General features: G+C 44.3%; 1 protein-coding gene and 2 pseudogenes across 1 annotated transcript; 2 read left to right on the top strand and 1 right to left on the bottom strand.

Moving 5' to 3' along the window:
* Positions 1-194,422: 194,422 nt before the first annotated feature.
* RTN4RL2 (reticulon 4 receptor like 2) lies at positions 194,423-493,764 on the top strand. The gene is made up of 3 exons (XM_063958578.1): positions 194,423-194,559; positions 212,663-213,159; positions 493,008-493,764. The coding sequence occupies exons 1-3, from the start codon at positions 194,424-194,426 to the stop codon at positions 493,665-493,667; spliced, it is 1,293 nt and encodes a 430-aa protein (XP_063814648.1). The 5' UTR covers position 194,423; the 3' UTR covers positions 493,668-493,764.
* On the top strand, positions 299,409-299,526 carry LOC134898099 (5S ribosomal RNA; annotated as a pseudogene).
* On the bottom strand, positions 313,556-313,673 carry LOC134891397 (5S ribosomal RNA; annotated as a pseudogene).
* Positions 493,765-511,410: the final 17,646 nt, after the last annotated feature.

Genomic DNA, 511,410 nt, shown 5'->3' with positions numbered 1-511,410 from the left:
TGGCCATTACTATTCAGAGTTTTCTGAAACCACTTTTATGTAATGCATATGTACAGTACCAGTTATTTAATTTTGTAAGCAACAGAGTTTATGGAAGTTTTCAGGGAGCCCAAGTAACAAAACTATTGATGCAGGTTCATTGGTTACAGTTAGTGACTCCATTCATGAAGCAGTGAAAAAAGTGGAGAAAAGGACTAGTGGAGAAGTTGCCCATGGCAACCAATCGGCTTTCAAGGAAGCCTTTATCAAGTACATTCTATAAAATGTAAGGGACATGCTGATTGGTTGCCATGGGCACCTTCTCCATTGGTCTGTTTCGCCACTCTTTTCGCTGCTTCATGAATAGACCCCTGAAAGTACTTATTAGTACTGATTAGAGGAACGCAAGGGGTAAAAAAATTGGATATTGATAGAAGAAAAGACAAAAAAAAATTGTAAATTCAAATCTAAAACAAATTCTATACTCTAGCTTTAGTTCTGTAGATGGACAAAAGAGATGTGTAGAGGCTATAGTGTCATGTGAAGCAAGGATTATTCAAAGCGATAAGGTCAATTGATAGATTTTAAGCATACCCCAAGGATTATTGTGTCTAAGAGATCCGGTTTCATTATATTGTCTTAGCTGATATTTTATTAATTTATGAAAAAATATTTATACAGGTTGAGTATCCCTTATCCAACATGCCTGGGACCAGAAGTATTTTGGATATCGGATTATTCCGTATTTTCAAATAATTGCATAGCATAATGAGATATCATGGTGATGGGTCCCAGGTCTAAGTACAGAATGCATTTATGTTACATATACACCTTATACACACAGCTTCAAGGTAATTTTAGCCAATATTTTTTATAAATTTGTGCATTAAACAAAGTGTGTGAACATTCACACAATTCATTTATGTTTCATATACACCTTATACACACAGCCTGAAGGTCATTTAATGCAATATTTGTAATAACTTTGTGGATTAAACAAAGTTTGTGTACATTGAGCCATCAGAAAACAAAGGTTTCACTATCTCACTCCAAAAATTCCGTATTTCGGAATATTTGGATATGGGATACTCAACCTGTACTATGTTTTGTATTAAAACTATTTATGCTATATACTGTACTCTTCATCAATGCACAGCGATGTGTGTATTCTTTTTTTTTTTTTTTACTCTTCGGTTTGTATGAGCCTGCTGTCAAAGACAGAAGTCTTTCTAAAGATAATGATTTTGCTTAATCTCCACTTTCAGAATTACGTTCAGGCTGAAAAAGAACAGTGTAAAGTCATGGTAGACCCTGTTTAACTGTATTTCTTAGATGGTTAGAAAAAGATACTTGTAGGTATTGGCAACCCATAGTCAACTCATTTCACACTATTCTGCATGCATAAATATATTCCACAAATGACAATATGAAAATGTTTGTAAAAAAATATAAAAATACATACAGTATATAGTGCTATACTTTTATTCCTCATTTTGGCATCAACACACCTTCAGCTTCACTATGTGTTGCCTTATTTTGTGTCACCGTCTGTAAGGGGATTGTCGAAGTCGGAAAATATTACAGTACACACATCACGTACAAACTCTACACAGATGGCCTCCATGCGCGTACTTGTTCTGCCGTGCGTGCACATATTCACAAGTTGCGTATGACCGCTCACGCGGTCCTGCGTATTAGCGGGTGGTATGGGTAATTACGGTAGCATTGGTAATCGCATGGAAAAGCCACAAAGACATATCACTATGTGTACATAGTGCACAATGTACACATAGCCCACACGCACCACACCAGCAAGTTATACTTGTTTAAAAGGTACAACAACAAAGGGATTCACCTTTACAGGATATGAGGGGACAGCATTAGGTTATGAGGTGGTGTTTGGTATCCAACTGTAGGGTATTTTAAGGGAAACATTCCGGTAGCAGTTTGCAGAAGATAGCACGCTCCTGCGCATAGTTATGCGCAGGAACAGGATATTAATATTATACTGTGTTTACTGTACTCTGATATTCAGCGGGAACCCAGTGGAGACCAACTGCAAGCATACCTGGAACAGACATCGCCCACCTATTCAAACCAACCTATGACCCCTCCTGTACTGTAATTGATCAGCCCTTTGACCTATGGATGAAGAGGTTACAGTTTCCATTGTATTGTGTTTTTACCAACTGTATAAAAGCTAAGCTGCCTAGCCGGTCACTCAATCTCTCTCTGAAGGTCATCTTGCAGATTGACTGAGCACCGGACCGTGTGGCGCTGGCGAAACAAAACGTATGTACCATTGTATTGTAGCCTTTTTTTCTGTTATTGTGATTGTATTGTTATTGTAACCCACTTTTGTCAATTATATGTTGGTGGGTCGGATCCCAACATCTTAAATACAATTGGTGTCGTGTCTATTTCCCTGCTAAGGTTACAAGTGTACTTCAGGCACACGTGTAGCTGCATTGTGCTCACGGCGTGTCGGTGTGTGTGTGTACGCTAAGTTAGTAAAAAGTACGTATGTTAAAGATTGCATCCAGCAGCCACAGCTGCTCGAATTTCAGTGTAAAAGTTATTGCTTTTTCTGTCCTGTATGTTAATCAACATTTACAATTGGGAGCTCAGTCAGGGATGTCACACATTCATAGACTTGCAGACCATAGCAGACTTTGATCTAGCAGCAAAGGGTGGAGACGCATCTTTAAGTGAAACCTTTTCCTGGTTGCTTGGGTGTTTTAAAACCCTCTTTTGTGTTCTGATTAGATCACGTCTGCTCTGTCTAGTCTACAGAAGTGCTGATAGAACCCGGAAGAAAAAAAAGAAAAAAAGCTATTTAAAAATATGTGTGTAAAGTTTTGGTGCCAAAAGCGTACACAAAGCATACTGATACTTTGCATAACTCTCTCACATAGTGTTGCCATAGGTTATTAGTCATTTTAGACCTGTGTGAAATTGGATACATTTGTTTGCTATATAGATAGATTTGAAATAAGTGTATTAAGGGAGTAATCATAAATACACAAAACGCAGTTCTGGCCTAGTCGTAAAGGTTTATATGAAACAAGTGTGGGTTGTGTTTGTGAGTGATTATAGTTTGTATTGCTCACATTTATAGAGATTGTGTTATTTGTTGAATTGCGGACGTACATTTGTACACGTGGCACGGACAAAGTACAGGGTCGCACATGCGGCGTAAAAGGCACGCACGGTAGCGTGTGTATGCAAGGTTGTGTAGGAGTACGGATGCTAAGTACAAATCACATGATAGTTTGTTCAATTAAAGGCGGGATAGTATACATTTAAATACAATAGCACATAACTATCCGATTTCAAAAACAGGTTACCTTAAATGTAGTTTAAAAACTGTAAGTACCTCTGGGGTAAAGTAACCAACCTAAGGGAGTGGAAATTTTCTGTACAGAAAAGAAAAACAAGGTGTATTTGAGTGAGTGAAAGCGGAGTGAGTGGATTTGTGTTTTCTGTCTAGGGGGTCTATATTGACTATGTGTCCTACTACTCCTACAATCTCTGGCAAAATGTCCTTTCTTCCTACAAATGTAACATAGTCTTGAATCACAAGCCATATAGAAAACACAGATTCGGTTAATGGGATGAACGAAATAAATGCAACATTACCCTTTGACAAAACTTGCTGGGGTTAAGATGGGGCCTCTAAACTTTTGCTTCTTTCTCTAACAGAAATGGCCCCTGATTAACTTAACAGGAGCTTTGTTAGATATGATATACATATAATGTGCTCCCGCTCAGGAAGTACAAAGTATGTTAGACACCCACGAAGACTAATGTTACATTTCACTGTTCTAGATTCATGTCCATCACAGGTAGAGGAAATTATCTCAGATACCGGGTTCCCTATGAACTTAGGATGGACAGGACACTGGATTGATGGCTGGGATAGTCCCAGTAGAGATACAACACACACAGATTTTTTATTTAAGGGGAGTAGACCCATTAGAGAATCACTGCACCGTAGTGCCCAATCCAGTTGTCAAATTTTATAACATTTTCTTTACCTCTACAAACTTATCTGTCACCAACTTCTATTCTGTTTCTACATAATTGCCTCTTCATCTTTTTCGTTCACACATGGTGGTCCAATACATGGACCCGATTACAGTTCAAACACCACATGCCTACTCGGTCCTTCAGAGTTCTGCCCAAACCCAGTATATCTCACCAGCAGGATGACACCAGTATTACTGCAGTGTGCCTTGTCATGCACAAAGGGTGGAGAATGGGAATACTGGTGATGGGAGATTGTGTACAGACACTGATATGCATGATGGTGTGACGGCCTGTTGGTGAATGGCAAACCGGATATTTTCTTTTTCATTTTCCCTCTCTTCTCTCATCCAGAGACGTTTTTACTTCACACAACTGATAACATGAAATAATTAAATTGAAATGCAAAAATTTGTGTTCCCTACAGGAAGAGGCAGTCTGGAAGGCGAAGGGATATGGTCAGGAGTCCCCAGGACTTTGGACAGATGGACACGGTAAGCCAGTGGCCCACAGAGCATATCTTCCAAGTCTAGCTGAGGCGGCACACGGTCTGACTCATCTGGGCAAGGAGGGTATGTGCAAGCTGGTAAGGGCCTACTGGAGTGCGCCAGGATTTTCTTCTCATTCAGGTAAGAAGGCAATGACATTTCTTACTTGCTTGAGGAAGAATATTGGTAAATCAATACCAACGGAGCCATCCCATATCCCTCCTACAGTAGGGACCTTTTCAGGTAATACAAATCGACTTCATACAGTTACCACCCTGTAGGAATTTGAAATGTGTTAGTATGTACTGATGAGTTTTCCAACTGGGTAGAAGCAATCCCCGCTGCCGCAAATACTGCTCTGTTCACTGCAAAGAAAATCGTGCAGGAATTTGTGTGCAGATATGGTATCCCTAGAATGATTGAAAGTGATAGGGGTACCCATTTTACAGGTGAAGTCTTTCAGGTCATGACCATAACCCACGACAAAATGAAAGACGTTCACCACAGCGCTCAGACTCCTTATACTCATACCCATTATGAACACATCATCAAGAGACACCTCATAGATAGGGCAGAGCGCGCAGCCTCTGATTTGATCCACTAATCCACCGGGATTCAGTTCCTACTCGCATTAGATATCACCCGTACTGCCAGAGGAACTATAAATTATAGGTACATCCATGCGCTAGCGAACTTGATAGATAATATCACTGAGATGTATGATGACACCTTTAGGTATACAGGAAGGGAGTTACAAGTCTACAAGATGGAGCTGATCCAGCACAAGATGGTCCTGAATTACGTTACAGCTGTGACAGGTGGGTACTGTGTTACCCTGGCAACTCAATATGGCGTGAAGTGCTGTACGTATATTACGAACAGCACTGACGACCCCACGGAGATCATCGATCAAAAGATGGATGAGATCTTACAGTTGAAGTGGGAGTTCAGGAGGAAGCACAACCTTACCTTGACGGCTGTGAGTAATGAACTGACCGGCTGGGTCTCATGGTTGAACCCACGCAAATGGTTATCAGGGTTAGGAGAGTGGGCACAGCATGTTATTATGAGTGTGGGAAAGTTTCTCCTTTGTATCCTGGGTGTCGTCATAATTATCGGCTTGATATACAGGTGTGTTCGAATTCTAACGCGGCGCAAGCACGGCACAAATTTGATGAGTCTAAGGAGCGAGGATGTTGTCACAGCATCATATTTGGTTTATGACCCATGCATAGAAACAGTGTTATGATAAGGATTGCAAATTAATTTAATGGCCTGTTTCTTTCACCATTTTTCTCTGTCTCCCCCTTACCCAGAAACATCCAACCGGAAAAGACGTCAACCCTACCCAAATGTGAATGTATTTTTATATGTGTGTCTTATCTCCATCTCTGCAACCCTCAGTTAATGGCACACATAGTCGACAGGTGTTATACACATATAGTAGCATTCACATATATTCCCCCTCCATGTATCAACAACTAAATGTGCTCCCCATTTGTTGGAATAAGAAGCCGAAAAGAGCTCAGTAGTGTTTGTTTGCCCAGTTACAGACCCTTAAGACTGGATGAGAAGGATTTAATGTATACTTCGCAATACCTCGAAGCTTACTTAGAACATATACGGCACGATGATACATGCCCCTCAGACATTGATTCATGCATACATGCTTTTACTATCCCACTAGGCTATACATTTCCCACCTACTACTCTCCCCGATCATCCAAGCTTTGTATATATTGTATAGGTAATATTTTTAGTTTAGTAGTTGAGTGGCAGTTATTGATGACTGCCAAAGGGTGGACTGTCGAAGTCGGAAAATATTACAGTACACACATCACGTACAAACTCCACACAGATGGCCTCCGTGCGCGTACTTGTTCTGCTGTGCGTGCACATATTCACAAGTTGCTTATGACCGCTCACGCAGTCCTGCGTATTAGCGCATGGTATGGGTAATTACGGTAGCATTGGTACTCGCATGGAAAAGCCCCAAAGACATATCTCATATTTAATCCACATAATGCACAATGGGGGTCATTCCGAGTTGGACGCTCGCAAGCTGCTTTTAGCAGCTGTGTAAACGCTAAGCCGCCGCCTATTGGGAGTGAATCTTAGCTTATCAAAATTGCGAACGAACGATTAGCAGAATTGCGAACAGACACTTCTTAGCAGTTTCTGAGTAACTCCAGTTCAGTGCTTGTCGTTCCTGGTTTGACGTCACAAACACACCCAGCGTTCGCCCAGACACTCCTCCGTTTCTCCAGCCACTCCCGCGTTTTTCCCAGAAACGGTAGCGTTTTTTCGCACACACCCATAAAACGGCCAGTTTCCGCCCAGAAACACCCACTTCCTGTCAATCACATTACGATCACCAGAACGAAGAAAAAACCTCGTAATGCCGTGAGTAAAATTCCTAACTGCATAGCAAATTTACTTGGCGCAGTCGCACTGCGGACATTGCGCATGCGCATTAGTGACTATTCGCTCCGTTGCGACAAAAAAATAACGAGCGAACAACTCGGAATGACCCCAAATGTACACATAGCCCACATGCACCACACCAGCAAGTTATACTTGTTTAAAAGGTACAACAACAAAGGGATTCACCTTTACAGGATATGAGGGGACAGCATTAGGTTATGAGGTGGTGTTTGGTATCCAACTGTAGGGTATTTTAAGGGAAACATTCCGGTAGCAGTTTGCAGAAGATAGCATGCTCCTGCGCATAGTTATGCGCAGAATCAGGATATTAATATTATACTGTGTTTACTGTACTCTGATATTCGGCGGGAACCCAGTGGAGACCAACTGCAAGCATACCTGGAACAGACATGGCCCACCTATTCAAACCAACCTATGACCCCTCCTGTACTGTAAATGACCAGCCCTTTGACCTATGGAAGAGGTTACAGTTTCCATTGTATTGTGTTTTTATCAACTGTATTAAAGCTAAGCTGCCTAGCCGGTCACTCAATCTCTCTTTGAAGGTCAACTTGCAGATTGACTGAGCACCGGACCATGTGGCGCTGGCGAAACAAAACGTATGTACCATTGTATTGTAGCCTTTTTTTCTCTTATTGTGATTGTATTGTTATTGTAACCCCCTTTTTTTGCCTGTATGACCTCCCTACAATGCCTGGGCATGCTCCTGATGAGGTGGCGGATGGTCTCCTGAGGGATCTCCTCCCAGACCTGTACTAAAGCATCCGCCAACTCCTGGACAGTCTGTGGTGCAACGTTGCGTTGGTGGATGGAGCAAGACATGATGTCACAGATGTGCTCAATTGGATTAGGGTCTGGGGAACGGGCGGGCCAGTCCATAGCATCAACGCCTTAGTCTTGCAGGAACTGCTGACACACTCCAGCCACATGAGATCTAGCATTGTCTTGCATTAGGAGGAACCCAGGGCCAACCGCACCAGCATATGGACTCACAAGGGGTCTGAGGATCTCATCTCGGTACCTAATGGCAGTCAGGCTACCTCTGGCGAGCACATGGAGGGCTGTGCGGCCCCCCAAAGAAATGCCACCCCACACCATTACTGACCCACTGCCAAACCGGTCATGCTGGAGGATGTTGCAGGCAGCAGAACGTTCTCCTTGGAGTCTCCAGACTCTGCCACGTCTGTCACATGTGCTCAGTGAGAACCTGCTTTCATCTGTGAAGAGCACAGGGTGCCAGTGGCGAATTTGCCAATCTTGGTGTTCTCTGGCAAATGCCAAACGTCCTGCACGGTGTTGGGCTGTAAGCACAACCCCCACCTATGGACGTCGGGCCCTCATACCACCCTCATGGAGTCTGTTTCTGATCGTTTGAGTAGACACATGCACATTTGTGGCTTGCTGGAGGTCATTTTGCAGGGCTCTGGCAGTGCTCCTCCTGTTCCTCCTTGCACAAAGGCGGAGGTAGCGGTCCTGCTGCTGGGTTGTTGCCCTCCTACGGCCTCCTCCACGTCTCCTGATGTACTGGCCTGTCTCCTGGTAGCGCCTCCACGCTCTGGACACTACGCTGACAGAAACAGCAAACCTTCTTTCCACAGCTCGCATTGATGTGCCATCCTGGATGAGCTGCACTACCTGAGCCACTTGTGTGGGTTGTAGACTCCGTCTCATGCTACCACTAGTGTGAAAGCACAGCCAGCTTTCAAAAGTGACCAAAACATCAGCCAGAAAGCATAGGAGCTGAGAAGTGGTCTGTGGTCACCACCTGCAGAACAACTCCTTTATTGGGGGTGTCTTGCTAATTGCCTATAATTCCCACCTGTTGTCTATTCCATTTGCACAACAGCATGTGAAATTGATTGTCAATCAGTGTTGCTTCCTAAGTGGACAGTTTGATTTCACAGAAGTGTAATTGACTTGGAGTTACATTGTGTTGTTTAAGTGTTCCCTTTATTTTTTTGAGCAGTGTATGTATCTGTGTGTATATATATATATATATATATACACACTGCTCAAAAAAATAAAGGGAACACTTAAACAACACAATGTAACTCCAAGTCAATCACACTTCTGTGCTCTTCACAGATGAAAGCAGGTTCTCACTGAGCACGTGACAGAGTCTGGAGACGCCAAGGAGAACGTTCTGCTGCCTGCAACACCCTCCAGCATGACCGGTTTGGCAGTGGGTCAGTAATGGTGTGGGGTGGCATTTATTTGGGGGGCCGCACAGCCCTCCATGTGCTCGCCAGAGGTAGCCTGACTGCCATTAGATACCGAGATGAGATCCTCAGACCCCTTGTGAGACCATATGCTGGTGTGGTTGGCCCTGGGTTCCTCCTAATGCAAGACAATGCTAGACCTCATGTGGCTGGAGTGTGTCAGCAGTTCCTGCAAGACGAAGGCATTGATGCTATGGACTGGCCCGCCCGTTCCCCAGACCCTAATCCAATTGAGCACATCTGGGACATCATGTCTCGCTCCATCCACCAACGCCACATTGCACCACTGACTGTCCAGGAGTTGGATGCTTTAGTCCAGGTCTGGGAGGAGATCACTCAGGGGACCATCCGCCACCTCATCAGGAGCATGCCCAGGCATTGTAGGGAGGTCATACAGGCACGTGGAGGCCACACACACTACTGAGCCTCATTTTGACTTGTTTTAAGGACATTACATCAAAGTTGGATCAGCCTGTAGTGTGTTTTTCCACTTTAATTTTGAGTGTGACTCCAAATCCAGACCTCCATGGGTTAATAAATTTGATTTCCATTGATAATTTTTGTGTGATTCTGTTGTCAGCACATTCAACTATGCAAAGAACAAAGTATTTAATAAGAATATTTCATTCATTCAGATCTAGGATGTGTTGTTTAAGTGTTCCCTTTAATTTTTTGAGCAGTGTATATATGTACATAAAATTATTTCTTTTTTTATTATTATTATTATTATTATTATTATTTTCACTAAATATTTTTTGGCAATGAATGGGTTAATTATTACTTTCTCCCCAAAACACCAGAATGAATGTAAGAAAGATGGATGAGGGGGGACACGACTTTTAGGAGACAGATGGTCACATCCTCACCTCAGTAATGTCAGTGGGAATTTCCCACTGTTATGTGGGCCACTGTCTGATCCTGCGGAACTCCGTCAACGGTCAGCCACAGAACTTCAAGTTCTGTGTGTGAGTTGGATGGCCATGGGTGGGAGGACAGGTCAGCGCAGGACGGGTGGGTGTGAGGGAGCGTGAAGTGATGTCAGCACATTGCACCGCGGCCAGGAACACAGCACAGGGCGGCCAGGAACACAGCGCAGGGTGGGCAGGAGGGAGCACAGTGTGACGTCATATCGCAAGCTGGACGGGGCTGTGTCTCGACAGCGCGACCGTTCATTACCCCCAGGAATTTCATTTACCCCTGTTCCCTGACCACTGCTTAAGACAGAGAGTGAGAATTTGGTGGAGGGAGACAAGGCAATAGCAGATCAGCTAAATAATTATTTTTGCTCAATTTTTACTACAGAAGGAGAAGGGATGGGGACACAGTTAAGTTGCAAGGACATTCATAAAAATAAGGTAGATGAAAGTACATTTACAGAGGAGAAGTTCCAAACAGAACTTTCAAAACTAAAAGTGATTAAATCAATGGGGCCAGATGGGATACACCGCATCTCCATCTTGGTCAGTTCCTTTTCTACATTGTTTTTCCTCCAATTCTCCTTTATAATTTGAATACTGGAGAAAGATGTAATTTCTGACACTTTACACTGATGTTCCTCCTTAAAATGGGCCGTCACCCCATGAGTCAACAATCCTTTTTTTATACTTCGTATTAGTGATGAGAGGGTTTGGTTCCTCGGAATCCGAACCTCCCCGAACTTCACCCATTTTACACGGGTCCGAGGCAGCCTCGGATCCTCCCGTCTTGCTTGGTTAACCCGAGCGCGCCCGAACGTCATCATCCCGCTGTCTGATTCTCGCGAGATTCGTATTCTATATAAGGAGCCGCGCGTCGCCGCCATTTTCACTCGTGCTTTGGAGATTATAGGGAGAGGACGTGCAGCGTTCTCTCAGTTTCTGTGTTCAGTGTGCTGCAAATATCTGTGCTCGGTGTGCTTGCAAATATCTGTGCTCAGTGTGCTGAAAATATCTACGTTCTCTGCCTGTAAAACGCTCCATATCTGTGCTGCATTGTAATATATAGTAGGAGGACAGTGCAGAATTTTGCTGACCAGTGACCACCAGTATTATATAGCAGTACGGTACAGTAGTCCACTGCTCTACCTACCTCTGTGTCGTCACGTATACTGTCCATCCATACCTGTGGTGCATTTTAGTTGTGCACAGTATATATAGTAGGAGGACAGTGCAGAATTTTGCTGACCACCAGTATATAATATATAGCAGTACGGTACAGTAGGCCACTGCTCTACCTACCTCTGTGTCGTCAAGTATACTATCCATCCATACCTGTGGTGTATTTTAGTTGTGCGCAGTATATATAGTAGGAGGACAGTGCAGAATTTTGCTGACCACCAGTACATAATATATAGCAGTACGGTACAGTAGTCCACTACTCTACCTACCTCTGTGTCGACAAGTATACTATCCATCCATACCTGTGGTGCATTTTAGTTGTGCGCAGTATATATAGTAGGAGTGAAAATGGATAACAGAAAAAGTACCTTGGCGCCAACAAAGAATCAGCTGCACACAGGCTGGTCTAAAAGGTATCCCCAATACCAAGGATAAAATGGGTAAGGTGAAGTAAGACCAGATGTCGTGCGCTTATAAGATTAATGAAAATAGGGGTACTTTCCTCACAAGTCTTCTGCCAAATACTTCATATAAATAGGATCCATATGTGGGGAAAAAAACAGAATTCCAAATATAGTGTAGTATATTCTAAATTTGAAAAATTAGTATATACGGATGATGTCAATGAAAATAGATGGGGGATTACCAGAACTAAGTGCAATACAAGCCACGATATATGCCTTTCAAAAGTATTCCGCAGCTAAGATGACCGTGTGTCAATCCCCTCACAGGTCCTCTGTCGTCAACCTTTACCACAAACACTCCCCAGAAACTAAATTCATATAGGGAAAACAGAATTCCAGATATAGTGTAGTAGGTTCAGAGAAAAGTAATTTTAATATATACAAATAAAATTGCCAATACATAAAAGGTAATAGATGGAGAATTACCACAAATAATAATAAAATCAGCGTTGAATAATGAGTCTCACTGGAAAGAATACAGCTCAAATATCCCCTGATATGAAAAGGTAAAGTTGGAGGTTTACCGGATTTTCAAGAAATATGTGCCTTTGATGTTACGAGGAAGCTGGCTCCGGAATCCTTATCCCAAAGTGACACACAGTTCCGTCCGTCCGGTGAAGCTCTTTGCCACACAAGTTTCTCCTGTCATGCAGTGCCGACCGGTTTCGGGATCTCTCCCTTCATCAAGGCTGTATGACAGGAGCTATGCTAAGTCTGGGCTATTTATGCTCTGTATGTAAATCACTTCTGAGTCAACAAGGTAACCTTGTATGTAAATCACTTCCGGGTCAACAAGGTCACCTTGTTGTATGTAAATCACTTCCGGGTCAACAAGGTCACCTATATATTCTTACATCAAGTTTTCCCTCCACAGATTCAAAATTGTTGTGTAGTCTAAACATAACAGCTTTGCATAATAAAAACTATAAAACACAACCTATCTAAACTCAACTTTTAGTGGGAGGACCTAGCCTCCGTATTTCCGTACTTCCGATACACAAAATTGTAATAATACTGGGGATCTCATAGTTTTATGTTAATATCACGTTGGTGGTACTCGTGGATTATTTACTTAAAAAAGACGTCTCTAATAGATAGGTACGGGAGCGGCCGCGTGCTTCCGGTCCGTGGAACACACCGCGGACCGCATCCCGGCTTTGACTCGTGCACTTCCTGTGTCGCGGCCGCGTGCTTCCGGTCCATGGAATGTACGTGGACCGCATGACGGTCTTCTTTAGATTATCTCCCTCCGCTGTGTGGTCGCGTGCTTCTGGGCTATGGAACGCACAGCAGACCACGTCTTGACTTCCTGCTTTTGAGACGTCCATATACACCCAGTTTTTTAGAGCGCATATCAATCTGAAAAAAGGGGGGGGGGGAGGGAACCACATAAATAACATTTCTTGAAGCGGGGGGGTCAAAATGAAACATATAAAATGGTAATGAAAATAAATGAGTTTGGTAGGGGTGCATAACAGTATAGAGTAAAGATGATGAAAGCCCTTAATGATCCTTAGATAAAAATAACATGCAACATATACAATAGTGGAATATAAGAATGAATATGATAGGGGTGTATACCAGTATAGCAATAGAATTTAGGATGAGTATTTAAATGTGAGTGAAATCTTATTAAGGTACATGGGGAGAGGAGTGGAATATTACAATATGCTACAAGAACCACTTAAGTTCAAAGTCTGCGTTTAATCCATTCGGAATCAGACTTTTCAATTTATAGATCCATCTCATCTCGGTTCTTGCTAGTCGCGTTGTTTCATCTCTGTGTCTCCAGGTGTTTCTCACATTTTCAATGGCAAGGAATTGCAGAATGTGTTTGGTTGATGAATAATGTTTTTCTTTAAAGTGACTGGACAAAGGATGAGTCATGACCCCTTTCTTTATATTTCTTACGTGTTCACCCAAGCGTGTCTTTAGCGCTCTACTTGTTTTTCCTACATAAATTTTATGACAGCTACACTCTATCAGGTAAATCACGTTGGTGGTATGGCAGGTCATAAAATCATGGAGTTTGTACGTGACATTGTTTATGCTGAAATCCTCATATTTAGATTTTGTGGTTTGGATTTCACGGCAAGCTTGACAGGTTCCACATCTATAAAAGCCCTTACTCCTGATCGGATGTTTCTCTTTTGATGGTAGTGCACTCTTTGTGAGTTTACTCTTCAAATTTGGTGCCTTCCGATAGATGAATTTGGGCTTTGCTGGTATAATATCTTTGAGTAGTAGGTCTCTCTGTAATAAATGCCAATGTTTTTTCACTATCGATTCAATTTTTTTTATGTTGGTGTGTGAATTGCGTAATAAAAGCAAGTTTGTGGACATCTTCAGCAATTTTCTTGTTTTGTACTTTAGGAAGTTCTTCTCGGTCCTTTTCCATGACTTCTTCTTTGACTCTTTTTAATCTGTCCTTGTCATATCCCTTATCCTCGAATCCTTTTCTCATTTGTTCAATTTGTACCTCGCAGACACTTTTCTTGCTGCAATTTCTTCTCAATCTGAGGAATTGACTCTTCGGTACACTGTTTAACCAATTTGCATGGTGTTCGCTTGACATCTCAATGTAGTTATTAGCATCAGTGGGTTTCTTGTAGCATTTAGTCTCTATTTGGTCCTCTTCTATATAGATGTGAAGATCCAGGAAATGTAATTCTTTTTGGCTGATTGTAAAACTAAGAGTCAAATTGAAGTTGTTATTGTTCAGTTATTGGCAATATTGTTCTAATTCCTCCTTAGAACCTTCCCAGAAAAAGATGACGTCATCTATATATCTGTACCATGTTTTCATTTTGTTCTTGTAGTTGTGATCCGTTTTTACCTGTTTCTCCTCCCAAACTGACATGTACAAATTAGCGAAACTAGGCGCAAATTTAGTGCCCATCGCTGTCCCAACCAGTTGATTGTAATATGTGCCATTAAAATGAAAATAGTTATTTTTCAATATGAATGTAATACCTTGCAGAAGCAGATCTTTTTTATTTTCAGTATAGTCAGTCTTGTCTAGGTAGTATTTGACTGCCTCTAGACCCTTCTCGTGCGGAATGTTCGTGTACAAGGCTTCTACATCTGCTGTCACCATATGCATGCTGTTGTCCCACTCGAAACTCTTAATTTTCTGTAATGTATCTGTTGTATCCTTTAAGTGGAAATCTGTCTTGTTGACCAGAGGTTGTAAGTGGGCGTCTATAAACTCAGATAAATTTGCGGTTAGACTTCCAATTCCCGCTACTATAGGTCTTCCTGGGGGCTTTGTTGTGCTTTTGTGGATATTTGGCAAGACATATATTGTCGGTATTGATGGTTCAGTAACATTTAAGTATTCAAATTCCTTTTCGGTCAATGTCTTTTTATCAAGATGGGTTTGTAGTAGTTTACTGAGATTGGTCTTGGTTCTTGATGTTGGATCGTTCTTAAGTTTCATATATGTCTTGCCATCTTCCAATTGCCGGTTGATTTCTTTAATGTTATCTTCTTTGTTCATAATGGGGGTCATTCCGAGTTGTTCGCTCGCAAGTGAATTTTAGCAGATTTGCTCATGCTAAGCCGCCGCCTACTGGGAGTGAATCTTAGCATCTTAAAATTGCGAACGATGTATTCGCAATATTGCGATTACACACCTCGTAGCAGTTTCTGAGTAGCTTCAGACTTACTCGGCATCTGCAATCATTTCACTGCTTGTCGTTCCTGGTTTGACGTCACAAACACACCCAGCGTTCGCCCAGACACTCCTCCGTTTCCCCAGCCACTCCTGCGTTTTTTCCGGAAACGGTAGCGTTTTTTCCCACACGCCCATAAAACGGCCTGTTTCCGCCCAGTAACACCCATTTCCTGTCAATCACATTACGATCGCCAGAACGATGAAAATGCCGTGAGTAAAATTCCTAAGTGCATAGCAAATTTACTTGGCGCAGTCGCAGTGCGGACATTGCGCATGCGCATTAAGCGGAAAATCGCTGCGATGCGAAGATTTTTACCGAGCGAACAACTCGAAATTACCCCCAATGACCACTCCTCCTCCTTTATCACTCGGTTTAATAATAATGGTCTCATCGCTCTGTAATGCTTTCAATACCTGTCGTTCTTTCTTGGTTAGATTCCATTTGGTGTTTCTGGTGTTCCTCAATTTATCCAAATCTTCCAAGACTGCTTTCTAGAAGCTGTCCACCAGGCTCCCTTTGAGATGTTTTGGATAAAAGGTGGATTTTTTCTTAAACCCGCCATTACTGGTTGTTTCAACAATTTCACCTTCCTGTTCTTTTTTTCGTGAAAATTTTTTGTATGGTGAGTTTTCTTACAAATTTTTCTACATCGATGAATATGTTGAATTGATCTATTTTATTAGTTGGGGCAAACTTTAAACCCTTGAGGAGCAATCCCTCCTCTGTCTTGGTTAAAATTATGTTGCTTAAATTGTAGATTTTGCCATGTTTTGATTCATTTTGAGGTTTTTCCTCTTCTTGGGATTTTTTCTCTGGTTCCTTTCCCTCCTCTTGTTTTGATTTCTTTTTTCTATGTTTAACTCCCCCTTTTCCCGCTCTTTTTTTCTCTTTTGACTAGCGGCGGTTCCCCCAGTCCATTCTTCCTAAAAAAGTGGTCCTTTTGGTTTCAGTATTATTCAAGTGGGAATTGAATGATGGTCTTCTTTCAAATTACCTCCCGGGTTGTGTGTAGTCATCTTTCTCCTGCCAATCTTGATACCTCTCTCTTCTCTCCCTTCTTTCAAATCTTCTGTCAGGGCTGTGGTATCTCATGTACTGTGTATCCCTGCGATGTTGATTGCCATTATTCCATCTTTGGTTAAATTGCTGTTGGTACGGTCTTCTCCTATATTGTTCCACTGGACGAGTCTTCCATCCTTTAGGATTTCGTCTCTCCTCCTCTCTTCGTGGTGATACATCATCTCTTCTTTGGGAATAGGAGGGAGGCGACTGCTTTCTCTTGCGTATCCTTTCATTCCTGCTGATCCTGGATCCAGTGCCATGTGGTCTTTCTCTTTTGTACCTCGGGCAGTCTTCTTTATGTAGTACTAAAGGTGGTGATTCTGGAGTTTGTATGTCCATTATGTCATCTTCCTCTCCTGCAAGCGAGCAGATAGATAGGGGTGTACCTTCTTCCCTCATATGCTTGAAGGGATCTTTCCCTTCCTTTTTGTAAAATTCGTGATCTCTTCTTAGTTTTGTCTGTTTTCTGTGTATAATTTCTTTCGTATTCAAAGCAATTTTATGTTGGATATCTTTCTCCTTATTTTTAAACTCCATTAACTCTTGAAATGGTTCCAAGGTTGTTTGTATAAGACTAATTTGTTCCTTCAATGTTTTTAATTTTTCCCGTCTTTCTTTCATAATTAATTCTAGGAGAGTGACTGAACAGATTTCCAGAGTTCTCATTCAATCATCTTTGAATTTCTCACTAGCATCTTCAAATGAGGGTAGTTTTTTATCCTTAATCCTTTTGGTATAATTTGATCTGCAACATATTTTTCCAAAGTCGCACATTCCCACCACAAACGGTTTTCACGTAGGAGTAATTTCTCAAGACGTCCCGTAGTTACATCAAGATCCTCATCGTTTCTGCTTGTAGTTTTTTCTGTAAACACTTCTTTGAGTCTCTCCTCTACTTTTTAGGTGATGAAACATAATGTCGCCTTAGGACTTTTCTAGTGGGGAATGGGCTTAAACAGTGAAAATGGATAACAGAAAAGTACCTTGGCGCCAACAAAGAATCAGCTGCACACAGGCTAGTCTAAAAGGTATCCCCAATACCAAGGATAAAATGGGTAAGGTGAAGTAAGACCAGATGTCATGCGCTTATAATATTAATGAAAAAGGGGTACTTTCCTCACAAGTCTTCTGCTAAATACTTCATATAAATAGGATCCATATGTGGGGAAAAAAACACAATTCCAAATATAGTGTAGTATATTCTAAATTTTAAAAATGAGTATACACGGATGATGTCAATGAAAATAGATGGGGGATTACCAGAACTAAGTGCAATACAAGCCACGATATATGCCTTTCAAAAGTATTCCGCAGCTAGGATGATCATGTGTCAATCCCCTCACAGGTCCCCTGTCGTCAACCTTTACCACAAACGCTCCCTAGAAACGAAATTCATATAGGGAAAACAGAATTCCAGATATAGTGTAGTAGGTTCAGAGAAAAGTAATTTTAATATATACAAATAAAAATTGCCAATACATAAAAGGTAATAGATGGAGAATTAAGACAAATAATAATAAAATCAGCATTGAATAATGAGTCTTATATCCCCTGATATAAAAAGGTAAAGTTGGAGGTTTACCGGATTTTCAAGAAATATGTGCCTTTGATGTTACAAGGAAGCTGGCTCCGGAACCCGTCTCCCAAAGTGACACACAGTTCCATCCATCCGGTGAAGCTCTTTGCCACACAAGTTTCTCCTGTCATGCAGTGCCCACTGGTTTCGGGATCTCTCCCTTCATCAAGGCTGTATGACAGGAGCTATGCTAAGTCTGGGCTATTTATGCTCTGTATGTAAATCACTTCCGGGTCAACAAGGTCACCTTGTATGTAAATCACTTCCGGGTCAACAAGGTCCATGGACCGGAAGTACGCGGCTGCGACACAGGAAGTGCACGAGTCAAAGTCGGGATGCGGTCCGCGGTGCATTCCACGGACCGGAAGCACGCGGCCGCTCCCGTACCTATCTATTAGAGACGGCTTTTTTAAGTAAATAATCCACAAGTACCACCAACGTGATATTAACATAAAATTATGAGATCCCCAGTATTATTAAAATTTTGTGTATCGGAAGTACGGAAATACGGAGGCTAGGTCCTCCCACTAAAAGTTGAGTTTAGATAGGTTGTGTTTTATAGTTTTCATTATGCAAAGCTGCTATGTTTAGACTACACAACAATTATGAATCTGTGGAGGGAAAACTTGACGTAAGAATATATAGGTGACCTTGTTGACCCAGAAGTGATTTACATACAACAAGGTGACCTTGTTGACCCGGAAGTGATTTACATACAACAAGGTGACCTTGTTGACCCGGAAGTGATTTACATACAACAAGGTGACCTTGTTGACCCGGAAGTGATTTACATACAGAGCATAAATAGCCCAGACTTACTGTAGCATAGCTCCTGTCATACAGCCTTGATGAAGGGAGAGATCCCGAAACCGGTCGGCACTGCATGACAGGAGAAAGTTGTGTGGCAAAGAGCTTCACCGGACGGACGGAACTGTGTGTCACTTTGGGAGATGGGTTCCGGAGCCAGCTAACTCGTAACATCAAAGGCACATATTTCTTGAAAATCTGGTAAACCTCCAACTTTACCTTTTTATATCAGGGGATATTTGAGCTGTATTCTTTCCAGTGAGACTAATTATTCAACGCTGATTTTATTATTATTTGTGGTAATTCTCCATCTATTACCTTTTATGTATTGGCAATTTTTATTTGTGTATATTAAAATTACTTTTCTCTGAACCTACTACACTATATCTGGAATTCTGTTTTCCTTATATGAATTTCGTTTCTGGGGAGCGTTTGTGGTAAAGGTTGATGACAGAGGACCTGTGAGGGGATTGACACACGATCATCCTAGCTGCGGAATACTTTTGAAAGGCATATATCGTGGCTTGTTCTGGTAATCCCCCATCTATTGTTCTGGTAATCCCCCATCTATTTTCATTGACATCATCCGTATATACTCATTTTTCAAATTTAGAATATACTACACTATATTTGGAATTCTGTTTTTTTCCCACATATGGATCCTATTTATATGAAGTATTTAGCAGAAGACTTGTGAGGAAAGTACCCCTTTTTTCATTAATCTTATAAGCGCACGACATCTGGTCTTACTTCACCTTACCCATATATAGTAGGAGGATAGTGCAGAATTTTGCTGACTACCAGTATATAATATATAGCAGTACGGTACAGTAGTCCACTGCTCTACTTACCTCTGTGTCGTCAAGTGTACTATCCATCCATACCTGTGGTGCATTTTAGTTATGCGCAGTATATATATGGTAGGAGGACAGTGCAGAATTTTTCTGACCACCAGTATATAATATATAGCAGTACGGTACAGTAGTCCACTGCTCTACCTACCTCTGTGTCGTCAAGTATACTATCCATCCATACCTTTGCTGCATTTTAGTTGTGCGCAGTATATATAGTAGGGGGACAGTGCAGAATTTTGCTGACCACCAGTATATAATATATAGCAGTACGGTACAGTAGGCCATTGCTATTGGTATATTACTGGCATATAATTCCACACATTAAAAAATGGATAACAAAAATGTGGAGGGTAAAATAGGGAAAGATCAAGATCCACTTCCACCTTGTGCTGAAGCTGCTGCCACTAGTCATGGCCGAGACGATGAAATGCCATCAACGTCGTCTGCCAAGGCCGATGCCCAATGTCATAGTAGAGAGCATGTAAAATCCAAAAAACAAAAGTTCAGTAAAATGACCCAAAAATCAAAATTAAAAGCGTCTGATGAGAAGTGTAAACTTGCCAATATGCCATTTACGACACGGAGTGGCAAGGAATGGCTGAGGCCCTGGCCTATGTTCATGGCTAGCGGTTCAGATTCACATGAGGATGGAAGCACTCATCCTCTTGCTAGAAAAATTAAAAGACTTAAGCTGGCAAAAGCACAGCAAAGAACTGTGCGTTCTTCTAAATCACAAATCCCCAAGGAGAGTCCAATTGTGTCGGTTGCGATGCCTGACCTTCCCAACACTGGACGGGAAGAGGTGGCACCTTCCACCATTTGCACTCCCCCCTGCAAGTGCTGGAAGGAGCACCCGCAGTACAGTTCCTGATAGTCAAATTGAAGATGTCACTGTTGAAGTTCACCAGGATGAGGATATGGGTGTTGCTGGCACTGAGGAGGAAATTGACAAGGAGGATTCTGATGGTGAGGTGGTTTGTTTAAGTCAGGCACCCGGGGAGACATTTGTTGTCCTTAGGATGAATATGGCCATTGACATGCCTGGTCAAATTACAAAAAAAATCACCTTGTCGGTGTGGAATTATTTTAAAAGAAATGCGGATAACATTTGTCAAACCGTGTGTTGCCTTTCTCAAGCTGTAATAAGTAGGGGTAAGGACGTTAACCACCTAGGAACATCCTCCCTTATACGTCACCTGGAGTGCATTCATCAGAAGTCATTGACAAGTTCAAAAACTTTGGGTGACAGCAGAAGCAGTCCACTGACAACTAAATCCCTTCCTCTTGTAACCAAGCTCCTGCAAACCACACCACCAACTCCCTCAGTGTCAACTTCCTCCTTAGACAGGAAAGCCAATAGTCCTGCAGGCCATGTCACTGTCAAGTCTGACGAGTCCTCTCCTGCCTGGGATTCCTCCGATGCATCCTTGACTGTAACACCTACTGCTGTTGGCGCTGCTGTTGTTGCTGCTGGGAGTCGATCGTCATCCCAGAGGGGAAGTCGGAAGACCACTTGTACTACTTCCAGTAAGCAATTGACTGTCCAACAGTCCATTGCGAGGAAGATTAAATATCACAGCAGTCATCCTGCTGCAAAGCAGATAACTCAGGCCTTGGCAGCCTGGGTGGTGTTAAACATGTGTCCGGTATCCACCGTTAATTCACAGGGAATTAGAGAATTTATTGAGTTAGTGTGTCCCTGGTACCAAATCCCATCTAGGTTCCACTTCTCTAGGCAGGCGATACCGAGAATGTACACAGACCTCAGAAAGAGAGTCACCAGTGTCCTAAAAAATGCAATTGTACCCAATGTCCACTTAACCACGGACATGTGGACAAGTGGAGCAGGGCAGACTCAGGACTATATGACTGTGACAGCCAACTGGGTAGATGTATTGCCTCCCGCAGCAAGAACAGCAGCGGCGGCACCAGTAGCAGCATCTCGCAAATGCCAACTCGTTCCTACGCTTTGTATCACCGCTTTCCATTAGAGGCACACAGCTGACAACCTCTTACGGAAACTGAGGAACATCATCGCAGAATGGCTTACCCCAATTGGACTCTCCTGGAGATTTGTGACATCGGACAACGCCACCAATATTGTGCGTGCATTACATGTGGCCAAATTCCAGCACGTCCCATGTTTTGCACATACATTGAATTTGGTGGTGCAGAATTATTTAAAAAACGACAGGGGCATGCAAGAGATGCTGTCGGTGGCCCGAAGAATTGTGGGCCACTGTCGGCATTCAGCCACCGCGTGCCAAAGACTGGAGCACCAGCAAACACTCCTGAACCTGCCCCGCCATCATCTGAAACAAGAGGTGGTAACGAGGTGGAATTCAACCCTCTATATGCTTCAGAGGATGGAGGAGCAGCAAAAGGCCATTCAAGCCTATACAGCTACCTACGATATAGGCAAAGGAGGGGGAATGCACCTAACTCAAGCGCAGTGGAGAATGATTTCAACGTTGTGCAAGGTTCTGCAACCCTTTGAACTTGCCACACGTGAAGTCAGTTCAGACACTGCCAGCCTGAGTCAGGTCATTCCCCTCATCAGGCTTTTGCAGAAGAAGCTGGAGAGATTGAAGGAGGAGCTAAAACAGAGTGATTCCGCTAGGCATGTGGGACTTGTGGATGGAGCCCTTAATTCGCTTAACCAGGATTCACGGGTGGTCAATCTGTTGAAATCAGAGCACTACATTTTGGCCACCGTGCTCGATCCTAGATTTAAAACCTACGTTGTATCTCTCTTTCCGGCAGACACAAGTCTGCAGAGGTTCAAAGACCTGCTGGTGAGAAAATTGTCAAGTCAAGCGGAACGTGACCCGTCAACAGCTCCTCCTTCACATTCTCCCGCAACTGTGGCTGCGAGGAAAAGGCTAAGAATTCCGAGCCCACCCGCTGGCGGTGATGCAGGGCATACTGGTGCGAGTGCTGACATCTGGTCCGGACTGAAGAACCTGCCAACTATTACTGACATGTCGTCTACTGTCACTGCATATGATTCTGTCACCATTGAAAGAATGGTGGAGGATTATATGAGTGACCGCATCCAAGTAGGCACGTCAGATAGTCCGTACGTATACTGGCAGGAAAAAGAGGCAATTTGGAGGCCCTTGCACAAACTGGCTTTATTTTACCTAAGTTGCCCCCCCTCCAGTGTGTACTCCGAAAGAGTGTTTAGTGCAGCCGCTCACCTTGTCAGCAATCGGCGTACGAGGTTACTTCCAGAAAATGTGGATAAGATGAATTATGAATTATAATCAAAATGAATTATAAGCAATTCTTCCGTAGAGACATTCACCAGCAATTGCCTCCAGAAAGTACACAGGGATCTGTGATGGTGGATTCCAATGGGGATGAATTAATAATCTGTGAGGAGGGGTATGTACACAGTGAAAGGGGTGAGGAATCGGACGATGAAGAGGAGGTGGACATCTTGCCTCTGTAGAGCCAGTTTGTGCAAGGAGAGATTGATTGCTTCTTTTTTGGTGGGGGCCCAAACCAACCAGTCATTTCAGTCACAGTCGTGTGGCAGACCCTGTTGCTGAAATGATGGGTTTGTTAAAGTGTGCATGTCCTGTTTATACAACATAAGGGTGGGTGGGTGGACAATTCCATCTTGCACCTCTTTTTTCTTTCATTTTTCTTTGCATCATGTGCTGTTTGGGGACTATTTTTTGAAGTGCCATCCTGTCTGACACTGCAGTGCCACTCCTAGATGGGCCAGGTGTTTGTGTCGGCCACTTGGGTCGCTTAGCTTAGTCATCCAGTGACCTCGGTGCAAATTTTAGGACTAAAAATAATATTGTGAGGTGTGAGGTGTTCAGAATAGACTGGAAATTAGTGGAAATTATGGTTATTGAGGTTAATAATACTATGGAATCAAAATGACCCCCAAATTCTATGATTTAAGCTGTTTTTGAGAGTTTTTTGTAAAAAAACACCCGAATCCAAAACACACCCGAATCCGACAAAAAAATTTTCAGGGAGGTTTTGCCAAAACGCGTCCGAATCCAAAACACGGCAGCGGAACCGAATCCAAAACCAAAACACAAAACCCGAAAAATTTCTGGTGCACATCACTACTCCGTATGTGTTCGTCCATTCTATCCTTCAGTTGTCTTGTGGTTCTTCCCTTATATTGTTTTGCACAAGAGCATTGTATAAGGTAGACAAAATTTTTGCTGTTGCATGTGATAAATTGTTAGAAGTGCAATAGATGATGTAAAAAGATCTAGTATAAGAACACAAGGTTTCCACAGATGTGGTCTGTGTACTATGAGCAAAACAGTGAAGGGTCAAAGCAACATAAAAGAGTTTACTGTGGGAAATAAAAACTACCCTATAAAAGAGTTTATAACTTGTAATACAAAGAATGTAATTTATGGTCTAGAATGCGTCTGTGGTTTGGTATAACTGGGCAAGACCTCTAGGAACTTGAAGGTGAGTTTAGCCGACTATACGTATAACATAAAAAAGGGTCTTGAGACACATACGGTCTCAGTTCATTTTAAGATGGTCCACAATTCTAATCCCAATTGCATCAAAACATTTTGGGGTATTCAAAATATCAACCCATCCTTGAGAAATAGGGATATAGAGGTACAATTATCCAAAGCTGAGATAAGATGAATATATACAGTATGTTAAAAACATTAGTACCAGGAGGTTTAAATGGTGACTTTGAGTTGAAATGGTTTTTATAGGGTAGTAATTTATATCTTGTAACTGGTGTCTTATATGAAATCTATATCCCTTTTTTTTTTAAATATGTTTATATATCCTGATTTTTAATATATATTTTTTACATATTTTACTGATTAATTATGGACTAATGGACATTTGTGCACTTTAAGAACATTTGAGCAGGCCCGTCATTTGGAGAGAGAAGTGATGGAATGCACAAAAACAGGAGAGACTTCTGGGGTCGGGAGTAGTGGAATGCATACTTCCAGTTCCGGTAAGCGGTGTTGGAACGTTGGAAGCGGCATTGGTACTTCCGCTTCTGGGAACGTCACTTCCGGCCGTGCGAACCGCCGCAAATGGCGGGAATCTATGGAGATCAGAGGAGTGGCCTAGCCTAATGGACAAGGATATAAATACCCAATCTGGGGACAATGTCACTATGCTTCTGATGAAGGACAATTAAGTCAGAAACGCGTTAAGCAAGTGATGTTTTCTGCGGGATTCTTGCTGGGAACATCATGTGCCGAGGGAGTTGAAGGTTCCCGGGACGTTCTGGACTTCCCAACCCTGTTACACCTGGGAGGGTAACTGATGGTCCCTGATGCAAGCCCCATCCACTGATATGTGGTTACATGCTTTTATTCTGTGTTTTATTGTGAGTGTGATATATTAATAAACCCCTTTTCTTTATATGTGACAATATTGCATGATGATCTATTCTCTTGCTCCGAGATAAGATTTATTCTTGCGGACAAAATTTATAAGTTAGAAAGATCACAGATAAATAATAATTGGGGACACACAATTAAATTATTGTGTAAGAACGTTTCCTTTATCCTTTATGCATATGAGTGTGCGCCAAGGTGGTGAATATTTTTTTGGGATGTGATGAATTGTTTTATTTTTGATTTCTTTTGAGTTGTTGTGGAGACATATTGAGTAGTTTTGGATGTTGCACCTTTCGTGATGATGGTGGTACATTTTTTCTGTCCCTGTACTACACTTTTTACCAGATGGTTTTTAAAATTGTCCACCTTCCTATATATGAATCTAGGTTTATCGCATAATGGGGGTCATTCCAACCCGATCGCTCGCTGCAGTTTATCGCAGCGCAGCGATCGGGTCAGAACTGCGTATGCACTGCTGCATTGCGCCGGCGCATGCCGGACGGCTGAAAGCCGTCGTTCCCTAGCGAGTGCCTCTGCCTGATTGACAGGCAGAGGTGGTCACTGGGTGGGAGGGGATGGTACAGCGGCATTTGGCCATAAGTCCAGTGCTGTTGTATAAGCCCAGTCCAGTGGTGCTGTCTTGTGCTGCATCAGTCCATTAGTGGTGTCACTGTGCTGCAATAAGTCCAGTGCTGCTGTATAAGTCCAGTCCAGTGGTGCTGTCTTGTGCTGCATCAGTCCAGGGGTGGTGTCTTGTGTTGCATCAGTCCAGTCACTCTAGTGGTGGAGTCCCGTGCTGCCATAAGTCCAGTGGTGCTGCTGTATAAGTCCAGTGCAGTGGTGCTGCCATATAGGTCCAGTCCAGTGGTGCTGCCATATAAGTCTAGTCCAGTAGTGCTGCTTATAAGTCCAGTACAGAAGTGCTTCCGTATAAGACCAGCGGTTCTGACGTATAAGTCCAGCGGTACTGCCGTATAAGTCCAGTAGTACAGCCATATAAGGCATAGTAACATAGTATCTAAGGTTGAAAAAATACAATTTGTCCATTGAGTTCAACCTATTGGTGGTCTCCTATGCAGTTTTCTTTTAGGACTAATTTTGCCTCATGCTGATGTCAGCCGTTTTGTTTTAATGACAGCCGTTGTGTTTTAATAACTATAGTGCGTGACTAAGCACCATAACCCTGAATATCCGTATCCATTAGGAATTTATCTAACCCATTCTTAAAGGTGTTGACTGAGTCCGCCCGTTACTACTTCCTCAGGCAGGGAAGTCCAAACACGTATTGTCCTTACTGTGAAAAAACCGTTTCGCCGCATTGTGCTGAATCTCCTCTCCTCTAACCTAAGCGAGTGCCCACTTGTCCTCTGAGCTTATCAAAAACAGGTCCCGCGCAAGCTCTGTGTATTGTCCCCTTATATATTTGTAGATGTTGATCATGTCCCCTCTTAATCTCCTCTTTTCCAGTGTAAACATGCCTTGCCTTGCAAGCCTTTCCTCGTATTCCAGCATCTCCATTACCTTAATTAGTTTGGTCGACCACCTCTGAACCTTTTCAAGAACCAGGATATCCTTTTTGTAGTATGGTGCCCCAAATTGTACACCGTAATCTAGATGTGGCCTCAATAGTGATTTATATAATGGTAATATAACACACTCATCCCTTGCATCAATTCCCCGTTTTATGCATGCTAATATGTTTTTAGCCTTCTTTGCTGCAATCCTACTTTGGGTACTGCTTAGTTTGCTATCTATGTGAACACCCAAGTCTTTTTCCAGTACAGAATCCCCTAATATTATCCCATTTAGTATGTAGGTGTTGTTTTTGTTGTTGCTACAACAAATTATTACCTTACACTTGTCGGTATTAAATCTCATTCTCCATTTAGCTGCCCATGCGTCTAGTTTCACTAAGTCGTTCTGAAGAGACTCGGCATCCCCCTCTGTATTTATAATCTTACACAATTTTGTATCGTCTGCAAAGATTGACACCATGCTCTCTAGACCTACTGTTAGGTCGTTAATGAAAATGTTAAACAATAGTGGTCCAAGTACAGTGCATATTGTGCTCCCTAGCCCTATTTCTTGTAGCTTATAAATAAGTCGCATGTGCGGTACTGTGTCGAAAGCTTTGGCAAAGTCTAAATAGATTATATCCACCTCCTTACCCTGATCAAGGTTCGCAATAACTGTTTCATAAAAGCCAATTAAGTTGGTTTGACATGATCTATCCTTAACAAATCCATATTGGTTCCTTTTAATGACCTTTTGGCATCAAGGAACTTCTGAATACTATCCCTTAGTATACCTTCCCCACTATAGATGTAAGACTAACTGGTCTATAACTACCCAGTTCAGCTTTACTTCCCTTTTTGAATATTGGCACCACCTCCGCTATACGCCAGTACTTGGGAACCATACCTGAAATAACTGAATCTTTGCAAATCAAAAATAGTGGTCTTGCTAGTTCAGAATGAAGCTCCATAAGAACCCTTGGGTGAATTCCATCGGGACCAGGTGACATTAATCTTTACATTTTTAAATTGGTTACAGACTACCTCCTCACTTAAATAAGCATTTAGCAGTGGGACATTATTTTTGTTGAGATTGTGTGTTAGACCCTGCATTTGGTCTTCTCTGGTAAATACCATTGAAAAAAACTCATTTAGTTTGTTCGCTATGTCATTATCATTTTTGATTAAGACTCCCAACTTGTCTTTTAAAGGGCCTATACTCTCCTTCTTGGTATGGGTCGTTGGGTCAACACACATTAGGTCGACATGCATTGGGTCGACCACTAAATGTCGACATGCACTAGGTCAACAGGGTGTTTAAGTCGACAGGGTCGTTAGGTCGACATGTGCAAGGTTGACAGGTCAAAAGGTCGCCATGTTTTTTGTAAAACTTTTTTTGGTGTAGTTTTCTTTGTAGAGTGACGGGGAACCCCAATTAGTGCACCGCCCCCCTCGCATGGCTCGCTTCGCTCGCCATGCTTTGGGCAAGGTGCCTCACTGTGCTCGGCACAGATTGGCGTTCCCATTAGTAGTCCACGTGGATCGTAAAGTATGAAAAAGGTCAAAAAATGGATAAAAAAATTGTGAAAAACTAATGTCGACCTTTTGACCTGTCGACCTTGCACATGTCGACCTAGTGCATGTCGACCTTTAGTGGTCGACCCAATGCTTGTCGACCTAATGCATGTCAACCTAACGACCGCTACCTCTCCTTCTTTAATCTCTTGCTGTGGATGTATTTTAAACAAAAATGTGGGATTTGCTTTGCTTTCCTTTGCTACTAGTTTTTCAGTTTCTACTTTAGCCGCTCTAATTTCTTTTTTGCATATTTTGTTACAATCCTTAAAATGCTGAAATGACTCCGCATTCCCTTCAGATTTGTATTTTGTGAATGTTTGACTTTTTTTGCCCATTAGTTCCTTTATCTTTTTGTTAAGCCACGTTGGTTTGGGATTTTTATTCCCTTTTTTTGCTGCTTGTGGGAATAAATTTGTGAGTATTTTTAACTAGCAGTGATTTTAATACATCCCATTTCTCCGTAGTATTTTTTTCATGAAACAGAATCTCCCATTCAATGTCCCTTAAAGCTTCCCTCATCATGACAAAGTTGGCTTTGCTAAAGTTTAGAGTCCTAGTTGAGCCATTAAAGGACTGCTTATGAAAACTGCCATGAGATCTCCCATCACTACTATGGCCCTCATTCAGAGTTGTCCGCTCGCGAGCTGCTTTTAGCAGCATTGCACACGCTAGGCCGCCACCCTCTGGGAGTGTATCCTAGTTTAGCAGAATAGCGAACTAAAGATTAGCAGAACTGCTACTAAATAATTCCCTGCAGTTCCTGAGTAGCTCCAGACCTACTCCTAGATTGCGATCACCTCAGTCCATTTAGTTCCTGGTTTGACATCACAAACACACCCTGCGTTCGGCCAGCCACTCCCCCATTTCTCCAGCCACTCCTGCGTTTTTACCTGGCGCGCCTGCGTTTTTTAGCACACTCCCTGAAAACGCCAAGTTGCCGCCCAGAAACACCCACTCCCTGTCAATCACACTACAATCACTCGAGCGTTGAAAAAACGTTGCTTGAGCGTGTGTAAATCTCCAAAGTTTTGTGTTAAATTACTTAGCGCATGCACGCTGCGTACCATGCGCATGTGCATTTTCCACCTAATCGCTGCATTGCGAAAAACGGCAACGAGCGAACAACTCGGAATGACCACCTATGTCTCCTAATCCTGCGGCTTTTTCAATTTGTTTCAGTAACAATTCCTCATCAGACACATTAATACCAGGTGGCCTGTAGCATAACCCCAATACTAAATTTTTTATTCCTTTACCCCTGCATGCTATTTCTACCCATAACGTCTCAACAGAATTTACAGTCCCCTCTTCAATATCTTCCAGTATATCAGGTTTTAAAAACAGCTTTACGTAAAGACATACCCCTCCACCCCGTTTATTTAGTCCACCGGTACTGACGTATAAGTCCAAGGGTACTGCCGTATAAGTCCAGCAGTACTGCCGTATAAGTCCAGCGGTACTGCCGTATAAGTCCAGCGGTACTGCCGTATAAGTCCAGTGGTACTGCCGTATAAGTCCAGCGGTACTGCCGTATAAGTCCAGCGGTACTGCCGTATAAGTCCAGGGGTACTGCCGTATAAGTCCAGCGGTACTGCCGTATAAGTCCAGGGGACCTGCCGTATAACTCCAGCGGTACTGCCGTATAAGTCCAGCAGTACTGCCGTATAAGTCCAGCGGTACTGCCGTATAAGTCCAGCGGTACTGCCGTATAAGTCCAGCAGTACTGCCGTATAAGTCCAGCGGTACTGCCGTGTAAGTCCAGGGGACCTGCCGTATAACTCCGGCAATATGACCGTATAAGTCCAGTGGTGCTGTCTTGTGCTGCATCAGTCTAGTGGTGGTGTCTTGTGCTGCATCAGTCCAGTCACTCCAGTGGTGGTGTCCTGTGCTACAATAAGTCCAGTGGTGCTGCTGTATAAGTCCAGTCCAGTGGTGCTGTCTTGTGCTGTATCAGTCCAGTGGTGGTGTCCTGTGGTGCCATATGTCCAGTGATGCTGCTGTATAACTCCAGTCCAGTGGTGATGCTGTATAAGTCCAGTCCAGTGATGCTGCTGTATAAGTCCAGTCCAGTGGTGCTGCCATATAAGTTCAGTGGTACTGCCGCATAAGTCCAGCGGTACTGCCGTATAAGTCCAGGGGTACTGCTGTATAAGTCCAGCGGTACTGTCGTATTAGTCCAGTGGTGCTGTATAAGTCCATTCCAGTGGTGCTATCTTGTTCTGCATCAGTTCAGTGGTGGTGTCTTGTGCTACATCAGTCCAGTCACTCCAGTGGTGGTGTCCTGTGCTGTCATAAGTCCAGTAGTGCTGCCGTATAAGTCCAGTCCAGTGGTGCTGCCATATAAGTCCAGTCCAGCGGTGCTGCCGTATAAGTCCAGCGGTTCTGCCATATAAGTCCAGCGGTTCTGCCATATAAGTCCAGCGGTTCTGCCATATAAGTCCAGCGGTTCTGCCATATAAGTCCAGTGGTACAGCCATATAAGTCCAGTGGTACTGCCATATATGTCCAGGGGTACTGCCATATAAGTGCACCGGCACAGCCATATAAGTCCAGCGGTACTGCCACATAAGTCATGGGGTACTACTGTATAAGTCCAGTCCAGTGGTGCTGCCGTATAGGTCCAGTCCAGTGGTACTGCCATGTAAGTCCAGTGGTAATGCCATATAAGTCCAGCGGTACTGCCGTATAAGTCCAGTCCAGCAGTGCTGCTGTATAAATCCAGTCCAGCGGTACTGCTGTATAAGTCCAGTGGTGGTGCAGTATAAGTCCAGCAATACTGCCGTATAAGTCCAGCGGTACGGCCGTATAAGTTTAGTGGTACTGCCGTATTAGTCCAGTGGTACTGCCGTATAAGTCTAATGGTACTGCCATATAAGTCCAGCGGTACAGACGTATACGTCCGGAGGTACTGCTGTATAAGTCCAGGGCTACTGCCATGTAAGTGCACCGGCACAGCCATATAAGTCCAGCGGTACTGCTGCATAAGTCCAGGGGTACTGCATTATAAGTTTAGCGGTACTGCCGTATTAGTCCAGTGGTGCTGTATAAGTCCAGTCCAGTGGTGCTGTCTTGTGCTGCCTCAGTCCAGTGGTGGTGTCTTGTGCTGCATCAGTCCAGTCACTCCAGTTGTGGTGTCCTGTGCTACCTCAGTCCAGTGGTGCTGCTGTATAAGTCCAGTCCAGTGGTGCTGTCTTGTGCTGCATCAGTCCAGTGGTGGTGTCCTGTGCTGCCATAGGTCCAGTGGTGCTGCTGTATAACTCCAGTCAAGTGGTGATGTCATATAAGTCCAGTCCAGTGGTGCTGCTGAATAAGTCCAGTCCAGTGGTGCTGCTTATCAGTCCAGCAGTACTGCCATATAAGTCCAATCCAGTGGTGCTGTTATATAAATCCAGTGGTAATTCCATCAGAACTGCCATATAAGTCCAGCGGTACTGCCAAATATGTCCAGCGGTGATGCCGTATAAGTCTAGCGGTACAGCCGTATAAGTCCAGGGGTACTGCCGTATAAGTCCAGTGGAGCTGTATAAGTCAAGTCCAGTGGTGCTGTCTTGTGCTGCATCAGTCCAGTGGTGGTGTCCTGTGCTGTAATAAGTCCAGTGGTTGTGTCCTGTGCTGCCATAAGTCCAGTGGTGCTGCTATATAAGTCCAGTCCAGTGGTGCTGCCATATAAGTCCAGCAGTATTGCCATATAAGTCCAGCAATACTGCTGTATAAATCCAGTCCAGTGGTGCTGCCAGTCCAGTGGTGCTGCCATGTAAGTCTAGTGGTAATGCCATATAAGTCCATCAGTGCTGCTGTATAAATCCAGACCAGCGGTACTGCTGTATAAGTCCAGCGGTGGTGCAGTATAAGTCCAGTGATACTGCCGTATAAGTCCAGCGGTACGGCCGTATAAGTTTAGTAGTACTGCCGTATTAGTCCAGTGGTACTGCCGTATAAGTCTAGTGGTACTGCCATATAAGTCCAGCGGTACAGACGTATACGTCCGGAGGTACTGCTGTATAAGTCCAGGGGTACTGGTGTAAAAGTCCAGGGGTACTGCCGTAAAAGTCCAGCGGTGCTGCCGTATACCTCCAGCGGTACTGCCGTATAAGTCCAGTGGTGCTGTCCTGTGCTGTATATTATTTATGACAATTAAAGGGGTTAATCCAAATAATTTTTACAGGGTTTGCCCTGTGTGGTGTAGACGGGTACGCTCTTCTGTGCTGCATATTATTATAATAACTTAAAATAAAAGGGTAATAATCCAAATAATTTTTACAGGCTTTGTTGTGTGTGTGTGGTTTAGGGGTACGCTCTCCTGTGCTGCATATTATTACAATAACTCCAAATGAAAGGGTTATTGTCCAAATAATTTTTACAGGCTTTGCCGTGTGTATGTGGTTTAGGGGTATGCTCTTCTGTGCCTCATATTGTTATATAAAATAGGGAAAGTTCAAGAACCACTTCCTCCTAGAGCTGAAGCTGCTGCCACTAGTCATGACATAGACAAGGAAATGCCATCAACATCGTCTGCCAAGGCTGATACCCAATGTGATATTAGAGGGCATGTCAAATTCAAAAAGCCAAAGTTCAGTAAAATAACCCCAAAAAATTAATTTGAATAGGAGGAGAAACGTAAACTTGCCAATATGCCATTTACGACATGCAGTGGCAAGGAACGGCTGAGGCCCTGGCCTATGTTCATGGCTAGTGGTTCAGCTTCACATAATAATGGAAGCCCTCATCCTCCCACTAGAAAAATGAAAAGAGTTAAGCTGGCAAAAGCACAGCAAAAAACTGTGCGTTCTAAGATGGCATCACAAATCCCCAAGGAGAGTCCAAATATGTCGGCGGTTGTAATGCCTGACCTTCCCAATACTGAACGGAAAGAGGTGGCTCCTTCCACCATTTGCACGCCCTCTGCAAGTACTGGAAGAAGCACCCACAGTCAAGTTTCTGATATTTCAATTTAAGATGTCCCTGTTGGAGTTCACTGACACCTAAATCCCTTCTTCCTCTTGTACCCAAGCTCCTGCAAGCCACACCACCAACTCCCTCAACGTCATTTTCCTCCTCAGTCAGGAACGTCAGTAGTCCTGCAGGCCATGTCACTGGCATGACTGACGAGTCCTCTCCTAACCAGGATTCCTCCTGAGGATCCTTGAGTGGTATGCCTGCTGCTGCTGCTGCTGTTGTTACTGCTGGTAGTTGATCGTCATCCCAGAGAGGAAGTCAGAAGACCACTTGTACTACTTCAACTAAGCAATTCACTGTCCAACAATCCTTTGCGAGGAAGATGAAATATGACAGCAGTGATCCCGTTGCAAAGCGGATAACTGAGGCCTTGATAGCTATTTTGGTGTTAGACGTGTGTCCGGTATTCACCATTAGTGCAGTGGGATTTTGACAATTGATGGAGGTAGTGTGTCCCTGGTACCAGATCCCATCTACATTCCACTTCACTAGGAAAGCGATTCCTGGACTGTACAGGGACATTAAGAAAAGTGTCCTTGGTGTCCTGAAAAATGCGGTTGTACCCAGTATCCACTTAACCACGGACATGTGGACAAGTGGAGCAGGGCAAACTAAGGACTACATGACTGTGACAGCCCACTGGGTAGATGTATGGCCTCCTGCAGCAACAACAGCAGCACCAGTCGCAGCATCTCACAAACACCAGCTCGTTCCTAGGCAGGCTACGCTGTGTATCACCAGTTTCTGTAAGAGGCACAACGCCTGCAACCTCTTATGGAAACTGAGGGACATCATCACACAATGGCTTACCTCACTAAGACTCTCCTGGGGATTTGTGATATCGCACAACACCACCAATATTGTGCGTGCATTACATCTGGGCAAATTCCAGCACGTCCCATGTTTTGCACATACAAATAATTTTGTGGTGCAGAATTTTTTTTTAAAATAACAGGGGCGTGCAGGAGATATTGTTGGTGGCCCGAAAACTTGCAGGCCACTTTCGACATTCAGCCACTACGTGCTGAAGACTGGAGTGCCAGCAAACACTCCTGAACCTGCCCTGCCATCACCTAAAGCAAGAGGTGGTAACGAGGTGGAATTTAACACTCTATATGCTTCAGAGGAAGGAGGAGCAGCAAAAGGCCATTCAAGCCTACCCATACACCTACGATATAGGCAAAGGAGGGGGAATGCAACTGACTCAAGCACAGTGTATAATGATTTCCGTGTTGTGCAAGGTTCTCCAACCCTTTGAACTTGCCACACGTGAAGTCAGTTCAGACACTGCCAGCTTGAGTCAGGTCATTCCCCTCATCAGGCTTTTGCAGAAGAAGCTTGAGAAATTGAAGGAGGAGCTAAGATGGAGCGATTCCGCTAAGTATGTGGGACTTGTGGATGGAGCCCTTCATTCGCTTTGCCAGGATTCAAGGGTGGTCAATCTGTTGAAATCAGAGCACTACATTTTGGCCACCGTGCTCGTTCGTAGGTTTAAAGCCTACGTTGTATCTCTCTTTCCGGGAGACACAAGTCTGCAGAGGTTCAAAGACCTGCTGGTGAGAAAATTGTCAACTCAAGCGGAATGTGACATGTCACCAGCTCCTCCTTCATTTTCTCCTGCAACTGGGGCTGCGAGGAAAAGGATAAAATTTCCGAGCCCACCAGCGGTGATGCAGGACAATCAGGAGCAAGTGTTGATATCTGGTCCAAACTGATGGAGTCAGCGATCGGCATAGGAGGTTACTTACACAAAATGTGGAGAAGATGATGTTCATCAAAATTAATTATACATTCCTGCAGGAAGATCTTTGCCAGAAATTGCCTCCAGAAAAAACACAGAGACCTGTGATGGTGGATTCCAGTGGGGACAAATTAATACTCTGTGAGAAGGAGGATGTACACACTGAAAGGGGTGAGGAATTGGAAGATGAGGATGAGGACGACATCTTGCCTCTGTAGAGCCAGTTTGTGCAAGGAGAGATGAATTGCTTCTTTTTTTGGTGGGGGGATTAATTGCTTCTTTCTTTGGGGGGGCCCAAACAAACCAATCATTTCAGCCACAGTCATGTGGCAGACCCTGTCATTGAAATGATTGGTTTGTTAAAGTGTGCATGTCCGGTTTATAAGGGTGGGAGGGCCCAAGGTCAATTCCATCTTGCACTTCTTTTTTTCTTTGCTTTATGTGCTGTTTGGGGCTTATTTTTTAGAACTGCCATTCTGTCTGCCACTGCAGTGCCACTCCTAGATGGGCCAGGTGTTTGTGCTGCACACTTGTGTCGCTTAACTTAGTCATCCAGCTACCTCTTTGCACCTCTTTTTTCTTCTTCTTTTCATTATGTTCTCTTTGGGGCCTAGTTTTTAAAAGTGCCATCCTGTCTGACACTGCAGTGCAACTCCTAGATGGGCCAGGTGTTTGTGCCACCCACTTGTGTTACTTAGTTTAGTCATCCAGCGACCTCGGTGCAACCTTTTGGCCTAAAAACAATATTGTGAGGTGTGAGATGTTCAGAATAGACTGGAAATGAATGGTATTGACGGTAATAATACTGTAGGATCAAAATTACCCCCAAATTCTGTGATTTTAGCTGTTTTTGTGTTTTTTTCAAAAATCATCCAGATCCAAAACCAAAACCCGAAAGGGTGGTTTTGGCAAAACCAACCCAGATCCAAAATACGAGCATGGAACCAGAACCAAGACCAAAACACAAAACACGAAAAGTGGCCGCTGCACATCTCATAGATATAGATATATATATATATATATATATATACACAATACACAGTAATCCAATAAGCAACGGCACTCAGAAGTTGATGTTATCAAAAGGTGCAAAAAAAGCATATGTAACTCATCACAAAAAGCTAGAGTTGAGCGGGTTCGGTACGTCGAGATCCGAACCCCCCCGAACTTCACCTATTTTACACTGGTCCGAAGCAGCCTCGGATCTTCCCGCCTTGCTCGGTTAACCCGGACGCGGCCGAACGTCATCATCCCGCTGTCGGATTCTCGCGAGATTCGTATTCTATATAAAGAGCCGCGCGCCGCCGCCATTTTCACTCGTGCATTGGAGATTGAACGGAGAGGACGTGGCTACGTTCTCTGCCTGAAAAGCTCCATATCTGTGCTCAGTGTGCTGAAAATATCTGTGCTGAGTGTGCTGCAAATATCTACATTCTCTGCCTGAAAAGCTCCATATCTGTGCTCAGTGTGCTGCAAATATCTGTGCTCAGTGTGCTGCATTTTGGTGATCAACAGTATATAGTTGTACAGTACAGTAGGCCATTGCTGTATCTTGCAGCTCCGTGTCACTGCAAGTATCCATTCCATATCTTTGCTGCATTTTTGTGAGCAGTATATATAGTAGTACAGTGCAGCATTTTGGTGACCAACAGTATATAGATGTACAGTACAGCAGGCCATTGCTGTATCTTGCAGCTCCGTGTCACTGCAAGTATCCATTCCATATCTGTGCTGCATTTTTGTGAGCAGTATATATAGTAGTACAGTGCAGCATTTTGGTGACCAACAGTATATAGTTGTACAGTACAGTAGGCCATTGCTGTATCTTGCAGCTCCGTGTCACTGCAAGTTTCTATTCCATATCTGTGCTGCATTTTTGTGAGCAGTATATATAGTAGTACAGTGCAGCATTTTGGTGATCAACAGTATATAGTTGTACAGTACAGTAGGCCATTGCTGTATCTTGCAGCTCCGTGTCACTGCAAGTATCCATTCCATATCTGTGCTGCATTTTTGTGAGCAGTATATATATAATAGTACAGTGCAGCATTTTGGTGACCAACAATATATAGTTGTACAGTACAGTAGGCCATTGCTATTGATATAATAATATTACTGGCATATAATTCCACACATTAAAAAATGGAGAACAAAATGTGGAGGGTAAAATAGGGAAAGATCAAGATCCACTTCCACCTTGTACTGAAGCTGCTGCCACTAGTCATGGCCGAGACGATGAAATGCCATCAACGTCGTCTGTCAAGGCCGATGCCCAATGTCATAGTAGAGAGCATGTAACATCCAAAAAACAAAAGTTCAGTAAAACGACCCAAAAATCTAAATTAAAAGCGTCTGATGAGAAGCGTAAAACTTGCCAATATGCCATTTTTTACGACATGGAGTGGCAAGGAATGGCTGAGGCCCTGGCCTATGTTTATGGCTAGTGGTTCAGATTCACATGAGGATGGAAGCACTCATCCTCCCGCTAGAAAACTGAAAAGAGTTAAGATGGCAAAAGCTCAGCAAAGAACTGTACGTTCTTCTAAAACGCAAATCCCCAAGGAGAGTCCAATTGTGTCGGTTGCGATGCCTGACCTTCCCAACACTGGACGGGAAGAGGTGGCTCCTTCCACCATTTGCATGCCCCCTGGAAGTGCTGGAAGGAGCACCCACAGTCCTGTTCCTGATAGTCAAATTGAGGATGTCACTGTTGAAGTACACCAGGATAAGGATATGGGTGTTGCTGGCGCTGAGGAGGAAATTGACAAGAAGGATTCTGATGGTGAGGTGGTTTGTTTAAGTCAGACACCCGGGGAGACACCTGTTGTCCGTGGGATGAATATGGCCATTGACATGCCTGGTCAAATTACAAAAAAAAATCACCTCTTCGGTGTGGAATTATTTTAAAAGAAATGTGGACAACAGGTGTCAAGCCGTGTGTTGCCTTTGTCAAGCTGTAATAAGTAGGGGTAAGGACGTTAACCACCTAGGAACATCCTCCCTTATACGTCACCTGAAATGCATTCATCAGAAGTCATTGACAAGTTCAAAAACTTTGGGTGACAGCGGAATCAGTCCACTGACAACTAAATCCCTTCCTCTTGTACCCAAGCTCCTGCAAACCAAACCACCAACTCCCTCAGTGTCAATTTCCTCCTTAGACAGGAATGCCAATAGTCCTGCAGGCCATGTCACTGGCAAGTCTGACGAGTCCTCTCCTAACTGGGATTCCTCCGATGGATCCTTGAGTGTAACGCCTAGTGCTGCTGGCGCTGCTGTTGTTGCTGCTGGGAGTCGATCGTCATCCCAGAGGGGAAGTCGGAAGACCACTTGTACTACTTCCAGTAAGCAATTGACTGTCCAACAGTCCTTTGCGAGGAAGATGAAATATCACAGCAACATGTCTCCGGTATCCACCGTTAATTAACAGGGACTTAGAGAATTTCTTGAAGTAGTGTGTCCCCGGTACCATATCCCATCTAGGTTCCACTTCTCTAGGCAGACGATACCGAAAATGTACACAGACGTCAGAAAAAGAGTCACAAGTGTCCTAAAAAAAGCAGTTGTACCCAATGTCCACTTAACCACGGACATGTGGACAAGTGGAGCAGGGCAGACTCAGGACTATATGACTGTGACAGCGCACTGGGTAGATGTATTGCCTCCCGCAGCAACAACAGCAGCAGCAGCGGCACCAATAGCAGCATTTCGCAAATGCCAACTCGTTCCTAGGCAGGCTACTCTTCGTATCACCGCTTTCCATAAGAGGCACACAGCTGACAACCTCTTATGGAAACTGAGGAACATCATCGCAAATTGGCTTACCCCAATTGGACTCTCCTGGGGATTTGTGACATCGGGCAATGCCACCAATATTGTGCGTGCGTTACATGTGGGCAAATTCCAGCACGTCCCATGTTTTGCACATACAATTAATTGGTGGTGCAGAATTATTTAAAAATGACAGGGGCGTGCAAGAGATGCTGTCGGTGGCCCGAAGAATTGTGGACCACTATCGGCATTCAGCCACCGCGTGCTGAAGACTGGAGCACTAGCAAACACTCCTGAACCTGCCCCGCCATCATCTGAAGCAAGAGGTGGTAACGATGTGGAATTCAACCCTCTATATGCTTCAGAGGATGGAGGAAGGCCATTCAAGCCTATACATCTGCCTACGATATAGGCAAAGGAGGGGTAATGCACCTGACTCAAGCGCAGTGGAGAATGATTTCAACGTTGTGCAAGGTTCTGCAACCCTTTGAACTTGCCACACGTGAAGTCAGTTCAGACACTGCCAGCCTGAGTCAGGTCATTCCCCTCATCAGGCTTTTGCAGAAGCAGCTGGAGATATTGAAGGAGGAGCTAAAACGGAGCGATTCCGCTAGGCATGTGGGACTTGTGGATGGAGCCCTTAATTCGCTTAACCAGGATTCATGGGTGGTCAATTTGTTGAAATCAGAGCACTACATTTTGGCCACCGTGCTCGATCCCAGGTTTAAAAACTACGTTGTATCTCTCTTTCCGGCAGACACAAGTCTGCAGAGGTTCAAAGACCTGCTGGTGAGACACTTGTCAACTCAAGCAGAACGTGACCCGTCAACAGCTCCTCCTTCACATTCTCCCGCAACTGGGGCTGCGAGGAAAAGGCTAAGAATTCCGAGCCCACCCGCTGGCGGTGATGCAGGGCAGTCTGGAGCGAGTGCTGACATTTGGTCCGGACTGAAGGACCTGCCAATGATTACTGACACCTCGTCTACTGTCACTGCATATGACTCTGTCACCATTGAAAGAATGGTGGAGGATTATATGAGTGACAGCATCCAAGTAGGCACGTCAGACCTACGTATACTGGCAGGAAAAAGAGGCAATTTGGAGGCCCTTGCACAAACTGGCTTTATTTTACCTAAGTTGCCCCCCCCCCCTCCAATGTGTACTCCGAAAAAGTGTTTAGTGCAGCCGGTCACCTAGTCAGCGATCGGCGTACGAGGTTACTTCCACAAAATGTGGAGAAGATGATGTTCATCAAAATGAATTATAATCAATTCCTCCGTGGAGATATTCACCATCAATTGCCTCCAGAAAGTACACAGGGACCTGAGATGGTGGATTCCAGTGGGGACGAATTAATACTCTGTGAGGAGGGGGATGTACACTGTGAAAGGGGTGAGGAATCAGAGGATGATGATGAGGTGGACATCTTGCCTCTGTAGAGCCAGTTTGAGCAAGGAGAGATTGATTGCTTCTTTTTTTGGTGGGGGGCCAAACCAACCAGTCATTTCAGCCACAGTCGTGTGGCAGACCCTGTGGCTGAAATGATGGGTTTGTTAAAGTGTGCATGTCCTGTTTATACAACATAAGGGAGGCCCAAGGACAATTCCATCTTGCACCTCTTTTTTTTCTTTTTTCTTTTTCTCTTTGCATCATGTGATGTTTGGGGCCAATTTTTTGAAGTGCCATCCTGTCTGACACTGCAGTGCCACTCCTAGATGGGCCAGGTGTTTGTGCCGCCCACTTGGGTCGCTTAGCTTAGTCATCCAGCGACCTCGGTGCAATTTTGGGACAAAAAATAATATTATGAGGTGTGAGGTGTTCAGAATAGACTGGAAATGAGTGGAAATTATGGTTATTGAGGTTAATAATACTATAGGATCAAAAATACCCCCAAATTCTATGATTTAAGCTGTTTTTGTGGGTTTTTTTTTTTAAAAACACCCGAATCCAAAACACACCCGAATCCGACAAAAAAATTTGCATAAAAGATGCATAAAAACATACATAAAAAATGAAACAACAATAAATACACAGCTGGACTAAAAGCACTAAATGAATTAAGAGCTACAGTAAAAGTATTTAAAATCAAATTTTCCTTATCTTTGGAGTGAGGTAGGTACAGGTCACCCAACGCGTTTTATATACATATAAATATGCCAGAGTGCCCGGCTCTCCCAAAACAAGGTCAAATGCACAAGGTGCCCTCACAGTTGAATACATACATCATCGGATGTGCGGCACTCCTGGCGACTTGGAGAAGAAAACTCGTGTTACAGCATATGAAGACAATTCAATGACATTTAATCCGTCATTTTCATCAGGTATAACAAGACAAACAGACATCTTACCTTAAATAGCATCACCCAGTGCTCGTGTGCGGCCGCAGGGCGGATCACCCACCCGTTTCCAGCAGGCGCATATCCGGTGACGTCACCACAAGTCTGTCAACCCGGAAGTGTCCCCCAGCCATCACCATGGTAACACTATAACACATTGTGGAATGTTAACTACTAGAAGCAAAAATACATATCAAAGTACAAAGCCATCAAAGGACAATGCACACTAACCACTTGCTGTAGTATATATCAGCAGTCAATGATGATTTACTAATCATGTCAGGATTGATAAACTCGTACCATTGCCACTGCAATACACTTACCGATGTCTCTGACACTGATCAGCAGGCGATACAGGTATTAAATACAGATACTTACTCAGAGCCGGCCCTAACCAATATGATGCCCTAGGCAAGATTTTGGCTGGCGCCCCCTAGCACCTCCGCTGGTTCCGCCTCTGACCTTGCACCTCTTTCCCAGCACCATCACCCCTCACCCATAGCAGTCCTTATTTTGATGTTTGTACCCCTTATATTTTAAATAGGAACAGTTTGCACATTTGGTGCACAGCCCAAAAAGGGGTATGTTTTTGCTGGCAAGGGGCATGGCCACACAATAGTAACCCTAATTCCAATTACACCACACAGTACTGCCACTTTATTCACATTTCGTCATGCGATAGTGTCCATAATTCATATTACATCCCACAGTAGTATCACTTTACTTTATAAGCGTTACTCCTCAGAGCCCCTTATTCACATTACATCACACTGAATTGCTCCTTATTCACATTACACCACACCTTATTGCTCTTTATTTACATTAGACGACACAGTAGTGCCCTTTCTATATGCAACGCCACATAGTAGAGCACCTTATACACATAATGCCACACATTAGTAATGCATTTATACACGTAATTCCACACAGTAATGCCCCTTACACATGAGACACATTATTAATGTCCTTATAAAAATAATGCGCCTTACACATTATGACAACCTTTATTAATGCCCTTATACACATACACATATGCCACACATTAGTAATGCCTTTATACACATAATGACACATACAGTGCCCCCTACACGTTTGCTGCACATTATTAGTACCCCTATACACATAATGACACACATACAGTAGTTCCCTGTTACACATAAGCCGCACATTATTAATGCTCTTATACACATAATGACAAACATAGGGGTATATTTACTAAGCTCCCGGTTTTGACCGATTTGGTGTTTTCTGTTCAAAGTGAGTAGAGAAAGACCACCTTTCTGTCAAACTGACAGTTGCCCCACCCCTTTCTCCAGTGGCACGCCCCCTTTAATATTAAATGATAGTGTTTGATATTACTTTTATATAAAATGTAATATAAAATTTATAGAGCTCGATATTAAACTGTATTAAAAGAAAATTGCTTTGAAAAGAGTGTCACGTAACACCAGTCGCAGAATACGCCATAAAGCTGTATCACAAACCAGCTTGTGATGAAAAAATTCACTATTTTGACTTTACCAGTCTGTACACTTTTGTTAACAAAACATTACAGTGTTATAGTTCACACATTCCAGCAATTGAAACTTCATGCATGGCACATATGGTACTATTTAAAAATCACACTATGTCACACATGGTACAGGTTTAAAAAGCATAATAACTAATGACCGTGTCCATTTTCTTAGATGCACGGAAGCATCACACATGGCACTGGTTTAAAAAGCATATTGATTTTAATGACCATGCATGATTAATGATGACAGCACAATTTCAAAATCCTTAGATCTATGGACTACCCATGACAGCACAATTTCAAAAGCCTTAGATCTACGGAGTACCATGCTTGTAACAAAAGCATCTGTTTATTATTAATGTACACTATGTGTTAATCTCTGCAAAAGAACATTAGCACCACCTACAGGTCTATGTATTGACTCAAAATGACATCTTAATTTTAAACTATTGTGCTTTTAAATAAAGATATATATATATATATATCTTTTTATTTAAAAGCACAATATTTTAAATAGAATCAGCAACATGAATGTTGGGAATACATGACATAAGAAGTTGGGGTGCTGCAATGGCACATAATACAGCTGTGTAAATTATAAGTATTTGGTATATTTTTGATGTGCTGAGTACAACGTTTAAGAACCCGCTAACAGATTATATTTTCATTGTAACTGAAAAGAATTATCACAATTACTAAATTATACACCCAAAGTTTATATGTTTAAAAAATCCTAGCCATGCTTGTAACAAAAGCATCTGGTTATTAATGTACACAATGTGTTAATCTCTGCAAAAGAACATTAGCACCACCTACAGGTCTATGTATTGACTCAAAATGACATCTTAATTTTAAGCAGTGCTTTTAAATAAAAAAAAATGAAAAAAAAAATAAAATAAAAAAAAAAAAAAATATATATATATATATATATATATATATATAAGCATTTGGTATATTTTTGAAGTGCTGAGTACAAAGTTTAAGAACCCGCTAACAGATTATATTTTCATTGTAACTGAAAAGAATTATCACAATTACTAAATTATACACCCAAAGTTTATATGTTTAAAAACCCCGCCCCAGCATCTTGGAAATGTGGGACGGCATACCACAGGTTGGTGCTCACATTCATGACTATAAGAATGGGACACAGCTCTGAAGTGTGACACAGCTCTGAGAAGGAATTTCAACTGAAGTTACATCGCTATACACACGCAAAGGCATCATGGTAAGTATTAAATTATTATTATTATTATTATTATTATTATTATTATTATTATTATCATTATAGCTCTAATTTGGGCTGTGAGGGGTTAAATTATTATTATTATTATTATTATTATTATTATCATTATGGCTCTAATGATTGTTTTGCAGGGATGCAGATTAAATATGTGGTAATAGTGCCATCTAGGGGCGCATTTTGGAAATACATTTAAATATATATATATATATATATATATATATATATATATTATGGATCTAATGCTTGGGCTGTGAGGATGTAAAATTATTATTATTATTATTATTATTATTATTATGGATCTAATGCTTGGGCTGTGATGGGGTTAAAATTATTATTATTATTATTATTATTATTATTATTATCATCATCATTATGGCTGTAATGATTGTGTTGCAGGGATGCAGATTAAATATGTGGTAATAGTGCCATCTAGCGGCGCATTTTGGAAATACATTTATTTATATATATATATATATATATATATATATATATAATGGATCTAATGCTTGGGCTGTGAGGATGTAAAATTATTATTATTATTATTATTATGTATCTAATGCTTGGGCTGTGAGGGGTTAAAATTATTATTATTATTATTATTATTATTATCATTATGGCTCTAATGATTGTGTTGCAGGGAGGCAGTGCAGATGCAATAGGCTGTCTCATATTATACAAATGTTATATTTTTTATTTTACAAATATGGCTGTGAATTAGGTATAATTGTGACTCACTGAAGGATGTTTAAATATGTGGTAATAGTGCCATCTAGCGGCGCATTTTGGGAATGCACCGGCACTGTATTATTTCATGTAAATCGTTTGAAGACAGATGTTATAGGCTGTCTCATATTATACAAATGTTATATTTTAAAGCAAACACATTTAATGTGTGCATCGTTTAATATAGAGCACTGATATTAATCGTATCTCATTTTCATTATTGGTTCAGCGACAGACAATGCAGAACATCAACAACAAAGATAATGACATGTGCACATCTGGATCCGAAGATGATGATTTGCCAAGTTATCAAATGAACCATGGTAAGCTAAGTCTATAAATACCATTGACACGATTTTATTTATTTTTAAAAGTTTAAATAGTACGAAATTATAGCCAAGGTCTACAATTTGTTCATTTTTACTTATTTTTAAAAGTTTAAATAGTATGAACGTACAACAGTCTGGATACAACGTTAATAAGTAATTAAAAAATTTATTTCTCATTTTTATTTCTCACAATTAAATGACAGATACCACAAACACAGAGAATTTCGATGATGTTGGAGAAAGTCCGTATGGTTCAGATTTCGGCATCATACCAGATTTTACTAATATTTTGGAATTGGCTCCTGCCTGTGAGTAACATGTAATAGCTTATAATAATAATAATAATAATAATAATAATAATAAAATAATAATTAAAAAGATTTATATTTTAAAATAAATTAAAAATAAATGATGTTAAACGCCTGTAATTATTTTAGTTATTTTTATTTTTTATTTTTTTTCCACCGGCTAAAGAATTAAACATAAACCTTGTACCGTTGTGCTGATTTGTTGTCACCTGTACACACTTTATATTCTCAATAATACAACTCTTTTTCATGTTATTCTAATTTTATACCGTATGTAATAATTATTTTTCATTTTTTCACCAGCTAAAGATTCCACAAAAATGGATGATGCGATGGCTGACAGTATTCTGCAGGACATATTGAACAAACCTGAATATTGTCACAACACAGCTATACAGACCGGCAATGCTGTTGATGAGCGACCGTTTTTTCCCCACTCGACAGGGGGCCGGGCTCAAACATTCGAATATAAAGCAGGTGTGTAATCAAACACTGTTATGTGGTATATTGTTATGCAGTAATTTAAATGTTAATTTACGTGCATCGGAATATAAAGCAGGTGTGTAATCAAACACTGTTATATGGTATATTGTTATGCAGTAATTTAAATGCTAATTTACGTGCATCGGTGTTTATATTTATTTTATAATATATGTATTACAGATGATGCTGTAGCAAGACGATATGATCCTACGATACCAGTAGGTCATGATACAGTCGCGCAAATACACAGGCCTAGTACAAGCAGGAAAACAACAAAACGCACAACCGCCGCTGAAACGGAGAACCATCAATTCGCAACAGCAGGTGTGTAATCAAACACTGTTATATGGTATATTGTTATGCAGTGATTTAAATGCTGATTTACGTGCATCGATGTTTATATTTATTTTATAATATATGTATTACAGATGATGCTGTAGCAAGACGATATGATCCTACGATACCAGTAGGTCGTGATACAGTCACGCAAATGCACAGGCCTAGTACAAGCGGGAAAACAACAAAACGCACAACAGCCGCTGAAACAGAAAACCATCAATTCGCAACAGCAGGTGTGTAATCAAACACTTTTATATGGTATATTGTTATGCAGTGATTTAAATGCTGATTTACGTGCATCGATGTTTATATTTATTTTATAATATATGTATTACAGATGATGCTGTAGCAAGACGATATGATCCTACGATACCAGTAGGTCGTGATACAGTCGCGCAAATACACAGGCCTAGTACAAGCGGGAAAACAACAAAACGCACAACAGCCGCTGATACGGAGAACCATCAATTTGCAACGCCGTCGATCGTACATAACAGCCTAAAGGAGCATGCTAGGTCATCGGTTATGGGGGTGCATAACGGCTGTATCAACCCGAACAAACGAAGGCCGGCTCGACCAAGAACGAATGAGAGAAGTCATAATTCAGCATTTATCGATCTTAAAAGAAAATTGTCGTATTCCGAAAATGATACGCCGCAACGGAGAAGGATCGCGTTACAAACTGTATCAAGCGTAAGTAACGATGGTGCTGTAACATCAACACACACATCATTTAACACTGCAGACCGGGATGTCGCTGGTAATACAAAGACTGTAAAGGTTAAGAGGGCATCGCGTCTCTCAAGAAGTTATGTTAAGCAATTGTCGCAATCAGCTGTAATCACAATTCCTGATACACAGGGTTGCTCTGAAACAGAAACAAGACACATAGCAGGCATTGGTGTGTTATTAAATGTTGACTCAAGAAGTAATGTTAAGCAATTGTCGCAATCCGATGTAATCACTATTCCTGATACACAGGATTGCTCTGAAACTGAAACAAGACACATAGCTGGTAATCCTGTGATTTCAGATATTGATGACATAAATGGGCAAGAGCTTATTACACCCTGTGTAGAGTCAACGACACAAGAACCGCAGAATAGTTCTGATGAAGTATTATCAGCCGTTGCAGGAATTCCTGGTAATACTACAACGGTTGATTGGGTAACATCAATGCCCAATATTTTTGCAATGGCCGCCGTGGTACACGCATCGGCAGATGCTTGTGCACCGGCGGACGGGATAGCGCCCGACATAGTTGATGGAAGTCAAAATACAGAACAATTAGGCCAATACGCTGAAATACAATTTTACGCGTTGTTGGGTAAGATACGGGAAGATGTTGAGAACATGGGCGCAAAAGCCGGATATTTGTTAAAACACATTAAAGGTGTGAGCCACGGTGGTAAATGTAAACAAGACATTGTTAAAGAAGTTGTTGAGACGTATATGAATGTCATGTCAAAATACATAGATCGGTCATTTAAGACAACTGAATTTATTAAAGCCAACATACATAATTTTGCAGAAATAAATGAAACTGAGCCGTGACTAGGCATGTTAGGCAATGGTTTGAAACGTGTTTTAAATTTAAATGCCTGTAAAAAAAATCCACAAGGCACGCGGTGTTGAGTCACCCGGTAATGATGAAGGTTGGCAACATGTATACTTAGAAGCAATTAACAGTTATGAACGACAACAACCGAATTTCAGAGCCGTTGAGTACCACAACCACTATCGGTTTGTTAATTTGGACAGGGTTACATCATTTGTAGAGGGAGTTCGAGCCGTTCATACTGCTATACAGGCCATGCTCGATGGCGTCCTTGCGGGCGTGGATCCTGTCGACCGCGTTCAGCTTAGATTGGAGGGGGGTGGGTTACACAACGCCATCTATTCGCATCGTAAGCCGCAAGAAACATTAGACGCTGCCAGTTTTTTTGAACCAGATTACAAACGCGCTTCAAAGTAACACTGAATTCTTATTATCCACAGGTTTAAGGTTTGTGATCAGTATTTTTAGGAACAGGTCGGAGGGGGGTTGATCGGTAGAATTTACGCCGCTTACCCTATAGTTTAATCATCAATAAGCGTAAAAGATACCTGTATGATTTCAGAAATATCGGTAATAACCTGTGTTTTGCCGCTAGCGTCTGTAAACTTCTGGATAAAGGTAACAATGCCAATGACCATGTAATACAGGAGAGAGCGATCCAACTACATAAAGCTTTGAATCTGCCGCTTGATAAAGCGGTCAGCTTTAGCGATGTTGCATTTTTTGAAAATTATTTAAATGTTACGATCAATCTCCTCTATTATAATTAATTATAATTAATTAATAATTATAATATTATAAAGGGGATTGGAAATACTACTGTACGGACAGCCGTTACAAAGACACGCTGTTTGTGCAATATCACGATTGTCACTTTTATGGGATACTCGATATCAAAGCGTTTCTTGGAGCCCGATATTATTGCATCCGTTGTCATAGCGCTTATCATCATAGAAATAATCACGATTGTCTTTTCTTTTGTAAGGCTTGTCACAGGCCGGATTGTATTGACGACGGTGTGACTGCGTTAAGGTGTTCGGTGTGTAGGGTATTTTGTCGATCAAACAAATGTTTAGAGCTACACAAAGCTTTAGCTCTTGATCACATAATATCCTGTCTTGAACATGTATATTGTGACAGGTGTTGTCTCTACCGGCGAACAGATCATAACTGCCGAGGCCTAAAGTGTCCCATCTGTAAGGTGTTCGTTGATGGGTTTTCGAACCATTTGTGCTATATACAAACCATCAAGCCGGAAGAGCCCACAAAGAAATACATCTTTTTTGATTTTGAGTGTATGCAGGAGACGGGTGTGCACATACCAAACTACTGTTACGCTTTAACATTAACGGGGGAGAAAGACTGGGAGTTTAAGGGTGTTGCGTGTATCGAAGACTTTGTAAAGACGTTCATGAAACCAAAATTTGCGCATTACACATTCATAGCCCATAATGCAGGTCGCTATGATGCGTATTTTGTGCTGCGCCAGCTGATTAAGGAGAAATTAAAGATGGAATTATTATCTAGAGGCGGCAACATAATGTGCATCACGGTAAAAGATTTGAAGATAAGATTTATCGACTCTTTAAATTTTTTACCCATGCGGCTTAGCAGGTTACCAAAGGCGATGGGGTTTGACGGTACCAAAGGTTATTTCCCACATTTTTTTAACACAGCTGATAACCAAAATTACATAGGGACTATGCCGTCAATAGAGTATTTTGGTCCACAGTACATGATGCCTGATGAATTATCTGAGTTTACAGCCTGGTATAAACAGTGTGTACACAAACCGTTTAAGAGCTCGTACGATATTGTAAAGACGATGTGAAAATATTACAAAAAGCTTGTGATGCTTTCAGATCGGCTGTTATAGCCATGATAGAACAAGAGTTTCTAATAACAAAGGGAAAAAAAAGGTTGTGGTTAAACGTCACATCGAGGCTTTTCAATTAGTCACGTTGGCATCCGTCTGCATGTCCATGTACCGTTGTAAATTTTTACAGGAAAAGACACTGGCCCTTGTACCGGGTGATAACTATCACAAGACTCAGAAGCGTTACTCAACGCCAGCCATACAGTGGTTAATGTACATAGAGCACAAAGAAGGTGTGAGTATAAGACAAGCTTTACAAGGGGGCGAGAAGAAAGTTGGTAAATACAGCCTGGATGGTTACGCCGTGATTAACGGCACACCCACTGCTTTTGAATTCCAAGGTTGTTTTTATCACGGCTGTGGTGCTTGTTACAACGCCGATGATAAAAACAAACTGACTAAAACGACCTACGGTCAATTACACCACAAGACGCAGGTAAAGTTGCACTACCTTAAACGATGTGGATATCAGATACGTGAAATCTGGGGTTGTGAATGGAAGTCTATGCTAGAGTCTGATGCGGATCTACAGGCTTTTCTAAAGGGTAAAGAATTACCCGAACCCTTGGAGCCACGTGATGCTCTTTATGGCGGGCGCACAAACACCATAAAGCTGTATCACAAAACAGGTTGTGATGAAAAAATTCACTATTTTGACTTTAGCAGCCTGTACCCTTTTGTTAACAAAACAAAAACGTATCCTATTTAATAATTTTAACCCCATCACAGCCCAAGCATTAGATCCATAATAATAATAATAATAATAATAATAATAATAATAATAATAATAATTTTACATCCTCACAGCTCAAGCATTAGATCCATAATATATATAGATGGTACTATTACCACATATTTAATCTGCATCCCTGCAACACAATCATTAGAGCCATAATGATGATAATAATAATAATAATAATAATAATAATTTTAACACTTACCATGATGCCTTTGCGTGTGTATAGCGATGTAACTTCAGTTGAAATTCCTTCTCAGAGCTGTGTCACACTTCAGAGCTGTGTCCCATTCTTATAGTCATGAATGTGAGCCAAATGGCCCCCACCAACCTGTGGTATGCCGTCCCACATTTCCAAGATGCTGGGGCGGGGTTTTTAAACATATATACTTTGGGTGTATAATTTAGTAATTGTGATAATTCTTTTCAGTTACATTGAAAATATAATCTGTTAGCGGGTTATTAAACATTGTACTCAGCACTTCAAAAATATACCAAATACTTTTATATATATATATATATATATATATATATTATTATTTAAAAGCACTGCTTAAAATTAAGATGTCATTTTGAGTCAATACATAGACCTGTAGGTGGTGCTAATGTTCTTTTGCAGAGATTAACACGTTGTGTACATTAATAACCAGATGCTTTTGTTACAAGCATGGCTAGGATTTTTTAAACATATAAACTTTGGGTGTATAATTTAGTAATTGTGATAATTCTTTTCAGTTACAATGAAAATATAATCTGTTAGCGGGTTCTTAAACGTTGTACTCAGCACATCAAAAATATACCAAATACTTATAATTTACACAGCTGTATTATGTGCCATTGCAGCACCCCAACTTCTTATGTCATGTATTCCCAACATTCATGTTGCTGATTCTATTTAAAATATTGTGCTTTTAAATAAAAAATAAAATAAAAAAATATATATATATATCATATTATTTAAAAGCACAATAGTTTAAAATTAAGATGTCATTTTGAGTCAATACATAGACCTGTAGGTGGTGCTAATGTTCTTTTGCAGAGATTAACACATAGTGTACATTAATAATAAACAGATGCTTTTGTTACAAGCATGGTAGTCCGTAGATCTAAGGCTTTTGAAATTGTGCTGTCATGGGTAGTCCGTAGATCTAAGGATTTTGAAATTGTGCTGTCATCATTAATCATGCATGGTCATTAAAATCAATATGCTTTTTAAATCAGTGCCATGTGTGATGCTTCCGTGCATCTAAGAAAATGGACACGGTCATTAGTCATTATGCTTTTTAAACCTGTACCATGTGTGACATAGTGTGATTTTTAAATAGTACCATATGTGCCATGCATGAAGTTTCAAATGCTGAAATGTGTGAACTATAACACTGTAATGTTTTGTTAACAAAAGTGTACAGACTGGTAAAGTCAAAATAGTGAATTTTTTCATCACAAGCTGGTTTGTGATACAGCTTTATGGCGTATTCTGCGACTGGTGTTACGTGACACTCTTTTCAAAGCAATTATCTTTTAATACAGTTTAATATTGAGCTCTATAAATTTTATATTATATTTTATATAAAAGCGATATCAAACACTATCATTTAATATTAAAGGGGGGGTGTCACTGGAGAAAGGGGTGGGGCAACTGTCAGTTTGACAGAAAGGTGGTCTTTCTCTACTAAAGTGTTATCTCGGGAATTTACTAAACTCAAATCTCGGCAGTGATGATGGCATTCGTATTTTTATTATGGCTGTGTTTTAAAAATACGAATGAATACACCATCGGTCAAATGCGGCTGTTTAGGTATAGAACTCGGTCATTTACTATGCATTCGTATTTGAAATCTCTACCGTGAAAATGCATTTGCGGACGTGAAAAAAAGCAATTCGTAAAAAAACGCGGTAAAAATATAGACCTGCTTTTGAGAAGCGTGGTTACATGTGTTTCCAATTCTACATTAATCACACCTGAATTTTTTGACCTTTAAAAGGGACCCAAGCACATTTTTCTAATCTCTCACTCTGAAATGGCTGCTGCCGTGTGTAGTACTGATTTCTTGTTTGCTGGGGGATACCTGAGACTGCTCCATGAGGCTACAATAAACCAGGGCCAGGAAACTGAACATGGTCAGCAGGTTGTACAGGTGCCGCGGAGGCTGCGCAGGCCTCATTTTTTTAGGGGTTGTTTAAAATTGAACTCATTGGCCGATGACCAGGTTATACAGATGTTCCGGCTAAATAGAAACAACATTTTCCATCTGTATGACCTTGTCAAACTGGACCTAGACCCTGAGACAGCACGCTCTTTTTCTGTCTCAGGCCTGCACAAACTCCTGGCTGTGTTGCACTTTATGGCTACTGGTAGCTTCCAGGCTGTGACTGGTGATGTAATTGGTATCGCCCAGCCCACCTTTTCAAAATATTTAAATCAGGTGAGTTAAAACATACATACACGTCTATGTCTAAGTGGTGCTTCTGTTATGTAATATAACACAGTATAGTATTTATTACAGGTCATGACACTCACTTTATATTTTGTAATGTCCACTCAGGTTTTGGTTGCCTTGGATCCCCACATAGATGCCTCTATCTGCTTCCCTACCCAGGAGTCGCAGTGGCATGCAGTCAGGGTAGCTTTCTATGAGCTTGCTGGCATGCCCAATGTGCTGGGTGCCATAGATTGCACACACGTTGAGCTGAGACCACCTAGGGGCAGGTAATATATTTATACCAATAGACATCTGGGCCAATCCACTAATGTCCAGGTGGTTTGTGATGCAAATCTAAAAATTGTGAGTGCTGTTGCGTGTTACCCTAGCGGCTGCCATGACTCCTTCATCCTCAGTCAGTCATCCCTCTTTGATAAGTTTGATGCCGGACAAATGCCTGATGGCTGGCTGCTGGGTATGTTCCAAGTTTGTTGTGTGTATGTGTGGTAACTTCAACCTCGTCATTATGGTTTTTTTTTTAATTTCCCTAAACCACATGTCCTAATGTTGCCTATATCTGTCTTTCATGTGATGGTGGTTATGGCTGCTACTCTTGGCTCCTTACTTCATTGTCCCAACCTGATTCTCCTGCTGAACACAATTATAATAATGCACATAAGTCCACGCGGAATGTGATAGAAAGATATTTTGGGGTGCTGAAATCTAGGTTTCGGTGTCTGGATAAGTCTGCAGGGCTTTTGTCGTATAGTCCCTCAAAGGTGACTAGGATGTGTTCTGCTGCTGTTTTCTTCATAACATGTGTTTGCGCCAACATCTGCCACATGTTGGTGATGAAGAAAACAGTCAGCAAGTAGGTGAGTTAGAAACATCTGCCGACAGTGTGAGTACAGATGTAGGGAGGCAGGTAAGGCAAGAAGTGATTCTGCGTTATTTTATCGGTAAGTCTTATTTATTCATTATTAACCTTGGCTAACACCAATTCTAAAATGTTTGATAGGTCTGAATTCTGTTTATGATGCGTTAATGTTTGTTATTTCTCATGTTGTTTACAGTTAGGCAATAAAATGTGAAACTTACACTGTCAGTCATTAACAAATGAAACATTACACATATTGCATGTGATTAATTTATTACCTTAAACTCAGGCATTTTCAGTGAATCAATTAGATAATTAGTAATTTTCTAAGAACATACTGTAGTTGTTGCTGCAGCCTTGATCATTTCTTTGTTTTTTGTTTGCTGGGTGCAGAGTATTGGGATGGTTCATTGGTCCTGGTTCTGCTGGATCGTCTAACTGGGGAGGTAACTGGGGTCTGGCTAGGTGTGGTTGTTCCTGAGCTTGAGCTTAGTTGGTGGGATGCCAACACATTTATGCTTTGGCTCAGGTTGTTGAGGCTTGCTGTGAGTTTTGTAGTTGCGGCAGTGTTGTTGGCAATGATTCGGGAGAGGCTTTCGGTTATTACTTGGTTATGTTGTATAATTTGTATGAGGGCTTGATGATGCCGCTGTTGGTCATCCATTATTCTTTGTAAATTTGTGTGCATTTGGCTGTTGTCTGCCCTCATCTGCTCTATAGAATTTGCTACTCTGCCAACCTGAACAATCAGTCTGCCTGAGTTCCGACTGAGTCTAGGCAGATGATGGGGCAGACTGGCAAGGTATTGGCTGTGGCTGTTCAGACAGGCATAGTGTTGTGCCTGTTGTGTGGCCCAACTGGACCAAAACTCTGGGCCCATTTGTGGCTGGGGTGGTGTTGGGCTCAATTGGGGGCTGTCAGATGTTTGGGGTGGTTGGGTTATGTCCGGCGGCATGGTTGGCTGGTTTGGATCAATCGCTTGCAGGTGTAGTGTGCACGATTCCTGCAAGTCAGTTTCCTGCTGGGTATGATGGGTGGTTCTGTATGGGGTTGAAGACAGACACTATTTAGTTAATATTTTGCATCGGTTTGGTTTGAGCTTTACGTCAACATGCATTACTTCTTAATATTCATGTTGTAAATGATAAATAGATTGTGGGCTAAACTTAAAAATTTAGGTCACTTTTTTTTAGAAATATGTGGCTTCTTACGTTCCCTACTCAGTTAAAAAATGTTTCAGGGAATTGTTGGACTCTGAACCATAATTAATGTGCTAACACGAAGAACTCTAATAAAAATTACAACATTTACATATTGTGTATGAAGCTTACTTTTGTAAAACACACACAATACATTAAATGTGTTGAGCAATACACACATACATTGTTCAAGGCAGTCAGTGGTGTGGCCAAAACTTGATTAAATATAGTGCAAATAAATGTATTTCAAAATATGGTTGAAAATGTATTAAGGTGGGCGATGTTTAGAACTGGTGATGTTGGCCATGCCAAACAATCAGATTCGACTAAACATTTATGTAGCTGTTTCTAGCAAAAAAACAAAAACAAAGATTGGTTGCTATGGCCAACATCACATCTCAAAAAAAACAAAACATCTTACTAACGTTACCCCCATGTGTTTGCTGTTGGGGATTAATACAAGGATGAGTGTTTTTTTATTCACATTTTTTTTGGGTGTGCACAAACACTGTTTTTTAAAGAATATAAAATTAATTGTTATGTTTACTCACCAGACAGCTGAGGGGATTGTGGTTCCTCGCTTTGTGGACTGCCAAAATGGCTTGTGGTGGCTGGGCCGACACAGTAGAGATGAGCCATTGTGGTGGTGAGGATGTGGGTGGAGATTCCGCCTCAAGACGGCATATCTTGGTACCCATCTTATGGAGACTATCCGCGCCCTGTGATGGTCGTCTTAGTGGAGGGGTGTTCGATGAAGAAGGACCTATGTGATAATATAAACATTATAATTCTGAATTTCTATGTGTTTTCAGAATATGTGTATACACTAAATTCTTACCTGCATCGCCAGCATCTGCATCTCTTGGCAGTGTGGGTTGTGGCCTGGCTGTGCTGCGTCTCTTTCGTACTGTAGAAATATGAAGATTGTCCTTATGAACATTATATTATGTTTATATGTTTATGCAAAAACCTTATTGTGATGTAGACATATGAGGAACATTATGAGAAGTAAACAAAACTTTGCTTATGCTTTTTTGCCTGACTTCATTGGGAGTGTATACTTAAATTATGAAACAATTACACCAACCAATCCATACCCAAAGGTGCAGAATACACAATATTATACTACTAAAAACTAGTGATGTGCACCGGAAATTTTTCGGGTTTTGTGTCTTGGTTTTGGATTCGGTTCCACGGCCGTGTTTTGGATTCGGACGCGTTTTGGCAAAACCTCCCTGAAAATTTTTTGTCGGATTCGGGTGTGTTTTGGATTCGGGTGTTTTTTTTACAAAAAACCCTTAAAAACAGCTTAAATCATAGAATTTGGGGGTCATTTTGATCCCATAGTATTATTAACCTCAATAACCATAATTTACACTTATTTTCAGTCTATTCTGAACACCTCACACCTCACAATATTATTTTTAGTTCTAAAATTTGCACCGAGGTCGCTGGATGGCTAAGCTAAGCGACACAAGTGGCCGACACAAACACCTGGCCCATCTAGGAGTGGCACTGCAGTGTCAGGCAGGATGGCACTTCAAAAAAATAGTCCCCAAACAGCACATGATGCAAAGAAAAAAAGAGGCGCACCAAGGTCGCTGTGTGACTAAGCTAAGCGACACAAGTGGCTGACACAAACACCTGGCCCATCTAGGAGTGGCACTGCAGTGTCAGACAAGATGGCACTTCAAAAAAATAGTCCCCAAACAGCACATGATGCAAAGAAAAAAAGAGGTGCAATGAGGTAGCTGTGTGACTAAGCTAAGTGACCCAAGTGGCCGACACAAACACCTGGCCCATCTAGGAGTGGCACTGCAGTGTCAGACAGGATGGCACTTCAAAAAAATAGTCCCCAAACAGCACATGATGCAAAGAAAAAAAGAGGTGCAATGAGGTAGCTGTGTGACTAAGCTAAGCGACCCAAGTGGCCGACACAAACACCTGGCCCATCTAGGAGTGGCACTGCAGTGTCAGACAGGATGGCACTTCAAAAAAATAGTCCCCAAACAGCACATGATGCAAAGAAAAAAAGAGGCGCACCAAGGTCGCTGTGTGACTAAGCTAAGCGACACAAGTGGCCGACACAAACACCTGGCCCATCTAGGAGTGGCACTGCAGTGTCAGGCAGGATGGCACTTCAAAAAAATTGTCCCCAAACAGCACATGATGCAAAGAAAAATGAAAGAAAAAGAGGTGCAAGATGGAATTGTCCTTGGGCTCTCCCACCCACCCTTATGTTGTATAAACAGGACATGAACACTTTAACGAACCCATCATTTCAGCGACAGGGTCTGCCACACGACTGTGACTGAAATGACTGGTTGGTTTGGGCCCCCACCAAAAAAGAAGCAATCAATCTCTCCTTGCACAAACTGGCTCTACAGAGGCAAGATGTCCACCTCTTCATCATCCTCTGATTCCTCACCCCTTTCACTGTGTACATCCCCCTCCTCACAGATTATTAATTCGTCCTCACTGGAATCCACCATCTCAGATCCCTGTGTACTTTCTGGAGGCAATTGCTGGTGAATGTCTCCACGGAGGAATTGATTATAATTCATTTTGATGAACATCATCTTCTCCACATTTTCTGGAAGTAACCTCGTACGCCGATTGCTGACAAGGTGAGCGGCTGCACTAAACACTCTTTCGGAGTACACACTGGAGGGAGGGCAACTTAGGTAGTATAAAGCCAGTTTGTGCAAGGGTCTCCAAATTGCCTCTTTTTCCTGCCAGTATACGTACGGACTGTCTGACGTGCCTACTTGGATGCGGTCACTCATATAATCCTCCACCATTCTTTCAATGGTGAGGAATCATATGCAGTGACAGTAGACGACATGTCAGTAATCGTTGCCAGGTCCTTCAGTCCGGACCAGATGTCAGCACTCGCTCCAGACTGCCCTGCATCACCGCCAGCGGGTGGGCTCGGAATTCTTAGCCTTTTCCTCGCACCCCCAGTTGTGGGAGAATGTGAAGGAGGAGCTGTTAACGGGTTACGTTCCGCTTGACTTGACAATTTTCTCACCAGCAGGTCTTTGAACCTCTGCAGACTTGTGTCTGCCGGAAAGAGAGATACAACATAGGTTTTAAATCTAGGATCGAGCACGGTGGCCAAAATGTAGTGCTCTGATTTCAACAGATTGACCACCCGTGAATCCTGGTTAAGCGAATTAAGGGCTCCATCCACAAGTCCCACATGCCTAGCGGAATCGCTCTGTTTTAGCTCCTCCTTCAATGTCTCCAGCTTCTTCTGCAAAAGCCTGATGAGGGGAATGACCTGACTCAGGCTGGTAGTGTCTGAACTGACTTCACGTGTGGCAAGTTCAAAGGGTTGCAGAACCTTGCACAACGTTGAAATCATTCTCCACTGCGCTTGAGTCAGGTGCATTCCCCCTCCTTTGCCTATATCGTGGGCAGATGTATAGGCTTGAATGGCCTTTTGCTGCTCCTCCATCCTCTGAAGCATATAGAGCAGACGTTCTCAAACTCGGTCCTCGGGTGCCCACACAGTGCATGTTTTGCAGGAAACCCAGCAGGTGCACAGGTGTATTAATTACTCACTGACACATTTTAAAAGGTCCACAGGTAGAGCTAATTATTTCACTTGCGATTCTGTGAGGAGACCTGCAAAACATGCACTGTGTGGGCCCCCAAGGACCGAGTTTGAGAACCTCTGATATAGAGGGTTGAATTCCACCTCGTTACCACCTCTTGCTTCAGATGATGGCAGGGCAGGTTCAGGACTGTTTGCTGGTGCTCCAGTCTTCGGCACGCGGTGGCTGAATGCCAAAAGTGGCCCGCAATTCTTCGGGCCACCGACAGCATCTCTTGCACGACCCTGTCGTTTTTTAAATAATTCTGCACCACCAAATTCAATGTATGTGCAAAACATGGGACGTGCTGGAATTTGCCCAGATGTAATGCACGCAAAATATTGGTGGCGTTGTCCGATGTCACAAATCCCCAGGAGAGTCCAATTGGGGTAAGCCATTCTGCGATGATGTTCCTCAGTTTCCGTAAGAGGTTGTCAGCTGTGTGCCTCTTATGGAAAGCGGTGATACAAAGCGTAGCCTGCCTAGGAACGAGTTGGCGTTTGCGAGATGCTGCTACTGGTGCCGCCGCTGCTGTTCTTGCTGCGGGAGGCAATACATCTACCCAGTGGGCTGCCACAGTCATATAGTCCTGAGTCTGCCCTGCTCCACTTGTCCACATGACCGTGGTTAAGTGGACATTGGGTACAACTGCATTTTTTAGGACACTGGTGACTCTTTTTCTGACGTCTGTGTACATTTTCGGTATCGCCTGCCTAGAGAAATGGAACCTAGATGGTATTTGGTACCGGGGACACAGTACCTCAAACAAGTCTCTAGTTGACTGTGAATTAACGGTGGATACCGGAACCACGTTTCTCACCACCCAGGCTGACAAGACCTGAGTTATCCGCTTTGCAGCAGGATAACTGCTGTGATATTTCATGTTCCTCGCAAAGGACTGTTGGACAGTCAATTGCTTACTGGAAGTAGTACAAGTGGTCTTCCGACTTCCCCTCTGGGATGACGATCGACTCCCAGCAGCAACAACAGCAGCGCCAGCAGCAGTAGGCGTTACACTCAAGGATGCATCGGAGGAATCCCAGTTAGGAGAGGACTCGTCAGACTTGCCAGTGACATGGCCTGCAGGACTATTGGCTTTCCTGTGTAAGGTGGAAATTGACACTGAGGGAGTTGGTGGTGTGGTTTGCAGGAGCTTGGTTACAAGAGGAAGGGATTTAGTGATCAGTGGACTGCTTCCGCTGTCATCCAAAGTTTTTGAACTTGTCACTGACTTCTGATGAATGCGGACCAGGTGACGTATAAGGGAGGATGTTCCTAGGTGGTTAACGTCCTTACCCCTACTTATTACAGCTTGACAAAGGCAACACACGGCTTGACACCTGTTGTCTGCATTTGTGTTGAAATAATTCCACACCGAAGAGGTGATTTTTTTGGTATTTTGACCAGGCATGTCAATGGCCATATTCGTCCCACGGACAACAGATGTCTCCCCGGGTGCCTGACTTAAACAAACCACCTCACCATCAGAATCCTCCTTGTCAATTTCCTTCCCAGCACCAGCAACACCCATATCCTCATCCTGGTGTACTTCAACAGTGACATCTTCAATTTGACTATCAGGAACTGGACTGCGGGTGCTCCTTCCAGCACTGGCAGGGGGCGTGAAAATGGTGGAAGGCGCAAGCTCTTCCCGTCCAGTGTTGGGAAGGTCAGGCATCGCAACCGACACAATTGGACTCTCCTTGGGGATTTGTGATTTAGAAGAACGCACAGTTCTTTGCTGTGCTTTTGCCAGCTTAATTCTTTTCATTTTTCTAGCGAGAGGATGAGTGCTTCCATCCTCATGTGAATCTGAACCACTAGCCATGAACATAGGCCAGGGCCTCAGCCGTTCCTTGCCACTCCATGTCATAAATGGCATATTGGCAAGTTTACGCTTCTCATCAGACGCTTTCAATTTTGATTTTTGGGTCATTTTACTGAACTTTTTTGGGGGGGATTTTACATGCTCTCTACTATGACATTGGGCATCGGCCTTGGCAGACGACGTTGATGGCATTTCATCGTCTCGGCCATGACTAGTGGCAGCAGCTTCAGCACGAGGTGGAAGTGGATCTTGATCTTTCCCTATTTTAACCTCCACATTTTTGGTCTCCATTTTTTAATGTGTGGAATTATATGCCAGTATCAATATATACTGCGCACAACTGAAATGCACCACAGGTATGGATGGATAGTATACTTGACGACACAGAGGTAGGTAGAGCAGTGGCCTTCCGTACCGTACTGCTATATATACTGGTGGTCACTGTCAGCAAACTGCAAAACTAAAATGCACCACAGGTATAGAATCTAGATGGATAGTATACTTGACGACACAGAGGTAGGTAGAGCAGTGGCATTCCGTACCGTACTGCTATATATACTGGTGGTCACTGTCAGCAAACTGCAAAACTAAAATGCACCACAGGTATAGAATCTAGATGGATAGTATACTTGATGACACAGAGATAGGTAGAGCAGTGGCCTTCCGTACCATACTGCTATATATACTGGTGGTCACTGTCAGCAAACTGCAAAACTAAAATGCACCACAGGTATAGAATCTAGATGGATAGTATACTTGACGACACAGAGGTAGGTAGAGCAGTGGCCTTCCGTCGTACTGCTATATATACTGGTGGTCACTGTCAGCAAACTGCAAAACTAAAATGCACCACAGGTATAGAATCTAGATGGATAGTATACTTGACGACACAGAGGTAGGTAGAGCAGTGGCCTTCCGTACCGTACTGCTATATATACTGGTGGTCACTGTCAGCAAACTGCAAAACTAAAATGCACCACAGGTATAGAATCTAGATGGATAGTATACTTGACGACACAGAGGTAGGTAGAGCAGTGGCCTTCCGTACCGTACTGCTATATATACCGATGGTCACTGTCAGCAAACTGCAAAGCTAAAATGCACCACAGGTATAGAATCTAGATGGACAGTATACTTGACGACACAGAGGTAGGTAGAGCAGTGGCCTTCCGTACCGTACTGCTATATATACTGGTGGTCACTGTCAGCAAACTGCAAAACTAAAATGCACCACAGGTATAGAATCTAGATGGATAGTATACTTGACGACACAGAGGTAGGTAGAGCAGTGGCCTTCCGTACCGTACTGCTATATATACTGGTGGTCACTGTCAGCAAACTGCAAAATTAAAATGCACCACAGGTATAGAATCTAGATGGATAGTATACTTGACGACACAGAGGTAGGTAGAGCAGTGGCCTTCCGTACCGTACTGCTATATATACTGGTGGTCACTGTCAGCAAACTGCAAAACTAAAATGCACCACAGGTATAGAATCTAGATGGATAGTATACTTGACGACACAGAGGTAGGTAGAGCAGTGGCCTTCCGTACCGTACTGCTATATATACTGGTGGTCACTGTTAGCAAACTGCAAAACTAAAATGCACCACAGATATAGAATCTAGATGGATAGTATACTTGACGACACAGAGGTAGGTAGAGCAGTGGCCTTCCGTACCGTACTGCTATATATACTGGTGGTCACTGTCAGCAAACTGCAAAACTAAAATGCACCACAGGTATAGAATCTAGATGGATAGTATACTTGACGACACAGAGGTAGGTAGAGCAGTGGCCTTCCGTACCGTACTGCTATATATACTGGTGGTCACTGTCAGCAAACTGCAAAACTAAAATGCACCACAGGTATAGAATCTAGATGGATAGTATACTTGACGACACAGAGGTAGGTAGAGCAGTGGCCTTCCGTACCGTACTGCTATATATACTGGTGGTCACTGTCAGCAAACTGCAAAACTAAAATGCACCACAGGTATAGAATCTAGATGGACAGTATACTTGACGACACAGAGGTAGGTAGAGCAGTGGCCTTCCGTACCGTACTGCTATATATACTGGTGGTCACTGTCAGCAAACTGCAAAACTAAAATGCACCACAGGTATAGAATCTAGATGGATAGTATACTTGACGACACAGAGGTAGGTAGAGCAGTGGCCTTCCGTACCGTACTGCTATATATACTGGTGGTCACTGTCAGCAAACTGCAAAACTAAAATGCACCACAGGTATAGAATCTAGATGGATAGTATACTTGACGACACAGAGGTAGGTAGAGCAGTGGCCTTCCGTACCGTACTGCTATATATACTGGTGGTCACTGTCAGCAAACTGCAAAACTAAAATGCACCACAGGTATAGAATCTAGATGGATAGTATACTAGACGACACAGAGGTAGGTAGAGCAGTGGCCTTCTGTACCGTACTGCTATGTATACTGGTGGTCACTGTCAGCAAACTGCAAAACTAAAATGCACCACAGGTATAGAATCTAGATGGATAGTATACTTGACGACACAGAGGTAGGTAGAGCAGTGGCCTTCCGTACCGTACTGCTATATATACTGGTGGTCACTGTCAGCAAACTGCAAAACTAAAATGCACCACAGGTATAGAATCTAGATGGATAGTATACTTGACGACACAGAGGTAGGTAGAGCAGTGGCCTTCCGTACCGTACTGCTATATATACTAGTGGTCACTGTCAGCAAACTGCAAAACTAAAATGCACCACAGGTATAGAATCTAGATGGATAGTATACTTGACGACACAGAGGTAGGTAGAGCAGTGGCCTTCCGTACCGTACTGCTATATATACTGGTGGTCACTGTCAGCAAACTGCAAAACTAAAATGCACCACAGGTATAGAATCTAGATGGATAGTATACTTGACGACACAGAGGTAGGTAGTGCAGTGGCCTTCCGTACCGTACTGCTATATATACTGGTGGTCACTGTCAGCAAACTGCAAAACTAAAATGCACCACAGGTATAGAATCTAGATGGATAGTATACTTGACGACACAGAGGTAGGTAGAGCAGTGGCCTTCCGTACCGTACTGCTATATATACTGGTGGTCACTGTCAGCAAAACTCTGCACTGTACTCCTCCTACAGCAAGGAGAGAGCATCGGACTTAGCCGCTGGAGCTAGCGGCACCAGAGCACTTGTCAGTGCTATATGTACACCGAGGAAGTGGTAAGCGTCATCACCCCGATATGAGGCTACACTAAATAGAACAGAACTGGTGCGGTGTCGACTTGGGGTAATCAATAGAGGTCTAATTTATAACCAACAGTGCACTTGTTTTGTATTCATCTGACTCTAACCTGAACAAATCAATTTAAAATATGAGACTGTTATATGGATAATATCCAGACTTTCAGCATTTAAACATCAGCTGTCAACTCTTAGGACATATCAATTCATAAATCATCATTATATCAGTCTATCAGTGCACTAAATTGTGTGGAATTATATGGAGTTGTAGTGCGGATTTTTATTGGTTTTATTTTAGTATTAAATAGGTATATGTATACCATATTATGTGATCACTGTGTATATTAAAATTGTGAAGTTTCAGTGGAGTCTGCCTGCGCTCTCTTGTCCAGATTTTGTTCCTCCTATATAATACTGCTGGTCCCCAGTCCCCACAATAAAGCAATGTGAGCACAGATATATGCAGCACACTGAGCAAAGATATGGAGTGTTTTTCAGGCATACAACCTATACTGGTGGTCACTGTCAGCAAAACTCTGCACTGTACTCCTCCTATATAATATACTGGTGGTCCCCAGTCCCCACAATAAAGCAGTGTGAGCACAGATATATGCAGCACACTGAGCACAGATATGGAGTGTTTTTCAGGCAGACAACGTATACTGGTGGTCACTGTCAGCAAAACTCTGCACTGTACTCCTCCTATATAATACAGCTGCTCCCCAGTCCCCACAATTAAGCAATAAGCACAAATGTTTGCATCAACATTAATAAACGGAGAGGACGCTAGCCACGTCCTCTCCCTAACATTTCCAATGCACGAGTGAAAATGGCGGTGACGCGCGGCTGCTTATATAGAATCCGAATCTCGCGAGAATCCGACAGCGGGATGATGACGTTCGGGCGCGCTCGGGTTAACCGAGCCATACGGGGGAATCCGAGTATGCCTCGGATCCGTTTAAAATGGGTGAAGTTCGGGGGGGTTCGGTTTCCGAGGAACCGAACCCGCTCATCACTACTAAAAACCCAACCGTGGTAGCTTAACACAACCAGAATATTGTTCTGTATTTAACATTTGTTTGGTGCTAACAACCAAACACTACACCCAAATATATGAACAAAAATGTAAGCATAAAATTAGAATCTGCATGAAAAATCACATCAACCACACAAAGGACAACCCAGAACAACACACAATAACCATAACTACATTAAAAAAATGTTAACAAACATTACGCAAAACACATGACTCACACTTCATTTAAAGACACCCACAAAAATGTAAAATTTGTTTAAAATACCAGAAAAAGGGCAAGGTCAACTGTTAACTTGACAATACAAAGGACAAAAACATAACTATTTCTGAATAGAACTACATCACCAACACATTAGAAGAATTAACCAACTTACAATCACAATTAGCTAGAAGACATTTCAGACAACTAAGGACAAAGCACAGATGTTTTAATTATAAAACCCAAAAAAAAGACAACTCACCATCCTGCCTTGGGCGATCCGAATCCCGGACATGAGTCGCACCAACCACTTCTGGCGGAATAAGGGAACGCACAGGCTCCTCCCAATCCCGATATGACGCTCGGAAGGGATGTCCACCCCCTGTTTGGCGGGCTGATTTAGCCTCCTTAGACATCTTAGCCTTTACACGCCGCTTGATGTCGTAGAATCGCTTACGACACGTGTCCTCGGTCCTCCTCACCACACCCTCACTATTAACTGCCGCAACTACCTTCCCCCACAGAACACTCTTCCTGCGTGAAGAAACCTTGGCAGCATCATGGCCAAACAGCTGACGATGATGTCTCATCAGCTCCCGCACCAATGCCATATTCTCTGCATAGCTGAACTTTACATTGCGCCCAGTCTTTGTAGTGGTGCGTGGCTGCGGAGCCACAGCACCATCACTGTCACTCTCACTCGAGGCCGCAGCAGCAACCTCCCCCTCCTCCTCACTAACCTCCTCCACCTCACTCAACTCCTCTCTCTCACTCACCTCCTCCACCACACTCACCTCCTCCACCTCACTCACCTCCTCCCTCTCACTCACCTCTGACTGGGACGTATTCCGGACAAACAACAAATAACACTGATTAAAAAAACCCACTAAACACACTCCTCCACTACCACTACACACCACACACCAAACACACACACACACACACACACACACACACACACACACACACAAACAATGACAATAGACTTTAAAAAAAGAGACAAAGACAAAAAACTATGCATACTTTTAAATAACTACACAACAAGTATGACAAGACTACTTACACACACACACACACACACACACACACACACACACACACACACACACACACACACACACAGTACAGCACTCACCAATTGCAAAGAACCACCTCAAAACCGCCAAAAACTCCTATCAACTCTCCAACACCAAACACAACTTCCTCTCACCACTCCACTAGCTAAACCCACGAGGTTCGGACGGTTTGGGGCAGTTTTATAGTAATGAGCACAGACACTCCTCCATCACGAATCAAACCAATCACGGACGAGTGACAAAAACGAAAATTAGAAACAAAACGCGGCCGGGAACGGAAAAACATGGCCGTTACCGAATAATGACGCATTCGAAAAAAAACAGACAACACGGCCGCAAAAACACAAAATCGGCCGCATTCTACCTTGGAAAAACACAAATAACATCGACATCGAAAAATGGAAATAATCAAAACACGACAGCATAGTAAATGAGGCGTAATAAATTCAAAAAGTTGCAAATTCACACATTCGATGTCATTCATGTTTAATCTCCCTCCAAATCGGTGCAAATACGAATTTTATTAAATATAACCCATAGTGTCCCTTACACATTTGTTGCACATTATTAATGCATTTTTACATGACACACATAATGCTCCTTACACATATTCCGAACACTACTGCACAACCAAACCACTCACATGCACACAGCACTCACACTGCCACTAACACTGTGACCTCTGCCTCTGCTTGGATACAGATGTGTCCTCATAAATCTTGCCTCAATGCTAATGTTGGGCACCTTTTTTTAATGAAAATGCATCTTATTTGCATTGCTATGTGGCTAGGATGCACAAGCAGCTTCTGCTGATTAAAATGATATGCAGCATGCCTATATACTGTGTGAGACTGTGGCTGTATCTGCATATGAAATGCTACACACAGAATATAGGCATGCCACATACCATTTTAATGCCCCTAGGCATATCAAATGCCCTAGGCAATTGCCTAGTTTACATATGCCTATGGCCGGCTCTGTACTTACTATTAAAAACAAATCAAATCTATAGGTCACTAAAATCCACTTTCGATACCAAGACATAGCCAACCGGACCAATAAGCCCAGTTCATAGAAAACTACCAAGACCCAAATGCTCATTGAGTCCCCTGGGGATAAAGTACCCATACGATGTATCCATCGTGTTTCTAATTGATGAAATTTATCTCCTATCACCACCATGTAGAGTGGCTGGGACATGGTCTGTCATCCGATAATGTAAGGAGACCAATGTATGACATGCCTGTTGGAAATGTCTCACTACTGGCTGCTCACTAGTACCTTTATTGATAGCCAACTTGATTGCTGACCTGTGGGCTGCCATACGCTCCTTGAACATATGTTCTGTTTTACCAATGTATGACAGCCCACAGGGGCACATTAACTGGTATATCACAAATTTAGAGCTGCAGGTGAGAGTTAGGTAAATACGGTATGTGTGCCCAGTTTGCGGGTGCTGAAAAGTGTCGCCAGCTATTAAAAATTGACAGGTGGTACAAGTACATTTTATACAACCCTTTGTCTTTAATTTTAGAGTAGGTATCTGCTTATTATGATCAGTGATATCCGCTCTGACCAAAATATCACGAAGATTCAGTCTCGTTTGCAAGACATCAGTCTCGTTTGCTCAAGCTTCAAGTCAGGATCACTACGTACTATTGGCCATAGCTTTTATGAGATGGTATTAATACCCAGGCTTGCTGGATTAAACTGTCCAACCCATGGCAACATGGGCTGACAAGCATCCCTTCAAGGAGTTAAGACCGTTCCATACTCGTAGCCCGTGTAATAGCCTCCTCCACCAATATATGTCTATATCCCCTGGCCACAAATTTGGCACCCATAGTTATCATTTGTTCATGCGCAAGTTGCTCATCGGACGTAATACATCAGATGCGCAAAAATTGCGAATACAGTAGGTCTTGCTTCAGTGGTCTGGGGTGGAAACTTTTGTAGTGGAGGAGATTATTAAGGTCAGTAGGCTTACAGAAAAGTGACGTATGAATGTTACCATCCTTAAGAATGATCTCCACATCAAGATAGTTAATAAGGGTATTACTAGTATTGTAGGTTAGTTTAATGGGATGTTCACGTAAGTTATGGTCATCAAGTATTTTAGTAAGCATGCCCAATGGACCTTTCCAAAACAACAGTAAATCGTCGATGTAGCGACAGTAAAATAAAATCCTACCTGCTACATCTGGATTACTGAAAAAAAATTCTTGTTCAATTCCAAACATAAAATTTTTCGAATATGACGAGGCAACCGGTGACCCCATAGCGCAACCAGTGCTTTGGAGGTACACTCCGCCATCATACAGAAAAAAGTTTTTTGTCAAGATCATATGTAATAACTGTATACACAATTCGAGGTTGGGGCCTTGATATAAAGGATATGCTGACAAATACTCCTTTACAGCTAGAATTCCCAGTTCATGCGGGATAACTGTAAAGAGGCTTTGAATGTCTATACTACACATCAATACATTGTCACTAAAGTTGGTAGCTCGGCCAATCTCCTCAATAATGCTGAAGTGTCCAATAGGAACCAAGGGTGATTTTGTATGCATGGTTGAAAAAGTGAGTCCAGATATAACACTTACGGCTGAAATAAAGACTTAACAGCTGATATGATTGGGCGTCCTGGCGGCTGGATCAATGATTTGTGAATCTTGGTAGTTGTATACAATACAGGCATAACCGGATGTGCAGGGGTTAATGCTTCCCTGATTTCCCTAGTAATAATTCCATCATTAGCAGCTGTATCCAAAAATATCACCAGTTCATCCTTAAATTTATTAGTTGGATCTCTAGGTAATTTACTGTATGCAGGGCCAGATTAAGGTCTGTGGGGGCCCCTGGGCAACAAATTTGTGGGGCCCCCACACACTTTCCTCACAACTGCAAAAAAAACATTGGAGTAGGAGTACAGCATTTACCTGTCTCCTCTCCGTCCTGCTTAGCAGCTGAGCTGTTCCTTTACTGCTGCGGCTGCCAAGGAGCTTCACTCACAGCAGTGTGAAATCTCGCGAGATAATGTCAAATATCGCGAGATTTCACACTACAGTGAGTGAAGCTCCTCGGCGGCCGCAGCTGTAATGGAACGTCTCAGCTGCCGAAAAGGACGGAAAGGAGACAGGTAAATGCTGTACTCCTACTCCAATGTTTTTTTGCAGTTGTGAGAAAACAGTGGGGGTAATTCCGAGTTGATCGCAGCAGCAAATTTGTCAGCAGTTGGGCAAAACCATTTGCACTGCAGGGGGGGAGCAGATATAACATGTGCAGAGAGAATTAGATTTGGGTGGGGTGTGTTCAAACTGAATCTAAATTGCAGTGTAAAAATAAAGCAGCCAGTATTTACCCTGCACAGAAACAAAATAACCCACCCAAATCTAACTCTCTCTGCAAATGTTATATCTGCCCCCCCCCTGCAGTGCACATGGTTTTGCCCAACTGCTAACAAATTTACTGCTGCGATCAACTCTGAATTACCCCCAGTGTGTGGGGGCCCCAGGACGACCGCCCCTTCCGCCCCGCCGTTAATCCTGCTCTGACGGTATGTCGCCTGATCGTTCAGTTGTCGCTCAATCTCAGTTTTATAGTCTTGTATATTCTGAATGACAAGGGCACCGCCCTTATCTGCTGTACGAAAGATCAGATGTTTAGCTGCTGCCAGATTTTTTAGAGCAATTTGTTCAGACTGATTAAGATTAGGTATACTTGCAGGGAGCTGAGTAATATATTGATCTGTTTCTTCTTCAAGAAGTCTCATGAAGGTGTGTATAGACTGGCATTCGAAGTTAATGGCTCAAAGGTGGATCTAGGCAGTATTTTCTTCATCTTAGGTGGAATTTGAGTCACTGCTGGGTTTTTAGAAAAATTTTCTTTTAACGTCAGCTGTCTATGCAGCCTGTATTTGTCCACTTTCCATTGTAACAGATCTAGGTTGCAGGTCGGTATAAATCATGCTTTTTCAACCAGTGTGCCGTGGCAAGGTGTGCCGCGGAGCCAGAGCAGCTTCCTGCACATTCAGAGTGAACTGTTGGCCCGGGCTCTTCTAAGAGGATCAATCGTGCTCCGGCTGTGACGTATGCCTTGAAGACGCGGCGGTGTGATATCATAGGTCACGGCTGCCGCGTCTCACCATCCTGCCAGCCCACCCGCCTGCATACACATCTTCCAGTTCCTGCCTACATACACAGCTTTCCTTGCCCACCCACATCCACACCTGCCCGCTGCTCAGTATTCGCAGAACTCCACTATGAACAACCCCCGCCACTGAGGAACAGGGAGGAGGACAGTTAATAATAATATTTATTTTATTTCTCCCATGGGGAACAATAGGATTTATGTTGGGAGAATAAGAATTTATGGATTTATGGGGGGAACAATGTGAATAATTCATGTGGGGGGCAATAGGATTTATGTGGGGAGAAATGTGATTGATTTATGTGTGGAACAATAGGATTTATGTGTGAGCAACATAATTTATGTGGGGAGGGCCAATGTGTGTGTTTTTGTTTTTTTTCTGTGGGGAACTGATGGTGTGCCTTGGCAATTTTAAAATATTGCTTGGTGTGCCGCGAGTAAAAAAAGGTTGATAATCACTGGTATAAATGATAAGCCATATGAAAGAACTTTTGATTCTGTTTGACTAAGGTCATAGTCGGAAAGGTTGATTATCAAGGTCTCTGATTCTTTGGTGGACGTCTTCTCTGGACACGCGTGTGCTTTACTCTATGAAATATAGAAAATAATCATACATGAATGCAATATGTTATTTAGTAGTCCTCACCAGTAGAAGACAGACACTGAGTTAGTGATATTGATAGATGGGAATAGACTGATAGCAGGATATAACACCTCAAACATATACTGACATCTACTAGTAATCTCAGCTGCTACAATTAAGCACTGCATGGATCGCATTATTATTTCTGTGCACTATTAGCTGCATTACTGTGCTAACTATAATATACTTATGAAGAAATTGAGGCAAACAAATGTCTAAAGGTGTGTACACACGGTGAGATTCGGACTTATCCGATTCTCACCGTGCGACAGGGGGCCGGGTCGGCACTTAGCCAGTATCGCAAGCACATAATGAGTGTGCTTGCGATGCTGGCTATGTGCGATGTCAATCCTGACTATCTCTTCTATAGAGATAGCCAGGATTGACTTGCCTGCACAGCCTATTTTTTCTGCCGATGCCGACCGCGCGGGGCCGCGCATCGGCATCGGATCGGGATCGCAAGGTGACTGTCACCTTGCGATCTGCACTATCTTTTCTTCCGATTCTGACTATATAGTCAGAATCGGAAGAAAATATCTTACCGTGTGTACACACCTTAAGGGTATGTACACACGGTGAGATCCTTGCTATGTTCGATTTTTACTTGCGATTTCCCTTGAACTCCCCGGAGCCCAGATAGGACAGATTTTTACTAACTTTTCTTGAGATATGGACTATGTGTGCTTACGATTTTGGCTTATGTGAGATTTTGGCTTATGTGAGATGTCATTGACATGTGAGATGAACTAGATAGTACACCGATCTAGCAAGGATTGACTTGCCTGCACAGTCTATCTTTTCTTGCGATGCCGACCTGGCGGGGCCGCGCATCGGGATCGCAAGGTGACTTTCACCTTGCGATTTGCACTAACTTTTCTTGCGATTTTGACTATATAGTCAAAATCTCAAGAAAAAATCTCACCGTCTGTACACACCTTAAAAGTTACCCAGTCAGCAGGATATTTAAATGAATACAGTGTAACAAAACCTTGTCTGGTAACACTGAAAGACTGAGAAGCAGCTGCATGTCTCATGAGTAGCTGTATCTGCAACAGTATCTTTATATAAGATTGATACAAATAGACACATCTCCCTAAGTGTGCCAAGTAGCTGGATGTCCCAACCTACACAACAACCTACACTCTGCAATAATTTATGAATCAAGCAGCAGTAATATACTCTACTGGCTTCCTTCCTGATACAGTGTTGTAATAAACCAATCTCACTTAGGAAACAGTGAAGATACAATCATTTGAAGTGGATTAATGCCATATTCCCGAATACATACACATCCAAACATTTAATTTATATCAATCAATGTGAACATTGGATGAATTGATGATAGACTCCTATCTATAGATAATAAAAATTTACTGGATGGATTGTTGACAGATTCCCTTCTATAGATGGTTTAACCTATATTATGAATTAATTTACTTTGCTCCTATTCAATTAGGGTCCACTTAGTACATATGATGATATAAGCCCTGTTGGGCCTCTTTAATCTGTAATACAATAGGTTATATTTACCTTTAGGACCCATAGGACTATTATACATATAACAAACAGGATCATTACAGTTTATATTAATAGAATCGCACTGTAAAACAATAAGGAATATTCCTTCAACAGTGCAGCAAGAAGTTTGACAGAATCTCAAATATATGTAATGTAGCTGTCAGTAATAACTGACATGAGATGAGATATATTACATTGTCTGCTTTCTAATATATTAGAGATTGCTATACCTCTTAAGAAAGCAGTACTATTAATATTAAAATCAAAACTGTACAAGTCCTGATTGTCACCACAAAGGAAGAGGGCTACATAAGATAACTGGAATTGCTATATTCCTCTAAGGAGACGTATCATACTGTCTGCTTTCTAATATATTAGAGATTGCTATATCTCTTAAGAAAGCAGTAACATTAGAGTGCTATATAAGATAATTGGAACTGCTACATTCCTTTAAGCAACTCTACTAGTCATTAGCAGACATGAAATTAGACAAATGAAGTTGTCTTACTAACCACGTGTTGCTCCCTAGTAGACTTGAGATTGCTATATCTCTAAGGGAAGCAACTTTGAACACATAAAAATCAGACTGAAAAAGGTCTGAGTGTGAGTGTAAAGGAAGAGGGTTATTTATACATGACAACTAGAACTGCTATACTCCTTAAAAGTTATCTCATTTGCCAATACTCTATTAAATAAGTGGAACCTATAAGTAAATGTGAGCAATTTTCTCCCCTTGGGATAATAATTAAAACATCCCAAGTTTGGAGATTTATCTTTTCATACTACATATATTGAAACACTCCGTCTAAAGAATCACAATCGGGAATATAGTTAAAAGGGACATAGAGATATAGTGATCCCTAACGACTGCTCAATCTTATAACTGGAGGTGGGTTAATTCTATTATATCTATCTACCCCCACTGTCTTACTACTGGGAACGACTTTCTAAGAATCTACCCTCGCCTGGTGAATGGTGTATTAACAACAAGTTTCAATAATATTACAGCATGGAATTATTACATTAATAACTTGACCATACACAAGATAAATCGGCGGAGGTGGCTATTAAAGAATTACACGTGGACACGCCTTTTAATCTTTCATTTACATTTCTTTATTTTCCTCTATTCACCTATATGTTTGTTTTGTGATTTTAAACTTTATGTTTCACTGCGAGTTTGGGATAAACATAAAAATACATATCTCATTTTAATGTATACTTAATAAAGGTTACTTTTTACATTATAATCATTTTCTGTCTCAAGTGCGTCAACAGTACAGACTTCTTCTTGTCATTTTTTCCCTCCCAATTCGAGTTAAGTGAGTGCAATGTAATGTGTAAAAAAGGGGACGCTGTCTGCCGTAGTGTGTAAAAAGGGGGATGCTGTCTGCCGTAGTGTGTAAAAAGGGGGACGCTGTCTGCCGAAATGTGTAAAAAAGGGGACGCTGTCTACCGTAATGTGTAAAAAGGGGGGCGCTGTCTGCTGTAATGTGTAAAAAAGGGGACGCTGTCTACCGTAATGTGTAAAAGGGGTGCTACCTGGTGTAGTGGCGCTACTGTGCAGCGTAATTTGATAATGGAGACTACTGTGCACCGTAGTATGAATTGGTATTATATTGAGGCCACGCCCCTATATATTTTTTGTGCGCCTGCGCCTATCTTGCATTGGGGGGCGCCAATGCCGTTTCTTGCACACAGCGCTAAAATGCCTAGTTACGGCACTGCCTGTCACTGATGCACATTGCAGTTTAATCTATTTATAGGGAGTGTACCAATGCAAAGTTGGCCCTAAAATGTGTGTGTGTGTGTGTGTGTGTGTGTGTGTGTGTGTGTGTGTGTGTGTGTGTGTGTGTATGAAAGACAGAAACTGCACACACACAGTCCACACCCAAGAATACATAACTACATAACACATCACACACATAACATACCCACTGCTGCATAGGAGAGACACTGCCTGCCACGGCACAAGGACATATGGAGTTGCTGGTGCTGTGCATGCAGTTCTCACACACTTCGCTGGTAAGAGTATCTTTCTTTGAGACGGAGACAGCTGTCTCCGTCTCTAAACAAAAAAATGATTCAGTCCACCAGGGGGAGTTTCAGGGTACTCACCCCCCTGCGTGCGCTACTGGTCTGGGTATGTGTGAAACTACTTAATAGTATAAGGTAAGGTGTAAGTGTTCCTGGGCACTCCGGTCTCTCCTTGGCTGATGCTGGGATTCAATTGGCATCGGCCTCTCCTGTCTGGGCTCTGGCCACCACTCCTCATTCCTGTCCCGGGACTCTTCTGATAAGTGTGGAACAAACGGGGTGCATGCAGTTTCTTTTACCAAAACATTTCTCTTTTTTAAGAAGCCTTAAACAAAGAATAAAAAAAAAAGTTAATGCAAACAATAAATATGTAGCCTATATTAATGGGTGACTTAGGCGTGTAGTTGCATTGTATGGGGGAGGGGGTGCCATAGGGGCCTATAAATGTAAATTGGTGACCATGTGGTCACTTGGTATGGGAGGGAGGGTTGTCTATAGGTGCCTATAGGAGTAAATGGGTGGCCATGTGGTTGCATGATATTGGGGCTGAGGATACCAAAGGGACATATGTACTGTAGGCACATGTGGGGGGGGGGGGGAGATTTAAGGGTCCATTGGGTGGCCATGTGGTTGCATGGGAGGGAGGAAGAGGCTATAGAGGTGCAGGAGTACAATAGTATTTTCCTAAAGGAAAAGAAATCCCCTCCTCACATGTTCCTCTGCCGCTGCTGCTACTACTGCTATCCATGTTGCTGCAGCTGACACAAAGAGAAATCCAAATTAATCTACAATACAGCAACCACCTATCCACACTGCAGGGTCATCAAAATGGTGGCCGGTCCATAAAATGCTATAAAATTTTAGGAAAGGGGTAAGCCACAACCTCCTAACCATGTGATTGGTCAGTTTTCATGAGAAGAACCCAGAACCTTGATTCTAATGGCATAGCTGGTATAAAATTAAAGCGCAAGTAGTAGTTTTCTCACGATGAGCTCAATAACCGGAGAACCGCAAGGATGCTGTGTTTATCATGGATAATTGGATACTGGCCTTAGCCTTAGTAAAAGGACAAGTCTATGTAAGTGTATATGAATTAGTGAGTGCCCTGAATCCCACTGCATATGTCAGAGACATGACGGACTTATTCAACAAGTATATAGATGAGTGTATTTTATCCAGCATACTGTATGTCGGGTCACCTCTTACCATCACTATCCATCCAGCAACATCTGGCCTCTCTCCCGAGCTCCCAAACTTACCCACAGTTTTCCTCTTCTAGGTCTTTCCATCTTTCCATCTTCCTTGCAGTGGCTTCCACTGTGCATATTGAGGAAAAAGGAAAGACCTTCACTTGTGTGAGCGCGTGTACAATACTGGACAGGGAGGCAGAGGTTTCTCAATGATAAAATAAAATAATGAGAACCAGCGCTGGCTGTATGAAAGTTCTATTTATAAAATGGCTTGTTATAATAAACACATTTATTAGAAAAACATTCAGTTAAAAGAAGTGTGTGTGTGTGTGTGTGTGTGTGTGTGTGTGTGTGTGTGTGTGTGTGGTATAAATATCACATACCGGCAGTGTAAATAGATAATTAAAATAAATATATACCACTCAGGATGTCCCTGGATTGGACTGGCTGGGGTTTGCAAAATTTACGACGTTTTACTCAATAGGGATATTGGTAACCAGTTGATGGTAAGTTCTTAATAAATCCCAATTTTCATATAGGAGATCTGTTTGTTAGAAATGAATGTTCCCCATAAAAGGTCAATTGGCAATAAGTCCTTTCAATGCAGGTTGGGTAGTTCAATTGCAGGTTCGTAGCAGGTCTTTCATATCACAGACATCTCCATAGATTTGTTGGAAAGGTCTTTAAGATGGTAGATGCAGTTTAGGACCCAACTGTATAGTAATGTCCAAAGTGTTGGTGCCTCCCAATAGTGCCAGAAGTGATTACCAAGGTCCTGGTGGTGTAAGAAGAAGCTCAACGTGTTTCGCTGGTGGTATCAAGCTTCCTCAAGAGCATATGTGGGGTATCCCAAAGGATCCATTTTTATACCCCAGAGAGTGATTGATTGATTGATTGATTGAATTAATTAATGATATCTGGTGGGAAGCAGTCCGCAGAAAGGCGCCATGAGGGCTGGACGACAGGACAGCATGAACGAGCTTGCATCCGAATGGATTCAAGCTCATCCAATGGAGTCTTGGCATTTTTAAATTGGCTACACTTGTGAGCCAATTGTGGCTCAAGGGCTAAAGGCCAAACAGGAGCAGCCACGGCGAGCCAATCATGGCTTGCTGCATCATAGCTCCACCCCCTCCCAGCGTTTTATATTAGACACTGTCAAAGGGAAAGAGCTCAGTCTGTCGGTGGAGAGGGAGCAGTGAAGTGCTCCAGAAGAGAAGAGCTCCAGCGGCCACGGAAGAAGCCAGTGAGATCAACTAAGAAGATGCTAACAGCAGACACGGAAGTGATGGAGTATGGAAGCTGGCGGCAGGCATTGTGGAGCACCGAAGCTGAGGACCAGAGAGTGCTGCAGTGTGTGGGAGGCAAAAAAGGTGACAAAGCTCCCCACTGCAGCCTCTTCCATCGATATGGGTATGTGGCCTTGGGCCACCTCCACATACATATAATCCTCCTAGACCACCAGGGCAGCCATACACATGCTGCGGCGGCCGGCGGTGATTGACAGCTGAACTGGGCGGGCGTGTGTACACACCGCCCAGTTCATGACGTCAGTCCCCGACTGATCGGGCAGTGTGTATGCTCAACACACTGCCCGATCCGTCCATAGATATATCTGCAGATCAATTGATCTGCAGATATATCTTTCTAGTGTGTACTCACCTTTAGAGTGTTCTTGTGGTTTGTTTTATGTGGAAAACCACCAAGTTTCCTAAAGGTGAGGAAGGCGGAACATGTATATAATATACGCAAGGGTCTACTGACCCATACTGTTTCCGCCCATTTTAAGAAGAGTCATAATTCTAAGGAATGATTTTTAAAGAATTTTATAGGGATAAAACAAATTTTACCAACATGGCGTAATAGAGATTTAGATAAGACTTTCCAGAGCAGAAATGAGATGGATTCACCGTTTGAGGACTCTCGTACCCAAGGGACTCAATGGTGACTTCGAATTAAAATGCTTTCTTATTTAATAAATATCTAAATACATGTTCCTTTTAATAGACTCATCTTTGGGTACCTATATCTCCTTTGTACCCACCTTTTTTTGTTAATAATAATAATAATAATAATAATAATTTTGATAATCACAGGTGTGCTGACGCTGTATGGAGGTATAAATAGGTTTCTATTGGGAGAGTAAGCTACACTTCTGGTGAAGGACTACTAAAGTCAGAAACGCGTTGTGTTCTCCCCATCACCTTGCTCCTGAAAGACCTGGCGGTGCGGTGGCTACTTCCTTTGGATATAACCCCTTCTTTCCGGGATTAGTAGTAATTTCACCTGTCCAGCCTTTCCATTGATAGGACCTGAGAATTGTACCGATCGCCAAGCTGTGTACCTTACTGGGGATTGTTGTGATATGCTGTCTATCAACTTTGTGTTTTGTAAGTGCATTCATGTATTAAACTCATTGATTTTAAAGGATTACTGCACTATTCTCTGCCTTTTATGTGTCTGCCTATAACCATATGCTGTTGTGCAGGTGGACACATTGTATTTTACAGATCAAGTTCACGGACTGTGGAAATTCAAGTTGTCTGAAACATATACCTTCTGTATTTTATTTGGGGTGATTATTATTCCAAGCTTTTATGTGTGCATACAAATGTCTCACTATTTGCACTAGGTATTGGTTTTATCCATAGAGCGATCCATGTATGATGGCCGATCCCGGGCTTTAGGGCTAAAAATGGCCGGGATTCAATCCCGGGATTGGAAGCTCCAATACCGGGGATTGAGGGATCAGCGTTGAGCGTCCACAGGATGCTCAAACGCTGCCCTGCTTCCTCCTTCCGGGTCCCCAGCGCAGCGTGAGAGGTCACGCTGTGCTGTCAGCTGCTGGTGGGAGCCGCCAGCAGCGTTCTCAGGATGTTCCCCTCCCACCCGCCCCTGGTATATGGTGAGTTATACGTGTGGGGCGAGGGGGCGGCCACCTAGGTAAAAGCCAATCCCGGGTATCCCGGGAATCCCGGGATTGGCCATTTTTCAATCCCGATACCCAGGATTGAAAAAATGGCCCAGGATTGGCTTCCCTTCCGGGGTTTAGGGAATTTCTCGTACAACACAAAACCGTTGAAGCTCCTGTTCAAAAAGTATGCTCCGAAATCAACTTTTTTCATCTGAGGGATTCATTTTGGGATGGTAACTAAAGTTTAAAGCAGAAATTGGGGCACTTTTAAAATTTTCATTTTTGGCCAAAATCGATGGGTCCAGGGCTTAGGGAATTTCTCATACAACACAAAACTGTTGCAGCTCCTTTTCAAAAATCATGCTCCGAAATCAACTTTTTTCATCTCAGTGATTCATTTTGGAATGGTAACTAAAGTTTAAAGCAGAAATTGTGGCACTTTTAAAATTTTCATTTTTGACCAAAATCAATGGGTCCGGGGCTTAGGGAATTTCTCATATACCACAAAACCGTTGAAGCTCCTGTTCAAAAAGTATGCTCCGAAATCAACTTTTTTCATCTCATTGATTCATTTTGGGATGGTAACTAAAGTTTAAAGCAGAAATTGGGGCACTTTTAAAATTTTAATTTTTGACCAAAATCGATGGGTCCGGGTTATGGTGGCCAATCCCGAGATCGGGATCGGCGGGACACCGGGATTTAGGGCCAAAAATGGCTGGGATTCAATCCCGGGTTTGGAAGCTCCAATCCCGGGGATTGAGGGATCAGCGTCCACAGGATGCTCAAACGCTGTCCGGCTGTCAGCTGCTGGTGGGAGCCGCCAGCAGCATTCTCAGGATGTTCCCCTCCCGCCCGCCCCCGGTATATGGTGAGTTATACGTGTGGGGCGGGGCGGGGTGAGGGGGCGGCCACCTAGGTAAAAGCCAATCCCGGGTATCCCGGGAATCCCGGGATTGCCCATTTTTCAATCCCGATACCTGGGATTGAAAAAATGGCCCAGGATTGGCTTCCCTAGCTCCATGTATATATACGTTACCTTTTTGCACATATAATACCTCTTGAAATGTTGTGGATGTATACTTTTGTTACGTTTACTACAGCTGCACCTGTGGATTTAATTGCGCACTGGTTTTCACACATTTTTCTCACACCATAATGCACCTCAGGAATTGCTGGGGTAAATCTGCAGATGGGATCCACAGGAGATGGGAGCACTCACCAGCACTAGCCAGATGTTGCATGATGAGTTTGCCATGGGTTCTGAGGAATTACCCATTAAGAAAGATTCTGCTGGACAAGATCTCACAGAATGACAAACTGACTTCCTATCAGGTACAGACAGATGCTGTAGCCTGATATCGGGATGCCAACTTCAGCCCTTATGCTGTTGTCCTGCAATGAGTGGCTCCCATGTCTGTTCCTGTGGTGAACCGCTTAGAGACATGCAACCAGGATTTAAAGGCAGCTGTTTTCATAGTAACGCAGGTGATGAGGGAAGAAGTCTCTCAATTGAAAGAAGAGGTGAATCTGCAAAGAAGTCATGGGGATTCAGAGAAAGGTTACTGGTGAAGACAGCAAGGGGAACCAATTGGAAGAAATCTTGGAGGTACTTGTCCAAGAGATTCCAGAGGCCCTTGGTTTTATTGTTACCATTGGTTCAGGCATACTGTACTGAGGCTATTTGGAAGCCTTAGTTAAACTAGAGTCCCTCGCGGTCAGGGGACCACCAGCGGGGGTGTTGGACAAGAAAGGGACAGCCATTGTCAACTTGGCTAAACTGGTAGAAGAGTCAAACAATTGTTGGATGCTTGAGAAGAAAGTTAACAATGTATATTAGACACGAGCTCCCAGGTACCCACCAAGTCTGAGGACTGTTTTCTGGAACATTATTCCCATCTGAAGGAGAAAAAGAAAGGTGGGTGGGCGCTAGTTTAATGGCTATATGACACCTAAAATGTAAATACTGTTTCACTGGTTGCAGCTTCCCAAAGTTGAGGTGCTGATCCTCAACCAAAAAAAGTTACAGAACAAAGAAATACTCAGAGAAGCGCTACCATTAAACAGCATTAATAAAATTTATTATTAAAAGATGTAAAAACTTTCACAATTCAGTGAATACCAAGTATCCTGTTATGTGGTTAACTCATATAGTATGTATCAAACATTTAGTAACTAAAATAGTAACAATATATAAGACACATTGTAGAGACTCCCTGGGAAAAAATATGACCACCTGTATTCCAGTGGAAAAAGCAGCATTTATAATTGACTGATATTTCTTCTATTAAGCTCCATGCATGGGCTGATTAGTCATATAGATTCATTCAAGGTTTCCTTTAAGAGTCCATCCACGTTTTAACGATATGAGTGTGATATAAATGTGAATTGACCACCATTTAGTGGAAAGCTTAAATGCTCACAGTTTTTATCCAAATAAAATAAAGGCTTTTACTGGGTAGCTTAAATGGACATGCTTCCATATAGATTGCAGTGACTTTTAAGCTATAGCCGCTATTAGTACAGTCCCGTGCATATAGCTTACCCAGGCCTTTCCACGGTGGGGAGATTGATCACTGTCTCCTTAATGGTAGTGGGCGCCGGCTGCCCACACTGCTATACGTCGACACCGAATAGCTGTTATTGAACCAGGTGGAAATCAGACTCACAAGACAGTGTCAGAGCGCGGCTCTGTGGCCAAAAGCCGTGCGCTCGTAGTTCCGTTTGCGGGAGCCGCTGGACACACTCTTTGTGTGTTGAATATTTGATGATACCAGGATACCGGACACAAACCTCTGGCGGATGCTTGACGCGTTTCTCAGCCTCGAGACAGGGGCTGTTTCATCAGAAGGAGACTGTCTTGGAATACTGGATTACCCTCACGGCTACCAACAATCTGCCCATCCAAGTAGTGAGGGTAGTGTGGATGGAGTTTAAGATTTGTGGATGCGAGCTGGGAAAGAAAGGTATCTTTGTGATCGGCACTGCTGCCTGGGCCGGTGATCATTGGTATGAATGTATTACAGGACCTGGACCAGATCTTGTTCCAAGAAAACGGCCCCTGATATTGGAAAAATTTGGGTGTCCAAGGCCCTGTACAACAAACTTTCCAGCAAGTGGGATGGCAATGTGAGGCATGAGATGCCGAGAGGACAGAGGAACTTTCAGGCCTCATTTGCAACAGATGCTCCAGGCGTTAGAGGAGGAAAAGAAATGGAGGTGACCAGAGCATGTGCAAGAGTTTGTAGAGTTTTACAATAATTGAGTCCATAGTGCTACCGATTTCTTCCCATTCTTTCTGCTCTTCAGTCGCCCGAGAGACCCCCAAGTTACAGTTTTCCCACCTCAATGATGAGAGTGCAACCCTCCTCACAGGCTGAATTGAAGAGCATTGGGAGCATCTGCAGATTGCACACAATATGGCTGAGAAGTTGATAGCTGGTCTTAAACACTCCCCAGTAAAGACTAGGGAAATTGAGTCTTTTACATTAGGGTAACGGGTCCTGGTTCGCACGACTAATCCCTGGTGAAAGTTATCTGAATGGTGGAAAAGTCCTGCCTTATGTTGTGCGCAGTCTCTTGTCTGTGTATGGACCAGTATATCAAGTGTAATCTACTGATGGAACTGGGCCCATGAGGACTCTACATCGTAATATGTTATGTCCTTGCCTCTTTCCAGAATCTGAGGATGGAGAGACTTTCCTTGGTCCATCTACAGATTTCAAGCCATCAGGAGCGGAGGCAGTGTCATCAGCAATAGGAGATATTGGTCCAGGTGACTAGTGGTGTGTGCCAGCTGAGACAACTGTTTCTTATGATTTTACTGAAGCTGTGGAGATGTCTGAATCATCAATGATGCCTCTACCAAATCGTTCTTAGTGGCTTAATCGTGGTGTGCCTGGTCCCCGCTACGTGGATCCGAATTTTGTTTGGTCTCATCCTTACTTAGTAGGGACTACAAAGGACAAAGACGTGGGAATTGTGAGTGGGTATACAATACCGGGTGGAGAGGCAGGGGATTCTCATCAGAATCTTGTAGAAATTGGTCCACAGAAAGGCGCCATGAGGGCGGTACAGCGGGACAGCGTGGACCAGTCGAGTTTGCATCCTAAAGGATACAAGCTCTTCCAATGGAGTCACTGCATTTTTAAATTGGCTACACTTATGACCCAATTGTGGCTCAAGGGCTGAAGGCCAAACAGGAGCAGCCACGGCAATACAATCATGGCTCGCCATGTCATAGCTCCATCCCCACCCAGTGTCATATATTAGACACTGCCAAGCAGGAGAGCTCAGTCTATCATCGGAGAGGGAGCAGTGAAGAGCTCCAGCGATCACGGAATAGGCCAGAAGCCAGCAAGATCAAGGAAGAAGGTGGCGGCAGAGAGACCCAGAACTGCTGGAGTGTGGAAGGCATTGCGGAGCAACACAGCTGAGCACCGGAGAGCGCTGCAGTGTGTAGGAAGCAATACAGGTGATGAAGCTCCCCACCGTAGGTGCTTTGGGCACTAGGCCGGGGTCACCATACTTCACCAGCTGATAGGCAGGCCTTAGGCCTGTACTCAAAAAATAAGCATGAGACCCATGCAACTGTTAAGAGTGCATTAGGTACTATTTGGTGCTCCCCCCTCAAGTAAATAATGTGATCTGGGCATTAGGCCCAGACCACCCACATGCATACAGGCAGGCCTCAAGCCTGAGACCTCTTATGTCAGTGTTCTGGGTAATAGGCCAAGACACTTGTGTGCCCTGCGTTAGGCAGGCTCCTAAGCCTGAGCCTCAAAGAAGGTGGGCTGAGTAGTGTGCCCATAACCCCCAGAAGGAAAAACCCCTGATTAAACTAGTAATCACCTGATCCCTCTAGAGTGGTCTTGTCAGTAGGCCCAGATCCCTTAAAGTCATTGGATTGGCCCCAGGCATAGGAATAGGCTGGCAGAAGACCAATTGAGTAGTGATGCAGCAAAGGAGGCTGAGCTGTGCGGCTGTAATCCTTCTGTGGTGGAGAATATGGCCTATAAAGTCTGGAGGGATGTCTGGTCCCCACATGCTTAGCAGGAGGTGTAGGTGTCCTTCCCAATTGGGTCTAGTGAGGAGGAGTGGTTCATCTCCCCTCTCATCCATAGCCCTTTACCAAAACAGTGTACCTACAATGTTCACTTCCATGTACAGTCAAACAACTGATGACTAGGGCCAGCCAGCCATAGGAAGGTGAAGAGAAATCATTTATAACAGTTATCCTTGCCACTGAATTCTACCTGACTGCTGTCTCTGGTGAAACTGTATGTATAGGGTATCCGAACTCCAGGTCGACAGCACAAAGGTCGACACACCTTAGGTCGACGCCAATTGGTCGACACACCTTAGGTCGACATGGACAAAAGGTCGACAGGAACAAGGTCGACATGGAAAAAGGTCGACATGAGTTTTTCACAATTTTTTTCTTTTTTTGAACCTTTTCATACTTAACGATCCACGTGGACTACGATTGGAACGGTAAAGTGTGCCGAGCGAAGCGGTAGCGGAGCGAAGGCACCATGCCCGAAGCATGGCGAGCGAAGCGAGCCATGCGAGGGGACGCGGTGCACTAATTGGGGTTCCCGGTCACTCTACGAAGAAAACGACACCAAAAAAACATAAAAAACTCATGTCGAACTTTTTCCATGTCGACCTTGTTCCTGTCGACCTTTTGTCCATGTCGACCTTTTGTCCATGTCGACCTAAGGTGTGTCGACCAATTGGCATCGACCTAAGGTGTGTCGACCTTTGTGCTGTCGACCCTCAGTCCCAGACCCATTTATAGATAGAAAATACTGCATTGCTTGAAAGGAGATATACAGCCTGCCATTAAGTACTTATACGTATAATAGTTGTTTCTAATAGAGTTCTATAAATAGGATTTTGGTACCTACCAGTAAATCCTTTTCTCGTAGTCCATAGAGGATACTGGGGTCCACATTAGTACCATGGGGTATAGACGTTTCCACCAGGAGCCATTGGCACTTTAAGAGTTTAAGAGTGTGGGCTGGCTCCTCCCTCTATGCCCCTCCTACCAGACTCAGTCTAGAAACTGTACCCGAGGAGACAACATACTTCGAGAGAAGGACTTAACACAGATAGTGGCGAGATTCATGCCAGCTCACACATACAAGGCATGTCAGGACAACTAGCTTGAACTATTCAGCAACGGCTGAAACATTACTTACTAAGTAACAATGCAGTACTCAACTAAAACATAGTTGTACTGAACCAAATAACAACAGCAGGAAACGAAGCGCTGGGCGGGCGCCCAGCATCCTCTACGGACTACGAGAAAAGGATTTACCAGTAGGTACCAAAATCCTATTTTCTCTTACGTCCTAGAGGATGCTGGGGTCCACATTAGTAAAATGAGGATGTACCAAAGCTCCCAGAACGGGAGGGATAGCTTGGAGGCTCCTGCAGAACTGATTGACTGAACTTCAGATCATCAGAAGCCAAAGTATCGAACTTGTAAAACTTTGCAAACGTGTTCGACCCAGACCAAGTTGCAGCTCGGCAAAGTTGCACTGCTGAGACACCCTGGGCAGCCGCCCAGGAAGACCCCACCTTACAAGTAGAATGGGCCTTAACAGATTTTGGACACGGCAGTCCTGCCGTAGAATAAGCGTGCTGGATAGTGAACCTAATCCAGCAAGAAACAGACTGCTTAGTAGCAGGACACCCAATTTTCTTGGGATCATAGAGGACAAACAGAGAGTCCGACTTCCTGTGACGAGAGGTTCTCTTCACTTAAATCTTCAGAGCCCTCACGACATCCAAGGACTTTGAAGTAATTGAAGAGTCAGTAGCCACTGGCACCACAATAGGTTGGTTGATATGAAATGCCGAAACAACCTTTGGAAGGAACTGCTGACGAGTCTGGAGCTCAGTTCTATCTTCATGGAAGATGACAAAGCCTCCAGCTCGGATACACGTCTAGCAAATGCTAAGGCCAACAAAGTGACCACCTTCCATGTAAGAAATTTGAGCTCCACCTCCTGTAGAGGCTCAAACCAATCCGAGTGGAGGAACTGCAACACCATGTTGAGGTCCCATGGCGCCGCAGGCGGTACAAAGGGAGGTTGGATATGCAGAACTCCCTTCAAAAAGGTCTGAACCTCAGGGAGGGCAGCCAATTGCTTCTGAAATAAAATGGATAGGGCTGAAATCTGGACCTTCACAGATCCCAACCTCAGCCCCATATCCACTCCTGCCTGCAGGAAGAGGAAGAAACATCCCAGTTGAAATTCCACCACAGGAAACTTCTTGGACTCACACCAAGAAACATATTTCTTCCAAATACGATGGTAATGCTTTGATGTTACCCCTTTCCTAGTCTGTATGAGGGTAGAAAAAAATTATTTCGGAATACCCTTCCAAGCAAGAATCAGGCGCTCAACTTCCATGCCGTCAAATGTAACATACATAGTATCTAAGGTTGAAAAAAGACAATTGTCCATCAAGTTCAACCTATTTGTGGTCTCCTATGCACGATTATTTTGTATAATTTTTTTTTACTGAAGTGGTTGACTGCCGTTCCGATTAACCCCTCTTTTTTATAATAACCATAGTGCGTGACTATGCCCCGTGACCCTGGATATCCTTATCCATTAGGAATTTATCTAACCCATTCTTAAAGGTGTTGACTGAGTTGGCCATTACAACTCCCTCAGGCAGGGAATTCCAAACACGTATCGTCCTTACCGTAAAAAAGCCTTTACGCCGTATTGTGTGGAATCTCCTCTCCTCTAACCTGAGCGAGTGTCCACGAGTTCTCTGTGTTGATCTAACAAAAAACAGGTCCTGCGCAAGATCTGTATATTGTCCCCTTATATATTTGTAAATGTTGATCATGTCCCCTCTTAATCTCCTCTTTTCCAGTGTAAACATGCCTAGTCTTGCAAGCCTTTCCTCGTATTCCAGCGTCTCCATACCCTTAATTAGTTTGGTCGCCCGCCTTTGAACCTTTTCTAGCTCCAGGATATCCTTTTTGTAGTAAGGTGCCCAGAATTGTACGCAGTATTCAAGGTGTGGCCTCACAAGTGATTTATATAACGGGAGTATAATACTCTCGTCCCTAGCATCAATTCCCCGTTTTATGCATGCTAATATCTTATTAGCCTTCTTTGCTGCAGTCCTACTTTGGGTACTACTGCTTAGTTTGCTATCTATGAGGACATCTAAGTCCTTTTCCAGTACAGAATCCCCTAATTTTACCCCATTTAGTAGGTAGGTGTTATTTTTGTTCTTGTTACCACAGTGCATTACCTTACACTTGTCTGTATTGAAGCGCATTCTCCATTTCGCTGCCCAAGCTTCTAATTTAACTAAGTCATTCTGAAGCGACTCAGCATCCCCCTCCACATTTATAACTTTACACAATTTGGTATCATCTGCAAAAATTGACACCATGCTCTCTAGACCTTCTGTTAGGTCATTAATGAAAATATTGAACAATAGCGGACCTTATACTGAGCCTTGCGGCACACCACTTAGCACTTCAGTCCAAGTTGAAAAAGATCCATTAACCACAACGAGGTGCTCCCTATTATCTAACCAGTTTTTGACCCAAGTGCATATTGTGCTTCATAGCCTTGATTCTTGTAGCTTGTAGATAAGTCTCATGTGTGGTACAGTATTGAACGCTTTGGCAAAATCTAAAAAGATTACATCCACGTCTTTACCCTGATCTAGGTTTGCGCTTACTGTTTCATAAAAGCCAAGTAAGTTGGTTTGACAGGATCTGTCCTTCATAAACCCATGTTGATTCCTTTTAATGACCTTATTGACTTCAAGGAACTTCTGAATACTATCTCTTAGAATACCTTCCAATACTTTCCCCACTATAGATGTAAGACTAACTGGTCTATAATTACCTGGTTCAGCTTTACTTCCCTTTTTGAATATAAGCACTACTTCCACTATACGCCATTCTTTGGGAACCATACCTGATATTACTGAATCCTTAAAGATCAAAAATAGCGGCTTTGCAAGTTCAGAATGAAGCTCCATTAGAACGCTTGGGTAAATACCATCGGGACCTGGTGACTTATTAATCTTGACTACTTCCTCGCTTAAATAAGTACCTATCAGTGGGAAATTCTCATTATTGAGATTATATGTTAGTCCCTGAATTGGGTCCTCTCTAGTAAATACTGTTGAAAAAAACTCATTTAGCGTGTCCGCTATGTCATTATCATTTTTGCTTAAGACTCCCAACTTGTCTTTTAAAGGGCCTATCCTCTTCTTCTTTAATCTCTTGCTATTAATGTATTTAAAGAATTTTTTGGGATTCGCTTTACTTTCCTTTGCTACTAGTTTTTCAGTTTCTACTTTAGCCGCTCTTATTTCCTTTTTGCATATTTTGTTACATTCCTTATAGTGCTGAAATGACTCTGCTTCCCCGTCAGATTTGTATTTTTTAAATGCTCGCCTTTTCTTGCCCATAAGTTCCTTAATCTTTTTGTTAAGCTACATCGGTTTATGATTTTTATTCCTTTTTTTGCTGCTCGTAGGAATAAATTTGAGTGTATTTTTAGCTAGCAGGAATTTTAGTACCTCCCATTTCTCCGTAGTATTTTTTCCTAAAAACAAACCTTCCCATTCAATATCCCTGAAAAATACCCTCATCTTATCAAAATTTGATTTGCTAAAGTTTAGAGTCCTAGTTGAGCCAGTATAGGGCTGTTTATGGAAACTGATATTGAATGTGACCATATTATGGTCGCTGTTTCCTATGGGTTCCCCTATTATAATACCTGATACCAAATCCCCATTGTTTGTTAATACCAGGTCTAAGATTGCATTGTACCTAGTTGGTTCCTCAATTAGTTGAACTAAGTAGTTATCATTAAGTGTGTTTAAAAACATATTGCCCCTAGCAGTATCACATGAATCGTTTTTCCAGTTTATCTCTGGATAGTTAAAATCTCCCATCACTGCTATGTCTCCTACTCCTGCTGCTCTTTCAATTTGCTTTAGTAACAATTCCTCATCAGATGCGTTGATACCAGGCGGCCTATAGCATACACCCAATACTAACTTTTTTATTCCTTTTTCCCCGCATGCAATTTCTACCCATAATATCTCGACAGTGTCTACAGTCCCCTCCTGAATATCTTCCCGTATATCAGGTTTTAAAAACAGCTTTACGTAAAGACACACCCTTCCACCCTTTTTATTTAGTCTGTCTCTCCTAAACAGTGTATAGCCCTCTAGATTGACTGTCCAATCATGAGATTCGTCCCACCAAGTTTCAGTAATGCCTATAATATCATACTGTTTGCTTGCTGCAAGTATTTCTAGTTCACCCTTTTTACCAGTAATGCTTCTGGCGTTTACATACATACAACTAAGATAAGTATTTTCCCTTGCGTTAGGGACATCTTTCACCTTCTGTAGCAATGATGACCTGTAATCGTCATTGGTTAGTGCTTTGGTAAAATCTCTTTTAGTACCCATGTTAGTAACCTTACCGCCTGCTCTTACCCTCCCCCCAACTTCTCCCCCATTTCGTTTACTACCGCCATCCCCACTATTCTCACTGCATGACCCGTAGTTTCTAGCTAAACCCTCCCCCCAGTCTCATAGTTTAAAATCTCCTCCAACCTTCTAACCATCCTTCCCCCCAGCACCGCTGCCCCCTCCTCAGTCAGGTGCAATCCGTCACGACAAAAGAGATGGCGCCTGACTGAGAAGTCCGCCCAGTGTTCCAGGAACACAAACCCCTCTTTCCTGCACCAATCCCTAAGCCACACATTTACCTCCCTAATCTCCCTCTGCCTCCCTGGACTAGCGCGTGGCACGGGTAATAATTCCGAGAATATTACCTTAGATGTCTTTGCCTTCAGTTTCTTTCCTAAGTCCCTATAGTCTTTCTTAAGGACATCCCACCTTCCGCTAACTTTGTCATTGGTGCCAACGAGCACCAAGACCGCCGGGTCTTTCCCAGCCCCTCCCAACAATCTATCTAGCCGGTCCGCGATGTGTCGTACCCGAGCACCCGGGAGACAACAGACTGTACGGCGATCACGGTCCCGGTAGCAGATTGCCCTATCTGCCTTCCTGATGATAGAATCCCCTACCACCACCACCTGACTAGGTACCTCACTATCTTTTATCCCAACCGCACCAGAGGGACCGCTCCTCTGGATGCTAGAGGGAGCAGTCTCCTCCGGCACCGTCATTTCTTCACTATCATCCTCCGATTCCTCGTCCAGTCGGGCAAATTTGTTCGGGTTTGATAGTTCAGAGATGTCGAGCCTCCCCCTCTTTTTTTTCCTTCTAACTGTGACCCAGCTGGCTACCTGATCATCATCCTCTTCTACCAGTGACCCCTCCAGCAACTCCTCCACCGTTCTGTCTAAACTTCGCTCGAGATTGTGAATCTCCCTCAGTTGCGTAACGGTTTGCTCTAGATCAGTTACCTGGGCTTCCAGGGCAACCGTTGGCACACACCTCGTGCAGATGTAATCACACTGGGCCGGTAGCTTCTGGTGTGCATACATCTTGCACGACATGCACTGAGTGAGGTCCCCAATCACAGCCCCTCCCATATTGTTTGTAAGGTCTAACTCCCTGTTACTCTCAAAGAAAAAGCAGCAAAAATAAAAAGTAGAAGACAAACAATCTCACTTATACAATAATTAAGCTGGCTTATACTTATCTATCTTTGTGTGGTTCTTGGTCCTTCACTTTTATGCAGCCGTAGTACTCTCTCAACTGCTATACTCCACTTAGCAGTTGTTTCAGCTCACTGCACCTCCTTTTCACTCAGCTTCCAGCTCCTGCTAAAGAAGAAAAAAAAAAAACACCCCTCACACACGCACTATCACAGCCCCTCTGCTACTCCAAGTAAGAGACCCTCTCAGTCACTCACAAAGTTAGCCCCTTGCAGCCTCACCAGAGGTTTAATGGAACTGCAAATTTGTGTTCCTGATTGTGTATTATAAAACTCACCTTTTTCTGTATTCTAACTCACCTTTTTCTGTTACCAACTCACACTTACAAATCCAAGCAGCACTTTAAAATACAAGCCCTTACAAAGAGCAAAAGCCGCAGTAAGTCTTGATAGGCGAACGGCCCCTGCTGTAACAGGTCCTCCCGAAGAGGAAGAGGTCTCGGCTCTTCTTGTAGTAAATTCATAAGATCCGGGTACCAAGCCCTTCTTGGCCAGTCTGGGGCAATGAGGATTGTTTGAACCCTTGTTCTCCTTATGAGCTTTAGGATTCTTGGAATTAGTGGGAGAGGTGGAAACACGTACACTGACTGGAGCACCCATGGACACACCAGGGCATCCACTGCCACTGCCTGTGGGTCCCTCGACCTGGAACATTAATGCCGAAGCTTTTTGTTGAAACGAGAGGCCATCATGTCTATTTGGGGTAGACCCCAAAGATCTGTTACTTCCTTGAACACCTCCGGATGGAGACCCCACTCTCCTGGATGGAGATCGTGTCTGCTGAGGAAGTCTGCTTCCCAGTTGTCTACTCCCAGAATGAAGAAGGCTGAAAGCGCCAACGTGTGCTTTTCCGTCCAGAGGAGTATTCTTGTCACCTCTGACATTGCCGCTCTGCTCTTCGTTCCGCCCTGTTGGTTTATGTAAGCCACCGTTGTTATGGTGTCCGACTGTAATTGAATGGCCCTGTTTCTTAGAAGAGGGGCCGCCTGAAGAAGACCGTTGTTGACGGCTCTTAGTTCCAGAATGTTGATGGGCAGTCGGCTTCCAGGCTTGACCACCGTCCTTGGAAGGTCACCCCTTGAGTGACTGCTCCCCAGCTCTGGAGGCTCGCATCAATTGTTAGCAGGACCCAGTCCTGAATCCCGAACCTGCGGCCTTCCAGGAGGTGAGGCAATTGGAGCCACCAGAGGAGTGAAATTCTAGCCCCTGGTTACAGATGAATTCTCTGATGCATGTGGAGGTGAGATCCCGACCACTTATCCAGGAGGTCCAGTTGGAAGGTCCAAGAATGAAACCTCCCGTACTGGAGAGCCTCGTAGGAGGCCACCATCTTTCCCAATAGGCGAATGCATTGATGAACCGACACCCTGGGTGGCTTTAAGACATCCCGGACCATGGATTGGATCACCCGTGGAAGAAACACCCGCTGCACTTCCGTATCCAGGATCATTCCCAGAAATGACAATCTCTAGGTTGGTTCCAAATGTGACTTTGGAAAATTCAGAATCCACCCGTGACTCTGTTGCTGCCTCGTTGTGAGAACAATGGACTGCAGTAGCTTTTCCCTGGATGATGCCTTTATCAGGAGATCGTCCAGATAAGGAATGATGTTCACACCCTGCTTGCGGAGTAGCATCATCATTTCCACCATCACCATGGTAAACACCCTCGGCGCTGTGGAGAGGCCGAATGGCAGGGCCTGGAACTGAAAATGACAGTCCAGTAATACGAAGCGGAGATAAGCTTGGTGCGGCAGCTAAATCGGAATGTGAAGGTATGCATCCTTGATATCCAGTGATACCAGGAATCCCCCTTCTTCCAGACCTGATATCACCACCCTGAGAGACTCCATCTTGAACTTGAACTCCTTTAGAAAGGGGTTCAATGATTTTAGGTTCAGAATGGGCCTGACCGAACCATCCGGTTTCGGTACCACGAAAAGGTTCGAATAGTAACCCTTTGTCAGCATGAGTGGTGGTACCGGCACAATGACTTGTGCCTCCACCAGCTTTTGGACAGCGTCTTGAAGCACTGTGCTGTCCTCCAACAGAGTTGGTAAGCCCGACTTGAAAAAACAATGAGGAGGGAGACTTTGAAATTCCAACCTGTATCCCTGAGACACAATATCTACCACCCAGGGATCCAGGCCGGACGATATCCAGACATGACAGAACTGTCTGAGTCTCGCTCCCACAGGCCCCACCTCCGGGCCATCCCGTCCACCGTCATGTGGAGGACTTTAGGGTACCTGAAGCAGGCTTTTGTTCCTGAGAACCTGCAGCGGCAGGTTTCTTGGACTTAACCTTACCTCCCCTGAAGAAGGTATTGGATGATCTGGCCTTTCTGGTCTTGTTCGGCCGAAAGGACTGCTGCGCAGCTGAGGAAAAGGATTTGTTCAGAGCAGGTGCTGCTGAGGGAAGATACAGAGACTTACCCGCTGTAGCGGTAGATATCCACGCGTCTAGAGCTTCCCCAAAGAGAGCCTGACCTGTATAGGGTAGTGACTCCACACTTCTTCTGGATTCCGCGTCGGCTGACCACTGGCGCAGCCACAGTCCCCCAACGAGCTGAAACTGACATGGAAAAATTCCCGCAGCCATGGAACCCAGGTCTTTCATGGATTCTACCATAAAACCTGCAGAATGCAAAAGATGGAATTACTAAGTAATTACCTTTAGCGCTCGTAGTGAGTTGCTTTTCTTATAGCAGCTAATATAACAGGGTTAGTTAGACCCCACAACCAAAATCACAATAAACAAGAAAAAGCGCTGGGAAACTGGATAGAAATATACTAGCAATTTTAATAATGTATTAAACATTCATTTGTACTGTTGCAACAATTATTAAAACAAAAGTGTATCTAATTAAAATTTAGGGCATGATATAGCACTGCAAAAAAGTTTAAAAAGTCCCATATGTTTAGTATGGATTGTATATTGTTGGCCGGTACTCAAAAGAGCCAGTTCATCCCCAAGATTAGTGCCACAGTCCAGGAACAATTTTAAGCGAATGATATATTACCAACTGCAGTTAGATTGACCTTGCTGGCTTGGTTCAAGATGCCACTTGGTCCGATTAGTCGCTCAGGTCCAAAATTTGCAGGTGCTCAATTCGCTGATGGCAGGGTTCCTATATCTGACTTCTAGGCGTTTGTAGGGGGATGAGGTATCAGAGTCCAGCCAATCCACCGACGCGTTTCGCTGTTTGGCACAGCTTTTTCAAACGCGTCGGTGGATTGGCTGGACTCTGATACCTCATCCCCCTACAAACGCCTAGAAGTCGGATATAGGAACCCTGCCATCAGCGAATTGAGCACCTGCAAATTTTGGACCTGAGCGACTAATCGGACCAAGTGGCATCTTGAACCAAGCCAGCAAGGTCAATCTAACTGCAGTTGGTAATATATCATTCGCTTAAAATTGTTCCTGGACTGTGGCACTAATCTTGGGGATGAACTGGCTCTTTTGAGTACCGGCCAACAATATACAATCCATACTAAACATATGGGACTTTTTAAACTTTTTTGCAGTGCTATATCATGCCCTAAATTTTAATTAGATACACTTTTGTTTTAATAATTGTTGCAACAGTACACATGAATGTTTAATACATTATTAAAATTGCTAGTATATTTCTATCCAGTTTCCCAGCGCTTTTTCTTGTTTATTGTGATAAAACCTGCAGATTCATGAATGTTGCGTAAATATAATGCAACGTCATCCCTATCCATCGTATCCAAATCCTCCATTAAGGCAGCCGACCACTTCACTATACCCTTTGCAATCCATGCACTAGCAATAGTGGGGCGTAATATGGCCCCCGAAGCAGTGTACATTGATTTCAGTGTATGATCAATTTTCCTATCTGCCGGCTCCTTTAAGGCAGTAGATCCCGGTACAGGTAAAACTACCTTTTTTGAGAGTCTGGATACAGATGCGTCAACAATCGGCGGGTTTTCACACTTTTTCCTATCCTCCTCAGGGAAAGGAAAAGCTACCAGAATCCTCTTAGGGATCTGAAACTTCTTTTTAGGGTTCACCCAGGCCTTTTCAAATATAGCATTCAGCTCCTTTGACGCAGGGAAGGTTAGTGAGGCTTTCTTGTTTTCAGTGAAGAAAGCCTCCTCAACCTACTCAGGTGTGGTATCATTAACAGTTAACACATCCCTGATAGACTCTATCAATAATTGCACCCCCCTTGCAAGAGATGCGGACCCCCGCACACATCCCCATCACCATCTTTAGTGTCAGAATCGGTATCCGTATCGTCTTGTCTTACCTGCACAAGCGCACATTTGTGGGGGTATGTAGTGGGGTGACCCGAGGTACCAGACAAGGGCCATACAGCCATAGAGGACTGCAATACCTGGGTTGCAGATTCATTACTGGCAACCCTGTCACAAATCTAAGAAATCCAAGTCTTGATAGAGGAAAACCACTCTGGTTCCCTTGCTGGAATCTGTGCTAAACTAGTGCCAACCTGATTACATGGAATGGGATCATCCTGGGAGGATAAATCCTCTGCAGCATATGACACTGTATCCCTGGACATTACTACAGGTGACCATCAAACACAACACACACGCACACACACACACACACACACACACACACACACACACACACACACACACGTGGGGGTAAGACAGAGTGTCCCCCCCCCCCCAGAATGGCAAAAGAGAGACAGAGATTGAAGCCAACCCACACCAGCACTTTTAGCAAGGAGAAAAACCCTTATCTGCGCTGAGTTGTGTTCCTTGATAGGACACAAAGTCAATATATCAGCCTCCCCTCCCTTCTACAACCCCCTGGTACCGTTATACAGTAAGCTGGAGATGCTGTGGAGGGACCAGTTCCTTCCTTTCAGCCTCTGCATGCAGGAAAATGGCGCTAGAACGCTACAGGGTCCGCACTGAGGAGAAGCTCCGCCCCCTTAATGGCGCTCTCTTCCTGCTATTCTGATTTTTAAACTGGCCTGAGGAGTTTTGCTGGCTGAGATCCCTGGAACCCCGACAGGCTTGCTGACCAGTGTGTGGGGTAAGCGCTGGCCCAGGGCGCCCCTCACAGCGCCGCACTGTGTGCCTCTGGTACCGTCCAGGAGCGTGGTTAATACCGCGCTCCATCCCCATTTGCCGCCATCTTCACACCGGCCCCCCGCTTGCTAGGGGGGTTGGTGACTAACTCACCACTCACTTCAGCTCTGTAAGGGGTTGGTGGCATTATGCTGGGGCGAGCAGTTCCCCTGTGGCGGAGACCGATCAGACCCCTCTGGAGCTCAGTGTCCAGTCAGTGGAGACAGTGGCTCAGAACCCGCAGGGTGGACACTGCTCCCCCCTTAGTCCCACGCTGCTGGCAATAGCCTCCCTGTAAAATAATAAACTCTAAACTAAACTTTTTTAGGTAAGCTCAGGAGAGCTCCCCTAGCTGTGACCGGCTCCTCCGGGCACATTTTGTAAACTGAGTCTGGTAAGAGGGGCATAGAGGGAGGATCCAGCCCCCACTCTTAAACTCTTAAAGTGACAATGGCTCCTGGTGGACCCGTCTATACCCATGGTACTAATGTGGACTCCAGCATCCTATAGGACGTAAGAGAAAAGTTAATTGCTGTACCAAATGTTAATCTGTTCATTAGGGTAAGTAGGCTGCTTTGCTCTTCCCACAGGACCTGTAGATCATCCTAGCAAAGTGACAAGTATATTGGTGTAAGTAGTATTCTGTGTTTATCCTTACTTGAGCGCTGGTACAGTGGACCTCGCACAGCCATGAGAGGTCCACCATACACATCAGTGCGTAAGTGCTGCATAGGTGAAAATGATGTTTCCTTCCCCTCCTGTGCAAAGCATCAATACGACCCAGGGGGTAATTCAGAGTTGATCACAGCAGCAAATTTGTTAGCAGTTGGGCAAAATCATGGCCCTCATTCCGAGTTGTTCGCTCGCTAGCTGCTTTTAGCAGCATTACACACGCTAAGCCATCACCTACTGGGAGTGAATCTTAGCTTTGCAGAATTGCGAACGAAAGATTTGCATAATTGCGAATAGAAATTTCTTTGCAGTTTCTGAGTAGCTCGGGACTTACTCTGCCACTGCGATCAGTTCAGTCAGTTTCGTTCCTGGTTTGACGTCACAAACACACCCAGCGTTCGCCCAGACACTCCCCCGTTTCTCCAGCCACTCCCGCGTTTCTCCCAGAAACGGCAGCGTTTTTCCGCACACACCCATAAAACGGCCAGTTTCTGCCCAGAAACACCCACTTCCTGTCAATCACACTCCGATCACCAGAACGATGAAAAATCCTCGTTATGCCGTGAGTAAAATACCTAACTTTTGAGTAAAATAACTAAGTGCATGCGCTCTGCGAACCTTGCGCATGCGCAGTAAGCGACTAATCGCAATATAGCGAAACTCGGCAACGAGCGAACAACTCGGAATGAGGGCCCATGTGCACTGCAGCTGGGGCAGATATAACATTTGCAGAGAGAGTTAGATTTGGGTGGGTTATTTTGTTTCTGTGCAGGGTAAATACTGGCTGCTTTATTTTTACACTGCAATTTAGATTTCAGTTTGAACACACCCCACCCAAATCTAACTCTCTCTGCAAATGTTATATCTGCCCCCCCCCTCCCCCTGCAGTGCACATGGTTTTGCCCAACTGCTAACAAATTTGCTGCTGCAATCAACTCTAAATTACCCCTCTAATTGTTTGTTCTCGCTAGAAATCGTTCCTGCAGGACACCTTGTTTAAGGAGGAGAAACTAAGTCCTTGAGACTATACCTTCTAGTGGAGGTGGTGGGTACCACCAAGAGCTAACTATCCACTTTTCAATTGTTATCCGCTGATATTAATTATGTAATCACTTTATAATGGATGGTTGGTACATACTCTGCCTCCTGCCACCAGTGTCACAGAAGAAAGTGTGGGGCAGTAATAGAGAAGAAATGTGGGGGGATGGGGGATGATGTGGATAAAGACCAGGCAAAACTGGGCAATACAGCTACTGTATACATATTCCCCTAATACACCATGGAACCCTTCTGCGACTTTATAAATTAATAATAATAATTATGTAAATAAGCTTGAACTTACTTGAAAAGTAACTGAGAAAATTCATGAAGAGAATTTACAATTTATAAATGTACAAAGAAAATTAATTGTTTTTTGCCAGAAGTGAAGAAAGCAAGAAAGATAGCCCCTGTAATTGGTATTTTAGTCTCTGTATTGTTTGGAATGGGTCTAATACGGTATGCCGGTACTCGGGATCCCGACAGCCAGCATATCAAGTGCCACCCGTTTGGAATAACAGTTTCTATTGCTGTGCAACATTTAAACTTTTTAGGATGCATCTGAATGTTCAGTTTTCAAAAGTTGCTAGAAGTCAAGAAATGATGGAGTCAACAGTAGCCGAGATAACAAATGTTTGGAGAAGATAGTAGAGACTGTGACGCAGGGAGATATTACTGTGTCCTTAAAATTGGTTCAAAGTTACTCAAGAACTCATAGGGAGAAATAGCACTTTTTGTTTTTTTGTTGTGTTTACATAAAGCAATAGTATATGTGCACTTGACAAACAGTCCTTCATTATACAATAACGTGGCGGTTATAAGAACAAGGATTTAAAGCGGAAGACAGTTATTTTCATTATTTAAACCTTCCAAACTTTGGGTGTGGTTCATCAAATCGACAGTATCTAGGTCGACAATGTTTAGGTTGACCACTATAGGTCGACAGTCACTAGGTCGACATGGATGGAAGGTCGACAGGGTTTCTAGGTCGACATGTGCTAGGTCGACAGGTCTAAAGGTCGACATGAGGATTATTTTTTTGTGTCGTTTTCTTCGTAGAGTGACCGGGATCCCAAATTAGTGCACCGCGTCCCCTCGCATGGCTCGCTTTGCTCGCCATGCTTCGGGCATGGTGCCTTCGCTCCGCTGCCGCTTCGCTCGGCACAGATTACCATTCCAATCGTAGTCCACGTGGATCATTAAGTATGAAAAAATTCAAAAAAAGAAAAAAAAATAAGATTTTACTTACCGATAAATCTATTTCTCGTAGTCCGTAGTGGATGCTGGGACTCCGTAAGGACCATGGGGAATAGCGGCTCCGCAGGAGACAGGCAGTGCCAGATTAAGGACCACATGGGCCTGGAGCTGAAATTTCTGAAGGGCCTTCTGTGTACCGTAGCAGAGGGTTGACCAGCAACAGTGGGGTTGTGACTAGGGGTAGAGCCCCTTATACACAATACGCCATGTAGAGCCCCTTTTATTCACGTTATGCCAGGTAGAACCCATTTCTTTTATTCACGTTATGCTAGGTGGAGCCCCTTTTATACACGTGTCGCCAGGTAGAGCCTGTTATACAAACTGCACCAGGTAGCGCCTTATACACATAGCAACAGGTAGCCCATTATACAAATTGCGCTAGCTAGCCGTCACTCACCATTCGGCGCCTGTGGTCCCCCGGCTCTATGTTCTTGTCATACTCCCGCGGTGGGGTGCAGGCAGTGTGAAGTGGCCAGGATGGGGGGCGGCCGGCCGGAGCAGGAAGCGGTGAGGGGCACTGTGGTGCAGGCAGCAGACGGGTGCTGATGGCACTGGCAGGGGCCTCAGGCCACAGTGACCCGGGTGCCCGTCCTGCTAGCCCGCACCTAAAACCGCCACTGGCAGGATCCCCTGAGCTGGACGAGCAACGACCCCCCCAACACTCCAACGCTGCCCCTCCCAGTGCACATAGTGCAGCCGAATGCACATGGACTGAGCGTCCATAGACGTGCATGCAACCAACCCCACCAACATGCCCATATCACCACACACACACTCCCTACACACGCCCAATCTGTTTACCCAGTCCCTACACACACACACACACACACACACACACACACACACACACACACACACAGCCTGTTCCCCAGTTCCTACATACACACACAAAGCCTGTTCCCCAGTCCCTACATACACACACAAAGCCTGTTCCCCAGTACACCCCCCCCCTGTTCCCCAGTCCCTACACATACAAATACATACACACAAAAAGACTGTTTTTCCCAGCTCCCCCCCCCCCTCTTCCACACAGCATTTCCCCTCCAGTGTCACCATACACACACACTCAGCCACCCAGTTCACCCCATTCCCTACACACACCTCCTGCCTGGAAGGGCCAACACATATACCCTGTTCCCCACAGCCCTCTCACTTTCCCCCGTTTTCCCCAGTCACTGAGCTATGCCGACAGAGCAGGAGCAGACAGACCAACCAGGAAAAGTTAGGGGCGTGGCCTAATCACGGACCCGTGACCACGCCCTCTTGGGGGGTGGACGGAGGGGGGGAAACCCTACCATTTAGCAAGCACCACTAGCCGGGACGGCAGAGGGGTCACAGGACTGTCACCTTGCGACCTGGCAGGCAAGTACAGCGCTGGCTGCTGCTGTTGTACCCAGTGGAGGGGAGGCGCGGCACCTGTGTGAGATCATGGCGCAGGGGAGAAGCAGAGAAATCTTTCGGCGCAGGGAGGACTTCTGAGGCTGTCTAGTGCTGCTGATGTGCTGTAATAGGAAAAACATTTTTTCCTGTTACCAACAGCAGGGGATCCTGTGGGCCTATTTTGATAGGGGGGCCTGGAGCTGCAGCTCCATCCGCCCCATTGTTAATCCGGCCCTGGAGACAGGGCACAAGAATAAAAGCTTTAGGATCAGGTGGTGTGCACTGGCTCCTCCCCCTATGACCCTCCTCCAAGCCTCAGTTAGGATACTGTGCCCGGACGAGCGTACATAATAAGGAAGGATATTGAATCCCGGGTAAGACTCATACCAGCCACACCAATCACACCGTACAACTCGTGATCTGAACCCAGTTAACAGTATGATAAAACGAAAAGGAGCCTCTGAAAAGATGGCTCACAACAATAATAACCCGAATTTTTGTAACAATAACTATATACAAGTATTGCAGACAATCCGCACTTGGGATGGGCGCCCAGCATCCACTACGGACTACGAGAAATAGATTTATCGGTAAGTAAAATCTTATTTTCTCTGACGTCCTAGTGGATGCTGGGACTCCGTAAGGACCATGGGGATTATACCAAAGCTCCCAAACGGGCGGGAGAGTGCGGATGACTCTGCAGCACCGAATGAGAGAACTCCAGGTCCTCCTCAGCCAGGGTATCAAATTTGTAGAATTTAGCAAACGTGTTTGCCCCTGACCAAGTAGCTGCTCGGCAAAGTTGTAAAGCCGAGACCCCTCGGGCAGCCGCCCAAGATGAGCCCACTTTCCTTGTGGAATGGGCTTTTACCGATTTTGGCTGTGGCAGGCCTGCCACAGAATGTGCAAGCTGAATTGTACTACAAATCCAACGAGCAATCGTCTGCTTAGAAGCAGGAGCACCCAGCTTGTTGGGTGCATACAGGATAAACAGCGAGTCAGATTTTCTGACTCCAGCCGTCCTGGAAACATATATTTTCAGGGCCCTGACAACGTCAAGCAACTTGGAGTCCTCCAAGTCCCTAGTAGCCGCAGGTACCACAATAGGTTGGTTCATGTGGAATGCAGAAACCACCTTAGGTAGAAATTGAGGACGAGTCCTCAATTCTGCCCTGTCAGAATGAAAAATTAAGTAAGGGCTTTTATATGATAAAGCCGCCAATTCTGACACACGCCTGGCTGAAGCCAGGGCTAACAGCATCGTCACCTTCCATGTGAGATATTTTAAGTCCACAGTGGTGAGTGGTTCAAACCAATGTGACTTTAGGAAACTCAACACAACATTGAGATCCCAAGGTGCCACTGGAGGCACAAAAGGAGGCTGTATATGCAGTACCCCTTTTACAAATGTCTGAACTTCAGGCACTGAAGCCAGTTCTTTCTGGAAGAAATCGACAGGGCCGAAATTTGAACCTTAATGGACCCTAATTTTAGGCCCATAGATAGTCCTGTTTGCAGGAAATGGAGGAAATGACCCAGTTGAAATTCCTCTGTAGGGGCCTTCTTGGCCTCACACCACGCAACATATTTTCGCCAAATGCGGTGATAATGTTTTGCGGTTACGTCCTTCCTGGCCTTGACCAGGGTAGGGATGACTTCATCTGGAATGCCTTTTTCCCTCAGGATCCGGCGTTCAACTGCCATGCCGTCAAACGCAGCCGCGGTAAGTCTTGGAACAGACAAGGCCCCTGCTGGAGCAGGTCCTTTCTCAGAGGTAGAGGCCACGGTTCGTCCGTGAGCATCTCTTGAAGTTCCGGGTACCAAGTCCTTCTTGGCCAATCCGGAACCACGAGTATAGTTCTTACTCCTCTCCTTCTTATGATTCTCAGTACTTTTGGTATGAGAGGCAGAGGAGGGAACACATACACTGACTGGTACACCCACGGCGTTACCAGAGCGTCCACCGCTATTGCCTGAGGGTCCCTTGACCTGGCGCAATATCTGTCTAGTTTTTTGTTTAGACGGGACGCCATCATGTCCACCTTTGGTTCTTCCCAACGGTTTACTATCAGGTGGAAGACTTCTGGGTGAAGTCCCCACTCTCCCGGGTGGAGGTCGTGTCTGCTGAGGAGTCTGCTTCCCAGTTGTCCACTCCCGGAATGAACACTGCTGACAGTGCTATCACATGATTTTCCGCCCAGCGAAGAATCCTTGCAGCTTCTGCCATTGCCCTCCTGCTTCTCGTGCCGCCCTGTCTGTTTGCGTGGGCGACTGACGTGATGTTGTCCGATTGGATCAATACCGCCTGACCCTGAAGCAGGGGTTTCGCTTGACTTAGGGCATTGTAAATGGCCCTTAGTTCCAGAATGTTTATATGAAGAGATGTTTCCATGCTTGACCACAAGCCCTGGAAATTTCTTCCCTGTGTGACTGCTCCCCAGCCTCTCAGGCTTGCATCCGTGGTCACCAGGATCCAATCCTGAATGCCAAATCTGCGGCCCTCTAGTAGATGAGCACTCTGCAGCCACCACAGAAGAGACACCCTTGTCCTTGGCGACAGGGTTATCCGCTGATGCATCTGAAGATGCGATCCGGACCATTTGTCCAGTAGATCCCACTGAAAAGTTCTTGCATGGAATCTTCCGAATGGAATCGCTTCGTAAGAAGCCACCATTTTTCCCAGGACCCTCGTGCACTGATGCACTGACACCTGGCCTGGTTTTAGGAGGTTCCTGACTAGCTCGGATAACTCCCTGGCCTTCTCCTCCGGGAGAAACACCTTCTTCTGGACTGTGTCCAGAATCATTCCTAGGAACAGTAGACGTGTCGTTGGAATCAGCTGCGATTTTGAAACATTTAGGATCCACCCGTGCTGACGTAACACTACCTGAGATAGTGCTACTCCGACTTCTAACTGTTCCCTGGACCTTGCCCTTATCAGGAGATCGTCCAAGTAAGGGATAATTAAGATGCCTTTTCTTCGAAGAAGAATCATCATTTCGGCCATTACCTTGGTAAAGACCCGAGGTGGTCTCACCGAGCCGTCCGGCTTCGGTACCACAAACAGCGTGGAATAATACCCCTTTCCCTGTTGTAGGAGGGGTACCTTGATTATCACCTGCTGGGAATACAGCTTGTGAATGGCTTCCAAAACTGCCTCCCTGTCGGAGGGAGACTTTGGTAGAGCAGACTTCAGGAACCGGCGAGGGGGAAACGCCTCGAATTCCAGTTTGTACCCCTGCGATACTACCTGTAGAATCCAGGAGTCCACTTGCGAGTGAGCCCACTGCGCGTTGAAATTCTTGAGACGGGCCCCCACCATGTCTGAATCTGCTTGTAAAGCCCCAGCGTCATGCTGAAGACTTGGCAGAAGCAGGGGAGGGCTTCTGCTCCTGGGAAGCGGCTGCATGGTGCAGTCTTTTTCCTCTTCCTCTGCCCCGGGGCAGAAAGGAGTGGCCTTTAGCTCGCTTGTACTTATGGGAACGAAAGGACTGAGTTTGAAAAGACGGCGTCTTTTTCTGCTGATGTGAAGTGACCTGGGGTAAAAAGGTGGACTTTCCAGCCATTGCCGTGGCCACCAGGTCCGATAGACCAGCCCCAAATAACTCCTCCCCTTTATACGGCAATACTTCCATATGTCGTTTGGAATCCGCATCCCCTGACCACTGTCGCGTCCATAACGCTCTTCTGGCAGAAATGGACATAGCACTTACTCTTGATGCCAGGGTGCAAATATCCCTCTGTGCATCACGCATATATAGTAATGCATCCTTCAAATGCTCTATAGTTAACAATATATTGTCCCTATCCAGGGTATCAATATTTTCAGTCAGGGAATCCGACCACGCGACTCCATCACTGCACATCCAGGCTGAAGCGATTGCTGGTCGCAGTATAACACCAGTATGTGTGTATATACTTTTTAGGATATTTTCCAGCCTTCTATCAGCTGGTTCTTTGAGGGTGGCCGTATCAGGAGACGGTAACGCTACTTGTTTAGATAAACGTGTGAGCGCCTTATCTACCCTAGGGGGTGTTTCCCAACGCGTCCTAACCTCTGACGGGAAAGGATATAGTGCCAATAATTTATTAGAAATTAGCAGTTTTTTGTCGGGGGAAACCCACGCTTTATCACACACCTCATTTAATTCATCTGACTCAGGAAAAACTATTGGTAGTTTTTTCACACCCCACATAATACCCTTCTTTGTGGTACTTGTAGTGTCAGAAATGTTCAATGCCTCCTTCATTGCCGTGATCATGTAACGTGTGGCCCTACTGGACATTACGTTTGTCTCCTCACCGTCGACACTAGACTCAATATCTGTGTCTGGGTCTGTGTCGACCCACTGAGGTAACGGGCGTTTTAGGCCCCTGACGGTGTCTGAGACGCCTGGACAGGCACTAATTGATTTTCCGGCTGTCTCATGTCGTCAACAGTTTTTTGCAAAGTGCTGACATTATCACTTAATTCTTTAAATACGATCATCCAGTCAGGTGTCGACTCCCTAGGGGGTGACATCACTAACCCAGGCAATTGCTCCGCCTCCACATCATTTTCCTCCTCATACATGTCGACACACACGTACCGACACACAGCACACACACCGGGAATGCTCTGATAGAGGACAGGACCCCACTAGCCCTTTGGAGAGACAGAGGGAGAGTCTGCCAGCACACACCAAGCGCTATATATATATACAGGGATAACCTTATATAAGTGTTATTCCCTTATAGCTGCTGTTTATATTATTTTTAGCTGCCAATAGTGCCCCCCCTTCTCTTTTTTACCCTGATTCTGTAGCAGGTCTGCAGGGGAGAGTCAGGGAGCCGTTCTTCCAGCGGAGCTGTGAGGGAAAATGGCGCTTGTGTGCTGAGGAGATAGGCTCCGCCCCTTCACGACGTCCTTATCTCCCGCTCTTTTCTGTAAAAATGGCAGGGGTTAAAATACATCCATATAGCCCAGGAGCTATATGTGATGTATTCTTTTGCCAACCTAAGGTATTATCTGTTTATATTGCGTCTCAGGGCGCTCCCCCCCCAGCGCCCTGCACCCTCAGTGACCGGAGTGTGAAGTGTGTTGAGAGCAATGGCGCACAGCTGCGGTGCTGTGCGCTACCTTAGTCTGAAGACAGGACCGTCTTCTGCCGCCGATTTCACCGGACCTCTTCGCTCTTCTGGCTCTGTAAGGGGGCCGGCGGCGCGGCTCCGGGACCCATCCAGGCTGAACCTGTGATCGTCCCTCTGGAGCTAATGTCCAGTAGCCTAAGAAGCCCAATCCACTCTGCACGCAGGTGAGTTCGCTTCTTCTCCCCTTAGTCCCACGATGCAGTGAGCCTGTTGCCAGTAGGACTCACTGAAAATAAAAAACCTAAAATACACTTTTATTCTAAGCAGCTCAGGAGAGCCACCTAGCCTGCACCCTTCTCGTTCGGGCACAAAAATCTAACTGAGGCTTGGAGGAGGGTCATAGGGGGAGGAGCCAGTGCACACCACCTGATCCTAAAGCTTTTATTCTTGTGCCCTGTCTCCTGCGGAGCCGCTATTCCCCATGGTCCTTACGGAGTCCCAGCATCCACTAGGACGTCAGAGAAATGTGAAAAACTCATGTCGACCTTTAGACCTGTCGACCTAGCACATGTCGACCTAGAAACCCTGTCGACCTTCCATCCATGTCGACCTAGTGACAGTCGACCTATAGTGGTCGACCTAAACATTGTCGACCTAGATACTGTCGATCTTCAGACCGGATCCCCCAAACTTTGGCTGTAGATTTTTCTTTTAATGTAACATTTGGTTGCTGTAAAATAAAAATGACCTCTCCATTACAGCTTTGAATTGTGATTTGATCTTTCTGTTGGGCACAACTACATTTTGCACCATTTTACAGCCGTTACTTACATTTTTTACTACTGTTCCAAAATGTAGTAAGATTCTCTATCCATGCCAACTGATGTGCATTTTGCAAAATTTGTTGGAAAAGGGGCTGGGCCGGGTTGAGGAAGCAGCATGTAGACATTGTCAAAGTACAGTATGGACGTTTTCATGAAAAGAGGTTTTCTTACTGTGCATTTTGTTGTAATATTGATTTAAAACAACCCCATAGCATGATACTATTACCACTAAAAAGACCGCTAATAAAGCAAATTATTAAACCTATAGATTAGAAATGAGCGGGTTCGGTTGCCTGAGAACTGAACCCCCCCCCCCCCAACATCACGTCCCGAGCCTGGATCCGAGTCCGCCTTGGGACTTCCCGTCAGACTCAGAAACCAGAACAAGACAAAACATCATCATCCCGCTGTCGGATTCTCACAGGTTTTGGATTCCATATAAGGAGCCGTGAGTCGCTGCCACTTTCACTCCAGTCCCTGAGAGCGTAGCCTCAGTGTCTGTGCGGCAAGTGGTGTGTCATGTGGGGTGGTGACCTGCTCTATTGTGTCATTTCAGTGTTGTCTTGTGCTGCCATAAGTCCAGTGCTGCTGTATAAATCCAGTCCAGTCCAGTGGTGCTGTGTTGTTCTGCATCAGTCCAGTAGTGGTGTCCTGTGCTGCAATAAGTCCAGTGGTAGTGTCCTATGCTGCCATAAATCCAGTGGTGCTGCTGTATAAATCCAGTCCAGTCATGCTGCTATATAAGTACAGGAGTACTGCTGTATAAGTCCAGTCCAGTGGTACAGTTGTATAAGTCCAGGGGTACTGCCTATAAGTCCAGGGGTACCGCTGTATAAGACATGGGGTACTGCCGTATAAATCCAGGCCAGTGGTGTAGTCGTATAAGTCATGGGGTACTGCCATATAATCCAGTCCAGTGGTGCAGCCGTATAAGTCCAGGGGTGCTGCCGTATAAGTCCAGTCCAGTGGTGCAGCCGTATAAGTCCAAGGGTACTGCCATATAAGTCCAGAAGTACTGCCATATAAATCCAGGGGTACTGCTGTATAAGTCCAGTCCAGTGGTGCTGCTGTATAAATCCAGGAGTACTGCCGTATAAATCCAGGGGTACTGGCGTATAAGTCCAGTCCAGTGGTGCTGCTGTATAAGTCCACGAGTACTGCCGTATAAGTCCAGGGGTACTGCCGTATAAGTCCAAGGATACTGCTGTATAAGTCCAGGGGTACTGCCATATAAGTCCAGTCTAGTGGTGCAGCCATGTAAGTCCAGGGGTACTTCCATATAAGTACAGTCCAGTGGTGCTGCTGTATAAGTCCAGTGGTGCTGTCCTGTGCTGTATATTATTTACTCCAATTAAAGGGGTTATTAATATTTAATCCAAATAATTTTTACAGGGTTTGTCCTGTGTGGTGTAGGGGTACGCTCTCCTGTGCCACATATTGTTATATAATGCCAGAAAAATAACGGAGAACAAAAATTTGGAGGACAAAATAGGGAAAGATTAAGAACCACTTCCTCCTACTGCTGCTGCTGTTGTTGCTGCTGGGAGTCGATCGTCATCCCAGAGGGGAAGTCGGAAGACCACTGCAGTGGGATTTAGACAATTGATGGAGGTAGTGTGTCCCCGGTACCAAATCCAATCTAGATTCCACTTCACTAGGAAAGCGATTCCCGGACTGTACAGGGACAATAAGAAAAGTGTCCTCGGTGTCCTGAAAAAATGCGGTTGTACCCAGTGTCCACTTAACCACGGACATGTGGACAAGTGGAGTAGGACAAACTAAGGACTACATGTCTGTGACAGCCCACTGGGTAGATGTATTGCCTCCTGCAGCAACAACAGCAGTGGCACCAGTAGTAGCATCTAACAAATGCCAACTTGTTCTTAGGCAGGCTATGCTGTGTATCACCAGTTTCCGTAAGAGGCACATCACTGACAACCTCTTACGGAAACTGAGGGACATCATCGCACAATAGCTTACCCCATTTAGACTCTCTTTGGGGATTTGTGATATTGGACGACACCAATATTGTGCGTGAATTACATCTGGGCAAATTCCAGCACATCCCATGTTTTGCACATACAATTAATTTGGTGGTGCAGAATTTTTGTTAAAATGACAGGGGTGTGCAGGAGATGCTGTTGGTGGCCCGAAAAATTGCGGGCCACTTTCGACATTCAGCCACTGCGTGACACTCCTAGATGGGCCAGGGGTTTGTGCCGCACACTTGTGTCGCTAAGCTTAGTCATCCAGCTACCTCATTGCACCTCTTTTTCTTCTTTGCATGATGAGCTGTTTGGGGCCTAGTTTTTAAAAGTGCCATCCTGTCTACCACTGCAGTGCCACTCCTAGATGGGCCAGGTGTTTGTGCAGCACACTTGTGTCGCTTAGTTTAGTCATCCAGCAACCTCGGTGCACCTTTTTTTTTCTTTGCATCATGTGCTGTTTGGGACCTACAGTAGTTATTAAAAGTGCCATCCTCTCTGCTACTGCAGTGCCACTCCTAGAGGGGCCAGGTGTTTTGCCGCCCACTTGTGTCGCTTAGCAAAGTCATCCAGCTACCTCGGTGCAACCTTTTTGCCTAAAAACAATATTGTGAGGTGTCATGTGTTAAGAATAGACTAGAAATGAGTGGAAATGAATGTTATTGAGGTTAATAATACCGTAGGATCAAAATTACCCCCAAATTCTGTGATTTTAGCTGTTTTTGTGGTTTTTTCAAAAATACAGATCCAAAACCAAAACACGATGGCAAAACCAATCCAGATCCAAAGCACGAGTGGGGATCAAGATCCAAAACCAAAACACAAAACCCGCAAAAAGTGTCCGCCGCACATCTCTAGTGGAAATTAATGTTAATGAGGTTAATAGTAATGTTAATAAATTAATGTTATTGAGGTTAATAATACTGTAGGAACAAAAACACCCCCAAATTCTGTGATTTTAGCTGTTTTTATGTTTAAAAAAAAAACAAAAAACAAAAACAAAAACACACAAGGGCGGTTTTGGAAAAAGCAATCCAAAACCAAAACACGAAAAAAAATGTCAAGGCGCACATCTCTAATTCCTACTGAAATTTAACCTAAAGCTACCTCAGTTTGTCACACAAGTCCTAAAAGTAGATAAAGAGATCCAAATCAAACAATTTTTACAAAAAATTATACAGTATCATGTTTTTATTGAGGAAAATTATCCATTATCTGTGAGTGGAAAAAGTGTGTTATTTTTTAACACCTGGGATTCATTCATGGACTGAAGAGGACCGATCTACACTGGAAACAGGTGAGTGTTGTTTTTTTGGGGTTTTTTACAGGTGACCTATGGATTTCTGCATGGACAAGTAGTTGTGAATGGCTACGTGGGATGTAGGTAAGTATATGTAAGTGTGAGTGTGAGAGTGCTTGTATGTTTTATTAAAGCTATACTGTCTAAGGCATGGATCTTCAACCTGCCCTTCAGCTGCTATGGAACTACACATCCCAGCATGCCCTGCCTCAGTTTTAGCATACCTTAATAGCAAAACTGTGGCAGGGCATACTTGAATGTATAGTTTCACAGCAGCTGGAGGGCCACAGGTAGAAGACCCATGGTCTAAGGTGTGTGTGTGTCTTGTCTTTATTGTAATATTTATTTTACAATAGAACTACAGGCACCAGAGGCCCCTTTAATTCTCTGCATGTTGGTACTTTTGGTTCTCTAATTACCAGCATGCGGGGGGAGGCTTGCTGGGACCTATAATACCACTGTAAAGGACAATATTTTTTTCTGATTTGAACAACATGGCTATCAGCCCGCCACCCACTGAAGGGCGATGCTGTGGATGGCACTGGGCTTAATCCTTCACCTTTGTGTGCCTGGAGGGGGGACAAGAGCTGACTAGACCTGACTCCCTCAGACTGAACCCTGGCCAACATGCCAGCCAAAAGCAGGTGTTTTTGAAAGTTATATTTCTGTATGAATTCCTCCTTTTGCGGCAATGTTTGTGTAATGTCGGCAGTGATTGAGAATACAAATTCTTGGTAACTTTCCATGTTCTGTGAGGTGTATATGAAAAACCAAACGTGTTTGGTCGATGGTTTATTGATTCGGCTTCGTGTGGTCGGCCATGAAACTGAATACGAATTGGCCCAACACCTAAGTGTTTAGCATTTACTAAACTACTAAATAAAGTAAATAAATTACTGAGATGCATTTTCAAATGGAATCAGGAGCTTGGAAAATTTCCTTAATTGTGAGAGCCATAAATATATCATGGGGTTTATAATGAACTCATATGCTCTCCAGGACATTTAGGGGCCTGATTCTGATTTGATATAAGGCAAAAAAAGTAGCTTTGTATCTGGAGCAAACCATGTTGCAATGCAAGCGGAGCAAATGCAGTACATTTATATTTTATCTGTGCAGGGTAAATACTTGCTGCAATATCCCACCCAAATCTAAATCTTTCTGCACATGTTATATCTGCCCCATTTACAATGCAACATGGTTTTATCCAGGAGCAGTAACTTTTTTGCTTTACCTCCAAATCAGAATTAGGCCCATAGGTGTTTATTTACCGAGCCTTGGATGGAGATAAAGTGGACGGAGATAAAGCGCCAGCCAATCAGCTTCTAACTGTCATGTCACAGGCTGTGTTTGGAAAATGACAGTTAGGAGCTGATTGGCTGGTACTTTATCTCCGTCCACTTTATCTACATCCAAGGCTTAGTAAATAGACCTCTAAATCACAGCATAACTCATATTTTTTCACAAAAATTGTGGCTTTTTTATGATGTACTGTATTTAAGCTAAGAACATTAATTTCTTAAATATATCCAATACAATTTTATTTTTTCTTTAAATTAAAATAAAAATAAAAAAAATTTGTACAAACATCAATGGTTGGTACATCATGACCATCAATGGTCGGGACATCGTGACCATTGAAACTGCAGTTTCCCAACACCTGATCCTCTCTGCTTCCTCCGTAGACTCCACAGAGAATGTGAGGGCTGCTTTTTTTTTACATTTCTCCAGTGGCTGCTAATCTCTGCAGCCACTGGGTGAGGTATGCTGTCAGACTGACCGATCATAAGTGATTGGCAGCCTGGCAGGCAATGGCGGGGGAGAGATCCAGGAAACAGAGGTCCCTCTGAAAGCGAATCTTCCTGCAGCCACTTTGTGAGCTTTCTGACAAGTCGCATCAAATGCATCCATGTCACGGAATGCACAACCTGATGTGGTCACATCTGATGTGACCATGCCAGGTTAGTGGTTAAACAGCTTTCCCAGTGAGTCACTGCAAATGATCACAAAGTGGGAGAACTCTTTCAGGATGTGTCACACTCAAAAGTGCTAAACCAGTTTACCTACTCCTCCACTGTTCGTCTCGGCTGGTGCTTAGGTCTGCTCCTCTGCACATCACTTCCCACAGCATGGCTTTCTGCCACCTAGTATGTCAATATCCCCACCAATGCTCCAGCATGGGAACCGCCATATTGGAATGGATCATCTGACTCAATCTTTTCCGCTCAGAATGTTCCAAAGTGTCACCTGACTTCACCTGACTTTACCGGCCAAACGGGGTACAGCTGTTTCTATAATAGTGATTCCTCTGCACTGGCTCTATGCCAGTGCAACATCAGTTCTACAGAAGTTACTGCCTAAGTGCTACGCTCACAATTACTCTGGACTCTGGCTCAATTACAGTTGCCTCTCAGTTTCCAGTTCAGTTGCAATGCCAACTCCAGTCCGGTTGCCTTCTGCTCCAGTTCAGCTGTCTCCAGAGTTCCAGCTCTACATTTTTTTGTTTTGTTTAAACTTTTTATTAAGATTATCAGTTTACAAAGATAATGGGAGCGGTGGATGTAAAAGTTTCACAATGCAATAGAATACAACTATACAGAAATGTCACATAAGGAAGAGTGTACATAAAGATTATGCAGCAAATCACAATGTAACGTGGGAAACTCAGACAAAAATAATAAAAAGAGCTAAATGTCTCAAGTCTCTGATCATTTCACTGTAAGAGGAACACTTGAAGAACTCCAATAGGCAATGCAGCTCATGAGAGAAATCCAGGAGATCCAGTGGTTTAAGTTCAGAAAAAACCTTTGGGAAAAACTGTCTAATTAAATCTGATAATGTATTGTGGAACGTAACATGCCAAACATATGAAACATTTAAGGAACAATAGATGACCACTGCCCTTTAAAGGAGGAAAAAAACACCAATATACTCAACATTACAATCTAAAGACACACGAGGATGAGGAGAGGGGTAGGGGTATGGGGAAGAATCTCCCACATCAAGATATGCTCTAAAGTACATCTCAAAAATGGTTAATCATACCATAATGAATAAATAAAAAAACATAATATAACCAGTACTGCACTTTCTAAGCACACATTCTTTCACCTCATGGCAAGGTTCCTGTCTCCTGGTAGCTTCTCTCTCTAGAACTCAGGTCCACACTCACAGCAAACTTAGTAGAAGAAGCTGCTACCACTGGGCATGTGCAGCATCTCTGCTCTGTCCCTTACACTGCATGAAGTGGCAGCAGCTCTAGTAATCATATTACAGGTTGAGTATCCCTTATCCAAAATTCAAAATCCCACATTTTTGGCTCCCCTACTGAGATAACATATATATAATATATATATAAAAAATATTTAGATCTATATTGATAATGTCAATTATTACCTTTAAACATAAAGCTATATACTAATACCGTGGAGCCGTTATGGCCGCTAGACCACGTGCACGTGCTACGCACTTTGTACGCTATTTGTGTACAGAGTCCTGCACGTGGTACGCACTTGGCGTACACACGCTGTGCTGAGTGTACGGATTACACACAGCGGGCGCACACACAGTGGTTAACCTTTTAAACCTTGCTAATAAACACTGTAAGAATATGCTTATACTCTAAACCTTTAGACAAATACTGTAATGTTGTAATGCTTAAAAACCTTTAACAAGGTGTATGCTGTTTGAGCAATTGAGACGCTAAGATAAGAAAAGCCCTTTGCAGTAAACAGTGAAAACACAAGACCTGGTTTGGAATTAAAAACCACAGCAGCTCTAACACCGCCGTGGATGGTTTAGAGAAAAAGGGAAACACAATACAAGTTATACACTACAAACTAACATGGAAATCTAAACAGAATAACAGAAAATATACAGGAACAATAGTGAAACAATCGCAAACAAGAGCGAACAGAATGAGAACACAATGAGAACAAATAGCGAACAAAATGGATAACAAAATGGCTACAGAGAAATATACATACGTGGGGATGATTCGCAAGCGCGTCCTGGATTAAGCCCTCAGCATTCAGAGAGAAAACCTTCAGAGAGAGTGAGTGACTGGCCAGGCAATGGTGGTCTTTATATACAGAACATACATTCACAATACAATGGTCCCTATAATCTCATTGTTCATTGGACACAGGAATGTGTCTCCACATTATAGCAAAGGTCATAGGTGGATTTGAACAGGTGGGCTGTGTCTTTCTCCAACTGCTCTGGTGGGAGGTATCCTCAGGATTCCCGCCGCATGTGTAATTTACAGCAAATACAGTTAATGTTCATAAACTACATTTGTACATAACTATACGCAGGAGCGAGCGATCCTTTCCTAACCAACACCGAAATGTTACCCTTAAAATATCCTACAGCTGGATACTAGACACCACCTTTCAACCTTTGTCTGACCCTTCCTATCATGTAGAGAGGAATCTCTCTGTCCAGGAACAGTTTAAACTAAACATACTTGCTGACATTGTCTAGGGGAATATTTACTACAAAACACACTATTTGGGTTAAATATGCTATGATCGAGTCGCACGCTACACGCTCACAAACTCTACCGTAAATGCGCATACAACGCGCGTGATCGCCGGAGCGATCTTACGCAAATTGCGGATATGTGCACGCACGGCAGACTGAGTGCACGAGCAGCGGGCACGTGCATGAGGGGTTAGTACAAGGCATATGCATCATGATATTTTTTGCCTTTGACAATATATACATAATATACATAATATATGTGTCGTTGTCTCGGTAGGGGACCCAAAAATGTGGGATTTTGATTTTTGGGTAAGGGATACTCAACCTGTATAAACTTTTGCTGTTCTCATAACTTGAGCCACTTGCCAGATGTATTAGTACTTATATTAGAAGTAGTTTTTGTTTGCTGGGGCAATGATGACCATAAGAAGTGGAATAACCAAGTTTTTATTGTGTCCAAGCTTCCAGTTACTAAAATTACTAAGGAGGCATACAGTTGGATCTAGGCTCAGTGACAGGTTGAAGTTGTCATTTATAACCCCTTAAATATTATGCCAAAATCACCTGACTTTTGTGCAGTCCCAAAAACAATGCACGAATTTGGCATTTACCATTCGGCATTTCACACATTCTCTAGTTTCCCTTGATAAAATATGTATATGTTGTATTAGAGCTACATATATACCTTGTGTGTCAACCTAAAATGTATTTCCTGCAGGTATGCAGATTGGAGAGTCTCAAAGTGGCATCATAACAAGTATAAATAACTTCCATATTGTCTAAAGAAGGAATGCCTGCCTAACTTGCAGCTAAAAGGTTGTTGCCAGGGGGAGATTAAGTAACAACATGTCATCTGCAAACAGTTTAATCTAAGATATCAAAATTCCACAGAAATTCTGGTAGACTAAAAGCACTATGGCTAGGGGCTAAATGGCTATAGCAAAGAGTAAGAGAAATAAGGGGCACCCTGTCTTGTATATGTTTTGATTGGAAAATCAGAGGACAGGTGGCCATTACATGAGATTTGTAATACTGGATCAGCATTTAATGTTTGAATAAAGGAAATTAAATTTCTAGGAAAGCCAAATTTCTCCATTGTCATAAAGAGGTGAGGCCAATATATGAGATCAAAGGCTTTTTCAGCATCCGTTCGATAATATCACAGCAAAGGAGGCATCATTTGAAGTTGACTGAAGATGCTGAATTGCAAAAGAACTCTCTGCAAATTGAGAACGGAGTGACGGACCTGAATGAAGCCTGTCTGTATGTGTGTAAGGAGAGTTTTCAATATGTCAGCTAAGATTTTTAAGAGCTTGTAATCTGAATTGCTAGGGAGATAGGTCTATATGACCCAGGCAGAGATAAATCTCTTACAGGTTTAGGGATGGCCTTTATGACGGCTGCATTAAAACAGTGAGGCAGTGATTAATTATCTAAAATCCAATTGAAGACTGTTACTAATGTTTCAGGATTCTCAGGGAGGTGTAATTTATAAAAATCTCCCCCAGAGCCATCCGGGTCTGGCACCTTACGAATTTTTAACAAATGTATAGTCTTAGACACCTCCTCCAGCGTGATAGGTTTTGCCAAGAAGTCTCTCATATCAGGTGTAAATTGTGAGTAGAGCAGATTAGGACACTCATTACTCTCTGTAGAGGTTGTATCAGAGATAGGAACAAAGGAGGGTTCTGGGGAAGAGTCCAAGTTAGAATAAAAATCTTTCAGAATCGCAGCTATTTGCCTGTTTGAAGAGGTGAGTGTTCCATTGGAATTTCATAAAAGATGAACTAGCATAGGTGGTCTAGTATCTTTTAACATTTTTTTGAGGAACTTACGTGTTTTATTTCCACACTTATGGTAACAGTAATTTACTGAATACAATATTTATCTCCCATTTTTGATGAGTTCATCAAAATGAACCTTCGTAGTTTGAGGACATTTTATTTATTTGGAAAGAGAAAAGGAACAAATATGGAGGGATGTAGGGTCTTCCATCATTACCAGAACTAGACCCGCGAATGTGTATACTGGGTATTGAATTAAATAGAATATATGCATATAAGAGGCCTTATCATGGTGGCCAAAGTTATTATTGCTCGTGAATGGATTTCAAGTAACCCTCTGAAAGTAGTTAAATGGAGTGCACTGGTACATTATAAGACATGAGAGAGTCCTGTATGCCTCCCGAAATGCCATGTGTAGATTTTATGAGAAATGGGACTGCTGGAGAAACTCTAGGTTTGGAGCAATGCAGGTTAATAATATTTGCCCACCTAAAACTTGAAAATGGAGAAGACAAAAGGTAGATAAGTGGACAATAACATTAGCAAAAGTGGATAGAGGAGAAAAGGGGGGTACACACAGAGAGATCCGTGTTTAAAATCTAAGCAATCTGACTAGATTGCTTAGATTTTAAGCACAGATTTGCCGTGTGTAAGCCCCCCAGCGATAACGATGCGTGGCCCCGCTCGTCGCTATCGCCGGTGCTAGATTGAGCCTGCATGCAGGCTCAATCTAGCGGGTCACTCACTTCACCGTTGTGTGCAGTGAGCGGCCCCCCATCCGCCCCCCTCGCTCAGCACATCGCGCTGTGCTGAGCGGGGGGAGAGATGTGTGCTGAACGGTCTGTGTTAAGATCGCTCAGCACACATCTCTCCCGTCAGTACCCCCCTGTAGAAAGACCAGGCTAAGGTTGGCAATAAGAGTTGGTGGCCTGGGGGTGTCGGCAGGGGGGGGGGAGATATTTTTTTATTTTTTTCGTCTTTTCTATGTTTTTCCCTTTATTCCTTTCCCTGTTTAATATTTCAGGAGAGAGGGTGTAGTGGAGAAGAACAGATGATAGTTAGCAGTGGTTCCTTGACAGTGTACATTTGGAAATTTAAAAAACTGCAAGGCCATCACTGTGGTATAAAGTATGAAATAAAACATCTCCCTTCATAATACCCGGGATTATAGATTAGCATGGCTTTAATGTATTTACACACATCACAAAATAGTAATTGTGGTTATAGAGCAACACACAAAATATAAAAATTACATTAGGTCATTCTTAGTATGATCTCTCGAATGAGCACTACAGTATACTGTATATAGGATTTGAACACTTGTTTTTATTTTGCACTTTTTAAGTTAGTAGGCCGTATGCACATATGGTATGAGAACGAACTAAGGTAACAAACACTTAATATTGTATTTAAGTCAGTGGGTCCCAAACTTTTTGGAATCACGGCACACTAGAGCATCAGAATTATTTTCACGGCACCTCCAGGACAAAAGCTTCTTATTGAGAAATTTAGAAAGAAAAATTAAATGAAGTAAACTGTGTTTATATGTCATCCATAAGTTAAATTGTGTGGTGAGGGACAAGATTTGCTTCTGTTTGTCCACATATTTTATGATTAGCAGACACCAGCACCGGTTTTGCCTATTACATTGACCATAAATAATTCTAAATGGTCCTGGATCACCAATCCAAGGCACCCCTTCAAGTGTCCCGAGGCACCCCAGGGTGCGTAGGCACACAGTTTGGGAACCACTGATTTGCGTATATTAATAATTTACACAGTTTTTCACTTTGCTTTAGTAAAGGTACCATTGTGGACTGAGTTAATTATAAATAAATCGTCCTATCAGAATTTTACCTTTCATATAAACATGAATAAATGGGTTTAAGGTAGGTTAGAATTTAGGAAGGAGGGAAGTAGAATAAGGAAAGTAGAAGGAAGGAAAGAAAAAATATTGTATCCTAGTATACTCCTGAAAGAGGGTATTGATCCTGTCAAGAAATATATTTAGCAGGGTGAAGGAGGGTGGGGAAGTTGGAGATTATTGTGTATTGTATGTTGGGGAGGCGTGGGGTAGTTGAAAGGTATTGTTGGGATTGGAAATATGATTGAAGAATACTCCGGCAGAGTGTATGTATAATGTTTGTATTGATTAAAATGAAAAACTCAATAATCACTCAATTAAAAAAAAACAATAATTCCAACGCAATGTGGCTTAATGAAAAGATTCAGGAAATAATGGCCAAAAAAGAGGTGAGCTTTCAAGAAGTATAAATCAGATGGGAACGCGGACTCATTCCAGTACTATACGGATTATAACAAAATATGCAAAAAAGAAATCAGAGCGTCTAAAATAGACATAAAAAGCTAAAAGCAAACAAAAGTAAATCAAATCCCAAAAAGTTTTTTTAAAATACATCAACAGCAAAAGATTAAAGAAAAAGAGTATAGGCCCTTTAAAAGGCAATTTGGGTGTCCTAATCAAAGATGACAATGACATAGCGGAAAAATTAAACAAGTTTCTCTCATCAGTATTCACAAGAGAGGAACAGATGGCGGGATTGACGCATAACATCATCAATGATAATGTCCCACTGCTTAATGCTTATTTAAGAGAGGAAGTAGTCAGAGATCGATTAAAAAAAATTTAAGATTAATAAGTCACCTGGTCCCGACGGAATTCACCCAAGGGTTCTCATGGAGCTACACACCGAATTAGCAAGACCCCTATACTTGATTTTCATTGACTCACTTACATCAGGCAAGGTCCACAAAGACTGGCATATAGTGGAAGTAGTGCAGCTATTCAAAAAGGAAGTAACTCTGAACCGGGTAATTATAGACCAGTAAGTCTTACATCTATAGTGGGGAAAGTGCTGGAAGGTATTTTAAGGGATAGTTCCTCAAAACCAATAAAGTTATTAATAGGAACCAACATGGATTTGTGAAGGATAGATCATGTCAAACTAACTTAATAGGCTTTTATGAAATGGTTAGTGCGAATCTTAATCAGGGTAAGGAGGTTGATGTAATCTTTTTAGACTTTGCCAAAGCTTTCGATACAGTACATCACATGAGACTCATATACAAATTAAGAGAACTTGGGCTAGGAAGCACAATATGCAGTTTGGTCAGCAATTGGTTGGATAAAAGGGAGCAGCGAGTGGTGGTAAATGAAATGTTTTCGAATTGGACTGAAGTACTAAGTGGTGTGCCACAAGGATCCGTACTTGGACCACTATTGTTTAACATTTTCATGAATAATCTAGATGTGTGTCAAGAGAGTACAGTGTCAACTTTTGCAGACGATACCAAACTGTGCAAGGTTATAAATTCGGAGGGGGATGCTAAGTCTCTACAGAATGACTTATTCATATTAGAAACATGGGCAGCAAAACGGAGAATGCAGTTCAACATAGACAAATGCAAGGTAACGCACTTTGGTAGCAAGAACATAAATACTACCTACATACTAAATGGGGAGAAACTAGGAGATTATGTACTGGAAAAAGATTTAGGTGTTTACATTGATAACAAATTTAGCAGTAGTACCCAAAGTAGGAATGCAGCAAAAAATGGAAACAAGGTATTAGCATGCATAAAGCGTGGAATTGTTGCAAGGGATGAGAGTGTTATACTCCCATTGTACAAATCACTGGTGCAGCCACATCTTGTATACTGTGCACAACTATGGGCACCATACTATAAAAAGGATATCCTGGAACTAGAAAAGTTTCAAAGATGGGTGACCAAATTGATTAAGGGGATGGTGACGCTAGAATACAAGGAAATGCTTTATAGGCTATGTTTACACTGGAAAAAAGAAGATTAAGAGGGGACATAATTAATATTTACAAATATATAAGGGGTCAATACACAGAGCTAGCGGGGGATCTGTTTGTGGTAGATCACCACAAAGGATGCGGGGACACTCGCTTAGGTTAGAGAAGAAGAAATTTAGCACTCTGAGACGGAAGGGTCTCTTCACAGTAAGGACAATACATACTTGGGATTCCCTGCCTGAGAAAGTAGTAATGGTGGACTCGGTCACTGCTTTTAAGAATGGGCTAGATAAATTCCTAATGGATAAGGATATTCAGGGTTATGGTGGGTAAATCATGCACTTAATAATAACATAACAGGACATAACAGTTAAACATTCACCAAAGTTACTCCTACTAATAGGTTGAACTCGATGGACAAATTGTCTTTTTTCAACCTCAAAAACTGTTACTATGTATATTATTATGTTACCTGTGTCTAGGTATTTGTTTTACAATATTTTTGCCTCTAATGCTAATTCTAAAGCAGTCTTCATACAACTGTTAACTAAACTAAACGGTTATCTAGAGGCTTCTGATATTCTCGGTGAGGGAGTGGTAATATGGTTTCACCATCAAACATGGACAAACTCCTCAGTTGCTTTTACTTCCTCCCCTCCGTGGGATGGAATCCCCTATATCTCTCAACAATGGCAAATTATTGATGTTTGGAGAGCTTGCCATCCGCTGGAGCGTGATTACACTTGAATTTCTGCAGTGCAATGCACACTTTCATTTATTGATTACTTATTACTTTCAGATCACTTGTTTCCCAGGGTTACTGACTCTAATGGTGGCTACACACTAGGAGATTTTTTAATCAATATTGCTAATTTTTACCCTCCTGAATGTTATTGTCTACAATATCGCCCAGTGTGTATGTTGCCAACAACGGCCGATGTGTGCTCCCGGTTCGGTCGTTAACGACCCCCGCTGTCGCCAGTACATACAGTTCAATCTGACTATTTCATCAGATACTGCATGTTCAGGTCAGCCGCAGCATGACTTCACTGTGCGATATCACTTGCTATATTGCATTGTGTGTATGCACTATGTCAGTGGCCTGGCCCGGGAGGGTAAAAACTATACGATATCGCTCATAGATTATATTGCATAGTGTGTATCTACCCCAACACTGTAATGTACCATTTCATACGTAGATAAAACTGCAGTTGCACATAGAATATAGGGGGACGTACTAAGCAGTGATAAAAGTGGAAAAGTGAGCCCATGGCAACCAATCACCTGTCCTGTATACTTTTGTAGTATGCAAATTATAAATATTAAGTCAATGTTACGTCAATGCTGATTGGATGCCATGGGCAACTTCTCCACTGGCTCACTTCTCCACTACTATCACTGCTTAGTCCATCTCACCCCATAGTCATGTTGCATATCATTTTAATCAGCATAGTCAGCCTGTGCATTTTAGAAAGCAATGATAATCCATATTAATAAATTATTATATTGTCCACAATATCAAAATACATCTAGTAAGAGACAATGGTGGTCATTCCGAGTTGATCGCTTGTTGCCGATTTTCGCAGTGCAGCGATCAAGTGAAAAAACGGCAAAAATGCACATGCGCATGGTACGCAGCGCGCATGCGCTAAGTACTTTCACACAAAACTTTGTAGGTTTACACAAGCTCGAGCGACATTTTTTCATCGCTCGAGTGATCGTAGTGTGATTGACAGGAAGTGGGTGTTTCTGGGCGGAAACTGACCGTTTTCAGGGAGTGTGCTAAAAAAACGCAGGCGTGCCAGGTAAAAACGTAGGAGTGGCTGGAGAAACGGGGGAAGTGGCTGGCCGAACGCAGGGCGTGTTTGTGACGTCAAACCAGGAACTAAACGGACTGAGGTGATCGCAATCTAGGAGTAGGTCTGGAGCTACTCAGGAACTGCAGGGAATTATTTGGTAGCAGTTCTGCTAATCTTTCGTTCGCTATTCTGCTAAGCTAAGATACACTCCCAGAGGGCGGCGGCCTAGCGTGTGCAATGCTGCTAAAAGCAGCTAGTGAGCGAACAACTCGGAATGAGGGCCAATGATCATAGTGCTCACTGCCAGATAGGTTAGCATGTCAGACACAGTACAGCTGCAGACTGTGATGAACTAGTGCTCATGGCAAATACAATATTGATTTGATATGTGGGCAGATGGAAACATGAACTGAAGCACAGGCAAGTTCAATACAATATAAGAAATGAGCCCCAATAGTGAAAGTTAAAATGCCTAATCAGCTGCAGTACTGTGCAGATTTTCTAATTGATACATTGTATGCAGTGCCAGATTAAGGTCTTCATGGGCCTGGAGCTGAAATTTCTGATGGGCCTATGGTGTGCCAGTGCAGGTGGTGAGACCAGCACGGCGAGAGTGTGACTACTGATATGGAGGTGTGTTCAATGATATATATATATATTTTTATATATATATGTGTGTGTAAAAGTATGCATGTGTTTGAAAAATAGAAAACTCTCAATACTTAAATGCCCAGTTATCTCCAACATATCAATTATTAAAACAAAAACATACACAGAAAAAAGAGAAGTTCCAAAAATTAAAATGAGATAAAACAAATATGTACACACTCCCTTTTTCAAAAAAGGTGGCCATCATCCTCAATAGTCCAGGATCAAAATCTAGAAACAACAAAAAGAGGAAGATGCCGTTTTGAGAACCGAGTAAAACCGAACCCGCTCATCACTAGTGCCAAATAGTGCAGTATGTACCTGAAAATTTGTGTAAATCCCTAAATACTAGTCCTCTATTGTGATTCCGGACGGACTTGGGTTCCACGTTGAGGCTGCACGTCATCCTCCTGGCGTTGTATTTTCGCGGGACTTGGATTCCATATAAGGCGCTGCAGCCGGAACTCTGCGTCATTTCACACTAGCGCACGCTGCTAAAAGCTGCGTTATACTCTGCTTTATTGAATCTCTGGTCTCACAAGTGGCTATGCTGTGACTGTGTATAGGGGGGCACGCTGCTGATAGCTGCACGTATACTCTGCTGTAGTGGCTGTACTTAAACTCCAGTCTCACAAGTGGCTGTGCTGTGACTGTGTATAGGGGGCACGCTGCTGATAGCTGCGCGTATACTCTGCTGTAGTGGCTGTACTTAAACTCCAGTCTCACAAGTGGCTGTCCTGTGACTGTGTATAGGGGGCATGTTGCTGATAGCTGCGTTTATACTCTGCTATAGTGGCTGTACTGAAACTCCAGTCTCACAAGTGGCTGTGCTGTGACTGTGTATATGGGGCATGCTGCTGATGGCTGCGTTATACTCTGCTTTATTGAATCTCCGGTCTCACAAGTGGCTGTGCTGTGACTGTGTATAGGGGGCACGCTGCTGATAGCTGCGCTTATACTCTGCTGTAGTGGCTGTACTGAAACTCCGGTCTCACAAGTGGCTGTGCTGTGACTGTGTATATGGGGCACGCTGCTGATAGCTGCGCTTATACTCTGCTGTACTGGCTGTAGTGAGACTCCGGACTCGCAAGTGGCTGTGCTGTGACTGTGTATATGGGGCACGCTGCTGATAGCTGCGCTTATACTCTGCTGTAGTGGCTGTACTGAGACTCCGGACTCGCAAGTGGCTGTGCTGTGACTGTGTATAGGGGGCACGCTGCTGGTAGCTGCGCTTATACTCTGCTGTAGTGGCTGTACTGAAACTCCGGTCTCACAAGTGGCTGTGCTGTGACTGTGTATATGGGGCACGCTGTTGATAGCTGTGCTTATACTCTGCTGTAGTGGCTGTACTGAGACTCCGGACTCGCAAGTGGCTGAGCTGTGACTGTGTATAGGGGGCACGCTGCTGGTAGCTGCGCTTATACTCTGCTGTAGTGGCTGTACTGAAACTCCGGTCTTACAAGTGGCTGTGCTGTGACTGTGTATAGGGGGCACGCTGCTGGTAGCTGCGCTTATACTCTGCTGTAGTGGCTGTACTGAAACTCCGGTCTCACAAGTGGCTGTGCTGTGACTGTGTATATGGGGCACGCTGCTGATAGCTGCGCTTATACTCTGCTGTAGTGGCTGTACTGAAACTCCGGTCTCACAAGTGGCTGTGCTGTGACTGTGTATATGGGGCACGCTGTTGATAGCTGTGCTTATACTCTGCTGTAGTGGCTGTACTGAGACTCCGGACTCGCAAGTGGCTGTGCTGTACAAAGTGACTGTGTATAGGGGGAACGCTGCATGCTGCACTGTTCTCTGGTGTAAATTGTACTGGTTGATGTGCTTTGTTCATGTGCATCTATAAGCCTTGTGACTTCAGGCAGTTTGAACCAAGCAGCAAGTTAAACAAAAACAGAAAAGGAAAAAAATATATATCTATTTGTACTGTTTGGTGTGCTTTTACCCTAGTGTCCTCTGTGCAAAGCCCTGTGACTCCACACAGATTGAACCAAGCTGCAAGTAACACACACACACACACACACACACACACACACACACACACACACACACACGCACACATCTATCTATATCTATCTATATACACACACACACACACACACACACACACACACACACACACACACACATTGCATCCAGAAAGTGTTCACAGCGCTTCACATTTTCCACATTTTGTTATGTTACAGCCTTATTCCAAAATGGAATAAATTAATTTTTTCCCCTCAAAATTCTACACACAATACCCCATAATGACAACGGGAAAAAAGTTTTTTTTTTTTTTTTGAGATTTTTGCTAATTTATTAAAAATAAGACACAAAGAAATCACATGTACATAAGTATTCACAGCCTTTGCTCAGTACTTTGTTGATGTCTCTGGTCATTGCATGCATTCATCTTTCCCTCTGTACTGACTAGTCTCCCAGTTCCTGCCGCTGAAAAACATCCTCACAGCATCACCAGGCCAATATCATCCCTACAGTGAAGCACCACCATGCTTCACTGTAGGGATGGTATTGGCCTGGTGATGAGCGGTGCCTGGTTTACTCCAAACATGATGCCTGGCATTCACCCCAAAGAGTTCAATCTTTGTCTCATCAGACCAAAGAATTTTGTTTCTCATGGTCTGAGAGTCCTTCAGGTGCATTTTGGCAAACTTCAGGCGGGCTGCCATGTGCATTTTACTAAGGAGTGGCTTCCATCTGGCCACTCTACCATACAGGCCTGATTGGTGGATTGCTGCAGAGATGGTTGTCCTTCTGGAAGGTTCTTTTCTCTCCACAGAGGAATGCTGTAGCTCTGACAGAGTGACCATCGGGTTCTTGGTCACCTACCTGACTAGGGCCCTTCTTTCCCAATTGCTCAGTTTAGACGGACGGCCAGCTCTAGGAAGAGTCCTGGTGGTTTCAAACTACTTCCATTTACGGATGATGGAGACCACTGTGCTCATTTGGACCTTCAAAGCAACAGATATTTTTCTGTACCCTTCCCCAATTTTGTGCCTCGAGACATCCTGACTCAGAGGTCTACAGACAATTCCTTTGACTTCATGCTTGTTTTGTGCTCAGACATGCACTGTCAAGTGTGGGACCTTATGTAGACAGGTGTGTGCCTTTCCAAATCATGTCAAATCAATTGAATTTACCACAGATGAACTCCAATTAAGCTGTAGGACTAGGAACATCTCAAGGATGATCAGTGAAAACAGGATGCACCTGAGCTCAATTTTGAGCTTCATGGCAAAGGCTGTGAATACTTATGTACATGTGATTTCTTAGTTTTTCTATTTTTAATAAATTTGCAAAAAAAGTCTTTCCACGTTGGAATTATGGGGTATTGGGGGTCATTCTAAGTTGATCGCTCGCTAGCAGTTTTTACCAGCCGTGCAAACGCATAGTCGCCGCCGACGGGGGAGTGTATTTTCACTTTGCAGGAGTGTGAACGCCTGTGCAGCAGAGCACCTGCAAACACATTTTGTGCAAAACAACACCATCCCTGTAGTTACTTATACTGTGCGATGAGTGACATGGTAATGATGTCAGATACCCACCCAGCAAACGCCCGGCCATGCCTGCGTTTTTCGAACCACTCCCAGAAAAAAAGTCAGTTGACACCCATAAACGCCCTCTTTCTGTCAATCTCCTTGCGGTCGGCTGTGCGATTGGAATTGTCGCTAGAACCAGTGCAAAACCACAATGGACTTCGTACCCGTGCGATGCGCATGCGCACTGCGGTGCATATGCATGCGCAGATTAGCCACTTTTTTCAATGATCGCTACGCAGCGAACAACAGCAGTGAGCGATCAACTCGGTATGACCCCCCCCCCCCCCATTGTATGTAGAATTTTGAGGACAAAAATGAATTTATTCCATCTTGGAATAAGGCTGTAACATAACAAAATGTGGAAAAAGTGAGGCGGTGTGAATACTTTACGGAGGCACTGTGTATATATATATATATATATATTTATTTACATACATACACACACATAGGGGATGGGCTTACTGACGCCGCGATCCCGAAAGCTGGATAGGCCACCTGTTGGCTGACCAACAGGTACTATTCCCACTCGTGGGTGTCCACGGCACCCATAGAGTGGGAATAGAACCTGTGCATAAACTGCAGTGATAGATGTGGGCAGGTCCTTCCTCTCCACCTCAACAAGGGCAAAACCATCAAATCATAAAGGGATAATTTGGAGGGTGCACCAGTGGGTAAGTAAATGATAGACTTTACTTAGTTAAAATATATGCTCACATACTGTATATCTATGTCTAAAACAGCAAGTGTGGTACCGTCTCACAACTTAAGGACAGACATACAATACCTACGGACAGCAACGGAAATGCCCCCCGCTTTTTACAGAGTTTCGGTAATTCAAAAAAGCTGCTTGACTCAGTTACAGCACTGTGAGTGACGTGTGACATCACTGCATCCTGTGAGGGTGACGAAGTACTGGACGAAACATGTTGGGCGTGGAACCATATAATTTCACTTGCAGTTTTAAAGGTCTAGCTAAACTACAGGAAAAATTGGGCACACACCTTTATCTCATGTCACCATGGCTCCAACAGGTGAACAAGCCTAGGAATAAATGCAAGCAAAAACAATGTAATATGAGCATATTATAAATACAAATATATTTATATACACACATATACATTACATACACACATATATATATATATATATAAATATAAATATATATATATATATATATATATATATATATATATATATTAGGCAGTAGGTGTGGCTTGGGACTCGTCAGCATCATTATGTCAGTATAAATAAGATACAGAGTATATAATGTATATAGTATATATATATATACTTAGTATATCATGTGTATATATATATATATATATATATATACGCATTCATACACTATGTATATGGACACACCAGTTATATTGTGCCAGATAAATGTTTTTCCTATACAGCCATAATGTGCTATGTAGAACTTTACAAAGAATTATGGTTCGTGCACATCACTCCCTGCCCAAGTGGGGATATTTTTATATATATATATATATATATATATATATAATGTGTGTAATATAGCTGAATAGCAGGCACTCCTATAAATTTCAGCTACCACAGTGCCAGAAAAGTAATTACATACAGTCCAAACATCGGCAGTCAGTGGTCCATAGTTCATTCAGCAACAACAAACTCCAATAGTCCAACAGACAGTTTACCAACGCTTCAGGCTTTATCCACCCATCTTCAGGCAGTACATGCCTGCTGCTGAATCACAGAATGAACAATGGACCATTGAATGCCGATGTTTGGACTGTGTGTGTGTGTGTGTGTGTGTGTGTGTGTGTGTGTGTGTGTGTATATATATGTATATATATATATATAATAGCAGCGTGCGGGCAGCACTTCTCCTTCTCGTATACAACATTATAAAGCCTTATAATAACGCCAATATCTAAATATATATACTGCATATATACTGATTGCTCCCAGCTTGTGATTTATTTATTGGATATCTAGACCTGGAGCACCATCCACTACATATTATTTCTGTATACTACTCAGGAGTGGCACCCAGGCAAGCTGATTAGTTGGGGTGAGTGCAGGACATTTCTTCTGCATAATAAATATAAATATATATATATATATATATATATATATATATATCCTTATGGTAATGCCAGTGCCTAAATTACATTTACTTGTTGTATAAGCAGCGTAACAGCCAGCAGGGGTACACCTCACCCCAGAGGATCAGTCTCCTTGCCAAGATCAGACAGCCTTCTCAGAGCAGCTTTCTGCTGTCACAATGCTGTTGCAGAGTTGCTTCCTGCAGAGCGCTCGGTAGTGCTAGAGCGCCGCCTCTGCAACGTCACACGTCCTGACATCACTGTATGCGGCGCAGGGGGTCCAGGGCTAGCTAAAGTGAATCTTCCATTGTGCCATGCCGGAGCCGAGGTAGGGAGAGAAGGGGGGTCGCGACCTGGGGGCGGCGCCTCAGACAGACTTTGGCAGGCTCATATAGTAGGAATTTTTTTTTCCTGTCTACAGCAGCAGCACAGCGCAATTGCTTTGGGCCTATTTTGATGGGGGGTCTGGAGCTGCAGCTCCATCCGCCCCATTGTTAATCCGGCCCTGATTGTATGCCATAACTATACTATTATACTTGTATCAAAAAAAAGGCAGTGCCCTGCGTCCCTTTTCTTACCCTTTCTTTGGGACAGCTAATGTTATTCAATCAAATATCAGTTGGACAGTTCATATAATTTAAAATAACACTTTCGCCACAGGTGATCTGTGGATGGCAGATAAGTACCTCAATATGCCACAGGGTAAGTGGTTGCAAAATCTGAAAATAATTGAGATGGAAAAATTGCCTGATAGTGTAATACTTTTTCACACTGTGGATAGACAGACAACATGCATATAGGTGTTCTGCATACCAGAGGGGTCATTAGAAGGCACAGGAGACTGAACAGCAGAATGTACTGTAAGAGCCTGAGGAGATCAGGCATTCAGTGTACATCATGGGGACCTACTGTAGGAATCACTCTCACATATGTATATACAGGGTGATTCAAAAGTCGCAGTGAACCCTTTTGTTTCAATAACTGTCCAGGAAATGGGAAAACTGAATACTCCAGTAATCGGCCATCTTGAATATAAGGTAGTTTTTTCAAGAGGAAAGGGGGTCGTGTAGCATGTCAAACAACATCAGAATTTGCTGAAAAGTATATTATTGCAAACAGATTTTAAATAGCAGTTATGGTTCAAAAGTTACAACACTTTTTTTGTTGCAGGTAACTGAAGATGGCTTTGACAAAAGAGGAGAGAACTGATGTCATTTTGATGTCTGGAGAAGAAAGTTTCCATGTCATAGCTGCAGATTTTAACTGGGACCCAGAAAGACCTCCAATTTCACATAACACTGTCAGGTGCCTACAGTGCATCCGGAAAGTATTCACAGTGCTTCAATTTTTCTACATTTTGTTATGTTACAGCCTTATTCCAAAATGGAATCAATTAATTTTTCCCCTCAAAATTGTACACACACAATACCCCATAATGTGAAAAAAGTGTTTTTGAGTTTTTTTGCAAATTTATTAAAAATGAAAACTTTGTGCATGGCAGAAATTTTTGCCAGTAATTAGGGATCTGCAGGTCGTGCAGCCCAGGCACTTGAAGCAACCATTACTTGTCATCAGCCACTTTGTCTTTCCTGAAGTGGCTGGTTGCATATTGGTCCTTAATAGTAGATCCTTCAAATTAGGACCTCTGCTAACACTCAACAGCAGTATTTTGCTGAATGTTATTTTCAAGCTTGGATCGGTTGCTACCAATGGCCAATGTTTTCTAATAACTTTTTGCATGGCTTTCAAATTGGTATCACAGTGTAGGCCAAAGTTTGCTCTGTCTGGTTCAATCAAACGTCTTTTGGGCCTCTGTTCACCGTGTACAATTCTTCTCGCTCTTGTGAGGCAGCTCTCTACTATATTTTTACTGTATCCCCATGCTATAAATCTATCACGGCAATCACATAGCTGGAATTCCTTTGCTACTGGGTCAGAGTTATTCCGCATCACCCGAACAAATTGTGAGACCGGTAAACTTGAGATTAAAGCATCAGGGTGGTGACTTGTTGCCCAAAGCTAGGTGTTCCTTTCTGTAGGTTTCCTGAATAGTGTATAATTATGTCCAAAATCTGTATTCCATACTGTAACATTCAAAAAGTTCACTTTATGTTTATCCACAGAGGCTGTGAAATGGTTTGGAGTATTGAGTGTATTTAAATTTTGTACCATGGCATGAAAGGACTCAACGTTACCCCTCAAAATTATAAACACATCGTCAATAAATCTCTTAAAGTATACCAGCTTCTCATCATAAGTACCAAAAATATACTGTTGTTCATATTTGTGCATATACAGGTTCATGAAGGCCGGTGCCAAATTCGAGCCCATCGTGGTACCCATCTGTTGCACAAAATAGTCACCCTGATAAAGAAAATGGTTCAACTCCAACACCAATGTCAACAATGAGATCATAAAATGTATTGGTGGACCCTCATATGGACCATTAGTTAATTTTTCCTCCACAGCCTCTATTCCCCTATCATGTGAGATAACCATGTACAATGAGCATACATCAAGTGTACCTAGTAGGCAATCAGGAGATAAAATGCCAATTGTTCTTAAATCAGACAAGAAATGGTCTGTGTCTTTCAAATAAGTTTTAGCATTAGTGACTAAAGGCCGAAGAAAAAAGTAGATGAATTGCGCTATAAGTTGTAAGATGGACCCCTTGGCAGAGATTATCGGCCTACCAGGGGGATCCACCAGTGCCTTGTGCACTTTTGGTAGCATATATAGAACAGGGCACACTGGGTGCTTCACTAACAAATAAAGGTATGTGTCCTTATTCATCCACCGTTGTGTCTGAACCAACGAGAGCAATCATCAACCAGTCTCTTAATCCTTGTCATAGGGTTAAAGCTCATTTTTTGAAAAGTATTAGTATCAGAGAGTTGTCTCCTAATTTCTCTATCATAGTCATTGAAGTTCTGCAACACCACTGCACCACCCTTATCTGTATTATTAATAACTATTGTGGTATTATTCTGGGGAGACATTAATGCTTGATGCTCCTCATGGCTCAAATTGTCATAAGTCCTAGAATTTTTAGCATTTTCTTTACTCTCCACATCTATAACCCTTAAAAACATCTTAAGGCTGGGGTTGGTGGATACAGGGTCAAAAGTGCTGGATTTCCTAAAAGACAAGGAAATTTCCCTATTATAGGGTTCATTTTTACCAGAAAAAAACTCTTTCAACCTCATTTTCCTACCGATCTTGTAATGGTCAACTGCCCACTGAAAAGAATTTCATTTACAGGTAGGAATAAAAGATAAACTCTTGGACAGTAATTTCCGCTCAGCCTGCGTCAGACAATGATCAGATAAATTAAAAATCAGCTCCTGGTCCCCCTGGCACTTTCGGTAGTATTCGTGGAACGCATACTGGAAGTGTGTGATCGCAGTTTGTTAGTTGACTCTGTTATGAGACATTATTGGTGAACAAGGAGTTAATGGTGAATGCTGCAGCAGCCAGTGGTAACTGTTATGCTCTTTAATTTCTGTGATTGGGCACATCTGTGAGCATGTGGAGGCATCATGAGTGTCTCACACTGATGACGTCAAGTGTTTGGGTGTGGAGACATGTAATGAGTTTCAGGTGTGCATTAGGTAGTTATAGGCCTGTATTGCCGCACAGTGGGGTTTGCATCTCTCCTGTCTTGTTCTGGTGGTCTTGACAAAGGTCCCTGTGAGGACTGAAACGTCGACAGCAAATGTTTCTATCTGTGATGTGGTAATTAAAGTTTGGTGAATTTATACTTGAAGACTGTGAGTGCTCTCTACTATTATATAGATAGATAGATAGATAGATATATGCTTCTTGAACATGATTAGACATTTCACCTGTTGTAACTCTTCCACTCAAACTCCAAAAGGCAATGAAATTCTGATAATTAAGGCTGACACTTTAATGGACGTGTTCCTTGCGCAATACAGGTATGATATGCCATCACACCCTGTGGGTAACTGCAGATTCTGCACTCTCACAGAGTGAGGTTTTTTTCACTCACAAAATGGTGGAGCTGCTAATTCACAGATTTGTGTGCTTATTGGAATACACACATGCAGTCTATGCAACTGAAGGTCTGAGCTGAAGAATGAGCTGCAAGAGTGGCGTGGATGGGTGGAGGAGAAAGAGCGACGTAGATGGGGAAGGGACAAAAGACATGGATAGGGAAGGAAGACTAAGTAGCACAGATGGGGAGGAGACAAAGTGGTAGGTATAGGAGGTAAGACAGAGTAGCAAGGATTGGGGAGAGAGGAAAGGCATGGATGGGAGGAGCATGGATGGGAGGAAAGACATAGCAACACGGATGGTGGGAAAACTGGTGTGGATGGAAGGAAGATAGTATGGCACGGATTTGGGGCAGACAGTGGGGCAGGGATGATAGAGTGTAGCAGATGGAAGAACAGAAAGGTGTGGATAGGTTGGGTAAAGACTACGCATGGCGGATGAAAAGACAGAAATGCATTGATGGGGGAATACTAAGCCGCAAGGATAGAGGGAAGACAGAGAGGCATGGATGGAGGGGAAACAGAGTGGTGTGTGTGTGTGTGTGGGGGGGGGAACGACGACAAAGCACTGTGAATTCAGGGGACGTAGGAGACAGTAGCACAGGTAGGGGAAGACGAGCACAGATGGAAGTAAACCAATTTGCACAGACGCAGAAGACAGCAGCGTGGAAGGAGATAGGCAGATTGATGAGGATGAGGTAATACAGACTAGCACAGATGGGAGAGCACACAGCAGTAGGAATTGGGTAAGACAGAGCAGCATGGAGGTGCATAGGGAAAGTGTAGATGCATAGCCAGTAGACATTATTATAGTTTTAGCTATTAAGCAAGAATGTTTGTGGGAGCTGAATGTGTATACTGAATGAGATGACTGTATGGAGTGAGAAAGATGTTGGAACCAAGTAGGATTGTTGTGGTGACCGAATGGGATGATTGTGGGCACTGAGTAGGATGGGTATGGGCACTGAGTTGGATGGGTGTGCCACACCACTGCTCAGACCTTTAGTTGCATAGACTACATGTGTGTATTCCAATGAGCACACAAATCTGTGAATTAGCAGCTCCACCATTGTGTGAGTGACAGCAATCTCACTCTGTGAGAGTGCTGAATCTGCACTTACCCACAGGCTGTGATGGCATACCATATCTGTATTGCGCAAGGAACACATCCATTAAGGGTGTCAGCCTTAATGATCGTAATTTCATTGCTTTTAGTAGTTTGAGTGGAAGAATTACAACAGGTTTCTGAAATTTTGAATCATATTTAAGAAGCCTTAACGGGACATGTGAAACTAAGGTTTTTTTGTCTATGGAATTTGATAGCTTTTTTTACAATTATTTTTTTGTTGTAAAACAATTATAGTCTCTGCTTCCAGGGTCCTATCGGTTGTCACACCCATGATGCCAGCTACTCTCGGATGCCACGGTGCGTCGAATCATGCCGATCATCACTGCAGTGCCGGAGTCCCAGGGAGTATCAATTTTGTCAGCAAAGTCCAGGGACTGTAGGGGAGAAAGGCACGACATGCATGGTGCAGGTGACTTTGTGTGTGTGTGTGTGTGTGTGGGGGGGGGGGTGACACAAAGATTGCAATAGACTGTGGGTGGGGGGACACAGGGTGCAGGGAACGGTAGGGGGGGCAATATGCAGGGTGCAGAGGACTGTAGGGGGGCAACATGCAGGGGTTGACATGCAGGGTACAGTGACTGTAGGGTGGGCAACATGCAGGGATTAGTGACTGTAGGGTGGGCAACATGCAGGGGTTGACATGCAGGGTACAGTGACTGTAGGGTGGGCAACACGCAGGGATTAGTGACTGTAGGGTGGGCAACACGCAGGGTGCAGTGACTGTAGGGTGGGCAACACGCAGGGTGTAGTGACTGTAGGGTGGGCAACACGCAGGGTGCAGTGACTGTAGGGCAGGCAATATGCATAGTGCAGTGACTGTAGGGGGCAACATGCAGGGTGAAGGGGAGCAATACAAAGGGTGCAGGGGACTGTAGGGGGGTTGACATGCAGGACACAGGGGACTGTACAGGTGGTGACAAGCAGGATGCAGGGGATCTTAAGGGGGACAATGCGCAGGGTGCAGTGACTGTTATGGAGCAACACACAGGGCTGCAGTCAGCACACGGGGAGCAGTAACTGTTGGTGGGTGCAACACTCAGGGTGCAGTGACTGTAGCGGGTGCAACATGCAGGGTGTAGGGGACTGTAGGGGGGTCAGATGCAAGTGACTGTAGGCGGAATCTATACACATAGTGCAAGTGACTGTAGGCAGGGTCTACACACATGGTGCAGATGACTGTAGGGGGCAACGCAAGGGCTGTGGATGACTGTCAGGGGGGCAACACACAGGCTGCAGGTGACTGTCGGGGGGGGGTAACACATGGGGTGCAGGTGATTTAAGGGGGGAAACACACAGGATGCAGGTGACTGTTGGGGAGACAACACACAGGTGCAGGTGACTGTTGGGGGAACAACACAGGGTGCAGATGACTGTTGGGGGGCCAACACATGGGTGCAGGTGACTGTTGGGGGAACAACACAGGGTGCAGGTGACTGTTGGGGGAACAACACAGGGTGCAGGTGACTGTTGGGGAGACAACACATGGGTGCAGGTGACTGTTGGGGGAACAACACACGGGTGCAGGTGACTGTTGGGGGAATAACACAGGGTGCAGGTGACTGTTGGGGAGACAACACAGGGTGCAGGTGACTGTCGGGAGGACAACACACGGGGTACAAGTAACTGCAGGGGGAGCTACACACAGGGAGCAGGAGACTGCAGGGGGGCCACACACAGGTTGCATGGGGTGTGACACAGGGGACTGTAGGAGGATGACACACTGGTTGTAGGGGCCTGCAGGGGGGCGACACTCAGGGAACAGGGGATTATAAGGGAGTGACACACAGGGTGCCGTGACTGTAAGGGGGCAGCAACACCTAGTGTGCAGAGGACTGTATGGGGGGGGGCGACACGCAGGGTGCAGGAGACTGTAGGACAGGTCAGGTGCAAGAGACTGTACGGAGGTACACACAGGGAACAGGGAACCTTAAAGGGGTGATACACAGGGTGCAAGTAACTAGGGGGAGCAACATGGTGTATGTGACTGTAGGGAGGGCTGCACACAGGCTGCAAAAGACTGTATGAGGGCTACACTCAGGCTGCAGGTGACTGTAGGGGCCAACACTCAGGCTGCAGGTGACTGTATGGGGCAACACTCAGGCTGCAGGTGACTGAAGGTGGGCTACACTCAGGCTGCAGGTGACTGAAGGGGGGCTACACTCAGGCTGCAGGTGACTGAAGAGGGGCTACCCTCAGGCTGTAGGTGACTGAAGAGGGGCTACACTCAGGCTGCAGGTGACTGTAGGGGGGCTACAAACAGGCTGCAGGTGACTGTAGTGGGGGCTACACCAGGCTGCAGGTGACTGTAGGGGGCTACAACCAGGCTTGAGGTGATTTGAAGGGGGCTACACTCAGGCTTCAGGTGGCTGTAGGGGGCTACGCTCAGGTTTCAGGTGACTGTAGCGGGGTCTACGCTCAGGCTGCACGTGACTGTAGTGGGGCTACTTTCAGGCTAAAGGTGATTGTAGGGGGTTACACTCAGAATGCAGGAGACTGTAGGGGTTGTATATGTCTAATTGCTTTCTAAAAAATATTTAAAATGCCCGCTCTAGTATATATTGTGGATGCCTGCGCATCTTATTACCATGTGCTATGAATGTGCGCTATACATCGCAAAACACTGCATCCCATAAGAGAAAACAATACACCCACACATTATATGAGTTCCAAAGCTCATTGATGTATATATTTGTTATTAAAAGGATATGTATTCAATATATCACAATGTACAGTATATGTATATATATATATATATATATATATATATATATATAGTTACATGGTTACAATTTACACAGGAAGCAGGAATCCATACAGTTACAGGCCAGCGGTACAATTACCATCTCCCTCAATGCTCACTACGCTCCCCCTCCATGCTCAAAGGAGCAGAGTATCGGCAGAAACCCATCTCGTTCAGGACCCAGGGGAAAAAGCACACTTCTGTGTGTCTCTTCAGCAATACATTGAGAGTTGGGGGCGTGCACAGATCTCTTGTGTCTAGTCTAGGGGAGGGAACGTTCTCATACATGATGAGTCATTGGTCAGTTCATATGCAAGCCTTGAAGACATCAAAAGGGCTGGCATGAGTTTCCTGTCCATCACATGCTTGTAATGTCCTTTGTTCTAATAAGAGTGACTTTAGCTTTCATACATTTAATCATATCTACTTGTTGCAATGAGCTACAACTTAATAACAGGCATCAAATTGATATACACATTAATCTGGTTGATCTAATACCAAACACGACATGTCCATTTTGCTTTGTTCCAATAATACACATACATGACGTTACTCACCATCATATAATTTTAAAACATTATGATGTCTGGCACTTGATATGTTCAAATTATGTGCTGTATGAAATATGTGTCAAATCTATCTCTGTGGCATGTCTGTGTAAATGCATATGTTACCATATATTGCTGTGCTCGCTGCGCGTATTTGTAAGCATAGCGACTCATAATGTGTGGAGACTGTATGTTCTCTCTATGTAATATTTTGACTTCGACAGTCCACCCTTTGGCAGTAAAGAATAACTGCCATAAATTATTAACATAAGAAAAATATTTCAGACAATAATCGGTGACCTAGACACAAGTATGTATTCATTTCGCAAATCAGACATTTGACTATATTTGGGGAAGACAGGGAGGAGGACGAGACATCCTCTATATGCACTCGGCGGTCACAGGACCACTGGTTGGGTGTGGGACAACATTCAACCTATAGAGTATGCTGGGACAGTGCTTTGGCCTATAATGTCTGATTTGGACGAACATTTCACACATACTTGTACCTACGTCTTTGTACACTGATGTTCGGATTCGATTGAGGTTCTGCTGGGTAGATGAAGAAAACACAAACAAATCGTGAAAGTCACATATAAAATTTTCATGATTTACATATTCCTATCGTTTTCTGAACATTGTTTCAATTTCTGGAACGTATTGTTGGTCTGTTTCATCATTGAACAAGGGTTATAAGTAGTGTCCTTCCTAAATAACATAAACCTTCAGAGTTTGGGGAGAGCCACTCATAAACCTTTCTTTCACACATATTAATGAGCTCTTTATCTGCAATGTGTGAATAGCCATTGTCTGATTGTTCCTGATTACCTCCCAATTTCCTGAAATTGGTGAGATTTAAACATACCAAGGATTTATCTATGGTGCTGGTGGATCTTAAGGCTAGGGGGTCTAGTTATATTATATTCTTTGTCCACCGGTCCCCTCCCCCTTCCGTGTAATTCAAGTACTTCAGCTAACTCTTTTGACTCTGTGATGAAAATAATAGATCAAGGGGGAGCTGTAGATGTAGCATATCTAGACTTTAGTAAGGCATTTGACACTGTCCCACATCGCAGACTGCTAAATAAACTTGAAAGTGTGGGGGTGGATTATAGAATAGTTAAATGGATAAGAACCTGGTTGCAAGATAGGAAACAGACAGTTGTAGTAAATGGAGTGCAATCTGTGGAGGGAAATGTTTCCAGTGGAGTGCCCCAGGGATCTGTACTCGGACCAGTTCTCTTTAATATCTTTGTTGGTGACATTGCAAATGGTATTGAAGGGAAAGTATGCCTTTTTTGCAGATGATACAACGATATGCAACAGGGTAGACACACCAGGAGGGGTAAAACAAATGATTGATGACCTAGCTAGGCTTGAAAAATGGTCAAGAACATGGCAACTACAGTTTAATGCAAAAAAATGCAAAATCATGCACTTGGGTCTCAAAAACCCAAAGGCTAAATATAGTATCAAGGGTACTATAATGGAAACTACTGAGGAGGAAAGGGATTTAGGAGTCACTATTTCAAGTGACTTAAAGGCAGGAAAGCCATGCAACAAAGCAATGAGAAAGGCAAGTCAGATGCTTGGTTGCATAGGGAGAGGAATCAGTAGCAGGAAAAGCGAAGTAATAATGCCACTGTATAGGTCATTGGTGCGGCCTCATCTGGAATACTGTGTCCAGTTCTGGAGACCATATCTCCAGAAGGATATCAATACAAAGAAGGGCAAATAAAATGGTGCATGGCCTACATCACAAAACTTACCCGGAAAGGCTAAAAGATCTTAACATGTATAGTATGGAGGAGAGAAGGGAAAGGGGAGACATGATAGAAACTTTCAAATATACCAAAGGTTTTAACAAAGTTCAGGAGGGAAACATTTTTCAAAGGAAGAGAAGTATTAGAACTCGAGGACATACACTGAAACTGGAGGGAGGCAGGTTCAGGGGAAATTTAAGGAAATATTATTTCACAGAAAGGGTAGTGGATAAGTGGAATAGCCTCCCATCAGAGGTGGTAGAGGCTAAGACTGTAGAGCAATTTAAACATGCTTGGGATAGGCATATGAATATCCTTACAAAGAATTAAGGTTCAAAAAGGGTTGTAATTACCTAAAGGAAAATAAAAAAAAATGGGCAGACTAGATGGGCCAAGTGGTTCTTATCTGCCGTCAAATTCTATGTTTCTATGTTTCTAACTCTAAAAAAATATGGCACTAATCCTGCATCTTTTCATCTTAGAGGTACCTGTGAGCACATCCAACATTTCGTTTGGTTTAAGACCTTACCCACTAGTGAGTGGTAATTACTCAAGGGATGTCTGTCACCTTATTGCTAGACTGACATCTCTGGATGCTCTCATCTTCAAATATGGGGTCACAATAACTACAAAACACAGTATTCCTCAGACAATAGTGTGAATGCCAAATTGCTTTCTCACAAATATTTAAAATGTCCGCTCTAATATATATTGTAAACGCCTGCACCTCTTATTACCATGTGCCATGAATGTGCACTATACATAGCAAAACACTGCATCCCATAAGAGAAAACAATACACCCACACATTATCTGAGTTCCAAAGCTCATTGATGTATATATATTTGTTATTAAAAGGATATGGATTCAAAATATATTACAATGTACAGTATACCTATAGTTACATGGATACAATAGCACAGTAATCAGTTAATACAAAATACATACAGTTACAGTTACAGGCCAGCATACAATATCATTATTCTTAAGTTATATAAATTAGTTTCTCCATATCACTCTCTCTCTCTCTGTAAAATCATGCAGGCACTCCATCATCGTCTGGGACCGATCAGCAACTGACTCCTGTGTGATCAGCAATGTGTTATCTAGTTTGGGGGAGGGGACTTTCTCATTCATGATGAGTCACTGGTTTGTTTGTGTACTGTAGAGGTTCAGCCTTGGGGACGTCTGAGGGGCTGGCCTGAGCTTCCTGTCCACTACCTGTTTGGAATATCTATTGTTCTAATAAAAGTGATTTTAGCTTTTATACATTTAATCATAATTCCTTGTTGCAATTTCCTACAACTTAATAACAAGTATCAAATTAATCTACACATTAATTTGCTTGCTTTAATACCAAAGATGACAGGTGTATCTGGTTTCATTCAAATAATACACATACATGACATTACTTCATTATATAATTTTAAATCATCATGATGTCTGGCGCTTGATATTATTATAATTATGTCCTGCATGAAATAAGTGTCGAATCCATCTCTGTGGCATGCCCGTGTAAATGCGTGTGTTACCATATATTGCTGTGCTCGCTGCGCATATTTGCAAGTATAGCGACTCATAATGTGTGTAATTTATATGTTCTTTTTTATGTAATATTTTTGACTTCGACAGTCCACCCTTTGGCAGTAAGCAATAACTGCCATCAATTATTAACATAAGAAAAAATATTTCAGACAATAAACGGTGACCTAGACACAAGTATGTATTCATTTCGCAAATCAGACACTTGACTATATTTGGGAAAGACAGGGAGGAGGACGAGACATCCTCTATATGCACTCGGCGGTCACGGGACCACTGGTTGGGTGTGGGACAACATTCAACCTATAGAGTATGCTGGGACAGTGCTTTGACCTTTCTTGTCTGATTTGCACAAACATTTTACACATACATGTACCTACATCTTTGTACACTGATGTTTGGATTCGATTGAGGTTCTGCTGGGTAGATGAAGAAAACACATACAAATCGTGAAAGTCACATATAAAATTTTCATGATCTACATATTCCTATCATTTTCTGAACATTGTTTCCATTTCTGGAAAGTATGCTAGGTCTGTTTAATAATTGAACAAGGGTTATAAGTAGTCTCCTTCCTAAATAACATAAACCTTCGGAGTTCGGGGAGAGCCACTCATAAACCTTTCTTCCACATATATTAATGAGCTCTTTATCTGCAATGTGTGAATAGCCATTGTCTGATTGTTCCTGATTACCTTCGAACTCCATAACTACTAGACCTTTGATTTTTCTCTGATTTTAACAAACTGATCGGCTAATCCTGGGATCCTATAAGGAAATCACTCCTTCCTCCAGAACCAGTTCCAGTCCAACACTCGACTCCTCACAAAAAAACCTCGCACAAATAGAATATCCTGAAAAAAAAAATGTTTGTCAGCGGGAAAGAGAGAAAAGAGAAATAGAACAAAACAACTCTTGTTCATAACAAATCAATTACAATGACTGGTCTTTCTGCAATCCTTTAGTACGCTCAGGTAGTGTTCAACAGTGCCGCCTCTCAGTCTTCACGGAACAGACTCTCTGGTGATACTTTTGTGATCTCACTCTATTTACGAATTCCTTCCGGACTACCGACTTTTCTGCAATGGGAATCGTGGACCCAAGTCTCTCTCTTGGCTACTTTCACTGGGATAGTGCTGTCAACAAAACTTGGTATGGTCCTTCCCACCTGTCTATTAGGCAACCTGAGTGTAAGAACAATCACACAGTCTCTTGGTTCACAATCAAGACAGTTAGTATTTGGCATACCAGCAATCAACAGTTTCAAGTTCTTTTGTCAAGTTCTCAAATGCTGACTCATCTCAATAAAGTACTGTACTGTCACCTCATTGGTGCATCTCTGATCATTGTGCGGATCAATCATGACATGAGGTTGTCTTCCAAAAACAACCAAAAAAGACACAAATACCAAAACAAAAAAAAAACAAATTTCGAAAAGGGTGATTCGTTGAGTGAAGATCTGGGAGTGGTTCCGATGCTACATAATACTAGTGGCAGTATCTATGATCACAATAGTACAATTTCAAGCTTTGCTCCTACTTCTAGGGGTACCATTATCTACACACAAATTTCTGCGCAATTTCTCTTTGCGGTAAACACAGCAGCATCCGTGGCGGCAGGAAATGCCTCTACCCAGTTTGAGAAAACATCAGTGCACACCAATACATAACAATAATTCCTAAAGGGTGTTAACTGTACGAAGTCGATTTGTATTTCCTGAAAAGATCCGTCTGCAGGAGGGATATGGGATAGCTCTGTTGGTATTGCTTTGCCAATATTCTTCCTCAAGCAAGCAAGACAGGTCATTGCTCTCTTACCTGCATGAGAATAGAATCCTGGCGCCCACCAGTAGGCTCTCATCAGCCTGCACATACCCTCTTTGCCTAGATGAGTCAGACCGTGTGCCATCTCAGCTAGACTTGGAAGGTATGCTCTGGGGGCTACTGGCTTACCGTGTCCACCTGTCCACAGTCCTGAGGACTCCTGGCCATACCCCTTTGTCCTCCAGACTGCCTTTTCCTGTAGGGAACACAAATTTTTCATTTTAATTTACTATCATGTGTTTGCAATGTAGAGTACCATGAGCATAACTAAAAAAGAAAAGAAAAAAGAAACATCTCCAGAGGAGAGAAAGAAGAAGAAAATGAAAAAGAAAATGTCAGGTTTGCCATTCACCAACAGGCATATCAATGTCTATACAAAATTTCCCTTCACCAGTATTACCATTCTCCACCCTTTGTGCATGACAAGGCACACTGCAGTAATACTGGTGTTATCGTGCTGTTGAGATATACTGGGTTTGAGCAGAACTCTGAAGGACCTAGGCATGTGGAGTTTGAACTGTAATTGGGTCCATGTATTGTACCACCCTGTGTGAATGCAAAAGATGAAGAGGAAACTGTAGAAAAACAGAATAGAGGTTGTGACAGATGAGTTTGTAGAGGTGAAGAAGATTTTATAAAAATTTGACATCTGGATTGGGCACTACGGGGAAGTGATTCTCTACTTGGTCTACTCCCCTTAAAAAAATCTGTGTTTATCGTATTGCTATTGGGACTATCCAAGCCATCAATCCAGTGTCCTGTCCATCCTAAGTTCATAGGGAACCCGGTACCTGTGAGATAATTTCCACTACCTGTGATGGACATGCATCTAGAACAGTAGAATGCGACATTAGTCTTCGTGGGTGTCTAACATACTTTGTACTTCCTGAGCGGGAGCACAATATATGTATATCATATCTAACAAAATTAAGTTAATCAGGGGCCATTTCTGCTAGGAAAAAGAAGCAAAGGTTTAGAGGCCCCATCTTAACCCCAGCAAGTTTTGTCAAAGGGTAATGTTGCATTTATTTTGTTCTTCCCATTAGCCGAATCTATGTTTTCTATATGGCTTATGATTTCTTACTATATGTCCCTTGGTCCCGTCTATGTGTTTAATAATGTGGCTTGTGTTTTCTGTCTAGGGGATCTATATTGACTATGTGTCCTACTACTCCTACAATCTCTGGCAAAATGCCCTTCCTTCCTACAAGTGTAACATATTATTGACCATTAGGGATCTGGGGTTTGGACTGATGGGTCTTTCCTGTATGTGCCAGGATACTTAACGTCCCCAACCTCTCCACCTGTTGTTCTCTGTGCCTAGCACTATTCTTGTGATGTTCAATAGCACACTATCTAAGATTAGCTACTGTGACCCCTTTCCAATTTTGCAAAGAAGTCTGCACCCTGACCCTCAATGCCTTATTGAGCCCGTCCATTTGCACAGAGACAGCCACCTCCCATTTGCCGAATTAGTGTTTACCAGTGATCTTATTCCGGATGGAGAGTTTTCTATTACTGCAAGAGACAAAAAAAAAAAAAGTTTAACAAGCTTCTAGGTCATGCGAAGTATTCATTCAATCCTTCTCATCCCGTATCACAACTGACTCTTGTGTGATCAGCAATGTGTTATCTAGTTTGGGGGAGGGGACTTTCTCATTCATGATGAGTCACTGGTGTGTTCGTGTACTGAAGAGGTTCAGCCTTGGGGACGTCTGAGGGGCTGGCGTGAGCTTCCTGTCCACTACCTGTTTGGAATATCTATTGTTCTAATAAAAGTGATTTTAGCTTTTATACATTTAATCATAATTCCTTGTTGCAATGTCCTACAGCTTAATAACAAGTATCAAATGAATCTACACATTAATCTGCTTGCTTTAATACCAAATAGACAGGTGTATCTGGTTTCATTCAAATAATACACATACATGACATTACTTCATTATATAATTTTAAATCATCATGATGTCTGGCGCTTGATATTATTATAATTATGTACTGCATGAAATAAGTGTCGAATCCATCTCTGTGGCATGTCCGTGTAAATGCGTGTGTTACCATATATTGCTGTGCTCGCTGCGCGTATTTGCAAGTATAGCGACTCATAATGTGTGTAGTTTGTATGTTCTTTTTTATGTAATATTTTTTACTTCGACAATAGCCTATCACGTTACCTCCGAACTCCGTAGCTACTAGACCTTTGATTTTCTCTGGCTTTAACAAACTGATCGGCTAATCCTGGGATCCTATAAGGAACTCACTCCTTCCTCCAGAACCAGTTCCAGTCCCACACTCCACTCCTCATGAAAAACCTCGCAAAAATAGAATGTCCTGGAAAAAAAAATGTTTGTCAGCGGGAAAGAGAGAAAAGAGAAATAGAACAAAACAACTCTTGTCCACAGCAAATCAATTTCAACGACTGGTCTTTCTGTGATCCTTTAGCACGCTCAGGTAGTGTTCAACAGTGCCGCCTCTCAGTCTTCATGGAACAGACTCTCTGGTGATACTTTTGCGATTTCACTCCATTTACGAGTCCTTCCGGACTACCGACTTTCCTGCAATGGGAATCGTGGACACAAGTCTCTCTCTCGGCTACTTTCACTGGGATAGTGCTGTCATCAAAACTTGGTATGGTCCTTCCCACCTGTCTATTAGGCAACCTGAGGGTAAGAACAATCACACAGTCTCTTGGTTCACAATCAAGACAGTTAGTATTTGGCATACCAGCAATCAACAGTTTCAAGTTCTTTTGTCAAGTTCTCAAATGCTGGCTCATCTCAATAAGGTACTGTACTGTCACCTCATTGGTTTATTTCTGATCATTGTGTGGATCAATCATGACATGAGGTTGTCTTCCAAAAAAAACAAAAAGACACAAAAACAAAAATTTTGAAGAGGGTGATTCGTTAAGTGAAGATCTGGAAGTGGTTCCGATGCTACATAATACTAGTGGCAGTGTCTATGATCACAATAGTCCAATTTCAAGCTTTGCTCTTACTCCTAGGTGTACCATTATCTACACACAAATTTCTGTGCAATTTTTCTTTGCGGTAAACACAGCCGCATCCGTGGCGGCAGGAAATGCCTCTACCCAGTTTGAGAAAACATCAGTGCACACCAATACATAACAATAATTCCTAAAGGGTATTAACTGTACGAAGTCGATTTGTATTTCCTGAAAAGGTCCGTCTGCAGGAGGGATATGGGCAGGGCCGGTTCTTGGCCTTGTGGCGCCCCGGGCAAAATATAGGGGCGTGGCTTCAAATGGGGGCGTGGTCACAACGCTGAAAGAAAAATAAAAAATAAAAAAAAGTATACTTACCATCCCCGTTCCTGATCCAGACCGCTGCAGACCCCCTCCGCCGGCGGCGCCGCTCTTCTCCTCTCCTCTCTTCGATCGATGGGAGAGACGTTATTACGTCTCTCCCATAGAACAGCATAGACACTAGAGGTCAATTATGACCCCTAGTGTCTGTGCCACTATGCTGTGCGGTGCGCGATGACGTCATCGCACATCGCACAGCAAAGGTCCTCTACATGAAGGGAAACTAGACCGTAGCGTCTAGTTTCCCTTCATGGAGAGGACCTTTGCTGTGCGGTGCACAATGACGTCATCGCGCACCGCACAACTAAGGTCCTCTCAATGAAGGGAAACTAGACGCTATGCGTCTGGTTCCCTTCAAAGCGGGGGGGCACAACAGGGCACTGCGGGGGGCACAGTGGCGGATCTTGCCCTGGTGCGGCGCCCTCCGGATGGCGCCGGCACCCTCCGGAGGGCGGCGCCCCGGGCAAAAGTACCGCTTGCCCGTGGCAAGAACCGCCACTGGATATGGGATGGCTCTGTTGGTATTGCCTTACCAATATTCTTCCTCAAGCAAGTAATACATGTCATTGCTTTCTTACCTGCATGAGAAGAGTACCCTGGTGCACTCCAGTAGGCTCTTACCAGCTTGCACATACCTTCCTTACCCTAGGTGAGTCAGACCACATGCCACCTCGGCTAGGCTTGGGAGATATGCTCTGGGGGCCACTGGCTTACCGTGTCCATCTGTCCAAAGTCCTGAGGACTCCTGACCATATCCCTTCACCTTGCAGACCTCCTTTTCCTATAGGGAACACAAATTTGTATCTTAATTTAACTGTTGTGTGTTTGCAATGTAGAGTACCATGAGCATAACTCAAAAAAAAAGAAAGAAAAAACATCTCTAGAGGAGAGAAAGAAGAAGAAAATTAAAAAGAAAATGTCAGGTTTGCCATTCACCAACAGGCATATCAGTGTCTATACAAAATTTCCCTTCACCAGTATTCTCATCCTTCCTCCAGCCTTTGTGCATGACAAGGCACACTGCAGTAATACTGGTGTTATCGTGCTGGTGAAATATACTGGGATCGGGCAGAACTCTGAAGGACCAATTAGGCATGTAATGTTTGAACTGTAATCGGGTCCATGTATTGTACCACCCTGTGTGAACGCAAAAGATGAAGAGGAAACTGTGGAGAAACCGAATAGAGGTTGGTGACAGATAAGTTTGTAGAGGTGGAGAGGATTTTATTAAAATGACAACTGGATTAGGCACTACGGGGAATTGACTCTCAACTATCTTGTTTATCCTCCTTAGATTCTGCACTAGCCTGTAACCCCTCCCCCCACTCTTTTTTCACAGGAAAGATGGGACTATTGGCTGTGCTGGACGTCCTGACTAGGATGACCTGCTGTAGCAGCCGCTCTATGATGGGGTACACTCCTAATTCTACCTCTGGCTTTAGAGGATACTGGGGAATTTTTTTTGAGCTATCCTACCATCTTTTACTTGTACTGCTACTGGGGCTACATTCGCCATCAATCCAGTGTCCTGTCCATCTTTGGTCCAAAGGGAACCCGGTATTTGTGAGATAATTTCCTCTACCTGTGATGGACATGAATCTAGAACAGTGTAATGCAACATTAGTCTTTGTGGGTGTCTAACATACTTTGTACTTCCTGAGCGGGAGCACATTATATGTATTTCACATTTAACAAAATCTCTGTTGATTAAGCTAGTCAGAGGCCAATGCTGTTAGGAAAAAGAAGTAAAGGAAAGGGTTTAGGATTGTGGTGGCCCAATCGTAACTTCAGCAGGTTTTTGTCGAAGGGTAATGTTGCACTTCTTTCGTTACTCCCATTTGCCGAATTTGTGTTTTTCAGTGATCTTATCCAGATGGAGAATTTTCTATTACTGCAAAAGACAAAAAAAGAAAGAAATTTTTTTTAAACAAACTTCTAGGTCATGCGAAGTATTCATTCAATCCTTCTCATCCCGTATTAAGGGTCTGTACATGGTCCAACAAACATTTCCGAGCTCATCTTGACTAGGGGCATTACTAGGAATGAATACTTCTTATATGATAACTAAAATAAATACCCGGGGGTTACCCTGTCTCTGTCCATTTTCCTACTGGCAAATACTAATGTGTGGACAGGTTTTTCTCCATTTCTGACATTACTTTCTTGATTTTTATTTTATTTTTTGGTTTTGCTATATATGTACACGAATGACACCATACTTACCAGTTCCATTGGTCTCAGCCACTTCCCCCGCAGGCTACTGCTCTTCTTTTACCGGTTGGATACTCCTCTGAGTGCATGAGAAATGGCTGAAACCAGTCAGGTCGCCTTCTCTTCCTAGATAAAACTTCGACATTCATTAGTACATATATAGTTTACATTCATATTTTTAATATTTTTATTATTTTCTATAGTTTGTATGCTGGCCGTAACTGCTTCCACATCTACATATGGTGGTGTACTTGCTTTCTATTTTTCTTCTTACTTGTTTATTGTTGCTACATGTTCAAACAGTTCTTATATTTCCGTTCTTGTCTTATATAAGTTTGGTTAGACATACCACCTGCAATACCTTAGTATCAAACTCACCAACCCCAGGGAATGATGCCCTATCATCAGCAGTCATACGTACCCATTCAGAACAAAAAGTCTCTGCGTGTGGACCATATTTCCCACACATAATAAACCTCGCTGACCCCTTGGGCCGCGGCTCTTCAGCCTGAACCCTGGCTGCCATACGTCTCTTACTTGAGCAACTGGCTCCCATTGTGGGTCTTTTCCCACAAACACCACCAAAATACACAGTGCAAGCAGACGGTGAAAGTTCTCTGAGCGCTCTTCACCCGCTCTCGCCCACGTTGGCCAGTACTACGATACATTGTTGATAGTGGAAGGCAATGTACCCAACTTAGGGCCCTAACTGGCTTCTATTCACTGGAAGTTTTAGGAGTGACTTACCTTTTCCAGTGAATATCTACCATTGGAGATTTTCCTGAGAGAGACCAGCGAAAACTCCCTATACACTTATACACAAATCACTCCTGCGTATGCTTTACACGGCGCTAATGATACTGCGGTTTTGCGCAAAAAGTTTGCACAAGGGTATCAAGTTGCGTCATGTATCGCACCCACAAACGCGCGGTCCAATCGCACAGCGTATAGGTACTTGTTACCTATCTGCTCTACGACCATTGGAGTAGAATATACAAGCTGCGCTCCTCAGCCGAAGTGTAACAAAAAATCTTTACTTCAATACTACACAATGCACAATTCCCTATTACACTCCTCTGAAAATCTCCTCATGATTTGCGTATTTCACTATCTGTATTAACGTGAGTCAGCCGCCTCACGCCGCCAAGCCTCCACTTACTTGATGTCACCGACGGGATCCCGAATAGCCAGGGTTCAATACACTCACTCAGCTTTCACTCACTCAAATACACCTTGTTTTTCTTTTCTGTACAGAAAATTTCCACTCCCTCCGATTGATGGTTTTAACCCAAAGGCAGTACCGTCTAAACAAAGTCTTACACTAATCTGATTTTGAAATCGGATAGTTATGTGCTATTGTATTAAATGTATACTATCCCACCTTTAATTGAACAACTATCGTGTGATTTGTACTTTGCGCCTGCAATCCTACGCAACCTTGCGTAAACACGCGACTGTGCGTGCCTTTACGCTTTGTGTGCTCCTGCACTTTGTCCATACCATGTGTACAACGTACGTCTGCAATTCAACAAACCACACAGTCTCTATAAATGTGAGCAATACTAACTATAATCGCTCACAAACACAACCCACACTTGTTCTGTATAAACCTTTATGACTAGGCCAGAACTGCATTTTGTGTCTTTATAATTACTCCCTTAATACACTTATTTCAAATTTATCTATATAGCAAACAAATGTATCTGATTTCACACAGATCTATAATGAATGCAATAACCTATGATTTAAATGCTATGATTCAGATTGGATAGCTATCTTGCAGAACACACACACACACACACACACACACACACACAATATATACTGCACTTCTATGAAACCCCTTCATATGTATTTGTGGGCACACTAAATGACTAGTTTCTCTCATGGCCTCTAATTTGCATATCAAAGATATTTGCCTTGCCTATACTAAAAAAAAAGTAGTCACACAAGTTAATTTGCATTTCAATGGCTATACTCCACAAGTCTTGGAAGAAAAGAAAGAAAAAAAAACCCAAAACTCCTTTTTTCCTTTTTATGTGTGCAACCCCCCACTTGATGTAAGGTTATTACACACAGACAAGAAGAGAGAAAAAAACATCCACTTACCTCACCATTTACTCTCACTAGGCCCAATTGAAACTATTTGTAATTGATTATGGCATGGGTTAAATAAATTCATTGGTAACTCATAAATGGTGCTGAATTTGTAGATATGTGGAAACTTTGTGACAAAGGAAACTGATTGTTCTGAGCAGACTGAAAATCAGCTATTTAGAAAGTGACCTTCCTAAAATGGCCACTGCTCCTCCCCCTTCCACATCCATGAGGTTTACACAAGATGGTGGACACACCATGTGGCTAGGTCAAAATGGAGGACAGACCATGCGGCTCCTTTGTCACAAAGAAATCACACTCCACACAGGTACCAATGTTACTTTAGGCCTGAGTTTAAAAATATACACATTTTCTCAGCATGCTAACACAGCTATATCATAACTATGCATCAACTTTTAAATGTACTGTTAAATCTACTTAACAGATAAGCAATCCAATCTGAATCAAACACAATATGACTTATTTGAACTTTGTTTTGCAACAATAAAAATATGTTTTAGCATTTTAAATATTGTGAGAAACACATTGTCCCTTGAATTTCATATCAGCGCCTTACTAATAACACAACAGAACACACGGATGTGATTTGTCAGCGTCACGATGCGTCCACCGTTAGCTGATCGACCACAGCGTCGCTTTTGTAATGTACAGTGCATCATTAAGAGCAGCCCCCATCCGTAAATGTCTAATTGCTTCTAACAAATATTTAAAATGCCCGCTCTAATATATATTGTGGACGCCTGCGCATCTTATTACCATGTGCTATGAATGTGCGCTATACATTGCAAAACACTGCATCACATAACAGAAAACAATACACCCACACATTATATGAGTTCCAAAGCTCATTGATGTATATATTTGTTACTAAAAGGATATGTATTCAATATATCACAATGTACAGTATATATATATATATATAGTTACATGGTTACAATTTACACAGGAAGCAGGAATCCATACAGTTACAGTCCAGCGATACAATTACCATCTCCGTCAATGCTCACTACACTCCCCCTCCATGCTCAAAGGAGCAGAGTATCGGCAGAAACCCATCTCGTTCAGGACCCAGGGGAAAAAGCACGCTTCTGTGTGTCTTTTCAGCAATACACTGAGAGTTGGGAGCGTGCACAGATCTCTTGTGTCTAGTCTAGGGGAGGGAACTTTCTCATTCATGATGAGTCATTGGTCAGTTCATATGCAAGCCTTGAAGACATCAAAAGGGCTGGCCTGAGTTTCCTGTCCATCACATGCTTGGAATGTCCTTTGTTCTAATAAAAGTCACTTTAGCTTTCATACATTTAATCATATCTACTTGTTGCAATGAGCTACAACTTAATAACAGGCATCAAATTGATATACACATTAATCTGGTTGATCTAATACCAAACACGACATGTCCATCTTGCTTTGTTTCAATAATACACATACATGACGTTACTCCATCATATAATTTGAAAACATTATGATGTCTGGCGCTTGATATGTTCAAATTATGTGCTGTATGAAATATGTGTCAAATCTATCTCTGTGGCATGTCTGTGTAAATGCATATGTTACCATATATTGCTGTGCTCGCTGCGCGTATTTGCAAGCATAGCGACTCATGATGTGTGGAGTCTGTATGTTCTCTCTATGTAATATTTTTGACTTCGACAGTGTGCTACATTCAGGCTGCAGGTGACTATAGGTAGGGGGGCTGCGCTCAGGTTTCAGGTGACTGTAGAGGGGTCTACGCTCAGGTTGCAGGTGACTGTAGTGGGGCTACTGTCAGGCTACAGGTGATTGTAGGGGGGCTACACTCAGGATGCAGGTGACTGTAGGGGTGCTACATTCAGGCTGCAGCTGACTATAGGGGGAGCAACACACAGGGTGCAGGAGACTATTGGACAGAGCAACACAGAGGTCACAGGGGATTGTAGGGGGGGCAACACACAGGGTGCGGGGGACTGTTCTGGGGGCATCATGCAGGTGAATGTACTGTAGGGGAGGTTAGGTGGAGTTGACTTTAGGGGGGTCTACACATTGTGCAGGTGACTGCAGGGGCGGCTACACACAGGATGCAGGGGACTGTAGGGTGGTGTGACACACAGTGGAGGAGACTGTAGAGGGGTGACACACAGGGTAAAAGGGACTATAGGGGGTGAAAAACAGGGTACCTTAAGGGGGTGACACATGGGGTGTAGGGGGAGACACAATGGTGCAGTGGACTGTAGAAGGGGTGGCACACAGGATGCAGGGCCTGTGGAGGAGGTACAACACGCAGGGGACTGTGGGAGATGTACCCTCAGTGGGGACCAAAGACATGCAACAGGACCAACAGGTGGCAGTGGCCTAGGCACCTTGGTGTAGAGGCAGTAGTGGGGACGGGGAGTTCAGTAGGCAGTTTGTCACAATCTGAGGAGACCCACAATGGCAGCACAGCACTAGTGAGGACTCACCTAAAGTAGGAGAAGCAGGATCCTGGGACAGCTGCAGGAACAGTCAAGGAGCAACAAGCTACTGTAAGATGGCTGTAAGACCAGGATGGCAGCAACAGCATTGAAGGGCTTCAGGGAAGTCCGGCAGTTACATCTGTGCCCATGTTCAGACTAAAGATCTCCAGGAGCAAGGCAAATTAGACTGCCAACTGTACAGATGTGCTTATCTAAGTGGCTGGCACACAGACTGGAGTGCACCAGAGGCAATGGAGGAGGTAGGGGTAACCCCATTGGAACAGGGACCGGGAGCGTCTCACTCCATAACTTTCGCCACTGCATCTCTTGCATTATTCAGGATATTTACGACTGATGAGTGATAGTGGTTCTACAGATTATCAGATGCTTGTTAAATGGAGACAGATCACACGTGTGCATGTACTCGCCTCTGACCAGTATGTGGATGTGACTTTGACCCAGGCAAAGTGTTCTGTTCCCATATTAGTGTGCATTCTCTAACAGGTATATCTCATACTCATTATCTCTGGGTGAGGAACACTACTCTTTAGCAGCTGCCTGTACTGGTGCTACTAGCTCACCCTCTGACGTGGGTAGCCCAAGTCTGTGAGATGGATGGGCCAGGTACCCTATTCAGTTTGTAGGAGTGTCCGGGCAAAGGAGTGAGGGTGACTCAGAGTGGAGGGTGTACTCTTGTAACTGGATCTGGAGAGAGGTTTAATATACTGTATCTTCCAGGCACTACACAGACACAATGATCCTCGTGTTTGTGGTGTGCATGGAGCTGTCGCAGTGCAGACAGTGAGAGCTGGGCAGCAGAGAGATATACCACACACCAAACGGTTTACATCATACACATGACTGGAAGCTCAGTGCTCTGTCTAATGGAATTTTATTTTTGCCTTCTGTCTCTGAATAGCTTTATTGATAAAATACAAAGAAAAAAGTCACTCATTGCATGTTATACCTGGTATAAATAGGGTCAGATCATAATAGGGTGTAGGTCTCTGCCAAGCAAGCACTGACAGTGCCACTCCTGGTATAAGTCGATGTAGCCCAATTTGCCAGTAATGACTGTTTAAAAAAAATGGTATTGTACCTGCCAGTGGCGTAACTAGAAATTTTTCTCCCCCAAGCCAAAAAATTCTTTGGCGCCCCCCCCGCCGCATAATTGGGAGCAAGAAAGGGATAAATATGCGCGCGCCGAAGGCGCGCGCTGCAAAAAAAGGGGCGTGGTTTTGTTGGAATGGGCGTGGTTTCTCATAAAGGGGCGTGGTATTGCAGGAAAAGACTACCTTATACCCCAGTTTTGCAACCTGCACGCCCAGACGTTAGCCACCACAGGAAAGAAAAATAATCCTGATTCATGCCCCTTACATTATTTGTCATTTTTCCTCCTTATAGTAATGCCCAGTATACATTATGCCACATACTGCAATGGCCCTTAGACATTATTCCACACACAATAATGCACATGACACATTATGCCACACACCATAATGCCCCCGACACATTATGCCACACACTGTAATGCCTGTGACACATTATGCCACACACCGTAATGCCTGTGACACATTATGCCACACACCGTAATGCCCCCGACACATTATGACAGGAATCGCAATGCCCGTTATACATTATGCTATACACTGCAATGCCCCTGATACATTATAGCACATACAATGCCTGTGACACATTATGACACACACCGCAATGACCTTGAGACATTATACCACAATGCCCGTGATATAGTATACCATACACCGTAATGCCTGTGACACATACCGCAATGCCCTGCCCGTTATACCCTATGCCACACACCGCAATGCCCGTTATGTATTATGCCACACTGCAATGACCCTGAGACATTATACCACATACCACAATGCCCGTGATATAGTATACCACACACCGTAATGCCTGACACATTATGACACACACCGCAATGTCCGTGATACATTATGCCACACACTGCAATGACCCTGAGACATTATACCACATATCACAATGCCCGCGATATAGTATACCATACACCGTAATGCCTGTGACACATTATGACACACACCGCAATGTCCGTGATACATTATGCCACACACCGTAATGCCCATTACACATTAAGTCCTACAGTAAGGCTTCTAATTACTTTTCAATTACCTTCTCGTTGTCAGGGGTTTCATGCACTGGGTGTCATGCTCGTTGCCAGGTGTTTCATGCACTGGGTGTCATGCTCGTTGTCAGGTGTTTCATGCACTGGGTGTCATGCTCGTTGCTAGGAGGTAGTCCTTGTTGCTAGGGCTGTGCTCCCAGTGCCACATATGACCCCAGTGCCAGATATTCCCCCACGGTGCCAGGTACTCACATGCCCCCGGTGCCAAATATAGCCCCCCCCATGTGCCAGGTACACATATACCCCCCCCCCAGTGCCACATATGCCCCCAGTGCCAGATATTCCCCCCCAGTGCCACATATGCCCCCAGTGCCAGATATTCCCCCCGTGCCAGATATGCCGCCAGTGCCATATATTCCCCCCCAGTGCCACATATGCCCCCAGTGCCAGATATTCCCCCAGTGCCAGATATCCCCCCTAGTGCCAGACATCCCCCCCCCAGTGCCAGACATCCCCCCCAGTGCCATATATGCCCCAGTGCCAGACATCCCCCCCCCAGTGCCAGATATCCCCCCCAGTGCCAGACATCCCCCCCCAGTGCCATATATGCCCCAGTGCCAGACATCCCCCCCCAGTGCCATATATGCCCCAGTGCCAGACACCCCCCCCCCGTGCCAGATATCCCCCCCAGTGCCAGACAACCCCCCCCCCCCGGTGCCAGATACCCCCCCCCCCCAGTGCCATATATGCCCCAGTGCCAGATTTCCCCCCTAGTGCCAGACATCTCCCCCCCAGTGCCATATATGCCCCAGTGCCAGATATCCCCCCCAGTGCCAGACATCCCCCCCCCCAGTGCCATATATGCCCCAGTGCCAGACATCCCCCACCCCAGTGCCAGATATCCCCCCCAGTGCCAGACATCCCCCCCCCAGTGCCATATATGCCCCAGTGCCAGATACCCCCCCTAGTGCCAGACATCTCCCCCCCAGTGCCATATATGCCCCAGTGCCAGACATCCCCCCCCCAGTGCCAGATATTCCTCCCAGTGCCGCCGTCGCCGCCGCCGCCGCTTATTGGAGGGACACGGACGGCACAGCGTGTGCCTCTCTTGTGTCCCTCCTGCTGCATCATCTCCGGCGGCCGCGGGTCTAATAGGGGGAAGTGCCGTCCGTGAGCCAATTAGAGCTCACGGACGGCACTTCCCCCTATTAGACCCGCGGCCGCCGGAGATGATGCAGGAGGGACACAGGAGAGGCACACGCTGTGCCGTCCGTGTCCCTCCAACAAGCGGCGGCGGGAAGGAGAAAGCAGTCTGACATGCGGGCGCTCGTCCGCATGTCAGTCTGCTGTAATCAGTGGCGCCCCCGCAGCCCCTCGCCCCCAAGCCACCGCGAGGACTGCGGGGGCAGTAGTTACGCCACTGGTACTACCTGCCAAAACCGAACAATTGGATGGTTTGGTGGCCCTAGGTTTGCTATTTTTCCAAAATAAATATCTTGGACACATTTTAATCCCACCAAGCAGTCAAACTGCACCCTATTACATGACAAACAGCAAACCTAGAGCTAACTGAGCATGAGTTGTAGGTGTGCAATTAGTCGCATAACTACAACTCATGTGGTAGCATGCATTGGGACACCCAACACAAGACAAGTCTGCCCCGCATGTTGGGCCCTACCCCCTCCCTGGATAACATGTAAACGCTTTGCTAAGCAGCGAAGCGGTCACATGTCAATGGTAGACGTCTTCCTGCACAATCTAGATGGTAGGCAGATGGCTACCTGCCATCTTTTCTGCTGCAGCGGTTACATGTGACGTCGCACAACCGCTGCGGCATTGCCCTCCAACAGTCAGGACACACCTGCATTGCCTGGACTGCCATGCCCAGAAACCCCCCTCCTTTTGGAAAGTGGCTCAATTTATGGAAACAATAGCAATGATATAAAGGCCTTCATTCACCTTGGATCGCAGATCACCAAAAATCGCAAACAAGCACTCTCATTGCACTGGACCAGAGACTAGCTACCAGGAAGAAGAGACAGGAGCCTTACCATAATGTGGAAGAATGTGTGCTTAGAAAGTACAGTACTGGTTCTATTATATATGTGTGTTTTTATTTATTTATTTATTATGGTAAGTTTAACTGTTTCCTGACCACTTTTCTTATTTATATGATTTAAATATGTTTTATACAGCCTATACTATAGACAATATATAGTGTAAAATATTAATACTGTATTCAATACAGTATCCAGTGTATAAAAAGACCATTGTTTACATTAATGTCCAGGGTTAGTACTAGGCTCTTCTACCGCCCCCAGACTCCCGCACTTGCTCCAATGTTCTGCAGAGTGGAAGATTGTGGATTGCATTTGGATCCCCCCCTCTAGATATCCTGTGTTTGCCACTGCGGACCACGCCCCTATGAGCGTCAGCGCCCCCAAAATGCAGCCACAATGCCCTGTTCCCATCCCTTCAGACCCTTGAGACCTCGTGCATGCGTGTACAAGTGTATGCGCATGTGCAATAATCACTTCATAGCGATTTTTGCACATCTATGTATAGTGCTGAATTAGCCCTCTAGTCCACACCAACCAAAGCCCCTGGCAGCCCACACAAAGTGCAACAGGGTATAAATCATGGGATTAATGATTAGGATAGGTAGAAATAATGGGGGTAATTCAGACCTGATCGCTGCTGCAAATCGCCTTGCCAGCCTCGCCGTGCAAAAAATGTGCAGACATACACGTGAAATTTGTGAAAGCAGACAGCCAACGACAAAGAGGTGTGCCGAAGGAGGTGCGGGGGCAAGGCTTGGCAGGCTAGTGAAAAGGGGCGTGAAGGTGGGCGTGTAGCGGGGGTATGTGCCATGGGCTGCAGGCAGGGTTTTAGCACCGCTGCACAGCAAATCGCTGTCAGTGCACACTGAGCATTCACAGATGCTGAGTAAGTCTAGGGCTGAGCACAGCTTGTGAATGCTCAGCACAGGTGTCCTGCTAGCGATCTTCCAACAAATAATTGCGAATCACACACACCTGTTTGCAATGCAAATGCCTCAACATCTCATTACATCTCTAGATCTCTGTGAAATGTTATGTAGCCTCTCACTCCCTGGATATGTGCAACACACAATCTACACACGTTTGTTTAAAACTATTACATGTAGGGATTCTTTGCATGCTCCCGTATCATATATATATATATATATATATATATATTATATACATATATATATATATATATATATATATATATAATGTATAGATATTGACATATTATTTAAAAAGGGGATTGCTGGCCACACAGGTGTATGTGTGTGTATATATATATACAGTGCTCAAAAAAATAAAGGGAACACTAAAATAACACATCCTAGATCTGAATGAATGAAATATTCTTATTAAATACTTTGTTCTTTACATAGTTGAATGTGCTGACAACAAAATCACACAAAAATTGTCAATGGAAATCAAATTTATTAACCAATGGAGGTCTGGATTTGGAGTCACCCTCAAAATGAAAGTGGAAAAACACACTACAGCTGATCCAACTTTGATGTAATGTCCTTAAAACAAGTCATATGAGGCTCAGTTGTGTGTGTGGCCTCCACGTGCCTGTATGACCTCCCTACAATGCCTAGGCATGCTCCTGATGAGGTGGCGGATGGTCTCCGGAGGGATCTCCTCCCAGACCTGGACTAAAGCATCCGCCAACTCCTGGACAGCAAGTGGTGCAATGTGGCATTGGTGGATGGAGCGAGACATGATGTCCCAGATGTGCTCAGTTGGATTCAGGTCTGGGGAACGGGCGGGCCAGTCCATAGCATCAATGCCTTCGTCTTGCAGGAACTGCTGACACATTCCAGCCACATGAGGTCTAGCATTGTCTTGCATTAGGGGTCTGAGGATCTCATCTCGGTACCTAATGGCAGTTAGGCTACCTCTGGCGAGCACATGGAGGGCTGTGCGGCCCCCCAAAGAAATGCCACCCCACACCATTACTGACCCACTGCCAAACCGGTCATGCTGGAGGATGTTGCAGGCAGCAGAACGTTCTCCTTGGCGTCTCCAGACTCTGTCACGTCTGTCACATGTGCTCAGTGAGAACCTGCTTTCATCTGTGAAGAGCACAGGGCGCCAGTGGCGAATTTGCCAATCTTGGTGTTCTCTGGCAAATGCCAAATGTCCTGCACGGTGTTGGGCTGTAAGCACAACCCCCACCTGTGGGCGTCGGGCCCTCATACCACCCTCATGGAGTCTGTTTCTGATCGTTTGAGTAGACACATGCACATTTGTGGCTTGCTGGAGGTCATTTTGCAGGGCTCTGGTAGTGCTCCTCCTGTTCCTCCTTGCACAAAGGCGGAGATAGCGGTCCTGCTGCTGGGTTGTTGCCCTCCTATGGCCTCCTCCACGTCTCGTGATGTACTGGCCTGTCTCCTGGTAGCGCCTCCATGCTCTGGACACTACGCTGACAGACACAGCAAACCTTCTTGCCACAGCTCACATTGATGTGCCATCCTGGATGAGCTGCACTACCTGAGCCACTTGTGTGGGTTGTAGGGAGGTCATACAGACACGTGGAGGCCACACACACTACTGAGCCTCATTTTGACTTGTTTTAAGGACATTACATCAAAGTTGGATCAGCCTGTAGTGTGTTTTTCCACTTTCATTTTGAGGGTGACTCCAAATCCAGACCTCCATGGGTTAATAAATTTGATTTCCATTGATAATTTTGGTGTGATTTTGTTGTCAGCACATTCAACTATGTAAAGAACAAAGTATTTAATAAGAATATTTCATTCATTCAGATCTAGGATGTGTTATTTTAGTGTTCCCTTTATTTTTTTGAGCAGTGTATATATATATATATATATATATATATACAGATACAATACTCAGCAGCACTCAGGGATGCAAAGTACAGTATGACATAACAGGGTAGAGATACACATACAGATGGGATCCATTCAAGTTTAGGATGTGGATGTGTCCTAGATTTAGGATGTGGAGAAGGGGGTGATTATTTGTATGCAATGGGGGAACTGTGCTGGAGAGGATCTAGTGAGGGTGACCTGCTCAGGGCCAGGGAAATGTATACCTAGCAACAGTGCCGTAACTAGTCATTTTAGCGTTGTGTGCAAGAAATGGCATCAGCGACCCCTCTTTGTGTAAAACAGGGGCAGTGCGCGCTGTGGGCGCATGCAGAAAATTATAGAGGCGTGGCTTCATGGGGAAGGGGTATGGCCACAAAATTATACCAATTCATATTATGGTGCACAGCAGTCTCCATTATTCATATTACGCCGCACATTAGCGCCACTACACCAGGTAGAGCCCTTTTACACATTACGGCAGACAGCGTACACTTTTTACTAGTGATGTGCACCGGAAATTTTTCGGGTTTTGTGTTTTGGTTTTGGGTTCGGTTCCGCGGCCGTGTTTTGGGTTCGAACGCGTTTTGGCAAAACCTCACCGAATTTTTTTTGTCGGATTCGGGTGTGTTTTGGATTCGGGTTTTTTTTTTTTTAAAAACCCTAAAAAACAGCTTAAATCATTGAATTTGGGGGTCATTTTGATCCCATAGTATTATTAACCATAATTTACACTCATTTCCAGTCTATTCTGAACACCTCACACCTGACAATATTATTTTTAGTCCTAAAATTTGCACCGAGGTCGCTGGATGGCTAAGCTAAGCGACACAAGTGGCCGACACAAACACCTGGCCCATCTAGGAGTGGCACTGCAGTGTCAGGCAGGATGGCCCTTCCAAAAAATACTCCCCAAACAGCACATGACGCAAAGAAAAAAAGAGGCGCAATGAGGTAGCTGTGTGAGTAAGCTAAGCGACCCTAGTGGCCGACACAAACACCTGGCCCATCTAGGAGTGGCACTGCAGTGTCAGACAGGATGGCCCTTCCAAAAAATACTCCCCAAACAGCACATGACGCAAAGAAAAAAAGAGGCGCAATGAGGTAGCTGTGTGAGTAAGCTAAGCGACCCTAGTGGCCGACACAAACAGCTGGCCCATCTAGGAGTGGCACTGCAGTGTCAGGCAGGATGGCCCTTCCAAAAAATACTCCCCAAACAGCACATGACGCAAAGAAAAAAAGAGGCGCAATGAGGTAGCTGTGTGAGTAAGCTAAGCGACCCTAGTGGCCGGCACAAACACCTGGCCCATCTCACGCAGGATGGCCCTTCCAAAAAATACTCCCCAAACAGCACATGACGCAAAGAAAAAAAGAGGCGCAAGCTCTTCCCGTCCAGTGTTGGGAAGGTCAGGCATCGCAACCGACACAATTGGACTCTCCTTTGGGATTTGTGATTTCGAAGAACGCACAGTTCTTTGCTGTGCTTTTGCCGCAAGTCTTTTCTTTTTTCTAGCGAGAGGATGAGTGCTTCCATCCTCATGTGAAGCTGAACCACTAGCCATGAACATAGGCCAGGGCCTCAGCCGTTCCTTGCCACTCCGTGTCGTAAATGGCATATTGGCAAGTTTACGCTTCTCCTCAGACGCTTTTAATTTTGATTTTTGGGTCATTTTTTTACTGATCTTTTGTGTTTTGGATTTTACATGCTCTGTACTATGACATTGGGCATCGGCCTTGGCAGACGACGTTGATGGCATTTCATCGTCTCGGCCATGACTAGTGGCAGCTGCTTCAGCACGAGTGGAAGTGGATCTTGATCTTTCCCTATTTTTTTAACCTCCACATTTTTGTTCTTCATATTTTGCGCACAACTAAAAGCCACCACAGGTATACAATGTAGATGGGTGGATAGTATAGTATTATATTACTTATGGACGACGAGTGCACTGACGACACAGATATATATATATTTTAAAAAGGAATCAAGTTGTTATATTACACACTATGAATGAAACTCTATCAGATGCATATATTCATTTGGTATTTTTTAAAGCCATAAGGACATGTTAATACATGTCTATAGTTTCTCTAATAGGAATCTATCTCTATCCTTTTGTGACAGAATCAGCCCCTGCGGTTAGCTCAAGTCTTGTGAAAAATGATTGTCACATGGTGACTGACAGAGCCGTAACTAGACTTTTTGGTGCCATGTGCCAGAGAGAGAATTGGCGCCCCCCCCCCCTTTTTTTTCTTCAATACGGACATAAGGTGCATGCCTCATGGGCAAGGGGCATGACAAGATCGATACCAGAGAAAGCCCATGCTATGATGCCCCTTCCCACATTTATATATATTACACACACATTTAGAAACCACTGTAAGAAAATGGATTCGGACACAAATCCTCTTTATACCACATTCATGCACTTAACTCGTTGTTATTCAGTTACAATACCCTTTATAAAATAACGCATTTTAATATATTGCCATAACCGGGATTCAAACTTATAACCTGTTGAACTCCAATCAAACACCCTACTCATTGAGCTATTGGATCCTGCATAAAAACTATTAGAACTATATGAAGTTACTGGTACTTTGTAAAATAATAATCAACATTGCAATTGAGCAGATCTATGTAGTGTGCAGCCGCACATCCAATCTCTTGCAGCCACACACTACATAGATCTGCTCACCCACAATGTTGATCTTTTTTCACATACTACAAGGTAGGCTTCAAATAGTTAGAATTCATAGCTCAATGAATAGATTTTCTGACTTCAATACAACAGGCAATGGGTTAGAATCCCAGGTATGTCAGCATCTTGAAAAAGTAATAATGGACAGTGTGACTGAATATCAAATAAATCTCAAGTTGAGTTCATAAATGTTGTATAGCCATTAGCGACAGAAGTGGTCAGGGTAGAAGACAGCGGTGGTCAGGAGATGCTGGTTTTCAAAAAGGTGGGAAACTGCAAGTGAAAGTAACTAAAACAGATAATTGACACGTGCTGTCAACAGAGCCCCCTACCTTACAGCACTATGTGCAGTGCCCCCTCCACACACACCTAGTTACGGCAGTGGTGACTGAGGTGCTGAAACAACAGAATCAGCCCCAACGGTTAGCTCAAGTCTTGTGAACAATGATTGTCACACGATGATTGAGGTGCTGAAACTTCCAATGCATAGTTAATATATATTTAAAACAATCCTTATTTTTTCTGAAACTATCTACACTTTTTTAAGCTGTGTCTAATTTTTTCTCATGTGAATGAAACTACAACCTATAGTTGCAGAAAGAATGCCTGCTAATAGCTATTGTCTTGGCCGCAGTTCTTTTTTTTTTATATCAGCTGTCAAGCCGATAGAACCTGTCACACTGTAGATGAATAGGTATCTTACTGAAAATATCACTCAATTTTTTATTTTTAAAAAGGAACCAGTCTAGGATGGGTAAAATAGAAATTTATTTTTTTAAAGGAATCAGGCATTTATATTACACAATCTGCATGAAGATTTATCAGATAAAAAATATAAATATTTTAGTTTCTTTTTGTTCTACATGTCAATTGTCAAACCTCATGCTAATAAAAGCTATATTCTTAAATGAAGATGGTGAATATATATATATCAAATCAAGTTGTTATATTACACACTATGAATGTAGCTCTATCAGATGCATTTATTTATTTATTTTTTACAAGTCATAAGGACATTAATATTATTATACAAAATAATGTAGTACAAATAATTTTTTTTATTTTTTTTAAAAAGGAACCAGTCTAGAATGGGTAAAAATATAAATATTTTTTTAAAAAGGAATCAGGCTTTCATAGTACACAATCTGCATGAAGATCTAGTTTTGAAAAAGGAATCAGGCGTTTATACTACACAATCTGCATGAAGATCTATCAGGTAAAAAATATAAATATTTTAGTTTCTTTTTGTTCTACATGTCAATTGTCAAATCTCATGCTAATAAAAGCTATATTCATAGGCAAACGCAGGAGGGGGTTCCGGTTGCCTGGAAACCCCCCTCCTCTTGGCAAGTGGCTCAAATGATGACAACAATAGCAATGGCATATAATACAACTACTAGAGCTGCCACCACATCATGCAGTGTATGGGACATGACCAGTGGCAGCAGCTTCTTCTACCAAGTTTGCTGCGTGTGTGTGTGTGTGTGTGTGTGTGTGTGTGTGTGTGTGTATCATCAATCAGGTCACTAGACAAGAGAGTAGTTACCAGGAAGAAGAGACAGGAGCCTTACAATGATGTGGGCGAATGTGTGCCTATCAAGTGCCATAATCTGCATCTATAGTGTTAAATATTAATACTGTTTTCCATACAGAATGCGATGTATAAAAAGACCACTACTGCTCCCCCAGACTCCTGCACTTGCTCCAGTGTTCTACAGAGTAGGATTTTATGGACTGCATTTGGAAACCCCCCTCTAGAAATCCTGCGTTTGCCACTGATATTCTTGAATGAAGATAGTGAAGGGGGGGGGGGGGGGAAATAAAAAAAAATAAAAAAATAAAAAATATATATATATATATATATATATATATATATGTATAATTATATATAAACATAGAGCAGTAAGGCACTCCTGAAAGCTGTATCATCGAAAGCCGGTGCCCCCGTATAGCATAGCAAATACAACCAAAAAGAACGTGGCACTCACGGCAAAGTACAAATGCTCAAAACACTCGTGTGTTGTCAGCAACGTTTCAGTGGACACCCCACTGTCGTCAGGCTTTATTAACATTAAAAGAACTTAAACATACCTTTATACACACCCGCGTGAACTCACTCAGCAGGTCTGGACCCGAACTTCCGGTCAGGAGCTGCGGAAATGATGTAACAGTGCCATCAGCGCACTGAGTGAAAGCATACCATCACCATGGAAACCAGAACGTTGCGGTAAAGCTACAGAATTGTTACATAGCAATCCAATATAGATAAAATGAAACAACTGTCACAATAATATATTGTAAACTGCTAATGTTACTCATACCAATAGCGTAAGTAAAACAACTTGTTAGTAATGTCAGCATCATAGAAAGCAAGCATAAGAAAACTGCTCATTCAAACCTTTTGGGTGAATTACATCAAGTTTAGCTATCCATCTGGCTTCTACCTGCAATAATTTAGCAGCCCGATTACCTCCCCTAATGTTCACAGGGACTTGATCTATCATCCTATAACGGATGCTACTGACTGGATGTTTAAGAGCAGCAAAGTGCCTGGCTACAGGCTGATCGCTGCTCCCAATTTCCAATGCATTTCTAATAGCTGAGCGATGGCATGTCATTCTTTCTTTGAACTTCCGTTCAGACTTGCAGTTAACTCAGCACACATGGGCATATTATTTGAAAAATTATGTGGGTAGAATTACAAGTCAGACGATGCTTAATATCAATTTTTTTACCCGTATGTGGGTGATTAAATGAGTCACCAGCCAATAAATATTGGCAGGTGACGCATGTACATTTAAAGCATCCTTTTTTGCTGTTAATCCGTGACAAGAAATGTGAACTGGGTACTGTAGTGTCTAAATTCATCCCAGAGACATCCGTTTTAACCAGATAATCTCTGAGATTCTTACCCCTCGAATAACATGGCATCACTTTAGAGCCAGACAGATGAAGCTGCTTGACGGTCTCTATAAGGGGCCAATGTTTCTTAGTGATACTAGCAATCGTATCAGACTTAATATTAAATTTGTTTACCCAAGGAAACTTTATATGTTGTTCATCAGACTGATTCTTTTTCTTTAAGAGAGAACCCCTATGCATGGCCATAACTTTAATTTTTGCTGAATTAAGTAAATTCTGTGAATATCCTCTCAGTAACAGTTTACTAATCAGTCCATCAATTTGACGGGAAGCTGAATCAATGTCACTATTAATTCTACGTATGCGAATCATTTGAGAGTATGGAAGTCCTCTCTTGAGAGACAAAGGGTGACAACTTTGTGCATGCAACAATTGGTTGCAATCAGTCGGTTTTGTATAGACTGAGGTGGTTAATTGATTATTCTTAATCATCACCTGCACATCAAGAAAATTAATTGTCTCCTGATTCATCGTATATGTGAATTTAATCGTGCTAGTGCTGGTGTTGTATTGTTCCAAAATCTCAATAAGCTGTTTATGATCGCCTTTCCATAAGATAAACAAATCGTCAATATAGCGATTAAATAAGATGGTTTCAGATCTAAACAAATCATTACAGAAAAAAGATCATCCTCTACTGTAAACATCACGATGTTTGCGTACGTGGGAGATACCGCAGAACCCATCGCACATCCTTGAACCTGCAGAAAGAATTGTTTACCATACAGGAAAAAATTGTTGGTTAATACCAACTCTAGTAATGCCAAAATTACCTCAATTTTCTCTGCATCAAACACCTGTTTTTTTAGTAAGGAAACGCTTCACAGCTGACAGCCCCATAGTATGAGGAATTGATGTATACAGGCTCACCACATCTATGGTAGCCAACCAACAGTCTCTAGGTACTGTATTAAGTGATTGTAAATTATTTAGAAATGAGGTAGTGTCAGTTAAGAAGCTCGATTCATCATACAGCAATGGTTGAAGCAAATCATCCAAAAATACGATTGCTGGTATCACTAAGAAACATTGGCCCCTTATAGAGACCGACAAGCAGCTAGCCTTTGTGTGTGGACAATTTATACTATTGCGGCAATTATACACCTGATTCACAATTAACAAACTATTGCACAAATAACAATAAATACATTACACAGTATAACCACAATATATGCAAATACATTTTAAAACATGATCTAAAGTTTTAAAACGTACGGAGATCGTGACAATAAAAAGTATATATGAGAGATATATACATATTATAAACAATTAATCTAAATGAATAAACAATACCAATGGTCTTCTATTTAATTAATCTTTACAACAGAGGAATATATGTATATATTCTATTAATAAGAAATGTCATTCCTGTATCAGGCAACGGACAGCAATTATAATCATAATAACATACAATGTTCTTCAGCCATAACAAATCCTTTTTATTAAAGGCATAAATTCATGAGCACTTTATCCGTGCGTTTCTAATTCACAGCATGATATAAATAGAACCAAAAAACGGAATCCTCAAACAGCAATAAATATCAATAAGCCGTCTAGGCACAGGAGAAATCTGACACAAAGGAGCCAATGGCCCAACTACAATGTATCAATCCTCCTGCACCTAGCAGCCAACTCAATGTAGAAATGGTGTGATGTCATAATTCTCATTTAACCCTTCTGGACTGATGGTATTCAACGTGTGTATCCAAAACATCTCCATCTTGCTAAGCTGTTTAGAAATATCTCCTCCCCTCTCATTTAGCTTCACATGTTCTATAGCTTTAAATCTAAATTTACTGAGAGAACCTCCATTACATTTTTGGAAATGTCTTGGAACGCTATGATCTACTTGTCTATTAGTAATACTTCTAGTATGTTCCAGTATACAAATCTTTAGCTGTCTTTTAGTTTTTCCTATGTATCGTATACCGCAAGCGCATTCTAACATATAAATAACTGAGGATGTCTGGCAGTTAATCATCCCCTTAATATCCCATGATTTAGATTTATCTGAGTTATGGACTTTTTTTCTGTCCTTATCCATATACTGACATACTTTACAATGGTTGCACGGATAGCAACAATTGATAAGGGTTTTATTCAACCACTTCTCATCCATTAATCTATTCAAATTACTAGGGGCCAGAGAATTTTTAAGGGATCTTGCCTTCTTAAAAACAACTTGGGGAACATCTGGTAAGTGATCTTTAAGGATCGGATCAAGGGCCAATATATCCCAATGTTTCATTGGAGTCTTCCTAATCTCCTTACTTCTTGTATTAAAACCTGTAATAAACGGAATAAAAGTATTTTGTCGAAACTTGCTTTTTTCTTTATAGACCAGGAGATCATTCCTGTTCAAGCGGTCTGCTTTTTCTTTACAGCTATCTATTAATTCAATAAGGTATTTTTTCTCTAAAAATCTATCTTTATATAAAACCACCTGTTTTTTATATACATCCTTCTCTACATAATTTCGTTTTAGTCGTAAAATTGTGAATATGGTATATTTGTAACCCAATTTTTGAGATGGCAGCTGTTAAAATGGACATAATTGTTACTGTCTACTTGTTTAACATATGTATAGGTATTAATACCTTTACCTGGACTCCAATCAGTTGTATCGATAACCAAATCTAAAAACTAAATTTTTTGTTTTTGATAATTAGCAGTGAATTTTAAATTATAAGCATTAGAGTTCAGGTATTCTATAAATCTATTAAAATCTGTTTCACTACCCTTCCAAATTAATAATATATCATCTATATACCTATAAAAAAAATGTGTATAAATTCTGAAAAGGGGTTATTTTCAAAAAGAGTTTCTGATTCCCATTTTCCGAGATATAAATCAGCAAAACTCAGAGCATATGGGGTCCCCATAGCACACCCACACATCTGATTATAAAATTCACCTTGAAATTTAAAATAATTATTGTTTAAAACCTATTGAATACATTTTAATAAAAACAGTCTCAGATCTTCACTTAAGTCTTCATCTTTTCTCAAATGATAATAGATCGCTTCAAGTCCTTCTTTATGGGGAATACATGTGTATAAAGACTCAACATCTATCATACACCAACTAAATTCAGAATTCCAGACAATTTTATTGAGATTTCTTAATATACTGTGTGTGTTGAATCCTTGATGTATGAATTAAGACCTAATACATAATTCTTAATATATATATATATATATATATATATATATCCACAAATTCTGATAACCTGGATGTAGCAGATTCTATACCGGCAATAATAGGCCATCCCAGTGGCTTCTCTAACCGCTTATGAATTTTGGGCAGGTAATAAAAGATTGCCAATCTGGGATGAGGATTATATATATAATTCATTTCTTCCCTGCTCAAAACACCCTTTGTAATTCCCTCTTCAAGAAGTAATCTAATTTCTTCTACTATTCTCCCACTGGGATCAGTGGCAAGTTTAGTATAAGTTTTTTCATCACTGAGTAGCCTAAATGCTTCCTTAAATAATCAGTTCTATTTAAATCACGACACCTCCCCCTTTATCTGCTATTTTTATTATGATGTTATGATTATTTTCTAATTCACTAATGGCTTTCCTCTCATCTATACCCAAGTTATCTTTACACTTCCTGTCACTACGGCACAACGTGTCTAGATCTTTTATAATGAGTTTAGAAAAAGTTTTTATATAGCTCCCTCGTGATTCAAGAGGATAAAAGTTAGATCCCTTTCTTAAACCAGTGAAATTCTCTATATCATCATTATATGCTTTTCTTTTATCTACTTTATCATTCTTAATAAAGTGTCTTTTTAAGGTTAAGGTTCTCACAAATTTATTAGCATCTATAAATAGCTTAAAATTGTTATGTTTTTTATTTGGTGCAAACGATAAACCTTTATGTAAGAATTGTATTTCCCCAGGTTTAAGATCATAATCAGATAAGTTAAAAATACCTGTTATTGGTTCTGCCTTCTCTGTTTGTTTATTCTTTCCTCCTCTTTTTCCTCTCTTATTTCTTCTTGGATTTTCCTTTTTAAACCCGATCTCGGGCTGCACGTTTCTACAGGATCTAAACGATCCCTCCAATTGGGGCCATTCCTTAAAAACTTCCTCCGTAATCTCTCATTCCTCATAGGGCTCCTTAAACTTGCAAATCTATTGGATTTAGGAATCTCAAATCTCTCAATATATTGTTGTGATTTTTGTCTCCTATATGGGACTTGCTGCCAACTATTGTCTCTATAATCCTTTCTATAATTATTTTTCTGCCATCCTATATTTCTACTGTTATAACCTTTATCTCTAATCTCATTTTTATATTTACCATTCCATTTCCTCACATTCCCATCTCTATAATCATTAAGATCACGCTGAAACTTCCTTACCTTGGTGTCAATCACTTCCTTCTCAGTTTTTTTAATAAGAGTGTCCTTCTATGCTTTCAATTCAATAAACTCCCTCACATCTTTAATAGGTTCCGTTTTTTTATTTAATTCTACTAGTTCCATATCTACTTCTTTTCATTCACGTTTTCTCTCTTGTATGATTTATCTAATTAAATCTTTGGAGCAATCATCTAAAATTTGATACCATGCATCCACAAATTGTTTTTTCTCGTTACTAAATGTTGGTGCTTTTATAATACGTAACCCTCTCGGTATACGATCGGCTTCTAAGTACTGTTCTAATGTTATAATCTCCCAATTCATTTTTACTTCTTTAAGTAATAATGTTTCCATCTGCATACAAATGCTATCTAAGTCACAGTCTAAATCAGGTTTTTTTGTTGTTAACCCTGAGTTGTAACCTAATTGTTCACTAAATAATCTGTGACTTTCTTCGAATCTCCTTTGTCTACTATCCATGTTTAAAAAAACTTTCAAACACACACTTATAAAATATATACCGTATTTGCTGGCGTATAAGACGACTGGGCGTATAAGACAACCCCCAACATTTCCACTCAAAATATAGAGTTTGTTATATACTCGCCGTATAAGACTACCCCCTTTTCCGCACACCTCCCACACACCAAATGAAACGTAAAAGAACAAAGAAGTTTAAAACTTGCATCATATTTCTTTCTTTTTGCTGGTGCCATGATAGGGTTGATAGGCGTTTGACGGCTGGACTTTTTCTATGCTGTATTGTACTGTATTGTACTGTACAATGGTGCAGTACTGTGGTTGGCTGTTGGCTGTATACAAAGCCTGATTGGATTGGTCCCTGCTCCCTGTCTGCCCTCCCTATCTCCCTGTCACTAGCAGCAGTCTATTAATACCAAGTGACATTACTATATTATGACCGCAAGGGGCGGGCCGGAGCAATGCTGCTTCCCGAGCAGAACGGGCCGGTCACGCCGAAAAGGCTGGCACCCCTGTATCGCCGCAGCCACGCTGATGACCCGCTGCGGCCACAGTGCATCGGGAGGCACTGCGGCGTATACGACGTATAAGACGACCCCCGGCGTATAAGACGACCCCCGGCGTATAAGACGACCCCCCCACTTGGTGGCATGTTTTGCAGGGACAAAAAGTCGTCTTATACGCCAGCAAATACGGTATATCAATAAATCACAAATATATAAATCTTTCAAAAGCCACGTATTTCTGGCCAACAAAGACAATTATACACACAGACTTAAGTAGATGCAGCACACACAATGGTTAATAATTAGATAAAATAAATAAAGCTGCGCATTCACTGAAAAGTCTTGTAATACCCTCAACCAGGGGTTGAAAGTCCAATGAATGTATGGTGCAGCTTTCCTCCCTTAAGAGCCAACCGTAACTCCTCAGGCACATACAAAGAAGAAAATGGAGGGCACACAGGTGAGTATAATTAAAAAAAAATTTACTCAATAATAACAGCTCACATACATTTCAGTATCAGGTCACCCGCTTAGTTGTAAAGAGATGTCTGGCCTCCGGATTACCAGACATCTCATCCAACGCCGCTGATGAATAACCACTGCCGCAGACAGTCTCTCTCAACATCACAAGCTGGATTCCAGCCGGGGACGCCCGCCGAACTCCGGTCAGCACGTCACGGATCTTGTTGGCCCCAAACGTTGGAGGGATCGTTTAGATCCTGTAGAAACGTGCAGCCCGAGATCGGGTTTAAAAAGGAAAATCCAAGAAGAAATAAGAGAGGAAAAAGAGGAGGAAAGAATAAACAAACAGAGAAGGCAGAACCAATAACAGGTATTTTTAACTTATCTGATTATGATCTTAAACCTGGGGAAATACAATTGTTACATAAAGGTTTATCGTTTGCACCAAATAAAAAACATAACAATTTTAAGCTATTTATAGATGCTAATAAATTTGTGAGAACCTTAACCTTAAAAAGACACTTTATTAAGAATGATAAAGTAGATAAAAGAAAAGCATATAATGATGATATACAGAATTTCACTGGTTTAAGAAAGGGATCTAACTTTTATCCTCTTGAATCACGAGGGAGCTATATAGAGACTTTTTCTAAACTCATTATAAAAGATCTAGACACGTTGTGCCGTAGTGACAGGAAGTGTAAAGATAGCTTGGGTATAGATGAGAGGAAAGCCATTAGTGAATTAGAAAATAATCATAACATCATAATTAAAATGGCAGATAAATGGGGAGGTGTCGTGATTTTAAATAGAACTGATTATTTAGAGGAAGCATTTAGGCTACTCAGTGATGAAAAAACTTATACTAAACTTGCCACTGATCCCAGTGGGAGAATAGTAGAAGAAATTAGATTACTTCTTGAAGAGGGAATTACAAAGGGTGTTTTGAGCAGGGAAGAAATTAATTATATATATAATCCTCATCCCAGATTGGCAATCTTTTATTACCTGCCCAAAATTCATAAGCGGTTAGAGAAGCCACCGGGACGGCCTATTATTGCCGGTATAGAATCTGCTACATCCAGGTTATCAGAATTTGTGGATATATATATTAAGAATTATGTATTAGGTCTTAATTCATACATCAAGGATTCAACACATATATTAAGAAATCTCGAGAAAATTGTCTGGAAATCTGAATTTAGTTGGTGTATGATAGATGTTGAGTCTTTATACACATGTATTCCCCATAAAGAAGGACTTGAAGCGATCTATTATCATTTGAGAAAAGATGAAGCCTTAAGTGAAGATCTGAGACTGTTTTTATTAAAATGTATTCAATAGGTTTTAAACAATAATTATTTTAAATTTCAAGGTGAATTTTATAATCAGATGTGTGGGTGTGCTATGGGGTCCCCATATGCTCCAAGTTTTGCTAATTTACATCTCGGAAAATGGGAATCAGAAACTATATTTGAAAATAACCCCTTTTCAGAATGTATACACATTTTTTATAGGTATATAGATGATATATTATTAATTTGGAAGGGTAGTGAAACAGATTTTAATAGATTTATAGAATACCTGAACTCTAATGCTTATAATTTAAAATTCACTGCTAATTATCAAAAACAAAAAATTTAGTTTTTAGATTTGGTTATCGATACAACTGATTGAAGTCCAGGTAAAGGCATTAATACCTATACATATGTTAAACAAGTAGACAGTAACAATTATGTCCATTTTAACAGCTGCCATCTCAAAAATTGGGTTACAAATATACCATATTCACAATTTTTACGACTAAAACGAAATTGTGTAGAGAAGGATGTATATAAAAAACAGGTGGTATTATATAAAGATAGATTTTTAGAGAAAAAATACCCTATTGAAATAATAGATAGCTGTAAAGAAAAAGCAGACCGCTTGAACAGGAATGATCTCCTTGTCTATAAAGAAAAAAGCAAGGTTCGACAAAATACTTTTATTCCGTTTATTACAGGTTTTAATACAAGAAGTAACGAGATTAGGAAGATTCAAGTGGTTGAATAAAACCCTTATCAATGGTTGCTATCCGTGCAACCATTGTAAAGTATGTCAGTATATTGATAAGGACAGAAAAAAAGTCCATAAATCAGATAAATCTAAATCATGGGATATTAAAGGCATGATTAACTGCCAGACATCCTCAGTTATTTATATGTTAGAATGCGCTTGCAGTATACGATACATTGGAAAAACTAAAAGACAGCTAAAGATTCGTATACTGGAACATACTAGAAGTATTACTAATAGGCAAGTAGATCATTGCGTTCCAAGACATTTCCAAAAATGTAATGGAGGTTCTCTCAGTAAATTTAGATTTAAAGCTATAGAACATGTGAAGCTAAATGAGAGGGGAGGAGATATTTCTAAACAGCTTAGCAAGAGGGAGATGTTTTGGATACACACGTTGAATACCATCAGTCCAGAAGGGTTAAATGAGAATTATGACATCACACCGTTTCTACATTGAGTTGGCTGCTAAGTGCAGGAGGATTGATACATTGTAGTTGGGCCATTGGCTCCTTTGTGTCAGATTTCTCCTGTGCCTAGACGGCTTATTGATATTTATTGCTGTTTGAGGATTCCGTTTTTTGGTTCTATTTATATCATGCTCTGAATTAGAAACGCACGGATAAAGTGCTCCTGAATTTATGCCTTTAATAAAATGGATTTGTTATGGCTGAAGAACATTGTATGTTATTATGATTATAATTGCTGTCCGTTGCCTGATACAGGAATGACATTTCTTATTAATAGAATATATACATATATTCCTCTGTTGTAAAGATTAATTAAATAGAAGATCATTGGTACTGTTTATTCATTTATATTAATTGTTTATAATATGTATATATCTCTCATATATACTTTTTATTGTCACGATCTCTGTGCATTTTTACATTTTAGATCATGTTTTAAAATGTATTTGCATATATTGTGGTTATACTGTGTAATGTATTTATTGTTATTTGTGCAATAGTTTGTTAATTGTGAATCAGGTGTATAATTGCCGCAATAGTATAAATTGTCCACACACAAAGGCTAGCCACACCCCCTGATGAAGTCTAACGACGAAACGCATTGGGCGTTGCCAACAAGATCCATGACGTGCTGACCGGAGTTCGACGGGTGTCCCTGGCTGGACTCCAGCTTGTGCTGTTGAGAGAGACTGTCTGCGGCAGTGGTTATCCGCCAGCTGCGTTGGATGAGGTGTCTGGTAATCCGGAGGCAAGACATCTCTTTACAACTAAGCGGGTGACCTGATACTGAAATGTATGTGAGCTGTTATTATTGAGTAAAAATCTTTTTAATTATACTCACCTGTGCGTCCTCCATTTACTTCTTTCTATGTGCCCGAGGAGTTACGGTTGGCTCTTAAGGGAGGAAAGCTGCACCATACATTCATTGGACTTTCAACCCCTGGCTGAGGGTATTACAAGACTTTTCAGTGAATGCGCAACTTTATTTTTTTTTTTAATATATATATATATATATATATATATATATATGATACAGAAGACCCGGCACTCCTCACGCTCCCCAGCGTATCAACAGTATGCTCCCGTGCCCTCACCTCTTAGGGCCTGGATCCCATAAATAGCGATAGCAGTAAGTGCGGCACTGGGAGTCTTGCAATGAAGTTGAAAAAAGCGTGTCTTTATTGCATCTACGTTTCGGGGACGCAGCCCCTTCGTCAGGATAACCACACAGTGAACAAAACAGTGTTTAAATAACATACAAGAGAGGAGGTACTCACCGCTGCCTCCGGCCACGCTGCCCGGGTCCCGGTCCTGACGTCACCCCGCGCACCGGAAGTGACGCGGCTCCGGTCCGTGCGGCTAGCGTACTGGGGCTAGGGAACAAGTAACCATAGAAACAAGTTACAACAACAATAAAATTAAGTAAAGTGCATCGTGCTCTCATAATATCAAATAGTGAACCATTACAACATCATAAGTATATTTGCGGAACAACCACAAGGTAATAGGTGTAAAACATTAATAGGTGTGAGATATGGAAATACATATAACATGATATGTCACCAAATGATGTCCATACTATAAGGTGCTAGCTGCTGCGGGAATGTATTTATATCTTGCAACCAATTAGCAAAGAAATATAATAAATGAATAAATTTAGCTCAGGGTACCTCCATCAAACCATGTATCAGTATACCAATGCGGCTCTGTATTAAAAGCATACCTATAGATAAAATGGAAAGCGACAAAGCACCAAACAGGGCGCTGGTCACTAAACCCAGCACGAGACTAACACAAAAAGAGGCATGCATAAAGACGCATGCTTGTTACTAACACCTATGCATAATATCAAAAGCAAGGGATGATGAAACCAATCATAGTAAGGTGCTAATATCTACACTACTACCCCCCATTCTAGGACTCTCATAAAAAGCATCTGAAGCTAAGAGCTTCATTTAAGCCCCTGGGGAATTGGGTATTAAGAATGTAGATCCATTTTGCTTCAGCCTGTAGCAATTTCTTTGAGCGATCACCACCACGTAGTGAAGGCGGAACTTGGTCAATAATCTTATACCTAAGTGTAGCCATACCATGCTTGGCTAAAGCAAAATGGCGTGCCACAGGCTGATCACTGCCACCTGTTTTGATGGCCTCACGTATGGCGTACCTATGTTGGGCCATTCTTGTCTTGAAGGCACAATCGGTCTTGCCAACGTAGGCCAATCCACATGGGCAGGTTAACAGGTAAATTACAAATTTTGAGTCACATGATAAAGGGTATCTGATGTTATATTTCTTCCCTGTATGTGGATGTTGAAAACTGTCACCCTGTAACATATATCCACAAGTAGTGCAGCCACTACATTTGAAACACCCATTTCTTCGTCTGAGAAAATTTTTGGGATTTATCCTATCAAGCGAAGAAATGTCGGTCCTAACAACAAAATCCCTAATGCTTCGCCCCCTAGAAAAACTGGGTAATAATCTTGACTGACAGGCGTCTCCCAATTCTCTGTCTGATGCAATAATGGGCCACAATTGTGTATATATATATATATTTCAAAAAGGAATCAAGTTGTTATATTACACACTATGAATGAAGCTCTATCAGAGATATATATATATATATATATATATATATATATATATATAATTTATTTTTTAAGCCATAAGGAACACGGCCTGTAGTTTTTCTCATGAAAACAGATCTCTGTTCTTTTGTGACAGAATCAGCCCCTGCGGTTAGCTCAAATCTTGTGAACAATGAATAGTTAATATATATATTTAAAACAATTCTTATTTTTTCTGAAACATTCTACACTTTTTTTTAAGCTGTGTCTAATTTTTTCTTGTGTGAATGTAACTACAACCTATAGTTAAAATAATGCCTGCTAATAGCTATTGTCTTGGCCCCTGTTCATTTAGTTTTTTTATATTAGCTGTCAAGCCTATAGAACCTGTCACACTGTGGATGAATAGACTGTAGTAACCATGTTTTAGCAGCACAGCTTTTACATTTATTTTTATTAGCCTTATAATATTTGTCCAATCCGCAATAACTACCCAGCATTATAGCCGTATAATATGCTTTTTTCATACTGTGCTTTTTCGGCCAGTCGTAACAAGATCAAGGTACTACAACATAACTAATGTACAAAGTATTCTCACACAAATGTATTAAAAATTGGATATCAATCTGATATCCAATTAATACCATATCTATATCAAAAGGAGACGTAGAATCAAAATGTGGGACGAGCAACTGTCAAGTTTGATGGAAACTGGGACTATACACTACTAGCCATCTTCCTACTGGAAACACATAGAAAACAGTCCCAGGTATACATACATGAGTTTAAAATCATCCCACGTAAATAAAAAAGATATAATAATAATAATAATAATAATAATAATAATTATTATTATTATTATTAATAATAATAATAATAATAATTTAATTTATATAGCGCTCTTTCTCCAATAGGACTCAAGGCGCTTAACAGATGCATAGCATAATATAGTACAGAAAATAATTAAGTACAGAGAAGCTTTTCATAAAATACAGAAGCATGAAGATACTAAAGGGACATTATGGAAATGCTTGAGTAAACAGGAAAGTCTTGAGTCTACTTTTGAAGGATTCTACACTTGGGGCCTCTCGCACTGTGCGGGGAAGTGAGTTCCATAGAGTCGGAGCCGCATGACTTAATGACCCCCAGATGAATTACGGGAGATTCTAGACTGCTAAAAGTCCTTCATCTACAGATCGCAGTAATCAAGTTGGGCAGTATGGGGCAGAAGCTGCTTCAGGTACCTTGGGCCCTGGTCATGTAGTGCTTTGAAACTCAGTAAGCCAATCTTGAAGATGATTTGCCATCTTACAGGCAGCCAGTGAAGGGAGTAGAGGATGTAGAGGATGCATGTTATGTGGCTAGAATGGAGCTGCTTGGTTAACAGCCTGGCAGCTGTGTTTTGCACCAGCTGGAAGCGGTGCAATTCTTTTACTGGGAGATTAAGGAAGAGGGCATTACAGTAGTCTAATCAAGATGATACAAATACATGGATGACTTTTGGCGGATCATCTGAGGGAATTAAGTGCTTGATTCTGATTTCACCTGGTTCCTCAGGTGAAAGAATGAGGATTTGATTGTGGCTGATATCTGATGTTTAAGTGTCAAGCCACCATCCAGGACAACGCCAAGATTCTGCACAAGATCAGTGGTTTGTAATTCTGAATCCCGAGTGTAAGTCCAGTTGGTTGGCTATGCTGCAGTCTTGTACTTTGATGTTGCGGTCCTATCATAAGGACCTCTGTTTTATCCGGGTTCAGACGCAGCCAACTGGCACTCATTGACTCCTGGAGTTCAGTTAGATAGCCATTTAGGGTTGCTATTGGGTTATCAGTGCCCGGAACAAAGGACAAGTACAGTTGTGTATCATCTGCATAGCAAAGGTAGACCAGATCTGCATAGCAGTGGTTTGTTTGGGCCCCCACAAAAAAAGAAGCAATTAATCCCCCCACCAAAAAAGAAGCAATCAATCTCTCCTTGCATAAACTGGCTCTACAGAGGCAAGATGTCATCCTCATCCTTCAATTTCTCACCCCTTTAAGTGTTTACATCCTCATCTTCACAGAGTATTAATTCATCCCCACTGGAATCCCCCATCACAGGTCCCTGTGTACTTTCTGGAGGCAATTGCTAGTAAAGGTTTTCCTTAAGGAATTTATAATTAATTTTGATGAACATCATCTTCTCCACATTTTGTGGAAGTAACCTCCTACACTGATCGCTGACAAGGTTACTGGCTGCACTAAACAATCTTTAGGAGTACACACTGGAGGGGGTGACAACGTAGGTAAAATAAAGTCAGTTTGTACAAGGGCCTCCAAATTGCCCCTTTTTCCTGCCAGTATACATACGGACTGCCTACTTGGATGCTGTCACCAATATAATCCTCATATGCAGTGACAGTAGACATGTCAGTAATTGTTGGCTGCTCCTTCAGTCTGGACCAGATGTCAACACTTGCTCCTGACTGCCCTGCATCACTGCCAGCGGGTGGGCTAGGAAATTTTATTCTTTTCCTCGCAGCCCCAGTTGTGGGAGAAAATGGCGGAGGAGCTGTTTCTCACCAGCAGGTCTTTGCACCTCTGCAGACTCGTATCTGCCAGAAAGAGAGATGCAACGTAGGCTTTTTTTTTTTTTAACAAGACTGATTTTTATTGGGTTTTTAGAAGAAAAATGTACAATCGACATCAAAAACAACAACAACACAACAGATTGTTTGAGCCTTCAGTGAGGTGAGAACATTGGAATAGAAACATATGTAAGCGTGGTTCAAACAATCTTAAACAGATAAGAAATACAGTCAAATCACAGAGGGTGAGTAGAGGTAAAATATGTGGGAGGGAGAAAGAAGAAAAGGGGGTGGGGAGAGGGGTGAAATAGAGGGAGCACTGACAATTTGTCTGAGAAAACATGGGCAAAAAGCATATCAGGCGAAGACCCAGGACAATGTGGTCGATGGTATTGCTACAGCAATAAGAATAACAATAGAGTGAAGGCAATATCAAAGAGTAAGGGCAAAGAAGTCATGGAAAAAAGGTAACAGAAGAGTGGGGGAGCATTACAAAAGGTTAGACAACAAAGAGGAGAAGAAGAGAGAGAATGGCTGAGGAAGAAGAGTGGAGTAACATAGTCCATTTATACTGTTATTTAGATAGTTATTTAGACAACTTCCATAGATGATTTTCAAAAGCTGAGGTTATCTGAGTTCGAGTATCTGGGTCAAATGTTGACAGATAGGGACCCCATTTTCTATAAAACCCAGCAAGACCAGTATATCCCGTAAGGATAGTAGATTTGCGATCAAAATAGATATATTTCAACATAATTTTTAAAACTTCAGATAGGGAGGGGGTGGATCTAACAACCCAGTGCTTCAGAATCGTTTTTTTTGAAACCGTAAACAGCATGGTCAGCATAGGAAAGAGTGGTTTAACCCCAGGCATAGATTGCCACACAGAAAAATTTATGCAGAGGCATGCCAGCGGGCCTGGCCATAGAGAGGTGTGGAAACGAGTATTGATGAATGCGAATAATTTATTCCAAAAGCGCTGGATCCTAGTACAACTCCAGAGACAATGGTAGAATGAGGCTCTAGCCCCTTTACATTTAGGACATTTGTTGGAATCCAAGGGGTCGACAGCGGCCCGGTCATAGGGAGGGAGATAAGCCCTATGTATAGTTTTGAGATGAACCTCCTGGAGGTATGCAGAGCTCAGTATGGACAAGGTGCGTTGATGATGATCTAGTAAAAGCTCGTAGGAGGTAATGTCTGAAACATCCGATTGCCAGGAGGCAACTAGTCTTGGAAGGTATGGCGTGGAGGGAATGTTTACTAGGAGAATATAGAGGTGCTTAATTTTGTAAGGGCATGACTCCCATCGTTTCAGAACTTTTGCTAGCAGGGAGGAGGAGGTCATATGAGAGGAACCAAGGTTAAGTGACATAAGATAGTGCCTCATTTGGAGATACATGAAAAAGTGGGAAGAGGGTAGGGAGTACCTGTCTCTCAGCGTCGCGAACTGCGTAATGTGGCCACCCGGATCGAAAAGCTGGGAAGCGGAGCATAGCCCCCTCTCTCGCCACTGAAGGAATAAAGTGTTGTGAAGGGAAGGAGGAAAGGAGGGGTTTCCCCAAAAATGTATATATGTGGAAGCAGTGTGATCTAAGTTTAATTTCTTATGTATTTTCACCCAACTGATATAGGTGTCCCTAAATAGGGGATGTTCCATAATTGAGGGAGGGATCAAAGCCTTCTTCGTATGCAGAAGAGCACAAGGGGAAAAAGGTCTAAAGGCATTAGTATCTAGAGCCAGGTCTGTATAAGTGCTCCTACCCAGTAGCCAGTCAGCGGCATAACGAAGGAAGACTGTGAGATCTGCCACAGATCTGTCCATCACCAGCTTCGCAAAAGCCACCTTTGGTTTCTTTCCTTGCCAGATAAAACGGGTCATAGCTCTGCGGAGTCTGGTGTTGTCCAAGTCACGGAGGCTAATCGGGAGAGATTGCATAACGTAAAAGATCTTAGGGAAGATTACAGATTTGAGAACTGCAATCCGTCCCAACATGGAGAGGGAAAGGGTAGCCCAGCCCTCCAGCTTAGCGATCACAGCAGCGATGACCGAAGAAAAATTTAATTCATAAATGCGTGAGAGATCACGTGGGATACTAACTCCTAGATATTTGAAATGCGATTGAGTAATCGTGAAGGTGGTGGTTTGCGTGAGTGTGGAGAGCAAGGAAGGAAGAATGTTCAGAGGGAGTTATTCCGATTTGTCGACATTAATTTTATAACCGGCCGTCGCACCAAAATCCGAGATCAAGCGCAGAATTTCAGGGATAGATGAAAGTGGATCAAAGACAAACAAGAGCATGTCGTCTGCAAATAAAGCGACCTTAAGTTCAGTTGTGCTGACGAAAATACCAGTGTAAAAAGTGGAAAGTCTGAGGGCTATAGCTAAAGGTTCCAAAGCGATGGCAAAGAGGAGAGGGGAGAGGGGGCAGCCCTGCCTAGTACCCTTTCCAATAAAGAAGGGGTTGGAGAGGAAACCGTTACAAGAAATTTGGGTGGCTGGGGATGAGTAAAGGGTGCGGATAGCGTGAATAAAAGATTCTGCAAAGCCAAAGCGGCGTAGGGTAGCATAAAGGTGTGGCCATTCGACTAAGTTGAAGGCTTTCTCTGCATCTAAGGAAAGGATGACATAGCCTAAGGGTGATGAGCAGGAATGACAGGAATGTAGAGCCACTATCACCTTCCTCACATTGACCACCGAATGCCTGCCGGCGATGAAGCCAGTCTGATCAGGATGGACGATGTGGGGGAGTATAAGTTTGAGACGGTCGGCCAAAATTTTTGCAAATAACTTATAATCTAAGTTCAGCAAATATATTGGGCGATAGGAGTCAGGGAGTGATAGATCCCTTCCAGGCTTGGGAAGTAATTTAAGGATAGCTGAGTTGAAATGTGGAGGGGGAGTCCTAGCTAGCAACAAAGAATTGAAAACCTCAACTAGGATATAATCAAATTTGTGTTGAAGGAGTTTATAAAACTCCCCAGTATAGCCATCAGGGCCTGGGGCTTTATGAGGTTTCAATTGTCCAATCGCCAGGTGGACTTCAGTTAGAGTGATCGGGGATAGAAGTTGAGAGGCCATATCTTCCGAGAGGGCAGGAAAAGGCAGGGCCTCCCAGAAGGGGGGGAGGCCGAGGTGTGTCTTCACAGGGGTGGGAGAGTGGGCGGACTGCAAAGGGGGAGAAAGAACAGGAGGCGGAGCTGGTGGTGTTTGTGAAGAAGTGCTTGGTAGAACAGACGTATAGAGTTGTGAATAATAGTTTTGCATAATCTGAGCGATCTGTTTGTTCGTGGAGGTCAGAGTTCCTTGTGGTGTGCGAAGGGGATGAACAACCGCCGGGGAATTTGTGCCGCGTAGCAGATTGGAGAGTAAACGTCCAGATTTGTTACCAAACCTGTGGAATTTGTGGTGGACAGAGAAGAGGTATCTGTCACCCATTTCCGACAAAAATTCATCAAAATGAGTTTTGGATGTCAAGTAAGCGTGTTTCGTGGCTGGGGAGGTGGAAGATTTATATGTCTGAAAAGACCGAGATAGAGTGTCTTGAAGTGTCAAGTATTGAGCCGAGTATTTCTTGTTGGAAGCTGCAGTAAAAGATAAGATTGCACCCCTGAGCACGGCTTTTGCCGACATCCAGAACAGGAAAGGATCAGCCTTAATATGTTCACAGTTGGTGATACAATAATCTTCCCAAGTAGCTTCCAAAAAGGATTTAAAAGTAGAAGAGCGGCAGAATCTGGAAGGAAATTTCCACAATTTGGTCGAGTCCCTGTCATCAGGGAAATGAGCAGTGAAGGTAACCAGAGCATGATCAGAGAGAGAGATGGGGTCAATGTTGCAGTGAGTGACCTGAGGGAAAAGAGCATGAGAGACGAAGAAGTAGTCAATGCTGGAGAGAGAGCCATGCGCCGCCGAGAGACAGGTGTATTCCCTCTCCGTTGGGTTTAGGGCTCGCCAGAGGTCTATAACCTGGAGAGTAGATGAAAATAGAGGGATGCCTATTTTAGGGAGTGAAGAGTGGGGGGTCCCACGTGTAGAAGATTTGTCTAGTAGTGGAGAAGAGATTAAGTTAAAATCCCCTCCAATGATAAGATTATCCCCCATGAAAGGGGTCAGAAGGGCAATTAACTGTCGGAGGTAGGGCTTGGAGTAGGGAGGTGGGGGCGTAGACATTAGCCAGGGTGAATTTCTTGCCTAATAAGTCGACGGAGACTACAACGAATCTACCTAAATCATCAGCAGTGACATTATGAATTTCATAAGGTAGAGAGCGTCGCACCAGAATAACTACACCACGGGCTCTGGAGTTGTAGGAGGAAGATGCTAACACAGACCATCCCAGCATTCCTAATTTCAGGGTTTCAGATGGGGTCAGGTGAGTTTCCTGAAGGAATGCCACATCCACGCCGTTTTTCTGTAAGTAAATCAGGAGTTTTCTCCTTTTCGCTGGGGAGTTAATGCCTCCAACGTTCCATGTGACGTAGCGTAGATCAGGCATCCCTCAAGTAAACAGGGAGAAACAGGAAAAGTGGTTCAAAACATAGTGGGGCGAGGGCGGGAGCCTTCAGGGTGACCATATCGTGTGACTTTGCAATATCCAACCAGTTCACAAAGTTGAAAGCAGTGCCTAAAAGAGTAGGAGGGTAAAGTAAGGTAGTAAGGTAGAAGCGAAATGGAGGGAGAGGGGAGAAATGAACATAGGTGAGAAAGGGCAGACAGACGCTAGCGCCTGGTGCCAAACTTCCGTAACAGCATATAAACAGTAGTATGACAAACAAAAAACACATCCGGTAGGGAGGGGTAGATCCGTCCCTACTCCCCAAAGTGCAACTTAGTATGAAAGAGGCCAGGAGACCTCCGCAGTACACCGCATGGTATAAAAATAGACACAACATGAGAATTAACCTGTAAACAGACTGATATATTATGAGCTAAGTAAAAGCGCTCAAACTGAAAAGCCGAAGCTTAGCATATCAAAACAGAGGGCATAAAGCATTATTCCGTGGAATCCGTGATGTCGGCATCCTCAGCTCGGGACAACTCCTGGAGATATGCCAATGCATCGGGGGGATTGGAGAAGTCCTTAAAGGAAGTCCCATCATAAATGCGGAGTCTGGCAGGATACAGCAGGCCGAATTTGCGCCCTTCAGCGACTAGTCGAGAGCACACAGGGGAGAAGGATTTTCTAGCACGCGACAACTCTGCAGAGTAGTCCTGGAAGATATGCAGTTTATGCCCTTTCCACGACAGGGTTTTTGCCTTACGAGAGGCCGACCAAATCTCCATCTTGTGAAAGTAATTTAAGCAGCGGAACAGGGTAACGCGGGGTCTCGGCCTGTTAGGGGTCGGTGTCGGCCCCACCCTATGGACCCTCTCTATAACCATGTCCTTGCAAACTGCCTCTATGCCTAGGAGCGAGGGGAGGGTGTTGCGGACAAAATGGGCCAGAGCAGGCCCCTTGATAGATTCGGGCAGACCAACCAGCCTAATGTTGTTAAGACGCGATCTGTTTTCGATGTCGTCAATCTTGTACCATAGCTGGTAGTTATCATTAGAAAGATGCTTCACTGTGTGCTGCAGACCCTCAACGTCGTGGGAGACTATAGTGATTTGTTGCTCTGTAGCAGAGACCCTGTGTGTGAGGTGTTGGAGTTGGCTGGTAATGTCAGCCACAGCCTTAGAGAGAAGAGGAGTCATAGTGGCTGTAATGGCTGCCACCACATCAGTGTAAGTCACAGAAGCATCACTGCCTGCACTTACTTGGCCCCCAGAAGCTGGTCCCCCGGCAGCGGTTTTCTTGTGGAGGGGAGGAGCGCTATCGACAGCAGACTCCGCTGTCATCGTCCCTGCAGCACGCCGCTTCTCCTGGCGTGGAGGCTGCGGCTGCTGCTGTTGGTCCGGCGGGGGGTGCGCTGTCAGCGGCGCCAGGAACTTATCCATCGGTGGCAGATTAAGTAGCAGGGGCACTGCGGGAGGCTTCCGGGCCCGAAACGAGGCTTTGAAAGCCGTGAAAACTGTGTTTGTAGGGAAGCAGGGGACGGAGCTCAAAACGGAGCTCAGTACTTCATAAAGCCGGAACCGGAAGTTGCAACGTAGGCTTTAAACCTAGGAACGAGCACAGTGGCCAAAATGTAGTGCTCTGATTTCAACAAATTGACCACCCTTGAATCCTGGCAAAGCAAATGAAAAGCTCCATCCACAAGTCCCACATACTTAGCGGAATTGCTCCGTCTTAGCTCCTCCTTAATTTTCTCCAGATGCTTCTGCAAAAGCCTGATGAGGGGAATGACCTTGACCTGACTTAATTTGGCAGTGGGGGTCATTCCAAGTTGATCGCTAACTGCCGTTGTTCGCAGCACAGCGATCAAGCTAAAAATCAGCTTTTCTGCGTAGGCGCGACGTACAGGTACAAAGGCTTTTGTGGTTTTGCACAGGTTCTAGCAACATTTTCATTCGCACTGGCGGCCACAAGAAGATTGACAGGAAAGGGGCATTTCTGGCTGTCAACTGACCGTTTTCAGGGAGTGTTTAGAAAAACGCAGGCGTGCCAGGGAAAACACAGGCATGGCTGGGCGAACGCTGGGCGGGTGTGTGACGTCAAAAGCCAACCCTCCAACATTAGAATCAGTGCACACGATGAGTGAGTTCAGGGCTGGTCTTGTTTTGCACAAAATGTTTTTGCAGGTGCTCTGCTGAACAGGCGTGCGCACTTCTACAAAGCAAAAATACACTCCCGGGTGGGCGGCGACAATGCATTTGCATGGCTGCTACAAACTTCTAGCGAGTGATCAACGGAATGACCCCCAGTGTCTGAACTGATTTCACGTGTGGCAAGTTCGAAGGGTTGGAGAACCTTGCACAATACGAAAATCATTCTCCACTGCGCGTGAGACAGGTGCATTCCCCATCCTTTGCCTATAACATAGGTGGATATATAGGCTTGAGTAGCCGTTTGCTGCTCCTCCATCCTCTGAAGCATATAGAAGGTTGTATAACACCTTGTTACTACCTCTTGCTTCAGGTTATGGCAGGGCAGGTTCAGGAGTGTTTGCTGGCACTGCAGTCTTTGACACACAGTCGCTGAATGTCAAAAGTGGCCCGCAATTTTTTGGGTAACTGACAGCATCTCCTGCATGCCCCTGACATTTTTCAAAAAAATCTGCACCACTAAATAAGTTGTACGTGCAAAACATGGGGCATGCTGGAATTTGCCCAGATGTAATGCATGCAAAATATTGGTGGCATTGTCAGATATCACAAATCCCCAGGAGGGTCTAAGTGGGGTAAGCCATTGTGCGATGATGTCCCTCAGTATCCGTAAGAGGTTGTTAGGAGGGTGCTTCTTACGGAAACCGGTGATACACAGCGTAGCCTGCCTAGGAATAAGTTGGTGTTTGTGAGATGCTGCTGTTGTTTCTGCATAGGGCAATACATCTACCCAGTGGGCTGTCACAGTCATGTAGTCCTTAGTATGCCCTGCTCCACTTGTCCACATGTCCGTGGTTAAGTGCACAGTGGGGACAAACGCATTTTTCAGGACACTGAGGACACTTTTCTTAATGTCCCTGTACAGTTCGGGATTCGCTTGCCTAGTGAAGTGGAATCTAGACGGTATTTGGTACCGGGGACATAGTACGTCCATCAACTGTCTAAATCCCACTGGACTAATGGCGGATACTGGATGCACATCTAACACCGTCCAGCATATTTGTTATGGCCTCAGTAATCCGCTTTGCAACAGGGTGACTGCTGTCATATTTCATCTTCCTCGCAAAGGATTGTTGGACAGTCAATTGCTTAGTTGAAGTAGTACAAGTGGTCTTCCGACTTCCTCTCCGGGATTACGATCGACTCCCAGCAGCAACAACAGCAGCGGCAGCAGCAGTAGGCGTACCACTCAAGGATTCTCCAGAGGAATCCCGGATAGGAGAGGATTCGTCAGTCATGCCAGTGACATGGCCTGCAGGACTACTTACTGTACATTCCTGACTGAGGAGGAAATTGACGTTGAGGGAGTTGGTGGTGTGGATTGCAGGATCTTAGGTAAAACAGGAAGAAGGGATTTCGGTGTCAGTGGACTGCTTACGCTATTACCCGAAGTTTCTGAACTTGACATTAACTTATGATGAATGCACTGCAGGTGACGTATAAGGGAGGATGTTCCTAGGTGGTTAACATCCTTACCACTACTTATTATGGATTGACAAAGGCTACACATGGCTTGACACCTGTTGTCCGGATTTGTGAAGAAATAATTCCACACGATAGAGGTGGCTTTTTTTGTATTTTTCCCAGGCATGACGATGGGCTTTTTCATCCCATGGCCAACAATTGTCTCCACGAGTGCCTTATTCAAACAAACCACATCAACATCAGAATCATCATCATGAACTTTCTCCTCAGTGCCAGCTACACCAATATCCTCCTCATCCTGGTGTACTTATACAGTGACATCCTCAATCTCAATAACAGCAACTGGACTGGTGGTGCTCCTCCCAGCACTTGCAGGTGGCGTGCAAATGGTGGTAGGAGCCTCCTCTTCCCATACAGTCTTGGGAAGGTCAGGCCTAGACATCGCAACCACGGACACACTTGGTCTCTCATTGGGGACTTGTGACATCTCTGAACACACAGTTGTTTTTTTCTGTGCATTAACAAGCTTAATTTTTTTTTTTCGAGAGGGAGTAAGGCTTCCATCTTCATGAGAAGCTGAACCATCAGTCATGAACATAAACCAAGGCCTTAGCCTTTCCTTGCCACTTTGTCTCGTGAATGGCATATTGCCAATACAGGTTGAGTATCCCTTATCCAAAATGCTTGGGACCAGAGGTATTTTGGATAACGGATTTTTCCGTATTTTGGAATAATTAGATACCATAATGAGATATCATGGTGATGGGACCTAAATCTAAGCACAGAATGCATTTATGTTCGTGGCAGTACGGATGGTGTAATGGTTAGCATTACTGCCTCACAGCACTGAGGTCATGGGTTCCATTCCCACCATGGCCCTAACTGTGTGGAGTTTGTATATTCTCCCCGTACTTGCGTGGGTTTCCTCCGGGTACTCCGGTTTCCTCCCACAGTCCAAAAATATACTGGTAGGTTAATTGGCTCCCAACAAAATTAACCCTAGCATGAATGTGTGTTCGTGTACATGTGATAGGGAATATAGATTGTAAGCTCCACTGGGGCAGGGACTGATGTGAATGACCGAATATTCTCTGTAAAGCGCTGCGGAATATGTGTGCGCTATATAAATAACTGGTAATAATAAATAATAATAATAATAATAATGTTACATATACACCTTATACACACAGCCTTAAGGTAATTTTTGCCAATATTTTTTTATAACTTTGTGCATTAAACAAAGTGTGTGTACATACACACAATTCACTTATGTTTCATATACACCTTGTATACACAGCCTGAAGGTCATTTAATACAATATTATTAATAACTTTGTGTATTAAACAAAGTTTGTGTACACTGAGCCATCAAAAAACAAAGATTTCACTATCTCACTCTCACTCAAAAAAGTCCGTATTTCGGAATATTTGTGTACACTGAGCCATCAAAAAACAAAGATTTCACTATCTCACTCTCACTCAAAAAAGTCCGTATTTCGGACTATATGGATATGGGATACTCAACCTGTATTACATTTCTCATTAGATAATTTCTTTTTTATCTGATTTTTAATTTTTGCTTCTTGGATTTTACATGCCCTCTATGATATTGGGTATTGGCCTTAGCAGATGACGTTGATGGAATTGCATCATCAATGTCATGGCTGGTGGCAGCAACAGCTTCAGCACTAGTACTAGGAACTGGAAGTGGTTTCTGATCTTTCACTATTTTTCCTCCAAATTTTTGTTCTCCATTTCACAGGACAGCAACCCTTTATTATTACAGCACACAGAACAGTGCCCCTTTATTTTCACAGCACCCCAGTATTTTTACAGCATACAAGACAGGGCCTGTGTAATTTTATATTAACAACAGCACCCCTGTATTTTTACAGCATACAGAACAGGGCCAGTGTAATTTTATTTTAAAAACAGCACCCCTGTATTTGGGCCAGTGTACTTTTATTTTAACAAATAGCAACCCTGTATTTTTACAGCATACAGGACAGGGCCTGTGTAATTTTATTTTAACAACAGCACCCCTGTATTTTTACAGCATACAGGACAGGGCCAGTGTACTTTTATTTTAACAACAGCACCCCAGTATTTTTACAGCATACAAGACAGGGCCAGCACCCCTGTATTTGAACAACACCCCTGAAATTTTACAGTATACAAGACAGGGCCACTGTAATTTTATTTTAACAAAATCAACCCAGTATTTGGGCCAGTGTACATTTATTTTAACAATAGCAACCCTGTATTTTTACAGCATACAGGACAGGGCCAGTGTAATTTTATTTTAAAAACAGCACCACTGTATTTGGGCCAGTGTACTGTTATTTTAACAACACCCCTATATTTTTACATCATACAGGACAGGGCCTGTGTACTTTTATTTTAACAACAACAACACCCCTGTATTTGGGCCAGTGTACTTTTATTTTAACAAGAGCACCCCAGTATTTTTACAGCATACAGGATAGGGCCAGTGTAATTTTATTTTAACAACAGCACCCCTGTATTTGGGCCAGTGTACTGTTATTTTAACAACAGCACCCCTGTATTTTTACAGCATACAGCACAGGGCCTGTTTACTTTTATTTTAACAACAGCACCCCTGTATTTGGGCCAGTGTACTTTTATTTTAACAAGAGCATCCCAGTATTTTTACAGTACACAGGATAGGGCCAGTATAATTTTATTTTAACAACAGCACCCCTGTATTTGGGCCAGTGTACTTTTATTTTAACAACAGACACCTGTATTTTTACAGCATACAAGACAGGGCCAGTGTACATTTATTTTCATAGCACCCCTGAATTTTTACAGCATACAAGATAGGGACAGTGTACATTTATTTTCACAGCACCCCTGAACTTTTACAGCATACAGGACCAGGCCAGCACCCCTGTACTTTTACAGCATACAAGACAGGGCAAGTATAATTTATTTTCACAGCACCCCTGAATTTTTACAGCATACAAGACAGGTACAGTGTACACTTATTTTCACAGCACCTCTGAACTTTTACAGCATATAGGACTGGGCCAGCACCCCTGTAATTTTACAGCATACAAGACAGGGCCAGTGTACATTTATTTTCACAGCACCCCTGAATTTTTACAGCATACAAGACTGGACCAGTGTATATTTATTTTCACAGCACCCCTACATTTTTACAGCATACAGGACAGGACCGGCACCCCCTGTATTTTCACAGCACCCCTGTATTTTCACAGCACACAGGACAGTGCCCCAGTACAGCACAGTGACAGCCAGGACAGCAACACCCATGTACAGCTGCAGTGCCCATAACAGCACATGACACCACAGTGAGTGACAGGACAGCATCCCTAACAGCACTATGACAGGACAGTCTTGTCACTGTGCTGTTAGGGATGCCTCCCTAGAGAGCACACACTGACCCCACTCAACGTCACCACCCACACCCAGAGGTCTGTCTCCTCTCCAAGTCCGGAGTGAAAATGGCAGCGATGCGCAGCTGTTTATATGGTATCCAAAACCCGCGAGAATCCGACAGCGGGATGATGACGTTTTGCCTCGTTCTGGGATCCAAGTCTGATGGGAAGTCCCAAGCTGGACTCGTTTCCCGGCTCTGATCGTGAAGTTCGGGGGGTTCGGTTCTCTGAGAATCGAACCCGCTCATCTCTAGCTTAAACTGTGATCATCCCACGTAAATAAAAAATATATAGCCATCTTCCTACTGGAAACGCATAGGAAACAGGCCTAGGTAAACATATCTGCGCTTAAAACATGATCATCCCACGTAAATAAAAAAGATATAGCAATCTTCCTACTGGAAGCGCATAGAAAACTGTCCCAGGTATAGATACTGAACATACGCTTAAAACGTGATCACCCCACCTAAATAAAAAAGATATAGCCATCTTCCCACTGGAAACACAAAGAAAACAGTCCAAGGAATATATATCTGCGCTTAAAACGTGATTATTCAACGTAAATAAAATATATATACTGTTGTCATCTTCCTACTGGAAACATATAGAAAACAGTCTCAGGTATGCATTCAGTACATGCGCTTAAAACATGATCATCCCACATAAATAAAAAAGATATAGCCATCTTCCCACTGGAAACAGACAGAAAATGATTCAAGGACTCAATATTGATATTAGGGTGCTGGTTTCCTTATTTAATTATATAGCCTTGTTGATATAAATGAGTGCAGTTATGCTATATAAATGCTATAACTTTTTTTAGCTATTAAAATATTAGTTAACAGCTTTATGTGTTTTCTGTAGTTTGTAAATCAGTGGAATATTAAAAATATAGTGACATCTAGAGCTGTGAATAGGAACTGCAGGCAATCATCACGATCATCCTTTTTGTGAACATCCTTTTAGTACAACCCATGAAGAAAGTGACAGCGTTGGTTTTTACATCTTCCCTCCTAACCTCTGTACTGTACATACAGTATGTTATGTTTTAGAAAAAAAACAAAAACAATGAAGAATGGAATATTACAATAATTAGTTACAATGCGCCTGCATATCCTGCATTGTTGTACAGAGAAAATCTCATCACTCACACCAGTTCCTACCTCACTGGAGTTTACAGTCCATATTCCTTAATTAATGGGCACACATACAGAGGCCCCAAATACCCAGATCAGTGTGCGCAGAAGCTGTGAGATAACGCTGCACAATCAGAGCCGAGCTGACCTCCGATCTCGGCAGCTGGCCCAGCATTGGGGTGGCGGGCAGCCACTGTGGGACCAACAGGACCAGCCAAGCAGAAACTGGCCTGGCATCCTGGTGTCCCAATCCTCCCCTGCCAGCAGTATCCATATTTGGGCTTCACTGCACCCAGGGGTTGAAGTGGGCCAGAACGAGCAGAGAAGAGCAGAATGGGGGGAGAGCCACACGAGGGTTGGAGATGAGCTGCATATGAGGGGGAGCCACATGAGGGGGGGAGATGAGCTGCATGAGAGGGGGATCCACATGAGGGGGGGAGATGACCTGCATGAGAGGGGGATCCACATGAGGGGGGAGATGAGCTGCATGAGAGAGAGATCCATATGAGGGGGGGAGATGACCTGCATGAGAGGGGGATCCACATGAGGGGGAGATGAGCTGCATGAGAGAGAGATCCATATGAGGGGGGGAGATGACCTGCATGAGAGGGGGATCCACATGAGGGGGGGGGAATGACCTGCATGAGAGGGGGATCCACATGAGTAGGCAGATGAGTTGCATATATAAGAGATGGAATGGCCATCAACCATCAATGATTCAAAATCATTGATGGTTTATGGCCAATGTAGAATACTTTTGCCATCAATGGGGGAGAACCAGGTGGTTTTCTGCCATCGATGGAAAGGTATAACTAAAAAATTTTTATTTTCTTTATGTGTTGCTGGGACACATGTGAAGCCCAACCCCAACACATGTGAAGCCCCTGTATTCTGATTGGCCCATGGACCAGTCAGTGAAAAAACAGGGATGACCATCGATAGTGGGAACCATCAATGGTTATCCACTGTATACTTGGCAGCCATCGAGGGTTACTTTCCATATCGCCATCAATGGTAACCATCGATGGCAATCACACCGACGGCCATCCCTAATGAGAGGTGAATGCACATGAGGCAGATGAGCTGCATGAGAGGGGGAGCAACATGGAGGCAGATGAGCTGCAAGAGAGGGGGAGCCACATGAGGGGAGATGAGCTGCATGAGAGGGGGAGCCACATGAGGGGAGATGAGCTGCATGCGAGGGGGAGCCACATGAGGGGAGATGAGCTGCATGACTGGAGATAAGCTGTGTAATGGGGAGAAATATGTGTGAGTGAAACTTTGTTAGGTGGGAGAGCTGCTTGAGGGAAGAGCAGTGGCAGTGTAAGGGATAAACTGTGTAGGAGAAGAACTGAATGAAGGATAATATGTGTCTCAGGAGAGCTGTGTCAGGGGGCAGAGCTGTGTGAGGAATATGATGTGTCAGGTCAGAGCTGTGTCAGGGGCAGAGTTGCTCAAGGGTATAGCTGCATCAGGGGGCAGAGCTGCGTGAAAGATAAGATGTGCACATAATACAAGTCTAGCCAGATTACAGAGGTTTTTGGTGGGCTACATGATCCAGTTACACAGCAATGATGTCCTGGGTACAGTGGAATGTGTGAGTGTAGAAAGAGAAAATATGTAAAGTTATGTGTGGACTGTGTAGAAGGTAACTGGGTAGGATAGTTTATGGAGATTGTGTATGAGATCCCAGGAATATGATAAGCCGTCTGAAGAGGTGAATTCTCAAGGAGGCTTGGAGACTAGAGGAAAGTCTTGTGCATGGAGTGGATGATCAACACAAAAAGTCCTGTAACTGTGACTGGGAGCAGGTAATGTTTGTGTATATGAAAGACACAGATCTTGTGCAGAAGGGAGGGATGAGCTGGAAGATAGTGTGAGATAAAATAAGAGAAGTAAGAAGTTTTGTAAATAGAGTTATGTGGAAGTTGTTTATATGGAAATCTGTAAAATACTGGCAGCCAATTGAGACATTGACAGAGTGGAGCAGCAGAAGATAAGCATTTTGTGAGGCTGACAAGAAGAGGAGTGGGTATGGGTGTGTTATCTGTTAGGCTGGGAAGAAGGGGAGGAGCTAGGGGCAGGGCTCCCACATGGGGGGGTCGGCTATGTTGGTGAGTTCCACCACCTCTCTAGGACCACTTTACGCACTGACTGCCCCCAACACGCAGGTTATCTGTCTGGGTTCCCACATACAGGGTTGGTATACTCTGCAGCTGGTTCAGTAATTTGCCGTGAGGTGCTTAATATAGAGACAACCAGCATAGACAGGGTTGGAATTGGACGGGTAGGTCAGAAACAGGTACAGAGTCAGGATACAAACACTAGAATGACAGGAATCAGGAATAGAACACTGGGAAGACAGAAATCAGGAAAATAACACACAGACAGAAAAATGGTAGCACAAGGCTGAACACTGGAGCAATGTTTTTGAGTCTATACTCTGGCGCTGTTCAATGCTTAGAGACTTCCTTTTATATGGATGATCAGCAGAAGGCTGTGCACTGACAATGCAGCCAGAGGAGGAAGCAAGAAGACTTTAGCAGCAGGCATCAGGTATTCCCCAACCCCTGCCCGCTGCAGACCGAGACTCCAGTGCTGCCAGCCTTATTGACATTTTAAATATGCTTTATTTAAAAAAAATTATAGGCAATTGGCAGGCACGGATCCAGAAGAAAATGAAAGGGGGGGCACCATGATAGGGGAACGGTAATAGTTATATTTACATGCACCTAAGGCATATGTGCTCCCAGATAAGGGTGTGGTATCACAGGGGGCGTGGCCTCAAAGAATACGCCATCAGGTTATGATTGGCTGTAGGAGCGCATCCTGATTTATTGCCAATGTTTCATCCTAATGAAAAGGCTGATTGGGCCTTGAAATGTTGGTGACCTGTTCCATTAGGTATGGGAGCCTGGAAGGCACCCCAGCCCAATATAATTATAAAAGTTTTTATTTGGTGGTGGCAGGTGCAGCATACCTTGTTTTGGGCACTGCACTGAGACTCAGACTGCAGGACACGAACTGCCCATCCTTGATTAGCAGAAGCAGCCAGCTGGATCTCCAACAAGCAGCATAAGACATCTGCAGGACAGCCCTGTCACAATCACACGGGCAGGGCCGGACTGGGACTAAAAATAGGCCCTGGCATTTTTGAAGCACACAGGCCCACCTCTGTGACTCCTCCCCTTACTATCCCTGACTCCTCCCACTTATTAGTCTATGTTCTTACAAATATAATTAATATTCTAACAACATACAAGCGTATATCATTCTCTATTAAAATATACACAACCAGTGGTTGAAGTGGAAATTTTTAAGTGGAGGTATGGAATTGTGAGGTTTGTAATTAAGCGCGCGCCGAAGCCGCGCGCGCTCCGGAAAAGGGGGCGTGGCCACTCAAAGGGGGCATGGTCACTCAAAAGGGGGCGTGGCCTTCAGTGTAGTTTACCACACCATACACCCCTTATACGCATTATGCACCACAATAGTAGGACCCCTTATACTATCTAGTACTGCTGCCCCTTTCACATTATACCACACAGTATGAGCCAAAATTCACATTACAGCACCCGGTATGAGCCGAAATTTACATTATATGCCCCCGATAGTGCAGTGCCAGGTATACAAATGCCCCCACAGTGCCAGGTATACAAATGCCCCCACAGTGCCAGGTATACAAATGCCCCCACAGTGCCAGATCCACAAATGCCCCCACAGTGCCAGGTAAACAAATGCCCCCACAGTGCCAGGTAAACAAATGCCCCCACAGTGCCAGGTATACAAATGCCCCCACAGTGCCAGGTATACAAATGCCCCCACAGTGCCAGATCCACAAATGCCCCCACAGTGCCAGGTATACAAATGCCCCCACAGTGCCAGATCCACAAATGCCCCCACAGTGCCAGGTATACAAATGCCCCCACAGTGCCAGGTATACAGATGCCCCCACAGTGCCATGTATACAGATGCCCCCCAGTGCCAGGTAAACAATTGCCCCCACAGTGCCAGGTATACAAATGCCCCACAGTACCAACCAATTGCCCCCACAGTGCCAGGTATACAAATGCCCCACAGTGCCAACCAATTGCCCCCACAGTGCCAGGTATACAATTGCCCCCACAGCAGCCAGTGCTGCAGCTGCTTACCGCTGCTGCACTGCTGCTGCTGCTGCTGGTCCTCCTCCGGGCTGTGAGGGACGGGGTGAGTGCGCCGGGGGTGAGAGGGCTGTGAGGGACGGGGGTGAGTGCGCCGGGGGTGAGAGCGCCGGGCGCCCGCCAGCGCAGCTGTGTCTGGCGCGGCGGCGTATAGCGTTCAAACCAGCCGCCGGTTCGTGAGCCAATCAGAGCTCGCGGACCGGCGGCTTCTGATTGGCTGCCGGTCCGCGAGCTCTGATTGGCTCACGAACCGGCGGCTGCTTTGAAGTCCGCTATACGCGCCGCGCCAGACACAGCTGCGCTGGCGGGTGCCCGGCGTTCTCACCCCCGGCGCACTCACCCCCGTCCCTCACAGCCCTCTCACCCCCGGCGCACTCACCCCGTCCCTCACAGCCCGGCGGGCGCTCTCCAATCCTGATAGCTGAGACACGCTGCCGCCGGACTGAGCGGCAGCGCGTCTCAGTGACCGCTGGACCGGCCCACGTGGCCATCGGCCCTTCTGGCATTTGCCAGAAGTGCCAGATGGCCAGTCCGGCCCTGCACACGGGCCACCTTCTCAAAGCTGAGGCTGAGTTTGACTGCACCTAGCATGGTGGTAAAGGAAGTGGAGGAAAAAGTGCTGGGATACTGTGCGGTGCAGTGAGGGCTAATGAAGCCTTCTGCTCCGTCATAAGTAACAGTCTTACTCGATGCTGGCATTTGAACCCCGAGCCTGGGCTGGACTCTGGCCGGCTGGCAGTGGGAAAGGTAGGTTACAGTGTGAGCAGGGGGAGGCTGGAGCTGCAGCTCCAGCCTCCCCAATGGTTACCACACGGACTTGGTGTTAGAGCCGTGGCGAGTCCTAGTGCCTGCCGGCTCTTTTATCAAATCTGACTGACGGAAATAGCAGTAGTGCTGCTGCAGTTCTCCTTTTGAAAAATAATAAGAAGAAGAAGTCAGAAATGAAAGGGATGGGGGGGAGGGTGGCACGGGCCCGAGTGCCCCCCGGATCCGCCTATGGCAATTGGTAATATTCAGTCATGTACATACACATGTTCACATTTTTATCAGAGCTGGCAGTATAGCTTGCAATTATATGGATACACAGTCATAAACACTGTCAAATGGGTACTTATACTATATTTAACTGTTTTATAGGATTCAGTATGTAATGCTGGCGCTTTGGTGTCGGGATTCCGGTGTCGGTGTTTCAACTGCCGGTATCCCGACAGCCGGCATTGTGACTGCATCACGTTTTATATATTCAGTTAAGCTGTATTATATGAAAATGAGAACATGAACGCTATACTGTACTTTCACAGACTCACACAGGAGCTTGAGTACTGTTACTTTTGAAGGATATCTCAATATGTTTGTATAAATAGCAATAATCACTGAATAAAAATATGCATTGCACACATTACAGTGGCACACTACATATAAATAAGCTCAACAGTACAGATGCAGTCAGAGCTCAGTAAGATACAGTATGTCTCCTCCCTCATTCCTGTTGCTGTCATTTCCATCTCATCTTACAGGCACTTCTCAGTCACTCCAGAGACAAGGATGCGAAAAGAGTGCAAGATAACCCTGCGAGGTAAGAGACCTGCATGATGCACTTCGGGGAAAGAATGTGAAGAAATTAAGCTACAGTATTATTATACATGATTGTAACAAGAACATGAGTGGATGTCCTTGGCAAAAGAGATATACTGTACAGTACAGAAGATGCAATACTATACAAATTGCAATGCTAGCTCAGTACAATACGTATACAGTGGTAGTCATAGCAAATAGTTAAGTATGTGAAGAGCTAAAAGGGGCTTAATATGACAGATACCGTAGATAAATAAATAAGTAATAATAAAAAAACAACAACAAGAGGGAAGATAATGGGTTAAATAAAAAGAGGGTCAGAAGCAAAGAGCAGAGCAGTAAATGAGAATGACGGGTGCACCCAGAAACTGGTGAAAGGTCTCTAGTGTAATAGAGAAAGGTAATGGGTATGGGGAGGTACAGTGAGGGGCTGGAGCCTGGGGTAAAATGGTGTGGAGAAAAGTAAAGGTGAGAAGTGGACAGGGCAGGGAAAGAAGAGGTATAGCCTCTGGTAAATATTTTATGTCACTGGATTGAGTTTCAGCAGTGCGAAATAGAAGGTTTCCATATTCAAAGTTACAATACAAATACATAGTGATTCTCTGCAGTTGGAGTTAAAATAACAGCTTTCTCTTGATAGCAGTAATAATATCTCCGACCCGTATAACAGGATTGTTAACCTGTTAATGTTTTTTAAACTGGCAATTTAATAAAAATGTAATGACCATTGTAATGTTTTTTTATGCCTTCATTTATGCAAATACCATCTAATAATAACAAAAACATAATATCCAAAGGACAATTCAGTCAGGACATCACATTATTAATTAAAAATACTGTTCAGGTGCATGCATATGTAGCTTAAAACATTAATTGTGTGGAACATTCTTGATTGTTTTCTAATATTAGCACTTTCACAAAATTTACTGACAGTTGTCAACAATTATGTATTTGGTATGCCTGATAACCTTTAAACACTTAAATGGCTATATTTTGCCAAAACTTATTTTTTTATTATGAAATTATAATAATAGCTATTTACATCTATATCAGTATAATTGTATGTTACCATCTGTACCAGAAAGGTGTATTTCACTTCTATTTATGCTAGTTTAGGGACTTGTAGAGATTTGGGATCGGCTGAAATCTTAGATGTTTTAATAAAAATATGAACAAAATATGAATGTTTTATTTGCTAGATAAACACAGGTTTGCAGTGCTATTGATAGTGCTGACAATAAGTGTGTTTCTGTGCTGTGTTTGCATAAATTGTAATCATGTAAGTTAACACAGTAAAGTATTTTTTTAATAGTTTGAAACAAAAGAAATAGAACCACTTCTTGTTTACATTTCTCACAGGAATTCATGCCTGGGAGAGGTGGGTGGCAGGGCTACAGTGAGCCCTGGTTGGTGGACAGTCCTGTTTAGGTCACCACAGTGTGGGGAGCGGTGGCTGACCTGAGCCTCCAGACTAATGCTGGGCATACACTATACAATTATCTGCCAAATAATCTGCCAGATCTGGCTGGCTGGAATGAAAATCTGGGAATGGATGAGAGCAAATGACAATCGACCATTCACTCTCAAACACTGGGAAATGGACAAAACCTGTTGTTCAGACAAATTGGTTAAATCATGGATTTAACCAATTTGTATGAACATCAGTTTTTGTCGGTTTTCCAGTGTTTAGGAGCAAATGGTCGCCTGAAATTTTTTCTCATCCATTACCAGATTTTCATTCCAACCAGCCAGATCTGGCAGATTTTCTGCCAGATAATTCCATGACGTATGCCCAGCATAAGGCTGCAGAAAGATTGTTTTCTGGCAGATGTGGGTGGACAATCCTGTTAGGTTTGCCCTTCTATAGCCAAGGTGATGGAAGGAGATCTTGCAGCTGCCAGCAGAAAATTCTGACATGGTCATTGCCTTTGAATCAATTTGTATGCCTAATTAGAGCTCTTATTGTTGTCCTATAGAGTTAATACAGCTAATGCATTTAGAAATATCAAAAAGCATCTATAAAAAATAATTAAGTTATTAATGTTGTCAATAACTCATTCTTACTCTCAGGGGCCATGAGAGCATGACGAGTACAAGCCGCCCAGCCTTGTAATTATAATACTGATTTCCTCACAAAACCATGCAATTTTTCTATTTTCACATATTTAGGAGTTTATTCATCACCATGGGCCAGATGGCCCCCAATAATTAAGTTTACAAATTGTTGTGAGTTGCAACTGTGAATATTTAATTAGTTACTTTAATTAATTACTTAAGTACTGCTCCAATAATACTGTATGCTGTCCCTGTAATCCCTAACACAGCTGTTGAAGTAGCAGTGTTACTTACCGGTGCACTGCTGGCTGACTGCGCATGTATAACCTGAGTTCACGTATGCACATGGCCACACACTGTAGAGGTGGTGGAGTAATCCCATCAGATCCCTGTTCACATCCACAGACCTCCTTCCCATAATAAGGAGTGGGGCTCTTGGAAACAATGCCATCTGAAGATGGCATTGGTTTCAGCAGGCAAACTCCAAAAACTTTGCATTATTAGGTGGTCCCCTAATAATGAATGAGACTTTCAATTTTAAAATATGGAATTTAGCATTCCCACATGTGTAATGAACACATTAAGGATAATGACTAGGCCCTTGGAGAGACATTGGGGCTGATAGTGTAGGGCTATGCACACCCACATGGCACTGGGCACCCACACAGCACCACCGATTCACAGAATAAGCTCTTCATCATTTTCTATCTCAGGCCCATGAGCTTTTCTGTTTAGTTTCTTAAATCCTGTCCATTTATTGAGACCATTATAACAGCTATAAAAACAACCCAAATATTATATTTGACTAATTATTAAAAGACAAACTAGTGACACTAGCTGGTGATCTTACCATTTTGTCAAGTCAGTTATGCGTCGAGAGTGCATGCATGAGCCAGCTTATTGGCTCCCACATGTGCATTAGAACTGGAAGCCCGGCACAAACTTCCAGTCTTAAATTCAATAAGAAAATAAAAATGTAAAAAAACTTTTGAAAAATAATATAAAAGGAACAATAGAACACAAAAAAAGGTTATCATACTAATGAAGCAGTTTCCATGGTTGAACCTATGACTCACAATACACATGATAAATAGGAAAGCATAGTAGGATCCTCCCAAAGAAGGCTATGGCTAACTATATTTGACAATGCTTTTCTCCAGCGAGGTTTTGATAATAAGGCAGAAGCCATAAACAACTTGTTTTCACATAATTTGCTGCTTTTTGACAAATTGATCCCCCCTCATATGAAATATTTATTATTTCTTCTTTATATAATGCTTCATGAAATCACCAGTAACAATAATTGATCAATTTAATTTCTCTTATGTCCTAGAGGATACTGGGGGTCCATTAAGTACCATGGGGTATAGACGGGTCCACTAGGAGCCATGGGCACTTTAAGAATTTGATAGCAGGGGGGAGCGATTATTAGTGTACTAAGTCCCCAATCTGGGTACTTAGTCTGCGACCCGGCTAAGCTTGGCATTAGCAATAAGGGCGCTCTGTGCTGGCTCCAAATACCTCTGTGTCTCCCTGGATGGGCTCTTTGTGGGTTAATTGTGCTTTTAACCTTTCCTGTGTGTGTGTTCTGACACATTTACAATATGTCAGGCCAAGAGTGTGTTTCATGTACGGCAGAGTTTTCTTCTTCCCCATGGAGCTCACTACTATGTACTCAGTGTGGTCTACCTTCTCAGGCTAGCGTGGCTGGATTCCATCAAAAGAATGATTTCCAATATTTCAAATAAACTGTTCCGCAATGAGAAAGAGAAGCAATACTTAAGACAGTCTGTGGATGAGATTATAAACAGAGACTCAGTCCCCAAACAAGCATCTCAGTCCCTTGCCATTTGTCCACAAAAGCGAACTCTGGCCCATATCCTGCAGTCTGACTCTGACGCTGAGGGGTCAGACATGGAGGAGGGGGAGGTGGATTCAGAAAAGGGGGACGTTGCACTGTCACAGGGAATAGATGCTCTTATAGCAGCTATCAGAGATGTGCTACAAATTCCTGATAAGGTGACAGAGGAGTGTGAGGAATCTTATTTTAATGTAAATAAGAAGGCCTCAGTCACTTTTCCTGTGTCAAAGGAATTGAATACCCTGTTTGAAGAACCGTGGGTTGATCCTTATAAGAAATGTCAAATCCCTAAAAGGTTACTCTCATCTTTTCCTTTTCCTCTTGAGGATAGGAAAAAATGGGAAAGTCCACCGATAGTGGATGCATCTGTGTCCAGGTTGTCACGGAAGATTGTGTTACCTGTCCCTGGTGCAGCCTCCCTGAAAGACACAGCTGATCGTAAGATTGAGACTACACTCAAATCCTTGTACACAGCTGCGGGGGTGGCTCAGAGACCCACTATAGTATATGCATGGATTACTAAAGCCATTGCTAAATGGTCGGGTAACATTATTGAAGGGTTGGATTCCTTATCTAAGGGGGAGATTGTGTTACTCCTGCAACATATACAGGACTCTGCAAACTTTATGGTGGAAGCCATAAAAGTAGTGGGTTTGCTTAATGCACGCAACACTGCTATGGCAGTGTCAGCACACAGGGGCCTATAGTTGCACCAGTGGACTGCGGACACGGACTCCAGAAAAGGCGTGGAAGGCCTTATTTGGAGATGAACTGGACAAATGGATCTCCAAAGCTACTGCGGTTAAGTCCACATATCTTCCTTCTGCAGCTCCCCCAACCACGAAGACCTACTCAGGACCTACCCTACAGTCCTTTCAGACTGCCAAGATTAAGGGCAAAGTCAGAGTATCTTCTACTGCAAACAGAGGCGCTAGAGGTAAACCACGCAAACCATCAACTGCCGGTTCTCAGGAACAGAGCTCGAGCTCTGCTTCCTCAAAGCCTTCTGCATGACGGTGGACCGCGAGGCCTGGAAGACTGGCAGGTGGGAGAACGACTAAAAAATTTCAGTCACATCTGGACAACATCATGCCAGGATCCTGGGTCATAGATCTTATTTCTCAGGGCTACAGGCAGGAGTTTCAGGAGCTCCCACCTCACAGATTCTTCAAATCAGGCTTACCAGTTTCACAAGCGGCAAGTATAACCTTACAGGATGCCATTCAAAAACTGGTACAGACTCAGGTCATTGTTCCAGTTCCACCTCATCTGCAAAACAATATACTATTCCAACTTGTTTGTAGTACCGAAACCGGACGGTTCGGTAAGGCCAATTTTGTATCTAAAATCGTTGAACCCGTACTTACGAGTGTTCAAATTTAAGATGGAGTCTCTGAGAGCGGTGATCTCAGGTCTGGAGGAGGGGGAATTCCTAGTGTCTCTGGATATCAAGGATGCATACCTTCACATTCCGATCTGGCCGCCTCACCAGGCTTATCTACGCTTTGCACTACAGGACTGTCACTACCAGTTCCAGGCCCTGCCATTTTGTCTCTCCACGGCACCGAGGGTGTCCACCAAGGTGATGGCAAAGATGATGTTTCTCCTTCGCAAGCAGGGAGTGAACATAATTCCGTAACTGGACGATCTTCTGATAAAGGCACCGTCCAGGGAAAGGATGTTGGACAGCATTGGTCTCACAACCAAACTACTCCTGGATCACGGGTGGATTCTAAATCTCTCAAAATATCACTTAGAGCCAACTCGGAGGCTCCCATTTCTGGAAATGATTCTGGACACAGAATCGTAGAAAGTTTTTCTTCCATTGGAAAAGGCATTGGTAATCCAGTTGATGGTTTGGGATGTCCTGAAGCCAACCCAGATATCAGTGCATCTATGCATTTGGCTTCTGGGGAAAATGGTGGCCTCTTACGTGGCACTTCAGTACGAAAGGTTTCATGCAAGGATCTTCCAGCTGGATCTGTTTGACAAATGGTCCGGATCACATCTTCACATGCACCAGAGGATCCTTCTATCGCCAAAGGCCAGGATCTCCCTTCTGTGGTGGCTACAGACTTCTCAGCTAATCGAGGGCCGATGGTTCGGGATTCAGAATTGGATTCTGCTAACCACAAAAGCAAGCCTCAGAGGTTGGGGAGTGGTCACCCAGGGGGTGCAGTTTCAAGGAAGATGGTCAAGTTAGGAAGTTGTCCTTCCAATCAACATTCTGGAACTCATGGCCATATACAACGCCCTTCTGCAGGCCTCATAGCTTCTTCAAGATTGGCCCATTCAGGTTCAGTCGGACAATGTGACGGCAGTAATGTACATAAATCGACAGGGCGGAACGAAAAGCAGAGCAGCAATGTCAGAGGTATCAAGAATTCTCCTCTGGGCAGAAAAATACGCTGTGGCGTTGTCGGCGGTCTTCATTCCGAGAGTAGACAACTGGGAAGCAGACTTCCTCAGCAGACACGACCTGCACCTGCACCCGGGGGAGTGGGGCCTTCATTTGGAGATGTTCAGGTGCTTGACACGCCGATGGAGATGTCCACAAATCGACATGATGGCCTCTCGTCTCAACAAGAAGCTCAAGCGGTATTGTTCCAGGTCGAGAGACCCACAGGCAGTGGCAGTGGACGCGCTGACAATTCCATGGGTCTATCATATGGTGTGCGTGTTCCCTCCACTTCCACTGATCCCAGGAATTCTGAAAAGAATAAAAAGAGAAAAAGTTCAAGTAATTCTCGTTGCTCTGGACTGGCCAAGAAGGGCCTTGTACGCGGACCTCCTGGAGATGCTCCTGGAAGATCCATGTCCTCTAACTCTTCGCAAGGATCTCCTGCAACAGGGGCCATTCGTCTATCATGAATTAACACGGCTACGTTTGACGGCATGGAAGTTGAACGGCTGATTCTAGCCAGGAGAGGCACCTCTGACAGGGTCATCCTGACTATGATCCAAGCCAGGAAGTGGGTAACATCTAAACATTACCAATTTCCACTGTATTTGGAAGAATACTGTACATCTCTTGGTGTGAGAGCAGAAAATATTCTGCGATGGAATTTCATCTGGCATGTTTCCTGCTTTTTCTGCAGTCGGGTGTGGATGTGGGCCTACGTCTGGGCTCCATAAAAGTCCAGATTTCGGCCTTGTCCATTTTCTTTCAGAAACAATTGGCGTCTTTTACTGAGGTCCAGACATTCTTGAAAGGGGTTCTGCACATCCAGCCTCCTTTTGTACTTCCGACGGCACCTTGGGACCTCAGTTTAGTGCTGAAGTTCCTCCAATCGGACTGGTTTGAACCATTACAGGTGGATGTAAAATATCTTACGTGGAAAACCGTCACACAGTTGGCCTTGGCTTCAGCAAGACGTGTGTCGGAGCTGGGGGCATTGATTTTATAAAAGTCCCTATTTAATCTTTCATGAGAACAGAGCTGAACTCAGGACTCGTCAGCAGTTTCTTCCTAAGGTGGTGTCTGCGTATCATATCAACCAACTAATTGCCATTCCGTTTGTTACCAACACATCGGTTACTAACAAGTTTTTGGATGTTGTGAGGGGTTTGAAGGTGTATGTGAAGAGAACAGCTCGTCATAGGAAATCGGACTCGCTGTTTGTTCTTTACAATCCCAATAAGATTGGGTGTCCTGCTTCAAAGCAGTCAATCGCACGCTGGATCAGGCTCACTATCCAACATGCAGGATTGCCAATTCCAAAATCTGTATAGGCCCACTCGACTAGGTCAGTGGGTTCTTCTTGGGTGGCTGCCCGCGGTGTCTCGGCCTTGCAGCTTTGCCGAGCAGCTACTTGGTCAGGTTCGAAAACGTTTGCAAAGTTCTATAAGTTCGATACCTTGGCCTCTGAGGGTCTTCAGTTTGGTCAATCAGTTCTGCAGGACCCCCAGCACTCTCCCACCCGGTTTGGCAGCTTTGGTCCTTCCCCATGGTACTAAATGGATCCCCAGTATCCTCTAGGACATAAGAGAAAATAGGATTTTAATTACCTACCGGTAAATCCTTTTCTCGTAGTCCGTAGAGGATACTGGGCGCCCGCCCAGTGCTTCGTTTCTTCCTGCACTGTTACTTGGTTAAGTATTATTGGTTCAGCGGTTGCTGTTCATGGCTTAAAGTTTGGTTAGCTTGGCTTTCCTCTAGTTTGTGTGTGCTGATTCGGAATCTCACAACTATACTTTTATATCCTTCTGTCAAAGTATGTCCGTCTCCTCGGGCAGTTTCCTAGACCGAGTCTGGTAGGTGGGTCATAGAGGGAGGAGCCAGCCCACACTATCAAATTCTTAAAGTGCCCATGGCTCCTAGTGGACCCGTCTATACCCCATGGTACTAAATGGATCCCCAGCATCTCCTATGGACTACGAGAAAAGGATTTAACGGTAGGTAATTAAAATCCTTTTTTTTATGCTCAGGCATTTAGATAGGATCTGGATAAAAAATTTATCTGTGGAATGTAATGGAAATACATTGTAACTGACATTGGGGGTAATTCCAAGTTGATCGCAGCAGGAATTTTTTTAGCAGTTGGGCAAAACCATGTGCACTGCAGGGGAGGCAGATTTAACATGTGCAGAGAGAGTTATATTTGGGTGTGGTGTGTTCAATCTGCAATCTAATTTGCAGTGTAAAAATAAAGCAGCCAGTATTTACCCTGCACAGAAATAAAATTACCCACCCAAATCTAACTCTCTCTGCACATGTTATATCTGCCTCCCCTGCAGTGCACATGGTTTTGCCCAACTGCTAAAAAAATTCCTGCTGCGATCAACTTGGAATTACCCCCATTGTCCAAATCAAATAGACATTCACACCAAGCCAGACAACTAGCATGCATACATTACATGTCAATGGTAAAATATATATACTGTATATATATCTGATCAACTGAATTTACTACAGGTGGACTCCAATTAAGCTGCAGGAACATCTCAAGGATGATCAGTGGAATCAGGATGCACCTGAGCTAAATTTTGAGCTTCATGGCAAAGGCTGTGAATACTTATCTACATTGAATTCTTAGTTTTCTATTTATAATAAATTAGCAAAAATCTAAAAAAAACCTTCTTTAACGTTGACATTATGGGGTATTGTGTGTAGAATTTTGAGGTAAAAAATTAATTTATTCCATTTTGGAATAAGGTTGTAACATAACAAAATGTGGAAAAAGTTAAGCGCTGTGAATACTTTTTCGGATGCACTATATATATATATTTTGATATATATATATATATATATAATTTTTAATGTACAACTCACAATGCCCATTATTACACAATCACAATAGGATTCTCTGTAATGTGTAATGCAATGCCCAATGTAATGTCAAGCAAAGAACAGGACTCTCTTAACAAACAATGATGCATTCAGTGGCGTAACTAGTAATTTTTCTCCCCCAAGCCAAAAAATTCTTCGGCGCCCCCCCCCCCCTCCTTCATGCTACATAATTGGGAGCAAGAAAGGGATAAATATGCGAGCACCGAAGGCGCGCGCGTCAAAATAAGGGGTGTGGTTTCGTTGGAATGGGCGTGGTTTCGCATAAAGGGGCGTGGCATTGCAGGAAAAGGCCACCTTATACCCCAGTTCTGCAACCTGCACGCCCATACGTTGGCCACCACAGGAAAGAAAAATAATCCTGATTCATGCCCCTTACATTATTTGTCATTTTTCCTCATTATAGTAATGCCCAGTATACATTATGCCACATACTGCAATGCCCTTAGACATTATTCCACACACAATAATGCACGACACAATATGCACACACTGTAATGCCCCCGACACATTATGCCACACACCGTAATGCCCGTGACACATTATGCCACACACCGTAATGCCTGTGACACATTATGACAGGAATCGCAATGCCCGTTATACATTATGCTACACACTGCAATGCCCCTATTACATTATAGCACATACAATGTCTGTGACACATTATGACACACACCGCAATGTCCGTGATACATTATACCACAATGCCCGTGATATAGTATACCATACACCGTAATGCCTGTGACACATACCACAATGCCCTGCCCGTTACACCCTATGCCACACACCGCAATGCCCGTTATGTATTATGCCACACTGCAATGACCCTGAGACATTATACCACATACCACAATGCCCGTGATATAGTATACCACACACCGTAATGCCTGACACATTATGACACACACCGCAATGTCCGTGATACATTATGCCACACACTGCAATGACCCTGAGACATTATACCACATATCACAATGCCCGCGATATAGTATACCATACACCGTAATGCCTGTGACACATTATGACACACACCGCAATGTCCGTGATACATTATGCCACACACCGTAATGCCCATTACACATTAAGTCCTACAGTAAGGCTTCTAATTACTTTTCAATTACCTGCTCGTTGTCAGGGGTTTCATGCACTGGGTGTCATGCTCGTTGCCAGGGGTTTCATGCTCTTGGTTCCATGCACGGTGCCAGGGGTTTTCATGCTCAGGGTGTCATGCTCGTTGCCAGGGGTTTCATGCACTGGGTGTCATGCTCGTTGCCAGGTGTTTCATGCACTGTGTGTCATTCTCGTTGCCAGGTGTTTCATGCACTGTGTGTCATGCTCGTTGCTAGGGCTGTGCTCCCAGTGCCACATATGTCCCCAGTGCCAGATATTCCCCCACGGTGCCAGGTACTCACATGCCCCAGTGCCAAATATAGCCCCCCCCCCCATGTGCCAGGTACACATATACCCCCCCAGTGCCACATATTCCCCCAGTGCCAGATATTCCCCCCCAGTGCCACATATGCCCCCAGTGCCAGATATGCCCCCAGTGCCATATATTCCCCCCCAGTGCCAAATATGCCCCCAGTGACAGATATGCCCCCCCCAGTGCCATATATGCCCCCAGTGCCAGATATCCCCCCCCCCCCAGTGCCATATATGCCCCCGGTGCCAGATATTCCCCCCTCCAGTGCCATATATGCCCCTAGTGCCAGATATTCCCCCCCAGTGCCATATATGCCCCCAGTGCCAGATAATGCCCCAGTGCCATATATCCCCCCCTGCCAGATATTCCCCCCCAGTGCCATATATGCCCCCAGTGCCAGATAATGCCCCAGTGCCAGATATCCCCCCCCTGCCAGTTATTCCCCCCCAGTGTCATATATGCCCCCAGTGCCAGATAATGCCCCAGTGCCAGGTATCCCCCCCCTGCCAGTTATTCCCCCCCAGTGTCATATATGCCCCAGTGCCAGATATCCCCCCCCTGCCAGATATTCCCCCTCAGTGCCATATATGCCCCCAGTGCTAGATAATGCCCCAGTGCCAGATATCCCCCCCCTGCCAGTTATTCCCCCCCAGTGCCAGATAATGCCCCAGTGCCAGATATCCCCCCCCCCATGCCAGTTATTCCCCCCAGTGCCAGACATCCACCCCCCCCCCACCAGATATTCCCCCCCAGTGCCAGATAATGCCCCAGTGCCAGATATCCCCCCCCTGCCAGTTATTCCCCCCCAGTGTCATATATATCCCCAGTGCCAGATAATGCCCCAGTGCCAGATATCCCCCCCTGCCAGATATTCCCCCTCAGTGCCATATATGCCCCCAGTGCTAGATAATGCCCCAGTGCCAGATATCCCCCCCCTGCCAGTTATTCCCCCCCAGTGCCAGATAATGCCCCAGTGCCAGATATCCCCCCCCCTGCCAGTTATTCCCCCCAGTGCCAGACATCCACCCCCCCCGCCAGATATTCCCCCCCAGTGCCAGATAATGCCCCAGTGCCAGATATCCCCCCCCAGTGCCATATATGCCCCCAGTGCCATATATGCCCCCAGTGCCAGACAATGCCCCAGTGCCAGATATCCCTCCCCTGCCAGTTATTCCCCACAGTGCCAGATATCATCCCCCCCCCCCCCCCCCCCAGCCGCCGCCGCCGCTTTTTGGAGGGACACGGAGGGTACAGCCTCTTTCTGTGTCCCTCCTGCTGCATCATCTCCGGCGGCCGCGGGTCTAATAGGGGGAAGTGCCGTCCGTGAGCCAATTAGAGCTCACGGACGGCACTTCTCCCTATCAGACCCGCGGCCGCCGGAGATGATGCAGCAGGAGGGACACAGGAGAGACTGTGCCCTCCGTGTCCCTCCAACAAGCGGCGGAGGGAAGGAGAAGGCAGACTGACATGCGGACGCTCGTCCGCATGTCAGTCTGCTGTAAATCAATGGCGCCCCCGCAGCCCTCGCCCCCAAGCCACCGCGAGGACTGCGGGGGCAGTAGTTACGCCACTGGATGCATTGTGCATAGAACCTTCTATTGTCTACTGTATTATTATATAATACAATACCCATCTGATCACATATTTTGACCATCCCACGCATTAAGATTGCTGCCAGTTGCTTTTGACTTGTCACAGACTACAGTAAAAACATAGGGGGTCATTCCGAGTTGTTCGCTCGTTGCTGAATTTCTCTATATTGCGATTAGTCGCTTACTGCGCATGCACAATGTTCGCAGAGCGCATGCGCTTAGTTATTTTACTCAAAAGTTAGGTATTTTACTCACGGCATTACGAGGATTTTTCTTCGTTCTGGTGATCGGAGTGTGATTGACAGGAAGTGGGTGTTTCTGGGTGGAAACTGGCCGTTTTATGGGTGTGTGTGAAAAAACGCTGGCGTTTCTGGGAAAAACGCGGGAGTGTCTGGAGAAACGAGGGAGTGCCTGGGCAAATGCTGGGTGTGTTTGTGACGTCAAACCAGGAACGAAACTGACTGAACTGATCGCAATGGCAGAGTAAGTCTCGAGCTACTCAGAAACTGCAAAGAAATTTCTATTCGCAATTTTGCGAATCTTTCGTTCGCAATTCTGCTAAGCTAAGATACACTCCCAGAGGGCGGCGGCCTAGCGTGTGCAATGCTGCTAAAAGCAGCTAGCGAGCGAACAACTCGGAATGAGGGCCAAAGTGCAGGAAAGTTCATATGTTATCACAGTAGCTACTTCAAATGGTTCTGGTATGAATGGTCGACCATGTTAAGGTCAACATGCATTAGGTCGGCTACTATTGGTCGACATTGACATGGTCAACGTGGACAAATAGTCGGCACATGAAAATGGTCGACACGGGACAAGTTGACACGTGAAAAGGTCAACATGGATTTTTGAACAGTTTTTTGGTGTAATTTTTTCAGCAACACCAACAAGCTTCGCTCGCCATGCTGCGGGTAAGGTGCCTCGCTCCGCTACCACTGCGCTCAGCACAGATTACTATTCCCAGTCACAGTCCACGTAGATGGTAAATTATGAAAAAGGTTTTTTTTAAAAACCATGTTGACATTTTCATGTCGATTATTTTCATGTGTCGGCCATTTGTCCGTGTCGACCAATTGTGGTCGACCTAGTGACTGTCGACCTAAGTGGGGTCGACCTGCCAAACGGATACCACTTCAAATGATCTGCCGGAATTAGGTTAGTGAACTTCAACAGAGAATCCGAGTGTTTCATGGAAAAAGTCCTGTTCATAGCTAACATTTACCCTCTTTTTGCAAATAAGACACACTTGTAACAATAATTCTACTGAATAATTCCACATGGATTTTTTTTCCATATATCTAACAGTGTTACTCTACCCTCAAGTAAGCCTGCCTATAGTAACACACAGAATATGTGCTAACATACTGTAGCTCTAATTTATTAACAATCATTAAAAAAAATCTGCACATAAAATATAGGGGAAAGTAAAGATTTGACATTCTGCTTCTAGTACTAAACTATAGTAAACATAACAAAACAGCAGAGCCGTTTCAAGACAATTTTGCTCCCAGTGCGAACAGTAATAACCCCGCCATAGATATTCTAAAATGTAAGTATTTGTGTGCACCTCCCAAAGAGGGGCATGGCCTTACTAAAATGGGTGTGGCCTCACTACAATAGATGCACCATGCACCCCCAGCGCTCGACCACCACAGGAAAGAAAAAATTCCACCATATTATGTTCTACACAGTAATGCCCCTTGCACCATATGATGCTTCAAACAGTAATGCCCCTTGCACCATATTATGTCCCACACAGTAATGCCCCTTGCACCATATTATGTCCCACACAGTAATGCCCCTTGCACCATATTATGTCCCACACAGTAATGCCCCTTGCACCATATTATGTCCCACACAGTAATGCCCCTTGCCTTGCACCATATTATGTCCCACACAGTAATGCCCCTTGCACCATATTATGTCCCACACAGTAATGCCCCTCGCACCATATGATGCTTCAAACAGTAATGCCCCTTGCACTATATAATGCCCCATACTGTATTGCACCTTGCACCATGTAATGCACCACACCGTAATGCCCCCTGCACCATATTATGCCCCACACAGTAGTGCCCCTTGCACTATATTATGCCCCACACTGTAATGCCCCTTGCACTATATTATGTCCCACACAGTAATGCACCTTGCACCATATGATGCACCACACTGTAATGCCCCCTGCAACATATTATGCCCCACACTGTAATGCCCCTTGCACCATATAATGCACCACACTGTAATGCCCACTGCACCATATTTTGCCCCACACAGTAATGCCCCTTGCACCATATAATGCACCACACTGTAATGCCCCCTGCACCATATTATGCCCCACACAGTAATGCCCCTTGCACTATATTATGTCCCACACAGTAATGTACCTTGCACCATATGATGCACCACACTGTAATGCCCCCTGCAACATATTATGCCCCACACAGTAATGCCCCTTGCACCATATAATGCACCACACTGTAATGCCTACTGCACCATATTATGACTCACACTGTAATGCACCTTGCACTATATTATGCCCCACACTGTAATGCCCCTTGCACTATATTATGTCCCACACAGTAATGCACCTTGCACCATATGATGCACCACACTGTAATGCCCCCTGCAACATATTATGCCCCACACTGTAATGCCCCTTGCACCATATAATGCACCACACTGTAATGCCCACTGCACCATATTATGCCCCACACAGTAATGCCCCTTGCACCATATAATGCACCACACTGTAATGCCCCCTGCACCATATTATGCCCCACACAGTAATGCCCCTTGCACTATATTATGTCCCACACAGTAATGTACCTTGCACCATATGATGCACCACACTGTAATGCCCCCTGCAACATATTATGCCCCACACTGTAATGCCCCTTGCACCATATAATGCACCACACTGTAATGCCCACTGCACCATATTATGCCCCACACAGTAATGCCCCTTGCACCATATAATGCACCACACTGTAATGCCCCCTGCACCATATTATGCCCCACACAGTAATGCCCCTTGCACTATATTATGTCCCACACAGTAATGTACCTTGCACCATATGATGCACCACACTGTAATGCCCCCTGCAACATATTATGCCCCACACAGTAATGCCCCTTGCACCATATAATGCACCACACTGTAATGCCTACTGCACCATATTATGACTCACACTGTAATGCACCTTGCACCATATAATGCACCACACTGTAATGCCTACTGCACCATATTATGACTCACACTGTAATGCACCTTGCACCATATAATGCACCACACTGTAATGCCTACTGCACCATATTATGACTCACACAGTAATGCACCTTGCACCATATAATGCACCACACTGTAATGCCTACTGCACCATATTATGACTCACACAGTAATGCACCTTGCACCATATAATGCACCACACTGTAATGCCTACTGCACCATATTATGACTCACACTGTAATGCACCTTGCACCATATAATGCACCACACTGTAATGCCCCCTGCACCATATTATGCCCCACACTGTAATGCCCCTTGCACCATATAATGCACCACACTGTAATGCCCCCTGCACCATATTATGCCCCACACAGTAATGCCCCTTGCACCATATAATGCACCACACAGTAATGCACCTTGCACCATAATGCACCACACTGTAATGCCCCTTGCACCATATTATGCCCTACACTGTAATGCCCCTTGCACCATATTATGTCCCACACAGTAATGCCCCTTGCACCATATGCCCCACACAGTAATATCTCTTGCACCATATTATGTCCCACACAGTAATACCACTTGCACCATATGTCCCACACAGTAATGCTCATTGCAACATAATATGTACCACAGTTATGACCTGTCCTGGACCTTTATAAATAGCTAACTCACATAATATGCCCAACTACTAATTGCTTGTGTGGGGGGTTTCATGCCACCACCACTGTCTTCCTCAACTGTGGTCCCAGCACTTTCCTGTGGTCCTGGCACTTGTGCGTGATTTGAATGTCCCTCCCAAAATGGGCATCGCCTCCTTTAGCATCCTTTATAAATGTCTCCTCTGTGGCTATTTTGGGAGAGGCATTTTCAACAGTATTCCATGCAGACTGCCTATCTGCATGGAACACTGTGCAGACACTGGCCACAGGCTCCCCGTGCACTCACCCGGCCCTAAAAATGGCCCTGAATAGCAGTAGTATTAGGACTTACGTTTCCATTATTTTTATAAAATTGCGAGAAAAACAAACCTGGATAACCCTAACAGGAGTAAGTCATCCACTGCTAACGGGGTTTTGAGAAATGAATAGGCAAAAATCTCATCAAAGCTCCCCCATTCCTCTTTACAAAACATAAAGGGAAATGTTATGGTCAGGGTTGAATTAAGCATACACAGTGAGGGTACGCACTACCCATCAATATAAAAACATTTTTCTTAATGTTCTTTCCCTCAGTGGATTGTAATATGAAAAATATAAGAAGAAACAAATAATGTGTAGGATTATCATTAGTACACAGATCACAAAAGAGGGTGGAGAGGTATGTCTATCAAATATATAATTTATAGAAATTCCATGTTAGGTCTAGATGGTGAAGTAACTAACGTACCATACTCACTTAGCAAGTATATGATTACATGTGCATAAAGGTATCTTTGAGGGATTACTACAAAGTAGTGTATTATTTGCACACAGTGTAAACGAGCCAGAAGGGATGTACCCCACTCACTTATAAAGGAATGGGTTGAAAACACATAAAGAAATATCTTTATATGGGTAGTATCTTCAAGATAAGGCATACCCAACTCACACAATCATGCAGAAGAACTCTCTCACCTGGGTTTCTTTAGTATTCAGTGATACTGATTATTATTATTACCAGTTATTTATATAGCGCACACATATTCTGTAGCGCTTTACAGAGAATATTTGGCCATTCACATCAGTCCCTGCACCAGTGGAACTTGCAATCTACATTCACTACCACTACCACCAGATTGAACTCATTGGACATTTGTCTTTTTTCAACCTCAACATCTATGTAACTATCTCCACACTGTGTATATTTATTGTATATTTCACTTCTATTGGGCAAGATTGGGTATTATTTGAGCTGCTGTTTTCCCGTCTGCACCTAGAGTGCTCATTTTCCTGTTTTGAGAGTTGAGTTGAGTTTGGGCCAATGTTAAGTGGGATTAACATTTATATTGATTCAGCTTTAGGACTTCGACAAATGTTAGGGCTATGTCAAGACTATTTTAGGACTGTGTTACGGCTACAATTAATATTACAAAGCAAAGGCGATTTATTTTTATTAGTATTTCACATTTCTCTTGAAATAGGAGACACTTCTGTGTTTTACATGGATACCAGAGGGTGCAGGTGTAATAGTGTGCAAGTTGCCGAAGCAACGTAAAACAACCTGGTTTTGCCTTGTAAATGATTGCCTCTTTAAAATATGGGCATTCTCACCCAAAGTCCCTCACCTCCAGCAACTAGCATCCTATTACATTTCCCCCAGGAGCCTGAAATGCAGTAAACTTCTTTAGGTAGAAGCAGTAGAAACTACTTCAATACTTTAAAGTTTATGATTTACCCTGTTATGGTTGGCCTAAGGAAGCGCTTTTTGCCCATCATGCCTAATTACAAATCCATCAATTACTCCAGAATTTGGCTATTCTCTTTTGCAACAATGTACTAGGAGATTTACTTTGTATAAATTGCTTTTGTATAAATAGTTAATTGTACATATTAAGGATGAAACATACTAATCTATGTTCTTTATTTTTTCTTCTTCTTATTTTCCTTCTTTATTTGTCTTCCATATAATTTTGAATTTCATGTGTTTTGCCCACCGGTCTTTCACATTTGCTGTCATAGGCTCCCTCCAGTACCTCCTTGTTTTCTTCCTCCTCCTTCCCCTGTCAGTCTCTTACCCTTTTTCCTTTTCCCTGTGCCCTTCCCTTTGCACGTGTTATCCCTCGCCCCCAACAGCCAGCTGCCAATCTCACAACCTATCCCGTGTTCCTTCACCCCTACCCAATCAGGCACGCAGAGTCTTCCTGCAGAACAACCAGATCTCAGAGCTAAGTCCTGGGCTCTTTTCTCCCTTCACATCTATCCTCTGGCTTTTCTCTAATCGTATCTCTGTTCTGCATCCTGGAACATTCCAGGGCCTGGAGCACCTTGAGGAGTTGGACCTAGGCAAGAATCCATATTTGCCACCCCTCCAGCCGGACACCTTCAGTGGCCTCAGTTCTTTACTCTCCCTGCACCTCTATCAATGTCATATCCACAGGCTGCCAGCTGACCTTTTTCGGGGGCTCCACTCTCTGCGCTACCTCTACTTACAACACAACCGCCTGACTGGTCTGCCGGTGAGACAATAGTGTTTCTACTGTAAATATAGGTCTGAATCTGAGGTGAAAGTTAAGTAAAAAAGAGCAAATAACAGTCCACCTAGACAAACCATGCAAGAGGTGCACATACATTTTTTTTTGCATGCAGGGTATTTACTAGCTGCTTTTGCATGTACCCCACAAATACTAGCTTTACTTTTACACTGGAACTTAGATTTCTCTGCACATTTTAAATCTTCCTACCTACAGTGGTATATGATTTTGCCATAGTGCATACTGCAGTTACTTGCTCTTTTTGCTTTATCTATGCATTGAAAGTAAGTTGTCATGACCAATAAAATATAATTTTCAGTGTTAACCAATATACTGTACAAACCTTCCTTCAAATTGTACCTCTTATTTAGATACAAACCCAGGGCTGTAACTAGGGTGGTGCTAAAGGTGCTTGACACACAGTGCATATACTCTGTGGGTAGAGAACCAGCTGGCAGCACCCACAATGGATATTTCTATCGTGCTGCTAGCTGCAGTGCTGACTGCTGTAATGTATGTAGCCATGCACCCGGCTCCGTCTCTGCTGGCTGCACCACTATATACATTACAGCGTGCAGTGCTGCAGCTGCATGTCCATATACTCCACCCTCTCCTCTCCTAAAATAAAATCAACACCCCACCCTTTCCACTCCATCCTACTCTACTGTTATATAGATTAGATGTCTCAAATTGACAAATAATGTATGTGAAGCACTATTTTATTCATAATATGTGTGTGTGTGTGTGTGTGTGTGTGTGTGTGTGTGTGTGTGTGTGTGTGTGTATAGTCTGTCTATCTATCTATCTATCTATCTATCTATCTATCTATCTATCTATCTATCTATCTATCTATATACACATATGTACATATACACCCCGTTATCACTTGTAATAAACCTGAAACATTGCTATTATATGGATTGTGTCTGATTCATCTCATTTGATAAGACCACTTAAGTGCCGCTACCCTGTGGCCTGGCTTGTATGCATCATTTGCAGGCACCACAGCATGTAATTATTGGATATGGGAAAGCAACCTATATAGTAATTTTATAAAGTAAGTAAGTATGAATGCCCTGGAGCCCTCCCAATAAGTAAATCCTGGGGTGGCAGTTTGACACAAATATTGGCAACACTCAGTGACACATTGGGCCTGATTATATGTTGAACGCAATGGAGCAATGTTTTTGGTCACAGACATGTTGCACCTGGTGGGAGTGCTGCAGGCATGTTTGGCTGATATTGGTTGCATACCAAGATGCACAATGTACAGTATGTGTTTTATGTAATTAAATACTGTGCTGTAGTGCTAGTGGAAATAGTCTATGTTTTTGAACTGTGCATACAGCTAAAATTCATACAGCGCTTGCGTCCTGCATTGTGCACGCACAGAAGCACAGCTGCAATGGAGACACACAGTATTTGAAATGTCTTGGAAATGTGCTTGGCGTTCCTAGGCAGTGACTGGGAGGTGGCTATTCTGGCACAAGAAGATGGTACATTTTATGGGAGTGTTGCTGAGCTGGTTGTGTAAACAGACGTTTAATTGCTCACATTGCATGTCATTCTCAGATGGAGATTCTATACCTAGCAGGGGGCTGGTGCAAGTTTCCATGGTACGGCCACATGCAGATGCATGGCTGTGCATCAGGGAATGGCTTTTAGTGGTATCAGCAGAAAGTCTCACATGTACAGTAGCAAAAGACAAACTCACTGATGCTGCAGCGTCCAACTCACACTCAGCCGCATAGTTTTGTAATTGTAGTTAATAGCTACCTAGACTGCATAAATATAATTTCCTCCAATCTTCAAGCATGTACGCCCTCCGGATATGAGTACTATGACCTATAGAACCAAGTGTAATTTTAAAGATTTGTAACATATATTAGTTTAATACATATATGTATGTAATAAATATATATATATATATAAGTATAGGTATAATGCAATTAATGTGTATATAGTGGAAGGAGACAACAGTTTGCCTAGAAAAGGGATTTTTTGCTGTGTTTCTGATTTTACATTCCTATATCTTTCTTTTTTCTTTTTTATTTAATTTACAGTATCCTGGTCTAGGGTAAGGTGTCATTTATCAGGGTCTGTGGGGAATTCATACACTATCCGAGTATGATTTTTACTGGAGCAAGAGAGGATCAGATGGTATCCGGACTCTAGGTCGACACACATTAGGTTGATGCCTATTTGTCGACACACATTAGATCGACACAGGCAATAAGTAAAATTTTTTCATTGTATGAACTTTTTCCTACTTTACGAACCACGTGGACTACAATTGGGAACGAGCAAAGCGAGCCATGCGAGGGGACATGGTGCACTAATTGGGGTTCCCCCTCACTTTATGAAGAAAAAAAAAAAACTCATATCTACCTTTTTACATGTCGACCTAATGGCCTTGTCGACCTATTTCATGTGTCGACCTAGTCACTGTCGAACCAATAGGTGTCGACCTAATGTGTGTCAACCTAGACGCTGTCGACTGTCGAGTCCTATACCCGATCAGATGTAGGGTCTAAATTCCAGTGAGGGATGTCAGTTCTGGGATCTTATTTTGAATGGGGGGGGGGGGGGGGGGGGATGGAGGCCGGTTTGTACTGTAAATTTAAGTGAATTTATGAAAACTAGTGGTAACGATGAATTAGTATTACAGCAATATAAGCTTGTCACCATTTTATGCTTAAGCTTTTTCTGTATATCTAGATTTTTGTTTTTAAGGTGAAAATAAAAGTTTTTATATAATCGGTAATTTTTTTTGGCATATGTAGTTTAATGTTTCTTGTGTTGTTTTTTGGTCGCTACAGTGATGAGAGTTACCAGCCAGCCCCTGGTCCCAGCCCATTTCCACAGTGCCGTGCGCCACTAGGAGACACAGTGTTTGGGCAGGCACTGGGCAGCACTGCAGCAGTACTGAAAGTCAGGTCCAGGTCAGACTCATAGGGCGGTATTCAATTGTTTGAAAAGTCAGTTGGGTGTCTGTTTTTTCCTATCTAATAGACAGGAAAAAACAGACACCCAACCGACTTTTCAAACATTTGAATTCCCCTCATAGTTGAGCTCGGGCCAGGCAGCAACAGCAGTGAGGGAGCAGCAGCTGCAGCACCACAGCCAGTGACAGTCAGTGTACCCCACTTTGCCCCCAGTCACAGAGATTGGGGGTGGGAGGGGAATGAGAACAATGAATGCTGTTTAATATTAATAATATATTATCAGTGCAGTGATTGAATTATAACATCCTGGGGGGGGGGGGTTGTGGGAGAGGAGGAGAATTATTAACCAATCTTTCCCCAAAAAACCACTCAGAAATTGTTGGGGGGGTTTTCTGAGTGAATTAGGTGAAGAACATAAATTTAGCCTTATCCAGAATGATGAAAGTTAAAAAAAAAAAAGAAAAATATCTTTTTTTTTATATTTGTAAAAATATAGTTTTTCCCCCAAACATCAGAACATTGTTCAGCACCATCAGAACATCAGAACCATTGAAAACATTGCGATTATTGTGATGTTTGTTTTAACAGCGGGGATAGTCACCAGGTACACAGGCGGTGTTTGGGGGGGATGGGGGGGGGGGGTTGATTTACACTTCCCCAGCACCTGCTATTATCCGCAGTCGTTGGGTGGGGGGTCCTGCCGTGCTGACAGCAATGATCGGTAGCACGGCAAACACTGGGGAAGGGTGTGTGCAGGCAGAAGGACACAGAGAGAGCAGCAGCGGAGGGACGTTTCCCTTCCCTGCAGCTGCAAACACTGTTTATTAACCATGTGACCATGCCAGGCAAGTGGTTATAAAAGAAAATGGAAGCGAAGCATAGGGAGGGGGTTTGGGGGGTTATTAATGGGCAGGTAAAGTTTTTATAAATTATATATGATCTTTCTTGCACTAAAATGTCTAGTTATGGCACTGTACAAATCACTATCTTTCAAAAATGCTTGTAAGTTTCAAGTATAGATCTAGGGCAGTACGGATGGTGTAATGGTTAGCATTACTGCCTCACAGCACTGAGGTCATGGGTTCAATTCCCACCATGGCCCTAACTGTGTGGAGTTTGTATATTCTCCCCGTACTTGCGTGGGTTTCCTCCGGGTACTCCGGTTTCCTCCCACAATCCAAAAATATACTGGTAGGTTAATTGGCTCTCAACAAAATTAACCCTAGTGTGAGTGTGTGTGTGTGTGTGTGTGTGTACATGTGATAGGGAATATAGATTGTAAGCTCCACTGGGGCAGGGACTGATGTGAATGGCCAAATATTCTCTGTAAAGCGCTGCGGAATATGTGTGCGCTATATAAATAACTGGTAATAAATAAATAGTATGGACAAACATATGTTAGCATGCATATTGCTGTACACATCATATACTCCCAGATTATGGTGATATGTTCCGGACTCACTATAGAAGGGTTAGTTCTCCTGGAAGGTTGCTTACCTACCTGCAACATACTGTAGACATGGACAATCTTAGATAACCAAAACAATCACTGCTCTGAACAGGGGAGAGATGATGCAGTTATCACCATCATACTCATTTACTACACTCTTTATAATATATTCATGATCACCTCTTATTTGTATACCTTGCTTCCACATGGTCTGAAATCAATCAGTATGAAAAGTAGTCAGGTAAAGGGTATTAGAATTCTACAGGAGAGTTATACCATTGTATATTCAGAGATGTACCCAAACCACACACAATGCCTATGTTAGCGTGTCTCCTCGTGAGCGGCGGAGCCGCTGCCGTCCGGAGGTCGCTGCTGCCTTGGCAAGATCCTCTACTGGTGCCGCACGGTGCTGTGTAGATGCGGTGCTGTGCAGTGCTATGGGAGAGACGTCATGACGTGTCTCCCATAGATCCGAGGAGCGGCGCCGGCGGCCGGAGATGGAGACGGGTGGCAGCAGGGGTTGGGAAGTAGGAGAGGGGATTGCGAGTATTAATTTATTGTTATTTTTTTTTGTAAGCTGCGCAACTAGGGGGCACAACTCTACAGGGGACACAGTACTGGGGGCAATACTACTGGGGGAACAACTCTACAGGGGGCACAACTCTACAGGAGGCACAGTACTGGGGTCACAGCTACTGGGGGCACAGCTACTTAGGGCACAGCTACAGGGGCATAACCGACCACGCCCCTTCTCCGTGAAGCCACACCCCTATTTTTTCACCCTGGGTGCCACAAGGTCTAGATCCGGCCCGGATACCCGCTTAGGTTAGAGGAGAGAAGATTTCGCACACAGAGACGGAAAGGTTTCTTCACAGTAAGGACAATACGTATTTGGAATTCCCTGCCTGAGAGAGTAGTAATGGCGAACTCGGTCATTACTTTTAAGAATTGGCTAGATAAATTCCTAATGGATAAGGATATACATATAAGGTTATGGTGGGTAAATCATGTACTATAGTAATAAAATAAAATAATAATAATTTTAAAAAAAAAGAAGGAATTGACATAACGGTTAAAAATTCACCACAGTTAAAATTAGTCTTAAAAATATTACAGTGTAGGAGATCACTAAGAGGTTGAATTCAATGGACAAATTTTATTTTTTCCACCTCAGAAACTATGTTACTATATTATTCTGTTACCTTGACTACGGCACACCTACAAAATGTGGGTGTAACCCCCGCTGCCATGTTCCCACCCTCAAATGACTGCTTCCTTTCACGGGTTCTGTGCATGCACAGAGCACCCGCCATCAGATTTTTACATAAACCATCAAATGTACGTACTGTGATAAACACAGCATAAATCAGACATGGGTGTAAAACTGCAAGGTTGTGGCTGGAGAGAATCCAAGCCAGGTATTTCTTGAAGCCAGTGTTGAGAAGCAGCTGATTGCAGGCACCTGTCAGTTGCAGTAAAAAGGGATTCAGACACATTGCTCCTGATGGTGGACAAGCTGCCCAAACAGGGACCTTTGCTGGATGCTACACAACAAGAGCCCGGTAACCGGATACACCCCACATCAGCAGCGAGGCGCATTGCAGGACACTACCTGCTGCGCAGCAGCTTGGTGAGTTTGAGTTGCATTGCTAGCAGCTGGGTAGGTGAGTGTGTTAGGCCAGCCATAAAATGGCAGTTTTTTTTACAGTGTTAACATTTGAACCTGTATATGTGGTTTGAAAGCCAGGAGGCAGTGTGGGAATGTATTTGCAAATTGTGCACTGTATAAACTTTGTTAGATCCTGTATATGTGGCTTTGGAGACAGGGAATGTTGTGCAGTGTCTAGAGTAGCCAGCTGATCTATTTTCATATAGTAGTGTTCCTGTACTTTTGAATGCACTGCTGCCTGGCTAAGATGGCCGAGGAGCATTGGGCAGCAAGGTTAGCTTACGGTCTTACAGAAGAAGCCCTGAGGGCTTATGTGGATCTACCTGCTTCTCAGGCTGATTCCTATACACACCTCAAAGCAGCTATTCTCACCAGGGTTGAATTGGCAGGACCTAGTAAAGGCCAACATTTTCACGACTAGCAACTGACCACTTCTGAGACCCCAAGGGTTCAACTGGCTGATCTGGCCTGGCAAAGTAAAGCTTGTTTACAGCCGGATAAGAACAACCATCAGCATATCATGGTGCTGGTGGCTTTAGACTATGCTGCATGGGTCTTAGATTGCGAGGTTCACCAATGTTTTGACATTTATGGGGAGAGAACTAAATTAAGGTTTTTCTGGCCAGGTATTCATGCTCCAGTAAAAAAAATATTACCAGGAATTCTCGGTATGCCAGAAGACAGCACCCTGGCCATAATTTAGAGCACCCCTACTTCCCTTGCCCATTGTGTCTGCACCTTTTGTGCGGATTGGTGTGGACCTGGTACGTCCGGTGGAAAAGTCTGCTTGTGGGCATCAATATATCTTAGTGGTGGTTGATTACGCTACCAGGTAACCTGAGACGATACCACTGTAGGCTAGCACCATAGCCCAGAAACTGGTAATGTTATTCACATGGTTGGGAATTCCAAAAGAGGTCATGACGGACCAGGGTACTCCTTTTATGTCTAAGTTGATGAGGGATCTGTGGCACCTTTTTGGGGGTTGATAGAATTACCACCTCAGTACATCACCCACAAATATTACAGACTGGTAAAATGATTTAACCAAATCCTTAAGTAGATGATAAGGCGGGCAGTGTTCCAAGAGAAGTGACCTGCTCTTACCCTACCTAATGTTTGCAGTACGGGAGGTACCTCAGTCATCTCCAGGGTTAGCTCTTTTGAGCTCCTTTATTGTAGGCATCCTAGAGGGATTTTAGATCTCTTAAAGGAGGGCTGGCAGCACCAACTGACTCAAGAGCCTAATATTGTTCAGTTTGTGTCTCATTTATATGGTCGCCTAAGGCAAATTGAGCCACTAGTAAAGAGCATCTGAACCAGGACCAACTACGTCAGAAAAGTAATTATGATGTCACAGCGGTTAACTGCTCATTTAAACTGGGGGACAAGATATTAGTTTTAGTTATGACCCCTGAAAGTAAATTGTATGCCCGCTGGCACAGGGGCTGTTGGACCCCTTAAATATATAGTATGCCAGGAGGGTAGAAGAAAAGAAATACAAATTTGCTTTGTTAATTTGTTAAAATCCTGGATGTGAAGTGTTAATTGACCTCCTCTGCTGGCCCTTAAAACCCTGGACTGCCAGGATGATATAGTTATATTGCCGGCAGTTGGGATACCGGCGGTCAGGATACTGACACTGGAATCCTGACTGCTGACAAAGCCGACAGCCGGAATACTGGCTATCAGGGGCTATTCCCACCGAGCCCGCAGCGTGGTGAGCGCAGTGAGCCCGCAGGGAGCTTTGTTGCACTTGCCCCCCGCTGGCATTCTGGCGGCCGGGATCTCAGCATCGATATGCTGACCGCCGGGATCCCACTCAAAATAGGGAAGCTATAGATCTGGTAGTACGAAACAAAGATATCTTTTCTGCCATCCCTGGAAAAACTCAAATAATACAGCATGATATTGTTACTCCACCAGGGGTTGTGATTAAGCAAAACCCATATCTCATTCCCGAAGCTAAACGGGCGGCGGTAAAAAAAAGAGGTGGAATTAATGCTGCATCTAGGGGTTATAGAGGAGTCACATTAGAATGGAATAATCCCATTGTGTTGATACCCAAGCCTTTGTGAGCCCTTAGGATTTGCAATGAGTTCAGGAAACTAAATAAAGTCTCACAGTTTGATGCCTACCCCATGCCTCAGGTTGACGAGCTAGCAGAAAAGTTAGCAAAAAGCAGATATTTGACTGGGTACTGGCAGATACCTCTAACTGACACTGCCAAGCTGAAAACAACTTTTTCTACTCCAGGAGTATTGTTTCGGTATAAAGTGCTACCCTTTTGGTTGCATGTGGCACCTGCAACTTTTCAGAAGGCTATAAACAAGTTGCTTTGGTTAAATCGAGAATGTGCTGTAGCTTGTTTTTATGACATCGTTATATTTAGCTCTGACTGTAAAACTCACCTTCTAAAGGTAGAGGCAGTTCTGCAGTCCCTGTGGGGGGGACGCCCAGCACAGGGCAAGTCTGCCCTGCATGCCAGGTCCTTCCCCCTCCCCGCAAACATGCAAAAGCATCGCATGATGGCGATGCTTTTGCATATTTAGGGTTGTCCTCTGCCTATGCAAAGTCAGATGGCTATTTGTCATCTTTTGGCTCGCAGTGGCTGTGTGGGACGTCATGCCAAGGCCCGATCCGCAAACAGTCGGGACATGCCTGCATTGTCTGGACCACGCTCCCCAACGCCACCGCGATTCCCTTAAAATGCCACCGCGATGCCCCCTCCCGCCCTGCGAACACCTCTGCCTGCCAATCAGGCAGAGGCATTTTCACATGTAAGATGTACGTGCGCACACTGCACTGGGCGTCAGCATGCGAACTTTGCCGCAGCAGCATTCCATGCTGAATTGGGCCCTATTATTGCAGGTTTTATAAGTGACTTTGCCACTAGAAAGGCTTCACTGACTGAGTGTTTAAAAAAACAGGCACCAGACAAAATAGTTTGGTCTCAGACTACGAAATCTGCTTGACAAGACCTAAGGCAAGCCTTATGTCCAGAAATGGTGCTGCTGGGTGCAGTCCTTTCATAGTAAGTAAATGGTGAGGAAATGCCTATTCTATGCTTAAGACAGAAATTGTTATCCGGGAAGAGCAAGTATTCAACTGTTGAACAGGAGTGCGTGGCGATTAAGTGGGCAGTGGAGTCACTAAGGTATTATTTACTTGGGAGAGAATTCCGTCTAGTTACATACCACCTCTACAGTGAATGCACACAAATAGTGTATTGCCCTAGGCAGTTGCCTAAAGCTATGGTAGAGCTAGCCCTGGGTGAAGCTAGGGGAGGGGAAAGAGATGTTGAGGAGGAGGAACTCTGGAGAGGGGTTGAGAGCAGTGGCGGTTTTATATGTGGGCTAGCAGGGTAGGCACCATGGGTGCTGTGAACTGAGGGTGCGGCCGCAGTCACCCCACCAGTGCCATGAATTGCGTGTGTCCACCTGCTGCCCACCTCTTGCGGCCCACTTCCTGCTGCACACCCACCGTCTCCTGCTGCCAGCCCCCCTCCTGGCTGCCTCCTGCTGCCTGCACCCTCCCCCCCACTGGATGCACCCCCCCACCCCACTACTCATGTGGTAATATGGAACGAAAGTAAGAGAAACCTGGTGAGTGATGGAGACACAGGCAGGGGCACACAAACACATGCACACATATACACACACTCTCTCTCTCTCTCTCTTGGGACTTTACCTGGTGCATTGTGTGTAAGGGTCTACCTGGTGCAGTGTGTATAAGAGGCTCTACCTGGTGCAATGTGTATAATGGGCTGCTTGGTGCAATGTATATAAGAGGCTACCTGGCACAATGTGTATAAGAGGCTACCTGGCGCAATGTGTATAAAAGGCTCTACCAAGAGTAACGTGTATAAGGGGCTCTACCTCATGCAATGGTATAAGAGGCTCTACATGGTACAATGTGTGTAAGGGGCTACCTGGCACAATGTGTATAAGAGGCTCTACCTGGTGCACTGTGTATAAGGGGCTACTTGGTGCAATGTGTGTTAGGGACTACCTGGCACAAAGTATATAAGGCTCTACCTGTGTAAAAGTGGCTCTACCTGGCATAATGTGTATAAGGGGCTCTACCTGGCACAACGTGTATAAAAGGGACTCTACCTTGTACAACATGTATAAGGGGCTCTACCTGGTATAATATGTATAAAAGGGGCTCTACCTGGTATGTATAAAGGTACTACTGTATGGTGTAATTTGACCGACGGACACTACTGTTCAATGTAATGTGCATTGGTACTATTCTGTGGCCACACCCCTTCCACATGAAGCCTTTGGTGTGCACTGTCCCTGTTTTGAATGGGAGGCGGTGCACCAAAGGAAATGTACGCCCTGGGCACCACAAGGTCTAGAACCAGCCCAGGTAGAGAGGGGGTGCTGTTCTGGACAGCTAATATAAATTGTTATGGGCAAATCAGGGTGTTCACCTTGGAACGATAGACACTTGGATACAGGGATTGAACCAGAATACTCTTGTACAAAAGGATTGAAATGGAATGCACTTGGACACTGGGATGAAACGGAAAGCACTTGGATACTGAGATTGAACCATAATACCTATACCTATCTCTCTCTTCTTCTGCTTCTACTAGCTGGTGACATATCCCCAAATCCAGGTCCCATTCACATACCACGCTCACATTCAGCTGATTCACAACAGAATATAAAATCAACAAACCTTATCAACATCACTTGTCTCCCATCTACCTCCAAGTCACTAAAATGTGCTTTATGGAATGCACGCTCTGTTTGCAACAAATTAACAGCTATTCATGACCTTTTCATAGCAAAAAAATTCAATATGCTGGCTATAACAGAAACCTGGCTCACACAATCAGACACTGCCTCCCCTGCAGCACTGTCACATGGTGGCCTCCCCTTCACACACACCCCCAGGCCTGGTAACATCAAAGGAGGGGGTGTTGGAATATTACTATCCAAATGTTACACGCACATTGTTTTACCACCTGTTCCCTCACTCACATTTACATCCTTTGAAGTACACTCTATTAGGATTTTCACCCCTTTCTCTCTGCGTGTTGCAGCTATCTATCGCCCACCTGGGCAACCCAAAAAGTTTCTGGAAGATTTTTCTGCATGGCTCCCTCACTTTCTATCCTCTGACATCTCCACCATCATTATGGGTGATTTCAATCTCTCTATTGACAGTCCACAATCTCCCCATGCCTCTAAACTACTTTCTCTAACCTCCTCTCTTGGCCTCTCCCAATGGACTGACTCCCCTACTCATCAGGAGGGCCACTGCCTTGATCTTGTATTCACCAGACTATGCTCTGTTTCTGAACTCACTAACACTCCTTTCCCTCTCTCAGATCACAACCTTATCACATGCATGCTCTCCTCCATTACTTCAAACTCCATGTCCCTAAAGTCTACAAGGACACCTCTTACCCGCAGAAATATTAACGCTATTAATTTTCAACAACTATCTACCTCTCTGCAACCACTGCTTTCACCAATTTCTACATTCACCTCTCCAGAGACTGCTGTGTCACACCTTAACCAAACTCTAGTAACAGCACTTGATGAAGTGGCTCCAGCTACCCATCACACTCCACGTAGACTTAGATGTCAACCGTGGCACTCTAAATACACTAGACACTTACAAAAACTCTCAAGAAAAGTTGAACGCCAGTGGCGTAAATCTCGTAGTTCAAGTGACTTTCTCACATATAAGACCACCTACCACTCTTATCGTACTGCTCTGGACACTGCCAAACAAACATATTTTCAATCTCTCATCTCTGCTCAAGCCTCTAACCCCAAGCGACTTTTTAATACATTTAAATCACTTCTTGTCCCTCCCTCACCTAACCCACCAGCCACTGTCAGTGCGCAAGATCTTGCTTCCTATTTCAAGGACAAGATTGACAAGATCCGAAATGAAATGGTATGCTCTTCCACAGCAAGTGACCTGCTCAATTCCCTGCCTGAACCCTCTAACACCTTCTCTTCCTTTGATCCTACAAATGAAGATGAAGTATCTGCACTCTTTTCATCTGCCTACTCTAATACCTCTCCCCTTGACTCTATACCCTCACAAATTAGTAAAGCTCTGTCTACTGTGCTCATCCCAACCTTAACGAAAATCTGTAATCTCTCCCTGTCTACTGGTATCTTTCCTTCTCTATACAAGCATGCAGTGATTACTCCCATTCTGAAAAAACAAAACTCTGACCCGAACTCTCTCTCTAACTACCGTCCCATCTCTCAGCTCCCATGCCCCTCCAAGCTACTGGAGAGACTTGCCTACACTCGCCTCACACACTTTCTTAACTCACACAGCCTACTGGACCCACTTCAGTCAGGATTTCGTGCCCAACACTCCACAGAGACAGCACTGACTAAGGTAGTGAATGATTTGGTCACTGCTAAATCTAAAGGACATTTCTCTCTCCTTATTCTCCTTGATCTCTCTGCTGCTTTTGACACTGTTGACCACTCTCTTCTCATACAAACACTACAATCCCTAGGTATTCAGGACACAGCCCTTTCTTGGTTCTCATCCTACCTATCTAATCGCTCCTTCAGTGTTCGTTTCTCTGATTCCACCTCTACTTCGCTACCTCTCTCAGTTGGAGTACCGCAAGGCTCAGTCCTAGGTCCTCTGCTTTTCTCTATCTATACCACATCTCTTGGCAAACTAATCAACTCTTTCGGATTTCAGTACCATCTGTATGCGGATGATACTCAAATCTACCTATCCTCCCCTGATTTGTCACCATCTGTATTGGGCCGTGTCACTGAATGCCTTTCTGCCATTTCATCTTGGATGACATCTCGCCACCTCAAACTTAATATTTCTAAAACAGAATTAATTATTTTTCCACCGGCCAATAGTAGTTTCCAACCTGATATCTCTATCACTGTTGAGAACTCTGCAATCACCCCTACCCCACAAGCTCGCTGCCTAGGTGTCATTCTTGACTCTGAACTGTCCTTTGTTACCCACATTCAATCTGTCTCAAGATCATGTTACATACATCTAAGAAACATATCCAAAATACGCCCTTATCTTACACAAGACACAGCAAAAACTCTAATCCATGCTCTCATTATCTCCCGCATTGATTATTGTAATAGTCTCCTGACCGGTCTTCCCAAACATAGGCTCTCACCACTACAATCCATTTTGAATGCAGCTGCGAGGCTAATCTTCCTTGCCAGACGTTCATCGTCTGCAGATCCGCTCTGTCAGTCCCTCCATTGGTTACCGGTATTCTACCGTATTAAATATAAAATACTTTTACTCACATACAAGGCTATTAACCAAACTGCACCAACATACATCTCTTCACTCATCTCAAAATATCTCCCTACCCGACCTCTCCGCTCTGCACAAGATCTACGTCTCTCATCCACACGCATTACTTGTTCACACTCAAAATTACAGAACTTTATCCGGGCTTCACCCACTCTGTGGAATGCCCTCCCACGCACAGTAAGACTCGCCTCTAGTCTCCAAACCTTTAAATGTTCCCTGAAAACTCACCTCTTCAGACAAGCCTATCAAATTCCAGACCCACCCACATAACCTTCAGTGCTTCCCTATCTAATTACATCCTCTGTAGAGTATTCATAACATCGCATATCTTGTCTTTCTTTAGTCTCACACCCTCCTGACACTTGGATAACTTTGTGGGGTATCATCATACAACCCATTAAGAACCTAGCAATCTGGTGGACCATTATGCAATAGGTAGCATCTATCCTTGTGTATCTATGCCTATCTCCCTATAGATTGTAAGCTTGCGAGCAGGGCCTTCCTACCTCTGTCTGTCTGTTTTTACCCAGTTTTGTTCTATTACTGTTGTTCTAATTGTAAAGCGCAACGGAATATGCTGCGCTATATAAGAAACTGTTAATAAATAAATAAATAATAAATAATAGACTTGAGCCAGGAGTGCTGATGATGGTAACTGCACTGGAGTTGCTTTGCTGGAGTAGTAACTGCAGGAGATCACAGGTTAGCAACACAGCAGGGCTGAAGACAATAGTGCACTGGCGATTTGGAAGTTTCTGTGAACTAGCTTTATACCCCTGGGTGTCCTAGGACTGGTTGCTGGCGGGAGGAGACTCAGGCTTACTTCCAATTGACTGATCTGTGGTCAAGTTTTGGGTGGTGCTGGTAGGAAGTGATGCTTGCAAACACCGGAACCCACGTTGAAAGCAAGGAGACTGCGCCATCGCAGGAAGGGTACCCTGACCCGCTGGAGAGGAGACTCCAACGGAGATCCAGGGACCGGCGCATCGTATCATGTAAGGGAATATGCAGCAAGGGAGTCTATGCCACTGACATTTTGTGACAGGAGAGACATAGCTACTAGCATGCCTTTTTTCTGATTCCCACATGTCATGGGAAGGTGAAATTATCATGTATCAAATATGAATTATCATGGCAATATGAGGGACATGGGAACCAATAGAGATTAAATAATTTTACTCCCAGGTTCTAACGTCTGACTCACTGTTATTACTGGGCCTGTGCAGTCATCAGGTTGCGCATGTGCAAGTGGCAATAATGGAAAGGTATCTTTCAGTGGATAGCTACTGGGGCTAGCTTATTATACTTTGTATATTTACAAGGTATAAGGCTATTCAGCAGCCCCATGTAAACTATGGGGGCTGCTTTTCCAATCAATAATCTCCAATATCTACCATGGTTACCACCTTCTTTATTTTTTATTTTTTTTGCATGAATCATCTGAAAACAGTTGTTTTCTGTTAATAAATACTGCTACTAAATATGCCCCATAATCTTTTATCAACCCTTTAACTAGCAGTAGCAAAGAGTCTGCCACATTCCTGAAGAAATCAGAACTTTATTTTCCCTGTATCACCAACTGAGGAAAGCAGACTTTACAAGAAGTTATTGTAGAACCGGTTGTGGTTTTTGAATATGCTCTAGATGGGCACTTCTTGGTAGTATCATGGTCGGGTGCCAGAAGCAATTTATCCAGTACATTGGTTTGTTGAAAATACAATGTTTCAGACCAACAGGTCCTTTCTCATATGACCTTTTGGTTTAACCAGAGTGGTTGCAATATGGTGTACCAGCGGAATGTGAAATGGAGGTTAGTCCTCAAGCCTGGCTTGCAGGTATATTTGTAACAGCATGGACAGTGGTACACAGTGGTAACAGTGGTAAATACAGGGAATAAGTCTCACCTCTGAGGAGCTACATACTGTGCTTCTGCACAGTACTGTGACACTCAACATAACAGCATGTGACAGGATGCACCTTCACTGTGACATCATACCACAGGTCTCAGTTCAGGGACAAAGAGGAGAGAGCAGAAACATACACCTAACACCAACCCCCACCTCTCGTTCATGGCAGTCTCCAGTCACATAAAACAAATTCCACCCTTAACCGAAAACATGGGGTTATGCAACACATCAGTAAATAAGTAAACATACTGCATTAACACATCAAATATATTCCGGTCCACATTTTCTCGGAAGGATAGAATATATGATCGACAGGCGGCAGATGTACGGGGGTGTTGAGGCGGCATTGGGGGGGAGCAGGAAATGGCAATTTTTGGGGTGGCCCGATTTCCTCATCTGTGTTTCCTGCAATTGAAAATGTGGCAGCGATGCGCCTGCCTTCACAGCCAGACTGCACAGGCAGGGATCCACCCTTGTTGCTGTGATTCCTGTGACGTAATCGCAATCAGATTGTAATCGCAGTGCAGGTCGGCACTTCTTATGTTGGGCAGCCTTGCGCTGTGCTGGGTGGCCCACAGTATGAGATTTTTTCAGTAGCAAACAGTGTCGGACTGGGGCATGAAGGGCCCACCAGGGGGATGTTGTTGTAGGGGCCCTCGCTTAAAGGTGGAGCCAGGTTCCAGTGGGGGCGTGGCCAGCCACAACAGAGGTTTGGCTAACCATTACATGTTCTGTGCCCCTTGGTAAATATATTATTAACCAAATTATTGTGAAGTATAATGTAACATATGTATAATGCATAAATCCAGTGCACTAGGATAGTCTGGAACTTGATCCCTAGAGCAGGAGGAGGGCCCACAGGCAGTAGGGCCAACCGGTGGTTTCCCCTGTTCCCCTATGGGCTAGTACGACCCTGGTAGCAAATTTTGCAATTTAGCAGAATCTGCTATTGATGCTGAATGAGGACCTATGTATGTAGTCCTATAATTGAGATGTCAGAATTTGTGTATAGTGGGATTATATAATATAATAGAGAGACTCACAAATTCATTATAAATGTTCTACATCCAGTAGGTCTCTCTTTAGATATATCCTTAGATCATATTCTTAATTTGTCGACAACAGAGTTTCTCAATTTTATCCTCTCAAGCAGCCTTAAGGGGCCTACACACTAGCTGATTTCTGCATAAAAAATAAACGATAACGACATTTATGTCGTTATTGTTTATTTTTAGCTTGAAATCGGCCAGTGTGTAGGGGGGTCAGAATTGATGAATGATGAATGATGCATGCTCCCGCACGTCGCTCAGCATTCATCAAAATCAGCCTGTCAATGTCAGGCTGCGCTGGATGTTCGGGAATGGCAGCGATGACGTCACTGAGTGTGTATGCATATATTGTTAAACACTATATCGTCCAACGATACAGTCGTCCATCGCCGCCGTTCCGCCGTCGGGTAGTGTGTACCCACATTTAGATTATCATTGATATCATTGTTTCTTTTAAGAAACGTTATTCATTCATGAAGGAAATTCCTAAAATTGTTACATATTCTTATAGCCACAATTACAAGTGTACTCTACTAATATAATTATTTGATCAGTAAAATAATTGTCTGCATGTTTGCTTCTGTACTTTATTATTATCACTGGGGCTCATCAATTTATTATATATTACCAGTAAAAAGTTGGATTATGGGGCTAATTCAGGTTGGATTGCAAATCGTAATCCAACCGGAATTATTGCGATCGCCCCACAGACGCATGCACAGCGCCCATCCTGCACATGCGCCCGCACTTTCTGCATGGGGAAGCGCAGAAAATGCGATCACCCATGCCTGTCAATCAGGCAGAGGCAGTAGCGTGGCGGCAACGCTCCGTTTCAAGGGCGGAGATAGCGCGTTGCAGGAGCGAAGGCGGCCAAATGGGGGACGGTGTGGTGCTAACAGGGGGCGTGTTGGAGGCATAATTGCGGCGTCTGCGTGACATTACATTGACTGGGGAACATGGTGACGGGCATCCAGCAACGGGACATGGCGATGGGGAACATGGCGACAGGCATCCAGCGATCGCAATTTCTGCTTCATCAAGGAAGGGAGGCAGCGGTCAGCATGCTGGGCGGCCTTGCCCTGCGATGAGCGGCCCCAGCATGCGTTCCAAAGGATTGCAAATTCTTCTAATTAGCAGAGTTTGCAATCCTTACTGAATTAGGCCCTATATCCATATAATATACCATCTTTATTACAGTTATTGTGTGAATTTGTATTGATGCTGGTTTGCATCTCAAATCTATCCTTTCCCAGAAATCTTTATACAAAGATCTAATTATATCTGGTGGGACCGTATTTGATTTTCAAAGTAATTTATCTGGTACACTAATAATTCCTTTCATTGTAAATGGCACCACTGCTGAACTGTGTGTGGCTTTCACTTCTACAGCTGCTGTTCTTAAAAGGGGTTTGTCAGTTTGATAAAGCTACCGATGTGAAACATATGTCCAAGAACAGGTATATAATACTATAACAACCAGCAGTGGACTTGTGTTCTATGGGGGTCATTCCGAGTTGTTCGCTCGTTGCCGATTTTCGCAATTAAGGCTAAAATGCGCATGCGCATGGTACGCAGTGCGCATGCGCTAAGAATTTTAACACAAAACTTAGTAGATTTACTCACGTCCGAACAAAGAATTTTCATCGTTGAAGTGATCGGAGTGTGATTGACAGGAAGTGGGTGTTTCTGGGTGGAAACTGGCCGTTTTCCGGGAGTATGCGGAAAAACGCAGGCATGCCAGGAAAAAACGCGAGAGTGTCTGGAGAAACGGGGGAGTGGCTGGCCGAACGCAGGGCGTGTTTGTGACGTCAAACCAGGAAAGAAACGGCCTGAGCTGATCGCAATCTGTGAGTAGGTCTGGAGCCACTCAGAAACTGATAAGAATTTTCTATTCGCAATTCTGCTAATCTTTCATTCGCTATTCTGCTAAGGTAAGATACTCCCAGAGGGCGGCGGCCTAGCGTGTGCAATGCTGCTAAAATCTGCTAGCGAGCAATCAACTCGGAATGACCCCCTATGTGCTAAAATCGCATTGTAATTAAACAGCGGACATGTTGCATGTGTAACACTTGGAAGCATTTAGGGGTTTATTCAGGGTGCAGTGAAAAGGATATTTTCAGAGATACTAGGGCTTTTCATTGCTTCCTTCATTTCACAGAAGGGTCACCGTGGAGAATTTCTCCAGCGATGCCTCTGATCAGTGTGGATATTGCTTCCCCATACATTAGTATGGGGAGAGCAATTCACAGAGCTCAGCCTTCTGTTTCACTTCTCAATTACAGCTGCTGTAATGACTTCATTCCCTCTCTCCCTGCCACTGTTGCCATGTGGCCAACTTTATGTGGGTAATTCCGACCCTATCGCTCGCTGCAGTTTCTCGCAGCGCAGCGATCGGGTCAGGACTGCACATGTGCTGGCGCCGCAGTGCGCCGGCGCATGGCAGCCATCATTGCCTAGCGATCGCCTCTGAGGGGGAGCGGTCCGACCAATGCAGGTGTGGCTGTACCATTGGGGGGGGCGGGCCGCAGCGGCCGGGGAGTGACGAGTAGCTCCCGACCAGCGCAGCTTTAGCGTGGTCTTGAAGCTACTCTTGAAGTGCAAAGGCATCGCCGCTGTGCGGGGGGGGGGGGGGGGGGGGAGTTGGCACTGATATGCGCGGGCAGACTAGCCCTGTGCTGGGCATCCCCCCGCATGTCAGTGTGAATGATCGTAGCTGTGCTAAATTTAGCACAGCTATGATTAACTCGGAATGACCCCCTATATCTGCTGCATGGCTGACTGCCAGTAACTCGCTACTCCTCTTGCTGTGGCACTGCCGAAGCATGCGCAGTGTGAAGACTGGGACTACCGATATGTCAGTCGTCATGATGCTTCCCGGGATTGAGGAGGTGCCATGTACCAGAGAAAGTTACTAAAAAGGTTAGTTTTACTGAATGGCTTCATAACCCCACTATATATTGCATCAATATGATGTAGTTACATTCAGGGGTGTAACTAGAACTTTGTGGTCCCCATAGCAAAAATTGTAAGGGGCCCCAACTCAGGTCTCCAGAAAGAGAGTGGCAGCAGGGACATAGAGACAGAGAGTGGCAGAAGGGACACAGTGAGTGACAGCAGGGACACAGAGACAGACAGTGACAGCAAGGACACAGAGACAGAGAGAGAGAGTGCCAGCAAAGACTTAGGGACAGAGAGAGGTGGCAGGGGCATAGAAACAGAGAGAGATGCCGCAGGGACGTAGGGACTGAGAGGCAACAGGGACGTAGGGACAGATAGAGGCACCAGGGACATAGGGACAGATATATAGGGGCAGCAGGGACATAGGGACAGAGAAGCAGCAGGAATGTAGGGACAGAGAGAATCAGCAGGGATGTAGGGACAGGGAGAGGCAGCGGAGACTTAAGGAGATGCAGCAGGGATGTAGGGACAAAGAAAGAGGCAGCAGGGACATAGGAACAGATAGAGGCACCAGAGTTGTAGGGACAGAGAGAGGGGCAGCAGGGACATAGGGACAGAGAGAATCAGCAGGAACATAGGGACAGAGAGATGCAGCAGGAACGTAGGAATAAAGACTAAATTTAGCACAGCTACGATCAGGAACACAGGCATGCAGGGGATGCCCAGCACAGGGCTAGCCCACCCCACATGTCAGTCCCTGCCCCGTCGCTGAAGTACAAAAGCCCCGCTCCCTGCCGCTCAGCGACAGCCTCTGCCGGTCAATCAGGCAGAGGCGATCGCTAGGCAATGACAGCCGTCGGCTGTCAGCTATGCGCTGGCGCACTGCAGCACCGGCCGCATGTGCAGTTCTGACCTGACCGCTGCGAAGAACTGCACCGAGCATTCAGGTCAGAATGACCCACTCTGTGTGGTGTAAGGTGTACAATGGACACACTGTGCAGTGTAAGGTGTATAATGGGCACACTGTGCAGAGTAAAGTGTATAATGGGCACACCGGGTGGAGTAGGGTGTACAATTGGCACACTGTGTGAATTAAGGTGTACCATGGGCACACTGTGCGGCATAAGGTGTATATGGGGTTGGACCACTGTGCGGCATAAGGTGAATAATGGGCACACTGTGTGGCGTAATGTATATAATGGGCACACTGTGCTGCGTAAAATGTATAATGGGCACAATGTGCGGCATAATGTGTATAATAGGCACACTGTGCGGTGTAAGGTGTATTATGGGCACACTGTGCGGAGTGGTGTGTACAATGGGCACACTCTGCCGAGTAGGGTGTACAATGGGCATACTGTGCGAGTTAAGGTGTTTAATGGGCACACTGTGTTGAGTAGGGTGTACAATGGGTACACTGCGGCTTAAGGTGTATGATGGGCACACTGTGAGTTGTAAGGTGTATAATGGGCACACTGTGCTGAGTAGGATGTAAAATGGGCATACTGTGCGGATTAAGGTGTATAATGGGAACACTGTGAGGTGTAAGCAGGGCCGGCGCCACCATTAGGCAGCTTTAGGCAGCTGCCTATGGGCGGCTGCCACTGGAGGGCGGCACGCTCCCAGTAAACTTACTTTTTTTTCCCCCCAATCAACTGCCCCTGGAAGATGCGGTCACAGATTATGTGTCCGAGGCAATCCCCCCTCGCCCCCCGCCCGCCCCCCCGCATCCACTCCCCTCTCCCCCCGAGCCTGTCACATCTTCCACACACAGCTGAATGTTCGGCTCCGCCATCGCCGCCTCCTCCAATCCCGGTCAAGCAGCAGAACAGCCGCTGCGGCTTTGTGTGGAAGTGACAGGCAGGCTCGGCGGATGTGGGAGCGGGGGGGAGCGGGCGCACTGCAGTTTGTCCTGATGGAGCGGTGGAGACAGCGGAGCCCAGCCAAGCATGCTGCTGCGGCTGTGTGCTGTAGTGACTGTCTCAGGGGCTGCTTCTCAAGATGGAGACGCTGAGGAGCGAAGGCGGCGGCAGGGGCAGAGCCGCGCATGTTGCAGCTGTGCGGGTAAGTGATGGGCTCGGGAGATGCCAGGGAGCAGAGGTAGCTTGACACAGTGGTAGATCAGCAGCCCGAATCCTGGAGATCAGGTCACTGCACCCTGCTGGCCTCTCCCTGCTTTGCCATGTTAACCCAAAGACCCTGTGTCACAACAGCGGTGCACACAGCTGGTAAGGAGCAGAGAAACAAGTGGCCAGAGTGTGCACAGGAGCGCAGTAGCTGTGTACAGTATTTGTGTGTATATGTGCAATGCATGCTGTATGTATGTATATATATATATATATATATATATATATATAGATATATAGGGGATGCTGTCTGCCTTAATGTGTAAAAAGGGGGACGCTGTCTGCCTTAATGTGTAAAAAGGGGGACGCCAGTGGTGCAAGTGGGCGGGTACGGGTGGGTACGGCGTACCCGTAAGAATTTAGCCGTGGGTACGCCGTACCCACACCGACGGGCCGCCGCTCCTCGCACCGCCGCTGATGTGAGGGAAGGAGAGCGCAGCCTGTGCCTCTCCTTCCCCTCAGTCTCCGGCGGCTGTCATAGTTTAATTCAGCGCCGATCCGTGAGCCAATCAGAGCTCGCGGTGCGAGCTCTGATTGGCTCACGGATCGGCGCTGAATTAAACTGTGAGACACCCGCCGGAGACTGAGGGGAAGGAGAGGCACAGGCTGCGCTCTCCTTCCCTCACACAGGACGGCAGCGGCCAGCGGCAGCGGTGAGCAGGGAAGGGGGGGGGGGGGTTATACCTGGCACTGGGGGATATCTGGCACTGGGGGGGCATTTCTATCTGGCACTGGGGGATATCTGGCACTGGGGGGCATATATACCTGGCACTGGGGGGCATATATACCTGGCACTGGGGGATATCTGGCACTGGGGGGCATATATACCTGGCACTGGGGGATATCTGGCACTGGGGGGCATATATACCTGGCACTGGGGGATATCTGGCACTGGGAGGCATATATACCTGGCACTGGGGGATATCTGGCACTGGGGGGCATATATACCTGGCACTGGGGGGCATATATACCTGGCACTGGGGGATATCTGGCACTGGGGGGCATATATACCTGGCACTGGGGGATATCTGGCACTGGGAGGCATAAAGCCTGGCACTGGGGGATATCTGGCACTGGGGGGCATATATACCTGGCACTGGGGGGCATATATACCTGGCACTGGGGGATATCTGGCACTGGGGGGCATATATACCTGGCACTGAGGGATATCTGGCACAGGGGGGCATGTATACCTGGCACTGGGGGATATCTGGCACAGGGGGGCATGTATACCTGGCACTGGGGGATATCTGGCACAGGGGGGCATGTATACCTGGCACTGGGGGATATCTGGCACTGGGGGGGCATGTATACCTGGCACTGGGGGATATCTGGCACTGGGGGCATATCTGGCACTGTTGGGGCATTTCTGTATCTGGCACGGGGGGGCAATGTATATCTGACACAGTGGGGGCATTTGTGTATCTGGCACTGTGGGGCAATGTGTATCTGGCACTGTGGGGCAATGTATATCTGGCACTGTGGGGCAACGTGTATCTGACACTGCGAGGCAACGTATATCAGGCACTCTGGGGGCATTTCTGTATCTGGCACTGTGGGGCAATGTGTATCTGGCACTGTTAGTCAATGTGTATCTGGCACTGTGGGGCAATGTATATCTGTCACTGTGGGGCAATGTGTATCTGACACTGCGAGGCAATGTATATCTGGCACTCTGGGGGCATTTCTGTATCTGGCACTGTGGGGCAATGTGTATCTGGCACTGTGGGGCAATGTATATCTGGCACTGTGGGGCAATGTATATCTGGCACTGTGGGGCAACGTGTATCTGACACTGCGAGGCAACGTATATCTGGCACTCTGGGGGCATTTCTGTATCTGGCACTGTGGGGCAATGTGTATCTGGCACTGTTAGTCAATGTGTATCTGGCACTGTGGGGCAATGTGTATCTGACACTGCGAGGCAATGTATATCTGGCACTCTGCGGGCATTTCTGTATCTGGCACTGTGGGGCAATGTGTATCTGGCACTGTGGGGCAATGTATATCTGGCACTGTGGGGCAATGTATATCTGGCACTGTGGGGCAACGTGTATCTGACACTGCGAGGCAATGTATATCTGGCACTCTGGGGGCATTTCTGTATCTGGCACTGTGGGGCAATGTATATCTGTCACTGTGGGGCAATGTGTATCTGGCACTGTGGGGCAATGTATATCTGGCACTGTGGGGCAACGTGTATCTGGCACTATTGGGGTCATACGTGTATCTGCCCCTCCCCCATATGTGTATCACGCCCCCATTTCCATTGGCCACGCCCCATGTGGCATTTGGCCACACCCATTTTTTTGCACGCGCGCCTTCGGCGCGCGCACACAGTACCCGTAAGACATTTTTTCTACTTGCACCACTGGGGGACGCTGTCTGCCGTAATGTGTAAAAAGGGGGACGATGTCTGCCGTAATGTGTAAAAAGGGGACACTGTCTCCCGTAAGGTGTAAAAGGGGGACGCTGTCTGCCGTAAGGTGTAAAAAGGGGACGCTGTCTGCCTTAATGTGTAAAAAGGTGGACGCTGTCTGCCGTAAGGTTTAAAAGGGGATCTACCTGGTGTAGTGGTGCTACTGTGCGGCGTAATTTGAATAATGGAGACTACTGTGCACCGTTATATGAATTGGTATTATTTTGTGGCCACACCCCTTCCCCACGAAGCCACACCCTATATTTTGAGCAGGTCCCCCTCACCAGATCCTCTCCAGGGGTGAGGGGGTGGACTTGGATGGGATGAGGGGGGAGCAAAGCATTTTGTTGCACCTGGGCCCACTGCTCGCTAGTTCCGCCACTGAATACTCCATATATCTAGTTTTTCTTTTTCTGCTATTTGCTGCTTCAGGAAGATCAGAATCAGACTGTTTACACACAGCTTCTAGAGCATGATCACACCTCACACTTCACGTCTTTATTAGAACTAATTTTGACTGATAGAGGGGGGGAGGGGGGGCTGTAGGCTGAACTTTTGCCTAGGGTGCCAAAAAACCTTGCACCGGCCCTGGGTGTAAGGTGTATAATGGGCACACTGTGTGGTGTAAGGTGTATAATGGGAACACTGTGAGGTGTAAGGTGTATAATGGGCACACTGTGTGGCATCATTTGAATAATGGGCACACTGTCCAATGTAATGTGTACAATGGGCACCCTGTGTGGCGTAATATGTTTCATAAGCATACTGTGCGATGGAAGGTGTATAATGGGCACACTGTGTGGAGTAGAGTGTACAATGGGCACACAGGGGATCATTCGGAGATGATCGCAATGTAGCACTTTTTTGCAGCCGTGTGATTAGATAGTCGCCGCCTATGGGGGAGTGTATTTTAGCTTAGCAAGTGTGCGATCGCTTGTGCAGGGAATCTGTGCAAAAAGTTTTTGTGCAGTTTCTGAGTAGCTCTGAACTTACTCAGCCACTGCGATCACTTCAGCCTGTCAGGTCCCGGAATTGACGTCAAACACCGGCCCTGCAAATGCCTGGACACGCCTGCGTTTTCCACGGCACTCCCAGAAAACGGTCAGTTGCCACCCAGAAACGCCTTCTTCCTGTTAATCTCCTTGCGATCGGCTGTGCGAATGGATTCTTCGTTAAATCCATCGCACAGGAACTATTCGATTTCTACCCGTGTGACGTGCCTGCGCATCGCTGTGCATGCGCATGCACAGTAGTGACTTGATCGCTGCACTGCAAAAAACAGCAGCGTGCGATCAAGCCGGAATGACCCCCACTGTGCGGCGTAAGGTGTATATGGGGTTCTACCGCTGTGCAGCATAAGGTGTATAATGGGCACACTGTGCGGTGTAATCTATATAATGGGCACACTGTGCTGCGTAAGGTGTATATGGGTTACTACTGCTGTGCAGTGTAAAGGTTGTAATGGGCACACTGTGTGGCGTAAGATGTATAATGGGCACCGTGGGGGTAATTCAGAGCTGATCGCAGCAGCAAATTTGTTAGCAGTTGGGCAGAACCATGGGGGTCATTCCGAGTTGATCGCTAGCTGCAGTTGTTCGCAGTGCAGTGATCAGGCTAAAAATCTGCATTTCTGCGCATGCGTATGCCCCGCAATGCGCACGCGTGACGTATGGGTGCAAAGGCCGTTGTGGTTGTGCACAGGTTCTAGCGAAGTTTTCAGTCGCACTGATGGCCGCACGAAGATTGACAGGAAGGGGGCGTTTCTGCGTGTCAACTGACCGTTTTCAGGGAGTGTTTGCCAAAACGCAGGCATGGCTGAAAAAATGCAGGCGTGGCTGGGTGTTCGCTGGGTGGGTGTATGACGTCAAATCCGGGCACGAATAGGCTGAAGTGATCGCAAGCGCTGAGTAGGTTCAGAGCTACTCTGAAACTGCACAAACTGTTTTTGCAGAGCTCGGCTGCACATGCGTTCACACTTCTGCTAAGCTAAAATACACTTCCCAGTGGGTGGCGGCATAGCATTTGCACAGCAGCTAGAACTAGCTAGCGAGCGATCAACTCGGAATGACCCCCCACGTGCACTGCAGGGGGGGGCAGATATAACATGTGCAGAGAGAGTTAGATTTGGGTGGGGTGTGTTCAAACTGAAATCTAAATTGCAGTGTAAAAATAAAGCAGCCAGTATTTACCCTGCACAGAAACAATACAATCCACCCAAATCTAATGGGCCCTACACACTGGCCGATCCGGCGCCGAGCTGCCCGACAGCGGATACGGCCGACGAGTGACCCGGCGGCGGGGGGGCAGTAACGGGGGGAGTGAAGTTTCTTCACTCCCCCCGTCACGCGGCTCCATTGAAGTGCAGGCAAATATGGACGAGATCGACCATATTCGCCTGCATGTACAGCCGACGGGGGACCAGCGATGAACGAGCGCGGGGCCGCGCATCGTTCATCGCTGGAGCCTCCACACTGAAAGATATGAACGAGTTCTCGTTCATTTATGAACGAGATCGTTCATATCTTTCAAACAAATCGGCCAGTGTGTAGGGCCTATAACTCTATCTGCACATGTTATATCTGCCATACCTGCAGTGCACATGGGTTTGCTCAACTGCTAAAAAATTTGCTACTGCGATCAACTCTGAATTACCCCCACTGTGCAGAATGGGGTGCACAATGGGCACACTGCGGAGTAAGGTGTACAGTGGGCACACTGCGGAGTAAGGTGTACAATGGGCACACTATGCGATGTAAGGTGTACAATGGGCACGCTATGCGGTTTACGGTGTATAATGGGCACACTGTGTGGTGTAAGGTGTATAATGGGCACACCGCGGTTTAAAGTGTATAATGGGCACACTGTGCTGAGTAGGGTGTTCATTGGACCCACTGTGTGGAATAAGGTGTATAATGGGCACACTGTGTGGTGTAATGTATATAATGGGCACACTGTGCAGCATAATTTGAATAGTGGGTACCCTATTCGGCATTATGTGTACAATGGGCACACTGCAATTTAAGGTGTATAATGGGCACACTGCGGAGTAAGGTGTACAATGGGCACACAGTGCAAAGTAATGTGTATAATTGGCACACTGTGCAGTGTAATATGTATAATGGACACACTGTGTGGCATAAGCTGTACAATGGGCACACTTTGCGATGTAAAGTGTACAATGGGCACACTATGCGGAGTAAGGTGTACCTTGGGCACACTGTGTGGCGTAAGGTGCATATGGGGTACTACCGCTGCGCGGCATAAGGTGTATAATAAGCACACTGTGTGGAGCAGAGTGTACAATGGGCACACTGTGCGCAATAAGGTGTATATGGGGTTTTACCGCTGTGCGGCATAAGCTGTATAATGGGCACACTGTGCCGCATAATATATATATATGATGGGCACACTGTATGGCGTAAGGTGTATATGGGGTACTACTGCTGTGTGGTGTAAGGTGTATAATGGGCACACTGTGCAGCGTAACGTGTATAATGGGCACACTGTGTGGCGTAAGGTGTATATGGAGTACTACTGCTGTGCAGTGTAATGTGTATAATGGGTACACTGGCCTTCATTCCGAGTTGTTCGCTCACTAGCTGCTTTTAGCAGCATTGCAAACGCTAGGCCGCTGCCCTCTGGGAGTGTATCTTAGCTTAGCAGAAGTGCGAACGAAAGATTAGCAGAACTGCTACTAAATAATTCCCTGCAGTTTCTGAGTAGCTCCAGACCTACTCCTAGACTGCGAGCACCTCAGTCCGTTTAGTTCCTGGTTTGACGTCACAAACACACCATGCATTCGGTCAGCCACTCCCCCGTTTCTCCAGACACTCCTGCGTTTTTAACTGGCACGCCTGCGTTTTTTAGCACACTCCCAGAAAACGGACCCATCCAGAAACACCCACTTCCTGCCAATCACACTACGATCACTGGAGCGATGAAAAAACGTCGCTCGAGCTTGTGTATATCTACAAAGTTTTGTGTGAAAGTACTTAGCGCGTGCACGCTGCGTTCCATGCGCATGCACATTTTTGCCATTTTTTTACTTAATCGCTGCACTGCGAAAATCAGCGGCGAGCGAACAACTCGGAATGACCACCACTGTGTGGTGTAATGTGTATAATGGGCACAATGATTGGTGTAATGTGTATAATGGGCACCCTGTGTGGCGTAAGTTGTATATGGAGTACTGCTGCTGTGCAGTGTAAGGTGTATATGGAGTACTACTAATGTTCTGCGCAATGTGAAAAAGGAGCACTATTGTGTGGCATTATGCACTGGGTGCCAAAAACCCTAGTTACGCCTCTGCTCCCTGGTCAGACAGCATCTTCAGTTGGTATTCACTGTTCATGTATGAAATTGAATGGTCCAGAAGATGCCTGTGTAGGAATATTACCATGGTCATTGTCATACAACAGAGGTTCAACCAGACTTATGCCACCTGTGTCACCTTCTACCCTCTGCGTCTCTCAGCCACACCATCTAATTCACCCCTGTGTTTCACAGCCACACCATCACATTCTCTCCTGCATCTCTCAGCCACACCATCATATTCCCCCTGCGTCTTTCCACCACACTATCCTCTCCCCTGCTACTCTCAGCCACACCATCATCTCCCGCCTGCATCTCCCAACCACACCATCATCTCCCCCCTGCATCTCTCAGCCACACATCATCTACCTCACCAACTCTCAGCCTGCCCCCTTCACTCTGTGTCTCTCAGCATGCTCTCCCTTCACTCTGTGGGGGTAATTCAGACCTGATTGCTCGCTAGCGTTTTTTGCAGTGCTGCAATCAGATCACGACTGTGCATGCACCGCAATGCGCAGGTGCGTCGCACGGGTACAAAGCGAATCGTTGCTGTGCGATGGGTTTTACGAAGAATCCATTTGCACAGCCGATCGCAAGGAGATTGACAGGAAGAAGACGTTTGTGGGTGGCAACTGACCGTTTTCAGGGAGTGGTTGGAAAAACGCAGGCGTCTGAGCATTTGCAGGGCCGGTGTCTGACGTCAATTACGGTTCCAGACAGGCTGAAGTGATCGCAGCAGCTGAGTAAGTCCTGGGCTACTCAGAAACTGCACAAGATCTTTTTGTACCGCTCGGCTGCACATGTGATCGCACACTTGCACAGCTAAAATACACTCCCCTATGGGCGGCGACTATGCGAATGCAGGACTGCAATAAACAGCTAGCAAATTACCCCCTGTGCCTCTCAGCCTGCACCCCCTTCACTCTGTGCTTCTCAGCTTGCCTCCCTTCTCTGTGTCTCTCAGCCTGCTCCCCCTTCACTCTGTTTCTCTCAGCCTGCCCTCCTCTGTTTCTCTCAGCCTGTCCCCTTTCTCTGTTTCTCTCAGCCTGCACCCCCTTCACTCTGTGCTTCTCAGCTTGCCTCCCTTCTCTGTGTCTCTCAGCCTGCTCCCCCTTCACTCTGTTTCTCTCAGCCTGCCCTCCTTCTCTGTGTCTCTCAGCCTGCCCCCCTCCACTTTGTCTCTCAGCCTGCCCCCCTTCATTCTATGCCTTTCAGCCTGCTCTCCATTCTATGTCTCACAGCCTACTCCCCCTTCCCTCTATGCGTCTCAGCCTGACTCTTCACTCTGCGCCTTTCAGCCTGCTCCCCCTTCACTCTGTCCATTTCAGCCTGTCCCCCTTTACCCTGTACCTCTCTGCCTGCTCCCCCTTCACTCTGTGCCTCACAACCTGCACCCCCATTCACTCTGTGTCTCTCAGCCTGCCCCCCTTCACTCTATGCCTCTAAGCCTGCCCCCCTTCTCTGTGTCTCTTAGCCTGCACCCTACACTCTGTGCCTCTCAGCCTGCCCCCCTTCTCTCTGTCTTTGAGCCTGCCCCCTTCATTCTGTGCCTCTCAGCCTGCTCCCCCTTTACCCTGTGCCTCTCAGCCTGCTCCCCCTTCACTCTGTGCCTCTCAGCCTGCTCCCCCTTCACTCTGTGCCTCTCAGCCTGTTCCCCCTTCACTCTGTGCCTCTCAGCCTGCTCCCCCTTTACTCTGTGCCTCTCTGCCTGCTCCCCCTTCATTCTGTGCCTGTTAGCCTCCCTACATTCGTCTCCCAGCCCCAGTCCAATACCGTCTACCCCCCCCCATGACTTTTTGTCTCATCATCCACTTCCCCTCTGTCCCTGTGTATTGGCAGCCGCAGTGGCACTCACTGCTGGCTCTGCCTTCTGTCTCTCCAGCCGGCGGACATTTAGGCAAACCATAGCCGCTGCAGGACAGGGAGCGTAATGTGATGTCAGCTCCTTCCTGGCAGAGGCAAAGTGCACTGAGAGACACTGTCCCACCACCGAGCACCCTGGCCTTGCTTGACGGCTTAAACAAAACTAAACAGGGCGGTAGTACCTGGCTATTATTTGCAAGGGGGGGGGGGGGGGGAGAGCCACGGGCCCTAGAGTTGACTGGGTGCTTGGGGAGCTGTGGGCCCTGGAAGCATCTCAGGCCCCATAGCAGCTGCACCCCTGCACCCTGGTTATATTATTTATGGCTACCAGTAATTACCATTATATATCATAAGAATAGACCCCTTACTTTGGAGTGTCAGGAGCAGGGACGGTTGTAGACCTTGTGGCGCCCAGGGTGAAAGTTTCCTTTGGTGCCGAAGACGCGCGTCAAAAAATAGGGGTATGGCTTCATAGGGAAGGGGCTTGGCTAGTTATGCCCCCAGTAGTTGTGCCCCCAGTAGATTTGTCCCCAGTAGATTTGCCCCCTAGTAGCGCCGCTTACAAACACAAAAAAACAAAACAATACTCACCAGCCCTACTCCTGCTTCCCGATCGCTGCTGCTCCATCTCTGGCCACCCACTCCTCTCTATGGGAGAGACATCATGACGTCTCTCCCACAGCGCCGCACAGACACTAGAGGTCAATTAAGACCTCTAGTGTCTGACAATGGCGCCAGCTGCAGTGGGCGCTCACACAGTCCACGACGCTTGCTGCAGCTGGAGGGCACCTGCACATGCCCTGCTTGTCCGTGCCTAGATCCGCTCCTGGGCAGGAGCATCCTGATAAGAAAAAAAAACACCTAAGAATAGTGGCCCTCATTCCGAGTTGTTCGCTCGTTAGCAGATTTTAGCAGCATTGCACGCGCTAGGCCGCTGCCCTCTGGGAGTGTATCTTCGCTTAGCAGAATTGCGAACGAAAGATTAGCAGAATTGCGAATAAATAATTCTTAGCAGTTTCTGAGTAGCTCGATACTTACTCCTACACTGCGATCAGCTCAGCCCATTTCGTTCCTGGTTTGACGTCACAAACACGCCCTGCATTCGGCCAGCCACTCCCGCGTTTCTCCAGACACTCCTGCGTTTTATCCTGGCACACCTGCGTTTTTCCGCACACTCCCAGAAAACGGTCAGTTTCCGCCCAGAACACCCACTTCCTGTCAATCACACTTCGATCACTTCAACGATGAAAATTCTTCGTTCGGACGTGAGTAAATCTACTAAGTTTTGTGCTAAAATACTTAGCGCATGCGTACCATGTGCATGCGCATTTTTGCCTTAATAGCTCCGTTGCGAAAAACGGCAACGAGCGAACAACTCGGAATGACCCCCCGTGTGCTTTACAAATAGCTGCAGTTTTTGTCCTATGTGTTGAGACTACAGTGTACCTATTAATGGACATGCTGTATACACAATAGCCTGTTGATATATTTCGTGGAGTGCTAGGGGCATAATCCACCTGAAGACTGTATGAGAGTATACACAGTAAATTATGCAAAGCTTTCAGATGAAGTTAATCATAAATGCAGTGGACGTTTATAGGAAGAATATAATCCAACACAAAGGGGCTAATTCTGCTAGCCACGCAAAAGTGCAGAAATCGCGATTTGCCAATTTCTGCACTTATGCGCATGTGCGCACTGTGGTGCACGCATGCGCAAGGTCTTAAACTGTGATTGCAGTTTAAGAGCGCGTGTGGGGGGGTTGACGGGTCGTTGATGCACCATTTGGAGGACGCAGTCCGGACAATGCAGGCACGTTTGCGGGGTGGGCTGCGGCAGCTGCATGACGACACATGCAGCTGCTGTGACCCAAAAGATGGATGCCTTCCAACTGCCTTTGCAGCTAGGCTGCGTAGGCATGGGGCAACCTTAATCATGCGGGTGCATCACTGTATAGCTGTTAGCTGGGTGGGGGGGGGCAGGACTGGGCTTGCGGGACGGACTTGCCCTGTGCTGGGCGTCTACCCACATGTTAGAGAAAAGGGCTGTAGTTGTGCGATTTGTCGCACAACTACAACCCATGCTGAATCAGGCCCAAAATACATAATTAAACCACTACTAAGATTTATGTGTGGAACCCGCAATGGAAGACTTCAAAACTAATTTCTAACAGCCGTGCCATTAAAGAACAGAGGCTGTAGAATTGAAAAAGGTGGTGGATTTACATGAAAGGAATCATTAGTGTAACACATAAATGATTTTATAAACCCATTCCCACCAGATATCATTTAAACTTTGTGTAAAGTACTGTAGGACTGCTTCAGGGAGAGGATGGACTTAAGATGCAAATCAGCAACAACAGAAATTTATACAAATATCTTTAATAACGGGGGTATATTATATGGATGTAATTCAGCAGTTTACTGGTAATTACATCCAGCCGGACACAGACTTCACCTATTGATGAGCTCCAGTGATATTAATGAAGTACAGAAGCAAACATGCAGACAATTATTTTCCTGATTTAATAATTATATTAGTACATTTGTAATTGTGGCAATAAAAATATGTAACAGTTTCAGGACTTCCCTGGTGAATTAACAACAGTGGGGTAAATTTACTAACATGGGCGTTCTATTTAAGATAGGATGTTGCCCAAAGCAACCAATCAGATTCTACTTCTCATTTATCTAGCACCTTCTAGAAGATAATACCTGAAATCCTTAAAAGAACTCCCATCTTAGTAAATTTACCCCATTGTTTCTAGAAAAGAAACAGTATCAAGAGGCAAACATGATTTCTGAAGGGAGGTTTCCAAATGTTTAATTTTAAAGCAATTGTCGCCAACCCATTAAGGATGCAGAATTAGCATGTAACAAGCTATACTGTAGTCTGCCCTAAACAAAGTGCAGTGTATGTGTGCAGTGTATGTAATACAGTTCTCAGAACTGTATGTAGGTCCAATGAGTCACTTACCAGTTTCTCTCTCTCCCTAATGCAGTGATTGAGCACTCAGATCCACAGACACACACACGGCAGACTTTGGGCCTTATCGAGAAACTGTGCATGTGCAGGACCCATTCCGCGCGTGTGCAGAATGGGTCCTGCGATCGTATTGTAGAAATGCAAATGCCTCTGCCTGATTGACAGGCAGAGGCATTTGGGGGGTTGGGAGGGGCAGGGAGTATCATCCCCATTTTCCGTGAGTGGTGAGGCCAACAGCTGCATCGCAAGCCGCCCAGTGACAGCCAACCTGAGTAAGCTCAGGCTTGCCCAGCCTGCCATAGTAGATGAACATCACGACTGATGTTTATCTAGAACTGCAATCACATCACAGTGTACAGATCACAAATGCAGAAAGGAGGTGCATTTGCATTGCTATGGATTGCATTTGCAAAGCACAAATGCAATCCTTACTGAATTAGGCCCATGGCAGGAAAATCTGCTGCTACTGGGCATGTGCAGCAGCTCCATTCTGCCCTTTATACTGCATGTAGTGGCTGTTGGCCAGAAAGTTGGGATGGGGGGTTTCTGGGCATCTGGAAACACCCCTGCATTTGCCTATGGTATACTCCATATGGAACCTCCACCATGCTTTTCTGTTGCCTGCAGACCAGTGGCAGATCTAGCGAGTGGTGAGCCCAGGTGCGATGATATGCATTGCCTCCCCCCCATATACACACACAATAGATATATGGATTGGGGCTCGGAGCAGAGCCGGCCCTAGGCATAGGCAAATGCTTAGGGCATTTGGAATGCCTAGGGGCACAAGCATCTTCTGCTGATTAAAATGATATGCGGCATGCCTATAGTCTGTGTGTAACTGCGGCTGTATCTGCATACGAAATGCTACATTGCAGTGTATTCCTGGAAATCACTATAGCGTGGCATTTTGTATGCAGATACACATAGCAGTAAAAAAAGGCGCCTGACATTATCAGAGCTGGCCGGGAGCTGCCAGCTGACTCATGCCAGGCATCTCCTGCTGCATGGTGTATTGGGGCAAGATGTATGAGGACACATCTGTATCCAAGCATCAGAATCCAGGTATTGGGGCAAATTCAGTAAGGATTGCAAAAATTACAAATTAGCAAAAATTGCGAGCAAAAGCACGCCCAAACGGAAAAACTGCAACACTAATTTAATTTAACAAAAAGAAGGTGGCCTTGTGAAATGTGCAAATATTGCAAAAACCATCCTAATAAATCGCAATTTTTGTTTACATATTACAAATGCACGCAATTTTTACGTACATGTTTCTGATGTTGCATTTTTTTTGCTAAGTGTTTTTCCCTTAAAAATTGCACAACCTACATTCCTGCACCCAAATTAAAGAAACTACTCAACAATTGTAAATCAATTCAATCATCACTTAATTGGTCAAATGATCTTGTGGTAATTTAGCAATTATTATCTTAAAGACACCATAGTGTTTTTCTTTGCCCATAACTGTGTTCAAATATATTCAACTAGAGAGAGTGTGAATTCTAGCCTCTAAACCCTACACAACAGCAATTATTGGTATATGTTTTAATAAACACACTTTTTTGGAGTCAAAATATTTTAAGACGGAAAGAACAGTAACATTTTTATAAAAAAAATAGTGTTTTTTTTATTGTGAAGTGGTCAAACATTACATATTATTGTCTCTGCTTTTATTTACATACCTTACTTTAAGGAATTATGTGTAAATATGTTTCAATAAGTATACAAATCGAGCAGAATTTGCAAAACTTGAAAATAAAGATGGTGTTGCTGTTCTTCAACATATGTTTATGTGTGTAGCGCACAAATAAAATTTAAAAAATAAAAAAAATGTATGTGGGTATGTTTTGTGTAACAAAAAATGTTGGTTGTTTAAAAAAAAATATGTTAGGAAGCTAAATGTCATTCAGCAGATACTACTAAGCAAAATGCTTGTAAAGGTTTTTTACATTTGCTTCTATCAAATAGTGTGGTTGTCAAACCTCGATTGTTAGTAAGTGTAAACACAAAATCGGTTATGGGCACTACAGACACGGCGATCTGCCGCCGAGCAGTCCGACCGCGGATACGGCAGACAGGCGACCCAGCGGCGGGGGCGCAGTGACGGGGGGAGTGTCACCCAGCTCCATACAAGTGCAGGCAAATATGGGCGAGATCGTCCATATTGGCCTGCATGCACAGCATCGTTCATCACTGGTGACTCCACACTCAAAGATATGAACGGTATCTCGTTCAATAATGAACGAGATCGTTCATATCTTTGAAGATTGTCGGCCAGTGTGTAGGGCCTATTAGTAACATATATTTTCACAATCAACATGTGTTACAGAGTTAAACAATACCTTACATGTTTCTAAGTTCCAATACAGCTGAATGAAGTGATTTATGGTCTGAGGTGTGAGCTTCTTCAGCTGGGTGTAATGAAGCAATGATTGCAGTATACATGCAGTCTACAACTGAGGTCAGCTTGTGCAATTCTTAAATTAGACCTGTAGTCACTCAGAAACTGCACATCAGAAATGTGCAATCTGTTGTAAAAATTGCGAATGCACCGCCCACCGACCATCAGCATACGCCCACAACATGCCCAGCAACACGCCCCTGATCTTAGTTTTTGCGAATCCAGCCCTTTAGTACGCCCCCTACACACCTACTTTTCGTAGTGCATACGCAGTTTTTGCTAAGTCTCAGAAATTTTTTTTTTCTCAGTTTTTGCTATTTAAGTTGCAGAATTTGCGTTTTTATGCTTTTTTTTTTGCTAATTTTGCTGATTTGGCCCATTATCTTCTAGAAGGTGCTAGATAAATAAGAAGTAGAGTCTGATTGCTATGGGCAACATCCAATCTTAAATAGAACTCCCATCTTAGTAAATTTACCCCTATGTGTGTAATTATGTGTATAAGGGCATTATTAATGTGCGGCATATGTTTAATGGGCATTATGTGTGTCATGTGAATAAGGGCATTAATAATGTCCAGCATATGTGTAAGGGGCATTATTGTGTGGTATTATGTGTCTAAAGGCATTACTAATGTATGGCATTTTGTGTATAAGGTGCTCCACTGTGTAGCGTAACGTATAGAAAGGGCAGTACTATGTGATCTAATGTGAATAAAGAGCAATATGGTGTGGTGTAATGTGAATTAGGGGCAATTCAGTGTGATGTAATTTGAATAAGGGGCACTACTTTGAGGAGCAACGTATATAAGGTAAAGTGGTAATACTGTGTGACGTAACATAATAAGGGACACTTTTGCATGATATTATGTGAATAAAGTGGCACTAATGTGTGGTGGAATTTTAACTGGGGATACTATTGTGTGGCCATGCCCCTTCCTAGCAAGAAGACTACCCTTTTTGGGCTGCGCACTGAATATCTGCGCTGTTCCTATTCAAAATATAGGGGGTAGGAGCACCAAAATGAGAACTGCTATGGGTAATGGTGCTGGGAAAGGGGTGCAGGGTCAGAGGTGGAACTAGCGGGGGGCACCGTCCAAAATCTTGCCTAGGACATCATATTGGTTAGGGCCAGCTCTGGCTGGGAGACCGGCGATCGGGATCTCGGTGGTCAGCATACCGACCCCGGGCTTTGCGGGCTCGCTGCACTCGCCATGCAGCAGGCTCGGTGGCTCGCTATGTTCTGTTCCCACTCTATGGGTGACGTGGACATTCATGAGTTGGAATAGTCCCTGTAGGTCGACATTCTGTCTGCTGGTTTTTTGACCGCTTGGGATCCAGGTGTCAGCATGGTGACCGCCGGGATCCTGATCGCCGGTCACATGACCGCATCCCAGATTTTTTTAATATATATATATAAACAACACATCATACGGCGGCACTCAGGACCGGATACTTGGAAAAAAATCACAGACGCATAAGTATGTCTTCAATGTTTCAACGTGTGCTTTGGACTACCTGATGTCACTTGCCTGCGTCCCAGAGGTTTGACGGTGAGGTGGGAGGTGGCGCCAGAGACATCTTTTCACTGGTGCTATTTAGGGGGTAAGTTTGTACATTTTTTATTGTATCGTGTGACACATCTTGATAAAATCTGAAATGTTGAAGACATAAATTATGTGTCGTGATTTTTTCCCAAGTATCCAGTCTTGAGTGCTGCCGTATGATGTGTTTGTATGTGGCTGTATGTAGTGCAGCCTAATTCGGATGGCACCGGGCAAGTTTAATTGAGGATATAGTCTAAGTGCTGGTTCTCTGCTTGTATATATCACCATATTACATGCAGGAGAAACGCGGGCCTTGTGCGCACTCCCCCCAAAAAATAGAACATAGCCTCACTGAGAAAGGGCATAGTAGTGCAACTTTGAACAAGTTACACCATACAGTAGTAGTGCCCCGAACACATCACACCACACATAAGTACTGCCCATTACACTTACATGGCAGTACGGCCCCTTATACATAACACCGCATAATAGTAGTGGCCCTTAAACATTATGCCCCAATGGTAGCAGTGCCCCTTACACATTACACCCACACAATAGTAGTGCCCCATACACAATATGCTCAAACAATAGCAGTGCCCCTTACACATTACGAGGCATTGAGAGAGGGAGAAGGACCGAGGCATGGAGAGAGACAGATACATAGAGGAATGTAGAGAGGGAGAGACAGAGGGAGAGGCATGGAGAGGGATAGATGCACAGAGGCATGGAGAGAGGGACTGGGACAGAGGCATGGAGAGGGACAGATGCACAGAGGCATGGAGGGGGGAAAAAAAGACAAGGGAGTAGAAGGGAGAGAGCTGTCCCTCCTACCCCTCCAGCCGGACACAGACTGCACTTATGTGAGCTCAGCCAGCAATTACTCTGGGGGCAGAAGTCTCCCTCCGACCGCTGTCACTAACCAATGACAGTGGCTGCGAGCGTTGTCTACTCAGGGGCACTGGTGGCTTGCAGCAGAGTGACATATGAGTCTATGTGGCTAATTGTAATGGCGGCAGCTGCTGGCCCTTTCACTTTCATGGGCCCCAGTGCATTGTACTGGCTGCACCAGTGCTAGTTCCGCCACTGCTGCAGACACTCACTATTGTGCTGCACTCCAGTCCTTGGGCGAAGAAACTGCCTTTTGTTACAGCCAAATATTTCACATTTTGACTCATCAGTCCCCAGCATCTGCTGCCATTTTTCTGCACCCCAGTTCCTATGTTTTCATGCATAGCTGAGTCGCTTAGCCTTGTTTGCACATCAAAGGTATGGCTTTTTGGAAGCAACTCTACCATCAAGACCACTTCATTCAATGGGGGAAATTCAAACGTTTGAAAAGTTTGTTGGGTGTCGATTTTTTCCTGTCTATTAGACAGGAACACAGACACCCAACTGGCTTTTCAAACAATTGAATATCTCCCAATAAGTTTAAAAATGGATTAGATAAATTCCTAACTGAAAGAAATATCCAGGGATACAGCATTTAAATGAAATAAAGTTTTATAATACAGGTTGAACTTAATGGACATTTTGTCTTTTTTCAACCTCATCAACTATGTTACTATGTTACTTCTGGCCAGACTTCTCCAAACAGTAGATGGGTGTATCTGGGTCCCACTGGTTTCTGCCATTTCTGGTCTGATGGCACTGCTGAACATCTTCCAATTTTGTAGAGACATAAGCATGATGTGTCTTTCATCTGTTGCACCGTTTCCTTGGCCGGCCACTGCATCTACAATCCTCAACATTGCCTGTTTCTTTGTGCTTCAATGCTGAGAAATACAGGAAGGTACTTATTCATGCATTACCATCAGGGAGGCATCTGATTGGCTCCAAATTTATTAAACAGCTGGACAATGACCCCAAACATACAGCCAATGTCATTAAGGACTATCTTCAGCATAAAAATAAAAACAATGAGTCCTGTTAGTGCTAATATGGCCCCCACAGAGCCCTAATTGCAACATCATCAAGTATTACATGAAGAGACAGAAGGATTTGAGAAAGCCTTCATCCACGGAAGATCTGTTAGTTCTCAAAGATGTTTGGAACAACCTCTCTAATGAGTTCCCTCAAAAAACTTTGTGCAAGTGTACCTAGAAGAATTGATAATGTTTTGAAGCCAAAGGGTATTTATTTACACCAAATATTGATTTTTATCTCTATTTCTCTTCTGTTCATTCACTTTGCATTTTGCTAATTGATAAAAATAAACTATTAACACTTCTATTTTTGAAAGCATTCAGGATTAATCAACAATTACCGTAAACATTAACATGCAGTTATTGGCACAAGTGGGGTCATAACAGATACTGAAAGCAAAAGTTTACATATTTTTGACACTCACAGATATGTGATATTGGTTAATTTTCCTCAATAAAAATATGAGCATGTCCAATTTGTTTGATTTGGTTCTCTTTAAATATTTTTAGGAGTTGGGTGAAAAATAAGATTTTAAACCTACCGGTAAATCTTTTTCTCCTAGTCCGTAGAGGATGCTGGGGACTCCGTAAGGACCATGGGGTATAGATGGGCTCCGCAGGAGACATTGGCACTCTAGACTTTAGATGGGTGTGCACTGGCTCCTCCCTCTATGCCCCTCCTCCAGACCTCAGTTAAAGAACTGTGCCCAGAGGAGATGGACAGTACGAGGAAAGGATTTTTGTTAATCTAAGGGCAAGATACATACCAGCCCACACCATCCACACCGTACAACTTGGAACATACGAACCAGTTAACAGCATGAAACAAAACAGCATCAGCCAGAGACTGATCAAAACTGTAACATAACCCTTATGTAAGCAATAACTATATACAAGTCTTGCAGAATTTAGTCCGCACTGGGACGGGCGCCCAGCATCCTCTACGGACTAGGAGAAAAAGATTTACCAGTAGGTTTAAAATCTTATTTTCTCTTACGTCCTAGAGGATGCTGGGGACTCCGTAAGGACCATGGGGATTATACCAAAGCTCCAGACCGGGCGGGAGAGTGCAGATGACTCTGCAGCACCGATTGAGCAAACATGAGGTCCTCCTCAGCCAAGGTATCAAACTTGTAGAATTTAGCAAAAGTGTTTGAACCCGACCAAGTAGCTGCTCGGCAAAGTTGCAATGTCGAGACACCTCGGGCAGCCGCCCAAGAAGAGCCCACCTTCCTAGTGGAATGGGCCTTTACCGAATTTGGTAACGGCAATCCAGCCGTAGAATGAGCCTGCTGAATCGTGTTACAGATCCAGCGGGCAATAGTCTGCTTAGAAGCAGGGGCGCCAACCTTGTTGGCTGCATAAAGGACAAACAGTGCCTCTGTTTTCCTAACCCAAGCCGTCCTGGCTACATAAACCTTTAAGGCCCTGACTACATCAAGAGACCTGGAATCCTCGAAGTCCCCCGTAGCCACAGGCACCACAATAGGCTGGTTCATATGAAATGATGAAACCACCTTAGGCAGAAATTAAGGACGAGTCCTCAACTCCGCTCTATCCACATGGAAAATCAGATAGGGGCTTTTGTGAGACAAAGCCACCAATTCAGACACCCGCCTCGCAGATGCCAAGGCCAACAACGTGACCACTTTCCAAGTGAGAAATTTCAACTCAACTGTTTGAAGAGGTTCAAACCAGTGTGACTTAAGGAACTGTAACACCACGTTAAGGTCCCATGGTGCCACTGGGGGCACAAAAGGAGGCTGGATGTGCAGCACTCCCTTTACAAAAGTCTGGACTTCTGGGAGAGAAGCCAATTCCTTCTGAAAGAATATTGACAGGGCCGAAATCTGTACGTTAATAGAGCCTAACTTTAGGCCCATATCCATTCCTGTCTGCAGAAAGTGGAGAAAACGTCCCAGGTGAAAATCTTCCGTAGGAGCATTCTTGGCTTCACACCAAGATACATATTTCCTCCAGATACGGTGATAATGTTTCGCCGTCACCTCCTTCCTAGCTTTTATCAGAGTAGGGATGACCTCCCCCGGAATACCTTTCCTAGCTAGGATTTGGCGTTCAACCGCCATGCCGTCAAACGTAACCGCGGTAAGTCTTGGAACATGCAGGGCCCTTGCTGCAACAGGTCCTCCCTGGAAGGAAGAGGCCACGGATCTTCTGTGAGCATCTCCTGAAGATCTGAATACCAGGCCCTCCGAGGCCAATCCGGAACAATGAGTATTGTCTGGACTCTTTTTCGTCTTATGATTCTCAGTATTTTTGAGAGGAGTGGAAAAGGAGGGAAGACATAGACCAACGGAAACATCCATGGTGTCACCAGGGCATCTACCGCTACCGCCTGAGGGTCCCTTGACCTGGAACAATACCTCCGAAGTTTCTTGTTGAGGCGTGACGCTATCATGTCTATTTGAGGAAGCCCCCAACGACTTGTTATCTCTGCAAAAACTTCTTGATGAAGACCCCACTCTCCTGGATGGAGGTCGTGTCTGCTGAGGAAGTCTGCTTCCCAGTTGTCCACTCCTGGAATGAAGACCGCTGACAGCGCGCTTACATGATTTTCTGCCCAGCGAGGAATCCTGGTGGCTTCCGCCATTGCCACTCTGCTCCTTGTCCCACCTTGGCGGTTTACATGAGCCACTGCTGTGACGTTGTCTGATTGAATCAGAACAGGTAGGTCGCGAAGAAGAGTCTCCGCTTGTCGTAGGCCGTTGTATATGGCCCTTAATTCCAGCACGTTGATGTGTAGACAAGCCTCCTGGCTCGACCACAGTCCCTGAAAATTTCTTCCTATTGTGACTGCTCCCCATCCTCGGAGGCTCGCGTCTGTGGTCACCAGAACCCAGTCTTGAATGCCGAACCTGCGGCTGTGAGCACTCTGCAGCCACCACAGGAGAGACACCCTGGCCCTGGGGGACAGGCTTATTTTCTGATGTATTTGTAGATGGGACCCCGACCATTTGTCCAGATGGTCCCACTGAAATGTCCTCGCATGAAACCTGCCGAAGGGTATGGCCTCGTAGGCCGCCATCATTTTTCCCAGTACTCGAGTGCATTGATGAACTGACACACTTTTTGGCTTTAACAGGTCTCTGACCATGCTCTGGAGTTCCTGGGCTTTTTCCGTTGGGAGAAAAACCCTCTTCTTTTCCGTGTCCAGAATCATGCCTAAAAATGATAGCCGAGTCGTTGGAATCAACTGCGATTTTGGCAGATTTAGGATCCAGCCGTGTTGCTGCAGCACTCTCAGGGAGAGTGACCCGCTTTTCAGCAATTGATCTCTCAATCTCACTTTTATCAGGAGATCGTCCAAGTATGGGATAATTGTGACTCCTTGCCTGCGTAGGAGCACCATCATTTCCGCCATTACCTTGGTGAAAATCCTCGGGGCAGTGGACAGCCCAAAAGGCAACGTCTGAAACTGGTAATGACAGTCCTGTACAGCGAATCTCAGGTACGCCTGATGAGGAGGATAAATGGGGACATGAATGTATGCATCCTTTATGTCTAGTGACACCATAAAATCCCCCCCTTCCAGGCTGGAGATCACTGCTCGGAGAGATTCCATCTTGTATTTGAACTTTTTTAGATACAGGTTTAGGGATTTGAGATTCAGAATGGGTCTGACCGAGCCATCCGGTTTCGGGACCACAAATAGAGTTGAATAGTACCCCTTCCCCTGTTGCACTAGGGGAACCTTGATAATCACTTGCTGTTGACACAGCTTTTGTATCGCAGCTAAAACTATTTCCCTCTCTGGGGGAGAGGCTGGCAAAGCCGACTTGAAAAATCGGCGAGGAGGCACGTCTTCGAATTCCAGTTTGTAGCCCTGGGATACAATTTCTATCGCCCAAGGATCCAAATCTGACAGAACCCAGATCTGGCTGAAGAGTCGAAGACGTTCCCCCACCAGCGCGGACTCCCGCAGTGGAGCCCCAGCGTCATGCGGAGGATTTTGTAGAAGCCGGGGAGGACTTCTGTTCCTGGGAACTAGGCGTAGCAGGCATTCTTTTCCCTTTACCCTTACCTCTGGCGAGGAAGGAAGAGCCCCAGCCCCTTCTGGACTTATGCGACCGAAAGGACTGCATCTGATATTGAGGTGTTTTCTTTTGCTGTGGGGGAACATAAGGCAAAAAAGAAGATTTACCCGCGGTAGCTGTGGAAACCAGGTACGCGAGGCCCTCCCGAAATAAAACCTCACCCTTGTAAGGCAAAGTTTCCATATGTCTCTTTGAATCGGCATCACCCATCCATTGGCGGGTCCACAGGGCTCGCCTAGCAGAAACTGCCATGGCATTGGCTCTTGAACCCAACAGCCCAACGTCTCTCGCAGCGTCTCTCATATATAACGCTGCGTCTTTTATATGACCCAAGGTCAATAAAATGCTATCCTTATCTAGGGTGTCAATGTCAGATGACAAGTTATCTGCCCATGCTGCTATTGCGCTACATACCCATGCCGACGCTACTGCCGGTCTGAGCAAGGCCCACGTATGTGTATAAATTGATTTTAAGGTAGTCTCCTGCCTGCGATCAGCAGGATCCTTGAGGGCTGCCGTGTCTGGAGACGGTAGGGCCACCTTTTTGGACAAGCACGTCAAAGCCTTGTCCACCCTGGGCGAGGATTCCCACCGTAACCTGTTCTGTGCAGGGAAAGGATACGCCATAAGAATTCTCTTGGGAATCTGCAGTTTCTTGTCGGGAGTTTCCCAAGCTATTTCAAATAAAGCGTTCAGCTCATGAGATGGGGGAAAGGTTACCTCAGGTTTCTTCTCCTTAAACATGCATACCCTCGTGTCAGGCACCGAGGGGTCCTCTGTGATATGCAAAACATCTTTTATTGCAATAATCATATAATGAATACTTTTGGCCACCCTTGGGTGTAACCTCGCATCATCGTAGTCGACACTGGAGTCAGAATCCGTGTCAGTATCAGTGTCTGCTACCTGGGACAGGGGACATTTATGAGACCCTGAAGGGCCTTGTGACACAGTCAAAGCCATGGATTGACTCCCTGCTTTTTCTCTGGACTCTGCTTTGTCCAATCTTTTATGTAATAAAGACACATTTGCATTTAAAACATTCCACATATCCATCCAATCAGGTGTCGACTGTGCTGACGGAGACACCACAATCATCTGCTCTACCTCCTCCTTAGACGAGCCTTCCGCTTCAGACATGTCGACACACACGTACCGACACCCCCACACACACTGGGATATATATATATATATATATACAGATAGAGGGTCCGCACTCACGTTAGAGCAGTCATATGCTGGGGTGACATCCAATGAGGGAAAAAAATTCCAACTCCAATGTAATTCCAAATAAGGGGAGCACTCACCAGTCTTCAAGAAGGTATAAATTTTATTCAGGTCATCAATGACAAGCAGGTTAGATCGACGTTTCGGTCATGTTTCTGACCTTTGTCAGGATACCAGTACAGTGAACTGGTGCTACCTAAATACCCCCATAAGTCCCACCTCCCAATTAATCATAGCAACTCCCCCACACCCCATAACAAAAGATAATGTCATTAATTTATGTTATCAAATGAATCAACATACATACATGTAATAGAGAACAAGAGATCATATCAAATATCAGGCATAAATAATGTTATACTGACCTCCTCATGTAGTCACAAGCATGCAGTCACACACTATCAGCTTCGCGTGTGGCGTGCGTTCCACTGCGGCCCGTACTTCCGGTCCGTGGAACGCACATCCAGTACTTCCGGGATATAGATCCCGGGGTGTGCATAGATGTTGCCAGGTAACCATGTGAAGATGCGTCGTCATGTGCCATTAAGGCACTTCCTGTGCGCACGATAGTAGGGACGTTATGTATCAACATAATATGGTTGCTTAGCAACCGTTATCGTCAGTGTGGAATCACAGGTCACCATATCAAAGCAAGAGCAATGTAGATCTATATAAAACGGGTTGTTATATCATGATCAGTGATATAGAGTAAAGAAAGGGCATCACATACCCAGATCTGAATTTAGATATAAACAAATAAATAAATAAAGAGCGATGTCCCACTAGTCATATACTAGGGGTAATGATATATTATATTATAAGTATCCCCTTCTAAAGCTATAAGTTGATAATTGCTATTAGGTTCCCGTGGTCATTGCTGAAATGTGTGTGACTACAAATAGTGACCACTTGGGGGGTAAGTAGGTTGGTGGGCGGTAGGTCGTTTGGGGTATCATTTAACATAAGTATAAATAAAGGTTCCAAAGAATGAATTCCAAAAAATAAATATCACATACCAAGATAGATAATCAGATACCATCCAGGTATATATTGGATATTTATATCTCATTAGTATTTGGTTTCAAGGATTGTATAGAAAAAATTCAAAAGAACCGACGACAGGAACAAAAATATAAAAATAGAAAAAAGGAAAGAAAAAAGAAAAAAGAAAAAATAGAATTATGTTAATTATATATAAAAAAATTTCAGAACAGTCCCACATGGAGGGTTAATGTGAGGTAAACCAACACGGAGTATCCTTTATAAAAAGATACTATAGTGTATTCCATCATTAAGGCCTCGTGGTCTTATTGTGTCCAGTCTGTATATCCAGGCGGCTTCTCGCTTCAATAGCAATTTTGCTCGGTCACCACCTCTTCTCGGTGCCTCCACTCTGTCTATTACCATACTTCTTAAGGATGCCAAAGAGTGTTTTGCCTCACAGAAGTGTCTACCAACAGGTTTGTCCGAGGTGCCATTTGATATTGCATTCCTGATGGAGAGACGGTGGTTGGCCATCCTCTCACGGAATGGACGAACCGTCTTCCCCACATATACCAGGGAACATGGGCATGTCAGGGTGTATACCACATAGTCAGAGGTACATGTCAATCTATGACGGATGGTTATTTTTTCTCCCGTATGTGGGTGATGGAAAAACTGGCCCGTGGTCATGCTTCTGCATGTGGTGCAGTTGATGCATTTGAAGCACCCTAATTTTTTGGGTATCTGCCACATATTGGATGTTTGCTGTACCATCCTGTCGGGCTGCATCAGTATATCTTTCAGATTGTGCGCACGTCTGAAACTGAGTAGTGGTTTGTCAGGTAATTTTTTCCTGAGTACGGGGTCCGTTTTGACCACTGGCCATAGGTTTCTAACTGCTCTCCGGATAACCGGACCTGCTGTGTTAAAGGTTGTGGAGATGACAAATGGATTATCCTTCTTATGTTTTTTATGTGAGGCTCCCCTATAGATGTTTTTGGCTTTATATAGGCATCTCATGATGGTCTTTTTGTCATACCCTCTTTTTTCAAATCTTTTTTTCATCTCATCTAGTTGCTTGACAGCTACTTCTTCATCTGAATTGTTTCTGAGGACCCTTAGGAATTGAGATATTGGTAGATTCTGCTTCAATGGTCCAGGGTGGTGACTGTCAAAAGACAGTAGGTTGTTCCTGTCAGTCGGTTTTCTATACAATTTGAAACCATAGCCATCATTGGTGGTGTAAATACTGACATCCAGGAAGTCCACAGTATCAGTACTGGAGTGCATTGTAAATCTAATTGTGGAATCTAGGGCATTGAGATGCTCAACCATGTTCACCAGGGCCTCCTGGGTACCCACCCATATCAGAAAAACATCGTCTATAAATCTTCGATAGAAGGCGATACTATCTCCAAACGGCGGTATGATGTTAGTGGTCTCATATGCATCCATAAAGAGGTTTGCATACGACGGGGCTATGTTACTCCCCATCGCTGTCCCGGCCGTTTGAAGATAGTATCGCCCTCCGTAGGAGAAATAGTTGCAATTCAAAATCAATTCCAACAGATCCATCAGAAAATCTATCGGGGGTTGACCCCTATGTGATGCGGTCAGTGCTCGTTTGGTCATGGCTAGACCTTGGTTATGAGGGATCACCGTGTATAGTGAGGCCACATCCATAGTGACCAAATATATATATATATGGAGACAGTCCTCCAATAAGGCCCTTTGGGGAGACAGAGAGAGAGTATGCCAGCACACACCCAGCGCCACTGGACACTGAGACAAAATCCCAGTCTGTACAGCGCTTTTATATATCAATAATACACTCACTGCGCCAAATAAATGTGCCCCCCACTCCTTTTTGCCCTCTGTACTTGTGCTCAGCAGGGGAGAGTCCAGGGAACAGCTTCTCCGCAGCGTGCTGTGGAGAAAATGGCGCTGGTTAGTGCTGAAGGATCAAGCTCCACCCCCTCAACGGTGGGCTTCGGTCCCGCTCAAATTCTTTATACTGGCGGGGTTTTATTTAATATACTGCCTCCGCAGTATATATATATGTCAGCCAGTGTCCCTTGAGGTTTATTATTGCTACCCAGGGCGCCCCCCCTGCGCCCTGCACCCATACAGTGCCGTCAGTGTGTGTGAATGTGGGAGCAATGGCGTGCAGCGTTACCGCTGCGCGGTACCTCAGTGAAGATCTGAAGTATTCTGCCACCTTTGAAGTCTTCTTTCTTCACATACTCACCCGGCTTCTATCTTCCGGCTCTGTGAGGAGGACGGCGGCGCGGCTCAGTGACGAACAGCGAGGATGAGACCTGCGTTCCAACCATCTGGAGCTAATGGTGTCCAGTAGCCTAAGAAGCAGGGCCTATCGTTTAAGTAGGTCTGCTTCTCTCCCGTCAGTCCCACGATGCAGGGAGCCTGTTGCCAGCAGTGCTCCCTGAAAATAAAAAACCTAACAAAAGTCTTTTTCAGAGAAACTCAGTAGAGTTCCCCTGCAGTGCCTCCAGTCTCCTCTGGGCACAGGATCTAACTGAGGTCTGGAGGAGGGGCATAGAGGGAGGAGCCAGTGCACACCCATCTAAAGTCTTTAGAGTGCCCATGTCTCCTGCGGAGCCCGTCTATACCCCATGGTCCTTACGGAGTCCCCAGCATCCTCTAGGACGTAAGAGAAATCTGAGGTAGTTTTAGGCCAAATATCAGCAGAAATATAGAAAATTCTGAAACAAACAAACTTTCAGGCGCGTATATATATATGTATGAGAGAGAGAGAGAGAGAGAGTTATGGTAGACTTATCATTGTTAACTCTCTTTCTGCGAGGTACATTGGGTTCCACAGGGAAAACATTGTGGTGTAGAGTGGATCTTGATCCTGAGGCACCAATATGACAAAGCTTTGGCTGTCCCAGGATGCATTGGGGCCTCCTCTATAACCCCACTTCCAGGCACTGAGAGCTCCAGCAGTGCAAGTGGGGCGGGTATGGCATACCCTTAAGAATTTAGCCGTGGGTACACCGTAACCACTGCCGACGGGCCGCCTCTCCCTCCCTCCCTCCCTCCGTCCGTCCCTCTGCTGCTCACCGCCGCTGCTGCTTGAGGAGAGGGGAGTGCAGCATGCGCCTCTCCTGCCCCTCAGTGTCTCCCTTCAATTCAGCACCAGCCCATGAGCCAATCAGAGCTCGCGGATCGGCAGCCAAGGCTCCTGATTGGCTCACGGATCGGCGCTGAATTGAAGGTAGACATCCGCACCGCCGCCAGAGACTGAGGGGCAGGAGAGGCGCAGGCTGCGCTCTCCTTCCCTCACACACAGGACAGCAGCAGCGGGGAGCAGCAGGGGTTGGGGGGGGCATGTGTACCTGGCACTGGGGGCATATCTGGCACTGGGGGGACATGTGTATCTGGCACTGGGGGCATATCTGGTACTGCGGGGACATGTGTATCTGGCACTGGGAGCATATCTGGCACTGAGGCGGCATTTCTGTATCTGGCACTGGGGGGGCAACATATATCTAACACAGTGGGGGCATTTGTGTATCTGGCACTCTGAGGCAATGTATATCTGGCACTCTGGGAGCACCTAAGTACTGAGACATTTTTTCTACTTGCATCACTTGAGAGCTCAGTTTCGTCAACCAGTCCAATGCAGGAGCAGGCAAGAGAGAAGGCAGATGTTAGTCACATAGAACCACATTCTCACAAAAGGAGAAGGTACCAGCGGCTAATGCCATACAACCCAAAGAAGCTAGGTGCGTCAGGGTGGGCGCCCTGTGGAACCCAATATACCTATGCAGAAAGAGAGTTAACAATGGTAAGTCTACCATAACTCTCCTTTTCTGCAGCAGGTTACATTGGTTTCCACAAGGAAAACATCGGGGATGTTCTAAAGCGGTTCCCCAAGGGAGGGGACATGCCTTAGCGGATGTGAGAATCCAGCATCCAAAGACAGCATTCTGGGAGGCGAAGGTATCAAAGGCATAGAACTTAAGAATCGTGTACACTGAGGACCACGTAGCAGCCTTGCACAATTGTTCTGCGGACGTGCCACAGCGAGCCACCAAAAAAAGTCCAACAGACCGAGTAGAATGGGCTTTAATAGCAGCAGGAGCTGGGAGTCCAGCCTGCACATAAGCTTGTGCTATCACCATTCTAATCCATCTGGCCAAGGTTTGCTTATTCGCAGGCCAGCCACATTTGTGGAAACCAAACAGAACAAGGGTATCTGACCTCCCCTCCACATATATACAGAGAACCCTTAGCACATCCAAAGAAGTTGAACGCTCTTTGGGAGACCAAAGAGATAAAGGCCGGAACCACAATCTCTTGGTTAAGGTGAAATGAAGACACCATCTTAGGCAAATAACCTGGTCGAGTTCATAGAACTGCCCGGTCACTGTGAAATATCAGAAAGGGTGGACGACAGGACAAAGGGCCTAAGTCTGACACTCGTCTTGCAGAGGCAATAGTCAGCAAGAACAGGACCTTGGCCGTGAACAATTTAAGGTCCACCGACTCAAGAGGTTCAAATGGAAACTCTTGAAGGGCATGCAGTACAACAGACAGATCCCATGGAGCCACAGGAGTAACATAGGGAGGCCTAATCCGCAGGACACCCTAAGTGAATGTATGAACGTCAGGTATATAGATGCAATTTTCCTATAAAACCATACCAACAAGGCAGATATATGAACATTGAGGGAGGCCAGACGGAGGCCAAAGTCCAGGCCTCTTTGCAGAAAAGCCAGAATTCTGGAAGTTCTGAATATATAGACATCGTAATTCTTATCATCACACCAAGTGAAGTAAGATTTCTTATCCTGTAATAAGTCTGGGCAGAGGCCAGTTTGTGAGCCTTCAACCTAGTTTGAATAAGCGCCTCGGAAAATCCTTTGGCCCTCAGGAGTGTTGCTTCAAGAGCCACGCCGTCAAAGTCAGCCTGGCCAGGTCCACTTCCCAGTTCAGGACACCCCGGATTGAACACTGCTGATATGTCTGGCAGATGACGTTCTGCCCAACAAAGGATTTTTGACACTTCCATCATTGCCATGTGGCTTGGGTGTCACCTTGATGGTTTATATATGCCACCGTGGTGGCGTTATCTGACCGTACTTGAACAGGCCTGTTCCGTACCAGAGGCAGGGCAAGAGACAGTGCATTGAACACAGCCCTCAGCTCCAGAATATTTATCGGGAGGAGTGATTCCTCCTTGGTCCAATGACCCTGAAAAGAGTGTTGCTCCAACACCGCTATCCATCCCCTCAGACTGGCATCCGTTGGTCAGTAGGACTCAGTCGGGGATCCAGAAGGGACGGCCCCTGATCAATTGCTGGTCCTGGATCCACCAGGTCAGCGAAAGACAAACCTCCAGAGTCAAAGAGATCATTTGAGATCTGATCCAATGAGGTCGGCTGTCCCACTTGGAAAGGATTAACTGTTGTAGTGGGCAGGAATGAAATTGAGCGTACTCTACCATGCCGAAGTACTTGCATCGCCGAGTGTATCGACACGATGAATGAAGTGTCTTATCCTGTTCTGAAGCTACAGGACTTTGTCTGGAGAGAGACAGGAACAGTCTTTGACCGTGTGTGTCCAAGTGTGTCCCTAGGTGCACCATGCTCTGAGCTGGGACCAGTGAGGACTCCTTCCAATTGATTAGCCACCCATGGGCTTGCAGGAAGGTGACCATCAGTTGCAGATGACTGAAGCAGACTTTGTGGCAATTTGCCAGTATCATCAGGTCGTCCAAGTACGGCAGGATTCTGATTCCCTGGCGATGGAGATGTGCCATCATCACAGCCATGACCTAGGTGAAGATAAGAGGAGCCATAGCCAGTCCCAATGGCAGAGCGTGGAATTGGTAGTGAGAGTTGCTAATAGCAAACAGCAGGAACTGCTGATGCGATATGGCAATAGGAATATGTAGCTATGCATCCTGTATATCCAGGGACACCATATAGTCTCTGGGTTCCATAGCCAGCACAATTGAGCGCAGCATTTCCATGTGAAACCTGGACACTCTCACAAACTTGTTCAGAGATTTGAGGTTGAGTATAGGCCGGAAAGACCCATTGAGTTTTGGAACTAGAAACAGGGTCGAATAGCAACCTCTGCCTCTCTGGGACTATGGAACTGGTACAATCACTCATGTACTCAGAAGAGAACTCACAACCGTTTGCAGAGCTTGCACCTTTAATGGATCCAAAGGGTGAGCCGTGGTGCAGAACTGGCAAGGAGGACATCTCTTGAAGGAGACAGCGTACCCGTGAGAGACAACTTCCAGTACCCATGCATCTGAAATGGTGTTTAACAAGGCCTGGGTGTACTATAGAAGTTGGCCTCCCACCCTGAGATCCCCTAGGAGGAGGCCCACCCCTTCATGCAGCAGGCTTGTCATGTTTTGAAGCAGGCTGCTGGGCTGCCCAGGATTGTTTCCCCTTGGGCTTGGTGGTTTTGGGAGCACGAGATTGTCTAGGGTATGCCTGACCTTTTGCTTTCCCTTGAGGCCGAAAGGAATGAAAAGTGGTACCTTTTGCCTCTGTGCAAAAGGATTAGTAGTGGAAAGAAAAGCCGTCTTAGCGGCTGCTAATTCAAACACTATTTTATTTAGGTCTTCCCCAAACAAAATGTCCCCAGTGAAAACGAATACCTCCATGGTCTTTTAGGAGTCTAGGTCCACTTTCCCTGACCTCAACCATGCGGCGAGCCAGGACAGACGTGTTTGACGCCTTGGCTGCCAATACTCCCACATCAGAGGATGCCTCCTGAATGTAATAGGCGGCAGTGGTATTGTGAGACAGGAATTGTCTGGCATTGTCAGATATATTCTCGGCCAGCTCTTCCTTTAATGTCTGAATCCACGCCTCAATACCTTTTGCAGCCAAGGAGGCAGCTATAGTGGGTCTAGGAATAGCCCTTGTAAGGGAGTATATAGACTTCAGGCATCCCTTCACACGCTTATCTATCGATTCTTTTAGTGAGGAGACAGTGGTCACAGGCAGAGTGGACGACACCACGAGACGTGTGATGTGAGAATCCACCGGCGGTGGAGTCTCCCATTTGTTACACATCTCTGCAGGGAGAGGATAGCGAGCCAAGGCCCGTTTATGCAGAGGGAATTTCTTCCCCTGGATTAAACCAGGGTTCCTTGCTGATGTCCACTAAATGGGCAGAATGGGGTAATACAGTTTTTACCAGCTTCTGCTGTTTAAACCTATCAGTTTTCTTTGCCACAGTAGTGGAATCCTTATTATCAGTGATTTGTAGGATATGCTTAAGAGCAACCACTAAGGCAGGGACATCAATCTGCTCGGGAGAATCCTCATCAGTAACACAGGATTCAGTGTCTGACAGGGCCTTATGCTCCTCCTCCTCTTTAGATGAGACATTAGAGAGGTATTTGGATTGCGAGGAGGAAGCAGCCCGCTTAGAGGACCCAGAGACACGGGAGTGACCTGGGGCAGATTTTTGTCTCACCAATGACTGATTTAATTGCTGCAGCTGGTTAGACATATTTTCCTCCAAAGGCGGATTAACCACGGGGACAATTTGTGACTGTAGTGGCACAGGTGGTCCAATAGGTGGTGCTAGGCATTCCACTAGAGTACCCAGTAGGTTGGTGAACGCAGCCCAGGATGGCTCCTGTGTAGATGCAGGAGCTGCAGACTGACTGGGAGGTGCATGACAAGTAGTACACATACCATCATACAACACTCCCCCCTCTGGTAAATCCTTGGAGCATGCTCTGCATGATGCAGGAGCTTCCACTGATTTACTGCCCTTTCTGTTAGACACTATGGCCCTCATTCCGAGTTGTTCGCTCGTTAATTTTCTCGCATTGCAGCGATTTTCCGCAAACTGCGCATGCGCAATGTTCGCACTGTGGCTGCGCCAAGTAAATTTGCCAAGAAGTTTGGTATTTTACTCACGGCATTACGAGGTTTTTTTTCTCGTTCTGGTGATCGTAGTGTGATTGACAGGAAGTGGGTGTATCTGGGCGGAAACTGGCCGTTTTATGGGAGTGTGTGTAAAAACGCTGCCGTTTCTGGGAAAAATGCGGGAGTGGCTGGAGAAATGGGGGAGTGTCTGGGCGAACGCTGGGTGTGTTTGTGACGTCAAACCAGGAACGACAAGCACTGAACTGATCGCACTGGAAGAGTAAGTCTCGAGCTACTCAGAAACTGCACAGAGAAATGTTTTCACAATATTGCGAATCTTTCGTTCGCAATTCTGCTAAGCTAAGATTCACTCCCAGTAGGCGGCGGCTTAGCGTGTGCAATGCTGCTAAAAGCAGCTTGCGAGCGAGCGAACAACTCGGAATGAGGGCCTATGTTAGACATTATGAGAAAAATGCAACAACAGAGCTATTTAGTACAATAAAGCCAGACAAAATACAGTACCTGCAAATAGAATCCGGTATTATGTGACTGTAACACAGTAATATACGTATGTGATAAATACTGTGTAATACTATATTATTTGACCCAAACGCACCTAGCCCAGGGTACAGAATACAGTGACAGTTGTATCTGGGAAACACTGAGAGTGAAACCACTCAGCAGATACAGGCACACAATCACAGGCAATGCAGAAATTATCACAATGAAGCTGCACTGGACTAGTATGTGTGTATATAAATATATATATATATATATATATATATCAGCGCGGTCCATGACCAGAGGATATATCATAATACTCATACAATATATTCTAACGCTGTTTGTATCAAGACATGTAGGATTCTCAAGTGAATGTAAAGTCACAGCTCTGTATACAGGCGGCTTTACATGGGAGACATTGCCCTGCAATCCCAGAGACCAGCTGCTGCTGCTGCTATGCTGTAAAATGGCACCCAGTGTCTCTGTGAGGGAGTGAGGAAAAGTGTGAGACAGCTCCAGGGCGGGAAATCTGCAAGGAGATGGTTCCCTGGGCCAGGGGAGGGGCTACAGGTCAAGCATCAACTCCCCTATGTTGGACTTCCACCCCAGGTAAAGTGAGCCTTATTAAATGGGGCATTAGTACACCCGACCTGTGCTCTATTGCCCTGGTGGTCTAGTTGGGTCCCTGCCCAGTGACAGTGACCACGCTAACGCTGCAACCCGTCTCCCTAGGGCATGGATGAAACGCGATTTAATGGAGGGTCCCACATGGGGGACCCTCTTACCTCCTCCCCGTAGCAGCCATGTGATCCAGGAGAGCAGTATGCGACTCTGTGCCTAAGCCATGACTTCTCCATCACAAGTACCCGGGAACCAGGCCGCAGGAGTATGCGATGCCGCTTGGGAGGTGATGGAGCTGCAGTGCTGAATGTCTCTCTGACATACAGTGCTGACAGCCCAGCCTGAGATGAAGAAATCTTCTTTCAGAAAAGCTTTTCAGGGCTGCCCAGTGCAGCCCTCTTGTTAGGTGACCTGCTGCTGCAGGCACAAAGTCAAAACTAAGCTCTCAGTGCCTGGAGGCGGGGTTATAAAGGAGGCCCCAATGCATCCTGGGACAGCTAAAGCTTTAGGCTGTTGGTGCCTCTGGATCAAGATCCACTCTTCACCCCGATGTTCTCCCTGTGGAAAGCAATGTAACCTGCTGCTGAAATGTTATATATACATATATATATATATACATACATACATACACACACACACACACACACACACACACACACACACACACACACTCTAATTATGTATGTTATGCGCTCATATCTATATATAAGTTTACAACTTTATCTTAAGGGCTGCTAGCTCCAAAGTGCCCTTTGCCAGCAAGGGCCAATAAAATAAATACAGAATAATGATGGAGTAGAGCCCACCTAGTGATTCTAAGAAACCTTTTATGTACTTACTCAATACTAATATTTTTATTTATATATCTTGAACAATGATGAGGATAATGTAAGTTTTAATGCACAATTTTATTAAAAATACAAAATACTTAAAATTCACATTTTTGTCATATTAATTTTGACAGATGGTACTTATAATCACTGTGCTTTGTATTGGAACAAAATGTAAATTGTTCCATCCAACCATAAGATTATAGCATCACCCAATGCGTTTGGTCCTATATGACTTCCTCAGAGGTGTCTAAAATAGGAATGTCTCATTTATAGTAACAGAGCTTGACAAATATAAACATATGTTATATCAGTTTACATATCAGTGGAAACGGATAGGGTACTGTTAACATTATTACAAATAATCAAAGATCAGAATGTTATGAGTGAGGAAGGCATTTCTGAAATTGGCCAATCGTGGTCTGCTTCGGAACAAAATAAATATTACAATATCCAAATATACTACAGCAGCGGTTCCCAACCTGTGGTACGCGTACCTCCGGTGGAAAAGGCACACATAGCATAATATTTTTTTTTTAATAATGACATAAAAAAAAAAAACACCTTTCAATACAAACAACAGAAAGATTCCCAATAATAACAATACTCATATCACAAAATCAAGCTTAATGGGAGTGCAAAAGAACAAATTACCAGATATAATAGAACTGGGTTTTAATCAGTTCTATGGGAGTCATTCCGACCTGATCGCTCGCTGCAGTTTATCGCAGCGATCGGGTTGGAACTGCGTCGGCGCATGGTAGCCGTCATTGCCTAGTGATCGCCTCTGTGGCAGGGGCGGTCACTGGGCAGGAGGAGGCTGGATGGGGGCGTTAAGCCGCCGTTTAGGGGGCACGGTCCGGCCAATGCAGGCATGGCTGGACCGTTGGGAGGGTGGCAGCTGCGACCCGGGGCAGCGAAGAGGTTCTACCCACCAGCCGCAGGAGCTGCTCTGGCCGGGAGTAACTCCTGAGATGCAAAAGCATCGCCGCTGTGCGATGCTTTTGCATTTCTGTGGGGGTGGACGGCACTAACATGCGGGGCGGACTAGCCCTGTGCTGGACGTCCCCCCGCATGTCTGAGTGCCTGATCGTAGCTGTGCTAAATTTAGCACAGCTACGATCAACTCAGAATGACCCCCTATAAGAGCATGTGGAGGATGGTATATCACCGTGCGATTTCCCGGATTAGTGCGTTGGTACACCCCTCTCTCTGGGAAAATCCTTGGCCCAGCCTTGGGAATCTTTCTGTTGTTTGTATAGTTAACTTTTTAAATATTTTGTTATGTAACATAGTAACATAGTAACATAGTATCTGAGGTTGAAAAAAGACAATTGTCCATCGAGTTCAACCTATTTGTGGTCTCCTATGCATGATGATTTGACTAAAATTTCTGACTGATGCTGCTGTCAGCCGTTGCATTTTATCCCTATTTATAGTAACTATAATGCATGACTATGCACCATACCCCTGGATATCCTTATCCATTAGGAATTTGTCTAACCCATTCTTAAAGGTGTTGACAGATTCCGCCATTACAACTCCCTCGGGTAGGGAATTCCAAACACGTATTGTCCTTACCGTGAAAAAGCCTTTACGACGTATTGTGCGGAATCTCCTCTCCTCTAACCTGAGCTAGTGTCCACGAGTCCTCTGTGTTGATCTAACCAAAAACAGGTCCCGCGCAAGCTCTGTGTATTGTCCCCTTATATATTTGTAGATGTTGATCATATCCCCTCTTAGTCTCCGCTTTTCCAATGTAAACATGCCTAGTCTTTCAAGCCTTTCCTTGTATTCCATCGTCTCCATGCCCTTAATTAGTTTGGTCGCCCTCCTCTGTACCTTTTCTAGCTCCAGGATATCCTTTTTGTAGTACGGTGCCCAGAATTGTACACAGTATTCAAGGTGTGGCCTCACTAGTGATTTATATAACGGGAGTATAATACTCTCGTCCCTAGCATCAATACCCCGTTTTATGCATGCTAATATCTTATTAGCCTTCTTTGCTGCAGTCCTACTTTGGGTACTACTGCTTAGCTTGCTATCTATGAGGACACCTAAGTCCTTTTCCAGTACAGAATCCCCTAATTTTACCCCATTTAGTAGGTAGGTGTAATTTTTGTTCTTGTTACCACAGTGCACCTTACCTTACACTTGTCTGTGTTGAAGCGCATTCTCCATTTGGCTGCCCATGCTTCTAATTTAACTAAGTATCATCTGCAAAACTTGACACCATGCTCTCTAGACCTTCTGTTAGGTCGTTAATGAAAATATTGAACAATAGTGGTCCTAATACTGAGCCTTGCGGCACACCACTTAGCACTTCAGTCCAATTTGAAAAAGATCCATTAACCACAACGCGCTCCTCCCTATTATCTAACCAGTTTTTGACCCAAGTGCATATTGTGCTTCCTAGCCCTGATTCTTGTAGCTTGTAGATAAGTCTCATGTGTGGTACAGTATCGAACACTTTGGCAAAGTCTAAAAAGATTACATCCACGTCTTTACCCTGATCTAGGTTTGCGCTTACTGTTTCATAAAAGCCAAGTAAGTTGGTTTGACAGGATCTGTCCTTCATAAACCCATGTTGATTCCTTTTAATGACCTTATTGACTTCAAGGAACTTCTGAATACTATCTCTTAGAATGCCTTCCAATACTTTCCCCACTATAGATGTAAGACTAACTGGTCTATAATTATCTGGTTCAGCTTTAATTCCCTTTTTGAATATAGGCACTACTTCCGCTATACGCCAGTCTTTGGGAACCATACCTGATATAACTGAATCCTTAAAGATCAAAGATAGCGGTTTTGCCAGTTCAGAGTGAAGCTCCATTAGAACCCTTGGGTGAATACCATCGGGCCCTGGTGATTTATTAATCTTTAAATGTTTTAATCGGTCACAGACTACTTCCTCGCTTAAATAAGTACCTATTAGTGGGATATTCTCATTATTGAGATTGTGTGTCAGTCCCTGAATTGGGTCCTCTCTAGTGAATACTGTTGAAAAAAACTCATTTAGTGTGTCCGCTATGTCATTATCATTTTTGCTTAAGACTCCCAACTTGTCTTTTAAAGGGCCTATACTCTCCTTCTTTAATCTCTTGCTATTAATGTATTTAAAGAATTTTTTGGGATTTGCTTTGCTTTCCTTTGCTACTAGTTTTTTAGTTTCTACTTTAGCCGCTCTTATTTCTTTTTTGCAAATTTTGTTACATTCCTTATAGTGCTGAAATGACTCTGCTTCCCCGTCAGATTTGTATTTTTTAAATGCTCGCCTTTTCTTGCCCATAAGTTCCTTAATCTTTTTGTTAAGCCACATCGGTTTATGATTTTTATTCCTTTTTTTTGCTGCTCATAGGAATAAATTTGAGTGTATTTTTAGCTAGCAGGAATTTTAGTACCTCCCATTTCTCCGTAGTATTTTTTCCTAAAAACAAACCTTCCCATTCAATATCCCTGAAAAATACCCTCATCTTTTCAAAATTTGCTTTGCTAAAGTTTAGAGTCCTAGTTGAGCCAGTATAGGGCTGTTTATGGAAACTGATATTGAATGTGACCATATTGTGGTCGCTGTTTCCTATGGGTTCCCCTACTATAATACCTGATACCAAATCCCCATTGTTTGTTAATACCAGGTCTAAGATTGCATTGTACCTAGTTGGTTCCTCAATTAGTTGGACTAAGTAGTTATCATTAAGTGTGTTTAAAAACATATTGCCCCTAGCAGTATCACATGAATCGTTTTTCCAGTTTATCTCTGGATAGTTAAAATCTCCCATCACTACTATATCTCCTACTCCTGCTGCTCTTTCAATTTGCTTTAGAAACAATTCCTCATCAGATGCGTTGATACCAGGCGGCCTATAGCATACACCCAATACTAACTTTTTTATTCCTTTTTCCCCGCATGCAATTTCTACCCATAATGTCTCGACAGTGTCTACAGTCCCCTCCTGAATATATTCCCGTATATCAGGTTTTAAAAACGGCTTTACGTAAAGACACACCCCTCCACCCTTTTTATTTAGTCTGTCTCTCCTAAACAGTGTATAGCCCTCTAGATTGACTGTCCAATCATGAGATTCATCCCACCAAGTTTCAGTAATGCCTATAATATCATACTGTTTGCTTGCTGCATGTGTCATTATTAAAAACATTATTATGCTATGCGTGATTTTTCCACTCTTTTACGTGCTATGAAATGATGCATGACAACATTGAAAGAGCTATTCCAGCACAACTTTGATTATACATCCGGGTAAATGTGTTTTCTTTTTTTGCCAAGTACGTGGATTACAAAAAAGAAGAGTACGGAGCTACACTGGATTTTGGTGAGTATAATTTTATTTTCAGGTACACCGTGGATTCTACTTGGAGAAGTGGACCGAACCTCGTGTCAACATAGGTAAGTATGTGTGTATGTTGGTGTGCATGTATGTAATAAAGTTTTACTTTCACAGTGTGCGTGTACTGTTTTTATTTGGGTATTTTTTTTGCAGTAGAACTACAGGTACCAGCGGGTCCGTTTTCCCCCTGCATGCTGGTACTTGTGGTTCTCCAAGTACCAGCTTGCGGGGGAGGCTTGCTGGGACTTGTAGTTCTGCTACAAAACACAATATTCTTTTATTTGACACAAGGCTATCAGCCCCCCATCCGCAGCCCTTGGATGGGGGGGGACAGCCTCAGGCTTCACCCCTGGCCCTTGGGTGGCTGGAGGGGGGACCCCTTGATTTAAGAGGTCCCCACTCCTCCAGGGTACCCCGGCCAGTGGTGACTAGTTGGGGATTTAATGCCACGGCCGCAGAGACCAGTATAAAAGTGTCCCCCGGCTGTGGCATTATCTCTCCAGCTAGAGATAAAAAATACGGGGGACCCCTACGCTTTTTGTCCCCCGTATTTTTTGCACCAGGACCGGACGCAGAGCCCGGTGCTGGTTGTAAAAATACGGGGGATCCCCTGTCAATTTTTTCCCTGTATTTTTACAACCAGGACCGGCTCAAAGAGCCCGAGGCTGGTTATGCTTAGGAGGGGGGACCCCACGCAATTTTTTCAGGGTTTTTTAAACACTTTTGTGCCATCCAAAAAGTCGAATCCAGGACACACACTATCCGTCAATTGGTCCGTTTTTCGACAGCGGGACTGTCTAATCCGTTTTTTATTGAATATGTCGAATTCGGGTCCCGGCGGGAGGGTATGTGACTGTCGAATTGTGTCAAATTTAAAGGTTGAATTCCAGCCGGAATTCGACCGCAATTGCATATATATTTATATATTATATGGCTATCACCTGTGATCACCATACAATATCACCCAGCGCTACAGAAAAAGTTTGTTTGCCATATGTGAGGATACCGGGTTTATGTGTGCGTCATATTTGCCATCACCACCTTGAGAAAGGCAGCGATACACTGTAGCTCTAGCATGGCCCCACCGTTTCTTTATGGGTTCTGGGATCACAACAGTAAGCACGCAATAGCAAGGTACAACAGCACCTTTATTACATACACACTAGTAATACATGTAAACCACAACCGCTCTATGTACAATATATACAGGTAGCATTAGTATAAATTATTTAAGACTATATAAACAGAAAAAAAAACACAAAGGAACCCTCCACCCCCTAAGCAGTCACTTTTCACCTCTCAGGGCACGTGAGCACAATTCACTGCACGGCTATGAGACTCAATGGGATTCCATGTATTATCTTCTAGAAGGTGCTAGATACATGAGAAGTAGACTCTGATTGATTGATTGATTGATTGATTGATTGATTGCTATGGGCAACATTACATCTTAAATAGAACTCCCATCTTAGTAAATTTACCTCAAAGAATATCCACATACCAACAGCCCCCTGTATATCATGAATGTACACAAAGAGACTATAAAGAGAGGGAAAATAGAAGATTTGAGGACTCAAGAATGGGAGCTAGACTCAAGGATAGGAGCTCTCCACTTAAAGAGGTGATGCACCATCTATCTCTGCATTGACAGAACTTTGGGTTGGGTAGTGTAATATTTCCACTACAGAGGAGACTCAGTTGATCAATAATAACCTGCCTGGAGGTAATTACAAACTAAAGTCTCAGTTTTATCCCATAAAATCAAAGGGATCTAATACTGAAAGCTTTTACAAAACAACAATGGATGATTTCATACATTTATGTACAGTATGCACACAGAGTCAAGGTCCAATAAGCGAAAATCTAAATTAAACAAGTGGGAACAAAAAGCCCTCAGTAATTTGACGAAAGATATTTCTATTGTCATTAAGGAGGCAGATAAAGGAGGCAATTTGTTGATTTAGAACAGGTCTGTCTATATTCAGGAGACAATTAGACAACTTACCAACCCATCCTTCTATCAAAACTTGACGAGTGATCCCACTTTCAGAACTATTTGTCCTACTTAATGAAGCGAAGAGCAATGGGGTCATATCCAGGAAGAAATTTTGCTTTCTGTATCCTGATCACCCTTATGTGCCTACTTATTATCATTTGCCCAAGATTAGCAAATCTTTTTATGTTGATTACTTTCTCCAGTCTAGTGTGTCTACCCTCAGATCCCACACCAAAGATACTACACAATTTCTCCAATTAATTCAAGCAATCCAGTGGAGAGACTTGTATGCTTTTCTCACACTGGATGTGCAGAGGATGTACACTATCATACCCAACGAATTTGTTGTACAGGCCATCTGTATAAGATTGGACACTGATGGGGATCTGATCGATAGACACAGGAGGCTTTTGGTGTATAGGTTTAGAAGCATATGTAGACAAGAAGTCTTTTAGATTTTCTAATTAATTCTATATTCCCCGCTGGTCTGAATGAAGCAGTGGAGTTGCATATGATGATTTAAACAAAGAACGGTTCCATACTATACAATGTTTCAGTGTTTCTTTAGTACAGGTTGAGTATCCTATATCCAAATATTCCAAAATACGGAATATTCTGAAATACAGAATTTTTTGAGCGAGAGTGAGATAGTGAAACCTTTGTTTTCTGATGCCTCAATGTACACAAACTTTGTTTAATACACAAAGTTATTAAAAATATTGTATTAAATGACCTTCAGGCTGTGTGTATAAGGTGTATATGAAACATAAATGAATTGTGTAAATGTACACACACATTGTTTAATACATAAAGTTATTAAAAATATTGGCTAAAATTACCTTCAGGCTGTGTGTATAAGGTGTATATGTAACATAAATGCATTCTGTGCTTAGACTTAGGTCCCATCACCATGATATCTCATTATGGTATGCAATTATTCCAAAATACGGAAAAATCCGATATCCAAAATACTTCTGGTCCCAAGCATTTTGGATAAGGGATACACAACCTGTATTAATATTGTCAGTATTGATAACATTAATACCTCTGATATAATTACTGTATCTCGCTCTAATCATATCCCTAAATAGAGTTTTCCTAGTAAATTTGACACAAGGATGTATCTATCTACTGTGTGTTTTACCAAACTTGTCCTTCTCAAAAACAGCAATGCGGCTTCTCGTTTATGTACATACAGCATATAAATACAATCGTATTACTATATCACTTCCTGTTTATATGTTGTCATGGAAATGGCCATAACATGTGACTTTCTTATTGACATGCCCATACTCCTGGCCCAGTTTATGACGTGAAGTGTGATCCTGGAAGTCCCAATCACATGCATGATCACGTGATCAGCTCTCCGCCAGGAACATGGAAGTTCCTCTCTATTTATGTCCGTCACTGTGCTTATATGATGTTAGTACTGCTCAGTATCATGGGTTCCAACCTGGCACCTGTATATGCCAACCTATGCATGCATAAATATTTATTTGCATTTACATATTCTTTTAAGCCCTGTCTGAATTATGATTGCTTTCTCCCAACTCTCACAATCACTCTCAATTCAAGCAGTCTATTTTAAAACTCAACTTATGCAGTCTTATAATCTTCAATTTAAATTTCATATGTAACTCATTTACTGTTGAGTCTCTATTACTGTCCAGCCCTTTTCTCGGGTTTTGTGTTATGTTTTGAGACACTGTTGGTAAAGGTCAACAGCAGTGTTCGATCGCCATTTCTGATGCACACATGTATTGTGTGTTGCTGTGGGTGAAGGTGGTGCCACAGTATTAAATATTTTATTTCCTAATCATACACGTATTGTGCAACACTGTTGGAGAAGGTCAACCGCAGTGTTCGACCAGCATACTGACATCTGGGTGAGCGCAAATGAGCCCCTTGTGGGCTAGCTGCGCTCGCCATGCTGCGGGTACGGTGGCGCGCTACGTGCACCATGCTATCTATTCTCCCTCCAGGGGGGTCGTGGACCCCCAAGAGGGAGAAAAGCTGTTGGTATGCCGGTGGTCGGGATTCCAGCGCCGGTATGGTGGTCATCGGGAGCCCGGCCGCCGGCAGCCTGAAGACCACCCTTTTATATCCTACTCATACACATATTGTGCGACACTGTTGGTAAAGGTCAACCGCAGTGTTCGATTACTATTTCTGATGCACACACATATTGTGTGATGCTGTGGGTGAAGTTGGTACCACAGTAATATATTTTATTTCCTACTCATACACATACTGGGCGACACTGTTGGTGAAGGTCAACCGCAGTGTCCAATTACTATTTCTGATGCAAAGACGTATTGTCTGACGCTGTGGGTGAAGGTGGTACCACAGTAATATATTTTATTTTCTACTCATACACGTATTGTGTGACACTGTTGGTGAAGGTCAACCGCAATGTAGTATATTTTATTTCGTATTCATACACGTATTGTGTGCCAACCACTGCTGACACTTAGCTTAGTCATCTAGCTATCTCGGTGCAACCTTTTGGCCTAAACTGGATGAAAACAATATTGTGAGCTGTGAGGTGGTCAAAATTATCTGGAAATGAGTGGAAATTAATGTTTTTGAGGATAATAATATTATAGGAACAAAATCATGTCACGTGCCGCTTGAGCTGACAATTCACTCACCAACAGCTCTTTGCATCTCTGCAGATCTGAGTCCATTAGAAAGAAAGATACAATGCAGGACCTAAACCTAGGATCAAGTGTGGCCACCAAAATATAGTGATCTAACTTCAAGAGACTGATGACCCTAAAATCCTGGTGAAGCCAGTGAAGGGCTTGATCTACAAGTCCGACATGCTTAGTGGAATTGCTTCCTTTCAGCTCCTCCTTCAATTTGTCCAGCTTCTTTTCTAATAGTTTAATAAGAGGAATGACCTGACTCAAGCTGGCATTGGTTGAACTAATTTCACATGTGGCAACTTTGAAGGGTTTGAGAACCTTGCACAACACAGAAATTATTCTCCACTGTGCTTGACTACAGTACATTTCTGCTCCTTTCCCTATGTCATAGCTTGATGTGTAGCTTTTGATGGCTTTTGTTTATCCTATATCCGTTGTAGCATATAGAAGGTTAAATTCCACCTCCTTACTACCTCTTGCTTCAGCTGATGGCAGGGCAAATTCAGCAGTTCTCGCAAGTGCTGCTAATATTTTCTACATGCACTTGCAGAATGCTGAAAATGTCCCGAAATCTTCCGGGCCACGGACAGCATCTCCTGCACACCCCTGTCATTTAAAAAAAAAAAAAAATTTGTACCACTGAGTTAATTGGGTGAGCAAAACATGGGACGAGTTGGAAGTCGCCCAGATGTAATGCTCTCAGAATCTTGGTGGCATTGTCAGATATCACAAATCCCGAGGAGAGTCCAAGTGGGGTAAGTGATTTTGCAATGATTTCCCTGAGTTTTTCTAAGAGGTTGTCAGCAGTATGTCTTTTAGTGAAACCAGTGATACACAGAGTAGCCAGTCTCTGAATGAGTTGGCATTTGTGAGATGATGCTGGTGTTGGTGCTGCTGAAGGAAATACATCTACCCAGTGGGCTCTCACAGTCATGTAGACTTTAGTTTGCCCTGTTTTTGCTTGTCCAAATATCCGTGGTTAAGTGGACAGTGGGTACAACGGCATTGCTGAGGACACTAATAATGCTTTTTTTAATGTTCTTGTACAGGCTGGGAATTGCTTTTCTAGTAAAGTACAGGGACTTTGGTAACAGGGACAGATGGGTAAATGTATGAAGCAGTGATAAAAGTGGAGAAGTGAGCCAGTGGAAAAGTTGCCGATGGCAACAAATCAGCTGCTTTGTATAATTTTATAGTATGCAAATTATAAATGTTACTTCAATGCTGATTGGTTGCCATGGCCAACTTCTCCATTGGCTCACTTCTCCACTCTTATCACTGCTTCATACATTTACCCCACAGTACCTTAATCAACTGTCTAAATCCCGCTGCAATAATGGTGGATACTAGAATCTCATCTGATACCAGCATAGTTGTTATAGCGTCAGTAATCCGCTGTGCAACTGGATGACTGCTGTCATACTTGCTCCCCCTTGCAAAGGATTGTTTGACAGTCGATCGATTGTTTTGTTAAACTACTACTACAAGTAATCTTTCTGGTCACCTTCTGGTATGAAGATCGACTCCCAGCAACAGCAGTAGGTATAGAACTCAAGGATCCTTCTGAGGATTCCTGGATAGGAAAGGAGTCATGCTTATGAAATTGGATGCAACACTACTTCCGATCATGATTGAGGAAATTGACGATAAGGGTGTTGGTGGTGGAGATTGCAGGTGTTTGTATCTAACTTAGCTAGGTGACAATGGACTGGTTACGTTCTTAGTGAAAGTTTCTGAATTTGTCAAAAAGTTTGATGAATGCACTGCAAGTGACAGGGAGGAGGTTCCTAGGTGGGTAAGGTCCCTACTTGTACTTACTATGGCTTTACGAAGGCTACAGACAGCTTGACAGATGTCTGGATTTGGGCTGAAATAATTCCACAAAGAGGTGGAATTTTTTGTCTTTTGCCCAGGCATGACAATGGGATTTTTCTTACCATGGGCAACAACTGTCTCCACTAGGGCCTTATTTAAATTAACAATATCCTCATCTTCAACATCCTCAACATTCTTGCTAGCGCCAGCTACACAAATATCTTTTTCTCATCCTGGTGTACTTCTACAGTGACATCTTCAATTTCAATGTCAGCATGTTGACTTGTGCTGCTCTTCCCAACACTTGCATAGGGCATGCAAATGGTGGAAGGAGACTCCTCTTCCAGTACAGTATTGGAAATGTCAGGCTCACACATGACACCCGCAGACACACTTGGACTCTCGTTGGGGATTGGTGATATTTCTGAGCACAGAGTTGGCTCCTGTGCCTTAACAAGTTGGATTTTATTAACTCTACTACAGGGAGAAGGGCTTATATCATCATCATTATGAGACGCAGAACCACCAGTCATAAACAAAGACCAAGGCCTCTCCTTCTCACTTTATGTAGTGAATAGCATATTGCCAATGTTATGTTTCTCTTCCATCCTGGATCACCCCTTTCAGATACAGCAGCCAAAGCAACCCTGGACTGATACAGCAGACGGAGCACCTCTTTCAGATACAGCACACAGAGCACCCCTGGACTGATACAGCAGACAGAGTACACCTGGACTGATACAGTAGACAGAGTACCACTTTTAAATACAGCAGACAGGGCACCCCCTTCAGATACACCAGCCCCGGCCCACATCAGACAACACAGTACTGAGATGGACACGTTAGTTCAGTAAACTCTCTGCAGCTGGAGTGAAAATGGCACACATCACCGGGGACCTTTATAGAATGTAAAACCCATGAGAATTCGACAGCAGGATGATGAAGTTTTGCCTCCATTTGGGATGCAGGTAAGGCGAAAAACTCTGAGCCGGCTTGGAAACCAAAGTTTGGGTGGGTCCAGGTCTTGGAGAACCGGACCCGCTCATCTCTACTCTCCCCCATATTATGTCCAGGTTTTCATCAAACCTCCCCATCACCCCTTGTCTACCTAATTCTTTATGTTCCCCCTTCCTTCCACCTCTATCCCTCCCTCCTAGTCTCCTACATCTCCTACTCTCTTCCCTCCTCTGTTGCCGATCCACCCCTCTGCTTCCCTTCTCCTCCCTTCACTCCAACCTACGAGACAATTTGGTACATAGCCATTATGGCTCAACCAAACAGAAAAAGAAAACCATCATAGAATCACACAAATGTGGGGAGTGTACGGCATGTGATTATATGATGAGAACAATGGAATTTAAGGACAAATTCAACAGAACACATGAGATCAAAGATTATATAAATTGCAAAACCTCCTGCGTGATCTATTGTCTTACATGTACATGCTCAAAAAGATACATTGGCATGACACTGAGACCTTTGAAACAAAGGATACTGGAACACGTAGGATCTATTAGGAACTGTAAAAAAGATCACAGCAAATTCAAACAGTTGACAACAGTGGCCAAACACTTCTATGATAAACATGCTGGTAGACCACGTGATCTGAAGGTGTTTGGCATTGAACAAGTACGTTTGGGAATAAGAGGTGGAAACCTTACGCAAGAACTATTGAGAAGGGAAAGTCGATGGACTTTTCTTCTTGAGGGTTTACAACCACATGGACTAAATGAACATATTAACTTTGGAGTCTTTCTATAATGATAACATCAGGTAACATAAAGGAATATAGACCATAGGAAAATCAGAGAGAGAAAAAAAAGAACAAAAGAAAAGAAGAGAAAGGAAAGGAAAAAAGAATAAAAGAGAAAGAAGAAATGTATACTCACCTTGGATCTTATTTTGCTAGTGGGAATTATACATGCACATAACAGTTATAATCAATTTTAACCTTTCTAAGTTTAATTTTTTTGGTTTTGTAGTCTGCACTTGGTTTCGATCATTATATCACTAATGGTCTGTCACATGGTATGTGAATTTTGTCGTTTGTTATTATTATTTTTTACACAAGAACATGATCTGGTTAAAGAATCCATTCATTCACTAGTGAATTACACAGATCACTCACACATGTATATGTGTATTAATATTAACACACAATTGGATTAATAATTATATATCACGAATAATTGAGGGATGGTATATTCAGTCACGGTTTAGTTTCACCATATTTATTGAGAATGAAGTATAGAAGTTCTCAATAATCAATACACATTCAGAGGTACTCACTGGGAGACTATATCATAACATGTACGGTTCCTGTATATTCCCTTGTATGGATTCATTTTTAAGTACAATGATATTGGGGAAGCTTCTAAGGTTTTTTCTTAATGGACGGGATGAATACATTTATTCTTCTATTTTATACCATATCTGTGTATCCTAAGGGTTATAGGTTCATATGCTTATAAAATGTGACATATCCAGAATGATTATGGTTAAAAATAAAAATAAAAAATACAAAAAATAAAATAAAATAAAAAAACAAAAATAGGAAAAAAACCTTTAAAAACATGGACTTATGTCAGTTCCTTTGTATAGAAACTATGGCCCTCATTCCGAGTTGTTCGCTCGCAAGGCGATTTTAGCAGTATTGCACACGCTAAGCCGCCGCCTACTGGGAGTGAATCTTAGCTTCTTAAAATTGCGAACGATGTATTCGCAATATTGCGATTACACACCTCGTAGCAGTTTCAGAGTAGCTTCAGACTTACTCGGCATCTGCGATCAGTTCAGTGCTTGTCGTTCCTGGTTTGATGTCACAAACACACCCAGCGTTCGCCCAGACACTCCTCCGTTTCTCCAGCCACTCCCGCGTTTTTTCCGGAAACGGTAGAGTTTTTATCCACACGCCCATAAAACGCCGTGTTTCCGCCCAGTAACACCCATTTCCTGTCAATCACACTACGATCGCCGGAGCGAAGAAAAAGCCGTGAGTAAAAATCCTATCTTCATAGCAAATTTACTTGGCGCAGTCGCAGTGCGGACATTGCGCATGCGCACTAAGCGGAAAATCGCTGCGATGCGATGAAATTTACCAAGCGAACAACTCGGAATGAGGGCCAATGTATTATAAACATCATATATACACAGCCACTTCTAGTGTGTCCAAACATTATCTAAGATCTGCTAATAGCTAAAATCTCTCATTCTAGTTGTGATTGGTTTAATGACATATCAATCAAGAGACATAACCAATGAGGATCAGAGGCAGGCCAATTAACTCTCTTCCGCCCGCATCTCGGGTTCCCTATGATTAAGCTGTAATGCGAAACGATCGTTAGGCAGGACGGGTCACGTACAAAACGTGTCCGTCATTCTGTTAGCTTAACCACTGTATACATGGGTATTTAAGCCCCTAATATTGTTAAACATGTATGTATGTGTGTTGTGATATACGTCCAACTGCTGCTTTAATTACATTAGTGACATATTTGGTGTCAGCTATTTCACGTGTGACGTGCTTGCTAGCAGCACGGTCACACTACAAACGGCTGCACTGCAGGCGCACTTACACCACTAACTGATACCTGAGAGCAGGATCCGTTAAGCGGTTTACTACACCTACTAAATACACCCAGTCCAGCAACATCTGGTCTGACCGCGTGAACCGGGAGATGCCGACCGCGGTCAGTCGGAATAAATTGGTCTGACCGTGTGAATCGGGAAACGCCGGCCGCGGTCATTTGGATTATTATCCAATAACGCTTTGTTACTTCACACACATCACCATAGTTGCAGCAGGGAGACGCCTGCTGCAATTCATAATATCAAGGTGCAATGGGCTCTGTGATACACTGAAACTGTCAGTGCCCGTAGATGCTGGCTGTCATCAGTTAAACATCCGACATTGGGACATATTGCTTATTGGATGTTGAATAATGCTGCTCCACCATTAGATCATTGGGCCAGGGCATATTAATACAAATTTATCTTCAAACGTGGGTGCAGGGCAAATATCCATTATGCTTAATGAGATTACTGTTACCCATTATATGATACATGACAGCTCAGCCCATAAGAAAGTGAATAACATAGGGTTCATTTTATATGCCCCCTACATTATATATTGGTCTCCAATTACGGATACTGATGGGGACATTTAAAATCACATATGCAAAGGACTATAGTGTATAATAAGTAGACTCCCACTATTTTTCATGAATGAATTTAATTTAGCAGCGTATTATTATTACTTCCCATGTGTGTGCTTTCAAATATTCATTTTTACGATATTTAACTGTGGTACACAATACTACGCTAGTAGACAGGTGTGTGCCATGCCTCAATGACATTCAGACGCCAGACATATTTCATGTTTATGTGTGAGGTGAAATAGGCACTTAATAATGAGGCCATCATAGTGAAATTGATACAAACACTCTCCCTGTCACAAGCAGCTACAATTTTGCAATTGCTGTAGCAATATTTGATGTAACCACAGAACTAAGTGATACACACCTTCTCATTGGAAGAATAAACATCACATACATCCATACAGTGGTTCAGCTTTTTAATATCACATTTAGTCTGCACATTTTTTTTAAAAATTCTTTATTATTTTTTCATTACCCATATTATTTTTTCACTTGCACATATTTCGTAAGCTTTAATGTATACTAATAAAAGTTATATTTTAAACATTATTGGTCTTCTCCCCTAAGGGGCGTCGACTTTTAGGATAGTGTATTCGCTTCTGAGTGTGCCCTAGTACGGAATACTTCTCTTTCTTTAGCTTGTTTTCACCCCACCAATCAGCCCAGTTTCCTCCCTCCATTCTCTACTTTACCTCATCTGCATCACACTGCACTCCCTCACGGCCCTTCTCCGGCAGGTTCCCCTAGCTTAGAAACCTGCACCAACATTATGCCTGCTTTATCCCTTCCATCCAAATTAATATCACCTCAACGCTACATCCACCCTGATATTACACTCCCTATCCTGTGCCATATGGAATGCTAGATCTGTTTGTAACAAACTGGTCCCCACCTATGACGTTTTAATCTCCAACTCCCTTCATCTCTTGGCTGTTTCAGAAACCTGAATTACTCCCTATGACAACACTTCTACTGCTGCTCTCTCTGCTAAGTTCCTCACATTCTCACACACACCCCAACCCGGGGGGTCCCCAAGGCAGTGGTGTTGGGATCCTTTTACCCCCACGCTACTCTTACCAACTCATATCCCTAGAACCGTACCTCACATTCTCCACATTTGAGGTCCATGCTATTCGCCTCTTCCAACCTGTCCATCTTCAAGTAGCTGTCATTTACCACTCCCATGGCATGCCCTCCAAATTCCTTGACAACTTTGCTACCTGGCTTCCTCACTTCCTATTTTCTGACATTCCCTCCATTATCTTAGGCAACTTCAAAATCCCAATTCATATCCCCACAAAATCTCCTGCTATTATACTCCTTAACCTTACATCTTCACTTTGGTGGTAATTCAGACCTGATCGATCCGCTAGCATTTTTTTTGCAGCGCTGCGATCAGGTCAGAACTGTGCATGCGTATGCACTGCAATGTGCAGGCATGTCGCACGGGTACAAAGCGGATCGTTGCTGGGAGATGGGTTTTACAAAGAATCCATTCGCACATCCGATTGCAATGAGATTGACAGGAAGAAGGCATTTGTGGGTGGCAAAAAAAATGCAGGCGTGTCCAAGCGTTTGCAGGGCAGGTGTCTGACGTCAATTCCGGCCCCGCACAGGCTGAAGTGATCACAGCGGCTGAGTAAGTCCTGGGCAACTCAGAAACTGCACAAAGTTTTTTTGTACCGCTTGGCTGCACATGCGATCGCACACTTGCACAGCTAAAATACAGTCCCTAGTGGGCAGCAACAATGCGAACGCAGAACTGCAAAAAACAGCTAGCGAGCAATCAGGTCTGAATTACCCCCTTTGTCACTACCAGTGGACCTCCTCCCCCATGTGAATGGAAGCTCACTGGATCTGGAATTCACTCACCACCACCTGCTCTCCTTTAACTTATCTCACTCTGCAAATCCATCTTTACCTCCTAAGGCTACCATTACTAAACACAACATTGAGGCTATCGATACCACTTCCCTATCCTCCCTGTTCGACTCACTTCTCTCTCCTATCCTGTCTCTCTCATGCCCTGAACAAGCCAAATTCCTATAAAATGCTTCCTTCTGCTCTTGACTCTGTCGCTCCACCAACCACTGTTACCCCTCTTATATCAACACGTCAACCATGGCACATCAAATGCACCAGATATTTGAGTGACAGTGGAGGAAATCACACTCTAAGGTAGACTTCCTCCATTTCAAACTTATGCTCTCATCCTTCAGTACTGCCTTTTCCCTCGCTAAACAGTCATACTTAAAGAACCTCATCTCCTCCCAATCTTCAAACCCCCGGTGCCTCTTTGCAACTCTCAACTCCCTCCTCTGCCCACCTCCACCTCATCTCCCCTCTTCAATCTCTGCTCTTGACTTTGCCACTTACTTCACATCCAAAATTTACTCCATACATCAGGACATCACTTTCAACCAAACCATCAGCAACCAGCCACCTCCTTTGCCTCACCACCCCTCCCATCCATTTTACCAACTCTGGCATCTTTCTCCCATGTATCTGGTAAAGAAGTCATGGTCCTCATCCATTCCTCAACCCCTCCACCAAACCACTTGACTCTATCCCTTCCTTCCTCCTCCACTACCCCCCCTCTCTCTCCCTCTCTCTCTCTCTCTCTCTCTCTCTGCCTGCTCCCATCTTGCCTACCTCCTCAATCTATCCTTCTCATCAGGCACTGTCCCCTCTGCCTCAAAGGTCTCCCTTATTTTAAAAAACCTACCCACTCTTCAACTATTGACCCATCTCTCTCCTCCCTTTTGCCTCCAAACGACTTGAGCGTATTTGTCTAAAGCCACCTTTCTACCTTTTTTCTTCTTCCCGCTCACTACTTGACCCATTCCAGTCTGTCTTCCATCCTCTCCACTCCACTCCACTGAAACTGCCCTCACAAAAGTCTGCAATTACCTCCTTTACTGCTAAATCCAAGGGCCACTACTCTTTGCTTATTCTCCTTGGCCTCTCTGCTGATTTTGACACTTTGGACCACCTTCTGCAAATAATTCACTCCACTGGTCTGCATGATGCTGTCCTCTCCTGGCTATCCTCCTACCTCTCTGACTGTTCCTTCTCTGTATCCACTCATGGCTCCACTTATCCCCACGTCCACTAACTGTAAGCGTCCCCCAAGGTTCTGTTCTTGGTCCTCTCCTTTTCTCTCTCTATATGTCCTCTTTAGGTGAACTCATTAACTATTTTGACTTACAATCTCATCTCTATGCTGATGATACTCAAATCTATCTTTCCTCCCCTGACCTCTACCCTGCTCTCCTCACTTCTGTATCCAACTGTCTCTTTGCTATCTCTACTTAATAGTCCCATGTCTTTCTTAAACTTAACATAACTAAGACTGAGCTGATCATCTTCCCACCCTCCCGCACAACCTCACCGCCCACAATTTCATAATCTATTAATGGCACTACTATATCCTCTAGCTACCAAGTGCGCTGTCTTGGAGTAATCCTTGACTCCTCCCTCAACTTCAAACCACACATTTAGCAACTCTCTCTGTCCTTTTCATCTCAAAAATATTTCCAGGATCAGACCCTTTCTTACCCCGGATGCCACTTAGACCATTATCCACTCACTGGTCATCTCCAGACTGGACTACTGTAATCTTCTCCTATCTTGCACCCCTGACATATACCTCTCTCCACTCCAATCTATCTTCAATGCTGCTGCCAGGCTCATCTTCCTCACTAAATGAACTACATCCACCTCCCCTCTCTTACAAGTCCTTCACTGGCTCCCCTTCCCCATCCTAGTCCATTTCAAGCTTCTTACACTCACTTACAAATGCCCTCACCCAGTCCTTTCCCAGTTACACCTCTGACCTTATCTTCCTTTACACTCCCACCCATCCTCTTCAGTCTGCTAATGCACGTTGCCTCTCCTCCCTACTAAATAGCTCCTCCCAGTCCTACCTCCAAGATTTTGCACGTGCTGCTACCTTTTTCTGGAATTCTCTACCTTTCCCCCTCAGACTCTCCACCACTCTCAAGACACACTTCTTCACCAAACCCAGCCGTCTCTAATCCTAAACTCTCTGTGGCCCACTTTCTACCCCATCTGTGTCACCCATGTCTGTACAAGCAGGGCCCTTTAGAATGTACAAGCAGGGCCCTCTTCCCTCATGTGCTTTTACGTCTCTTACTTAACCTATCTTCTTTTTAATACTCACTTTGATGGCACCAAATCCCTCTGCTGCCTGGATACTTATTTTAGTGTTGTCTGCTGACGCAGCTATGCTTATATACCCTGTACTTGTCCTATATAGTATTGAATTGTAAGTCACTGTCTTCTTATTTTGCTTATTTGTTTATGTACTGTTATTTGGTGAGGCAGATCCCATGTGGCGTCATAAAAATAAAGGATAAGAATAAGAACAATGGAGATAAAGTATCAGCCAATCAGCTCCTGTCATTTTTCAAACACAGCATGTAACATGGCAGTTATTAGCCAATTGGCTGGTATTTTATCTCCATCCACTTTGACTCCACTGAAGGCTTAGTAAATAAACTCAGCATGAGTTTAAGTGCCAAACTCCAGCCAATCCGGCAATCCCATGGTCCAATGTCCCACCAGTCTTGCTGACAAAGAAATGTTAATTTTAACAAATTATAAAAAAATAAAAAAATAGAATATTGTATGTAAACTATAGGCATGTAGAAATGGTAGAAGTGAAATAAAAATATCATAACAAAGAGTTCTTGATTTGTTGTAAACATTGCAGTATTTCTGAGAAATTGAGGAACATTGTAGACCAAATTCTAGACCAAAATATATATTTTTTAGTCATTAAAAATGTAACAGTAGATGTCTTTTGTTCCTTTCACACACCTGAAAGTGGAGTAGTGTTTCCATTTAATTTATTAATTACCTGTGATGATAGTCCTCTGAGCACAAGGGCTGAGTTAACTGTATTGAAAAGCAGGTTCCTCTTTGTTGTGTTATCACAATCAATTTCATTCTTTAAAAGGTTTTACATATTTAAGTACATCACATTTTTATAGATTTACAAAGTAAACACTTAACCCTTATGGGGCTGATGCAGAGTTGAAATTACACCTGTTGACGAGGCGCATCTTATGTACTTTCACATTACACATGCTGTGAACAGAATCAACTCCTCTATAAGCAATGCTAGTCGTAAGCATTTCAGCCACATCTACACTTACCCAATATGTTCAGTTAGGCATGTCGTTGCATCTGCAAGATACTGTATAAAGGCATACTGTAGGTGTAAGCATGTTTACAGAAGTATCTTGTGCTATTAGTAAATGTTTGGTGCAAGTGTGCACTGATGACTAGGTTTCTCTTGTAGTAGGATTAAGGGCCCAAGGGCCTATTCAGCTTGCATCGCATAAGCGATGCGATCGCATTGGAGCAATTGTCGGCCCGGAGCGCACACGCAGGTCTCGTTCTGCGCGTGCTTGGGCCAACTAATGCGATCACATCATATTAATGTGAACTCCTCTGCCTGATTGACAGGCAGAGGTGTTTGCGGGGCGGTTGGAGGCGGCGATGCAGCGTTACAGGGGCGTGACAGTAAAAACAGGGGCTGGTTTGGGGCGGCAACATGAGCCAAGCTGCGGAGGCAGGGTGGCTTCCCTTAAGTAGCGATGGTTTGCCCTGTGCTGGGCGCCCTCAGAATGTGAGTGATAGCAGTTGCAGTTTTCCCAAAACTGCAAATAAAGCTGAATAAGGTCCTTATTCAGCATGGATCGCTATATCGCAAATCGAGAGATTATCAGCAGATTGCACATGCTTTAAGATTGAATTGTGATTGCAGCTTCAGTGAAATGTGATTGCAATTTCATCGACAGGAAGGGTCCATTTGTAGATGTTAACATGGCATTTGTGGAGAGTGGTTGTAAAAATGCCGGCGTGACCTGTCCGTTTTCTGGGCATGGCACGGATGTGATTGCATTCTTATTATTCTGAGTAGCCCTGTGTCAACTGAAACCATCGGTAGGCGCCTTTTCCATTCTGGGCAGCTGTTCACATGCGATTTTCAACAGTAGCAGTTTTGAGACAATTGCAATTGCAGCCTCAGTAGTGATCCAACCTGAATAAGGGGGTTATTTAGAGATGGACACAGATCTTGCTTCCGCAGCAACATCTGCCTCCATCTACTCCCATGTTGGGGGCTGCCCAGCACAGGGCAAGTCCACCCAGCACGTGTGTTGGGCCGCCTCACGATGCGTTCTCAATTTAATTGCAAACGCATGTATTAGAGGACTACCCCTGCCTGTGTGATGTCACGCAGCTGCCCCGAAAACGGGCCGGACACGCCTGTGTTGTCCGGTCCAGGCCCACCAAACTCAGCAGCAGCACACCCACTCCTGCAGCTGTCATTCACTATGCAATAATATCCTTCCGGGATGTGATCACATGGTGAAGGGTCGTGCACACACTATGGCCAGTGTGCAGACCCGATGGATGTAGCCACTGCATGCGAACGCAGTGGCTGCGTCTGTCTCTGAGAGGCCCTAAGTGCAGTCAGCAAAAAGGATTTGGTACGCAAGATGACTTTGTCAATGCCAAACTGAGGTATTAGACAGGAAACTAACCATTATCTAACAAGAATATATGTATATATATATATCTGTATAGGTAAACATGGTTGTTTGTACTGTGTATCATAAATCATCACAGATACATAATATATATATATATATATATATATATATATATATATAAAATAGGATTTTAAATACCTACCGGTGAATCCTTTTGTCGCAGTCCAGAAGGGATATTGGGGACAGATTAGTACGATGGGGTATAGACGGGTCCAAAGGAGCGAGTGCACTTTAAATTTCTTCAACTGGGTGTGCTGGCTCCTCCCCTTTATGCCTCCTCCTACAGGTCAGTTATAGGTAAAACAGTACCCGAAGGAGAATGACATACTTGAGAGAAGGAACATAACAACAAAAAAAGTGGTGAGATTTACACACCAGCACACCAACATATAACCTAGCCAACAATGCCTGGCAACATTAACATCAACAGCTGAACAGGAACACATAACAGAGAACCTGCAGAAAGTCACTGCACAGAGGCGGGCGCCCAATATCCCTTATGGACTACGAGAAAAGGATTTGCCGGTAGATATTTAAAATACTATTTTCTCTAGCATCCATAAGGGATATTGGGGACAGATTAATACGATGGTGATGTCCCAAAGCTTCCAGAACGGGCAGGAATGTGCGGAGACATCTGCAGCACCGCCTACCCAAACTGGGTATCCTCTTTGGTCAGGGTATCAAACTTGTAGAACTTCACAAAGGTGTTCTTCCCCGACCAGGTAGCAGCTCGGCATAGTTTTAGGGCTGAGACTCCATGGGCAGCCACCCAGGAAGAGCCCACCGATCTGGTAGAGTGGGCTTTCAGAGACTGTGGAACAGGTAAGGCTGCCGATGCATAGGCCTGTTGGATAGTAAGCCTAATCCAATGATCAATGGACTGCTTTGAAGCAGGGCAACACTTTTTCTGCGCATCATACAGCACGAACAAGGAATCCGTCTTTCTGATCCGAGCCATCCTCTTGACATAGATTTTCAAGGCTCGCACTGCATCCAATGCCTCCGGAGGAGGAGGAGGAGGAGGAGCAGAAGTGCCAGAACTTGATGGAATAACAATAGGCTGAGTCAAGTGAAACGTGGAGACCACCTTCGGCAGGAACTGCTGTCTAGTTCTGTACTAGTAAAAGACCAAGTACAGACTTTTGCGTGACAAGGCCCCCAATTCTGAGACACACCTAGCAGAAGCCAGGGCCAGTAACATCACCATTTTCCATGTGAGGTACTTATCTTCTACCGTCATCAGAGGTTCAAACCAGGAGGACTGTAGAAAGCGTAACACTACATCCAGATCCTAAGGTGCCGTAGGCGGAACAAATGGAGTTTGTATTGGAAGCACCCCATGCAAGAAGGTCTGAACTTCCGGCAAGAGAGCCAACTTCTTCTGGAAGAATATGGAAAGTGCTGAAATCTGGACCTTAATAGATCCCAGATGTAAGCCTTTATCCACTCCAGCCTGCAGGAAACGTAGAAACCTTCCCAAGTGGAATTCTGCAGAGGGATATGTGCGTTCCTCACACCAAGAGACATATCTCCGCCGGATATGATGATAGTGGTTTGACGTCACAGGATTTCTGGCTCGCACCATAGTGGCAATGACCTTTTTGAAAAGCCCTTTGTGAGCTAGGATGTTCCGCTCAACTTCCATGCTGTCAAACGAAGCCGCCGTAAGTCCGGGTAGATGAACGGTCCTTGTTGAAGAAGATCCCTTCTTAGAGGTAGAGTCCAAGGGTCCTCTACGGACATTGCCAGAAGAGCCGTGTAGCACTATCTTCGGGGCCAATCCAGGGCTATCAAGATTGCTCTCACTCTTTGATTTATTTATTTAGAGTGTTTAACCACTCCAACTCCTGGCGCAAATAGTTATAAATAAATTAATTATATATACATCAGCTGCAAACACTGAGGGTTAGCCAATTCCCCCCAAAAAAGAAGAAACAAGAAATATACAAAAATGTGTAATGCGCTTGATGTATAAATATTAAGATTTGAATTGTCAAAAAGTATATACACAGGTGTCTGCTTGTACCTAATTTCAACACACATGGAACTTGCTAGTATATTTAAATAAAAACAATTTATTAACACATACAATTAAAACCAATATATATATGAAAGCTCAGACACACTACTAGAACATTCAAATTTCTTTGCCACTTTATAGTTGGAATTAAAACAGTGTAGCTTGTATACTGCCACACAGACCTGTCGGGTCTATTGAATCAATAAACAGATTGCAACAGTTACTACAGCCTTTGAAGAGAAATTGTAGCTCCAGTCCTCTATGCTACTGGCGTCCCAGTGCAGAGGAAGTGCTGCTGGTTATAATTACCCGACCTGCGGGAATGTTCAGTCTTGCAGCGCAGGAGTCACAGGAGTATCTTCACAGCGTCCACCGCCGGCACTATCACGGTGCAGATGTTACTGTCCTGGCGGGCGGGTACGGACGCTCCGAAGGTTTGCTAACCTGGCGTACCGGTAAGGAAGCTCCAAGGCTGGTTCCAAACTGACCGCTAAATGCGGATTCAACAGACAGCAATCTGTATGTGTGCGGGCTGAGCAAGGGGATGACGTCAACGCGTTTCGTCCAGTCACAGCTCGGGACTTCCTCAAGACGATGGGGCTCACTCTGTCATGGCCCATATATTTAGGGGACCCTAAAGGTTTATCTGTAACAGTAGTCGAACAGTTTTGTCAAACAAGGAGAGGAGGAAACAGATTTCGACGGTTATGTATTGGTGAATCTGCATGGATCTTTAAACTAGATACTCTTAACCCCAAGGGGCTCAATGAGGCTATTGATTATACATGTATAGATTAATTTGTGCTGCTCAGTGAACTAGATGTGGTTAAGGGGTCAACCACTATTAGGGGGTTAAGATTCAATTGAAAGGTGTCTGTTCTTTTTACTGTAGTATCAACGTTATCCTTATGTTTACACTAAGAATGTTATTCATAATAATGTTTTACTATATACATCTGGATTATTAGTATTAGAGTGTATATCTCAACTGATTGGTTTTATTTAGTTAGCTATCAATCTGGACAGGTGGTATAGGCATTTGAATAATATAATCTAAATATAAATATGAATAATAATTTTACAATAACTCTTATAAAGAGAAATTCTCTTATTAATTTATATTTTTCTATTATCTGTTTGTAATTTTATTATAATTATTATATCTGTATTTAGCAGTATTAATCTATGAGATGGCTTTATAGTATACATATGGAACTTGTTTAGTTTTTCAGTAGGTGTCAAATTAATTAATTATGTATGCACACTGGTGCCTCTAATTATTACGGAGGCGGACCTTATGGGGAGTTAAATATGGGCCATGACAGAGTGAGCCCCATCGTCTTGAGGAAGTCCCGAGCTGTGACGGGACGAAACGCGTTGACGTCATCCCCTTGCTCAGCCCGCACATATACAGATTGCTGTCTGTTGAATCCGCATTTAGCGGTCAATTTGGAACCAGCCTTGGAGCTTCCTTACCGGTACGCCAGGTTAGCAAACCTCCGGAGCGTCCGTACCCGCCCGCCAGGACAGTAACATCTGCACCGTGATAGTGCCGGCGGTGGACGCTGTGAAGATACTCCTGTGACTCCTGCGCTGCAAGACTGAACATTCCCGCAGGTCGGGTAATTATAACCAGCAGCACTTCCTCTGCACTGGGACGCCAGTAGCATAGAGGACTGGAGCTACAATTTCTCTTCAAAGGCTGTAGTAACTGTTGCAATCTGTTTATTGACTCAATGGACCCGACAGGTCTGTGTGGCAGTATACAAGCTACACTGTTTCAATTCCAACTATTAAAGTGGCAAAGAAATTTGAATGTTCTAGTAGTGTGCCTGAGCTTTCATATATATATTGGTTTTAATTGTATGTGTTAATAAATTGTTTTTATTTAAATATACTAGCAAGTTCCATGTGTGTTGAAATTAGGTACAAGCAGACACCTGTGTATATACTTTTTGACAATTCAAATCTTAATATTTATACATCAAGCGCATTACACATTTTTGTATATTTCTCACTCTTTGATGCCTGATCCGCTTGAGCACCCTTGGGATCAGCGGTATCGGAGGAAACAGGTAGACCAGCTGGTAAGGCAAAGGCGATGTCAGCACATCCACTGCACTCGCCTGAGGGTCCCTGGTATGTGAGCAATAGCAGCAAAGCTTCTTGTTGAGACTAGAGGCCATCAAGTTGATCTGTGGGCATCCTCACCTGTCGATGATCTGTTGAGGTTGTGGCAACTCAGGAAGTCCGCTTCCCAGTTGTCCACTCCTGGAATGAAGATCGTGGACAGTGCTCTTGCATTTCTTTCTGCCCAGAGGAGTATTGTTGACACTTCTCACATGCAGGCCCTGCTTTTTTTCCCTCCATGTCGATTGATGTACGCCACCGCCGTGGCGTTGTCCGACTGCACCTGGATCGCCTGATCCCGGAGTAGAGGGGATGCCTGAATCAGAGCAATGTAGATAGTCTGAAGTTCCAGAATGGTGATCAGAAGTAGGGCCTCTGGGGCAAACCACCTGCCCTGGAACTGCGTCCCCTCGGTGACAGCTTCCCATCCTCTCAGACTTGCATCCGTCATGTGGAGGATCTAATCCTGAATCCCAAAGTGCCAACTGTAGCCACCACAGTAGTGAAATCCTGGCCTGGGGCGACAGCCGAATCATCCGGTATATCTGAAGATGTGAACCAGACCACTTGTTCAGGATGTCCAATTGGAAAGGTCTGGCATGAAACATCCCGAACTGTATCGCCTCGTACGAGGCCAATATCTTTCCTAACAATTTTATGCAAAGGTGAATGGATACACGAGCAGGTCAGAGAACCATGCGAACCATTTCTTGAAGTGACCTCACTTTGTCCTCTGGGAAGAACACTTTCTGTGCTACAGTATCCAGTAGAATCCCCAGAAACAGGAGCTGCTGAAACGGTTCCAGGTGGGACTTCTGCAGATTGAGGATCCACCCGCGGCGAGACAGAAGTTGGATAGTGCGATCTATATGGAGCAGTAGAAGCTCCCTGGAACTCGCTTTTATCAGGAGATCGTCCAGGTAGGGAATTACGTTGACCCCTTGGACCCTGAGCTAAAACATCATCTCCGCCATCACCTTCATAAACACCCTCAGAGCTGCAGACAGGCTGAAGGGTAACGCCTGAAACTGGTAGTGATCATTCAGTAAGGTGAATCACAGATAAGCCTGATGAGGAGGCCAAATTGGGATATGGAGGTAAGCATCCTTGATATCCAGGGACACAAGGAATTCCTGTGGCTTCAGGCCTGTGATCACCGCTCTCAAAGATTCCATCTTGAATTTGAAAACCTTCAGGTAAGGATTCAAGGACTTGAGATTCAGAATGGGTCTCACCGACCCGTCTGGTTTTGGTACAATGAACATACTGGAGTAGTAACCTTGTCCTTGAAGGGTACTGGAACAATGACCTGGGACTGGACCAACTTGTTCATGGCCAGTAGCAGTGTACCTTGCATATTTTCCAAAGCTGGTAAGCCTGATTTGAAAAATTGTTGGGGAGGAGAACCGTCCCAGATGTGGCTGTAGTGATGTAACCGAGCTTCCACTACGAGATCCCCTCAGGATGGGGGGGCACAATCATGCTGAAGTCTTTGCTGAAGCCGAACATGTGCTTTGATCCTGAGATACGGCAATGGCTGGTTTCTATGGCTTACCTCTGGTACCTCTAGCTGCGTTGGAGGCCCCCCTGGCCCCCTAGATCAAAATCTAGAGGACCGGAAGGACTGAGTAGACGGTCCCAAGTAGGTACGTCTAGCAGGTGGAGCTCCTGAAGGGAGAAACGTGGATTTCCCAGCAGTAGCTTTGGAGATCCATGCATCCAATTCACCTCCAAAGAGCCGTTCACCTGTGAAGGGAAGAGATTCCACATTACATTTGGCGTCAGCAATCCACTGATGCAACCATATGGCTCTGTGCGCTGACACAGCCATAGCAGAGGTCCTAGCATTAATATTGCCAATCTCTTTAAGGGTGTCACAGAGGACTCTTGCCATGTCCTGAATGTGTTTTAGAAAAGTTACAGTAGTAACTAAGGTCATATCACCTGAAAGACCTTCCTGAATTTGAGTAGCCCAGGAATGATTTGTATGTGTCATCCAGCAACCCGCAATGACCGGTCTTTGAGCAGCAGTGTAGGTAGATTTTAGAGTGCCTCAATTTTCCTATCTGCCGGGTCCTTTACCGTAAAGGAGCCCGAAGCAGGAGGTACCGCCTTTTTAGAAAGACCTCCACTGCTGGAGATTCTTCCCAGAGTTTTCTGTCTTCATGGGCTAAGGGGAATGTATACAGAAACCGTCTGGACACCTGATATTTTTTATCTGGATTTTTCCAGGCTATTTTAAATAAGTCATCCAATTCCTTGGAATCAGGAAATGTGACTGTCAGTTTGGCTTGTGGGAGGAAAAATGACTGCTGAGTATTAGCATCCTCCAGGGGGAGCTTTAACACATCCCGAATAGCCAATTTGAGTGGTTCAATACCCTGGGTATGGGTGGAATCCCCAGTTATGGGGTCCGCATCATCCCCATCATCCTGTATATCATCATCAGTATCTGATAGGAGTGCAGGTAGAGCATGTTTTTGTGCCCCTGTAGCAGACAGGGAGGAATGTTTAGCAGTTAGACTTGCCACTGCTTGTTGCAGTTCCTGAGACTTATTGGCATTTGCAATGAGTTGAGATGACATATCAGACATCATAGTTTTGATAGCCCCCAACCAGGAGGGCTCTGGACTCTCCCCCACATTGATATCAGCATTCTGAGATGACTGACTACACTGCTCACATGATATTGAGCCAGAATAACTGGGAGAGAATCTAGCATTACAAACACTGCAGAATTTCTGTTTTGCCATACTGAATAAGAAAAACAGGTACAATACACATACAACACAGCCTGAAATACAATACAAGCCTTCCCTATTGCATGTGAGAGGAGACACAGGAGAGAGGACACCAGCGCACCCAGCGCTGCACAGCCCCAGTGAGGCTGTCAGCGTTTTATATGTAAACAACAGTGAGACTGTATTATGAAAAATCCCTCAGAGGGATGTTACTTGTGCACACTATGGCCCTCATTCCGAGTTGTTTGCTCGCTAGCTGCTTTTAGCAGCATTGCAAACGCTAGGCCGCCGCCCTCTGGGAGTGTATCTTAGCTTAGCAGAATAGCGAACGAAAGAGTAGCAGAATTGCTACTAAATATTTTCTTGCAGTTTCTGAGTAGCTCCAGACCTACACACAGATTGCGATCAGCTCAGTCCGTTTAGTTCCTGGTTTGACGTCACAAACACGCCCTGCGTTCGGCCAGCCACTTCCCCATTTCCCCAGCCACTCCCACGGTTTTACCTGACATGCCTGCGTTTTTTAACACACTCCCGGAAAACGCTCAGTTACCACCCAGAAACACCCCTTTCCTGTCAATCACTCACCGATCAGCATTGCGACTGAAAAGCGACGCACGAACAATAGCAAAACTGCTAAGTTTTTAGTTAAATAACTAAGCGCATGCACCCTGCGTACCATGCGCATGCGCATTTAGCAACAAATCGCAGCATAGCGAAAATCGGCAACAAGCGAACATCTCGGAATGACCACCTATAGCAGCTCTCCCTCTCTACACCCGGTATCAGTTATCCAGGGACTGTTATGGAGGAGCTGTTGAGGCTGCTGCTATGCAGAGGAAGGCACCAAAATCCTGTTGAGCCCGCTCTCATGTAGCTCCGCCCCCCGCCATGGCGCCGGAGCTACTGCTTTATATTTACACTGGCCATGTCTCCCTATGTTTGTAGCCTCACATAAATTCTTGGTACAATGCATTTTTGCCAGTCTCACCCAGGGGCTACAGCGGATCCCCCCCAGGACGGACCCGTACACCTCGCCCGCGCTTCAGCCACACAGTGAACCGGGGTACCTTCCTAGTGGGGTCCCCGGTGTGTACTCAACCCTGATGATCACCCTCTGATAGCGCTAGGGGTATGCGGCATGCTGCGGCGGTAGCGTTAGCGGTGTGCGGCATGCTGCGGCTGCGACAGCCAAGGCGCCATGCCCCGCTAAACAAGCAGACCCTCAGGATGGTGGTCCTGCAGCAGGGAAACGGCTCTGCTGCACCTCAAGAGGCCGGTGACCCCCCCCCCCCCCCTAACTCCCACGGTGCAGGTATGCTGTTGCCCAAACAGCATACTGAAAACTTTAAAAGAAATTGAAGAAAAACTATGGAGCTTGCATAGTGTGCATCCTCTCCTGAGGGCACTTTTTTCTAAACGGACCTGTAGGAGGAGGCATAGAGAGGAGCCAGCACACCCAGTTGAAGAAAATTAAAGTGCACTGGCTCCTTTGGACCCGTCTATACCCCATCGTACTAATCTGTCCCCAATAACCATTATGGATGATAGATATAGATATAGATAGATAGATAGACAGATAGATAGATAGATAGATAGATAGATAGATAGATAGATAGATAGATAGATAGAGATATATGTGTATAGGGTGAGCTAACAGCGCCAAAAATGCAGTAGACAGTAATTTTTCACAGTACGTATATTAAACCCCAGTGGAATACCTAGTCCCTATATGCCACTCCCCTTTCTTTATGGGGCGTCTGCTAGATCTTAAGTAAAACCTGCACTTGTACGTGTGCAGGATGGGTAAAAATTGGAAAAAGCAAATAAGATCAGAGCGACCATAGGTGGTAAAATACTTTAAGAGACTAAGAAAAATTCTTATAAAACAATGAGGGGTTTAAACGATGGAAGAACAATATTCCCCTCTCACAATTCACCAGGATTGCACGAAACTGCAAGAAAACGGAGGATCGTGATGCCCAACTGTCTGTCTACACGGAGAGGTTCAAAGAAAAGGGATACCCTGAACACATTGTAGCAGCAGCCAACACTAAAGCAAAAACTTTGGAGAGAAATAAACTTATGGAATACAAACCCAAGGAGAACAATAAAGATACCGTAAGATTCATTACCACTTACAGTAGACATGACAACCTGATCAAACAAACACTCAAATCACACTGGAATATACTGCTAATGTACCCCATCCTTAAGGACTACTTACCAACCGAGCCTCATGTGGTGTTCAAGAAATCTCAGAATCTAAAGGACCTCCTTGCGCCAAGTATGCTAAGGACCCATGAAACTCCCAAGGGTACACTACCGAAATGTGTGGGATGCTTCAAATGTGGTCATTGCAACATCTGCAAGTACGTGAATCCAAATAGAAAGACATTCAAGAACACAGGTGAAACCAAGGAGTACAAGATTAAGCATTTTATCAACTGCAATACATCCTCAGTAATATATCTCCTGGAATGTCCCTGCAAGATGAAGTATATCGGCAAGACCAAGAGGCCACTGAAAATCCGTATACAGGAGCATGTAAGAAATATTAAGAACAGAGTCCAAACACATGCCGTTTCCAGACATTTCTTACAATCCCACGGCTCCAATCCAGAAGAACTCACGTTCAAAGGTCTAGAACTAGTGACACTTGGAGAAAGAGGAGGGGACCTCTCCAATCTTCTATCAAGGAGAGAGATGTTCTGGATACATGAAATTAAATCTCTTCATCCAGACGGACTGAATGAAGGCTACGAAATAGCTCCTTTTTTATGAACGTAAGCCTGCCATTCCCAATACTTTTTTCTTGCCATCACTTATTTACTTGCTCCTAGCTAAGTGCATATTGTTATGCGGGGCGGTGTCTCCCCAACCTCTGTATCCTCTCTTCCATCGCCCAGATCCTATATTACAGTCATACCACACTGGATATGCCCAAATCCGTCTGATCTTGGAAGCCAAGCAGTGTTGGCCCGGCCAGTACTGGGTAAGGTAACTTCCCAAGAAGACCGGGTGCTGTAACAATAACTGGATCAGGGGCGTGCTATTTCCATTTCTATATTCTGACCAATTAAAATCACTCCTTTATATAGGACGTTATCCACCTATGTATAATTAGTACAAACATGATATTGATTGCCACACACACTCCCCAATATATTAACTCTATGTTTAACCACTGTATCTCAAATCAAATCCCCTGTTACAATTCTATAGGGGTGTCATTCTCATATGATTTGCACTGTGTGTATATATCTATCAGATCCAGGATATGAACCACACACAGCAACATATTTAGTACATAGAACTCTGAAGATCTTTTATATACAGTATGGAATACACATAACTACTGTACTATATATAAGCACTGATTCCGCTCTTATCCTTTTTTACATGTGCGGTTTTCCGGTGTGGAGACAATGGGAACATGCCTCACCCATCTAACTGAATGAATAATTTCTATGAAAAGATGGCCGCCGGCACACGCTTCCATTACAAACAACTGTCTCGCCGTATGGACTCTAAAAAGATGGCCGCCGCACTTTCCTGTATATCAGCCGGCGCATGCGCAGAAAGAAGCCGCGGACACCGGAGGTGGGGCGGAAATGACGCGATTAGCGTCTTTTTACCGGAAATAACGATCTTAACAGACTTTGAAGTTTTTTAAAGACTCCCTGCACATTTTACAAGCGCAAACCAAGCGCTTTAATACATCTAATGCCTCCCTCACTATTAGTTTTAATCAATATGTGATTTTGAATCCTGCTTTCTAAATATCAATTAATTACAGGAAGTGATGTCACTAACCACTTCCACATCCATATGGGTATATATAGATGATGTGTCCCACTTGGCTCATTACCCCTTGATGAAGTCAGACCAGACGAAACGCGTTGGGTGATTCCTGCTACTGTTGAAATCCTCAGTTAAGCTGCTTTTTCTTTATATGGAACTTTTTATCTATTTATATCTCTATACATAACTTTAGACATATAATTGTCTCTAGAGCTTCTCATTTTTAAATACATGTATTTTTAGCACTATTTTTTATTGCTGTCTTTTATATGTCCTATGGAAAGTTTTTTGAAAAAAATTTTTTGCAACCGTTTTTTTTTTTTAAAAACAGCATTTTATGCATGTTGCCCTCTCTTTCTATGTTTTTATATTTCATATGTTCAATTGTCTCAAACGTTCGTTGTAAATAAACTCATTGTTTTATAAGAATTTTTCTTAGTCTCTTAAAGTATTTTACCACCTATGGTCGCTCTGATCTTATTTGCTTTTTCCAAGATATAGATATGTATTAGATCACAGTTCATGCGGAAAAATCAGTCCATCTCACAAATCACTCCATGGAACTACAAGTCCCAGTGGTTAAAAGAAAGGTAGGCTGTTCTCTCTAGCAAAGGGAAATCCGTAGTCTCCTTGCACTTTAATCTATATGATCAGCTGTTCCTTTTAAACACCAATATCCACAGATGGTTTTTTAAAAATCTAAAAACAAAGAAATGGGCGCTCCATAGTCCATTTTTAAAAAAAAAATATTTATTACATCAGCTTTACCGCTTCGGTACGTTTTCTCGACACTTGTGTGTAAAGCTGATGTAATATATATATATATATATATATATATATATATATATTTAAAATGGATTCATGCACTATGGAGTGCCCTTTTCTTTGTATATATGTGTGTGTATATATTATATATATATATATATATATATATTATGGATTACATATGTTTTACCATCAGACGGGATGCCGGCTGTCAATATCCCGACAGTGGCATTGTGCCTGCCAGAATGCCGGCAGTGGGGTGAGTGATGAGACTCCCCCTGCGGGCTCGCTACGCTTGCCATGCTCTGGTTGAGTGGGCTCTATTCCCACTCTATGGATGTTGTGAATAGCCCTGGTGCACTGGGATTCCAGCTTTTGGCATTGTCGGCTGTCGGGATTTCGACGTCGGTATCCTGAACGCTGGGATCCCGAAAGCCAGCATTTTAACTGCATCCCATAATTTATATCTTGTTCAATAGAATATTACTACATTATTAATAAAACTAGAACTTCCGTTCATGCTGTTTTTCTTCTTTGTGAACCATATTGTATTTATTATGGCTATATTGCCTGTACAGTCTGTGCTTCTTTCTGCTACACTTGTATCATCCTACTCATCAATCTTTTCATATTGCAACAATTTGCCCGTTGTTTTAATACTATCTAGTGTATTCAATTGTAGTCGGAAACTGCCATCTTGTCTGAAAGACTTTTTTAGGTCGGAAACTAATCCGACCTATTCAATCCCCCTGCTTTTATTTTCCGACCCGACAAGTTGGAAAACACATGGATCGCCGGAATAGCCGTGGAGTCACGTGTTTTGTCGGAAGCGTGGCCAAATCTGACAGGTTTTAGCCCCGTTACCGACAATGTCAATCCGACTTTAAAAAAAGTTGGATTGGCATTGTCGGGAGCCGCCAAATCCTGTCGGATTTCGCTCATTGAATACTGAGCTGTTGGATCCTTTCCGTCGGAAAGGATCCGACATCAATTGAATATACCCCTATGGGGTAGATTTACGAAGATGGGCGTTCTAGTTAACATGGCAACCAATCAGATTCTACTTCTCATTTACCTAGCACCTTCTAGAAGATAATACACGGAATCTGATTGGTTGCTATGGGCAACATCCCATCTTAAATAGAACTCCCATCTTAGTAAATTTACCCCTATGTTGCTGTTTTTAATATGGTGTTCTATTATGATGTTATTGAGAAGGGATGTGCATTTTATACAGCGTCTGTGTTTCAAATGATTACTTATATAATTGCACACTTTAGATTGAATTAAAGTAAACATATATTAATTCTTAATCAGGAATATAAGTTTCACTGTGGTGTGTCAGTGTCAGTAAGAATTATATTTCTTTTTAGGAGAACAGTGCACCTTTTTTTTCCCAAAATCCACAATTGTATGACACTTCTTCGCTACCTTAAAACATAGTGTGCTGATGTAATATTTTCCATAAACCCTCACTGGAGGCCTTATTAGGACAATATTATTTGGCCATTCATTCACGTGTATATTTAGATCATATTATTATGCCAATCATTTACTTGTATATTAAACCAGTATGTTTCAGTGTGTTTTAATTCAGGCCACTCAAAATGTACATCACTTTATAATTTTTGGAATATAGCACCACATCAATGTCATGGCTTATAGTCATCATAAGTGTCTGGGAGTTTATATGCCTCCATTGTTTGTTACCACCATCTTTGCGGAGGTTTCAGACCCCTTAGTATAATATTTATTAAGGGGCTTTGAATGTCTCTCCATCCGTGAGAGGCAACAGATTATGGCCCTCATTCCGAGTCGTTCGCTCGGTATATTTCATCGCATCGCAGTAAAATTCCGCTTAGTACGCATGCGCAATATTCGCACTGCGACTGCGCCAAGTAATTTAACAATGAAGATAGTATTTTTACTCACGGCTTTTTCTTCGCTCCGGCGATCGTAATGTGATTGACAGGAAATGGGTGTTACTGGGCGGAAACACGGCGTTTCAGGGGCGTGTGGCTGAAAACGCTCCCGTTTCCGGGAAAAACGCAGGAGTGGCCGGAGAAACGGTGGGAGTGCCTGGGCGAACGCTGGGTGTGTTTGTGACGTCAACCAGGAACGACAAGCACTGAAATGATCGCACAGGCAGAGTAAGTCTGGAGCTACTCTGAAACTGCTAAGTAGTTAGTAATCGCAATATTGCGAATACATCGGTCGCAATTTTAAGAAGCTAAGATTCACTCCCAGTAGGCGGCGGCTTAGCGTGTGTAACTCTGCTAAAATCGCCTTGCGAGCGATCAACTCGGAATGAGGGCCCATGGCTATAGTGAAGCAGCAAATATTGGCTTTTAATATTCACAAAACTGCCTCTATTCAGCGGCATGCACCATCACTCCCGTGGGTGTGGTATTAAAGGTCGACCAAACTTAGTTCGACAGTGTCTAGGTCGACCACTATTGGTCGACAGTAACTAGGTCAACAGGGATTCTAGGTTGACATTGTCTAGGTCGACAGGTCAAAAGGTCGACATGAGTTTTTGTATCTTTTTTGTGTTGTTTTTGCAGTACAGTGACTGGAAACCCCAATTAGTGCACCGCGTCCCCTCACATGGCTCGTGAGCATGGTGTTCCCAATTGTAGTCCACGTGGATCGTAAAGTATGAAAAAGTTCAAAAAAAGAAAACAACATTGTGAAAAACTCATGTTGACCTTTTGACCTAGAACATATCGACCTAGAAACCCTGTCGACCTAGTTACTGTTGACTAGTAGTGGTCGATCTATACACTGTCGACCTAAGTCTTGTCGACCTAGAGACTGGATACCCCTCCCATATGGTATTTCTCCCCACCGCAAGCAGTCTTTAACCAGTGCGGCTTGTGTGAGGACTGTAGCTAACATGTGCTGTGGGCTTCAGTCTCCGTCTCCGTCATGCGGCTTAGGTGGAATAGCTGCTGCCGGCACCGGACACACAGAGGTTGCACCTGTGTTTAAAGCAATATATTATATACTGTAGGATGAATGTAATTATCTCATTTATGCACATAAAGGTTCACAGTTTTATAGGTAACAGCCGGGAAGCAGCCCACGGCCGTTTCACCATTGGCTTCCTTAGTGCTCTAACCCGAGCCGTTACTTCCGCTGATTTATATCTCCTGTGTTGGTTTCCAATTGGCAGAAGGATCTGTCAATCATGGATCCTATTGTGTGTTTAGTTTTTCAGTTTAAATAACATTGTGTATTATCCTTTAGCCTGTGCCGGGGTTACTCACACTTATAATCATGGAGCTGAAATATCCTATCATGGAGATGTTCTCTCCATCTATTGTGTTTTATTACAATTCACATGCATAAAAATATTTAGTGTCAATTATAATAACCTGTTCCCATCCTTCATATTCAAGCCTATTTATTGTGTTATTTTATTTAAATTGCCAGTGTGTTATTTTATGCATATATAATTTCCACAGTTTTCACAGTTAATAATAATCCATGTCTGTTCAGAGTTAAAAATAATCCATATCTATTAACCATGTCATGGATTCCTCCATGTAGTGTTCTCATCCACTCTTGTTCATAAAGATAATAGAAGTGTAAAGATATAAATCTAATTCATTAATGATCTAGTGTTTAGTACTAATGAGTGACTATTCTCTTATTTATTTATTACCAGTTATTTATATAGCTCACACATATTCCGCATCGCTTTACAGAGAGAATATTTGGCCATTCACATCAGTCCCTGCCCTAGTGGAGTTTACAGTCTATATTCCCTACCACATGCACACACTAACACATTAGGGTTAATTTTTTTGTTTTTGGGAACCAATTAACCTACCCATATATTTTTGAATTGTGGGAGGAAACTAGAGTACCCAAAGAAAACCCACGCAAGTACAGGGAGAATATACAAACTCTACACACAGTTAGGGACATAGTGGGAATTGAACCCATGACCTCAGCTCTGTGAGGCAGTAATGCTAACCATTACACCATCTGTACTGCCTATTTAGTGCTTTTAAAAACTATATGTAACAGTGTTAATACATTGCTTGCTCACATTTAAATAAATTATGTGAATTTAATTACATGACGCGTGTTGAATCAAAAAGTGGTGTGTATTAATAAGTGAAATCATTATTTACTAAACTCATCAATTATAGGGTTATAATTTTTACCCTATTTCTGCATAATAATCAGTTTCTATTTTTTTCATGTTTAACATCTTTTATAAACCATTACTTTTCCGATTAGGGATTTACTTATAACGTGTTGTATCCATATTTACCAGATGTGAGTACCATATATAATAATAATTAGTCTATTTATTATTTTATTCATAAACCTGATTATGGGGGTCATTCCGAGTTGATCGTAGCTGTGCTAAATTTAGCACAGCTACGATCATCTTCCCTGACATGCGGGGGGACGCCCAGCACAGAGCTAGTCCGCCCCGCATGTCAGTCCGCCCCCCCCCCCCACACACACACACACACACACACACACACACAAATACAAAAGCATCGCACAGCGGCGATGCTTTTGTATTTGTGGAGTAACTCCCGCCTAGCGCAGCTCCTGCGGCTGGCCGGGAGTTGATCGTCGCTGCCACTGGCCACAGCGGCTGCGTGAGACGTCACGCAGCCGCCACTGTCCGCCCCACCCCAATGGTCCAGCCACGCCTGCGTTGGCCGGACCGCACCCCCTCCCGCACTGCGACCGCCTCTGCCTGTCAATCAGGCAGAGGCGATTGCTCCTGAACGACGGCCTACGGCCGTTCCGGCATGCGCCGGTGCCGTTGCATGCGCAATTCCGACCCGATTGCTGTGCTGCGATAAACTGCAGTGAGCGATCGGGTCAGAATGACCCCCTATGAACAGTGCCATAATCATTGTGACTGTTAGTAAATTTGAAAATAGTGATAAAACGTGAAAATCAATAAAATCGTAATGAAATAAAATATTAGAGGGTGATAAATAGGGGTGTTTCTTGTATGTACTTATAATCACAAGTGCTTTACGAGTGTTCTTTTACAATCCCAGCACAGTAGGGACAAATGCTTATCAAGATAGATATATAATGACTGTTATCTATACCACTAACCCGAACCACTATTATCCCGAATATGGCTACATTTAATTTATGTCAGGATCTGAATAGTAGGCAAGAAAGATGGCACAACACCCAAACAAGCACTTTTGGAAATATCCCAAGGGAAGGCGAAGCACATTGGTCCAGCGACCTGCTGATACTGAAACATTTACTAATGCAGCAATCCAAGGTATTTTTTAATAGAGCGATGTTTGATAATTACCAGAATAATAAATTAACACCCAGTGGTCTAACGCACAATGTCTAGCCGACTTTTCTGTTGTTATAAACACTAAAAAAGGAATGGGAAGATGCATTATTGGAATGCTCTAAAAATCTCATTAATGTACTTATCAAACACGATGATAACAAAATGAAACGATATACGCAAGAAATGTCAATTATCGGAGAAAAATGTTAACAATATAAGTGTTTGGAGCAATTTCAAAAAACATATTTTAAATATAGAATGAGGTTGAAACAGCTGAGAAAAATATCATAGAAACAAGAGAAATTCTTAAGAGATAAGAACGACTATCTAAATGGTACAGTCTTCAGGTGGAACCTTAAAAGATCATACAGAAATTCAACAAAGGAGAAAGGATATTCTATATCAGAGGTAGAAACATCTGAAAGTGAGATGTCCGATTACTACATAAGAAATGCCCAGAGAAGGCAGCATTTTTTAGGGGTAGGCCCGAGTGGATATTTAGAACCAGTGCCCCGAAAAGAACAAGAAGGGGACTCAATAACAAGAAACAGAAAAAAAGAGAGAAAGAGGAGACTGGGGAGGAAATCCTCAGTGGAAGTACAACTACTTTAGAAGGTAACCCCTGAAGACACCATGAAGATGATCAATTTATGCGAAATAATTCTAAATGAACATTACCAAAATGTACTCATAAAGGGATTGTCCTTTTCTGAAATGATAAACATGGATAGGTTTATAGTAGAAAAAAATCTTAATTTATTTACAAGAAAAGTACTATTTTTTATTTTTTTTAATGAACGTTTTATTGGATTGGTCACATCATACTGTATTACCATAAACAGAAAAAAACAGATTACCACAATACAATTACAAACAATATGGTGAATAACAAAATGTTTGGCAGTAACAAATATGGAGTGGTCCATTTTTATCGAAAAGGAAAGATGAGGAGGAGTTCCGTGACTGAGACAGTCGTAAGTCCATAGTGGAAAAAGAGAAAACAGTAGAAAGAAGAAAAAGAAAGAGAAGAGGACCCTTGGGGCAGGACCTCAGGGGGGATGCAGCAAAAAAGGAATGTTAGGTCTGGGAAGTATTAATAGAATGGTGACGAAACATTTTGGAAAGTTAACCAAGGACCCCACACTTTGTTAAATGAGGTGGCAGAGTGATTAAGTAAGCTTGTCATGTATTCCATTTTATGAATGTACCATATACGAGAGAGGACTGTTTGCAAGGATGGTGCAGCGGGTTTCTTCCAATCTAGAGCTATTTGGCATGTTGTTGCAGAAATAATGTGCCACATCAGTTTATTTTTATGTCTACTTAATTCCGGGAAACCCAATGGGAGTAGAAAAAAATTAGGGTCAAGGGGGTAAAGGTCTCGAGAATCTGTGAAATAAGAGTTAGAATTTCCTTCCATAATGCGGTTATTTTCAGACAGGACCACCAAATATAGTGCCCTCCCCTCGACAACCCCTTCAGCACTATTCCGTGGTATTAGGGTACATTACACATAAAAGACAAGGTACGTAGTACCATCTATACAGAATTTTATAGATATTTTCTTTTACTCTAACACAAATTGAGTTGGAGGTGGCATTCCCCCAGACCTCTTCCCATTCTTCAGGGCCTAAGGTAATGCCTAAATCCCTTTCCCAGGCTACTTCATGGGGATCTTGAACAGTAGGGGCTGCACCACTTAGCGTACAATCAGAAATTAGACCTTTGGTTGAGGAATGTCTCAAGCAAAGAGTTTCAAAAATAGTAAGGGGCCTATTAACCAACTGGCTACCCCTTGTCGAATGAAGGCGTCTAATCTGTAGAAAATGGAAAAAATCGTTGGATGGGAGTTCTGACCTCTTCTGAATCTGGGAAAACTGGGGAAAGGTAAGGTCTCTAGTATAATATCATTAAGAAATAGAATGTTTTTTTTTTTTGTTCCAGTGAGGAAAGGAAGTCTTTTCCATCGCGGGGGGAGAGAGGGGAATCAGGATTATGAAATAAGGGAATAAATGTAGATGGGGTGGGGGCCAGTTTATGTTTCCTATTGACAAAATCCCAGATAGATAATGATAGGGAGACAATTGGATGGACTTTCACCGATCACGGGTGAGTCTCTCTGGATAACCAGAGAAGGGAGGAGGCTGTGGAGAGGCCCAATTCAGTAGCTTCGATATTAATCCAGACTTTCTTTGCATCAGTTACACCATTGTACACACTGAGCCAGTTGAGATGCCAAATGGTATCTTTTAAAGTCAGGAATGCCCAGTCCGCTGTGTTGGACACTGTAGTATTTTCAGCCTGACCCTAGTACGTTTGCCATTCCAAATAAAGTGAGAAGTTTAAAATTTGAAAACAGGGAGGTATATATATTTATAAAGTTTGATAAAGTTATAAGCGTCGAGGAAGTGCATTCATCTTTATGGAGTTCATTCTGCCAATCCATGAGATATAGTGAGATGACCAGGCTTGAAGGTCAGATTTAATTTGCTCTAAAATATGCGAAAAGTTGGGCTGAAAAAGCTGATGAAGGCTACATGTCAAAAAAACTCTCAAGTATTTTATCTTTTTTTTGTGCCAGTTAAAGGGAAATTATGTTTCTAAAAGTAATTTGGTGGGAGCTGGTAGGTAGAAATTAAGTACCTCCCTCTTACTTGCATTAATTTTGTATCCTGAATATAAAGAATAAAGAGAGGAGTGGCTGTAAAGCCTATACAGGATTGGAAAGAGTAATTAAGACGTCATCCACATATAAAGCTATTGTATGCTCCATGGAGCCAACTCTTACCCCTGAAATGGCCGGGTTGCAATGAATCCTTGCTGCCAAGGGTTCCATCACAAGAGCAAAAATCAGGGGTGAGAGAGGGCAGCCCTGTCTGGTACCATTAGCAATTCCAAAGCTCGAGGATGTAATTTGATTAACCAAAACTCTTGCCATCGGTGATAAGTACAGTGCCGAAATACCGTCATAGAATTTTCAAGAGAACTCCATTTTACGGAGCACTTTGAAGGTGAAAGACCAAGAACTGTGGTCAAATGCCTTCTTTGCATCCAGAGCCATTACGATGGCTGGCACTTTCTGTTTGTGAATAGAATTAATTATGTCAATAGTCCTTCTGGTGTTGTCTGATGCTTGACGTCCAGGAATAAAATGACGGGGCAGGACTAGAGGCCAAAATCTTAGCGTAGATTTTGAGGTCCACATTAAGCAAATATATTGGTCTGTAGTTTTGGCAAAGTAAGGGATCTCTGTCGGGCTTCTGAATTACCAAAATACCAGCCTGGGTGGTGGCCCCTCCAGAATGTTATTAAAAAGAGAAGTCAGATGCGGTGCTAGTTCTGGGAGAAGATTTATAGTACTGGGCAGTGAGCCCATCAGGACCTGGGGCTGCTGAGGACCTAATTAACCTAATTGCTGCTGACGTCTCTACTGAAATTGATCCATTCAATGCTAAAAGCTGGTATTTGGAAAAGCCTGGTAAAGGAACTGATGACAAGTAGGAATGCAGTTCCTCGGCTCTAGCAGGTGAGGACAGGTTCGGGTCTGACAAATTATAATGCATGATATAGTATTCTTTAAACTCATCCACCATAAACTTGTGGTCATAGGTATAAGATTTAAATTTGTCTAAATACAGTTTATTAATCATACCTTTCGCCTGTTTACTCCTCAATTTATTTGCCAGGACAGTGTCTACTTTATCGGTTTTGTCATAAAAACGTTGACGTAATTTCTGTAGAAAAGTAGCCGCTCGGTTAGACAACAAGGTGTTTAATTGACCTTTGAGTCTATCTATCTGCGACCATAAAGCGGCACAAGGAGCCTGTCTATACTGTACAGTTAAGGAAGCAATTTGAGTTTCAATGGAGGAGATTTCCTGTGTGGCCTTTCTTTTAATCGCAGCGGATTTAGCTATTAAGTGACCCCTCAGAGTGGCCTTCTGTGCTTCCAATATGATCCCAGGAGATATATTAAGGAAGGAATTTTCCTAAAATGTTTGTCATACTGTCAGGATTCTGATTTAGTATGTCCCCGGAGGGGGCACTAGTGGGTCAGTGTAGGAGTGATAGAGGAGACTGGGAAATGGACAAAAAGTTCTGCGCATGTGCGCTTGATATTTATTATCACACAGGGATAACCGATGACAGGAACAATGAATAATAACTTAATCCGATAAATGAATATTTCAAAAGTCACTGGTAACAAATAAGCAATGAAGATGAACTTGAAACTTGATATAAATGATAAGACAATAATGAAATCAGATGCAGCAAACAAAACTCTGGTATATAACGAATAGCCATCAAAGCACACAGTCTCTGTAGAAACATACGTCTTTAAGCCAAGCAAGGCCCTAGCAGGAGACAGTCCTAACACAGCAAGATGTTAAGTGCTAAAGGCAATGCACAGTGTGGAATGCTGGTAATTAGGTGAAGAGGCTGAGAACTGAGAAGACACCTGAGGAAAGTCTCTTACTGCAGATTGGTGTAGCAGACTGTGGCTAGAGTTTGTAGCAAACTGGAACAATGAAGACTGGAGACTGGAACACAGGAACTTGCACACTGAATGTGACTCGCAGGAGAGCTGGAGTGGTTGCTGCTACTTGTAGTTCCACAGGAACACTGGAACAGGGAAACAACTTGGAGATGCCAGAAATAGGAGATTGCTGGAAACAAAGAACTGAAGACTGGAACCTGGAACTGGAAACTGGAACGGAACTGGAACTGCTGGGACCTGTAGTTCCACAGGTCCAATACACAGGGGTATCTCAGCAGACAGAGGACTGCAAACAGGAGACGCCTGTTCACAGAATGTGACGTGTTGTCCAAGGCTGGAACCTGGACTTGGAAACTGGAACGGAACTGGAACTGCTGGAACCTGTAGTTCCACAGTAGTGATGCGATGGAGAATGCAGATTCATGACAGTACCCCCCCTTTTATGGGTGGGCACCGAACACCCACGCTGGAATTTGGAAGGCTGAATGTCAATTGAAGTCTCAGAAGACAATGTAGGACACTTGAGAGTAGAATCAACTTGAAATATTCTAGGATGGAGAGAGGACGTCATCTCCAAAACTGACTGACAGGAGTTCATTACTTGACACACTGGAGAGAACCACACCGGGTTCGGAGGAACTGGAATCGGCTGTAACCGAAAGCGGCTGATCTGGACAGACGGATGGGACCGGATTGGGTCCAGAAAAGCTTGAACCAGCTGGAACCGGAGGAGTCCTCAGACTGACGGATAGGACCGTATTTGATCCGAGGATGCTGGAATCGGCTGGAACCGAAGGAGGCTGATCTGGACAGACGGATGGGACCGGATTGGGTCCAGAAAAACTTGAACCGGCTGGAACCGGAGGAGTCCTCGGACTGACAGCTAGGACCGGATTTGATCCGAGGATGCTGGAATCGGCTGGAACCGAAGGAGGTAGCCCATCATTGGAGCCACTGCTACTCGGGCTGGCTGGACCAGTGGAGTCTTTGGACCGACGGCTGGAACCGGGTTAGGTCCATTGATTCTTGACTCTTGATCATTGAGTCGTGACACTGAACTCTGGAGTGACCCTGACCCCACACTCTGACCACCATCCGGGTCCATGGGCCTTGGACAAACTGTCAGGATTCTGATTTAGTATGTCCCCGGAGGGGGCACTAGTGGGTCAGTGTAGGAGTGATAGAGGAGACTGGGAAACGGACAAAAAGTTCTGCGCATGTGCGCTTGATATTTATTATCACACAGGGATAACCGATGACAGGAACAATGAATAATAACTTAATCCGATAAATGAATATTTCAAAAGTCACTGGTAACAAATAAGCAATGAAGATGAACTTGAAACTTGATATAAATGATAAGACAATAATGAAATCAGATGCAGCAAACAAAACTCTGGTATATAACGAATAGCCATCAAAGCACACAGTCTCTATAGAAACATACGTCTTTAAGCCAAGCAAGGCCCTAGCAGGAGACAGTCCTAACACAGCAAGATGTTAAGTGCTAAAGGCAATGCACAGTGTGGAATGCTGGTAATTAGGTGAAGAGGCTGAGAACTGAGAAGACACCTGAGGAAAGTCTCTTACTGCAGATTGGTGTAGCAGACTGTGGCTAGAGTTTGTAGCAAACTGGAACAATGAAGACTGGAGACTGGAACACAGGAACTTGCACACTGAATGTGACTCGCAGGAGAGCTGGAGTGGTTGCTGCTACTTGTAGTTCCACAGGAACACTGGAACAGGGAAACAACTTGGAGATGCCAGAAATAGGAGATTGCTGGAAACAAAGAACTGAAGACTGGAACCTGGAACTGGAAACTGGAACGGAACTGGAACTGCTGGGACCTGTAGTTCCACAGGTCCAATACACAGGGGTATCTCAGCAGACAGAGGACTGCAAACAGGAGACGCCTGTTCACAGAATGTGACGTGTTGTCCAAGGCTGGAACCTGGAACTGGAAAATGGAACGGAACTGGAACTGCTGGAACCTGTAGTTCCACAGTAGTGATGCGATGGAGAATGCAGATTCATGACACATACGGCCAGTCTAATTTCTGTTTGAGTGGACGGGTGTTGTAAAATGGAATCATTAAGATGCCACTTGCACTCTCCGCGCAGGATTCTATATATATCCAATAAAATATAGACTCCAGAGTGGTCAGTCCATGTGAATGGCGTGATTCTTGCATCGACAATTAGAGATGAGATAGACTGAGAAATACGAATCATCAAGGAGTTTCGGTTTGAGAAAGCCGCACAGGAATCTATGTAGAATAAAGATAGTAATTTCCAGAAAACTGACACTTATAATGAAACTTCTAAATTTATCACGTATACACCTATATAAACAATCTTTTAAGGTGTGTTATTGTGATGGTCAGTGGTACTCCCTTGGGTTTGTGGACAAGTATTTTGCAAAATACAACAAAGAGAAAAGATAACCATTGTGGGGAGCACTCTGAATCAGGAAATTATAACTATGATAGCATGAATATTTTTGTTTAAAAATTAACATTTATTAAATATAATTTAAGATACATATGGCCCATATGAAACATATCATTAATTTTGGTGATCACTGTGAAAATCTAATAGAAAATTGATACTATATATCCAAACACTGTGCCGGAATGGATTAAGGTCTGTCAGCAAAGAAAAGGTCATCCTTTTATATGGGACTCCTTTTGTCCGTGAACTACAAAACCTGGTATTCCCAGGTGGTCACCCACCAAGTACTTACCAGGCCCAGCACTGTTTCGCTTCCAAGATCGGATGAGATTGGGCCTATGCAGTGTGGTATGATTGTAGTAAGAGTTGTAAGTAAGATTGTAGTAAGTGACCAGAGTCACTGAGGTACCAAATAAGCTGAAAAGGTCCATTTCTCCTTAATGTTTGAGATAAACCAAATGGATTTGTTTGATGAGGGTCACTTTTTTATAAAAAATCCATTTGGTCAATTATTGTATTAAAGTCTCCTCCTAAAATGATGTGTCCCTGTGCCACTTTGGCAATATGTCTAAATAGCAAGAGAAAAAAATGGGACTGGTCCTGATTGCGGGCAAACAAGAAAAGTACTATTACAAAAAATTTCAGTAACAGGAGTAACCAAAAGTCAAATGACTGTACCAACATTGGAAAAAATGGTACTTGAGGCCATCAGCGCTCTGGAAGACCTACTACAAGAAAATGAAGATGTCCAAAAAACACTTCCAAGTAACTTTCGGGATACAGAATTAAGAAGAAAGTCAACCTCTTTCCCAAGTTTGAAAGTAGTTTTGTCATTCTTGTTGTCTTGTATTTTTTGGTTTTGTCTCCATTTTTGTCCAAGTTTTTTTTATTTATAGTACCTTGTCAGTGTTTGTGTGTGTGTGTGTGTGTGTGTGTGTGTGTGTGTGTGTGTGTGTGTGTGTGTGTGACTCAGAGGTGGCTGAGGTGAGTGAGGTGGAGGGTGTTAGTGAGTGGGAGGAGGTCGGTCAGGTGGAGGAGGTGAGTGTTAGTGAGGTTAGTGTGGTGGAGGTGGTTGGTAAGGTTGCTGCAGCAGCCTCAAGTGACAGTGATAGTGACAGTCAGACAGCTCCGCAGCCACGCAGCACTACTAAGACTGGGCGTAATGTAAAGTTTAGTTATGCAGAGTGTAAAAATAAAGCAGCCAGTATTTACCCTGCACAGAAATAAAATAACCCACCCAAATCTAACTCTCTCTGCACATGTTATAGCTGCCTCCCCTGCAGTGCACATGGTTTTGCCCAACTGCTAAAAAATTTCCTGCTGTGATCAACTTGGAATTACCCCCATTGCCCACAAGTTAAAATACCTCGGGTGGTGGGAGCGAGAACTCATTTTTTCGGATGACAACAATGTATATACGGATTATGTGATAGGATGGTTCCGATACATTGATGATATCCTGATACTATGGGGAGGATAAAGAGAGCTTCTGGAGAAATTCATCAATACTCTGAATCGGAATGATCTTAATTTGAGACTGACATCAGAAATGAGTCAAACATCAATAGCATTCCTAGATTTGACCATCAGGAGAGAAGGAGATGGTAGACTTACCATGGATTTGTATAGAAAGACAAACAGCATTCTGCATAGAAAAAGTTCCCATCTTCCAGCAACAATACATGGAGTACCAAAAGCAGAATTCCTGAGGATAGGTCCCAGTTGTTCTAATGAACAGAATTTTGAGAAGAGATCAGAAGAACTCACTGAGAGATTGAAAATAAGGGGCTATAGCAACAAGAACATCAAAAAATGATATAGAATAGCTGCTAATAAAGATAGAGAATCTCTAATCTATCCTAAAAAGAAAAGGGAACAAAGAGGAGAACAACAACAACAAAAAATTAGGTTTATAGGAACATTCTGCATAAAGTCATGTACATCTTGAGTGGCCTGAAAACACATTGAAACATACTGGTTTAATATACATGTGAAGGAATGGCATAATAATATGGTCTAAATAAACACGTGAATGAATGGCCAAATAATATGGTCCAAATAAGGACTCCAGTGAGGGTTTATGGAAAATGATATTACATCAGCACACTATGTTTTAAGTTAGTGAAGAAGTGTCATACAATTGTGGATTTTTTTGGGGAAAAAGGTGCACTGTTCTCCTGAAAAGACATAATATAATTCTTACTGACACTGACACACCACAGTGAAACTTATATTCCTGATTAAGAATTAATATATGTTTACTTTAACTTAATCTAAAGTGTGCAATTATATAAGTAATCCTTTGAAACACAGACGCTTTGTATAAAGTGAACATCCTTGCTGAATAACATCATAATAGAACACCATTTTAAAAACATAAACATTTACTAAGATGGGAGTTCTATTTAAGATGGGATGTTGCCCATAGCAACCAATCAGATTCCGTGTATTATCTTTGATAAGGTGCTAGATAAATGAGAAGTAGAATCTAATTGGTTGCTATCTTAAGTAGAACTCCCGTCTTAGTAAATTTACCCCATAGTATTAAAACAACGGGCAAATTGTTGCAATATGAGAAGATTGATGAGTAGGATGATACAAGTGTAGCAGAAAAGAGCACATACTGTACAGGCACTATAGCCATAATAAATACAATAGGGTTCACAGAAAAGAAAAACAGCCAGAGATTTTAATAGTTTTATTCACATATTCTGTGTTTCCACCACACTATTTTTTAATATTTCACCACTTTTTTGGAATATTTTTAATGCATACCAATAAAAGATAAAAATTTTAACATTTGATTAAGTTTCCAGTGTGCACCCTTAAAAATATTTATCTATTTCTTCTTTTCTTATGTTGATAATTGTTGGTCTTAGACCTGAAATATAAGGGTAGCACCTAAAGAAAGAAATACAGATAATAATTGACGTGTTATCAAAAATAACAAGAAGTATAAAAAACAGGAACCAAGGAATATTTGAATATTGAATTTGCTCTTTGGATACTGGTGCAGGATTGATCCAGTGTTTCTTGTATATACTGATCTGCCTGTATATAAACACAGTTTATATGCTAACTTGCCAAACAGATATCGGGAAGGTGGAGTTTGCACATGGACAACTCAAACACCCCTGCTGTAAATATACTGTATATTCCATTTTTTCTCTCTGCACTTGATTTTCTCACCTACTTCACATCTAAAATTAACTCCATCCCATGACATCACATCCCACCAGACACTTGGCACCCCCTTCCCCCCTCCTCTCAGCCTATGCCTCCCCATCCATCTTACCAACTCTGACCTATATCTGGAGATGAAGTCAAGGCCCTCGTCTGGTCCCTCCCTCTTCCACCTCCCCCTTAAACCGTTCCCATCCCACCTCCTCTGCTACCGCTCTCCTTCTGCCTGTTCCCATTTTGTCCACCTCCTCAATTTCTCTCTCATTATTTAGAATGTAAGCTTTCACGAGCAGGGCCCTCTTTACTCAAAGTAACATAGTTGCTGAGTTTGAGTTCAACCTGTTAGTTATCTCCTACACTGTAATATTTTTTAGACTAATTTTAACTACGGTGAATGTTTAGCCGTTATGTCACTTCCTCCTGTTTTTTTATTTTTATTATTAATATAGTGCATGATTTACCCACCATAACCCTGTATATCCTTATCCATTAGGAATTTATCTAGCCCTTTCTTAAAAGTAGTAACCGAGCCCGCCATTACTACTCTCTCAGGCAGGGAATTCCAAATACGTATTGTCCTTACTGTGAAGAAACCTTTCTGTCTCTGTGTGCGAAATCTCATCTTCTCTGACCTAAGCGGGTGTCCACATGTCCTCTGTGACGATCTTACCAAAAACAAATCCCTCGCTAGCTCTGTGTATTGTCCCCTTATATATTTGTAAATGTTAATCATGTCCCCTCTTAATCTCCTCTTTCCAATGTGAACATGCCTAGGCTAACAAGCCTTTCCTCATATTCTAGCGTCTCCATCCCCTTAATCAATTTTGTCACCCATCTCTGAACCTTTTCTAGTTCCAAGATATCTTTTTTGTGGTATCCGGTTGATAGACAGTGTCTAGGTAGACAGTCAATAGATAGACACCATATGTTAGACAGACATTAGGTCAACAGGGTCAAAAGGTCGACATGAAAAAGGTAGACAGTACAAAAGGTCGGCAGGGTCAAAAAGTCGACATGAAAATGGTCGACATGAGATAGACAATTTTTTTTTTTATTTAACATGTTTTTTGACTATTTCATACCCTCTCTATCCATGTCGGCATAGAGTTGGTTATAAACCTTGTAGCGAGCGCAGCAAGCCACTGAGTCCTAAGTGTGGCGAGCGACGCGAGCCCCGTGAGGTTATGTCTTTCTACAATTGGGGGTCCCAGATGGGTTCACTACGGCTGGCCGGCAGTCGGGCTCCCGGCGACCAGCATCCCGGCGCCGGGAGCCCGACCGCCGGCTTACCGACAGTGTGGCGAGCGCAAATGAGCCCCTTGCGGGCTCGCTGCGCTCGCCACGCTACGGGCACGGTAGCGCGCTACACGTGCCACACTATTTTATTCTCCCTCTATGGGGGTCGTGGACCCCCACGAGGGAAAATAAGTGTCGGTATGCCGGCTGTCGGGCTCCCGGCGCCGGTATACTGAGCGCCGGGAGCCCGACCGCCGGCATACAGAAGACCATCCTCCCAGATGACAAAACTATCCACACAAACCACAAAAATGCAAAAAATAAGGTGTCTACCCTTTTTATGTTGACCATTTCCATGTCAACCTTTTGACCCTGTCGACCTTTAGTACTGTCTACCTTTTTAGGTCGACCTTTTGACCCTGTCGACCTTTTGACCCTGTCGACCTAATGTCTGTTTAACATATGGTATCTATCTGTTGGCTGTCTAACTAGACACTGTCTATCTTTTATACCACACCCCTTTTTTGTAGTATAGTGCCCATAGTTTTGCACAATATTTGAGATGTGGCCTCACTAGTGATTTATATAATGAGAGTATAACACTCTCATCCTTTGCATCAATTCCCCGCTTTATGCATGATAATACCTTGTTTGCCTTTTTTTCTGCATACCTACTTTGGGTACTACTGCTAAGTTTGTTATCTATGTGAACCCCTTAGTCTTTTTCCAGTACAGAATCCCTTAGTTCTCCTCATTTAGTATGTAGGTAGTGTGTCTGCTCTTGTTACCAAAGTGCATTACCTTAAAATTTGTCTATATAGAACCTCATGCCCCATTCTGCTGCCCATGCTTCCAGTTTAAATAAGCCGTTCTGGAGAGGCTCAGCATCTCCCTCTGAATTTATAACCTTACACAGTTTGGTGTCATCTGCAAATATTGATACTGTACTCTCTACACCTACTAGATCTACCTGCTAGATCATTTATGAAGATGTTGAATAGTGGTCCAAGTACAGACCCTTGTGACACACCACTTAGTACCTCAGTCCAATTAAAAAATGTTCCATTTACCAGCACACGCTGCTTCCTTTTGGCCAACTAATTGCTAACCCAAGTGCATATTTTGTTCCCTAGCCCAATTTCTCTTAATTTGTAGATACAGTAAGTCTCATGTGAGGTACTGTATTGCAAGCTTTAGCAAAGTCTAAAAAGATTACATCCACCTCTTTTCCCTGATCAAGGTTTGCACTAACTGTTTCATAGAAGCCTATGAAGTTAGTATGACATGATCTATCCTTCACAAATCCGTGCTGGTTCCTATAAATAACCTTATTGGTTTCAAGGAAATCCTTTATTCTTTCCCTTAAAATACTGTACCTTCCAGTACCTTCCCCACTATAGATGTAAGAGTTACTGGTCTATAATTACTGGTTCAGATTTATTTCCCTTTTAAATATCGGCACTTCTGCTATTCGCCAGTCTTTGGGAGTCTTGCTAATTCGGAGTGTAGCTCCATGAGAACTCTTGGGTGAATTCCGTCGGGAACAGGTGACTTATTAATCTTTATTTTTTTAATCAGTCACAGACTACTTCCTCACTTAAATAAGCATTAAGCAGTGGGACATTATTGTTGTTGAGGTTATACATCAATCCCGCCATCTGGCTCTCTCTTGTGAATACAGATGAGAAACACATGTTTAATTTTTCCACTATCTCCCTATTGTCTTTGATTATGATGCCCATATTGCCTTTTAAAGGGCTTATGCTCTCTTTCTTTAATCTTTTGCTGTTGATGTATTTAAAAAATTTTTTGGGGGGTTTGATTTACTTTCCTTTGCTATTAGCTTTTCCATTTCTATTTTAGACCCTCTGATTCTTTTTTTGCATATTTTGCTACAGTCCTTATAGTACTGGAATGACTCCACCTTCCCGTCCGAATTATACTTTTTGAATGCTCTCCGCTTTCTGGCCATTAGTTCCTTAATCTTTTTGTTAAGCCACATTGGTATGGAATTATTACTCCTTTGTTTGAACTTGCGAGTATAACTAGCAAGCAATGTTTTTAGTACATCCCATTTGTCTGTAGTATTCTTGCCTTGAAAAATCTTGAAGAGGAGCAGAAGCTTCTGTGGGCTGTTGAATTTCCTTAGTTGCCTGAGGAAGAACAACCTCTGCTGTGATTTCCCAACAGTGGCATCAGCGTTGGACCCCCATTTAAGGTCCCGGGAGGTTGTGGTCCCTAGCAACTTAAAGGAGTCCACTAGCGATACCACACTGTCAGGAATTGTTAGGGTTAGATGTGTACTAGCTGACTTCCTGAAGTCCACTATCATCTCAACAGTTAAGAGTATTTGTTGAGCCTATATAGGGCTGTTTGTGGAAACCAATATTGAATGTGACCATATTGAATGTGACCATATAGTGACCTTATGGTTCCTATGGGCTCCCCTACTATAATATTTGATATCAATTCCCCATTGCTTGTTAGTAGTACCAGGTCTAAGATTGCATTGTACCTAGTTGGTTCCCCGATTAGTTGACGTAAGTAGTTATCATTTATAGTATTTAAAAACCTATTGCCCCTATCAGTATCACATGAATCATTTGTACAATTTATCTCTGGATAGTTAAAATCTCCCATAACTATTGTCTCCTAATCCTGCCGCTTTTTCGATTTGTTTCAGTAACAATTCCTCATCGGCCACATTAATATCAGGTGGCTTATAGCATAGCCCTATAAGTATTTTATTTCCCTTTTCCACTGCTTGCAATTTCTACCCATAAAGACTCCATACTATTTACTGTCCCATTGTGAATGTCTTCCCTTATTTCAGGTTTAAAAAAAGAAGTTTTAACATAAAGATAAACCCCCTGCCCCCATTTATTTAATCTGTCTCTCCTGAACAGCATATAACCCTCCAGATTAACTGTCCAATCATGAGTTTCATCCCACCAAATTTCAGTAATACCTATAATATCGTACTGTTTGTTTGCTGCAATGACTTAAATGTCTCCCTTTTTCCCAGTAAGGCTTCTAGCATTTCCTATGTGCATTTTTGGTGATCCATATTCATTGTTAATTTGTGTTTTGGTAACGCCCTTACATAGAAACATAGAAACATAGAATTTGTCAGCAGGTAAGAACCACTTGGCCCATCTAGTCTGCCCCTTTTTTTTTTTTTACATTATTTTTATCTCTAACCTTATTTGATCCTTATTTCTTTGTAAGGATATCCTTATGTCTATCCCATGCATGTTTAAATTGCTCTACTGTCTTAGCCTCTACCACCTCTGATGGGAGGCTATTCCACTTGTCCACTACCCTTTCTGTGAAATAATTTTTCCGCAAATTTCCCCTGAACCTCCCCCCCTCCAGCCTCAGTGCATGTCCTTGTGTCCTATTGCTTCTCTTCATTTGGAGAATGTTTCCCTCCTGGACTTTGTTAAAACCCTTGATATATTTGAAAGTTTCTATCATGTCCCCCCTTTCCCTTCTCTGCTCCAAACTATACATATTGAGATTTCTTAGTCTTTCTGGGTATGTTTTGTGATGTAGGCCATGCACCATTTTAGTTGCCCTCCTTTGTACAGTTTCTAATGTATTAATATCCTTTTGAAGATATGGCCTCCAGAACTGAATACAGTATTCTAGATGAGGCCGTACCAATGACCTATACAGTGGCATTATTACTTCTTTCTTTCTGCTGCTGATTCCTCTCCCAATGCAGCCAAGCATCTGACTAGCCTTCCTCATTGCCTTGTTACATTGCTTACCTGCCTTTAAGTCATCTGAAATAGTGACTCCTAGATCCCTTTCCTCCTCAGTAGTTTCCAGTATAGTGCCATTAATACTATATTTAGCTTTAGGATTTTTGAGACCTAAGTGCATGATTTTGCATTTTTTGGCATTAAACTGTAATTGCCAGACTCTTGACCATTCCTCTAGTCTACTTAGATCCTCAATCATTTGTTTTACCCCACCTGGTGTGTCTACCCTGTTGCATACCTTTGTGTCATCTGCAAAAAGGCATGCTTTCCCTTTAATGCCATTTGCAATGTCACCAATAAAGATATTAAAAAGCACTGGTCCAAGTACAGATCCCTGGGGTACTCCACTGGTAACATTTCCCTCCTGTGAATGCACTCCATTTACCACAACTCTCTGTTTTCTATCCTTCAAGCAAGATCTTATCCATTCAATAATCCTAATATCCAATCCCAAACTTTCAAGTTTATTTAGCAGTCTGCGATGTGGAACAGTGTCAAAAGCCTTACTAAAGTCTAGATAAGCTATATCCATGGCTCCACCTTTATCCATCACTTTAGTCACACAACCAAAAAAGTCAATAAGATTTGTTTGACATGATCTCCCCCCAGTGAATCCATGCTGTTTGGGATCCTGTAAATTGCCGGATTTGAGATAATCTACAACTCTTTCTTTTAAGAGAGTTTCCATCAATTTCCCTATTACTGATGTAAGACTCACTGGTCTGTAGTTGTTTGCCTCTTCCTTGCTTCCACTTTTGTGCAGTGGGACTACGTTTGCTCTTTTCCAGTCCTCTGGAATTACTCCTGTAGCTAATGACTGGTTGAATAATTCTGTCAATGGTGCTACCAGCACCTCTTTAAGTTCTTTTAGTATCCTTGGATGTATCCCATCTGGCCCCATAGATTTGTCCACTTTCAGCTTTGAGAGTTCTGTTAGGACCTTCTCCTCTGTAAATGTACTTGTACTTGCCCTTGGTAATACCCTTAGTAATACCCTTGCCACCTGCTCTTTCTCTCCCCCCTTTTCCACCCACATTCAGCTCACTGCCTCCATGCTTACTGTTCTCACTGCTTGACCCATAGTTTCTACCTCCCCCTCCCCCCAGGCACCTAGTTTAAAATCTCCTCCAACCTTCTAACCATCCTTTTCCCCAGCACCGCTGCCCCTCCTCATTCAGGTGCAATCCATAGTGACAAAAAAGATGGTGCCTGACTGAGAACTCCACCCAGTGTTCCAGAAGCACAAACCCCTCTTTCCTACACCAGTCTCTAAACCACACAATTATCTCCCTCTGCCTCCCTGGGTTTTCACGTGGCACTTATGTCTTTACGTCTCTTACTTAACCTATCTTCTTTTCAATTCTCCCTTTGATGGCACCAAATCCCTCGGTTTCTGCCATCCTGATACTTATTTCAGTGCTGTTTACTGACAAAGCTATGTTTATATACCCTGTACTTGCCCTATATTGTATTGAATTGTAAGTCACTGCCTTCATGTTTTTCTTATTTGTTTACTTTGTAATTGGGCACTGCGGATCCCATGTGGCACCATAGAATTAAAGGATAATAATAATAATAATAATAATAATAATAATAATTGCCTCCTCTGTATTCATCTACCAGCCCATCTCTCTCCTCCCTTTTGCCTCCAAACTCCTTGAGCACATTGTCTACAACTGCCTTACTGCTTTTCTTTCCTCCTACTCCCCGCTTGACCCATTTCAGTCTGGCTTCCATCCACTCCACTCCACCCCACTGAAACCGCCCTTACAAAGGTCAGCAATTACCTCCTTGCTGCCAGATCCAAGGGCCACTACTCTATGCTCATTCTCCTTGACCTCTTCTGCTGCTTATGACACTGTGGAACACCCTCTCCTCCTGCAAATCCTTCACTCACTTAGTCTGCATAATATTGCCCTCTTCTGGCTGTCATTCTACCTATCTGGCCATTCCTTCTCTGTCTCATCCCATGACTCAACTTCCCCTCACTTTCACTAAGAGTTTGTGACCCCCAAGGTTCTGTTCTTGGACCTCCTATTATCCCTCTATATGTCCTCTTTAGGTGAGCTCCTCAGCTCTTCTGACCTCCTATATCATCTCTATGCTAAAGATACTCAGATCTATCAGTTCTCCCCTTACCTCTCACATCAGTCATATCTCCGACTGTCATTCTGCTATCACTTCCTGGATGTCCCAGCATTTTCTAAAACTTACTGTAACGTGTAACACTGAGCTGATCATCTTCCCGCAAAACCTCACATTCCCCAATTTAATTCTCTCCCTTCCCCTATCAGATTCTCCACCTTTCTACAAAATGTTAAACAGGCACTCAAGACCCACTTCTCATCAAACCCAGCCAGGGCCAGACTGGGACTAAAAATAGGCTCTGGCATTTAAAGCACATAGGCCCACCTCAGCATCAGCATCTGGCTCCTGGCATAGGCTTCTCCCTTAATATTATGGGTAGCGGCATGACTACACAATAGTACACCCAATTTAAATTACCCCACAGAGTAGTTCCCCTTATTCATGTTATATCACACAGCAGTGCCCCATATGCCCCCCAGTAGCAGTGTCCCTTGCACCACATTTTGCCACAGCAGCAGTGCAACTTATAAAACATTATGTGGGTAACTGTAAAAACCAATGCAACAATGTAAGTAAAACCCTGTCTCTAAATAAATTGGAACTCAGGTACGCAGGGAACCCTTATCCAGTGAGCCACTCAGCCAGTGGCGTAACTATAGAGGATGCAGGGGATGCGTTTGCTATGGGGCCCAGCCGATCAGGGAGCCCAAATGAGGAGCACTCTCATAATGGTAAGATGCCCTACTGAGGTAGTCGAAGGGCAAATGCAGGAGAGGATTTTCTGAGGGGAATTTCTAAGAGTGTGTGTGTATATATATATATATATATATATATATATATATATACACACTCTAGGAGATTCATCGCACCCTTTGGGTACTCTTCACACCGGCGCCTTAACCCCTGCACGCTCTTGTGGCATGCAATAGTTGTATTATATGGAGTATTACCTCCAATCATAATTGTGTGATTGGTTAAATATTGCACGGACAAAGGACATGTGATGGTTAAGGGGTTGTAGCCCCTTGCAATGGCGTGAACAGCGCATGTAGGGCCTGATGAATCACCTAGTAGGTGCTGTGGTTGGGGGAGTGGCGGGTGCGGGAGAGACGCGGATGGGGGCCGAGGGTGCCGTGGGTGGGAGAGGGGTGGTGCGGGGGTGGTGCAGATGGGGGAGGGGCTGGTGGCTGGTGCGGTGGTGGGGGTGGGGCGGGTGTTGCAGGTGGTGGTCCTGAGCCACCGTGGGTGCCATGGGTGGGGAGGGGTAGGTGCAGGGGTGCTGCGGGTGGGGGAGGGGATCCGAAGCCACCGTGGGTGGTGGAGGGGGGGTGCGGGTGCCACGGATGGGGCCTGGAGGTATTGCTAGTGGGGGAGGGGTGGGTAATGCTTCACCTGCTTCTCCTCCTGGAAGCAGCTGGGCTGCTGTCCTCCCTTTGGCAGTGGCTCTCCCGGAGACTCGCACAGCAGCCATTCACTATTGTTAGCGCCGGTGTCCCAACGCACCGCTTTACAGGGAAGAAGATGCACTCAATAAACTACAGCTCCCAGCAGCCCTTAGCGCCTTAATGCTTCGGTGCTAAGGGTTGCTGGGAGCTGTAGTTTATTTAGTGCGTATACTTTCCTGTAATGCGGCGCATTGGGACACCGGCGCTAACAATAGTGACAGAACTGACTGACTCGCTGAATCAATGTAAAAGGTGAGAGTGCTGTGCAGTGTCAGTGTCAGCTTCCAGACATTACACTCCGCTATATCACCCAGTCTATACATTACATTAGCCAGCAGAGGAGGCTCCAGGTCTCAGAGAGTATGCGGCGCTGGGAGGGCTATGAAAGGCTTCCACTGCGCCACTTTCATAAACATCTATGCCGTGGCTGCAGCAGCTTTTGTTCCACATGCGCTGCGGCTAGGGAGTGGGGATTGTTGATGCCGAAGGGGGCAGGTGGACTGGCAGCAGGACATAAGGAGTCATTCCAACCTGATCGTAGCACTTACACTGACATGCGGGGTGGACGCCCAGCACAGGGCTAGCCTGCCCCGCATGTCAGGCCAGTTCCCCCTCACAAGTACAAAAGCATCACACAGCGGCGATGCTTATGTACTTGAAGAGTAACTCCCAGCCAGTGCAGCTCCTGCGGCTAGCCGGGAGTTACTCGTCGCTGCCCGGGCCGCAGCGCCTGCATGTGACGTCACACAGCCGCTGCGGCCCGGCCACCTAATGGTCTGGCCACGCCTGCGTTGGCCGGACATCGGCCACTAAATGGTGGGCAAGCGCCGTCATGCCGCTCCCTCCCGCCCAGCGACTGCCTCTGCCTTTCAATCAAGCAGAGGTGATCGCTAGGCAACGAAAGCCGTCAGCTGTCAGCCATGTGCTTGCGCACTGAGGTGCCGGTGCATGTGCAGTTCTGACCTGATCGCTGCACTGCGATGGGACGCTGCAGTAAAAGGTTTTTTTCCCTTATCTACAGCGCAGAGCCTTGCTGCAGATGCAGTGGCATACCCTCCAGCTGTACCTTTTTGGCAGGTATAGTAACTTTTTTTTATGATTTGCACCGATTTTTGGCTATCCAAACTTCCATTGAAAGTATAGGAAAAGGGGTGTGACCTCGCCACTGTACCCATGGCCACGCCCCTTTTCAAATTTGTTTCGATTTTTCTGTGTAAATTGTTGGAGGGTATGTTGCTGCAGATGCAGTGGGTCTATTTTGGGGTGTGAAGCTGGAGCTGCAGCTCCATCAGCCCCACTGTTAATCCTGTTTTCACACAGCAGCCAAAGGACAGAGCCTCCCATTGGATGTAACCTGTGTGGGAGGGTGTTTCTCGCACAATCGGCTGTGGACTGGGTGTGATAGACCTGCTGCTAACCCAATGAGAGCTCCTAGCCATGCCCAGCGTTAGCCACACAGTCACAGAATGACAGATCTGCGCAATTATATAGGACAGTGATCTCCAACCCGCAGCTCACGAGCTACTGGTATCTCGCCGGACCGCGAGTTTTGATTGGCTCACTTACCGGCAATATACATATTAAATGCCCGCTGGAGACTCTGTCAGCCTCACTGCAGCTGCTCTCTGGACTTCACAGGAGAGGCGCGCTCTACGCTCTCCTCCCCTTCCGTCCCTCATACAGGAGGAGCAGCACCGGCGGCAGTAGAAGAAACCAGCAATGGTTAGCACTATGTGGGGCAATGTATCGGACACTGCAGGGGGGAGGGCATTTTATCTGGCACTGCGGGGGGGGGCATTTTAAATGGCACTGCAGGGGAATTGTATTTGGCACTGGTGGGGGCATTGTATCTGGCACTGCTGGGGGGCATTGTGTATCTGGCACTGCTGGGAGGCATTATTTGTATATCTGGCACTGCTGAGGGGCATCATTTGTGTATCTGGCACTACGCTGGGGGGTCATTACTTGTAGTTGTGAGACCACACCCACTTTTGTGAGGCCACACCCACTTTTGCAGGAACGCACGCACATTGGGGGAGGGGGTAGCTCCTTCAGAGGTTTTATTTTCCAAAAGTAGCTCACGTCCCAATTAAGGTTGGAGACCACTGATATAGGAGATATATATATATTCCAATTGGGTAGGTGGCACTCCAAGGACTTATAATACAGATAACCACAATGCTCACCACTGCAGGTTCACATCGTTTCAGTTTGTGAAAGAGTAAAATCTGAAAATGTTGATGTAATCTATTTGCGGAGGGCACCGAGGCATTTTATATACAGAAAGAAAGAGCTGGTCTGAGACTCTGTATATATACATATATATGTATTATTATTATTATTGTTATTATTATTATCCTTTATTTATATGGCGCCACAAGGGTTCCGCAGTGCTCAAAACAGAGTACATAAACAAATAATCAAACAGGAAAACAGCAACTTACAGTTGATGACAGTATAGGACAAGTACAGGGTAAATAAACAGTTACATCAGCAGATGACACTGGAATATGTATCAGGTGGCAGAAGACTGCTGGATTTGGTGCAGTTGAAGATTATTAAAGTAAGAAAGGATAAGCACACGAGGGAAGAGGGCCCTGCTCGTGAGAGCTTACATTCTAAAAGGGGAGGGGTAGACAGACAGGGGTGACACAGATGGGGTACATAGAGAGTGTGGAACAGAGGGTTAGGATGAGATTTGGCTGGGTTTGGTGAAGAAGTGGGTCTTGAGAGCCCGTTTGAAGTTTTATAGAGAGGTGGAGAGTCTGAGAGGGAGAGGTAGGGAATTCCAGAGAAGTGGTGCAGCACGTGAAAAATCTTGGAGGTAGGAGTGGGAGGAAGTAATCCATAGGCAGGAGAGTCAGCGTGCATTAGCCGAGCGAAGAGGATGGGTGGGAGTGTAAAGGGAGATAAGATCAGAGATGTAGATGGGAGAGGAGTGGGTGAGGGCTTTGTAAGCGAGTGTGAGATGCTTGAAATGGATTCTGAAAGGGAAGGGGAGCCAGTGAAGGTCTAGTAAGATAGGAGAGGTGGACGTAGTGCGTTTGGTTAGGAAGATGAGGCGGCAGCAGCATTGAGGATAGATTGGAGTGGAGAGAGGTATTTGTCAGGAATGCCAGTCAGGAGGAGATTACAGTAGTCCAGTCTGGAGATGACCAGTGAGTGGATAAGAGTCTTAGTAGCATCCTGGATCAGAAAGGGTCTGATCCTGGAAATATTTTTTAGTTGAAAATGGCAGGTTTGTGAGAGGTACTGAATGTGTGGTTTGAAGGAGAGGGAGGAGTCATGGATTACTCCAAGACAGCGCACTTGGGGGCTAGAGGAGATAGTAGTGCCATCAATAGATAATGAGATTGTAGGAGGTGAGGTTATGCGGGAGGGAGGGAAGATGATCAGCTTGGTCTTAAACATGTTAAGTTTAAGAAAGCGCTGGGACATCCAGGAAGAGGTAGCAGAGAGACAGTTGGAGATACGAGTGAGGAGAGCAGGGGAGAGGTCTGGAGAGGAAAGATAGATTTGGGTGTCATCAGCATAGAGATGATATTGGAAACCAAAAGAACTAATGAGCTTACCTAGTGAGGACGTATGGAGAGAGAAGAGAAGAGGACCAAGGACAGAACCTTGGGTACCCCTACAGTTAGTGGAAGTGAGGGGGAGGTGGAGTCATGAGAGGAGACAGAGAATGAACAGTCAGAATGGTAGGAAGACAGCCAAGAGAGGGCAGTGTCACACAGACCAATGGATTGAACGATTTGCAGTAGGAGAGGATGGTCCACAGTGTCAAAAGCAGCAGAGAGATCAAGTAGAATAAGTAGAGTGTAGTGTCCCTTAGATTTAGCAGCATGGAGGTCATTGCATACTTTTGTGAGGGCAGTTTCAGTGGAGAGGAGAGGACAGAAGCCAGACTGGAATGGGTCAAGCAGTGAGTGTGAGGAAAGAAAGGAAGTAAGTCGGTTGTAGACAATATGCTCAAGGAGTTTGGAGGCAAAAGGGAGGAGAGAGATGGGTTGGTAGTTGGAGAGAGTGTTTGGATCAAGGGTAGGTTTTTTAAGAATAGGAGAGATGAGTGCATGCTTGTAGGAAGAGGGGACAGTGCGACATTTTGAATAAATTGTCTTTGTATGAATGGCGTGAGGATGATTATCTCTGCACCGCTGATGTGGGATCCCTATATACTATCATAGATAAGGATAAGGGTATAGCAGCTGTTTCCCACTTTTTGGATCTAAGTTCATTGGGAACTGATTTAAAAAAAATTCATCTTAGAGAGTATTGATTTTATTTTGATCAATAACTATTTTATATTTGAGGGCTCTTTTTATTTGCAGAAGAAGGGTACGGCTATGGGCACCATGTTCGCCCCCAGCTATGCTAATTTATTCATGGCCCACTGGGAGGAACAGGTGGTGTTCAGTGGGGCCCAGCTGGGGACGAGCCTGGTGCTCTGGCAATGTTTTATAGACGACATTGTCTTTGTATGGAGGGGTGATAAAAAAGACCTGACCAGCTTGTGCAATGCATTAAACACTAATGATGTATCGATCAAATTAACTTTTGATTGTAGCCAGACATGCATACATTTCCTGGATTTAGAAGTGTATGTAGATGCAGGTGCCCTGAAAACTCGCACTTTTAGAAAAACCACTGATTCAAATAGTTTTATTGAGGTTTCCAGCCAACATCACCCCAACTGGTTACAATCCATTCCTTTCAGTCAGTTCATCCGTACTAAACAAAATTGTACGGATGATTCAGTCTGCAAATTACAGCAAGAGGAACATTCAGAACGATTCCTGGCAAAGGGTTACTCAATTGAAACATTGAATAATGCAAGGACTAGGGTGGATAATATGGAAAGACGGGATTTATTGAGAGGAAAGAACCCAATTGAAGAGAAGGAGAATAAATTCCAATGGGCATTCCTTAGCCAATTTAATGTAAAACATAAACAGGTGGAAACCATTTTCAGGAATAATTGGAAATTACTTAAACAAGATCCCTTGTTGGGTGAGGTGATACCGGATAAACCCGTATTCATCTATAGAAAGGCACCATCATTACAAAATAAATTGGTAAGAAGTAATTTAGAAGTTAACCCTAGGCAAAGCATTAGAACCAAGAGGTTCCACCGTTGTGGAGATTGTTTGATGTGCAAAACTGTGAAACTTAAAGAAAATTCACCCATCTGAACATTAACGGTATGCAAGTAGAAATAAATGAATTTATCTCATGTCATTCCAGAAATATTGTGTATGTTCTGGAATGTTCATGTGGATGGTTTTATGTTGGAAAGACCACCAGGAGTCTTAAAGTTAGAGCAGCAGAACACATCTATAACATTCGCAAGGGACTACTCACCCATACTGTGTCATCTCACTTTAAGGAATGTCATGAGTCAAAGGAGTGTAATATAAAGGGTTTTTGGGGGATACAGTTAATACTACCCCAGTGGAAAAATAGAGATGTGGAAAAACGTCTCTCTCAAGCTGAGATGGGTGTACCATCTGAACACCCTTGTCCCCAATGGATTAAATGGGGAGTTCGAACTTAAATGTTTCTTGACATAATTCCACTGTGAATAACATCCCCTTATGACTCTTGGCACTTTTTATTATTCATTTGAAGCATTTCTGTATTATTATTTTATCATTACATCACCTGCTGTTTTGAAACTGATTTGTTGTAATGACATGCCTTTTAATTATGTGTTTCCTATTTTCTGAGGTATCTTAATATCATCTTAAGGATATTTGTTTGGAATTTATCCAGCAGGATTAGTTTGGTCCTCGGAATGTATCTTTCATTTATAGGTATATGAGGAAACATGCATCAATGTGATTTCCACTATTACCACGATCGTCTGAAGCTGTTTAACTATATAAGTCATACAGTGGAAAGCAGGGCACATAGAGAGGAGTGTCACTTCCTGGTTACGAGAACAACTTTCGGCTGGTGGAACGCACCGGCCGTGAATGGAACGCAAAGCGGATCCGGAAGTGACGTTCACGGACTTCGCCGGCGCGGTGACTGGAGAGCCGATTAGTGGCGATTTAGTGCAGGTGAATGTATGTATTAGTGCAGGGTATAAATAGGGAGCCTGGGGAGCAAGCATATACGCTTCTGATGAAAGACAAAGATGTCTGAAACGCGTTAAGCGTGCTGCTCTCCCGTTTACTACCATTCCATCTCAAGGCTACTTCTGTGGACATCCTGCTGCTATCTGGTTCCGGAGCTCGGTACAGCCTTCCCTAATTAACATCATGGGACAAAGAGGATTCTCCACCTAAGTTGCTGCTCATGCCTGAGTGGGATTTCTGACATGCGCTTTTCTCTGTCATGTTTGTAAGTTTGTCTTGTTATTAAATCTTTTCATTTAAAAAAAACGATAATTTGCACTATTATCTTTTTATTTGTGTTTCCCTTTATGAGCAACAATCAGCTCTTGTGCATACAAAAGGGGCACATTTTATTTCAGAGTGTACATCAGTGATCCATTTGGGGAAAAAAATCATCTGTTGAATGTGAAGTGGATATATCTAAGCTAAACGGTATTATCCTTTTATTATATTGTGGTGCACACGGGTGAACTGGTTTTATCTTTGTCAGCTTTGCTGGCAGACAGGGATATCCTACGGGAAGCCATCTAGAAGTTGGTGGAGGCACAGGTTATTGTACCAGTCCCACCCCATATGCAAGACAAAGGTTACTATTCGTACTTTTTTGTGGTACCAAAACCGGATGGTTCAGTCAGATCCATTCTGAACTTAATATCGCTAAACCCCTTCCTGAGGGAGTTCAAGTTCAAGATGGAGTCTCTAAGGGTGGTGATATCAGGTCTGGAAGAGAGGGAAATTCCTGATATCCCTGGATATCAAGGATGCTTACCTCCACATTCCGATTTGGCCGCCGCATCAAGCTTATCTCCGATTCGCACTGTTGGACTGTCATTTCCAATTCCAGGCCCTGCCATTCGGCCTCTCCACAGCACCGAGGGTATTCATCAAGGTGATGGCAGAGATGATGGATCCCCTCCGCAGACAGGGGGTGAAAATACTTCCATATCTGGACGATCTGCTGAAAGGCATCATCCAAGGAGAAGCTGTTGCAGTCCATTGTTCTCACGACCCATCTACTCAGAGAACACGGTTGGATCCTGAATCTTCCAAAATCACATTTGGAACCAATCAGGAGTTTGTCCTTTCTGGGAATGATCCTCGACACGGAATTGCAGAGGGTGTTTTTTCCAGAGGAAAAAGTGTTGGTGATACAAAAAAAGGTCCCGGATGTCCTGAAGCCAGCTCGGGTGTCGGTTCATCAGTGCATTCGCCTTCTGGGGAAGATCGTGGCCTCTTAAGAGGCTCTTTAGTATGGCAGTTTTCATTATCGGTCCTTCCAGCTGGATCTCCTGGACAAGTGGTCGGGATCTCATCTACACATGCACCAGAGAATACGTCTGTCACCAAAGGCCAGGATTTCACTCCTCTGGTGGCTACAATTGCCTCATCTTCTGGAGGGCCGCAGGTTCGGGATTCAGGACTGGATCCTACTGACCATGGATGCAAGTCTCCAGGGCTGGGGTGCAGTCACCCAAGGGGAATCCTTCCAAGGAAGGTGGTCAAGTCTGGAAGCTGGCCTGCCGATAAACATTCTGGAACTAAGAGCCGTCTACAACGGTCTTCTCCAAGCGGCCCATCTTCTAAGAAATCGGGCCATTCACGTGAAGTCAGGCAATGTAACGACAGTGGCTTACTTAAACCAACAGGGCGGAACAAAGAGCAGAGCTGCAATGTCAGAGGTAACAATCATCCTCTGGGCAGAAAAACACGTGTTGGCGTTGTCAGCAATCTTCATTCCGGAGGTGTTCAAGGAGATAACAGATCATTGGGGTGTACCCCAAATAAACATGATCGCCTCTCGTCTCAACAAGAAGCTTCAGAGATATTGTTCCAGGTCGAGGGACCCGCAAGCTGTGGTGGTGGACGCCCTGGTGACTCCATGGGTGTTCCAGTCGGTGTACATGTTTCCTCCACTCCCACTCTTTCTAAGAGTTCTCAAACTCGTAAAGGAGAACAAGGGTTCAGGCAATCCTCATCGCTTCTGACGGGCCGTGAAGGGCTTGGTACGTGGATCTTCTGGGTCTAATGCTAGAAGAGCTGAGGTCTCTGCCTCTTTGGGAGAACCTGCTGTAGCAGGGGCCATTCGCCTATCAAGACTTACCATGGCTACGTTTGACGGCATCGAGGTTGAACACCAGATACTAGCTCAGAAGGGCATTCTGAACAAGGTTATTCCTACCCTGATACAGGCTAGGAAAGGAGTAACGTCTAAACATTACCATCATATTTAAAAAAAAATATGTATCTTGGTGTGAATCCAAGAAGTTTCCTACGATGGAGTTTCAACTGGGATGGTTTCTCCTCTTCCTGCAAGCAGGTGTGGATATGGGTATGAGGTTGGGATCCATAAAGGTCCAAATTTCGGCCCTATCCAGTTCCTTCCAGAAACAATTGGCTGCCCTCCCTAAGGTTCAGACTTTTTTGTAGGGAGTTCTGCACATCCAACCTCCCTTTGTACCGCCTGTGGCACCTTGGGATCTTAACATGGTGTTGCAGTTCTTTCAGTCGGACTGGTTTGAACCTCTTCAGGAGGTTGAGGTCAAGTTTCTCATGTGGAAGGCTGTCACTTTGTTGGCCTTAGCTTCTGCTAGACGTGTGTCGGAGTTGGGGTCTTTGTCATGTGAAAGCCCATGCTTGATCTTCCATGAAGACAGAGCTGAGCTTCGGACACATCAGCAGTTTCTTCCGAAGGTTGTGTCAGCATTTCATATCAACCAACCTATTGTGGTGCCAGTTGCGATTGACTCCTCAATTTCATCAAAGTCCTTAGATGTTGTAAGGGCTCTAAAAATCTATGTGAGGAGGACTGCTCATCAGAGAAAATCGGACTCTCTGTTTGTCCTGTATGATCCCAAGAAAATTGGGTGTTCTGCTTCTAAGCAGACGATTTCTCGCTGGATCAGTTCCCTATCCAGCATGCGTATTCTACGGCAGGCTTGCCGTGTCCTATGTCTGTTAAGGCCCACTCTACTTGTAAGGTGGGTTCTTCCTGGGCGGCTGTCCGGGGTGTCTCAGTTTTACAACTCTGCCGAGCAACTACTTGGTCGGGGTCGAACACGTTCGCAAAGTTCTACAAGTTTGATACTTTGGCCTTTGAGGACCTTAAGTTTGGTCAATTGGTTCTGCAGGAGCCTCTGCTCTCTCCCTCCTGTTCTGGGAGCTTTGGTACATCCCCGTGGTACTAATGTGGACCCCAGAATCCTCTAGGATGTAAGAGAAAATAGGATTTTAATTACCTACCGGTAAATACTTTTCTCGTAGTCCGTAGAGGATGCTGGGCACCCGCCTAGCGCTTTGTTATCCTGCAGTGGTTATTTAGTTCAGTACTGCTTAGTTCTTGGTAAGTACTGTTTCGTTATTTGGTAAGTACTCCTGTTTAGCCATTGCTGATGTTTCAAGATAGTTAGCTTGGGTTGCCTTGTGTGTGAGCTGGTGTGAATCTCACCACTATGTGTAATCCTTCTCTCGAAGATGTCCGTCTCCTCGGGCACCATTTCTAGACTGAGTCTGGTAGGAGGGGCATAGAGGGAGGAGCCAGCCCACACTCTCAAACTCTTAAAGTGCCAATGGCTCCTAGTGGACCCATCTATACCCTATGGTACTAATGTGGACCCCAGCATCCTCTACAGACTACGAGAAAAGGATTTACTGGTAGGTAATTGAAATCCTATTTTTTTGTGTTGCTTTCTTCATAGAGTGACAGGGAACCCCAATTAGTGCACCGTGTCAGCCATTCCCAATCGTAGTCCACGTGGATCGTAAAGTAAGAAAAAGTTCCAAAATTTTAAAAAAATTTGAAAAACTCATGTCAACCTTTTTCCATGTAGACCTTGGTCATGTTGATCTTTTGTTCATGTTGACCCAAGGTGTGTCAACCATTTTGATGTTGACCTAAGGTGAGTCAACCTTTTTGGTGTCGACCTGGAGTTCGGATACCATCCGTCTTGTGTTCCAAAGTGAAAATGAGTCTTGAGACGCACACTATATGCATGCGCGCAGGCAGCCGCGGCACTTTAAAAGAGAGCAAAGTGGCAATGCATATCATTTCTGAGGAAGCCACTGATAAGGAGAGAAGGCGGGGAAATGCGTCAATTTCAAATTCTACACTGCACGGTGACGGATCATCGCTGTATCTCAGTTACACATCGTCTGCTCAGCACGGATTGCCTCCAGAGATGACTGCGAGAACAGAGTAAGCACCTGCAGAGGCACGCAACCTGTAGCTCAGTGGTGAGAACGAGCATTGGTCTAAACATTATCATGGTCTGGCTAGACGTGAAACAATGACTGCATGCATTTCCAATTAAGGAACAACGTAAAGTACACAGGAGCTGTTTATATCTTTTATGCTGTTACCAAAAATCAGGTGTGTCTACACCTACAACATTTGTTGAATATATTTGGCTGTGGACTATTGTACTGGACACATTAGGATTAATCAGTCCTCCTAAATACATTTCAACTAGCTATTAAGCTGCGAGGGAATAGTTGATTTAATCAGCTGTGAAACAGTGGAGCACAGACTGCCTTTAAACCAGTGAATGCTGATTACTATTTTGCAAAAAAGTTACTATCTGTTGATATTGCTACAAAGTGTCAAGTATAGCACTACTGAGGTGCAAAGTTATGATAACAGTTTTATTATATGTTTATATGTGATTTTATTAATACATTTTTAAAGAAAACAGTGATGATCTGTGAAAAATAAACATAATTGTGTTTTTAATTATAACTTTGTTTCTTGTGCGCTGTGACAGTCCTGTATTTTCTTTTAAGTTTTTTGAGGGCTGAGTATCCCTCATGTTCACAGCAGCAAAGGAATAAATATAAATTATTGATCAGACATTTTGGATATACAGTATATGTTTCTTTAAGCTAGATGACATAGATGCTGTCCAGGGTGTCTGGCGCCAGCATCTGAAGCAGTCATCCATCCAGGGTCATCAGTCTCCTCAGTGTCTCCCCACACACGTAGTTCATACACTAAGTGGCTGTGTCATGAGAACATGCCACAGCTGCACATTTTTGAAGCTCCACCCACTGAGTAGTAGCGGGAAGTGGTGATGCTCAGGCGGTATAGAAATTGAATATGCAGTGTAACCTGCCCCCTTCCGTTTCCTTAGCGGGGTAGTTGTATAAATATATGGATGTCTGTGGTGCTGCTTCTGAGTTTGGTATTACATATACACACATACACATGTATAATTGCAAAGCTCTGTGACGACTGTGTGTCTGCATACATATAGCAATTTCTGAATTCTAAGAGAACAGATACTACATCCAAAATTCCACATACAAAACTTCTCTACCTTCTGTAACAGCATCAATTTATAAAATAGAATCATCTGATCCTTCATATAGACAGAACAAATGACTACCCAAATCTAACAAAGCTATACAGCTTTACCAAATGCTCCACAGTAATCACCAGTCTATTATTCCCAGCAACGATCATACATATATCTTCCAAATATAGCTCAGCTGGGTATAACAGGCACACCTTCGCCTGCTGTTCAGTGCAGAGGAACTGACTATCTGAAAGGGCCATGGTAACTGCTGGCTGGAGCTGCTCGAGGAGCACAGGAGCTCCGCTGAACTTGGCCATCTCCGTGGCTTACAAGGAGGAAAGCAGACAGTTGTTTAGTGGAATAACGAGACGACAGACCCACATCAACCCTTGCAAAGTGCTGCAGACTGTTGTAAACCCAGTGGCTTTACCAGGATAACTCCATCTGACTGCGGCCTCCTTGCCTCCATCTCTGGTCTGCAGTGTGATAATTTAGTTGCCTGCTGTGCAACTGCAATCAGCTGGGGTTATTCCGGTGAGGTCTGCAGCACTTTCCAGGGGTAGTTGGAGGCATGGTGTTCCGTTCCGCTGGTAAATAGGAGCCGTGTTTCCAACTGTGTCTGCACGGCTTTCAGGTGCCAGGGGAGGGGGCGGTACCAAGGGGTTTTGCTGGGCGGAGTCTCCGCCTTGCTACCTCAATGACTCCAGTGATGACTGCTGCTCTGACGTGCCTGCGTACTGTCAGACCAGCCCATCTGGTCATTAGTCCTTCTGGCATTTGCCAGAAGTGCCAAATGGCCAGTTCGGCCCTGAACCCAACCATCTCTCATCCTAACCCTCTGTTCCATGCTCCACTGTCTACCCCATGTGTGTCAACGCTGTCTGCCCCTCTCCCTGAAAATGTAACCTCTCATGAGCAGGACCATCTTCCCTCATTTACTATTCCTTCCCTTACTTTTACTATCATCTACACCATACTCCCTATAACAGCATCTAACCCTTGGTTTCAGCTGCCATGCTGCTTATTTGAGTGTTATAATTACTGATAAAGCAATGTTTATAAACCATGTACTCACAGTGGCGTAACTACGGGTCCGCAGCCACTGCGAGCGCTTGGAGGAGCTCTGATTGGCTCACAAACCGGCACTTCATTTAACAGACACGCCGCTGGAGACGCAGGTGGGAAACAGGAGTCCCTCCTTCACAAAACAGCGGGTTGTACCTGGCACTGGGGGAACATATTTGGCACTGGGGGGGGGGCATATGTGGCACTGGGGGGGACCATATTTGGCACTGGGGGACATATGTGGCACTGAGGGGGGCATATGTGGCACTGGGGGAGCATATGTGTACCTGGCACTGGGCGGGAGGGGGGGCATATTTGGCACTGGGAGTATATGTGTACCTGGCACTGGGGGGGCATATTTGGCACTGGGGGCATGTGTGTATCTGGCACTGTGGGGGAATATCTGGCACTGGGGGAATATCTGGCACTGGGAGCACAGCCCTAGCAACAAGCATTACCCCCTGGTTACAAGCACAACACCCAGCTCATGAAATCCCTTGCACCAAGCATTACCCCCTAGCAACGAGCATGACACCCAGTGCATGAAACCCCTTGCAACGAATATTACCCCCTGGCAACAAGCTTGAAACCCAGCACATGATACCTCTGGCAACAAGCATAACACCTACCGCATAAAACCCCTGGCACCGTGCATGGATCCAAGAGCATGAAACCCCTGGCAACAAGCAGGTAATTTAAAAGTAATTGGAAGCCTTACCGTTGGACTTAATGTGTAATGGGCATTGCGGTGTGTGGCAAAATGTATCACGGACATTGCGGTCTGTGGCATAATGTGTCACAGGCATTACGGTGTGTGGCATACTATATCACGGGCATTGTGGTATGTGGTATAATGTCTCAGGGGCATTGCAGTGTGTGGCATAATGTACAATGGGTATTGCGGTGTGTGGCATATGGTATAACGGGCATTGCAGTATGTTTCACAGGCATTACGTGGTATACTATATCACGGGCATTGTGGTATAATGTCTCAGGGGCATTGCAGTGTGTGGCATAATGTATAACGGGCATTGCGGTGTGTGGCATAGGGTATAACGGGCATTGCGGTATGTGTCACAGGCATTACGGTGTGTGGTATGTTATATCACTGGCATTGTGGTATAATGTCTCAGAGACATTGCAGTGTGTGGCATAATGTATAACGGGCATTGCAGTGTGTGGCATAGGGTATAACAGGCATTGCGGTATGTGTCACAGACATTACGGTGTGTGGTATACTATATCACAGGCATTGTGGTATGTGGCATAATGTATCACGGACATTGCGGTGTGTGTCATAATGTGTCACAGGCATTGTATGTGCTATAATGTATATCGGGCATTGCATTGTGTAGCATTATGTATAACGGGCATTGCGATTCCTGCCATAATGTGTCACAGGCATTACGGTGTGTGGCATAATGTGTCAGGGCCATTGCAGTATGTGGCATAATGTATACTGGGCATTACTATAAGGAGGAAAAATGACAAATAATGTAAGGGGCATGAATCAGGATTATCTTTTTTTTCCTGTGGTGGCCAACGTCTGGACGTGCAGGTTGCAAAACTGGGGTATAAGGTAGTCTTTTCCTGCAATGCCACGCCCCTTTATGCTAAGCCTTTGGCGCGCGCAGATTCATCGCTTTACTAATACCAATTATGAGGGGGGGGGGGGGGGGCGCCAGAGAATCTTTTGGCTTGGGGGAGAAAAATTTCTAGTTACGCCACTGTGTACTCATCTTGCATGGTCTTGTACTGTACAGTAAGTCATTTGTTTATGTACTTTGTTAGGTGCTGCGGAACCCTTGTGGTGCCATATAAATAAAAGATAATAATAATTATATCATATAAAATTATTACAGACACAAGCAAATTCCTTTGTTTATTTTTATTAATATTATATCTACCTGTACAAATAATTTTATGTTTCTCTTTTTTCTCCTACCATAACACCATTTAGAAATGGTGTTATCTTTTGGAGACAAGTGGGACTTACGCTACTCACATAAGCGCACCCAGGGGTGGTTTCCGAGTACCTAAAACACTCCCCGCCCTACCTCCCCACGGCCGCCGATTCATCGGCACGGCTGACCAGTGTTTTGTTTTTTTAACGTAGGAGCTCAGGCAGGCTGTAAATGCTGCTGTGGCAGCTGCCTCCTTATATAAGGCCTACATCAGATCTGATTGCAGCAGCACATTTGTTAGCTAATTGGCAAAACCACGGGCCTAATTCAGGTGGTCATTCCGAGTTGTTCGCTCGTTATTTTTTTGTCGCAATGGAGCGATTAGTCGCTAATGCGCATGCTCAATGTCCGCAGTGCGACTGCGCCAAGTAAATTTGCTATGCAGTTAGGTATTTTACTCACGGCATTACGAGGTTTTTTCTTCGTTCTGGTGATCGTAATGTGATTGACAGGAAGTGGGTGTTTCTGGGCGGAAACTGGCCGTTTTATGGGTGTGTGCGAAAAAACGCTACCGTTTCTGGGAAAAACGCGGGAGTGGCTGGAGAAACGGAGGAGTGTCTGGCCGAACGCTGGGTGTGTTTGTGACGTCAAACCAGTAACGACAAGCACTGAACTGATCGCAGATGCCGAGTAAGTGTGGAGCTACTCAGAAACCGCTAAGAAGTGTCTAATCGCAATTTTGCTAATCTTTCGTTCGCAATTTTGATAAGCTAAGATTCACTCCCAGTAGGCGGCGGCTTAGCGTGTGCAAAGCTGCTAAAAGCAGCTTGCGAGCGAACAACTCGGAATGAGGGCCTCAGATCTGATCGCTCGCTAGCTAGTTTTTGCAGCGACCCTGTAGAAAAACAGTTTGTGCAGTTTCTGAGTAGCTCTGACCTTACTCAGCCGCTGCGATCTCTTCAGCCTATTTGAGCCCGGAATTGACGTCAGACACCCGCCCTGCAAACGCTTTGACACGCCTGCGTTTTTCCAACCACTCCCAGAAAATGGGGGGGGGGGGATGATGGTGGCTGTGCTTTCTGTGTATGGGGGGGGGGGTGATGGTGGCTGTGCTTTCTGTGTATGGGGGGGAAGAGATCAGTGGCGGTTCTTGCCACGGGCAAGCAGGACTTTTGCCCGGGGCGCCGCCTTCCGGAGGGCGCTGGCGCCATCCGGAGGGCGCCGCACCGTGGCAAGATCCGCCACTGCTGCCCGCTGTGTCCCCCGTCCGCCTCCGCTGCCCGCTGCCGTCCCCGTCCTCGGCGCCTCCTGTGAAGGGAACTAGACGCTATGCGTCTAGTTTCCCTTCGTGGAGAGTAACTGCTGAGCGGTGCGCGATGACGTCATCGCGCACAGCAAAGGTCCTCTCCACGAAGGGAACTAGACGCATAGCGTCTAGTTACTCTTTGTGGAGAGGACCTTTTGCTGTGCGGTGCGCGATGACGTCATCGCGCACCGCTCAGCATTCAAGCGGCGCTTTCAATGTACAGGGGGCGTGACTCACCACGCCCCCTGTATTAGGCCACGCCCCTTTCCTGCCCGGGGCGCTCTGCGCCCTTGAACCGGCCCTGGAAGAGATGATGGTGGCTATGCTTTCTGTGTATGGGGGGGAGAGATGATGGTGGCTGTGCTTTCTGTGTATGGGGGGGGGGAGAGAGATGATGGTGGCTGTGCTTTCTGTGTATGGGGGGAAGAGATGATGGTGGCTGTGCTTTCTGTGTATGGGGGGAGAGATGATGGTGGCTCTGCTTTCTGTGTATGGGGGGAAGAGATGATGGTGGCTGTGCTTTCTGTGTATGGGGGGAGAGATGATGGTGGCTGTGCTTTCTGTGTATGGGGGGGAGAGATGATGGTGGCTGTGCTTTCTGTGTATGGGGGGAGAGATGATGGTGGCTGTGCTTTCTGTGTATGGGGGGGAGAGATGATGGTGGCTGTGCTTTCTGTGTATGGGGGGAGAGATGATGGTGGCTGTGCTTTCTGTGTATGGGGGGGGATGATGGTGGCTGTGCTTTCTGTGTATGGGGGGGATGATGGTGGCTGTGCTTTCTGTGTATGGGGGGAAGAGATGATGGTGGCTGTGCTTTCTGTGTATGGGGGGAAGAGATGATGGTGGCTGTGCTTTCTGTGTATGAGGGGGAAAGATGATGGTGGCTGTGCTTTCTGTGTATGGGGGGGAGAGATGATGGTGGCTGTGCTTTCTGTGTATGGGGGGGAGAGATGATGGTGTATGGGGGGGTGTATGGGGGGGAGATGATGATGGTGGCTGTGCTTTCTGTGTATGGGGGGGAGAGATGATGGTGGCTGTGCTATCTGTGTATGGAGGGGGAGATGATGGTGGCTGTGCTTTCTGTGTATAGGGGGGGAGATGATGGTGGCTGTGCTTTCTGTGTATGGGGGGGGAGAGATGATGGTGGCTGTGCTTTCTGTGTATAGGGGGGAGATGATGGTGGCTGTGCTTTCTGTGTATGGGGGGGGATGATGGTGGCTGTGCTTTCTGTGTATGGGGGGATGATGGTGGCTGTGCTTTCTGTGTATGGGGGGGAGAGATGATGGTGGCTGTGCTTTCTGTGTATGGGGGGGGAGATGATGGTGGCTGTGCTTTCTGTGTATGGGGGGGGGAGATGATGGTGACTGTGCTTTCTGTGTATGAGGGGGGTGAGAGGAATGTGGCTGTGCTTTCTGTGTATGGGGGGGGGAGAGATGATGGTGGCTGTGCTTTCTGTGTATGGGGGGGGATGATGGTGGCTGTGCTTTCTGTGTATGGGGGGGAGAGATGATGGTGGCTGTGCTTTCTGTGTATGGGGGGATGATGGTGGCTGTGCTTTCTGTGTATGGGGGGGAGATGATGGTGGCTGTGCTATCTGTGTATGGGGGGGGATGATGGTGGCTGTGCTTTCTGTGTATGGGGGGGAGATGATGGTGGCTGTGCTTTCTGTGTATGGGGGGAGATGATGGTGTCTGTGCTTTCTGTGTATGAGGGGGGTGAGAGAGGAATGTGGCTGTGCTTTCTGTGTATGGGGGGGGGAGATGATGGTGGCTGTGCTTTCTGTGTATGGGGGGGGGAGAGATGAAGGTGGCTGTGCTTTCTGTGTATGGGGGGGAGAGATAATGGTGGCTGTGCTTTCTGTGTATGGGGGGGAGAGATGAAGGTGGCTGTGCTTTCTGTGTATGGGGGGGAGAGATAATGGTGGCTGTGCTTTCTGTGTATGGGGGTATGGGGGGGAGAGATGATGGTGGCTGTGCTTTCTGTGTATGGGGGGGAGAGATGATGGTGGCTGTGCTTTCTGTGTATGGTGGGGAACAGATGATGGTGGCTGTGCTTTCTGTGTATGAAGGAGAGGGATGATGGTGTCTGTGTTTTCTGTTTATGGGGGGGAGGGGATGGTTGCTCTACTTTCTGCTTTAAGTTGTGAACATATTTCTAGATTTGTTATTGCATGTAAACAATCACACACATCCTAGAACATAAAGTGCTGCCGTAGCACCATGGAGTGCCTTTTGGACATTTGCAGGGGTGGCTTGGATTGGTGGTCCGGGACCAATTCAAATTATTTCTGGTCAATGTAATTGACAAAACCAGTGCTGTTGGTTGCCAATTATAAAATATTTGGACAAACATAAGCAAATCTTGTCCTTCACCACACAATTGAACATAAGGATGACATACTGTACTGTATAAACATAATTTACTTAATTTCATATTTGAAACTTTTGGCCTAGGGGTGCCATGAAAAAAATTCTGATACTCTTGGGCGCCATGATTCAATAAACTTTGGGAACCACTGGGATAAGAGAATAAATAATAATATATAGGTAGTACTTTAGCACTTGAGCCTAGCCAACATCACATCAATTTTTTTCATTGGTTCTGTAGCAAAGTATTTGGATACCCCCCCTTCAAAATCCTGCATTTGCCACTGACTCATGCTGTATAGAGATGAGCGCGCTCAGTTCCCAGAGAACCGAGCGCACCCGAACTTTGGGATCCTCGGCGCACAACGTCATCATTCTGCTGCCGGATCTCTTATGGGTTTTGGAATCTATAAATAGACCCTGTGGCAGCACCATCTTCACTCCGGCCTTGGAGAGTGCAGACATGTGGAAGACTTGCAGCAGAGGGGTTGCGGAAGATGTTTGGGGCTGCTGTAAGGAATACAAGGGGCTGTGCACTGTATTGTATAGGGGTACTGCTGTGCTGCAGTGCATATACTGTGGGTGTGTGAAGGTATGCTCTGCATACTGTGGTTGTGTATAGAGTGCTCTGTCCAAACCCAGTGTGTGGATTGCGACAGTCACAAATTAACATTGCTAAGTCGTGCGCCACAAGTAATATACAGTACTATATTTACCAGTACTATATCATCAGTGTGTGCTGGATTGCGTCAATCACAAATTAATATTGCTAAGTCGTGCGCCACAAGTAATATGCTATATTTACCAGTACTATATCAGCAGTGTGTGCCGGATTGCGTCAATCACATATCAATATTTCTAAGTCGTGCGCCACAAGTAATATACTATATTTACCAGTACTATATCATCAGTGTGTGCTGGATTGCATCAATCACAAACTGATTTTGCTAAGTCGTGAAGTATGAAAGCAGTCACCCAGTTGCAAAGCAGATTTCCCAGGCCATAAAAACTATGCTGGTGTTAGACGTGCGTCCAGTATCCGCCATTAAAGCAGTGGGATTTAGACAGTTGATTAACATATTGTGTCACCGGTACCAAATGTCATCTAGGTTCCACTTCTCTAGACAAGCCATTCCCATCCTCTACGTGGACATTAAAAAAACAGTGTTGTTAGTGTCCTTAGAAATGCTATTGTACCCACTGTCCATTTAACCACGGATATGTGGACAAGTGGAACAGGGTAATCTAAAGACTACGTGACTACGACAGCCCACTGGGTAGATGCATTGCCTTCTGCAGCAGCACCAGCAGCATCTCGCAAATGCCAACTCATTCAGAGGCAGGCTACCCTGTGTATTACCAGTTTCGGTAAGAACAAATAGTTTGGTGGTAAGCCAACACCACCTTCCTGGCGCTATATAGGTTAATAATATAACGTTAAGCCCAGCAGCAAGTGCTTTAAGACTGGTTTAGCGTCTCCAGCAAATTTGTATATAGATTTTAGGATAAAGCACTGCGCTTTGGATGTATTTTATCCAATATGTAATACAAAGTATGAGCGAGTGCACATCTAATAGAAAGAACAATAAATGGTCATATAGAGAACCATCATTCAATGGGGGTCATTCCGAGTTGATCGCTCACTAGCAACTTTTTGCAGCGCTGCGATCAGGTTAAAACTTGGCAAAACTGCGCATGCGTATGCACCGCAATGCACAGGCGCGTCGTACAGGTACAAAGAGGATCGGTGCTGGGCGATGGATTTAACAAAGATTCCACTCGCACAGCCGATCGCAAGATGATTGACAGAAAGAGGGCGTTTATGGGTGTCAACTGACCGTTTTCTGGGAGTGTTTGGAAAAACGCTGGCGTGTCCAAGCATTTGCAGGGCGGGTGTCTGACGTCAATTCCGGGACCAAAAAGTCTGAAGTGATCGCAGCGGCTGAGTAAGTCCAGAACTACTCAGAAACTGCAACAAACTTTATTGTGCCATCGGCTGCAAAAGCATTCACACACTTGCAAAGTGAAAATACACTCCCCCATAGGCGGCAACTATCTGATCGCAGCACAGCAAAAAGTTGCTAGCGAGCGATCAACTCAGAATGACCCCCACTGTCCCTGGTGTTCTGTAGGACATAAAAGAAATCCTTATAAAGTACTGATGTTACTAATGAAATGGTAATGGACTGAAAAAATATATACACTTTATATTTGCTTGCTAAAAGTGATACTGTTGCAATAACAGTTTTAGATGAGTAACATACCACAATGTATCAATGGGCTGTTGAGTATTAAAACAGTTTCTATTTCCGTGAGTGAAAACAGCCGGTGTCCCAGCTATATTTGACAGTGCTCTCCTGGTATGGAATGTGACTGTTAGAGCAGTTACCCATGAATGAGTGATGCTGTGCTTCCCTTAGATTAGGACTCCTTTCCTTCTCCCGGAGATGAGGCTAATGCCACCCCGGGTGCAATTACGTTGATTGTATATCTCCCACTTCGGTCAACTGTAAGGTCTCTCCTCTCTCCTCCTGGTGGTGAAGCTGTCACCGCCCCGGGTGTGGGTGCACACTGGTTGGAATAGACAGTGTAAGTCACGCTGCTGTGGGTGGGTCCTGGAAGCCAGATTGAGTTTGGTCACTGGAGAATGGCGTGATCTCTGCAGCCCCCGGCGCAGATTAAACTGAGCAGGTGAATGGGAGTATCTGCCCCAATCAGGTGAACAGGTGAATAAAATGTCTGTCAACGCATTTCGTCCCACAATGCACTGGGACTTTCTCAAGACTGCAGACTGCCTGAGCCTTCACCCTTTTAAAACTCCAATTTTTAATTAATTAATTATCTTCAGCTGTTCCCATAGCCATCAGCAAATATCCACATCTACAATAATTTAATTGGACATACAAGCAACTCAATAAAATATGTAAAAGTATATATATATATATATATATATATATATATATATATAAATAACTATAGTATATTATCATTTTAAAACATATTTAATTGAAGCATAAGTCTCCCAGTTGAACCACATATGTTTCATTAGTATCTCCCTAGACTCACTAGTTCCAGTTCTCTTATTAACCCTCTTGTGTAATATAATTGTGTATATGCACATATATACATATATATATATATATATATATATATAAATCTTGCAATTCTTACATATCCTACATATACATTTTCTTTTTTATTTGTTTATATTCCATACAGGACCGTGATCTGTATTTCATAGAGACACTATATAGAGGTAGGAAGGAAAAGGAAAGACTTCCATATCTATATATACACATAGAATACATGTATGGTTATACAAATAGCAAAGAATACTAAAATAATTTAATAATAAAAGAATAAAAAAAATAGTAATAAATAAATAAATAAATAAATAAATAAATAAATAAACCAACTGAGAATTATTCTATTTAATTCCAAGCTTTGTACAATATAATGTTAATTTGTATATTTTTTTATTAAATTCCTCTCTTTATATAGAGGGTAAAACACTGCTGTAACATATTTATATAATGTAGATTCTAGATTAGGTCTATAGTGAATGTACATTATACCCCCAAAGCAGCTGAGGCGAATACTTAACAACCCTACCACTCAACCACCCCTTTTCTTCCCCTCGTAACTCCCTCTTGTATAGGAAGCTTCCCCACTGGAGTACAAACCAAAGGATGATGCCCGTTTTGCACAAACTTTGTTGGACTGAACCCACTATTGGTTTCCACATAAGTAAAACTGTGATGGCATTCAGTTCTAGTCTTGGATATAAATTATACATAGAGATTTTAAAAGAAGCGACCTCTTTAATCATCCAGACACGTATGATCCAATGTCTCGTTTAGGCCTTTTGGGTTAAAGTTTCTAGTTTGAAAATCCATGATGCCTCACCTATACTTAGCTGTCTAAATCTGTTGCGCCCCCTCCCCCATACACACACACACTTTTTGTGATGGTATACCTTTCCACTGCTACCAATGGAAAGACCCTTAGGATCTCCCCCAAATGGCATTTGTAAAAATGTTGGGATACACTATGCGTATGTTTCCTGTTTATGATGTTACATCTGTGTTCCCTGAACCTACTCTTAATACTTTTAGTGGTCCTTCCTGCATATTGCAAAGAGCAGGACACTGATGGACATACATACAGTAATTGGATTCACAATTCATAAATTGTTTCATTTCAAATATCTCCCCATTGGTACTTGATGTTATACTTGTTGTCTTATTTGCCATGAATTTGCATGTTAAGCAGACTGACTTATTACACTGGTAACTGCCTACCAGGTTGTGCGTTAACCAATTGATGGAACCCCCTTCTCCTGGCTCCTTCTTATTTTTCAACATGCTTGGAGCTTAAAGATCTCCCAAATTTACATTCTTTTTGAATATTACTGCCGGTTTCTTTTCAATAACATTCCTCAGTATAGGGTCTTGTTATAATATTGAAAAGTTAGTACAAATTATCTTTTTGATTTCCCGTGATTTGGTATTTAGATGCCCGAGCATAGTTTCCATTTGGGAGAGATGTCCTCATCATCGGCACAATTTCTCCTTAGGCGTACTATCTGGTTCTTAGGGATATTTCTTATCCACGGTCTATGGTGACCACTGGTGTAATGTAAATAATTAGAAGCTCCAATTGGCTTCATATAATTAGATGGAATAATAATCCCATCCCTGGCAGAGACTGCAACATCCAGAAAGACTACAGTGTCATAACTAAACGTGCGTGTAAAAGACAAATTAAAATCACTAGTGTTTAAATAACTTACAAATTCAAGTGTTCTGTGTTGACCCCCTTTCCAAATGATAAATAAATCATATATAAAATGGCCATAGAGGACCAGATTCTTTCTATATGGGCCGTTCCATATAAGTTGTTCCTCGAAAAGGCCCATATAGAGATTCTCAAAACTAGGTGTGAATCTTGTCCCCATGGCCGTCTCCATTGTCTGTAAATAAGTGGTTGTGAGGCCATCACCGCCCCGGGTGTGGGTGCACTCACGGAGATAGAAACAGTGTTATTACTCAACAGCCCGTGGATACATTGTGGTATGTTACTCATCTAAAACTGTTATTGCAACAATATCACTTTTAGCTACCAAATATAAAGTGTATATATATTTTTCAGCCCATTGCCATTTCCTTAGTAACATAAGAACTTTATAAGGATTTCTTTTATGTCCCACAGAACACCAGTGACATTGAATGATGTTTCTCTATATGATTATTTAGGGTTATTGATTGTCTATATGTATATGTTTTCAATTAAAAGTATCTGTAATTTTTGTCTGAAGCAAAAGTCTCCTAGTTCTTTCTATTAAATGTGCAGCCGCTCATGCTTTGTATTACATATTGGATAAAAATACACCCAAAGAGCAGTGCTATATCCTAAAATCAGTTTCGGTAGAAGGCACACCGCTGGCAACATCTTACAAAAACTCAGGGAAATCATTGCTCAATGGCTTACCCCACTTGGACTCTCCCTGGGATTTGTGATATCTGACAATGACAACAATATTGTGAAAGTATCACATCTGGGCAAATACCAACACATTCCATGTTTTGCTCACACACAATAAATTTGGTAGTGCTGAATATATTTTTTTTAAATGACAGGGGAGATGCTGTCGGTGGCCCGCAAAATTTGCAGACATTTTCACCATTCTGCACACGCATGTCAAAGACTGGAGCGCCAGCAAAAACTCTGGAATTTGCCCTGCCATCAGCTGAAGCAAGAGGTAGTAACAAGGTGGAATTCTACCCTACATATGCTTCAGCGGATGGAGTAGCAGCAAAAGGCCATTCAAGCCTACACAGACAACTATGACTTGGAAAAGGAGTGGGAACGCACCTGAGTCAAGCGCAGTGGAGAATTATTTATGTGTTGTGCAAGGTTCTCCAACCCTTTGAAGCAGCTGGAGAAAAGTGAAGTAGGATCTGAAACAGAGCGAGTGCACTGCTGCTAAGTATGTCGGACTTGCAGATCAAGCCCTTCAATTGCTTTTCCAGGATTCAAGGGTCGTCAGTCTCTTGAAATCAGATCACTATATGTTGGCGATCGTATTTGATCCTAGATTTAAGTCATACGTTGTGTCTTTATTTCCAATGGGCATAAAACTGCAGAGGTGCAAATAGCTGTTGTTGGGAAAATTGTCAGCTCAAGCAGAACGTGATACAACATCATCTCCTCCTTCATTTTCTCCGGCAACTGCGGCTGCCAGGACAAACTAAACTTTCCAAAGAGACCCACTGGCGGTGATGAACATGAGCCAGGACAGACTTTTGACATCTGGTCCGGACTGAAGGAGATGCCTACAATCACTGAAATGTCTACTGTCACTGCATATGATGCTGATTCCATTGAAAGATTGTTTGAGGATTGTTTCAGTGACAGCATCCAAATAGGTATTTCAGAAAATAAGAATTTACTTACCGATAATTCTATTTCTCGTAGTCCGTAGTGGATGCTGGGGACTCCGTCAGGACCATGGGGAATAGCGGCTCCGCAGGAGACAGGGCACAAAAATTAAGCTTTAGGATCAGGTGGTGTGTACTGGCTCCTCCCCCTATGACCCTCCTCCAAGCCTCAGTTAGGATACTGTGCCCGGACGAGCGTACACAATAAGGAAGGATATTGAATCCCGGGTAAGACTCATACCAGCCACACCAATCACACCGTATAACTTGTGATCTGAACCCAGTTAACAGTATGAAAAACGTAGGAGCCTCTAAACAGACGGCTCACAACAATAACAACCCGAATTTGTTTGTAACAATAACTATGTACAAGTATTGCAGACAATCCGCACTTGGGATGGGCGCCCAGCATCCACTACGGACTACGAGAAATAGAATTATCGGTAAGTAAATTCTTATTTTCTCTAACGTCCTAAGTGGATGCTGGGGACTCCGTCAGGACCATGGGGATTATACCAAAGCTCCCAAACGGGCGGGAGAGTGCGGATGACTCTGCAGCACCGAATGAGAGAACTCCAGGTCCTCCTCAGCCAGGGTATCAAATTTGTAGAATTTTGCAAACGTGTTTGCCCCTGACCAAGTAGCAGCTCGGCAGAGTTGTAATGCCGAGACCCCCCGGGCAGCCGCCCAGGATGAGCCCACTTTCCTTGTGGAATGGGCCTTGACAGATTTAGGTTGTGGCAAGCCTGCCACAGAATGTGCAAGTTGAATTGTGCTACAAATCCAACGAGCAATCGTCTGCTTAGAAGCAGGAGCACCCATCTTGTTGGGTGCATACAATATAAACAGTGAGTCAGACTTTCTGACTCCCGCCGTTCTTGAAATATATATTTTCAATGCCCGGACCACGTCCAACAACTTGGAATCCTCCAAATCGTTAGTAGCCGCAGGCACCACAATAGGCTGGTTCAGGTGAAACGCTGACACCACCTTAGGCAGAAAACGAGGACGCGTCCGCAGTTCTGCCCTGTCCGTATGGAAAATCAGATATGGGCTCTTATATGATAAAGCCGCCAATTCTGATACTCTCCTGGCTGAAGCCAGGGCCAGTAGCATGGTTACTTTCCATGTGAGATACTTCAGCTCCACCGATTTGAGCGGCTCAAACCAATGGGATTTGAGAAAATCCAAGACTACATTAAGATCCCATGGTGCCACTGGGGGCACAACCGGGGGCTGTATATGTAGTACTCCTTTTACAAAAGTCTGGACTTCAGGAACTGAAGCCAATTCTTTCTGGAAGAAAATCGACAGGGCCGAAATTTGAACCTTAATGGACCCCAATTTGAGGCCCATAGACAATCCTGTTTGCAGGAAATGTAGGAATCGACCCAGTTGAAATTGCTCCGTGGGGGCCTTCCTGGCCTCACACCACGCAACATATTTCCTCCAAATGCGGTGATAATGTTGTGCAGTCACCTCCTTCCTGGCCTTTACCAGTGTAGGAATGACCTCTTCCGGAATGCTTTTTTCCTTTAGAATTCGGCGTTCAACCGCCATGCCGTCAAACGCAGCCGCGGTAAGTCTTGGAATAGACACGGTCCCTGCTGAAGCAGGTCCCGTCTTACAGGTAGAGGCCACGGATCCTCCGTGAGCATCTCTTGAAGTTCCGGGTACCAAGTTCTTCTTGGCCAATCCGGAGCCACTAGTATCGTTCTTACTCCCTTTTGCCGTATAATTCTCAGTACTTTTGGTATGAGAGGCAGAGGAGGGAACACATACACTGACTGGAACACCCACGGTGTTACCAGAGCGTCCACAGCTATTGCCTGAGGATCTCTTGACCTGGCGCAATACCTGTCCAGTTTTTTGTTGAGGCGGGACGCCATCATATCCACCATTGTTTTTTTCCAACGGTTCACAATCATGTGGAAGACTTCTGGATGAAGTCCCCACTCTCCCGGGTGTAAATCGTGTCCGGAATGAATACTGCTGACAGTGCTATCACATGATCTTCCGCCCAGCGAAGAATCCTTGCAGCTTCTGCCATTGCTGTCCTGCTTCTTGTGCCGCCCTGTCTGTTTACGTGGGCGACTGCCGTGATGTTGTCCGACTGGATCAACACCGGCTGACCCTGAAGCAGGGGTTTTGCCAGACTTAGAGCATTGTAAATCGCTCTTAGCTCCAGTATATTTATGTGAAGAGACATCTTCAGGCTTGACCATACTCCCTGGAAGTTTCTTCCTTGTGTGACCGCTCCCCAGCCTCTCAGACTGGCATCCGTGGTCACCAGGACCCAGTCCTGTATGCCGAAACTGCGGCCCTCTAACAGATGAGCACTCTGCAACCACCACAGAAGAGACACCCTTGTCCGTGGCGATAAGGTTATCCGCTGATGCATCTGCAGATGCGATCCGGACCATTTGTCCAGCAGATCCCACTGAAAAGTTCGTGCGTGGAATCTGCCGAATGGAATCGCTTCGTAAGAAGCCACCATCTTTCCCAGGACTCTTGTGCATTGATGCACAGACACTGTCCCTGGTTTTAGGAGGTTCCTGACAAGTTCGGATAACTCCCTGGCTTTCTCCTCCGGAAGAAACACCTTTTTCTGAACCGTGTCCAGAATCATTCCCAGGAATAGCAGACGTGTCGTCGGGGTCAACTGAGATTTTGGAAAATTCAGAATCCACCCGTGTTGTTGCAGCACTAGTTGGGTTAGTGCTATCTTCCAGCTGTTCTCTGGATCTTGCCCTTATCAGGAGATCGTCCAAGTAAGGGATAATTAATACGCCTCTTCTTCGTAGAAGGATCATCATTTCGGCCATTACCTTGGTAAAGACCCGAGGTGCCGTGGACAATCCAAACGGCAGCGTCTGAAACTGATAATGACAGTTTTGCACCATGAACCTGAGGTACCCTTGATGTGAAGGGCAAATTGGGACATGCAGGTAAGCGTCCTTGATGTCCAGGGACACCATAAAGTCCCCTTCTTCCAGATTCGCTATCACTGCTCTGAGTGACTCCATCTTGAACTTGAATTTTTGTATGTACAGGTTCAAAGATTTGAGATTTAGAATAGGTCTTACCGAGCCGTCCGGCTTCGGTACCACAAATAGCGTGGAGTAATACCCCTTTCCCTGTTGTAGGAGGGGTACCTTGACTATCACCTGCTGAGCAAACAGCTTGTGAATGGCTTCCAATACCGTCGCCCTGTCTGAGGGAGACGTTGGCAAAGCAGACTTTAGGAACTGGCGAGGGGGAGACTTCTCGAATTCCAACCTGTAACCCTGAGATACTACCTGCAGAATCCAGGGGTCCACCTGTGAGCAAGCCCACTGTGCGCTGAAATTCTTGAGTCGACCCCCCACCGTTCCTGAGTCCGCTTGTAAGGCCCCAGCGTCATGCTGAGGGCTTTGCAGAACCCTGGGAGGGCTTCTGTTCCTGGGCAGGGGCTGCTTGCTGCCCTCTCTTACCCCTTCCTCTGCCCCGAGGCAGATATGACTGTCCTTTTGTCCGCTTGTTCTTATAGGAACGAAAGGACTGCGGCTGAAAAGACAGTGTCTTTTTCTGTTGGGAGGGGGTCTGAGGTAAAAAAGTGGATTTTCCGGCAGTTGCCGTAGCCACCAGATCCGATAGACCGACGCCAAATAATTCCTCCCCTTTATACGGCAATACTTCCATATGTCGTTTGGAATCCGCATCACTTGACCACTGTCGCGTCCATAAACTCCTTCTGGCAGATATGGACATCGCATTTACTCTCGATGCCAGAGTGCAAATATCTCTCTGCGCATCTCGCATATAAAGGAAAGCATCCTTTAATTGCTCTATAGTCAATAAAATACTGTCCCTATCCAGGGTATCAATATTTTCAGTCAGGGAATCCAACCAGACGACCCCAGCACTGCACATCCAGGCTGAGGCGATGGCTGGTCGCAGTATAACACCAGTATGTGTGTATATACTTTTTAAGGTAGTTTCCAGCCTCCTATCTGCTGGATCCTTGAGGGCGGCCGTATCAGGAGACGGTAACGCCACTTGTTTTGATAAGCGTGTGAGCGCCTTATCCACCCTAGGGAATGTTTCCCAGCGCGCCCTATCCTCTGGCGGGAAAGGGTATAATGCTAATAACTTTTTTGAAATTAGCATTTTTCTATCTGGGTTAACCCACGCTTCATCACATACATCATTTAATTCCTCTGATTCAGGAAAAACTACAGGTAGTTTTTTCACCCCCCACATAATACCCCTTTTTGTGGTACTTGTAGTATCAGAGATATGCAAAGCCTCCTTCATTGCCGTGATCATATAACGTGTGGCCCTACTTGAAAATACGTTTGTTTCATCACCGTCGACACTAGATTCAGTGTCTGTGTCTGGGTCTGTGTCGACCGACTGAGGTAAAGGGCGCTTTACAGCCCCTGACGGTGTCTGAGACGCCTGGGCAGGTACTAACTGGTTTGCCGGCCGTCTCATGTCGTCAACTGATTTTTGTAATGTGCTGACATTATCACGTAATTCCATAAACAAAGCCATCCATTCCGGTGTCGACTCCCTGGGGGGTGACATCACCATTATCGGCAATTGCTCTGCCTCCACGCCAACATCGTCCTCATACATGTCGACACACACGTACCGACACACAGCAGACACACAGGGAATGCTCTTATCGAAGACAGGACCCCACTAGCCCTTTGGGGAGACAGAGGGAGAGTTTGCCAGCACACACCCAAGCGCTATAATATATATGGGAACAACCCTATATAAGTGTTGTTCCTTATAGCCGCTTAAATATATAAAAATATCGCCAAAATATGCCCCCCCTCTCTGTTTTACCCTGTTTCTGTAGTGCAGTGCAGGGGAGAGTCCTGGGAGCCTTCCTCACAGCGGAGCTGAGCAGGAAAATGGCGCTGTGTGCTGAGGAGAATAAGCCCCGCCCCCTATTCCGGCGGGCTTTTCTCCCGGAGTTTTAGACATTTGGCATGGGTTAAATACATACATATAGCCTCAATGGCTATATGTGATGTATTCTTTTACCATAAAAGGTATTATATATTGCTGCCCAGGGCGCCCCCAGCAGCGCCCTGCACCCTCCGTGACCGTCTGGTGTGAAGTGTGTGACAACAATGGCGCACAGCTGCAGTGCTGTGCGCTACCTTCATGAAGACTGAAGAGCCTTCTGCCGCCTGTTTCCGGACCTTCAATCTTCAGCATCTGTAAGGGGGGTCGGCGGCGCGGCTCCGGGACGAACCCCAGGGTGAGACCAGTGTTCCGACTCCCTCTGGAGCTAATGGTGTCCAGTAGCCTAAGAATCCAATCCATCCTGCACGCAGGTGAGTTGAAATTCTCTCCCCTAAGTCCCTCGATGCAGTGAGCCTGTTGCCAGCAGGACTCACTGAAAATAAAAAACCTAAAAAACTTTTTCTAAGCAGCTCTTTAGGAGAGCCACCTAGATTGCACCCTGCTCGGACGGGCACAAAAACCTAACTGAGGCTTGGAGGAGGGTCATAGGGGGAGGAGCCAGTACACACCACCTGATCCTAAAGCTTTATTTTTGTGCCCTGTCTCCTGCGGAGCCGCTATTCCCCATGGTCCTGACGGAGTCCCCAGCATCCACTTAGGACGTTAGAGAAAGTCCATTTTAATATTGGCAGGGAAAAAAAGGCAACTTGGAGGCAATTTGTTTACCTAAGTTGCCCAGCCTCCAGTGTGTACTCGGAAAGAGTTTTTAGCGCAGCAGGGCACCTTGTCAGCGATCGGTGTAGGAGGTTACTTCCCCATAATGTGGAAAGGATGATGTTCATCAAAATGAATTACAAATTCATCAAGGAAGACTTTTACCAGCAATTACCTCCAAAGAGTCCAGAGGGCCCAGGGATGGTGGATTCCAGCGGGGACAAATTCATAGTCTGTGAAGAAGAGGATGTAGACACTGATGGGGTTGAGGAACCAGATTATGATGATGACGACGACATCATGCCTGTAAAGTAAAGCCAGTTTGTGCACTGTTCATTGCCAGCTTGTTTTGTGGGGGCCCAAACAAACCAATCATTTCAGCCACAACTTAAGTGACAGTCCCTGTGGCTGAAATGATTGGTTTGTTAAACTTTGTGTGTCCTGTTTAATATAACACATAAGGGTGGGTGGAAGGGCCTAAGGACAATTTTCATCTTGCACCGCATTTCTTTGCACTATGTGCTCTCTGTAGCATTGTTTGAGAATAGTGCATAAAACAAAACTGCCATCCTGCCTGCCACTGCAGTGCCACTTCTAGATGTGCCAGGTGTTTGTGTTTATTTTTATATGAACCAGTTCCATATCTCCAATTTACTTTTCATGGTCCCTGCCGCTGCATCCATCTAGGCCTAGGGGTGTTATTTTTTGGGTCAAGGGGTGTTCTACTTCTTATTTTGCTCAATCAAAATAATAATAATAATAATAATAATAATAATAATCCCAAGGGCAATTCCATCCAGCACCTTATTTTTTTGCATTATGTGCTCTTTGGAGCATTTTTTGGGCATAATTTATAAAACTGCCATCCTGTCTGCCACTGCAGTGCCACTCCTAGATGTGCCAGGTGTTTGTGCCACCCACTTGTGTTGCTCAGTTTAGTAATCCAGCTACCTCGGTGCAACCTTTTGGCCTAAACTTGATGAAAACAATAATGTGAGCTGTGGGATGTTTAAATGAATGTTAATGAGGTAAATAATACTGTAGGAACAAAAACTCCCCCAAATTCTGTGATTTTAGCTGTTTTTATCATTTTTTTCCCCCACAAAAAAATTAGAACCAAAACCAAATCACACACAGGTGGTTTTGGCAAAACCCATCCAAAGCCCAAAACACAGGAAAAAAAATACATGAAAAATGGGCAGGCGCACACCTCTAATACTGTATATAGCATAACTGGTCATCCCCTATTGAGCCCTATGGGGTTGCATCAGTCAGAGAAGAAATAAGAAAGCTCTGTGAAATCAGCTGCTTCACTGCATATTTTTTTTTTTTCTAAAATGCTATAGAAATTATGTTTTCGAAACAGACCCCACAGTATTGCCTGGAATTCCATTGTTTCTTTGAAATGGGTTATTCAGCTTGACAAAAGGCTTAAACAGCCAAAATGTTTGCCAGCCTGGTCTGTGACTCCACACCTGTAGGCTAATATCAATTGTTTTCTCCCTCTTGGTTAATGCACAGTAGCAGTCACAGCACCAGCTGCATAGTGAGTCCTAGAGATGTGCGACGGGCAATTTTCGTGTTTTGTGTTTTGGATCTGGATCCCCACTCATGTTTTGGATCTGGATTGGTTTTGCCAAAACCACCCTTTTGGGTTTTGGTTTTGGATCTGGATGATTTTTTTAAAAAACATAAAAACAGCTAAAATCACAGAATTTGGGGGTAATTTTGATCCTGTGGTATTATTAACCTCAATAACATTCATTTCCACTCATTTCCAGTCTATTCTGAACACCTCACATCTCACAATATTGTTTTTAGGCCAAAAGGTTGCACCGAGGTGGCTGTATGACTAAGCTAAGCGGCACAAGTGGACGGCACAAATACCTGGCCCATCTAGGAGTGGCACTGCAGTGTCAGACAGGATGGCAGATTTAAAAAATAGGCCCCAAACAGCACATGATGCAAAGAAAAAAAGAGGTGCACCAAGGTCGCTGGATGGCTAAGCTAAGCATAAGAAGCTGAGCCACCAGTCATGAACATAGGCCAAGGCCTTAACCTTTCCTTGCCACTTTGTGTAGTGAATTACAAATTGCCAATTTTACGTTTCTCATCAGATAATTTCTTTTTTTTCCTAATCAGTCATTTTTGCTTCTTGGATTTTACACACCCTCTATGACATTGGGCATCGGCCTTAGCAGACGACGTTGATGGAATTGCATTGTCAATGTCACAACTGGTGGCAACAGCAGCTTCAGCACTAGTACTAGGAACTGGAAGTGGTTCCTGATCTTCCACTATTTTTTTCCTCCAAATTGTTGTTCTCCATTTCACAGGACAGCACCCCTTTATTATTACAGCACACAGAACAGTGCCCCTTTATTTTTCACAGCACCCCTGTATTCTTACAGGATACAGGACCAGTGTAATTCAGCAGCAACACCCCTGAATTTTTGTAGCAGACAGGGCCACTGTAATGTTATTGAGACATCAGTAGCACCCCTATATTTCACAGCATACAGGAGCATTGTGCTTTTAATTTATAAGAACTGCACCCCTGAATTTTTATAGCAGGCAGGGCCACTGTAATGTTATTAAGACATCAGCAGCACCCCTATATTTCACAGCATACAGGAGCAGTGTGCATTTAATTTGTAAGAACTGCACCCATGAATTTTTATAGCAGACAGGGCTATTGTAATGTTACTAAGACAGCATCACCCCTACATTTCACAGCATACAGGAGCAGTGTGCTTTTAATTTGTAAGAACGCACCGCTGAATTTTTATAGCAGAGAGGGCCACTGTAATGTTATTAAGACAGCAGCACCCCTATATTTCACAGGATACAGGAGCAGTGTGCTTTTAATTTGTAAGAACGCACCCATGAATTTTTATAGCAGACAGAGCCAGTGTAATGTTATTAAGACATCAGCAGCACCCCTATATTTCACAGCATACAGGAGCAGTGTGCATTTAATTTGTAAGAACTGCACCCCTGAATTTTTATAGCAGACAGGGCTATTGTAATGTTACTAAGACAGCATCACTCCTACATTTCACAGCATACAGGAGCAGTGTGCTTTTAATTTGTAAGAACGCACCGCTGAATTTTTATAGCAGAGAGGGCCACTGTAATGTTATTAAGACAGCAGCACCCCTATATTTCACAGGATACAGGAGCAGTGTGCTTTTAATTTGTAAGAACGCACCCATGAATTTTTATAGCAGACAGAGCCAGTGTAATGTTATTAAGACATCAGCAGCACCCCTATATTTCACAGCATACAGGAACAGTGTGCTTTTAATGTTTAACTGCACCCAAACTTTTATAGCAGACAGGGCCAGTGTAATGTTATTAAAACATCAGCACCCCTATATTTCACAGTGCCCCTGCCCCCTGTACAACACAGTGACAGCCAGGACAGCAACACACATGTACAGCTGCAGCAACCGGCAGTAACACCAGTGACAGCCAGGACAGCAGGGATAGCCAGGATAGCACCCCTAACACAGCACAGATACACCACAGTGACTGCAGCAGCACCCCAACAGAGCACACACTAACCCCATGCCACCACCCACAGAGAGACAGAGGTTTGTCTCCCTCACTCTCCAAGTACGGAGTGAGAATGGTGGCAACGCGCGGCTGTTTATATGGAATTCAAAACCCGCAAGATTCTGACAGCGGGATGATGATATTTTGCCTCGTTCTGGTTTCCGAGTCTGGCGGGAAGTCCCGAGCTGGGCTCGGATCCGGGCTCAGGACGTGATATTCTTTCAGAACAAAAGACCAGGTACCCCAAATCTCTCACAGTGGTACCGAAGGCACATTTGTACTGCCTACCTCAATATGCTCTATATTGTTGTAGTGTAGACTGTATTACTGTATGTATAAGTTTATTTTAGAAAAAAAGGACTACACATAAATGGGGAATCAGGATGGAAGATACAGTAGTAAATAGATAGTCAATAGGTCAACACCAGATGGTCAACAGTAAACATTGTAGATCAACAGGGTCAAAGATTGACAGGTTCAAAAGGTTGACATGCAAATGGTCAACACCAAAAAGGTTGACTCATGGTTTTAAATTATTTTTCATGATTTTTAAAATTAGGGTTCCTCAAGGCACCCCAATAGACCAGGATTTAGGTATATCCATGGCTGAGCACAGATGGTTAAATCAAACTGACTGAGGTGCTGATTAAGTCACATGTGGCCAAGCATGGATACATTTAAAACCTGGACTGTTGGGGTGCCTTGAGGACCGCATTTGGGAACCTCTGGTTTAGGCACTTGGAGAAGGTTTAGGGCTATGCTGCAAAAGGGAATGGATAGGGTTAGGAACCAGGGAAGGTTAGTGTTAGGTATCAGCGGAGGGTTAGGGCTAGGCACTAGGGGGAGGTTTAGGGTTAGGGTTAAAATAAAATCTTCTCTGTGTTGACCATTTGCATGTCAGCCTTTTGACTCTGTCAACCTAACTCCATGGTCTGTTTAACTGTTGAAAAACAGTAAAAAAAAAAAAAGGATCTGGCACCTATTAGTGGCTAAAGTTTGCATAGTATTGATTAGCCATACAGGTGATCCTTTTTATCAGGCTGCTATAAATTAGGATTGAAACGCGTTAGAAGTCCCTTCTGTTGTCGGTTTTGACCCTCTCTGCCCCGGGTGCTATACCGCTACCATTGGCTACATTCCTTCTCAGCCGCTGCCGCGCTATACAGCGCGAGATTGGGACTCAGGCACCAAGCATTTGGAGGCCAACAGCAAAAACACACGCTTCCTCGCGACTGGCTACATTGCATCCTAGCCGCTGCTATGCGATTTAGCGTGTGACCAGGATACTGTTCCACAGGTCTGGAGACCCACAGCGCTGCCATGCACAAGATCCACAGTCATGCTAACCGCTACAACAGCCCCTGTTAGTATATATCCCGAGGTCGCTCGGGTTATCCCGATCACGGGAATGTAAAACCCTGCTCACGCTCTGCCACACTGTTTCTGGTTACAGTAACATTTAACAAAACATCACTTACAATTACTATTTGTGGACTGCCCTCAGGTGCTTTTGACTAAGTCTTCAGACTGTTACATATTATTCTTTTTAAGCTGAATGGAAACATTGACTTTATTTACAGCCAATACTACAGTCTGAAGCTTTTTTAAGGATATTTATAAAACCGTGGCTTCTTATTAACTCTTTCATGACGTGTGAAATTAATTATTATTGATAGCATTTGCCTCTAATCCTTACTTTATTGTGTCTATTGTCTATGTATATTTTGTAGGTGATTAAATGTAAGTAAATGCTTGCTGATATTTCTGGCTCCTTTTATATTATTTTGGATGTTTGGTACTTGATCCCATGCGTGCTGCTTTTTTTGTCTATTTCTATTAGTGGCTAAATACCTGTTGCTTTTCAACAGGTGTACTCAACCTGTTGAAGACAAAGTAAAAATTGCAAAACTGATGAAAATCGTTGGTATATAGCAAAAGATTTTTATTACATAAAAATAATAGGTTATTAAAACAGTGTTAAAACAATACACACATTCAACAACAATAATCGGGATCAGTATGAGATCCCAGTGGTCAGGAGACTGAAGCCGGGATTCTGGCGGCAAACGCATGTCCCCTTCGGTCGCCACAGGTTTCTATTCCCCCTCGGGGGGGGGGGGGCTGGGGGGGTAGACCACCACCCAGGTGGGGATACCGGCAGGGCCTGTATTTCACCTGGTGTTGGGATTTCGGTGTCGGTATCTTGACAGCCGGGATCCCGAACGGCTGTCAATTGATAATAACAATAATCTATTGTATTAGGAATAATCACTGGCTGGTGGGTATATATAACACATCCCTGTTAACATTATGCTGAAATAAATATACTCAGGAATCAGTTCCTAATTGTGATGGAAAGTTTGCACCTTGATGCAATTAATGCAATTGATGCATTTAAATAGCAACTAATTAGTATAGGCTCTGTTAGTCCAAATTCTCTGTAGCAAATAATGTTGCAGTATGGTAGCTGCATATATAGAATCAGATGTTAGTAAAGCTCTATAATCATTTAATCCGAAACCAAGCAGCAGCAGTTAGTTATAATTCATAAAAAAAATGCAAATAATCCATCCATGGTATACTGTAGCTGCAGATTTTGGGAGCAATTTTTAAGCAGTGTCAGAATGCAGACAGTGAGGGATATATTCAATTATCAATAGAAGTCCATCTCAAATTCTGACTTCCCGGCCACTGGTGCTTCTTACCATAGGAGTAGCCATATCCAGAGGAACATAACCTTAAGACGTCTCACAATCCCTGCAAAGTATCTTTGAACTCACAGTCTTGTAGTGCAATTTTTTTCCAAACTCTCCACTGCTAGTTCAGATCCATTGCTCCGGTTATGTTATCAGAAGGGATTTTCCAAAGATCACAAATAGTGCACTATACGTCCATATAGGTTGTGCTAGCAGCAACCTGCTTTGACTCATACAATATCCAAATGACACGTTTCTCCTGCCAAAGGCTACTATTTAAATGTTGACCTTTTGACCCTGTCGACCTTTTGCTTGTCAACTATCTGGTGTCAACAAGAGATGTGCACCGACCCAAATCTCAGGTTTTGGCTGCTTGATTTGTATCTGTAGCTCCTTCGTGTTTTGGATCTGTATTTGTTTTGCCTCTAACTCCTTTGCGAGTTTTGGATCTGTACTTGTTTTGGATATGTATTTTATTTTATTTTTGTAAATCATAAAAACAGCTAAAATCACAGAATTTGGATGCTTTTATCCTTGAAAATAATTGATTTAATTCATTGTTTGATTACATATTCTGATATTTGGGTTTATGTTTGATACTGATTTCAACTGATATCTGCAACCATTTGGCCACACTCATATTTGCACAACAACGCTGATATCAATACTATATCAATATGATATGATAATCTAATGTTTCCTTTTGTTGAAACTTGCATTCATGATATACTCTCGTGGGTAATATTTATACCTTTAGATTCCATTTCATCTTAAATTTGTGTATATCGGATGAGAACTTTTGAGAACTTAGCGCGTCCCCGCGCTCGTTCATCGCTGGTCTCCCGTCGGCTGTGCATGCAGGCCAATATGGACGATCTCGTCCATATTTGCCTGCACTTCAATGCAGCCGCGTGACGGGGGGAGTGAAGAAACTTCACTCCCCCCGTCACTGCCCCCCCGCCGCCGGGTCGCTCGTCGGCCCTTTAATCATATCTGCCTAAAAACTTTTTTCTCCTTTTCCAACACTCTCTCATCTGGAACAGTCCTGGGACCAGCACTTTTAGTTTTGAACCCAGGTTTAGGACAGACAGCAGAAATGGGTTCTTTTTCCTTGTCTCATCATCCTAGTATAATTGCCCATGGTCATACTATCCTGAAAACGCCCGATACTGTTCAATCTCGGAAGCTAAGCAGGATAGGCCTGGTTAGTACTTGGATGGGAGGCCACTCAGGAACACTGGGTACTGTTACTTAATAATTGGATGAATACCCTACTTGTTATCTATCCTTCATCACAGAAAAATATTTTAGAGCTCAATTTGGATATAGCATCACTAGATATATTTTCACCAACTACTATTTTGAAACCTTATTAATTACCGTTTGAATCAAGATTTAAAAAAAACTTTGGACATTATGTCTTTATGTTAAACAATATAAACGGAATAAATGTTTCCCCAGTACATATCCATTCTACCTATATTTGTAGTAATTTATTTTTGAAGAGTGATCCCAAAAAAGGTTTTGTTTGTCTTTTTCTCTCTATACAATACTGTAGCCCCCACAAAACAAGCTGGCAAAGGGCAGAGAACATTGCTGGCAGTGATCAGACTCAAATTGACTCTATATAGGCAAGATGATGTCATCGTCTTCATCATCTGAATCCTCATCCCCATCAGTGTGTACATCCTCTTCTTTCACGCAGTATAAATTCGTCCCCACTGGAATCTGCTGTATTAGATGCCTCTTTATTTTGTGGACGTAATTGTCGGTAAAGGTCTTCCTCATGGAATTGGTAATTCATTTTGATGAACATCATCTTTTCCATATTTTGGGTAAGTAACCTCCTACATACGCCGATCACTGACAAGGTTCTCGGCTGCACTGAAAACTCTTTCTGAGTACACACTGAAGGGGGGGTGGGGGGGGGGGGGGTAACTTAACTAAAGCAAAGCAAAGCCAGTTTGTGCAAGGGCCTCCAAATTGCCTGTTTTGTCTGCCAGTAGTGAAACGGGCTGTCTGACATGCCTATTTGGCTGCTTTCACTGAAATAATCGTACACTATTCTTTGATGGTGACCATATCCTATGCAGTGACAGCAGACATGTCATGTAAGCAGCTCCTTCAATCCGGACTAGATGTCAAAAGTTATTCCTGACTGAATGGAATCACTGCCAGTGGGTCGCTTAGGAAAAGTGAGTTTTTTCCTCACTGCCGCAGTTGCTGGAGATATTGAAGAAGAAGATGTTGCCATGTCACGTGACGCTTGAGCTGATTTGTTCACCAACAGCTCTTTGCATCTCTTCAGATTTGTGTCTGTCGGAAAGAAAGATACAATGCAGGACTTAAACCTAAGATCAAGTATGGACCCAAAATATAGTGATCTAATTTCAAGAGACTGACGACCCTTGAATCCTGGCAAAGCCAGTGAAGAGTTTGATCCACAAATCCGAAATGCTTAGTAGAATTTCTTCCTTCAGACCCTCCTTTAGTTTGTCCAGCTTCTTTTCTAATAGTCTAACTAACTTAAGCTGGCAGTGTCTGAACTAACTTCACATGTGGCAACTTCAAAGGGTTTAAGAACCTTGCACAACACAGAAATTATTCTCCACTAAGCTTGACTACGGTGCATTCCCACTCCTTTCACTGTGTCATAGGTGGATGTGTATCTTTTGATGGCCTTTTGATGCTCCTCCATCAGCTGAAGCATATAAAGTGTTGAATTCAACCACGTTACTACCTCTTGCTTCAGCTGATGGTGGGGCAAATTCAACAGTTCTTGCAAGTGCTGCAATCTTCTGCATGCACTTACAGAATGGCGAAAATGTCCCGACATTTTCCGGCCCACGGACAGCATCTCCTGAACACCCCTGTCATTTTTAAAAAAAATGTAGCACTACCAAGTTAATTGTGTGAGCAAAACATGGGATGTGCTGGAAATGGCAATTGCCATTTATCTTAATGCCTTTAGCTAGTGTGATGGAGTCCACTGAGCATTCATGTTTTCCCTTTAAAATTGTAAGATAAGGTATGTTTATCAAAGCTTTTTCTAATAATTCTACTGTGTCATGTTTATGCTCCATCTTTCACGTAGTCCACGAGGTTCTTCCTGTATCTTAAAGTAGGCTGTCACTTTGAATAAGGTACTGCTTATGCAGTTTTTGGTATTGCATGTTATAAACTCTTGGATATTGAATGTTTTTCAGTTTGAGGTAAATGTAAATTCCAAAATTTTATTTGGGGTTCCTTTATGAGTTCTGCACATAATGCATTTTTCACATCTGTCGAATCCCACTGTTTGAATGCGTCCATTCCTTTTTCAGGTATACGCTTTTCACAATATGGTTTCTCAGATTTTTTGCCTTTCTTTATACAAAGGATGGTATAATTTCCTTTAGAATAGGATCCTTTGTTAAGATGTGCCAATGTTTTCCGATTACTTTTTCTATATCTTTACTGTATATTTTAAATTATACGCAGTGATATAACCAGGGGCGCTTTAAGAGAGAAGGCGGTCCGGGTGCAGCCTCCTCCATTCGGGCTCCCTCCTCTCTGCCAACAGCACATGCACAGATCTCCGGGAAAATGGCACGGCGGCCAATTTCCCAGTGATATTTGTACTGTGCAGAACTCCGTGAAAATGACCGCTGCGCCATTTTCACGGTGTTTAACACCGCTGTGGACATCGTGCGGGACTCCGGAGGGGTGAGTATTTAAAAAAATGGGTGCACCGTGTGCGGTGGGGTCCCCTCTGGATTCTGGGGCCTGTGTGCACCGCACACACTGCACCCATTATAGATACACCAGTGGATGAAACACATTGTATTTGTGGTTGAATAGTTTTTCCTTTATATTTTAGTAGATCAGCTCTTTCTGTGTTCCTCATTAGTTCCACTGTTTCCTCAGTTTTTTCCTACTCGTACCCATTCTCTGTAAACCTTTGGAGAATGTAATGACAAGGCTTGGAATTTAGAGAGTTAAACCTCCTGGGCTGGGGGCGGACCACATGACAGGCTTGTTGCTCCAGTAGGAGGGCTTGTTGGTTGTTTTAGTGATGATTTATGGTTTTGGCTGGTTTTAGTCAGCCTCTCTTCCTTTTGCCTTGCGGTTTTGAGCTGCTTACTGTGCTTGTTTTTCTGCTTCGTGACAGCTTTCTATTGTTGGCCAAGGCTAGAATCTGAGCTTTTTAGTGCTTACTTAGTGCTCTTAGTTTGCTGTGCCTCTCCCGCCCTCCTGGGATTTCCTGTCCCTTCTCCTCTGTCCTGTTGTGTTCCCATCATAGCCTCCACTTCCCGACCCCACCACACCTCCAGGACCTCCACCCGTTACCTCTCTGATGTGGTTAGAGGTTTCTCTGAGGTCCATGTCTCCTTCCCTGCGGCCGTACCTGGGAATGCGCATGCATCATGAGTGCGCACAGAGGTGGGTGGGAACGTTGCCTCTCCCCAGTTGCCATCGGAAGTGGCAGGCCTTGGCTCCAGCTGAACACAATGGGGGGGTATGCAGTGTGGAAGTGTACACTGTGGGAGTAGCCAGGTCTTGGGACCTCTCCCCTCCAGTGGTGGTATCATGGGAGTACACGCTAACATCATGACACGGCTGGGTTTCAATCTGGAGGTAGCAGCTACTGCTCAGAGCATGGTTCGGCAGTGCGGGCCCTGGCTAGTGGGAACCACAGGGTAGACCCCTTGTTGGGGTTGTTGGTGCAAATGAAGGCAATAATGTTAGGTTTGGCAGCAGTAGGGGAGGTGGAACCCATGTAGGATGATAGGGCTGGGATAAGACACAGCATTGGCTTCGAGGTGGAGCTGCCATTGTGTACCTGTTGGGCGTTCTGCCCATGTTACTGATGGACATCCGCATGGGCAGGGCTTAGGGCAGGCATGTCCAAACTGCGGCCCTCCAACTGTTGAGAAACTACACATCCCAGCATGCCCTGACACAGCTTTAGCATTCTCTGACAGCAAAACTGTGTCAGGGCACGATGGGATATGTAGTTTCACAACAGCTGGAGGGCTGCAGTTTGGACAAGCCTGGCTTAAGGAGTGCTGGTGAAGCGAGTTTTGATATGCGGCATATAGCATCCGCTGTGTCCTCGGTTTACTGTTGCTTTAGCTACCCTAATTGCTGCTATGTCCCCTGATGCTGCAGGGCTTTACACTGCTCCATACGACGCAGGGGTGGTTACCCCATCACCCAGTCTGGTGGTCCTAGGCTTTTGCAAACGTGTAACGACATGGAGGGCGCGGCGGCTCATTTGGGCAGTGCACTGTTATCCATACGAGATGCGCATGCCGATGTAAATTCTTCCAGGTTGTCTGCTCCCAGGACCTCGGCTGTGGGATGTGTTTTGACTTCTGTTTCAGGTTTGCAGGATGAGGTCGGCAAAGTGGACGGCAATTTTGAAGTCTCGTCTGATGAGGTGTCGTGGTCTGGCCAAGCGGAGACATCAGGTGAGGTGTCGGATGTTTCTGATGATGATGGCATGGATTCATCTTTCTCTTCACCGGTTTTGGGTGGATCCTTCTCTTCTTCCTCCTCTTCTTCTTCACTTGCGTCTGGTGTTAGTAGTGCTGCAGCAGTGAAGAAACACGCCATGAAGTACACCAAGTGAGCGGTTATGAAGCAGGATAAATGGAGGAGGCACAGGCGCTTAGGTGAGAGCTGCCGTAGGGCTAAGAGGCGTGGTGTGGTGCAGTGCGATTAAATGGTCGTGTTGTGGGGCCTGCGTGATAGCTTCTATCAGAAGATTCACAGGGATGAATATCTGGACATGTTCATCTTGTCAGAGGAGACCAAAAGGGAGTTTACAGCAGCTAAGGCAAAAGGCAGTGTGGAGGCTGAGGTTTTTCCGGCCATACGATAATTGGTTAGCGGGCTTCTGCGTTGTTACCACTTGCTATCTAGAAGTTAGGCCAGAGTAACATATGAATGTCATTTGATGCAATCACCTTATTAACAATATGCAGCTTAGGTATAACGGTGTCGAGTGACGGTTGTCCCACGAACAATTTAGGCGCTAGCGTGACTGTCTGCGGATCTTTGATTTCGTTTAAGGATGTCGAGGTGTGGCTGGATGTCACTGGTTCGATGGAGAATCCTAAGGATTCCCTTTGTTTCAGGGTTGATGGTCTGCAGACTAGGCCTCTTGTACCACATGCCTTCAAGTTGATGGACAGGTGGTAAGGGTCAGTAATTTTCCCAGACTCAGACTTCTGCGAGGGCTAAGTGCTTTGCTTTCAATTATTCTATTGCTCGGTAGGCCAGAAGTGTCAGTTTCATCATTTGTGCTTGTGTTGCAACAGATTTCTTTTTGCCTCTATTTGTTTGCGACAAGGACCCAAGACTGGGACTGCTGGATCCGGAAATTCCTCTGGAAATGGCACGGCTAAATAGGGCTCCGACACCCGTTCGTTTGGAGGCTATGTCCAAATCGCTTAGTTGGTACCCGAATAGGGAGGATTCACAGTTTTTGTTTGATGGTTTTCAAATTGGTTTCCATCTTCCTGCTGCAGGTGAAGTGAGAAATGGAGCCCCGCGGAATCATCAGTCAGCTTGCACTTTGCCAGCGGTTTTGCATGAGAAAGAAGTTCGGGTTGGTAGGATGACGAGTCTGTTTTCGAAACCCCACTTTAGAATTGTGTCCATTCACCTGTCGGGGTGGTGCCTAAGAAGACTCCAGGAACTTTTTGGCTCATTCAACACCTGTCTTACCCATCGGGGTCGTCGGTTAACGACACAATACCCACAGAGCACTCTTTGGTGGCATGCCAGTCATTTGATGAGGCACTTTGTATCATGAAGGCCTGCAGTCCAGGGGCTCTCCTGTGTAAGATAGATATCGAGTCGGCTTTTTGCTTACTTCCCTTACAGAATACTTCATTGACAAATGTTTGCCTATGTGGTGTTCTATTTCCTGCTTGTTTTTCAAGAACTTTTAGACTTCTTCGGGAGGTGATGGTATAGCTCATTACCTCGATGACTTCTTATGTGTCGGTGCTGCAGACTCTGGGCATCGTGGTGAGCTTTTCTTCAGCCTGAATGCTGTTTTTTTTTCCATTTCAGGATGCCAGTGGCTGAGAATAAAACTGAATGACCTCTCTCTTGTTTGTTGTTCTTGGGTATCGAAATTGATACCATGGCAGGTGCTGGTCGCCTCCCACAGTACAAGCTAGAGAAGTTGCGATAGATCGTCGGGCAGTTTCAAGCATCTCAGAAGGTAATGCTGTGACAGGTGCAATCTCTGTTAGGCTTGTTAAACTTTACTTTCAGGGTCATCCTCATGGGTCAGGTCTTTTGACGGAAACTGGAGTGTGCCGTGGCGGGTTATGCCAAACCACACCACTTTCTTCACCTCTCCTGAGAAATTAAGATGCATTTGGAGGTGTGTGTCTCATTTCTGGAGGAATTTAATCTCATGCGTATATGGTTGTCAGTGCCCATTGACAAGGTCGATTTGCAGTTTTTTACTGATGTGGCAGGATCCACAGGGTTTGGTTGATATCTCAGTTAGGCTTGGTGAGTCTGCTCTTTGCCTCCGGAGTGGTGTCTTAAGGGTTTCACCAGAGCTGGATTAAGGTTTTGGGGGAATCGGGGTACTTAAGACACTGGCGCCCTAAAATCTAAAATTAAAATCATACCGTCTTCAATTACTACAAAGAAAATTACAATTCGGTGATAAATTTGACAGAATCTTTCGTGCACAGCAAAGGTCCTCTCCACGAAGGGAAACTAGACGGGTAGCGTCTAGTTCCCTTCACAGCGGGGGACACAGTGGCAGCGGGGGGCACAGTAGCGGATCTTGCCATGATGCGGCGCCCTCCGGATGGCGGCGCCCCGAGCAAAAGTCCTGCTTGCCGTGGCAAGATCCGCTACTGCGTGTGTATACATATACTGTGTGTGTGTGTGTGTGTGTGTGTGTGTGTGTGTGTGTATATATATATATATATATATATACATATGTATATGTACAGTGGTCGAAGTGGAAATTTTGAAGTGGGGGTATGGAAAAGTGAATGTTTTAATTATGCAAGCACCTTTGGAATAGGGGGCATGGCCACTCAAAAGGGGGCGTGTCCTTCAGTGTAGTTTACCACACCATATACCCCTTAAACACATTATGCACCACAATAGTAGGACCCCTTATACTATCTAGTACTAGTGCCCCTTTCACATTATACCACACAGTATGATCCAAAATTCACATTTATACCATACAGTATAAGCTGAAATTCACATTATAGCACAAGAATGAGCCAAAATACACAACATAGCACACAGAATGAGCCAAAATCCACATTATAGCACACAGGATGAGCCAAAATTCACAATATAGCACACGGAATGAGTCAAAATTCACATTATAGCACATGGTAATGAGCCTAAATTCACATTATAGCACAAAGAATGAGCTGAAATTCACATTTTAGCACAGTGTGAGCAAACATTCACATTATAGCACATGGTATGAGCCGAAATTCACATTATAGCACACGGAATGAGCTGAAATTCACATTATGCCTCATGGAATGAGGCAAAATTCAGGGAGAGTGAAAGCAGGGACATAGGGACAGGGAGAGTGACAGCAGGGACATAGGGACAGGGAGAGTGACAGAGGGACAGGGAAAGGTACAGCAGGGACATAGGGACAGGGAGAGTGACAGAGAGAGGGACAGCAAGGGCATACAGTAGGGACTAGGGATAGAGAAAGGCAGCAGGGTAAGACTACCTACCGTATTTAGCAGTGGCGGTGCTGAGGATGCTGTGGTCTGCGGTGGATGAGGAGGCTGTGACCGGCATGGTGCGGAGGAGGCGGAGGTACAGAGCAGTGGCGGTTCTTGCCACGGGCAAGCAGGACTTTTGCCCGGGGCGCCGCCTTCCGGAGGGCGCTGGCGCCATCCGGAGGGCGCCGCACCGTGGCAAGATCCGCCACTGCTGCCCGCTGTGTCCCCCGTCCGCCTCCGCTGCCCGCTGCCGTCCCCGTCCTCGGCGCCTCCTGTGAAGGGAACTAGACGCTATGCATCTAGTTTCCCTTCGTGGAGAGTAACTGCTGAGCGGTGCGCGATGACGTCATCGCGCACCGCACAGCAAAGGTCCTCTCCAAGAAGGGAACTAGACGCATAGCGTCTAGTTTCTCTTCGTGGAGAGGACCTTTTGCTGTGCGGTGCGCGATGACGTCATCGCGCACCGCTCAGCATTCAAGCGGCGCTTTCAATGTACAGGGGGCGTGACTCACCACGCCCCCTGTATTAGGCCACGCCCCTTTACTGCCCGGGGCGCTCTGCGCCCTTGAACCGGCACTGGTACAGAGAAGGACTGTGGGTGGCTGCGGGGTGGCACAGGAAGCCCCGAAATGTTGGTGTGTAAGATGAGTGTTTAATATACCTTTGTGAATTGCTTCAAAGACTCTGAGTGCCGCCTTGTCTCTTTTCAATTGTTACTACCAATTTGGAGGGCACCGGAGCATGTGTTTTAAATACAGGGGAGTGCAGACCAGACTTTCCAGTATACTGTGTGTGTGTATATGTGTGTGTATATACAGGTTGAGTATCCCATATCCAAATATTCCGAAATACGGAATATTCCGAAATACGGACTTTTTTTGAGTGAGAGTGAGATAGTGAAACCTTTGTTTTTTGATGGCTCAATGTACACAAACTTTGTTTAATACACAAAGTTATTAAAAGTATTGTATTAAATGACCTTCAGGCTGTGTGTATAAGGTGTATATGAAACATATATGAATTGTGTTAATGTAGATACACTTTGTTCAATGCACAAAGTTACATAAAATATTGGCAAAAATGACCTTCAGGCTGTGTGTATAAGATGTATATGAAACATAAATGCATTCTGTGCTTAGATTTAGGTCCCATCACCATGATATCTCATTATGGTATGCAATTATTCCAAAATACGGAAAAATCCCATATCCAAAATACCTCTGGTCCCAAGCATTTTGGATAAGGGATACTCAACCTGTATACATATATATATATATATATATGTATTATACATACACACACACACACACACACACACATATATATATATATATATATATATATATGATAACACAGAACTTAATACAGCTCTTACTATTGCTCTGATGCTGGTTGGTCACCGTCTAATGTATAGGGGTGCTGGCTGAGCCACAGGCTGCTGCTCCACAGAGTGCTCAGGTGCCCTGCATGTGGAGCCACCACGCTGGCTCCCGGGAGCGCAGCACCGCAGATTGGACTAGAGATCCGATCTGTGGCGGCAGTGGAGGGCCCCCCTCTCAACCTGGCTCTGGGTTTCACCAAAGACCTCCTGCTCCTGGAACTCTTTCCTATCATGGTGGCTTGGGGGCGTAGGGTGATCGGATTCGTAATAGCAGCATCTTGTTCAGATGTGAAAATTTGGGTGTGGTGCACGTTGTGGACAACCAGAGGGCTAAACCACTTGTTGTTTTGTGGGTTCTAGGGCAGCAAGTTCTTCCGTGCATTGTTTTGGGCGCAGCATGTTCCAGGGATGGACAACACAATTGCCAACACATTGAAACAGGGCCAGTGGGCTAGATTTTGGTCCTTGGCCCTTGGAGCTAATGTTGTTGGGGTTTCCTGTCCCTGTTATGTTTGGCAGGTTATCGAGCCAACATAGAGGGGTTAAAAGAGCGTTCCATTGCCCCAAACACTCTCAGGGCCTACCGTCAAGCTTGGAGTGAGTGGGAAGTTTTTACTTGTGGACTCGAGCATGTAGGTAAGAGTGGGCATCAGATGATGCTTCCTTTATATGGCAACTCTACGTCTCCGGTAGGTCTAGGGCAGTGGTGTCAGATATCTTGCAGGGATATCCTTTTTCTCCAAGCTGAGGGGTCACCCTGATTTTACCAAAAGTTTCCTCCTGGCTAAGGCGCTGAAAGGGTTGGTGCATCTGGCGCCCATCTCGCCAGACAGGAGACACCCTATTGATTGCTCACTCCTTCCAGCATTATTAGGTGTGGTGTCTGGCATGGCTGTCTCCCTTTTTGAGGCTCTTTTGTTTCAATTAGCCTTTTCCATGACCTCCCATGGGGCTTTTTTGTGTCTCAGAGTTGGTTGCATCATCCAAATGGAGAGATTCAGCCATGCTTCGGGAGGATGTCATAGTGGGTGAGAGGTCCTTGCTGTGCAGACTGAGTCACTCTAAGACCAACCAGCTAGCTAGAGGTTGGTGGGTCATGCTGGTTTCATCATTTGATGCCCGGGTTTGCCTGGTCGCATTGGCTTCCCAGTATGTGGATGTCAGGCCTTCTTCGGAGGGTTCCTGGCTTCTGCATTATGATGTGTTGCTGCTGACGAAGTAATAGCTCAGTTGGATGTTGAGGCGCAGTCTGATCAGCATGGGCCTTTCACCTACTGATTTCAGAACCCACTTGTTCCGGATCGGGATGTTGGCTGCGTCTGCCATATTTTCAGCTGTTCATGGGAGGTGGCATGCCAAAGGCTTTGGAACGCCGTTGGAGGGGTGCAGTCTGGACAATGGAGGCATGTCCGGACCATTGGGGGGGTGCGCCGTGGTGGCTGTGTGACATCACACGCAGCTGCTGCGACCCAGAACAAGGTGGGTAGCTCCCTGCCAGTGCGCAGGAGCTGCACTGGTCGTTATACTCGCCAGGTACAAAGGCATTGCCACCGTGCAGTTTTCCAACTGGTTGGACGTCTGTCCACCACCTAACACCATAAGCAGATCCGTTATATTCTATGTTTTTACCGTATATTGAACTCTCATCAATGATTCAGGAGACGGACGCATGGAAATACTTATTTTTTTTTTTTTTTTAATATTAAATTTTTATTGAATTTTCACACAGATTATACTTTTAACTTACTATCACACCTCACTGCTTATGTCCAATTTTGGAAGCTATACAGTAGAGGGCCGAGTCAGTACCTGGTGGTATGTTTGGAACTAGGATCATTTAAGCCCTAAAAGCTTAGAATACCATATGCTGCCTCATTATAAATAACTCTATCTACAAGCGCTGGTAGTGGTTAAAGAGTATCCAGCCCCTTGTGTTAAAATATAGATAGAGCTCTCACCGCTGGAAATCTCCCGATTAACAGGAAATATATTATATATAAAATACCAATATTCCTTCTGTCAACCGTTTTTAACTTGCATTTGTATGTGTTATAGGAGAATATCTTTTTAACAGATACAAATAAAAGTTATATTTTAAGGATTTCATTTAAACATTATAGTTTAATACTTTAAGAGTGCGTCCACAAAAAAGTCTTGTTTCTTTCCTTTTCTTGTAACAGGTACACAGTAAGCAATTACTGACATCGGGGTGCACCACCAGTTAAATCCATAGCGGCACTTTGCCCAGATATCATTTGATTACTGGTTCTCACAATCACTAAGGATTTGATACCAGTGCGGAATCACACCTGTGTTCTCTGTTTTTATTGTTGTCAGTTTGCATTGATTGTTGTTCATTGTTGTGTGCAGTGTGTCATGTTCGTCTCCCCTGTCCTTCCTACTCAGGGACTGGCGACCCGCCACTGTTGTCAGTGGGGGGATTCAGAGGTTTTTGATGCTTTTTACCTATCTGATGGAATTAATTCGGCTAAACGATTATTGATTCGGCTTGATTTTAATTCTATGTCCCTCAGAAGGTTTTTACGCTTTTCCTCCGGCCGAGATTAGCTGTGTTGCCCTATTCCTCCCACCCACCCCCCTCTTTATTTTGTTTGCCTTTCCCGTTGCATCTTAATGTTGCTTCAATTGGCCTGAAGCAAGTTTAACTTGCTGTGGTTCAAACACATTTTGTCTTTCTTTTGGCAGATCCTCGTGTATTTTCATACAATTTTTACTGTTTTATTCATATCTTAACCATTTTATTTCTTGTCTTTTGCTTTCTTATAGGATGGATAGTTGATAGGTGTGCATTTTGTGGGTGGTCGGGCAATCCTTTGTGTTTTGGGCATCCCAGTTTATGGCCTCGGGGGGAGCACAGTGTTTCTTCCAGGCTCGTGAGATTCGATGGTTGGGTTGGCATGGAATGTTGTGGCAAGATCTTAAGGCAAGGTTATTGGAGCAGGCTCAACTGCATGGTGTCCTGAAGGTTTTGTTGGTGCACTTGGGTGGCTAGATTTTCAATGTTATATGGTGAAGGATTTGGCTTGTATTGCCAAGGCTTGGCCTCGTTGTACTTTGATCTACTTATTTATTGTGCCAAGGTTATGTTGGTGGGGTGTGCCTGACAGTCGGCCTACTGAGGAGGCCAGGAAACAGGTGAATGCGGCAGTGGCAAAGTGGGTGTTGGCCCATGGTGGTGCGGTGGTTTGCCATGATAAGACCAGGTTCCATTATGATTACCTTTTTCTGTCTGATGGGGGTGCATTAGTCTAAGGAAGGTTTAGTGATTTTCTCGGAGGATCTATTTTTTGTTTTGGATTCAGTGGGTTGGGGGTATGGTGGTGGTGCGAATTCTCTGTAGGCAAAAATTTTGCTGTTGGCAGAAAAGTGGCAGGTTCACTGTGTTTGGTGAGTAGTTGCAGTTTTAGTCTTCCACTCCTTTTTTCTTTTTCTTTCTTCTGTTTCTTTGTTTTATGGTCGTTGTGGATTAGTTTCGTTAGCTACAGTATTTGTCGGAAAAGAGCAACAGGTTTGCTTTGATTGTATTAGTATTTGCAATTTTAGTCGGTTCTGGTGCTGTTTGGGAGCACTCACCTTTGTTGACTGTTATATCTGCTGGTCCACTCTTCAGGGGGTAGCATCATCATCCTTCAGGGTGGGTAGTCCTGGTAAAAGTTGTGAGTGATACCTATGTTTGGCTGGTAGTTAGATTGATTTTGGTTATTGGGTTAGTTTGATTAACTTGGGATTTGCCTTTGGATTTTTTTTCTGGCCACCATACTCTTATTCTGTAGCTCCTTTACTTTAATCTTCACTTGATTACAGGTCTTCTAATTATTTCGACTAATTTATTAAATAGCTAACAATATTCTGCCTAATAAAGTCTCTGTGTCGTTATTTGAATAGTATGAGTCATCTTGTTTTGCAGATTTACAGTGGGGTACAGCCCTCAGTCATTAGGAGGTTTAGTTTCATTTCCAAAACTTGGTTGTTGAATGTCAGGATCTCTAAACAGATTCTAATTATTCTTTGGATTTGACTTCTGGGTACACTTTTTTAATCCACGTCAGATGATGGTCACTTGAAATTGGAATATACGTCTGTTGGTTTGATATTGTTTTGTTTTGTTTTTGTTTGTTTCAATGGATTCTCCATTTGTGTATATACATAAATTTTAGAAATATACTTCTTTTTTTTGCTAATATCAAGTGAGAGGAAAATATTGTAGACATTGTTATTCACAATATTACCGAAAATACTTATAGAGGCGGAACTGCCCAAGGTGGAGAACATTACCTACTTCTGGGCAGCATTGGAATGCATGCCGAATAGTCCAGTTACTTCTGGTATTACGTGGAAACACATACCGATAGTACACAGCCCTCCGTCACTAGAGACTCAATTGCCACAGCCCTAGTGATGGCCGCCGACCAGCTATACTATTGGCTGTCAGTCCGGTAATTGTGGCAACGCATGCCAATTACGGAAACCGGAAATGGTGTTTTTAACAATAAATGTAGTTTTCTGTTGGTTTTTCTATATATAAAACATGGGTTTTAATGCAATCTATTCCTTCCATGGTTACCTTTTTAAATACTGTATTGTAATATGTATTTTATAAAACTGAATATGCACATTGTCAATTTGGAGCCCATCTGAAGGGTGCGACCTCCTACAGTATATACTGTATACACAACCAGAAGCCAGCAACACCATCACCTAGAAAAAGACATTTACAGTTGAATGCTTTGGTGGTGAGATATTGTGGACATTCCTGCTCTGTACCAGTAATGGTGGCTGGGTGGTGAGAACTTTTGGGGCCCCTTGGGTTCTCTTTCATTTGGTTTATGGACAGCAGCACCATTCTGGTTAAAGGAGCATAGCCACATGTACTTTTGTGTTTAAGTCCTCATTTTTTCTTTATGCCTATTTTTGTGAGCCAAATAAATATCTTTTTATTATTTAATGGATCGAAAATAGTGTGATGTGAAGACAAAGAAACCGTTATGGAAATTTACAGAACATACCACATGTAAGCATACAGTACATGTAAACTGTATTATTACTAAATAAATGTATGCACGTGGTGATATAAAGTCTCTATTATTGTGAACAACCACAAGGGATAACGAAAAGATACCTTGACAAATAATGTTTGATGTAAATTTTAATGTGAGCATCTATTATAATTCACCTATTGATCACTGAGTGGTCCCAGTATCCAAATTCTTCACTTGTAAGGAGTGTTCTATAAGGTTTTCGTTTATTGGACCCTGCTATTTTCCCTTATAAGAATTTGTATGAATGTCCTACACTATCAGATTATTTTCTCTTTTTATCTTATGTATTCTATCTTTTGTTTTTGTGACTGTTGGGCCAATTCAGCATGGAACGCTGCTACGACAGAGTTTGCATGCTGAATCCCACTGCAGTGTGCGTGTGCACACACAGTGAGATGTGATGGCATTTCACATGTGTGATCGCCTCTGCCTGATTGACAGGCATTCGTAGGGGGGCGTCGCGTCAGTGTTTCGTGGGCAGCATTACGGCATTGGGGGGCACGGTCTGGACAATGCAGGTGTATCCGGACCATTTGCAGAGCAGAACACCGTGGCTGCGTGATGTCACCCTGTTTAATGTTATAAATACAAAACACAAAGTAATGCCATAGTAGATGTGCCAAACATATTAATCAAATCGCATTAGATGACTGTTTACTGGGGGCATTACATACGAAATCCTGGCATTCAAAATAACAACTGCGGCATCCCGGTAATGGGAATCCTGACACTTGCAGAGTGAAGTAGCTAAACCTAATCCCTAACCCCCATGACCCTCCCGCCCCGCAGCCTAAACCTAACTATCCTCCTCCCAGAGCATAACCCTAACCCTCTCTGGTGGTGCCTAACCCTAACCCTCCTTCCTACAGCCTAACCATCCCTCTCCCGCAGCCTAACTCTAACCCTCCCTGGGGGTGCCTAACCTTAACCCTCCTTCCTGCAGCCTAACCATCCCTCTCCCGCAGCCTAATTCTAACCCTCCCTCCCCCGCAGCCTAATCCTCCCTGGTGGTGCCTAACCCTAACCCTCCTTCCTACAGCCTAACCATCCCTCTCCCGCAGCCTAATTCTAACCCTCCCTGGGAGTGCCTAACCTTAACCTAGCATCCCTGCAGCCTAAACCTAACCATTCTCCTCCCGCAGCCTAACCCTAACCCTCCCTGGTGGTGCCTAACCCTAACCCTCTTCACGCAGCCTAACCCTTCCTCCCCACGCAGCCTAACCCTCCCTGGGGGGGCCTAATCCTAACCTACTGTACTATCCCTGCAGCCTAACCATAAGCCTCTGAACTCCGTAACCTAACACTCCTCCTGCAGCCTGAACCTAACCTTCCCCCCACAGCTTACCTGTCCTGAGTGGCGGCAGTTCCTTGTCCGGGATACCATCGCCGGCATAGTAATATATCTCAGGATCCTGGTGTCGGTATTCTGATCCATGACAGGTTTTCGCCATCTGTATTCCGAACGCTGGAATTCTTAACGCCAGGATCCTGACCAATCCCAGCTGGGGCATGGGTAGCATAACTCACTGAAGATAGATGGGAATCAGTTCAGAATCAGAGTCGTTGAAGGGGAGGAGTCAAGGAAACAGACCACTGGTGATGCGGAACATGTTAGGAAAGAACAAGAGCAGGGCCGAAACTAGGAGTTTTGCCACCCGGGGCAAGCCATTAACTTAGCGCCCCCCCCCCCCCTCGCATTCAAGTGTATATGTATATATATATATATATATAGCAGCAAAAGATGCGGCACTGAAGCTGATTCTCCGTAATTAAGAGACACACACGGTCCTGCATTTGAAACGCAGGACCGTGTGTGTCTCTTAATTACAGAGAACCAGCTTCAGTGCAGCATCTTTTACTTCTGTATCTACTTACACCTGCATGCTGACCAACAGGGACCCTCCCCAGCGTGGCAAGCGCAGCGAGCCTGCAAAGGGGCTTGCTGCGCTCGCCACCCCCCCATCCCCCAGACGACATTCCGCTCCCAGGATACCAGCGTCGGTATGCCCGGTCACGCATACCACACCCATACAGATATGTAGTGACACACCTAATCACATACAATCACACACATGCACACATTCATACACACATATAGCAGTCACAGAAACATACAGTGCCCTTCCCTGAGTTATACTCACTGTTAAGGCTGTGCTGCTCTTCTCCCCTCCTCTCTCCCACGCTGTTGCTGGCTGGCATGGTGGCACTGTGTGTGCAGTGCCGTTTAGCCCCGCCCCCTTTTCGGACCTAGAATTTCATGTTCACTGCAGCAGTGGCTGCAATGATTAAAGGCTCTAGCAGTGGGGTGAGGGGTGGGGGAGTAGTAATTTGTCCCCCGTGCCCCCTCTTAGTGCTGCTGTGCTGTGCCGATCACAGCACGCTGCAGAGATGAAACTGAAAGTAAAGTACAGCTCCCGGCAGCAAAGGCTGCTGGGAGATGTAGTTTATTTTCAGTGTCATCTCTACGATGCGCTGCGATGCAGTGTGTGTGCCTGCCTGGCTAGGCGCGAGCTCCGCCGGCTGTAACAAGGTATCGCTGCCGCAAAGGGAGGGGGCGTTAGGGGGGGTTAAAGTGACAGTCTCGGCGCCCCCTCCAGTCTGGCGCCCAGGTCACATGCCCCCCTAGCCCCCCCCCCCCCTAGTTTCGGCTCTGACAAGAGGCAGGAGGTTCCAGACAATGGGCCTAATTCGGAGTTGATCGCAGCATTACATTTGTTAGCAAAACCATGTGCACTGCAGGGTGGGAAGATATAACATGTGCAGAGAGAATTAGATTTGGGTGGGGTGTGTTCAAACTGAACTCTAAATTGTAGTGTAAAAATAAAGCAGCCAGAAACAAGAAACAAAATAACCCACCCAAATCTAGCTCTCTCTGCAAATGTTATATCTGCCCCCCCCCCCTGCAGTGCACATGGGTTTGCCCAACTGCTAACAAATTTGCTGCTGCGATCAACTCTGAATTACCCACAATGGGGGGTCATTCCGACCTGATCGCTCGCTGCAGTTTGTTGTAGCGCAGCGATTGGGTCGGGACTGCGCATGTGCCGGCGCCGCAGTGCGCCGGTGCATGGCAGATTTCGTTACCTAGCGATCGCCTCTGAGACAGTTTAGGGGGAGCGGTCCGGCCAACGCAGGCGTGGCTGGACCATTGGGGGGGGGGCAGGCCGCGGCGACCAGCTGGAGTGACGAGCAACTCCCAGGCCAGCCGCAGGAGCTGCGCTAGCCGGGAGATGCTCCTCAAATACAAAGGCATCGCCAATGCGATGCTTTTGTATTTGTGCGGGGGGGCCGGCATTGACATGCGGGGCGGGCTGTCTGAGTTTACAATCGTAGCTGTGCTAAATTTATCACAGCTACCATCAACTCGGAATGACCCCCAATGAGAGCTTACTTGCTAAGAGGAAGGGATGAACAGTTGGAGAGTGAACTGGGAAAGATGGAATGGTGGGGGATTGGAGAAGTACTGTTTTAAGAGAAAGACTGGTATGTTTTTAGGGCACAATTAAAACTGGGTAGGCTGGTAGAAAGTATGATGGGGCAAGCTATCTTTCTCACACAAAGCACTCAATCATGCCACTACCCTTTCATCTTCAACGTCATTTCGTATCAGATTTACACAAGTAAAAATGATTAGAATAATGCACAATGACTATAAAAATGATAAGAATAATACATAGATGATATTAAAAATCAGAAATATCTTCTTTGAATAATTCTAATAATTTTTATAGTCAAGACTCTGGAGTGTACAGGAGTATGAGAGGTGAAGCTCTGCCTCTCCTGCCTACCCTGACCACAGATCACTGTTCTATACCCAGAATGGGGCCTGTGCTAGGGCATTTGGTGGCATTGGTGCCTCCCTGCAAACTATAAATGTGTGCCCTCCCACACCTTATCAAAGAAACACTGCACACTGGAGGCATGAACCACAAAAAAGGTATGTGGTCTCAGAAGGAAGAGGTGTAGCAACGTAATAGTAGCCCCAATTCAAATTAAGCCACACAGCAGCACATTCATATTCACATTACACAGCATGTAGTGCCCCTAATTTGCACTAGACCATACAGTAGTGTTCCTTATTCACTGTATAACACAGTAGAGACCTTTATTTATTGTACTTCAGACAGTAGTATCTCTTATACACATTACGCCACACAGTAGTGGCCCTTATAAACATAATGCCCACAGTAGTAGTGTTCCTTATACATAATGCCAACAGTAGTAGTGCCACTTACACATAATGCCCAAAGTAGTGCAGGTTACATATAATGCCCACAGTTATGCCACTTACACATAATGCCCAAACTAGTGCAGGTTAAATAAAATGCCCACAGTAGTGCTCCTTACACATAATGCCCACAATGACTTGGGAGAAAGAAAAAGTGACTCTGGTAGGGGACACTCTTATTCAACAGAGATATTAGCCATAATGGAAACTAATAAAATTTAGCATTTATTGGTATACTTTAAAAACCACAAATAAAAGCCCATTAAAAAAACCATTCCTGCTTTTAAAATAAACTATTCTAGAGGGAAACTAGATACAGTGAAAACAAAGATGTAGTTTATATAATATAGCAGAGACCAGACAAGGATATAACTAGTATACCAATGATATATTGATATACCTAGAGACCTACAACACCTAGTTTTCCCAGGTGTCCCTCATCCAAGTACAGATGTCCTCTTCCTACTGATTCCCCAAATTGTAAGGGTATAATGTAGGACTTAAATCATAGGTCATATCCATTGGTAATAATACACAGATTTTTGATTGGAGTATAAATGACTCCAGTGCTGGCAGATCCCTTAATGTTGGACACAATTGTTATGTATGGTATATATATCCTAGTACTGTATAATTATTGATACTTTGTTATGTCATTGAATTTATGAGGTGACCAATGTATATGGTAATGAGGAATAAAGTAAAATATAGTGAGTAAATCAAGAGCCAGATATTACAAAAACAAGTAAGGACCAACTGGGATCTCACCACCCTAGAAAACTATATTAAAAACAAAATCTCCCCATGAGGTCTTAGACTTAGAGTATTCCCAACCTTTGATTTTGCTAGTGATAATTTAAAACTGAATGGGAAAGTATCCTCTTAAAATGTTGTACTAAACTAATGAACATTTTGGTTAAATATAACAATCTGGTTCTAGAGGGATGTGAACGAGACCTTGAGAAATTAGGCAAAAAGCTTTCTCTGACGTCCTAGTGGATGCTGGGAACTCCGTAAGGACCATGGGGAATAGCGGCTCCGCAGGAGACAGGACACATCTAAAGAAAGCTTTAGGATCACCTGGTGTGCACTGGCTCCTCCCCCCATGACCCTCCTCCAAGCCTCAGTTAGATTTCTGTGCCCGACGAGAAGGGTGCACACTAGGGGCTCTCCTGAGCTCTTTGTGAAAGTTTTAGTTTAGGTTTATTATTTTCAGTGAGACCTGCTGGCAACAGGCTCACTGCATCGAGGGACTAAGGGGAGAAGAAGCGAACTCACCTGCGTGCAGAGTGGATTGGGCTTCTTAGGCTACTGGACATTAGCTCCAGAGGGACGATCACAGGTTCAGCCTGGATGGGTCACCGGAGCCGCGCCGCCGGCCCCCTTACAGAGCCAGAAGAGCGAAGAGGTCCGGAAAAATCGGCGGCAGAAGACTTTCCTGTCTTCAGATAAAGGTAGGCGCACAGCACCGCAGCTGTGCGCCATTGCTCTCAGCACACTTCACACTCCGGTCACTGAGGGTGCAGGGCGCTGGGGGGGCAGCGCCCTGAGACGCAATAAATCGTTAGAAAACCTTTTATGGCTAAAATAAATGCATCACATATAACTCCTGGGCTATATGGATGCATTTAACCCCTGCCAAAACATACAAGAAAACGGATGATAAGGACGCCGAGAAAGGGGCGGAGCCTATCTCCTCAGCACACTGGCGCCATTTTCCCTCACAGCTCAGTTGGAGGGAAGCTCCCTGGCTCTCCCCTGCAGTCACTACACTACAGAAAGGGGTTAAAAAATAGAGGGGGGCACAAATTAGGCGCAGTATAAACAATACAGCAGCTATAAAGGGAAAAACACTTATATAAGGTTATCCCTGTATATATATAGCGCTCTGGTGTGTGCTGGCAAACTCTCCCTCTGTCTCCCCAAAGGGCTAGTGGGGTCCTGTCCTCTATCAGAGCATTCCCTGTGTGTGTGCTGTGTGTCGGTACGTTTGTGTCGACATGTATGAGGAGAAAAATGAGGAGGAGACGGAGTAGAGTGTCTGTAATAGTGTTGTCACCCCCTGGGGGGTCGACACCTGAGTGGATGTACTGTGGAAATTGCGTGACAGTGTCAGCTTTGTATAAAAGACAGTGGTTGACATGAGACAGCCGGCTACTCAGCTTGTGCATGTCCAGACGTCTCATATAGGGGCTCTAAAGCGCCCGTTACCTCAGATACAGACGCCGACACGGATACTGACTCCTGTGTCGACGGTGAAGAGACAACCGTGATTTCCAAATAGGGCCACACATTGCATGATTGAGGCAATGAAAAAAGTTTACACTTTTCTGATAATATGAATACCACCAAAAAAAAAGGGGTATTATGTTGGTGAGGAAAAACTTCCTGTAGTTTTCCTGAATCTGAGAAATAAAATGCGTGGGTTTCCCCCCGATAACAATTGATAATTTCTAAAAAGTTATTGACAGTATACCTTTTCCCGCCAGAGGTTAGGGTGCGTTGGGAAACACCCCCTAGGGGGGATAAGGCGCTCACACGCTTGTAAGAACAAGGGCTCTACCCTCTCTTGAGATGGCCGCCCTTAAGGATCCTGCTGATAGAAAGCAGGAGGGTATCCTAAAATGTATTTACACACATACTGGTGTTATACTGCGACCAGCAATCGCCTCAGCCTGGATGTGCAGTGCTGGGTTGGCGTGGTCGGATTCCCTGACTGGAAATATGATATCCTAGATAAGGACAGTATATTATTGCCTATAGAGCAATTAAAAGATGCATTTCTATATATGCATGATGCACAGCGGAATATTTGCCGACTGGCATCAAGTATAAGTGCGTTGTCCAATTATACCAGAAAAGTGGTCAGGTGATGCGGATTCCAAACGGCATTTGGAAGTATTGCCTTAAAAGAGGGGATGTACCCCAGGTCGCCTCTCAAAATAAGACGCCGTATTATCAGGCGCAGGCCTGGTTGGCAAGCGGACAAAAGGGTTCCTCTTTTCTGCTCGTGACAGAGGGAGAGGAAAATGGCTGCAGAGATCAGCCAGTTCCAAGGAACAGAAACTCTTTTCCGCCTCTGCCAAGCCCTCAGTATGACGCTAGGGCTTTACAAGTTCAGGCACGGTGGGGTCCCGTTCTCAATGAATTTCAGTGCGCAGTGGGCTCACTCGCAAGTAGACCCCTGGATCCTTCTGGTAATATTTCAGGGGTACAAATTGGAATTCGAGACGTATCCCCCTCGCCGTTTCCAAAGGTCTGTTTTACCGACGTCTCCCGCTGACAGGGAGGCAGTTTTGGAAACCATTCACAAGCTGTATTCCCAGCAGGTGATAATCAAGGTACCCCTCCTGCAACAGAGAACCGGGTATTATTCCACACTATTGTGGTACCGAAGCCAGACGGCTCGGGGAGACCAATTTTAAAATCTAAAATCTTTGAACACTTGCATACAGAGGTTCAAATTCAAAATTGAGTCACTCAGAGCAGTGATTGCAAACCTGGAAGAAGGGGACTACATGATGTCTCGGGACATCAAGGATGCTTACCTTCATGTCAAAGTTTACCCTTCTCACCAAGGGTATTTCAGGTTATGGTACAGAACTGTCACTATCAGTTCGGACGCTCCTGTAGGGATGGTCCACGGCACCCCGGGTCTTTACTGAAGTAATGACCGTAATGATGATATTCCTTCGAAGGAAGGGAATTTTAGTTATCCGTTACTTGGACGATTCCCTGATAAGGGTAAGATCCAGGGAACAGTTGGAGATCGGTGTAACACTATATCAGGTAGTGTTGCGGCAGCACGATTGGATTCTCAATATTCCAAAATCGCAGCTGGTTCCGACGACTTGTCTTCTGTTCCTAGGGATGATCCTGGACACAGTCCAGAAAGAAGGGAGTTATCCGAGCTAGTCAGGAACCTCCTAAAACCGAACCAAGTCTCAGTGCATCAATGCACAAGGGTTCTGGGTAAAAATGGTGGCTTCCTACGAAGCAATCCCATTCGGCAGATTCCACGCAAGACTTTCCAGTGGAACCTACTGGACAAATGGTCCGGGTCGCATCTTCAGATGCTTCAGCGGATAACCCTGTCACCGGGGACAAGGGTATCCCTCCTGTGGTGGTTGCAGAGTGCTCATCTTCTAGAGGGCCGCAGATTCGGCATTCGGGACTGGGTCCAGGTGGCCACGGATGCCAGCCTGCGAGGCTGGGGAGCAGTCACACAGGGAAGGAATTTCCAGGGCTTATGGTCAAGCCTGGAGACATCTCTTCATATAAACATTCTGGAACTAAGGGCCATTTACAATGCCCTAAGTCAAGCGAAACCCCTGCTTCAGGGTCAGGCGGTATTGATCCAATCGGACAACATCACGTCAGTCGCCCACGTAAACAGACAGGGCGGCACGGGAAGCAGGGGGGCAATGGCAGAAGCTGCAAGGATTCTTCGCTGGGCGGAAAATCATGTGATAGCACTGTCAGCAGTGTTCATTCCGGGAGTGGACAACTGGGAAGCAGACTTCCTCAGCAGACACGACCTTCACCCGGGAGAGTGGGGACTTCACCCAGAAGTCTTCCACCTGATTGTAAACCGTTGGGAAAAACCAAAGGTGGACATAATGGCGTCCCGTCTAAACAAAAAACTAGACAGATATTGCGCCAGGTCAGGGGACCCTCAGGCAATAGCGGTGGACGCTCTGGTAACACCGTGGGTGTACCAGTCAGTGTATGTGTTCCCTCCTCTGCCTCTCATACCAAAAGTACTGAGAATCATAAGAAGGAGAGGAGTAAGAACTATACTCGTGGTTCCGGATTGGCCAAGAAGGACTTGGTATCCGGAACTTCAAGAGATGCTCACGGACGAACCGTGGCCTCTACCTCTAAGAAAGGACCTGCTCCAGCAGGGGCCTTGTCTGTTCCAAGACTTACCGCGGCTGCGTTTGACGGCTTGGCGGTTGAACGCCGGATCCTGAAGGAAAAAGGCATTCCAGATGAAGTCATCCCTACCCTGGTCAAGGCCAGGAAGGACGTAACCGCAAAACATTATCACCGCATTTGGCGAAAATATGTTGCGTGGTGGGAGGCCAAGAAGGCCCCTACAGAGGAATTTCAACTGGGTCGTTTCCTCCATTTCCTGCAAACAGGACTGTCTATGGGCCTAAAATTAGGGCCCATTAAGGTTCAAATTTCGGCCCTGTCGATTTTCTTCCAAAAGGAACTGGCTTCAGTGCCTGAAGTTCAGACATTTGTAAAAGGGGTACTGCATATACAGCCTCCTTTTGTGCCTCCAGTGGCACCTTGGGATCTCAATGTTGTGTTGAGTTTCCTAAAGTCACATTGGTTTGAACCACTCACCACTGTGGACTTAAAATATCTCACATGGAAGGTGACGATGCTGTTAGCCCTGGCTTCAGCCAGGCGTGTGTCAGAACTGGCGGCTTTATCATATAAAAGCCCTTATTTAATATTTCATTCTGACAGGGCAGAATTGAGGACTTGTCCTCAATTTCTACCTAAGGTGGTTTCTGCATTTCACATGAAGCAACCTATTGTGGTACCTGCGGCTACTAAGGACTTGGAGGATTCCAAGTTGCTTGACGTGGTCAGGGCCCTGAAAATATATGTTTCCAGGACGGCTGGAGTCAGAAAATCTGACTCGCTGTTTATCCTGTATGCACCCAACAAACTGGGTGCTCCTGCTTCTAAGCAGACGATTGCTCGTTGGATTTGTAGTACAATTCAGCTTGCACATTCTGTGGCAGGCCTGCCACAGCCAAAAATCTTAAAATGCCCACTCCACAAGGAAGGTGGGCTCATCTTGGGCAGCTGCCCGAGGGGTCTCGGCTTTACAACTTTGCCGAGCAGTTACTTGGTCAGGAGCAAATACGTTTGTAAACTTCTACAAATTTGATACCCTGGCTGAGGAGGACCTGGAGTTCTCTCATTCGGTGCTGCAGAGTCATCCGCACTCTCCCGCCCGTTTGGGAGCTTTGGTATAATCCCCATGGTCCTTACGGAGTTCCCAGCATCCACTAGGACGTCAGAGAAAATAAGAATTTACTTACCGATAATTCTATTTCTCGTAGTCCGTAGTGGATGCTGGGCGCCCATCCCAAGTGCGGATTGTCTGCAATACTGGTACATAATTATTGTTACCAAAAAATTCGGGTTATTGTTGTAGTGAGCCATCTTTTATAGAGGCTTCTCTATTATCATGCTGTTAACTGGGTTCAGATCACAAGTTGTACAGTGTGATTGGTGTGGCTGGTATGAGTCTTACCCGGGATTCAAAATCCTTCCTTATTGTGTACGCTCGTCCGGGCACAGTATCCTAACTGAGGCTTGGAGGAGGGTCATGGGGGGAGGAGCCAGTGCACACCAGGTGATCCTAAAGCTTTCTTTAGATGTGCCCTGTCTCCTGCGGAGCCGCTATTCCCCATGGTCCTTACGGAGTTCCCAGCATCCACTACGGACTACGAGAAATAGAATTATCGGTAAGTAAATTCTTATTTAAACCATGGGAAAAAAGACACTCAATTTTAGATGTATTTTTGAGAAAAACAAATTTATGAACAGACAATAATTGTTAGAAAAAGAAATACATTTGCAAGAGATAAGAATGTTAAATGGCAAAGAACACTTGAGGAAAGGTCCCCCAAAATATACAGAACAATACTCTTCCGCTGAAGTTGAAATATCCAGCATGGATAATACTACAGATTATAAACCCAATGGACATTTTTCCACAAACTCAAAGAAGAATCAACTACCCATAGCTACACTACTTTTTCAGGGGATCCCCAGGGAGGAGGAAGAAGACATCCAAGAGAAGTTAGAAGAGAGTGGGCTACAAGAGGTGGAAGGGGACAACAACAGCAATGGGACTCACCCAAGAAACAATCCACAAGGACTTCACGGAGAAGATAATCTCAACTCAGAGCATGGAAATTACGGAGTTCACATCCCTCTTTGACATCTAACACCTTTTCTATGGCATGGTACTCCAATAATACAACTAAACATAATGGCGTAGCTATACTTGTCAGATGTTCCATTCCTTTCCAGTTCCTGGACTCTAAATGCGACACTGAGGGTCGTTATATCATGGTGCGAGGTAAAATTGGACACAAGGAGGTTACATTGGCCAATCTTTACGCCCCTAATACTGGCTAAGCCAAAAAATGTTGAAAGTTTTCAGGAGTAAGACACTCACAGGCGTAGACTTTAATATGGTCCTCACTCATGTGGATAAATCCAGCCCCTTACATAGTAGACAGGCTCCAAATTCATCTGTGTTGTACAAATGTATAGCCGAGGCTGGTCTGTTTGACGTATGGCGGTATCTTAATCCCACCACCAGAGATTACACCTTTTACTCCAATCCGCACAATGGACTTAATTCAGACCTGATCGTAGATGTGCTAAATTTAGCACATCTACGATCAGTCACACAGACATGCAGAGGGACACCTGGCACAACGCTAGTCCACCCCGTAAGTCAGGTCCGACCCCCACGCACAAGTAAAAAAGCATCAGCGGCAATGCTTTTGTACTTTAGGAGTAGCTCCCTGCCTGTGCAGCTCCTGCGCACTGGTAGGAGCTACTTGTCGATGTGAGAGTTGCAGCAGCTGCGTGTGACATCACACAGCCACCGCGGCCTGCCCCCCACAATGGTCTGGGCACGCCAGCATTGCCCGGACCTTAGCCCCTATACGGCGGCCAAATGGCGCCGGCCCACCCCCCTCCCGCCCAGCGACCGCCTCTGACTGTCAATTAGGCAGAGGCGATCGCAGGGCTGAGACAGCCGTCGACTGTCTGGCATGCGCCGGCGCACTGCGGCGCCAGTGCATGCGCAGTTCAGAATTGATCAGGTCTGAATAAGGCCCCATGTTAATTCTCAAATTCATATATTTTTGAGTTGTGCCCCTTTTTCCTAATAGCTCACTGCTCCTTGATCGTTCCACTTACTTGGACTGACCACTCATCTTTAGTAGTGTCCTTTGATATTTTACAATCATCCGCTGGAAGACCCTCATGGAGACTTAACAAAACTTTGTTAAAGATCCCTGAGTTCCAAGAATTAATTAAATCCAAAATACAGGACTATTTTGCTCTCAACTCCATTGGCGATTGTAGTGCAGCCACAATATGGGAAGCCCACAAAGCAGTTATTAGGGGGTCCATAATTCATTATGCGTCTCGCCTGAAGAGGGGACAAGAAAGGTGTATTGACAAGCTTACCGTAACCATTGCAGAATAAGATGGGGAACACAATACGCACTCACTCTCGGAAACTGCTAGTGAAACTCTCTAAAACGCGGGCTGAGTTGCAATCTCTCTTAGCAGAAAGGGCTGAGCGTTCTCTACGATGGGCTAATCAGTCGTTTTATAACAAGAGCAATAAGGCACAGACTCTTTTAGCTAATAAACTATGTGCCAAGAAAGCAAATCAGGCCATTTACACTCATTAAGGATTCCATGGGCAATCTAACCTACGACTCTAAAACAATTAATGGTATTTTTTCCAATTATAATAGAGCATTATACAATTTGGACCTTCAGACCGATCCCTCAGCCCAAGACCTTAAGATCCAACAGTATCTTGACTCTTGCGTTCTCCCACACATAGATGAAGCAGCTAATTCTATTTTAAATGCTGATATCTCTGTAGACGAATTGGAAGCTGCATTAAAGACTCAAAAACCTTCAAAAGCTCCTGAGCCAGATGGTTATCCGATGGTACATTATAAAACTTTTGCTCCACAACTCATCCCGCACATGGTTTCTTTGTTTAACAAGATTATGCAGGGCATTCCTTTCCACATTGAGTCCACGGCTTCCCATATTACTGTAATTCCAAAACCCGGTAAAGATCCTTCTTGTTGCTCCAACTATAGGCCCATCTCTTTAATAAATACAGATCTTAAGCTCTTTGCTAAAGTTTTAGCGTCTCGTCTCAACGCTGTGTTAGCTTCATTGATAGACCCTGATCAAGTGGGATTTATTTCGGGTTGGCAGGCCTCAGACACACCAGGCGCACCATTAATTTAATTCTCCATATAACCTCTTCCACGACGTCCGTGGTCGCTTTAGCACTCAACACCAAAAAGGCATTTGATCGCATATCCTGGCCCTTTTTATTTTCCATGTTGTCCTCCTTTGGCCTTCAGAATAATTTTCTCACTACAGTTAAAGCCCTCTGTTGTAGCCCCTCATCTATGGTTATGACGAATGGCCTAAGCTCTACCCGGTTTCATTTGATAAATGGCACTCGGCAAGGCTGCCCACTCTCACCCTTAATATTCGCTGTATGTATTGAACCTTTCACAGCTCGTATACGCTCAAACACTGATATCGGGGGGGTGAGCAGCGCATATAAAATATTTTTGCGGACTATGTGCTCTTGACCCTTTCTAACCGTTTAATATCCCTCCCAAATTTACAAAAAGAACTTCTCTTATATGGTTCCCTGTCAGGTTATAAAGTGAACCATACCAAATCAGAGGTGCTCGTGTTTAATATTCCTCTTCAAATTTATGCTACTTTGACTTCTACATATCCCTTCCTTTGGAGACCTGTGGCCATCAAATACCGCAGAATAAATATCACTAAATCCTATTCTGCTCTATATCAGGCCAATTATGTTCCTATTATTAAAACACAACGCAAGATTTGGATAAATGTATATATCTTGGATTGGTAGGATTAATACTCTCAAAATGAATACCATCCCTAGCATTTTATACTTGTTCCAAACTATCCCAATCTTGGTGTCCCGTGTAACTCTAACTTACCTACAAAAACTACAGTATGTCACAAATTTGTTTGGGCTAATCGGAAACCCCAAGTGCGACTCTCCATTCTGACTAAGAATACAACATTAGGCTACCCTAATTTACAAGCGTATTATATAGCATGCCAACTTAATCACATTGTATCTTGGCATTCACCACAGGGGGCTAAAAAGTGAGTAGATATTGAAAACTCCTTACTTCAGGTAACCAACTTGATTCCTTTCTATGGTTCCCCAAGTCATGTAGACTAGCCTCGATTTATCTAATTCCCACTGTCAATTTCACCCTCGGGTTATGGGATAAAATCTGCACCGCTTATAATCTTTACACGTACCCTTCCCCACTGTCACCAATCTGGGACCACCCAGCCTTCCCTCCAGGTTGTGGTCGTAACATGGCAGTACCATGTATCCCATGGTATTACGAGATTCATCCATATTAATGGACAATCTGCCCCGACATCCTTTGCAGAGTGTCAGGATTGCCTTGGTGTTCCCTCCATGTGTTATTACCAGTGTATTCAAATTCATAGTTTTCTCAGCTCTCAACCTAAGTTTTCCTCTTTAAGTTTGCCTGCTTCCTTTGAATGCATGTGTCTATTATCAATTGGCAGGAAGGGGAAACTGGACAATCTATAACTCCATCTTAACTCCTGATCCCCCTACCTGTGAACCCCATGAATTAGCATGGGAAGTGGATCTTTCTCAACCTCTGGAGGATGTTCAATGGGAAGAAATTAGAATGCGAATTGCTTCTATTAGTGTGGCGATTAGAGAAACCTGTTATAAAGTATATACAGGTGGTACCTGGTTCCCTCTAGATTTCACTCTATTTTCCCTGCGACCTCAAGTCAATGCTGGAGACTGTATGGGGAAGAAGGTACCTTTTTACACATTTGGTGGACTTATGCCTCTGTTCGTCCCTTCTGCCACTTGATTGGTTCACTGGTCACTCAATCTCTTGGACAGAGAATTGTTCTTTCTCCTGCAACAGCTCTACTTCATGCCCCTATCCTCAACCTACCCAGACCCTCTGACAAGCTCATTATGCATATCTGCATGGCGGCTAAATCCCTGATAGCTAAACATTGGAAAGACCATAAAGTATCCTCCCTGGCTGCACTAAAATTAGCTATGTTGCCAATATGGAATATATCACTAGTTTACGGAATAATACAGTGGCTAAATTTCACAATGTCTGATCCCCGTGGTACCTCACACACTCCCTACCCATACCCAGACTCTGCTGATATCCAAATCTATTCTCTCATTTTCTTTTTTTGCTTCCTTCCCTCCTCTTGTTTCTTTCCCCCTTCCGAACCTTACATGCTTTTTATTTTCTTATTTCCTTATTTTCTTCTTTTTTTATTTTTCTTGTTCTTTCATTTTTCCCTTGGAAGCATTGTGTGGTTGTTCGCTGATACATTGATTTATTACTGTACACTATATTGTCACATTCCACTGCTTTGGAGTATCTTTTCACTCTTTCATTGTCTGTCATTATTGCTGCTCAAATGCTTTCATTATGTCTACTGTTGTTCTTTGTATTTAGATTATTGCTTCCCTATACTATTCTCAATAAAAATCTCTTATTTTAAAAAAAAATTGAAGATCATCAACCTCTCTTCACACCATCTTAATGAAGAACAAATATCGATTCTCAGTATAGGCTTGTCTTATTCTTTCACTCAGCACTTAGATAGATTTGGGTGGGAGAAAGACTTCAAGATGTTCTATGGAGATAAGGAAAATACCCCTCCTGATTCCCCACTGGGTGAGTCAATGGCAGATAAAATAGACAGCCATACTTCCAATTTTTATACATTAGAACAAGAAGCCCTGGATGCCTTAGCAGAACTGTAACATGAATCAAATGTATCCCAAAATACACAGTGGGAGATATCCAAAATACCATCCTGCAAGAAAAAAATCTTCCTTTTTTCTGCCTAAACAAATACGTCCTGAAGTGCAGGTAAGTATAAAATAATGGCTAATCAAGAGCCAGTGTCTAAGTGGCACCACACTTCTGCTGTTCTTCTGTCTTGCCAATAGGTATAGGTAATGAGAAAGCGTGGCGCCGACAACAGGCTTGAAGGAACAGTGGGAGGTATCAAGCACTGGGAATGTTGAGAGATAATGAAAAAAGGGGGAGCTGGACTGCACCCCCTATTATTAAAGATATTAAGAGGTGTTGGAGAAAGAAAGATAAAATCCGATGCACACTACTAGCACTAAGAACACTAATAGTATATATAATTTCAATAAACCCTCACAATTAACATGGAGTATAAGTGACGTTCTAAGCACACATTTGCGCAAATATGTTGGCTCATGCGCCACAACCAGGTGACTTAATTTCACATGGGTCCCTAACATTTCTAATGCTATCACATTATATCAATTTATCTAGGTCTTACCGTCAAATAGTGAACTTATCAATGTGTGATCTGTGAATTAAAACACCTGAGGGTGAATGGGAAGGGTGCCAATACCAGCATAAAGGAACCTGACCTTCAAGTAAACAATATATACACACATATAGAGGAAAAAGTGGGGAGCTGAACTGCGCATCCTATTACTAAAGATATTAAGAAGTATCTCACAAGATATTGTGAGATAATCCCTGATGCCAAAGGCAGTGCAGAGTTAATAATCCACTAGTCCAATGATAGATACACTCCCTAAAGGAACATGTAGAGTAGATAAATCTGTAGAAATACAGTAGTTAGGATTGTATATATATGGATTACTTTTATCAAGGAGATATACAGTATAAGAACCCTATATATATAACCCCATATATTTAAATTTTTTAATAATTGATTCCTCAATTATATGCATTAATGAGAGCTTGGTGATGTTACTCATCACAAACTATATATAATAGCATATCTGAGTAAAGCACAGACAGTTACCTTATGTACCTCCATAGGTTCTGACATAGTTACAGTAGTTACTGCTGATTAGTAACTATGAAGTAATTTTAGTTGAGGCAGCAGATATGAAAGTAGTTTACCTCACCACAGGGGTCACCATAGAAAATAATTATTCCAATATAATGTATGAGTGAATCACAGACAGTGATCAAATGTGCCTCTATGAATTCTGGCATACAGTATGTTAAATAGCAGGACACTGCTGTAAAACACAGTTAAGATAGTTTCAGTTGAGGTAAAAGCTGATTTGGGTATAATAAACGTCAGCTATAAAAATCGCATAGCGATAAGTATAGTCTAAATGCATAGAGGAAGGATGTGAAAATAGCAGGATACAAATATGTGTTATCAATAAAAGTGTCAGGCTAGGGATTTGCTGCTGCAATCCCGTATTATCCAAGGGTATGAACCAGGATAGAACGGGCAAGTAGCTGAACCTATTTCCGAATAGAGCGCAGGGGGGAATGCCGCTGATGAGATGCCAGGCTGGGACGCTAGTAGTGTCGGTTCTGCCGGTCATGTATATACAATGTACAACAATGTGTGTACTTTTCACTGGGGTTTGTTCACAGGATAGCATAAATACGTACCTTCCAGTGAGTTACTTTATTCAGGGTGCTGGCCAATCATAAGCTGCCTAAATGAATTTATTAGTGATGAGGCCAATGGAATGTCCAAAAGGTGATAACCAATAGCTATATTTAGACATTATGATGGACATATGTGGGCTCCAATAGTATGTGGGAAGGATCAGCTATATGGGGATAATAAAAAGATACAAAGGGCTCTATTCATGAAGCAGTGTGCAGAAGTGAGCCAGTGGAGAAATTGCCTATGGCAACCAATCAGCATTGAAGTAACATTTATAATTTGCATACTATAAAATTATACAGAGCAGCTGATTGGTTGCCATGGGCAACTTTTCCACTGGATCACTTCTCCACACTTTTCACTGCTTCATGAATAGACATATCTGTTGCTACAGAATGGTAAACTCAGAATAGTGATTGGAAACAATAAATGTACTGTAGAATGTAACATACATATTGACAGAAAAAAAACAAGAAGTATATTATAGTTGTATGTTAAAAATTATTGTGAACGGCCGATGTTATGCTGGCCACATGATTTAATAAGTGACTGTAATAATGCTTGTGAGAGATAAATGAAAAAAAAGGGGGTCATTCAGATCTGATTGCTGCTGTGCGTTTTCGCACAGCGGGCAATCAGGTCACAACAGCGCATGCATATATGGTGCGAAAAATCTGATTGCATCGGCGTTCGCAAGGTGATTGACAGGGGGAAGTCTGTTGTGGGTGGTGACTGAGCGTTAATTGGAAGTGTCCGGAAAAACGCAGGAAAGGTGTCTGATGTCAGCTCCGGCCCCGATCAGCCTGTGGTTATCGCACTGTAGGAGTAAGTCCTGAGCTGCGCAGAGACTGCACAAAGTGGATTTTAGAAGCTTGGCGTACACATGGGATCGCACACTTGCACAGCAAAAACACACTCCCCCTATAGGCGGCGACTATCTGAATGCAGGACAGCAAAAAAACGCAGCCCAGCAATCAGATTTGAATGACCCCCTAAGACATATGAGTGACTAAAGGCCAGTACTCACGGCCCGATGCAGGAGAGATGTGTGCTGAGCGAACCGCTCAGCACACATCTCTCCCGGCGCTCAGCACAGTGCGATCTGTGCTGAGCATGCGGGGAGAGACGGAGGGGCTGCTCATTTCACCCAGCGGGTGAAGTGAGCGACCCGCTAGATTGGCCTGCATGCAGGCCAATCTAGCACCAGCGATAGCGATGTGCGGGGCTGCGCATTGCTATCGCTGTTAGGGCTACACACGGAGCGATCTTGCTGAAAATCCAAGCAATCTAGTCAGATTGCTTAGATTATCGCTCCGTGTGTGCCCCCCTTTAGTTAGTGAGTAGGAAATTAGTCAGAAGTGATACTGTAGTATGAGGTTATAATTAAATGAGTGTGGAAATAGTGAAAATAATTATAGCTAGAAAGAATAAATTCATTATGAATCTTTAGGATGTGGAAAAGTGAAGTGATGATATGTGTGTGTGTGTGTGTGTGTGTGTGTGTGTGTGTGTGTGTGTGTGTGTGTGTGTGTGTGTGTGTGTTAGTGTAATTAAGTTAATGGTAACAAAAATGTAAACATTGTTATGACTGGAGAATCTTCTTTCCACAGAGATTGAGGTAGTCACTGATCTTCTGGACAGTGACCCTTGTAAACCCCGAGGTAAGGCTTATAGAACTCGCCAGTGGGTCTTCTTGCCTATAATAGCCTTTTTCCCCATAAGCGAGATGTGCCTACCCAGTGTCGGACTGGGGCATGAAGGGTCCACCGGGGTAATGCAGTGATAGGGGCCTATACTTAGGGGAGTGGCCAGCCTACAAAGGGGGTGTGGCCAGCCTCCACAGAGGCTTGAAATACACAATAGTTTAATGCAGTGTAATGCAACATATCTACCATGTATAATACAAATGCACAGTCTGGAACCTGATCCCTAGAGGAAGGAGTGGGCCCTCAGGCAGTGGAGCCTACCGGTGGTTTCCCTGGTACGCCTGTGGGCCAGTCCGACCCTGTGCCTACCAGTACTGGGATGCCACCAGGACTTACGCCACTGGTGGTAGTACAAGCTTAACTCGGTGGCTAAACTGTAGGAAAGAGATAAAGAGGAAAGCAAGAGAAGGAATAACTGGTGTGTTGGAAAATGAATAAGGAAAGGGATTTTCAGTAGAGAAGGCGGACAAACACAAAACACAGAACTCCCCAAATTCTGGCCAGCCTATGGGCTTCGGGAGTACATAAGGTACATAACAAACCAAACACTTATGAAATAGGTTAAATAACAAAAACAAAAGAAAGAAGTACAGGTACCAATCAAGGCATGCACAGGCAGGACAGGTAACAGACTGACACGAAGCTGGACATAGAGATAATAGCAATACTTAAAAATAGCTAAAGATGTTAGAAAATGGGATAAGACGTGTTATAAATTATTGGTGCCAGGGTATTTAGATGTTAGGCTACTATTATGTAAGAAAAGCTCCATATTTAATGTTCTTATTCTGCCCTTCAGGATTTAGTGTACCCAATTTGAAGGTCCATTCACATTCTTTTCTTAATAGACTGTTATATCGCCACCAAGTAGGCCACATACTTTCAGATCTTCCAATGTATTGGTATGTTTATAATGGAAGTGGCAAGCTATCGAGGTCAGCATCTTCATTTTGGACAAGTCCGAATGCACTGCATATTGACCCTACATGTTCAAGTATATGCTGTTTAAAGGATCTGATGGTCATACCTACATATCATTTATTGCAGCTACAGGATATGCAATAAATCACACCCTCTGTTTTACAGTTAATCTTTTAGTTTAAATTTCCTTACCAAAACAAGCAATGATAGTATTAGTTTTGGAGATGAATTTACAAGCTTTACACATACCACATAGGTACAGTATGTGCCTGCTTTTGTATTTTCTGACTCTGAGATTTGTGGAAGTTGGTCTTTTAAATTTCCCAATCATTGCCACTTTATTGATACATGAGAGCCTAAATTCTCAAAAGGGATGGGGTCCAATTGGAGGATGACCCAATGTTTTTGTATGGTTTCCTTAACCATGTGCCATTATTGGCAGAAATTGCCCACAAATATGATAGTATTATTCTCCTCTTTTCTGCATCTACTTTCAAATATCAATTGATCCCTGCTCAAATTTTGGGAATTTTTCATTGCCTTTTTGATAAATATATATTACTGTAACCTCTTTCACACAGTCTGAGAGAAAGGTCAATGCTCTGTTGTCTGAATTGCGCATCATCTGAGCAATTTCTTCTAAAGTACAGTATAAAAATTCCCCTTTTGGGATGTTTTCTAATGTAGGACCTAGTGCTCGATTCAGCTTCAAATGCAAAAGTGCTGAAATCGCTATTTGGCAATTTCAGCACTTCTGCGCATGCGGGTGCGTGCATGAGCAAGGTTTTAAACTGTGATCACACGCAATTGTCATTTAAGAGCCAGTGGGGAGCGACAATGCCACATTTTGTGGGCGTCAATGGACCGTTTTGGGGGCGTGGTCTTGACAAAGCAGACGTGTCAGGACCATTTGTGGGGTGGCCCACAGCAGCTGCATGACATCACACGCAGCCGCTGCAACCCAAAAGATGGCTGCCCACCAACTGCCATTGCAGCTAGATTGCATAGGCAGAGGGCAATCCTAATCATGCAAGCACAAAGCTGTATAGTGATGAGCTTGTTTGTTAGTGAGGAGGCAGAACCCGGCATGCAGGGCGGCCTTGCCCTGTGCTGGGTGCCCCTCCCGCAAGCTAGCAGAAAGAGCTGTAGTTTTTCTACTTTTAGCAAAACTACAATTGATTCAGAATTAGGCCCCTAGTTTGGTGTGTAGGGTGTTATTGGATATTTACTTTCTATAGAGATTAGTAGAGAGCATACCATCATTGTTTTTGCAACTCATCGGATCCAACAATGGTAATTACTTTTGCGTTATGCTGGGAGATAGGTGGATGCTTAAATGGTTGTTGTTTAGGTGCTCAATAAAAAAGGGTAGCTCTATGTCCCCTTCGCAAATCATGAAGATGTCCTCAATGTACCTAATCCACATTATAACAGTAGATGTGAAATCGTTATATAGGTAATTGAAAACAGAAAATGTTCTCCAACATCCAAGAAAGAAATTCGCATATGTGGGTGTGTATGCTGCCCCCATAGCTGTTCCCCTTGTTTTCAAATAAAACTTGAAAAAAATTTAGTGAAATACAAAGCATACTAAATCTGCAAGGAAACCATGAAAATGTTCATATCCTTCTGTTCACATAAAGAATTCTACTGCTTCCAAACCCTTCTCATGGCTGAGAGATATATGTAAAGCTTCCACATCTTTGAGTCTTATTTCATGTAGTTTGTGGAGAACGTCTGCAGTATCCTGAACAAAGGAGGGAAGAAATAGGATATGGTGTCATAAATTCAAATCAATAAAAATGCTCGCTTTCTCTGTGATTCCTCCAATCCCAGAATCAATTGGTCTGCCATTAGGTTTGGGGATATTTTTGTGCTCTTTTGGCAGCATAAAGAAAGTTTAAATTCTTGAATGGTGGGATTGGAGGTATTGGTGTCCTGAGAAGTAATGGTGCCTTTCTCATATGCTTGATTAACAATCCTGTAATAAATGGTTGGTTTTCTCCAATATATTTTGTAGGATTCTCTGATAACATGTATTGTCTTCTAATTGGCGACATGCCTCCTGGAGTTATTTTTCTTTTAGACCAAATTCCGACATATCCCCCTTTATCGGAGAGTTTCATAATAATGTTGTGTCAAGTTTGTATTAATCTTAATGAATCTTTCTCTTGTGTCAGATTACAGCCATAAATTTATCTGCCATTGATTCACTCATTGGGGAATTAGGATGGGTGCTTTCCTTATTTCCATGGAAGTTGGTCAAGAGTAATTTCCTACCAAGAATTTTGAGGTCTTTCTCCCACCCAAATCTATTGAAGTGCTGAGTGGGAGAATAAGACAAGCCTTTACCAATATTTATTCTTCATTAAGATGGTGTTGAGGGAGGTTGATGATCTTCACTTCTGCCGATGATAACAAGGTCGATGTAATAGCTAGATCCATGCTCTGAGTTGAGATTATTTTCTCTGCGAGGTCCTTGTGGATTGTTTCTTGTGTGAGGGTGAGTCTCATTGCGGTTGTCTCCATCCACCTCTTATAACACCTCCTTGTCTTCCTTCTTTTGGATATCTGCTTCACACCCTGGGAGATCCCTTGAAAAAGTAGTGTACAGTAGTTAGGGGTAGTTGATTCTCCTCTTGAGATTGAGGGAAAATGTCCACTGAGATTATAATCTGTAGTATCATCCATGCCAAAAATGTCAGCTTCAGAAAAAGATTATTGTTCTGTGTATTTTGGGAGACCTTTCCTCCAGAGGGTTCTTTGCCATTTACATTTTTTTCCTGAAGCAAAGTCCCTCTTACCTCTTGCAAATGTATTTATTTTTCTAGCAATTATTGTCTGTTCATAAATTCGTACATTTTGTTTGTTTTTGTAAAAAGACATCTGAAATTGTGAGTCTCTTTTGTGTGGACTAACATCCCTATCTGACACAGCAACACTCTGCCAACAGATGAGAGCAGATGGAGGACAGCCCTCTCCCCCAGCCCTATGGCTCTCTGCAGCCAGCCTAGCTGACATTAGAAATTGTGGGGCCTGGGACTGACAAAATAAGTGGGGCTCCCGAGCCTAGTTTAAATTAACATGCCCAGCATGTAATCCACACTGAGCCACCTTGCCCAGCCCAACCAACCATCCCACTAAGTTACGAACACTTTTCCTACCACGGGCAGTTTGCTCATTTCAGAACTGTACTTGAAACACACTAGTCCATGTCTGTGATGATGTGCACAGTGCATGACCGCTGTCATTAGGATGCTTTCAAATAGACGAAAAGAAGAGAAGACATAGAGAAAAAAACATAACAGAGAAAATTATAGAAATAAAAGAAGGGAGAAAGAAAGAGCAATGAGGGAGAGAAAAATAGGATTTTAATACCTACCAGTAAATCCTTTTCTCCTAGTCCATAGAGGATGCTGGGGTCCACTTCAGTACCATGGGGTATAGACGGTTCCGCAGTAGCCATGGCCACTTTAAGACTTTTCAAGGGTGTGAACTGGCTCCTCCCTCTATGCCCCTCCTCCAGACCCCAGTTATAGGAACTGTGCCCAGGGAGACGGACATTTCGAGGAAAGGATTTACTTTTATATTAATGGTGAGATTCATACCAGCTCACACCTCAACCTTGCCGCACAACATGTCATTCAACATGACACACGCCAACAGGCATGAACCATTTACAGCAACATGCTGAATACAAATGAAACACAACTTGTGTAACTATAAAGAACAAACTGCAGGTAAAGTACGCACTGGGTCGGGTGCCCAGCATCCTCTACGGACTAGGAGAAAAGGATTTACCGGAAGGTATTAAAATCCTATTTTCTCATATGTCCTAGAGGATGCTGGGGTCCACTTCAGTACCATGGGGTTATACCAAAGCTCCAGTACGGGCGGGAGAGTGCGGATGACCCTGCAGTACCGATTGACCGAACTTGAGGTCCTCATCGGCCAAGGTGTCAAATTTATAAAATTTAGCAAATGTGTTTGACCCTAACCAAGTAGCTGCTCGGCAAAGTTGTAAAGCCAAGACGCCTGAGCAGCCGCCCAGGATGAGCCCACTTTCCTAGTAGAATGGGCCTTCACCGACTTCGGTACCGGCAAGCCTGCCGTAGAATGAGTGTGCTGAATTGTCCCTCTGATCCAGCGCGCAATAGTCTGCTTAGAAGCAGGACACCCAATCTTGCTGGGAGCATACAGGACAAACAGAGCCTCTGTTTTCCGTAATCGAGCTGTTCTTGCGACATAAATCTTCAAAGCTCTAACCACATCTAGAGACTGTGACTCAGTGAAAGTGTCAGTAGCTACTGGCACCACAATAGGTTGGTTTATGTGGAAGGACGAAACCACATTTGGAAGAAATTGTTGACGAGTTCGTAACTCTGCCTTATCTTCATGGAAGATAAGGTAAGGGCTCTTGTGAGACAAGGCCCCCAACTCAGACACCTGCCTTGCAGATGCCAAGGCCAAAAGCATCACCACTTTCCAAGTGAGAAACTTCAATTCTATCTCCTGCAGAGGTTCAAACCAATCTGATTGAAGGAACTGCAATACCACATTAAAGTCCCATGGTGCCACTGGAGGCACAAATGAAGGCTGGATGTGCCGAACCCCTTTCACGAACGTCTGAACTTCTGGAAAGGAGGCCAATTGTTTTTGAAAGAAAACTGATAAGGGCGAAATCTGGACCTTGATTGACCCCAATCTAAGGCCCGCATCCACACCAGCCTACAGAAAATGGAGAAAACGTCCCAACTCAAACTCTTCCGTAGGAGCCTTCTTGGATTCACACCAAGACACATATTTTCTCCAAATACAAAGGTAATGTTTAGACGTTACTCCTTTCCTGGCCTGAATAGGAGTGGGGATGACTTCCTTGGGAATACCCTTTCGGGCTAGGATCCAACGCTCAACAGCCATGACGTCAAACGTAGCCACGGTGTTTATATACACACGGCCCCTGCTGTAGAAGGTCCTCTCGAGGAGGAAGAGGCCGAGGATCTTCTATGAGTAACTCCTGAAGATCTGGATACCAAGCCCTCCTTGGCCAGTCTGGGGCAATGAAGATTGCTCAAACTCTTGTTCTTATTATTATTTTGAGAACTTTTGGAATCAGTGGAAGTGGAGGGAAAACATATACCGACCAAAACACCCACTGGGTCACCAGTGCATCCACTGCTATTGCTTGAGGGTCTCTCGACCTGAAACAATATCTCTGAAGTTTTTTGTTTAGACGAGATGCCATCATGTCTACTTGAGGAACTCCCCAAAGACTTGTCACCTCTGTGAAGACTTCTTGGTGGAGGCCCCACTCTCCTGGATGGAGATCATGTCTGCTGAGGAAGTCTGCTTCCCAGTTGTCCACTCCCGGAATGAAAATTGCTGACAGAGTTCTAACATGACTTTCTGCCCAGAGGAGACTCCTTGTTACCTCTGCCATTGCCGCTCTGCTTTTCGTTCCACCTTGCCTGTTTATGTACGCGACTGCTGTTACATTGTCCGACTGGATCTGCACGAGATCTTGAAGAAGATGTACTGCTTGTAGAAGGCCGTTGTAAATGGCTCTCAATTCCAGAACGTTTATGTGAAGGCAGGCTTCCTGACTTGACCATTTTCCTTGAAGCTTTCCCCCTGTGTGACAGCTCCCCAGCCTCGGGAGACTTGCATCCGTGGTTATTAGGACTCAGTTGTGAATCCCAAACCTGCGTCCATCTAGTAGGTGAGAACTGTGTAGCCACCACAGAAGCGAAATCCTGGCTTTGGGGGACAGGATTATTTTCCGGTGCATGTGTAGGTGGGATCCAGACCACTTATCCAACAGGTCCCACCAGAATACTCTGGCATGAAATCGGCCAAACTGTATGGCCTCGTAGGCCGCTACCATTTTCCCCAACAACCGAATGCATTGATGGATCGACACGCTTGTTGGTTTCAATATTTGTTTGACCATTTTCTGGATTTCCAGAGCCTTTTCCACTGGAAGAAATACTCTACCGTACTTCTGTGTCCAGAATCATCCCTAAAAAGGACAATCTTGTCGTCGGTTCCAACTGCGTCTTTGGAAAATTCATGATCCAACCGTGTTGTTGGAGTATTGACAGGAAGAGTGCGATGTTCTGCACCAACTGTTCCCTGGATCTCGCTTTTATCAGGAGATCGTCCAGATAAGGAATTATTTTGACTCCTTTTTAAAGAAGGAGGACAATCATCTCTGCCATCACCTTGGTGAATACCCTCGGTGCCGCGGAGAGTCTGAACGGCAACGTCTGAAACTGGTAATGGAAATCCTGTACTGCGAATCTCAGATAAGCTTGGTGAGGAGGATAAATGGGAACATGCAAGTAAGCATCTTTTATGTCTACTGACACCATGAAGTCCCCCTCTTCCAGACTGGAAATCACTACCCTCAGGGATTCCATCTTGAACTTGAACCTTTTCAGGTAGAGATTCAGATTTTTCAGGTTTAAAATCGGTCTGACCGAGCCATCCGGCTTCGTAACTATGAAGAGGCTTGAATAAAAAACCTTCTCCTTACTGTGCCAAGGGTACCAGGACAATGACCTGATCCTGACATAATTTTTGAATTGCCGTTGTTACTGCCTCTCTTCCCAGAAGAGAAGCTGGCAAGGTCGATATGAAAAATCTGCATGGGGGGACGTCTTGAAACTCTAGTTTGTACCCATGGGACACTATTTGTAAGACCCATTGGTCCAGGCCAGATTGAATCCAGATTTGGCTGAAAAGTTTCAGACGTGCTCCCACCCGAGCGGACTCCTGCAAGGGAGCCCCAGTGTTATGCTGCAGATTCGGCAGAAGCAGGGGTGGACTTCTGCTCCTGCGATCCGGGAGACGCTGCGTATTTCTTTCTTTTTCCCCTTCCCCTACCTGCAAAAAAGTGGGAATCTTTGGCCTTTTTGTATTTGTCGGGCTGAAAGGACTGTATGTGAGAGTGATGTGTCTTTTTCGCCGGTGTAGAAGCATAAGGCAAGAATGTCGACTAACCTGCAGTAGCCGCCGAGACTAACGCATCCAGCCCATCTCCAAACAAGGCCTCACCTTTATATGGGAGAGCCTCCATATTTCTTTTCTAATCTGCATCAGCATTCCACTGGCGAATCCACAACGCCCTCCAAGCCGATACTGCCATGGTAGCGGTTCTTGATCCCAAGAAACCAATATATTTCATGGTTTCTAGTACGTACGCAGCAGCGTCTTTGATATGACCTAACGTTAGGAGTATCTCGTCTCCATCTATTGTGTCAATGTCTAATGACAAGTTTTCTGACCACTTTTCAATAGCAGTACTCACTAACTCACATACAATGGTAGGCCTGAGTAGTGTCCCATTGGCCACATCAATAGATCACCTCACTCACTTGCAGTCTGTCGGCTCCTTAAGTGAAGCCATTCCAGGCGCAGGGAGAAACACCTTTTCTCTTTTATGACAGGGCCCTGTCTAAAATGCGGGGTGACTCACACCTTTTTTGGAAAACGGTAAGCTGCCTGAGGTGGAGGGAAAATTACATTACTTCTTTACTAAAGTAAACCCTCTCTTTGTGGTAGAAGAGGGGGCTTCGTAACTTCTAACACCTCCTTTATAGCTAAAACATGTTTTGAATGCTTTTTTGCTAACTTAGGACCTATTCCCCTGGAATCACTAGTGTCGACACAGGAATCAGAGTCCGTGTCGGTATCAGTTTGTACTACTTGTGCAAATTTGTATGTGACCCAGAAAGGTCCCTGTGGGTGAAAGGCAGAACTATTAAATATCACATCTTCAACAGATTATTTTCATTTTCTGTATGAGATTCAGTCCAACCTCTTACTGATATGATTCACACTATCATGTAACCTTTAACCCAGTCAGGCTCTTGGTGTCATATTACACCTCTGTGTCCCTAACATGTCTCCACAGAGTTCCCTGCCACAGACATGTCACACACGTGCACAACCACACCACAGACACTCCGGGACTTATAGGGGACAGACCCACAGTAAAATCTGTCAGAGGGACACAGGATTTGCCAGTTCACAACCCAGCGCCAGTAACACAATGTCTGTGAACACAAAATGCCCACTGACATGCAGCGCTTTTATGTTAATCACACAATTATATAGCACCAAATTCACTGTGGCTCCCCCTGTTTTGCGCCCTGATACTTGTTCAGTAGTGGAGGAGGACCAGCGTTGTCTCTGCAGCCTGAGGAGAGAGAGAAAATGGCGCTGAGCAGTGTGCTGGCTGACTGAGGAGGAAGCTCCACTCCTCAATGGTGTGTTTCTCCTCAGCTTTTATGAGGTAATTTTTTATACTGGCGGGGGTAGGACTGTGCCTCAGCAACTTATGCCCCTTATTTATGCCAGTTTCCATAGGTTTCATGCTGCCCAGGGCGCCCCCCCGCGCCCTGCACCCTGCAGTGCCTGTGTATGTGTGGGCAACATGGCGCGCTGCCCTCCCGCCAGCTGCGCGGTACCTTTAGCTGTCATTTTCTTGATTGAAGATCTGTCTTCTAACACTCACCTGTCTACTGGCTCTGTGAGAGGGGTGACGGCGTGCTGTGGTAGTGAGCATCTAGGCACGGCTAGCGTTCAGTTCCCTTCAGGAGCTAATGGTGTCCTATCAGCCAGAAGCAGAGCCATGAAACTCTTTAGGAAGTTGGTTCCTACTTCTGCCCCCTCAGTCCCACGAAGCAGGGAGACTGTTGCCAGCAGTTCTCTCTGAAAATAAAAAACCTAACATAAGTCTTTTCAGAGAAACTCAGTAGAGCTCCTCTGGAGTGCATCCAGTCTGCCTGGGCACATTTCTAAAACTGAGGCCTGGAGGAGGGGCATAGAGGGAGGAGCCAGTTCACATCCTTCAAAAGTGTTAAAGTGCCCATGGCTCCTGCAGAACCGTCTATACCCCATGGTACTGAAGTGGACCCCAGCATCCTCTAGGACGTATGAGAAAAAGTGTGTGTATGTTGGGTAGCAACAACCAAGAGGGAGAGAGAAACAGATAAGGTAAAGGAAAACAAACAAACTGGGGGATGGGTGAAGAGAGGGAGAGAGAGACCAAGGGCAGGGATATGGGTGGGGGAGACAGGGAAAGGTGGGTAGACAGAAAGATACAGCAGGATAAGAGAAGGGGAGGGAGGGAGAGAGAGACAGCTGCAGCACGAAGACAAAGCAGATGTTACAGTCAAATGGCATGAGGACACTAGCCTTAAGGCACCACCAGATATTAAATATTCTCACAGTGCTAATGGACTGAAGGTTTGTACGATACACATTGTTACACAGACCTGACACACACACAGTGACACTGACCAGGCTCACACTTGCACAGTGACACTGACACTAATTAAGCACATACACCTGATGTGCACACACACAGTGACACTGATCAGGCTCAGACACACACAGTGACATTGACACTGACCAGGCTCACACATGATGACACTAACCAGGCTCACACATCTGACACACACAATGACGCTGAAACTGACCAATCTCACACACCCATACCTCCCAACTGTTCCAATTTTTGTGGGACAGTCACGTTTTTTGGGACTGTCCCGCTGTCCCACCCACTGGTCCCAGTGTCCTGCGTGGGGGGTGGCAGTTGGGAGGCTCCTGTCACTGCTGCTCTGAGCAGCGGAGAATAGATGCTGTGCGCATTCACTAGAGACGGAGGGACAGGAGGAATGCCAGCAGCTCACAGAGCGCTGGCCATGCCCATATAGTGCTGGAAATGGGGGCGTGGCTCATGATTGCGGCACTCCCACGAAGCCACACCTCCTTTTATATAGGCCACACCCTCTCTTCAGGGCAGGCACAGCTTCGCCGCGCCATAGTGTCCCTCTTACTCTTCTCCTAATGTTGGGAGGTATGCACACACCTAACACACAGTGACACTGGCTAGGCTAACACAAACCCACATTGACACTGACATGGCTCTTACGCACATAGTGACACTGACCAGTCTCTTACACAGAGTGACACTGACTAGGCTCTCCCCAGGGCTGGATTAACAATGGGACTGATGGAGCTGTAGCTCCAGGCCCACTCTCCAAAATAGGCCCACCACATCTGCAGATCTCTGTGCTGCTGTAGATAGAAACAAATGTTTCCTTCTACAGCAGTCAGCATGCAGCATCTTAGGCCTGCCAACTCCTGCATCAACACCCCTTTCCTACCCCCGCAATAGTCTGAGTCCCACTCGCCCCCTGCTGCTCCCCTCTGCTGGTGTAGAGTCTGACATGCTGGGATGCTGCATCTGACTGCTCCCTCCCTAGCCATGGGTTGCTCTGCTGCTGCATTGTAAGTAAGCAGAGTCGTCCAGATAGCCCCTCCACCTCCAGGACCAGGCCGCCCCCCTCCTACTCTTATGCTCCCCCAGCTGCCTCCCTCTTTCCTTCTGTTCCACCCATTCCCATTCACAGGCCCTCCCCTTTTTACCCCATATCCCGTATGAGACTGCCTCCTTCTCCCCCATCCCGTGTCACCCAAAGCTCTGCCTCCAGCTGCGATAAGCTCCACCCCGTGTCCATCTGCAGCTGTGCCCTCCTGATTGCCCAAAGTTCCTCTCCCATACATGGGAGGAGGGACGAGTGCTCAGCGTGGATGCACTGAAGCAGCTGCTGTGAGGAGCTTTACTACTGCTGTGAGGACTGAGGAGCTCTATGTGGTATACGGGAGGGGGGAGGGGGGGGCAAGGGGTCGCTGATGTTTTTGTGTGTAATAATTCTCCCTCCATATCTCCCTCTTTCTTCCCTACCCCCCTTCTTAAACGTCCACAGGTGGCTCCCATCTCGTTTTTCGCACCAGTGAAGTCTATTAACAGTATTATTATTTGTATCGTAATACATTGTGCAGGACAGGGTGGGACTGGAAGTGGGAGGAGTAATAAGTAGAGAGGGGAGGAGCCAGGATTGATTCTTAAAGCGCCTCCTCTAGAAAAAAAGTTTAGATCCGCTCCTGCCCTATGTTTACTGCTTCCTCCACACACACCCACAATATTCCTACACACACACACACACTGCGGACCCTGTTCCCTATACAATCACACCCTTTGACACTTGCAACCTATATACTCGTACCCTGCGATATGGACCACTGACTGGACATATGCTGTGAATGATGCAAAGAGGCACACAAAGACTACCATAGATTAAAGGGAAGTTATTTTATTTCATTTTATTTCCTTTTATTGCACCACTTAGTACCAGTATTCCACTTGACTCTCCCTTATATCACAAAAGCGCACTCTCTTGATCCACATCCATTACTCATAGTCTTTCTCGGTTATTGGGGTATAACCAGGATCAGGAGGGAGCAGCTATAGCATTTGTGTTCCACCATTTGCTTCCAAACCTTCATTTCACTAATACAGTATTTTCCTTTGCTTCTGCACCCTGACACATTGCTACTAAGTCTATTGTCTATGAGCACACCCAAAACTTTCTCCATTACTGATTCTCCTACATTTCCCACATTTAATTTATAGGTTGCATGTTTGTTCTTACTTAGTACCAAAATGCATGACTTTACATTTTCTATATTAAACCTCATTCTCCACTTTGCTGCGCAAACTTCCAGTTTGATTGTCATTCTGTAGACAGTCAACATCTGTCTGATTTTATTATTTTACACAGTTTAGTGTCATCTGCAATAAATATATTAAACAGAAGTGGCCCTAGTACAGACTATTGAGGTACACCACTTAATACTTTAGCCCAGTTTGAATACTTACCATTGACCGCAACTCTCTGTTCCCTATTTTCCAACCAATTATTGACCCAAGTACAAATTTTGCTTCCTAGACCAAGCTCTCTTATTTTGTATATCAAGTCAACCTCATGCGTGGCACTGTGTCAAAGGTATTCGCAAAATCTAAACAGACCATATCCACTTTATTTCCCAGGTCTAAGTTCACACTCACTTCCTCATAGAATCTAATTAATTTAGTTTGATATGACCTGTTCCTCACAAAACCGTGCTGGTTCCTACTAATAATCCTGCAGGACCCCAAGTACTCCTGAAGGCTATCCCTTAATATACCTTCTTGTAAAGAATGAAAAATGTATAAAACAAGTGCATGGAATGAGGTGCTTGTTCCAAACCAAGACCAAGACATTGTGGAATTGTGCCAGAGGTGTTTGGATCTTCAGCAGGAAGTGAAATAATTAAAAGAATGCATTAAGGGATATGGGGGGGGGGGGGGTCATTCAGACCTGGTCACACGCAGGCAGTTTTTTGCACTGCTGTGACCAGGTAATCGCCGCCTAAAGTTTATGAAGTTTTCTGCAGGACTTACTCAGCCACTGCGACGATCCGGGCCGATGCTGACGTCAGGAATCCTCCTCCCGAACGGCTGGGCATGCCTGCGTTTTTTCCGAACTCTCCCCGAAAACGGTGAGTTGCCACCCACGAACACCTTCTTCCTGTCAATCTTCTGCCCGGCGATCCCCGTCAACGGGGGCTGACGCGCCTGCGCATTGCGGTGCGTGTACTGTTCAGACCCGATCGCTTTGCTGTGAAAAAAGGCAGCATGTGAAGGGGTCTGAATGACCCCCATGGAGTGCTGCAGCATGCACACAAGGAAAAGTGTCAGATCTAGCTTTGGTGTTCTTTAATTGTGTTCATGCAAAGCAAAACTTGCAGAGTGTGAGTTGAAGAGAAATTGTCTGAGGACCATGATATCAAAATCAAGGCAGTAGTTTGTCTTCGAGCAAGTTTGGGGATGCAAATACAGATGCTTCATTCCAATTTAACTACTGCCAAAGCAGAGTGTCTGGCTGAAAGAAATGTGTTGTTGGATGAAAAACTGAATGACACAGTAGAAAACAGTGACGCTTTGGAGAAAGAACTTTACCAGGCAGATGGTGTTGTTGAAAAATTGCAGGGACAGAATAAGAACCTTGAAAATGTGTGTTAAGTACAAAGAACCAGTTGAAAAATCTCCAAATGGAAATGTATGCCAGAGAACTGAAGCTTCAGTGTAAATTAAACATGCCAGAGTCTGAAATAGCTGTACAAAAGTTGAGACTTGTTGAATTTGAAGATACAGAGAGCAATTTTCTACAGACTGAGAACAAGTTGGAAAGTACCATGGGAAAAATTACCCAGCTGGAAGAGCAGCTATCTGCAGCTAAGGAAACATGCCACTTGGAAGTGGGGAAATCAGGAGGAAAAAAGTTGAATAACACTCTGAAATTGGATTCTGGACCCAAAATGGTGTGTGATGTCTTCACTGAACCTAGTGTGACAGAAATACATAAACACAAGCAGCAGTTACTACAAGTTGATCCTGAAAAGGCTGGCGTGAAGGTGATATGCTACCAATGCAAAGTGACTTGTATAATGAACGGCTTGAACAATATAAGCTGTTCCAGAAGGATAAAATCAGTCAGCAGCAATTTGACAATGACTACGTGCAAGTGACTGAAGTATGAAAATTGGGAAATGCCCTAAAAGACTGTGAAGCAAAAATGGATGAGGTACCTTGCAGCGACAGTCAGCTTTCCATTATTTCTGAAGTAGTGGTGTCTTCCCAAAGAGTTCCAGTTCCTGATAACAAAGCTGTGTTTAAAGTTCGTGATAAAAACTTACAAATACAGATGGTGATCGTATGACCTGTGAGGCACAGGTACAGGATGTACAGAAGTCTACAAAGATATTGATGGCTTCTAAGGTTGAGACTCTGTTGTCGCCATGTGATCAGAGTGATATGAATATGACCAGGTGTGAAGTTCAGAGTTATTAGGATGGAATCTCAATATTTAGGTAGTTATAATTAAGTTGTTTTTTAAATGTGGTATGAATCTGCCGCCCATTTATCTATAAATTGATGAATTTCTATGAGTCAGGAAGGAGTCTGCTTTGTCAATTAACAGAGATGGCAGATGAAGGGAAGCTTTTCATAGCACACAAAAAGATAATCTTGGCATGCTAATGTTACTTCATGCATAGGAGGTCCCTTGGTAAACGTCCTGGGTTTCCATCCAGGACACTCCAATACCTGTTGTTAGGTCCATTAGAATGCATAGTTGGACATCCTGTGAGCAGGATGACCAGTCAGCAGGTAAATATTTTGGAAAGCCTGTCTGCACACATGGGAATGATATATCTTATTTTAATAATAGACTGGGTCATACAGTGACACAGGGAGGAAATCAGATTAGCATTTGACTGTCACACTAGAAACCAAATGTCGACTCTGCTGAAAGTATACATTTCAAAGGAGCTTTGTAGGTCAATTAAGGAACAATAGGCATTCTCTCTCCACACTAGCAAAGGCATGTGTAGTCAGACCCCTAACAGGCATCTAAACCATGCCACAGGAACATTATATTGGATATGGTTTATGACTGGACATTATATATTCCGAACAGTGGAGCCTGTAAATAATAGGACACCTAGCTGAGGTGGGTTCACATGTGAGTTGCACTTTTCATATCGCTGAGAAGAACTGTTCCTCAGATATAAAACATCTCCATAATACCAAATCACAAGCACATGATCTTTATGTTAATATGGCTGCTCAAATTGCAAAGAGTTAAAGGGACACCCCGGATCTCAGATGATCAGTTCACAGGAAAAGTTATGCCCCAATATGTGAATGTGAGTTATAAATTCTAACAGTAAGTCATGGGAGGTCCCTGGAAACAGCCAATCGGCAGGACCACAGATGATATCACCACAGGTGTGATGTTCTGGTGATAAAAAGCATTTTCAGCTGGTGTTCTGGGTTGAAAACTGAGGGTCCATCGCATATGAGTTTTCACCTGTAGTCTCTACACATTATCCACCGTTACCTTGCGGACAGACCTTAAGGCTGTAAGTGAATCCTATTTTTTTTTACCCTTTGCTTACCTGTATGTATATTCTTTATAACTCTTTTATCTTGTAATCACTACTTTTTGTAACTTTGTAAGATAAGTTCTGTATTATGTGCATTGTTTTTGATGTCTGTAAAGCGCCTTGAGTCCTTCTGGAGAAAGAGCGCTATAGAAATAAAAATTATTATTATTATTATTATTATTATTAGTGTTGTACCCTTTTTTGTTTAATTCCTTTATTTAATCTGTTGCATAAATGTTCCCAGAACCACAATTCTTTGCAGGGACTGTTAGATCTAAGCTATGCTATAAATTGTTGTTAATTTGCCGAAATATGGACTGCGTGATGCAGGGTCAGCCATGTCCAAACGTTTTAAGAATGACACAAGTATTGGTTATCACAAAGTTTGCTGCCTCAGTGTTTTTAGACCTTTTTGTCAGATGCTATAATGAAGTAAAATTACAAGCATTTCGTAAGTGTCAAAAGAGTTTGTCTTTCTCAAAACTTTTGGCCGCGGCTGTATATAAGGTGTTGGCAGACCTGCAACTCCCCTGGTTTTATTAGTTGTAGGATTATTGCGGGTGGTGGCAGAGACATAAATGGGTCAGTGGACCTGTAACTCTTGTGGTTCCCTGACACCAGGTCACAGAAATTTGCAGTGGAAAGCAGAACCTTACAGAAAGTTAATAATGACAGTTTTGTGAAAAACAATACTCCTGTATGTGAAACAGAGCCATTATGCAATCAGGATGGACCTTGCAATGCAGCTGAATTTGTCTATGAGGAAGTGAAGTTGTCTCACACAACAAAGCTTATAGCATGCAAACTGACTAATCCGAATCTGAAAATAAAGACCTCTGGGGAGAGTGAATTTCAACATGTGCAGATGGAACATGGTCAAATTGTTCATCATATTTTCAAGATCCAAAAAATGGATGCTCAAGAAGGTCTGAGAGATATGAGCCATATTGAAGTGGCAGATAGCTATCAAAATCATGAGATGACGTTTATGGATAAATGGAATAAACACTTGAGTATGTCAGAGTGGCAGTACATCCTCTGAAATAAAGCCAAGGTCTAAATATTATGATGCTGGTGGCACTCAGGATGATAGTGGCTCTTTGAAAGAAGATGAATTGCCAGTGATGCATGTCAGTAGCCAATACAGTGCTTCAAGACTGAAGATTAGAGATGTTTCAAGCAGAAGCTGGTGTGCTTTTAAGCGGTTTAAGCAAGAGAAACCTTTAATCTGTTAGAAAGAAACAAAGAAAAAGCCATTATTTGTCTGAACCAGAAGATTTTGACGAAAAAAACTTGCTTGATTTTGATTATTATCATCATTTATTTATATGGCGCCACATGGGATCCGCAGCGCCCAAATACAGTGTAAACAAATAAGCAAAACATGAAGACAGTGATTTACAGTTCAATACAATATAGGACAAATGCAGGGTATATAAACATAGCTGTGTCATTACACAGCACTGACATATAGTAAGTATCAGGTTGGCAGAAAACCGAAGGATTTGGTGCCATCAAAGGGAGTATTAAAAAGAAGATAGGTTATGTAAGAGACGTAAAAGCACATGAGGGAAGAGGACCCTGCTTGTAAGAGCTTACAGAAGATGAAGTGTGTTGCTGTAGGAAAAATTACTTCAAACTCTTAATGCCTGACATGGTGTCCAATAATGAATCTCAAATACTGCATATACTGTAGAAAGCAGAGTTCAAGTGGTACCATAAAAAGTTAGGAAAAAAGTTAGGAAGATAAGCAAACCACAGAACTTGGAAAATGAGACTGCCTCATCATGTTCCATGTTGCTCAACCCAGGGATTTTGAGCTGAGGAGGAGGATGTGTGGCAGTATCACCAGAGATGGTGCTTGTGAACAGCTGATTTAGTGTGTGGCTGGAGGGATCCATTCACACAAGGGGAAAAAAAGGGTGTGTTTGACTACACCTAGAGGCTGCCTGTGTAGACAGAACCCAGTTGGGGTTCTAGCAGTCAGACAGTCCAGATGGAACTGCAGTAAGTGACCAGTGTGTGCTTGTAAGCCACTGGAGGCTAGGAAGCCAGGTTCTTACCTGCAGGAGGCAGGAAGAACCAGAGTCATCTGACACTGCATTTGTTTGTTATAGATGTGGCAGCCAGTCAACTCTTGAATGTGAGTAGGCCAGGAGGTTCTTTACTGAACCTGTGAGAGACAGGACTGAGACTTTTGTGAGAGACTTTGCAGACTAGCTGCATATATAGAGAGGGGTCCAGCAGTGAGGTAGTGCCGTTGGTGTGGTCCTGACTGAGGGGTTATTGCCCCGAAAACATTTGACCAGCAGTGGTTAATACAATCTGTTTTCTCATACATCCTAGAGGATGCTGGGGACTCCAAAAGGACCATGGGGTATAGACAGGATCCGCAGGAGACATGGGCACTTTAAGACTTTAAATGGGTGTGAAGTGAACTGGCTCCTCCCTCTATGCCCCTCCTCCAGAGAGACTGGACACACACTAGGGGAGCTCTCCTGAGTTTCTCTGAAAAAGACTTTATTTAGGTTTATTATTTTCAGGGAGCACTGAAACAGCTGGCAACAGGCTCCCTGCTTCGTGGGACTGAGGGGACAGAAGCAGACCTACTTCTGTGAGTTAAAGGCTCTGCTTCTTAGGCTACTGGACACCATTAGCTCCAGAGGGTCTGATCACTTGGTATAGCCTAGCTGCTCGTTCCCGGAGCCGCGCCGTCGTCGCCCTCACAGAGCCAGAAGAAAGAAGCCGGGTGAGTAACCGAAGTACAGAAGACTTCACTAAAGACGGCAGAAGACTTCAGTCTCAGAGGTACCGCGCAGCGGTCGTGCTGCGCGCCATTGCTCCCACACACAAGCGGTACTACTTGGGTGCAGGGTGCAGGCGGGGTGCCCTGGGCAGCAATAATACCTCAAGTTCAGCCTGGAAAAAGTAATATACAGTGCATAGGCACTGTATGCAGACCGCCGCCAGTATAAAAAAATAGCGGGACATAAGCGCGCCATTACGGGGGCGGGGCTTGGCCCTCCCAGCTCAAATCAGCGCCATTTTCTCTCCACAGTGAGCTGCAGAGACGCTGGTCCTGGCCTCCTACACTTGTGTGACAAGTAACAGGGTGCTAAACGGGGGGGCACAGCAAATTTGGTTTTGATTATTATTTATAAAAAGTGCTGACAGGTCTGGGGCATTATATATACTTTCAGACTGGGATAGGCGCTGGGTGTGAGCTGGCAAACTCTCTCTGTGTTTCTCTAATAGGCCTTATTGTGGGTCTGTCCCTTTTAGCCCAGTGTGATAGTGGTGTCGGTACGAGTATGTCGACATGTCTGAGACTGAAGGCTCTTCCCAGGAGGAGGCTGGAGTGGGGACAGAACAGTGTGGGGGAGTGAATCTGTCGGCACCGCCGACTGCTGATTGGGTAAATATGTTGAGTGCCTTGAATGCAAATGTGGCTTTATTAAATAAGAGATTGGATAAATCTGAGGCTCAGAACCAAACATGGAGACAATCCATGGAAGATGCTTTATCCCAAACGCAGGCTCCCTCAGGGTCACAGAAACGTCTGTTTACCCAAATAGCAGACACAGATACCGACACGGATTCGGATTCCAGTGTCGACTATGGTGATGCCAGGTTGAATCCTAAACTGGCTAAGAGCATTCAGTACATGATTGTGGCAACAAAAGAAGTGTTACATATCACAGAAGACCCTGATGTTCCTGAGACAAGGGTCTGTATGTTTAAAGGAAAGAAACTTGTGGTAACGTTTCCTCCCTCTCATGAACTGAACACTCTTTTTGAAAAGGCTTGGGAAATTCCTAACAAAAAGTTGCTGATTCCCAAGAGAATTATTATGGCATACCCGTTCCCCTCTGAGGATAGGAAAAAGTGGGAGTCAACCCTCAATGTGGACAAGGCTCTAGCACCGCTGTCCAAGAAGGTGGCGCTTCCGTTCCCTAACACGGCGGCCCTAAAGGATCCTGCGGATCGTAAGCAGGAAACTACTTTGAAATCTATTTATGTCACTATGGGTATGCTGCTCAGACCTGCCGTGGCATCGGCATGGGTGAGTAGTGCAATTGAAAAGTGGGCAGATAAGTTATCATCTGATTTGGACACCTTGGATAGGGATAGCGTTCTTTTGACACTGGGTCATATCAGGAACGCTGCAGTCTATCTAAGGGAGGCTGCGAGAGATATTGGCCTCTTGGGATCAAGGGCCAATGCCATGGCAATCTCGGCTAGGAGAGCATTATGGACTCATCAATGGAATGGTGATGTTGACTCTAAGAGGGCTGTGAAGGCTCTGCCGTATAAAGGTGGTGTTTTGTTTGGTGAGGGCCTCGCGGACCTGGTATCTACAGCTACCGCAGGTAAGTCATCTTTTCTACTATATGTCCCTGCACAACAAAAGAAGACACCTCTTTATCAGATGCAGTCATTTCGGTCTAATGAATTCAAAAAAGGACGAGGGTCCTCCTTCCTTGCTGCTAGAGGTAGGAGAAGGGGAAAAAAGTCATCGGCTGGGGCAAGCTCCCAAGAGCAGAAGTCCTCCCCGGCCGCTGCCAAATCCACCGCATGACGCTGGGGCTCAGCTGCTGGAGTCCGCACCGGTGGGGGCACGTCTACAACTCTTCAGTCAAGTCTGGGCTCGTTCGGCCCTGGGTCCTTGGGTGCTAGAAATAGTGATCCAAGGGTACAAACTGGAGTTTCAAGACGTGCCCCCTCACCGATTTTTCAAATCGGCCTTACCAGCTTCTCTTCCGGAAAGGGAAGTAGTATGCACTGCGATACGAAAGCTGTGTCTGCAGCAAGTTATTGTCACGGTCCCCCCGTCACAACGGGGAGATGGCTTTTATTCAAGCCTGTTCGTGGTCCCGAAGCCGGATAGCTCGGTCAGACCGATTCTAAACCTAAAATGTCTCAATTTCTTTCTAAAAAAATTCAAATTCAAGATGGAATCTCTCCGAGCAGTGATCTCCACTCTGGAAGGTGGGGATTTTATGGCGTCAGTCGACATAAAAGATGCCTACTTACATGTCCCGATATATCCTCCACATCAAGCTTACCTGAGGATTGCTGTTCAGGATTGTCATTACCAGTTTCAGACGTTGCTGTTTGGTCTTTCCACGGCTCCGAGGATTTTCACCAAAGTAATGGCGGAAATGATGGTGCTCCTGTGCAAGCAGGGTGTCACAATTACTTGGACGATCTCCTGATAAAGGCGAGATCAAAGGAGCAGTTACTAAGAAACGTTGCGCTCTCCCTGACAGTCCTGCAACAACATGGTTGGCTCCTAAATTTGCCAAACTCACAGTTGGTTCCGACAACACAGCTGTCATTCTTGGGCATGATCCTAGACACGGAACTGCAGAGAGTGTTTTTCCCAGTAGAAAAAGCTCTGGAAATCCATAACATGGTCAAGGAGATTCTGAAACCGGCAAGAGTGTCGATTCATCAATGCACTCGGGTGCTGGAGAAGATGGTGGCAGCATACCAAGCCATTCCGTTTGGCAGGTTCCATGCCAAGGTGTTTCAGTGGGACCTGTTGGACATGTGGTCCGGGTCTCACCTGCACATGCATCGGAAAATAAGCCTATCTTCCAGGACCAGAGTATCTCTCCTGTGGTGGCTCCAAAGTTCTCACCTCCTAGAGGGATGCAGGTTCGGGATCCAGGACTGGGTCCTGGTGACTATGGATGCAAGTCTCCGAGGCTGGGGAGCAGTCACTCAGGGGGAAAATTTCCAGGGAAAATGGTCAAGCCAGGAAGCTTGTCTGCACATAAACATTCTGGAACTAAGAGCCATCTACAACGGCCTTCTACAAGCGGAACATCTTCTTCACAGTCTGCCTGTCCTGATTCAGTCGGACAACATTACAGCAGTGGCGTACATAAACCACCAGGGTGGAACAAAGAGCAGAGCGGCGATGGCGGAGGCCACAAAAGTTCTCCACTGGGCGGAAAAACATGCAAGAGCTCTGTCAGCAGTCTTCATTCCGGGCGTGGACAACTGGGAAGCAGACTTCCTCAGCAGACACAATCTCCATCCAGGAGAGTGGGGTCTTCATCAAGAGGTCTTTGCAGAAGTGACAAGTCATTGGGGAATTCCTCAATTAGACATGATGGCCACGGAGGGCCTGGTATCCGGATCTTCAGGAATTACTCATAGGAGATCCCTGGCTTCTTCCTCTAAGAGAGGACCTGTTGCAGCAAGGGCCGTGCATGTTCCCAGACTTACCGCGGTTGGTTTGACGGCGTGGCGGTTGAACACCAAATCCTAGCTCGGAAGGGTATTCCCGGTGAAGTCATCCCCACTCTACTTAAAGCTAGAAAAGAAGTAACGGCGAAGCATTATCACAGTATTTGGAGAAAATATGTGTCTTGGTGTGAATCCAAGAAGGCTCCTACGGAAGAATTTCAGCTGGGTTGTTTTCTCCATTTTTTGCAAGCAGGTGTGGATGCGGGCCTAAAGCTAGGCTCCATTAAAGTGCAGATTTCAGCCTTATCGATTTTCTTTCAAAAATAATTGGCCGCCCTTCCAGAGGTTCAGACTTTCGTGAAAGTAATGCTGCACATCCAACCTCCATTTGTGCCCCCGGTGACACCATGGGACCTTAACGTGGTGTTGCAGTTTCTTATGTCACACTGGTTTGAACGTTTACGAAAGGTTGAGTTAAAATTTCTCACTTGGAAAGTGGTCATGCTTTTGGCCTTGGTGTCCACAAGGCGGGTGTCGGAATTAGCGGTTTGTCTCACAAGAGCCCCTATTTGATCTTCTATGAGGATAGAGCGGAATTGAGAACTCGTCAACAATTTCTGCCAAAGGTGGTTTCTTCGTTTCACATGAACCAACCTATTGTGGTGCCTGTGGCTACTGAAGCCTTGGCTGATTCAAAGTCTCTCGATGTAGTCAGAGCTTTGAAAATGTATGTAGCCAGAACGGCTCGTATTAGGAAAACAGAGACTCTGTTTATCCTGTATGCTCCCAACAAAATTGGGGCTCCTGCTTCTAAGCAGACTATTGCACGCTGGATCTGTGATACGATTCGGCATGCTCATTCTACGGCTGGATTGCCGTTACCGGATTCGGTGAAGGCCCATTCTACTAGGAAGGTGGGCTCATCTTGGGCGGCTGCCCGAGGAGTCTTGGCGGTTCAACTTTACCGAGCAGCTACTTGGTCGGGTTCAAACACTACTTGGTCGGATTCTTTAGAACAGTTGATCTCGCTCTGTGTAAAGGTAGATCTTCGCATGCAGGAACGAGGTGGCGAACGTAGTCGGTCAGATCGATCAAGGGTCCGATCTTTTCCGTCTAAGCAAACGATTATTCCAAGTACTGATGAACCCATGCAGATTAATCGATCCCGGCTGTCCCCAGAAGAACGTCAGCGTCGTCGTGAGGGTAGACTCTGGAGCCGCGGATCACTTTCTCAAGTTTTGCAAGTCTTGCCCGGGAAACGGGCAGTCCTAGCTTGTTCTGGAGGAGTCGAGCTAGGAGTTTCTTCTACTTCTCCGCCAGTGGACTGTTTACTCTCCGTGTCTCTGTTCTCCGAGTTAATAGCCAAACCCGTTAAGGCTCTGCTGGACTCAGGGGCTGCAGGGAATTTTATTTCCCTATCCTGTGCCCAGGATCTGGGTTGTCAGCTACGGTCGGTCGAACAACCTATTACGTTGACTGCTATCAATGGTACCCAAATTTCTAATGGTCTGATTTCAAGTTGTACAGTACCAATCAAACTGCAAGTGGGAGCTCTGCATCAAGAACACCTAGAGTTCCTAGTGATTCGGGAGATGCCCCACGATCTGGTTCTTGGCCTTCCTTGGCTTAAACTTCACAACCCTCACGTCGACTGCAGATCGACACAGATAACATCTTGGAGTTCCTTCTGTCATTCAAACTGTCTCACCTCAGTCTATCCGCTCCATGTGTCTTCCAAGTCAAATGAAGGGCTCATTCCGGACGCCTATCGGGAGTCTTCTGACGTGTTCTCGGAGCAAGCGGCCGATCAGCTACCACCGCATAGACCCTGGGACTGACCCATTGAGCTCATTCCTGGGAAAATGCCACCTCGGGGTCGCACTTATCCCTTATCATTGCCCGAGACCCAAGCTATGTCGGACTATATCAAGTCTAATCTACAGAAAGGATTCATCCGCCCCTCTACTTCTCCGGCGGGGGCGGGTTTCTTTTTTGTGAAGAAGAAGTACGGAGGGCTGAGACCATGTATTGACTATCGTGGTCTAAATGATGTCACCATTAAGAACAAGTATCCTTTGCCGCTCATTACGGAGCTTTTTGATAGAGTTCGCGGAGCCTGAGTTTTCACCAAGCTTGATTTAAGGGGAGCTTACAATTTGATACGTATCCGACAAGGGGACGAATGGAAGACTGCCTTAAATACCAGGGACGGGAATTACGAGTATCTGGTAATGCCGTTTGGCCTCAGCAACGCCCCTGCCGTCTTCCAGGGATTCATTAATGAAGTCTTTCGGGATATGCTATACCTTTGTGTAGTGGTATATTTGGATGATATTCTGATATTTTCTAAAAATCTCACAGAGCACAGAATACAGGTCAAAGAGGTACTTCTTCGATTACGAGAGAATCATCTTTATGGGAAGATTTCCAAGTGTACTTTTGAGGTTCCTTCTATTCCATTTCTTGGTTACATCATTTCGGGCACAGAGCTTCGTATGGATCCAGAGAAACTCACTGCCATCCGGGACTGGACTCAGCCTCTTTCCTTGAAAGCGGTACAACGATTTCTGGGCTTTGCAAATTACTACCGGAAATTCATAAAGGGATTTTCTACCATCGTGGCACCCATTACTGCCTTAACCAAGAAGGGTTCTGACCCAAGTCATTGGTCCTCCGAAGCTGTAGCAGCGTTCGCTCAGTTAAAGGCAGCCTTTATGTCCGCTCCAGTCCTTCAACAACCAAATTTTTCAAAACCATTCTTCTTGGAGGTTGATGTTTCCTCAGTAGGCATAGGTGCCGTGCTTTCGCAGTACGCTCCAGATGGGAAGTAACATCCATGTGGTTTCCATTCTCGCAAATTCTCTCCTGCGGAACAGAATTATACCATTGGAGACAAAGAGCTTTTGGCAATAAAATCTGCCTTGGAGGAATGGAGATATCTTTTGGAAGGTGCTAAACACCTAATTACAATTTTCACTGATCATAAGAATTTGCTGTACCTCAAGACGGCCCAGTGCTTGAATCTCCGTCAAGCTAGATGGGTGCTCTTCTTTACCCGGTTTTTGTTTGTTATTAAGTACCGGGCTGGGACTTTTAACACCAAGGCTGATGCTTTATCCCGTTCCTTAACAGCTTCGGATGAGGAGAATTCCATTGAGAAGGCTCATGTTTCCAAGTTTTCCGGTCATCCTGGAGTTCAAAAGATGTGGGAGTTTCTACGAAGGTCTTACTGGTGGGACACTATGAAGAAAGATATTCAAGATTATGTCAACTCATGTCCTCAGTGTGCTCAGCACAAAATTCCTCGTTTGCCTCCTGCGGGGTTATTGCATCCACTGTCCATTCCCCAGAGGCCTTGGACCCATATCTCTATGGACTTTGTCACTGAATTGCCCCTCTCCAAGGGTCACAACAATGTCTGGGTAATTATCGACCGTTTCTCTAAGATGGCACATTTTGTACCTTTGACTGGGTTACCATCAGCTCCCAAGTTGGCTTTGTTATTTATCCGAGAACATTTCCGCCTGCACGGCTTACCTCAGGAAATTGTCTCTGACCTGGGGGTACAATTCACTGCAAGATTCTGGAGAGCTCTCTGTACGGCCTTACAAATAAAACTCAAGTTTTCATCTGCTTACCATCCACAAACCAATGGGCAAACTGAACGCGTCAATCAAGATTTAGAGACTTTTCTCCGTGTTTATCCTTCTCCTTCGCAAGATGATTGGGTGGAACTATTGCCCTGGGCCAAGTTTGCCTATAATCATCTGTACCACTCCTCGACTGGTGAGTCCCCATTTTTCATTAATTATGGGTCCCATCCTCAAGTTCCTGAATTACCCATTTTGTCCTCCGGAGGAGGTTCCTGCTGCAGCCTCTACTCTTCGGCACTTCAGCCAAATTTGGAGTCGAGTTCATGCTAATCTCAAGAGAGTTTCCGGCCGCTACAAGTTCTTTGCGGATAGGAAGCGACGAGCAGCTCCCCAATACAAGGTTGGTGACAGGGTATGGCTTTCCACCCGCAACCTCCGGTTAAGGGTGCCCACTATGAAGTTCGCCCCAACGTTTATTGGTCCTTACCCCGTGCTACAAGTTCTGAATCCGGTTGTCTGCAAATTGGGATTGCCTTCCCACCTCCGGATACCAAACTCCTTTCATGTTTCTCTCCTTCGCCCCCTAATTTTAAACCGGTTCCATTCAAAGTCCCCAAGGCCAACCTCTGCAGAGTCTGAAGCTGGAACGGACTTTGAAATCAAAGCTATTCTGGACTCTCGTTATCTTCACAAGAATCTACAGTACTTGGTGGAGTGGAAAGGTTTTGGCCCCGAGGAGAGGAGCTGGGTCAAGGCTACTGAGGTAATGGCTCCCCGACCTGTGCGGATTTTTCATTCCAGACATCCAACAAAACCTGGAAAGTGTCCGGGGGCCACTCCTGGAGGAGGGGGTACTGTCACACGCCATAGGCGGCGTTCACCGTGCTTACCCCTGCGTGCCTGCTGGTCTGTGTTGCGGCCTTCGTTGGTCCACGGGCTCCGGCGCCTGGCTGGCGCGGCTCCCGGCGGTTATCCGGGGCAGGGGCGCTGCCATGACACCCGGCATCACATGGGCGGGGAGCAGGTGACGTCATCAGACTGTTCTGCCAATCCAGCGGAGGCAGGAGATTCAAAGGCAGACGCCGGGCAGCGCCTCGGCGCCTGAGTATCGTCTTTTACCCTGAAGTGGATGCCAGTGCTTCTGTTCTCGGCAGATCTCTCTGCAGCATTCCCCAGTGTCTCCGGCATTTCCAGGTGTCAGTTGTTGCACAGCTTCCAGCGTTCCCAGCCGCTGCTGGGTTCCACTGCGCTCTAGTCACCAGTGCTTCTTGGAGTCAGCGTGGGCTGCAGGTTAAACGTCGCTCACAAGTTATACAAGTCCTCAGTGTCTTTAACCCGCGCTCTCAAGTTATACAAGTCCTCAGTTTCCTTAACCCTCACTCCCAAGGTATACAAGTCTTCAGTGTCTTTAACCCTCGCTCTCAAGTTCTTCAAATCATCAGTGTCTTTCACCACCGCTCTCAAGTTCTTCAAATCACAGTGTCTTTAACCACCGCTCTCAAGTTCTTCAAATCATCAGTGTCTTTCACCACCGCTCTCAAGTTCTTCAAATCATCAGTGTCTTTAACCACCGCTCTCAAGTTCTTCAAATCATCAGTGTCTTTAACCACCACTCTCAAGTTCTTCAAATCGTCAGTGTCTTTAACCACCACTCTCAAGTTCTTCAAATCATCAGTGTCTTTAACCACCGCTCTCAAGTTCTTCAAATCATCAGTGTCTTTAACCACCGCTCTCAAGTTCTTCAAATTATCAGTGTCTCTAACCACCGCTCTCAAGTTCTTCAAATTATCAGTGTCTTAACCACCGCTCTCAAGTTCTACAACTCACCAGTGTCTTTTAACCACCGCTCTCAAGTTCTTCAGTCACCAGTATCTTTTACCGTCACTCACAAGTACTTCCTGGACATTTCTCCATACATTCCTTCTCTGTTATGTGACATTGTGTTGCTCTCTTCCTGCAATAAAGTCCTTTAATATTTTCATCAAGCTTTTCTGTCAGAGTCCTGAATGAGGAAAACCTATATCAAGCCATCCCTGTTCCGACTCAACTGTGGTTCCTCTCCCCTACCATCGGGAGAACCCCCGAGTTCACAACACCCCCAACCTAGGTCAGTGACAACAACAACCGAAAAGATATTGCATACCAAAACAAAGACATTCCCTACAAGGAGAACCAATAAAATGATTACATCCCATGATTACTTTGCGCCAACCTCTACTATAAGGGGCTAATTCAGACCTGATCGCTGCTGTGCGGTTTCGCACCACCACTCCATGGCATTAGTATGGTGAGTGTGATTCATGAAGGAACAGAAAACTCTGCTTTCTGCCTCTCCAGTGTGTTCAGATTCGCCATCTCAGGATGACATAATCAGGGCATCAGCGCAGAAAAGGCAGGGAAGCTCAATAGTTTTCTGCTCTCTGCCCTGCACCTGGCAGTAGCTCAGCCAACTGAACTCCAAGCAGCCCCTGCAGCCTCCACTGACCTCAGCCAGCGGCTCATGTGTAGAAGAAGGGACCTTCCCGGCTGATTCCAACCACCGCAGAGGGGAACGCAGGTGAAGACAGCACCACTGGAGCCCAGGATACCGGATTGCATCACTTGAAATGCAAGTCTACATGAATTGCTACTTATTACAGCTATGTATCGCACTGAACTGATGCGATGTGTAGTGATAAGTACTGTAACAATTATTTTTTTGTTATGTACTAACTCCATTGTTAGAACACAGAAGCTTGTGAACAGGGAGCCACTGCCATGCATTTCACCGTCTCAGCCACTTGTCACTTAGAAACTGGGATGCTGGTTGACACTGCTGTGGTCACGTGATTGCATCACTGATTGTTTAGTATTCAGCCTTGTTCAGATATGTCTTAATTGGATCCTTTAAATGCAAGGGTGGACATTTATCAAATGGAGAGAGATGAAGTAAAGAGAGATAAAGGTACTGACCAATCAGCTCATGTAATTTTTCAAAAACACCCTGTAACTTGACAGAAGCTGATTGGTTAGTACTTTATGTCTCTACTCTTTATCTCTCTACAAGCTTTGATAAATCTTCTCCAAGGAGAGGAATATCCATATACATTCCATATGTCATTGTTTATGCAATCCTTACTGCAGCTTCCCGATGGTCGGGAACTGCGCACGTGCCAGACCCATTCTGCACATGCAGAATGAGTCCTGCGATTGTATATCAGGGATGTGAACACCTCTGCCTGATTGACAAGCGGAGGCATTCGGGGGAAAAGATGGGGTGGCCATTTTTCGGGAGTGGTGAGGCCAAGGACTGTGTCGTGAGACACAGTGTCCTTGGCCTTGCAAGCCGCACTGCTACAACAAGCTTGAGTAAGCTCAGGCTTACTCAGGCTGCCATTGCACATGAACAAGCACTTAAAGTGTACTCCAATGACAGGGCCTCAAAAGAGTCCTGTATTGTAATGTGTGTGTGTGTGTGTGTGTGTGTGTGTGTGTGTGTGTGTGTGTGTGTGTGTGTGTGTGTCTAAATTGACATGAGCCTGGGGAATACATAATATGTGACACTATATATTAAGCGACATCACACTGAGATACTTGTAAAATCAGGATAGCCTATTTTGTATCAAACAAATTAATCTCAGTAATATGAAATATCTGCATAATAATATATACAGTATGTACATTAAAACACAGTATAACAAGGTCATTGTGACATGAATCTAAAGTCTATCATGTGACACTATACAGTATATAGGAGGTATATTATACATAGAAATATCTCAATATTTATAAAATCTATAAGCCTAGTTTGTGCTAATAAACCTACACTTCATCCCATATAAGAGAAGTTTTAAGGTAATATTTATAAGTGAATAGCACAATTATTTCACTGTCTTAACAGAGAATTACTATCATTCCTTTGGATTATAATCATATGGACAGACATTAAAAGTTAGGAATAACTTTGCAAAAGTAAAGATATTACAGTGGAATTTATAACCACTACTGTATTTACGAATACAGTTTCACTAAATTGCTACTTTGGAATGAAATAAATGTATCAAGTTTACTGCAGGATTAAAAGATGTGTAATACACTATAGCTATGAAAGGGAACATTGTAACTAGAGATGAGCGGGTTCGGTTCCTCGGAATCCGAACCCGCCCGAACTTCAGTTTTTTTTACACGGGTCCGAGCGACTCGGATCTTCCCGCCTTGCTCGGTTAACCCGAGCGCGCCCGAACGTCATCATCACGCTGTCGGATTCTCGCGAGGCTCGGATTCTATCGCGAGACTCGGATTCTATATAAGGAGCCGCGCGTCGCCGCCATTTTCACACGTGCATTGAGATTCATAGGGAGAGGACGTGGCTGGCGTCCTCTCCGTTTATAGAGATTCGAGAAGAGAGTGAGACAGAGAGAGACACAGTAGTAATTTTGGGGAGCATTAGGAGGAGTACTACTACTACTAGTACTTGCTGAAGTGATAGAGATAGTGTGACTGTATTATCTGACTTGTGGGGGAGACACTGACAGTGGGGAGCAGTTAGAGTCTGAGAGCAGGACTCAGGACTCAGGAGTACATATAACGTACAGTGCACACTTTTGCTGCCAGAGTGCCACACTGCCATTGTTTGTGACCACACTGACCACCAGTATAATATATATTGTGATTGTCTGCTTAGGACTCAGGAGTACTACTTGCAAGTTGCTGATAGTGTGACCAGTGACCTGACCACCAGTTTATTAATCACCACCAGTTTATGAGTTTAATATATATATATATATATATATATATATATAATTGTATATAATATATATAATATTGTATACCACCTAGCACCTACCCGTGTTTTTTTTTTTCTTTCTTTCTTCTTTATACATACTACTATAGTAGCTTACTGTAGCAGTCTGCGGTGCTGCTGAGCTGACAGTGTCCAGCAGGTCCGTCATCAGTCATTACATAATAAATATATATACCTGTCCGGCTGCAGTACTAGTGATATTATATAATTATATATATATATATATATATATATATATATATATATATATTGATTTCATCTCATTATCATCCAGTCTATATTATCAGCAGACACAGTACGTTAGTCCACGGCTGTAGCTACCTCTGTGTCGGCACTCGGCAGTCCATCCATAATTGTATACCACCTACCCGTGTTTTTTTTTTTCTTCTTCTTTATACATACTACTATAGTAGCTTACTGTAGCAGTCTGCGGTGCTGCTGAGCTGACAGTGTCCAGCAGGTCCGTCATCAGTCATTACATAATAAATATATATACCTGTCCGGCTGCAGTACTAGTGATATTATATATACATATATATTGATTTCCTCTCATTATCATCCAGTCTGTATTATCAGCAGACACAGTACGTTAGTCCACGGCTGTAGCTACCTCTGTGTCGGCACTCGGCAGTCCATCCATAATTGTATACCACCTACCCGTGGATTTTTTTTTTCTTTCTTCTTTATACATACTACTATAGTAGCTTACTGTAGCAGTCTGCGGTGCTGCTGAGCTGACAGTGTCCAGCAGGTCCGTCATCAGTCATTACATAATAAATATATATACCTGTCCGGCTGCAGTACTAGTGATATTATATATACATATATATTGATTTCATCTCATTATCATCCAGTCTATATTATCAGCAGACACAGTACGTTAGTCCACGGCTGTAGCTACCTCTGTGTCGGCACTCGGCAGTCCATCCATAATTGTATACCACCTACCCGTGGTTTTTTTTTTCTTTCTTCTTTATACATACTACTATAGTAGCTTACTGTAGCAGTCTGCGGTGCTGCTGAGCTGACAGTGTCCAGCAGGTCCGTCATCAGTCATTACATAATAAATATATATACCTGTCCGGCTGCAGTACTAGTGATATTATATATACATATATATTGATTTCATCTCATTATCATCCAGTCTATATTATCAGCAGACACAGTACGTTAGTCCACGGCTGTAGCTACCTCTGTGTCGGCACTCGGCAGTCCATCCATAATTGTATACCACCTACCCGTGGTTTTTTTTTTTTCTTTATACATACTACTATAGTAGCTTACTGTAGCAGTCTGCGGTGCTGCTGAGCTGACAGTGTCCAACAGGTCCGTCATCAGTCATTACATAATAAATATATATACCTGTCCGGCTGCAGTACTAGTGATATTATATATATATATATATATATATATTGATTTCATCTCATTATCATCCAGTCTATATTATCAGCAGACACAGTACGTTAGTCCACGGCTGTAGCTACCTCTGTGTCGGCACTCGGCAGTCCATCCATAATTGTATACCACCTACCCGTGGTTTTTTTTTTCTTTCTTCTTTATACATACTACTATAGTAGCTTACTGTAGCAGTCTGCGGTGCTGCTGAGCTGACAGTGTCCAGCAGGTCCGTCATCAGTCATTACATAATAAATATATATACCTGTCCGGCTGCAGTACTAGTGATATTATATATACATATATATTGATTTCATCTCATTATCATCCAGTCTATATTATCAGCAGACACAGTACGTTAGTCCACGGCTGTAGCTACCTCTGTGTCGGCACTCGGCAGTCCATCCATAATTGTATACCACCTACCCGTGGTTTTTTTTTTTTTCTTCTTTATACATACTACTATAGTAGCTTACTGTAGCAGTCTGCGGTGCTGCTGAGCTGACAGTGTCCAGCAGGTCCGTCATCAGTCATTACATAATAAATATATATACCTGTCCGGCTGCAGTACTAGTGATATTATATATATATATATATATATATATATATATATATATTGATTTCATCTCATTATCATCCAGTCTATATTAGCAGCAGACACAGTACGGTAGTCCACGGCTGTAGCTACCTCTGTGTCGGCAGTCGCTCGTCCATCCATAATTGTATACCACCTACCCGTGGTTTTTTCTTTTCTTTCTTCTTTATACATACTACTATAGTAGCTTACTGTAGCAGTCTGCGGTGCTGCTGAGCTGACAGTGTCCAGCAGGTCTGTCATCAGTCATTACATAATAAATATATCTACCTGTCCGGCTGCAGTACTAGTGTGATATTATATATATATATATATATATATTGATTTCATCTCATTATCATCCAGTCTATATTAGCAGCAGACACAGTACGGTAGTCCACGGCTGTAGCTACCTCTGTGTCGGCAGTCGCTCGTCCATCCATAATTGTATACCACCTACCCGTGGTTTTTTTTTTTCTTTCTTCTTTATACATACTACTATAGTAGCTTACTGTAGCAGTCTGCGGTGCTGCTGAGCTGACAGTGTCCAGCAGGTCTGTCATCAGTCATTACATAATAAATATATCTACCTGTCCGGCTGCAGTACTAGTGTGATATTATATATATATATATATATATTGATTTCATCTCATTATCATCCAGTCTATATTAGCAGCAGACACAGTACGGTAGTCCACGGCTGTAGCTACCTCTGTGTCGGCAGTCGCTCGTCCATCCATAATTGTATACCACCTACCCGTGGTTTTTTTTTTCTTTGTTCTTTATACATACTACTATAGTAGCTTACTGTAGCAGTCTGCAGTGCTGCTGAGCTGACAGTGTCCAGCAGGTCCGTCATCAGTCATTACATAATAAATATATCTACCTGTCCGGCTGCAGTACTAGTGTGATATTATATATATATATATATATATATATTGATTTCATCTCATTATCATCCAGTCTATATTAGCAGCAGACACAGTACGGTAGTCCACGGCTGTAGCTACCTCTATGTCGGCAGTCGCTCGTCCATCCATAAGTATACTAGTATCCATCCATCTCCATTGTTTACCTGAGGTGCCTTTTAGTTGTGCCTATTAAAATATGTAGAACAAAAATGTTGAGGTTCCAAAATTAGGGAAAGATCAAGATCCACTTCCACCTCGTGCTGAAGCTGCTGCCACTAGTCATGGCCGAGACGATGAAATGCCAGCAACGTCGTCTGCCAAGGCCGATGCCCAATGTCATAGTACAGAGCATGTAAAATCCAAAACACCAAATATCAGTAAAAAAAGGACTCCAAAATCTAAAATAAAATTGTCGGAGGAGAAGCGTAAACTTGCCAATATGCCATTTACCACACGGAGTGGCAAGGAACGGCTGAGGCCCTGGCCTATGTTCATGGCTAGTGGTTCAGCTTCACATGAGGATGGAAGCACTCAGCCTCTCGCTAGAAAAATGAAAAGACTCAAGCTGGCAAAAGCACCGCAAAGAACTGTGCGTTCTTCGAAATCCCAAATCCACAAGGAGAGTCCAATTGTGTCGGTTGCGATGCCTGACCTTCCCAACACTGGACGTGAAGAGCATGCGCCTTCCACCATTTGCACGCCCCCTGCAAGTGCTGGAAGGAGCACCCGCAGTCCAGTTCCTGATAGTCAGATTGAAGATGTCAGTGTTGAAGTACACCAGGATGAGGAGGATATGGGTGTTGCTGGCGCTGGGGAGGAAATTGACAAGGAGGATTCTGATGGTGAGGTGGTTTGTTTAAGTCAGGCACCCGGGGAGACACCTGTTGTCCGTGGGAGGAATATGGCCGTTGACATGCCTGGTGAAAATACCAAAAAAATCAGCTCTTCGGTGTGGAAGTATTTCAACAGAAATGCGGACAACATTTGTCAAGCCATGTGTTGCCTTTGTCAAGCTGTAATAAGTAGGGGTAAGGACGTTAACCACCTCGGAACATCCTCCCTTATACGTCACCTGCAGCGCATTCATAATAAGTCAGTGACAAGTTCAAAAACTTTGGGCGACAGCGGAAGCAGTCCACTGACCAGTAAATCCCTTCCTCTTGTAACCAAGCTCACGCAAACCACCCCACCAACTCCCTCAGTGTCAATTTCCTCCTTCCCCAGGAATGCCAATAGTCCTGCAGGCCATGTCACTGGCAATTCTGACGATTCCTCTCCTGCCTGGGATTCCTCCGATGCATCCTTGCGTGTAACGCCTACTGCTGCTGGCGCTGCTGTTGTTGCTGCTGGGAGTCGATGGTCATCCCAGAGGGGAAATCGTAAGACCACTTTCACTACTTCCACCAAGCAATTGACTGTCCAACAGTCCTTTGCGAGGAAGATGAAATATCACAGCAGTCATCCTGCTGCAAAGCGGATAACTGAGGCCTTGGCATCCTGGGTGGTGAGAAACGTGGTTCCGGTATCCATCATTACTGCAGAGCCAACTAGAGACTTGTTGGAGGTACTGTGTCCCCGGTACCAAATACCATCTAGGTTCCATTTCTCTAGGCAGGCGATACCGAAAATGTACACAGACCTCAGAAAAAGAGTCACCAGTGTCCTAAAAAATGCAGCTGTACCCAATGTCCACTTAACCACGGACATGTGGACAAGTGGAGCAGGGCAGGGTCAGGACTATATGACTGTGACAGCCCACTGGGTAGATGTATGGACTCCCGCCGCAAGAACAGCAGCGGCGGCACCAGTAGCAGCATCTCGCAAACGCCAACTCTTTCCTAGGCAGGCTACGCTTTGTATCACCGGTTTCCAGAATACGCACACAGCTGAAAACCTCTTACGGCAACTGAGGGAGATCATCGCGGAATGGCTTACCCCAATTGGACTCTCCTGTGGATTTGAGGCATCGGACAACGCCAGCAATATTGTGTGTGCATTAAATATGGGCAAATTCCAGCACGTCCCATGTTTTGCACATACCTTGAATTTGGTGGTGCAGAATTTTTTAAAAAATGACAGGGGCGTGCAAGAGATGCTGTCGGTGGCCAGAAGAATTGCGGGACACTTTCGGCGTACAGGCACCACGTACAGAAGACTGGAGCAACACCAAAAACGCCTGAACCTGCCCTGCCATCATCTGAAGCAAGAAGTGGTAACGAGGTGGAATTCAACCCTACATATGCTTCAGAGGTTGGAGGAGCAGCAAAAGGCCATTCAAGCCTATACAATTCAGCACGATATAGGAGGTGGAATGCACCTGACTCAAGCGCAGTGGAGAATGATTTCAACGTTGTGCAAGGTTCTGCTGCCCTTTGAACTTGCCACACGTGAAGTCAGTTCAGACACTGCCAGCCTGAGTCAGGTCATTCCCCTCATCAGGCTTTTGCAGAAGAAGCTGGAGACATTGAAGGAGGAGCTAACACGGAGCGATTCCGCTAGGCATGTGGGACTTGTGGATGGAGCCCTTAATTCGCTTAACAAGGATTCACGGGTGGTCAATCTGTTGAAATCAGAGCACTACATTTTGGCCACCGTGCTCGATCCTAGATTTAAAACCTACCTTGGATCTCTCTTTCCGGCAGACACAAGTCTGCTGGGGTTCAAAGACCTGCTGGTGAGAAAATTGTCAAGTCAAGCGGAACGCGACCTGTCAACATCTCCTCCTTCACATTCTCCCGCAACTGGGGGTGCGAGGAAAAGGCTCAGAATTCCGAGCCCACCCGCTGGCGGTGATGCAGGGCAGTCTGGAGCGACTGCTGATGCTGACATCTGGTCCGGACTGAAGGACCTGTCAACGATTACGGACATGTCGTCTACTGTCACTGCATATGATTCTCTCCCCATTGAAAGAATGGTGGAGGATTATATGAGTGACCGCATCCAAGTAGGCACGTCACACAGTCCGTACTTATACTGGCAGGAAAAAGAGGCAATTTGGAGGCCCTTGCACAAACTGGCTTTATTCTACCTAAGTTGCCCTCCCACAAGTGTGTACTCCGAAAGAGTGTTTAGTGCCGCCGCTCACCTTGTCAGCAATCGGCGTACGAGGTTACTTCCAGAAAATGTGGAGAAGATGATGTTCATTAAAATGAATTATAATCAATTCCTCCGTGGAGACATTGACCAGCAGCAATTGCCTCCACAAAGTACACAGGGAGCTGAGATGGTGGATTCCAGTGGGGACGAATTGATAATCTGTGAGGAGGGGGATGTACACGGTGATATATCGGAGGATGATGATGAGGTGGACATCTTGCCTCTGTAGAGCCAGTTTGTGCAAGGAGAGATTAATTGCTTCTTTTTTGGTGGGGGTCCAAACCAACCCGTCATTTCAGTCACAGTCGTGTGGCAGACCCTATCACTGAAATGATGGGTTGGTTAAAGTGTGCATGTCCTGTTTATACAACATAAGGGTGGGTGGGAGGGCCCAAGGACAATTCCATCTTGCACCTCTTTTTTCTTTAATTTTTCTTTGCGTCATGTGCAGTTTGGGGAGTGTTTTTTGGAATTGCCATCCTGCGTGACACTGCAGTGCCACTCCTAGATGGGCCCGGTGTTTGTGTCGGCCACTAGGGTCGCTTATCTTACTCACACAGCTACCTCATTGCGCCTCTTTTTTTCTTTGCGTCATGTGCTGTTTGGGGAGGGTTTTTTGGAAGGGACATCCTGCGTGACACTGCAGTGCCACTCCTAGATGGGCCAGGTGTTTGTGTCGGCCACTAGGGTCGCTTATCTTACTCACACAGCTACCTCATTGCGCCTCTTTTTTTCTTTGCGTCATGTGCTGTTTGGGGAGGGTTTTTTGGAAGGGCCATCCTGCGTGACACTGCAGTGCCACTCCTAGATGGGCCCGGTGTTTTTGTCGGCCACTAGGGTCGCTTATCTTACTCACACAGCTACCTCATTGCGCCTCTTTTTTTCTTTGCGTCATGTGCTGTTTGGGGAGGGTTTTTTGGAAGGGACATCCTGCGTGACACTGCAGTGCCACTCCTAGATGTGCCCGGTGTTTGTGTCGGCCACTAGGGTCGCTTATCTTACTCACACAGCTACCTCATTGCGCCTCTTTTTTTCTTTGCGTCATGTGCTGTTTGGGGAGGGTTTTTTGGAAGGGCCATCCTGCGTGACACTGCAGTGCCACTCCTAGATGGGCCCGGTGTTTGTGTCGGCCACTAGGGTCGCTTATCTTACTCACACAGCTACCTCATTGCGCCTCTTTTTTTCTTTGCGTCATGTGCTGTTTGGGGAGCGTTTTTTGGAAGGGACATCCTGCGTGACACTGCAGTGCCACTCCTAGATGGGCCCGGTGTTTGTGTCGGCCACTAGGGTCGCTTATCTTACTCACACAGCTACCTCATTGCGCCTCTTTTTTTCTTTGCGTCATGTGCTGTTTGGGGAGGGTTTTTTGGAAGGGACATCCTGCGTGACACTGCAGTGCCACTCCTAGATGGGCCCGGTGTTTGTGTCGGCCACTAGGGTCGCTTATCTTACTCACACAGCTACCTCATTGCGCCTCTTTTTTTCTTTGCGTCATGTGCTGTTTGGGGAGGGTTTTTTGGAAGGGACATCCTGCGTGACACTGCAGTGCCACTCCTAGATGGGCCCGGTGTTTGTGTCGGCCACTAGGGTCGCTTATCTTACTCACACAGCTACCTCTTTGCGCCTCTTTTTTTCTTTGCGTCATGTGCTGTTTGGGGAGGGTTTTTTGGAAGGGACATCCTGCGTGACACTGCAGTGCCACTCCTAGATGGGCCAGGTGTTTGTGTCGGCCACTAGGGTCGCTTATCTTACTCACACAGCTACCTCATTGCGCCTCTTTTTTTCTTTGCGTCATGTGCTGTTTGGGGAGGGTTTTTTGGAAGGGCCATCCTGCGTGACACTGCAGTGCCACTCCTAGATGGGCCAGGTGTTTGTGTCGGCCACTAGGGTCGCTTATCTTACTCACACAGCTACCTCATTGCGCCTCTTTCTTTCTTTGCGTCATGTGCTGTTTGGGGAGGGTTTTTTGGAAGGGCCATCCTGCGTGACACTGCAGTGCCACTCCTAGATGGGCCAGGTGTTTGTGTCGGCCACTAGGGTCGCTTAGCTTAGTCATCCAGCGACCTCGGTGCAAATTTTAGGACTAAAAATAATATTGTGAGGTGTGAGGTATTCAGAATAGACTGAAAATGAGTGGAAATTATGGTTATTGAGGTTAATAATACTATGGGATCAAAATGACCCCCAAATTCTATGATTTAAGCTGTTTTTTAGTGTTTTTTGAAAAAAACACCCGAATCCAAAACACACCCGAATCCGACAAAAAAAATTCGGTGAGGTTTTGCCAAAACGCGGTCGAACCCAAAACACGGCCGCGGAACCGAACCCAAAACCAAAACACAAAACCCGAAAAATTTCAAGTGCACATCTCTAATTGTAACTATTGTCTTGCATTTTGTTACGGATATATAATATCTAAAGGGAGGATTTAGAATCAAGTATTTCATAGAAATAAAGAGTAATACCAATATTAAAACTGAATGGCACACAGTATTGTTTTAAAATAACCTTTATTTAACTCATATTTATTTCTTTTTTCTCGGCACGTTATTCTGTTTCTTTAATTTCTTTATACTTCACTTGACATAGGTGGTCATTCCGAGTTGATCACAGGCAGCAACTTTTTTGCTGCTGCTGTGATCAACTAGTCCACGTCTATGGGGGAGTGTATTTTTTCTTAGCAGGGCTGCGATCGCTTGTGCAGCACTGCTAAGCTAAAAAAAATTCAAGCAGAAGTAGACCAGCCCTATACCTACTTACCCTGTGCGACGATCTCAGCGATAAAGAAAACGGCTTTGACGTCAGACATCCGCCCTCCGTTTTTCTGGACACGCCTGCATTTTCAAATCCACTCCCCGAAAACGGCTGGAAATGCTGCGGTGACACCCAGGTCCGCCTTCTTCCTGTCAATCTTCTTTGCGGTCGGCTCTGCGACCGCTTCCTTCGGTAGATGTGCAACATTGCGCACATGCACTGCGACCGCCGTGCATGCGCATTCCGGACCCGTTCGCACCGCAGCAATAAACCGCTGCGTGCGAACGGATCGTAATGACCCCCATAGCCCTAGTATAGGGCAAGAAAACATTATATAGCAAAGGAAATAGTAATACAAAATGTATTGTACATTGGTATAGATACCTTTCTTTTACAATCAATTTAATAAAGTGACATTTTAAAATAATATTTTGTTGAAGGGAAAGAGTGCACCCACCCTTTTCTACTGATTCTTCTTTTTCTTTGTTTTGTTCTGGATATATGTATTGAGTCAGGGAGTAGCACCGGCATTATATTCTAAATATAGGAGTATTGTCCATATGAATAGAGAACATAAATTCCCTTGAGAATAAAGATATCACAGTTATTTTTAGTGTGGGAACATCTCTCTTTAGGATGAGAACCAAGAAAGAGCTGTGATATGAAGACCTAGGGATTGTAGTGTTTATGTGAGAAGACAATGGTCAACAGTGTCAAAAGCAGCAGAGACATCTAGAAAAATAAGTAGATAAGTAGTGAGTAATGACCTTTAGATTTAGCAATGGCCAGATCATTCACTAGCTTAGTCAGTGTTGTCTCTGTGGAGTGTTTAAACGAAAGCCTGACTGAAGTGGGTCCAGTAAGTTGTGTGAGTTAAGAAAGTGTGTGAGGTGAGTGTAGGAAAGATTCTCAAGTAGCTTGGAGGGGCATGGGAGCTTAGAAATGAAATGGTAGTTTGAGAGAGATTTATAGTCAGAATTTATTTTTCTGCAGCAGGGTTCACTATGTTCCACAGGGAAAAGATCGGGTGGAGAGTGGATCGTGATCCAGAAGCACCAACAGGGTAAAGTCCCAGGATGCATTGGGGCCTCCTCTGTATCCCCGCCTCCAGGCACTGTGAGCTCAGTTTTTCAGTTGGTGCTGCAGCAGCAGGTCACCATAACAGGAGGGCTGCACTGGGCAACCTTGAAAAAGCTTTTTCTAACAGAAGATTTCTTCAAAACTGGGCTGTCAGTGCTGTATGTCATGGTGACACTTCAGCACATACTCCCACGGCCTGTTCCTGGGTACTTGTAGTGGAGACTCTCTGGCTTCAGGCACACGGTCGCAGACGCTCTCCTGGTTCGCGGGAGGAGGGAAGAGGGTCCCCCAGGCGTGACCCGCCATTATATCGCATTCCAATCGCATGTCTAGGGAGATGGACTGCAACACTGGTGTGGAAACTGTCACCGAGCAGGGACCCCACTACATTCGCCAGGGCCTATGAGTAAAGGTCGGGTGTACTAATGCCCCTGTTAATAAGGCTCTATAGTACCGGCAGTGAGGCCCAGCATAGGGGAGTCGGTGTTTTGCCTATAGCCCATCCCCAGCCCTGGGCGACATCTACTGCAGATTTTCCCCCCTTGAGCTTCCTCACACTCTCACCTCACTCCCTGACTGAGACGCTGGGCACCATCTTAGGTATAGCTGCGGCTGGTCTCAGGGACTGCAGGGCAAGGTCTCCCTTGTAAAGCTGCCTGTATACAGAGCTCTGACTTTACAAACAATTGAGTATTCTACATGTCTTTATACAGAAAGCGTTAGTTAAGAAAAAGTGTACCGATTACAGAATATATTGTATGAGTATACTGATATATACCCCCGTTCTAGGACCGTGCTGTGTTGTGTGTGTGTGTGTGTGTGTGTGTGTATATATATATATATATATATATACACATACATATATTAGTTCAGTGCAGTTTTATTGTAATTTAATAATTATCTGCATTGCTAATGTGACTGTGTGTGCTTGTATCTGCTGTGTGGTTTCACTTTCAGTATTTCTCAGAGATCTATTACTATATTCTGTACCCTAAGGGACTAGGTGCATCAGGGTCATTTATATAGTTCGTCACAGTATTTACCTATTATGTGTATTCTACTGTGTACTCAGTCACATAATACTGGATTTATTCGCAGGTGTTGTGTACTGGGGACTCTGTCACATACTATCGGAATTATTTGCATACTCTGTATGGCTTCATCATACTAAACCACTCTGTGTTGCATTTGTGTACAATTATAAATAGTGTAATGATTGTATAGACTCAAACAAGGAGCGCTTATAAAAATGACACATAATGCAATTTATTAAGAATACACATAAAATAGCAATAATTACTGCATAAACATTTGTAACAAAAAAAATCAATATAAACAATCTAAGATGAAAGTGAATGAAGCATAGCAATTTAGATATAATATAAAATGAAGCTTAAATGAAATTAGCAGAGTTGAGGTTCATATATTGATAGTATAAAGCTAGTAAATCCAGAATCAATGGGAAGGATTTTTTCCTAAAAGCATGTCCACAGCTGTAAATAGAGTGGAGTGGAGACATGGGCCCTCATTCCGAGTTGTTCGCTCGCTAGCTGCTTTTAGCAGCATTGCACACGCTAAGCCGCCGCCTACTGGGAGTGTATCCTAGCTTAGCAGAATTGCGAACGAAAGATTCGCATAATTGCGAATAGAAATTTCTTTGCAGTTTCTGAGTAGCTCGAGACTTACTCAGCCATTGCGATCAGTTCAGTCAGTTTCGTTCCTGGTTTGACGTCACAAACACACCCAGCGTTCGCCCAGACACTCCCCCGTTTCTTCAGACACTCCCGCGTTTTTCCCAGAAACGCCAGCGTTTTTTCGCACACTCCCAGAAAACGGCCAGTTTCCGCCCAGAAACACCCACTTCCTGTCAGTCACACTCCGATCACCAGAACGATGAAAAATCCTCGTTATGGCGTGAGTAAAATACCTAACTTTTGAGTAAAATAGCTAAGCGCATGCGCAGTAAGCGACTAATCGTAATATAGAGAAAATAGGCAACGAGCGAACAACTCGGAATGACCACCATTATGCTCACCCCTGACCAAAGATTAGTTCTCACCCGCTGCAGGTATTGACCGTACTTTCCCGTCGATGGTAGTGCAGACGTATGCGCTCCAGACAGCTTATCGGTTCCCCCTCTACACCAGGTCAATCTCGTGTCTCTGGCTCATCTAAGTGCGCTGCTTCCTCCTCACAATCCTCAAATCTCTCAGATGTTTCATCTGAAGAAGAGGGGGAGCATACTGTCCTGTCAGACACTGAATCAGGTGTTTCTGACGAGGATTTTACATTGCAAGTTGATGTCCCTGCTCCAGTGGTTGCTATTAAGCAAATCCTACAAATCACTGATGATGAAGATTCCACTACTGTCACAAAGAAAACTGACATTTTAAACAGCAGAAGTTGGCTAAAAATCTGTTACACCATTCTAAACATTTGGTAGACATCAGGCAGGAACCCTGGTCTAATCCAGGGAAAAAATTCCCTCTCTCCAAACGGGTCTTAGCTCGCTATCTTCTCCCGGCAGATTTATGTAACAAGTGGGAAAAATCACCGGTGGATTCTCATTCTCATGTCACCCGCCTAGTGGTGTCATCCACTCTGCCTATCACCACTGTCACTTCACTGAAAGAACCGACAGATAAGCATGTGGAGAGATGTCTGAGATCTATTTACTCCCTAACAGGTGCTGTACATAGACCCACTATTACTGCCTCCTTGGCTGCTAAAGGTATTGCCTGTCTCACATCACCACAGCCTCTTATTATATTCAAGAGGCGTCCTCTGAGGCGGGTGTGTTGGCGGCCAATGCGTCGACTGCCTCTGTCCTGGCTCGCCGCATTCTGTGGTTGAGGTCATGGAAGGTGGACCTGGACTCCAAAAAGACCTTGGAGGTACTCTCTTTTAAGGGAGACATCTTGTTTTGGGAAGACTTAAATAAAATTGTGTCTGAACTGGCAGCTGCTAAGACTGACTTTCTACCAAATATTAATCCTTCTGCATAGAAGGCAAAAGGTACCACTTTTCGTTCCTTTCGACCTCATGGGAAAGAAAAAGGTCAGGCATACCCGAGACAATCTTGTGTTTCCTAAACCACTAACCCCAAGGCAAAGCAGTCCTGGGCGGCCTGTCAGCCTGCTTCTAAACAAGACAAGCCTGCAGCATGATGGGACAGGCCTCTCCCTGGGGGACCCCAGGGTGGGAGGCCAACTTCTGCAGTTCACACAGGTCTGGTTAAAGACCACTTCAGACGCATGGGTGTGAGAAGTTGTCTCTCACGGGTAAGCAGTCTCTTTCAAGAGAAGTCCCCCTCACCAGCTTTGCACCACAGTCATCCCTTTGGATCCACTAAAGGCGCAAACTCTGCAGCAGGTTGTAAGTTCCCTCCTGGATACAGGCGTGGTAGTGCTGGTACCTCTGTCCCAAAGGGGCAGTGGTTACTACTCGACCCTGTTTCTAGTCCCGAAACCCAATTGGTCATTCCGGCCTATACTCCACCTCAAATCACTAAACAAGTTTGTGAGAGTGTCCCAAGTTCCGCGTGGAGAGGCTGCGCTCAATTGTGTTGCCGATGAAACCCGGAGACTATATGGTATCCCTGGATATTCAGGATGCGTACCTGCATATACCTATTGCCACGTCACATCAGCAGTATCTGCGGTTTGCTATTGGCAACCTACACTATAAGTCCCAGGCTTTGCCATTTGGACTGGCTACAGCTCCTCAGATCTTCACCAAGGTCATGGCCATAATGACGGCACATCTCCGTCGCCAGGGAGTCAGGATCCTTTCGTATCTGGACGACTTGCTGATCCTGGCAAACTCCCATGATGTCCTCCTCAGTCATCTACAACTGACAGTAAGCTTCCTACAAGCCCACAGGTGGCTCATCAATTGGAAGTAATCCTCGCTGGTCCCAGCTCAGAGCATGGTGCAACTGGGGGCACTCCTGGACACACACAGTCAACGTCTGTTCCTGTCTCCGGAGAACGTCCTGAAGCTTCAGGACAGAATAAGATGCTTCCTCTGTCACACCAGTACGATGCAAGTACTTGGCCTGATGGTGTCGGCATTTGACATGGTAGAGTACGATCAATTTCATTCCCGCCCTCTGCAGAGGTTAATACTTTCCAAGTGGGACAGCCTACCTCATCGGATCAGCTCTCACAGGATTAACTTGACTCCGGAGGTTCGTCAAAAGCTGACCTGGTGGCTCCAGGACCAGCAATTGAGCAGGGGCCATCCCTTCTGGATCCTTGACTGGGTCCTGCTGACGACAGATGCCGGTCTGCAGGGATGGGGTGCAGTGTTGGAGCAACACTCTTTCCAGGGTCATTGGACCAAGGAGGAATGTCTCCTCCTGATAAACATTCTGGAACTGCGGGCAGTGTTCAATGCGTTAACTCTCGCCCTGGTACAGAACAGGCCTGTTCAAGTACAGTCAGACAACGCCACCACAGTGGCATACATCAACCATCAAGGCGGTACTCGAAGCCGCATGGCAATGTTGGAAGTGTCAAAAATCCTTCAATGGGCAGAACGCCATCTGCCAGCAATATCGGCAGTGTTCATTCTGGGAAGCGGACTTCTTCGGTTGCCAAGACGTACACGCTGGAAAGTGGAGTCTTCATCTGGAAGTCTTTCAACTCCTAGTGGACACATGGGACCTCCCAGATGTAGACCTGATGGCGTCTCGACACAATCACAAAGTTCCGGTCTTTGGATCAAGGACCAAGGATCCTCAAGTAGCATTCGTTGATGCACTAGCCATTCCATGGAACTTTCAGCTGCCTTATGTGTTCCCTCCAGTGTCCTCCCGCCCAGGGTCCTGTGGAAGTTCAAGCAAGAAGGAGGAATACTACTTCTAGTCGCTCCAGCGTGGCCCAGATGGAATTGGTTCTCAGACCTGCAGGGCATTCTCTTCTACTTCCTCAATGACCAGACCTCCTTGTACAGGGCCCTTGTCTCTATCCAGACATGGCCAGACTGGCTTTGACGGCGTGGCTCTTGAAGCATCACTCCTAAGAGCCAAAGGATTCTCTGAGGTGGTCATTCAAACTATGTTGAAAGCCCGTAAGCCAACGTCTGCTTGGATCTATTATAGAGTCTGGAATTCTTACTCCACCTGGTGTGTTGATAAGAACCATGATGCGTACAGATTCAAAACATCCAGAATCCTGGCTTTCCTGCAACAAGGCCTGGACTTAGGCCTTCGTCTGGCCTCCATCAAGGTTCACATATCTGCCTTGTCGTTGTGGTTTCAGAGACAAATTGCGTCTATACCTGACGTTTATACATTCACTCAGGTTGTGTTATGGATTCAGCCTCCTTATATCCCTCCTGTGGCTCCATAGGATCTGTCTGTTGTCCTGAATGTCCTGCAAGAGTCTCCATTTGAACCTCTTGAGTCAGTGGACCTTAAATGGCTCACAGACAAGGTCCTATTTCTGCTGGCTGTTGACTCTGCTAGAAGGGTGTCGGGCTTAGGTGCTTTGTCCTGTCATCCACCCTTTCTAATATTCCATCATGACCGGGCAGTTCTGAGAACTCTCCCAGGTTACTTACCTAAAGTGGGGTAATCTTTTCACCTTAACCAAGAGATTGTGGTTCGGGCTTTTATCTCCTTTGTTTTGTCCCCCAAAGAACGGTCTTTGGATGTGGTAAGGGCTCTCCATATATATGTGGAGAGGACTGCCTCTACCAGGAGGTCAGATACCCTTTTTGTACTATTTGGTTTCCACAAACGTGGATGGCCTGCGAATAAGCAAACCTTGGTCAAATGGATTAGAATGGTGATTGCACAAGCTTATGCGCAGGCTGGACTGCCAGCTCCTGCTGCTATTAAAGCCTATTTGGTCTGTTGGACCTTCTTGGGTGGCCCGCCGCAGCTACGTGGTCCTCAGTGAACATATTCATTAGGTTCTATGCATTTGATACTTCTGCCTCCCAGGATGCTTCCTTTGGACGCCAGGTTCTCATACCCGCTGCGGCGCATCCCCTCCCTTGAGGAACTGCTTTAGGACATCACCTGAAGTTTTCCCTGTGGAACACAGTGTACCCTGCTTCAGAAAAGGAGAGTTATGGTAGACTTACCATGGTTAACTCTCTTTCTGCGAGGTACACTGGGTTCCACAGGGCTCCCACTCTGAAGCACCTAGCTTCTATGGGTTTGTATGGCATTAGCTGCTGTTCCCTTCCCCTGTCATGAGAAGGAGTTCTATGTGACTAACATCTGCCTTCTCTCTTACCTGCTCCTACATTGGACTGATTAACGAAACTGAGCTCACAGTGCCTGGGGGCGGGGTTACAGAGGAGGCCCCAGTGCATCCTGGGACAGCCTAAAGATTTAGCCTGTTGGTGCCTCTGGATCAAGATCCACTCTACACCCAATGTTTTCCCCATGCAACCCAGTGTACCTTGCAGAAAGAGAGTTAACCATGGTAAGTCTACCATAACTCTCCTTTTTTCAGAATGGGAGTAATCACTGCATGCTTGAACAGTGATGGAAAGAGACCAGTAGATTGAGAGAGATTACAGATTTTAGTTAAGGTTGGAATGAGCACTGGAGACAGATGTTTACTGATTTGTGATGCTATAGCATTAAGAGGAGCGGTAGAAGCGTAGGTAGATGAGAAGAGTGTAGATATTTCATCTTCATTTGTGGGATCAAATGAAGAGAAGGTACAGGATGGTTCAGAAAGAGAACTGAGCAGGTCACTGACTTTGGAAGATCATATAATTTAATTTCAGATTTTATTAATCTTGTCCTTGAAGTAGGAAGCAAGATCTTGTCCACTGATAGTGGCTGGTGGATTTGGTGAGGGAGGGATAAGAAGTGATTAAATGTTTTAAAAAATCACTTGAGGCTTGAGAAGAGATGAAAGATTGGAAATATTTGGCAGTGTCCAGAGTATTACGATAAGAGTGGTAGCTATTCTGATAGAGTCAAATATCTACCTTTTAACATTAGCTATATACGAATACCGCGTAGCCGTAGTGGCCGCTAAACCTCGTGCACGTGCTACGCACTTCATACGCTATTTGCGTATGAAGGCCTCACACGTGGTACGCAAGTAACGTACACACACTGCGCTGGGTGTATGGAATACACACTGCGAGCGCACACACAGACAGTACTTTTATAAACTTTAAACACAGAATATGCTTACACTGTAGACCTTAGAATTGTAACACTGTAATGATATACAACTGGTTAACCTGGATATATAAGCAAGCTGTTTGAGTGATTTGAAATACACAGAAACCCTTTGTACTAGCTAGAAACACACAGACACCCTGCTGAGGTTCCAACACCTTTACTAACAATGTCTAGCTGATGTAAAAGTTAAAAACAGTAAACAGTTCATACACTACAGTCTAACATCAATATCTAAGCAGAATAACTACACATAAATACACAATAGCGTCACAATCTTATAAAATAACAGAGAGAGAGAGTATGGCAAATACAAACAGGGAATAAGTTGGTCACAGAGAGTACTTACACACACTGGGGAATGATCGCTGCGCAGCTCTGGTACCAGCTCCGAGTTAGTCAAGATGAAAACCGTTTGTGGAGAGAGTCTTGTGTCCCCAAGCCTATTGCAAACTATATATATGTACTAGCTCAAGACATACTACAATAGATACTGTTGTGCCCTCTTTCCATTGGTTAGGGGGTGGGACATGTACTGCACCTGGGATCATTGGTTAGTTCAAGAAGTGGGCGCTGGCTAGGACTTTTTAGTATTCTAAATTCCTCTCTGGTTGTATTGTGGAAACCTATTGTTTGGATCTTCCAAACAAACTCTGTCTCTGGGCTTTGTTTACCCCACGGTCACCTCTTTCAGTTGAGACAATGACATCTCAGCACTCATTATTCTGGAGAGAAACCTGGACCTATTCATAAACAAAGGTGTAAACCCTCTTCATAGAATCTCAAAGCTTAGTGTAAATAAGGCTATTTGTTTTCAGTCTGTGGGAAAGAGGTGACTGAATTCCAGTCACCCACCCTGCATTTATGTGTAATTTATTCTGAATGCAATTAATCTTATGTTCTACTTCTGTGCATAACCATGAGCAGGAACTATGCGAATCCCTCCCAACTGTCATAGACACAACACTTCTTCAATACCCCACAGCTGGACACCATACACTACCCTCCAACCTTTGTCTGAGCCCTCCCAGCATGCAAAGAGGAATCTCTCTGTCTAAGAGGTTTTAAACTTACCATACTTGCTGACATTATGAAGGGGGATATTAACTATAAAATGCATTATATTGGTTAAATATGTAGCGATCGAGTCGCTCGCTAGTCGCACACAAGCACCGCCGTAAATACCCATCTCCATGCGCAGGCAATGTCAGAGCGTCCCCTACGCAACCTGAGGGGATGCATACGCACGGGGGAGTCGGTGCGCGAGCAGCGGGCACGTGCATTGGGGTTAGTACAAGGCATCATAGGTCGCTATATTTTTCGACTTTGACAGTCGACCCTTTGGCAGTCAATAACTGCCACTTAACAATTCAAACAGAAAAATATATGTCATCATGGAATACCTTTTTATGATTGGGTAGAGGGAGGAGAGGAGAAGGTGGGAAAGGTATGACCTAGTGAGATAGTAGAAGCGTGTGTGTATGAATCCATGTTTGAGGGGTTATGTATCATCGTGCCGTACGTGTTTTAAATCAAGCTTCGAGGTATTGCGAAGTATACATTTGAATCCTTCTTATCCCGTATCAAGGGTCTGTGGATGGGCTGTCAAACTTTACCGAGCTCTTTTTGGCTTTTGGTTGCAACAAATGGGGGAGCACATTTAGTTGATGATACATGAATGGGGGGGTATGTGAGTGCTGATATCTGTGTCTGTATTCCCTATCGACTATGTGTGTCATTACCTGGAGGTAGTAGAGATGAGGATAAGAAGCAATCGTTATAAATGCAGTCGTAAACTATGTGAGTTTATATAAACAGTCGCCGATTGAGGTCTTGTCTGATGTCTTGTCTTGATGTACATGTTGTCTGATGTCTCTCGGTGCTTTTGCTATAAATAGCGAGCAAAAGTTGTTCCATTGTCCATAAAGTTACAGTCTCTAAAGTATTGGGCTATCGTAAAAGTTAAAGTCACTAGGGAAATTGGGGGCTTGTAGCATAGTTTATCAATGATCTGTATAAAAGAGGTTGTCAAATTCTTCTTCCAAGCGGATGTCTTTGTACCTTGGAGAAAAACAAAGGAGAAACGGGTGAAAGAAACGGACCGTGGAATCACATTTTCATCACAACATTGTCTCTATCGTTGGGTCATAAATCAAATTAGTTGTTGTTATTACAGTGTCCTCGCTCCTCAGACTCATCACTCTAGTACTACCTTTACACTTCGTTAAAGCCCGAACGCATCTAAATATCAGGCCAACCAATATGACGACTCCTAGAATACACAAAAGAAATTTCCCTACATCCATAATAATACTTTGGGCCCATTCTCCTAAACCAGAGAACCAATTTCGTGGGTTCAACCATGACACCCAACTGGTCAGCTCATTACCCACAGCAGCGAGTGTGAGATTGTGTTTCCTTCGAAACTCCCACTTTAATTGTAGAATGTCATCCATCTTTTGGTCTATGACCTCGGCTGGGTCCTCCGTGCTGTTTGTAATGTACGTGCAGCACTTTATTCCATATTGAGTTGCTAGGGTAACACAATACCCGCCTGTCACAGCTGGGAGGTAATTGAGAATCATCCTATGCTGAACCAGTTCTGTTTTGTAGGCTTGTAACTCTCTCCCTGTATACCTGAATGTGTCGTCATACATTTCGGTGATATTGTCTAATAAATTTGCTAGCGCAGATATATATTTATAATTTATCACTCCTCTGGCGGTACGAGTGATATCTAACGCGAGTAGGAATTGAATCCCGGTGGATTCATGGATCAGATCAGAGGCTGGATGCTCTGTCCTCTCTATCAGGTGCCGTTTAACGACGTGCTCGTAATGAGTGTGAGTATAAGGAGCTTGGGCACTGCGGTGAATATCTTTAATTTTGTTATGGGATACAGTCATTACTTCAGGCAGTACTTTTCCAATATAACATAATCCTTCTGAGTTAGGGGCAAGCCACTTATACGCCTTCCTCCCGCATATGAAATATGCATCATCGGGGAGAACATATGGGGCTGAGTATGACATAACCATGTTACAAACTTTCCATGTGAACTCTCCTAACCCTAACTCTCCCATCTGTCTAGTACACGTATCAGGTTGTACGATATGTGCACAGTATCCTGGTGATACTTCTCCAACTCGCATGGTCCTACTTCCTAGAGTATACCTATACCGGAAATATTTTCCATGGTCGGCTATCTGGCGTATAAGTTCTGTGTCTATGGGCATTCTATCGGCTCTATATGAAAATGTCATGGTTTGATTACTCCATGACACTTCCCAATTTCCCGGCTTTCGGGGATTGGAAATGTTAAAGCATACTAACGACCTATCCACATGATATTGGTGGAGCTTCAAACTAGGAGGACTAGAGATATTAAACCTCTTGTCCACTGGCCTCCCACCACTTAGCTCAAGTACCTCTCCTATAGTTAAAGGGAATGGTACTAGTCCTGATTTGCTATGACCTTGAGGTACTTGAGAGCATACCCAACAGTCTGTCTGGTTTAACACTTCACCCACTAAGGAGTGATAGTCACTCAATGGATGCCGGTCCATGTGGATATTAAAACTGGACTGACATTTCTTGATGCACCCATCCTCAACTATGTTGTCGCAATGCCTACAGATGCAGTTCTCTTCAGCTAACAATCCTTCACAATGTCTATAAATAACATGGCTGCTAGATCGTTTTCTGGTACTCGCCTTTGCTCGGTGATTGTGTTTCTATTGGAAATTTACACCTCCGTCTCTGTCATCAGAACCCATTCCAGATCCTTTCTCGACCTCACTGGTACTCTCACCGAAACAGACTGCTCTGGTCAACATCATGGTCAACAGGAAAACACGGACTGCAGTCTCTTGGGGCGAGTCCATCTTACAGGAGGAGAAAGAGAAATTTGTAATGGGGGTACAAAAAAAATACTTTGAGGGGAAAGAAAAATGTTACGATGTCTTATGTCCTCTAGTCTTGTTGTTCCTCTTGCTCTGCTATCATCTCAAAGGTGCTGTCTCTCAGTCTTCCAAACGAACATTCCGGTGATACAATATTCCTTCCAAATCAGCGATCTTTCTGTAAGGAGCAAAAATCTTGCATTACCATTTGTCTAACTGATGTGTGACATACCATCTTTAAAACATAAGAACATGAGAGAGAAGAGAGAAAAAAAACAAACGAGAGAGAGAACAATTCATCACATTTTACATTAAACAACAAACAAAAAATCCATTGTCAGATCTTCCGTTCACCATCAGGCTGTCACACCAACACATCCACTGGTATCCTTGCGAAGTCCCCTCCCCACCAGTATTTCCACACTCCACCCTTTTGTGCCTGGCCAGGACACACCGATGTCGGAAGGTCACACTGGGGTTAGGTAGACCTCTGCAAAGACCAAGTAGCTATGTGATGTTTGAGTTCTGCCGATGAACGTCAGAGATGGGGAAAAGAAACATTTACAGATAAATTACAACGTTTACCCGGCCGTTCCTGTGTCTACAAGGAACTGACCTCCCAATATCATTAACTGTAACCTCAGGTTTACTACCAGTCCTAATGATCACCTTTCCAGATTGCATATTACAGGTGCGGCCCAAACTTCTTCCTAGGTGATTCCTGATTACAATTTTGTGTGTCATAACTCTGCTCGCGTTCTTGTCTAGGGGGTTTATATAACCTTTGTCTATTTCTTGATCTACAATCTCTTGCATAATGACCTTCCTTCTGGCAATTATAACACCTTATCACCTTTGACTTACCCACAGGGATCTGAGGCTTCTTACTTCTCTGTGTTTCCCTGTGCTTGCTGATGTTTTGCTCATGCCCAACAGCGGACTTTCTTAATGCAGCCACCGAGATATTTCTCCAGTTTGGGTTGGTGGTCTGTACCCTTGTTCTCAATGCTTCCTTTAAACCATTTATTAACACAAATACTGCTACTTCTCTGTGCGGTGCACTTGTTTCGATGTTTTCTATACCTGTATACCTAGTCATGTCCTGCAATGCCCGATGGAAATAATTAGAAGTACTTTCCCCTTCGTTTTGTCTTATGGAGAAGATTTCGTTCCACTCGACAACGGCTGGGAAATATACTCCTAACTGTCGATTGATCTGCTTAATACATTCCTGATTGTGTTCCTCCGTTTGAGGTACTTTCGTGTCTAATTGACAATCAGTAATAAATTTCGCAGGGTCAACACTGGAGGGCAAACATGCCCTCAGCACTGTCCGCCAATCTTTGTTGGTGGGTTCTGTGGAGTTTCCTAGTTCTTTAATGAACCTTTGACATGCAACTATATCTTTCCTAGGATCAGGAAATTCAGACATAATTGACCTCAATTCCATCCGGGACCAGGGACGGCGCATTGCACTGTCCCTGACGGGAATGGTTCCCTGAGCGTCAGTCTTCCCATTGGGGACTGTGATCACCCTGACAGGATTAAACTCAATTACATCATCTTGTGTTGGTTCTACAATATGAGGTACATTTGTTTGTGCGTGATATATAACACCGTACGTACCTGTGGACACGACCTCACCTGACCCTCCGTTAGGGGGTTTGATTATTGCCTTTACCGAATTGGTCGCGTCCACCTGGATGTCTTGTGTGATGGCTGCTGGAAAAGGTGCCGACATCGTGCTGGGCTCACTTTCTTGCTGGTAATCCTGAGGGAAATTTAACATGGAGTGCAACTTGCACGGGTTAACAGTTGTACATTTAACAGTTTTACTTTTATCATTGTTACATTTGTTACACTTATCCTTATCATCTATAATACAGTTGCTAAGTGCATTTTTATCATACACCAGTGTGCCACTCTCTGTAACCACCTTCTCTCTTGTTGCCATATTTTTCTTACCACAGTGAGAGTCAGCTGTGTAAGCTAATTCTCCTTGTATTTCACCTTCCTGTTGCCATAACTGTAAATAATCATAATGTTTGATCCGTCTCTTTGCAGATTTAATGAGACATATCCTTCTCCTTAGATTTTGTAACACCTCGGGACTAAAACTGCCTACCCGTGGGAACTTTTCCCCATCATGCACAGTCATTCTTTCCCATTCATCGCACAAAACCTCTGTGTGTGATCCATTTCGGACTTCCCGGTCTGTATCACACGTTATCCTTGCCGACTCTATTGGCCGGTTTACTAAGTCAACCCGAACCGAGGTTGATCGCCCCCTACCTGAACAACTGGCCCCCATCTTTGCAGGTGTTGCTTTCACTACCTCTGACCTTCAAATCAGGGTCTTCAGCGAACCCTTACAAAAACCAAGATGTCCGGGGTAGGCCGGCGGCGGAAGTTTACCGAGTACCTCCACTCACTCGCCCACGTCGACCAATACGCCCACACACTGCCTTAGCGCTGGCGTACTTAACCTAGGGCCCCTGCGACCTGAACCTCTATTTACTGGAACATGTGGGTGTGATCCGAAGAGCACTTAACCCTTCCCAGTAACTATTGGTTGTTAGAGAATTCCCGAGTGACCAGCGAACCTCTATTAAAATAAAAAAAAATTCACAAATCACGTTAGAATGTACAAATAGCGTTTATGACCCCTCTAACGTACGCAAATGGTACTGGGTCAAGTTACTAACTAATGCACACAATTACGTGCGGTACAATCGTTCTGCACATAAGCAACTAATCTTATGTGCGGAGCGACCAGTGGAATCGAAAATTGTGGCTGCGAATTCCTTCAGCCAGAGCTTAATGGCCTATATGGGTACCGCACCAACCCTTCCTGGTGTTGTGCTCCTTTACTCTTTATCTATAGCGGACTTCCTAGTCTGCTGTACCTAGACCTCCTGGTCTGTCTGGACCTCCTGGTCCGTGACCTCCTGGTCTGTGCTACAGTAGACCTCCTGGTCTGCTATACTCTAATGCTCTTATTTTAATATGTTTAACAAGGGATGCCTCCCAAGCCACCGTGCCGTCACTTACACGTATGTACCTCACGAGAACTCGATGATTTCCTGTGGTTCCACCCCAAAATTTAAAAACTCATATATATGTATACACACTCTTTCACCTCATATACTCTTTACTGTCATTTCTGCGCAGAAATCCCTTTCATTCAGTATCGCAGGCTAATCCCGAGGAGTTGCAACTAGAGAAGGATCTATTAGCTTAAAATTTTGGACACTGTGATTTATTTGCGCTATTATCGCGTTGCCTCCGTATCGCCTACTAAAACAATACTATCGTGTGATTTGTATTATGTGGGCGTACGTACCCAGACGCTCCATTGCGTAATATACGCTCCGTGTGTCGGCCCTTGCGTCGCGTACGCTAGTCTCACCCTTTGTTAGAGACACGTGTACGCCAGCCGGGTATATCCACAGAAATACAACTAACACGTTTATCAATGTAGATGATCTTTAACTGTAATCATCTACCGAGCACCACACAGATCTTTCCTTGTATCTTTAGGCAAAGCCGTGTGCGTGTTTTACAAATTACTCCTTAACGTATTAATATTACTTTTAACTACCAATAGCAACAAATCTTTGTCAGCACGTTATCAATTGTGAAATGGCAAACAGGAAAGTGAGGTGTGAAATTACACAGATGGAAAAAGAAATACAGGTGTGTGTGTGCCTGCGTGTGTGCGTACGCAAAACAGAAATAAACAGTTTTAAAAGACAATAGCGTACTGTTCTTACCTTCCGGTTCCGGATTCCACCAGCACTCCTACAGCGTAGCGAAACAGACGCTTATCTAGCCAGCACTACTGTATCCCGATACGAAGGGATACTGCCTTCCCGCCCTTTGCTGATAGATAAAGTCTGTGTTCGCCAGTGTGGATATGTGGAGGACGGACGAGCCGCCAATTGATAGAGTCAAATATCTACCTTTTAACATTAGCTATATACGAATACCGTGTAGCCGTAGTGGCCGCTAAACCTCGTGCACGTGCTACGCACTTCATACGCTATTTGCGTATGAAGGCCTCACACGTGGTACGCAAGTAACGTACACACACTGCGCTGGGTGTATGGAATACACACTGCGAGCGCACACACAGACAGTACTTTTATAAACTTTAAACACAGAATATGCTTACACTGTAGACCTTAGAATTGTAACACTGTAATGATATACAACTGGTTAACCTGGATATATAAGCAAGCTGTTTGAGTGATTTGAAATACACAGAAACCCTTTGTACTAGCTAGAAACACACAGACACCCTGCTGAGGTTCCAACACCTTTACTAACAATGTCTAGCTGATGTAAAAGTTTAAAACAGTTAACAGTTCATACACTACAGTCTAACATCAATATCTAAGCAGAATAACTACACATAAATACACAATAGCGTCACAATCTTATACAATAACAGAGAGAGAGAGTATGGCAAATACAAACAGGGAATAAGTTGGTCACAGAGAGTACTTACACACACTGGGGAATGATCGCTGCGCAGCTCTGGTACCAGCTCCGAGTTAGTCAAGATGAAAACCGTTTGTAGAGAGAGAGTCTTGTGTCCCCAAGCCTATTGCAAGCTATATTTATGTACTAGCTCAAGACATACTACAATAGATACTGTTGTGCCCTCTTTCCATTGGTTAGGGGGTGGGACATGTACTGCACCTGGGATCATTGGTTAGTTCAAGAAGTGGGCGCTGGCTAGGACTTTTTAGTATTCTAAATTCCTCTCTGGTTGTATTGTGGAAACCTATTGTTTGGATCTTCCAAACAAACTCTGTCTCTGGGCTTTGTTTACCCCACGGTCACCTCTTTCAGTTGAGACAATGACATCTCAGCACTCATTATTCTGGAGAGAAACCTGGACCTATTCATAAACAAAGGTGTAAACCCTCTTCATAGAATCTCAAAGCTTAGTGTAAATAAGGCTATTTGTTTTCAGTCTGTGGGAAAGAGGTGACTGAATTCCAGTCACCCACCCTGCATTTATGTGTAATTTATTCTGAATGCAATTAATCTTATGTTCTACTTCTGTTCATAACCATGAGCAGGAACTATGCGAATCCCTCCCAACTGTCATAGACACAACACTTCTTCAATACCCCACAGTTGGACACCATACACTACCCTCCAACCTTTGTCTGAGCCCTCCCAGCATGCAAAGAGAAATCTCTCTGTCTAAGAGGTTTTAAACTTACCATACTTGCTGACATTATGAAGGGGGATATTAACTATAAAACACATTATATTGGTTAAATATGTAGCGATCGAGTCGCTCGCTAGTCGCACACAAGCACCGCCGTAAATACCCATCTCCATGCACAGGCGACGTCAGAGCGTCCCCTACGCAACCTGAGGGGATGCGTACGCACGGGGGAGTCGGTGCGCAAGCAGTGGGCACGTGCATTGGGGTTAGTACAAGGCATCATAGGTCGCTATATTTTTCGACTTTGACAATTCTTATATGTGAGGAAGTGACTAGCAGTACGAGATTTAGGCCGCTTTTGTTCTACTTTACATGACAGTTTTAGTAGATGTCTTGTTAATTTTGAGTGCCAAGGTTGGCATATAAGTCTATGTGGAGTGTTATAAGTAGCTGGAGCCACTTCATAGAATCCGGTTCAAGTGTGATATAGCAGTCTAGTGTCGGACTGGGGCATGAAGGGCCCACCGGGGGATACTGTTGAAGGGGCCCATGCTTAAGGGTGTGGCCAGGCTCCACTGGGGCATGGCCAGCCACCACAGAGGTTTGGCTAACCATTACAGAGTACATGTTCTGTTCCCCTTGGTAAATATATAATAAACCATGTTCTTGTGAAGTACAATGTAACATAAGTATAATGCATAATTCAAGTGCACTAGGATAGAGTCTGGAACCTGATCCCTAGAGTAGGAGGAGGGCCCACCGGTGGTTTCCTCTGTTCCCCTGTGGGCCAGTCCGACCCTGTAGCAGCCTCGGGAGAGGTGAATGTAGAAATCTGTAAGAATATTTGTTGCGGAGAGGTGGATAGTTGTTGGAAATTAATAGCATTAATATCTCTGTGGGTTTGCAGAGGGTTTGTAGACTTCAGTGACATTGAATTTGAAGAAATGGAGGAGACCATGCAGGTGATAAGGTTGAGATCTGAGAGAGGGAAAGGAGTGTTAGTGAATTTAGAAACTGAGCACACTCTGGTGTATACAAGATCAAGGCAGTGGCCCTCCTGATAAGTAGAGAAGTAAGTCCATTGGGAGAAGCAGAGAGAGGAGGTTAGAGAGAGTAGTTCGGAGGCATGAGCAGGTAGCGGACTGTCAATAAGGATATTGAGATCACCAATAATGATGTCAGACGATAAGAAGTGAGGAATGTTCCAAAAATGTGGCGAAATGTAATAGGGTGCAAGTTTGCAGAGGTTCGGAATGTCGACTGAGATTGCCAGTATTTTTAAAATGGCAATCATTTGCAAGGCAAAACCAACCTAGTTTTGCCTTATAAGTGATTGCTGCTTTAAAAAAAACTGTAAATCTTGGCCAAAATCCCATTCTTCTGTAAACTCGGATCCTATTACATTTGTTTGGGTTGCCCAGGTGGGTGATAGAAGCAACATACAGAGAGAAAGGTGTGTACGTATATGTCTAGGGCCAGTGCTAGGTTCTTCTGCCAGACTCATGGACATGCTCCAATGCTCTGCAGAGCATGATGGTTTATAGCAGTGTTTCTGAAACCTAAGTCCTCAAGGACTGGAAAACAGTGCATGTTTTCCAGATATCCTAATTGGTTCACAGGTGGATTCGTCATGTACTTTTAAGGTCCCCTGAAGACCATGGGGCATATGTAATAAGGTTTGAGTTTGCTGAAAGTGCAGGATGCTGGTCAATCTCTGATTTTTTTTGAAGAGGCAATCGTTTCCAAGGCAAAACCATGCCTTGTAAATGGTTGCCACTTTAAACAAAAATACCAGAGATTGTCTGCCATCCTGCACCTCTGGCAAACTCGGACTCAATTACATATGCCCCCATGTTTGGATAACACTGGTGTATCGTATAGGCCAGGTGAGCATATTTATCTCATATAAATCACATAACCATACATGCATATATGGGATGGGAAATGTGGGATGTTTATAAAAGGTTGCTTGACCAATATACTCACAAGTTCATTCCCATGGGCAGTAAACGCATGAGAATTAAATTCAAACCGATGTGTCTTTAATAAGAAGGTAAAGGAAGTAATGGATAAAAAGAGGCGAGCATTCAAAGCGTTTAAATCCGATGGAAAGTTGGGATCATTCAACTACTACAAGGAATGTAACAAAAAATAGGTCATGTCAAACTAACTTAATTAGCTTCTATGAGAAAGTGCGTGATAATCTTGACAAGGGAAACGCAGTGGATCTGGTCTATTTGGATTTTGCTAAATCCTTTGACACAGTGCCTCACATTAAGCAGATTCTCAAATTAAGAGGGCTTGGTCTAGGAAACACTATCTGTACTTGGGTAAGTTATTGGCTAAAAAACAGGTTAACGGGATGTTTTCCAACTGGGCCATAATACATAGTGGAATACCGAAAGGGTCCGTACTCGGGCCTCTCCTGTTTAACATATTTATTAATGACCTTGTAGATGGTCTAGAAAGCACAGTGTCAATTTTTGCAGATGATACTAAACTGTGTCGGGTATTTAATTCGGACATGGATGTTGAGTCTCTTCAGAATGACTTATTTAAACTGGAAGTTTGAGCAGCCAAATTGGGAATGAGGTTTAATATAAACAAATGTAAAGTTATGCACTTTGGCACCAAAAATAAACATGCAACCTACATATTAAATGGTAAAAAAAATATAGGGGAAACGGTATTTGAAAAAGATTTGGGGGGATTCATTGATAATAGATTTATCAGCAGCATCCAATGTCAAAGTGCAGCAACAAATGCAAATAAGGTATTAGCATGCATAAAACAGGGAATGGAGACAAGGGATGTGAGTGTAATCCTGCCACTGTATAAATCATTGGTATGGCTGCATGTTGAATATTGTGTACAGTTCTGGGCACCACACTATGAAAAAGATATCTTGGAACTGGAAAGGTGAGCTACAAAATAGATTAAAGGTTTAGAAGCACTGGATTATGAGGAAAGGCTTATTAGGTTAGATATGTTTGCACTTGAAAAGAGGCGTCTAAGAGGAGATATGATTAATATTTACAAATATATAAAGGGACAATACATGGAGCTGTCAGGCAATTTGTTTATTGAGGGATCACTATACAGGACACGCGGACATCCCCTGAGGTTAGAGGAGAGGAAATTTCATACCCAGCGAAGGAAGAGGTTCTTCACAGTAAGGGCAGTAAGTATCTGGAACTCTCTGCCAGAGAAGGTAGTAATAGCAGACTCAATCAATATGTTAAAAAATGGTTTAGAGCAGAGGCGGCCAAAACGTCGATCGCGATCTACTGGTAGATCGCGGAGCTCTCGCTGGTAGATCGCAATCCAAATGTGACTTGCCGCCTCTGCCAGCGTTCCCAATGATGCATTGCGCGGGTGACGTCATGACGTCAGCCGCGTACCCGCACAATGCACGATTGGGAACGCGATGTGAGGAGCAGCAGCGGTGGTGGGAAGTGGGAGCAGGCACGTGACGGGGATCCAGCCAGCCAGTGGGGAGACAGCCAGCCAGCGGGGAGACAGCCAGCAGAGATCCAGCCAGCTAACGTAAGTATTATGTTAGTGCCCACATCCTCCACTAGGGATTAGCTATCAGACTATGCACTTGAGTTATACATTATACATATGTTACATTATATCGCATAGGATATGGTGTATTTTATATAGTGCATTCCTGTTATTAACCTACAGTAGTACATTATCATGCATGCACTAGCAGTATTTACTATATATATATATTTATCAAGGGGCCAAGACCATGCACTCTGTAATAGCTAGCCAAATCTCTGTAGTGGCTGGCCACATTCTGTGCATTGGCCCATCCCCTTACATTCCCCTGGTGTGCCCTTCATGTCCCAGTCCGACACTGGTGTGGGCACATGGCACTGTGGGTGCATATCTAGCACTGTGGGGGCATAAGTGGCACTGTGGGAGAATGTCTGGCACTGTGGGCACTCGGCACTGTGGGGACATATTTAGTAGAGATGTGCAGCTGGTACTTTTCGTGTTTTGGCTTTGGTTCTAATTCCACTTTCGTGTTTTGGTTTTGGCTTGGTTTTGCCAAAACCACCAATTCGTGTTTTGTTTTTGTTTTTTTGATCTGGATGATTTAAAAAACAACAACACAAAAATAGCTAAAATCACAGAATTTTGGGGGTAATTTTGCTCCTACGGTATTATTAACCTCAATAACATTCATTTCCACTCATTTCCAGTCTATTCTGAACACTGAACACCTCACAATATTGTTTTTAGGCCTAAAAGTTGCACCGAGGTGGCTGTATGACTAAGATAAGCGACAGAAGTGTGTGGCACAAACACCTGGCCCATCTAGGAGTGGCACTGCAGTTGCAGACAAGATGGCACTATTCAAAAACTAGTCCCCAAACAGCACATGATGCAAAGAAGAAAAAGAGGTGCAATGAGGTAGCTGGATGGCCAAGCTAAACGACACAAGTGTGCGGCACAAACACCTAGCCCATCAGGAGTGGCACTGCAGTTACAGATAGGATGGCACTTAAAAAAACTAGTCCCCAAACAGCACATCATGAAAAGAAGAAAAAGAGGTGCAATTAGGTAGCTGGATGGCCAAGCTAAGCGACACAAGTGTGCGGCACACACACCTGGCCCACCTAGGAGTGGCACTGCAGTGGCAGAAAGGATGGCAGATTTAAAAATAGGCCCCAAACAGCACATGATGCAAAGAAGAAAAAGAGGTGCAATGAGATAGCTGTATAACTAAGCTAAGCGACACAAGTGTGCGGCACAAACACCTTGCCCATCTAGGAGTGGCACTGCAGTGGCAGACAGGATGGCAGATTTAAAAAATTGTCCCTAAACAGCACATGAAGCAAAGAAGAAAAAGAGGTGCAATGAGGTAGCTGTATGACTAAGCTAAGCGACACAAGTGTGCGGCACAAATACCTGGCCCATTTAGGAGTGGCACTGCAGTGGCAGACAGGATGGCAGATATAAAAAATAGGCCCCGCGGTGGGCGGGGCATCCAGCATGGCCGCTTTTTAATGCAAGTCCAGGCAGAGGCTAGAAGAAATCATCTCCATTACCCTTATTCTGCAAGATTGGGGTTTCAGTTTCATTGGGACTGTGCTCCTTGGAGGCTGTGGATCCTTTTGAGGGTACGTTTGCCTTTGTGGACATAATATCCACCGGAGTCTGGCCATACATGTTGATGGCCCGAATGACCGCCGTGCAGCGGCGCGAAAACTAGGTGAGGGTTGTCTGGGCTTCCTCCCTAATCCGCTCTCAACGGCCCCTTTCCTGTCCTCTTGTGTGTAAAACGGGACTGCCCTGTGGGACAGCGAGGTGACGGCTGTCTACTACGGATTGCCCGGGAAGTGGCCGCCTACATTGGCGTGTCGGGAACCCACAGTGAGGAGCAGATCTGGCTGGAGCTGTTCCGTGACTGCGGCCAGTGGTGACCCGTTACGGCTGTAACACCCCCCACACGCATAACAGATCCCCGGCGGTGCGGCTACCTGGAGAAAAGCAAGTCCCGTTGGTGAGAGATGCTCTGCTGCTGGGGCTCGCTGCCTCGATCAGTACAGGGGACGAGCCGCGACTTCACTGCTGGAGGCGGCGGCCGTCGCGAGCGCTGGGTATGGAGACGGGAGGCATACCTCCCAACATGACTCTCTCCAGGAGGGACAGAATGCTCTACTCCAGGACTTTCCTTTTAATATATGATTGCCATCACCTGTGGTGAACACCTTTCTTATCCATTAACCTGTTCAACACATGTGATGTCAATCATACATTAAGAGAAAAGTCCAAGAGCAGAGCATTGTGTCCCTCCTGGAGAGGGTCATGTTGGGAGGTATGGGGAGGGCTCTCTGCCGCTGGCACAATTCTTGGAGACGAGCTGACCGCACTGCCTTGGGGATCCTGCTCGCTGTGAGTGACTGCAGACCGGACGCCACCAGCTGACCCTGGGGAAAGATATAGGCTTATAGCAGGTACTGCTGGTGACCCCCTTGGTGACCTGCCCTCAGTTAGAGCTACTCCTGGGAGGCCGCCCCCCACCCCTTCCTTAACCCTGGCGCCGCGGTGACCATCGTGGGAGTGAATCGGCGGTGTGTAGTGATCCTGCGCTCTTCCCTGCACTGCCTTCCGCTACTCCCAGCTGGGGAGCCTCGGACACCATCGGACCTTCTGAGCGTGTGCCCCGGGTGCCTCCCCCCCCCCCCCCCCCCCCCGATCTCCTTACACGGCCCTCCTTGTGACTCCTCAGAAGGTGGCTCCTATTCTGTTATAGTGCTGAAAGCAGCCCCTTTCCGAACCACCATTATCTGCTGCTGGATTGGGGCAGGTGTCTCTACAGCTGGCTCTTGACTACCGTGCTGGTGGGGTGTCTTTCACGGGACTACCCATCTTACTACATGGGACCTGCTGCTGTCTGAGGACACAGACCAGCTGGCATTTCTGGTGTTCCTCCGTACCTCCTCTGCACTCGAGTGGTGCTCCTATATCCTCCTGCGCTTGGGTGGTACATGTACTAACAAACACCTCTGTATATTATGCCCCTCTTTTCCTTACCTGGTTTCTTGCCCCCATTGTGTATTACTCTTGTACTCCCATTACCTCCTCTCCATCCCTTGCTTTCTGCTCATCCTACCTCTCTCTCAAATCCCCTCCCTTTCTGTCGACGGTCCTGGATTTACTCCTAGTGACTTGGTGATTGCAATAACTCGCTCTTCTGGGACTATTATTTTTTTTTCCACTCCTGGGATCAGATTTTGGAGTTGTCAGTTTATCTACTCCTTCTTTTTCATCTGGACTATTATTGTACTGCTCATAACCTAACCACTACACCAGGTTTTTGTATTTTTTTTTTTTTTTAAGAGCTATGTACTCTGAGAAGATTACACTGTGAACTGCTCCTATTTTTATTGTTTACTTTTGTTAGATACAGTGACAATAATGGTACATTCCTTTTACTTATATATCGGCTGATTCCTAAAGTATCTGATTGAATGTTCTTTTACTGCTGACTGCCCGGGCCCCTTATCTTTTATATAAGGTCATTAGGACATAACGTCTGTTTTTACTAATCAAGATTTAACGATGCCACTTGAACACTCCTCTTTAGCAACGGAGCTGGCGGAAGCCATTGCCAAGCTTCTTCTGCCCCCAATTGACAGATGGATAGATAACATCACATCAAAACTAGATGCTGCTCTTCTTAAAGAGGGGTCACCGGCAATTTGTGCAATCATAACTGTTGGTGACGATGATCCCTGTGGGCTGGGGGACCGGATTATTGCTCCTCAACACCTTTCTACTCAGCAGACTAAGATCCCTTTTCCAACAATTGGTGAGGTTCATGCTGTCCATTACCAACAAAACCAGAGTCCTTATCACCCCATGGGGATCCTGGGCTACTCTGTAGGGCCAGTATTGCATGAGCCGATGGCGGTAGATTTAGCTAGTACCCTGGATGCAGTGGCTGGCGGAGAAGCTCCCCAATCTGACAGGAAATGATGCATAAGCTTTGGTGGATCGGGAACTGTAGATACTCCTGGGTTTAGGCCAATACATTTTTCGACAAATATTAGCTTTTTGACATTGCTCTCCCATTCCATTCTTGCCCCTGACGGTATCAGTACTGTACATGCATCATCCTCACACCAGGGACCCTCAGAAGCGGTTACATGAACAAATTACTCTTTGCTAATACTCTATTATCCTGCCGGTATTAGACATGTATTTACTGTTTTGACTACGGCTATCTATCTCCAACATCTTTATTGGTTATGCAACTTTTTCTTGTTTATATTTGTGTTTCAGCTACTTTAAGCTACTATAAGTATTTATCCTGTTCATCTGTTGTTTTTTCTGCCTCTTCTGGTGCAGAACTACAGTAACTTGGATAAGTAAATTTAGAAATGAGAAACTACTAGTCTAATCATATGTAATGGAGACAATTAGAAACAACTAGTTTTGTCAGATGTTACTGTTCTTTTAGCTCCATAGTTTGTTTATGTTAGACCTGACCCTCTCTGGTGTATACTCCAGAGATGGTCACCCTAGTTAGGAAAGGAAAAGTTAAAGAAAATGGTGGAGGCGTTGACATTTTGATGCGTTATTGTAAACTATGTGAATCTGTTTATTTACTCTACCTGCACCTACGTTTTCACTGTTTTTCATGCATATGTTTTATTTGTAACATGTGTGTTTACACCACATAATTTCAGATTCACGTCATCTCTAATGCCTAACTAGTATCTATATATTATCGTTGATATGACCTTCTTGCAATTGTATCATTGTGTTGAGCTTCAATAAAAAATATTTAAAAATAAAATAAAAAAATAGGCCCCAAACAGCACATGATGCAAAGAAGAAAAAGAGGTGCAATGAGGTAGCTGGATCGCCAAGCTAAGCGACACAAGTGTGCGGCACAAACACCTGGCCCATCTAGGAGTGGCACTGCAGTTACAGATAGGATGGCACTTAAAAAAACTAGTCCCCAAACAGCACATGATGCAAAGAAGAAAAAGAGGTGCAAGATAGAATTGTCCTTGGGTCTCCCACCCACCCTTATGTTGAATAAACAGGACATGCACACTTTAACAAACCAATAATTTCAGCGACAGGGTCTGCCACACGACTGTGGCTGAAATGACTGGTTTGTTTGGGCCTCCACCAAAATAGATGCAATCTCTTCTTGCACAAACTGGCTCTACAGAGGCAAGATGTCGACCTCATCCTCATCCTCCGATTCCTCACCCCTTTCACTGTGTACATCCTCCTCCTCACAGAGTATTAATTTGTCCCCACTGGAATCCACCATCACAGGTTCCTGTGTATTTTCTCGAGGCAATTACTGGTAAAGGTCTTCCCATAGGAATTTATAATTAATTTTGATGAATATCATCTTCTCCACATTTAGTGGAAGTAACCTCCTACGCCGATCACTGACAAGGTTACCGGCTGCACTAAATACTCTTTCAGAGTACATACTGGAGGGGGGGGCGACTTAGGTAAAGTAAAGCCAGTTTGTGCAAGGGCATTCAAATTGTCTCTTTTTCCTGCCAGTATACATACAGGCTGTCTGACATGCCTACTTGGATGCTGTTACTCATATAATCCACCATTCTTTCAATGGTGACAGAATCATATGCAGTGACAGTAGACATGTCAGTAATCGTTGGCAGGTCCTTCAGTCCGGACCAGATGTCAGCTTTCACTTCTGAGTGCCCTGCATCACCGCCAGCGGGTGGGCTAGGAAATCTTATCCTTTTCCTTGAAGCCCCAGTGGCGGAAGAAATTGAAGGAGGAACTGTTGCCGGGTCACGTTTCGCTTGAGTTGACAATTTACTAACCAGCAGGTCTTTGCATCTCTGCACACTTGTGTCTGCTGGAAAGAGAGATACAATGTAGGCTTTAAACCTAGGATTGAGCACGGTGGCCAAAATGTAGTACTCTGATTTCAACAGATTGACCACCCTTGAATCCTGGCAAAGTGAATGAAGGCTCCATCCACAAGTCCCACATACTTTACGGAATGCTCTGTCTTAGCTCCTCCTTCAATTTCTCCAGCTGCTTCTGCAAAAGCCTGATGAGGGGAATGATCTGACTGAAGCTGGCAGCGTCTGAACTGACTTCACGTATGGCAAGTTCGAAGGGTTGGAGAACCTTGCACAAGACGGAAATCATTCTCCACTGCACTTTAGTCAGGTGCATTACCCCTCCTATGCCTATATCGGGTTCACTACGATATGCCGGCGGTCGGGCTCCCGGCGACCAGCATACTGGCGCCGGGAGCCCGACCACCGGCTTACCGACAGTGTGGCGAGCGCAAATGAGCCCCTTGCGGGCTGACTGCACTCGCCACGCTACGCGCGCCACACTATTTTATTCTCCCTCCAGGGGGGTCGTGGACCCCCACGAGGGAGAATAAGTGTCGGTATGCCGGCTGTCGGGATCCCGGCGCCGGTATACTGTGCGCCGGGATCCCGTCAGTCGGCATACTGAAGACCACCCGCCTATATCATAGGTGGATGTATAGGCTTGAATGGCTTTTGCTGCTCCTCATCCCCTTAAGCATATATAGTGTTGAATTCCACCTCGTTACCACCTCTTGCTTCAGTTGATGGCAGGGCAGGTTCTGGAGTGTTTGCTGGCACTCCAGTCTTTGGCACGCAGTGGCAGAATGCCGGAAGTGGCCTGCAATTTTTCGGGCCACCGACAGCATCTCCTGCACACCCCTTTCATTTTTCAAAAATTTGTACACCACCAAATTAATTGTATGTGCAAAACATGGGACATGCTGGAATTTGCACAGATGTAATGCACGCACAATATTGGTGGCGTTGTCCGATATCACAAATCCCCAGGAGAGTCCAATTGGGGTAAGCCATTCTGCAATGATGTTCCTCAGTTTCCGTAAGAGGTTGTCAGCTGTGTGCCTCTTAAGGAAAGTGGTGATACATAGCGTAGCCTGCCTAGGAACGAGTTGGCATTTACGAGATGCTGCTTCTGGTGCCGCTGCTGTTGTTGCTGCGAGAGGAAATACATCTACCCAGTGGGCTGTTACAGTCATATAGTCCTTAGTCTGCCCTGTTCCACTTGTCCACATGTCCGTGGTTAAGTGGACACTGGATACAACCGCATTTTGTAGGTCACTGGTGACTCTTTTTCTGATGTCTGTGTACATTCTCGGTATCACCTGCCTAGAGAAGTGGAACCTAGATGGGATTTGATACAGGGGACACAGTACCTCAAACAATTCTCTAAGTCCCACTAAACTAATGGCGGATACCGGACGCACGTCTAACACCAACATAGCTGTCAAGGCCTCAGTTATCCGCTTTGCAACAGGATGACTGCTGTCATATTTCATCTTCCTCACAAAGGACTGTTGGACAGTCAATTGCTTACTGGAAGTAGTACAAGTGGTCTTCCTACTTCCCCTCTGGGATGACGATCTACTCCCAGCAGCCACAGCAGCAGCAGCAGCAACAGCAGGCGTACCACTCAAGGATCCTACGGAGGAATCCCGGTTAGGAGAGTACTCCTCAGTCTTGACAGTGACATGGCCTGCAGGACTACTGACGTTCCTGACTGAGGAGGAAGTTGACGTTGAGGGAGTTGGTGGTGTGGCTTGCAGGAGCTTGGGTACAAGAGGAAGAAGGGAATTAGGTGTCAGTGGACTGCTTACGCTCTTACCCAAAGTTTCACAACTTGACACTGACTTCTGATGAATGCGCTGCAGGTGACGTATAAGGGAGGATGTTCCAAGGGGGTTAACATCCTTACCCCTACTTATTACAGATTGACAGAGGCAACAGATGGCTTTACACAACTGTTGTCCGGATTTGTGGAGAAATAATTCCAAACTGAAGAGTTGGCTTTTTTGGTAGTTTGCCAAGGCATCACAATGGGCTTCTACATCCCATGGACAACAGGTGTCTCCCCCGGTGCCTGACTTAAACAAACCACATCACCATCAGAATCCTCATCGTCAACTTCCTCCTCAGCGCCAGCAACACCCATATCATCATCCTGGTGTACTTCAACAGTGACATCTTCAATTTGAATATCAGGTACTGGACTGTGGGTGCTCCTTCCAGCACTTGCAGGGGGCGTGCAAATGGTGGAAGGAGCCACCACTTCCAGTCCAGTGTTGGGAAGGTCTGGCATCGCAACCGCCGACACACTTGGACTCTCCTTGGGAATTTGTGATACCATCTCAGAATGCACAGTTCTTTTCTGTGCTCTTTCCAGCTTAACTCTTTTAATTTTTCTAGCAGTAGGATGAGGGCTTCTATCATCATGTGAAGCTGAACCACTAGCCATGAACGTAGGCCAGGGCATCAGCCGTTCCTTGCCAATCTGTGACATAAATGGCATATTGGCAAGTTTATGTTTCTCCTCAGACGATTTAAATTTATTTTTTTGGTTCTTTTTACTGAACTTTGGCTTTTTGGATTTTACATGCCCTCTACTATTACATTGGGCATCAGCCTTGGCAGACAATGTTGATAGCATTTCATCGTCTATGTCATGGCTAGTGGCAGCAGCTTCAGCACTAGGAGGTAGTAGCTCTTCTTGATCTTTCCCTATTTTATCCTCAAAATTTTTGTTCTCCATTATTTTTTGGGAATTATATAAGACAATATGCGGCACAGGAATGACTGGAATGACTGAAGGACAGGACACTACCACTGGTCTGATACAGCACAACACAACAACACTGCAAGGGAAGTTGTGGTTGTTGTGGTTATTATTATTATACATCAGCAGTGAACATATAGCAGCTGCGTATATCGTCACTTGAATGACTGATGGACAGGACACTACCACTGGTCTGATGCAGCACAACACAACAACACTGTAAGGGACTTGTGGTTGTTGTTGTTATAATTATTATTATTATACGGCAGCAGTGGACATATAGCAGCAGTGTATATCGTCACTTGAATGACTGATGGACAGGACACTTCCACTGGTCTGATGCAGCGCAACACAACAATACTGTAAGGGACTTGTGGTTGTTGTTGTTGTTATAATTATTATACGGCAGCAGTGGACATATAGCAGCAGCGTATACCACTGTGACTGCCTCGTCACTGGAATGACTGATGAGACAGGACACTACCACTGGTCTGATGCAGCACAACACAGCAACACTGTAAGGGACTTGTGGTTGTTGTTATAATTATTATATGGCAGCAGTGGACATATAGCAGCATTGTATATCGTCACTTGAATGACTGATGGACAGGACACTACCACTGGTCTGATGCAGCACAACACAACAACACTGTAAGGGACTTGTGCTTGTTGTTATAATTATTATACGGCAGCAGTGGACATATAGCAGCAGTGTATATCGTCACTTAAATGACTGATGGACAGGACACTACCACTGGTCTGATGCAGCACAACACAACAACATTGTAAGGGACTTGTGGTTGTTGTTATAATTATTATACAGCAGCAGTGAACATATAGCAGCAGTGTATATCGTCACTTAAATGACTGATGGACAGGACACTACCACTGGACTGGACAGCACAACACAGCACCACTTTATACAGCTACACTGGATATATTGCAGCAGAGGACACCAACACTGTGACTGGCTGGACTGATGCAGCACAATAACACTGACTACACTGGACAGCACAATACAGCACAAGACTCGCCACCCCACTTTCCCGCCCCCACACAGACACTGAACACTGAGGACATGTCCTCTCAATACACTCTCCGAGACTGGAGTGAAAATGGCTACGACGCGCGGCTCCTTATATGGAATCCATATCCCGCGAGAATCCGACAGCGGGATGATGATGTTTTGACGCGTTCGAGTTTCCGAGTCAGGGGGGAAAACCCAAGCCGGGCTTGGAACCAAACTCAGAAGGCAAAGTCTGGTAGGGTTCGGTTCTCTGAGAACCGAACCCGCTCATCTCTAATAGTTAGCACTGTGTGGCACTGTGGCGGCATATGTGTATCTGGCACTGTGGGGGCATATGTGGCACTGTGGGGGCATATGTGGCACTGTGGGGGCATGTCTGGCATTGTGGTACTTATGTGTATCTGGCAATGTGGGGGCATATCTGACACTGTGGGCCCATGCCACTGTGGGGGCATATGTGTATCTGGAACTGTGGTGGCATATGTGGCACTGTGGGGGCATATCTGGCACTGTGGGGGCATATGTGTTTGAGGTTTTCATCTGTGGGAGCCAATGTGTGATTTCATGCGAGACAGTCATTACAACCTGTGCAGCAAGGCTGCGCCCCTTTTTTGTTATGCCATGCCCCCTTTTTGTTATGCCATGCTCCTATTTTGGGCACGCGCAATTATCCCTCCTAGGTAGATCACAAAAGCTTTTCAGCTTTCAAAGTAGATCACCGGCTCCAAAAGTCTGTCCACCCCTGGTTTAGAGAAATTTCTAATAAAAAAAAATATCCAAGGATATAGCATTTAAAATGGACGTATTTTAGCAATACCATAGACATAGGCATTTCTATAATGGGTGCAGAGTGTGCGGTACACATGGACCCATATAGTTTACTTACTCCTCCGGAGTCCCGTGGTGGCGTCCCTGAAGTGTGGGCACAAATCACTTGGCTGAACGTGGGTCCCCTCCTCTCTTGAAACGCGCCTGACCATGGATTATAGTTGTCAACAGGACTAAAAACTTAACTTCAACGGGGTCATTGTAGCTAAACTATAGTTACATACAGAACAGTGTAGGATATATACAGTAATACAGGTTGAAATCAATGGACATCTTGTCTTTTTTCAACCTCATTAACTATCTTACTATGTTGCTATACATAGTATGACCAAGATGAGATAGAATTGAGCTTTCTAAACACACATTATCCTTACTAATATTAAAATACCTGTCTCTGGCATTTGGGGGGCGGAGCTAACCGGCATCTAGGAAAGCTGTGTTTCAGTGGAGCTCCAGGCTTAACCCTCTAATAAAGGTGCCCTGGCCTAACCTAAATAAGCCTTGCCGGCACATACTACTGCACCCAGACCTGCTTGCCCGTCTGACATCGGGAGCCGAGTGCTGCGGAGTCGGGGGGGCCCTGCTTTGCCCCCTGCAGATTGCGGCCTACCTCCGGTGGTGGAGCCGGGGCCTCGATTTCTGTGGCGGGCCGCCGAAGCGACCCGTCTGCTGGACCCGGGCTGACCCGCCTCCCACCGCGGATTACCTACCCTGCTCACCTGCTACCCGCCGCAGAGGAGGCCATCGTCGCACTGCCCGTGGGCACAGCTTGGAGCCGAAGACGACGGGGACCACCCGAGGTGAGGGCTGCTACGAGCGTCGGCGGCCATCTTGCGGTTGGCGCCGCCGAGCTCACCGACGCTGCTGCGGTTGCTGGAGCACTTCTCTGGGGTCCCCGAGCCTGCCTCCACACTCCCAGTGCTCCCCCTGTGCTGACCCTGAGCTCCGGTGGCCGCGGACATAGTGGGGACCCGCGAAACAGAACACCTCCGGCGGCCATCCTGGGACTGGCGCCACCTAATAATCTGATCCCTGGCCTATGCCTCCCAAAGCGCGCAGACCGCGGAGCAGGGTAAATCAATAGGCCTCTCTGCAAGTTACGGCCTGCGTCCCCTGCACTACCCGAAGGCCAGATTCCTCATCGAGGCCCGCTGGTTCGCCTTGACCTGCCCGTGACCAGGTGGCCCACGAACTATTCTTCCCCCGCGCTCACCATCAGTGGAGCCGGGCGCCGCCCGCGGCTACCTCACACCTCCCCACCCCACCGCCAATTCGGAGGCTTCCAGCGGGGATTGACGCAGACTCGCCAGCCCCGGTCCAAGAAACCGGGCAACTGCTGCTGCTACTACACTCCTGCACCCGGTCCCCACCGTGGTGGCCCTTGGACACTAAGCGGACCACCCCTTCGGTCCAAATCTCCCAATACGAACAAAATCGCCGCACTCTCCAGCATCGTACCTATCTCCCTCATTGTCGCACCTACTTATCTACAATACGCAACCACACGACAACGGAGCGCTACCTTTGATCTACCAACGGTCATCCACAGCTGCGACTGGGGCGTCCGGCCCTCGGACCTCCTCTGCCGTGGTGACTAGCATACTCAAAAACGGCACCGACTGGGCACACCTCAACTCTCTAAGGCGCCCACCAATTCTCATGTTCCACTGATCACATCATAACTCAGCCCTCCAGTGGTTCCCTCTCTGGCACTTAATTAGTCCCACTCTGCCCTCCTACCCCAACGCTTTGCGTGGTCCCTTTCTATCCAAACTCAATCACCAAGGTGCAAACATGTCCAAACCCAACCCGAACACAAGAAGACGTGCGGGTACAGACATTTCCCAACATTCACCAAAACCGATAAGAGCGACAAACCCTCCCTACCCTCTGGCCCTCCCTCTCCGAGCCTATCTTTTCCAGGTGGAGACGACCCGCTACCCTCACCCGCCCCATCGACCAAAGAGGATATCATGGCTCTGAAGTCGCTCATAATGGACTTTAAAGAATCACTTGAAACCAAGCTCGACAGAGCAGTTACCTCTATTAGGTCAGATATCTCATCCTTATCCTCCAGAACCTCTAAACTGGAAGCCAGGCAAGACGTTCTACAAAAAGACCACATAGAAACGGTCAGGGATATAGACCATCTCATCCAAAATATAACAGAGCTCCGATCCAAGAACGAGGACTTGGAAAATCGCGAAAGAAGAAATAACCTCAGAATTCGCAACATTCCGGAGTCCATTCTCCCGGCAGCCCTCGAAACATACCTCCAAAGGCTGTTCTCCACCCTCTTGCCAAGTGCGGCCTCTCGGGAGCTGCCTCTGGAGAGAGCTCACAGAGCCCTCCGCCCTAGACCCCGAGACGGCGAGCCCCCGAGAGACGTCATCATGCGCTTCCTTAACTTCAAGGATAAAGAGATGGTCCTTCTCCCGACCCGGGGCAAGACGCACATAATGTTCGAGGATGTCAAGTTGCAATTCTTCCAGGACTTAGCCCCCTCCACTATACTTAAAAGGAGAGAGCTCAGGGATCTAACATCAGCTCTTCGCACACGAAGTATCCGCTACCGCTGGGGTTTCCCCTTCAAACTCCTGGTCGAATATAATGGAAAAACAATCGTCATCAAAGACCCGAGAGAAGGAAACGACTTCCTTTCACACCTGGAGGACTCTGACCCACTTGTTGACCAAAGCTCTGACCTTCACCCACCCTGATTGCCTCCACACTTGCCAACACATTATATTGTTCTAGTACCCATGTTGCATACTTTACCTGTCTTAGATCCACATCTTGATCGTTCCATGTACCTAATGTATATTGTCTGCCCTTACTCCTCTCCAGCCCACCTTGTTAAACCCGCTACGTGGAGCCCCGCGGTTAAAGCTACTCCCTTGGGCCTGCCCACATACGTGCTACACGCAGCATACTGATAATCAACACACACTTTCCACCCCTATATAGGAACCAAGATGTTTAGTTCGTAAATCTAACTACTTTTTAGTTTTGTTGGTATTATTGTTGTATTGCTATTACCGCACTTGTTGTTTGACCATTGCTTGTCACCCCTTACCCACACACCACTTACACAAAGACTTATTCGCCTCTCAGCTACTATTGCCTGTCTCACACAGACCACCACTGGAGGGACGTGTTCCTTCAATCCCTGTACTAGCCACACAAGCCCACATTGTTGTTCTCAAACATCTAGACCTACCCCCCCACCTCTTCCCCTCCGTGGAGGGAGTACGATCGCTCCCCGACGCTCCTCCACTTTGGATTCCTTGATCCCACTCTCTGTGCCCGTTCCTTCTCGCTGGTCGTAAGGAACTCCTACACAGGCTCGACCTACCTCTCCCCCCTTTTTTTTCTTCCCCCCCCCCCTTTTTGTTTTCTTATTTTTTTTTTCTTTCTTCTTTTCTTCTCACTACTGTTTTATTTTCTCTTCCTCCTCTCCTTCTACGCCTTTCTCTTTCTCCCCCACTTCTCCCTTACGCACCCTCCCAACACCTTCAAAGATGCCCCTACTCCTGGCGTCTTTAAACACCAAGGGTCTCAATACCCCCCAGAAGCGCTCATCCCTGTTCCGCTCTCTCCAAACCCTAAAAGCGGGAATTGTGCTCATTCAGGAAACTCACTTCAAATCCCGATTGCACCCTTCCCTAACCACTAAACACTACCCAACGGTCTTTTATTCCTCAAGCCAATCGAAACACAATGGGGTGGCCGTCCTGATCCACTCCAAAATCCCATTCACACTCCACTCAACCCATACAGACTCAGATGGCCGGTATATCATTCTGACGGGCACACTCGGACACCTGGAATGCACGATCGCCACTGTCTACGCTCCCAACTCCGGGCAATCCTCTTTCTTTAATACCTTTTTCTCGGATCTAAACAAAGTCAGGAAAGGTTACTTAATACTAGGAGGGGACTTCAACACTGTCCCAGACACCGACCTAGATAAATCCTATGGCCAATCCCGCCCCCACCGAGACTCTCCCTCACGTTCTTTAAATAAACACATCCGTGAATCAGGCCTCTTCGACGTTTGGCGAGCTCTCAACCCCACAGCCAGAGACTATACCTTCTTCTCGACCCCGCACCAATCATACTCTCGAATCGATCTCTTTTACTGCGGCACATTGCTCTCTCAACACGTACTAGACTCATCTATCCTCACTAACCCTTGGTCAGATAACTCCATTATCACCGCCTCCTTCAACTTCCTCGACACCCCGACATCTCGCCCTAATTGGAGACTAAACGAAACGCTCCTGAAAATCCCCCAATTTCAGGAAAAAATCAAGCTAGCTCTAGCCGACTATTTCTCCTTAAACATGACTGACCCTATTTGCACCCCACTAATCTGGGAAGCTCACAAAGCCGTAATCAGGGGACACATCATTAACTACGCGTCACATAGGAACAAGGATCGTAAACAAAAAATATCATCCCTCACAGTTGAGGTCCACAACTTAGAAACACTCCATAAACAACGACCCTCGCAACTTCTTTACTCAAAGCTCACATCTACCAGGGCCACTTTGAACGCTATGCTAGCCGAAAAAAACGAGCACTCACTCCGCTGGCTGAAGCAAAAATTCTACGAAAAAAGTAATAAAGCCGATTCGCTACTGGCCGGCAGATTGAGGGCTCGGAAAGCGCACACTGCTATCCCGGCTATCAAAGACGAATATGACACCCTCCAACACAACCCAAAGACTATTAACTCCCTCTTTCGGACGTATTATGAGCAGCTCTACAATCTGCCAGACACTTCTTCCTCCATAGACCCGAGCCACCCGACGGTTGCAGACTACTTAGCCTCCGCAGATTTGCCTCGTATCGACGCCAACACCTCCACGGCCCTTAACTCTCCCATCACCCCCGAGGAATTAACCCTTGCCATCGGTAGTCAGAAACCATCTAAGGCCCCGGGCCCGGATGGCTACCCAATGTCATACTATAAAACTTTTCAACCAGCACTACTCCCCCACCTCACATCACTATTCAACCTTATCTTAGATGGGTCTTTCTTCCACCCCCACACTACTAAGGCCGTCATTACCGTGATCCCAAAACCCAATAAAGACCCCCAACTCATTTCTAACTATAGACCCATATCGCTTCTAAACTCAGATCTGAAAATCTTTGCCAAAGTACTAGCTAATAGACTTAATCCTATTCTCCCCTCGCTCATACACCCCGACCAAGTGGGCTTCATTCAATCCAGGCAGGCACTCGACAACACTAGACGTGTCGTGGATATCATCGACCACATCAATCTTCACAAGATCCCGTCCCTGACCCTTGCCCTAGACGCAGAGAAGGCCTTTGACAGAGTTTCTTGGCCCTTCATGCGACAGACGCTACAACGCTTTGGCCTTCAAGGTAAATTTCTCCAAGCAATACAAGCCCTATATCAAAACCCCTCGGCGTCGGTTCTTTCCAACGGCCTACTATCGGACCCCCTTGAAATCTCAAATGGAACACGACAGGGATGCCCACTATCTCCCCTTATTTTCGCACTTATCATTGAACCCCTTGCAAGCCACATCCGGACTAATCCTGACATCACAGGAGTCCTAGTCAATCATACTCAATACACCATCTCCCTCTTTGCCGACGACATCCTTCTGACCCTGACAAACCCAATTATCTCACTCCCGAACCTTTTCCAAGAATTAACCACGTATGACACTCTCTCGGGTTATAAAATTAATCAGACTAAATCCGAAGCCCTCTCTTTGCACATCCCCAAACAAACTAAGTTACAACTACAAAACAATTTTAATTTTTCCTGGCGTAGACGCTCTCTCAAATATCTCGGAATCTCCATCACCAAATCTTACAGCTCTCTCTACAAGGCTAACTACCCCCCTCTCATCACGTCAATTCTCACTGATATCCAACAATGGGAATCCTACTTTCTCTCTTGGGTGGGACGAATCAACGCTATAAAAATGAATATCCTTCCCAAACTTCTCTACTTGTTTCAGACGCTCCCAATATCCGTGCCTTCCCAGACTCTTAACAAACTCCAGTCCTCCCTCTGTAAATTTATATGGAACCACAAAAAGCCTAGAATTCGGCGAGATATCTTGGCTAAACACTCACAGAACGGGGGTCTAGGCCTTCCCATCCTTCAACGCTATTATGACTCGACCAGACTAAGCCAAATGGTTGCCTGGCATGCCCCAAAACACACTAAACGATGGGTCGATCTAGAGAGCGATCTGTCGGAACTCCCATCTATCTCCCACTTGCCTTGGCTCTCTAGCAAAACACGCACCCCACCCCACCGCACCTCCCCCACAATAGAATTGACACTCACACATTGGCGAAACCTGAACAAAAAATTAAAACTATCAAGCCACCTCTCCCCCCTGACTCCCATCTGGAGCAACCCAGCATTTACCCCGGGACTCTCTCGAGATATGGCCCGCCCTTGGATCTCAGCAGGAATTACCAGAATACACCACTTCACAGGGACGCACTCTATTAAATCATTTGCTGACCTACAAACTGCGCACAACCTACCTAACTCTGTTCTTTCAATATCTACAAATTCGCCACTTCCTTTCCTCTCTACAGATAACGTTTCCTCTATCGACCCCCACACCTTTTGAGAGGCTCTGTATTTACAATCCCACCAGTAGAGGCATCATCTCCCTCCTCTACAAAAATATCCTCAGCCCTACACCCCCACCTCTTGAACCGCATGAGATAGCATGGGAGACGGACATGGGGTGCCACCTAGAGGACGAGGGTTGGGATGTTATCCGCACCGCGATCTCACAATGCTCCATCAGCGTGGCCATACGTGAAAACTCATACAAAATATATACCAGATGGTACCTGGTACCGGACCGACTGCATAGGATCTACCCCGACACCTCCAACCTTTGCTGGAGAAACTGCGGCCATGTAGGCACATTCTACCATATCTGGTGGACCTGCCCGGTGATTGTTCAATACTGGGCAAAGGTCCGTAAGCTTATCTCACGATTAATCGACTTGCCAGTGCCCCTAACGCCAGCGAACCTTCTCCTCTGCTCTCCGCCCGACCACATCTCTAAGGACTCTAAAAACCTGGTTCTCTTTATATCTTGCGCAGCGAAATATCAAATAGCAAGTAAATGGAAGAACCCCGAATCCCCCAGCAGCCAGGCACTCACAAATAGAATCTGGTTTGTGGCAAACATGGAATACATCACTAGCCTTCGCCATAACACAGTTAAAAAGTTCCATTCCACCTGGCTCCCTTGGTACAGGCTCCAAGATCGCCCCCTCCCAGGACTTAACTAGTTAATGAACCCAACCCGCAACTACAACCTCCCCTTCTTTATCCCCCTCCCTTTTTTTTTTTTTTCTCTCTCTTCTTCTTTTCCTCCTCTTCCTCCTCCCTCTCATCTCTCTTCTATCTTTCCTCCTATCTTCTAGACCCACGTCCCACTAACGACACCGTTCTATTCCCTCGCACTCACCCTCCCTATATAGCTCTAGATTTTTTCGGCTTCCAATTCTCCTCTCTCTGTCAACCGCACCACACTTTTACACCGCTCTCATAAGGAAGTTTATCTACCTATTTTGTTTCTATAACGACCATTCTGTTATTACAACTCTCTGTTTATTGCTTGTATTTTGACAGTTGACTTATATGTTTCTGACATAAAATAAAAAATTATATGATGAAAAAAAAAAAAATACCTGTCTCTTCTTCCTGGCAGTTGCTTCTTGCTCAAGTGTGCTGACTGAGCATCAGTGCTGCAAGTATGCCGTTAAGGGTCGGTACTGCATACCGGTAAGAAATTCCCAGCCACGTGCTCCTTTCCTGCCTGCACAGTCACTCCCCCCTCTGGCGGTGGCATGTATTACACTGACTGAAACGCCAGTCCGTGAGCCAATCAGAGCTTGCAGACCAGCAGCCAATCAGGAGCCGCCGCTCCTGGACCACGAGCTCTGATTGGCTCGCGGACCGGCACCAGATCTGATATACAGGCCACCGCAGCAGGACTTGGAGACTGGACTGAGGGCAGGAGAGGGGCAGGAGGTGCGCGTTTTGCGCTGTCCTCTCTGCAGCAGCAGCAGACAGTGCCTGCCACAGGCAGCAGCAATGGTGAGTTGCACTGCTGGGGGCATATCTGTCACTGTGGGGGCATGTGTATCTGGCAAAGTGGGAGCATATCTGGCACTTTTTGAGCATATCTGGCACTCTGGGGGCATATCTGGCACTCTGGGGGCATATGTGTATCTGGCAGTGTGTGGGCATATCTAGCACTCTGGGGGCATGTGTATGTGGCACTGTGGGGGCATATCTGGCACTCTTGGGGCAAATGTGTATCTGGTACTGTGGGGCATGTGTATGTGGCACTGTGGGGGCATATCTGGCACTGTGGGGGCATGTGTATCTGGCAAAGTGGGAGCATATCTGGCCCTTTTTGAGCATATCTAGCACTCTGGGAGCATATGTATCTGGCACATCTGGCACTGTTTGGACATATCTGGCACTCTGGGGGCATATCTGGCACTCTGGTGGCATATGTGTATCTGGCAGTGTGGGGGCATATCTAGCACTCTGGGGGCATGTGTATGTGGCACTGTGGGGGCATATCTGGCATTCTGGGGGCATGTGTATCTGGCACTGTTTGGGCATATCTGGCACTATGGAGACATATCTGGCACTGTGGGGGCATATGTGTATCTGGCACTGTGGAGTCATGTGTATCTGGCACTCTGGGGGGCATATCTGGCACTCTGGGGACATGTGTATCTGGCAAAGTGGAGGCATATCTGGCACTGTTTGGGCATATCTGGCACTGTATGGGCATGTTTATCTGGCACTGTTTGGGCATATCTGCCACTGTTTGGGCATATCTCGCACTGTGGGGGTATATCTGGCACGGGGGGGGGGAATATGTGTATCTGGCATTGTGGGGGCATAGCTGGCACGCTGGGGGTATATGTGTATCTGGCACCATTGGGGGCATATCTAGCACTGTGGGGGCATGTTTATCTGGCACTGTTTGGGCATATCTTACACTGTGGGGGGACTGTGTGTATCTGGCATTGTGGGGGCATATCTAGCACTGTGGGAGCATGTGTATCTGGCACTGTTTGGGCATATCTGGCACACTGGGGGCATATCTAGCACCGTGGGGGCATATCTAGCACTGTGGGAGCATGTGTGTATCTGGCACTGTGGAGGCATATCTAGCACTGTGGGAGCATATGTGTATCTGGCACTGTGGGGGCATATCTAGCACTGTGGGGGCATGTGTATCTGGCACTGTGGGGGCATATCTAGCACTCTGGGGTCATGTGTATCTGGCACTGTGGGGTCATATCTGGCACTTTGGGGGCATGTGTATCTGGTACTGTGGGGTCATTTGTATCTGGCACTGTGGGGGCATATCTAGTATTCTGGGGGCATGTGTATCTGGCACTGTGGGGGCATATCTGGCACTATGGGACCATATGTGTATATGGCACTGTGGTGGCATATCTGGCACTGTGGGGGCATGTGTATCTGGCACTGTGGGGGGCATGTGTATCTGGTACTGTGGGGGCATGTGTATCTGGCACTGTTTGGGCCTATCTAGCACTCTGGGGGGCATATCTAGCACCTTGGGGGCAAATCTGGCACTGTGGGAGCATATGTGTATCTGGCACTGTGGGGGCATATCTGGCACTCTGGGGTCATGTGTATCTGGCATTGTGGGGTCATATCTGGCTCTTTGGGGGCATGTGTATCTGGCACTGTGGGGGCATATCTGGCACTCTGGGGGCATGTGTATCTGGCACCGTGGGGGCATATTTGGCACTGTGGGAGCATATGTGTATCTGGCACTGTGGAGGCATATCTTGCATTGTGGGGGCATATCTGGCATAGGTGTATCTGGCACTGTGGGGGGCATGTGTATTTGGCACTGTTGTGGCATATCTGGCACTGTGGGGACATGTGTGTATCTGGCACTATTAGGGGCATATGTGTATCACGCCCCCATTTTCATTGGCCACACCCCATGTAGCATGTGGCCACACCCATTTTTTTGGGGGTGCGAGCAAAAGGCCACTAAGAATTTTTTTCTACTTGCACCACTGCTGAGCACTCAAATCCACACATACAGTAGACTATGAAGGAGAAGCTTGCTGCCACGGTACGTGAGCCTCAGCTCAATTACAACCCATATATTGCATAGTGTCCATAGCTCTAGTATGACCATATTATATACTACTGCTACTGTGGCACCTGCTAAATGGCTCCTCCTGTCACTTCTGTGCACTCACTGCCACAGCATCCGCCTTACTCTACTCCGTCCAGAAGGCCAGGCCAAGGACTCACTGAGTCTGACTGTGTGTGCCGGCCACGGCTGACTGCTGTGTCTGTGGTTGCCACCTGAGTCCTGTCCTCTGAGCAGCTGCAGCGGCAGGCTGTCAGAATGTATGAGAGGCACACAAGGATCAGTCAGTGCCGGAAGCATCGGGAGATGCTGGCGTGTGGGCAGGCGGGCAGCAGCCGCAAGTCATGAATCAGTCACTACACACTGACTGGCTGCGGGTGGTATTGCGGTCTGAGACAGTGCCGCACGCAGCTGGTACTATGCCTAAGCCTGCCGGCCATGTTTTTAGGAGCCACAGGTGGGCCCCCTTGTGTCCGGGCCCGGGATTGCAGTCCCCGCTGTCCCCCCTTGATAGCGGCCCTGGCAAGAAGCCCCTTGTGGGATCGAGTGGGAATAGTCCCTGTTGGTCGGCATGCCGAACGTCGGGATTGTGAAGGGGCAGGAAGTAGGTGCAGGTAACGTGACCGGCGGTCTCATAACTACATCCCATTTCTAACAGTCTCCAGCAGCAACAACAGCTTCCTTACCTTCTCCTGGCACATCTCTGTTTTTTTCAGCAGCTCTCTTCCATCTGCTGCTCTGTCCGATGGCCTGGCTCTGCTGCTGCTCCTGCCTCTCGCAGCTGTGCCTGTAACTCTGTGGCTGGTCTGTGGGTGTAACGTGCCAGGTGCAGTGGGGATGGTGCCTCTCATGCCCGGCGCCATCCTACAATGCATAGCTTCACTTATGAGGGCTATATGAAAAAGCAGTCAGTATTTACCCTACATGCAAAAGAAATTATCGATTTGTACCCCTTGTGTTGCAACATGGTTTGTCCAGGTATAAAATTAATTGCTCTTTCTTACTTTATTCCCAACTCAGAATCAGGCCGTTAGTCTCTGAAGATGGTAGTGGAGTTGTGTCATTTGGGTTGCTGGGTGCAGACTAGCTGCAGGAATAGGCTTTGTATTGTGTCAAAATGGAGAAAAAAAATAGCAAAAAAATTTAAAAAACACAAATATTATTTTATTATTATTATTATTAATAATAATAATAATAATAATAATAATAATATAATAATAAAATAAAAATCGTAAATCCATAAATTATTAAACGGGCAGTCCAAAAGTGATTGTGAGCACAATTTTAAGTGCCTGTCTTAGGGGGTCATTCCGAGTTGATCGCTCGCTAGCAGTTTTTAGCAGCCGTGCAAACGCATTGTCGCCGCCCACCGGGGAGTGTATTTTCGCTTTGCAGAAGTGCGAACGCTTGTGCAGCAGAGCGCCTGCAAAATCTTTTTGCGCAAAACAAGACCAGTCCTGTAGTTACTCTTCATGTGCGTTGATTCTAACGACGGAGGGACAGCTTTTGACGTCACACACCCGTCCATCCACGCCTGCATTTTTTCTGAACACCTGCGTTTTTCTAAGCACTCCCTGAAAACGGTCAGTTGCCACCCAGAAATGCCCACTTCATGTCAATCTTCCTGCGTTTGCCCGTGCGACTGGAATGTTCGTTACACTCTGTGCAAACCCACAATGCTCATTAGACCCGTACAACGCGCCTGCGCATTGCGGTTCATACGCATGTGCAGAAATGCCAATTTTTAGCCTGATTGCTGCACTGCGAACAATTTCAGCTAGCGATCAACTCGGAATGACCCCTTTAGTCTGACAACTTATGTATTTTCTCCTAGGGGGAATTCAACTGAATGTGAGGTTTTCACCACGAAAAAAAAACCTTGCGCCCATTGTGTCCAATTTTGGATTACCAAAGGCATGCGCACTCCCGATACCCGAGGTATCACATTTTTAAAAAGTGGTCGCAGAGATTTCAGCTTTGAAAAGCCTGTGGTGCAAGAATGATAAATATAAATAAATATATATGAATATATATATATATATACAGTATATGCACTGCTCAAAAAAATAAAGGGAACACTTAAACAACACAATGTAACCCCAAGTCAATCACACTTCGGTGAAATCAAACTGTCCGCTTAGGAAGCAACACTGACTGACAATCAATATCACATGCTGTTGTGCAAATGGAATAGACAACAGGTGGAAATTATAGGCAATTAGCAAGACACCTCCAATAAAGGAGTTGTTCTGCAGGTGGTGACCACATACCACTTCTCAGCTCCTATGCTTTCTGGCTGATGTTTTGGTCACTTTTGAAAGCTGGCGGTGCTTTTACTCTAGTGGTAGCATGAGACGGAGTCTACAACCCACACAAGTGGCTCAGGTAGTGCAGCTCATCCAGGATGGCACATCAATGCGAACTGTGGCAAGAAGGTTTGCTGTGTCTGTCAGCGTAGTGTCCAGAGCATGGAGGCGCTACCAGGAGACAGGCCAGTACATCAGGAGACGTGGAGAAGGCCGTAGGAGGGCAACAAACCAGCAGCAGGACCGCTACCTCCGCCTTTGTGCAAGGAGGAACAGGAGGAGCACTGCCAGAGCCCTGCAAAATGACCTCCAGCAAGCCACAAATGTACATTGACTCCATGAGGGTGGTATATGAGGGCCCGATGTCCACAGGTGGGGGTTTTGCTTACAGCCCAACATCGTGCAGGACATTTGGCATTTGCCAGAGAACACCAAGATTGGCAAATTCGCCACTGCGTCCTGTGCTCTTCACAGATGAAAGCAGGTTCTCACTGAGCACATGTGACAGACGTGACAGAGTCTGGAGACGCAAAGGAGAACGTTCTGCTGCCTGCCACATCCTCCAGCAAGACCGGTTTGGCAGTGGGTCAGTAATGGTGTGGGGTGGCATTTCTTTGGGGGGGCCGCGCAGCCCTCCATGTGCTCGCCAGAGGTAGCCTGACTGCCATTAGGTACAGAGATGAGATCCTCAGACCCCTTGTGAGACCATATGCTGGTGCGATGGGCCCTGGGTTCCTCCTAATGCAAGACAATGCTAGACCTCATGTGGCTGGAGTGTGTTAGCAGTTCCTGCAAGACGAAGGCATTGCTGCTATGTACTGGCCCGCCCGTTACCCAGACCTGAATCCAATTGAGCACATCTGGGACATCATGTCTCACTCCATCCATCAACGCCACGTTGCACCACAGACTGTCCAGGAGTTGACGGATGCTATAGTCCGGGTCTGGGAGGAGATCCCTCAGGAGACCATCTGCCACCTCATCAGGAGCATGCCCAGGCGTTGTAAGGAGGTCATACAGGCACGTGGAGGCCACACACACTACTGAGCCTCATTTTGACTTGTTTGAAGGACATTACATCAAAGTTGGATCAGCTTGTAGTGTGTTTATCCACTTTAATTTTGAGTGTGACTCCAAATCCAGACCTCCATGGGTTAATAAATTTGATTTCCATTGATAATTTTTGTGTGATTTTGTTGTCAGCACATTCAACTATGTAAAGTATTTAATAAGAATATTTCATTCATTCAGATCTAGGATGAGTTGTTTAAGTGTTCCCTTTATTTTTTTGAGCAGTATATATATATATATATATATATATAAATATATATATATATATATATATATATATATATATATATATATATATATTTTAGCTGTTCTACCCGTTCTTTGCACAGTAGTTTTTGGTTTTCATGGTTGTAAATATAAACGAGTTGAAAATTTGGTAAATCTAAAGAGATGTACATTTGAGACATCTTAATGTAAGTAAATATTAATCCATGGTTCTTGGCGTTACCCAAGGAGCACCCGTAGCAGATATGGTAAAAAGTGACAGGACCATTTTTGTAGTTTATTCAATTCTACACACTGGAGATGCAATCCAAATTTTGATCTGATTGCCCGTTTGGCCATTATTGTTCACGCAACGCAAGCCAGGCATTGGTAATGGTGTCATTATGTCAACCCCATTTTCATCCCCTTAGGGGAGGTTTATTAAAATTCTAATTACGTAGTTTTCCTATTTCCCACCTGAAAAATACCTATGTCAAATTTCATCTTCCTAACATATCGGGAAGTAAGAGAATGAATGATGAGTCAGTCAGTCAGTCAGTGAGGGCTTTCGCATTTATAGATTAACCTGACAACAGTTGATAAATAACTGAAATGCTGTTGACACCATAAGTTGATTCAGAATGCATTTATTTAAGCCTAGAATGCCACACCTCTGTTCTCTCTTTCTCTCTCTCTCTCTCTCTAATATGTATATATATATATATGGTAAACCATATACCACGGCACTCCGGTCTTACCGCTTACTTGCTCTGGTGCCCTCCTTCGGGGTGCGACCCCTAATAGACAATTACTCCATATGGTAGGCGGCACTCAGAGACTCGGCATCCACTTAATGTAAAAAATCCCGCGGGGTGTGTTTATTATGTGATGTTTCGGGGACTCCTCCTCTTCCTCAAACAACCACAAAAAGTGCAAAGTGATCTTTATATAACATATCAAAACCTAAATCCTTACCTCCTTTGTGCTGCCATCAGTGTGTCTCCAGGTCCGGCGGGAAATCACAGAAGCGGAGGTGCTGCTTCAGCATTTTTATATTTATATTTTGTCATCAGGATAAAGACACAATAACAATTACAGTACATCCCTTTTACAGTACAGTGTATCATACATCCACCACGCGAAATGCCGGGATGGTGGCCAGGACCGCACTCCTGCCCCAACCTTGCACACACTGTAGACCTCCTCAATCTCAGCCACTAGTGTTTTCTCATCACCAAGGAGACAGTAATCATGCCGTCTGTGTATAATGCAACTCGCATATCAAACACTGGGGGTAATTCCAAGTTGATCGCAGCAGGAAAATTTTTAGCAGTTGGGCAAAACCATGTGCACTGCAGGTGTGGCAGATATAACATTTGCAGAAAGAGTTAGATTTGGGTGGGTTATTTTATTTCTGTGCAGGGTAAATACTGGCTGCTTTATTTTTACACTGCAAATTAGATTGCAGATTGAACACACCCCAACCAAATCTAACTCTCTCTGCACATGTTATATCTGCCTCCCCTCCCCTGCAGTGCACATGGTTTTGCCCAATTGCTAACAGAATTCCTGCTGCGATCAACTTGGAATTACCCCCACTGTTCAAAGCACACTGGTAAATTCCCTTCACTTTTGAAACGGTACACAAGCAATAAAAATATAGCGGATACATTAATGTATATTACATTATAACTGCTAACATTATCTAGCACAAAGCATCTTAAAAATAGATTTAATGATCGATATTAAGTCAGTAAAGTAGTACAGGACACAGGGCTTTATCTAAAGCATGCACAGGGGACGTTGTCATTTAACCATTTAGGGTACTGTACATCCATCCTGTGTATCCATCTAGCCTCAAGTTTCAGGAGCTGGAGCAATCTGTTGCCACCCCTTATGTATGGGACATAATCAATCATACGTTATCTCAAACTACTCAAAGAGGTTTTAAATTCACAGAAGTTGCGGACATCGGGTTGTTCACTGGTACCGGTGGACAGCGCTGCTCTTATAGCAGCAAGATGTTGTGTTGCCCCATCCTTTCTATAAAATGTTGTTATGTCTTACCAATATAGCTCAAGCCATTAGGGCGTATAATTTGGTAAACCACTAACGTGGAATCACAGGTGAGATGATGTCAGATTTTCATAAATTTGACCAGTATGAGGTACACGAGAAGGGGCCAACAGTACAAAAGGCTGAGGCCAGGTGGGACTACCCCCACTTTCCAGAAATCTGTCTTCTTATGATCTATCTGAAAGTGAATATAGCCTATTAGCCAAAGGTTTATCTTTTGTGCCCACGACAAAATTTTATGATTTTTCTTGGAATGTTGAGAAACGTGATCTAACACGAAAACTTAAACTCAAAGAATTTTTCAAAGAAGACAGATCAGTTATGTTTGATCCAATTCCACAACAGTTAAAACATTTTAAGTGTTCTTGGGCCCACCCATTCACCCTTAGCTTGGATATTAAAAAGAGTATACATAGTTTAAAAAAACCAAGCACTTCAGCGAGAGTGACTGCCACTTTTGTGGGTGAAGTCATAGCCAGATTAAGAGGGAAGGGTAGAGCATATTGACCCTGGCCCCCTTCTGTCAAGGGGCCCCCTAGCCAATGCACACTGACATCACTAGCTCCTTCTTGTGCAACTGGGAGAGGGGTGGTGCGGTGCAATGCCTGCTGCCATGCATGTGCAGATGGGCTGCTTGCTTGGCGTCGTACCCTCTCACCTTCAGGCCATATAAATACTGACAAACCTGGAACCTCAACTGGACCTGGACACGATGATCTAGGAGGAAGTAGATTATGTGAGTGCCGTTCCTCCTGAATGCAGACCGAATCACCCACCGAACCAAACTATCTTCCAGATCAGGAGTGTCGGACTTAAGTGGTGCTCATCCTCAGCACTGTTGGCTTCTAAGCCCGAATTTCACCTATTGGTGCTCTCGCACCAGGTGTGAATACAACCTTGCACTGGAGAGCAAGGTCCACATTTCGCCCAGAGGAAAGAATAGGGATAAACAAACACAAAGACCAGACGGCCGTAGGTGTTACCCTCCTGAGTTCTGACGTCCACTTCTGTGTCCGGTGCTTCAGAAGACGAGGGACACGTGGAAAAGGGCTGGTCACCAGCCTGCTTCAGAGCCGAATGTAAGTATAACACACACATACTACCTGGTGCAATGTGTAAAAGAGAGCTGTACCTAGTGCAAAGTGTAAAAGGGGTGTTTAAGGAGCCTATTTAGGATCCCTAGAAGGTATGAAGAAGGGACTGCAGCAGATATCTCCATATCTGCCGAGTTACCCCATTTCTGGAGAGTAGCCACAGCCCCCATAGTTCTCTATGGGACTGTAAAGCCATCAGATTTACCAGGCTACATAATGTAAGATGGTGTTAGCTACTGTTGCCTATGAGCCACAGATCACAGAAATAATTGCTTTTCCATATAAAAGTCCCTTTCTCATGATCAAGGTGCCATTTCACACTGGAGAGCATAGGAAGATGGTGTGGGGTGGCGCTGGATCACTGTTTAAAAAAAAAATCACCTTTAGCACACCATCAGGGCACCATAAGTGTGCCATTAGCTTTAGAGTTTTTTTTTATAACAGTGCTTTGGTGTAGGTGCCTGGGAAGGGTGACTGACTGCAGGCATCATTGTCAGTGTACACTGAAGTGGCAAATGTCATGGGATAGTATCCTATTTCCTAGTATCGTGTAGAAGCCCCTCTAGCCCAGTTGTCATCACTATCAGCAAGTCCCGGCCTCGGCCTTGCCATTTACCTGTCTGTCCGACTGTGCGGGCACACTCGTCCCGGCAGCAAGTTCTCTGTTCGGCCGTGGCACTGTTCCAGGAGGTGGTCGGTGGTAGGGCAGAGGGTAGACTGTATCATGCTGCTGTAGCATTCCCTGTGGCTCTGGTCTCTCGGGACATGTTGTGTTCGACACCATCTTGCTTCAGGTCACCTGACCGTGACCAGCCCAATCTTGGTTGTGAGTGCAGCCTTTCTGGATCGACTTGAGGGTATAAAGCTTCCTGTTTAACAGGACTCTAGTGCCAGTTCCATAGTCACACAGCAGTGTGAGCGTTGTAACTGTGCTCCCTTAGTGAGACTCTAGCCTCAGTTCTGAGTTCCACTGTGGAAACCCTGCAATACAAGCTTTACTCCAAAACCCCATTCTGGTTCCAGTCTGGTTAAACTCCAGTCCGGTTTCACTCCAGTTCCGGTATGTTTAAACTCCAGTCCAGCTCCAGTCCAATTGCAATCCAGTCATGACTATTCAGTATTCATTCTTCAGCAGCGTTCTTCAGTGTTCTTCAGTCAAGACTATTCAGCATTCATTCTTCAACAGTATTCTTTAGTGTTCTTCAGTCACGACTATTCAGCAAGTCCTCATTCCCGGTGTCTGTCAGTCACATTCACTAAATAAACCTTCCTCAGTCCACTAGTCTAATTCTTCCATGAGCCCCTCTTTGAACCCCAGGTTTTATAAGAAACTACATCCGACCAACTCAGTTCCTTCCTGCTGTGGCGTCCACTTCCCCAGCGAATGACCATTTATTGGATCCTCTTCATCAGCCTGTTGTGACATCAGTCAATGATGTGTTCAGATAGACCAGCGGACCCAACCCATGTCATGTGAACACACCCCACATTATTATGGAACCACCTTCAGACTGCACAGTGCCTTGCTGGCAACCGGGGTTCATGTCCTCATGGGGTCTGCACCATACCTGAACCCTCAAAATAACTGGAACTGTGACTCATTGCACGATGCAACATGTTATCAGTTCTGAGGTGCTGTGTCCACTGTCATAGTGATAACAGGGGCACTCCTGGTGGGTCTTCTGCTCCCATATCTCATGGAAGCTAAAGAACACTGGTCTGAGATCAGTGCAGCATTGCATCTGGTACCTCTGCAGTGGTGGGTATGCATCTGGTACCTCCTGCATTGAATCTGGATGTGATTTGAGCCAGTGTCGCTTGTCAGTTACATGGACAATTCTGGACAGATGTCGCTGGTCACTATCTTCAAGCACTCATGGTCTGAGACTGCGCTGTCCATAGCAGGGCTGGATTAAGCCTTGGGGTTGCCCAGGGCACTTAAGACAGAGGAGCCCCGGTGGGAGGGGAGGTGTATATTAGATAAATTAGACAATATGACCAATTTCAAGAGGGACATACTGCTCTCTACCTGGACTTCCCTCTTAATATATCATTGGTGTCACCCCTGTTGAACTATTTAATTGATGAGAAAGGGGTTTCAACACAGATGACTGCAATCTTAACTTAAGAAGGATGTCCAGGTAGAGAGCATTTTGTTCCTCCAGGAATGGCTAATGTTGGGATGTATGGATTGTGTATATTAAATTTAAACCAATGGTGTATATTAGAGTAATTATGTCTGGGTACTGTTTATAGCTTCACCTAAATGAAAGACAACTGTTTTATAACATTTGTAATGGAACAAAGACAGCTTAAACAACCTTAACATACATATAGAAAAAAAATCTAGAATTTATCTTATCACATGCAAGAATAGTAGCAGCCTTTGTAGTACTTACAGTACATACTGGAACAGTACGGACTCTGAGTGTGTGTGTGTGTGTGTGTGTGTGTGTGTGTGTGTGTGTGTGTGTGTGTGTGTGTGTGTGTGTGTGTGTGTGTCTCACTAGACCCTCATTAGATAACAGGACCCAGATGGCAAGAAAGAGAAGCTGGGATCCCTATGTCAAAGCTCTCTCTACCCTCCTATGTGTCTCTGCATGCACTGCATACTGTCCTGCTCACATTCTGGCTGCCCGGTTGTGCTGCTGCGTAAGAGGGTAAGCTAGCGATTATAAGTGTTCTCCAGCCAGGGGACCCCTAAATTAGGTAAAATTAGGGGATTCTGTACTGGAAAAGGACTTAGGTGTCCTCATAGATAGCAAGCTAAGCAGTAGCACCCAAAGTAGGACTGCAGCAAAGAAGGCTAATAAGATATTAGCATGCATAAAACGGGCAGAGCCGGCCATAGGTATAGGCAAACTAGGCAATTGCCTAGGGCATTTGATATGCCTAGGGGCATCAGCAGCTTCTGCTGATTAAAATGATATGCGACATGCCTATATTCTGTGTGTACCATTTCATATGCAGATACAGCCACAGTCTCACGCTGTATATAGGCATGCTGCATATCATTTTAATCAGCAGAAGCTGCTTGTACATCCTAGCCACATAGCAATGCAAATAAGATGCATTTTCAGTAAAAAAAGGTGCCCAACGTTAGCACTGAGGCAAGACTTATGAGGACACTTCTGTACGCAAGCAGAGGCAGAGGTCACAGTGTTAGTGGAAGTGTGAGTGCTGTGTGCATGTGAGTGGGTTGGTTGTGCAGTAGTGTTCAGAATATGTGTAAGGAGCATTATGTGTGTTATGTAAAAATGCATTAATAATGTGCAACATGTGTAAGGGGCACTATGTATAAGGGCATTAATAATGTGCGGCATATGTGTAACAGGGTAGTACTGTATGTGTGTCATTATGTGTATAAGGGCATTAATAATGTGCGGCATATGTGTAAGGGACATTATTTGTAAAAGGGCATTAATAAAGGTTGTCATAATGTGCAAGGCGCATTATGTTTATAAGGACATTAATAATGTGTCTCATATGTGTAAGGGGCGTTACTGTGTGGAATTATGTGTATAAATGCATTACTAATGTGTGGCATTATGTGTATAAGGTGCTGTATGTGGCGTTGCTATAGAAAGGGCACTACTGTGTCGTCTAATGTGAATAAAGAGCAATAGGGTGTGGTGTAATGTGAATAAGGAGCAATTCAGTGTGATGTAATGTGAATAAGGGGCTCTACTGTGAGGAGTAACTTTTAAGGTAAAGTAGTACTACTGTGGGATTTAATATGAATTATGGACACCATCGCATGATCAAATGTGAATAAAGTTGCAGTACTGTGTGGGGTAATTGGAGTTGGGGTTACTATTGTGTGGCCATGCCCCTTGCCAGCAAAAACACACCCCTCTTTGGTCTGTGTGCCAAATGTGCGAACTATTCCTATTTAAAATATAGGGGGTACAAACACCAAAATAAAGACTGCTACGGGTGAGGGGTGATAGTGCTGGGAAAGAGGTGCAAGGTCAGAGGCAGAACCAGCGGTTGTGCTAGGGGGCACCAGCCAAAATCTTGCCTAGGGCATCATATTGGTTAGGGCCGGCTCTGAAAACGGGGTATTGATGCTAGGGACGAGAGTATTATACTCCCGTTATATAAATCACTAGTGAGGCCACACCTTGAATACTGTGTACAATTCTGGGCACCATACTACAAAAAGGATATCCTGGAGCTAGAAAAGGTACAGAGGAGGGCGACCAAACTAATTAAGGGCATGGAGACGATGGAATACAAGGAAAGGCTTGAAAGACTAGGCATGTTTACATTGGAAAAGCGGAGACTAAGAGGGGATATGATCAACATCTACAAATATATAAGGGGACAATACACAGAGCTTGCACGGGACCTGTTTTTGGTTAGATCAACACAGAGGACTCGTGGACACTCGCTCAGGTTAGAGGAGAGGAGATTCCGCACAATACGGCGTAAAGGCTTTTTCACGGTAAGGACAATACGTGTTTGGAATTCCCTGCCCGAGGGAGTTGTAATGGCGGAATCTGTCAACACCTTTAAGAAGGGGTTAGATAAATTCCTAATGGATAAGGAAATCCAGGGGTATGGTGCATAGTCATGCATTATAGTTACTATAAATAGGGATAAAATGCAAGGCTGACAGCAGCATCAGTCAGAAATTTTAGTCAAATCATCATGCATAGGAGACCACATATAGGTTGAACTCGATGGACAATTGTCTTTTTTCAACCTCAGATACTATGTTACTATGTTACTATGTAACAAAGGGGGGCCCGGTGTACAGTATGAGCTCCACCACCCCCCTAATCTGGGTTCACTGTGAGTCTTACTGTCTTCCATTAGGTATTTCCGGTACAAACCTGACACTGTATATCAAGGGATGTAGACTGTCAGCACCACATCGGAAATAAAAAGTCTCATCTGTCAGGCACCCACTATCATGCCCTGTTTGAAGTCCAATTATTCATGTTGCCTTGCTATAAGCAACCTAGCTGGTGTTCAAACTGGCTCAAGAGATGTCAGATTACATTGCAGGTCTAGGCATTTCCAAGACGTCACAGTACACTGGCACCACTTACAGTACCATTACCTTTGCATGGGTATGGGACTCAGAGTCGACAGTGTCTAGCTCGACACCCATTAGGTCGACAGTGGTTAGGTAGACACTAGAAATAGGTCAACACTGCCATTAGGTCGACATGAAAAAAGGTCGACATGAGTTTTTCATGTTTTTTGGTGTCGTTTTCTCTGTAAAGTGACCGGGACCCCAATTAGTGCACCGTGTCCCCTCACTTTGCACGCCATGCTTTGGGAAAGGTTACCGTTCCCAATCGTAGTCCACGTGGATCGTAAAGTATGAAAAAGTTCAAAAAAAGAAAATTTCGAAAAACTCATGTCAACCTTTTTGCATGTCGACCTTGTTCATGTCGACCTAATGGTTGTGTCGACCTATTTATAGTGTTACATATTCACTGTCGACCTAGTGGGTGTCGACCTAGAGTCCGGATACACTTTACATACTGCTATCCCATGACTTTTGGCACTTCATTGTACAGTATGTATGTGCCGTACTATTTTTCTGGAAAAACAGGTTCAAGAACTACGGGTCTGGGGGTGGAGCTATTAAAAAGTTACAGATAGATAGATGACAGATACTGTAGATACAGATTTAGCTATGCTCATCTTACTTTAGAAATTAATGGAGTGATTGCCAGCTGTGAATAATCGCAGCCTGGTATGCCATGCAGCAAGCCATGTTGCAGCATACTGCATCGCAGCAAAGATGAGCATGGCTACATCTGTAGATATAGATGTTTTGGCCCTGTTCAGGTACCCAGTTCCTGATTATATGTCATATTTAATGAGGTTCAGGAACTGAGTTCCTGCTGGTTCCTGCTGAAAAATAGCACTGTGCACTGTATGTACTGTATACTTGTCACACACACTGCAAACAACTGCAAACTGTGTGTGGTGCTTCAAAAATAAGTTTCAAAAACTAAAAGATACTTGTTTGGTTGTTAAACTGAACTTACACTTTTCTATTTTTTCTGAAAGGAAATTATTCTGCAGGTTTGCTTGTCACTTGTGTATGAGCTTTCTGAGCAGCGGCGGATTGGCACGCCGGAACGCCGAACCAGATTCTGTTTGGCTGGTCCGGACGTCCCTTGCATTACCGCCGTCATCCCCAATGATGGCCATCTGCCGCAATCGGAGCTTAGCCTGCGGCATGGCGAGCGCAGTGAGTAAGGATGATGACATCAACATCCAAGTAAGGATGATGACATCAACATCCTCTTTAGCATCAGATACACAAATATCCACCTCATCCTGTTGCACTTCCACAGTAGCATCCTCAATACCCTATTTAATACCCTAGGAGAATGCTATTTGTGTCAATGTTGTGGTAGCAGTTCTTGCCAGTGATTATAAGAAGAAAGACATGGTCATGTATAGGACCATAAAATCCACCTCTTTTGTGTGGAATCATTTTTACCCAAATCTTGACATTTGTCAAGGCATCTGTACCATATGTGAGGCCAGAGTAAGTAGAGGCAGGGATATTAACCATCTAAGCACCTCATCCTTGTGATGTCATTTTCAGCAAGTTCATGAAAGTGATTTATCAACATTTGAAAAATAGTGTAAAATAACAAGTAATCCAGTATCAGCTACCAGCTGTATGGACCAGCACATGCAATCTCCATCACCAACAACATCATCATCAACCTCCTCATTAATGATCAGAGGTAGCCCTGCTGTATCCTATTTGCAAAGGCTATCCAAGTCCTCCCCTATCTAGGATTCCCAAGAAGAATCCTTCCACACTAGGTTTGCTGCTGCTTCCAGAAGGAGGTCAAGAAGACTAGTAGTTTCAAGCAACAATTGACTGTAAAACAAGCATTTGTAAGAGGAACCAAGTATGACAGTCGCCATCCTGTTGCACAGCAGATCACTGATGCTATGATGGCTATGCTAGCATTAGATCTGGGTTCAACATCATCAATTCATCTGGTTTTAGAAAATGAATTGGGGTCATGTGTCCCTGTTACCAAATTACATCTCGATTACATTTTACCATAACAGAAATTCCTTACCTGTATGTACTGGGAAATTAAACAAATAGTCATTTATTGCCTACAAATTGCAATTGTACCAACTATCAATGTAACAACAGATATGTGGACAAGCGGTTGTGATCAAACTAAAGGTTACATGACTGGGAAAGTCATCTGTGTGGTTATATTGCTTTCAGCAGCAGTATCAAAAACACAACTCCAGAATATACACTGGCAGGCTACTCTCTGTATCACTGGCTTCAATAAGAGGCATAATGGTGCTAATCTGTTGAAAAACTCAGGGATGTGATAGCAAAATGTCTTACACTGCTAAGACTCTTCTCAGGATTTGTCATTTCTGACAATGCAAGTAACATTGTACGAGCATTATAAGTGGGTGACTTTCAACACGGACCATGTTTTGCACACACAAACTTAGTGGTTTAGAATTTCTAAATAATGATCAGTGTGTGTACAGGACATGCTGACTGCAGCTTGTAAAATGTTTATTTCTGCATTTACTAAATGCATGTAGAAGATTGCAGTAGCTGCAAGAAAAGTTCCATTAGCCATGCCTTCAACTGAAGCAAGATGTAGTAACCAGGTGGAATTCCACCCTCTTTATGCTTCAGTGGAGAATACTCTTAGTTGTATCCAAGAAACTGAAATCATTTTAACTTGTAACCAATAAAGTGAGTTCAGATGCTGTGAGCTTTAGTCAAGTGATTTCCTCAATTAAACTACTGGAAAAGCAGCTAGAGAAGCTGAAGGGAGAGATGAAAAAATGACACAAGGGTTTGCAACTTCTTTACATTGAATCATTACATTTGACAAATACTAGGTTTAAGTTCTATGTAACATCTTTCTTTCCAAATAATGCAGATCTTAAGAGATGCAAAGAGCTTCTTGTATGCAAACTGTTAGCTAGAGTGACACATGACACAACGACGTCTCCTGCTTCAGCTTCTCCTGCTGCAACTGCTGCTGCCAGGAAAAAAACTGACCTTTTCCAAGTTGCTAAACTGTGCATGTCCTTTATATACTAAACTAATATTATAAGAACGTTGTGTTTGTTTGTTCCAAGTTGGCGCAAAAACTTCTGAACCAATTTTTACGAAAACTCATCATTTTGTAGTGGAAACCCCTAGAAGGAACCTGTATGGATCAGTTTGCAATTGCATTAGAATTTGGAAATCAACTTTCACATTAGGATTCTTGTTTTTTCCACGTCTCTTTTTATTTTTTTAATGAATGAATCAATCAATCAATCAAGCATGCCTCTGATCTAGTTCTTGGTTAATGAAAACATTATTTCTATAGGGTTGTTTGCCACTGCTGTGCTGCAATGTTTCATAGATGTGCTATATTCTTCTGCTTTCTGTTTGTGCCGCTGCTCTCTCGCCTAGTTTAGCCAGCCAGCTTGCTGCAGATTTTGGACAATATTGGTGAACAATGTTCTGATCTGCAAGGAGGTCCAAATTGACTGTAAATTACTTAAAAATAATGTTGTTGATGTTAATAATACTGTAGGAACAAAAATAGGTCAAAATTACATGATTTTAGCTAGTTTTACTAATTTTCAAGAAATCCAAATTTGAACCAAAACACTAGAGGGGGATTTTGCCAAAAACAAATACAAAACACTGAGGGTTGTTTTGGCAAAACCAAAACATAATGCTAGCTACACACTGGCAGATTCTTTTTGGTCTGCCTGACAATCGGACGATTTTTCAGGGAATTGTAGGCAAAAATATCACTCGTAAAGATTTTTTTTTCAGTTGCCAATTTTCTGCCACGTCACACAGCATTTGCATATGTCCGCCCACAAGGAGGATGATGTAGTGAGAGGAAAACATAGGAAATTTGGGCAGATTATTGAAAATGCACACACTGGCCGATATCAGAGGTTTTTGTACAAGGTTTTTGGTCTGGGCCGATTGAGAGAAAATCGATCGTTCGTGTGTGTGTGCACGATTTTCACGAATTATTAACGAAACACCAAAACGATTGTTCATATACAATAAACCAGGCCGATGTCCCAATTATTAGCAAATTGGCCCAATAATTGTATAGTGTGTACTTAGCTTAAGGGTCCGCACCCTTCTTTACCAATAATTAGTAAGAATGCCTCTAAGAGTGAAGGGCTAAATATCATATTGTACACACAGGAAATATACATTTACTCAGTCCTCAGGACCTCATATTGCTCTAATCTAACAAATCTTCCACATATTTTAATAATCTAATACAATTTTAACCTGACAATTCAATTAAATTACAAGGTCTATTTGGTTTACTGTAAAATGTTATAACAAATTGTTTATTCTTGTATTTTCTGTTTTAATGGAAATTGTACACCCTATTTCTTATACTGACACATTTTTATAATAATAATACTAGTTAGACACCCCCGCTTCTGCAGCTCATGCTAATGTACTGTAACAAGAAGCACAATACAATTTACTTGAAGAACCATCACTTAGTAAGTTACACTGCCAGCTGCTTTCAGTGTATTAACTACTGAGATTTCTATATGAACTGCAGAATGTCATTTAACTATTCACATATATATTTAAATATGCAGGGGATGCTGTCATGCACTATATTTAAACTGCTTACTGTACCAATGTCAGATACTCCTACAGTACTCCTACCACCACCTGTTATTTCTTTTCTTTCTTTTTTTTCCCTCTGTCTTATTAATTTATTTCTACCATCGCTTTGTACCACTTCCCAGCAACTAATCTTATTTTTTTTTTAATTATCTGCTTATCCCCTCTCTTTTAGGATGGCTTGTTCCGTGACCTGTCAAACCTCACCCAGCTTTTTCTGTATGGGAACCTCCTGCAGTCTCTTCCAGCCGGCATCTTTTTTGGCCTCTCAAGCTTGGATCGTCTACTGCTCCATAGTAACCGCTTAGTGACTATCTCCCCCGTGGCTTTTAGTGGTCTGAACAGTGTCACCATTCTCTTTCTATTCAATAACAGCTTGCCTTCCCTCTCAGGGGACTGCTTGCGCTCCCTTCCCTCCCTGCAGTTTTTGCGTCTAAATGGAAATCCATGGCACTGTGACTGCAGCTGCCGGTCCCTGTGGGGCTGGTTCCGTTCCTCCCCAGGGGTCTCCAGCTCCCCAGTGGCCTGCTCCACACCCCCAGCTTTACGAGGAAGAGACCTGCGCTCACTAGAGGAGCGGGACCTGCACTTCTGCAGCTCACATAAGCCTATTCCTACTGGAAACCTGTCAGGATTGTCTTTCCCACCTAAACCTTCCTCTTTCTATAAAGGTCAGCCCGGCCTGAGTGAGAATGAGATCAAAGAATGGGACGATACCATAGAGGAGGAGGGGGAAGACACTGGTGGTGGTATAAATGGTGTTAATGGCAGAGGAGGCCTTGGTATAGCACTTCTGATGACCATGCTCATTTGGAATTTTGAATATCTCCTTTGACCTATGCAAGGAGAGCCCCCTGATAATTCTTACTTAACCTCTGTGAACGCTTTCTGATAAATAAATTATATATATTATATATATGTATATTTATAAATGTGTCTGTTATCATTTAGAAGGAAGCATTGTGATTTAGTGTTTGGGACTGAAACCATTATGCAATATTGAGCCATCACCTTATCAATGTGAGCTGATGTAGAAAGACACCTTGTAAGTTGTAACAAGGGTCATGTTACATGTATGAAGCTATAGCAGCTCCTGTAGCACTGTCAACATGTAGACTAGTCTCTCTGAACTCGGCTTACGTGTGAATACAGCTTCACCACCAGTTATGCCCCTATAACCTAACCATAAATGGAGATGCGACTAAGGGGGAGATTAATCAAAGCTTGAAGAGAGATAAAGTGAGAGAAATGAAGGACCAATCAATCAGCTACTGTCATTTTTTAAACAAAGCCTGGTAAATGACAGTTAGGAGCTGATTGGTTGGTACTTTATCTCTCTCCACTTAAGCTCTCTTTCTAAGTTTTGATAAATCTCCTAAGTAGCATATAACTCATCGTTAGCTGTACCTGTGTATGGAACATGCACAGTGGGAAAAACTGCAAGATACATTATGTGATCTGCATTAAACTCTGCAGCAGCCACACTATCACTATCATCTTTAGCATACAGTGTTTCAGTTACACCGCCATAAAAAAAATCTATCTATCTATCTATCTATCTATCTATCTATCTATCTATCTATCTATCTATCTATCTATCTATCATAGAAGGTGATTCCCCTGTTTAAAATACCTTTGTGTTCAATACCATGTTGTCTAAACAGAGAGTACTGCACTCGCATTGAAAACATTAATCACCATGAGATCATTGAGGAACACTGATGAACAAATTTAATGTAAAGAGAAAATCTACATAAACAGAGCTTTCAGAATAACCATCTGGTTGAATGAGTTCTGTGGAGTTCTGTCACCTAGAACTCCACAGATTGTACACTACTGAAGTCAGCACATGAGGCCCTTCTAGAGAAGTAGCATTATAGGTCCACAGTTGGCAGGAGCTTATTTCACAGCAGATCTGCATTCATGACCACTCCGGTTCCAACAATACTTTCTGAATAGTATTTTTGCACATTGCAAATTGACTGATACAAGTTGCACGTTTAGTTATAGCCGTCCTTTGTGGCTTCTTCTGTGCAGTGTCAAATATTACACTTACAAACATATGTACTATTTAAAACACTCATAAGTGCTTTTTTTAGTCCAAATAACAATTTAAGCAACCAGGTTTTGCATTGTAAACGTTTGCTGCTTCAAAAAAAATTACGAGTTCGGCCGGCGTCTCGGAGCTTCGGCCATCTCGCATTCCAATACATCTGGCCCAATATGTCATAGCTCTTATCATTTATATAGTCTGCATCACTTCTTGGTGAATTACAAAATCATGTTCATTTTAAGAATCTTCACACTATTATTTGGTCATATTTATACTTATTTTTTACTAGTTTTGCTGTGTTGATAGAATAAGGGAATCTAGTTAGTGTACAGTAATGTACAATATATATAGATATATAATGTAGAATATATAGATCGCTCTTTTTTTGTTTTTGCGAAAAATTTTAAAGTCCCACTTTCAAAGGATTTTAAGATATACATAGCACACTCCCTACTGTTAGAAGTCATTACAGAGATTTGTCAACTGTATAACAGCACATGGCCTAATTAATAATTAGTAATAATAATAATAATAATAATAATAATTTATAATTAGTAATTATATGCCTAGAAATTACAGTAGGGAGTTCATTATCCCATATATCGGTAAACTGATGACTTTGTGTTGCCCTAAACTGGCAAGTAGTTTAATACATTTTATATACTATTTATTAAAGTAGAGAAATTAATAAATAAAAATTATAAATTAAATTAAATTACCATGTTGCCTGCTCAAACTTGTGGTAACAAGAGATTGCAGCATATCCAAAAGGAATAGATGGCATTCCTGAGGCAATTTATAAAAACTTGTTACTTGGCAAGTAAATTTCATACTCTATTCTGATGAATCTATTAAGCCCATAAAAGGTCTTATACAGGTTGAGTATCCCATATACAAATATTCCGAAAATACGGAATATTCTGAAATACGGACTTATTTGAGTGAGATAGTGAAAACATTGTTTTTTGATGGCTCAATGTACACAAACTATGTTTAATACACAAAGTTATTAAAAATATTGGCCCTCATTCCGAGTTGGTCGGTCGCAAGGCGAATTTAGCAGAGTTGCTCACGCTAAGCCGCCGCCTACTGGGAGTGAATCTTAGCTTCTTAAAATTGCGACCGATGTATTCGCAATATTGCGATTACTAACTACTTAGCAGTTTCAGAGTAGCTCCAGACTTACTCTGCCTGTGCGATCAGTTCAGTGCTTGTCGTTCCTGGTTGACGTCACAAACACACCCAGCGTTCGCCCAGGCACTCCCACCGTTTCCCCGGCCACTCCTGCGTTTTTTCCGGAAACGGTAGCGTTTTCAGCCACATGCCCCTGAAACGCCGTGTTTCCGCCCAGTAACACCCATTTCCTGTCAATCACATTACGATCGCCGGAGCGAAGAAAAAGCCGTGAGTAAAAATACTTTCTTCATAGTAAAGTTACTTGGCGCAGTCGCAGTGCGAACTTTGCGCATGCGTACTAAGCGGATTTTCACTGCGATGCGATGAAAAAGAACGAGCGAACAACTCGGAATGAGGGCCATTGTATAAAATGACCTTCAGGCTGTGAGTATAAAGTGTATATGAAACATAAATGAATTGTGTGAATGTACACACTTTGTTTAATGCACAAAATTATAAAAAATATTGGCTAAAATTACCTTCAGGCTGTGTGTATAAGGTGTAACATAAATGCATTCTGTGCTTAGACTTAGGTCCCATCACCATGATATCTCATTATGGTATGCAATTATTCCAAAATACGGAAAAATCCCATATCCAAAATACCTCTGGTCCCAAGCATTTTAGATAAGGGATACTCAACCTGTATTCTTTTTACATAAAAGATACAATTGGTACTGTTTTAAAATGGTAATTTGTGAAATGTGAACATACTGTAGACGTGGACTGTTTTCTGTCTTTTCAAAATTAGATATGGAAGTACCTATGCACACAGCATATTAGTTCAGTTATCAGAATAAGATTTTCATTGAAAATTGCTTAACCCCCCCCCAGATATTTTGAAAACTAACATATCAGTTTGTCAAAGCACAACAAAACACAGGTTATATTCTTATTATCCATGAATTATGTGTCAGCATGTTATGCAGTGCTATATAATTCTTACAAGGTATACAGACATTACATAACATTGGGTGAAGAATTTTCTGTTAGTGAGAGCTTACCACCTAATGGGAAAGGTAAACTGTGGATTGAGCAGAGGAAAAGTGGCTAAGACGTTTATGCTGGGTAATCATTAGATAGGATCAGGGCTGGACTGGCCCACAGGGGTACAGTGGGAAAACCCCAGTGGGCCCCACTATCTGGGGCCCCACCTCCTCCTATACTGATCAGGTTCAACGCTGTGCACTTGAATTACACATAATACATAGTTACCTTTATACTGCAGAGGACTATGGTATATTTTCTATAGTGCATTGGTGTTTTTAATCTGGTACATTGCATGCGCTATCAGTATTTATTACTATATATACTTATCAAGGGGCCCAGACTATGCACTCGCTTATGGTTATTCAAACCTCTGTGGAGACTGGCCGTGCCCCTAGACATGGGCCTCTATCACTGCATTCCCCAGTGGGCCCTTCATGTCCCAGTCCAAAACTGGATAGGATGATGGTCAGTGCTCGAAGAGTGCTTCTCAAAAAGATGAGCATTCGGGGACCAGTTGAAGGTTGAGAAGCTGGAGAATAGTCCAATGGTTTGAGATGATGCGTCAAGGAAGACTTGAAGTTGTTCATCTGGGCAGGCAAAAAATGAGTTGGTGAGCATTAGATCTTGGAATGAGCATAAGGAATTAGTAGGTGAGTAATTTTGCATGGTGTAGTTTATTCAGGTTGGGACTCAATTGTGCTAAAATTTTAAAACTATAAATAATATATGATCAGAGTGTCCTGCCCCAAGTGTCTTTGTTTAGCATTCATGGTTTCTTGGTATATTGGCATGGTTTTCAGTATGGTGAGGAGTGTTTGGTGGAAGTCTTAATAATTATATGTCTTAATAATTATATATTAATTATCTACATGTCATGTACCTAGTGAATGTCATGCCTCTTCCGAGGTCTCTTAAAAGGCTTTTAGTATGAAGATTCTCCTATCAGTCTGAATGGATGGAGGTAAAGCATGCATATCCTGACATGGATAACTACCAGGAAGAGAAAATTACTTCAAGTATCTTCAAACCAGTAGCATATCTATAATGGGTGCATTACCACACACCCTGCACCTATTTTTTTCAATACTTACCCCTCTGGAGGCCTGCAGTAGTGGCAGTGACAGTAACTCTGAGCACTAGGTGGTGTGCTTATCTCCAGGAAAATGGTGCGGATTACATTTTGCCAGCATTTTGTGTATACACAGTAGGGAAAATCACTGAGAAAATTACAGCTGGCCCATTTTCCCAGAGACCTGAGCAGCACATAGTGCTCAGAGTCACTGTCACTTACCTCTGCCGATGCCTGCTAGAGAGGAGGGGGCCCAGTTGGAGAATGCACATGGGCCTCCTCTCTTAATATGCCCCTGCTTGAAACAATTTATCTTTTTGTGTAATCGCAAAAGTTGTTTATGGCTATTTATTTACAGTAGCTTTTAGCTGTTTATTGGCACCTAACCTCAATACAGAAAGAAACTAAAGGTGCATACACACTTGCCGATAAAATGAACGACGTTGTTCACTTTAACGGCAATGCGTGGCACCGTGGGTCGTTAATGACCCTTGGTGTCGGCAGTGCATGCATGATCTATCTGGACTGTCGTCCAGGGGCTGCCTGCCCGGCCGCTGCGTGACATCACTATAAACAGTCATATCGCTCAGTGTTTAGGTGCGGCCGCCAACCGCCCAACCCAGGATGGGAAACACTAGACGATGTCGCTCATAGAGCGACATCGTCTAGTGTGTATGCAGCTTAAAATCTTTACTATTTATTTATTTAGAACATTTAATAGCTGTTCATCTGATTCTTTCATTACAGCTGAAAGCAAACCCAACTTATAGCTGTGCTTGATTTCTTTTATGTTTTCTATTATTTTATACACAGTTTGTGCCTTATTTAAGAACTGCTGAATGTGTGAAGTACATCACAAATCCTGTTCCATGGTGTCATGCTCCAGCGATTGCACATGTAAGTAGAGTGCATGGTTATACCCAGCTAGTTGGTTATGGTTGCAGTGAAGGATTTGGGTGAAGTAAGGATGTTCCTTGCAAAGAACTGCATTATGTACTTTTTATAAATGTATTGAGTGAGTTCTGATTTTATAATGGAAGTCCCTGATTCCCTGTGTGTGCAGGGAGTCGTTCTGTATTTTGGCACCTGTGATGCAATTTAATTTAATTGCGATCGCATCGCGGGGTGGCGCCATACATGCTGGGTGGCCTTGCTCTGTGCTGGGTGGCCCCCAGCATGCAATTTGATCCTTAGCCTTTATTGCTAATTTAGCAAAAACTGCTAAGGACTCTGAATAACCACTAAAAAGTCTCTTATCAGGAAGTGCTGCTAACTGGGTATATTTTGACACAGTTATGGTACTGTGATACTACACAGGAAGCCTCTTGGCCTCTGAGAGGTAGCAAGTTCCACAGAGTAGTAGACGCAAAGCTCAACCGTCAAATTAAGCAAATAAGATAAAGTCAGTTGGCACTCATCCACTCTCAGAGTTCAGCCATTTAAGAGTATAATTTGCATAGTCCAGGCCATGATGTCACCCAGAGGTAACATTTATACTACAAATAGCATAGGACATGGTTTCCCAAACTCTGCCATTACAATCCAGGTTTTCAGAATATCCATGCTTGAGTCCAGATGGTTAAATTAAATTGACTGAGATACTATTAAGTCACCTGTGCTCATGCATGGATATCCTTAAAACCTGGGCTGTAATGGCAGAGTTTGGGAAACTCTGGCATAGGAGATTGGATAGAACTATATTGAATACCTCCCAACGTAGCTGTCCACAGCACTACCTTTGCCCCTAGCTTACATGAGAAAATTGTCCTTGTAAAGCTAGGCTTCTAGAAGCCAGATGAAAGTGGGGGCCTGAAGGGATACTTTTGGCTATTAACAGGTGTATTCAATTCTTATCGGAACTGCCATCTTGTCGGAAAGACGGCAGTTTCCGACTTTTTCAGGTCGAATAGTGATTCGACCTATTCAATGGGGCTGCCGTTTTTCCGATAGGTCGGCAATTCCGACTTGTTGGAAAACACGTGGATCAGCGGATTAGCTGCGGATCCACGTGTTTTGACGGATTTGCGGCCAAATCTGACAGTTTTTATCCCTGTTTTTGACAACGTCAATCCTACTTTAAAAAAAAGTTGGATTAACATTGTCGAGAATGGCCAAATCCTTTCGGATTTGGACGCAAGTTGAATACTGCATTGTCGGATCTTTTCCGTCAGAAAGGATCCGACATGCATTGAATACACTCCATAGTTTACTTGGTACTAGCGATGGCCAAATGTTAGTGTCCTTCCCTTTAATGGCCAGGTAACCCGAGTTATGATTGTGCCAATCTTAGTACAACTAGAGGTCTTTGTGCCTGATTGCAGGGAGACCTGGAGAGAGAGAGGGAGGGGATCTATTGAAGGCTGCAGCTTCATCTATAAGAAGTAAAGCTAGCACAACTTCTATTCCTTTTTGTCTAATTTGACCTTAACTGACCTTGTCTAGGAAAGAAAGGGTTGATACTGGTCTGTAGCTAGTCACGCAGTTGGGATCTAAATTAGGTTTTTCTTTATAAGAGGTCTAAAGGTGTGTACACACGGTGAGATCCTTGCTATGCCCGATTTTCACTTGCGATTTCCCTTGAACTCCCCGGAGCCCAGATAGCACAGATTTTGACTAACTTTTCTTGAGATATGGACTAGTGCTTACGATTTTGGCTTATGTGAGATTTTGGCTTATGTGAGATGCCATTGACATGTGAGATGAACTAGATAGTACACCGATCTAGCAAGGATTGACTTTCCTGCACAGTCTATCTTTTCTTGCAATGCCGACCTGGCGGGACAGCGCATCGGGATCAAATCGGGATCGCAAGGTGACTTTCACCTTGCGATCTGCACTAACTTTTCTTGAGATTTTGACTATATAGTCAAAATGGAAAGAAAATATCTCACCGTGTGTACACACCTTGCTTTTTTGGGTTCAGGAAAAATGTGTGTCTGCATAGAGTATTGTACTATGTTGGCAGATTTTGGTCAAATTACATCTTTACTACATCAAATTATTGTACCTTCTTAGAGGAAATGTGGAGGCAGGGTCCAGATCACAGTGATGGTATGCAGACTTGGGGTAATTTCACCAATGTCTTCTCTAACAGATTGTCAAAGGTAGTCCAGAAAGCCAGATGGCCTACATTCCCAGGTTTGCTTTCTTGGTAATTTTATGTTAAAACACAGTACCAGCCAAGATGGAGGATACTTTAAGAAAATCATATTGCAAACTCTTTGACTGGGGATGGGGGCTAAATTAAAGCATTGACACCACATGGAAAAGCTGACCTGGCCTGTTGTTTGCTGTCATAATCTTACTTGGCGGGGACTGATTTCTTATATACAAATAGGAGGGATTGTATCCATTGTAGCTCTCACATTCCTGTAGTAAAAATAATAATAAGAATAATAATAGTGATAATAATAATAATTGTAGCTCTCACATTCCTGTAATAGTAAGTAACAGACAAGGGAGCAAGGACCTTCACATGCACCAAATTCAGCATAGATAACCAGATCTGCTCATAGAACCTGGGAAGCAAATGGTTTGATGGTCTGGCCAAGGTAGCGGGTTTAATTTTCAGAATCCAATGCAATATGGAAAACAAGATCAAGAATGATATCACTTTTATATGTAGCAAAAGGAATAACTTGAACTTGGGTGAGGCCCAGAGCATTCACTGTTCAAATGAGGTCTTAACTAAGGTCTGAAAGTTTATTATCAATCCATGCTTTGAAATCCCCTAGGATGATGTATTTTGGATGCTCCATGACTAGACCAGTAAGAAAGTCTGCAATATCTTGTAGAAATATATTCCCATATCCAGGGTGGTACATGAGAAGGACTCTGTAATCCAAACCTATAGAATTCTGGGCAGTGAGCACTCAAATGTTTGTGTTATTGGCATCAGCTAGACCTATGCTCATTGCCCATGACTATCCCATTACGTTTTTCTAAAAATGCCAAGGGCTTGAAGGATGTAAGGCTGTGTTGCTGTAATACGAATAACAGCACATTGTGGGCAGAGCCAAAGAATGGAGTAATGTATGAATTTATTGGGTCATCAATGATAAAGCAAGTGTGCTCAAGATCATAGTTGGATAGTGATGGATATGGCGAATGGAACAATTTTTGAAACACGCCTGTGTGTTATACATAAATGACGGTGGGTTTATGAGCAGATTTGTTACAGTTTTTTGTTGTTTCCAATCACTTTTTTCTCCTCTGTTTCCCTAAGGATATATTTTAAAACAAGGAGTATTTCACAAAACTAAATGAGTTTTCTGCACTTCTATTGAATAAGTCACTTAAATTAATTAACACAAAGCAGGCTTTGAGGAAAAGTGTCAAAATCAAATCTTATTAAGTGTGATGAGAACCCTTTGAAATGAACATTGCCCAAAACCCTAAAGATGACATGTCTCCTGGAGAATGAGCTGGAGTCCTATATTTTGAAAAGTACAACATCCTTCTCCAAGAAATGCAGAGGGTGGGAATATAGTATATTAGTTTATTAATCAAAGGACCTGATTTTTCACCCCAGGTGCAAAGACAATGTGTTCAATTCATCGGAGACTGAAAACTGATATTACCCAACGCTATGCTAAGCTAGTGTGGTAAGCATTGACAATCTTGTCCTCTTCTATGCATGAGAAGACGCAAAACTGTATCATCCACCTGCTGCTGATCTAGTTCAGTTGTACTCTGCCATCGTTACCTCCGCCAAGAGTAATGTGAGCACATTTTTATTATCTGTCTAGGTCTGAGTACTATGGTTTATCCAGTGGTGCAAGTAGAAATATTTTCTTAGTGGTACTAAGTGCCAGAAAATGGCAGTGGTCATGTGTTATGAGGGGGCGTGGCCACATGCTGCTAGTGGGAGTGGCTACATGACACTAGCGGTGTGGCCACATGACACAGACCCTTTTTTTTTGGGGGGGGGGAATCTGGAGGCAAGTCTAAAAATATATAGTGATGTCTCTAGTTTAATAGAAATATATAGTAATGTCCCCAATTTAATAACAATATATAGTAATGCCTCCATTATAACAGGAAAATACAGCCACTGTCGCACTCCCATTAACCCTGACAAAGTGGGAGGAGCTGTCATGCTGCCAAACACCATGGTCTTGTTGCTTTGTGACACATTATAATTGTGGTAATGGCAAAGTGTGTGTCAGGTGGAACTGTGTACCCGCTGCCAAATTCTTAAGGGTACTCCGTACATGAGCGTACCCACACACTTGCACCGCTGGGCTTATCATGCTGCCATGCAATATCTGCTATAACATTGCAGATTCATTTTAGAACTGCCCCTCGATTGTCAATGTGCCTCATACTCAGGGCTGTTACTAGTGGTGTGCAAGTAGTGTCGTCATACAGTGTGCAGCATTATTGCTGCCCCCCCTTGGCAGGGACGCCATCAAGGGGACACTACCCGGACTGCAGTACCGCGCCTGGACAGAGAGGGGGCCCACCTCTGCAGCTGTGAGTAAAGATATCGGTATAGAAATAGAAATGTCCTCAACAAAATGGCCACTGCCATGGAGGAGGGGGAAAAATGAGAGTATGGATGAATAAATATATAAGAACATAAGCAAGCTTCAAATTTAACAAAAGTCAGAAAAAAGGCAACATTATGTCTGCAGGATCAAGGCAGAGAGCATTCTGCGAAACTCCATCTGACAGCAGTAAGGCTGTATGTATGGTATCTGTATGTGTTAGAGGTAGGTGGCTGGGGGTATTGCGTGTGACAGGGAGGTTGCTGGGTATATGTGTATGAGAGGGAGGTGGTTGGGCTGGGTTGGGCTATGGGTGTGTGTCTAAGGCAGAACTGCAATGAGGGTATTTTAGTATCACACTGAGGTGGCTGAGGCAGGGCTAGGTTATCTATATGTGTGAGAGGGAGGAGTAGATATATGTGAGAGGTACAGTAGGTGGTTCGGATATATATGTGTGAGAGACAGGTGGCTAAGGTATGTGTGTGTGACAGGGACGTGGATGGGGCAGGGCTGGGTATATATATGCGAGAGGTAGATGGATGGGTTATAAGAGTGTGAGAGAGAGGTGGCTGAAGCTGGGCATATATGTGTTACAGGTAAGTGACTGGGGTATATGTGTGTGTAAATAAGGGTGTTTACAGTTTATACAATACTGAGGTGGCTGAGGCAGGGCTAGGGTATCATATAATTTATATGATAGGTAATAACATCCACCCTCACAGCCCAAACTTAAAAACAGTTTTGGTGCAATTTATGCCCCAACCCAACTGTAGCTACACCCATATTATCCACAGCTCCACCTCTAGGAGGAGGCCTGTCTATTTTGTCAGTCCCAGGTCCCATATTTCTGATGGCAGCGTTACCCCTTGCACCTGCATTTGGCTTGAAGGGTGCCTGGAACGATACCCTGCAGCCATTAATACTGCTACAGAGCTACCCAAGATATGAAGTACACTCCAACAAGTATTCTACCTCCTGGTGCCGGTAGCCCCATATAACTTAGCATCTCATCACAATGTCAAATGTTTGGGGGGAGGGTCATTGCTATGGCACGATTCACAGTACACATCTATGACTAAAGTTTCTTTCCTTGACCTCCTTTATTTCATCGCTGTCCCTAGACTATCGTTTCTATTCAAGTGCAGTTACAACCTCCTTGCCAAAGGATATAAACTATGAGGTATGATCCCACACAGGAGATATTAGGTACTTCGTACCTTACAAATTTTAGTCTATTTATAGTGTTGTTGGTTATACTAGTCTGTCTGCATATTGGGGGTCATTCATTCCAACCTGATTGCACACTGCCGTGTTTTGCAGCGCAGTGTTCAGGTCACTACTGCGCATGCGTATGCACCGCAATGCACAGGCACATCGTACGGGTACAAAGCGGATCGTTGCTGTGCGATGGATTTAACGAAGAATCCATTCACACAGTCGATCGCAAGGAGATTGACAGCAAGAAGGCGTTTCTGGGTGGCAACTGACCATTTTCTGGGAGTGCCATGGAAGACGCAAGTGTGTCCAGGCGTTTGCAGGGCAGGTGTCTGACGTCAATTCCGGGACCTGACAGGCTGAAGTGATCTTACTCAGCCGCTGCATTCAGAGCTACTCAGAAACTGCCCAAAAACTTTTTGCACAGCTCCCATGCACAAGAGATCGCACACTTGCGATCACCCATGGGCGGCGATGATCTTATTGCACGGCTGCAAAAAACTGCTACCGTGTGATCAACTCGGAATGACCCCCATTGTTTTATTGCCGTAGAGCAAAAAGAAACAAAAAGTTGGACTCTTTTTTGGGGGCACACTTTGTAATACATGTATTTCTTAAAATATAACTTTTAATAAATAATAAAATATTATATTAACAAGTCTATGTGACTCAATCATAAAACATCTATTACTGTGAACCTTGGGGGCAATCTTGAGTAAACTATACTTATGTACATCAAATGAACAGGGGAATATACTGTATATCCACACAATATAGATATCGAATTGTGTGCTCCTTCCATAATTAATTTAGATTGTCAAGGTGAAAACATATATTATCCAGAGCACTGCTTGGTGCAAACGTCACTCATATGTTTAAAAAAATGCAATTATTATATATTGTGTGCTCTTTGCATAAAAATGGGTCCTGCCTGCCCTAGTATACAGTCTCATATTTGGGGGAGAGAAACTCTATTAGTTACAGGAGTGCAGAATTCCTATGTTTCACAAGGTTTGGTACGATATAGCAACTGAAAAATGAGAGAATGTGCAGGTCACGTGTTTACACTCACTTTTACAGTCAAAGGTGTTGAATGATCATAGCATACTCAATGCAATGCCAAAATTATATAGTTATCATTGCAGATCATACATTTGTGCAAATGGACCATATGTCACAATTTCAGATGGCTGTGAACAGTGTTAGAGTTGAACAAACTAGCATCTCAAAAATTAAAGAGAGGGATTCTCTAATAATTCTAGTAGTGCAAAAGTGATATTTTTCCTCAGGCCATGGTATCGTAAATCAATGAGACATGTAAGTAGTGTTAGAGTTATATAAATCAGCATCTCGTAATTCAAAGAGAGGACTTCTCTAATTTTATGAGAGTGCAGAATTCATCAAAGCATCATCTCATAAAACCGTGTGACATGAGAGACAAGACATAGAGAAAAACCATATCAGTCATATTCTTATGACAAACATTGGTATGAAAATCATAAACTGGTATCCATTGTTTGAAGTACAGAGACACTACAGCAGAGGTGGCCAAAAGGTAGATCTCGATCTACTGGTAGCTCGCGGAGCATCCGCCGGTAGATCGCAACAGACTTAACAGAAAATAACTGTAATGAGCCTGCCGCCGCTGCTTCTCTTCACAGTTCCCAGGGATGCAGTGTGCGGGTGATGTAATGACATCACCCGCGATGTGAGGAGCCTGGGCGCTAGTTGGATCCAGTTTGATCCAGCCGGCGGTGGCAACGACAGGAGATGCAGCGTGAAAGCGGGAACCGTGACTGCAGGGAGAGGGAGGACTGAAGATAGGCAGCGTGACAAATTTTCAGGTAAGTTATGCAAAGGGGGGTTTCTTCACAGGGGAGGGATGATCTGCAAAGGGGGGATCTGCAAAGAGTGTATTATTGTACAAGGGGCTATTATGCAGGGGACTGGAAGGGGGGTATATGCAAAGTGGGGGATTTGCACGGAGAAGGGTATTGTACAGGGGGCTATTATGCAGGGGAGTGGAAGGGGGTATCTGCACAAGGGGGGGATTTGCACAGAGGGGGGTTATTTGATATTGTCATTCTTAATGCTATTCTTAAATGTGAGTGTTATTATTGGTGTTATTTGACGCCGGTAGATCACCGGTAAGTAACTGGACAAAAATTAGATCCCAGGTCCCAAAAGTCCGGCCATCCCTGCACTACAGTGTCTCACCACTTCTACTGTCTGCCGTCATCCACTGGACTGGATGGCAGATGAGCAGGTAGGGGGACAGTGATCCCTGGTCCCTGGTGTTATATAGCATTGCAGGGTCAAAATGCACCCAGGACACTCCTGTGTTCCACTGTGAAGAAGGAAATGTGGAACCTGTACTTAGTAAAGTAAGTTTCATACAGGACAATGCACAGCAGTGCTAGGAAAAGGATCCCATGTGTCTCCTTAGAACCCTTAGAAGTAACAGCTGTTTCACCTCCAACACAAGGCTTGGTCACCAAGGGCGTTTTAAGATTGGAGGGGGCCCATGTGCATTGTGCCAGAGTCTACTGTGCATTTGCAGGTCTCCGGAAACATGGAGCCCGCTATGGTCTGGAGACAAATTTCCTACTGTGCATGCGTGGCGGACAGGGACTGATTTTTGCTGCAGCTGCAGCACCCATCGAAGGACTCCAGAAAGGTAAGTATAAAACAACAGCGGCCCGTGTGCACAGCACACATTGCACCCATGATAGAAACTAGGGATGAGCGGGTTCGGTTCCTCTGAATCCGAACCCGCCCGAACTTCAGCTTTTTTCCACGGGTCCGAGCAGGCTCGGATCCTCCCGCCTTGCTCGGTTAACCCGAGCACGCCCGAACGTCATCATCCCGCTGTCGGATTCTCGCGAGACTCGGATTCTATATAAGGAGCCGCGCGTCGCCGCCATTTTCACACGTGCATTGAGAGTCATAGGGAGAGGACGTGGCTGGCGTCCTCTCCGTTTAGAGAAGAGAGAGACACAGTATTTTGGGGAGCATTATTAGGAGGAGTACTACTATACTGTATACTACTATACTACTTGCTGAAGTGATATTTATAGAGTCATAGGGAGAGGACGTGGCTGGCGTCCTCTCCGTTTAGAGAAGAGAGAGACACAGTATACTATTTTGGGGAGCATTATTAGGAGGAGTACTACTATACTGTATACTACTATACTACTTGCTGAAGTGATATTTATAGAGTCATAGGGAGAGGACGTGGCTGGCGTCCTCTCCGTTTAGAGAAGAGAGAGACACAGTATTTTGGGGAGCATTATTAGGATGAGTACTACTATACTGTATACTACTCAGACACAGTATTTTGGGGAGCATTATTAGGAGGAGTACTACTATACTGTATACTACTCTACTACTTGCTGAAGTGATATTTATAGAGTCATAGGGAGAGGACGTGGCTGGCGTCCTCTCCGTTTAGAGAAGAGAGAGACACAGTATTTTGGGGAGCATTATTAGGAGGAGTACTACTATACTGTATACTACTCAGACACAGTATTTTGGGGAGCATTATTAGGAGGAGTACTACTATACTGTATACTACTCTACTACTTGCTGAAGTGATATTTATAGAGTCATAGGGAGAGGACATGGCTGGCGTCCTCTCCGTTTAGAGAAGAGAGAGACACAGTATTTTGGGGAGCATTATTAGGAGGAGTACTACTATACTGTATACTACTCTACTACTTGCTGAAGTGATATTTATAGAGTCATAGGGAGAGGACGTGGCTGGCGTCCTCTCCGTTTAGAGAAGAGAGAGACACAGTATTTTGGGGAGCATTATTAGGAGGAGTACTACTATACTGTATACTACTCTACTACTTGCTGAAGTGATATTTATAGAGTCATAGGGAGAGGACGTGGCTGGCGTCCTCTCCGTTTAGAGAAGAGAGAGACACAGTATTTTGGGGAGCATTATTAGGAGGAGTACTACTATACTGTATACTACTCTACTACTTGCTGAAGTGATATTTATAGAGTCATAGGGAGAGGACGTGGCTGGCGTCCTCTCCGTTTAGAGAAGAGAGAGACACAGTATTTTGGGGAGCATTATTAGGAGGAGTACTACTATACTGTATACTACTACAGGTTGAGTCTCCCTTATCCAAAATGCTTGGGACCAGAGGTATTTTGGATATGGGATTTTTCCGTATTTTGGAATAATTGCATACCATAATGAGATATCATGGTGATGGGACCTAAATCTAAGCACAGAATGCATTTATGTTTCATATACACCTTATACACAGCCTGAAGGTAATTTTAGCCAATATTTTTTATAACTTTGTGCATTAAACAAAGTGTGTGTACATTCACACAATTCATTTATGTTTCATATACACCTTGTACACACAGCCTGAAGGTCATTTAATACAATATTTTTAATAACTTTGTGTATTAAACAAAGTTTGTGTACATTGAGCCATCAGAAAACAAAGGTTTCACTATCTCACTCTCACTCAAAAAAGTCCGTATTTCGGAATATTCCGTATTTCGGAATATTTGGATATGGGATACTCAACCTGTATACTACTTGCTGAAGTGATATTTATAGAGTCATAGGGAGAGGACGTGGCTGGCGTCCTCTCCGTTTAGAGAAGAGAGAGACACAGTATACTATTTTGGGGAGCATTATTAGGAGGAGTACTACTATACTGTATACTACTCTACTACTTGCTGAAGTGATATTTATAGAGTCATAGGGAGAGGACGTGGCTGGCGTCCTCTCCGTTTAGAGAAGAGAGAGACACAGTATTTTGGGGAGCATTATTAGGAGGAGTACTACTATACTGTATACTACTATACTACTTGCTGAAGTGATATTATAGAGTCATAGGGGGAGAGGACGTGGCTGGCGTCCTCTCCGTTTAGAGAAGAGAGAGACACAGTATTTTGGGGAGCATTATTAGGAGGAGTACTACTATACTGTATACTACTCAGACACAGTATTTTGGGGAGCATTATTAGGAGGAGTACTACTATACTGTATACTACTCTACTACTTGCTGAAGTGATATTTATAGAGTCATAGGGAGAGGACGTGGCTGGCGTCCTCTCCGTTTAGAGAAGAGAGAGACACAGTATTTTGGGGAGCATTATTAGGAGGAGTACTACTATACTGTATACTACTCTACTACTTGCTGAAGTGATATTTATAGAGTCATAGGGAGAGGACGTGGCTGGCGTCCTCTCCGTTTAGAGAAGAGAGAGACACAGTATTTTGGGGAGCATTATTAGGAGGAGTACTACTATACTGTATACTACTCTACTACTTGCTGAAGTGATATTTATAGAGTCATAGGGAGAGGACGTGGCTGGCGTCCTCTCCGTTTAGAGAAGAGAGAGACACAGTATTTTGGGGAGCATTATTAGGAGGAGTACTACTATACTGTATACTACTATACTACTTGCTGAAGTGATATTTATAGAGTCATAGGGAGAGGACGTGGCTGGCGTCCTCTCCGTTTAGAGAAGAGAGAGACACAGTATACTATTTTGGGGAGCATTATTAGGAGGAGTACTACTATACTGTATACTACTCTACTACTTGCTGAAGTGATATTTATAGAGTCATAGGGAGAGGACGTGGCTGGCGTCCTCTCCGTTTAGAGAAGAGAGAGACACAGTATTTTGGGGAGCATTATTAGGAGGAGTACTACTATACTGTATACTACTATACTACTTGCTGAAGTGATATTATAGAGTCATAGGGGGAGAGGACGTGGCTGGCGTCCTCTCCGTTTAGAGAAGAGAGAGACACAGTATTTTGGGGAGCATTATTAGGAGGAGTACTACTATACTGTATACTACTATACTACTTGCTGAAGTGATATTATAGAGTCATAGGGGGAGAGGACGTGGCTGGCGTCCTCTCCGTTTAGAGAAGAGAGAGACACAGTATTTTGGGGAGCATTATTAGGAGGAGTACTACTATACTGTATACTACTCTACTACTTGCTGAAGTGATATTTATAGAGTCATAGGGAGAGGACGTGGCTGGCGTCCTCTCCGTTTAGAGAAGAGAGAGACACAGTATTTTGGGGAGCATTATTAGGAGGAGTACTACTATACTGTATACTACTATACTACTTGCTGAAGTGATATTTATAGAGTCATAGGGAGAGGACGTGGCTGGTGTCCTCTCCGTTTAGAGAAGAGAGAGACACAGTATACTATTTTGGGGAGCATTATTAGGAGGAGTACTACTATACTGTATACTACTCTACTACTTGCTGAAGTGATATTTATAGAGTCATAGGGAGAGGACGTGGCTGGCGTCCTCTCCGTTTAGAGAAGAGAGAGACACAGTATTTTGGGGAGCATTATTAGGAGGAGTACTACTATACTGTATACTACTATACTACTTGCTGAAGTGATATTATAGAGTCATAGGGGGAGAGGACGTGGCTGGCGTCCTCTCCGTTTAGAGAAGAGAGAGACACAGTATTTTGGGGAGCATTATTAGGAGGAGTACTACTATACTGTATACTACTCAGACACAGTATTTTGGGGAGCATTATTAGGAGGAGTACTACTATACTGTATACTACTCTAC

Source organism: Pseudophryne corroboree, chromosome 3 (genome assembly GCF_028390025.1).
Source record: "Pseudophryne corroboree isolate aPseCor3 chromosome 3, aPseCor3.hap2, whole genome shotgun sequence".
NCBI classification, from domain to species: Eukaryota; Metazoa; Chordata; class Amphibia; order Anura; family Myobatrachidae; genus Pseudophryne; species Pseudophryne corroboree.
This window is presented reverse-complemented; position numbering and strand designations above follow the sequence as displayed.

What these genes read in the sequence shown, in the direction of transcription:
- RTN4RL2 (XM_063958578.1), top strand. Translation starts at nt 194,424, where the DNA reads ATGCAGTCAGAGCTCAGTAAGATACAGTATGTCTCCTCCCTCATTCCT. An exon ending in GTGCAAGATAACCCTGCGAG is followed by an intron (nt 194,560 to 212,662) that starts GTAAGAGACCTG and finishes TTGCTGTCATAG; the next exon opens with GCTCCCTCCAGTACCTCCTT. An exon ending in ACCGCCTGACTGGTCTGCCG is followed by an intron (nt 213,160 to 493,007) that starts GTGAGACAATAG and finishes CCTCTCTTTTAG; the next exon opens with GATGGCTTGTTCCGTGACCT.